This window comes from Triturus cristatus, chromosome 8, assembly GCF_964204655.1.
Source record: "Triturus cristatus chromosome 8, aTriCri1.1, whole genome shotgun sequence".
In the NCBI taxonomy this organism is placed as follows: Eukaryota; Metazoa; Chordata; class Amphibia; order Caudata; family Salamandridae; genus Triturus; species Triturus cristatus.
In genome coordinates, this window is record NC_140591.1 from 1,253,455,163 (window position 1) to 1,254,031,878 (window position 576,716).

Here is a 576,716-nt window from a genome sequence, read left to right on the forward strand (position 1 = left end):
ATGGCATTGCGGTGGCGGCGGGCAGCTGCCAGACAGTGGGACCGTACCGCTGGAGGACGGTGGCTGGGGCCCGGGGCACTGGAGGAGGCTTCAAGTGATGCTGCAGTCTCCTCCTCCTCCTCTGCCAAGACCACCAGCCGCCGGTATTCACGGTAGATTGCCTCCAGCTTCCGGCGCCGTGCCTTGGCGGCCAACTCCTTACGATTGAGTTTAGGAGTAGCTGTGTATCAAAAAGAAAAAAACAAGACAATTGTAAAATATACTCTTAGAAAAACAGAAAGACAAGTTAATTATTTATACACATAGTGGCATGGTAGAGTAGCACTATAAAGCACAGTAGTACATAACATTTTAAATCTCGCCCGTCCTTCTTCCTTCCACCCATCTTTCACTTTTTAGTTGAACACTGCACCAGGTGCTCTTCTCCATAAAACTTTCAAAGTGGAGTTGAAATCAGATAGATGAGGCCATTGGTTACTCAATACTCCCGCTCCTATGCCAATTAAAGGGATTCTAGTCTTCTAGTTCACTCTTCAAACGTTCACAACAACTCATACTTGCTTAGGACATCGGATGGCGGGCGGACATCCTCACGCTAAAAAGGGTGATTTTTACATTCTGGTTGGCGGTGCCGAAAGCAATGCTAAAAATATATGTTGTGCTGCGTTTCCAAGCACAACATGACAGGCCCCGCGCGGAGCCTGTCACGTTTTGCTTTGAAAGGCAGGGGGGTACCATAGCATAAGTACCCTCCATGGGGGCCCCCAAGCATACTCTGCAATATCTGCATGCCTTTCCGTGGCGGACGGCAATGCCGCCACGCAAAGGCATTCCAAAATGCAGATTATGTGGCTGGCGGTGTGTTCAGAGAGACACCACCACCATATTGAACCCTTTTCCGCCTGGTTGACATGTGGGGGGTCTGACTCTTTTCTACAGGGATGGCGGGAGGTTTGCCCCTGCGGTGTCAGCGGTGAATACCGCCGGCCCGGCGGGGGCAATACGCCCGCCATTCTAATGGGGCCCTAAGTCTCAACAGTACAGTATACATACAGTACACCCTTGCAGTGAGTGTACTGTCAAGTTCAACAATAGTTAAGGATTATGAATCTAACTTACCACCGCCCGCCACTGGTGCTGCCACTCCCCCTACCGCTCCATTGTCGGTATCTGCAGCAACTGCCGCATCCTCTCCCTCCACGTCGCCTTCGCTGGCCCCGGCAATGGTGGTCGGTAGTGCGCCTAGAAAACATTACACATTAATTAGGCGCCATATACACCTTCCCCTATTGATCAGTAGCAAGGTTGAAAAATGAGTTAATACTAACATACATCACTAGTACAAATCAGGTGGTAGTAGTAGAGTAGACACTAATAGTTATATATGGTCCCCCCTAGGGTCATTCTAGCCTTTGCTTACTTAGCCCGAGCCATGCAACCATTTTACCTTTGTGTCTTTTATTTTTGCACATGTGACGTTACCTTGCAGCTTTTTGTATAAGACACCTTTGAGCCCACATGACCTGCCTCACACAGCTACTGTCTACGCGCTGCGTGCAAACGGTCAACAAAAACATTAACAAGCCACTTTTTTATGAAGTACTGGTGTACTGTTAGTCCATATCGCTTATCCATAAATGCTACACTTTTTGGCACGGCTGAGAAATGCTTGCAAGTTGCAATATACTAACGCGCACCATATCATTTTTCGCATTACAGAAGGAAGATTCCCTTCTAAGAACCAGAGCTTTGCAGAGCTTTTGACTGATGCAACAACTACCAGTACTAGGTTCTTCTAAGGTGAGGGTCCCTTCACTCAGAGATCTTCATTTATAAATTTATATAAACTCAATTCCTAGGGGATGGTGGTGCTGCCTTCCACCACTGTTCAGTTATCATGATTTAATTCCCAACTGTAAGTAAGTGTAACAATGTTTATTGTTTTAATGTTATTGATTTTCCGGTTGGTGCTGCATTATATAATAGAACGATGTACAGAGCTTCTCAATTCAAAATAAACATTTTGAACTTACATAGACTTGGTGGTATTTGGTGTGGACTAACTTACACGAGTGAGCAAATTAAAGGAAGGGTGTGCATGTGCATTGCTTCCACGACTGAGAGGTTGGGTGTGTTATGTTCTGGGTTGTCTACTTGTTGGGTATCTTGTGGGGAGGGTTCAGAGACCTAATAGTTATGACAAGACAGTACTATAGTCAAGCAGGGGATTGTGGTGGGTTCTGAATTTCTGACTGAGGTGTGTGACAAACATTGATGGATGGTGTCAAACAAATACAATATTTTTAAATAACGGTCAAAAAACACTTATGTAAACAACAATTGCAATAACTAAATTGACCGATCTCATCTGGTCAACAAGTAGTATCGGGGGATTCGCGGATCGACTACTTAAGTTACTATTTATCAACAGTAATCCAGTCTTCCATTCTGATTCCAGAATACTAAGTTACTACTAAGCCTAAGTACGACGTACCACCCGACCTAGCCCACCTATTCCAGGCATGCTAATTGTACATTAAGTATGCATTTCCACTTCTTTTATTCCTCAACAATGCATATGGTCAAATGGAGGACACATGACTACATTTTTTGTATACACCAAATTTTGGGTTGATTGATTGATGCTGATGTTCTGCTAGTGCTAAGCCAATTACCACCACTCATTGAACAAACTAGAAAAGGTTCTAATAAAGACTGACGTACTAGCAGCACGTCATGTAACTGAGGGGGCATCACACATACCACTAACAAATTAGAAACTCATACAAAGTACCTAAACCTAAGTATCAATCTGCCCCTATCTCTTAGTGACAGGACAAAGTAAGGAGTGGACTAGAGTCACAATAGCATTACGTAACTTAATTTCTCTAAAATAAACTCTAACAGAATCACGCTAAGCGAGCGCAAATGCAAAGTTGCAAACAAGTAAGATTAGTAGTAGCGCAGAAGAGCACCTGTGTCATAATCACAGAAGACTTTTAAACGGAATTAACCTGGAATGTAAGCAGCAACATTCTAGCTGGTTGGAAGAAAAAAAAGATATTCGCAATATATAACACAGAGCAGAGGAACAGACACAAAGTGGTAATAATTAAATAGTTACTCACCAAGCCCTGGGACCTCCACTCCTAGCAGGTCCAGCAGGTCCTGCTCACGGTTCAGGATGTTGGACCACCGGTGCGTCAACTGCGTCTGGGTGTGCTGGACCCCAGAGCAGCGCAACACTGCCCGGCGCACCTTCCCCCACCGCTGCCGACGCTCCCAGAGGCCGTACCCAGGCCCAGGCCTGCCACCTGCTGCCAGGGTTGAGGGGAGGTGGCGCTGCACAAAGAAAATGAGTGCAGCCAACTCCACCTCCCCAAATAAGGCCCGTGCCTGCACCCCTTGTGGGCACCGCCTTCCGCAAAGAAGGCGGTCGCGGCTCTGGCTGCGACGGCGAGCCCTACTACCCTTTGACATGGTTCTGGGACGGGGCGGGAAAGAAAAGGTCATAAAATTAAAGAAGTAAAGAAAATAAATTGCAGGCAATAGAAAGAGTGAAAAAGTAGCTAAAAAACAAAAAAAAGTAGACAAAAACCAAGAATATAGAAGCAGGAAAATAGTTAGAGAAATAATAAATAAGAAAGATCAAAAAAAAGTGGCTTTAAACAAAGGATTGAAAAGATGCAGGGAGGATACAAAATCAGGCCCCAGAACCATGCAATAGAGTGAAAAAAAAGATGGAAGCGCCCATTGCGACCACATGCGCAAGTTCGTGTGATATTTTCTCCCCGAGCAAGCAAAAAGAAACGCGATCAAGTATAAGCGTTTGCGAACAGGAAATATCTACAGCGAATGGGCGCGAACATGCATTGCACGACCCGGAACAGGAAGTAAGCATCGCGAGAGGGCGGGACAAGTGAAAACAAGATGGCCACGCCCGTGAGCAACCGCATGGGTAAGTTGGCGAGCCTCGATCACGCATAAAATACCGCGAACAGGCGGGACAATAACTTCCACGTCTTCCCGATATTTCCGCGTGTTTGCGGAGATTTTCATCATTTTCGCGATAGTTTGCCAAAGTGAATTTCGCAAATTCCGCCCACCCCTATTAGAATGTGGAAAGGCAGGGTGGAGGTGGCAGGGACAGGTTACAGTCATCGGACAATGCTAGGCAGGTGGGAGGGGAGTGGCAGCTCAACCGAACACTCAGAGTAGATAGCAGTGGCAGGTCCATGGACCATGGTGGGCAAAAATGATGGAGCAGGGGCATGCACAAAGACATCGGAGGGCAGGGGAAGGAGAATAGGGGCAGCAAGCTAAGCACAGAGGCTAAGCAGGAGGTCAATGATGGGGCATAGAATTGGGCAATGGAGGGCAGGAGGAGTGGACTGGGACATCATGCTAAATGGAGGGCAATGGCAGCACATCAGACCATGCATGGCAGGAGGGAGAAGGCTAGTCCATCGATTCAGACAACAGAGGATAGGGAGGAGGTGGATGGGGCAGCAAGCTAACTGTTCAGAGAAGGCGGGTATTAGGGACTTTATTGTTTTTAAAATGTGTGTCTGTACGAACTACTTAAAATATGAACAAGTATGCAGCATAATCTCACTTTTATTCAGGAAGAAGAGGACATTTGTGACTGTGACTCTGGGCTCACTTGGCAGAAACACCCCCTGACCCTCCATCCCCCATCGCAAAATGTAATGCCCGTGAAAAGGGTAGGTGAACGCAGTGTTATATAGAATATAGTCCTGAGAGCACGATTGAAAATGAAAACTAGATATAGTGTATGGTATAAACTATACACCAAAAAGTGTGATATAAGATAAACCGGGGCGTGAAATATATTATGCAATACATTGTGCACAATGACAGATTCGTTGGAGAGCGTGAGATAGCACAGGCACTAGCGCGTGCTATGAATATGCACCTTGGAGTGTAATATGTACAGGGCAGTGTTGTGTAACCTAACTAGTCTCTAAAGTTGTAGTATAAAATATGTGCTAAGGAGTGTAACGTTTCATATGCACTGTGACAAAGATATGCATCCCAGATTGTAAAATGTATGGCATTGCGCTGTGCGTTACAACATAGGCATCGAGGAAGGCATGTTAGATGGGGAAATATAACCTGTGCGAAGGGAAGTGTGGCATGACATATTCACGGGGTGGTGTTACAGTGCACATGGACTAGAGAGTGTCATAGCATACGCACTAGCTGGTGGATGACAACACCAACATCATCTGCGGCGTACCCCAAGGCTCATCACTCAGCCCGTACTTGAGCCCCCTCGCCGACATCGTCCACGCACACAACCTCAACATCATCTCCTACGCCGACGACACCCAGCTGATCCTCTCCCTGACCAGAGACCCAGTCACAGCCAAATCCAACTTCCAAGAAGGAATGAGGGCCGTGGCCGAATGGATGAAGATCAGCCACCTGAAACTGAACACAGACAAGACGGAGGTCCTCATCCTTGGACCATCCCCCTCTGCCTGGAACGACTCCTGGTGGCTCGCCGCCCTAGGCACAGCACCGACACCCACCGACCACGCACGCAACCTAGGGTTCGTCCTGGACTCATCGCTCACTATGACCAAGAAAGTCAACGCCGTCTCCTCCTCCTGCTCCAACACCCTCCGCATGCTACGAAAGATCTTCAAATGGATCCCCATGGAAACAAGAAAGATTGTCACCCAAGCCCTCGTCACAAGCCAGCTCGACTATGGCAACACACTCTATGCAGGGACAAAGGCCAAGCTACGGAAAAGACTGCAACGCATACAGAATGCCTCCGCATGCCTCATCCTGGACATTCCCTGCCACAGCCACATCACCGCCCACCTGAGAGACCTGCACTGGCTTCCCGTCAACAAGAGGATCACGTTCAAGCTCCTCACCCACACACACAAAGCGCTCCACAATGCCGGACCCGAATACCTCAACAAACGCCTCTCGTTCTACGCCCCGACTCGCCAACTCCGCTCAGCCAGCCTCACCCTCGCCACCGTACTACGCACCAGAAGAACAACAACAGGTGGCAAATCCTTCTCCTACCTCGCTGCCAAGACCTGGAACTCCCTCCCCACCCACCTCCGACTGACCCAAGACCTTCTCACCTCTAGGAGACACCTCAAGATCTTGCTGTTCGAATAGTAGCAGCACCCCCCCACCCTCAGCACCTTGAAACCCTTGTGGGTGAGTAGTGCGCTCTATAAATGTACGGATTTATTGATTGATTGGCACTCGGCGGGCACTGGTGGGTGTAACACAGCTTTGGGCTCAGCCAGGAGCGCGCTGTGACTCTCAAGTGAGGTTTGTCTCCTTTCCAGGTAGTAAAATAAAAAGTATTAAACATCCGGCGGTGGATGTGTGTTTTATTAACCGTGAGGGTTTGTTTTTGCATAGTTTTGGTCAAATTTTTGTCGACTCCCCATTGAATGGCTTGGTGTGCGTGTGTATTAAATGTGCCCGTCAATAGCTACCCATGTTTGTATAAATAAACGGCAAGGGTGTCTACTTGTAGAGTACCCACAGGTGAGGGCGCCGGGTTTAGGCACGGTAGGACGTCAGACACGTCAGAGCTTCACTAGCTGTGCAAATACATTCCACGTGGATTCATTGTATACATAGTCACCTTTTAATGAATATCACGCAAATCGTCACGGTGATAGGTACGTACAGTTTGCCCAGCATGTCCTAGTTGTTTCTATAAATATATATTTTTTAAAACAATAAAAAACAAAGGCCGGCCCCGGGGGATGGGGTCCCCGGGGCCATAAGTGGCCTGAGGAGGAGGGCAACGCAGCCCCCTCCTAAAGATTTTTTTTTTTAAAAAGGCCATGCCCAGGGGTTGGGGTCCCCAGGGCCGATTAAGGCCTCGGGAGGGGGGCCACGTGGCCCCCTTCCAAATTTGTTTTTTCTAAAAAAATAAATTAAGGGGCAGGCCCTGGGGGATGGCGTCCCCAGGGCCAATAAATTTGAAAAAGACGGGGGCCACACAGCCCGCCTCTAAAAAAACCAGGGCCAACCAGACCAACAGGTATCTCCAGTATGCACCAGGGAGCTGCGTTGCAGACAGGTGTTCTGAGGCCACGCCCCTTTTTACACCTCTCTGCAACGCAGCTCTGTGGCGCTTACTGGAGGTACCTAGTGGGCTAGTTTGACCCTAGGGACCCTTCGGATTCAAGGGGACTTAATCTCTTAATTTAGAACGACCACAGGGCACGTTTACACAGTGGTGAAGGGAGGGGACGGGGCCTAAGGTGACGTGTGCAAACACGCCCTGGTGCACGTTTTAAGTTGGGGAAATAATTCCCTTTCAATCCTGAGGGATCCTGGGGGCCAACTAGCCCACCAGGTGCTTCCAGTAAGCGCCACTGCACTGCATTGCAGAGAGATGGTGCAGGCTGTGCCCCTTTTTACACCTCTCTGCAATGGCGCTTGCTGGACGTACCTAGTGGGCTATTTTGCCCCTAGGGACCCTCAGGATTCAAGGGGACTTAATCTCCCAACTTAAAACGGCCACAGGGCGTGTTTACACAGTGGGGAAGGGAGGGGACGGGGCCTGAGGTGACGTGTGCAAACATGCTCTATGGCGCATTTTAAGTTGGGGAATAATTCCCCTTCAATCCTGAGGGCCCCTGGGGGCTATCTAGCCCACCAGGTGCTTCCAGTAAGCGCCACTGCGCTGTGTGCAGAGAGATGGTCCAGGCCATGCCACTTTTTACACCTCTCTGCAACGCAGCTCTATGGTGCTTACTGGAGGTACCTAGTGGGCTAGTTGGACCCTAGAGACCCTCTGGATTCAAATGAACTTAATCGCCCAACTAAAAACGGCCACAGAGCGTGTTTACACAGTGGTGAAGGGAGGGGACGGGGCCTGAGGTGACATGTGCAAACATGCCCTGTGTCGCGTTTTTAGTTGGGGAAATAATTCACCTTCAATCCTGAGGGACCCTGGGGGCAAAATAGCCCACCAGGTGCTTCCAGTAAGTGCCACTGCGCTGCGTTGCAGAGAGGTGGTCTAGGCCGTGCCCCTTTTTACATCTCTCTGCAACACAGCTCTGTGGTACTTACTGAAGGTACTTAGTGGGCTAGTTGGACCCTAGGGACCCTCAGGATTCAAGGGAACTTAATCTCCCAACTTAAAACGGCCACAGGGCGTGTTTACACTGTGGGGAAGAGAGAGGACGGGGCCTGAGGTGACGTGTGCAAACACGCCCTGTGGCACGTTTTTTTAGATAGTTTTAATCCCCCTGCCCTATTATATACTAGGGGCTTACAGAGGAGGTCATGCTAATCACAGGGGGACCCCAACGGGTTGTGGCTCGGGTGTGTTCTAGGATTCTCTTTTTTACCTTGAAGATTGTGCTACCGATGTAGCGTTTCTTACAGGGGCATTCTACCATGTATACTACATGGGTGCTCTTGCATGTTAGATGTTGTTTGATTTGCCATGTCTTGCCTTTCCCCATGTCTAGAGTTTTCGTTGGGGTTGCAATTTTACATACTTTACACTGTTTGCAAGGCCAGAATCCTTCTCTTTGGAGCCAAGTTTTTATAGGTGCTTCTTGGAAGTGGCTATGTACGATTTTATCACTTATGTTTTTTGCCCATCGATATGTGATATTAGGGTGGTTGCCGATGATTTGTGATAAAGTCTGGTCCAATTGCAGGATTCCCCAATGTTTTTTGATTATTGCTGACAACTTATGATTTTCTGCACTTTGTGTAGTTATCAGTGTTATAATCGTTTCCTCTTTTTCTTTTTCTTTTGGTGTGGATTGCGACTGTAGGATGTCTTTTCGATTCAAAGTTAGCACCCTGTCTAAGCTTTTTTCCACTACTTTTTGAGGGTATTTCCGTTTGAGAAATCGTGCTTCTGCCTGTTGACTGTGTTTCAGGAATTCAATATCTTCGGAGCAATTTCTACGCATTCTTAGAAACTCTCCATATGGAATGCTCCATTTAAGACTTTCTCTGTGGAAACTTTCTCCATGCAAGATTGCGTTTGTTGCTGTCTTCTTTCGATGTAATGTAGTTTGAAGAGAGTTTCTTTCAACATAGATTTCTGTGTCCAAGAATTCCACTCTTTCAGAGTTGAGTTTGTATGTGAATTTGAGATTCATTGGACTATTGTTCAGTCGCTCAAAGTAGGTCTTGAATTCCAATTCGGTTCCATCCCAAATGATCAAAAGATCGTCTATAAACCGAAGCCATAGAACTATCTTTTCTCGAAATTCGTAATTTGCTGTATTCCATGCCACTTTTTGCTCGAACCACCCCATTGTTAGATTCGCATAATTTGGCGAAAATGAAAAGCCCATTGCACATCCTTTTGTTTGTTTGAATATTTGTTTGTTGAACAGAAAGATATTGTTGTGTATACACATGGAGATCATTTCATTCAGCATTACGTTATGTTCTTTATATTGAATGCTTCTTTTTCCCAGGGAGAATTTGCATGCTTCAGTTCCTATGGTGTGTTCAATGTTCGAATATAGTGATACCACATCCATGGTTATTAATTTGTAAGTTGGATTCCACATAATTGAGTCCAGTTTTTTTAGGAGATCAGTTGTGTCTTTTAAGTAGGAACTGAGATTGGTTACTAAAGGTGCCAGGAAGTGGTCTACATAATCCGAAATTGGTTCTAATAGTGAATTGTTGGCAGACACTATTGGTCTTCCTGGGGGATTCTTTTGATCTTTATGGACTTTTGGAAGGGAGTAAAAAGTTGCCATGGTAGGAGGTTTTTTATTTAGATATCGATATTCATCTTCATCTAACAGACCATTTTTAAACCACTTCTGTAGGTTCTCCTCCAATTTGTGTTGAATTTCCTTGGTTGGATCCTTGTTGAGTTGTTGGTAACATGATTGATCCATTAGTTGTCTTTTTGCTTCTAGTATATAATCTTTTTTGTTGATGATCACGATGTTCCCCCCTTTGTCTGCGGGTTTGATCTCAATTGCTTTATCTTTTTGTAAAGTTTTCTAAGTATGCGTAGAAATTGCTCCGAAGATATTGAATTCCTGAAACACAGTCAACAGGCAGAAGCACGATTTCTCAAACGGAAATACCCTCAAAAAGTAGTGGTAAAAAGCTTAGACAGGGTGCTAACTTTGAATCGAAAAGACATCCTACAGTCGCAATCCACACCAAAATAAAAATAAAAAGAAGAAACGATTATAAGACTGATAACCACACAAAGTGCAGAAAATCATAAGTTGTCAGCAATAATCAAAAAACATTGGGGAATCTTGCAATTGGACCAGACCTTATCACAAATCATCGGCAACCACCCAAATATCACATATCGACGGGCAAAAAACATAAGTGATAAAATCGTACATAGCCACTTCCAAGAAGCACCTATAAAAACTTGGCTCCAAAGAGAAGGATTCTGGCCTTGCAAACAGTGTAAAGTATGTAAAATTGCAACCCCAACGAAAACTCTAGACATGGGGAAAGGCAAGACATGGCAAATCAAACAACATCTAACATGCAAGAGCACCCATGTAGTATACATGGTAGAATGCCCCTGTAAGAAACGCTACATCGGTAGTACAATCTTCGAGGTAAAAAAGAGTATCCTAGAACACACCCGAGCCACAACCCACAGAGATTCAACAAATGCCATAGCAAAGCATATGGACCAACATCATGATGGCAAATGGGAGTCACTAAAATTATGTGCACTGGAACAAATCTTACAATCAGAGAGAGGCGGAGACCGAATAAAAACACTCAGACAAAAAGAATCCCGCCACATTGTAACATTCAGAACTCTTGACCCAAGAGGATTGAATCAAAACGAAGAATTATATGTACATCTGTGAACATAACAGCATCAAATGAACATTTGAAGAATAAAAACTCACCAGAGAGATGAAGTGAAAACTAAATAACGAGGACATGAATATAAACTGTGAATAAAACAAACAAAAAACTCACCAGAGAGTGGAAATGGAATAAATTATCTCCAGCGTTTGGCTTTTCGAAATATTAAATAATCACACACAGAATTAAGACCTTTTATTGAGCACTGTAAAAGAGCACTTAAAAATTATAAAAAATTATAATTTTGATAAAGAAAGGTGCACACTTGTAAATTAATTCACGTGCACACTATAATAACCACAATGCACCATCAGGTAAATAGTAAAACATGGACACATGTAGAAATAAAAGAAATCTGTGTCACACGATTATATCCCGTGATCAAGCCTCAGGAGAGGTGAAACGCGTTGGGTGAAGCAGCGTCTTTGACAATAAAGCGCCTTTACAACATCAATACACGAGTGAGTGCATCCTTAAACTACAAATTCGGCCGTCGTGAGGCAGCGCTTTTGTTTTTCTGGTTGAATATATATATATATATATATATATGCAAATCCAAACAGCTGTCTCCCACCTCCGACCGGCGAGGAAGAAGCACACGGACACCAACTCGTGCTTCACAGGTATTTTAATGTCAATCAGCACCCACACAGCACGCCATTACGCGTTTCGGCCACCAGATGGCCTTGATCACATGAAGTAACTGCTGGTACAATTGGCCTATATAGTTCAGGAGCACTTTGTAATCTCGTGATGCTTGTGTCCATAGACATGGAAAAAATACATTGGTCTAAAAATCATTTTTTGGTGAAAAAGCATGTAACAAATACATATACACTGGTATTTATAACAGCATGGGTCTGGGATGTTATATAGTTGTGTCATTAGAAATTCCAACTTTCGAATACCTTTCTTATTCGATGGGAATACCCCGACCTTCTAAGTGCATGGTGGTATGCAAAAGGTTTGAGGTATAATATTAGAATGTGCAAATACGCAAATTGTGGGAGCAAGTTCTGCCACCTAAAGTGCAACAAGTGCCGTCAAGGTGCAACAAGATGCAAATGTGCAAAATACGCAATGCTGGTTTAGAATACAAACAAAAGCATTATAATATACATGGTATCCATAATTAATATCCTAGAATAATGCACAATCAGAATTCGCTTATAACATTTCAACGTATGTTAAAAATAGTATACAATGATAAAAACTATATGAGCGACCCGACATAACTGTTAAAACCATTAGCCTATGTAAAAAATCCTAAAACCAATCAAGAAGTGAGTAAAGTGCAAATAGTGAGAATAATGATAAAAATACAGCAGGGATCAAGCGAGGAAGAGAATAGGAGGAACACTCCAAAATACTGTTCATCTGTATAGGGTTCCATATTACCAAATACATGAGGACAACCAAGCACATGATCTTTGGCAACCAATGGATCCAAACTTCTAGCGGGTCCCCGCTAGAACTAGGGGTAAGAGAGAACTTGGCTAAGAATGTCCTCACATCTGAAGAGCTGGAACACACCATTATATAGGGAAAGCGTTTGATATTCATTGTTCTCTTGTCTTTAGCCTTACTCCTTTGGAATCAAAAGACAAAAATATGGAGAAGATGTGGAAAGAACAAATTAGTCCAAGTGACTAGTTTAACAATGATGATCGTAATACAATTAGAGAATGATATTCATAAAATTGTGAAGGATACAGATAAAACAACCAAGATAAGTCAATCAGTAAAATCGCTTCGGACATGGAAAATTGATACTATATACACTGCAGATATCCATCAAGTACAATAAAAGCGAGTCTAAAACTGGAGAGCAAGGGCAATCCCGTATGTTTAGTCAGTACTCATATAAAGTTGTGTAGGTCTTCAGTGGTGTTTAAGCCCGTAGGAGCTTTACTGTCGAACTCGAGTATGTATTTGGTTTCGAGTTGTCTAAGGGCTTTTTCCCTGTTGCCCCCTCTTCGCTGTGAGGGGACACCATCAACAATGAAGTATTTCAGGCAACTAAGATCATTGTTGTGTAGTTTTCTGAAATGCCGTGCTACAGGGTAACTGGGGTCATTATTTACAATCGCCCTTAAATGTTGTAGAATTCTGACATGGGCTTGTAACTTGGTGCTCCCAATGTAATTCAAACCGCATGTACAGGAAAGGACATACACCACAAATTCAGATCTACATGTAAAGTGGCCCTTGATTTGTCTGGGGTTATCACTGAACGGGACTGAATACTGGGTGGTATTCTGACCAAATTTACACGCTCTACAACTGGTGCATTTGAAAAAACCTCTTCTAGGTTTTAGCCATGAACCGCTAGTCGGAGTTGGATTGTTTGGTCTCGTGAGCTCCTCTCTCATGGTTCTGGCCCTTCTAAACGTCAATACAGGTTTAGAAGGTAACATGGGGGCCAGGACACCATCCGTCAATACAATTGGCCAGTTTTTATTTACCATAGCTCTGATCTTGCGGTGCTGTTTGTTAAAAGTTGTGATCAGACGTGGTACATTAGGGTTAGCGTTGTCAGAAGTATCCGCTGTGCTACACTCACTCGTATTGGCCGATTTGTCTAGGAGTAGGGAATTCCTGGGAGTGGATTCAACTTTTTTGTAGGCTTCCCTAAGGATCCCCTCAGAATAACCCCTTTGCCTCATCCTGTTCATTGCTTCTTGTGAACATTGGACCCTCTCCTCCGGTATACTACAAATACGTTTAATACGGAGGAGTTCGCCGTAGGGGATGCTTTTGATAAGGTGTGATGGATGAGCACTGCTGGCGTGTAGGATGGAATTGCCAGCGGTGGATTTCCTGTACAGACATGTTTCTACATGGTTATCAACAATCGTGACAGTTGTATCTAAAAATTCAACTGATGTTCTGTCCACCTTAAAAGTGAATTTGAGATTAAAAGCGTTCACATTTAAAACCTCTATAAAATCAATCACACTTTCACGATCACCTTTCCAAACCATAAAAACATCGTCAATGTATCTGTACCACTCTACAATCTTGGATCCAAACACCTCAGCATGGGTTCCCATGAGAACCTGCTCCTCCCACCAGCCAACATGCAAGCAGGCGTAACTGGGGGAGAAGCAAGCTCCCATGGCGACTCCCCTCTTTTGAGAGTACAATTCATTTTCAAACATAAAATAGTTGTTGTTCAATGCCCAGTGAATAAGTTCTAAAAGCATACTGTTGTGATTATAAAACTTGATAGATCTGCAGTCCAGATAGTGTTTGGTGGCAGCCATCCCTGTGTTGTGTTCTATGCTTGTATACAAGGACTCTATATCAAGAGTAACCAATAAGAAGTCCTCATGCCATTGAATTCTAGCTAGTTTCCTGATAAAGTCCCCAGTGTCCTTGATATACGTTGGTAAAGCGCGAACTAGTGGCTGTAAAAAATAATCTACATACTTACTCGCATTTTCGCTGATGCTCCCAATAGACGAGATGATTGGTCTGCCTGGTACTGGCTTCACGCCTTTGTGGATTTTTGGTATCAGGCGGAGCGTTGGGATGATCGGAAACTCATTAAACAAAAAATCAAATTCTTGGCTTGAAATTAGTCCCTGCCTTTTGTAAGCATGTAACATTTTCTTCAGGGATTCCTTAGATGTATTGTAAATTTTTAGGCTGATTTTTTCGTAGCACTCAATGTCCGAAAGCTGCCTTTTTACTTCAGTTCTGTATTCCTCCTTGGGCCAGATGACCACATTACCCCCCTTGTCAGACATACAAATTATTAGGCTGGGGTTACTGTTTAATTTCTGAATCAAGTTCTTGTATTCTAAATCATGTTGTTTTATTTTCCTGCCGTTAGAACTTGTAGCCCGATAGAGATTCTTTAGGTCGTTGATTACCATCTCTTGAAAAATATCAATCGCGTCCTTGGGCATCATAGGGATGAAGTTGGATTTGCCCCTAAAAGGACTTAGCCCGGCACATGGTTCTGTGCCAATGACGGAAGTGAGTCTGTCTTGGGTTGGCCGTATGTCGATTGTCTGACTGGGGGAATCATGGTTCATTCTGTTCAAATCCGCCAGGGTGAGAAGTAACTGTGCGTCGGCAGATTCCAAATTGTATTCATTGGGAGTTGCGCTGTTATCCTGAGGACCCGTGTTCTTTTTGCTGCCAGATTTGATGGTAAAAAACTTCTTTAATTTCAACTTTCTTGTAAAATTAAATAAGTCCGCTCTGGTTTTGCAATAGTTGAAATTGTTGCCAGCGCAATATGAGAGGCCTAAGGAAAGAATATCTTCCTCTTTAGTGGTGAGCACAAGCTTGGAAAGATTCACTATGGTGTTATTGTTGGTTAGACCCTCACCTAACGTCGTCGCCATTGCGGTTTTCTGCCTCTTTGCGCGGCGGGCCTTTCTTCTGGCATTGCGTTTTTTGTTCTGTTTTGCCCTGCGGGTACTTGTGGATTCCGCGGCCTCACGGTTTGACGGCGGTCCTCGGCTAAAAAATTCAGCTCTTCACCAGGTAGTAATATGCCGGACATGAGGCTGCCCCGGACCGTTTCATCGCCTTCATTACCGCTTCCACTGGTCAGGGAAGCCGAATCACCTGTGTCGGATTCTATTGGCGTGCATTGTTCGCCACTGTTAGGTATTTCACGCGTGGTGGTAGCCAATTTGTCCGAGCGCCTCTTCCTCGCACTATCATAGCGGCGGGCGAAAGTGAAAATCTGCCCGAGTTCATAGTCCTCTTTATCCCTGGCGAACTTGCGTAGTTTCCTCAGTTTGATTTTTTCTTGTTGTATCTTGATCCTGTCCTCTATTTCCTTTCTTTGCTTGAGAATCTCTTCCTTTTCTGATCTTTTATTCAGTTGGTCGTTGATTTCCTCTATCTTTTTGATGAGTGTATCACGATCGATTCGGGCATATTTGATAAGTATTTTCACTGCATTCATGGACGCATTAAGGTTGTTATCCGCCCATTCTACCAACATTTCTGGGTGGATATTATCAAAGTTAGGTGCCAGCATAATCCTTAGGCCTCGTGGGATCCGGCCTGCTTCCACGTACTTGGTCAAAGATATCTCCTCCCACCACTTTGTCATTTCACTCCGTTGGCATTTTTCGAGTGATTTTAATAATGTCCTGAGGTCAGGATTGGAGTCCGTAGTTGTGTCAATGCCTGAATCCGAACGTTTCGTGGATACTGCCATCAAGTCTTTGAAAAGCTCCTCAGCCTCCGCCTCGCGATCCCGCTGAGCGTTACTTGACATGCTTGTGGGGTGGTGAAGTTAACTGCTTGACGAGATCCGGAGATGTAACCGGAACGGATGAATGAAGAAGCACTACCTCGAAACCCGTGCGGGTCTGGAAACCTTCTAGCCCGAGTTCACAGAAAATGCCTGGGACCCCCAACGAATGCGTCGGGGAATCACGTCCGGCAAAACTTCTCCAAGGGCACTCTGGGATATGTAGTCCGCACGGGGGAGCCACCGCGTTTTTCCTTACCAGGAATGATGCGTGAAGCGGCTGAAAGCGGCGGCCCACACACTTCGAGGGGATCCGTGAACGGTAGCAGACCCACTACCGGGTGATTGGTATGCAAATCCAAACAGCTGTCTCCCACCTCCGACCGGCGAGGAAGAAGCACACGGACACCAACTCGTGCTTCACAGGTATTTTAATGTCAATCAGCACCCACACAGCACGCCATTACGCGTTTCGGCCAAATCTGTGTCACACGATTATATCCCGTGATCAAGCCTCAGGAGAGGTGAAACGCGTTGGGTGAAGCAGCGTCTTTGACAATAAAGCGCCTTTAAAACATCAATACACGAGTGAGTGCATCCTTAAACTACAAATTCGGCCGTCGTGAGGCAGCGCTTTTGTTTTTCTGGTTGAATATATATATATATATATATATATATATATATATATATATATATATAGTGTGTGTGGTTGGGCCACTTTAAATTTCGCTGGAAGAAACAAAGTTTAGGATCACACTATATCTAGGTAAAAATTTCAGTGACAACATAATGTTTAAAAATAAAAAACATTCACCAATTATAGAGCCCTATAGCGCAGTCCCCCTCCCTGAGCCAGTAGCGGCCCCCGGGACCCAACACCTGTTGGCTGTTTTTTATTTTAATGGGAGGGGCACATGGCCCAATCCTCAAACCTATATTGGCACAGGGACCACATCCCCCTGGGCCTTTTCATTTTTAAAAGGGTGGGAGACTGTGGCCCTCCTCCATGATCCTTATTGAGTTCATGGGAACCCCAGGCCGATATTGAATAAATGGGGAGGGAAGCACACAGCCCCCCTCTCCGAGTATTAAAAGGCCCTGGGTACCTCATCCTGGGGCCTAAATTCTTAATTTTAGGGAACTAGGTGCATGCCCCCTACCCAAACCTTAAAAGGCCCTGGGGACCCATCTCTGGGGGTTCAAAATATCTAATGTTCAGGGAGAGGGACACATGGTCCCCCTGCCCAAGCCTTTATAGGCCTTGGGCCCCCAACCCACGGGCCCTTCACTTTTTTATAAAGGGGAGGGGATAATGCCCGTCCCCTCCCTGAGCTAATATTGGCTCTGGGGGCTCCATCCCTAGGGCACCGGAGCACCCACAAAACATGAAACTGGGGGCTGCAGGGGGAGACCCAGGGCCTGCCGCCCATGCTGGCTCCCCGGATGGGAGCTGGCCTTCTCCTGCCTAGTGGGAGCACCTGCTTGTGCTTGCTTTGCCGGGAAGGAGGAATCTGAGTTTCCTTGCCTGCAAGAGTGCGGGTAGGGAAACAAAAGTGTGCTCTCTCCCGGCTGGAGCATTGTCAAAACTCCCGCTTGGTACAAGCACACTTGCTTTCAGGAAATCTATTGTGTCCTGGGAGTGGGCACCCCAGTACACATTGAAAGAGACTGTTGGAGGGATGGGGCCCCCTAGGCTTTTTAAGGCTAAGGGAGGGGGCCGGGTCTGCAGTACCTTTAAAGTCTCAGGGAGAGCGGCTGTATGCTCCCTTTCCCAAATATATTTTTGGTCCCCGGGGATGGGGTCTGTGAGGCCTTTTAAGTCTCAGGGAGTGAGACTTATTGCAAACTATATTGGCCCCAGGGAATGGAGTCACTGTAGCCCTGCATTACCCAGTGAGGGGGCATCACTCACACCCCTCCAATATTAATACATGCAGTTTTTCTTTTTTTTTTTAAATAGTGATCCGGTGGGATTCCTGCAAGAGTACAACAGGATCACAACTTTAAAACCCTACGGAAGGTCCTTCTGGGATGCCCCCTGACACCGCAATGCCTAGGATGGCAGGGTATCCCCACTCTGCCCCCTTATATATATTTTTTTTTAACTAGACTCAGGGCGGAGTGTCAGGACTCAGTCTGGGACACTGGTATGTGTCAGGGACTCTGGCAATGACTGGTGCCAGGGAAGACAAAGTGGGCAGAATACTGGGTACAGAGCTGCCCAAGATCACACTGCGAGTCCAAAGAGGAATCTCTGTACAAGAGAATAAGAGAGGTAAGGCTCAGAAAGGACAAGCCCTCAGAGGTAATTTAGCATTCAGAAAAACTACACACAGGACGGATATGCAAGACATATATATATATATAAAACAACATTAACAATAAAGGGAATGTGGGGTAAAGCACTCTGGAGCTCCACACGGTAAGACTGAATCTCAGTAAGTTCCTCACCCACAATTGCTGTTACAGATACTGACTGCAAATACCCCTATATAGGATATGCATGCAAAGGCAGGGTCTATGGAGCTGATACCTATGGTGATGTTATAAATGTAACTCAAAGGCAATACTCACAGTGAACAAGAAACACCACCTAGGTTGTCAGCTGTGCCCACAGATCCTGTGCGATCAAGCAGGAACACAGAAGGCAGTAACAGCAAGGGGGTAGAACTAAAGACAAGCACAAAAGACAAGGAGCTAGCAGGGAGGGGTGCTTAATAGGAAAGACAGGAAATGACAGGACACAGTTGGCAGAAAGCAAGTAACAAGCATACAAGGTAATCAGAAGCAAACAGCAGGAATAGAAAGACAGCAAACTAGGAACTGGAACCAAGGAAATGGGAAGAAAGGCAGGAACTGGAAAAAGATTCACAGAAGGGGAGGCCACAAGCATATACCAGAACAGTGCTGTATCAGGAGTCAAGAAAACACAGTAGCACTGAAGGCTGTGCTGGAGCAGAAACAAGAACTGAACTAAAGCTCAAGAACCAAGGTAGCTCTGCAGGCAGTGCTAGTTCAGGAACAGGAAATTACTGTAGCTCAGGAGTCGAGGTAGCACTGCAGGCAGTGCTAGTTCAAGGAAACAGGAAACAGCCACAGCTCATGAAACAAGGAGTCAAGAGAGCACTGCAAGCAGTGCAATTCAGGAGCACAAAATAGCTGAAGCCCAGGAACAAAGAATAACTATAGCTCAGGAACTCAGGAAATAAGGTAGCACTGCAGGCAGTGCTAATTCAGGCACAAGGTACAGCTATAGCTCAGGAATCAAGGAACAAGGATTAACTATAGCTCAGCAATCAAGGAATATCAAAAGCTAAGGAAACAAGTATCAATCTCACAGGAACACAGCTACAATGACCAACCTTGGACTGAACGGAGCTGGGGCTTAACAGTAATCACATGCAACAGGTGTGAGCAGGCTAGCAGCAGCCAGCCACAGGAGAGATAAATTCCTCCACCCATTCTTGGCCTGCAGGGGTGGAGATAAAGCAGTGAGCAGGGAATTATAGTTAGAGTTTGCAGCATGAGCAGACTGGCTTCCACAAAACCCGGCATGGATTGGGAATGGATGCCAATTCCCAAATAGTGTCCAAATGTCTGGAAGTCAGGATATGTATGCTGGGGATTGTCTGGAAGCATATTAGAACACAGGAAAGTCATACTATGCACCCCCTCTGGTGATGGGCACGAGAGTGCAGGGAGCAAATCGTGACACAGAGGACTAAGTCCCCAAATCCGGTAAACGCTGCCTGCAACATTATTCCTCATTTTTCAGGCAGCCAATAGGATTGTGAACCCAACGCCCTGTGCAAGCGCCAACACCCCTCTGCATTGCTGACTATGTCATGTAAAAATATAAAGGGTGTCATTTTAAGTAAGGCAGACCTATTGGTTTTGTTAAAGGGCCAGCTGCCTCATTGGCTTTATCAAGGTGTTAGCACATCACCATAGATACATTAGACCTGCTGGCTTTGTCAAAATGTCAACAAGAACTATAATCACATGCATATTTCATAAATTGACACATTGCAATGTTTAATAAGAGTGATTACATTTGTACATTTTTAATTAAACATTTGCATGGGAAAAACAAGTTTTGGACTCTCACCCTTACTAAGCCACTACTTGAAATCCAATTTTTATGGAAACACTGTCCTAACTAACTAACCAGTGGGGACGGCCTTTAGGTTACGTATATCTATGTATGTGTGTGTGCCTGTGTGTATGTATATGTGTGCATGTGTGCGCATGTGTGTGTGCGTGTGTGTCTCTCTACATTGGACAGTTATAGTGAGGACCACGTTTTCATAGTAAAAAAGCATTTTCGGGGTTTGCCAATCATTTTTGCAATGTTTGACAAATCTTCCCAAAAAGTTTCAGGGTGATCCATCAAGCAGGGGTTGAGAAAAAGGAGGCAGTGCCAAAATATGTGTTCCCCATTCAATTTGCTATAGGGACATAAGATACAGCTGCAGCCAAAATGGTTGAACAGCATTACTCCATATTTAGCAGAAAGCAAAGTCTTGGTCCAGAAAAGCATGCTTTTTGTGATTTGGTGTAAATCTGTTCAGTAGATTTGAGGAATTAAGCCTAAAGAATTTGTATATTTCACACCACATAGGATCTGCTAAAGATCCGCAACTGAACTGCTGATCCACACACTCAACTATGCATTGTGATAGGCTGGCCGGAACCTGAAGGAGAAGTTGTGGCTGCCATCCTAGAACTCAGACACTTGGTCCCTGTGTCCTAAAATATAAAACAAAATAAGATAAAAGGGGGCAGGGTAGGGGAAACCAGACCCACTGCGCCTTGTGGGGAGGGTCCCATTTGGACCCCTGGGTCAAATTTTAACAAAAATGTTTGTTATTTGGGGTTTCATGTATCCACCACGAAGCCCAGTGTGACACCCCTGGTGCTTCACGGTGGTTCCGTGGATCCAGAGCAAATCACCAGGGGTGTCATGATGGGCATCAAAGGATCCACAGAGCCATAACAAAATAAAACAAGCATTGGCATAGCCAATAGGTCTCGCCTTTGGGACCTTATAAGTGTTTAGCAATGCAACAGTTGCATAACTAAACACTTATAAGGTCCCAAAAGTGATCAAACATCAAAGCGGCCATGCGGCCGCTAAAGTGAAAGTGATCGCGGTAAAAGTGGCGCGCGCGCCCGCGCACATGCACTGTACCTCTAGGCTGGCCTGGTAGCACTTTTTGGAGCCCTCTCAATAAGTCTCGCCAGACCAGCGCATGCGCTGGGTCAGGCGAGACCTAAAAAGGGGGTGTACACTCATAGGGGTTTGGGCAATTGTGTGGGGTTGGGTGCAGGCCCTGCACCTAACGACATCCTGCACACAGTTGAAGACCATGAATGGCAGGGGTTTGAGCTTCCAACATTTACCATGCACACTGAAGAACATCTTACTTTATGTTAAAAAACATACACATTCACTACCAAAAGCAAGGGCTAAAGTCATGTTATAGTTAGGAATTGTAATATTAGCTTACCTTATAATAAAAAAAAGCTTTAGAAATTCACTGAAAAAACCCAAATGGAGACATAGTTAGATGAAAACGTCAATTAAATTATACTCTTTTAAATGGACAAAACCACAGAAATTCACCAGTTATATTTATCTCAAGTAACTATACTAATGCATTCAAATAACTATATCTCGCACCCTTGCCATGCTCTGCTTTTATTCTCGCATATTTCATCACTCATGACATGTTTATTGACTGCATTGATAGCATCCCTAGTGACATCTGAAATAACATCATTGATACTGACATTGTGAATGGTCTGGTTTTCATGCGATATCACATATGCTTAAAACTTCAAGACCTTCACATATGTTCAACAGTATTTATAGAAATACACAAGTGTCATGAGAAAAACCTTTGCAGCTTTTCACACTTTTACTGTGTTGATTTTCAGAAGACAGCAGAGCTTACCTTCTGGTTTGGCAGCTCTACTATGCAGGTGAAATCATTCTGTGGCAAATTACATAATACAAGTATTCGTAAATATCCCTTAGTTTGTTGCCTGCCAAATATCGGGAATGTGATACTCCTCAAAACTGAATTGCTTTCATGCAATGCATTTTTACGGACCAGTGGTAATGCAAGGTTAACTACTCTGGAGGTATTGTCTGTACTTAGATGGTCATTTAGGAGGTCAGTTTGATTAAGCCCAATTAACTGCTAACCATTTCCAAATATCCACGCCCACATAACAAAGACCTTTGTCATGAAACTATATCTCCCAGTGTGGTGTATGCAATTTTATTACTGTTGAATGATGAGTGAGGCGCGATGTTAAAGCAACTTTGCAGCAAGAACACCAAATTGTGGGTTAGTTTTAGTCCAACAAAAGACAAATGCCAGTGTTGTGCAGAGTTTTCTACCTGTGTGTCAAAAGGATATTTGTATATGTTTCCTCCCAGAACTGCCTAACATAGCGTTACTGAAAATAAAATATTAGTAATGGTAGATGTACTGATGTGCGTTCTAGTAGCGGGAAGGGCGGAGCGTGGGAGGAGCAGGGGAAAAGGAGGGGCGAGAAAGGGAAAGGCAGTTAGAGCAGGGACACGGAGAAAGAAGGAGGTAATAAAGAACACTCCCTAAGAGAACGGTGTCTGTCGTCACTAAAGGGGGTCCCAACCAAACACGACAGCTGGCGACGAGGGTGGGATGAGTGTCAGACTCTCCCGAACTCCCACGAACGAGTGAGCCTGCCCAAGTGTGGACGGTTGGAAACGACAGCTGGAGCGCCCACACGTGTGCGGTGTGCCCGGAGCCGAAACCACGGCCTGGAGGCGGAGGAAGAGGAGCATAAGGAAGCGGGAGAAACGTAAGCCCCGCTCGAACATTTCTCCCCGAAAAATAAATAAATAAATAAAACAGTGCTCCATCGGAGTGACGTCGTGACTGGAGAGCCCCCCCCCCGCGCATGAAGAGGGAGACGCGCGTGTGGGGCCCAAGCAGCAGAAGCGGTAAAAGTGAAGCTTTACCTGCCAGGCGCCGGCTGAAGCCTCACGGAGCTGGTGAGTGAAGCTCTGGTAACAGCGCGGCAGCAAGCTGAACGTGAGTGACAGCTGAACATCGTGTGAGGCCCTGTGGGTGTGTGTCAATCCGGCGGCCATCTTGAAACCAGGCAGCCTCCGAGGGACCCTCTCTATTAAAGTGAGTTAGCGGCCATCTTGGAGTCAGGCGCCAGGGAGAAACAACAAACACGAGCAAAATCAAGACAATCCTGCAACAAGCACGAGCAAAGCCAGAATAAAGGAACAAACAAGCACGAGCAACTCCAAGATACGTCCAGCGACGCGCGCAGGCGAAACCACGTGAGCTGAGCCGACCGCACGTACCCACAATGTCAAACCACGGATCACCAACACGACAGGAAGCGAAACCCGTCGTCATGGGTTTATCACATCTACGCCCTCCGGAACCCCTGACGCTGGTAGTCGGTAGCAGCATGGGCCCCCGCTGGGAAGAATGGATCGAGGACTTTGAAGACTACATCAAAGGCTCCAAGGTGCTCGGGGATGAGGACCAACTAATTGCGCTCCGCAATCTCGTGGGGAAGGATGTCAGCAAAATGATCAAGGAAATCCCCGCTGCGGATGCAGGAACGTACATCAAAGTGCGAGAAGCCCTGGATAAAAAATTCATACACAAGAAGAATGTGGACTATGAGAGGTATGTGTTCCAGCGGGCGCGTCAGGAGAAAGATGAAATCATGGGAGCATACATAACGCGCCTACGGCGGTTGGCGCGCCATTGCAATTTTGAAGCGTTTTCGACGGACGACGCCATACGCTTGCGCGTCATCGACGGTTGTCAATCGGAGACCCTCCGAAGGAAATTACTAAAGAAGAGCCACACCCTGGACGAAATCGAAGAGCTCACGAGGGTGCATGACCAGGCCGAGGAACAGGCCAAGTCCATGGAATCGGGATGTGTTGAGCGCAAGGAACTCGCATGTCAAGTACGCACCAGTCGCCCCCGCCGAGGGTCGAAAGGGCGCGAGCGACACGCCCGACCTCCATCGCCCCGCCGCCACCACGGACATCGGCGGCCAGACTCAGGGAGGAGAAACAGGCGGCATGATCATGCGAAGAAGGCGACTACACGACAATGCTACAGATGTGGATTTGACTTTCCACATAGCGGAGTGTGTCCGGCTATGGGACAGCAGTGCCGCAAATGTGGCCGAAGCCACCACTTTGAAGCCATGTGCGGGGAGTATCGCCGTGAAAAAGACAAGCGTACATCGGAGTCGTCACGAAGCGACACCCGCCGACATCATGTGAGAGCAGTACATGATCGCCAGAAGTCATCCTCAAGATCCTCCCATTCCAGCAGGGAGTCGCGGTCATCAAGATGGTCAAGGAGATCTCCGTCTCGTGACTCGGGGTCAACGTCGGACGAACGTGAGTACTCGGTGGAGTACGCAAACATGATCGCCGACCCAGACCAACTAAAAAAATATCCCCGGCTGGACATCAGTGTCGGTGACCACAACACGAAGTTTGTGATGGACAGTGGGGCGTCGCTGAATTATATCCCAGTGACAGAATACAGGAAGATGAACCCCCGCCCCCGACTGAGCCCTGCACACGTCCGCGTTTACACCTGGATGTCTAAGGAGCCACTTCCGTGCCTTGGGAAGTTTTCGACCACGCTGAGACATCAAACGACATCAGTCCCAGCAGTAATTCATGTCATAGAGGGGCCAGAGGCAGACTGCCTCCTCAGCCTGCCAACGGCTGAACGACTGCGACTGGTAGAAATCCTCTACCGGGTCACCAACGACAGCAACATCATCCACAAGTTCCCGAAACTGTTCACAGGCCTGGGGAAAATGAACAGAAGTCAAATCCGCCTTCACATCGATGACCAGGTCCGACCTGTTGCCCAACATCCTCGGAAAGTTCCTTTTCATCTCCAACAGGCCGTGGAGGATGAACTGCAAGACCTCCTGACTGCCGACATCATCGAGCGCACCGAAGGCCCCACGCCGTGGGTGTCACCGGTGGTGATTGTCCCGAAGAAAGGAACTCCAGGGAAAGTCCGGCTATGTGTGGACATGCGCATGCCCAACACAGCTATTGAGAGAGAGCGCCACCCAGGACCCCATCTGAGTGACATGATAGCCGCACTAAATGGTGCGCGAGTGTTCTCCAAGCTGGACCTCAACAAAGGGTACCATCAACTGGAACTCCACGAAGGCTCTCGGTACATTACAACGTTTGCAACGCACCTGGGGCTATTCAGGTATAAAAGACTGAACTTTGGTATATCATCCGCTGCCGAGATATTCCAAGAAGCGATCCGGCAAACCATCCATCATATCCCCAACACACTTAATTACAGCGATGACATCTTGGTGTACGGGGCAAACCTTCAAGCTCACGACACGGCCCTAGACCGGGTCTGCCACGCCCTTTTAGAAGCTAATCTAACACTCAACAAAGAGAAATGCGAATTCCACCAAGCAAAACTGAAGTTTTTTGGGCATATCTTCTCGGGTGCGGGGATGAAGCCTGACCCTGACAAAGTGAGCTCGCTGAACGACACCAAGAGCCCGCGAGATGTCAGCGATGTGCGGTCCTTCCTGGGCATGGCGAGCTATTGCTCACGATACATTGAGGACTACGCCACTCTCAGTCACCCCCTCCGGAGTCTGACCAAACAAGGGCAGACATTCGAGTGGACCCCAGAGTGTGAGCGAGCCTTTCAAGACATTAAACAGGCTGTGGGAAACGCTGACAGTTTGGCATATTTCAGCCCGGACCGAAAGACCGAAATCACAGTGGACGCAAGCCCCGTCGGTCTCGGTGCCATCCTGGCTCAATACGACAAGGACACTGACCAGCGCCACATAGTAGCCCATGCCAGCCGAAGCCTCTCTGACACAGAGAAAGCCTACTCCCAACCCGAGAAGGAGAGTCTTGCGGTAGTGTGGGCCTGCGAGCACTTTCACGTGTTCATATATGGAAAACACTTCACCATGGTGACGGATCACCAAGCGCTCATCACCATTTTCGGGAACCCGCGTTCCAAAATGCCACCCCGCATCGAACGCTGGGGATTACGTCTGCAAGAATACACTTTCACTATTGTCCACAAACCGGGGAAGTCAGCCAACCCAGCAGACTATATGTCAAGACACCCCGAAGCCCCCCGACGTCCCACTCCGTCTGTTGCCGAGGAGTACATCCACTTCGTAGTGGACCAGGCGCGGCCACCGGCTGTTCCTTTAGAGGCCATCCAACAAGCCACCTCGCAGGATGAGCTGCTACAGAAGGTGATCCTCAGGGTACAAGCACATCAGTGGCGACAGGATGACACACCTGAAGAGAGTGATCCGTTGAAGCGTCAAGAACTGCAGGCGTTCAAGAACGTGAGCGAGGAACTATCCGTCACAGCGGAAGGCCTGCTCCTGAGAGATCACCGGATCGTTATCCCACAACGACTGCGCCAGGGAGTCATCAATCTGGCTCATGAGAGTCATCGGGGCGTAGTCGCGACTAAGAGGGCCCTTCGCGAGCGTGTCTGGTTCCCGTTTCTCGACAAAATGGTGGAACTGACCCTTAAAGACTGTCCGCAGTGCCAAGTGGTGGGACGCGGTGATCCCCCAGCCCCACTTCAAATGACACCACTCCCATCGGGTGTGTGGCAGGAACTGGCCATGGACTTCTACGGCCCCATGCAGTCGGGCAAGTATGTGCTGGTGATCGTTGATGAGTACTCGAGATTCCCCATTGCCAGATTCGTCCCTTCCACCGGAGCAGCAGCCACGCTTGCCGTCCTGGACGAAGTGTTCGCAGCCTGGGGAGTACCCGAAGTGGTGAAGACGGACAATGGTCCTCCGTTCAATGGGCGGGAGTTCAGTGACTTCATGAAGCTAATGGATATTCGACATCGGCGGATAACACCGCTATGGCCGCAGGCCAATGGCACTGTCGAGAGATTCATGGCCACTCTCAAGAAAACATTCCAGCAGGCAGTGCTTGACAGAAGAGATATGCAGACAGCCCTCAATGACGTGCTCCGCTCATACCGCACGACGCCTCATGCCACCACAGGCAAATGTCCGGCGACGCTCATGCTGGGGCGCCCCGTTCGGACACGGATACCCACCTGGGAAGGAGCTCTACGACCAGTGTCCCCAAGTCGCATCCATCGAGAAATGGTGATCACTGATAGAGCTCGCAAAGAAGGCATGAAAACGTATGCTGATGGCCGGAGACGAGCTAGGTCGCTCTCTTTCCGAGAAGGTGACTGTGTGATGGTTAAGCAGGAGCAATGCAAGAAAACGGACAGTAGGTTTCGAGCGGAGCCCCTGACAGTCACCCAACAGAAAGGAACCATGCTGACGGCAGAATCGGACAGTAGGCGCATCACTCGAAACGTGTCTCATTTTCAAAGATGTAGCCCGGCCCTGCAGGACGCGCTGGAGTCGCGACTAGAGTCACCGAGAACTGAACAGACTGGGCAGCGATGCGAAACCGTCACTGACCCGGAGGGAGGACGTGGAGGCAACCTCACTGCAGTACCAGAAAGCAGGTCTCTCAGACCACGACAAACAATTCGCCAGCCACGTCGGCTAATTGAGGAGATGTAAATGTTTTGTAAGTTTGTTCTGTTAACAAAGGGGGAGATGTACTGATGTGCGTTCTAGTAGCGGGAAGGGCGGAGCGTGGGAGGAGCAGGGGAAAAGGAGGGGCGAGAAAGGGAAAGGCAGTTAGAGCAGGGACACGGAGAAAGAAGGAGGTAATAAAGAACACTCCCTAAGAGAACGGTGTCTGTCGTCACTAAAGGGGGTCCCAACCAAACACGACAGTAACTTACCTTATATAGGGATGGGTGAGCACCACTGTGAACTGGTGGCCCTGAAGTAGGAGTTTCTGATGGCAGTGTCAGCTGAGGTTCCGCTACTGGAAACCTATCACTTCACCCACATTTAAATGAGATGAAGAAATCCACCTGTTCGTGAGGGCAGGAACGCCACCAAGTTATGGCAATGGTTTCGCTTGGCAAAACTCAAAATGACACCTATTTTGTTTTGTGCACTACCTAACTCACAGGCCAAATGATTCAGCTGCCATTACCATCAAACATAGTTTAGAGAGCTGTAAGAATCTGGAGTAAAGCACTGGTCACAGTTTGAGATGTGGTTGGTTTTTTTTTGCGAACCAACCTGTGTTTTAATAGGTTGGTTTGCAAAAAAAAATAGAATTGCAATGGGTTGCAATTCAACATACCTCATGAATATTAATGAGAGAGGTCGGAAATTGTGACTCACTGCTATTCCCAGCCATCACAGGGAAGGAGGCCTGCTGGGATCAAAAGACCATCATACCTGTGATTGCGTTCAAATAAAACAATCCTTTTTAAATGCAGTTCCTTTTCCTTAGAGGGAAATGGGATGTGTTTAAAAAAAACAGAAAAGTTCATGTAACATTTTTTAAGAATAAGCATTGGTCCAAGCGACATTTGCCTACTCTTGAAAATGTTTTTTTTAAGTTTAAATGCTTTATTTGAAGAAATAACAAAATTACAGAAGACCAACAATACAGAGAAAGTCATCTTAAAAAGGAAATGTGACAATAAAATGGCTGGTACTAAAAATAGAAGAGAAAGCTATTTAAATTTTGAAGGAATAAGTGGGGGAAGACGAAGGGAGGGGAGGGAAGAAGGAAGGAAGGGAAAAAGGGAGATCTTATAAATGGATAAGAATAAAAACTTGAGGCAAATAGGTAAAAGCATATTACAAAGGAATGTGAGAGTTAATCTTAACAAATCAGTATATATACTAAACCAATAAAAATAGAAATCAAAGAGCAGAGAAGATAAGCATTCAAGGAAGTGTAACATTTTCAGCATTTAAATGAGAATTATGTGTTAACGCTAGATTGTCTAAATAAGTAGTAAGAGGTAACCAAAAGAGATCTCTATTAACCATTGGTTTGCAGAAGGAGGCAAAAGATATATTAAGTCGATGAAAGTGGCAGAGACTATTCCACCAGTGTTGGATAGAGCGTTTTGTGAGTGTTTTCCAGTTAAGAGTGATATGTTGGAGAGCTAAAGCAAGCATGAGGTCAAAGAGACCATGTTCATGGGGGAAAGATCTAAAGAATCCGATAGACTTCCAGAAAAAAGAAGAGAAATGGAGTAGGAAATATTAAATAGACGAGAAATATAGGACCAAATTTTCTCCCAAAAAGTAGAAACTGAAGAGCAAAGATAGAGAAGATGAAAAATATTAGCATTAGAGGAGCCACAAGTCCAGCAGTTGGTATCAGTAGAAAGAGAAAAGCGAGCCAAGGAAGTAGGAGTAAGATAAAGTCTGTGGTATAAAAAGAACATAGATTGAGTGAGAGAGGCAGAGCGAGAGATTTTGAGAGAACGGGAACAAAGTTTGTCCCAAAAGGAAATGGTCCACTCACATCCCAGGTCAGATTCTCACAAGAGTTCCAATTTAGTCTTAGCACGTTTTGGATTGGAAGCTGAGAAATATTTATAAATTAGAGAAGCTCTGGGTACCAAAAGGATGTTAAGAAGAGAATTTTGAACAGAGGGGAAAGGGGAAGTAGGAAGAGAGTAAAAAATATCAAGGATAACCGTCATTAGAATGGAAAACTTCTGTAGGAAGGAACGGGGACAGTGAAATGTGGCTTGAAATTGTCACCAAACTTTCCAGAATATGGTTCTATTATTGAGAACAATAAGGGAATTATGCCAAATAGGCGAATCTAAAAAGGATTCTCTGGACATAGACTTTGGAGAGATGAGAGAACTTAATAAAGAACAAGTGTGTTTAAACAAGGGGAGAGAAGTGTGAGAGGTTTTGGCAGAAAAAGTGAGGACTTCTTTGAAAGAGAAAGGCAATAATAAGGCACGCTCAATGGAAAGCCAAAGGGGGCTAAAGGGGGAGGATTCAGAAAGGAGCCACTTTGAGGCCTGGCGAAGACAAAATGATTTGTGATAAAGGCGGAAGTCAGGAAAATTAACACCTCCAGTAGATTTTGACTTACGAAGAGAATTAAAGAAATTCTGGCCCTTTTGTTCTTCCAGAGAAATTTAGAGAGACGAGAGTCAATTCATTTAAAATGACAAGCAGGAATATGTACAGGGAGCATAGAAAGCGCATGAATCAAAATAGGGGTAATCATCATCTTGATTGAGTCCAATCGACCCCACCAAGAAAGAAAAAGAGGGTTCCAAGAGGAAAGTATTATTATTATTATTATTATTTGAGATTTATATTGCGCATGGCTGCCTCAGCAACGAGGCGTCCCAGCGCAGCACAGGAACCAGAGACGAGAGCTAGAGCAGGTCACGACAGCTAAATGGTAGCAAGGGGGAAGAGCCAGGTCTTCAAGGCCTTACATAAGACCAGGTGGTTAGAAATAGTTCTAGTGGGTGTCGGAAGTGAGTTCCACAGTTTGGCTGCCAAGTGTCAGAACGAACGGCCCCCTGCCCTGGCCCTCCACACTCGAGGAGCGCAGACCAAAGTTTGTTCAGCATATCGTAGTGAGCGCCCAGGAACATAAGCCTCCAACAGGTGCAGGAGGCCCGGCGGGGCCTGTTTGGCTAGGATCTTATGTGAGATGCACAGTGCTTTAAACTGTATCAGCTTATCCACTGGCAGCCAGTGAAGTTTGGATAGCACCTGGGCGACTGAACAATGCTTGGGTAATGAGACCAGGATCCGTGCGGCTGCGTTCTGGACCCTCTGGAGGCGGTTTACGCTAATCCTGGGAGCTCCCAAATATAGACAATTACCGTAGTCTAATCTAGAAAGAACCGATGCCTGGATGATAGTCTGTCGCACCGGAGAAGGAAAAAACCTGAGCAATGGCTTAAGACCCCGCAGGAGTCCAATGCAGACCCCAGCAACGGCTTTTGTTTGTTTCTCAAATGTCAGTCCTCGGTTGAACCATACCCCAAGATTGTTTACAGTGTCCCTAGGGACTGGGGCAGGTTTTAAAGTAGTTTGTCAATCCGAGACAGGACCACAGACATATTTAATTTAATAGTAGAGGCGATGGAGTTAGAGAACCACATACCTAAGTATTTGATTTTGGAACCACTCCAAGTAAAACCAGTGGAGGAAAAAGAATGTGGGTGACAAAATTTGGTGAGAGGGAGGATTTCTGTTTTATCTGAATTAATTTTATATCCAGAAACAAGGGAAAAATAAGTGAATTCACGTAATAGAGGGGGGACAATGGTTTCAGGATGACAAATAAAAAGTTGAAGATCGTCCGCATAAGCGGAAAGTTTTAAATGTTGATCACCATAAGAAAATCCAGAAATAGAATCATTATTAAGGATTGAAGATAAGAAGAGTTCAAGAGCAAGAACAAAAAGAAGGGGGAAAAGGGGACAGCCTTGACGAACTACGCGTTGAAGGGTAAAAATAGGATGAGGTGCAGCCATTAATTAGTACCGAAGCTCTAGGGGCAGAGTATAATAAAGAAATAAGTGAAATCAATTTGGGACCAAAACCATGCCATTTCAAAGCCGCAAATAGAAAGGACCAATCTACTCTATCGAATGCTTTTTCAGCGTTGACGGTTATGGCCGCTAAAGATGTGGAGAGGAAAGGAATCTTGTTTAGAACATTAAAAAAGAGGCGAGAGATATCCAAAGTCAGCCTACCCTTGACAAAACCGCATTGCTCCTTGCCGACCAAGTGAGGCATAAGGGGATCTAAACATAATGCAAATGATTTGGCAAAAAGCTTATAATCCACATTGACCAAAGAAATCAGTCAATCATTTTTACAAAACATGGGATCTTGTCCCTCGTGGGAATGAGGCAGATTGTGGCCTCTTCAAAGGTGCCCTCTGTTTTACCGGAGCGAATGAGTGAAAAAGATTAAAAAGTTTAGGAAGCAATAGGTTAGAAAAATGCAAGTAAAATTCAACTGAAAAGCCATCTGGGCCAGGAGTTTTCCCTTTTTTTAAAGTCTGATAGATTTAGGTGGAAAGTAGATGGGGTTGGAAGGTTATCAAGATAGGATTGGATAAGGGAGCTGGAGGGAGGGGATTCAGGGGTATAAAGATCCATATAAAACATTTTGAATGCATTAAGAATATCCTGATCCTTGTGTAGAAGAGAACCATCTGGAGAATAGATAGAATCAATCAGAGTACGTTCTTTACGGGTCTTAAGATAGTTTGCTAAAAGTTTCCCAACCTTATTTTGACCTCCGTAGTAGCGGGCACTGCTACAAAGAAGAATAGAAGATGCATTATCATTAGAAGTTTTGTTAATGTTAATTTGGCATGTATCAAAGCTGGAAGTACAGAATCCGCCGATGACGTATACAATTTACGTTCTAAGGATTTAATGTGCGCTAGGGTAGCTTTATGTTGTTGAAGAAAGTGTTTCTTTTTTTTTAAACAAATCTATAATGAAGCCTCTTGCGGTGGCTTTAAAGGAATCCCATAGAACATGGGGGGAAGAAGAGGCGACACTGATTAGATCAAAGAATTCGTTGGCAAAAGTGACAAAAGAGGAAGAGAAAAGAGGATCGAAAAGGAGAGAGTTATTGAAACGCCAACGGGAGGACCTGGGACGTGGTAGGAGTAAATCAAGACCAGTTATAATTGGAGCATGATCAGAGATAACAATAGGTTCAATAGAAGAGCATTCCAGATTTTGAGACAAAGATTGAGAATAAAAATTTAATCTAAACGAGAAAGAGAGTTGTGAGGGGGAGAAAAGAAAGAGAAATCAAGAGTATCAGGGTGAGAAAGTCTCCAAGAATCAACAAGATGAGATTGGGATATAGTGTCAAGAAAATGTTTGTGTGATTTGTGGGGAGTGACGCGAACCTGAGATTGGCGGTCAATAAAGGGGTCAACAACTTGATTGCAGTCACTTCTAGTATAAAATAGTCATCTCTAAATTGAATACATTTCTGTGTAGTTAGAGGCCAGAAAGAACAATCAGAATGAGTAGGCCCATAAAATTAAAAACCTTTAAAGAAATATTATTAATTAATAAACTAGCTAACAACCATCTCCCTTCAGTATCAATTTCTTGCGATATAATTTTACATTTCAGGTTTTTATGACACAAAATAATGACACAATTTTTCTTATTTGAACAAGGAGAGAATAAAACTGAACCCACCTAGCCACGCTTTAATTTTAATGTTTCAGCTTCTGAAAGGTGGGTCTCTTGTAAAAGGACCTGATCAGGGTTGTAAGAGGCAAGATGAGATAATATTCTCTGTCTCTTAAAAGGGGAGGTTAAAACTTTCACATTCCACAAGATAACTCTGAATGTAAAGTCATCAAAAATACATAAGGAACAAAAGATCAAATAGTGAAGAAGTGAAGCAAACAAAAAATAAGTAAAGAGGGAAGGGAATAGAAAAACCAGTAGGAAGCGGAAGATTATAAGAACAATGACGAGGAAAGGGGATTAGATATAATAAGAGGGAGGAAAGGAAGGGAAGAAAGAGTGAGAGCAAAAGAAGACAGTACATATCAAACGACAACTGTAATACATGCCTTAGGGGAACAAAGGAAAGGATGAAAGGCGGCAAGGGACAACGAAAACAGCACACCCAACAAGGAGCAACACACCACACCAGGACATCAATAAAATAAGCATAAGCAAGAGCGGGAACAGGGAACACGGATACAGCATGGTAAAATACATTGAACCTGTAAAAGAAAACAAAGAAATATGTGAAGATAACAAAACGGCACAATGGAATCCAATAACACAAAATGAATCAAACGAGGGGATCAAATATTACAACAGGACATCTGATAAAAACAAGAGGGTAAGGTAAGTACATGAAGAAGACTAAAGTAAAAACAATGTACCTGTAAAGGAAACAAGGGGTTATGTAAATTATATCTAGAAAAAGCAATGGAATCTAAAAAATAGGAAGTAAGACAGCAACTTCAATGGGATATTGCAATAAAGAAATACTACAGTCAAGTTCCAGAGGAAGAAGGAGCTGTCTCCATTGACGTAGTAGAGTGAGATTGGATAAATCTGCAGAGATCAGCTGGATCTTCAAAAGTGGAAGTCTTGTTGAGAAATTTAACTTTGAAGAGACATGGATGAAATAAGCCATATCTTGCACCTAAGGAGCGAAGAGCGGGGCGAAGATCCAGAAACTCCTTATGAAGCTTGGCAGTCTGTGAAGAGACATCCTGAGAAATAATTACTTTGGTGCCATGCCAGGAGAGATTGTTTTTGGTTTTCACAGCATTTAGTACCAACAAAAGGTCAGTAATTTGCAGAAATAAAATAATTATTCCACTAGGATTGGAAGGCGCAGATGATGAGGAAAGGCGGGGACCCAGTCTCTGAGCTCATTGTATGTTCAATTTGGTGGCAGAAGGGAGATCCAAAAACGGAGGCAAAAAAGATGTAGAGTATGTGACGGGGTCGTCACATTCAAGTCCCTCAGGAAGGCCATAAATGCGTAGATTATTGCGACGGTTCCTGTTTTCCAAATCCTCAGTCGCTTTTTTCAGTTGTAATATTTCTTTCTCCAACAAGGACAATTTGGTAGATGAAACCTGTACGTCGTTAAGATGATGTTCCACCACAGTAATACTGGACTCCATGGAAGACCATTTATCGTCTAACATTTGCAAGCGAGAATTGGTTTCCTCAATACATAGGTTGGGGGGCACGTAATTCCTCCCAAACTATGTCCAGAGAAACCAGAGAAGAAGACTGAGGGGGAGAAGGAGGATCTTGTTTAAGGCTCTTGCCTGTAGTCGAGAGTAACGGCCCTTTAGACGCCATGGCAATGTGACTTTCTGTGAAATTAAAACAGTCTCCTTGTGGTGATAATTGAGATAAACAGGACAATTTATGGAACATAGAGACGCTGGTTCCAGAAGTGGTAGAAGTGGCAGGAGTAATTGCTTTAAACTTGGAGTGCTGTAAAAGACGTCTGCTCCTACCCAAAAGTGTACTACTCAGATTAAAGGTCAAAATACTTCAAAATCCGACAAAAGTGAAGACCTCCCACAGCAGAACAAGAGTCACAGAGAAACAATATTTGAAACACGCTGGAGGTACTAACAAAACTGCAGTTAGAGGCATCCTGAGGAGAATTATGAGGAGAAATCTGGCAGGAAAGAGACAAAGTGGTGGCCGACAAACAGCAGAAAAAAGTCACCTGAACGATTTCATTGTTTCTTCATGTCAGCAAATTCTGCAACTGACATCTTTTGAAAGCGCTTCACTTCCGATTTAATGTGATGGCAGCATGACGGTGGGGAAGGCAGCAAAACCGCTTCAAAAAGCATTCCGAGTCTGGCGCGATGCAGAGCTCTAACACTAGGCGGCCATTTTGGATCGCGATGCGCTTCACTCCACTCTTGAAAATGTTTTTGACAACATTCACAAAGGCAAACGAGTCCCTTGGTAGCCCCTTCCCTTTTGCATAGGTTACCACTACATTTTTGTAATTGGTAAAATATTATAGTTTTGCAATTACATTTTGGTCACAAAACATTAATACATCCCATTCCAAATCAGTATTTGGAAGGGGTGCCCTAAACACGCCCCTTTCAAATACCGATTTGGTATTTAGTCACAAACTCAAATTGCTAATCAGTAACATGTTACTGAATGCCAATTTGGGTTTGTTACATGTCAAAAGGTCTTTTTGCGGTCGGTAAAGGACCAATTTTGAAAACTGGACCTTTTACAAACTCAAAATGCCCTTGTACATCACCCAGGTTCTTACTTAATCATCCTTTTCTACTACTCCATTTACAGAGTCTCTTCTGGCCTTCCTCAGTTGGTTCCACGATGCCGCCAGCACTGCCTTTCCTCTTTAAGAGGCTTGTAGGATCATCTCTTTTGCATTCTTACAGGAAACCCATGTCTGGGGTGAATATATCCACTGTCTCTGCAAAAAGGTGGAATGGGCAGTTATATGTGACCTTGTATTCTGGATATGCACATTGTGCCCTGATTTGGATAGCTCCTAACATGTTTTAGACCTAAAAGAGCAATATGTGATCCTATATGGAGACCTGAATGAGCATTAGGTTTGCCTGATAAATGTGTACGCCCCCATCAGCAAGACACTCTATGGTGGGATAGTAACTGCAGACGCAGCTTACCTTGATGCAGACATACTGTTAGTGGGTGACTGTAATTGTCTCCTAGATGGGATGCTAGATCGGAACCCATTGTGGGAAAATACAAAGCCACAGATGACAAGACAATTAGGAGATTTGATGCAGGGCATGAACCAGTGGGATCTCTGGAGAGAGAGACTCCCAGACACTAGAGTGTTCTCCTGCAACACACCAGCCACTGGGATATACAGCCAATTGGATTGCTGTTTTGTCAGCTGGTCTGGTGCAGGGGGTAAGGGAGGTCACATATTTGGCATGCTACCTATTGGATCACTCTCCGCTGTTAATATGCTTAGAAAAGGGGATTCAATGCCCGGCAATTCCACTGTGGTGCCTGCGTGTGGAAGCACGGTTCAGGAGGAACTCTCCCACTACTTTCTCGAAAGCTGGGGCAGTTTGAGCAGTAGGGCCCATGATTGCGATGCAATGAAAGTCGTGCTCAGAGGGATCTGTCTTAAGACCTCATAAGGGCTTCGTAGGCAGCTTGAGTGAGAATTGGCATAGGAGAAAGCCCGATTCCTTTTGATAGAGAGGACGCTTCCTTCCCAGCTGCAGAAACACAAGAAGTGGCAACAATCTCATACTTTCTTGACTGCACAGCCTGGAAAAATATACAATATGGCCTACCGACAGAGATTGCACGTGGAGTGGGATAAGACTGGGGCAATGCTGACACAGTTATTAAAACAGCAGAGTATCGGGATACAGTTTTGCTGCTGCAAAATCAGTCTAAGATGTTGGTCAATACTCAGCTCGCGATTAATGAGGTCTTCTGTGCTCACCTTGGCCCGATCTATGCAGAGCGTGGCCTGGGCCAGGGGACCAAGGGGTAAACATTTCTTGCTGGAATAGCTCTCCCTATATTGGGGGTGGAGAATAGAATGGCTGTGGATGAGCCTATTACGAAGGAGAAACTCATGCCGGCATTAAATCAACTAAAAGCAGCCAAAACACCATAAGGTGATGGCCTCCCAACTGAATTTTACCAAACATATTATGCAGACGTGGTCACTGGGAACTTACTAGAGGTTTACCAAGAAGTGTTCCAGAATGGGAGATTAACTGACATATGTGAGAGGCCCTCATAGTTCTGGTGCTGAAGTCCAGTAGGGACGCTGAGGATGCGGCATCTTAACAACTGCTCTCACCTTTTAGCGTGAATGTTGAAATATTAAGTGCCATACTAGTGGTGCAGCTACTCCCTCATATGCCATCACTGATACAATCCGGATCAATGCGGCTTTATCCCGCTCAGAAGCTCCATGTTATGTTATGTTATGTTATATTAATTTATTATGCGCACAGCTACTCCAGCCAAGGAGCGTCCCGGCGCAGAGACAAGGAGAAACATAACACAACAGGAAAAAAGACCTAAAATGGACAACTAAAACAAGAATGTTTTAATAGCTCTCCGGAAAGACAGCAGATCATCTAACTGACGGACTTCAACTGGGAGGGTGTTCCAAATTAGTGCAGCTTTCACGCTGAAGGAACGACCCCCCATCCGGCTGAGTCTAAATCTGGGGACCACAGCAAGGGCCTGGCCCTGAGATCGGAGACTGCGGGTGGGGACATAGAAAGAGATACAGTTGGACAAGATTTCAGGGCCTATACCTCTTAAGATTTTAAAGGCCAAACAAAGGACCTTAAAAAGAATACGCTTCCTTACAGGGAGCCAATGCAGGGAGCGGAGGACATTCGCCACCGGGCAAAATCTGGGTAGGCCAACTATGGCTCTAGCCGCAGCGTTTTGAACCCGCTGTAGGCGAGTTAACTCAGCCTGGTTGGCCCCAGCCAGGAGAGAGCTAGCGTAGTCCAGACGAGAGATGATAGTTGCCTGGACTACAAGCTGTCTGGTTGGGGCATCGAAACATTTAAGAACTGGTCTAAGTCCTCTTAACAGACCAAAACAACCGGCTGCAGTTTTTTTGGTATGCCCTACAAAGGTAAGGCCAGCGTCCAACCAGACCCCCAGATTTTTCACCTCTGACACCGAGGTCGGAGTGGGGCCCAGCTCAGAAGGCCACCACTGATCGCCCCATAGCTCTACTCCCTTCCCGACAACCATTACCTCCGTTTTTGTGGCATTAAGCTGGAGACAGTTTCCTGTCAACCAGCTAGCCACCGCCTTCAGTCCAGACTGAAACCTGGGGGCATCTTGTTGTACATCCCCGCTGAGAGTAACCGCCAGCTGAGTGTCATCGGCATATGAGACCAAAGTTAGGCCCCACTGCCTCGCGACATCAGCCAGCGGTCTCACGTAAAGGTTGAACAACGTGGGGCTCAGCGAGGACCCTTGCGGAACCCCCATGGCCAGAGGCTGGAAACTGGACGTGAAGGGAGGGATGGCCACACAGAAGGAGCCTTTGTACAACCTTTGTAGGCTTTCCCGCGTCTTTCATGCACCACATCTGAGGAAAGGGCCTCGATATTGAACAGGTGTTCAATTCCATCATATAGGAATACTTCTGGCAGGTGATGGAGAAGGTGGGATTAGGCACCCAATATATAGCATGGATGAAACTGCTATACACCTGCCCACGTGCCAGCTTGCGAAGGGTGAAAATGGTGTCCGAGCGGTTTAAACTCTACCGAGGCACCCAACGGGGCTATCCCCTATCACCCTTGCAGTTCGCACTGGCCATGGAGCCTGTTGCAACATTGCTGTGCCATGAGCTGGGGCCCTGAGGGTTCCCGGTGGGGAAGGCCACACGTGGTTTCCTTATAAGCTGATGATGCCCTGAATACTGACGCAACACAGATGAATCAGTTCCTGTGCTGCTGATTGCATTGTGGACGTTTGGGGAGGTGTCGGGTCTGTTTGTGAACACTCACAAATCCCAACTCTTACTGATTGGATCCCTGACCAGGCAGCCATCTGAGTGACTCCCACGTGTGGGACTCCCATGGGGGTGGGAGGGTACACACTATTGTGGGGGGTCAAACTAGCTTCCACAAAACAGAAATTCCTTGACCGCAATAGGGACAGAGTGCTGGAGGGTCTGAAGGCATCAAATTAGATGGTCTAATCACAGACCTGTTGTGAGCCAATATAAAAAAACATATTGGATTGCCCATGCACAAACAGACTTGGGAGAGAGGAGGTATTGAACTCCCCAATATAGAACTGTATTGACTTGCAGCTCACCTACAACATGCAACCCATTGGCTGGGTGCAGTGGACAATTGGGAGAAGAATCTCCTGAAAGGCTCCCATGGTGGCCTTACACTCCATACGCTGCTTATGTGTGGCACTAGGGTACCGTCGGAGACGCCCTTTTTGATTCACCAGGTATGTCGAACATGGGAGAGAGCAGTGACAACGGTGCTGTGTTGTGCTCCTTAAGCAGGGAATGTGCCACTGTGGGTACTGAAACCTTTTGTGTGGATAGCAGAGGTGATACCTGTGCAGAGTGGAGGGACGAAGGCCATGAGCTCCTGGTAGAGTTATACTTCGGTGGCCAATTTAAAATGCGCGAGGACCCGATGGAATCTTTTCACTGGGTGCAGGGCAGTATTTGCAGTATGCTAAAGTAGCGACAAATGCGCTAGAGATATGGCCATGCTTCTCCATGGAACCAGTGCCCTCACAAACACTAACGGCGCTGCTGGAGCTCTCAAGCACCCGTAAATTGATTTCACACTTGTACCATGCCCTACGGGAAAATGTGTTTAAGATACTGCCTAATGTGCATGGGAAATGGAAGGAAGCACTGGGCGAGACACTGTCCACCCGCCAATGGGAGAAAGTCCATATGGGGCTGCACACCATGAGCTCTAACACACGTTTTAAATGAATACAATACAACTACACACACGAGGCATATATCTCGACAAGACCTTGCATAGTATATACACCACTGGGTCGGCACAGTGTGCTAGATGTGGTGCCATGGCTGAGGACTTTATGCATGTAGTGTGGCAGTGCTCTGTGTTAGTGCCCTACTGAAAAGAAGTGCTAGACAACCTGAATAGGGCTACAGTTTGAGATGTGTCACTTGCACAACGTGAAGTGTTGTTAGGGTTAAGCCTGGAAACAGCAAACAAAAGCTTAGCCGTACATTTCTCAAACTGGTCTTGCTGCTGACAAAACAGCCATTTACCATAAGTTGGATGAGTGCACGACCCCCCAGCTACGCCGAGTGACCTTGAGATGTGTCCAAATGGGCTGTTGTGGAAGAGGTCAGGAAGAAACATGTAGGGAGAGATGGACGACTGAAAGATGATTTAGCTGCCTGGTGGTTATTGCTAACTGATTTACGTGATGCATATATCACAAGCATGGATCCTGAAATGTAGAAGGTAGTGGAACACTGAATACTGTGACGTATCCTATGATGTGGTGGATCAGAAGAGGGGGACCGGAATTGGGCTAACCATCAGAATAACCAGGGAAGGGGGCGAGTTACAGAGCAACACGCTGACTCGGAATCTAAAATCTGTATTAATTACATCTGTGATTGCTAATTACACTCAACAACATACATGCTGTAGAAGATAGGCAGCTTTGGGGGTTGGCGGTTGACTTGAGGGAACAATTTGTACGTTGAATGTTATTGTTATTGAGATAGCATGTAAATGTTGTAACACTGTAGTACTGATGCAGTGTAATGATCTTGTGAAAATCGATATACCTTTTTTTTTAAAGTCTTGTCAGATTGAAGGAATGCCATTTAGCAGTTCCTTTTGTCTTCAACTGAAATAGATCAATCTGGTATTTGCGTTACTGGAAATACTTTTAAATTAAGCAATACTTCTGGGAGTCAAGCACTTTGCCAGAATTGTAAATGTTGTGTATATCTGATATATTATAAACTGAACCTTTAGATAAGTGAAGACTTGCTGGATCATTACCTGTAGCCAACAGTGCATCCTTGTGTTTTTCAGGTAAGAAAACAACATACTGCAAGGCTGCTTTCCGCAGTAAAAGTACCAGGGTAGGTATCCACTGTATTTAGACCTACCCCCTACTAAACCAGATTTGTAAGTCAATATATTCACAGGTAAATGTGCAATTACAGGTATGCAGGCACAAATGCTAGTCCAAGCCTAGGATAAAACTCATGGGATTCCAAGTAACATGAGTATTCTAAATCAGTGCTCTGTACTGCCCCTCAAAAATGGTAAGGTTTTTTAGTGTGACCATCGCAGCCACAACAGGAAGGAGATTGAGAAGGGACGTTTTACCTCAGGCAGGTCATTTTCCCTTGTCTTTTACGGCACAAGCAGAGGCTGATTTTTAAGCCCGAATCAGTTCCCATATCCATGCACCTAGTGGAAGTCCCTTTTAAGATTTGTTGTCTTGGGATTCAACCCAGATCTGTGACTGGGGGTGAGTGTCTGAAAGGTTTCAGTGCTCCGTCCGTCATCTCCTTGAGTTTGCTTTGTTCGCCCTAAGTTGGCAGGGTATCCCCCAGACGTGGGGTCCTTGCTCACTTTGCCACTGGATTCAAGCTGATAAGGGGTGTTACCCCAAAACTGGTCCCAGGGTTCTTGTTTCCGGTCCAGGAAAGACCTGGCTTGGCAGTTTGGGCTTGTCTGTTCCTGAGAGGCACAGGATCAAGACTGATTTGCATATAGCTGTGTCTGAACAGAGGTGGCGGAGTGAGCTAAAGAACGATGATGGATCAACCCAGATCTGTGACTGGGGGTGAGTGTCTGAAAAGTTTCAGCGCTCCGTCCATCATCTCCTTGTGTTTCTTTGTTCGCCCTAAGTTGGCAGGGTATACCCAGACGTGACTCCCTAGCTCACTTTGCCACTGGATTCCAGCTAGCCTGGCTGATAAGGGGTGTTACCCTGAAACAGGTCCCAGGATGCTTGTTTCCTGATCAGGGAAGACCTGACTTGGCAGTTTGGGCTCGACTGTTCCCATGAGGCAGAGGGTCAAGACTGATTTGCATATAGCTGGGTCTGAACTGGAGTGGCAAAGTGAGCTAAACAATGATGATGGATTCAACTCAGATATGTGGCTGGGTTGAATGTATGACATTGTTCTGCATTCTGTTCATCAACTGTTGTTTTTGCATTTGTCACCCCAAGTGAGACGGGTATGACCAGATGTGGTTCCCGTGCTCTTCATGCCACTGCAATCAAGCTATCTTGGCCGAAGAGGGGTGAAACCCCGAAATCGGTCCTAGGATGCTTGTTTTCAGTCCAGGGAGGACCTGGCTTGGCAGTTTGGGTTGGAATGTTTCCATGAGGCACAGGGTCAAGACTGATTTGCAAATGGCTGGGTTCAAACTGGAATGGCATGGTGAGCAAAAAAACGATGGATTTAGGCCCAGATCACTGTACTGGGGTGAATGTATGACATTCTTTCTGTATTCTGTCCATCAACTGTTGTTTTTGCAAACGTGCAAAATAGGTCTAGAGTGATTGCTTAACAAGACAATCAGATAGTTCGATATATGGTGTATTAAAGCACATTGTGGTCACACAGTGGGTGACTGCTGTACATTTGCTACGGAAGTTGGAGCCTTGAAGCAACTACCTTTGTTTTACTGCATGCATGGCATTGCGAAAGAGGGGGCAGTGAGGCTGCATTGGCGCCGAGACAGCCCGGTTCCCCGAGCGATTTCTTCGCAACTGAGGAGAGGGGCTGTGGTACCAGAGACCTGCACGGAGCACAATACTGCCACCTTAACATTCAGAGCCAGCTGTATGCAGAGACTGAGTGACCTGCTGGGGCAACAGGAACGGGGCCGCGTGATCCGTGGACTGGGCGGTTCAGGAATACCCCTAGCAGCTGAGGGTCAGTGACAGGCAGAATTGGGTGCTACTCGAGGAGAGATAGGTACCTGACAGGTACCTGGTGTCTGTCTGGGCTTCACCCTGATTTGGGCTTCAGCGAGTGACAGACCCGCTTCTTTGCATAGGGGCCCACTACTTTGCATTACCACATACCTGCCTTCTTTCCCGCTGCCATTTCTGCCCAGGGGGCTGCTAACATCTGCCACCTGCCTTCTCTCGACGCGCACAGTCCAGGGGGACCGCAACTCCCAGCCTGCTGTGCATGGCGCACAACCACTACGTCACTGAAAGCACCAGGAGGGGCTTCAAAAGCGGCTCCAGAAGCCGGAATAGGGCGGGCTGGGCCAGGGTATTTTCATCTAGTGCATTGGACATCTACAACCCTATATTCGGACTATTGGGCCCAGAGACTGCGAACTAGGAATCAGGAACTGAGGTATGAGGCTACCTAATTGCATTGCCGTACTGTGCTGTGCTGTGTAAATGTAACTAGTCGAGGTAAAGGCGCAGAAATGAACTGCAAAAAGGAAATCACTAGCAGGCCAAGGAGTAGTAGGGACATTGGATGCCTTTCTTCTAAGGGCAGAGTCAGCCTTTATCCACAAAATCGCTCTCATCGAGCGTAGGCTATCATTAGAACCACACCCCCTTGCTAAACAGCCTACATAGCTTGACTGTACAGATCACACTAACCCTGCCCTAGCTCTCCCCCGACCAATGTGTTGCCCAATCAGGCCCTTCTACCTAAGGACGATCCCCCACAGATATTTGTCACAGCCATTAGGCCCGAAGTACTCACCCGAGGGCAAAAAATCAAAATCACCCAGGGGGGTAGTCCCTTACGTCAGACTAAAAAAAGGAAAGGGCAGAGCTCTAACAAGCAATCATATCCTTTATCAAAAAGAGGGCGTAGAGGCACTATGGGGGAGGTTGAGGAGGAAGGGAACCGTCTAGCGAGTGACACTGTTACTACTGGTGAAGAGATTCCCCCTTTATCTCTACCCCCCCTGCAGACTAACAATAGCAAGGAGATTTGGACTTGAATGAGCGAGGTTGTCTCAGTCTTATTGAATCCCCTGATGCAAAAGATTTCCAAGCTGGAGGCAAGTATAGAAAACCTAGAAAAGCTTGCAAGTATTACACACATATCCCAGGAGAGCCGGCAGGGCCAGCAACGCCACATGCGTACCCAGCCTTCCCAGCAGCACCAGGCAGCCACATGCCATTGTAGCACTGAGATCGCCCAGCCCACAGAGTTTAGTAGCTTGATAAACGACCTGCCTAGCATTCCTGTTTCTGGCCATGTGTTAGCACCCCCACTGCCCCACTGGATTCTTACTCCAAGAACTGCACTAGGGTGTCAACAGGGAGGCCAAACGATACAGTACACATCCCAACTAATATCCAAGAACAGCTGCTGAATATCCAAAAAGCACCACCCCTAAACAGGCCTACCAGTGCACGCAGGGTGAAAACATAGTCACAAAGAAGTCAAGGCCAACACAATAAGCCAGCAAGGGTAATGACAGGTGCTAATACACTACACTTACCCCCAAAAGCAACACCTTACACCATAGTGTTGGCCAATGTCCCTACACTGCCAAATGGAGTCATGGAACATTGGACCTATCTCAGAAACAAATCACTACATCAGATCAGTGTATGGACAGGTCTATCAAATCCCCTTTTTACGGAGTTTAAAATGGTGAGACGGGTCAGTTGGCTAGGGAGCTCAAAAAATCTCTAGAAGGCGACTGCGTAGTGCTATCAGTTGGGTCACCTGATCCGGTCCAAGCAATACTTGAAAGGGCGGGTAACTGGTTCGTTGAGAAAACGAGGATCAGTATCCTACCTCTTGGTTACTTTTACAAACCACCTGGTCTTATACCGCACACACAAGGGGACGTCCTAGGGCGACGGCGGCGACAGCATAGATATGCCATCCCTGTGAATAATCATTTTGACGTTTTCAACCCCATTGATGACAATGATTGACTATTCTTATTGGATGGAGGATTAGCTATGGATATAAGTACCATAAGGGATAATATGGCAGTAACAATATTGAAGGATAGCCTGGAAGCCCAGGTGTTCCACGATCCCACACCCTCTCTTATGTTAATTGCAAAGGTATTCCCCTCAGAAATGTACTACTGGTAGCTTTTACACAGGGCAAAGGCTTAATAGTAGCACCGATCCTAAAGCACCTATCGAAGACCACTGGAATATTTTTTAATTTTCTTTTTTAGAATAGTAAGCCTTGTTTCTTTAGACCATAGTCTTTAAACACAATAAGAACCCAGAATAATTATTAACAATATAAGTTCTTTAACAATTGTATTATCAATAATAACACATGATAAAAAAGATACAGCACGCATCCTATCCACAATGACGCAATCATACAATCACAAATCAATTCAATCCTTTAAAATCTATAAATATTTATAAAAAAATTATATAAAAGGGAAAAAGGAAAATAATACGCAATGTTAAAATCACTAACACCCCTTCCATTTCTCCCTTACGAAGCTTTTTATGGCTTTCATATAATTTCCCAGAGCAATAGCAATATCAAGATTTGGATTTTCTGTGAGTAAGGCTACTGCTTGGACGCGTGACATTATTCCATGTTTTAAAAAAATTGGACATAAAAACAATTTCTGCAATGCTAACACTGAAATACAGTCAACCAATATGTGCAAAATATCCTTTTTTGTGCCTAACCCACATTTACAATTTCCATCTGGCTGTATCATTTCTACTTTTATTTTTTCTTCCATCAGCCAAGGATTAATACCAATTCTTACTCTTAGAACTTCACTCCTTAGCTCGTGGTTAGACAGAGTGTCCAAGTACGGATACGAAGCTTCATAAACCCATGAATTTCTTATACATTGTACTGATTTTTTCATACTCAGGTATTCCAGATCTAATTTCCTTGACAATTCCTGTCCTTGGAGCCTGAGAGTACTCTTAGTAAATTCTACATCCACTGAATGCTGTGATAGTCTCACCTTTAAGCTCTCTCCTATAGTCAGGATTTTCTTTCTGGTTTCCTTAGCCCATTTTAGGGTACTAAATCGAATCTCCTCTCTGCACCATTGTGAGACCTTTTGCACTCCACTTGAATATTGATAACGAACCAACCCTTGGACTCCAGGGTACCAGCCACATTGTTGCACCAGTTATAAGTAATCTACACTCGACTACAAATACTGACATGTTAATCAATAACACTCATAATATAGCTAAGATTACGCCCTTGTTGCAACCCCATGTAAGATCACGCCCAATTTACCCAACCAGTGCTAACAATTTTCCTAATTGTATAGATATCCATGGGTGCGTACCCGCAAACATAAATGAGGTAAATACCAGTTTAACAATGATATCGTGGAACCTGGTGGGTATCCACTCTAAACTTCAAGACCCAGATTGGTTTTCCTATATAGGGAAAAATGATATCTGTGTCTTCCAAGAGACCTGGGCTGTATATAGGGTACATATAAACGGATATACCAATTATAGGGTGGAAGCTAACCCACCCAAATCAACGGGTAGGGCTAGTGGTGGGCAGCTAATTCTCGTAACAAATTCCTTAGCTTGCAAGTATAAGCATTTATCAATTAATTCCCAAGAAATTAAGGGGATCCAGCTTGTCTTCCTGACCGGCCTAATCTTGACTGTGTTTATCGTTTATGCCAGGTCAGAATCATCTAGCAGTGAATCTTCTGTACTCTCGCTGCTAGATGATTTGGTTAGAGTATACAAAACGAACTCTAAAATCACAGTTGTGGGAGATCTTAATGCTGCATTTGAACCATCTATCCTACTGAGTGCTCTGCTCGAGGAAGAGGATGAGCTTTGGGGTGTCCCTAACCTGATTGCTGGCGAACAAGGCCAACGCCTAACAAATGTCTCCTTGCAGATTACTTCTTTAATCACACGAAGAAGCCTGAGGGCCTGTTATCAGAGAACTGGATCTGATTTAGGAAGGAAGGCTACCTTTAAAAGGGGTGCCTACACTAGTATTATTGATTATATATTTGTAGATGTAAGGGTTTGGTCTCTGGTAGAAGTTATGATTATGGAACAACGGGATGACAGCGATCATAATCCTTTACTATTAAAAATGAGGGGTACGGACCTGACTAGGAATTTCTCTAGTCACATTTCTAAAAACGAAGAGCTGCAAGTAACTAATAATCGTAGAAGAGTTACTTGGCCTAAAGTCCAAGCTGACCAGGACTTTTATACTAGAATATATAAACTCTTCGTTATTTTTTTAACTAACTTGTGTGGTGGCACGGGAAACACACAACCACCAGCATATTGTGTCGGTGCACCATGAATTTTTTGAAGTCTTACAAACTGTTTTTACTAGAAATAGCTCTGTCAGAGGGTCCCCCAGCGTAGGGGAAAATAAGTGGTTCGACAATGAATGTAAGAGAGCCAAAAGGCTTTGCAATTAGCAGTTAGAGAATGCTCTAGAACCGAAGCAATCTTGGCTCGCAACAGTTACAACGTAGCGATAAACAAAGCAAAGCGAGACACTGCTGACAAAAACTTGCAAGATCTAGTCCTAGCTGCTCAAAGTAGGGGTAGTCGCCTTTTTTGGTATATTGTTTCAAAGGGGAGCATGGAGAATGTTTCCACTCTTAGCTATCATATCTAGCCGGAGGCTTGGGTGGACCATTTTTCCAAGCTATATTCTGGAAAGAGGATCAGGGCAATTCAGACACCAACAGGGCTGAACATAACCCAGCTACCATCGCCCCTGTGGTGAATGCAAACAACCCAGCACTGGCTTTTAGCCTATAGGACACCTTGTCCATGATCAGCAGATTAAAGGCAGGTAAAGCCCCTGGCCCTGATCTGATCCCAGGCGATTTATATAAATCAGAACCAATGATATGGGCCCGTACATAAATCTCTTGTCTAATTGTATTGTGGCTGGTGGGGACATCCCAGAGATAATTACCATCTATAAAAAGGGCTATGTTGCTATCCCCTCCAATTACAGACCCATCAGCTTGATAGACAACCTACAAAATATTTTTTCTAGGCAAGTCTTAGATAAATTACAATGCTGGATGGATGACCACATGATATTGTCAACATACCAGGCGGGCTTTCGCTCCAAAATAAGCATGTGTGACCAAGCTTTCAGATTCACTCTATTAACCTGGAAGTACGTGCTACTCAGGAAACAGAAGCTTTATGTAGCATTTGTGGATCTGCGAGCTGCGTTTGATCTAGTGACACGTGACTTGTTCTGGAAGATTATGCTCAACCTAGGTGCTCCTGCGGACTTGGTACCAGCGATAGCCCACCTCCACATGTATAATTATGCCCAGGTCAGATGGGAGAAGAATGGCGAACTAACAGAGAAGATACCGATACAGCAAGGCGTGTGACAGGGGTGCGTTCTCGCCCTCACGCTGTTTTCCCTGTTTATAAATGATGTGGCGAGTCGCCTAATGGCTTGTAGGAAAGATGCACCTTCCCTGAATGGCGAGAAAGTCCCTATCCTGCTTTTTGCAGATGACTCCCTACTAATATCTAAAACACCCATGGGTCTTCAAATACTACTGGATGGATTTCTAGAAATTTGTAGGGATATGAGATTAGAATTTAAAACCTCTAAGACTAAATATATGGTGTTTGGAAAAGTACAGGGTGGTCTACTGGAGATCAAGATTACGCATGAACCCCTTGAATGGGTAAAATGTTTTGACTACCTAGGCATAGGTTTGAATGAGTTACTCAAATGGGAATATCAGCTAAACAAGAGTTATCTAACCCTATTCCAAATATCCAAATACATACTAAGATTCCACAAACAAGCCTATACCCAACCCCTTTCGCCAGCTCTGGAAATTTACCGTGCAAAAGCCCAAAGTGGAGCCCTGTACGGAGCCGAGATCTGGGGCTACACTACTGTTAAAAAGCTAACGACTTGTGAAAACATCTTTGTTAGGTCCCTTATTTCGCCACCTATTACAACTCCTCTAATTCCCCATTTTTTGATCTCGGGTTGAAGAGAATTGGTGATCTGGCTGCACTGAAAACCTTAACCTACTGGTTGCGCCTATGGATAACCCCCCCAACTTACCGATTATCGAGATTCTCTACGGGAGGTTATGAAGATCAATGGTGCAACAAAACTACCATGGTTTAAGCACATTGCAGATTGGTGCAAGCTAATGAATTTGATGGATCTGTGGGAGCACCCGGATAGGGCTACAAGAGAGGATCTACTGAGATTGAAAGTTAGATACTGGGAGGCGGAGGGAGATCACTACACTAATAATTTGACTAGTGGCCAGTTACCATCCTAATTTTTAGCAATAAAATCATGTCCACAATTCAAACCCTTCCTGGACCAAATCTCGCCCCCCTTGCAAAAAGCTTATATGTTAGATTCAGATACGGCAATTTGCTCCTAAAATTTCCTAAACAGGAGGCGGTTGGCTTATTACTGGATTCATGTCCTGCCTGCACTACTGTCAAAGAAACTGAAAAACATGTTTTGTTTTTTTGCTCTAGATACCATCTGTCACGCAAGAGGTGGAAAGGACCAATCTGCCTCAATTTAGGAGCAAGGCAGCATCAGATTGCGTATAGAATCCTAAAAGCGGATGTATCTGAGCCGATAGTTTATGCTGTTAGCCATTTTTAACTTTGCCATCAGGATAAACCCGACAGAAGCTTTTATCACAGATTACATCATAATATAAACTGTCTCATGTCAAATATGCACTTTATGTATTGCGGACTGCAGGATTGTTACCCCCCTTATCTTTTTGGGACTTGCACGCTGTATGGTTTATAGTAGGAAGCCATGCCTTACAGTTGGTATTCAATGTATCTTGATGCATGCTTGGCTGTTTCATTTTTATAGCCTTCTTTTTAATAGCTATTGGAAATGGAATTGTTTTTATACTTTTTTAATAGTAAATAGACAATGTTTTTTTTCATACTTTGATGGTTTTGTACAAATAACCGAATACAGTTACCAGGTAACTTAGGGCATCATAATGAAGCCAGGCAGTTGGACCGCTGGCCGCAATTGCAGCAGTCAGGAAACTGCCCGAAGAGTATGCGGCAGTCTGACTACCGTATTTGGATTAGACTGCTGGGCTGGCAGTCGGAAACTCATCAGAACCACAGCAGGGGCAAGCTGCAGCCCTGAAATAGGGACAAAGCACATCCCACCACCATGCAACACCTCCTGCACATGCATGCTTCGTGTGCCATACTTCATGTCATGCATGACACACAGTGCATGGAGGTAAGTGGGGGCACTACATGTGTGCCCAAGGACACTTTGCAGTGGTCCAAGGCAGGCAGAGGATCTGGTTGCCGTCCCTCCATCCCTTTCCAACAACCTTTTCATGTGCATATAGTGAGCATGACAGATGAAGCACTTTCAATCGATTGGATATCTCGGAGGAAGAGGGATTTCCTTCTTAGTAAGTCTCCTATCACCTCATATTTCTATACCATACCTAAGATACATACTAACCTAGAAAAAATCCATGGGCAACCCATGTTGTCTGGGATAGGCTCCATTCTGGAACCTTTATCAATGTTTGCTGATGCCTTTCTAAGACCCATCATACAGAACGCAGACACTTATCTCAAAGACACTAAGGACATACTACGATTACTAAAAGACGTAGCCTTGGGGTAAGGCTTGAAACATGTAGACCTCTGAAACTCAGGAACATAATTCCATTGAGTTTCATTCTTTTCCCCATGTTTTAATCATACCTGCTAGAGGTACAAATAAAAACAATTTATCCTACTAGGTATTTTTAATCTTCCACATAACCCTTCCCCCACCTAATTTCTTTACATTCTCTTCAACTATTAGAAACAACACCATAACTGCTCCCATGACTACTAGTAGGTCGCAGCATGCCCCATTCAGCAGCAGAATGGGAAAGCCCCAAAGATTAAACAAAGTCCAGAAGTGATGGATGGGCTCTCTTTGTTTATGGTGAAGTTCAAAAGGAGTACGAGTCCTTTTGTCTTAATCCTTTACCTCGCCCCCCTTGATTTACATAGGTCAAGAGCTACAACAGCATAAAAATGATATGCCAGATAACAATTCAGCGTTAGACCCAGGCAACAACAACTCAGAGCAATGAAACGTTGTGCCTTAAGAATGATTATCTGGAAATGTCACCAAGTCTTGCTGACCTTATCCTCGAAGCACAAAGGAGGTTTCTTGACGTGGCAAAATTAAGGTGCTCTAAGGTGTTACATCTCAAGACCCTTCCAGCCTCCCAATACTGCATTGAGCCCAACAATCTGCACGTCGTATTTATTCAGCACTTCCTTGGAGGTCACCTAACCTGAATAGAAGAACAAAAAGTGGTCCTCTGTCCCAACAGGTAATGGAGAAAAAGGGCAATCAGCAACCGGGCTCTAGGATCCACTAAGATCCTTCCCATTTTGCTTTGAAGTATTTCATCGGAAGGTTACCAGTTCTGAACTTAATGTACAAGGATCTAGCAGCTGGGCCTAATCCTATCTAGATAGGGTTCAAAGCTTGGTGAATAGTTAGGCAGTAGAAACTTTGCTACGACACCCTTGTACCTTTGTTCATTCCATAGATTGTGTAACATACACTCCCAAAAGCTCTTTTTTACCCTGGCCGCTGTTTCCCTACTTAGTACCAATGGGGTATTCCAAACTTACCAATTTAATAAAACTGCAAAGGAATTTGATCTTGCTGAGCCATGGCATCTGGGCCTTTCCATTGAGCTTTAAGAGCAATGCTAGTGTATCCTGATAAATAAATAGCTTGGATACTGACCAAATACATGACCAGAACTTTAGCATCTTAAGAGAGGCAATGGCATCGATCTCTTGCAGTGCTGTGTCAAAGTGAATGGGTACCATGGAAGAGCTCAGCGGGAAATTAAGAAGTGATCTAATGAATTTGTTTTCAGTGCACATAAGGGCAGATAGGTCATCACTTCCCCAGAGCTCTACTCCATAGGTGCCCTGTTAATGGCTGTAGCCGTATGTACTTTGAGCACTGAAAGTTCGCACCTCATGAAGTAGCTTCAAATTTCCTCAATATATCAAAGGCTTTCTGCTTGAGTGTGTTTACACTTTTCGCAATTTGCGCCCCCCCCCCCCCCAAGACCCATTCTCAGTCATGAACTTAATTTTAACAGTGTTTATCTTAAGCCCTCTGGCCACACAAAAAGAGGCAAATTTGTCAAAGAGGGCCTGCAAACCCATAGGAGTTCTGGACATCAAAAGCATGTCATCTGTGAACATGAGCCCCAGATTGCTGACGCCCGCAGATTTTGGAGCATCATGTTTACTGTTTACCAACCAGTCAACAACACCATTGAAACATAAGCTGAAAAGAGAAGGGGTTAGGATGCAGCCCTGTCGTATACCTATTTAATGGGAATTCTTGATTTTAGATCTTCATCATTATGCCATCTGACCTTGGCATAGGTGCGGGAATGGAGTCTAATCAAAATTGCTAATAGGTCTCCCGGGATCCCGTACTCCCTTAGGACCCTCCATCAACTTTCTCTAGGGATGAGGTCAAAGGCAGCCCTCAGATCGATAATTGCCACATATAGATGTACCTGCCTCATATCGATATATTTCAAGCTTATTATCTTGAAATGCAGCACCTGGTCCAGGGTGCTAACCTTGCTTCTGAACCCTGCCTGGAAGTTGGTAAGAATATGATGTTGGGGCATCCATTTCATGAATTTAGCTAATACCTGCCTGCAAAATATCTTTTAGCTTACGTCAATCAAACTGACTGGACAATAATTTGCAAGGAGGTCCCGCTGGCCTTTTTCAATATGGAAACAATGATTGCTCCCCGTCAAGTGGGGGAGATGTCATGGTCTCTCAAGATTTAATTGCTCAGTTTATTTGTATACAGCATCCAGACAGTTGGATTAGACAGATACAGGTCCCGAAGAATGCCATCCAGCCCAGGGGCTTCCCCCCTTTTCAGCTGGCACACAGCCCGCTCAGTTTCTTCCAGACTAAACTCTGCAGGGGGTCAAGCCCTATCAAGGCAAGCTATCTGAGACATTTTTTCCCACTAACGGGCAGCAAGGAGTTTGATGCGTGCTCCATGTATGGCTCGGTGAAGAGTGTCACTCATAGGTTAGGCTGAACAACTGCATCAGGCACGGCATCCAGGACCCAACTCCCATTTGCCGGAATCTTCCAAAAGGCCCTAGGTATTGCGTAAAGAGTCAGTTAGATCATACCATTGCACACCCTTCCATGATTTCTTGCTAGTTTGCAGAATCAATTTATAGGCTTTTTTCGCTCTCCTAATCTCCCTAATATCACCTGTCCTTAGGGCTTTAAGAATCTCCTCCAAAGCCTTTCCACACTGAGGAGAAAGCCATCTTGGGTGAGAGTTGAACCACTGGCCTCTATGCCTATCTTTTAGTGAGCTGTATTTTCGATTGGTTCACCAGCTCACCACGGAGGCTAAAAAAAACAGGAAAATGAGTTGCCCCTAGATCAAGAGAGCTGCATAATTATAAAAAGATTGAATATAGGGAGCATAAGGCTCTTTCATCATGGCATATCCTTTCCCATTTTACATTTCGACGGTTGTTGGTCACAACAATGGAATTTGTGGGCATGCCTGCTTCAGTACAAATGTTTGAGACTGGGATATCCAACTAAAGGTGCGCACAAAGAGCATCGTGGTCACTATCCGCTCTTGGTGTAACCACCATATCAACCACTAGGGACCATTGTCTAGTGTCAAAAAATATGCAGTCAATGTTGCTAACATACAACCCTCTTTTGAAAGTCGGTTAACTTAAGATATCAGAAGGTGTACAACCATTTGGAGCTCTGAGGCCATAAAGTTTAAAGATATCAATAATTTGCTACCCGTGAATGCTTATGTTCAGGGAGGGCTGTTTATAATGGCAACCCATTGGCCTCATCCTCTTCCTTAATTGAAATAAAAGGCGGTTGAATTACAGTCACCAGTGACAATTTTAAGGCAAGGGGGTTGAAATTGCTCTCACATTGTGGACAAATAAGTTACGGAACCAAGGGGCCGATTATGACAGCCTGAACCATGATATCCGCCCGCCATATTACCATGGGGGGCGGACAGGTGGTGGTTGGAAAGACCGACCATCACACATCCGTCTGGCTCCTTGAACCCGCCGGTGTGTCAGAGGGGAACCTTATCCACCCTACCAGGCACCGCCATAGGAATTATGATGTCCCTTTCCGCCCGCCTTTTAATGGCGGTTAACCCGCCATGAAATGGCAGGCGGAAAGAGACTATGGGGGCCCGCAGTGGGCCCCCCCTGCCCTAAGCCGCGGGTTTTGGGGGCACCTATGGTACCCCCATACATATCCCTGCACAATGTGCCAGGCACCACATGGTGCCTGCCACATAGTGCAGGAATATGTCAGGAGTAGCCATTTTGCAATGCGTTGGGTGCTGTAGCCAGCAGCACCCCCTGCAGTACAAAAGGTAGGCATTGCGACTGCCGTGGGTTATTTTTGTGACCTTTTGTATTTCAACCTGACAAGGTCTGTGGTTGTTGCTTGAGTAGGATTACACCCCTCTCAACCAATAACCACATTTCTCACATACTCTGAGCAGAAGTTATATGCAGTAATGTGGGGACACCGTGTGGTTAGTTCTATGGCTGCATTTTGTGGCCTAAAGAATGTAAAAAAAATCTTAGCACATGTCTATGGTTAGTTTGAAAAGAAATGCTTTATTTAAAATATTTGTGTACCATTAGTTATCATTGGTGAGAGCCCTGTATTTGGGAATACATTGAATTACATTTATAGATAAATCATTGAAGTGATTTATTGGCAAAGTCAATAGTTCTGTTTTTATACGTTGATGTTCTAACTCCCTGATAAAGCCGATAGGCCTGCCTTTTCTATTTTGTATTACTGACACTTTTACAAAGCCAATAGTTCTCCCTTACTTAGAGTCTTATATTTTTGTTAAACCTCAGAAATTTACTGAAAAAGACAAAGGTTAAAGTGACGGTATAATTAGGTATGGAAATATTATCTTACTTTACATTTTTTTTAAACCTGAAAAATTCCCTGAAAAAAACAAAGGTTAAAGGGGCATTATACTTAGGTGAAAATGTCAGTTAAAATAAAAAATTTAAAACCAACAAAACCACTGAAATTCACCAGTTACAGTTCTTGCACGTAACTAGAGCTCATCCCCTAAAGTAACTATAACTCAATCCCTCACCATCTACTGCTTTAAGTCTCACATATGACATCACTCGTGGCATTTGACGAATGCATTGATGACATCCCTAATGGCATCTGAAAATACATCACTAATAACAACATTGTGCATGGCGAGGGAGCAAGTGATAGTTACTTTAAGTCATGAGTTCTAGTTACATGAGGTAACTATAACTGGTAAATTTCATTGGGTTTGTTAGTTTTAACTGACAATTTCACCTAAGTGTAACATGTCTTTAACCTTTGTTCAGTTGGTGTATAAATATATACATATATATATTCACTGGAAAAAAACAAAGGTTGCAGGGCTGTCATAGTTAAGAAATAGGATAAAGAAAATCTTAGATATTCACTGAAAAAAACAAAGGTTACAGGAGTGTTATAGCTAGGCTGATATTTCACTATTACTCTCACCCCCGCAATGCACTGCTTATGACTTCACATATAACATCACTCATGACATGATCAGTGTTAAATACATATACACTAAGGTATAATGATAAATCAGTGGGTGTATGAGTGCATGTATGGATGGTTTAGTGGGTGCGTGACTGACTATATAAGTGAGTGATTATACATGTCTCAGTGAATGTATGGATGAGTGACTAATCTGTGTGAATGTCTGTGTCAGTCTGTCAGTTGGTGTGTAAGTGGCTGCATGGGTTAGACAGTAGGTACATGAGTGCCTATATGGGTTATTTATTGGTTGTTAGAGTACCTGTATGGGTGTATGAGTGTCTGTGCCAGTGGGTGAGGGGGTTTGTGACTCCCTGCATGGATGAGTGAGTGGGTGAATAACTGGTTGTATGGGTTTATGAGTGCATCTGAGAGGAGCTTTATGGGTGTTTCAGTGTGTGTATGGCTGTTTTGGTGAGTGAATGGATGGGTCACTGGTATATGGGTGAGTAACTGCATATGTGAAAGGCAGCATACATGAGTGTTGGAGTAGATAAGTGACTGTGTGTTTGATTGTGTGCTTGTGTCAGTGGCTGTATGGATGAGTAAGTATATGTTAGGATCTGTATGAATAAGTGAGTTGGTGTGTGTATAACTGCATAGGTTAGTAAGTGGCTGTGTGATTGACTCTATAGGTGAGTGAGTAGGTGTGTGAGTAGCTCTATGAGTGTCTGACAGTGTGTGAATGGCTGTATGGGTGTATGAATGGATATGTCAGTGGCTGTATTAGGTCAAATGTCCACAGCACATTCTAGAAGGAACATGCTACTTCCAAATGAGATACAGCAGGTGTGGTTCACTCCACAGATTCATAAGCATATCAATGTATGTATAACATTTCTTTTTTTAAACAACGGCCACTAATAAGACTTCTTCCTGAGCCGTCCAACACACTACATAATTGTATTCAATTTCATAATTTCATGCTTACAGCATCCAATGACATATGTATATATATATATATATACGAGGCAGAGGAAGAGGAAAAACTTCAAGAGAAACCCCACCATCTGCAAACAAATCAGGAGGGGCGGATGGTGGAAAAGCAATAACAACCCCAATGGGAGTGGAAACACGGGGACAAAAGAGGCGAGGAAAATGAATGACTGCAGAAATGTGGTAAATCTCTCCCTACGTTCCCCTAGTATTGCTGAACATGAAGTTTTACAATATGGTCTTTCTTTTTGCCCGTCTACTATTTTTTCATACCCCCAAGAAAGAATTGATTTATTTTATTTCACACGTAAACTACGATTGCACAAGTGGCATAAGTTGAAGGTTAAAAATATTGTACTTCCTAGGACAACACCTACAAGTTCTCCGGTGACGGAAACCATTAATGAAGTTAATACTCTTATTGCCTTAAAGGAACTAGAATTTGATAATGTGGAGTCAGTATCTATTAATGCACAATCATTGGGCTATAAGGTTGATTTGAATTGTCCCAACAATTTTAAGCCTAAGTCTGTTTTCAATCCGACATTGCCGCCCTGCGGTATTGACATTTTTGAATCATTGGTCATCAATGATTTAAAAATCTGGCAAAAAAGAGGAAATGGTTTCATGATAATTTGACGAAACAACAAAGACTGGCGGTTAAATCTTAACAATTAGATCGTAATATTGTGATCCGCCAGTCGGATAAAGGAGGTAATGTGGTTATATTGAATGTGCAGGATTACATACAGGAAGGGTTACGACAGTTAAGTGATCAGGACTGTTATGAGCAAGTATCTAAAACCACTATAGATGAGTCAAATGCTATCTTCCATAATATGTTAAAAGAGTGGCACTCACAGGGCATCTTGGAATGGGATGAATATTCCTTTCTTTGAATAGAAATCCTAGGATAGCCATTTTTTATTTATTACCTAAACTGCACAAAAATCCCATTTCTCCACCTGGAAGACCTATTGTTTCTTCGATGGGCTCTTTACTAGAGAATACGTCTAAATATATTGACTTTTTCTTGCGACCTTTTGTGGAGACCATGCCATCATAGCTAAAAGACAGCAAAGATTTCTTGAATAAAATCAAATATGTTGCTTGGCGGGAAGGTTTTTTTGTTAATTACTTTGGATGTTTGTAGCCTGTACACATCTATCATACATGCGGATGGTATAGAGGCCTGCAAACAGTTTTTGAGTGCACGTTCTATTTAATTTTTTGAACACAATGAAATTGTTCTACGAATGATTAAATTCTGCCTTGAGAATAATTTTTTTATTTTCAATGAGACTTTCTACAGACAGAAACAAGGCACAGCCATGGGCACCTGTTTTGCTCCCAGTTATGCCAACCTTTTCATGGGTTGCTGGGAGCAACAGGTGTCCAGGACACATGACCTATACCGCAGCCATGTAAAATTGTGGCTGCGGTATATTGATGATTTGTTTATCATCTGGGATGGGTCTTGGGAACAAGCCAACAATTTTATCTCTATTTTGAATAGGAATGAGAAGAATTTGAAGTTTGAAGGAACAGTAAGTAACCAAAGGATTCACTTCCTGGATCTAGAAATTGAAGTAGTGGAAAACAAACTATGTTCTAGACTCTATCGCAAGATGTCTGCTGGGAATACTCTGCTACATGCAGAAAGCAATCATCCTAAAACCTTGATCCGCAGCATACCATATGGGGAATTTCTCCGGGCTCGGAGAAATTATAGTACGGAAGCAGATTTTAATTGTGAAAGTGACTGTATGACCAAGAGGTTTTTGGAGAGAGGCTACAAACCTAATGTGATAAAGGAAGCACATTCCAAAGCAGCACATTTTACACAAATTGAGCTGTTAGGACCTAAAGAAAGAACAGTGGAGAAAGATGATCAGGTTATCAGATTCATTACTACTTTTAATTCCAGCTCTTATGAAGTCAGAAAATGCCTTAACAGACATTGGCAAATCCTCAAGACAGAATCTACTTTAGATGATGTGGTAGGTAATTCTGCCAATATCACCTATAGAAAAGCTAACTCACTAAAGGATAGATTGTGTATCAAAGAGGTGCCTTGTATGAAAGGCTCCAATAAGGGTATTCAAGGTTTTTTCACCTGTATGTCTTGTAAAGCTTGTAGAACTAGCTCCAATGTTAAAAATGTGCATTATCCAATTTCTGTTTCTGATAAGCTGATTGAAAAACACCTTACATGTCAGTCTGATTATTGTGTCTATGTTCTGACATGTCCGTGCCCCAAAAAATACGTAGTACAAAAGGGGGTGGTGATGGACGGAGCATCAGAACCAATCAAACACTCACACCCAGTCAACAGATCTGGGTTTGATCCATCACCGTTCTTTAGCCCACTCTGCCACCCCAGTTCAGACATGGCCATATGCAAATCAGTCTGACCCTGTGCCTCATGGGAACAGTCCAGCCCGAACTGCCAAGCCATGCCTTCCCTGGACCGGAAACAAGCTTCCTAGGACCGGTTTCTGGCATTTCAGACGTCTTCAGCCAGGCTTGCTTGAATCCAGTGGCAAAGTGAGCAAGGGACTCACGTCTGAGCATACCCTGCCAACTTATGGCGAGCAAAGCAGTACAAAAGGGGGTGGTGATGGACGGAGCGTCAGAACCAATCAAACACTCACACCCAGTCAACAGATCTGGGTTTGATCCATCACCGTTCTTTAGCCCACTCTGCCACCCCAGTTCAGACATGGCCATATGCAAATCAGTCTGACCCTGTGCCTCATGGGAACAGTCCAGCCCGAACTGCCAAGCCATGCCTTCCCTGGACCGGAAACAAGCTTCCTAGGACCGGTTTCTGGCATTTCAGCCGTCTTCAGCCAGGCTTGCTTGAATCCAGTGGCAAAGTGAGCAAGGGACTCACGTCTGAGCATACCCTGCCAACTTATGGCGAACAAAGCAGTACAAAAGGGGGTGGTGATGGACGGAGCATCAGAACCAATCAAACACTCACACCCAGTCAACAGATCTGGGTTTGATCCATCACCGTTCTTTAGCCCACTCTGCCACCCCAGTTCAGACATGGCCATATGCAAATCAGTCTGACCCTGTGCCTCATGGGAACAGTCCAGCCCGAACTGCCAAGCCATGCCTTCCCTGGACCGGAAACAAGCTTCCTAGGACCGGTTTCTGGCATTTCAGCCGTCTTCAGCCAGGCTTGCTTGAATCCAGTGGCAAAGTGAGCAAGGGACTCACGTCTGAGCATACCCTGCCAACTTATGGCGAACAAAGCAGTACAAAAGGGGGTGGTGATGGACGGAGCATCAGAACCAATCAAACACTCACACCCAGTCAACAGATCTGGGTTTGATCCATCACCGTTCTTTAGCCCACTCTGCCACCCCAGTTCAGACATGGCCATATGCAAATCAGTCTGACCCTGTGCCTCATGGGAACAGTCCAGCCCAAACTGCCAAGCCATGCCTTCCCTGGACCGGAAACAAGCTTCCTAGGACCGGTTTCTGGCATTTCAGCCGTCTTCAGCCAGGCTTGCTTGAATCCAGTGGCAAAGTGAGCAAGGGACTCACGTCTGAGCATACCCTGCCAACTTATGGCGAACAAAGCAGTACAAAAGGGGGTGGTGATGGACGGAGCATCAGAACCAATCAAACACTCACACCCAGTCAACAGATCTGGGTTTGATCCATCACCGTTCTTTAGCCCACTCTGCCACCCCAGTTCAGACATGGCCATATGCAAATCAGTCTGACCCTGTGCCTCATGGGAACAGTCCAGCCCGAACTGCCAAGCCATGCCTTCCCTGGACCGGAAACAAGCTTCCTAGGACCGGTTTCTGGCATTTCAGCCGTCTTCAGCCAGGCTTGCTTGAATCCAGTGGCAAAGTGAGCAAGGGACTCACGTCTGAGCATACCCTGCCAGGCAGTTCGGGCTGGACTGTTCCCATGAGGCACAGGGTCAGACTGATTTGCATATGGCCATGTCTGAACTGGGGTGGCAGAGTGGGCTAAAGAACGGTGATGGATCAAACCCAGATCTGTTGACTGGGTGTGAGTGTCTGATTGGTTCTGATGCTCCGTCCATCACCACCCCCTTTTGTACCGCTTTGTTCGCCATAAGTTGGCAGGGTATGCTCAGACGTGAGTCCCTTGCTCACTTTGCCACTGGATTCAAGCAAGCCTGGCTGAAGACGGCTGAAATGCCAGAAACCGGTCCTAGGAAGCTTGTTTCCGGTCCAGGGAAGGCATGGCTTGGCAGTTCGGGCTGGACTGTTCCCATGAGGCACAGGGTCAGACTGATTTGCATATGGCCATGTCTGAACTGGGGTGGCAGAGTGGGCTAAAGAACGGTGATGGATCAAACCCAGATCTGTTGACTGGGTGTGAGTGTCTGATTGGTTCTGATGCTCCGTCCATCACCACCCCCTTTTGTACCGCTTTGTTCGCCATAAGTTGGCAGGGTATGCTCAGACGTGAGTCCCTTGCTCACTTTGCCAATGGATTCAAGCAAGCCTGGCTGAAGACGGCTGAAATGCCAGAAACCGGTCCTAGGAAGCTTGTTTCCGGTCCAGGGAAGGCATGGCTTGGCAGTTCGGGCTGGACTGTTCCCATGAGGCACAGGGTCAGACTGATTTGCATATGGCCATGTCTGAACTGGGGTGGCAGAGTGGGCTAAAGAACGGTGATGGATCAAACCCAGATCTGTTGACTGGGTGTGAGTGTCTGATTGGTTCTGATGCTCCGTCCATCACCACCCCCTTTTGTACCGCTTTGTTCGCCATAAGTTGGCAGGGTATGCTCAGACGTGAGTCCCTTGCTCACTTTGCCACTGGATTCAAGCAAGCCTGGCTGAAGACGGCTGAAATGCCAGACACCGGTCCTAGGAAGCTTGTTTCCGGTCCAGGGAAGGCATGGCTTGGCAGTTCGGGCTGGACTGTTCCCATGAGGCACAGGGTCAGACTGATTTGCATATGGCCATGTCTGAACTGGGGTGGCAGAGTGGGCTAAAGAACGGTGATGGATCAAACCCAGATCTGTTGACTGGGTGTGAGTGTCTGATTGGTTCTGATGCTCCGTCCATCACCACCCCCTTTTGTACCGCTTTGTTCGCCATAAGTTGGCAGGGTATGCTCAGACGTGAGTCCCTTGCTCACTTTGCCACTGGATTCAAGCAAGCCTGGCTGAAGACGGCTGAAATGCCAGAAACCGGTCCTAGGAAGCTTGTTTCCGGTCCAGGGAAGGCATGGTTTGGCAGTTCGGGCTGGACTGTTCCCATGAGGCACAGGGTCAGACTGATTTGCATATGGCCATGTCTGAACTGGGGTGGCAGAGTGGGCTAAAGAACGGTGATGGATCAAACCCAGATCTGTTGACTGGGTGTGAGTGTCTGATTGGTTCTGATGCTCCGTCCATCACCACCCCCTTTTGTACCGCTTTGTTCGCCATAAGTTGGCAGGGTATGCTCAGACGTGAGTCCCTTGCTCACTTTGCCACTGGATTCAAGCAAGCCTGGCTGAAGACGGCTGAAATGCCAGAAACCGGTCCTAGGAAGCTTGTTTCCGGTCCAGGGAAGGCATGGCTTGGCAGTTCGGGCTGGACTGTTCCCATGAGGCACAGGGTCAGACTGATTTGCATATGGCCATGTCTGAACTGGGGTGGCAGAGTGGGCTAAAGAACGGTGATGGATCAAACCCAGATCTGTTGACTGGGTGTGAGTGTCTGATTGGTTCTGATGCTCCGTCCATCACCACCCCCTTTTGTACCGCTTTGTTCGCCATAAGTTGGCAGGGTATGCTCAGACGTGAGTCCCTTGCTCACTTTGCCACTGGTTTCAAGCAAGCCTGGCTGAAGACGGCTGAAATGCCAGAAACCGGTCCTAGGAAGCTTGTTTCCGGTCCAGGGAAGGCATGGCTTGGCAGTTCGGGCTGGACTGTTCCCATGAGGCACAGGGTCAGACTGATTTGCATATGGCCATGTCTGAACTGGGGTGGCAGAGTGGGCTAAAGAACGGTGATGGATCAAACCCAGATCTGTTGACTGGGTGTGAGTGTCTGATTGGTTCTGATGCTCCGTCCATCACCACCCCCTTTTGTACCGCTTTGTTCGCCATAAGTTGGCAGGGTATGCTCAGACGTGAGTCCCTTGCACACTTTGCCACTGGATTCAAGCAAGCCTGGCTGAAGACGGTCCTAGGAAGCTTGTTTCCGGTCCAGGGAAGGCATGGCTTGGCAGTTCGGGCTGGACTGTTCCCATGAGGCACAGGGTCAGACTGATTTGCATATGGCCATGTCTGAACTGGGGTGGCAGAGTGGGCTAAAGAACGGTGATGGATCAAACCCAGATCTGTTGACTGGGTGTGAGTGTCTGATTGGTTCTGATGCTCCGTCCATCACCACCCCCTTTTGTACCGCTTTGTTCGCCATAAGTTGGCAGGGTATGCTCAGACGTGAGTCCCTTGCTCACTTTGCCACTGGATTCAAGCAAGCCTGGCTGAAGACGGCTGAAATGCCAGAAACCGGTCCTAGGAAGCTTGTTTCCGGTCCAGGGAAGGCATGGCTTGGCAGTTCGGGCTGGACTGTTCCCATGAGGCACAGGGTCAGACTGATTTGCATATGGCCATGTCTGAACTGGGGTGGCAGAGTGGGCTAAAGAACGGTGATGGATCAAACCCAGATCTGTTGACTGGGTGTGAGTGTCTGATTGGTTCTGATGCTCCGTCCATCACCACCCCCTTTTGTACCGCTTTGTTCGCCATAAGTTGGCAGGGTATGCTCAGACGTGAGTCCCTTGCTCACTTTGCCACTGGATTCAAGCAAGCCTGGCTGAAGACGGCTGAAATGCCAGAAACCGGTCCTAGGAAGCTTGTTTCCGGTCCAGGGAAGGCATGGCTTGGCAGTTCGGGCTGGACTGTTCCCATGAGGCACAGGGTCAGACTGATTTGCATATGGCCATGTCTGAACTGGGGTGGCAGAGTGGGCTAAAGAACGGTGATGGATCAAACCCAAATCTGTTGACTGGGTGTGAGTGTCTGATTGGTTCTGATGCTCCGTCCATCACCACCCCCTTTTGTACCGCTTTGTTCGCCATAAGTTGGCAGGGTATGCTCAGACGTGAGTCCCTTGCTCACTTTGCCACTGGATTCAAGCAAGCCTGGCTGAAGACGGCTGAAATGCCAGAAACCGGTCCTAGGAAGCTTGTTTCCGGTCCAGGGAAGGCATGGCTTGGCAGTTCGGGCTGGACTGTTCCCATGAGGCACAGGGTCAGACTGATTTGCATATGGCCATGTCTGAACTGGGGTGGCAGAGTGGGCTAAAGAACGGTGATGGATCAAACCCAGATCTGTTGACTGGGTGTGAGTGTCTGATTGGTTCTGATGCTCCGTCCATCACCACCCCCTTTTGTACCGCCAAAAAATACGTAGGCAGTACTATGTTTTCCGCAAAAATTTTTATTTTGGAACACATGAGAGCCATTCAGAATAAGGATAAGTTATCTCCTGTTGCCAGACATTTTGAAGAGTTCCATAAAAGCAATCGAAATTTGTTACGATTCTTTGTCATAGACAGAATTATGCCTCAAACAGGGGTGGTGACAGAATTCGCAAACTACGCCAACTTGAATCCAGGTACAACCTGGAGCTCAATACTAAGATCCCGGCGGGATTAAATTCTGAAGAAGAACTGTCTTGGCATTTGGGGGATTAATTGTAATGCCTTGATTTTCCAACAATTTCTCCTTTGCATATCCGTTATTTCATATATCTGTAGACTTTGATCTTCAGATTTAGTCTCCAAGCCTTTTGTGTGATGGTTTTATCTTTATCTTTATTTGCAATTTTCATTTCATTGTAATGTTCTATGTACATTTTGAAATCTTATGCAATGGTTTATTGGCTCTAAATTTTAGCTCCTATGTTGATTCTGGTATGATCCTGTTTTCAGTTTTGAGACTAAGTACTTATGACATGAGACTACTGTATGGGCTGATAGTGTTGTTTACAATATGTATTCTTTTGTGTTTAGGTGGGGTTGGTCTGAAGAAAAGATCGATTTCATTTAGAATATAGAAAAGAAAAATTGAAAGGGGTAGATAGAGAACAGAAACAAGAAGAAAAGCACAAGAAAGATTAACTAAGTGCCCACATGGGCTAAGTATGCTACCTGTTTATTCTGCAAAATGTATGTGTTTCTCTTCTTTAACAAAGATTTTGCGTCTAACATAAGAATTGTTTACCCACTGGGGTTGAATATGAAGTGTATATTTTGAAATTCATTTTGGTATTTCATTTTGGGCACCTGAGGATTTAGAATTTGAGACTTAGAAAATGCTGGTTCCTGAAATACCTTTGTAGGTTCTAGCATGTCTATATAATTTCAATAGACGCGCAAATAATTGGAATTCAACTTATGGTTGTTAATTTGGAATGATATTGATAAAATACAGCGATCTCTAATGCTGTGACCTACAGGTCATTCTCTGAATTATGAGTTTTAAATCACCGTAATGTACGAAGTAATGATGATTTTCAGCCAGCATGTATGAATTAATGATACACTTTGCCAGCAGAAATGCAAAGTAGAATCAACTATGTTTTGGATTCTGTTAATTTGATTGATTGTAATTCGAATTGTTATTTATGTAACATTTCTATATTGAATGTTTCATTATTTACGCACCTTTGTTTCTTAAATCTCACCTGCCTATAACCTTTCAAAGATGGCCGACGCGCCATTTTCCAAACACAGTTGCAAACATTTGTCCATTTTTTATGTTTATGTTTAGTCTCATTACTTTCGGACGGACTGTTGGTGTTTTTGTATATATTTAGTTTTTTCACTGAGTATAAAGTTACCCGTGAGCAAGGCGAAATTTTCGTCGAAACGCGTTGGGTGTACCTATTTTGGCCAATATGCACCTGGAATAAATCCATTTTGACTTAATCCAAGAGCGCTGTTCGGCTTATTTGGGAAGGAGTGCATACGTGTATCTTTGGGTGCATGGTGAAACTTTATTGATGACAGGATGGCCTCGGACCCTGCATTGCACCGCCGTTTCTGTGTCCCGGTAATCTGAGGAGGTGGAAAGATTATTATATATATATATTAACTGAAAAAACCATATGTTTCAGGAACGTTATAATTGGACATTTCACTCGTACAAAACCATAGAAATTCTGGCGTTATAGATAGTTCAGCTAACTATAACTAGCGCCCCCGCAATGCACTGCTGATGATGTCACATATTACATCATTCATGACATGGTCAGTGACATCACGGATGACATCACTGATGACATCTCAAATAACATCACTGATGACATCACTGATGACATCATCCAGTGACTGTGTGTTTCTGTAAAGTTTATTTTTTTTTATATATATTCCAAGCTGTATTGAGGAATGAGTGGGTGTATAAGTGTCTGTATGGAGGATTTAGTAGGTACGTGACTGACTGTAAAAGTGAGTGATTAAATGTGTCTTACTGAATGCATGGGTTAGTGACTAAACTGTGTGAAAGTCTGTATCAGTCTGTCTGTTGTTGTGTAAGCTGCTGCATGGGTTGGTGAGTAGCTGCATGAGTGTCTATATGGGTTATTGATTGCTTGCCTGAGTATTTGTATGGCTGCCTGAGTGTGTGTGTGTGTGTGTGTGGGTGGGAGGTATGTGACTGTGCATAGATGTGTGAGTGGTTGATTCACTGGGTGTATGGGTTCAAGAGTGCATGTGGATACAGCTGTATGGGTGGGTGAGTGTGTGTGTGGGTGTGTTGGTGAGTGGATGGATGTCTCAGTGGTACATGTGCAAGTAACTACATATGTAAAAGTCAGTATATGTGCGTCATGGTGTATATAAATAACTATATGTGAGAGTCAGTAATTGTGAGAGTGGCTGCATGGATGAGTGTGTATTTGTATCAGTGATTCTATAAGAGAGTAATTATTTGTTAGTATCTAAGTGTATGAGTGCATATGATAGTGTTGTATCGATGAGTGACTGCATTTATGAGTGACTGTGTGGGTGAGTGAGTGGATGTGTGTGTAGACCTAGGAATCAGTCAGTGCGTATTTAGTAACTGGTATTGATGTGTCTATTTTTTTGAAAATGGTAGTCTGTATTTTAGAGTGGGTGTATCAAAGGTTATATTCAGGTGTGAGGAGGTGCATCAGATTTTCGCGTGGATGATGTCATCAGTGATGTCATTTAAGATGTCATCAGTGATGTCATCAGTGATGTCACTGACCATGTCATGAATGATGTAATATGTGAAGTAATCAGCAGTGCATTTTGGGGGCACAAGTTATAGTTAGCTGAACTAACTCTAACATCAGAATTTCTATGGTTTTGTACTAGTGAAACGTCCAACTAGCTATAACGTTCCTGAAACCTATGGTTTTTTCAGTTAATTTCTATGGTTTTTTAAATGCTAATTTCTAACTATAACATGCCTGAAACCTATCGTTTTTTCAGTGAATTTCTATGGTTTTTTAAATGCTAATTTCTACCTATAATGTGCCTGAAACCTATGGTTTTTCCAGTGAATTTCAAAGGTTTTTTAAATGAAAATTGGTAAGTCTAATGTACCTCAATCCTATGTTTTTTTATTGTATATATATATATATATATTTATATATATATATCTATATAGACATATATATATACACACATACATATATATATATATATATTTTTTTTTTTTTAAATTGTGAATAATTTTTAGTAAGGAAAACTATATACATTCTTTTTTTTAGATATTATGCAGAAGTAGCGTACCCTACACGATGGCTGCGTGCATTCCAGTTGCCATTTGGAAAGTCACGTTGGGGTCGCGACTTCGGCGTAATTTGTAAAGTATGAAACATCTTTAAATTAATTATAAATAAAAGTTTTCCATTAAGTGTTTGTCTAAATGTATTAATAAAAGTATTTTTAAAGTATTATTTTCAATATAATTTCAACAAAAAATTATTCGATTATTATTGGATTTGGAGGTTAGGAGGGATGGCCATTTTGCTTGATCAGTTTTGCAAGATTTTTTGGACCAGTCAGGTGGACACCCTCTTCCGGTGAGGTACGGCTTGAGGATTCTATTCAAAAGGTGAGGAATCAATAGGCAGAAGTATCCATCAGAAGAGCAAGTTACTTACCTTCGGTAACGCTTTTTCTGGTGGATACAAGTATCTGCCTTTGGATTCCTCACTGTCCCACCCGCCTCCCCGTTGTCCACCTGCTTCTACCAAAAAGATGGTTTTACTGTTTGGCATGAATGTTTTTAATATGACTTAATCATGCTTATGTTTTAATAGTGAGAAATGCTTGATCTGTTGCTATTTCTTTATGCCTTTATTGGTTATGCATTTGTAAAATATATATATATTCACTTAAAAAACCATAGGTTTCACACATGTTATAGTTAGCTGGACATTTCACTCGTAAAAAACCATTGAAATTCCCCCGTTATAGTTAGTGCAGGCAACTATAACTCACGCGACCGCAATCCTCTGCTGATGACGTCAGATAGTGAGTGAATGACTGTCTCAATAGTGTCTTTATGAGTAACTACATATCTTTTAAACTAGTATATGTGACTATTGGTGTATATAAGTGATTGTATGTGAGAGATTGGAAGAGTTCCTGCATGAATAAGTATATGTTTCTATAAGTGATGGTTTAAAAGACTAAGTATGTGTAAGTTTCTGTAGAAGTAAGTGTGGTGGTATGTGTATAACTGTATATGCAAGTAAATGGATGTTTGATTCTTTATTAGCATGAGTGACTATGTGTGTGAGTAACTCTATGGATGAGTGGCGTTGTGTACCAGAATGTATAGGTGTATGAGTACATTTGATGAGTGAGTACATGTATGAGTGACTGTATTGGACTGTTGGTGAATGAGTGGATGCCTATGTGGATCTTAGAATTACTGAATAGGTTGTTGTAACTGGTATTGGTATGTCCATTTTTTTGAAAAAAAAATTTCAGTGAATTTCTAAGGTTTTTTAAATGCTAATTCCTAACTATAACGTGCCTGTAAACTATGGTTTTTTCAGTGAATTTCAAAGGTTTTTTAAATGCTAATTTCTAACTATGCCTACAGAGATAGGACATGTGAAGAAAGAAGAAAAAACACACAGAAAGAAAAATAAGAAATGCAGAAAGAAGCAACAGAAGTCCTCAAAGACGAAGAAAAGTGCAGGAAGAAGTATAACATGTAGAAAGAACAAACAGAAGAGCAGAAAGAAGCCTTGTTGCAAAATCATCCTGTACCCTCAACTTTTTCTGACGGATACTGGTAGTAACTGAGTCTGACTAACCAGTCCTAGAGCCAGTGCTATGTTAAAAGACACTTAGAATACAGTGAAAACACCTACATACACTAGGGAACATTATGCGTTGGGGTCCCCCTGTGATTAGCATGATCTCCTCTGTAAGCCCCTAGTATATAATAGTGCAGGGGGATTAAAACTACCTCTTAAAACGCGCCACAGGGCATGTTTGCACACGTCACCTCAGGCCCCATCCCCTACCTTCCCCACTGTGTAAACATGCCCTGTGGCCATTTTAAGTTGGGAGATTAACTCCCCTTGAATCCTGAGGGTCCATAGGGTCCAACTAGCTCACTAGGTACCTCCAGTAAGTGCCATAGAGCTGCGTTGCAGAGAGATGTAAAAAGGGGCACAGCCTAGACCACCTCTCCGTAATGCAGAGCAGTGGTGCTTACTGGAAGCACCTGGTGGGCTAGTTGGCCACAGGGTCCCTCAGGATAGAAGGTGAATTATTTCCCCGACTTAAAATGCGCCACAGGGAGTGTTTGCACACGTCACCTCAGGCCCTGTCCCCTCCCTTCACCACTGTGTAAACACGCCCTGTGGCCGTTTTTAGTTGGGAGATTAAGTTCATTTGAATCCTGAGGGTCCCTAGGGTCCAACTAACCCTCTAGGTACCTCCAGTAAGCGCCACAGAGCTCCGTTGCAGAGAGGTGTAAAAAGGGGCATGGCCTCAGAGCACCTGTCTGCAACGCAGCTCCCTGGCGCATACTGGAGATACCTGTTGGGCTAGTTGGCCTACAGGGACCCTCACTATTGAAAGGGAATTAGTTTCCCAACTTACAACTCGCCAAGGGGTGCGTTTGCAGAGTGCTGCAAGGAGGGGGCATGGCCTCCGGCATGATGCCGGTCTTTTATTTATTTTATTTTTTTAAGATGGGGGGCTGTGTGGCCACCTTTCTTTTTCTAATTTATTGGCCCTGGGGACCCCATCCCCCAGCGCCTGCCCCCCTCCCGAGGCCTTAATCGGCCCCGGGGACCCCAACCCCTGGGGCATGGCCTTTTTTTTTTTTATTCTTTAGGAGGGGGGCTGCGTTGCCCCCCTCCTCAGGCCACTTATGGCCCCAGGGACCCCATCCCCCGGTGCCGGCCTTTTTGTTTTTTTTATATATTTATAGAAACACCTAGGACATGCTGGACAAACCGTACGTACCTATCACCATGACGATTTGTGTGATATTCATTAAAAGGCGACTATGCATACAATGAATCCACGTGGAATGTACTTACACTGCTAGTGAAGCTCTGATGTATTTGCCGCCCTACCGTGCCTAATCCCGGCACCACCGCCGGTGGGTACTCTCCAAGTAGACACCCTTGTTGTTTAGTTATGCAAACATGGGTAGCTATTGACCGGCACATTTAATACACGCGCATACCAAGACATTCAAAGGGGATTCAACAAAAATTCGACCAAAACTATGCAAGAAACCCCCCTCACAGTTAATGAAACACACATCCAACGCCGGATGTGTAAAACTTTTTATTTTACTCTCTGGAAAGGAGACGAACCTCACTTGAGAGTCATAGTGCGCTCCTGGCTGAGCCCAATGCTGTGTTACATCCACCAGATTAGTCAAACGAGGCAAAAGTTATAGCAAAAGTTATAGCCAAGTCAACAAATGATTTTCTTATGAAAACTAGGTCCTAACTATAACTATAACTAACTACTGGCGACCCCTAGTAGGTAATAAAATTATATATTTTAACTTTAATTTCTCAAAAATGGCTAAACACTTGGCACCAAATCACAAAAAGCACAGTGTCTGAGTAAAGATGTATGGCCATATGTGCAAATTTGCGGTTGGAAACAGCCAGACTCACATTTTCCGATGCAAAAATGCCTTTTCATATATAGAAAACACTAATTGAGATTCATTAACGTTGCTGATTTGCAATTTGTGTTTAGTGATTCGGAATTTGGAAGGGGCGTGTTTAGGGCGTCCCTTCCAAACACTGAATTTCAGTGCTAGGTAGGAATGTTTTGTGACTGATTTACGGTTGCAAAACATAAATGTTTTACCAACACCTCAAGGGTGGTGGTAACCATTCACAAAAGGGAAGGGGTCTCCACAGGACCCCCTCCCCTTTGTGAATGCTGTTAGAAATGGGGGTCTCTAGTTGGCAGAGGTAGGTACCTCTGTCCAAATAGGGACCCTTGCTTCTAGTCAGGGTAAGGGGGATACAAACTTTACCCCCTCAGTAGCTTGGCACAAGCAGAGAGGCTTATCCCAAAGGCAATGTGTAAAGTATTTGTACCAACACTCACAGTAACACAGTGATAACATCACAAATTGGTTTTGAAAAATAAAGTATCTTTTATCTAAACATAACAAGACCAAAACAACAAAAATCCAAGATACACAGTTAAAGATATGACTTTTAAAAGGTTTCAAAAACTTGTACCATAGAAATCTATAAATGCGTTACTTTTCACCAAAGTAACTGTTGATGCGTCAAAAGTTCCCAAGCCAAACAGCCGCAAATTCGGAAAATAAAGAGATGCAACACTCCTGAGACCTGAGGAAGGCGATGCGACTGTTCTGCAATCCTCAGACGGCGAGTTGTGTCGGTTCCAGTCTGTATAGGGAGTGATGCATCAATTCTTCGGGCCGGTTCCGGTTCACTAGGGATGTGTCAGGAAAGCGTGCCACACAGGTACGATGCGTGGATTTTTGGGTTGCGCCAGCGATCGATACGGCAGCGTCAAGTAGCACTGCGTCAGTCCTCTTAAGCCCTGATCCCTCGATGCATAGATTCTTGCAGTGGCGACAGGCGCTGTCATCGTTTTTGCAGTGGCATAGCGATGCGTGGAAATTCCACTCGCACCACGGAGATGCATCGAGAAAACAGCCTCAAGAAGAGGGATGAGTTGATTTCTGTAGTTCTTCGAGCTACTTCTATCCTCCAGCTCCCAAGGAGCAGCAACAACCTCCAGAGACCCAAAATTGGTGCAGGCACCTCTTGGCAGGCTAGAACTCACAGCAGCAGAGTTCAGGGGAGCCTGGGGTGAAGTCTTTGTGTCTCTGAGACTTCTGAACAGAACGTCAGCTCACTTCAGGCCCTTGGAGATCTCCTTCAAGCAGGGGACACAGCACACAGCAAAGTCGTTCTCCTTTCCTTGGCAGAAACAGCAACTGCAGGCCAACTACAGACACACAGCAATGGCAGTACTTCTCCTCAGTCTCTCCAGCTCTTCTCCTTGGCACAGGATCCTCTTGAATTCCAGAAATTATCTAAAGTTCAGAGGTTTTAGGTCTAATACTTACACCCCAAAATGTCTTTGTTCTCTTTGTGCAAGGGGCTCTGAGCCCAGTTCAAACCAGTTCTGGGGGCACTCTGCCAGTACATAACAACATCCATTGTCAGTGTGTGCCTTGGCCCCAGACACACCACAGGGGGCTGAGCCAGCATTGTGGAAGGCAGGCACAGCCCTATTCAGGTACAGGTGCTACTCCTCCCACCACTCCAAATGCAGATCAGGCCTATTCAGCCTAGTGATGACTCATCAAGACTCCTGGAGCCACTGCACCTTGCCAGCCCCTGTCACTCCAGAGCCAGACAGTCAATCCACAAACAGGCAGAGGCACACAGGAAGGTTGAAAAAGAAAATAGCCACTTTCTAAAAAGTGATATTTTCAAACACACAATTTAAAAACCATCTTTACTAAAAGATGTGTTATTAAATCTGGAGTTCAGGGATACTAAACTCAATTTTTCCATCTTATCCCTACGGGAAGATATGCTTGTAAAATGTTACAAAACATTCCCCATTCTGTCCTATGGGCAAGATTGCCTTTCAATAGTGAAAAACGAAATGGGCAGTATTTCACTATCAGGACATGTTACACACACCAGTACATGTCCAACCTTTTACATACAGTACACCCTGCCCAAGGGGGTACCTTGGGTCTACCATAGGGGTGTCCTATGTAAAGAAAAGAGTAGGGTAGGGCCTGGCAAGTGGGTGCACTTGCCAAGTCAACACGGCAGTTAACAAACTGTGCACAGGCACCCCGGTGGCAGGCCTGAGACCCTTTTTTCACGGCTACTCATGTGGGTGGCACAACCAGCGCTGCAAGCCAACTAGTAGCATCTGATTTACCAGCCCTGGCACACTCAGTGCACTTTACTAGAGACCTACGGGTAAAACACATATGCCAATGAGAGAGAACCAATTACAATATCAAAATACACAGGGAGCCCTTGCACTCTGACACTTATCAGGAGTGGCAAAGTGCCCAAAGCATCTAAGCCAGCAAAAACGAAATCCAGCACAGTGTCAAAAACATAGGACGTAGAGGCAAAAATTCATGGAAAACCACGCCAAGGATGCAAGGTCTAACAAATGCAAAAACAAATAGTTTTTAAGAGCAGTCAGTGGTGCAAGAGATCAGTGCTTACTTTTAAAAAATTAAACTTCATTATATTTTTTTAAAGGTATCCCTTTTTCTTTTATGGAAAACGTGCTCCATTAAAAAAATCAAAAGATTACAGGCCATCATCCCTGTGGTAGCTGCAATTAGTAATGGGTCACAAACTGCAACTTACCTCATTAATATTCATAGGGTGGGTCGATTTGCAACCCTGTTGGAATCACGAAATGAAACTCAATGAGTTTCACACATTAGGAATAGCGATTTTCTCATAGTGATTCACAAAAAATTATAATTATACAATTAGGTAATCGCTTATCCTTTAAACTGTACATATGTCCCATAGTTTTCTGCCATTTGGTGTAATTCTAATCAGCTATATTTTCAGTATCACTGGAATTTCAAAGGGAAAATGTGTTTTAGGACCCCCTCCCCCTTTTACCCTAACCTTCCCAGCAAGGAGCTGAAGTGGAAGACCTTTTCTTTATTGGAGGGTTTCATAAAGATTCATCGGATGATGACAGAGTTATAAGCAAACAAATTACAGGCTCTTCTTATGGAAACTCTGCCCTAACTACCTAGCGATCACCACTTTGTAATGTATATACATATTACACACACACACATATATATGTATATATACATATATATGTATATGTAAATATATGTATATGTATATATAGAGACAGAGAGAGAGACAGAGAGAGAGAGAGAGAGAGAGAGAGAGAGAGCGAGCGCGTGGGAAGGAACAGAGAGGTGAGTGATATGGGTGCTGAACTATATGCGGACGACCAACAAATAATGCTCAAACCCGTGCATAGTTTGCCTTAGAATGACATTAGGGCATATCACTAGGGCTGTGGCCTGTGAGCTTACTGTCTTCTCATCTATTTTCCCACCGCTATTTTCTTTTTGTTTCATCTCACACCTACAGTGCGCTTTGGCTTCCCAGGATTCGCTTCCATCGTTGAAGTACGGTAGTGAAAATATATTTTGACCTTTCTATTCTAGGGGCACACCTTTTGGGTTTTTTCATATTAGTGGGTACTCTAAAGCATTTACATTATTTCGTATTGCTGTTTTTTTGGGGCTAGTTCGCTAATGCTTCTTTTGACCAACCAAATTATACATTTTTTCGCACAAAGCGTACTTTCTACAATTTCATTAATTCAGACATTTCATATTAGAACAGCTCCTTGCCTGCAGTATAATATACAGTGGATTTCCTCATATCATTCCAGCATGGAGCTCATTAATCAGGCTGCAGGCACAAAGACAGTCTCTGGGATGCCAGTTATAGTAACTGTTGCTATGGCGACTAAGTTTCCCTGCGTCTCTTAAAGAAACTGCTTAAGAAGGCTGCCATGAAAGAAAGGGTGATTTTGCACCCAGAGTGCATAAGCAATAAGCAGCTTTAGCTACGAAAGTTATTCTCTAAAAAATGACAAGCAACATATGGCATCTATCGTTTCATGTATTCGGTATTGGTTTCATAGAACACTTCAATTCAAAAGTGGCGAATCTTACATTTATTAGCACTCAGTATTGCTTTACATATTAGATAGGTGCTTCAATAGTTTGTACTTAAAGATATCATTTAAGAAAACAGGATATAGAGAAATGAATAATATTAATACCTGGCAGAGAGTAAAACAAGAGACAATTATTGCATGCCAAGTAGTTTATAAAGTAATGAAGAACAGTTGGTCTCCAAAGAAAATTAAATGTTTAGCTTGAAAAAACACTCATCTTTTAAAACCTAAGTTTTAAATTAAACGTGTAACATGGCTACAGTTACGCTCCCTGAAGTGGTCTCTTCGTAAAGTGGATTTGGCATTGACATGCCTTTGATGGTGTAGAACAGCATTCTTAAACTTTTGACTTTTGTGGTACTAGAACCTTAGGACACCCGCTGAATTATTACTGAAATCTGGGTAACTCACAGAGTGTGTGCTGGAAGTAGGGAACCCTGTATTTCGAATTTCCAATTATTTCTACCGCACAACAATATAGAAAAAGTACAGAAACAAGCATTCATATACAAATATACAAATTGGGAAATGTATTATTTAATTCACACACAAATATAACAAAAAAATCAAAATGCTAATTTTAATGGAAATGTTGCAGCTTTACTTAATTCATTGAGGGCAGCCCAATTTCAAATTTCTTCACATTTACAGAAATTAAAATTTTCAATTGTACATTTTGTTCCTTTTTTATATACACTTTATTAATCTTTTAATATTATTAACTTTTTTAAGCAGTCACTGACCAACTGCGTAGGCTTTGCGGACCCCAATAGGTCTGTTTTGACCATCTGGTCACGTTCTAGTCTTTGTCAAATACTTTGGGGCATTTTTACAAGGCCTTATCGCCACCAAAATGTCACTTTCAGTGACGTTGAGATGGCGATAGGGACCTCGCATTATTTATAAGGCAGCGTTAAGCCACTTAATGTGGCTTAACGCTACCTTGTAAATAAGGCACCCTTTCACGCTGTATTTAGCGTGAAAGGGGAGGGCAATGGGTTTTGCGGTGGGCGTTCCACCGCAACACCCATTGATTTTGACGGTGCCAAGGGTAGCTTATATATGGGGTAGCGCCAAATTAAGACCAGGGAAAACCTGGTTTTACCCTGGGGAAATGAGGAGAAATGTTAAATTTCTCCTCGTTTTTGCTGTTTCTATGAGTGCTGCATTGTGCAGCACACATGCAAACAGCTAAACACCATTGATTGTTTATGTGTAGGAAGGTGTCCCTTCCTGCACATGAAAAATCATTTTTTTAAAAAATGCTGTTTTGGAACAGTTATGTGTGCTGTATTAAGCAGCACATATAGAAGTTACAAAACGGCATTTAAAGATTGTTTATGTGCAGGAAGGGGGACCTTCCTGCACATAAAAAATCTTCCCCTCAACACAGGCACCCTTGCACTATGGTGCAAGGGTGCCTACGTTGGAGCTATGCAGCTAAAGTTAGCGCCGGTGCAGGGGGAAACGCAAAGCTGCACCATATTCTAATAAATATGGTGCAGCCCTGCATTTCTGAAGTGACAAAGAGTATCGTTAGCCTTCTTGGCTTTATGACACACTTCGCCACTTTATTGTAAATATGCCCCTGTGTTTCCACCAGCCACTCCTTGAGGGCTGGCTTCCAGACTGACCCCACACCTATCCATTACAGGTGTCTCCGGTCAGGTGACCAATAAAAGGGGCAGGGCGCATATGCCCTGGGCCAGTTCCAGACTCTATACCTCCGTGTCTGTGTATTAGTGCATCAGGGTCTAGGGCCCTGACCCTTATAATGGCGATGAGCAGGTTGGAACCTTGCGCACCAGCCGCCCTGAAGTTTTGTGAAGGGGTGAGTGTAGTTGGCGGTTCGGGCACCCCCTGCCAGCAGTCGTAAGTTGTGACCGGTTACCCACTGGGCATGAAGCGAGCCTGAGGTAGACTGGTATACAGTGAAGAAGGCACAGAAAGGTGTGGCTATTCTGGGCACCAGGCCCAGCTGCATCTGTGAGGGGGCAGCAACTGAGCATGAGCAAAGCTCCCAGGCTTTAAGGGGTGACATAAATGTGGCTGCCCCCTACATGTGAAAGCTGCCACCCAACAGCTCAACACTCCCCCACCAGAGACACCCTGCAGTTACTGGCCATGAGAGTGCTGCCAGCACTCAAGGAAATACTAGATAGGAGCAACGGCACCCATCGAGTGAACAGTGCACCAAGCCTACCAGAGGAGCACTGCATGGTGTGGGTGACGAGGTTCTGCCGCTTAGTGAGAGCTTCCCACCGCAAGAGCACTGGAGCGCTGTGTTAGCGCAGCGAGGGAACTTTGCTGCGGGCTGGTGGAGGAAGCCCTATGAGGTGAGCCTGTGGCTGTTATTCCTGCAGGCTCAAGGTGCAGGGCTGGATGCAAGGCCATGCCAGCACAGTGAGAGGCCCTTGCATGTCCTGTGAGGAACAAGAGATTGCCGCCGGGGAAGAGGAGGACTCTGGCAGTGCCCCAGCTGGGCAGAGGCTGAGACCTGCTGTGCGAGTGTGAGGAGTGGTGGAAGCGTCCCCTATAGGTTGCATGAGGCACTGCAGCTTGCAGTGGAAAAAAACTAAACAAAAGGAACAGTGCACAGGGAAATGGACCGCAGCACAGTGACGGCTGCTGCGGCCCACAGTGAATGGGAAAAGTGCAACTGCATTGTAGTAACACAGGTGTCTGCAACAGTGACCCTCGCTGCTTCAACAGTGAGTGTCAACCCTTGCAGCTAATTGGACAGAGCCAGTCAGAAAAGGCAGCAAGGTAAATGCAAAGCTGCTGAGTTGAAGCGACAGCCACACAGTGTCCTTCTCACCTCGATCCCGTGCCTGCAATAAGGAGGGCAGCTGTCTCTGTCTGCAAGTGGGCTGCTGAAGGAACCTCAAGGAGAAAAGCAGAAGAGGCCTATAGAGAAGACTGCAGTGGCAATTAGCGGCCATGGGTGGTTACTGCAGCAGTCAAGGACACCTTATACAGAGGAATAGCCCAAACCTAGGAGAAGCCTGCCTTGACCCCAAGTACAGCAGTGGCAGCACCCAGGGACATAAAGTGTTGAGGGATGAGAGACTATGTGCCCCCATTGCAGAGCATCCCAAGTAGCTTAAGGCTGCCCCAGCCAAGAACAGGCAATACCCCAGGGGTAGACTTCGGTGCAAGCCACTGATGTGGAGTAGCAAGTGCCTTAGAAAGAGATGAGGAGACAAGTTGTTCCCGAAATGAAATGACCGGGTGTGCAAGGCGCAGTGGACAGCGCCCATGAAGAGAAAGTTTGAGACCACAGGATCAGAGGTGTGCAGAGGGCTACATCTGGAGATCAGACAGTACAGGCACAAGCCCGGAAGTGAGAGTGCCCTATGAGGGTGAGAAGCAATGTCATGACATGGAGTGTCAGACCCTGCAAAGCATGCCTCAGTGGAGGCAGGAGTGAGTGCCGCATTGGCACAGTCGTAAGTCGCAAGCAGTCTGTCCTCATGTGAAGAAGAGGCAAAGGAGGAAATGTGACCCTCCAGCCAGGGAGTGGTGCACCAAAAAGATCCCTCAGAGAAGGGACAGAAGACCTGTGAGAGGTCCACAATGAGAAGTCCCATGAGAGGTCCATGAAGAGAAGACCTGTGGGAGGCCAACGAAGAGAAGACCTGTGAGAGGTCCACGACGAGAAGACCTGTGAGAGGTCCACGATGAGAAGACCTGTGAGAAGTCCATGAAGAGAAGACCTGTGAGAAGTCCATGAAGAGAAGACCTGTGAGAGGTCACGAGGAGAAGATCTGTGAGAGGTCTACTAGGAGAAGGCCTGTGAGAGGCCCACGAAGAGAAGACCTGTGAGAGGTCCACGAAGAGAAAACCTGTGTGAGGTCCGCAACGAGAAATCCTGTGAGAGGTCCACCACGATAAGAAAAGTTGCGTCCTACAGTCAGGACAGGACGCGACCAGGTAGGTCCCTGTGAAAAGAAGATCACAGAGAGAGGCCTGGTTATGAGAGACAGAGTTGAAGAGAGTCAATCCTAGTGGGTAGAATGTGACCAGTAAGGTCCAAGTGAAGTGCGCATCACATGGAGAGGCATGGTCAAAAGGAAGAAGGAAAAGGTGTGTAGTAAACACCCGTCACACCGCAAATTACAGACTGTTAACTGTGAGTGTCATCATTGTCAAGTGCATCACTAAGACCATCCAAGGAGCACTGGACATCTAGATTGGAGCCCTGTGCCTATGAAACACCCAGAGGTCAATGTGGCATGTTTGCTGCTGTGGTAGGCTGGTCACCCAGAAACCAGCCGTGTGCCCTGGTGATCCTGATGCCTTCTTGTGAGAGCACTCTCACCCATTGGACGATCCACCCTTGGGATTGCACGTGAGGCTTGGATCTGGCCCTGTACGGAGTTCATCAATGACCCCTTGGCATTGCCAATAAGAGGAACCGCACAGCCCATGCAGTCCTGTGGCAATCCAGAGGCAAGGGCCTCAAGAGATTCCTGTGAGAGGGGAGTCCTGTCAAGAGAGATGTGTCTGCAGCCGCTCCACGACATGTATCAGGAAGCACGGAAAGCTCATATGGAGACTGGGGCCCCACCCAAGACAATCCTGCAGATGCCTGTGCACCAGAGTCCAGATGGCCAGAGTTCACAGATCCTAGAACAACCACCTGCGGCAGAGCGAGTGATTTGTTTGTGGCTTTGTAGGCGGTTCCCCAGTGGTGCTTTAGCACGGCCTGGGAGACTTACCGTGCAGTCAAGTCAGTCCCGTGGAAGCTGGTGTAAAGGGCCTCATGGATGTCCCATGAGAGGGGAATCCTAGTGAGAGAGGGAAGTTCGGAGTCGCTCTACCAACGGGCACAGAGAAACACTGGGGCATCCGAGAAATACTCTTCAACCATCGAAGTAACATCATCTGTCTTTCCAGGATTTCTATCCATAAAGCCAGGGCGCCTTTGTAGAAAGCATACTTCACCATTGATCCAGATGCACCCCTAATTGAACTTTGTATATAGACTTCCACACAGTGAGACCAGGTGGGACAGGACCCACAGTGCCTAGGTTGACTGTGACAACTTGGACTGGCGAGTGAGAAATCCAGACTTCATCCACAATGCCGTTCATTCCTAGAGTAGTCTGGCGTGCCGTGATGCCTGGTACTCCCAGCTCACCTGTCAACTCATCCTGTCCTGCAAGCAATCTTAATAGACTCAGTGGAATTTAGTTTTGTCATTTTGTTCTCCCTCACAGGTTGGATTAATTGTCCCATTTTTAATAAAGTTTTTTATAAAGTTTTATAATTGAGTTCTGGGTTCAACACTCACCTCACACCCATTCTTGACCTGTGTCACTGGTCAGGTGACCCAGCCAATAAAAGGGGCAGGGTGCACATGCCCCGGGCCAGTTCCAGACTCTATACCTCTGTGTCTGTGTATTAGTGCATGAGGGCTTTGGGCTCTGACTCTTGCAGGATCCCCAGAGCACAGTTTAAGAACCACTGATGTAGAATATCAACGCTCTATTTCAGTGAATTCCTGTTCTCTGCCTCAAGCCTTCTTTAGCTCCAGCTAAGCACAGTGGCTCGTCCTGTGCTTGGACACCAACGCTGCTTTGTTGTGGTGCCTATGAGAGCGTTTTGGTAGCAGATGATTTAGAGACCCATTGTCAGTTCATGAGACCCAAGACCATGGCACTTGGAAAGCAAGCCACTCTCAGGAAGGGATATTTGATGATCCCTCCTGACCTGTTTATGTGACTGCGGTGATTCACCTTCTTTACATAAGTTGCCATGACAGAAATAAACATCAAAGGGGCAGATTTATAATAACTGGCGCATCCCTGCATATCAGCAGGGATGCGCCAGTTATTTTGCGCCCCAGCTCCGCCATCATGAATGCGCCGCATTTAGAATGCGGCGCACCATGGGGCAAAAACGGCACAGATGCGTCACGCATCTGTGCCGTAAAAGTGGCGCATTGCTGGAGTTGCGTCGCAAGCACGACGCAGCTCCAACAATGCTCTGGGGGCCCTATCTGCACAATGCTGCATCAATCCTTACGCCTGCTTCAAGCAGGCACAGGGTTTTGACGCAGCATGGGCTCAAAAGTGACTGAGTGAAATCTTGTAGATTTCACTCAGCCACTTTTAGGAGGCGTTCCTGCGCCAGAACGCCCCCACCTGCCCTGGAACGCCTACATGTGGCGCAGGGCTTTACAACGTGACGCATCTCCCAGATGCGTCACGTTGTAAATACCCTGCACCATGCCGCAGGATTTGCGCCGCTGCTGCGTCACAAAAGTGACGCAACGGCGGCGCAAAAGTGGCGCAAGTGCAACATAAATCTGCCCCAAAATGTTTAAGCTTCTCAGTGCAGCTCAGAAAAGGGAAGAGGGAGGTATAGGAAAATCCACTTCCAAATACGGCCCTCAAGAATGTTGAGAAGGCCCTTCTGAACTAGATAATGAACATGTGCAGGTCAGACAATATTAAGGAGTATGTTGAAATAGCAGTGAGAACACTAGAGAGGATCCAAGAGGGTCTTTGTAGTAGAGTTTAGGTATCAGGAACCAGCAGGAAAGATACTGGCAAAAGACAAGTTATACAAAAAAACTGGGACAAAGATGCACTTACTATTTATAGATCTTGCCTGTGACAGCACATGCACTGTCACTTGCGCCAATCTAGTGTTTAAAAAAACAAAAACCTATCAACAGAGTGTTGTGTGAGTTTTATTCATGTTTCATTCCGGACTACGCAACGAAGATGAAAGCCCTGTCGAACATGTTGAGAGTAAATGTTCCATTTGTGTGGGATGACAATTGCCAGGACACATTCATGAGAGTCAAGTCAGAGATGGCTAAGACTCTCAGTGCCTATGATCCGTGTGTGGAAAATCAAAAACAACAATTGATGGACAGAATGCAGAACAATGTCATACATTCACCCCAGTACAGAGATCTGGGCCTAAATCCATTGTTTTTTTGCTCACCATGCCATTCCAGTTTGAACCCAGCCATATGCAAATCAGTCTTGACCCTGTGCCTCATGGGAACAGTCCAGCCCGAACTGCCAAGCCAGGTCCTCCCTGGACTGGAACCAAGCATCCTAGGACCGGTTTCGGGGTTTCACCCCTCTTCAGCCAGGATAGCTTGATTCCAGTGGCATGGTGAGCACGGGACTCACGTCTGAGCATACCCGTACCACTCGGGGTGACAAATGCAAAAACAACAATTGAGGCTGGACTGTTCCCATGAGGCACAGGGTCAGACAGATTTGCATATGGCCATTTCTGAACTGGGGTAGCAGAGTGGGCTAAAGAACGGTGATGGATCAAACCCAGATCTGTTGACTGGGTGTGAGTGTTTGATTGGTTCTGATGCTCCGTCCATCACCACCCCCTTTTGTACCGCTTTGTTCGCCATAAGTTGGCAGGGTATGCTCAGACGTGAGTCCCTTGCTCACTTTGCCACTGGATTCAAGCAAACCTGGCTGAAGATGGCTGAAATGCCAGAAACCGGTCCTAGGAAGCTTGTTTCCGGTCCATGGAAGGCATGGCTTGGCAGTTTGGGCTGGACTGTTCCCATGAGGCACAGGGTCAGACTGATTTGCATATGGCCATGACTTAACTGGGGTAGCAGAGTGGGCTAAAGAACGGTGATGGATCAAACCCAGATCTGTTGACTGGGTGTGAGTGTTTGATTGGTTCTGATGCTCCGTCTATCACCACCCCCTTTTGTACCGCTTTGTTCGCCATAAGTTGGCAGGGTATGCTCAGACGTGAGTCCCTTGCTCACTTTGCCACTGGATTCAAGCAAGCCTGGCTGAAGATGTCTGAAATGCCAGAAACCGGTCCTAGGAAGCTTGTTCCCGGTCCATGGAAGGCATGGCTTGGCAGTTTGGACTGGACTTTTCCCATGAGGCACAGGGTCAGACTGATTTGCATATGGCCATGTCTGAACTGGGGTAGCAGAGTGGGCTAAAGAACGGTGATGGATCAAACCCAGATTTGTTGACTGGGTGCGAGTGTTTGATTGGTTCTGATGCTCCGTCCATCACCACCCCCTTTTGTACCGACTCAATGGTTGGAGGCAGGTGAGGTGACCATCAGTTACACATCTAGGGTGTTGCGTGATCCAGAACTGTAGTACTCGGTGATTGAAAAAGAGTTCCTGGCATACTATTGGGCCTGTGAGAAATTCAGAAGTTACATATGTGACAGAAAATTGTGATTCAAACTGATCATAAGCCGCTTCTATGCATCCTTGGTGGAGACAGGGTAAAATAAGCTACGCCGCACATATCACGCCTTACTACGAAATTATTACAATATGATTTTGTTGTCAGGTATATTCTGGTTAACGGGAATGTGAGAGCTGATCTTCTCTCCAGATGACCAATCTGTGAGGAAGAAGGGCTTGATCCAGAAGAGTACAAGGAGGACTGTTTCATTGCATATGTTGATGCAGTGGAAATCAAAGCATGTAGTGAGAGTGATAGAGGAAGGCAGAGAGTGAGGATGCAGTGCTGCTCAAGGTCAAAGACTATATTTTTAATGGTTGGCCCAAGGAGAGAAATGTGTCCTCCGATATTCAACATTTCTGTAAAGTTGCTGATGATTTGTCCATTGAAGATGGGGTGGTCATGAGAGGTGACAGATGCATACCTCCGGTTGCCATTTGTGGATTACTGGTTATCTGTGCCCATGAAGAACACTTGGTCTCTACTATGACAAAGATGAGAGGAAGGTTGCATTATTGGTGGCCATCCATGGACAAAGACATTGAGTCAGTTGTCAAGAAGTGTGTTGTTTGTTGTGGGGCTGATAAAGGGTACAAGGTTGTGACCCCACCACTACAGCCTATACCGTTACCTGAGACGCCATGGTTGAAGGTGGGATTGATTTGGTGGGTCCATTCAACGTTCTCCCGCACCATTTCCGTTTTGCATTTGTATTGATGGATTTCCACAGCAAGTGGCCAGGGGTTAAATTCAGTGCATCACCTACCGCTGGCAGTGCTGTCAATTTTCTGAAAGAGATATTTATGAGAGAAGGTTTTCCCGAAGCTACAGTATTTGACAATGGTGTCCAATTTGTGAACCATGAAATGAGCACGTTTTTGAGTGAGTCTGGTGTTAAACATTTGAGGAGCTCATTTTGTCATCCTCAAACTAACATATTGGTGGAAAGGATGAATAGAGTGGTTGTGGAATGTATCAAGTGGGTGAAGGGTAACTGCTATGATGTGGAGGGTGCGGTTAGGTCCATGCTGTGGTTCTAGAGGTCGTCTGCCCTCTTCTACTTTATAACCTGCCTGGTTACTCAAAACTATACGTGACAAGGTATCATGCTGGGTGGATGAAGAGGCTTTAGAGTCATGGGTGGAAGATGGTCAAAATAAAATGAAAAACGGGTATGATCACAAGAAGGAGGAGTTGGCCTAAAGGATAGGGCGGTCGACTTCGGAGAAGGGGAACCAGGTTCAAGTCTCAGCAGGGATGCGCAACATCCTGTGATTCTGGGCAAAACACTTATGTCTCCCTGTGCCTTACAAAAATTAATGTGTCCTCATGTAACGCAACTGGTGCTCGTGTAAAGCACTCTGATACCCAATACATTCGGGTCAAGTTTGCGCTATATAAAACTCCAGAAAAAAAAAAGTCAGTAAGACAAGTTTTGCTGCGTCCCGGGGACAGACGTGCATTAAAAAAGTGGACTTCATGAAGAAAGGTGAAGTGGTGTATAGTGACCCAGTATGTGTTGAAAGAGTGTGTGGTGGTGTGGTTATGGTGCAGGGTGGGTACTGGTGGAATGTCAGTAAGGTGGTGAAAGTGTCCAACATACTCAGCCAGGTGGGACACCAAAATAACTTGGTCTTGCTCTCTTCTATTGAACAAGCTATCAATGTGAGGCCACAGAGATCAAGTCATGTGAGATATCTACCTTGGAAACTAAGATGAAGTGTATGTGGTTCTTACGTTGAGTTTGCAGTGCTCCTTCTATTCTGGGGTCTTTCCAAGGTTGGTGTTTTTTTTAAAGTTTATGTTCCTTTGTTTTCCTACGTTGCCGTTGGTTAATGTCTTTGAGGAGGGGGTGTACACTGTTTTGTCAGGTATTGTTTTCATTGTAAAAAAAAAAAGAGATAATGTTCACCATGTGTTATTTAATTAACTCCTGGGATGTCTATGTGAAGCAATAGCTGCCCATGGACTGCAGGGTTCCATGTTTGGCAGTTGGAGCTCTCCAGGCGTGTGAGGGCAGCGGTGGCTCGTTGGTCTTGAGAAATAAACCTAGTTTCAAACTGGACTTACCGTGTCCTGTTATTCTTCACATCCACAAGGACACAATACAGAGGCTTTTAGCCTGCTCATTACTTAACATTGGTTGGCTTTATTGTCTATCTTATTTTCTTCCTTTTCATTGGTCAGCACGTGTCAGCACCTACCTGCTTCACCTTGTCGCTAAGTGGTTTTTTTCCCTTCCCCAGGGCCTGGACCAAGTACTGATTGATTTCTTGATTAATGTTCTCCCATGCTGCTTGCACTTGGATTCTGGGTCTAATTTTGCTTTTGCTTGTATGACAACTTGAAATCATCAGAGCTTCATAGTATGTTTTCCTCAATGGGTTCAAGATATGCTGATGGAAAGCCGTGCTCTATGCACAGAGATGAAAGATTGTTTTGTGCGGTTGTGGGGGACAATGGCAGCTGGGGCACAGATGGACCAGGCACAACTACTACATTAGAACAGCATCAGAACCAATCAGAGCAAAATATAGAGTAAGGCCAGATGCTTCCAGGGGAACATAAGAAGCAACAGTAAAGGTTTCAATTTTCCTCGTAACTACCTAGGTCCCGATTCCGATTTCGCTCGGAAGGGCTCCTGATGGCATCCGTCTGGAGAGAATCCGAGTCCCACGTGCAATTTCCGACCGACTCATCCCGCCGTACGAGCGAGCGAGTACGATGTGAATATTGCTTCGCACTCCGAGTGACTTATACCCATCAGTGAAGCCCTCTGGACGACTACAACAAGGCCGACTCGTACAGTGCAATGGGTCAAATTTCCTAGTGAGCAAGTACGATGCAAGCGTCGAGCAGCCGGATCAACTTGGAGCCTCAGACTCAAAAACACTTTGGGAAGCAGACTTTGGGGGGCCGTAGCAGGCTCCTATTCACCCATAGCCTTACGAGTCGGTCACAGTGGGGGACCCATGGGCCCCCGACACATGCATGCATGGTGCGGAGGGCACAGAGGTGTCCCAGTGACAGGGACCACCCTTTTCCACAACATACCTTTTTTCTGTCTGGGAGCCTATGTACGCAACGTACATCAGGCTCCCATAGATGTCAATGGGACTCCAAGCGCCCGAGTCCGTCTCAGATCTCAGAGTAATCCAAATGGAAGGGGGTGTCCAGTTACCGTGTCATCTTCTTTCAGCTTGAAAGACCTGGAAAGTTCTGCACTTAAGTGTCTTATAAGTGTAGGGTATTGGAACTTGTCAATCATAGATAATTTCCCCTATATCTTCTGTTGAGACCTTCACATCAGTACTCACAGTACTTAATTTGTGAAGCAATAAGTATCGGGCCCAAGGTTTTGCTCAGAAGCCTGTGGCTGGTGCTATTATAAGTAAGGGTGCCAAATACCAGGGTGCGTAGTCTTGTTTCCACCTTGTGTCTCTTTAATCTACCACAAGACACTTTCTTCCTTCCTCTTTATCTCATGTTTGCAGATTTTTAATTCCTGCTTTCTTCCTATGTCACTATTTCCCCAACTTTCTCTTACTCCTTCCTCCTTTTGTGTTTTTCTCTCTCTTCCTCTGGATCAAAGTTTATTATGGAAAAATAAGTGTTGGTTCCCAAAACAGAGTGCTAGTGGGCCCCACCTGCAACCACCCCCTCAAATTAAGCTTAGAGTATTCAGACTGTATGATTACTTTTTGGTAAGACTTACATGTGAATTTATACATAAACAAGATACCATAGCGAAACGTGAGTAGAGCTGTTTTTTCTCTCCACCCTCCTTAGTCCAATTTTCTCCAGATAAAATTAGCAGCTGCTTTCGAGTATTTTCATAATTCTTGGTCAAATAAATATTTGTTAAAAGCAGGGGTATTAGCTTTAGGAGACTCATCCGTTTTCCCACAACTACTTTGTGGGTCAAAGCAGTAAGTAGACTATAAACACACATTTGAAGACAGGGTTAATATATTGGAGAGAACAACTAAATAGGAAAAAAATAGCAACGACGAGGAAAGTACTATGGTGCATGAGGAAGGAATAGAAAGGAGGTTAACATACAAGCAGTGACATCACCTGTGTGTCATGGACCATAATGCACAGAAGAAAATGGGCCCTGTGGGCACTGCTTGAATTGGGAAATACAGCAATAATCAGGGTTCAGTGGTACCTTCAGGCGGCTGGGTCCCATTGCCATTACACCTGCTGCATCAATGGAAGCTACACCCCTATATGCACGGTCGTGTAAAAACGTAGATCAGTGCAACAAGGGTAAAGTGGGACAGTGATGAGAAGTAGAGTGCAATCAATGTGACATTAGAGAAACAGGCAGAAACTCAGGCAGGAATGTAGAGGGCCACCGTAATATTAGAGAGGATGGGGAGCACAGAGACATTAAAAGTAGATGGTGAATTGATAACTTGGATACTGAAAGTGCAATGAAAACCACAATGGGAAAGAGCCAACCATTCAGAATCTGCGAGAATCAACGCATCACGAAACTTGATGTAAAGATTGAAATCCTTTACAATTTAAAAAAGGAATCAGCTCCAAATTCTTGATATTCCAACAAAGTCGTCCCCAGTGGAGTTACTTACTGAAGAGGGCTAGGAGAATAACCGGGAGACCTGATGTGGAGAAAGAACTGAAAATTCATGTTTCCAGCTATCACTGAGGTCCACCGAAATCAACAATGCACCTTCATGTGATACTGTGATGTTGGCTTGCAGTTGGGAGACTAGAGAAAGAAGATAGTACAAACTGCAATTTCCATGAAGGTGGTGAGGATGGGTGATAGTCAGATTCCGTTCTTTTCTCATCTGAACCCTAATACGCTGACCAGAATGAGGGTGCTACTGGTAGTGGTTAGTGACAGAACGTCAGAAGAACATAGGGGGAAGTGTGCCATCTTTTCACTGGTAGAGTCTTTCCACACCTTCCTTGAGAGAATGGGTGACGTCTGGACTGTGCAAGTACTGTGAAGGTCTTCGGGGAGGGCTTGGAGGTGAGGGAGCTGTCCGGTCCCCATCTAGAAAAACCAGGAGATTATTTGGAGAGGAGTACGCAAGACTTTTCCAGGAACCGTTTTTCATTAGTTCGTTATCATTATTATTGTTTACTTATTTTGTCTCTTTGCTTCATTGTTTTTAATTTATTTTGTTTTGTCTCTCTGCTTCCCGTCTTTTATGCTTCAGTATTGGCCTCTTTGATACAAGAAAAACGCTTTGCTGCTACTGTATTTCCAAGTTTCCTGTTCAATAAACAAATCTAAACATAAAATGTCAAATTGGGCAAATACATTGCCCTTTTAGTAGGATGCATGCCGGCTACTTGCCACATATTGTGCCCCAAGTGATTGAGAGTAGTGATTACAGTAACACAGCATTACCTTTAGCTAGCACCCATATATTTCAAATTTACTTGAACATCAAGGGTGTGTTAATAAAGAAATACGACTTTATTTCTATTAATTTCGATAGCTCAGTCCTTCTGATGATTCAGCATAAAATGGTCGAGTTCTCTGTAAAGGGACCAGCGGGTACTGAACAGCACCACTCTCAGATCAATTGTATGCACACACATCATCTGGACTTGCCTGGGCGGGGCAGAAAGTGAGCAGAGCTGTCAACAATACAACATCTAATTTCTCAGAGAATTTGACCATTAGCAGCATTCAATCTTACTTACTTTGTTGGTATTTTATGTACTTGGTACACACAGGGCTGCAGTTAACAATACAGCACAAGTGGCTCTGATCACCAACAGCAGGGATAACTGTTCCCTTTCTCTCGATGCAGTGTCAGACAAACCTGGAAAGGGGAGGGGGGTGTCAACAAATAGGGGGATAACTGGGCATATATGTCTTAGTCAGCTGCTTCCCATGGTTTCAGAGGCATAATTAGGCAGGTCATGGCAGCTGAGGCACAGCATCAGACATAAGACATAATAATCAAGAGCCAGGGGAAAGGCACATTTCGGTCGGCTGGGTGTTCTAAGTAGAGGTGGGTGGAACATGTGGAGTTTCACTCCACAGAATTCTGTGAAGTTACCTAAAAACTCCACCAGATCCTGCAGAGTTCCGTGTGTGGCGTAATTCGGTACGTACACTGCTCACGATAATTGTTAGCACCAGAAGCTTGTCCTGTGCTGTACAATCAGCGCAAACGTCACCAAGCAGCCTTCTAGAGGGTTTTTTACTCAAGTTGCAGCTTTTTCAAATCGAACGGTATCTTTCTCAATGCGAGGAGTAGCGACCTGCCATGACCACCCATTTTGAGAAATCTTGCCGGTTTTCTCGCTCGCCAACCTAACTTTGGCAAGCCTCGCACAAGAAATAAAACTCTGCCACACGGAGGTTGCCAGAGTTTTTCTAGAACTCTGCTATCCAAGCGCAGTGGGCAAAACTCAGCGAACTCCACCAGAGGAGCAGAGTTTTCCACCCACCCCTAGTTCTAAGACTGTAGTTGATAGCACATGTAATGCAGTTGAAGGCAAATCCAAGTAACGGATCTCCGGGTGCCTCTTAGGTCAGGCCACACCAAGATCAGTACATAGAACCGGAAGGTGATGCCAAGAAGTGAGAGGTGATGGGCCATCCATCCCCTTGTTTAGAAGTCTGCCCTAATCCCTTGACTATTTATGTGGTTACCTGAGGGTACAGTTGCAATTATCTTTCAGAAAATAGAGGTGTCATTGCTCTCTGATCTCTGTTTGGGATGTGATAAAACCGAAAGGAACAATTTATGGACGTAATGCTGTACAATGTAAACATTCACCCCCAGTCACAAAGATCTGGGATTAATCCATCGTTCTTTTGCTCACAACACCACCCTAGTTTGGACCCAGCCATATGCAAATCAGTCTTGACCCTGTTCCTCATGGGAAGAGTCCAGCCTGAACTTCCAAGCCAGGTCCATCCTGGGCCCGAAACAATCATGTGTTGGTTCTGATTGGCACAAAACCGCCACTTCGTCCATTTCGATGGTTCTGGACAGCAGAAATCACCTTTCAGCGGCCCAGGACAGAATTGGCACCACTTGGCAGGGTAGGACTCACAGATGGCAGTGTCCAGGTGCAGTTGCCGAGTTGAAGAATAGCTTTGATGGCCCTGAGACTTCAGAACAGGGGGCAATATAGCAAGCCCTTGGAGTCACTATGGGTTCAAATGAGATTGGTCCAGTCCTTGTCCTCGAGCAGGGCAGAGATCAGCAAGCAGCAGGGCTGCATGTACAAAGAGAAAGGTTGCAACAAGTGGTTACGAATGGCACACTGACTTTTTGTGAACAACTGCATTGGACTACAAAAACAAGGATGGTGGCCTGTAAGGAATAGCAGTCCACTATCCATATGTTTGCATTCCCAAACAACAAATTTGTATTTTTGAAGCAGCCCATGATCCTTAGAAGAACAGGTGTGTGTGTGTGTGTTTTTTTTTAAAGCATTACATTTAGGAAGACTTTGGGGGAGCTGGAAGTAGACCCTTGGACCACTGTCTGCAACATTCGAGGTTAAGCAGTTACTCTTTGTGTTGTTAATAACTTCTAAAACTATTTTGCGTTTCCGGCTCGGAAAATGGGTTTAGTATATTGTAAAAAACACATTTTCATTTGTGAGTCGAAGGGTTTGTGAACGTAAAATAGTTTCATAAATCTGCACCCTAGATTCCAAGGGTTGGCATCCACTACCAGTTCTACCATCAAGGATAGCCCTATAGTTTGAAGGGAATACATTTTGGGGAACAATTCAAGTGATGTCAGCCCATAGCTGCAGATTTTCTGTCCAGTACCACCACTGAAGCTACGAAGGTCCCACAAATGTCCTGCATGTGCTGGGTCCCAACACCCATTGCCATGGGGGGTGTTATTTATAGATTCTTAGAAAGTTACCTCTGCCTCTGGGATCCACATTTGGGAGTTCAATAAGTGATGATGGGTCTAGTATGCCTGCATGACATGATGGACCTCCTGTCATGGATTATTTTTTGTTTTGAGTTAAGTGACTTCCAACATGTATGCAGGAGCTGGTTCAGAAGAAAAACGTTCATAGTGGTTGCAGGCATCCTTTTTTTTGGCAACGTTGTGTCCGCCCCAACAGTGGTATGGCAGCACTGATGCCAATCGCTAAATTATGCTCTAAACCTCTATTTTTACCACCTTGAGCATGTGTAATTTATTCTGGGTTTTATTACCACGAAAAAAGTCCTAAGTGGTTCAAATTCTTTATTGACTTCTCCTAAGAATGTTCTTCCTGTTAATACATGTATATTCAGTTGTCATTGCCAATGCTTTAATTAAGCTGCGATGTGCTCCACTTACAGCAAATCACTGCAACCGGAGTGTGCTTCTCCAATTATTGGAGATTTATACCTAATCAATCCTGGAGCTACTAGCACTTACGTCAAAAGCCAGCATACAAATATAGTCTATTTCTAATGGCTTAATAATTTCCAAATACCCTTTATTCCTAAAGACACTGATGTTTGTTGAAGTGGGCTACTATCTGTGACTAATCAGTGAGTATATATTCTACTTTTTTTCAACTATCTACATGCTCTATTTGTCTCAATATTTATACAAGTAAACTCTTTGTTTTAAGACCAACATTTTTCGATTTTCAAACATCTCTATGAGGAGGTGGGTTTCCAGGAAGACACATAGGGGCTGATTTCGATGTCGGTCCGAGTTGCCTCCGACCGACACTGTTTCTGTGTGTGAACAGCCCCACCATAAGTCAGCAGTTCCACACCCCTCTTTATAATGTGACCGCACATGGTGCGGTTGCAAACTCCCATTTCTCTGTGGGAGCTTGTGTGACGGCTGGAAACCGCCTGCAGCACAAGCTCCCATTAAGAAATGGGAGTTTGTGAAAATTCCTGCACCATGAGTCAGGCACCTCAAGGTGCATGACACACAATGCAAGGATGGTAAGGGGGGCACAATAGGTGCCCCTCTGGGCTGTATACAGAGGGCCATGGGGGCCCTGGCAGGGGCCCCCAAAGTCGCCCTTTCCGACAGTCTTTCCATGTCAGAAAGGGCGACATGGAAAGGCTGTCGGAAACCGACATCATAATCCCGATGACGGAAACGCCGTCCTTATGGCCATTCCGACTGGACAACGAGTTCCTTGAGCCCGTCAGCACCCAGTCGGAAGCCCCAGCCGGTTTAAATTCGACCACCATCATTGTAATACGGAGGTCGGAGTTTAAACCTACAATGTCGGTCAGAAAGCCTCCGACCAGGCCCACAATGTCGCTGGTATGATAAAATATGCATTAACTAACACATTTTCTGGCAGTAGTCTCTATTGAGGAACATTGAAATGCCCCAGTATATCAGTGATGCACATTTATAAAAGATAATATTTGTATGCCATGAAACGGATACACAAAACTCGCTTTTCTAGAGACACAACAATCCCTTCGAATTTTATCAAGGTCACCTGACAGCAAAATTCTTACTTTTGCATGATTTTTATTCTTTAATATGAGATATTTCATAGGATCCACCTCCAAGTTAAGAGCATCAAGACAATTGCACAAGTTGTGGTTCATAGTATCCTTCTCTTAGAGCCTAATATTAAAATATAACATAGCTAACAGAGATAACTGAGCTGGTGCTAGGGACCCACAATCAGATTATAAGGGATTTTGAGGCCTGCTGACCTAGGATGTTTGGATTCCGTCCAGTGCAGTTTTCTTTGAAAAACACAGCACTCACAAATCACAGACAGTAATCAGGCACGTTGATATGATGGGGACCAACACTTAATGGAAGCTGAACTGAATAACAGATTAAGATAGCTCAGAAACCACTGTATATTGTGGAAATTATTAAAAACAAACACATTTTACAAAATAAGAAGTTGGGAATCATTAAATGACACATTAGTCAAAAATCACTATGGAGAGTTTTGACAGACAGCAGTATTTTGATGCAGGAACACTACCTCCTATACTAATTCACACTTTTCCCAAATGGTCTGGGTGTCATGCTCTAAGATGATGTGTTGGCCTGGTAGTTATAGGATTTTTCCCTTTGCTGGAAGGAAATTGGGGTATTAAGGCTCATTTAAATAATAAAGAAATTTCTGCATTGAAGCTTTCAAGATAGGAAACACTTCAGTGCAACTACTTTATGGTGGGCTTCTTTTAATGTCCCTATAGTGCATAGTGACAGTAGCAAGACGCCCTACATCATTATTGTCCTCAGAACAAATCTCTCTATCTTTAGGAGAGTAAAAGGAATCAAAAGGAATAGACATGAATCTTTATGCCATCACTCAAGTGTCGAACTATGTATCACAGCCGAACTGATACTGAATTAACATTGTTAAGGAAGAAGAGTGGAGGTTTGAAAAAAATATCCTTCATCAGAGCACACAACTTTTGAAAAATGTAAAAATAAAATGACTTCTGTGGAGCAATCAGCAGACGTACTAAACGAATGGGCTTGATCAGGATGCAGCTGTACAAGGGTTTCATTACCTGGCACAAGCCTTTCGCCTAGGTGATAAAGATGTGCTAAATTCACCTCTAACCAACTTCAAGATGGAAAGTCAATGATATCCCTAACACAGCTGGCATATTGATAAAGTGTTTCAGGGGTGGCTAAAGAATTAAGAATTAGAATTAATTAAAGGTGTAAGAATAGGATTCTTGTTGGCTTACACCTTGTCATTTTGTTGTTGCCTTAATTTGATGGTGATATCAGTCGTTGAGGTTCGCCTTCAAGTCATGCAGTTACATGCCTTCATTGCGCTCTAATGATGCAACAATTATGGGCCTCATCACTACAGGAGTCCAAGTATGCTTATCATTCTTAGAAATGGGTAAACTGAATTCAACTCAAACAAAAAAATGTGGGGTTATATTCTCAAAGAAATGACAACGCAGCACCAAATTTTGCAGCGCTGCGTCATTTAAAAAACACAGGTGCGCACTCTATTCCAAGAATACGACACACCCCTGTTTTTTCCCTTGCGTTGGTGCTAAAAATAGCTGCCTAGTGCCAACACAGACACCATTGCACCATAGTGGTGGTAGTGCACTATGGTGCAAGGAAGTGATTGTTTATGTGTAGACATCTTCCTGTACATAAACAATCTTTAAAGGCAATTTGCTCTTTCTGTGCGTGCTGAAGAATGCAACACACATAGAAAGAGCAAAAGCGAGGAGAAATAAAAGTATTTCTCCTCGTTGCACCTGCTTGTCATGGCGTTAGTTTTTAACGCTGTCTCAGATTTACATATCATTGCAAATCCGGGGCAGCGTCAAAAAGAAATGGGTGTTGCAGTGGAACGCCAAGAGCAACACCCATTGCACGCCCCTGTGACGCAGATACTTTCATGAAAGGTTATCATAGTTACAAAGCGGTGTAAAGTCACCCAAATTGGCTTAACGCCACTTTGTAAATATGATGCAGGACATTGCTCCACCGGAACATCGAAATTAGTGACGTTCCCTGGCGCAATACTCTTGTAAGTATGCCCCTAAATGTTTTGAAGGCCTCCCCAAAGAACTATTGGAATTTAGATTGTGTGTTGGTAAAACTAGCATATTTTCATTATTTATGGCACATGTGAAAAAGATCCACTTGCAAGACTGTCCAAATATGAGTCATCTAATCTGCTTTTTGGAAAAATATGGTGGCCATCTGCTGGAGCGGGTAATGCAAAAATGTTGTATACCCTCCCCAATTTGCATGTTTATACTAATTAGATTAATTAATTAATTACAACGATATTAATTGTTTTAAGTGAGAAAACTAACAAACCTTATTAATAATTGAAATACACGTGGGATTGCATTTGCATGGCTAAATTAATACGTAAACTAAATTATGTACGCATACTAATAATAGACAATTAGAATATTGCATGATATATGTTGCTTTTGTGATGTGTTTGTGATTTGTGCTTTATTAAGTGAGTATAAACTGCTTTGAGTGTTGCTTTCTGCTAGATAAATACACACACATATGGGTATTAACAAGGGAATAACATTTTATTAGCCATTTCTATGTATCAATTGTGTTTTGTGTTTCTTTTGCTTAAGTTGACCATTTGGGCCTGCCACAAGATGGCTGCCTCTTGTACCAGACATGACTGACGACGCTCCACGAGGTTTTGGGTGAATTGCGCCTGCGCTAACGCCAGCAGCAGTGGCCTCGTCTTGACCCTAACCAGACTGTACCCACCACGGTCTCCCTGGGAAGCCAGCCAGTTTTCCTGAGAACAATGGAATGTCTCTTAAAACCTAAACCAGCAAGTGTAATGACAACATGAACTAAAGACTCATGAGAACTCTGTAGGACGATCTCTGATTATCCAATCAGAAGAGCCGAAAACCAATATTTGATACTTTTTGACAGTGATTTCACTATAAATTATGGTAGAATAGTGAGGTCGGGGCTGACGCTGATCGACCCCGAACGAGCTCTTTGTTTCCTGACGTTATGCTGACGGAGAGGACGGTGACACTGCAGGACAGCTGTTTCCCTGAATCTTTGACAGACTGAACTGATGCCCAAATTTTGACTTAGAGGACGACAATTAGCCAGAATAGGTAAATATGGTGATTGGCTGCCTGATAACAAATGATTTAACCTGCATTAATTAGATAAAGATTGATTTGATTAATTATCAAATGAGTTGGGTTGTTTATTCATAGAAAATGTATTAATTCAAAGTGAATAAAGAATTAGAAAATTACCTTACCAGCAACTAGCAGATTCATCGCCAATCTATGAGAGGAATACCAAAGGTGAAGTTTAGGGCCGAATGAGTTGTAGAAAGTTATGTGGATTATTGCTCATTAGGGTCAAGAGGTATTTTCTTTCATGTCAGCGTTTGGAACAATCATCTCCCGAGAAATACAGACTGATGATGAGTGAATGTTGGTGTTATGGGCCCCACCAGCGAATGTATTGATTGAGTTTGTTTATGAGATCTTTGGTCTGTGACGAAGGGAGGGATTTTGTATTCCATGCTGGAGCACATCTTGTGGCGGAGCAGTTAAAATATTTTGATTGAAACTTAGTTGCTGAAATTTGCTATGGTAGCAAAATTTGAGGTTGAGCTGTTTGGGAGACATTGGATTGTTTACAGAATATTTTTTATGCAGCATCATGAGCCAACCCAATTGAGAACACTTTTGTGTATTCTTGGGCTTGAATCAATTCAGTTGACAACTGCATTTCTTTTGTGTTATGTGCTCGGAAATTGTGCCTCAGAGTCAGAAACAGAAATGTGGCTGCAAGGCTTGTGAAAATTCAGAATTAGAGGTGCGACTGATACTGCTGCCTTCCACATATGTCCAAGAAAATCAAAGCCTGATGTTTAGAGGAATACCATTTTCACATCACAAGCTCTCAATTTAAGGCTATTAAATCAATGTTAGCATAAGAAAATAGCTGAATGGATAAACTGACAGATTTTTTCAGGTAGGTTCGTGCAAGGTTTTTGTTTTACGGAAGTAATGTTTTGCAAAAAGTCTGATTGCTCGCCTGTATGTAATTTGCAGATGTTTCCACTTTCCGTTAAAGTTTTTCTCTTGTTTTTCTGCAATAGAATTACACGTTCTCCATAGTGTTATCATTGCGCTGAAATTGAATGTGCTGTTTTCTTGCACATGTATTATGTAATCGGGTAAGCTATATTTTCTTAGCTACTTTGAAGCCAGATAGATGATTCAGACACTAAGGGGTCTCACCAGCACACCCAAACATGCCTCAATCTCAGCTGAGATTAAAAATCTCCACTGGCTGCCCATGAAAAAATGCATATGTTTCAAGGCCCTGTGTGTGGTCCACAAATCCCTCCAAGGATATGGACCCCATCATCTTAGATTGAATTTCCAGTGGTATCTTCCTAGGAGAACCCTGCGCTCTTCTGAAGCAAAACAGGTATCAGTGCCCCTGGTTAAAAAATCCAACTGGGGAGGTAGACGTTTTGTGGTGGGAGCTGCTATGGCATGGAATGATTTACCGTTTCATCTGAGATGTATAACAAATCATCTGGATTTCGTGAAGGCCCTGAAGACTTGGCTTTTCCAGTCTATTTAAAAACCTACTTTGCCCTGCGCTTAGGCCTCTGTAGGACATCTGATTTCAGCGCCAGGACACCCTAGGGTCACAGCGCGCTTTAGAAATGTCATTGACATTAACATATTAGGATGGCGGGCGGAAGGCTGCCGCCAGGCTGGGGGTGGTAACCACCGAACCAACGGCGAACATCCGCATGCGATCGCAACCCTGAAAACTGCTGGTCCCATTAGCATGGCGGTGACGACCACGGAGGTGAGAATCACCGCCCGCCACTTTTCCGCCAGTAGCAGTCTGCACGCATGCCTAGCGGGCGGAACTGGCCCGCTACAATGATGACAGTGCAAGGCCAGTCTTCGCCGGCATGATTATGATGCAGGCGGTAGCCAGCCTTTCCACGGCGGTGGTACCGCCATGGAAAGGCATGCGGAGAATGTCTCCTGGGGGTGTGTGTGGGTGCACGGGGGGTATGGGTACCCCCTATATGTCGTGTACCAGGTGGCAGGCAGTTACATGCATGACATGCTCCTTTTCACACCGCGGCGGTGCTGCTGGCAGCAGCAACCGCCGCAATGTTAATCGTTAGAATCCGACCGCCGCGGTCGGATTTCGACTGCGAAGCATCCTAATTGGACCGGCGGTAATGCTGCGGTCCTTGCGGACGGTCTTTTCCCACTACCATGGTGGTCGAGGAGATTTTCCGACCGCCATCCTAATAGGCCCATTAATTGGGAAAGATATGCCAAATGAATACACTCTCCTGTAGAATAATGTTAAACGTAAAACGTCAAGCCTTGGAATATTTGTCGGAGGTTCTGTGATAAATATGCAAAGGTCGTGAGAAATAAACTTCACATCTTTACACACCCCTAGATTCAGGTCACATGTCTTTTCGTAGATGGTATAGACACTCTAAAAAGCCTATGGAGGCTGAGAATGCTCTCCAAGTGATATTACCCAGAGAAATTAAGAAATACAAGACAATGTCATGCCTTAACGTTCTTTAAATTATGGCTCGATACGTGGGGTGGCACTACTGTGGCAATCGAACAGATACTAATAGAACTTGGGAGAAAATGGAAATTGAGGTTATTATAAATATCTTACTCTTCAGCAACTAGTCTGGAGTATGAAATTTTGTTGAGGGAGAAAGTAAGGATTATATTGGGGAGCTTAATTTTTTACGGATTTGACTGCAATATATTAGTTCTACAAATTCTAAACCTTTGTCTTTCAAGTTTTGCATTTATTATATTAAGATCAAATAACTAATTATTTAATTTGTTGACATTAATATTATTTTAGATCTGATTGGTATGTGCAAATTGAAGGATATGGTGCATTATTTTATTGATCAATCTAAAATTTGGAAATCTGAATTAAGCTAATACTAGTACCTGCACATCACATTGTTCTATGAACATGAATCCATCCAGTACTCTGAAGGGCACATTAGGGACTCTTACCCGCTACCCTAGGGTTGAAAGTGTTGGCTTTTACAGAAATATCCTGCAGTTTGTGGAGGAAATGCAAAATCTGGAAGCAAATTCACTAATGCAATTTTGCGACTGTGGCAGGTGCAATTCGATTGGTGGATTCCTGCCACTATTTAGCACTTCTTGTGCACAAACAGAGTTATTTTACTTCCCACAAAATCGTTAAATAAGGCTAATCAATTAGCGGCTCGCAAAAGAGGTTTTGCGACTCGCTATTAAGAAGGGGCGTTCCCTTCCTAATAGCGACTCATGACCCATGTATGAAGGTTTTGCGACCGCAATTGCAGTTGCAAAACATTCGTAAATTACCACCTACTTCAAGTAGGTGGTAATGCCATCACAACTGGGAAGGGGTCCCCAGGGGATCCCTTCCCCTTTGCAAAAGCATGTGAAAATATTTTTTAAGAGCAGGCAGTGGTCCCAGGGACCACTGCCTGCCCTTAAAAAATGAAACGAAAAAGTTTCTTTTAAATTTTTTTAATGCATCCCGTTTTCCTTTAAGGAATACAGGCTGAATTTTTTTTTTTAAAACTGCTTTATTTAAAAGCAGTCTCAGACATGGTGGTCTGCTGAGCCAAGCAGGCCAACGTCCCTGGGAGGTCAAGCCATTACCATTGAGGTCGCAAAATGCGAGTGCCTCATTAATATTAATGAGCCTCGCATTTTGTGCGCCCATTGGGAGTCCCAATCAGTGTCCCTGACACTTTGTACATAGTAAATTGTGACTCACAATTTGTGACTCGCAATCGAGCGCAAATTGCGACTCGCAATTTACTATGGTCGTAAATCTGGCTCTAAATTCTTATTTATTTAGTTTTTTTTTTTTATAAAACACAATATTACCAGAAGAGTCTCAGTAAGTTGTACTTCAGAACAACATGCGGGCACATGAGACCCCTTACAAAGATCCAGCATGAACATTTGATAAGTAAATTGAAAAATAAAAGTGGATCGAGATTCAGGTAGTAAAACTGCTTTGTCCCTGGTATTAGCCAAGTGTTTCTCGAGGCAGCCTCACATTGTTCTTGTGTCTCTTAAAAGAGACAGGAGCAACGTGAGAAAGTGGTACTTATTCACCTTTGTGGCTGCAAATTAGATGTTGAGTAAGGGCTAGGAACACAAACCATTATGGCCGCTTATTGAATGTGAGAAAAAGCTCAATGCCAGCAGCGTTAGTAGTCAACGCATGTGTATCACTATCACATACTATAAACAGCTGGGCTTCATAGGCCAGGCGAATGAGGTACCTTTCTATTCACTCCAGCACACAGTCCTCGATTTCACTACAGCCGAAAAGGTGTCACGGGTATTTCACTAATTGCCTTAATGTAATCGTCGTGTTGTCCATGGGACTAGTGCTTTGATTTTAGAAACAATACCTACCTATGTGAATTTGCAAACACCTCAAGTACTTGCTTGCTATCACTAAGCCATTGTAATACATCTGAGCTCCTGGCCGTGATACAGAATGCTCACAGAAGCGTAGCTACAATTGGTGCAGCAGGTTCAGTGGCACCGTTAAACCCAATAAACCCTCATAATTGTTGTATTTTACCCAACACAGGGCCAGGCCTTCTTTTCCACCGTCCATTGCCCTGTAGGGCTGAAGCCCTTTGGGGGTGGTTTTGAAGACCCAGCACCCTCATGCTGCCTCTCAATGCTTAATTTGCGCCAGTGTTTTCTGGTGCTCGGCACCAGCACTTATTTGGCACAGATGTATGAGAAACAACCACAGAGTGGTACTATGTGCGTGTATTTGTAAGAAAAGTTTATTAGTGGAGCTTTTTACTGTTTAATATATCTTAAAATGATAAAACTTGAATTTGAACCCGCAGTTTTAAGTGGCATGGGCTGCGCCAGCTGCAGCGGACTAGTGAGTAACCCCTTAGTCTTTGGCACTTATATTTATTACAAAATAAGCACTGGAGCCTCTGTTACTTTCCCCATCTCCCTGAGGTTCATTGCTGCAGGCGCAGAAAGCTGCAAAAGAGAGAAATAGAGGAAGGGAGGAGGAAGGTGGAGAGAAAGATCTGAGAGGGAGATGAGTTACAGGAAAGAAAGAGAGTGAAAATGGATATATGGAAAGAAAAATGGTTGCACGAGTAGACCAAGGGCTCAGGGCTTGTTTGAACATTGTTGACAGGGTTGCTTTAGGTCCCTCAGTCTGGCCTCTGCCCCAACAGCAGCTAAAGGGCCCATTTTCCTTGCTTACACCAAGGCCCATGGCATCCTTGCTATAGGACTGGATGTGCAGGGCCGCCATGTTGCAGTCCACGCTTGCAATACAGACGCCCTGTACACAAGATGAGAACTCTGGGAGGCCACATTAGAGATGCACTCATAAGGCAGAGGCAGCAGTAAACTGTACGCTTTTTAAACAGTCTCACTGGCGCTGTGCTATTAAGATCTGAGCCTGGTAAATTCAGAGATTGAAAGTCAGCTTCCGCAGGGAACATTCCTCGTTTAAGAGGTTGATGCATTTAGCATTTCAAAGAGCGATTTCGAAAACAGTTCGAATATTGCCCGGAAAAACCACTCGTCTCATGGCTACCGTAAAATTCACCATAAATGGAATTTCAACCTCTCGCTAATACGGATAAGGATTCTGTTGAGTGGCACGTTTTGGGAGAACTGGAAACATGTTGGTTTAAAGACAAAGTCTGCATGTAGAAATGTAGGGCCATATGTACCACTGAATAACTGAGGTGGCATTAAGCAACACTTGCTAAGCCACGCGAAGCCATTCTGAAAATGCAGGGATGCACTGTATTTACAAAGATACGGTGCATGAAACCCTGCGATTCCCCTATGGCTGGTGCTAAATTTAGCAGCCTAGCACTAACGCAGGCACCTTTGCATTATATGACATGGGTGCCTGAGTTGGTGGGATGACTGTTTATGTGCAGGGAGGGACACTTTCATGCACATAAACAATCATTCATGGCGTTTTGCTGTTTCTATGTTTGCTGCAAAAACGAGGAGAGATGAAGCATTTCTCCTCATTTCACCATGTTAAGACCAGGTTTTTCCTGGTCTTAATTTTGGCGCTGCCCCATATTTATGCCACCCTTGTAAATATGGGGCAACGTTAAAATCGATGGGTATTGCGGCCACCGCAATACCCATTGCCCACCCCTTTCACTCTAAGTATAGTGTGAAAGGCTGCCTTATTTACAAGGTGGCATTAAGCCCCTATCTCCACAGGAACGTCATAAAAAGTGACGTTACTGTGGCAATAGGGGTTTGTAAATATCCACCGTAATTTCAATTACATTAAGTGCGTACCTATAAATTACCTTACAATACATCAATATGCATACTATATTCTACGCAAGTATGCTAAGATTCGTATACCCTGCTGTTGCTGAAGTGTTCACTATGTGCAGGTGCAGGAGCACATGAGTCTTTTTAACATTTTTGATATCTGTTGTTACCATTATGGAAGAACCAGTGATTCAAACCGTTTCACTGTACATTACTGTGAGTGTTCCATCACAGCCCAATGTCCCTAAAATACTTTCACTTTAAACAATATATCGAATACTTTACCTAAAAATTATTAGGGATTTAATAATATTGGGCCTCATTACAATGGCGGTAAGACCAGCTTTGGTGGTCCTGGCAGGGGTGGTCGGACTGCTGCAGTCTCGTCTGAAGCGGTCAGTCTGACTACGGGTTACGATGCATGCATCATGTGCTCTGACCGACCGCTGAAAGAATATTGACTCAGACAAATTTTCTCAGACCGTAAAGATGGCGGCCAAAAAATACGCAAAAACAACAGCTGATGGAAAGAATGCAGATCAATGTCATACATTCACCCCAGTACAGAGATCTGGGCCTAAATCCTTCGATTTTTTGCTCACCATGCCGTTCCAGTTTGAACCCAGCCATATGCAAATCAGTCTTGACCCTGAGCCTCATGGGAACAGTCCAGCCCGAACTGCCAAGCCAGGTCCTCCCTGGACTGGAAACAAGCATCCTAGGACTGGTTTCGGGGTTTCACCCGTCTTCAGCCAGGATAGCTTGATTCCAGTGGCATGGAAAGCACGGGACCCACGTCTGGGCATACCCTTCCCACTCGGGGTGACAAATGCAAAAACAACAGTTGATGGACAGAATGCAGATCAATGTCATACATTCACCCCAGTACAGAGATCTGGGCCTAAATCCATCGTCTTTTTGCTCACCATGCCGTTCCAGTTTGAACCCAGCCATATGCAAATCAGTCTCGACCCTGTGCCTCATGGGAACAGTCCAGCCCAAACTGCCAAGACAGGTCCTCCCTGGACTGGAAACAAGCATCCTGGGACCGGTTTCGGGGTTTCACCCCTCTTCAGCCAGGATACCTAGATTCCAGTGGCATGGAATGCACGGGACCCACGTCTGGGCATACCCTTCCCACTCGGGGTGACAAATGCAAAAACGGCAGTTGATGGACAGAATGCAGATCAATCTCATACATTCACCCAAGTACAGAGATCTGGGCCTAAATACATCGATTTTTTGCTCACCATGCCGTTCCAGTTTGAACCGAGCCATATGCAAATCAGACTTGACCCTGTGCCTCATGGGAACAGTCCAGCCCGAACTGCCTAGCCAGGTCCTCCCTGGCCTGGAAACAAGCATCCTAGGACCGGTTTCGGGGTTTTAACCCTCTTCAGCCAGGATAGTTTGATTCCAGTGGCATGGAAAGCACGGAACCCACGTCTGGGCATACCCTTCACACTCGGAGTGACAAATGCAAAAACAACAGTTGATGGACAGAATGCAGATCAATGTCATACATTCACCCCAGTACAGAGATCTGGGCCTAAATCCATCGTTTTTTTGCTCACCATGCCGTTCCAGTTTGAACCCAGCCATATGCAAATCAGTCTCGACCCTGTGCCTCATGGGAACAGTCCAGCCCGAACTGCCAAGCCAGGTCATCCCTGGACTGGAAACAAGCATCCTAGGACCGGTTTCGGTGTTTCACCCCTCTTCAGCCATGATAGCTTGATTCCAGTGGCATGGAAAGCACGGGACCCACGTCTGGGCATACCCTTTTCACTCGGGTGACAAATGCAAAAACAAGTTGATGGACAGAATGCAGATCAATGTCATACATTCACCCCAGTACAGAGATATGGGCATAAATCCATCGTTTTTTTGCTCACCATGCCGTTCCAGTTTGAAGCCAGCCATATGCAAATCAGTCTTGACCCTGTGCCTCATGGGAACAGCCCAGCCCGAACTGCCAATCCAGGTCCTCCTGGACTGGAAACAAGCATCCTAGGACCGGTTTTGGGGTTTCACCCCTCTTCAGCCAGGATAGCTTGATTCCAGTGGCATGGAAAGCACAGGACCCACGTCTGGGCATACCCTTCCCACTCGGGGTGACAAATGCAAAAACGGCAGTTGATGGACAGAATGCAGATCTCTGTACCCCAGTACAGAGATCTGGGCCTAAATACATCGATTTTTTGCTCACCATGCCGTTCCAGTTTGAACCGAGCCATATGCAAATCAGACTTGACCCTGTGCCTCATGGGAACAGTCCAGCCCGAACTGCCTAGCCAGGTCCTCCCTGGCCTGGAAACAAGCATCCTAGGACCGGTTTCGGGGTTTCACCCCTCTTCAGTCAGGATAGCTTGATTCCAGCAGCATGGAAAGCACGGGACCCACGTTTGGGCATACCCTTCCCACTCGGGGTGACAAATGCAAAAACAACAGTTGATGGACAGAATGCAGATCAATGTCATACATTCACCCCACTACAGAGATCTGGGCCCATCGTTTTTTTGCTCACCATGCCGTTCCAGTTTGAACCCAGCCATATGCAAATCAGTCTTGACCCTGTGCCTCATGGGAACAGTCCAGCCCGAACTGCCAAGCCAGGTCCTCCCTGGACTGGAAGCAAGCATCCTAAGACCGGTTTCGGGGTTTTAACCCTCTTCAGCCAGGATAGTTTGATTCCAGTGGCATGGAAAGCACGGAACCCACGTCTGGGCATACCCTTCACACTCGGAGTGACAAATGCAAAAACAACAGTTGATGGACAGAATGCAGATCAATGTCATACATTCACCCCAGTACAGAGATCTGGGCCTAAATCCATCGTTTTTTTGCTCACCATGCCGTTCCAGGTTGAACCCAGCCATATGCAAATCAGTCTCGACCCTGTGCCTCATGGGAACAGTCCAGCCCGAACTGCCAAGCCAGGTCATCCCTGGACTGGAAACAAGCATCCTAGGACCGGTTTCGGTGTTTCACCCCTCTTCAGCCATGATAGCTTGATTCCAGTGGCATGGAAAGCACGGGACCCACGTCTGGGCATACCCTTTTCACTCGGGGTGACAAATGCAAAAACAAGTTGATGGACAGAATGCAGATCAATGTCATACATTCACCCCAGTACAGAGATATGGGCATAAATCCATCGTTTTTTTGCTCACCATGCCGTTCCAGTTTGAAGCCAGCCATATGCAAATCAGTCTTGACCCTGTGCCTCATGGGAACAGTCCAGCCCGAACTGCCAATCCAGGTCCTCCCTGGACTGGAAACAAGCATCCTAGGACCGGTTTTGGGGTTTCACCCCTCTTCAGCCAGGATAGCTTGATTCCAGTGGCATGGAAAGCACAGGACCCACGTCTGGGCATACCCTTCCCACTCGGGGTGACAAATGCAAAAACAACAGTTGATGGACAGAATGCAGATCAATGTCATACATTCACCCCACTACAGAGATCTGGGTCCATCGTTTTTTTGCTCACCATGCCGTTCCAGTTTGAACCCAGCCATATGCAAATCAGTCTTGACCCTGTGCCTCATGGGAACAGTCCAGCCCGAACTGCCAAGCCAGGTCCTCCCTGGACTGGAAACAAGCATCCTAAGACTGGTTTCGGGGTTTCAACCCTCTTCAGCCAGGATAGTTTGATTCCAGTGGCATGGAAAGCACGGGACCCACGTCTTTGCATACCCTTCACACTCAGAGTGACAAATGCAAAAACAACAGTTGATGGACAGAATGCAGATCAATGTCATACATTCACCCCAGTACAGAGATATGGGCATAAATCCATCGTTTTTTTGCTCACCATGCCGTTACAGTTTGAACCCAGCCATATGCAAATCAGTCTTGACCCTGTGCCTCATGGGAACAGTCCAGCCCGAACTGCCAAGCCAGGTCCTCCCTGGACTGGAAACAAGCATCCTAAGACCGGTTTCGGGGTTTCACCCCTCTTCAGCCAGGATACCTAGATTCCAGTGGCATGGAAAGCACGGGACCCACGTCTGGGCTTACCTTCCCACTCGGGGTGACAAATGCAAAAACGGCAGTTGATGGACAGAATGCAGATCAATCTCATACATTCACCCCAGTACAGAGATCTGGGCCTCAATACATCGATTTTTTGCTCACCATGCCGTTCCAGTTTGAACCGAGCCATATGCAAATCAGACTTGACCCTGTGCCTCATGGGAACAGTCCAGCCCGAACTGCCTAGCCAGGTCCTCCCTGGCCTGGAAACAAGCATCCTAGGACTGGTTTCGGGGTTTCACCCCTCTTCAGCCAGGATAGCTTGATTCCAGCGGCATGGAAAGCACGGGACCCACGTTTGGGCATACCCTTCCCACTCGGGGTGACAAATGCAAAAACAACAGTTGATGGACAGAATGCAGATCAATGTCATACATTCACCCCACTACAGAGATCTGGGCCCATCGTTTTTTTGCTCACCATGCCGTTCCAGTTTGAACCCAGCCATATGCAAATCAGTCTTGACCCTGTGCCTCATGGGAACAGTCCAGCCCGAACTGCCAAGCCAGGGCATCCCTGGACTGGAAACAAGCCTCCTAGGACTGGTTTCGGGGTTTCACCCCTCTTCAGCCATGATAGCTTGATTCCAGTGGCATGGAAAGCACGGGACCCACGTCTGGGCATACCCTTTTCACTCGGGGTGACAAATGCAAAAACAAGTTGATGGACAGAATGCAGATCAATGTCACACATTAACCCCAGTACAGAGATATGGGCATAAATCCATCGTTTTTTTGCTCACCATGCCGTTCCAGTTTGAACCCAGCCATATGCAAATCAGTCTTGACCCTGTGCCTCATGGGAACAGTCCAGCCCGAACTCCCAATCCAGGTCCTCCCTGGACTGGAAACAAGCATCCTGGGACCGGTTTCGGGGTTTCACCCCTCTTCAGCCAGGATAGCTTGATTCCAGTGGCATGGAAAGCACGGGACCCACGTCTGGGCATACCCTTCCCACTCCGAGTGACAAATGCAAAAACAACAGTTGATGGACAGAATGCAGATCAATGTCATACATTCACCCCAGTACAGAGATATGGGCATAAATCCATCGTTTTTTTGCTCACCATGCCGTTCCAGTTTGAACCCAGCCATATGCAAATCAGTCTTGACCCTGTGCCTCATGGGAACAGTCCAGCCCGAACTGCCAAGCCAGGTCCTCCCTGGACTGGAAACAAGCATCCTAAGACCGGTTTCGGGGTTTCACCCCTCTTCAGCCAGGATAACTAGATTCCAGTGGCATGGAAAGCACGGGACCCACGTCTGGGCATACCCTTCCCACTCGGGGCGACAAATGCAAAAACGGCAGTTGATGGACAAAATGCAGATCAATCTCATACATTCACCCCAGTACAGAGATCTGAGCCTAAATACATCGATTTTTTGCTCACCATGCCGTTCCAGTGAACCGAGCCATATGCAAATCAGACTTGACCCTGTGCCTCATGGGAACAGTCCAGCCCGAACTGCCTAGCCAGGTCCTCCCTGGACTGGAAACAAGCCTCCTAGGACCGGTTTCGGGGTTTCACCCCTCTTCAGCCAGGATAGCTTGATTCCAGTGGCATGGAAAGCACGGGACCCACGTTTGGTCATACCCTTCCCACTCGGAGTGACAAATGCAAAAACAACAGTTGATGGACAGAATGCAGATCAATGTCATACATTCACCCCACTACAAAGATCTGGGTCCATCGTTTTTTTGCTCACCATGCCGTTCCAGTTTGAACCCAGCCATATGCAAATCAGTCTTGACCCTGTGCCTCATGGGAACAGTCCAGCCCGAACTGCCAAGCCAGGTCCTCCCTGGACTGGAAACAAGCATCCTAAGACTGGTTTCGGGGTTTCAACCCTCTTCAGCCAGGATAGTTTGATTCCAGTGGCATGGAAAGCACGGGACCCACGTCTTTGCATACCCTTCACACTCGGAGTGACAAATGCAAAAACAACAGTTGATGGACAGAATGCATATCAATGTCATACATTCACCCCAGTACAGAGATCTGGGCCTAAATCCATCGTTTTTTTGCTCACCATGCCGTTCCAGTTTGAACCCAGCCATATGCAAATCAGTCTTGAATCTGTGCCTCATGGGAACAGTCCAGCCGGAACTGCCAAGCCAGGGCCTCCCTGGACTGGAAACAAGCATCCTAGGACCGGTTTCGGGGTTTCACCCCTCTTCAGCCAGGATAGCATGATTCCAGTGGCATGGAAAGCACGGGACCCACGTCTGGGCATACCCTTCCCTCTCGGGGTGACAAATGCAAAAACAGCAGTTGATGTACAGAATGCAGATCAATGTCATACATTCACCCCAGTACAGAGATCTGGGCCTAAATCCATCGTTTTTTTGCTCACCATGCCGTTTCAGTTTGAACCCAGCCATATGCAAATCAGTCTTGACCCTGTGTCTCATGGGAACAGTCCAGCCCGAACTGCCAAGCCAGGTCCTCCCTGGCTTGGCAGCATCCATAGGGCAGTGCAGGGTTCTCCAACTACCACCCAGATTTCGATAAGACTTTCAAATCAGTCTACTGTGGTGGTCCAAAGTTGGAAAAAAAAAGGATTTGGGGGGTGTACTCAACCACATCCACTTCTCTCAAGCAGCCTCCGCCATGGATCCCTTCCTTCAGGCCCCCCCTACACCTGGGCAGATGCACGCTGAAGACTTTGATACTGTGGGCGTCAAAATCTAGGTAAGTCCTCATGAACATATGTATCCCCATTGAATGCACTGTGCACATTCCGATACACTCCAGCAATGGGGTATATGGTGCACAAGGCATATTCCCACATATGTCATGCATATGTGTACAATTCACATGTTTACAGGGAGTTTTGTATGCATATGCAGCGAATATTTCGCCATGGATGCAACCACTGTGGTACCAGCAATTGCATCGTAATACTGCAGGGCGAAGCTTCCCGTCCTCGTCTGTCGCAAAGGGCTCACTAGGATGGCGGTCAGACGGTCAGTCCAACCGCCATCGTAATGAGACCCAATGTTACTTACATCGAGCCACACATACAACACGTGCATGTTTTTATATTAAGTCAAGTCAAGTTAACGAACCAGGAGGCAATGTCTGAACTAAGGGCACATGCCGTAATGCAAAATATACACATCGCGACCCCTGTGAAGTCGGTCGCATCATAATGCGGGCAGCAGGACTGCCGACTTCTAGTCAGGCGGTCCTGCTCCCGCCACTGTGCTGGTCGGACAAGAGTTCGACCGGCATCGTAATCAGGCCCTAAGATCTTACACAATAAAATACCAAGGTCAAAACAATATTTCATTAACTGCAATTTAAAGTTATCAGCAGGTAAATTAAATAAAGTTTCCACACCGCTGTTACTATACAGCAAGAATGTCAGCCAGCAGCCAATCTACTGTTTTTCCCTGTTTGCTAGGATGAGTATTTAGTATACTACTGTTTCTTGTGTAAGTATATTGTCGTCTTTTTAACTAATAATAAATAAATATTGTCGTCGTTTTCCCTAATAATAAAGCAAATGATCGATTAGCACATTTCTGAGAGACAACCTTCACCAAGCTATTAAAGTTAAGTCTACAGTGTTGGCTTGTGGCTCACAGAAAGCACGTTTGGGCGACTGAGTCTCACTTTTTAATGTCTCCTGGTTTGGAAAAACATAGGAAAAGATAGCACCAGAAAATCGCATTTATTCAGGACATGGAGTTGCTTGATGTAAACCTGTCTCCAAACATCCTATGACTTCTCCATTCAAAAAGTAAATAGCATTGGACTATAAGATTTGGAAGCTGCAGAAACATGTGTCATTGGGCATTTTATAGCTCAACTAGGCCATCCAGCAAATAGCTTTTTAAGAACCAATCTTTTAATTGACATCTGTTAGGAAGGGTTCATATTACCAAAGACGACTAGCACCCTCATCAGAGAAGTAACAAAGAGAAACCAAATATTTTTGGCATATTAAGAATGCTTTCAACACCGACAATTTGCAAAATCACTCTAAGAATTAGAGGATGCGTGCGTCTGCTAAAATCCAGAACATGTTCTTTCTGCCATATTTAGAGAGTATTTTGAGTGCCTAGGGCCTTTTTGGAGTTTGGCGGATTAGGGAGATCTCCATATTTAAAGTGCATAAAAGCCCTATGAATACAAAAAGGGTGTAACAAAAAAGCTGTGGAAGTTCTACAATTGCCAGAATCTAAATATGGAATGAGTTGATTGCAAGAAGAAACACAGGAGTAAAATTCCGAAAAGCTGAAACTATTTTTTTTTGTAAATTAGAATACCCATAAGGCGCATCCATCCATGTATAGCAAGTAAAGAACAGCATCTTTATATTGGTCAGCTTTTACATCATGGTAACATAGGAACTGAACAGAAGTGAGAGGACAATGTATGATGTGCAATGATTTATAGCATGCCTTTATAAATAGCATTGAGGAGCCCCAAAGAAAATTACTGGATATCACCATGCCACAGTTTTGACACATAATTACAAAGAAATAACTCAACTTTGATGGAAGATCAGATACATACAGAAGTTCCAATTGCTCGAAATGTCTAAAGCATGTGATATGAGGGAGCGAAAAAATAAACTACTGATATATGCTTCTAATTGTTAAGAGATATCAGAGCCCAGAGACAAACATCATATTTCGTATCATATTTCGTATTCTGAAAAGAAATAAGGAGACTTTGCTTCAAGGAGAGGCCCCATTGGCCGACAATTTTTGGTTCCCTTTTCTTTTTCCCCACTCCTGTTCTGCTTGGCCCCTAGCCTGGAAGCTAGCAAGGGTTTTCCATAAAGTTACAGACATTAACACTGTGGTATTCAATCATGTCTGTATAGGCCAGAACGAGTACATTTAAAATATTAAAATGTGAAAATATTAAAATGGAAAATTAAAAGCCACCAACTGTATGCAGAAATGTACATTAGGCATCCACAAAGAAAGCCAACATTTTAACACAGGTAACCTGCAGGGGAGTTCCCCTTTCCTGGTAGCACCATAATGCCAGCTCCAAAAAGGAAGATGGTCACTGTTCTGGATTCATAACTGCAGCCTTGCCAAAGGCTTCCAAAGTTGCAATGGATATTTTTGTATTGTTTGGGATGGTAGTGCATACATTCTATTGCTGTGGAGTAGTGAATGTGATGTATTATTTGGGGGGCAGCTCATGCAAATTTAATTTTGTGGCATAGGGTGCACATTCATCTACACAGACGCAGACACATACATACACACTGACATACAGACACGCACACGCATACCCTCACACACTGTGGCAAATTCAGCTCAAGGGGTCCCAGGGCAATCAGAAGTTACTGATGCCTATTTCCATCAATTGAGCGTTTTACCTCTGGTATCGTTGAGCCTCCATACCGAGGACTTTCACACCGGAGACCAACTACACATTGTAGCTCTTAACTCTCAGGATAGCAAGATAGAGCAGTGAAAGGCTGACTCATGTAAGTGCTGTGAGTTACAAACTCGCAACTGAGCAACACACACCAATATTACTCAATGAGTCTATCTGAAGCAAATTCCTATGCTTAGGCAAACTTAAAGGAACCCTACGCAGTCAGTCAACAATAGCTTTATTCGGTTAATAATTAAAACCATCAAAGCATACAGAAAATTTCATTTGCAAAAAGTTACACATAAAGATAATTAACAAAAAAAGTTTAGGCAATGCAAAATACACAAATATACATAAAAATATGTTTACACAAATAATTGGCGAAAGTGTTAAAAGGTATAAAACAGGCCAGAATTTAAAAGACTATTTCATGATTTCAAAAGAAAGAAGATAAAAAAGGCCTGGTCTCGGACTCTCAAACATTATAAAAAGAATAAAGCTAAAATATATTAAACTACATTCGGTTTCTACTTCTAATAGCCCCTGAAAGATAACTGGCAACTCCAAAACAAACAAAGGGAGAGCCAAGCATTTGCAGAAATACCAAGGCGGGCCTTACTTGGTCAAAGTGACAGTTCTTAAAAATTGGGCAAATAAATTTCTTACGTAACAGAGTGTAAAATTTGCAGCAAAAAATCATATGCAGCGTATTTTGTACGGAGGCGTTATCACATGGACAGGGGCCCAAAGTGCCCTCTTTAAAAAAGCCCTTCGGGTGTGCTAGGAGCCAGGGTAACATGTCATGTTTAAACCTAATCAGTAAAAACAAATGAAAAGGGTTATTAATAAAAGTCAGGTATGGCTGCATCTCATTGCCCATACTTAACATGACAAATCTCCTAACAGACGGTTTACACACTTCCTCGCCTTCTCTCTGCAACTTTGCCCTGCACATGAACTGAGACTTTAAGTCTTTTATTTTCGATTTGGACAGCTCACAAGGTCTCTCAAATAATTCTAGGAACCCTACGCATTGGATGCAATGTGTAATTTGCAGCATGGATGGTACCTTTTGCAGCATGGATGCAATGTGTGTTTTTAGAGAAATACGCATATTTCCCCTTGTTAGCATCAGCCTTAATGTGTTATTTTTTTATGCAAAGCCCAGTTTGGCTACCTTACTAAATTGGGCTTTGCATCAGCACCTATGTGTATTGGCGATACTCTGCCCCAGTAATGCCCCCATGATGCAGCACGTCACCAAGCATTGCAAAGCAGTGCAAACGGGTTTCTGCACTGACTGAAAGGCTCCTTTCCAGCGCAAAACACCTTTTAGACTTGATGTTAAATACCCTTGCGAGACTTTGTGCAGCTCTGGATCACTTTGCACCCGCACAAAGCTTTACTATATCTTTGCCAGAATACCCTTGATGTGCAAGGAACAAAGAATATGAGCCCAGGTATGTTTTTTTCTCGTGTGGGTGAGTGGTGGTATTCAATTCCTTACAATGACCTTATTGTCTTTGTTTCTCCCATAGGAGAAATGGCTGCTGTCAAGCAAGGTAAAGGCGACAGTTCACAGAAACAGGAGCAGAGATATTCCTGGAATGATATCTTCTCTCCAGCTGCGGTGGCTCCTCTGCAATGGTGAGAAGCGTGGCCCAACTGCCTGGCTCAGAGCCAGCAAATGTGCTAAAATGATGCTCTTGCATTGTTTTATTTTGCATTTGCCAGCTCTTAGCGAGTGCTGTTGGGAGGGGTGGGGCCGAGGCTTGGGAGGAAAGAGGTGGAGTGCGACGCAGCTTGCACTCCACTCCACTCCCTAAGTGCTCAAGAATGTCAGGCCGACCAAAACACACATGCGCACTTAGGTTTCTCCAGCCCAGCTGCATTGATCAGCCGGGCTGGAGAAAGTCCACAGACTCGCTTGCCTGAGCAGGGTGTCTTTCTAGCCCTCTCAGGCCAATCCCTGTGCTGCACGTGGATTGGATGGGAATCTGTACCAGGGGATGCTGGGTTCCAGGAAGAAGAGAAGTGGTGTGACGCTTGAGGTGACCAGCAGCAGCTAAAGGTAAGGTTTTTAAAAAAAAAATGTATTCAATTTATGATGTGGTGCGTTTTTCCTGGAATGGATTGCCTTATTTTTGGATAACTGCTCCCAGAAAATTGATTTCAGTCAATTCAAATCCAGTCTGCACAAACTAACTTTGAGAGTCACAGAAGGGTCCTCCATTCTTCAGCATCTGTATCAGCCCAAAGGCAAAACACAGTTGTCAATAATACTTGTAAATCTTCTCTGCGGGAGTTAGCTTTAGAGGAGCTATGCCAGACGTGTGAGAGTGGGGATAGTTCATTCTTTTGGAAAGTGGTTATTCGGCCTTGCATTTCGGAAGGCTCTGGCCTGGCAATATTTCATCATATCTAAACAATGGGTCCACCACTTTGAAGGTTTTTACAATCAGTGGGGATAATGGAATGGCAGTAGAGTTTAGCCAGTGCCCCTGTGGTCTTTGCCTTAGAAGAAGTTACCCGTGGCATCATGGCGTTGTCCCGCAACAAGGCGCCGGGCCCAGTCAGAATTCCTCTGAATCTCAGGGATGAGCTGGCAGTTTGGAGGCCTCTTTTGACTCAGGACTCGGCCTCTTGGAAGGGGGCGATGCCCTCATGACCCACAGCTGTGATTGTCCTGGTCTTTAAGAAAGGTGACAAGAACAACCCCTAATGCTACCGCGCTTTCTCATTAATAGAAGCGATGGTAAAGGTAGTGGGGAGGGTAGTTCCAAACAGGCTGTTGGAGTCAACCGAGGTGAATAAGATCATGAGCGATGTCCAGTATGGTTTCAGGTCTGGTAGGTACACCTCTGACCAATGCCTGCATCTCCATGTTATCATCAATAAACACATGGTCTGAATCTTTGTATTTAGCTTTCATGGACTTAACCCACTTCAATAGGGTAAACTGTGTTAAACTCTGGGCCTTACTCTTTAAGGTGGGAGTTGATCCAAATATTTTGGCCCTTCTAGCTAACCTTAATTCTGACACTTCCACCTTGGCGCATTTCTAACAAGGTGGGGCTCACACTTGGTCATTTCCCATTAGCAGTGGAGTCCACCAAAGGTTCATGATTGCCCCATTCCTGCTCACTCTATATGTGAATGGGCTGGAGTCTGCTTCTCCTCTCAGTTCAGGCGGACTGCCCTAGAGTTGGAGCTAGATCCCTCCCAGTCTTGTAATACCCTGATGATGCAGTCCGTATGGCCTGCATGGCTCAAGGACTGGATCTACTGATCAGGGCTGTTTCATTCATGAGAGATCTGGACCTGTCCGTAAACTTTTCTAAGTCCTCCATTATGGTTGTCGGTCCAAAGTCCACTAGTAGTAAGACCTTTAATGTGGGTAATCAAACTTTGGGTAAAGTCCCTATCTGGGGGTTCTATTTGATGCCAAAAACAACTGGAAGCCATTAATTGAAGGATAAAGATCTGAATTTATTAAAACTTTGGGACGGTTTCTGGTTTTCTGCATAGGCGAGGTTCCTGGTCACCGAGAGTCCTCTTAAAAATTTATCAGGCCACATTTGTGTCCCAGCTACGGGATGGAAGCAAGGTCTGTGGGTACCCAACTTGGGCAAGATCCAAACTGCGCAGAAGTAATTTCTTCTACAGGTACCGCAGATTCCACTCTCCATCCCTGCGTTTTCAGTGCATGCGGTACTTGGTCTTGATCATGTGAAGGACACAGTTGCCCTCAGCCCCCTACTGTGCTGGATTGAGGTGTGGACCAGGGAGGAACTAAAGCTTAACCTGTTGATCCCTGCAGATTTTCTGGCTCTTGATCAGGTCCACAAATCCAGTGGCCAGCCTATGTGAAGGCAGTCTTTGCCTCTCTTGGAAGAGCAGATATCTTCACTGATATGAACTCTTAATAATCTTGAGATTTGACATGTTTTAAGAGGTTGTTCTTGGATCGAGCTCTGCTGGATAGAGAACAGCATGAGCTGCAGAAACTCTTGGTGTGGGAACACATGGACTTGAAGACTGTTCAGGGTTTCAAGTCTTATCTAGCTCAGGCTCCCCATCAGCAAGACATGTTTCTCATGGCCAGGTTTAGGTTCAATTCGCTTCACCTCTCCAACTGGCTGGGCTTTTCCCAGTTGTAGGCTGCCTTGTGGTTATGACAATAAATCTCCGTAGGACATCCTGCACTTGATTATGATTTGCTGGTATTTTAGTAGGCCCATGAAGCTATTTTTAGTCCATCTGCTGAAGTCGCTGAATATTTCTCAAGTAAGGTCAGCTTTAGTTTAAATGTAGATGCTCCCCAATTAATTTGTTATGTTTGCTGTTTTATGTTTTTTTGTGAGCTGCATTGTCGACTAAGAGATCAAGACCCACTCTGTTCTTGTACTGTTCTGGCTGACTCAGGCTTTCTGTTTTATTGACTGTCATTTGTATGTGGAACTGTTTTACTGAGATGAATTTACATTTATATATTTTGTATTATTTTATGGTTTATAGGAGAGGCTAATATGCAGGCCACCACCATGACAGTGCCTGCAGCACATTCCTGCATGGTGTGGCATGCACTGTCTTGTGAATGTCACACTGTGCAGGGACATGGGTGCAATTCCAGGGGGCACAGCATGTGCCCCCTGCATGCACCCCCAGTCTCAGGAGCAGACGGGTGTCCTATTGTTGGCCCCTTAATTCCCTCTTCACCACCCTTTTTATGGCGGGCTCACTGCCATGAAAGGGTGGAGGACAGGCAACTCCTAATATGCTCATTGGTACCACAGTGGCACCACCAGCATATTAGTGCTCCTGACCACAGCACCACTGCTACAGGATCCTGGATCCCCAGCAAATGTAGCAGTCCTGTGGCAGTCCAACCACCACACTCCTAATACTGTGGGTAGGCCCTCAGTGCGGAGGAGATCGGACCTGCACTCAAAATGAGGCCCTTAGACTGCACTTAAAATGGACTGTGTTCGATATGCCTAAAGTGAGTATTACTGTACATCTTAGTATAGTTGTGCATAAGCACTACAATGGTATTGAGGCTGCTATTTGTAAAAACTAAGATTGTGTTCACCATGGATGTGCATAACTGAATAGTGTGCTAGGCCGGCTATATTGACTTTGATGTAGTGTGTTAGTGCATCTTATATGTATCAGGTATAGGAGCTGTATATAAAATATATTTTCTGTAATGAATGAGTTTCTACTTATCCTACTTATCCTGCTCAAATGAAAATAATAATAAAAAAAAGATTTTATAGAGATTTCATGATGATGAATAACGAGTTGTATGATATTCAGATCTGCATCCACATCAATTCTGATGATCCTAAAGCAACTCTAGATTTTAATTGCTGTATGAATGAATAAAAACAAATCATTAAATATGCAATTTGAAAAAATAGAGACCCTTAAAATGCGGAGACCATTCACGCTGGTCACAGAGTTCTGCCTTTAGCCACTTAGGGCAGACAGTGGCTTATCAGCCCACTACTCCCAGGTGGAGGACAGTGTGACAAATCCAGAGAACCCTACATGCCTGACACATATCTCTCTTTCTTAAGAGAATTCGCTGGTGCACCTGAAATCAAAGCATGAGTCATGTTCTTTTTTGTTCAATCACCATTATTGTTTTTGCTTTTTGCAAACAAGCTTCCAAAGCTGGATTTCATCTGTGCAATACAGAAAATCTATTGCCTTGGCAGGCAGGGAGATTTCTCCTTGTGCATTTCTATGACAGAATATCAACTACAAAAATATTGCAATATAGAAAAACAATGGGAAAAATATTGAGGTCCAATATGTATATATTGATTGTTGACTTAGATATTTTATTCAAACCTTACATGGTACCATGTAGCTACTCAATGAGTTTGCTTAAGATGCCAGGATAAGGTCCATATTGTTTTTATAATACTTTCTCTATATCCTAAGCATAGGCAACAGGCTAGCGTGTGGAACAACTTTGTATTGTAAAACCTGCCACCTTGCAGTGGTCACATTTGCCTCACCATTCAATTCATTCCACTTATGTTTGAAATTGTCCCGTTCAATCTTATCCATTAAAGTTAGTTTGATCATCACATGCCCAGTCTTGATTCCTGCTTTGCTTCTCTCATATTCGAGTGAGTGTGACTTTTCGTCAACTCCCTGAGCACAACCACTCCGCCTATGCCAATGGACGCCAACACCGCACCTCGCAACCTCCAACGATGGATCTCAAACTGCGCTCACACCCTGGCATCCATCAAGACAAGACTAGCAAGCAACACTCCAAGAAAGCCAGCTAGTTCACCCGTGCCCTCCAGGAGTTCAGACGCACCTGCAGACGACTAGAGAAGAGAAGTAAGAACAACAAAACCCCAGAAACTCATGATACCTTCCAATCTGCCATCAATGCACACCACCTCTTCCTCAAAACCACAAAGAAAACGTTCCTCCAATACAGAATCAATGCCAGCGCACACAACAGTAAATAACTCATCGCCATTGTCAAGGAGTTCGCCAGGCCCAACAGTGAGACCACGGGCGTTCCTCCCTCCCAAGACCCCTGCAACAAACTCGACATCTTCTTCCACCACAAGATCAGGAAGATCTATGACAGCTTTAACACCCCAGATCCAGCCACTGCGCCCACCACCATGCCACACAACCACACAGCACCCCAACAGACCGTGCTCTGCTGGACCCCAATCACAAGAAAGGACACACTCAAGACCATGAAGAGAATCCACTCAGGAGCCCTGACCAAATATTCCACAGAGCAGCCATCGCCCTCCAGTTTCGCCACACCATCAATTGCTACTTCAAAACCGGCACCTTCCCCAATCCCTGGAAACATGTACAGCTCAAAACCCTGCTGCAGAAAACGTCCTCAGACCCGACGGACGTCAAGAATTTCAGACCCATCTTCCTCCTCCCATTCCCAGCCAAGGTCATCAAGGAGGTCATTAACATCCAGCCCTCCGAGTTCATCTAAGTGAACCACGTCCTGTACAATTCCCTATCTGGCTTCCGAAGCACCACAGCACAGAAGCCGCACTCCTCGCCGCCATCGATGACATCCGCTCTCTCCTCGACTGTGGCGAGACCGCAGCCCTCATCCTACAAGAGCTCTCGGCCGCCTTCGACACCATCTCCAAGCACACCCTAATCACAAGACACCACGATGTCGGCATCCAAAACAGGGCACTGGACTGGAACTCCTCTTTCCTCACCGGCCGGATATGCAAGTTAGACTGACACTGTTCCTGTCAGATCCCCCAGAGATCAGCTCTGGAGTTCCCCCTAAGCCCCACACTCTTCAATGTCTACATAGCCCCCCCTAACAGCCATCGTCAGAAGCCACGGACTCAACATCGTCTCCTACACTGATGACACCCAGCTGATCCTCTACCTCACCAATGAACCCACAACCGCCAGAGCCAACTTCCACATTGGAATGAAGGCTGTTGCTACCTGGATGAAAAACAGCTGCCTCCAGTTCAACTCAGACAAGACCGAAGTACTCTTCCTGGGACCCACCCCTTCAGCTTGGGATGACTCCTAGTGGTCAGCCACTCTAAGGTCCCCCCACCCCAATGGACCATGCATGCAACCTCCGCATCATACTGGATTCATAACTCACAATAAAAAAATTGAAGCCGTTTTCTCTGCCTGCTTCCACACGCTCTGCCTGTTTCGAAGGACAGTCAGATGTATCCCACAGAATCCAGAAAGATGGTCGCCCACACACTCACCACCAGTAGACTCAGCTATGGCAACGCACTCTACGCCGGCGTCACCTAGAAACAGCTCAATAAACTACAGAACATTCAAAATGCTGCAGCCAGACTGGACATCAACATCCCCCGCCGCAGCCACATCATGCAACGCCTACGACAACTCTACTGGCTCCAAGTTAACAAGAGTATCACCTTCAAGCTCCTCACTCACACCTACAAAGCTCTACACTACGAAGGACCAACATACCCGAACCACAGCCTCGCATGCCACGTACCCGCCAGACAACACTGCCCCACCAAACTAGCCCTAGCCTCTGTTCCCAGGATCCACAAGACAAGAACCGGAGGAAGTTTGTTGACCTACCTTGCCGCCAAGACCTGGAACACCCTGCCCCTCCACCTCAGACAATCCACGTCGCTGACCCAAATCAAGAAGGACCTCAAAAGCTGGCTCTTCCAATGATCCTCCAACCAGTGTGGCCAGCAACCCACCCTCCCCAGCGTCTTGCGACCCTCACGAGTGAGTAGCCTTGCCACACAAGGTCTTGCTTGATTGATAGATCATGTAATCTTAGTATTTGTAAATGTATCATTGCATCATTAAATGTAGTCCCAAGTCTAATAATGCAAGCGTTTTCACATTTGAATGTGTATCTGAAAGATCTATCATTGTTCTTTTATTAACAGTATTCATTTTGGGTCCATTTTGGGTCTCCTTCTTTCTTTGCCCATTGGAGCCCTGGTTCTTCAGCATTTGTCACCCACTTATAACTTGTTGTTGTTTCTTAAATTTCCTACTCCACCTCTTGTGCATCCCCTTTTGTTCTGTTCCATTGTTTGATTGCCTCACATTAGACACCATGGGGCATATGTACGAGGAAGTGGCGGAGTGAGACATTAGCCTTCATGGCTTAACGCCTCACTATGCCAACTTCTGAAATGCAAGGCTGCACCATATTTACAAGGATATGGTGCAGTCTTGTTTTTCCCCCTGTGCTGGTGCTACACTTAGCCGTGTAGCACCAACGCAGGCACCCTTGCACCATAGTGCAAGGGTGTCTGTGTGCAGGGGAGTATTGTTGATGTTTAGGGAGGTGTCCCTTCTTGCACATAAACTATCCTAAAATGCAATTTTGTCACTTTTGTGTGTGCTGCTTCATGCAGCACACATGAAAGTCATTAAATTGCATTTTTTCTAGATTGTTTATGTATAGGAAGGGGGACTTTCCTGTACATAAGCAATCCATGGAAGTTTGATTTTTCCATGTGTGCTGCACAAGGCAGCACCCATGGAAAAAGCAAAAACGAGGAGAACTAATGCATTTCTCCTCATTTCACCAAGTTAAGACCAGGTTTTCCTGGTCTTATTGTTGGCGCTGCCTCCTATGTACGCTGCCCTTGTGCATAGGGGGCAGCGTCAAAATCGAGGAGATGGAGAGGAGATTTACTATGTTACCTCTAATCTTATAAACATTTTGGAAATAGCATGTATATGGGTGGTTACATTCCCTACACACAAATAATATGTTTTCCTTTCATTAAAAAAGTACTTATAATGCAGTTCTTAAAAAAAGTATATCTATTTTTTTCAAATAATATGAACTATATGAAAGTAAACAGTACAGCCAAACTAATCTATTAAGAACACAAACCTTAAAAAAACTCTCTCAATTATAAAATATTTATTTACACAATAATTTGTTATCTATTAAAATGTTAAAAATATAAATAATAAATTGATAAAATAAATTGTAAAACAAATCTAAGAAATAATTAATAATGACAAATGTATTAAAATACAATTCATTGCAATTTAACAATTAATCTAATTAAATAATTCATTAATTAATATCACAAAATAAATATTTTATTTAAACAAAACCTTTCCATCCAATCCCCCAATAAATGTAGCAACCTAAACTCAACAGTTAATATATAAATACTAAATGTAATAATCAAATGAACAAATGAATACCAACTAAAATATATCAATAATCTGCAAATAACCACTTAACATGAAATAATATATAATTAATAAAACAATTTTATCCACCCAATACACCAAGTAACCTAAGTTCCAAAATATTGTTTTAAAAAAAAAATAAGTCATAATGAAATGATAAAACATAATTTACAAATGTATTAGCATTAATTGATATATATATATATATTCAATAAAAAACAGTCCCCACTAAGTTCCCCAATAAACCAAAAGAAAAATACACCTCAATAATTCTTATCTTACAAAATGAATTATCTAACAAAAACATTTATGGGAGAGTAAAAACATTAAACAATACATTAAAACATCATAATGCAAAACAAAATAAATGTATTATCCACAATATTCTTTTAGTCACAGTATTTTGACCAAAATGTTATGGTCAGATGATATTTTTGAGTCAATTTGTTGGTAAAATAGTCCATTTGTCTTCAGAATATTTGTTTTGAGTGGGCCTGCCATACTTCACTTAATGGTCATTGGCAGGAAAATCATTTGACAGTGTTCCTCGCTCTAAATTCCATGGGGTAACTGTCACTATTACCTCATGGCCCCGTGGTGGTGGATTGACTGCTCAGCCAAGGGTTTGCACCAACCAAGCTGGCTGAGGCTCCACCTATTGATACTCCAAAGCTCAGCCCTCTCTAAATAGGTCAGACAAAATGCAGGCTTGGGTTATGGGGCATCCGCCATTTCTTTACACATACCCTACATCCACTAATCTTTAGATGACCCACTCAGTCCTCAAGCTACTCCATTAATGAGTGCGTTGCTCTGAGATCAATGCTTATCATCAGATTGGCTGGATGCAATGGACTTTACCTGGCACTTCCAAAAGTTTTGGAGGGCCAGCTCCAGCAACTCCAAAATGCTGCAGCATCCCTTATTACCAAAGGTCAAAGGTGAGAACATGTGTCTCATCGCACACCAACTTCATTTGCTTCAAAGTAAGCAGTGGATTACAATTGAAGGAGTGCATATTTTTCAGAATGGCATTGCCAGCCTTGGACCAGGATTCTCTGACTCCAGAATCTAACATTATATTCTAGCATGAGACTCCTATTCTTCTACCTATAGTTCTATAAATTCACTCTTTGAATAAATTGCTTACAAATTTAGGAGAACTAATGCCAAAAAGACTTCATGTGGTTGTGTGCTCAACGAGTAATATAAATAGGTAAATAAATAAATATGTATAAAGGCTCTTGCATGATCTGAAACATGTTGTCTCTCTTTCACATACCTGTGCCTCCTTAATAAAACTGCTTATGCAGCAACACTTTTTAAGTGCCAGTACCAGTTTTTTTTTTTTTATGGCCAACTTCATGAAATGTATTGCAGCAAAACATGGCATTGCATAGTATTGCATTCAATTCACATACAAGTACAGCATAGTAACCCGCTCAAAACTCAAACTGTGGTGACAGTACCTCATCATATGGATAGGCCATAGTAGTCCCTCCATTTTCCCCAATTCTGGGCATGCTTCTGCGGGCAACCACAGCCCTCAAGAATTGGCTTCTTCTGGTGCGTGCACACCACCTTTAACAGCTGGCAGCTGTTTTTGCTTCCAGACACCGGCTACATCTCACTTGGCAACCAAACATGCAATAACCAGGAAGGCATGCTACGCCCTTGGGCCCCCCATCTCCTTCATCAGCCCTAATAGTGCGATAGGGGTAGTGAATTCCAGGGGGCGAGTTAAGAAAGCAGACAATATATGGCCCACCTCCACCCAAAAGTGCTTCAAGACCGGGCACTGTCAAGACGCATGGAATAAATCAGCCACGGGGAGCACGCAGCATGCGCGTGCTGCCTACCCATCTTGGCATACATGCTGCAAGCATCTCGGGGTAAGATATGTGGCATGTAAATAGTTAAACTGCATCATTAACAGCTGCGCTGAGATCGCCAGTTGCTTGGGCGCCATGCAGGCCTCCCTCCAGTAGTCCTTGTCCAGGTACCACACCCAATGACCCCCACCTGTGTCTGGCCCTTCCGAGCCCCTCTGGAGCATGAATGACTAGGGAATGATTACGTGCTGATGTAGCCCCTTAGCCCAGCCTCCCTAAAAAGGTCTTTGCCTTTAACCGACTGTATTCTGGAATAGCTTTGGCCGGGAGTGACACAACTGAAGATAAAATTCAATAGTGAGTAGTTTGCTTTTAGGTCCTAAAATGTCGCAATGGCTCCCCCCGAAAAAACATCTCCCAGGTAGGTAATCCTGATGCGATCTCAAGGCAGGAAACCTTCTAGTGTTGACAGCCTCCCAAGCTGTGTCCCATTCCGCAGGGGGGTCAGCCCAGTCAGATGGTGATCCCAACCTACAAAACAAAGAGCTGTTAAAGGAACCAATGTACATGAAGGTAGCACTGTTGGCAGTCCAGCTCCAAAGAGAAGATCAAGCATCCCATTAAATCCCAATGAGCATTTTTCTGCCAATATGCCAGGTCGTCCAACCCCCCAGTGAACCAATCATTAATCGGCACCAAGTGTGGTGCAAGGTAGTACAGGTACAAGTCCAATAAGCCCAGGTCTCCATCAAAGTGAGACTTGCGCAACAAATGGAATGCCACCTTGTGCCGACCCCCAGCTCAAACAAAGTTAGTCATTTTTGCGGTCACAGAGTGAAACCACTTGTGTGGAATGCAATAGGGGTAGTTGCCCAATATGTACAGATATCACGGGAGGTATACCATTTGAACAGGGCTGTGCACCCCATGGGATTAAGTGGCATCTTTGCCAATTGGCTAAGAACCCGTTGTAGCTGACGATCCAACCCCCAAAGGTTAAGGGCACCAACCAGGTCGGGCATCAGAGACACAGGCACCCATAAGTACCTAAGAGAGTTGTGTTGGATGGGAATGTTGGAGCACCAAACATGCCCCAGGGCATCCCCTTTCACCTCCATCTAGCAGGACGTGCCCTCATTGACCTGGAGCCCAGAGGTCTCACTATACAAGCGAAGAAGAATTAGGCAGCGGGGCCCAGGTAGCTGTGGATCCCTCAGGAACAGCAGCATATCAACTGAATAGAGTGCAACGTGGTCCTGAAACCCAGTCTTCCATCCACACCCTGAGATCTGAGCATTACAGCATATTAGCTGCACCAGAGGTTCTATCACCAGTGCAAAAAGCAGTGGGGATAAAGGGCACCCCTGGCGTGTGCCTTGCTCCATTGAAAATGTTGGAGATAGGACTCCATTCACACAAAAATGAGTGGTCGGGGAGTGATAGAGGAGCTGAATCATCCAGCAGAACCCCTCCCCACCCAAGCCAGATGAAGAACTCCATATATAAAGCCCCATGACACTATGTCTATTGCCTTCGTGAAATCAACTAGTAAGAGGGCCAGAAAGCCATCAAGCTTCGATGCCCAGGCCAGTGCTACGTGGACCCTCTGTATATAATGGCGCATGCTACGGCCTAGCATGAATTCGCATTGGTCTGAATGTACAAGATGAGGCAAAGCCCGACCCAGCCGCTCAGTCGACACTTTAACATAGATTTTAATGTCAGTGCTAATCAAGAAGATCGGTCGATAAGTGGAACCTTGATCCTTTGGGAGGTCTTCTTTGTGCAGGACAAGAATGGTGGCACGGTCCAACTCTGGCGGAAAGGACCCTTGCCACAAGGCGGTCGAGTATAGAGATTCAAGAGGTGGGGACAGAGGATCTCGCAAAAGAGCTTGTAGTGTTCAATAGGGTACCCATCTGGGCCAGCTGTCTTCCCAGCCTGCAACCCCGATATAACGGCGCTCACTTCCTCAAGTGTCAAGGCTTAGTCCAGCTCCTGGACCAAGGCAGTGGGTATAGTGAGCATGGTATGGTCTCTAGGAGAGGGTTAGCTACTTCTCTCAGCAGTGGGAGACATCTGGAGTATAGCCCTTTGCAAAATCAGCAAAGGTTTGGGCGATAGCAGAAAGTTCCTCCCAGAGACACCCTTGTGAGTCACGAATCACCGGAACCACACAGTCGGATATACCTCAGGTGGTCAGCAAGTACAGTAGCTTACCAGCCTTGTCCCCATAGGAAAATACCCTTTGGTTGGAGGGTCTCCAACACTGCTGCGCCTCCTCCAAAGAAACCTGCCACAGTTCAGCCAGGGTATTGGCCAGAAGAAGCTGAGATTGCTGGGTTTCTCGGTGGCGGAGTGCCGCTTCTATATGCAGTACCTGAGTCTCAAGGTTGGTTAGTGGGGCCACATGAAGCACCTTGGCCCTCTGAATGTAACCTGTAAGGCTGCCTCTGAGAGATGGCTTGCTAGCCACCCATAGTGTCGCTACCGACAACACAGAGCCAACATTCAACTCAAACAACTGTTGCAATTCCTACTCGATAAAAGTCTCACAGTAAGGGCTCTGCAAATACCATGCACTGAATCTCCAAGTCGGTCACAAGACATTAGTTTGGGATCCCCATGATCTCAACAACAGGGCATGATCTGAAATGCTGCATGGAAGTATGTCCACTGATTGTGCAGAGTAGAGATCCGTAGCTGGAAACCACATCAGGTCTTCACGGGACTCTACGACATCCGCGCAGCCCTGCGGGTGAGATGCCAGGAGTGCTAGACATCACATATGCCCAGTGAGTCAGCCCAGGAGGTCTAGTGCGCTGCACAGGAGAGCCTAGCTGGATATGGGGTGGAGGAGGCATCCAGGGTCAGATCTGGAGATTCATTGAAGGCCCCCCGTTCACTGTAAAGCCCTATGGGAGAGTCAAAATAAAGGTTCTCATTGACTGCAGAGAAGGCTGCAACAGAGGTGGCGGGATATAACAGGAGATAAAATTGTAGTGCTGCGCTTCCAACTGGCCCTCAGCGCTCACATAGCAGCCCTGTGCCTCAGTATGGTCTGCCGTAACAGCTAAGGGAAGTAATTTATGTAGCAAAATTGCGACTCCACTAGAGCTGCTTGTAAAACCTGAGTGGTACACCCTGTTGTAACCAAACCAGCCTAAAAAGGGGTAGTTCATTCCTGAGAGATGTGTCTCCTCCATGCCCTCTGGCCTGTGATGCTAAATGTATCGCAGAAACGCAGACCGCTTGATGCGATCCAGAAGGCAGTTCACATTCCAGGAGAGCTCTTTTAATGTGGGGATGACCATGAACCAAGTCGAGAAGTCAAGCCAAACCCTCACCCAGCAGGGGTGTGCAAAGGGTCCATGGGACCATTGGTGTTGTTCGATGTACATTAGCCATTGGTATGTGCCAAGGTACCGCTGTAAACCTAGAAAAAAGAAATACCAACAACACAAAACATTCACAGGCACAAACTGGGCTAACTAATAATCCCCCATACCCCTAATTAGTGGGGTGAGCAATAACCAATGTGACCCATAGGCACCCATAAAGCAGGATCCAATGCCTGACTGACGGTGAAAGGAGATTGACCACCAGCACTTAATGAGATAACACCCAAATGAAATGAGGGGGGTTTCCCAAGCAAGCCAAGGGCCCCTACAGGAGAAGGGAGTGAATGAAGTACCCCTCAGCCCCGCAACACACATTCCCATCCCACTCCCCCATCATAAACTGCATTGAAGTCTAAGGAGAAGTGTTCGGTTCAGGGCGGATCAGAAAGTTGAGATGACGAGTCCCGGTCTATCTCTGCAGAGTGGAAAAGCAGGGGAGTATCTGCAAGGCTCTACTCATCCCTCGATGCAGCTAGATGCATAGCAGGGCCCCCCCCGAGCCTGGCCAGAGCCCTCTTCATCAACTCCAAATTCAGCTCAGGGCGTCTGAGAACAGGAGCAACCCCCTCTGCCGCCGAATCCTTCATAGGGTCTAGGTTGGTGCATTTGGGTGGGGGCCCCGCAGCAACTGTCCCTCAGTTGCCTACTCCCATTCCTGGTCCGGCATGTCAAAGAAAAATGTATAGGAGGGAATGAAGACCTTTGAGGCGGGTGGGAAGCAGCAGCATATAGCGTAGGTCTAAAGCTCAAAACCTCTGCTTGACTTCAGTAAAGGAGCACAGCTGCTGCTCCACCGCCTTCGTGTGGTCCAGAAATAGAAGCATCAGTGCATTATCAAATCGTAGGTCAGGGTGGTTGTGGTCCTCCTCTAATATTCCATCACGTTCTTTGAAATGTAGCAGCTGCAGGATCACCGGCCTGGGAGGGAGTGAGGGGGGGGGGTCAGGAGGGGGCCTTCGCACTAGGGAGCAATGAGCCCATTCAATGACAAAAACGGGGGATAGTCTCTTCTCAGGCATCCATGCTCTAAACCAGTCCTCAAGCACAGTGACAACCCCCCTTTGTTGCACTGATTCTGGCAGGCCGATAAGTTGAAGGTTATTATGCCGAGATCTATTTTGGCATCCTCTGCATGCTCTGTCAGAAAGAACAATGAGGCGGACAGCTTGGACATCTGACTTTTGAGTGAAGAGATCTCATCCTCTGTTGTGGGAACCCATTGCTCAACCTCCGTGGTTCTATTCACCACGTTGTGCAGGTCCTGGTGCAGCAAGGAGAGGTTAACTCGCAAGCCATCCACTTTAGATTCAACGGCATCCTGTGAGTCCTGTATTGCCTTGAGGAAGACAGCCAAATCCGCCATCCCCTGCTGCTCCGAGTCCTGTATCTGAATAGCTGAACGCTCGTGGGTGGCTTAACTGATGGGACCGTGTACTGGTCCTTCTTCATTTGGGATAAAGCGGGGGTCTGCGGCAACACCTTCCCCCTGCCCATCCTCCACCGCCAGAGCACGTGGCGCCAAACAAGAGAAGGCCAAGGCGGTATCTACGCCCAGGCAGGGTCGGTCTGGGGCAGACATCAAGGGTCAATGATGGAGCATCTGTTCAGAAGTGGGGCACCAAAAGGCAAGCAGCAGAGGAAGGAAGTATGGGAGGAGAGAGAGTCTCAGGAGGGCAGGAGGGGCCACCACCACCATCCGCATACATCCTCAGTAGACTGCCAGGCACCTGCACGCAGCAGCAGTCTATGTCTCAGACTCAGGGGTGCCTCCACACTCCGTTATTTGCCCTGAGTAGCCGGCTATCATTCTCCTCCTCTGGCCATACTCCAGGAGCACCGCCCCAGCCATGATCAAGGAGGCATTGGTCTGCATCACCGCCACATTCATTGGGTGTCCCCAAGTCATCCAAATACTCTAACTATGCAGGGCCCCAGCAGGCTCCTCCAGGAGTCAGGCTCTCGCCGCCTCCCCGCACAACCAGTGATAGCCAATGGGACCCATAATGCTTGCGCCAACCACGCAGGTCTGAGGGGCCGCTCCCTAATGGAGAGGGCCAGACCAGGTGTTGCGGCCTAGCGCAACCGACCAGCAACTCCACTCCTCACCCAGCATCACACAGTCCGTCATTCCATTGGATCTACCTTCTGGGGGGGAACAACAAACACGCAGGAGAAATAGAAAAGTGCAGGCAGCAGCCAAAGCGGGCAGCTCTGACCCGTAATCTATAGTTCTCCCCGGGGTTGGTCATACCCCCCAGCTCCGGGACACAGGCACCAACACTGCCGATGCATCAGCTCCAGTCGGCCTCCCGGACGTCAATCAAGAAGGAAAGAGGCGATCACAGCCCCCTCGGCATCACCAACAACACCACTCCAGCTGTCCTGCCACATTGCTTTGCACGCGGGTGGCCTTGATTGGCCTCAGTGCACTGCACTCCCCGCTCACCAGTAATCCAGGCCAACATCAGGAAGTAGCCCCCCACCGGGGCCCCGCCAGCACTCAAGCCCTCCTTTGGATGTCGGGGTGATCCGTAACTCTGCTTCTACTCAGCGGTCCATCTCTTGATGTCACCAACACACCTGCTCCGGTTGTCCGGCCACACTACGTTGCAGGCCGGATTGCCTAGATCTGCCTTAGTGCACAGCGATCCCCGCTCATAAGGAATCTGGGTCGACGTCGGGATGAAGGTCTCCCACCAGGGTTCTGCCGCCACTCTAAATTTCAAGGGGGGAATGCAATGCACAACTCCGCTCCTCCTCCGTTAAGCCTGCTCCAGGCCACGCCCCCACTGTGGCCCTGCAGTGCAGCAGCCTCAGTCACTTCACGTGTGTGCTTTCACCACCAATCGCACCAGGAGAGGGCTGAGGAGGACTGCCCAAGCCCCCCAAACTCAGTAGGGATACTGCTGTCAGGCAGGATGAAGGAATATGCTTTGCAGGCGTTAGGAGCTCAACTAGACCATGACCACTATCTTGGCCAGCCAGGCCTTGACCAATCCCAATACCAGTTTTTAAATTACAAACTGGACTGTCTTCAAAATGAATAAGTAAATAAAATGCTTCAACCTTCAAAAACAGTTTGCAAGGGATCAGAAGAGGCCTCTGAGCTGTTACTTCCAGGATAATGCAGAATCCAGTGGCCCTGGCAATTGGTCTGCACTTTTTCTTTGGCATGGGACCCAAAAGCTTGTCTATGATGTTTACAGACAGTCTTCCTTTCACATATGAATCTTCCATTACTAGGTCATTGTTAGAAATGGGGGTCTCTAGTTGGCAATGGCTGGCCACTGTCCAATTAGGGACCCTTCTTCCTAAATCAGAGTAAGAGGGCTACACCCTTTGATAACCCCTGCTCAACCCTGTGGTAACGTAGCACGAGCAGCTAGGCTTATCTCAGAGGCAGTGTGTGAAGCATTTATGACCATACACAGTAACAAAGTGAAGAACACTACAAAGGGACACCACACAAGTAGTTATAAAAAATAAGTATCTTTATATATAGACTTAACACAAGACCAATAACGATAAAAAGCCACAATACTGTAAAATAGGATTACTCCTGAAATGCTGCAAAAATAGTTCAAAATGTAAAAAGGGGAATCAGTTCAAAGCAGTGGTCTCTGCGACCCTTTTACTTACAAAGTACCTGGATTTCATAGCAAAAGAAACAAAATGTTGCAGGGAAGCTGTAGCGATGATTTTCTGCACGCGAGGCCGGCGATGCGATGAATCCTTGCCGCGAGGGAGGAGACGAGGCACTGATCTGCTGATGCGTGCGGGGACAAGGTGACAAACTTCCGCACGCTAGGCCCTTGATGCGATGACTCCTTGCCGCGAGGGGGGAGACAAGGAGACAATCCTGTTGCGTGTGCGATCAGGTTGAGGTGCGAAAAAATGGCGCTCTGCGAGGGAGCGACGATCCTGATGCGATGAAAATGGCAGACGCCCGGCGTCTGCGCTGTGATGATCTCGATGTGATGATCTTTGGAGTTAGCGAGCACTTGGCAGCCCGCAAACGTGCGATGAGATGATCTTTGGAGTTAGCGAGCAGTTGGCAATGATTTTCCGGTGCGCTTTCAGCTGCGGCGGCTCGCAGACGTGCGTTAGCTGCGATTTCAGCACTCTCTTCTCTGTAGTAGAACTAGAGGCCCTGGAACTCACAGGAGCCTCACCAGCAGATACAAATCCTCGCTGGGAGGAATCAGGAGGCTGGTGGGGAAGTCTGATGTGCCTGAGACTTCAGCAGGAGGCTAGCCCTCTCCTAGCCCTTGGGTGATTGCTTTAGCAAGATTAATAAAAGTTCTCTCAAAGTCCTTTTCCCTCTTCTTCCAAGTCCAATCGAAGAAACAGCACCCAAGCACAAGGATAGTCACCTTCTGCAGATTCCTTCAGTTACACGGACAGAGGTTCGTCTTGATGTCCAGGAGCAATACAAATTGTAGGGGTTTGGCCACAGGTATTTATACCCCAAAAGTCTTTGTTCTAAAGACTCACAAGTCACTGATCCCAGCCAGAACCAGTTCTGCTCAGTCCTGGAGCACTTTGTTTACCAGGCTGCAACCCTCCTTTCAGAGAGAGGGGGTGGAGCCAGCATTCACCTTGCCAGGCACAGCCCTATTCAGGTCAAGGAGCTACCCCTCCCCATACTCCAAATGCAGTTCTCTCTATTCAACCCAGGTCTGACTCAGCCTGCCCTGTCCCTCCAAAACCAGACAGCCAATACACATAGCAGCAGAGCACACTGGAAGACTTAGGCAAGAAAATACCTACTTTCTAAAAGTGGTATTTTCAAACACAGAATAGAAAAATAAACTTTACTAAAAGAAGTATTTTAACATCCTGAGCTCAGGCATACTAAATTCGTTTTTCTACCATGTTCGTGGGGTCAGTTAGGATTTCAGAATGTAATAGTCAAACTGTCCATTCTGGCCTATGGAGAACAGGTAGCTTTACCATAGTGAAAAACGAAATTGGGTGTAATTCACTACCAGGACATGTCACACATACCAAGGCATGTCCTACCTTACACATACAATGCATCCTACCATGGGGGTGACTTATATGATGCCAAGGGAAGGTTCAGAGGCTGGGAAGTGTGGGCACTTCACAGCCAAGATGGCAGTTCTGGACTGCACACAGACTCTGCAGTGGCAGGTCTGAGGTACACTTTACAAGCTGCTTCTGTGGGTGGCGCAAAACAGCGCTGCAGGCCCACCAGCAGCATTTTGTTTACCAGCCCTGGGCACACACAGGCCACGCTACTAGGAACTAACAGATGAGCCAAATAAGCCTATCATGGATATACCAATTCACATAGCATATTTACACAGGGAGCATTCGCGCTGTGGCACTGAATGGCAGTGGCACAGCGCCCAGAGCATCTAACACTAGCAAAAACAGAGGAGACAACAGCGAAAAATGGAAGGGAGACCCACACCAATGGTGCCAGGTCTAACAGTCATGCAGTAGTAACTGGTGCGTGTCTTACATTTTAGTAGTCCTTCTAAAGATGACATCAGACTCAATAGCTGTAAGGGCTTTCTAAACCAGAATGTACTGTTAAGAGTGACCTCGTAGTCTGGCAGCTTGTTCCTTGTGGGGTGCATCAAAAGAATTAGGATGGGGTGTTTCCTCTTGAAGCTGAAACCGTGCCCATAATGTGTGGCCCAAGCCTACAGGCCTGACTGATGCCAAGCATAATTTGGAGTCAATAAGACTTGTGCCTCAATAATCTCAATGTTTTGTAAAAAAACAATGGTTCATACAAGGCCATAGATTATCTCAGGAAAATGAAAATTTATTCAAATATCCTATGGCATAAGGCACATTTCTAGACAAGTATAGGACGACACATGTGAACAGTGCGGTTCATTTATTCAACAATGTTCACTTTATCATTACAAGCGGATTATAGATGCATTTCTCACAAAATAGTGAAAAGAAACGTGATGTGGTGAGTGAAGGACATTTTAAAAGCATACATCGCATGGACAACATGAGCAAAAACTCTTTACAACATTTTTCCAAGAAATAAAGGAGTTTGGTTGAAAAAGGGTTGACGCGTTTCGATCTCAATTAATAGAGATCTTCATCAGGACAGAGTTTTGAGCATGTTGTATCTATTAGGTAAAGACAATGCAAGGTTCAGAATTCATCAAGTGGTCCCAAATAATGCCAGCTAGCAATGTAGGCCAATATTTTAAATTTCCATAGTCTAATAGTAAGAGGACAGCTGTATAGGGTAAAATGCCAAACGGATGGAGTAAGATTTATCAAGGTTTTAATGAGTGAATCACATGAGACCGAGAGATATAGAAAAGAGGATCCCGGCAGAGTGCTGAGTACTTAATGAATGAAGGCTGCAACACCAAGGTGATCAGAAATGAATGAGTCATGCCAGGGCAGTAGGTGGGGGTCAGTTTCAATGGGAGTATTTGGAGAACTTACTCAGGGAACCCTAAGATAGCTAGACAATTCCTGGTAGGACGCGGACTTCGTGGGCTGTTGATGCCCAATTGCGGACACGTCCTAACAAAATTAACTACTTGTGAATAGTCTAATCATGGATAATTAATAAAAGGCTTTGGTAGTGGCGCATATATTCACCACAGACTGAGTGGTTAAAACCCACTTACTTGTAATATCATCAAAGGACACCGTGTGAATGGTCAAGGGGCTCCGATGGCCTGGAGACTTTATTTAGAAGGAGGGAGTCAAGCCCCTGTACAGCTGAGAACGAGCCAATTGCTGCATGGTCGGATGACATGAATGTTATCTAAAGTGGAGATCAAAGGAGTGGTTGCGTTAAAAAGTAATAAATAAATTGATATAGAGGGTCGAAAAAATCAAGAAGGACAAGGTGCATTGTACTTACTTAAGTTGTACAGCGAAGTCAGTAGAACAAGAGGACGGGCAGGAGCTTTGTCTGCCTCCAGAAGGCTGCTGTGCTGCAAGTATTGAACCCGGCCTAGTTATTGACCCGGAAGTGTGGCACGGATGCAAACCACTAGACCGCTGACCAAGGAACTACAAGGAGTATGCATGCGCTGATGCGTGCATGTTACAAGTAAATTGGCTTGGGCACAAAAATTCGCTGTGCGTCTGGGATTGCTTCAAAAGAGGAGCCACATCAGATACAAGAGAGTGTGGACAGGTAAAACTAATTAACCTTATGCACACAACTGTCCAGTTGTGGGACTGGAGAAAGGAATAGAGCAATTAAGGAAGAAGAAATACAAATACTTGTTATGTGACACATCTAAGGCAAAAGGAAGGCACACTAAATCAGGTGACGCAAATTATGTGCTTGGCAATCGTCCCAAGGAGTATACACATTCATAGATCGGTATAGGATGTCAAATTTAGGAAGGGACAACCGGCTAAAAACTATTATCATTATTTGCAACAGATAAACAAACACAAATAATTAAATAACCCAACAAAAAAGCAAATGCTGCAGGAGTATTTTCAGACTCGGTATGAGTCAAGTACTGATACATTCTGTTGTATTTTGTTCTACATACAATAAGAACACAGTTGGGTGAAAGAAGAAGAAGACAGGAGATTCAAAGAATCGCGTTCCACTCCTCCTGTGTGTCAGCCCATGGTTGATGGCAATTGAAAATCTATTTGCATTCCAGCCTGTTTGGGCTCAGTTGGTTGTTGCCACCTCTGGATTGTGGACGCAAAATGTTGCTTACTTGCCAGGTGAAGTCATTTTCAGAATGTTCTTTTTCCAAGAAGTGTTCCACCAGAGGTGCTATGATGACTTTGAAACCGATTCTGCTTTTGTCTTGGGATATTCTTGCCTTGATTTTCTGTGTGGTTTGGCCTATGCATAGCAAGTTACAAGGACAGCGAACACTGTCGACAACATTACATGAATTGCAATTGGAGAAAAGCCTTGCATGTGTTTGTTGTTGCCATACTCAAAGACTTTGGTATTTGCAGTAGAAGCACAGTTGAAACAGTTGTTGTATTTATAATGACCTGGGATGGGGAGAAGTCCTAGATATGAGTGGATAGTAGTCTCAGGATGTTTGGGCTTGTGTGCTCTCACTAGTTGGTCTCTAATGTTGTGACCTCTTTTGAAAGAGAAGAGTGGGGCCTCGAAAGTGATATTTTCCACTGTGAGAACTGACCAATGTTTTTTAATGCTTTTGGTCAATTTGTTACTGATGGGACATAGGTGTTCTTTGTTTGGATTGTAACTAGAACTCCCTATGAGAATACCAAGCCTGCTTAGGTGAGCTTTCTATAAGGCGTCTGTGGTAGCCCTCGTCTATGAGTATCTTGTAGAGTACTGCAGAATCGCTAAAGAAATCCTCCTTGAATTTGCAGTTATGGTGAATCCTCAAGAACAGGCTCTAGAGAAGGCAGCCCTTAGGGCTCTGGGGTGTGAGCTGGTGTATTGGAGCAGAGTGTTACGTTCCGTGAGTTTACGAAACAGTGTGGTGTTTAATTCTCCATGTAGGGTTTTTACAATAACATCCAGATAGTCAATTTGTTTGTTGCTAAATTGGTATGTGAACTTCAGATCTAGTTGGCAGGTATTGAGCCAATCACAGTATGTGTTGTTTCCAGACCAAATTATGCAAATGTTGTTGATATATCTCCTTCAGAGATGGTTTTCTGGCAAATAGGGATTTTGCTCATGGAGGATATGGGTTGCTCAATGTCATCGACAAAGAAAATAACAAAAGCTGGAGCAAAACCGGTCCCCCTTGAAGTGCCTTTGCATTCTCTGTAGAACTTGTCATTAAATAAAAAAATTGCTTTTTGTCAAAGCCTATTGTAGAATGGAGATAATAAAGTCTGAAGGAAATTGAAGGGGAGAGGGTCATGAGTTAGGTTGTCTTCTTATAACTAATATGTCCTTATCTTGGGGTACGTTGGTGTGTAGCAATTCCATATCCAACGTGACAAGGAGTTCACAATCAAGGCCAAAGTTTTCCAGCTTTACCAGATTTATAAAGTGAGTGGTGTCCTTAAGATAGGACGCAGTAGTCTGGACAAGGTCCAGAATAAAAAAAATCAATATACTTGCCTAGAGGTTCTAGAATTGACCTGCAACGAGAAAGAAGGAGTCTGTCTGGGGGTGCCTCTAAGTTCTTGTGAATTTTAGGCAGAGTGTATAACACTGGGGTGCATGGGGTCGTGTTGTTGAGAAACAGGTATTCATTATGACTGATGAATCCAATTTCTTCTGCCTCCTTAGTGGTGGTCTTCATTCTCTTCATATAGAGGGTTGAGGGCAAAGGGTTCATAGTGTTGTACATTGCCCAACTGGCGAACGTTTTTATTGTCATAGGTAGTCTTGTCTTGGATCACTATTCCATCTCCTCTATCACAAGGTTTTATAACTATATCATCCAAAGATTTAAGGCCACAAAGACTCTTTTTTTCTTCCATACTAATGTTGTATGGTGTACAACTGTATTTGTTTTTCAGGTTTTCTACCTCATTCAACACCAAACATTCAAAGTGAGGACTTCAAGAGGCATGGAGCTAGTGGGGGGATGGAAAGTGGATTTTGGGAGTAGTCCTAAAACATCATTTTTAGGAGGCCCTACTTTATCGTGGAAAAGGGATTTTAATCTGATTTTTCCAAAGAATTTAATGATTCTGTCTGGAGCATAAACCAATTAGTTTTCTCAGTGATGACAAAGGATAGGCCTCTGCTCAGTAGCGCAATCTTGGCTGAAGAAAACGTGTTTAGATAGATTAAAGATGGGTATGTCATTAGTTGTAGACAACTGGTCAATGGCAGGTAGATCTAGTACTGGTCCCCCCATTGGCAAAACCTCTGTCTTGTTTGTCGTTCCCCGAGTGGGAAGTTGTACCTGTTCATTACCATACCTCTGCCCCATTCCCCAAAGGACTGTTGGCCTCTCCCTAAAACATTTTGTGCATGAGATGAGGTACTGGGCCCTGCTCCAGGGTCAGAGGTGTCTGATTCAGCAGAGGAGTCTGAGAATGTAACAGGCTGTCTGTCCTTAAATCTTCCCCAAGCACCAGTAAAGCCGTTTTGCGTGCCCTGTGGGCTGGACGTAAAAAAGTTGTCCTGTAAGTAAGGGTATGTTATTTCTTTGTTGTAATTTTTTATAACCTTTGATACTTTTGTGGATTTATTGTGGTGTTCAAATTTGTGGGAATCTAGAATCGTTCTCTCAAGTACAGAGTAAGAATTATCAAGGTTTTAATGAGTGAAACATATGAGACCGAGAGATATAGAAAAAAGGATCCAGGCAGAGTGCTAAGTGCCTAATGAATGAAGGCTGCAGCACCAAGGTGCTCACAAATGAATGAGCGTGGGTGAGTCATGCCAGGGCAGTAGGTGGAAGTTGGTCTCAATGGTTTTACCCATGCAGTAATTGGAGAACTTACTCAAGGGACCCTAAGGTAGCGAGACAATTCCTGGTAGGGCACAGTGTTGTGGGCTGTTGATGTCCAATTGGGGACACGTTCTAACAAAATAAATTCGCAGTGAATAGTCTAATCATGGATAATTAATAAAAGGCTGTGGTAGTGGTGCACATATTCACCACGGACTGAGTGGTCAAAACCCACTCACTTGTAATATCATCAAAGGACCCCATGTGAATGGCCAAGGGGCTCCGATGGCCTGGAGGCTTAATTTAGAAGGAGGGGAGCCCCTGTACCGCTAAAAATGAGTCAATCACGTGTGGTTGGTATGACATGAATTTTACCTCAAGGAGAGATCAAAGGAGTGGTTAAGTTAAAAATTAACAAATAAACTGATATGGGGTGGAAAGAATCAAGAAGGACAAGGTGCATTGGACTTACTTAAGTTGTACCGCAAAGTCAGTAGAACAAGAGGATGGGCAGGAGCTCTGTCTGCCTCCGGAAGGCAGCTGTTAGGCCTGGGCGGTAAATTCCGTTCCACTTGCGGAATTTGGGTAATTTCGTGTTCCGCAGAGAACGCGGAATTGCTCAAAATTCTGCGTTCCGCGGAATTTTTTGCTTGTTCGCGTTCTCAAAATGCGTGTTCGCAAGATATTTCCCCCCGAGCACGCAAACAGTGTTTGTGAACAGGAAAAAAGCATCGCGAACAAGCAATTCCGAGATTTCACGGAATTTCTCGCGGAGATTTTTTTACCGTTTCGCGGAGCTTTGCGTAGCGCGACTACGTAAATTCTGCCCACCTCTAGGCCAGCTGTGCCACGAGGACGAAACCTGGCCTAGTTATTGAGCCGGAAATGCGGAATTGGGGCAAACCACTAGACTAGTGATCAAGAAACTACAAGAAGCATGTGAGCGCTGATGCACAGAATGCCATGTGCTATAATGTCAGAGAGGCCTTCTGGTGTTTATTATACATGAATAGGAGGGCAACGCGTACAGGTTTAATTCCGCTATTCCCATCCCTTTTACTATCAGTCCATTGCATGGTCTATCTCTCCAAGAAAAGCTAATTGTCTCACCAGTAGTTCTGTGGAATTTGAACATCCAGGCCTCCCAACCAGCTTTCCAATGTCGTTTAGCACTGCATTTGTACATTCCTGTCCGTATACAGTAATGCAGGAACTAGTTCTCCACTCCAGTGTTAGCTTGGCAGGTCATTTTTATTTCCAGTATAGCGAACATGACTGACATCATAGGGAACCATCCCTAGGAGAGAGACAGATCACTAGTGCATCTCTTTGTGAAACAGGCTGACCCGGTAGCACTGGAGGAGGACCATGTGTTAGAACCCAGAGATGCCAAGCACTTGAATTATGCATGAGTGACTTGCTGCAGTGGGATCTTACTTGTGAATTAAAGCATCTCAAAAAGTCTGTAAACAGTCGGTAAAAGAGATAGGTCTTGTTTCAATGCCAGTGGTAAGCACCCAGGATGGCAATTCAATTTTTTCAGATTTTTTCATATTGTGGCAGGGGCTACTGAATCTGGGTTACAGGCTTGCCTGGAGTTCGACTTCTGGGAGCTCTGACGGACCTTATTTAGCAGTTGCCATCGTTCCTCACATCATAAGCTAAGGTATTTGCTAAAAATTTATGGTTTCTTGACTTCTGAGTATGATATGTATATACATGCGCAATTGTATTAATATAATATTGGTTTTCAAGACTTATGTTGATAATATTTGTAATATGTGTACTTTGTACTCCTTCACACTAACAAGAATGATCCAGATCCTTGTGAAATTTATTTTGAATATGTGCTATGCAACTGCACCTTCAATCACTATTTCTATATCCCTGTGCTCAAAAAATGAAGCTTGGAAACCTTTCTCGAGGCTGCCATATAATAATATTTGCCCATTTTACTTTTCCAGAGCTGGCAGCTTGGTTTATCTCCAGCCATGGTTAGGGCTTCAATGTATAGCTTTCAACACTACAGTACAGGACAGGTATTCTGCTTCTCAGGTGTTCAGTTTGTGCTGATTCATTTGCAGTCTTTGTTTCACTGTGTGTATCATCAATCCCAAGAGGTTAATCTTTAATGTACCTTCATCCAGTTCATTTGACATCAACAAATCAAAGAGTCAGGGACTGGAGACCTGCAACCAGTAGGGCCTTTTAGAGATTCCAGTGTTTCACATAACTTTATTATGTGTCAGATTGACTTTGCGTTTAAAAGGATGACAAGTTTTATTGTCTCTTCTTTTTGTGTGATGTGCAGATAATATACTGGTGCAGAGAATAGGGTGATAGCTTACCCAAATTGCACGCCCTTCAATTGCTCTCCTATTAGGCCTGTGGTCAAGTCTCCATTGAGGGCGTAGATGCGGACATATTCACCTTCCATTCTTTCCACTAGTGCCCACCTGTCCTGTGGGTGGTGATACCAAGTCTTTGTAATCCACATTTACCTCACATTCTCAGATGATCATTATGATCAAGCAAGTGATTGGTCATTGCCCCATCTGGACCTGTATTCCTTGTCTTGTAGTTCGAAAACACTTCAAATATGCCTGATTAGTCCCACCATCTTGTCAGAGGGGCACATCAATTATTTTATCCCCTATTTCACTTTCTTGATTTACACCATGGCACGTGCTTTAGGACCTATCCTCCTGTGTCTCCTTACCTATGACAATATCAGCTAGCTTCAGCAGTTTCAGCAACATCAACAGTGTTAAAGTGGAATCATACTGGAGATGACGGACAGATATCAGTGACAATGCTGCAGGTGTCAGATGCACCAAGAAGGCATCCTCTCCCACTGCACCTGTAATCATGGGCTAATGTTTGCTTCCCGACCACAATACAAAGGGTAAGAGTGTTCAATCCCCTTTTTGGTGACCATCATCTTTCAATATCATAATCCTAATCAGAAGCAGTCGGACGACGCCATGGAACATCTCCACTTCCAGAACCAGACCAAACCCAAAACAACTCTCTGCGGAACCCTCATTTACAGGCTGTGTAGCCCCCGCACTTCCTTCACAATCACCGACTACAACACACCCCACACCCTCGCCTCCACAGACTACATATTACTCGGAGACCTAAACTTCCACCTGGCCAACCACAATGACCACAACACCATTGCCCTCCTAAAGAACCTCGCCAACATAACACTGAAGCAACTTGTCACCACCCCCATGCACACAGTGGGACACACACTTGACCCCTTTTTCAAAGGAGGAAACAGTGTCTCCTATAGCCACACCACAGAACTTCTTTGGACAGACCACCAATGCATCCATTTCTCCTTCAGAAAACACCGTACTCAAGCACGCTTACCGCCTCCCTCTCAGAAGCTGGGACAAGGTCACAGAAGACCATCTCACCTCCACCCTTACCAGCTCTTCACCTCCAACTATGCAAGACGCTAACACCATCTCCTACAGCATGCTAGCCACCAGACTTCACAACGCCGGCATCTGAGGAAATAACCTCAAATGAATATCATCATTTCTTACAGGCAGAACTCAGCATGTCAGACTCCCACCCTACCTCTCAGAACCAACAAAGACCAGATGTGGAGTACATGAGGGATCCTCCTTCAGCCCCACCCTCTACAACATCAACATGGCCCCCCTCACTACCATCGTCAGAAACCACGGGCTCAACATAGTCTCCTATGCCGCCGACGCGCAGCTCATCCTCTCCCACACCAAGGAACCCAACATCACCAGGCACAACTTCCAAGAAGGGATGAAAGCCAACACAACTTGGATGAAGGACAGCTGCCTGAAACTTAACTCAGCAAAAACTGAAGCCCTCATCCTTGGCTAATTCCATCTGCATGTGATGATTCTTAGTGGCCCCTGCCCACGGAAACCCCCCAACCCGCCAGACCATGTAAGAAACCACAGAATCATACTGGATTCATCACTCACTATGAACCGCCAGATCAACGCCGTATCCTCAGCCATGTTCAAACCCTCTGCATACTCTGCAAAATGTTCATATGGATCCCCTCCGAATGCAGAACACCAGTCACAAATTCCCCTCATCACTAGCAGATTGTACTACGGCAACGTCCTCTATGATGTAATCAACAAAAAACTCCTTCACAAGCTCAAGACTGCCCAAAACGCCACAGCCAGACTGATCCTAGACATCCTCCACCACAATAACATCACCCAACACCTCTGCAAACTCCACTGGCTCCCCATCAAAAGAAGAATAACATTCAAGCTCCTAACGCACGCATACAAGGCCCTCCACAACATTGGACCAGCATACCTAAACAACTGTCTCTCCTTCCACTCACCCAAGAGAAACCTCTGATCAGCCAACCTCTCTCTGGCCACCATGCCACGCATCTACAGAACCAGAAAAGGTGGAAAGTCCTTCTCCTACCTCGCAGCCAAGACCTGGAACGACCTCCTCCTCCACCTCCGACAAAGCCCTATGTTGCTCCAATTCAGGAGGGACCTCAAGACCTGGCTCTTCAGATGACCCAGCACCCTTAAGAGCAGCACCCCCCTCAGTGCCTTGAGACCCTCACAGGTGAGTAGCAGCACTATACAAGCCCCGATTGAAGAATAGGATCAGGATTTAACAAAAGTATATTATGATATGTAATCAAATTATTCCAGAAGTTCTGGCCACAATTTTACAGTGATTATAGCTTTTGGCTAAACATCTGTGTCGGTGGGGCAGAACATGTATATGCTATACACATTTTGAAAAATTCTCAGGTAATTTATTTTGTTTTTTTGTTGTCCTCATTCACCTAAGGCATATACCTCGAAGATCTTGTTCTTGTTTTGCACCCTCATCTTACAGGGTTGCCACACCAGAGAGGTTTTTGCTTGTTCTTCAGTGTACCTCGGTTTTACACTGAGTATCAAAGTGTAAAAGCAACAATGGGGGTAATCATACAGCAAATATCCTCCCCACAGCTCCTCTGGCAGTGTGAACCGTTCATCAGCCATATCAATTAATAACCAATACATCTCAAAACTTCCTTCCTCTTTAGCATCACTTGCATTAGGATTTCTTCCATTTTTTTGGTTTCCCCTGTCTCAACAGCAGTGGTGGCCCCTCCATTAGGGCGGAGGAGTGCCGTCCACTGCTCCAGCCGTGAATAAAACGATAATAAAACAGGTTTCTAACCCGTTTTATTTTTGTTTTTATTTTAATCCCCTTAGACCCGCCCCCAGGACTCTGACAAGTCCTGGGGGCAGGTCCAGGGGGATAGCACTGTGTTGGGGGAGTTCTAGTGCACTTCCTTGTACCTTCACTGTGAATGAGGGGTTTGGCCGACCGTTTCATGCTGGCCAAACACCTCATGTGCAGTGAAGCTTTCTCCAGCCCCAGGTGCATTGCTAGGGCTGGAGAAAACAGGCACAGGCTCCCAGTCTGCCTGGGAGCGCAAAATTGTAGCACTCAGGCCAATCCTGATGCTGCTTACCTGCAGCATCATGGTTGGCTGCAGTGCAGTCTGGGAGCCTGTCCCAAATACAGGAAGAGCGGGATGGAGCGGACGACGGAGGCAGTGGTGACCAGGTACATTTTTTTTTTTTTTTTTAAATGCTGTCTTCCCCAGTTCCCCCCTCAACCCCAGCTCCCTCCTCCGTCCCGCCCCACAACTTTGGCATGGGACGGGCTGCGACTGCTTAAAGGTTGAACTCTGGGACCCACTTTTCAATTGCAAAGTACTTAAAGTTTGAAATGCTCCCATCCGCCATTACATAAACCTTGTCCCATTTTAACATATTGCCTTCCCTTGGTATCTGCTCCTTCTATGGGAGGTGACAGCTTGTCCTTAACACATTCTGGAGAGCCTGGAGAGTCCCAGATAGGGGCACATTTACTGTAATTTGGGAGCCTGGTAGTCTTCCTAATATGATACCAAAGTTCAGCCATCACTTATGGTACCTTAAGCCTTTCCTTCCTGTAGTACTTTGGGTCCCCAAAAGTATATAGGAACTGGGCCTCCCCACCCGTGAAGTCCTTTAGCATGGCCATGTACATACTAGTACCTATCTCAGAGCTATCTGGGCTATTTAACAGCATTCTCCCATTCTATAGCTGGAAAACCTGTGCATTGTATTGCATATCTGGAAGTATCAAACCCCCTTATGTCTTCTTCTTTGAAGTTTCTTCTAGGCTATTCATGCTCTCTCTGAGGCCCAAATAAAACTAGTAATCCTACCTTGCAATCTATTTACCCATTCCTTCCTAATACTGAAGGGGATTGTATTAAATGGGAACATACATTTGGGCACTATACTCATCTTGACGAAGTTAGTTCTTTTAAAAATGGTAAGGGGTAGATGGGCCCAACTCTTCATCTGTTTATACAACTCTGCCAAAACATTTATAACACTTGCTTCCATGTGTTCTTAATATCTTTTGTGATATTTAAGCCTAAGCATTTAATTTCATCCTTAATTAGGCTATTACTCCTCAGCATGTTACAAAGCACAATTTCCATTTCAACGTTAATAGCAGAGTGCCCTGCCACCTGGCCGAAGTCTATGGTTAGCCACTCAATGATTAGCAGAGCAGTCTGCATACAAGGGGACCATTTTTCCTGCAGAATTTCTCCCCCAAATTGTAGTAATGAAGCACAGTTTGCAAATAGATCCAATTAATGTTATACATTTTTTTTGTAGCATCCAAGGTCACTACAGTCAGAGGGACCTTGTGAGCAGTGGCCAGAGCTATTGGGCCTATGAAGCCATAGGTCAGCTAATGCAGCACTTTCTTCCTTAGAAAGCCCCTTTGATCCTCATGTAGGAGGCCCCCAATCACTCCTTTCAGCCACTCAGACAAAGCTTTGGCAAAGATTTTATAGACACAATTAAGGAGTGATATAGGTCTCTATGACTCACAGCTATTAGGGATTTTCCCAAGTTTAAGGATTAAAGATACAAAAGCCGCATTCCTCGAAGATCTCCCCAAATAGCCTAGTCGTTACCGGCGGTATAATGGGACCCAGGGCTTCATATAGCTCATGTGGCAAACCTTCGGGACGTGCTCTGCTGTCTGTTTTACTGGATCTGATTGGCTGTTTGACTTAACAGAGCTTCATACTGCTGTTAAATTGGAACTTATTGTCTTCACTAAGTTTACCTAATCCCTCCTCAGCAACCCAATTCTTCACCCTCTTCTCTGTAGTCAATATATTTTCTTTGTGTAAATCTTCAAAAACTTATGGAAAGCATTCTCAATGTCATTTCAAATTCTTAAAAGCTCCCCGGCATTACCACACTTTATTTCCTTGATTATGTTTCTTGCTAGCTCCGATTTAGTTTCCCATGCAAAAACGCTTCCCACAATTCGCCCCTTGTTTAAAATGAGCAATTCTACTGACTTTGCAACTCTTCCTAACTCCAACCTTCAATATTGCATCCATCTTTTCTTGTGGCTTGTAGTGTCTCTTGCAATGCTTTTATTTCACCATGGTTTAGCATCTGCAAAGTCAGTTTTTCCTCAACCTTCCTTAATTCAAACTCCAAACTGTTAACCTCCCTATTGCAGGCTGTCCTCTTAAAGTATAATATACTAGTAATATTCCTGCTCAAAAAAGCTTTAAAATTGTCCTACATAATACCTAGCGAGGCTGCACCTAACTTGATTTAAAAAACTCTCTGAGCAAATTAAACTCACAGCCTATTTATCTAGCCGTATTGTGTGGTCTAATGTCTATCTCCTTAATTCTGTCCTATTGGCTAGTTTAAACTCAAGTAATACTGCTGAAAGGTCTGACATATGAACACCTACACCTGCTATAATTTCCTGAATCTCCACTCTTATACTCTGACCTACTAGAAAGTATTCAATCCTAGATTGGTGACCAGATTTGTTATTGTTGAAGGTATATTCTCGTTTTAGCCCAGCCCTCTCATTCCATATGTCACATAGCCCCATCTGCCTCATCATATTTTTAATTAAAGCTGACATTTTCAGGGATGCCATTGATCTATTTTTAGATGACCTAGCTAATACATTATCTAGGGCTACGTTAAAATTGCTCGCCATTATAAAAGAGGAGGTTAAAATCCAAAACATTTGAGAACATGTTCCTAAGTGCTCCTCTGTATTGTCTATACTGGGGCCACATTATCCCACAAAAGTATAATTTTGATCATATACTGTCAGCTTAGATATAACCCATCTCCCTCCCTTATCCATGACACTTTCTTTGATGGACACATTTGGATGTTTCTTTTTATTTTTTTATTTTATTTTATTGCCTATTTAACATCAGCCCAACAGTACTCAGCACGGCAGTACTCTCTTGTAAGGTAGAACAAAGATAACATACATTGTAGACTTTTCGGTCACAATGGTTACATATCTAGGTGTGCTTACAAGTAACAATTACAAGATTTAAAGGAGGCCCGGGGAACTATAGCATGTCCATTGGAAGAGTAGCAAGAATAAATGAGAATTGAAAAGACATCTAGACAGCGTAATCTATATGTTACAAAATATTCCATATGATCATACATATCTCTCAATACAAAAACAAAGAGGAACATTATGCTGGAATTTGTTCGCCCTCCGTTTCCCCCATTTCCTTGCTCACCAAATAGTGTTGATACAATTCCCAGAAGCTTCTGGGATAGCTCTGGGGAGGCAACAGTTCACTATATACATCAGATAGGTTGCTACAATATAGCATATCTGCGGCAAGTTCATCCATTGTAGGTGTGGGAACACTCCCCCATCTCATGGCGACCCTCTGTTTAACTAACAAAAGTCCTAACGCTACCAGTTTACTAATGGCCTTATCCACTCCCTTATCTAGTCCAAGCAGGGCAAGTGAGGGGCTAGGAGCAAGGGAATGTCCCGTAATCTCACACAGCTTGTGGAAAATTCCCTCCCAGAACCCAAAGACATTTGTGGAGTACTGTGAAGCGTGAATAAAACCAGAAACCTGCCCAGGGCATCTATGACAAGCCGCTGTGTTCCTCTGACCATATCTACAGAGTTTTTCTGGTGTGTAATATACTCTATTAATATATTTGAAATTGATGAGCCAGTGTCTGCCATTTAGGGAAATACGTTTAGTGTCAGTACAACAGTATTGCCAATTCCTATAGTCAATGTCAACGTTTAAATCTTTCTGCCAGTCCTGGCGTGATTTCTGCAAAAAAATACTCTTGTGATCCTGCAACAACCCATAGATCCTGGTCACCAGCTTTTGGGGAGAACTTGCCTGTATGATATACATAAGTGTAAGCATCTCATCCAGTTCCTGTAGCTCATCCCCTCTGGCTCGCGGTATTGGAATTGGTCCAGTGCTGTGGTAATTATTCCCTCTTTAGGGACATCGTTCCATGTACGTACCATCCCGTCATCAAAAAAATCAACAGCCCTACTATATCCAATTTTTGTAGCGCTCTTGTGACTTCAGACTCAGTTCCTGTCAGGAACCACGTGCACCACTGTAGCGGGATTAAAGGAGAATACAACAGCACCTGTCTCTCTAAGAGGCATTTCCATGCATGAATTGTTGCATGCATGGAGTCCAAGACTCCATGTCTCCACTTGGGCTGGTAAAAATCAAATGGGGTAGGGGAACCGGGTCAGCAGCAAACTTTTCAATGCGATGGTGTAGAATATCCTCCGACCGATGCATCCAAACATTTGCATGCAAAGCTTAAGCAACACTGTAGTACAGTTCTAGAACTGGAGCGCTTAGTCATCCAGAAGAGTAGGGCTATGTTAGCACCTCCCATTTAACCCTAGGCTGCTTGCCCCCCCACTCAAGCTTGATCATTAAGGTCCTTAGCATGGTAAGTATGCACTTCAGTAGAGTCATGGGTATATTTGTGGAAAAAAAAGAAATCTAGGCAGGACGGACATTTTCATTATAGAAATGTGCCCCAACAGTAAGAGGGGTAGCTCAATCCACCTGCTGATATTATTCTCGAGCCTAGAAATGGCCTTGCCATAGTTTTCAGTGAGGACTATCTCAGGGTTAGTATGTATTTGAACCCCAAGGTATTGAATTGGGTCAATAGACCATTGCAAGGGAAGGTTGAGTTGCACCTGAGTGGTGCAAGGGATCAAGTGGAACATAATCGATTTAGACCAGTTTATGCAGAGCCCAAAATCTGCCCAAACTGCGTGACCTCAGCCAGCAAGGGCCCCAGGTTCCACTACGACTCCCGCACATACATTAAGGTATCGTCCACATACGCCGACGCAATAAGGGGGTAATTACGGAAGCGTATAGCCCTGTGACTATGATATTCCCTGAGCGTACAAAGAAGTGGTTCCGCCACAAGGGCATATGGTAGTGGGTGAAGCAGGCAGCCCTGACTGGTACACCGAGGTATATGAATAAGGCTAGAGACAATGTTGCCCACACAAACTCTGGCACACGGCCTAGCATATAATATCATAATCAGCCTAAGGAACACCTCGCCTACCCCCAACCTATTCAGGACTCCTTTCAGGAAACCCCACTCTACCGAGTAGAATGCCTTCTCAGCATGGAGAAAAAACGCTACGGCCTTTACTGCTGGGTCTATTCTTTGAATTGTCCCAAATTAGTGCGCAGGTTATATATAATCCCGCCTGCTCTGGTTAAACAGAGGAGCAAACCGGTTCGCCAATATTTTAGCAAAAATCTTTGTGTCAACATTTAAAAGTGGCAATGGCCTGTATGAGGAGCAGACATCCGGAGACTTCCCAGGTATCAGCAATGTAACGATAAGGGCCTCCCCACTTACAGCCATTTCCTCATACAGGGTGTTCAGGTGCGGGATGAACTCCTCCTGGAAGACTTTATAAAACGTCACAGTGAGGCCGTCAGAGCCTGGGGCGCTACCTGAGCGCATCAATTTAAGTGCAGCTCGTATTTCCCCCGAATGAAGCGAGCCATAAGATATTCCCTATGAGTATTAGAGAGCCATGTCATTTGAATGTATTCCAGGTAGTGTCTGATTGACTCTTCATCTGCCGTAGCTTTGGTAGTGTATAAATCTGTATAATATCTGTATAATCATTCTGCAGCACATATGGAAAGATCAAATCTTTTTTTCAAGATTATTTAAGTGCAGGAAGGTGTCCCTTCCTGCACATAAACAATCGCCCATCCTTGCAGGCACCCTTGCAACATGAAGGGTACCTGCACTGGTGCTAAGCAGCTTTATTAGCGCAAGCCTGAGGGGAAAGAAAAGGCGCAATTTTGGAGTAACACCATGCTCCGACATTGTGTTGTAAATTTTTCCCGCTGTTTGATGCTATTTGCCTCTTCTGCCTCCTCTTCCTCTAGGACTTGATACTTATTCGCACCTGCTAAGTTTGTGATCCCACTGGTTGTCATGTTTTCTATACTGCGGTTCTCTCTTGGGCCCTCAAAACTCAATTGCTGATCTGGGATCTTCCCAAGGGTAACTCTCTCTTCCTCTCCTATTGATTTGCTAACAAATAAGTGTCTTGGGCAGTGTTTTAAAATATCTGCAATGTGAGGGGGTGATCTTTACTTTTTGTACTGATTCTATGATCCTAGTTGTTCTACCCATTCCCAAGTTAATCTTTTCAGTGGGCAGGCTTTTTACAATAACCATAACTTCAGGGGGACTTTGCTCTGTCACTGACTCTCCCTTATTCCCAATCTCGCAGGTACTCCTCGATGCGTACCTAGCCTCATTTCCCTGAACTCTCCCATTATCCCTCTGGTTCTTGGGGATAGGATTTGTAAGGGGGAACATGGTGGCTGGCTAGTGGCAGGTCGCATATATGCTCTGCACCGGAGATGCACTTGTTTGTAACTGAGCTACGGCAAATGTTTACCAGAGGAGAGGACAGGAGAGGAGAGGAAAAACATTTATGTTCTTATATAGTTTGCAGTAAGGAAACTTTTTGGCAACTTACCAAGTTTAGCATTTGATGTTTAGACACCACCTGGTTTGGCACCTGCATCAAGTACAAACACAGCGGTCACAGCGGGTCCTGAGCCCAATACGGAGCTCTGGTTGAGAGCTGCACTTGAGTTATGCAAAGGGCTTCAGATAAGAACTCCTTCTGGGGAGAGAAGGCAGTGGCAGTGGCAGTGGCAGTGGCAGTAGCAGTGGCAGCACTCGCAAAGGAGCAGCAGTGCACATTCGTGGTGTGGGAGAGTAAAAGCAGAAACTGGTCTTCTCTTAGAGGCAGAGGCAAACATAGACCCGGTATCCAGGCTGAGCGGAGGAGAAGGCACAGGGGTAAGGAGACAAGGGGCCAATGGAGAAATGGATTTGAAAATGTCAGGTTATTGTCATTGCATATTCAAATTGTTTTAACTGCCTACAAAATAGGTAGACAGGTATTTAGTCAGTTTGTTGGTAAATTGTGCTGAAAAATTCAAGGGGCTTACTTACAAGCCCCTTGCGCCACCAGTACGTCAGTTTTTACCATGTTAAAAGTGATGCACCAGCAAAGCCCTCAATGCTTTGTCATCATTTTTCATTGTTTTCATTAGAAGAATGTGCCCAGCACTCCAGTTGAGGGCAGGCTTAACAGGCACACATCAAACATTTTGGAGTATTTATTTACAGCTGTGGATTTGTAGCTGTGCACTAGATTTGTAGGCGTTTTATGTGAAAATTGTTGCTGTAAATGAATTTGTCCATTTTGTTCCAAAAATATTGGGGTGACAATGTCTCTAAATCATCCAAAAGCTTACACTTAAAGCTGTAAACTGCCACTTCCAATAGATTGCATTTTCAATGAATACTGATGTTGTGTTTGAAAGATTTAAGGCCTTACTTCTACCTTGCAGTGGGTCGTCCATCCGTCAGGGTGGCAGATGTTATCTCCTCTGCCACCCTAGCTGGTATACTACCCGCCAAATTTGCAGGAGGCTTTCCGACCGACATTGTAGGTTTACACTCCGACCTCCGTATTACAATGATGGCAGTCGGAGTGTATACCACCCTGGGAAAATTACTCTTTTATCATGGGATTATCTGTCAGTCAGAATGGGCTCATAATCCCTAAAGGACGTCGTTTCCGCAGTTGGGATCAAGATGTCGGTTTCTGACAGCCTTTCCATGACGGCCTTTCTAACATGGAAAAGCACCATTTACGGTCACATCCTAATTCAGTGTGTGGAACCACCAACCTATGGTTGGTCAGTTCCTGCACTGAGATAGCATCCGGCGGCGGCAGCTTTGACTGACATCGTAATAATGCCCAATATGTTTGGTGAGTAGCAGCTGTCTTTTGGGTGGCTGTGCATCAAACTATTTTTATTTCCGAAATAAAGTCCAAATGCAGGGGATCATTTCTGAAAAAACAAACAGCAAATGCACCCCACACTGGAAGTAATGGATAGAGAAAAAGGACATCACACCATAAACTCTAAAAAAGGAAGGTGGTCTGATGCTCTTACTTTGGAAACACCTGCTCATTTGGGCCGACAGTAGAGCCAGAGGAGGCACTCCTGTCGGAATACTGATTGTACATTGAACTCAAAATAGAGTGGGTACACCAAGGGTATTGGAGGACAGGGTGCTCTGTCTACCAGACTCTATATCAGGCCCTTAGTTTGATAGCACTCATACTAACAACATATGCTCTCTTACATGTACTGCCCATTGAACGCACAGGAAAGGGCCAGAGGAGGTTTGAAGACCTGCAGGGGACGACTCCCCTCTATCACAACTCAAAAACACAGGATAGACCCCTGGATCTGATATAAGAAAAAGTGCTGGAGTGTACCTATTACAGGATGGTTTCTTTCACCCACCCAAAGGTGGCATGCTTTATCATAGGGGAACCATCTTGCATTACGAACCTTGCATTGGTCGTAATGGGGCTATAACCCCCTCTCTGAGAGGGAGGAGGCGCTCAGGGATGTTTTTCTTGTAAGAAAAGGGGTATCCTAAAACCTATAGAAGAGCTGGATGTGGTGGAGGGACCAAAGAAGGAAAAAGTGTGTGTGAGCTAAAATTAATGCCCAAACAAACTTTAATGGGGTGTTCAGAGGTTAGGATTAAAACATAGAGCTATAACAGGGGGTATTAAACATAGGACAGTGGGGGTTGACATGTTTCAGCCTTTTACCCTCCGTAGAGGTGTAGCAGATTTCTTCAGGAATAACATGAAAAAGAACAAGGTGGAGTAAATTCTCCCCACATACAAATAAGTGGTGAATATACAAAGCCAGTGGTTGGAGTGACTCGTCACTCAAGATCCACTGGTCGCTGTGTTACCTGAAAAGTTATTATAGGACACTCTATACAACCAATAGTCAAAACAAAATGAACCAGTTGGTGTTCATAACAAAGTTGTTAGTAAATCAGGCAAAACGCCACATCGGCAACCCAGCAGTGAAAGGGCTTACCTGTAATTACAGTTAATCGAGTGACACCTTGACCTCGGCGTAAAAAACTCAAGGTGGCATCCAGGTCCTATTTTGGAGAACAAATGGGACTTCAATAACTTGATGGTCTTGAGCCATCATAAAAAAATGCACAATTAGTGTAAGCAGTTGACTTTAAACATAGTGAGAAGTGAAAGTAAGCCTGCACATTTCGGTGGTGCTGGTTAATATTTCAAATCAGAAGGAAAGGGTAAATACACTGAAATACTGGTGGTAAAAAATAGTGCCATTTGATTACTTTACTTAGCTGATTAGCTACCCTTTTTGAATAGTTTCTAAGGGACCGATAGGTTAGGGTAATGTATAAAAGCTATTGTCACCTAACAAGATTTATTATCTGTATTAGCAATTTATGTTAACACCAGGACGATGGAGCTTGGTTGTAGAAAATTTAAAGAGGACGGATGAATCACTCGAACCGTGATATGAAACAAGATGTATTTTTCAGTTTGGATTAACATTCACACCAAGGAAAAAGGGAGACACGGTGTGGGAAACTGAAAGACAATTAAAAAGTGAATCACTAATTCTGTGCTATACCCATAATATCCACAGTGTCTGGGCAGGGACAACAACTGTGCAGTCTATGTAAAAAAATATGGCACAGGCTAGCAGGCATGAAAGAGATTGAGAAAAGAAGCATACCTGGCTGATACGATGCAACGGGCGCTGATTAAGTATCGGAAGGGTGAACCGCCATGACTAAGTGGAAACATTGTATTTTCTGATTTGAAAACAAGCTCCGCCCCCATCAAGTGACTGGGCAAAGAACTACAAGTAAGGTGGGGATATGTAGTTTTATATAGAAAGGTTCACCGTGGTGAAATACGTGTATAGTAGGGGTTGGGATTATGAACAAAGTGAGGATTCTGAAATATCTAGTATAAATCATATTTTAAGTTTAATCTGACACTAAACAATATATACCTAAATTATTATGGAAAGAATTTTTTGTTGAGCATTTCTAAAAAGTATACACATACTGGCATAGTAACTTATCCCAGAATTTCACCGTAAATTGACTAAGTGTTTTAACATGAAAAAAGGACACATTTCATGTAGATGATGGATTCCCAGCAATGTCAGTTAATACCAATGGTATCCACTATAGTTTTATTTGACCCATATCAGGATCGAGATAGGCTAAAGCACGAGATCTCATCATTGAGACCTAGGCTGGCACTTTGAAGTCTAAATACCCAGAGTTGCTCCTTCCTGAACTGGTATTGCGACATGTTTACAACAGATAGGGAGACCATTGGTTTGTCTAATACTGTCCATCTAACATCATTGGCATCATGTACCTTTTCTAAAAAGTGTGTAGTCTATTAGTAGTCTGTTTCTTGCAATGGATGGTACTCTTGTGTTCCCAAATGTGGGTTTTAACTTTCCTAGTAGTCATGTCCAGATACCTCAAACCGCATGGGCTTGTAATGAAATAAATCAAGCAGTCTAAGTTACAATTTGTATGGTCTTTCTGCTCCCAAGGTCTGTCTGTGCCTATGTCGATGGCTGTAGAGTGTAAAGTTAGATTGTTGATTCGTAATCTGTGTCTGTGGTCTTGTATGTACCAGTTTGTCTCTCAAATGTATACTTCTTTTCAATGCGAACATTGGTTTAGGTAAGCAATATGGTCCTTTGTTTAATATTCTCGAATTCTTGATAATCGATTTCTGGATCAAGCCCGATGTACTACTGAAAGTGTTCACACATATCAATCTGTTGATTCTTTATGTGGGCGGGCTTCGAGTAGAGCTTCACGATTTTTGTTCATGGCTATTTTCGCGCACCTTTTTTTCAGGGTCCACCGGTATTGATGATCCATCTAAAAGTTGGCATTGCAAATTTGCTGCATGGATTTTGTATTTTTCAACATCTGTGCAATTGAATCTTAGCCTTAAAAATTAGCCCAAAACCAATTTTCCTTCAGGGATTTAGGATGGTAGCTTGAATAGACCAGAAAAGATTTTTCTTGTCAATGGTTTTGTATATAACTCTGTTTGAAGTGTTCCTTGAGAAGCATACATCAAAAGATCTACGAAAGGAAGGCATACTTTACTGAAATGCAAAACACACAAGATGATGGACGGAATGTTGTACATTGGCAAAACATTCACCCCCAGTCACAGATCTGGGTTTAATCCATCGTTATTTTGCTCACCACGCCACCCCAGTTCAGACATGGCCATATGCAAATCAGTCTTGACCCTGTGCCTCATGGGAACAGTCCAGCCCGAACTGCCAAACCATGTCTTCCCTGGCCCGGAATCAAGCATCCTAGGACCGGTTTCGGGGTTTCACCCCTCTTCAGCCAGGATAGCTTGACTCCAGTGGCGTAGTGAGCACGGGACCCACATCTGGGCATACCCTTCCCACATAGGGCGAACAGCAAAACACACAAGATGATGGACGGAATGTTGCACTTTGGCAAAACAATCACTCCCATTGACAGATCTGGGTTTAATCCATCGTTATTTTGCTCACCACGCCACCCCAGTTCAGACACGGCCATATGCAAATCAGTCTTGACCCTGTGCCTCATGGGAACAGTCCAGCCCAAACTGCCAAACCATGTCTTCCCTGGACCGGAATCAAGCATCCTAGGACCGGTTTTGGGGTTTCACCCCTCTTCAGCCAGGATAGCTTGAATCCAATGGCGTAGTGAGCACGGGACCCACGTCTGGGCATACCCTTCCCACATAGGGCGAACAGCAAAACACACAAGATGATGGACGGAATGTTGCACATTGGCAAAACATTCACCCCCAGTCACAGATCTGGGTTTAATCCATCGTTATTTTGCTCACCACGCCACCCCAGTTCAGACCTGGCCATATGCAAATCAGTCTTGACCCTGTGCCTCATGGGAACAGTCCAGCCCGAACTGCCAAACCATGTCTTCCCTGGACCGGAATCAAGCATCCTAGTACCGGTTTTGGGGTATCACCCCTCTTCAGCCAGGATAGCTTGACTCCAGTGGTGTAGTGATCTCGGGACCCACGTCTGGGCATACCCTTCCCACATAGGGCGAACAGCAAAACACACAAGATGATGGACGGAATGTTGCACATTGGCAAAACATTCACCCCCAGTCACAGATCTGTGTTTAATCCATTGTTATTTTGCTCACCACGCCACCCCAGTTCAGACATGGCCATATGCAAATCAGTCTAGACCCTGTGCCTCATGGGAACAGTCCAGCCCGAACTGCCAAACAATGTCTTCCCTGGACCGGAATCAAGCATCCTAGGACCGGTTTCGGGGTTTCACCCCTCTTCAGCCAGGATAGCTTGACTCCAGTGGCGTAGTGAGCACGGAGTGAAGTTGCTGCTCATGGAGGTCCCCGAGATTTGTAAATAAAGGTTGATCTCAAACTGGCCAAAAATCTCCTTTGTTGCAAGCATGGCACATTGGATATGTGATGATACAATGCAATCATTTAGATCGCAGTACGTTACATTGCGGTTATTACAACGAAAGTCGTTACAACGAATTGCGCTAGAGAAGCTGGACTTAGGAATAGTATGATTTACTATTCCAACTCCAGTGTGTGTAACAGTAGGGAAGGTGTTGGAATAGTAAATTATACTATTACTTAGTGTAGAGCGCCATCCAGCGCAAGTCATTGTAACAACTTGCGTTGTAATGACTACAATGTAAATGTATCAGGGTGTAACAACCGCGTTGTAAAGGTCATTCACCTGGCACATTGCATGATGAAGGAGACAGATGTTATAGTGTCCAGTTCTTTAGATCTTAATAGTGCCTCAATCGTGGAGTCTTATCCTATGGAGTGCAGGTATAAAGAGACTTTACATCAAAAGATACCAGAAAGTTAGTCTTGGTGCTAAATTCTACATCTGTGAGGACACCCAAAACATCTCTGGTGTCCTGTAGATAAGTTGGCATCTCCTGGACCATCGTTCTCAGAAAGAAGTCTACAAATTGAGAAACTGGCTTAAGGAGGGATCCTATTCCTGAGATAATTGGTGGAGGTCTTTAGCTTTTATGGGTTTTGGGGAGCACATAGAAATTGGGAATTGTAGGCTATGTGTTAATCAAAAATCAGCTTTCCTGGGAGTGAGCCATCCCTGGTCCTTAACATTGATCACTAGAGTGGTGATAGTCCCTAGGAGTCTCTTTGTGTGGTCCATTTTCAATGGCTGGTAGGCATGTCTGACTGTCAGTTGCTTTACTCATTAGTCCCTGCTCCAACCTCATGTTTAGTTATTTGACCAGTCACTTTATGGTGGGGCTGAGTTTGTTTTCAAAACCAGGGTGTAAAAAGCTCCTATGAACCTGTCTTTATAAACTACATATTCTGACCTCACTTGTAGTTCTTTGCCCAGTCACCTGATGGGGGCGGAGCTTCTTTTCAAATCAAGAAGTACAAAGCTTCCACTCAGTCATGGTGGTTTACTTTTCCGAGGCATGACTCAGAGCCCGTTGCATCAGATCCGCCAGGTATGCTTCTTTTCTCAATTTCTTTCCTTCCTGCTAGCCTGTGTCATCTTTTTTAACATAGACCGCACAGTTGTTATCCCTGCCCAGACACCCGTGAAGATCGTGGTTATAGCATGGTATGAGTGAATCACTTTTCAATGGTCTTTCAGTTTACCACACCGTGAATGTTAATCCAAACTGAAAAATACATCTCAAACCATATCAGACCAAGAGTGATTCATCCGTCCTCTTAAAATGTTCCCGCACTGAAGTTCCATCGTGCCGGTGTTAACATAAATTGCTAACATAAATAATACAGCTTGTTTAGAAACTATTTGCAAGGGGTAGGTAATCAGCTAAGTAAAGTAATCAAAGGGCGCCATTCTGTACCCCCATTATTTCCTTGTATTTGCCCTTTCCTTTCGATTTGAAATTTTAACTAGCACCACCGAAATGTGCAGTCTTACTTTAGAATCAACTGCTTACACTCTGTGTGTGTTTTTTATGATGGCACAAGACCATCAAGTTATTGAAGTCTCATTTGCTCTCCAAAATAGGACCTGAATGCTGCCTCAAGTTTTGCGCCGAGGTCAAGGTGTCACTCAATAACCTGTAATTAAGGGTAAGCCCTTTGACTGCTGGATTGCCAATGTGGTGTTTTGTCAGATTTACTAACAACTTTGTAATGGACACCAACTGGTTAATTTTGACTATTGGTTGTAAACAGTGCACTCTAGTAACTTTGTATGTTAATTCTAACACATTGTCTCTTTTCAGGTAACACACCGACCAGTGGATTGCACACTTGAGTGACAAGCCACTCCAACCCCTGGTTTTGAATATTCACCACTTATTTGTATTTGTGGAGAATTCACTCCAACTTCTTTTCATGTCGATCCTGAAGAAAGCTGATACACCTCTACGGAGGGTATAAGGATGAAACATGTTGACCCCCACTCTCCTATGACAGATTGAATAACCCCTGTCATAACTCTATGTTTTAATCTTAACTTCTGCACGCCCCATTAAAGTATGTTTTGGTGCTCCTCAGCATTAGTTTAAGCTCACACACTTTTTCCTTCTTTTGTTCCTTCCACCACACTCTGCTCTTATATTGGTTTTAGGATACCTCTTTTCTTGCAAGAAAAACATCCCTGACCTCTACCCTCGCAGAGAGGGGGTTGTAGCCCGCATTATGACCAGGTTCGTAATGCGAAGAGGTTGCCCTATGATGTAGCATGCCACCTTTGGGTAGGTGATGGAAACCGTCCTGTAAAAGGGACACTCCAGCACTCTTTCTTATATCAGACCCAGGGGTCTATCCTGTGTTTTTGTGTTTTATATGTTCTGCCTCTCAATGTTTATGGTCTTTTTTCCCTGACAGCTTTATATATATACTGGATGGATTCATAATAATTTTAGTCCAGGGCATTTAAGCGGTAGAAGAAAGCCATTTCTAACTACAGACTACATCATTTGTCTTTGCTGGATTTGCTGTGAAGTGTTTTAATGATACTAAAAGTCTAAAAATCTGACATTGAAGTTTTAATAAATTTAAAAGCAGAGTTATGACTGTAAAATGAGTATTTTTGCCATGATCGTTAAAAGCTCAACAGTATCACCCCGAGGTCTCTGAAACCCATTGTAGCATTTATGAAGCAGAAATTGTGTTTACGTCTTAATAATAAATGCTATTAAAAGTAGATTACAGAGCTCTCCATGTGTGATGCTATTCTGCAGTATCACAAACCTACGCTTGTGCATTAATGTTCATGCAGTTTAGCTTAACTCTCATGTTAGTAGTTTGTAAATTGCTTCACATGAGCCAACATATTTTATTCCATTGGGCCGGTGGTCTGTGAAATTGGTACAAATGTTATAATTTGATTGGATGTTACATATTTTATTTAATTGCTAAATAATTAAAGATTTGCTCAAACATTCTTGCAAATAACAGAAAAATTGGAATTGAGTAAATGCATTCATAATGCCAATTTAGGGAGGACTAAGTGCCATGGACGTCATTTAGAGGTTGCCAGGGGTCATAGCTGTGACCCCTGTCTTTCCCCTTGCAACTCCTGGCACTGCCTTTGTGACCCGTGACTACAGAGATGGCAAAATCAGTGCCAGGAACACAGGGGCAACTCGTTCTTATGGATGTTGGTTTGGGCTCCACTTTCCTTGCTTTCTTTTTTAACTTCACTAACAGTGAATATTATTTACTATTAGTGTAATAAAAAATGTAGCACAGTTAGCTGGAATATACCTCTCCCTGGACGATGAGGTAAGTAAACAAGCATTTGCAATTCAATAATTCTCGCATTTACGCGAGTTTAAGCTCTTAGCATTGTAAATGACAATGTGTTTTATTTATCTTTTAAAAACCAAAAAAGAAAAAAAGGCATTGTCATTTACAATGACAATAGCTCAAAGTCACGTAAATGCGAGACCTATTGCATTGCAATTGCTTGTTTTTATGGAAGCCACTTCAGGACAGAAGGAGTTACCTGAGATGCTGAAGCAGAGAAATGACCTCCGCATAGCTCCGTAGGATTTCTGACGCCACATGTGGGAGGCTAGAGAGACAGTCTACTGAATGGTGGCCATGCTTGATAGAGTGTGAAATCTTGTTCGTCACTAGGCCTAGCAGGAAAGTGCTGTGCCACTTCCCTACAGCCCTCACTGCAGGCCCAGTATGACTAAAAAACAGTGACCTCTCTTAAATGCAAATGATGCTCAATTGTATGTATTTATGGTGCTCAGTAAAGTGCTGCATGCCTCCAGACCTGGCTGTGACCGCTGCTTCTGGCACCTTACACTAGCACCATCCAATGCAGCACTTTACACAAAACTTGAACTAATTGAAATCAAGAAAAGTCATTCACAAAAACACATTCTGAGCGGCGTCTCTAGTAGTAATTGTGATCATATGAGATATGTTAAATTCGCAATGCAAAATAAACAAACAGAAGGCGCACACTGCTACCACAGAAACCCTTCTCTATCAATAAGCTTACATCAGTGTCGCAGACTGGAGCAGCTTCACGCTTGCCTGGCATCCATTGGCACTCAGACACCCACCTGGCTCGCACACATAGAACTCATCATGTTGTTAAACCAATGACTTTTGCCCAAATTCCTTAATTTTCACTCTTGTGGACTGGAGGAACACAGACTGGAAAGGCAGGAATACGGATTGGTGCAGGGAAGCACACACTGTGTGATGACATTCTGTGAAGGCTTAAGTTACCCTGAAGCAGAAATTGATTCTAAACAAAGTTAATGAGTGTGCGTTTTCTGTCCTTACAAACGTCATAGCACCCACTCTGTTCAATCAGTAACAAAGATTTGTATAAAATAAAAGTGCATTCTACATAAAATTGCGTTATACATAGCATACATTGCAAACTGAAATACCTAGAAATTGCCACCTTTGTCAGATGAGTCAAATGAGGTACATGGAGAAAACCCAGAAACACAAGGTGTGATCAAGTCGTAGCCGGGATTGCAAGCCCTACCTCCTGGTTCTGCAGTATACAAGGTGCTGGAGCACAACTTTCTCCTTAAGAATCTTTGCTTTTCTGCAACTACTCTTAATGCTAGCAACATGAACACGCAATAACAAATATACCCTAACTTTCACCTCGTCCGAAATCTTCACTGTCAGGCATGTCAGCCTTTTGTGTGAGTGGAACATAGCGGTGGGCAACATAATACAGAAACTACAGCTGCGACTGATATGTGCCCAGGGCTGCAAGCCGCCTGTGTGTACAGGGCCACCGGCACCAGTGTGTGTTTACAAAACTCCACACAGACTTCTGGTCAGCATTGTAGTGGAGGACTCGGGTGTGCTCTGGGCTGCTGCAGCTGGGTGAGGAACCACTTCTGCGGCTAGAGGCCAGCAACCAACACAGTTAGTGGTTCAATGAGCTGGTGGGTAACGAGTTGGGGTGGGTCACGAGCTGCAGCGAGCTGCCATTGCCATAGCAGCTGAGTCTAACTGACTTTATTAAGGTGTAACCACCCGCTATACTTGCTTCACAAATCTACTCACGGAATGCAACGGCCTCCATGTTGCAAATATGAAAGCGGGAGCAGTGCTAACCTATAAAGTGCGGCGCCTGTGCATGTAAATCTTATACTATGCTAAAAAAGCGCGAACGCCGGTGAATAATACTAAAGTTCTCGCATGGGGGCCCATTAAAGCTGGTGCCATGGCTAGCACGATATAACAAAAAGTAGTCCCTAGAGGACCACATAACACTTTACAGTGTAAGCAAACTGTAGTTGGTCAGTGCTGCTCGGTAAGAATGGAAATGATGTATTAGGAGCACCAACTAATAAGGAGCCAGTAAAGAAGAGCTATGGGGGAATGAACCAATGGCAAGCTGGAGGTGGGACTACACTCTGTGTAGAGATTACTCTAGGTCTTGCAGACAGTGCATGCGCTCTGCCTAGGCTCGACCTAAAAAGGCTTTTAAATGTATGCTGTGTGCGTGCTTGCAGGCGAGAGAGTGTTTGTGCGAGAGACAGTGTGTGCATGTGTGAATGTGTGTGTATGTGTGTGTGAAAGTAAAGGTCAAATGGTGAGGGATGTCGGTTCCGCTACCCCTGACATTTTGGTGAATTGACATCCATGCTAATGGTCTGATATATCAAAGGCTTTTACCCGTTTTGTATCCTTTGGGCAATGGTGAGCACGTAAAGCCCTAAATGTCTTCTGTTAATTGAATGGAATGTAGCAGAGACTCATGCTGGATCGCTTTAGCTAAAATACTCCTAATATGTTAGTAAAGCAATGGCACAAATTAAAAGTCAAGCACAAACAGACTATTCTGGTAACAAACAGTTGGAAAAAAACTACCAGCATTGTTCAATTCACTGAGAACCGGTGGCTATGGAAGCTAATACCGCGAAAACATTTATTTACTTCCCTAAGCAATAAATTATCTATAGGGATCTGAGCAAAACAGATTGCGGGATTACGATTGCCTCATCACACACCTGCAGCATTTTTGATGAGGGAAAATCAGGTTAGCATTGGAACAGAAAATGGGCTTGACAGCAAAATAAAAGTGGTCACTATTAATTAATTAGTTACCTATTTGCAAATAGGGACAGTTTTCAATTTGGAAAGATGCGCTGTAGGTGTTTTTTGCAGGTTATGGGAGACGGCACTCATGCTTGCTGCAGGTAATGTTTGTGGGAATATCCAGCGCATAAACAATAAAACCGGCCCCAGCGGACCATAAAACGGGCTCACAAACAGACAATTCAATTTAATTAAATTCACAGATTTATAAAAAGCGCATGGCTACTAGAAGGCCTTCCAGCGCTAAACAGAAACCGCAAGTCACCGGACAGCACAGGGGGGACTAAATCCTAAACAGCCAAGTTTCCAAGGCCCTGTTGAAGGGCAGTTCATGGTCCAGTTGTCGTAGCTCTGATGGAAGAGAGTTACAAAGTTTAGAGGCCAAATAGGCCATAGAGCGGCCGACCCACAGAAACCTATGGATTTTAGGAACAGACCAGCACTTCAGCCCCTGCCTGATTGCCCTATGGGCCATTCCAACACTAAGGAAGGTGTGGTAGTCTTATTCAAAACAACCATGTCTTCTAGATAAACATCAATGTACATCAAGCCAATAAACAAATAGATAAACTCTCAAAGCACAATTTGCAAATGTTTTAGATCATGAAATAAAATCTTACATACAAAAATACGGGGGCCTGGGGCAGAAATCCTATCATCCTCCTTCACCAATCAGGATTAACGAATATTTCCACCAACACATTAAATTTACTGTTGTCTTGACACAAAGGAAAGTATACAAGGGTTGGCTCGATTCTGTGTGCCTCACCTGTAATTGCTAGTAGTGAGTCTCAAAACGTATTTCTGGGAACCAGGACAGTTGGTGCCAAACCTCCGAACTATGCAGCCTGCTGATATCACACTTCTGTGCCATCTTGCCGTCTTTTTGACAAAGCCCACTGGAGGATGCAACATTTCCTGCCCACAAGCAGCCATTGTAAACATTCAAAGAGGCCCAGTGCATTCTAGACTTCTTGAAAGTGAGAACTGACCCAGCAGACTAGTGCAGCCAATTTTTCTTATTTTTACTCACTGGGCAACACACACTCACTGGAGTGTCATAATTATACCAACACTGCTGCTCCGCTCACCCATACAGTGCCATGTGCACCACAAGACCCACTCTGATGGGTGGTGTCATGGTCAGCCCCACCCAACTCACTGTTGTAGCATGGTCCATCCGCTGCATATCCCTGTCTGTCTAGTAGAGGCAGGAGCCTCTCAAATTCAAAGCTGCAGCAAAGCTTGTCATGGCCTTTTTTTCACTCTTGCTAACTGAGGTACCTAACTCTTTCGCAGTTTTGTGGTTGTGGGGAGAGAAGAAGCAATGCATTGGGTAATATGTTTTGTAAGGGCTGTGTGGCCCATGAACTTACTGCTCAATATACAGGGCAGAGCTCATGGCATACAGTATTAGGTAGACAGAGTATTACGATAGGTGCACGATATGCTCAAGATGTACATTTTGACTCTCCCAAAATGGTGGTCTAATCTTTATATGACAACTTTGACTCTCGTCAAAATTGTGACCCAACGTAGACATAGTTGGTATCGCTCATTAGCCATAAATTATACAATTATTTATTGTTTATGTGAAGGCTCTATCACGATAAATACATTGCAAATAATCAGTCAGGATAAATTTACCAAACTCACTAAATAACTTATATATGTCTTGATTATTAAATACTTGTGTAATTTAAGGGTAGTGGGGGTGGTCACCATTATAGTTTTCTTGTAATTAATCTCTCCGCTATGGTCCTAACCTGGATCACACCCCCTATTGTCGAACGGCTTGTACTTCATCAGTAAAAATTTGCTTTTGACGAACAACATAAATGTCAGGATTGTGCCAGACTGATTCCATGCACACCCTTATGATATGTTGGCCTGTCTCCCTGATAGCCCATAGTGTACCATCTAGGCCCCTAAGCTTACAGGGTGACACATATATCTACAACCTCAGAACATGACAACCCTGATCCCCCAAGAAAATCATGGTAGCAGAGAAAGAACCCTTTCACTTGGCCTCTCATGCATACCCAAAGAAATACACAAGATGCACTCAGCAATGCATTTCAACATTTATTGAAGCATTATGATTCTGGTATAAAATATGTGTGCTGAGATAATAAATAGTATGAAACAGATTAGAGTAATTAGCATTACAAGAATAATGTAAAAGATGAATATTTTCACCATTTTGCTAAGACAGTGAATATATCAGTACTGCGTATGGTGTACTCCAACCTAGCGCTCCCTAACCTAGTTTTGCCTAGGGTGGGTGATCTGTCTCAAATCCCTGCAAAGGTGGTCTAACTTACCATTACCTGCGGGTCAGTGTCATCAGGCTGTCCGTCTTAATGTAGAGCAGGAAATCCCTTGTGTTGGTACGCAGGACTCAGCTGAGCTGGAATACCGGCATGTGGTAATCTTGCAGTGCCAGCTGAGTGCTCCTCTGTCTAAACAAGGAAGTGGTTCTGTACATATAACAATTGCACCCATGTGGCCAAGTCGCAACCCCTGTCAGGCTACAACTGTTTATTCTAGTTGGATCGCGTTGTTGCCTACCAGACAGTAAATAAATAAAATTTGTGCAGTGAACTTTATCCCTTGTACTGAATATTCAAGGTGTCGTGATAGTGTGCCTACAAAGCGGAAATGTAAGCAATGCAGGTTCAGAAAATGTTATCCTACATGCTCACACATGCAAATTTTGTCAAAAGCTACCCTGTGTAAAAGAGAAGGCAACTTAAAAATCATGAGCATGTATATGTCAGCATTCTAACTGAGCCTAGCCTGACCTTGTGACACCCACTCCTTGGACTTAAGTCACTGAAAGCCATCCCTAGACAAATGCTAAAACATAAGAATCAAAAAGTATAAATCCTACTAAAATAACAAATAAACACACTTCTTTAATAAAAAAGAGCATAGAGAAAGCCATTCTAAATTCATTAAAAAAATTACAAATTATATATAAAATAAATGTAAAAAGCTATATTGTATTAAGATAAAGCCAAATTAAAAAATTCAGATTGTTCACGTGTTCCGAGAGATAGAAAAAACATTGCTGTTCCCAGCAACCACAGATGATGTTACCAAAGGCACCCATTAGTTCAGATCCATCGAGCAAACATGTTCCCATCCATCTCCCTCAGCAGCCTCTGAAGGAGGAGCATCCAGCGCCATATCTGCAGAAGCCGAGTAAAGATCCGAGTAACTAGGAACAAAAGCATCACAGGACAGCTCATAGAATGAGTTTAGGAGCAATGGCAAGCGCAACGGACAACAATACAAGTGGTCCATTAACGGGCTTACCAGTAGGTCAATGTTCAAAGAGCGAACAAGTTGTGTTTCAAAGCATATGTCCAGGGCACACTCGAAAGTGCACAGAAGATAGCAGAATATGGGCTGCACGCAGCAAAGCCACACAGGCCGAAAGGGCAACAACCAGTGTTCATTTAGTTCCTGAAGCAAGGGTGCATCAAAACAATGTATCGTGTGTTCACGATCAAAAGAAGCACATGTGGGAGTGCTAGTTCCAATTGGCCTCTAAATGGGACATCCATTTTGAAACAAAAAAAGGAAAAGCAAAGTCCCAACAATCAGGAACAGGACCAGTGGAAGACTGCCAAGATGCTTCCCAGCACGAAGTGTATGAATGATGGGATAACTCTGAAGTCTGTCTGGAAGGTACTGACCAAGCCAGAGCCTATTTTCTTCCAAAAGTGTGCCCCTCCCCTGGTATTAGACATGTTACAAATGTGGTGCACAAGTTCCACTAAATGTAGTGAGAAATTGGTGCTGAGTAGCGACTGTATCTCAGAAGAAGACCTTGCAACTTGAAGATCAAATGTGTCCTTTGCAGATGATAAGGCCACATCCTTCTGGAACAATAAGGCTTTCAGTCAGCTCAAAACATCAAAGTGCACATTTGAAAGTTTCATCAAAGGCCAAAGTTTTGCCTCCCTAACTGTGTGGGTAGGTGGACACAGTACTTCGGTGCAACAAGTCATGACTGCAGAAACTGCCACCAGTTAGGGGATGCCCGGTTTCATGCTGCAGTACCAGACTACAGGAGGTAGCCCATTTACATTTAGGAGACTAGAGCAATCATCTGTAAAATACAAAAATGTCTCAAAAGGGTGCTATTTGGAGGTAAAATACATGTAGCACAATTAATTGCTGAGAATTAAATCAAAAGGGGAGAAAACCAGGGAGACATTTCTTGTGTGATATAAATTGTATTTTAGTGAATATACATATTTGACATATTAAGCTTCATATATACAAGCATATGGAACGGTAGCACTGAGTTACAATGAATGACATGTAACCTGTCAGATACTGTGCACAAGTGCTCGTGAAGGATTGTGACGACGCAAGTAACACGTGAGGAAGTATGTACAGAGATAGTGACGGGCGCAACACAAAACAAGTGGAGTTAAAATCACATATTAAGGATACCCTAACAATAAATGGTAGTGAATACAAAAATTAATCAAGTATGTACAGCGATAGTGATTAAGGATAGCACCTGTGGGAGGTGTTGCTGGACGGGACGTCAGTTGAGGTCCCAAGAAATTCAGCGAGGGATACAGGGCATCGCTTCAGCCGCGAACACCAAGGGCTGATGGTAGGATCACTTGTTGGAGTCAGCTTGAGGATGCGAGGCGCATCATCGGGCCCCAATTAACGTCCCGTCCAGCAACACCTCCGCAGGTCCTATCCTTAATCACTTTGGACCTTGCCCCTTCTGGAATTCTGGAATTGCGCCTTGTCGCCACTGCCATATAAGTAACTGTTACCTGGTCCTGATGATGGCCTAATACCTCTACAGGCCGAAACACCGTCAACTTCTACAGCAGAATTCTTGGCGCCCCCTTCAAGGATGCCCCACTTGATTAATTTTTGTATTCACTATCCACTTGTGCATAGTATCTGTCAGGTTACATGTCATTCAATGTAACGCAGTGCTACCGTTCCATATGCTTGTACATATGAAGCTTAATATGTCAAATATGTATATTCACTAAAATACAATTTATAGCACAAACAAAATGTCTCCCTGGTTTTGTCCCCTTTTGATTTATTTCTCGGCAATTAATTGTGCTACATGTATTTGACCTCCAAATAACACCCTTTTGAGACACGGTTTCATGCTGCACAGCTATGTTCAACATCAAATAACTCCCACTCAAAAGCAATCTGAAAGCTGGACGTATCACAGTAGCTGGGGAACCCTTCAAATAGCAGGACAAATTTGCCATGGATGCATTACACGCCCCATGAAACAAAATCTTCCTACAATCAATCAGTGGGCTGTAAAGTGCTATCTACTCCCCTGGAATGGGTTTCAAGGCGCTGAGAGAGGGGCAGTCAGTCCCGCTAAGAAAGATTCTGTTTTGCCATTCCTACTGCAATATCCAAAAGGTAAATTCCATGAACCATGCACATATTCTTCTCCTAGCACTTCGTATCTGCCTTCTTAAGGTGTTGTAAACAGTATTGGAAGTGGAATGTCGAGATTGGCAGAGCAATAAACCTGTGTATAATCCAATCCGCGGAAGGGGTTTCTACAACAGTGATTGGTTATTTCTCTAACTTCTCTATATGTAACATAGTGTATGTTGTGTCTTTCCTTGCCATTAAATTTTGCTGTTTTGTAAGATTGTAAGGTATAAACAAGCTTGTGGAATTAAGTTGTCGCCATGGTATGCGACCAGAATGAAGTGTCTGCAGAGTCCAGAGCCATAATATAATAGATCTAAGCTATGACTGCCCATGTTGTAAAGAGAAAAAAGAACAATTGAGGAACAGAACGCTGAACAATGTCAAACATTCACCCCAGTACAGAGATCTTTGCCTAAATCCATCATTTGTTTGCTTCCCATGCCATTCCATTTTAAACCCAGCTATATGCAAATCAGTCTTGACCCTGTTTCCCATTGGAACAGTCCAGCCTGAACTGCCAGGCTAGGTCCTCCCTAGACCAGAAATAAGCATCATGGGACAGATTTAGGGGTATCGCCCCTCATCAGCCAGGCTAGCTTGACTCCAGTGGCATGGAGGGCACGAGACCCATGTCTGGGCATACTGGGTGTACTTCGAACGAGAAAGTAAAAGACACACAAGTGATGGACGGAAAGTGGAACAAATCAAACATTTACCCCCAGTCAAGGGAGTGGGTCAAATCCATCATTCTTTTGCTCAATTTGCCACCCCAGTTTACACCCAGCCATATGCAACCCAGCCATATGCAAATCCGTCTTGACCCTGCTCCTCATGGGAACAGATGGATTAACCTCATAGCTCTGAACTGGGGTGAATTTATGACATTGTTCAGCATTATGGAGTGGCATAGTGAGCAAAAGATGATGGATGTAACCCAGATGTCTTGACTGGGGTGGATGTTTGATTTGTACTGCATTCCATCCATCATTTATGTGTCTTTTGCTTTCATGTTGTAAAGAGGATATGTCATTCTGTATGATGTCTTTCTCAAAAGATACAATGTTAACCAGAGAGTTTATCCTAGTCGACAATGCAGTCATACCATTATAAACTACTGCTAGAGCCCTTTCTAAATTTGCTCTGTCAATTTCGCACAGTTTATCAGCAGCTTCCTGCTGGGAAACCTTCCATACCTCATTGTATATTGCATACAATAAGCGCTTTTAACATCCTAACACTGTTAATTGTTGTTGGACCTGGTCCTTTTTGCAGGGCTGTCCCCAAACATTTTTCATTCTGCCTCCTATTATTTCTGATCTGTTTTTGCTGGCTTTAGAACTCTGGTACTTTACCACTGCAATCCACTGCTAAAGTACATATGCTCTCACTCTAAAATGTATTGGTGATTGGCTTATCCATGATTGACATATTTGATTTACTATCACGTCCCTAGTAAAGTGCGCCAGGTGTTTCCAGGGCCTGTAAACCAAATGTTACTATTGGGCCTGCAGCATTAATTGTGTCACCCACATGAGTAGCCCTGCAAATATGTCTCAGACCTGCCACTGCAGAGTCTGTATGTGCTGTTTTAAACTGCCATTTCAACCTGACAAGTGCCCCTACTTGCCAGGTCCAAACCTTCCCATTTACTCCATGTATGTCATCCCTAATATAGGGCTAAGACACCCCCCTGGGCAGAGTGCAGTGTATTTAAAAGGTGGGGCATGTACTGTTGTGCTTTACATGTCCTAATTGTGAAATACTGCTAATTTCATTTTTCTCTATTGCAAGGACTATCTCTCCAATAGGGTAACATGGGGATTGCCTGAAATATCTTTTCAGAGTAATTTACCATTGGGAGCAGTTTGAGATTTGGGTTTTGGAGTCTCTGAACTTTCAATTTAAAAATACATCTTTTGGTGAAGTTGGTTTTTAAATTGCATGTTTGAAAATCTCCCTTTTAGAAAGTGGGCATTTTCTTGCTTAACCACTTTGTCCTTCTACCTGTCTGTAGAATATGCTTATGTGTTGGCTGACAGTTGGGCTCTTGTGCATTCACTCTAGACAGTCACATCAAGGGAGCTGAGGTGTGCCTTGCATATCATGATGTGCCATCACCAGGCTGCGCTAGCGTGGAGGGAGAAATTGTCACTGACACCTGATCAGGGCTGCACCTGTCCTCATTCAAAGCTGTCTCCAAACCGCTGTAGTGTGTCTGGAGCCAGGTCAGGGAAAGGCAGGTACTTGTGCACTACAAAGACTTTCCTTTGAAGTGTGCCTGCTTTAAATGCAGAAACGGGTATTGGACCTATGACACCCCAAAATCAGAGCACTTCTGGACTGAGGACATTCTGCCAGGATGAAGAGCTGGATGCTGTAGAATGAACTGCCACTCTGCCTGTTACTGTCCTGGGAGTAAAAGAACTGGACCTTGCTTTCTACATCCTGCTTCCAAGGTTCTCCAAGGACTTGGGCATGCTTGCCTCTTCTTAAGGAGTCTCAGGGCCCTCAAAGACTTCACTTATCCATGCCTGGTCTCTTCTGATGAGAGTCCTGACTTGCCAAGTGGTGCCAAATCCAGTTTCTGGTCCCTTGGAAGTGTAACCTGGTAATATAAAGAGAAAGGCCACACATCAACTCCCGGAACCTGTTGTCTTGGTGCATCACTGCACAAGATCGAAGGATTGCTGCTGCCTGCACTGAAGCATAGTTCCCAATCAGTGCATCGCTTTTAATGCAGGCACCAGCTCGCCTCACAGTGCATCAGAAAAATCGCAAGGCAAGGCAAGGCAGAGTACAGTGTCACCAATGTCCGTGACACGCACTCCGACACTGATGCAGCACCAGGTTGGCAGATGTAGAGTCGACTCAGCATTGGCTTTGCAGCAGCAGACTGCTTCGCCACTGTCGCAACAACGCAGCGTGTCTAGATTTTCGAAGCATTATCCCTCGACACCAACACTTAATCAACAGAACTCCTTAGTAAGAAACTAAGGCCTTATGTCCAGAAATCAACGCTTCACCTCCCCTTCCAGCAAGGAACCAATACATCATCTTCCCTGACAGTAAGGGACCAATGCATCACCTCCCCTGTGGAGTAAGGAACGGATGCACTGCTTTGCTTTTCTGTCACCTTCCCTCCCTTGCACTTGTTTTGTCTTTGATTTTTTTATGCATCCAAGGTACTTTGTGCAAAAATAAATGCATCCATTGGTTTCTATGGACTAAACATGCATAATATTTTAAAAGAGATATCTTGGCTTGAGTATATTGGACCTTTGTCGTTTTGATCTTGTTTTATTCAGATAAGTATTGGCTATTCTTCTAAACTGGTGTGGACTCCATTTGTAGTGTTTTCATAATGTTACTGTGTGTGTGTGTACAAATGCTTTACACATTGCCTTCGAGATAAACATGTCTTGTTGTGCCAAGGTGCCAAGGGAGTGAGCAGCGGTTATCTTAGCTGTGTGACTCCCTTACCTTGTGTAGAGCAAGGGTCCCTACTTGGACAGGGTGCAAACCACTGCCAACTAGAGACCCCATTTCTATTAGTTGTTATCACCCCCAAGTATTGTGCCTGAAAGTAACGTGGGTTGGGTCTGCTGACCTTGAATCCTTTGGTGTCACCCAGGAAATGTACATGACAACAATTAGTATTTAATGGCCACACTAACTATCCCCTCTGATTGGTCCCTAAAGAAGTGTATGAACCATTGCAAAGCATGGTGTCTAATCTTTTCTCCGTGTACTTTGTGAACCGTTGCCAGTTCGCAAAGTGTGCAAATGTGGGAATGTTGTGTGCATTTAATTTTTTCATCTTATCCAAACCAAGACATGATGTTTTCTGCACTGTTTTGTTCAGGAAATCATTTGATGTGGTATCTGGCATGCTCTAAGTAATGTATTGTTCCCCTGAACCTGGCAATGTTTAGTTCCCTAAATTGATTTTAAATCAACAGTGTCCCTACAAAAGTTAAACCCTTGTGTTGACAATTGGAGAAGAAAAGATTCAGAGTATATCAGATTTGTTTTAGTGAGCATATTTTTCTTGGCTGGTGATGGTGCTATCTTATAATAATGAGATGTTGTGTGAGTAATATTGTGACCAGAGAAATATGCAAACTTCTGTACAATTATCTGTGATCTACCCCGTGGTGGTGTAGGGCAATGTTTTCATTGTATGTAAGTAGATTCTGCACATGAAGTACTTGCTTTATGCTAGAAATGGTCATCATAATGTTGGAAACAGAACATTTTATTATAATTAGACAAGCCATCATACAGTTCCTCTGAATTAAAAACTGTGGAATACTCTAGATCTTCTAGCATTGCATGCACTGTATCAATGTCCCAATCATTGGAGAAAGTGCTAATGATGATAAAATTGTTTAAAGAAATGAGAAATAAGTATGGAATTTACAAAAGTTCAGTAAGACTGAATACATCATACAGTACCCTATTCCAAACAATTCGATCAGGAACTGGAACAGCAGAAATGTTCACCAGGGAAAGGTCTCTTCGCACTCTGCATGATGTAGAATGGGGTGCTAAAACCAAGTTCACCAATTGTCCAGTAGAGCGTTCTGGGCGATTGCGTCCATTCAGCAGCAAGAAAAAGACTGTCACAAAACCAATTCAAAGAACAAGGAAAAGTTATGAAATTGTATTCCAAAGGAATAGCCATGGAGGAACAAAGTAAGTCTTCTTTGGCCAAAGGTAGAATATACGCAATCTAACTTATGGAGGTGGAGGTGGTAGTTCTAATGAATCTGTAGAGACGTCATTGAAGTCAATAAAGTAGCCACAAACAGTTTGATCTATTTTTGGTAGTTTTGTAAGTTATGTAGGACTTGGAGTAGACTCCAATTGTGGTACATTGACCTAAACACCATCATGATGTAGAACAGGTAGAAGAGATACTTCATTATTTGCTATCTCCGGCCAAGGAGAAGAACCTTCATCGCTGATCAAATTTCCCATTGGGACTTCCTGTATAGTAGTGAAAGGAGACAGGTAACTACTCAAGATTCCATGTGGCCTACTGTGTAGAACCAGGCACATAATGCGTTTTGATGAGATCGATAGTTCCCCCGTGCAATGTTGGGCTGCTCCTGGCAGCGGCCTCTTGTCTGATACGGTCTTGTGGTGGTCACGGAGTGATTCAATCCCTTGAAAATGAAAAGTCACTTTGCCAGGAAACCTCCGGACACTTTGCTGGGTGGGTCCTCGTATCGCGCTGCTGGCAAGCGCGAAAGATATCACACCAACGACTACTCTTGACAGTAATCTGAGGACACAACGAGGATTTCTTCGGGAGTCCTTTAATAACAAAATTGCGGCATAATGCATTTCGGCTATATTGCCTTCGTCAGATGCCCTTTACATCAGGGTTGAAACTGCTCCGTCTTTTGACTGCTATGGCACTCCCACTGGCAGGAAATCAGCTGGTCACACTGCATTCAGGACAGCTGCAGCCTATTCTGTCTGACTACAGGTCCCAACATCCACCAGTTCGTGTAGGCAATGCAGCGAGATAATTAAAACTCAATGAGTGGTGAATTTGCCTTGCAAATGAGGGGGCTTTATGATTGCTACAAACTCCACTGTAAAGTTATGTCCGGGGTGCCCTTGAGTCCCCAACGCCCAAACCTCAAACGCAAATGCATCAAGAGTAGTCATTGGTGTGATATTTTTTGCGCTTGCCAGCAGCGCGATACGAGGACCCGCCCAGCAAAGTGTCCGGAGGTTTACTGGCAACGTTCATTTTCAAGGGATTGAATCTCTCCGAGACCACCACAAGACCGGATCAGACAAGCGGCAACTGCCAGGAGCAGCCTGACATTGCACGGGGGAACTAGCTTACTTCAACTACGCTCCACGGCCCGGTATGCATTTGCGATTGAGGTTTGGGCGTTGGGGACTCAAGCTCGCCCCGGACATAACTTTACAGTGGAGTTTGTAGCAATCATAAAGCCCCCTCATTTGCAAGGCAAATTCAGCACTCATTGAGTTTTAATTTTCTGGCTGCATTGCCTACACGAACTGGTGGATGTTGGGACCTGTAGTCAGACAGAATAGGCTGCAGCTGTCCTGAATGCAGCGTGACCAGCTGATCTCTCACCAGTGGGAGTGCCGTAGCAGTCAAAAGAGGGAGCAGTTTCAACCCTGATGTAATGGGCACATGTATGAGTGAATCTATAGATAAGTGATTAGATGTGTGTATAGATCTACGAATCACTGAGTGAGTGTTTAAAAACTTGTATTTGTGTGTCAATGGTTTTAAATGTGGCACTCTGTATTTTACAGTGAGTGATGAAAGGTTATACTAGTGTATGATGAGGTGTATCTGATTGTCACGTGGATGATGTCATCAGTGATGTCATCAGTGATGTCATTTGAGATGTCATCAGTGATGTCACTGACCATGTCATCAATGATGTAATATGTGACATCATCAGCAGTGGATTGCGGGCGCGCGAGATGTAGTTAGTGCAATTAGCTATATCGGAGGAATTTCAATGGATTTGTTCTAATGAAATGTCCAGCTAACTATAACACCCCTAAAACCTATCGTTTTTTCAGTGAATTTCTAAGGTTTTTTAAATGCTAATTCCTAACTATATCAGGCCTGAAACCTATGGTTTTTCAGTGAATTTCAAAGATTTTTTAAATGATAATTCCTAACTATATCAGGCCTGAAACCTATGGTATTTTCAGTGAATTTCAAAGGTTTTTTAAATGCTAATTCCTAACTATATCAGGCCTGAAACCTATGGTTTTTTCAGTGAATATATATACAACACTGAGGACTTACACAATTTTATTTGAGTATTTGCAGGCGACGCTGTACAAAAAATTATTCTAATACTCTTTTAATAGTTGATTAAGATTCACAGTGTGTGCATTGGCAATCCTGCTGACCGAAGCCATTTCACTGACCAGTTCATATATTTAACCTGTATCCTCATCAATATTGTTTGAGAGTAGACTTTTTATCCAGCCATTGAACTAATTTGTTCCTTCTAAGTCTTGTTTGTTTTTCTTTTGTCTTTCGAATTTCTAAAGGGGTATAGTTTAGGAAGTGAAGAGATAAAGAGAAGAAAGAAAAAAAGAGGAAAAAAAAGAGAAGAGAAAAAAAAGAAAAAAAGAAAAAACGATAAATACAAATTTCTTCCTCGTATGTTGGAGCGTTCCGGCTCTACACATCTAATGAATCCTTCAGTTAGGTTCCTTTCATCATTATGTGTATTATAATTCAGGTGAAAGCTGACCTATTAGACATGCCTAAATACTATACCGTAGATAAATTATTCGAAAGATTAGAGGGTTAGCCGAATTCATTGTGTATATGTCAACATGAAGACACACACATATGATAAGTGTTTTAATATCACTTTCCTGTGTTTGTTTGCTTTCTTTCCTCGTTTGTGTTGCTACCCTATCATTATTTGCACTTTCTTCACTTTTTGACCAGCTTTCATGATTTTTACTTTGGCAAAAGATTTTACGAAGCAATTTCGGGTTTTATGAAATGAGTTTGTAATTTGACTTAATTTTAACATTTGTTGAAAAATTGTAAAGAATTCCGACCGTGTATTAGTTAACTGTATGAATCATGTTTAGAATATAGCTGCTATGTGTGTATATACAATACATTTGTTTGCATTTTGCACCACAGTTGCGTATTTTGCACTTATGCATTCTTGCACTTTGAAGGCACATTTTGCACTTTAATAATCAGGATTTGCACTATCATTCTGCGTATTTGCACAAGCTAAACTTGCACATTTGAATCATGGAACCTACTGTGTTTTTACATGGTCTGTAAAGTTTTCCAAGAGTTTAAAAACAGTTCCAAACAGACATCATCCAACATTCTCACTGTGGAATTTCATAGACCCATGCTGCTACAATTACCAATATAGTATTTATATATATTGTATTGTTACATTTGCCATGTAAACTAGAATATTTTTTCTATGTTTATTTAACACTAGCATCACGAGGTCATAGAGTGCTCCTAAATATAAAGGTTAATGAAGCGGCAGTTACTTTATGTGATCAAGGCCATCTGGCGGCCGAAACGCGTAATGGCGTGTTGTGTGGGTGCTGATCTTTATTAAAACCTGTGAAGCACGAATCGGTGTCCGTGTGCTTCTTCCTCGCCGTCAGGAAGTGGGAGACAGCTTTTTGGAATTCATATATATATATATATTCACTGAAAAAACCATAGGTTTCACACACGTTAGAGTTAGCTGTACATTTCACTCGTAAAAAACCAATGAAATTCCACGTTATAGTTAGATCAGGTAACTATAACTTGCGCGCCCACAATAAACTGCTGATGACGTCACATAGTACATCACTCATGACATGGTCAGTGACATCACTCATGACATCAATGATGACATCTGAAATTACACATTGTGGATTGCGGTCGCGCAAGTTATAGTTACCTGATCTAACTATAACGTGGAATTTCATTGGTTTTTTATGAGTGAAATGTACAGCTAACTATAACGTGTGTGAAACCTATGGTTTTTTCAGTGAATTTGTACGGTTTTTTAAATGCTAAGTTATGTATTTATTTTTTATTTTTTTTTCTGGTTTTTCACTATGCGCACACCCTGCGCGCACGGTGCACTTCGCGCACCGTTTGCGCGCTGTGGGCGCTCGGTGCGCTTTGCGCACCGAGCGCCCCCATTGCGCAGTCCATGCCGTGCGCGCCTCGCCTTTTTTTACGCAGTAACATTTGTTTTTTTCTCCCTTGTTGGTCCTTTCATTTATTTAATAAATGTGATTCTTACTTCTTTATTTATTTTTTTTTTTTTTTTGCCGTGCGCGTACGGTAAGCTTACAGTACGCGTACCACGTGATTTTTTAAAAAAATTATTAAATTTATTTTTCGTACTTTTGGGTCCTTCTTGGACCCCCTGACAAACACTAGGGGGTCTGCAACTCTCTTCGTTGCCGCCGTTTCACGTTCCCCACCTTTGTTTCTCAGTGCGAGAGACAGAAAATGGCGGCCGACACTTCCTGATTTCGACCGATTCGAATGTTTACAGTCATGTAACCACCAATCAGAATTGAGCTCGCGCACGGCACCGTACACGTGTGGTAAGCTTACGGTAAGCGCACGGAGCGCGCTTACAGATATATATATTGATTTAAATGCTATTTTCTCAGGACCTACTGAACAGATTTACACCAGACCTACAAAAGGCACTTCCTTGACCTGAGGACTACCTCTCTGCCAAATTTCAAGTAATTCTGTTCAGCCGTTCGGGCTGTAGCTGTGTCTAAAGGTCCTATGGAAAAATGCATGGGGAAAATGCGTTTTGGGACCCCCCTTTTTTCTCAGCCCCCGCTTGACGAATCCCCCCGAGACTTTCAGGGTAGGAGCGGAGCGTAGCGCCCCATTAGTTTTGAAAATTTCGCTAGGATTCGTCAACCGTCGCCAAAGTTATTCCAAATAGAATGTTGCGGATTTCCTATGGAAACAGGGTCCTAACTATAACTATCTACTGGCGACCGCCAGTAGATAATATATATATATACACACACAAGTGATTTTGAGCCTACACACCCAACTGGCTTCATTTATGATTCACATTTGTTTAGGTTTTGCTATTCTAGAAGGGCCAACTGCTGGTGCCTGTTTGCAAGTGGCAGGATAAGTCAAACTCAGACATTTATAGCAACTCTCTTTAAAAAATTTAACATCAGCTAACCATCATAATAAGTGTGCAATTATATTTGCCGTACTTATGCCAGGTTCATTTAGCTGTAGTCAACTGCATTTTTAAATGCTTGAGTAAAAAACAATTGTTTTCTTGTGTGTGCCCTAATTTGCCTTGCACATAGTTGGTCCCTCCCCTTTTTACTCAAGCCAAACAGCTTGAGACATCCATCTCTTTATGTTTACTCACAACCTTCCTGTGTGTGCACACTAGAGATTTTTTAATGTTAAGCAAATGTGCAACAACTTTATGCCGCCATACATTTGTCACATGGCTTCAAGATCAGACTGGCCCTACCGGGCTTTGGGCGTTTCCTCTGGAAGCTGGAAGGGTGGGGGGCCGGGTTTGTTACTGTGGGCCTGTTTTGTACCACTGGAGCAGTTTTGACAGCAGCTACTGCAGAGTTCCTTGTATATCCAGATTACAGGCAACAATAAAAGTGTCAACATAACTCTGATGATTAATGTACCAGCTGGAGAGAGCAGGGGGTTTGTCTAGTGGTAGTTTTGACTCATCCAAGGTAGTGAAGAGGATTGATATGTCTGCTACAAAGGATGTGTACCATGCAGATCACAGAACAGTATTTTATGTGCATAGATCTGTGGGTTACTGCTTTTGTCACAGAGACCCTTTTGTTACTGTGCAGTTCATAAGTTGCAATCATAATCTAGCACAGTGGGCTGTGAAGTGTCATTAAAGAGCTGCACTCAAACTGCACGGTACAGGGTAGAAAGTTATGTTTTCCTAATGTTGCTAAAAAGGGTTTGTTTGGGTACAAACCAATTCTTTTTAGGTTGAGCATTCAAGACCTCTTGTATATACTTTAGCATATACTTATATGTGTATGTACTTTGGGCTCTGGAGATCATCCCCAGGACTTTTCTGCTTCCGCTTAGGGACTCTTATTTCTGTTCAACTGCCTCTATTTAACTGTCTTGATAGAAAACGACAAGTAGGAGTCAGTAAACTACCAGAATTACTTTCTGCTTGTTCAACTGCCTCTATTTAACTGTCTTGATAGAAAATGACCAGTAGAGGTCAGTAAAATACCAGAATTGCTTTCTTCTGTGGGACTTTCTTTTTTTTCTGGCAACTGCCTCTATTTAACTTTTCTGATTGAAAACAACCAGCAGAGGTCAGTAAAATACCAGAATCACTTTAGCATTCTTTAGATTCCAGTACATAGAAATTGTCTTCCACAAGCACCCGTAGACAATAACATTTTTTTTTCAAATCTTGTATTTTCAGTGATATGACCACCGAAGGTCCTGATTTTATATTAAAAACAGCGCTTTGGACTATACCATTTCCCCGCTGAAAGGCAATATTTCTCTCCATGTGTTCCCATACCTGGCGTGTCATGCAGTTTGGTGCTTACTTTCCCTCCATGTTAAAAGAACAGTAGATGTTTCAGCACCCAGGCCAATGTGCTACATAGCTAAATACATATAAGGTCCCAAAGGCGAGCCCGATTGCATTGCAAATGCTTATTTATTATGTAGTCAGATGAGCATAGTGAGTCCTTCTTCCGTTTCAAGTACTCGTCAGATCTGCACTCTGACAGTCAACCTCTTTCCCATTATTCTTCAAATGTATACTGAAATGACCGAAATGAACGCGTATCAAAATCTTAATACCTGTCAGGCATTTTAATATTATCACTTTTATACGGATTGTATTTCTTTTCAGTGGCCTCCTGTTGAGGAGATCTGCTCCGTGACTTAATCTTTTCTCTATATTTCTTATTATCCCAGTTCATCTTAGAAGACTGAGGTGCTTGCTTTGAGTTATCCTTTTCAGAATTATTCTTAATTTGTGGTTTACCGGGTCTGGCTCCCAAATTATCTCTACCCACCGTCAGGGGCAGCTGGTGTATTTTGAAACTGGTGGGGCGAAAAATGTGTACCCTTGTACAATGCGCGAGCGAGCGAAGCGAGCGAGCCCAAACTGAAAAAGGAGGGTGCGGGGGGATTTCCCCCCGCAAGAAAATTTTGCAAAAAATGTATTCAAATGGTGGGTTTTACACCACATATTTACTGTAAATTTTTGCAAAAACGGGATCCAAATATAGCATTTTAAAGCACAAGTGTGAAGAAAACATTACAAACATATCAAAAATGTGCCCAATCCTCTAACTGTTCTGCTTGCAAAACGACCCCCAAGCCAAGCACACACAGCCAATGGCAAGAGGCCCTCTAAGTGATTTCTACCTGTAACACATCTCTTCCTCTTTACTGTATTGGTTAATGAAGTCATCAAGGCTCACACTATTGGTAAGACTGTACATTGCAAATACTTTGAAAATTAGATGGCGAAAGAGATCCATCCCAGGATTGCAGTTCATCCTTGATTTTTTTAAGATTAGCCAGACAAACAGAAATTATATTTCAGCAAACTGTGTTTATTTTGCAAAATATAGCATTTATATACTATAAATTTACACTGACAGAAAGTCCACATAACAGAAATTGAGGTGCAAAACATACAAACCTGACGACAAGATTTTGGGCGGAAAGCAAAGATATACTGAAAAAGACAGATATGGTTTATAAAGTGTTTCAAAATTTACAATAGAGAAAAAGGAGTTAACACAATAAGTTTAATTTTTAAATTGAAACATAAATAATAAAACATATAAATGTAGAGCATTACAAGAAAAAAAATTGAAATCAGTGAAGAAAGTAATTTGCATTTAGGGCCTCATTTATGAGGTTTTGCTGTAGGGCAGAACAGTAGGCCTTCCTGCTGCCCTGCCCTACAGCAAAAAAAGAGGGCACAAATGTACCGTATCTATCAGCAGATACGGCGCATTCCTGTCCTTTCCCCATGCACCGGCACACAATAAGCTGCTGTGCGCCAATGCAGGCACTGCTGCACCATGGGACACTGGTGCCTGCATTGCGGGCAATTACAAGAGGCGTTTTCCTCTTTCCCTGTGTGCTGCAGAAGGCAATATGCATAGAAAAAAGAAAAATGTATGCAAAACCTCATAATCATAAAAACATATTTAGAGGCATAAATCAGGGTGCGTCAATCATAGTATATAAATTACATTTCCTAGCACCACATAATCACATTAGGGCCTGGTGCCCTATTAACCTAACAGTCCCCCTGGCCAACTGGCCATCACAAAAGGGACTGAAATGCCCTATGTCCAAAAAGTCAGGGCACGCTGCCAATGCAGCAGAATTCAAGGGTGCGCAATTGCGCAGACCTAAACGTTGCAGCTGGCACTAAGTGCTGCGCAGCTGTGAAAGTATGGGCAAAGGAGTGCATCTCACGCCTAACTCGAAAGACAGGCCCCCCAAAGACAGAATGGCCTAAATGATGCAGCTACCCACTACTTGCTGGGCAGCTGTGCAGATTAAATGAAGGCCTGGGCTCTCAATGGCCCTTGGAATCAATGTGCGAAATGTTGCAGCTGCACGTGCTGGTGCGGTGCAGCTGTGAATAGGGAAAGGGGCCTGGCACCACTGTGCCCTCGGGGCCACCACTGGGGCTTTTTAAATCACATTGCTCCCCTCCCACTGGAGCACAAAGGCTCTCCAAACAAGATGCCCCCAAATCGTGGCAGCTGCCCTCTAGCAATCGTGGCAGCTGTAAATGAAAATAGGGGCCCGGCACTACGGTGCCCTCTGGCCCCCACGGGGCTTGTAAATAAACTTTCCCCACGTTGGAGCGACCCGCTGCCAGGTGGGGCCGCTCATATAATGTGCCTCGAACTGGCACCAACTAAGGCTGGCACTAGCAGTGCCTTGGGGGTGCAACACTGTGCCTCACAAGGCACCATAACAAGGATGAAGCTCCTACTCACCGGGGCTTGCGTGGGGACTCTGCTCCTCTCTTCCCAGTCTCCTCTTCACCCGGTCCCTCTTCTGGGACTGGGACTTCACCAGGGCTACACACGTGGGGCTCTCTCTCCGCTTGGGAGAGCCCTGCCTGGAATCCGGCCCCCTGTTGTGGCACGCGGGGCTCCCTCTTCATCACAGGAGCCCCGGAGGGGAAACGGTACAGGCGCTGCCTACCCCGGCCGCTTCTGGGTTGCCTTCCCCGTTTCTCCAGCTACCGGGGTAAGGCGGAAATGGAGCCCGTGAGGCTCCGCCCCACGTCAGGCAGCCTCGCCTGACTTCCGGGTCACAGCAAGAGTGGCCCAGAGAGGAATCCTTAAGCGGCTCGGGCCACAGCGGTGAAACACGGGGTGGGCACCCGCAGTTAAAAAAAAATAAAGATAAAGTCGACAATGAGGGTAGGCTCCCTCTCGATTTAGAATGCAAAGAGGGGTGGGCTCCCGCCATTTAAATAAAAGTATGAGCGGGGTAGGCACCCGCAATTCCGGCACCACGGGGGAATCCCTACAACGGAGATTCCCTCTATGACAGCAGCTGAGCGCTGCGGAGCATACACGCTCCTCTTCTTGGCAAAATAAAAATAAAGCGCTCACAGGGCGCTAGAGGCACCAAAAGTCCCGAAGGTCCTGGAGGATGATAAGAAGAGCCCCAGGGTCCAAACAAAAAGGTCTTCCAGGTCCAGGGGGGCTAGGCAGGGCCCAGGGAGGCAAGCCCTCATGGCAGCCCCCCCCCACCCCCGGGCCCCAGCAACAGCATGCCCCAGCAGGAACAGCACACCAATAACTGAACATTTTCATGGGATCACAGCCCCTATATTTATAGTACATTTCCCTTTGTGTAAAACTGCAGGGCATGTGGGAACGAGGGGGGATTTGGAGCACTTTGTTTTGCCCAGCTCCTCTGCCCTTTGTCAGGTTGGGGCTCAGGGATCAGACACACCACAGGGGGCGGAGCCAGCATTGTGCAGGCTGGGCACAGTCCTATTCAGAGTCGGGGGATTTCTCCTCCCACCACTCTCAGCTCAGGTGTCCCATTCAGCCTAGTGCTGACTCACCCTGCCCCTCCTGGAGCCACCCACACCTCTCAGCTCCTGTCACTCACAAGCCAACCATGCAATTCACATCAGGCAGGCAGACACACAGCACACAGAAATGCCAACTTCTAAAAGTGACATTTCTAAAATAACCACAATGAATCTGCACACACCATTGCTCAGCATTTATTCACACAATTTCAGACATACCAGACTTGACCACACTGCTCAGCGCACGCACTTTACACTGGACCACAGTGCTAAAGTGTCCAGAGGCCTAAAACCACTACCACCATGTCAGAGCTGAAGGCAAAAAGTTCAGGGGTGAACCTGCCTAGAAGGGCCAAGTCCAACAGGAGTCAAGCTCCTTAATTTAATTTCTATTCAGTGGCAGCTTCTTATTCGCCTTAAAGGTATCTTCTGGTCGGGGCATGGGTGAGTTAAACTCAGAGCAGCAGGCTGCACTGAGCCAGAAGTGGGGGGCTCTTCAAGGTGATGACACGGGACCCCCTACTCGAGCTTTCCTAGATGACCCCTGCAGCCATCAATCACCGGTTCCCAGAGAACACTGCAAAGGTCCTACAGCACATGAAAAATACATCTATTAGACGTCAACACAATAGCCCCTCCCCCACTCACCCCACTGTCCCACGTTCACTACCTCTCTGCGGCACATAAAACTGCTCGAATCTCCCACGACTCTTGTTCTAAGCCCATGTGATTCCTTCATCTGTAGGGGAGACATGTCTGCCTGATGCATGGGGTCAAAAAACAAACAGAAAATATCCCCCGCCGATCAAATGCCTGATTTTAAAATAATTTGTAACTGGCCTATACATATTTGTTTAGTTCCAATAATTCGCCGTGCACTTGTGATTGCAATATTTCTGATGCGTAGTTATCACACTTGTATGTGGCTTTTCCAGACTCATTTCTTTATTTGCAGCTGACAGTGTTTCACTCCAACGCCTGCCTCTACTCTTTCTGCTTTCCATAGGCCGGCGTTGTGGATAAAAGTAAAATGCAATGGAACGTGTTTTACATTCTAGAGCAGCGTGAAATGTAGTGTATTTGTGTCGGTCACAGACTGGGTCCGAGCATCCCCAGCTTTGTCTGATTAACCCGTTTTACCGCCTCCTCAGAGACGTTTTAAGGCATGGGCAAAGTGGGCTCTGGCCCAGGGCCCCACAGTCTTTCAGGGGGCCCCCTACCTGAGCTGGCTTTGTTCTCCACACAGTCCTGCGCTGACAACCTTGAATGATTTTTTAACATAGATTGTTAATACCATTTTCATCTAATTTATGTTTAATACGCGTAATGTGTGGGAGTCTATTACAGACATTTTGCAGGGAAATGTGTTTTTCAACACCAAGTAACATCCATAAAAAAGTTTCTTTTAGATCAAAACAGGGCCTTACCTATCAGAAATGGCACTGGGTCGCAGAAATGATTTGCAATAATGTTTGTGAGCTGCTGCTATTTTACAGTATTGAAAGAACAGGTAATTATCCCTGGATATTAGCTGGAAACACATTTAGAATATGGACAAGTGGGCCTGCGCAGTGTCTGTGACTTGGCCAAAGAGGGCATGAAAAATCTGAAATTGGATCGTAAATTCAAAGCTGTTCCGAACAGGGGCCCCAAAATAGGATTGGCCTAGGGCCCCCAAAATCCTTAAGATGTCCCTGCGCCTCCTCACAAGTCAAGGTTCACTAGTGCGAGTTTAATCCTCACTCGGGCGGCGAAGCCTCTTCTCTGCTCGTGTCTGTAAGGATCTAAGCTCCTCCTGTGTGCTCACAGGTCCACAGGCCTCATATGCATGACTCCCCCCCCCCCCCGTTGGTGGGGGTTTGGGCCCGTACAGACCTGGGTAAGACACCTTTTAGTGAAAAACCAATTATGTGAATTAACAGATGCTTGTTGTGAAACAGTTAATAGTAGGGATTTTTTTAAAAAAATCAAACAAGAATAAAAAAAAATGTACCTGCAGGTAACTAAGTATTTTCTGTTTAATGTATCTGAACTGTGCGGTGTGAGGAGTAGCAGAAAGCAAACGTTAACAAGCATTTGCAATGCAATCGGTCTTGCCTTTGGGACCTTTTTTTTTGCATCTTTTATATAGCGCGAACTCGACCCGAAGGTATTGGAGCGCTTTACATAGCACCGTATTTACATTACACATTCAGCCTCAGGCACGGGGAGATTAAGTGATCTGCCAAGAATCACTGGATGTGGACGCGACCTCGAGGGCGAGGCTCGAACCCTGGTTTCCTGCACCAAAGTCGTCAGTTTAAGCCGACGGACCACATTTTTAGCCATGCAGCACATTATCGCACGCCACTGTAACGTCGGCGCATTGATAACATACATGGGATATCACAGGCCTGCCACGTGGGGGGTGGGAAAGGATTACTGGGAAAGATGGCTCAGCGAGTTACACAAATATAGAAGTAGCCAATAAGCGCCGCAACTGATACATAGGTTTTGCTGCTTAACCTTATATATGGATGAAAGTCCCAGTCAGCCGTGCTAAAAATATATTTAGGAATAATGGTGGTTTTACATGAGTGCCCCCTGCCTCTATGGTGCATCGCTCCCCAGACGCTTTTAAACAGTTTGAGCTCAGCTAGCAAAAACCGCACCGCAGAGATGTCCTAGTTGTGTGGCATTTCTAGCGAGCTGGCAGGGCTGGGGCAGGCAGTTGCTATTGTTTCTTATACCAGCACTCTGAGTATTTCCTGGAATCTACTGTTTCACACAAAGGGAAGGGGACGCAAGTGAACTGGCAACATCTTCATTCGTTTTTCTTTCAGCTTGTTCACTCTTGCTTTTTTCAGTGATTTTTTTTCTTTCTTGAAGCCTTGACATCTGTGGGCTACCACATCCGATCCGACTGAAGGATGCACTTCCTCATCACACCTAGGCTGCCAGCATCAGCATGTCTACGGAGGTCCCCGGGCCCTCCCTTGGCAGGGTTAGACTCAAGGGTGCTGACATGCCATTGCCAACCCTCCCGATTCAGGCGGGAGAGGGGAGACTACCGATTTCAAGGCTAGTCTCCCGCCTCCCGATTCCTGCAAAAACCCGATTCCTGGGGGGAACAACACTTGCATCACCCTCGCTCTCTCTGCCATTGCGCTCCATGCTTCGGAAAGGTAAAAAAAAACGTGCATTTGCGTTTTAAATGTCCGGACCGGTCCCGCAGCAGCACACGACCAAAGCCCATACATGAGAGTAAATAACCCGATTCAAGGCCCTAATCTCCCGATTTTTTTGTTTTTTAATCTCCCACTTTGCTTTCTGTTCTGAAATGTTGGCATGTATGCCACACACACCAGATGCCCTCCATTGTCTGGGTTCATTGATTGCACGGCCATACTCGCTTCACTTGATCGCTTCTCACTTTCACTTTCTCTGAATTTGATGACAGACTGACTTACCCGTTACCGACGACGACGTGATGATGCCATGCTCGACCTGGCTGGCTCGATCGATGTTCTCAAGCCGGCTCCTCGTTCACTCGTGGTTACCAAGAAGAGGACTGCAGCAGTGCACAGCGTGGCAATACCCATTGTGAGAGCTTGCATGCACAACAAGCCCAAACTGGAAAATTCTGGAATTGGTCTTTCGACTCCTCCCCCAGACCCCAGCAAACCAATCACTTGAACAACAACAACTGTTGCTGGGTCTGGTGGAGGAGACAAAGGCCCCTGCCACACCCCCACAAACTCTAAGCCTGCCGGAATGCTCCACCGTCGGCCATTGGAATTAATGGAGGGCCTCCAGCTCCGCCCTGGGCCAAGGGAATAACGCCCAAAATCGAAATGCTATTCTGCTAGTTAGACACAGGCTGCACCCACCAGTGTGTCGTCACTGCCCTGCTTTCTGGCTCTAGGTCGAAGAAATCTTCGCCCACCCAAAAGCATGTGCAGCAGACTCTGCAGAGCAAAGGCCATACCCCCACACCCCCCTAAAGAAAACCCCAATTTTGTACATGTTTGTTCACTGACACTAGCAGCCAGCACAATTTATTCCTAGCTGCTCAGTGTTTTTCAACAGGCATTTTTTTTGTCCCCCAGGGTGGGAGGGCGATTCCCATCTCGCCCCTATGCACCAGCCTCCCCTGCCCACCATTGTGTAGGTTTCTTCGATAATTTTAGGTAATCCGTGCTACTGTTCTCCCAGAGCCACATCCACAAGGCACTGGCATATATCCACTGCTGCTGCTTCCCCTCTAATGTTATTTTTTTTCATATATCTTTATTAACCTTTTTGAACATACAGGTTATACACGTATCAGCATGTGCCAACCAGGGGTATATCACATCGAGTGGGCCTCTTCTAAAACTCCCACGGCATGCCCCACATACAACAATTATAACATACACACTTTTCCCCGGGTGTCCCTTCCTCCCTTATCTCCAATATACATCTTCTATATAATGCCTCAGTCATGAACACCCATGGGTACCCCTGTCATGGCCCACACCCCGGGCTTCAACTCTAAGGATCAATTACCCTGTCTCCCCTCCCACCTCCCACCTCCCGTCCCCCAACAAAACTACCCCCCACCCCCCTCATCCATGTCTGGTGAATAATCGGTATATCATACCCAGACGGGCCTTATCTCCCTGTGCCTGTTGCTCCTGCTAGTATAACCATACTACTCTGCCTCTCATCTCTTCACTGCCTTCTGCCTCCCGCCCTGAGTGTACGCTTACCCTGGTCATATCGCCAACTGTTTGTCCATGTCTATATTTATCAACTCTGCCACCATAGCCCTCAAGGCCTGGACGTCCTCTTCTAACCTCTCATCCCATCTGGTCCACTGCATTCGAACCACCTCGGCTGTCGCCCACTCCGGCACATTCCGCAGCCACTGTAACACACTGGGTGGACGACGGCCCATCCATGACATGGCAATCCGTCTCTTTGCCAGCACCAACCCTAAAAGGACCAGCTTCCGACTGAGATTCTTCTTCTTGGGTTGCAGTAGCGGTCCCAGCAGCACCACCCGTATCACACCGGCTATCTCCCAACCTGTTGCCCTCCTCAGAACCTCAAGAACTGTACCCCAGTACCCCTGCAACTCAGAACATGCCCAGGACATGTGAATATACTCAGCCTCCACTTCTCCACTCCGGGGACACAGCCCCCATCGCTCCAGGTAGATCCAGTGTAACACCTTGAGGGTCAAGTATGTTTGGTGTACATAATTAATTTAAATCTCGTGTTTGCACTTACCTGTTTGACCCCTTCATTTATCTTGACCCAATCCCTGTCACTAAGACTATACCCTGTCAGCACCTCCCACTTCCCTCGGATCGGCAACTCCCCATATACACAATCATCTTGGATCGCTTGGTATAGGTGCGATATCACCCTCCTGCCTTTAGCCATTATTAAGAGAACCTGTAGTGTCTGAGAGACCGTAGGTTCATCTGGGAACGAGGGCCAAAGGTCTCACGCCACCTGTGCGATCTTTTCGTATTGTAAAAATTGCCCTGGGCCCAGTTCAAACATCTCCCGAGCCTGTTCACGTGTCACGTACCGCGCATTATCATATAAATCGCCCATGGTCTGACAACCCCCCTCCTGCCATTTCCGCACCGACGTTGATGTTGCAATCTGCCGAAACAGTCGGACCACCCACAGGGGCATGTCTGGTGCATACGGAGCCCTCTTCAGTACTTTCCTGACCTTCACTTCCCACAGCTCCGCCACATGCTGCATTATGTAGGGGCATGTTGTTGGAGGCACCCCCTTCCCATCATCAATAACTCGGGTAGTTCCCTCTCTCCAAAAGACCCCACCAGCAGGGTCTTTCCCCAATTATCGTCCCCCTCTAACCAGTGCACCGCGTGCTGAAGCTGCGCTGCAATATTATAATACTCCAGGCATGGGACCTCCAGTCCCCCGTCCTGCCATGCACGCTGCAGAGTGGCCAAACTGACGAGTTTGCATTTGTACCACAATAACAGGTCTACGAGAAGCTTGTGTAGTTCAACAAAGAAGAAACGGGGGATTTGGTAGAAGGAGTGCTGCATCGCATATAAGCAACGGGGTAGGACCACCGTTTTTGTCAGCGCTATCCTCGCCCATCAGGGATAATGGCAGCTCCTGCCAAAAACGCACCAAACCTCTTAAATCCTCCACCATCCTGCCTATATTATGTGCCAAAAAGTGTTCCGCTGTGTCTACCAATTGCACCCCCAAATATTGCGTTGCGAACCAAACCCATGGTAGACCCACCTCAGGCAGGTCCTCGTCCATGTGTAGGGCCAATCGCCCCAACGGAACCAACTTAGATTTCCCCTGGTTAATCCGCAAACCCGACACATTCCTGAACCTGTCCAGAGCACGCAAAAGCACCGGCACTGCCATTCCCGGATCCCTGAAATATACCAGGGTGTTGTCCACGTACATGGACACTATGTGGTTAGAATCGCCCACCCTGATCCCAAATGTTGCCATCCTCGTTCGGAGGTCCACCGCTAGGGGCTCCATCGCCACTGAGTCCTAGCGCACAGTCCTCCTTTTGGAGTACGGACGAATGCCATACATGAGAGAGGCGCCTGAGGTTCATGGCCATGCTACGCTGAGGAATAAACCCCACAAGTATGGTTGCAAACGTGCGGCCAGGACCCCGCTAAGGATACTCATGTCGAGATTAAGTACGGAAATGGGCCTGTATGACCCTGGAAGTTGATTGTCCTTTTCCGCATTAAGAAGCATCACCACCACCGCCTCATTCATGGATGGCGGGAGAGCCCGCGACTGAAAGGCTTCATTGTAGACCTCAAGGAGATAATCTGCCAAAACATGCACACATTTCTTATAGAGTTCAGCCAGCAGGCCGTCTCCACCAGGACTTTTGGTGGATTTCAGAGACTTAATCCCTCCCAGAATTTCTTCCTTTGAGAGTGGTGCATCCAGCAACTCCCAGCACCCATCCTCCAAGCAGGGAAGCCCCAAAGTATTTAGGAAATCCCCCAGGGCCTCTTGTGTGGGGTCCTGGCGCTTCGCATATACTCCGGCCATATGGTCTGCCAGGGCATCCAGAATGCCTTGCTGACTATATACCATATGCCCCTCCGCAGTCCTCATCTGCACAATAGCCGAGGGCTGCACCTCAGCAAGGACCAATCTCGCCAGCAGTGCACCGGAGCAATCTCCCCCCCTAGGCAGATGTTGCTGGTATGCGGTATAGTGAAACTTCTCCAGGAGAATGTCGCCAGAAATTCCTCCCGCTTCTCCCGCCACTCAGGCCAGTGATGTGATTCTGACGGCAACACCCCCTCCAAATCCGCCAGCCAGCGCTCGGCGGTCTGCACGTCCCTCTCCAATTGCTTCCAAACGCCATAAGTCGTGCTGAGGCACATCCCCCGCACCACCACCTTCATCGCTTCCCATTCCATGCCCCTTGACGACGCCAAACCCCAGTTAACCCTGAAATAAGACGTAAGTTCCTCCTCCATCTTCCCAGCGAAGGGTGGATCCATAAGCGCCTCTACCTGGATTCCCCTCTAATGTTACTCAATATAATGGCGGACACTGCAGCTAAATTATCTATCCATTTTATCCTCAAATCCAGGGCAGGGGCTGCCCTGTACTCATTTTGAATCTGTTTTAAGCACCTCTGGCAAAACAGCTAACAAGGCTGTACCATGAGTCCTGGTAGATACTGCAGCGAAGACTGTGCCCCAAGTGGCGCAGTTGTCCAGGGGGAGATTCATCCCATCAGCAAGCCTACAGTAAGAATTCTGTGGTTTTCATGGGGTCTCTTATGGGGAAACACTGCTTCAAGTGGAATCTTTTGTGTGCAATTCTGTATGGAATTTCCTCCCGTCTGGTGTGAATTTTACACATAACAGCATTGATAGTCTGTGGACTAATGCCTGGTGTAGCCAATTGTGATTGTGCATCTTGAGCAGTCTTCACAGGATTTATAGCCAAAGTTTGCATAATGAACTGTGAATTTTTTTTTTTTGTACCAATTCTATTTCGAGCACTATTATATGTTTGTATCTTTTATGGTATTAGAAACCGAAATAAAGATTGTATGATGATGCTGATGAAGTTAATGGTATTTCTGGAGCTTCGTAAGCTGTATAGTTATTTGGAACATCAGTTGCAGTGTAAATGTGAAACAACTGTGTGTGGTTGTTTGGTGCTGGGAATGTAACCCATGAATAAAATGCCTCTGTCCTAAATGCTTCATGTGCCTCAACCACAAAGTTAATGTCCCCACCGCAAGAGCGCGATCATGTTGTAGCAACTTCTGAGTAACTGCATATCTGCAGTTCTCATCTATATTTAATGCTGCTGGTTCAGCCATAAGAATGTGTTATAGATTCAGAGAGGGTACTCCTATGGGGAGGCCCTCTGTAAAGTTCAAGCTTCAACAACCTACAGCCAATGCATATGGTTAACCTTCTCAACTGAGGAGGATTTTTCCCTAACACCAAGGATGTCTCCTGTTAAGTGGTCAGTAGGTGTCTTTAAGTATAAAAAAAAAAACTACTCAGGCGATCTATTAGATTAGAGCCCATGCTATAACCTTGGTGGCGCCATGTCGAATGGCCGAATGGCTTGTACCTCATCGGTAAAACTGTGCATTTGTTGAATAACATAAACATTAAGATTGTGCCAGACTGATTCCATGCACACCCTCAGGATATGTTGGCCTGTCTCCCTGATAGCCCACAGTGCACCATCTGAATCCCAAACCTTACAGGGTAGCAAATGTATGTGCAACCCCAGAACATTTCAAAACCCTGATCCTTCACGGAAATCATGGTACAATTTCTAGAACCCTTTATCTTAGCCCCAAAGAAATACACAAGAAATACTCAGAAAGAAGCTTCAATATTTATAAAAGTATTGTGATTCTTGTACAAAATATGTGTGCTGCGATAATCAATAGAATGAGACAGATTAGAGTAATTAGCATTACAAGAATAGTGTAAAAGATGAACAGTTTCACCATTTTGCTAAGACAATGAATCTATGCGAGCATATATTTACTGCATATAGTGTACTCCTAACTAGCGCTCCCTAACCTAGTTTTGCCTAGGGTGGGTGATCTGTCTCAGATCCCAACTCAGGTGGTTTAACTTCCTGTTAACTGTGGTTAAGTGTCATCAGGCTGTCCGTCTTGTTGTAGAGCAGGACATTCCTCATGTAGGTATGCAGGAATCAGCTGAGCTGGAATTCCAGCATGTGGTAGCCTTGCAGTGTCAGCTGAGTGCTCCTCTGTCTGAACAAGGAAGTAGTTCTGTGAATATAACAATAGAACCCATGTGGTCATATTGCAACCCCTCTCAGTCTGCAATTGTTTATTCTAGTCGGATAGCATCATCGCCTACCAGACAAAAACATACATAACATTTGCTCAGTGATCTTTCCCTTGTACTAAATGTTGAAGGTGCCATGGTGGTGTGTCTATGAAGTAGAAACGTAAACAATGCAAATTCTGAAAATGTTATCCTGCTTGCTGTGTTCAGCTAAAGGCATTAAAGGATTCAGAAATGCTGCCCCCCACTTTCACTCTGGCCCGTGCGTCCAAGTAGAGGAGTGTCACCCAACGGCACCACTGGGGCCCTAAGTTCATCCCCAGCATTACTTTTGGTAGGTAGGTCTATCCTAGCATGTCCACGTCCTTATGCAGGTCAACAGACAGGGCGCCAGGGCATCCTGGTTGTGTTCGTATCATAAGGTGCCTCAGTCATGAGGTGAAACAGTTGGCGAATATAAGAGGTGTTGTGCTGTGGTATAAAGCCATTCTGGTAGGCCAGTGATGAAAGGAAACCCTGCATTCTCCCCGCCAAGACTTCACTTAGTATCTTGTAGTCCATGTTAAACATCAATAGAGGTCCTCAGTGTGGTCCCTTCCCTTCTTAGACACAGAGACAATGAGGGCCTCCTGCATGGTGTCCGGCAGGAGCCTGCCTCTCATGAATGAGCATATAACGCAATGAGCCGTGGTGGTAGGTTCCCTGCAAACGCTCAGTAGAACTCCACAGGGAGGCCATTTGTGCTCAGGGTCTTGCCCCCTGCTATGCCTATAATGGCCACCCTGATCTTTCTCTTCCTCCAGGATGGGCCCCTCAAGTGTTTCCTGATCTTCCCCTCCCGGACGTGTGAGTTGCCCTCTATCCAGGAACCCATCCAGCACTGCTGCTGAGGGCTCCAGTTGTGCTCTATACATATCCTTGTAGTAGGATGTAAAGACATCCTGTATGTAAGACTGTGAGTGCACAAGATGGCCCTGGCTGTGTTTTATTGAGTAGTAGAATGACTACGCAGGGAGACTTGGAGTAACACTGGGTGCTAGGAAATTTGAGGTTCCATGCAGATTCCAGGAATTTCCCTAACAGAAATGCAAGGAAAATGTGTTTTTTAGGCAAAGTTTGTGCTTTAAATCGGATTCTGGGTAAAAAAAATAACTAGTGACAGCGGTGCAAGTCGCCTCACCTGGTACTCCGCTAGATGTATAGTTTTTAGAAATGTGCTGGTTTAGTAGGTTTCCCCAAGTGCCGGCTGAACTGGGGCCCAAAATCCACAGCTACCCACATTGCAAAAAACACACTGTTTTCACTGGAAACATGGGATGTGTCTGTGTTGAGTTTGGCACCTTTTCCTGTCACTTGGCCTACACATACAAGGGAGGCACTGGTGTTCTCGAGAGACTCGGGGGAATGCTGAGTGGTACAAAATGTGTGGTTCCCTGCAGATTCCAAGAGATTTCCTCACATAGATACAAGAAAAATGTGTTTATGTAGGCAAAGTTTGAGATTTGCAAGGGCTTCTAGATAAAAAGTCCAGGTGAGAGCCACAGAAGCCGCCCCTCCTTTGACTCCAATAGGTGTCTAGCTTTCAGAGATTTGCTGGTTTCATAGGATTCCTGTTATAACCAAGAGTAAAATGCCAAAGAGATGGAGCAAGAAATGTTCATTTCGCATACCAAATCCAGGCAGCTGCTCACCCTGCAACGTTCTCAGGTGACAGTTGACAACAACTGAACATTCCAATGATAGAAAGATAAGGGGAGGCGGGGGAGAGGAGTTGACCCTGGGAATCCTGCTATAAGAGTGGTACAGTCCTGGGGTGGGAAATAATGAAGTGAATGAATGCTTATTAATTATGATAAACCATGAGATAGCGATTAATAAATAGGAACAGATTACAACATTTCCTTAGGTGATGGCTGAGCTGGGGCCCAAAGTACACCGCTATTCACCTTGTAAAAAACACAGATTCTACTGGGTAATTAAGGATGTCTTCTAGGTCACGTTTGGGGTGATTTATGTCGCAGGCGCAATGCCCAGCCACATAAGTGGGGTACCATTTTTATCGTGAAACATTTGGAATGGTAGAACATTTGTTATTAGCAATTGAATATCTCTGTGGTTGTGCCTTTCAAATGTAAGCAAGTGTGTAACGAAGAAGACATTTTACAAAACGGTCTCTGAAACACATGGCAGTATGGGTACCATAAATTCAGAGATGTACAACTGCTCCTAAACTCACTACAGTTCAGAATTACAGACCTGTGCGACTCGCTGGCCACCTTCTTCCATCGCAAGATCACAGACATCCACGACAGCTTCAACGTCGTCACCACCCCAGCAACCACTGAGACCCCCTCTCTCACGACCACCACCCGAACCAACCGCCTGCTCGCCTGGACCAACATCAACCACAACGACACCATCAAGATCATGAACACCATCCACTCCGGATCTCCGGAAGACCCCTGCCCACACCACATCTTCAACAAAGCCTGCAGCAACATCGCACCCCATCTCCGGAAAACCATCAATAGACAGCGACCTTTCCGGAGAGTTGGAAGCACGCCGAGATCAACGCCTTACTCAAGAAACTCAAGGCGGACCCCAAGGACCTCAAGAACTTCCGACCCATCTCCCTGCTCCCGTTCCCGGCGAAGGTCATCAAAAAGGCCATCAATAAACAACTGACCAGTTTCCTCAAGGAGAACAGCATCCCGGACCCGTCCCAGTCCGGGTTCCGCAGCAACCACAGCACCGAAACTGCCCTCATCGCCGCCACCAATGACATCAGGACCCTGCTAGAAAACGGAGAAACCACGGCCCTCATCCTCCTGGACCTGTCAGCCGCCTTCGACACGGTCTGCCACCGCACACTACGAACACGCCTCTACGATGCTGGAATCCAAGAGAAGTCCCTGGACTGGACCTCCTCCTTCCTCACCGGCAGAACTCAGAGCGTCCACCTCCCCCCCTTCGGCTCTGAAGCCACGGGGATCATCTGCGGCGTACCCCAAGGCTCATCCCTCAGCCCAATGTTGTTCAACGTCTTCATGGCACCGCTCGCCCACGTCGCACGACGGCACGACCTAAACATCATCTCCTACGCTGACGACACCCACCTGATCCTCTCCCTCACACCGCCAAAACCGACCTCCATGTAGGAATGAAGGCCGTCGCCGACTGGATGAGGAACAGCCGACTGAAGCTGAACTCGGACAAGACGGAGGTCCTCATCCTCGGATCCACCCCCTCGGCCTGGGACGACTCCTGGTGGCCGACTGCACTAGGAACACCCCCAACACCCACCGACCACACACACAACCTAGGGGTCATCCTCGTCTCTACCCTCTCCATGACGAAGCAGGTCAACGCCGTCTCCTCCTCCTGCTTCAACACCCTCCGAAATGCTTCCCAGGATCTTCAAGTGGATCCCCACCGAAACGAGAAGAACGGTCACCCAGGCCCTCATCAGCAGGAGACTGGACTACGGAAATGCACTCTACACAGGAGCCCTGGCCAAACTCCTTAAGCGGCTTCAGCGCATCCAGAACGCCTCGGCATGCCTGATCCTCGACATCCCTCACCGCAGCCTCATCACACCCCACCTGAAAGACCTGCACTGGCTCCCTGTCAGCAAGAGGATAACCTTCAAACTCCTCACCCACGCACACAAGGCACTCCACAACTAGGGGTGGGCGGAATTTGCGAAATTCACTTTTGCAAATTATCGCAAAAATGTTAAAAATCTCCGCAAACACGCGGAAATATCGCCAAAATTGCGGAAGTTTTTTTCCCGCCCGTTCGCGGTATTTTCTGCGTGGTCGCGGATCGACAACTTACCCATGCAGTTGCTTGCGGGCGCGGCCATCTTGTTTTCACTTGTCTCGCCGTGCATGATCGCGAGAAGAAAGCTTTGATCGTGCGACGCATGACGTTACTGCGGGCGCGAACTGTCGCGAGACAGCGCAAATGGCTACCAACAATCCAACATCTCGTGGAGAACGCGACCGGATCGGGAAAACTTGTCGGCGAACGCGGGGATTCAGGTAAGGCGATCGCGCGCACGCGAGAATGTATTATTTTACAGCGCGAGCAAGAAACAAATTATCGCTAAACTGCGGAATGCGGAAATTTTGACATTTTTGCACTTTCCGCGGAACGCGAAACTGCCAAATTATCGCAAAACGGAATTTTGGCCCAGGCCTATCCACAACACCGGACCAACGTACCTCAACAGCCGACTCAGCCTCTCCACCCCCACCCACCAGCACTGCTCCGCAGACCGTGCCCTCGCCACCGTCCCCCGCATCCAAAGAGTGACCGGCGGTGGCAGATCATTCTCCCACCTCACCGCCAAGACATGAACACCCTCCCCATCAGCAAGGCAGACCGAAGACCGAAGACCTTCAGAAGACTTCTCAGGACCTGGCTCTTCGAACAGTAGCAGATCCCCCCCACCCCAGCGCCTTGAGACCCTCACAGGTAAGTAGTGCGCTTTACAAATGCTATGATTGATTGATTGATTGATTGATGTTCCTTCATAACCTTATTCCATTCTTTATAATTTAGCATATGAATTGCTGTATGATTGGTACCCAGTGAAAACCCATTGTAAGGTGCAGCTCGGTTGTTGGCTCTCGGTCCCTCAGGTTCTTGGAGAATCTATAAACCCTATATTTCTCTGCAAACAGAAGTGCCCAGCGGACGTATTACTTTTGAAAATCTGCCATAGTAACCAGAAGTTACGGATAAAAACGTAGTTACAAACGGCTGGTTTTTTCAAGTCAGTTTTCAATATTTTTTTATTTCAAAAGTAAGATTTTTTTTAGGAAAACCTTGAAGGATCTACACAAATGGCTCTTGATGAATTCAGAATGTTGTCTAGTTTTCAGAAATGTATAGCTTTCTGGGATCTGTGATGGGATTCACACCCGTTTCCACCACAAACTGGAAGGAGATTGAAAGCACAAAAATTGGAAAAATGGGCTACCTCTCAGTAAAATTCACAAACTGGTAAAAAATGTGTTTTACTGAATCAAGTCTGCCTGAAAGCTGGGAAGATGGTGACTTTTGCACCGTAAACCTTTCATTGATGCCATTTGCAGGAAACAAATTGACACTTTCTTCTGCAGCAATTTGTTCCAATTTTTTGCACAAAACAAATGTAGCTATATTTTGGCTAATTTCTCAGTCCCCTCCAGAGGGGAATATACAAACTGTGTATACCATTGGAATCTCCAGGATGTTGGTAGAAAAGTATGCAAAATTGGCATGGATATCTTAAGTGGAAAAAAGCAATGGAGGCCTAAGCAAAAACTATTTTAAATAGGCAAAAAAAGGCATAGCACAGGGGGAAAGGCCTAGCAGTGAAAGCGTTGAATGTTCTTTTTCAGAGACATCCTCCAACATCCAGAGAACAACCTTGCCAGAGTGCGTAGATGGCAACCTAGGACAATCTGTCATTTTCCTGACCTTGCCACGATGCAAGAACGTGAAGCCATAAAGAAATACCGCTTAAACATGCAAACAATCTAGGGTTATGCCATCAGTTTGAGCCTCAACTTCTGCTTCTGAACATAAATCCTATTGTAATCACAGCACTGGGGAAAACTATGGCAGTTCTCCATATTTGTGCCACTGGATCATTCCAATGATGTCCCAAGTGACTTTAAGTTGTGTTCTACAGGAATTATTGGCAGTGATGATGACCCACAGGAACAGCTTTATCTAATTCACAGCTAGTGCAGAGTAATTGAACAATGTAAAGGCTGAATTTTATGCTTTGGGTGGCATTCCACATGTCATAGTTTCTATTGATGTAACACACTTTGCCTTGGCACCACCACACAACAGAGAACAAGTGTACTGCAACAGCAAAAACATTAATTTGTTAAATATGCAAGTTTGTTTGCCTATCTGATCTGTATATCACACGCATCTGCACACACTTCGCTGGATCCACCCATGATTCAATTATGCTATGCAATAACAGCATAAACAGCAAATGGCACAACTTGAAAATGTCAGGCCCTCGCTTGTTGGTAAGTGCTTTGTGTGAATATATGTGAAATGCAATAATATTGTTTTGTCAATACTACAAACTAACAATTTGAACTCTTACATTATGCTGATGTTAGATGTTTGCCTTAATAGACCATGGTTGTTACCACAACTGAGAAATCCAACAATGCCAGGGGAAATCTGCTTTAATGAGGCACATGTAGAACTTGTAGACCAGTAGAGCGGGCTTTTGGGCTGCTGAAAGCAAGATTCCATTGTCTGGATAAGTTCGGTGGAGCCCTCCTTTTCTCACTTGATTAGGTGCTCAAGATCACCAAGCTCTGCTGTATTCTACACAACATTGCCCTGCGGTGGACATTCTGTTCCCCCTGGATGATGACTACATTGAGGAGGTCCAGGGTGCTGTTGAAGAATTGCCAAATGAAGATGACAAAGTGAGGAAGAATTGAATAATTCACTTGAAGGTGTCATTGACAGCTTCTTCTCATGAGGGTCATTATCTGTTAATGAACACAAATGTTAAAAGTAACAATCTTTATCTGCAGGTGACATGCTATTGCAGTCTTTGCTTCAGTAGTAGGTTTAAGTTATAGTCCACATAAGATGGTTTTAAATGGTGATGTTCCCTACATGGCCGAGTGGAAATGCTTTCTATGATACAGTCATTGTTTTAATAGTAGCATGGGCCACCTTTTTAAGTTGCAACATTGAGGTATAGTTCTTATAAGTCTCCCAAAGTATTATTTCAAAATCACGTTGATTGTGAACATGCTTCTTTTTCCATAAGCCAACAAACACTGTCATATTTAGTAGCAAAAAGAACTCATTGGTGATTTGTTGAATGGGTAAGCTACCTTACTTGTCTTATACAGATGTAACACACTCTGAATCATTTTCCTGTTGTGGACCTTTTCTAGTTCTAACATTTAAATATGTTGTCATCTGATGGCATCATTGCAGTGTGTGTTTCAAGGAATGGCTAATACTCCTCTATGAGTATGTACATATGTAATGTGATGGTAATGGTATTTTCCTAAAATGTGATACCTACATACATTGTTATAAATGAAGAACATAACAGGATGAGTTTGTGAAATTCAATAAAACAATTGTTCTTCCCAAGAACATGAAAGTTTCTGTCATTTTTTGAAAAAAGATGAAATCATGTTTTAAATATTAGTACCTAACCACGAATATTCTAAAATGATGTATGTGGAGTATCTTGAAATTTTGTACAGTATATTAGAAGTTTTAGCAAAACTACATTTTGAAAATCCGGCAAAGAGTAGAAAAACAAACAGAACAACAAACAGTTTAAATGAAGAGAGAAAAATATTTTTATCCAGTTCAACACATATAATGATTAAGATAGGATAAGAAAAATTGTTGATTATCACAAAAAACATGTTTTACTATAGACACAAAATAGGATTGATGTTAGATAATATTTTTAAAGGTCCAGCCACAATAATTTGGAAAATACGTCCAAAATACAAATTATCCTCAGAAGGCAAATGTATAGAAATAATTCTCCCAAGAGTTACTGTTACTGTTTAATAGGAGGAAATTACTTGCAACTCTTGGTTCCAGGAAGAAGTGAGTTGGAACTAGAAGTATTTTGATCTTGGTTTTCTGAGCCGAGTTCCCTAAAAAAATCAGAACAAAAACACAAGGCAGCAGGCCTTTTCCTCCTTAATATGCACTATTTTGTAACACCCCCCAACAAAACAACCTTACTACTTTTTATTTTAAAATTACCTCCTTGACCTCACCCAAAACATTCTACTACTTTCTAAATTGACCATCATCATCGGCAGTCTCAACATCTGGGTTGATGACCATTTTAATTTATGTGTCCAAAATCTTGCTGTCTGAAGGAAACCTCAGCCTGTCCCCTATCTGCAGCCATATAGTCCGAAATCCCATCTTCAGACTGACTTGAAATCTACTTTGTTTAATGAAAAAATATATTTTAAGAAAATCCTTATAGAAAAGGTTTTGAATCAGAGATGCATCCTATTTACATTAGTTTTTAACACATATTTTACTAACCTGGATCAACACTCATGAGGAATATAAATCAACAGCTTCTGAGCATGTTGGTTTGTTTGCTAGACACCATCACACATCATAGACTACAGAAGCTTCTGGGTAAGCTTATGACCTCTGTTTAAATATAGAGAGGTGAGAGGAGGAAAAGAATGCCAATCAGCTGTCCAAGTAGCAATCCACCACACAAATAGATTAATGAACTTTAAAATGGCCCAACTTCATATACAATCCCTATTGAAATCAGCGCCATCACCCATTCATTGTTGCATGCCTCATCATTGGGCATGCTTGCACACTCTTGTGCTGTGATGTACAATGGGTGAGTCTGATTGTATCAGTTGCTCTAGATAAGTAATGGGATCTTGTGCATTAGAGATCAAAACTATCTAGAGGAATCCCAAATCAATTACATTTTATTCCATTGGTTCCACTGCAGGATTACAAATAAGGAATCTAGATAGTTCATGCTCCCTTATTACAAACGATCCCTGTATTTGCATCAGTGTGTTTCGACTGATACTCATATACCCATAGGATCCGCAGCCTTCATTAGGGCTGATAGATCCTGTAAGAAATTGAGTTGTTGGTTGACTAGGGTGCAAGCCCTGGTCAAGCAGCAACCATAATCCTTGCCAGGGTAAGGCTTAAGCAACCCCTTGGTATATTGGCACAAAGCAGTTAGGCTTAACTTAGAGGCAATGTGTAAAGTTTTTGGGCAACATTTCAAATAGTAAAACAGGGAAAACACCACACAAAACAAGCCCACAACAGATTAAGAAACGTAAAGTAAGTTTTAATAAATAAAACAAGACCAATGCAACAAAAATCCAATTAGTAAAACTGGACATATTGAATTTTAAAGTTTATTGTGAAAATAGTGCACAAATGCACAAAGTGCTGTTGGACACATCGGGTCATGCCGGACGGGGACAAAGTCACAAGTTCAGGACAGCTGCAATGGAATGCGGCCAGCAATACGGACCCACTTAGGCCCCCTGAACAGAGTACCTTAAATCTTGGTTGCAGAGTGATGCATGGATATGAGTCAAAGATGCACCGCGCAGCTGAAGCAATGTATTAGATCCAAGATGGGGCAAGGCAGCGTTATCATTGAGGGTCCGGTCCACAGGGCTTTTGATACAAAGTAAAGCATCGGAGATGAAGTATGCAACCAGTGATGCATCGGTTTCAGGGTGGTGCGAGGCTGCAATGCAGAGTCTGGCCTCATTGTGGCTGGCGTCGATGAGATATGTGAGGACCATTGCTGTGGATGCTCGGCTCCGTTGGGGCGATCTGTCAGTTCTGAGTACTTGCTGGGCTATGATGCAGAAATTTCTGAAAATGCCACTTTTTAGATGCATCATTTCTGCTCAAGATGTGTCGCTCAGTAGAGAAGATGTCTCAGTTCATCTGAGAAGCACCTTAGGGCCACTTCCAAGGGTCCAGGACTGGAGTGACACCACTTGGCGGGGTAGACTCACAAATGGCAGAGTGCAATTGCTGGAGGTTGGAAGCCAATTACATCTCTAAAGCTTCAGATCAGGAGGACAGTCAGCTAGCCATTGGAGTAACTCTGCGTTCTGGCTTCAAGAGATGCAGGTCTAGTCCTTCTCACCCAGGCAAGAGGGCAGCAGACAGCAAATGAGCATAGCAAAGCTGGTGTCCAGCTGGGTGAAGTCCAGTAGAGTGGCAGTCCTTCAGCAGCATATCAGTCCTTCCTGGCAGAGTATCCACAGCTCCAGAAGTGTACTGAGTTGGTGATTTCAAAGGTCCTTCTTTTATTCCCAGATCTGCCATTGAAGTGGGAAGATGCTTCTAGAGACATGCCTTTGAAGTGCACAAATACCCTGCCTTCCCCGTCCATGGCACCAGACTAACTACAAGGGGTATACAGCCCTTTGGTGGGAACAGGGCACAGCCTATTCAGGTGTAAGTGAGGCTGGGCCCACATCTTCCCTCCCATCTTGCTAGTGTGTGACTGAGTGGGAGAAATACACACATTCCAACTGCCAAATAAACAGAGGCATGTGACCAGAGACAGACTGCAAGCAACAAATGGCTAAGCCACAAAAATACAGACTTTTTAAAAGTGGCATTTTCAGAATTGTAATTTAAAATCCGACTACACCATAAATTAGGATTTTAAACTAGGATTCCAGAGAAACCAAATTTGAATCAGATGTAGTTTCCTATTTCTAAATTGCACGTATAAACTGTAATGAGGTAATCCTAATCTTATCCTACGGGGTTCTATGCCATGCAGTAGTGAAAAATGAATTTAAGAGTTTTTCACTACCAGGACATGTAAAACTTACAAAGTGCATGTTCTGCTCTATAAATATATTACACCCTGCCATCTGGGTTTCCCAGGGCCTACACTAGGGGTGACTTTTAGGTATTAAAAAGGAAGGTTTGGTTTGCTATGGCAGTTTTAAATGGCACACACACGGTGTGCAATGACAGGACTGAGACATGGTTAAAGGAGGACTTAAGTGGGTGGCACAATCTGTGCTGCAGGCCCACTAGTATCATTTAATTTACAGGCCCTAGGCACATGTAGTGCATTTTACAAAGAATTTAAAAATAAAATAAATATGCCATTCAGGTATGAGCCAATATTACCATGTTTAGAGGAGAGAGCACATGTACCTTAGCACTGGGTAGCAGTGATAAAGTGCCCAGATTATTAAAGCCAACAAAAACGAATTCAGCAAAAAATGGAGAGAAGGAAGGTAAAATGTTTGGGGATAATCCTACAGAAAGGGCAATTTTCAACAGATCCTGATTTGTCTGGTCATTTATGCTTTCATGCTGTTCTATCGTCAGCTCCAAAAATATGTTAGGCGTAATAGTACAAAGAACGTTTACTCACAGTTCACAATGATGGATGATTTCACCTCTACTGGGATCATAATTGTAGGTATAAGGCAGACTTATATTAGCATTTATATAAAACAATGTTCTTGTTTTACCACGAGTGACCGATTATTGAAACAAGCTAAAATATGTGATGGAGTGATAGATTGCAGACATGACACACAGTGTACTGAAGGCGAAACACATGGTGAAAGTCCCTATTTGTCCAATTTAAAATGTTGTCCTTATGCTTCTTATCCAGTCAACTTGTAGGGTGTTCTCATTTTAGTTTAGGAACGGGAACGTTGCCCTGTTGTCATAGATTGTTAATTGTGGGAAAAAGAGAATCATCACTAAAGCAAATGGTTGCATTCTTAATTGTGATTTTCTCTGTTATCAAAAACATGATAATGGTCTGCGTAGAACATCGCATATCTGTTAAAAGGATTAATCATGTGTTGCAGGGATTCTGCTTATGCACAGAACCATGCACAGGAAACCAGGACCTCAGTGAATTGTGGTGTACCAAAAAACTCACCTCAGAACCCAGAACCCCTTATCCGACCAGCATCAGTGTCCCATTCGTTATCCGAGTTTTATCTCGGCGGTCCCAATGTATAGACAACCCAGAACAAGCGACTTAGGGTATTCTCAGGAATGGTGGGAATCAGAAATACCTGTTCGTAATTATTCTCATATCAGTCCACAACAGAATAAACAGAGACACGGTAAAGTTTAAAGAGTTTATTGTATAAACCTCGTGTCCTAAGATGCAGTACTTTGACTAACATAAGCAGACAAATGACTAAGATCAAAACCATCAGCATAGTTACAATACCATAGAAAATGAAAGGAGTAATCATACTAAAATGACAGTGGATTTCTGCCACCTTCCTTTCCCTAGTAAACTAATATTATTATTATTACTAATAAAAGGTCTCTAGGCTTGAATGGGGAACCCCAGACCGTAAAGATCAGCTTAGTGGGATCACATCACAGGATCAGCTAGACTCTGCTCCTGGGAAAGCTCTTCCTCCGAATGTAATGCAAAACATGCAACGCGGCCATATTAAAAAAGCACCCGACTTTCAGGTATTTGCAGCTGCGTGCGTGTTATGGCTAAATAGGGGACCGATCAACCTGAACCAACAACATGTACCGTCTAGCGACCCAGACTGTTTCTTTACACAATGTTCAGACCAAGGTCACTGCTCACTGTTCGGGATGTGAATAACAGACAGTTCTCATGTGAAGCAAAGTCGTGCAAGCATTTCTCAATTAATAACATGTAACTACAGTGTTGTGTGCAAAAGCAGCAAAAGCGGCAAGATGGCTTTCTAACATCTAACGCGGTTGTGCTAACTTAGCATTGTACGTATATAGATAGCAATCTTCACTACACCCCCCCTTGATTGGACCACTAACCAGTAGGGGCACACTTGCAAGAACGCAGAGTTCAAGTTTGATAGAACGGAACCAAGGGCATGAATTGTAAGTCCATATAAGGTAAGTGATAAAGTTCGAAGAAGAAGAAAAAAAAAAAAGGATTGGAAAAAAAACCCCATTTAAAGGATAAAAAAAACATCATTGAAGGACGAATGCCGAAATGAAGGGGCAAAAATTCAATCCATCAAAGTATAAGCACAATAAGTTGCAACAGCTTCCAAGAGGAAATCATTGAAACGTTCTGCAAAATTATCTGCCATCCAGTTCAGCAAGTGGAAGGAACACACATGTTCCTCGATAACCGGAGCCTCCAGCACCATTCGAGGGCAACCGGTGTGTTCTTCAAGATAACTTCTCGCTAGGAATTCAGCTGCAGCCGTTCCGATGTCCCAATTCCCGAGGACTCCATGCGCTGCTCCACAGGCCATAATCCTGACACCAGAACAGTCCAACTCATGAGCCCCTAAGGGGCTCATCAGCCGATCATAATCCGGGGCAGGAGACTCCGAGTTCGACAGGCACAAATCCAGAGCCCATTGGAATGGACAATCTAGGCAATGAAAGACAGGCTGCACACAAGTAAAGTAGGGAAACCGGAAGGATAATCCATAGGCTATGCTTAAAGTCACCAGTGGTAAAGTGCCATAGTAATCAAGCATCCGGTTACGAAGATGGAGCAGCCGGGACATGCGTGTGACGCAAGTTGTGCATCCATAGCGTAGTACGCAGATCAACAAAAGCACCCCAGCTACGAGGGCGAGAAGCAAAGGGAGACCTCCGAAGACGCTGGAAAAAATAGAATGAAAAAATGCCGGGATCACACCAAAAATAGTTTGAAAGGAGGTCACGAGGCCGGAGCCCACAATTTTAAAAAAATGAGCCAGGCCACTTGTTGACAAGGCATTAAAGATAGTCTGAATCAGGGCCCCAAAATGAAGTGGGAGATCAGTATTCAAAAGCACTTGCACCTCGAGGCGCGTGTTTGCTACGTGAGGGACAAATGTTTCCCTGCACAAAGTCAACACGACTTCTATTTGAGACAATAGAGCCCTTATTCTGCTCATCTTATTGAACTCCGCTTTCAAGGTTGGAATGGAAGGCCAGATGGATACATCAAGCCGTCCATGCGGGGGCGGGAAAAGGACGTTATTACAGCAAACTACTCTCTGTGACACAGTCACTATGTAGGGAATTCCCACTAACATCCCACAGCAAGCTTCATTATTTAATAGCAAATAACTACCGTTAGCAAGCAGCGTGAAAGACGGTGTTATAACTGGCACAGGGATCCCTTTCAGGACGCAAGCTAAATTAGGAGCGTGCACATTACATGCACCATGCAATTGAATGTGCCTACACACTACAGAGTGATCCAGAGTTGAAGTGCACTCTTCACCTTTCAAGTAAACCTCTTTTCCATCCCTCACATATCTGTACGTGAATGGGAGTGACCAAACTTCATGCAGGAAGGGAGTACCTAGTTGTTCATATCTGCCAAGGGCATAATGTTTCATGCATGAACTAAACTTAAACAGGGGGAATGGTAATGCGATCAACCCGTGTATAAGCCACACAGCGGAGTTTAATTTGGCAACAGAGAAAGGTAAAGGTTCTAACTTTTCAATGTGCAGCAATGAGTATGTTGCATCTTTCATGGACATGAACTGTTGTTTCGCAGTTAAATTAAAAGGGAGGAACAAAGATGAAGTATTCATGTAATCCCAAGGGACTTTCCCAGCCTTTAACGTTTGCAATGTCCATGCAAACTGCATAATGGAACGCAATTGATTCTGACCATGATACAATACAGATAAGTCATCCTGCACAATGTCTACCACAGATGAAACAATATTATCTAAGGTATAAATTCTGGAAGACAGGGTATTAATGCTATTATCTATTACAGCCAATACCTTTTCCATATTGGCTTGATCAATAGCTCGTAATCTGGATGCAGCCTCAATCTGTGATAGCTTCCAAACTTCGTTGTAAATAGCATATACCCATCTTTTGGACCTGCCAACCGCAGGACCCTTAACAAAATCATTCAAATCTATTTTGTCGTTCAATTGTGATAAATGAAGTTTAACAGATGCTAAGGTGGAATGTTGCAGCCAAGATTGGCATAACTTCCCTACTGAGCAGGTAGTTACAGTGTGAGAAGATTCAAATCGGGAGTCTACACGAACTTGTGTATACCCCGGTGTTAAATCCAGAAACCGATGTTGACAGGAATCTGAGCTCGTTTGCCACACTAACCACCCTTCCGGATTCAATTCAGAAATATTGAAGGATGTGTTGGAAATGTATGACTGCAACATAGCAAAGGACAGATCCATATGATTATCCCAATTCGGATAAGCACCCAGACCCGGAGTGGAGGGAGAATTTAATTTTTTAGAAGTAGCCAATCCAAAACAGGTGGTCTGAAAAATTGACGAATTCAAAAATAACGTGGTTTGGGATGAGGCAGGCATGATGCAAAGCTTCTGTTCCCTGTACCTGCCACGGTTTAGAACCCCAAACAGATTTAAGATCGATAGTAGCTTTCCACAGATCATATCCTCCAATTGCCAACTTGTCCATAAAGGACTTGGAATACAACAATTTGGTGTGTGTTAGTCTAACTTTAGAAGCAGACTCAGCCGCAACCTTAAAATAAAAGGAGGCCGGATTTGACACACTGAAATCAGAAAAATATGTGAATTTGTCCACTAACGTGGTGGAGCTGCCCAGCCTAGGGGCGGGAAAGTGTTCCCATTGTGTATAATTTACGAAATTTCTAAACGTATTTGCTTTGTGTAGGAAATGTGTGCCATAATGTTGATAGCAGAATTGCTCATCATAATTAGCAGTATCTAAATACAAATCTTCAGCATCAAATGCAGCATAATATTTCAAATCATAAAACAGTGCTTCTGTTGCTTGTACATCCCAATCATCCGAGTGGATTTTCTGCTTAACTACATCACCCATAGAAACACGAAATACATTTGGCACATTGATTACTTCAGTGGGGCCATGAATTTGAAATTTTACAGCATCCCAAGCGATCCCATCACGTACAGGCCAGGAAGTAATGTTCACAAAAGTCTGGTCCCTTTTCATAATATGTGATGAGGAGTGGGGGGCCAAAGTTCCATCAATTAGTCGAATTGTAGAGCGTTCTTTCAGGTAGTGTCCATTGATAAGTCTAAAAAACACTACCACAAAGCCAATGGACATAAACAAAAAAATACATATGAGCACCAGCCAAATGTAAGTCCAAGGGGGAATTAAAAAATGTCTTTTGAACCAGGCCACAAAAATCGAAACTTTGGACGGGGCAATGGAAGTCATTGAATTAGTGTCAGAAGAGTATCGTGACTGGGCAACTGTGGTGGACTGTAAAACAGGCAATGGAACATCCGCAGGATAAGCATACTTGATATCTTCAGGTAAACCACCAGGTGTCGGAGGCAATAAAGGACCAGTTACTGTATGCATCTCGATGGCAACATCAGGCAAGGTGTCAGAAGCTGGGGCCACAACAGAATTCCTCAGAATCGAAGGGCAAGAAACTGCCGGAGTCATACTAAGAAGAATCGGCCACTCGCTGTAGCTTGACATTGTCAATAGAGATAGAGATGTACCTGTTATCCTTTCGACCAGGAAGTGGGGGTAAAATGACTGTACGTGTACCCTGGCCGAACTCCTTCTTGTTCTCCACCTTCTCACGGACCAGATCACCAACTCGAGGTAGCCAGCCGACTACCGGAATCTGAAGCGCAGCATCAGATGTGGAGGGTACGTGTTCCTTCGCTAGACTGTCTCTGGCTTCTTGAAGATTCTGCAATACAGCACAGTGATCATCTACGTCAAAGGGTGCGGCCGACGCCGCCATGTCTAGACCATCAAGGTCCGGGACAAACATTCGTATGCCAAAGAGCATCATGTATGGGGTCCGCCCACCCAGAGACCTTCTAGGGAGATTATTAAGTGCACGTTGCATGTCATACAAGTGGGCAAGCCAGTCCGTCCAGGACCAAAAACCCTGGCTGTCAAAGATTGCTTTAAGTCACGGTTCATTCGCTCCACTACACTATTACCCTCAGGTCGGTATGGAGACGAAAATTTGACTTGGACCCCCAAATTTCTCATGGCTTCTTTGTACGCCTTACAGACGAACGCAGGGCCCTGATCAGAATGAAAGGTACCACATGCAAAACTTCCAACAAAGACACGCAAATCTTTGATGACAGTATGGTCATAAGTACTCCTTTGTGGCCACACCCACAGAAAACGTGTGCACGAATCCACTGCAACCAAGATGTATTTGTACGCAGTATCAGAGGTAAATGGACCGCAATGATCTAAATAAACACAACCCAGTGGTTTATTAGATATGTACAACTGAGTTTGTGGTGGGCGCGCCGCAGTTGAAGGTTTTATCTGCTGGAAAATGTCACAATTAAGAACATAAGCGCGAGCTTGTTTGTATAAACCGCACCACCAGTAACGTTGTTGTAACAGAGATACAGTAGCTGCAACGCCGGCATGCGCGGACGCCATGCCCTCGTGAGCTGCTAATATCAAAGATGGTCTGCAGTCCGCGTTGGGAATCAATCTGTCACCAACGTCGTTAATCCTCACTAACGGGACGTTATCAGGACTTAAGCGATAATGGTAACGAGAAGGGAAACCTCTTGGATATTTTGTTCCCTTCTCTGTAGCAGCAATAGCTGCCAAGATGTCATCATCGATCTTACTTTTGGATCTTGTAACTGCTGCTACTAAGTATTTCGCCACTGCTGTTTTTGCTGCCTCGTCAGCCAGGCTGTTGCCGACAGCATGGACACCAACCCGTTGGTGACCAAGCGTGTGAATTACATTCACGAGAGGCAGATGTTCTTTAAGTTCTGCCACTCGAACCCAAAGTGTTTTATGCTTAATCGTGCTACCTTTGGAATCATGGTAGTCATTTTGAGACCAAAAATGTAGATTGTCATTGTAAGATTGGACACAATAAAATGAGTCACTCACTATAAGAGTAGTGACTCGGGCATCAGCAAACTCTAGTGCAAGCACCAGAGCACGAAGCTCCGCCAACTGTGCGGTGCAATCACCCAATGACTGCGTATGCACTAGGCCTGGGCGTAGTTCGCGAAGTAGCACTTCGCGAAGCTACGCAAAGTGAAGTTCGCACTACGCGAGATACGCGTAGCACTTCGCGAACTGCGTAGTACCTTGTTCGCACTGTGCCAGATGTCGTTTTCAATGATTGCACAGTGCGGACAAGCAACCGGCACTGTGCAATCATTGAAAATGGCATCTTGCACAGTGCGAGCTGTAGTTTTCTGCTGCTCGAGTAGATTTTTACTCGAGCTTCAGCTTTCTCAACGCGAACTGGTAGTTTCTCATCGCGAGCGGTCGCGAGCATACGCGACCACTCGCAATGAGAAACCTGACCTTCTCGCGTTGGGAATCTCGCCGGGAGGTTTATTTTCCATGCTCGCGATCGCCAACTTGCAGTTGCTGATCGCGAACAAGGAAAAAGTCTCGCCGGGATGTCATTTTGCTTGCTCGGGGTCGCCAACTTAACGTTGAGGACCGCGAGCAAGCAAAAAATGACCGCAGCACTACGCAACACTACGCTACGCGTGTTTGCAGTGTGCTACGTGCAGTTCGCGTAGTGCGAAGTTGCGCGAACTTCGCAAACTACGCGAGTGTAGCGTAGTGCTTTGCCCAGGCTTAGTATGCACGACATCGGATTGGAATTCACCATTCACGAAAGTACCGACCACAATTGCGCAGGCCGCTGAATAGGCGTGCTTCGATCCAATAGCCGGTTGCGCGGAACCGTCAGTGTAAATGACACAATGGTACTCCTCGAGCAGGCGCAAAGACAGAGGAGCTGGATGAACGAATTCATACTGTAAAAACTCCTGAGTCTGAAGAGCCGCGTCAAAGATATATGTGACGTCAGGCGACGTCCACGAAGTGGCCCATTGTACCCACCTTGGATGCAAAGCCTTAGAATTACATACATTACCCAATATGCGTATACCTTGCGACAGCGCTCGTTCTTTCAGAATCGCCATCTGTACTGCCGTCAGAACTTTTTCGACAGCGGAAAATCGCAGTTCAGCTGAAGTGTACAAGTGTGATTTGTAGGCAATGGGGACGGTGTCACCCTCATTGAACGTTAAGTACGTGAAACCCACTGCGCCTGGCACAATTCTTATTACCAGGTTAGTGTGGTTATCACGCATCAGTAAGTATTTTGAAGCAAGAAGATCAGCTTGCAATGATTGCAATATAGCTGAATGCTCTGGCAGCCAACAAGATTTGGAAAAAGTAGGTTGTATCAAGGCATAAAGCGGCTTGATACGCTGGGCATAATCAGGAATGTACGTTCGACTGAAATTCAGAAAGCCCAGCAGAGATTGTAATTTCTTCAGTGTCGTAGGAGCATGTAGGCACGCGCATTTCTCTAGGAAGTGCGGAGCCAATCCTCGACCTTCATTGTTAAGTTTGTATCCCAAGAGCAACACTGTATATTCCGCAATGTGAGACTTCCCAAAGTTGAATTTGTAACCGAAGTCTGCAAACAAAATAATAATGCGATCCACGCGACGGAGATGCGGTTCCAACTCGTCATCCGTGAGATAAATATCATCCATGTACGAGTACGCATCAGGGTCTATGCTCTCTAACAGAGAGACTACGCGAGCGGCAAAGACACCAGGGCTGTTTTTATAGCCCATTGGTAATCTTTTGAAATGTTTTTGTTTGCCACCCGAGGTAAATGCCGTCCACTCACTACTGAGAGAGGACAGGTTATGGCTGTAAAAGCCATTGGAAATGTCAAGTGTGGTTTTAAACCGTTTTCTCATGAGACTATCGACGAGAGCCGAACTGTGGGTATTCTGTACTGCGCATGTCCGACAATGAGAGTTTAAATGCCGGTAATCTAAAACTAGGCGGTACGACCCGTCAGGCTTAGTGACAGTGAATAAAGGATTATTTATTGGTGACACACATGTTTCAATTAAACCTTGATATTCCAATTGTTCAAGGATAGCCGCGACGTGAGGTCTTGCCTCGCGACGCATGGGATATTGGGGTTGTGGCTGGGGCGTGGACCGCAACGGAATTTCATGGCTGGGGGACAATTTATCCCAGCCTACCTGATTACGATACAGCGCCGGTGCAAGCACCAGAGCCCACTCCTCGGCGAACTTTTTAGCTTGGTCCTTTGGCACTGTGTGCGCGAAGGATGGGAGAATTACCTCCTCCCCTCTAGGAGCATCTAAAACGAAAGCCGGGGGCCAATCTGCCTCTGCCAATAGAATATCATATGAAGTGGTCAGATTATCCCCAAAAATCCCTTTTATCATACGTTGTATGTCACCTTCAATCAAAAGGACTATATTATATAGCCTATCTGGGGGATCCACTCTAGTGTCAGCAGTTTCCACAGTTATGAACGTATCAGTTGCTGTCGCCACCAGATATGGACGCAGTGCTTGTCGCACTACTGTAACTTCCGCCGCGCTGTCGAGCAGCGTTAGTGCCCATGTCATTTTCTGAAGCTGCGTCCGCACCATCTGTGGCATACCTCGCTGTTAGCGCAGCAACTTTCTTCTTTTGAAACGGGGGTCGTTGACGTGCAGACTCGTCCTGCTTGCCTTTGCCGTCAGTCTGGCGGGGTTGCTCATGTCTTTGGGCACCCCTTCCTTTCCCACGGTCTCCGCCACCGGATTGTGAAGCCAATGTTCCATGTGAAGAACGAGGAGAGCGTTGTTCAGAAACCTGAAATCTATCAGGTGACTTAATACGAGATCGATCGCGCAGATCATATGTGCGTTCGCTGGACGACTGCTCTGGCGAGGCAGGACGAGACACCTGTTTCTGTTGCTGCTTCCCCTGTTTCTTTGCGCGCCAACTTTGTTTAGGAAAATTGGGGCGCTCGTCTTTAGTCGACGAGCTCACCTTATTTTGCTGTACTATATCAGGAATTACGGCCGGTTTAACACCCAATGCACTGCAGCCCACTTGCCTATAGGCTTGCGCAATTATTTTTGCGAACTCCTTGGGCTTGTCGTGTTCTTCCACGCTGTCCAGCTTATTTAGTACTTGGAACTGCATCGCATCACCTTTGAGGTTGCCCATTACCATGGAAGCCACCACATCGAACACCCCGACAAGCCTCATTCCTAATTCGACAGCAGCCTCCGCACCGTGGTTCTCTTGAACACGTTTGATGATGGAGGGTAGTACCGACATAGACGGAGTGCCGAAGCACTTTGAGTAGGTCGCTGCAAAGACCTTGCCCCAATTTGTGCAATCAGCCATATCTGGGACTACGTCTTTCGGCAAACTAATGGTGAGTATCCTGTGTTTCTCCACAGGAGTGGTATGCGGAAAAACCGCTTCTAGTTGGTCAAATTTCTCAGCAAGCCAATAAGGAAAATCATCCTTACTTTGGGTGCCCCCAACTGTACGTTGCGTGACACGTACTGCACTAAAGCCCTATGAACTGTAATCAGGGCTGTATGTAGTACCCGCAACTCAGCCACCGCCACCGTGAGATAGCGGGGATGAAGCCTAAAGCCGGCCAGCACCGGCCATGTGGCCCCTGCAATAGACAACGGGCCCATTCTTGCCGGTGCAACCGCATGGGGAAGGGCGCCATTAAACCAAATGGTATGCTGCCAGGCAGAGATTGGAATTTCTTGTGTCCTATACGGGGTATAGACCGCAGGTAGCTGTGTGGCAGTAAAGAAATGAAACGTATCATCGTCATCCACCGCCGGAAAAGTCACCCAAGAGTAAAACAACCCATACGGGTAAGATGCATCAGCGTTCACCACAAAAATAACAGCCATCCCATCATCCGGCACCCCATACGTCGTCAAATGACGGCGTAGAGCTGCACGACTATGTGCGGCTATCTCGACCGCCATTAGGACATCCTAAAGAGTTTCAACGATATCAACAGTAGCACTGGGGTGCAGTAAAAATAACCTTTTTAATGATCAAGCTTGAAATAATCTATTAGTCGAAACACAGGTAGGTTAAACCGTCACTCCCGTCAACCGGAAACTAGAGTGAGGGTGTTGTGGACTAATATAAGCACTACTAAGGCGTTTCAAATCAATAGACCAAATGTTAGGTGCGCCATGTTGGAGTGATTCTGCTTATGCACAGAACTATGCACAGGAAACCAGGACCTCAGTGAATTGTGGTGTACCAAAAAATCTCACCTCAGAACCCAGAACCCCTTATCCGACCAGCATCAGTGTCCCATTCGTTATCCGAGTTTTATCTCGGCGGTCCCAATGTATAGACAACCCAGAACAAGCGACTTAGGGTATTCTCAGGAATGGTGGGAATCAGAAATACCTGTTCGTAATTATTCTCATATCAGTCCACAACAGAATAAACAGAGACACGGTAAAGTTTAAAGAGTTTATTTTATAAACCTCGTGTCCTAAATGCAGGACTTTGGCTAACATAAGCAGACAAATGATTAAGATCAAAACCATCAGCATAGTTACAATACCATAGAAAATGAAAGGAGTAATCATACTAAAATGACAGTGGATTTCAGCCACCTTCCTTTCCCTAGTAAACTAATATTATTATTATTACTAATAAAAGGTCTCTGGGCTAGAATGGGGTACCCTATACCGTAAAGATCAGCTTAGTGGGATCACATCACAGGATCAGCTAGACTCTGCTCCTGGGAAAGCTCTTCCTCCGAATGTAATGCAAAACATGCAACGCGGCCATATTAAAAGCACCCGACTTTCAGGTATTTGCAGCTGCGTGCGTGTTATGGCTAAATAGTGGGCCGATCAACCTGAACCCAACAACATGCACCGTCTAGCGACCCAGACTGTTTCTTTACACAATGTTCAGACCAAGGTCGCTGCTCACTGTTCGGGATGTGAACAACAGACAGTTCTCATGTGAAGCAAAGTCGAGCAAGCATTTCTCAATTAATAACATGTAACTACAGTGTCGTGTGCAAAAGCAGCAAAAGCGGCAAGATGGCTTTCTAACATCTAACGCGGTTGTGCTAACTTAGCATTGTACGTATATAGATAGCAATCTTCACTACACATGCTATTGTTATCCAAGTTACGCTACCGCTCACATATAAGAGCATGTTGTTGCTAGTTACCTCATGAGACTAATGGCTCCATTAAAATATGTTTGTCTTTTCAGACCCAAACGCAACAGCCCACCAATAGCTGCTTAACCCCTCCAGTGCCCATGACGAGCTGGACTCGTCATGGAGCACAGTCGCGCTGAGCCCATGACAGCTCGTCATGAGGCATTCCCATTCAAAATAGCCTCGGGAGCTGGGGAAGAGCTTCCCCAGCTCCCGAGCCCCCCCCCCTTCACTGTAATGATGATCAGCGCGCACGTCGCGCCAACGTCATTACAGTGAAAGTGAAACTGAAATGAGCCAAGAGGCTCATTTCAGTTTCACTTTCTACCTGCTCAGGGGGCTATCTCTGCCCCCTGAGCACGTAGAAAGACGGGAGAGGTATCGTTGGAAAGGGGAGAATCTCCCCTTTCCAATGGTACCCCTCCCCAGTGGATCCCTGCTTGGGGATCACCACAGGAGGGCGATCCCCAAGCAGGGATCCACCCACTAGACACCAGGGAGGGGGGAGCGGCCCCTTGGGCAAGGGCCTTTGCTCCCCCCAATTTATTTTGGCAACATTTAGTCTTTTTGCCCCCCCTGGGGGGCAGATGGGGTCAGTAGCCCCCAATCTGCCCCCCGGGGGTGGCAAAAAGCCCACTAGACACCAGGGAATTTAAAAAAAAGAAAAATAGGGGTGTGGGCTGCCCAAAACGGGCAGGCCCATGCCCCCACCCCACCCCCAATTACTACAGTCTTTCTGCTCCCCGGGCGGGCAGGGGGCAGATGGGGCATTGGCCCCTAATCTGCCCCTTCGGGGGGGCAGAAAGCCCACTAAAAACCAGGGATTTGTTTTTAGTTTTTTTTATGGTGGGGGCTGCCCGCAATGGGCACGCCAATGCCCCCATCCACCCGCCACCATTATAGCCTTTCTGCCTCCCCTGGGGGGCAGATGGGGCATTGGCCCCCCAATCTGCCCCCCCGGGGGGGGTAAAAAGCCCTCTAGACACAAGGGAAATAAAAAAAAAAGAAATAGGGGTGGGGGCTGCCCAAAACGGGCAGGCTCATGCCCTCACCCCCCAATTACTACAGTCTTTCTGCCCCCCAGGGGGCAGATGGGTCACTAGCCCAGAAAGCCCACTATACACCAGGGATTTGTTTTCAGTTTTTTTTAGGGTGGGGGCTGCCTGAAACGGGCACGCCAATGCCCCCACCCACCCGCCACCATTACAGCCTTTCTGCCCCCCCTGGGGGGCAGATGGGGCATTGGCCCCTAATCTGCCCCTTCGGTGGGGCAGAAAGCCCACTAAACACCAGGGATTTGTTTTTAGTTTTTTTTTAGGGTGGGGGCTGCCCGAAACAGGCACGCCAATGCCCCCACCCCCCGCCACCATTACAGCCTTACTGCCCCCCGGGGGACAGATGGGGCAGTAGCCCCCAATCTGCCCCCCCAGAGGGGCAGAAAGCCCACTATCCACCAGGGATTTTTTTTGCGCAATTGTTTTTAGGGTGTGGGCTGCCCGAAACGGGCACGCCAATGCCCCCACCCTCCCCCCCCACAAAAATGACAATCTTTCTGCCCCCCAGGAGGCAGATGGGAGCTGTAGCCCCCAATCTGGCCCCCCTGGGGGGCGCAGAATGCCCACTAGAAACCATGGTTGTTTTGTTTTTATTTTATGTGTAGGGGTAGGGGCTCCCCAAAATGGGCATGCCAATACCCCACCCCACCCCCAGAGAAATTCCAATCTTTCTGCCCCCCCGGGAAGGCAGATGGTGGCACTGGCCCCTGATCTGCCCCCTGGGGGGGCAGAAAGCCCACTAGGCGCCAGCGAGTACGCAGGCTTTTTTTATGCGTGGGGGTGGGGGCTGCCCAAAATGGTCATACCAATACCCCCACCCCCACAAAAAATAGCCACAGTATTTCTGCCCCTTTAGGGGCATATCGGGATGAAACCCCCTTCCCCGATTCCCCCCCAGGGCGGCAGAAAGCCCACTGGGCTCCGAATTTTTTTTAGCAATGTGCATACCTGTAGATTTTGGGCCCTAGCGCAGTTGGCACGTAGGCAAACCTAGCAAACCTGTACATTTTTTAAAACTAGACACCGAGGGGAATCCAGGATGGGGTGACTTCACTGGCTCTCACCAGGTTCTGTTACCCAGAATCCATTGCAAACCTAAAAATGTGTCCAAAATAACACATTTTCCTCACATTTCTGTGGTGGAAATTTCTGGAATCTGCGTGGGTCCTCAAAATTCCACCCACCCTGCGTTCCCCAAAGTGTTCAGAGAAAAATGGTACCTCACTTGCGTGGGTAGGCCTAGTGCCCACGTCAGGCAAGGGCCCAAAACCTATTGAGGAGACATCAAAATTACCTATCACAAAACAACCTGGTTTTGCAAAGGGCGTCCCATGAGTTTTTGGCCCCGGGCTTGGCGGCCATCTAGGGAAAGCTACCAAACCCACACATTTCTGAAAACTAGACACCCGGGGGATTCCAGGGAGGTATGGCTTGCGTGGATCCCCCAACGTTTCCTTACCCAGAATGCCCCGCAAACCTCAAATTTAGCTGAAAAAATCACCTTTTCACACATTTTTGTGGGGGAAAGTTGTGGCATCACCGGGCTTTCACAAATTTTCTACCACCCAGCGTTCCCCCGGGTCTCCTGATAAAAACAGTGCCTCACTCGTGTGGGAGGCCCAAGTACCCGCGACAGGCAAGGGCCCAAAACGTAGAGAGGCGACATGAAATTTGCCTAACTCAAAACGACCTGGTTTTGCAAGGGGGTGTCACTTGGGTTTTTGGCCCGGTGCTCGGTGGCCACCTAGGGAAACCTACCAAACCCACACATTTCTGAAAACTAGACACCCGAGGGATCCCAGGGAGGTATGGCTTGCATGGATCCCCCAACGTTTCCTTACCCAGAATGCCCTGCAAACCTCAAATTTAGCTGAAGAAATCACATTTTTCACACATTTTTGTGTGGGAAAGTTGTGGCATCGCCGGGCTGACACAAATTTCCTACCACTACGTAGTGCGTCTCAACAGGCAAGGGTCCTAAACGTAGTGCGCCTCACTACGTTTTGGGCCCTTGCCCTTGGCGGGTCCTTAGGCCTCCCACACGAGTGAGGCACCGTTTTTATCAGGAGACCCCGGGGATTGCTGGGCGGTAGGAAACCGCCACAACTGGAGCCAGTCATACAGGAGGCACTAATTGATTGAAGAGACACTTCTTTGTTCGTGGGCAGCACACAGCTTAGGTGGGCATGTCTTTCTTGCCTTGTATCCCCACAGAAATTAAGTGCCTAGTTCCTGTCCCCTCACTGGCCGTAAGGGTGACCAGTGTCCTGTCCCTGGCTCTCCAGTGGGTGCAGAGGCCTAGTGCCCATCTGCATCTCGGCAGTGCCACATTTTCCCATTTTGTTGACAAAATAAGCATGTTCCTCACAGGAGTGGAGATGTGGGGAGAGTGTGAGAGAGAGCGAGAGATAGATAGATAGTACCTGACATCGAAAGGAGGAATGGTTGTCCTTCAGCCCATACATCAGAGTTCATTGATTAGTCATGCCTCATCGCTCCTAAATGAGTCGGTTGGGTTTCCCAGTCCCTCTTATTGTGCATGAGCTCAGTCTTCCACAGCCACACTCTCCCTCCGCCATTTCAGCCCAGAGAAATCCATAGCCACTTGAAGGAACTGATCCTGATGTCCGTTCGATGCTGTCAGTCAGAGACCTCTCTTTGGCATCTGTGCTTCCCTGTCCTTTATCGTCCTCTGCTTCTCTGAATTCTTTGAAGTGGGAGCTGTTCCTAGTGATAGAGTAGAGGCCTGCTACTGCTGTGATCATTGGTCAAGTGATGCTTGTTATCTTGAGTGGCTGACTAGAGAAGAGATTGTCCACCTTTCGTGTTCGACACTGGCGCATGAGGACCAGATCTTAAGGCTTCAGTTCAGATGCTGTGGCGTGACATCACATGCCTGCTTGCTGTTTTATTTTCCTCTTGGTCTCTTCTTTACATGCGGCAATGTCGCTGTGCTCTGATGAGGTCTTGTTCTCCAGCTGTGGCAACCTGATACTGCTTGTTCTTCCCAGTAGCAGTTCTGATGGGCACCTCCCCGTGGACCTGTGGTGGGTGGTGTGATAGACTCTAAGTACTTGACACAGGGCTTTTCCAAGTGAGATCTGCACCAGCTTGGCTCGTTGAACTGCCTTTTATATGTTGCCCATGAACCGTTCTCCCATGCCATTGGCTTTTGGCCACAACGGTGTATGACGGTATACTCCTAGGTAGGCCATGAACTAGTGAAATCCTTCTCCTCAGAAGGGTGGCCCAATGTTTGTTTTGAGCACCAGAGGGGAACCCCAGGCTGCAAAAATGTCATCCCGACTTGGTAGTATGGCAGTTGCTGATGCTGAGAACACTTGGCACACTATAGGAAAGCAAAAGTACTCATCAACACTGACCAGCAGATAACGGCAAGTGTCCAACAGACCCTACAAGTTAGTGGCCAGTGTCGACCACACAGCATCGGGAAGGTCAGACATGTGCAGTTGCACCGGCTTTGATGGTCTTCCTGTTATCTGACAGAGATGACAGTTCATGATCATGTCCTAAACTAGACAGTCAAAACCTAGGTACCATACTTTTTCTCTCAGCATTTTCTTTGGTACCACCATTCCTCTGTGGGGCTCGTGGGCAAGACTGACTGTCTGCTGTTGAAGTATCTTTGGTATGACTATCCCAGTACCTCAAAGTAGTCCACTCTCCGTTTCAGATAGCTCTCCCTGCACTCTCTCCTGACCCCTTCACTCACAGGGCTGTTATTGTTCACACGTCTCCACATCTGTTGCCATATGATTGTTTTGACCTCCACCAGTGTGGCATCGGCCATGGTATCTTGCACCATTTCCTCCATCGGTATTGGAGCAGGTGTGTTATGTTGCAGCGCAAAACTGAGATAGTCTTCAGCCACGGAAACCGACCCTGTTGCGCTCAGGAAAGGTTGTCGTAATATACAGTCAACCTGGTTGTGCTCCTTTCCTGGCCTGTGGACAATTTTAAAGTCATACTTCATCATATGTATCCCCCACCTTTCAATGCGGTTTTGAATTTTTACATTGGGGTTGCCGTATATAGTGACCAGTGCTTGGTGGCCCATCACAATGGTGAATGGCTTTCCATAGATGAACATGTGGTAATGCTTGCAGGTCCACTCCGCTGATAGACTCTCTTTCTCCAGTTGGGAGTAGGCCCTTTATATATCTGACAGACTTCCGCTTGAATCCGCAATGATGTACCTTGCTGAGTCTTGTGCATGCTTGTGTTGAGCAAGAATGGCCCCTAGCCCCAAAGGGCTGGTGTCCGCTGTAAGCTAAATACATAGGGACTCATCGAAGTTGGTGCAGTGATCCACAGCCATGACAGCATGCCTGATGTCTACAAATGCAATGTCCCTTTCTGAGGTCCAGAAGTACTGTTGCCCTTGCTTGGTTAGTTCTTGAAGTAGAATGCTCACTGGGACAATGTCTTTGATGTAGCGAGCACAGTAGTTGCCAATCATAGAAATGACCTCACCACTGCAACACCCGCTGGGGCTGTGTTCTTTGGAGTGTTTCAACTTTGCTGTGGTCTGGCCTTGTTCCCTTCTGGGCGAAGATGTGGCCGAAGTAGATAAGTTCCGTTTTACAGAACTTCAGTGTCAGGCCAGCTTTCTCCAGATGACTGCATACCTTCCTCAATGCTTTGTCTTGCTCCTCATTCCTGTGACCAAACACCAGAATGGCATCACTGTAGTTCAGAAAGTTCTTTACTGGCCTTCTCACTTTCAGCAGCATCACTTGAAATATTTCAGCTGCGGATAACACCCCAAAGCTTACTCGTTTATAGCGAAACAACCCCAAGTGAGTGGAGAACATGGTGATTTGAGGGCCTGGGTGTCATTCCCTCTCGATGGCCGTGTTTGGTAGATGTATGTTGACACAGATACAGATGTTTCTTTGTATGCTAGTGTCTCCATGAATGTTCTTTCATTTATTACATGTTTTTTCGCATCCCATGTGAAGATGTCGACCGTGGAGGGTGTCAATGGAGGTTTGCGCTTCATTTTTTTTCCGCACTCCGACACAAACATGATGTTGCATTTGGCTCCTGTCCAGAATTCGCATAGCACAGCTAGTACAGTGGCCTTTGTGATTTGCCAACACCCTCGTGGCCTTCATATAAATCATATTGCGGTAGTTGTCTGACTATACTCCTTGTTGTATTGAGTATACCATTGTAGCTGCCAATGTTTGTTATAAAGCTGTTGCTGCCAATGTTGTTACCACAAGTGCAAGTTGGTGCTGCGAATGCTTGTTGGTCCCTATTTGCAGCATATGTAGATCTGCACCGCGTTATTTATTTATGTAAACCGATGCATGCCTGGAAGATGCTCACCGGCTTTGTTTCCTGGTCTCTATGGCAACGCACGAGACCAGAGCATGACAGCATCCAGTCACGTGGGAAAACAAAGTTACCAGGCACATTCCTACAATGCGCCCAGCAATGCCATACATTGGCTATAAAGAGCTTCCCCCTCGGTATGTGGCGCTTGGCTTTCTTTCTCCACTGTATCTGGAAAAGCCTTCAGCATCTGCGTCTGGGAAATCCTTTTACTTGAAGCCGCCTTCCATGCCATGAAGTCTTTTGGGTCTTCCCTGAACAGCAGGATCTTCTCATTGAGCTGGCTCCATCCCCTCATGTGTCAAAGCAGGACTGCACTTAAAGCTAAGTGAACATTTCTACCTTACAAAATTGTGTGCACAGTTTGTTTTGCACTTTGGCTGACAGCGTTTAAACTACTGAACGGTCAGAGTGTATTTGTTTCTCTTCTTGGTGACATTCAGTTAAAGACCAGATTGCTGAATGAGCCTTATTTATAGGTATTCCTTGGCTGGCAAGAAATACACAATGTCGGGGGTGGTTCGAAGGGAAATTTAAAGACCAGCACGGATAATATCCCCATACAACTAACAACAACAAACCATAGGATCCGTGGGTCTAACAGGTTACTAAGAACCCAGAAATAATTATCGCACAAGCAAGAAATACCTTAACCAAACACAGGAAAATCCTTGTTTAAGGATGGAATCCCATCACCCACCGAGGTGGCAAGCTTCATCATCTGGGATCTCCTCCCAGCTGTAACTCCTAGTACAGCCGAGGGCTACAACTCCATCACTATGAGGGAGGAGCTCAGGGATGTTGTAGATCCAACTATTTCCTAGGATCTACTAAGATCCACCATGTGTAAAGTAAGAAATTTGATATCTGAGAGATGGGCGCAGTGCAAAATAGGGGAGTGAAATGTAAGATAAAACTAACTACCAAGCGAAAACATTCTTTATTGGTTATCTCTTGGTGTTAGAATTAAAAACAGTGCTGGTGCAGTTCGGAGATAATAACTGCAACTGTCCGGTAAAGGGGTCTACATGTTTCAGCCATCATGACCTAAAGAAGTGTCTTAGCCTACTTCTGGACCTAGATCTTATATGCTACTGCGTTATTAAGTGAAAAAAGAAAAAAATCCAGTGAAAAACAGTGTAACTGAGAAGATAAACCAGATACAACCTTGTAAATATTAAAGGACAGATATATCTTCTTCAAAGTATTTTATTGTCTTGCGATAATGATGTCAGCTTAGCATATCTCTGCACCTCTCCCCCCTTACACCACCTTGAAAAGGAAATTTTCATATTAATAAATAAAACTCTGGAAAAATCATACAATACAATAACAAACTAGGATAACATACAAACATAGTCATAGTAAACCAATAAAAGAGGAACAAAGTGTACTAACTCATACAGAAGGTGATCGTGCTGAATTTTTAAAGGATTATAAAGTTACCTCACAACTTTACAAACATCACCCATACTCCTAGTAGTTCCATTTTCCAAAATTACATTTCGTTTGGCTTCCTTCACTTTACAAGGATCAGAATATTTACTTTCACCTTTATGTACAAAACCCTTCCTTCTCACAACAACCCAATCTCCAGTCACCAAACGAGAACTTTTTACCCCCATTCTCTTATTGTAGTGCAAAACATTCTTACTGTATGATCTCAATACTTTTTTCTTTATTTCTTCACGATCTACCACAACCTCCACATCATTCTTCAACCATACTGGACACTCCTTAGTATTTGGCACCCTCCCTTTGAGAGAAACAAGCGGTGAAACACCAGTCACAGAATGAGGAGTTATCCTATGTGACCACATCATTCTCCTCAATTCCTTTTTCCATGACAATTGGTTGGCCAATGACAATTGCACATTCTCCATAATCAATTGTGGACGGAAAAGAGCTACTCTTTCATGGACAATTCCAAAGCCAGTCAAGTAAGTCACCATTTCCTTGGTTACAAATTGTACCCCATTATCAGACACAATAGTCTTCGGTAAGCCTTCATCCATAAAAGTATCTGCCATGAAATCAATAACCACAGACGTGTTCGCCTCTGGCACAGTCTTGACCACGAACCATTTGGAATGGTAATCCAGTAAAAAAATAATGAATTTATTAGCACTGGCAGTCCCTAACTTAGCTACAGGTCCTAAAAAATCAATCGCTACTTTTTCTCAAGGTTTACTAGGAAAACTTGACACCTCTAACGGAGTTTGACTAATTACTTTAGTTTTATCACTATTAGCACACGCCACACAATTCTTCACTTTTTCCTCCACATCGTGATCGACACCTGGCCACCAAAACACCTCTCTAACTCTCCTCTTCATGACACTGAGTCCAAGATGACCCTCATGAATGATATCCAGAATTCTAGATCGAATGCCAATGGGAGGAACAAATTGGCTTCTCCTTCTCAACTTACCACCAACAATACTTAACTCATCTTTGACCTTAAAGAATTCACACATATCCATCCTCTGTGCATCACTGTCTTCCCATCCATGCACAATCTTCTGCTCAACTTTTTTCATGACATCATCATCCTCTCTAGCAACAGCCCATTCATCAGCAACCATAGATATTTCCCCTTCAATTGACAACACCTCAGTGTATTCAACTTGAGAAATAATTCCTTCCACTGGCATCCTAGATAAATAATCAGCAACTATATTGTTATTACCTTTCACAAATTCAATCTCAAAATTATATTCCAACGCGCTTAATAACCACCTCAAAATACGAGGCGTAACATTTCCTTCCAAACCTCGTCCACCCTTGAAAATGTAAGTCAAAGGTTTGTGACCAGTTCTTAACCCCTTCGCTGCCGGGCCTTTTCCCCCGCCTGTGCCACACCTCTTTTTGGCTATTTGGGGTAGTGCGCACTGAGGCCCCTATAACTTTTTGACCACATAAGGTATCCACGCCAAATTTGCGTCCTTTTCTTCCAACATCATGGGGATTCTAAACGTACTCAGGGTTTGTGGATTCCCCTGGAGGGGTCACAGAAATTAGCCAAAATACAGCAAAATTTTGTTTTTTGGGGGAAAAATGGGAAAAACGAGCTGCAAATGAAAGCATCTGGGTTTTTCCCTGCAAATGTAATCAAAAAAGGGTTTGTGGGGCTGAAATCTCCATTTTCCCAGCTTTTAGGGGATACCAGACTTTTGTCAGAAACCCAACATTTTTTCACACAGTTTTGGCATTTTTCTGGGACATAACCTATTTTTGCTATTTTTTGTGCTTTCGACCTCCTTCAAGTTAATGGTAGAAATGGGTACAAAAGCAATAATGGATCCTGGAAAGCTATACATTTTGGAGATGTAGACAATTCAATTCAATTCAAGATACTTTATTCGATTTTTTGTCACATAAAAAATCATAAAAGCATACATATACATTTATAAAAATTACCAATTATTTTTTGTTTTCACTAATTTGAATCCATTTTAAAAACATTATCAACATTTCTATTAAAATGTTATACACTTGTAAGATATCTCACACAGTTCTTTGTTTTTAAAGGTTGTGAGATCAATAAACCAAGAATGTAATAAAAAACATTATTAAAATTTCCCATAGATTCACAATTATTCATATAAAAGGTTTAGCAAAAATTAAACCCTCGTATTTACATTCTAGATTGTTAACAATCTTCAGGAAGGAGGTTACAATGCCACCCTACTATTACAATCAAAAGTGTCTAAGTCAAGTTGTACCACCCTACTATTACAGTCAGAGGTGTCTAAGTCATATTGTTTCCTACACTTGATTGTTTTCTTCAGAAATAAGGCAACATTGCTTGTTAGACATTCATTATCTAAAAATTGGAGTGCAATAAAGGCTGGGCGGCATTGTCGCAAACCCCATATTTTTCAAATCGGTTTTATCCACTTTTTTCTTAGATCCTGATAAAATTAGCAAAACAGCACGACATGTATCGTCGATTGTGAAGACATATTATCACACGGACAGGTCAGTAAGTTTTTAGACCAATCATTAACCGTTGGAAAGCTAACCAGCCTATGGAAAACATTTAACCTAAAGCGGGTAAGGACGAATCTTTCGTACCCCTTTAGGGTATATTGAAGATATGGTTGAATGTTAAAAGAAACAGTTATCAGTTGATTTGATTGGACTGTAGATTTTGACGCCTCATTCGCAAACCTAATGTTCTCCATATGCTGCATACACTGTTTTTTAAATTCTTTTCCTGGGATAGGACAGATTGTCTGGGCGTTGTAATAATATTCAGGTTTTCCAAGGTCGGTCAAAAAATCCATTATATATCTCATCCATTCTATCTCTAGGGTATCTTCTACTTTTAGACTATCCTGCAATACCAACTGATTAAATTAATTATTCTGTGACTTCCAAATCTGCTGCCATAGGACAACCGGTTGCACTTTTATAGTATCTGTAATATAGGGCAAGCCTAATTTGGTGTGACAAATAAAAGTGGATGTAGTTCTGGGCATTGCCAATAAGTATCTAAGAAACGCATTCTCCGCTTTCTTAATTTCTGATACATTTTGATGGCCCCATATGTTGCTACACTTATACATTTGGCTTTGTAAATCCTAATTAATTCAGTTGGAGGCCTCTTACCCAATTTTTGTGAGAAATTTACAAGGGCTCTCGTGGTTCTCATAAACAAAAGCTTCCTAGTATTAATGGCTTGACCCAAGAACCCTTGTCGTCTATTAATATCCCTAGATAGGGGTAGGTAGAAGTAGTCGCCAGCTTCCTCCCGTTTAGAAAAATGTCCTTCTGCTTCTTACCACCCCTACCACAGTTCATTACATAAGTTTTTGAGACGTTTATTTGTAAATCTAGTTTCTTCATAAAAACATTATAGGATTCTAGTGCCCTTTGCAACGCCAGTGGGGTCCTAGCCATAATAACGGCATCGTCTGCATATAGTAATACGGGTATTGGTCGTCTTTCCAATTGGGGTAGGTCCTGGCACCCCTCCAACATTGCCTTTTCTAGGCCTTTTGTATATAATGTAAAGAGGAAGGGTGCCAAGACACACCCCTGTCTTATGCCTCTCTTCACCTGGAATGATGTTGTGCATTCCCCGTTAATCCCATAGTGTACGCGGGCTTTTGCGTTAGTGTATAGGGCTTTCAGAAAATCAATTAAGGAGGCCTCTACCCCCATTGTCACTAGAATGCTCCACAGTTTCTCATGGGAAACACAATCGAAGGCGGCGGAAAGATCGACAAACGCCAGATGTATTTTTCCCCTCCTTGCCTTCGTGTATTTACCCATTAGTATAGACAGGTTAAGCCCTTGATCAATTGTGCTCAGCCCCTCTCTGAATCCGAACTGTAAATCCGAGAGTAAATTTTTCTCCTCGGCCCATTGTTGTAGGCGATTAAGCAGTATCCTGCCCGCTACCTTCCCCAGTGAGTCCAATAAGGAGATGGGTCTGTAGCAGGTTGGATCTTGCCTATCTCCTTTTTTATAAATGGGGACCATAATAGAATCAGACCAAGTTTCAATTAGTCCCCTCATAGTGGCAGCGTTTAGAACGCGGGTTAACAGTGGAGCCGAGAGATCTGGGTTATGCTTATATATATCCACGGGGACCCCGTCAGGTCCAGGGGCCTTGCTTCCTTTGCTCGTATTCAATGCTGTTTGTACTTCTTTTAAAGTAAAAAGGACATTGATAGGGTAGTTCACCGTTTCGTTAGCCATTGAGGGAATAATATCTTGGCTATCTACAAACACCTCTGCCTGTCCGAAATTTTTTGAAAAATTGCCCACCCACTGATTTTCGTCAATTGCTATTTCAATTGAGGGCTTTCAATCGGAGCTAAAAAAAGGGGATCTAACTACACGCCAGAAAGCACTAGCCCTATACATATCCTTCCAAATGGATTCTTTTATCTCCTTTTTCCGCAGTTTTACCGCTTGGTTGTAGGCTTTCCTAGTCCGTTTTATTTCTGTCTTATCTTTGTTATTATTATGTATTGCTTTTTTGAGTGCAGAATGGGCTTTCGTGCAGTCTGTATTAAACCACCCCTTTTTCTTGGTAGTCCCCCTTTTTATCTCTACATTCAGGCTGTTTTTTATGATTTCTGTTATATGTAGAATACTTTTCAAGACCGTCTCCTGTGGGGCATTTTTGTTTAAGCAATTCATTATTGAGTCCAATGCCTCCCCAACCACTAATCTTGTTATTTTATCGGGATCAACCTTTTCCCACTTCAGTGAATAACCATTTACTTTATCAATCTCCAAATTAATACATGTTTGGTCCCGTTCTTTATTAGGATATTGTTTTGACTTTTTATACGATATTGTTACTGTTTGTGGGAAGTGATCACTGATAGCGATTTTATGCACTTTAAATCCTATTACGCTATGTGAGAGACGATTCGAGAACAGAATAAAATCTATGATAGAGCTCAGGCCTCTCCCGTTAAAAGTCTGTGAAAAAGGGATGGGGGTGAAACTAATGTGTTAACAAAACCCAGATCTAGCATAAATATGTTCTCGTTTAAAGCATTGCCATAGACATTATGCGGGAAATGAATTCATTAAATTGCAAGTGTCCTCATCCACCAAACCGCATGTTAATTCGTTATTATGTGGACATATGTTGGTATTAAAGTCCCCGCCCCATACAATCTGGGCAAATTCTGAGTTTTTTGCACTGCATGTCTTAATTGATTTACTGTATCTTCCGCCTTCTCCTTAGCAATGTTATTATACAAATTTACAATAATTACAAAATTATTGCTGTCCGTATTTAATGTCACAATTTGATAATTTGGCTCGGACACTACAAGAGAAATTCTTTTTATTGACAGCATATTTGAGATGTATATACTTAGGCCACCCTTTGACCTCCCAAAATTTGACGGGATGGCAGATGTATGATAGGTTTTAAACCCGTCTATGTGCATTTCTCTAAGAGCCCAGGTCTCCTGAAGACAAAGAATATCAGTTTTCCTAATAAAGTCTACAAAGGGATCGTTAGAGAGTTTAGATGATAGGCCCGCTATATTCCAGAATGTGATCTTTATCCTCCCCTCATTGACTGTTAGTATTTTTTGTAAGGGGGCCTCATTTTCCAATATCCTGACCTTTTTTAGTATGTATTTTGATCCCTCGTTACTATTAAGTAATATACTATGGTCGACATGTTGATCAGGTTTATTTTGCCTCCTCCCTTGTATACTGTCGCCATGGCCTACAGTAAAGTCCTCTAAGTTCTTATAACTAGATGCCAAATCCTTGCTCACTTCGTTCTTAAAGTTATTTAAGACAGATGTTACCGGGTGACGTAGTCAGTCTAATTCCGGTAAAGGGGAGAGTATTCTAAAGTGATTTCTTACTGGAACATTATATGTAGGCCATATACTACCGTCAAACTGGAGTGATTTCTCTATCTCGGGAGATGGGCGGTAGAAATAACCCAGAGGTAGTATATTGATCCCTCCCTCTAACATATTGTTTCCCTCTTCCCTCAGGATCATTTCCACTAGTTGTGGTGTGCGAAATGTTAATACCACACAGTCGCCAGCGAGACATTTCTTATCTTTACCTACCCATCCCACCCTACGTGCCATTTTAAATTCTTCGAACAATCTGGCCGTAGAACCTACTTTTGTACTTAGCCAGTGCAATGACATATTCCTAAGTGTTTCACATGTCTCAATATCTTGCAGCCCTAGCTGCGGTACATTTGCGAGGACAACTGTAAAAGGAGTACAGGCTGGTGGTAAATCCAAATGAGTTGATTCTTGCGGGTAGAGGTTTTCAAGTTGCATTATTTTTAGTTGGTCTTGGGGTAAAGATTTTTGATTTAGGTTTTTAGATGGAACAAATGTTGGTGCAGTTAACGATTTAATATAACCTATATTTGTGTTGCTTTGCGCATCCCTAACCTGATCTTCTCTCGCTTGGTTTCTTTCTGGCTCCCTATAGCTACTCACTTCATTCTTTATGTTGTATTCTAACTTGTGATCTAACTTCTTCTTCTTTCCTGACTAGAAATCTTTCTAGCTGTACCTCTAACTGACTTAATCTATCTTCAATGTTCGTAAGCGCGCCCCTTAAATAAATCTCTAAGCTTTTTATAGCTGTAGCCAAATTATCCACTCCATCATCCCTCTTACTTGTCTTAATCTTTACTCCATGCTCTGGAATGTTCCTTGCGGCGACTGGATTTAATCCCACTGTTTTATTCTCTGATCTATATTGCTTATCAGATGTTACTCTTCCTGCTATGTTTTCTTTTGCAGATATCAATTTCCCTGTTATTTCTACCTCGTCTCTTTTTTCCATAGATTTCTTGACTGACATTTTTTCCTTTTTTGTGGGGGTGAGGTAGTTAACTCAGGATCGCTAAATATTGCTTCATCTATTGCCCCTTGAATGCAACCATTCGCTGATATAATGACCAATTGATCATCGCTTAGGGCCTCATGTAGGTAGCCAAATACCGGTCGGTAACGGCCGATTTTCGGTAATTATACCGTTACCGACCGGTATTTTGGCTATTGGTATGTAGGGGGACAATTTTTGGTTTCGGAATTTACCGAATCGGTAAAATTACCGAATCGGTAATAATACCGAATCGGTAATGTTACCGAATCGGTAACTTGTCCGATTCGGTAATTTTACCGATTCGGTAAATTCCGAAACCAAAATCGAGATGTAGGGGGAGTGTGTGGGTGTTTTTAAGAGTCGGTATTTACCACCAACTTATAGTTGGTGGTAAATAATTAATGTATGTGTATGGGCATTTTGAAGCGCGTAGCAGTGTGCAATGTGGCATACATACATGCCCTTAGGGCATGTATGTGTGCCACATGTGCACACATGGCCGAATCAGGGGTGCAACAGGGTGTCAATGTGACACCCTGCCACCCTTGCTTGTTCTCCACCATTACCGAATCGGTATTTACCGATTCGGTAATGAGGCATACCTTCCCCTCAATGGGAAGGTATGCCTCATTACCGAATCGGTAAATACCGATTCGGTAATTACCGAATTGTAACGAATCGGTAAAAAATACCGACTCATTACCTACATACGAGTTACCACTTCTAAAATACCGATTCGGTAACGTTCGGTATTTTAGAAGTGGTAACTGGTATGCTACCTACATGAGGCCCTTAGTGAGGTTACCTGAGCAGAGATTGTATTTTCTAGGTTTTCTCCTACTACTGATGTACCTGCAGCTAATGTCTGCTCTACCGATGTAATCTGCTTCTCGATTGCTCCCATCGCCCCAGTCAAATAAGTCAACAGTGTTTGTTTTTTGGGCTTTTTAACATTCTTCCCGACCAATGGATCGTTTGTTTGTGCTTTCCTTTTGCCCATTGTGATTTATTTACTACCTGTCCCCTATAAGCAGTTATTCCTGTCCCCCTTCGCCTCATGGCAAAATGGTCAATATTAGTGCGAGCCCCTTTTCTCTTAAGTCATCAAACGGGTAAATAATTTTCCTTATGTGAATCACGCACAGGAACAGAAATATTAATCGATCCCACCGCTTTATATGTACTTAGGAAGTCCCTACCACATGTCCATGGGGAAACACTTCCGACAATCCCTCGTCAATTTTCAAGAGGGTAGGCCCAGCCCGGCCTCTAACGGCCCCTGACGGGCAAAGACGGGCCCGCTCCTGGCCCATGCGCCCCATGGCACCCAGGTGTTACGCCGTTCCTACCGCGAGATTCGCTGTGCCCCCTGGGAGTTGTGGTCCGGGGCAGTCCGCGAACAGGATCAGGAGCGAGCAGCAGGTAATCAGCGGCCGTGATAGTGGTCCATTCAATGGGCAGGGCAGTTCAAGTCTGCAACAGTGGAAGAGGCTATAAGAAATTGAGAAGTAGACAAAATTCTGAATTCAGCAAGGGGTCATTTGTGTAGATCCATCAAGGTTTCTTTATAGAAACTAACAGTTAAATATAGGATAAAATGAAAATTAGTTGAAAAAAACAGCCTTTTGAGTCAACGTTTTCACCTGTAACTTCTTCTAATTATGAGAGCTCTTTGAAAGCAATATACCGTTACATCCGCTGGACATTACTGGTTGTGGGGATATATAGGACTTGTAGGTTCACCAAGAACCCGACGAAACCAGACCCAAAAACTGAGCAGCAACCTGCAATGGTTTTTTATTATGTACCGGGTATATAGTAATTATTCTGTAAAAATGTGTACATGGAAAAATCGGTATGAAAGACACCTATGTATTTCTGAAATGGGAACAAAATATAGAGTTTAGAAACAGTAGATATTTGCACATTTCCGAAATTGGGAATACTCATACTAGCATGAGAATTATCAGTCATTTTTTAAAATGCCTTCTTTTTTACACAATGTCTTTCATTTGGAAGGCTGAAATGCATCAAAAGTCAATAGGTAATAACAGTTCCTTTACAAATCTGCATTACCCTAAGTCTCCCGATAAAAATGGTACCTCACTAGTATGGGTAGGCATAGTGCCCACGACAGGAAATGGCTCAAAACCCAACGTGAACACACCACATTTTCAAAATGCAAAATTACCCTTTTTTGGCAAAGTGCCTAGCTGTAGTTTTTGAACCATAGCTCTGCCGGCACCTAGGGAAACCTAGCAAACCTATACAGTCTTGAAAACTAGACACCCAGGGGAATCCAGGATTGGGTGACTTGACTGCCTCCCACCAGGTTGTGTTACCCAGAATCCCTTGCAAACCTAAAGAATTGCCAAAAAAAACACCTTTTCCCCACATTTCTGTGGTGGAAAGTTCTGGAATCTGCGTGGATCCACAAATTTCCACCCACCCCGTGTTACCCAAAGTCTTCCGCGAAATGGTACCTCACTTGTGTGGGTCGGCCTAGTGACCGCGACAGGAAACGGCGCAAAACGCAACGTGGACACACCTCAATTTCGCTATGAAAAATGACCCTTTTTTGGCAAAGTGCCTAGCTGTAGTTTATGAACCATAGCTCTGCCGGCACCTAGGGAAACCTAGCAACCCTATACATTTTTGAAAACTAGACACCCAGGGGAACCTAGGATGGGGTGATTTGACTGCCTCCCACCAGGTTCTGTTACCCAGAATCCCTTGCAAACCTAAAAAATTGCCCACAAAAACACATTTTCCCCACATTTCTGTGGTGGAAAGTTCTGGAATCTGCGTGAATCCACAAATTTCTACCCATCCCGTGTTCCCCAAAGTCTTCTGAGAAAAATAGTACCTCACTTGTGTGGGTCGGCCTAGTGCCCGCGACAGGAAACGGCACAAAACGCATCGTGGCACCGGGCCAAAAAACCAAGTGACCCCCCCTTGCAAAACCAGGTCGTTTTGAGACAGGCAATTTTGTGGTCGCCTCACTACGTTGTGGGCCCTTGCCTGTCGCGGGTACTTGGGCCTCCCACATGAGTGAGGCACCGTTTTTATCGGGAGACCCGGGGGAACGCTGAGTGGTAGGAAATTTGTGTCAGCCCGGTGATGCCACAACTTTCCCACACAAAAATGTGTGAAAAAGGTGATTTTTTTCAGCTAACTTTGAGGTTTGCAGGGCATTCTGGGTAAGGAAACGTTGGGGGATCCACACAAGCCATACCTCCCTGGAATCCCCCGGGTGTCTTTTTTTCAGAAATGTGTGGGTTTGGTAGGTTTCCCTTGGTGGCTGCCGAGCACCGGACCAAAAACCCAGGGGACCCACCTTGCAAAACCAGGTCGTTTTGAGATAGGCAATTTTGATGTCACCTCAATACGTTTTGGGCCCTTGCCTGTTGCGGGTACTTGAGCCTCCCACACGAGTGAGGCCCCGTTTTTATCGGGAGACCCGGGGGAACGCTGAGTGGTAGGAAATTTGTGTCAGCCCGGTGATGCCACAACTTTCGCACTCAAAAATATGTGAAAAAAGTGATTTTTTCAGCTAAATTTCAGGTTTGCAGGGCTTTCTGGGTAAGGAAACATTGAGGGATCCACACAAGCCATACCTCCCTGGAATCCCCCGGGTGTCTAGTTTTCAGAAATGTGTGGGTTTGGTAGGTTTCCCTAGGTGGCCGCCGAGCACCGGTCCAAAAACCCAGGTGACCTCCCTTGCAAAACCATGTTGTTTTGAGGTAGGCAATTTTGATGTCGACTCAATACGTTTTGGGCCCTTGCCTATCGTGGGGATTTGGGCCTCCCACACGAGTGAGGCACCGTTTTTATCGGGAGACCCGGGGGAACGCTGGGTGGTAGGAAATTTGTTTCAGCCCGGTGATGCCACTACTTTCCCACACAAAAACGTGTGAAAAAAGTGATATTTTCAGCTAAATTTGAGGTTTGCAGGGCATTCTGGGTAAGGAAACTTTGGGGGATCCACGCAAGCCATACCTCTCTGGACTCCCTCGGGTGTCTAGTTTTCAGAAATGTGTGGGTTTGGTAGGTTTCCCGAGATGGCCGCCAAGCCCGGGGCCAAAAACTCATGGGACCCCCTTTGCAAAACCAGGTTGTTTTGTTATAAGTGATTTTGATATCTCCTCAATAGGTTTTGGGCCCTTTCCTGACGCGGGCACTAGGCCTACCCATGCAATTGAGGTACCATTTTTCTCGGAAGACTTTGGGGAACGCGGGGTCGGTGGAATTTTGATGACCCACGCAGATTCCAGAACTTTCCACCACAGAAATGTGAGGAAAATGTGTTAATTTGGACACATTTTTAGGTTTGCAATGGATTCTGGGTAACAGAACCTGGTGAGAGCCAGTCAAGTCACCCCATCCTGGATTCCCCTCGGTGTCTAGTTTTCAAAAATGTACAGGTTTGCTACGTTTCCCTACTTGCCAACTGCGCTAGGGCCCAAAATCTTCAGGTAGGCGCATTGCTAAAAAAAAGTCAGAGCCCAGTGGGCTTTCTGCCGCCCTGGGGGGGAATTAGGGAAGGGGGTTTCATCCCGATATGCCCCTAAAGGGGCAGAAAGACTGTGTTTTTTTTTTGTGGGGGTGGGGGCATTGGTATGACCATTTTGGGCAGCCCCCACCCCCACGCATAAAAAAAGCCTGCGTACTCCTTGGTGCCTAGTGGGCTTTCTGCCCCCCAGGACGCAGATCAGGGGCCACTGCCACCATCTGCCCTCCGGGGGGGGCAGAAAGACTGGAAATTCTCTGGGGGTGGGGTGGGGGTATTGTCATGCCCATTTTGGGGAGCCCCTACCCCTACACTAATAAATAACCCTGGGCGTAGTTCGCGAAGTAGCACTTCGCGAAGCTGCGCAAAGTGCAGTTCGCACCACGCGAGCCACGCGTAGCACTTCGCGAACTGCGTAGTACCTTGTTCGCACTGTGCCAGATGTCGTTTTCAATGATTGCACAGTGCGGTCAAGCAACCAGCACTGTGCAATCATTGAAAATGGCATCTTGCACAGTGCGAGCTGTAGTTTTCTGCTGCTCGAGTAGATTTTTACTCGAGCGGCAGCTTTCTCAACGCGAACTGGTAGTTTCTCATCGCGAGCGGTCGCGAGCATACGCCACCACTCGCAATGAGAAACCTGACCTCCTCGCGTTGGGAATCTCGCCGGGAGGTTTATTTTCCATGCTTACGATCGCCAACTTGATGTTGCTGATCGCGAACAAGGAAAAAGTCTCGCCGGGATGTCATTTTGCTTGCTCGCGGTCGCCAACTTGACATTGAGGACCGCAGGCAAGCAAAAAATGACCGCAGCACTACGCAACACTACGCTACGCGTGTTCGCACTGTGCTACGTGCAGTTCACGTAGTGCGAAGTAGCGCGAACTTCGTAAACTACGCGAGCGTAGCGTAGTGCTTTGCCCAGGCTTACTAATAAAACAAAAAAATCCATGGTTTCTAGTGGGCTTTCTGCGCCCCCCCTCCTGGGGGGGCAGAAAGACTGTCATTTTTGTGGGGGGAGGGTGGGGGCATTGGCGTGCCCGTTTCGGGCTGCCCACACCCTAAAAACAATTGCACATAAAAAATCCCTGGTGGATAGTGGGCTGTCTGCCCCTCTGGGGGGGCAGAAAGGCTGTAATGGTGGCAGGGGGTGGGGGCATTGGCGAGCCCGTTTCGGGCAGCCACCACCTTAAATAAAATCCACCACCCTAAATAAAATTGCGCAAAAAAAATCTCTGGTGTCAAGTGGGCTTTCCGCCCCCCCTGAAGGGGCAGATTAGGTGCCAATGCCCCATCTGCCCCCCAGAGGGGGCAGAAAGGCTGTAATGGTGGCGGGTGGGTGGGGGCATTGGCGTGCCCATTTCGGGCAGCCTCCACCCTAAAACAAACCTTCTAAAAACAAATCCCTGGTGTTTAGTGGGCTTTCTGCTCCCCGAAGGGGCAGATTAGGGGCCAATGCCCCATCTGCCTCCCAGAGGGGGCAGAAAGACTGTAATGATTGCGGGGGTTGGGGGCATGGGCATGCCCATTTTGGGCAGCCCCCACCCTTATTTTTACTTTCTAAAAAAATCCCTGATGTCTAGTGGGCTTTCTGCCCCCCCCGAAGGGGCAGATTAGGGGCCAATGCCCCATCTGCCCCCCAGGGGGGGTAGAAAGGCTGTAATTATGGCGGGTGGGTGGGGGCATTGGCGTGCCCGTTTCGGGCAGCCCCCACCCTAAAAAAAAACAAATAACAAATCCCTGGTGTTTAGTGGGCTTTCTGCCCCCCCGAAGGGGCAGATTAGGGGCCAATGCCCCATCTTCCCTCCGGGGGGCAGAAAGACTGTAATAAATGGGGGGGTGGGGGCATGGGCATTCCCGTTTTGGGCAGCCCCCACCCTTATTTTTAGTTCCTAAAAAAATCCCTGGTGTCAAGTGGGCTTTCCGCCCCCCTGAAGGGGCAGATTAGGGGCCAATGCCCCATCTGCCCCCCAGCGGGGGCAGAAAGGCTGTAATGGTGGCGGGTGGGTGGGGGCATTGGTGTGCCTATTTCGGGCAGCCTCCACCCTAAAACAAACCTTCTAAAAACAAATCCCTGGTGTTTAGTGGGCTTTCCGGTCCCCAAAGGGGCAGATTAGAGGCCAATGCCCCATCTGCCTCCCAGAGGGGGCAGAAAGACTGTAATAAATGGGGGGGTGGGGGCATGGGCATGCCCGTTTTGGGCAGCCCCCACCCTTATTTTTAGTTTCTAAAAAAATCCCTGGTGTCAAGTGAGCTGTCCGCCCCCCCTGAAGGGGCAGATTAGGGGCCAATGCCCCATCTGCCCCCCAGCGGGGGCAGAAAGGCTGTAATGGTGGCGGGTGGGTGGGGGCATTGGTGTGCCCATTTCGGGCAGCCTCCACCCTAAAACAAACCTTCTAAAAACAAATCCCTGGTGTTTAGTGGGCTTTCCGGTCCCCGAAGGGGCAGATTAGGGGCCAATGCCCCATCTGCCTCCCATAGGGGGCAGAAAGACTGTAATAAATGGGGGGGTGAGGGCATGGGCATGCCTGTTTTGGGCAGCCCCCACCCTTATTTTTAGTTGCTAAAAAAATCCCTGGTGTCTAGTGGGTTCTCTGCCCCCCCGAAGGGGTGGATTAGGGATCAATGCCCCATCTGCCCCCCGGGGGGGGCAGAAAGGCTATAATGGTGGCGGGTGGGTGGGGGCATTGGCGTGCCCTTTTCGGGCAGCCCCTTCCTAAAAAAACCTAAAAACAAACCCCTGGTGTTTAGTGGGCTTTCTGCCCCCCCGAAGGGGCAGATTAGGGGCCACTGAAAGACTGTAATAATTGGGGGGTGGGGTGGGGGCATGGGCCTGCCCATTTTGGGCAGCCCCCATCCCTATTTATACTTTAAAAAAAAATCCCTGGTGTCTAGTGGGCTTTTTGTCCCCACGGGGGGGCAGATTGGGGGCTACTGCCCCCATCTGCCCCCCAGGAGGGGCAAAAAGACTAAATGATGCCAAATTATTTGGGGGGAGCAAAGGCCCTTGCCCAAGGGGCCGCTCCCCTCTCCCTGGTGTCTAGCTTGGGGATCGCCCTCCTGTGGCGATCCCCAAACAGGGATCCACTGGGGAGGGGTACCATTGAAAAGGGGAGATTCTCCCCTTTCCAACGATACCTCTCCCGTCTTGGCTCATTTCAGTTTCGGTTTCACTGTAATGACGTCGGCGTGACATGCGTGCCGATCGTCATTACAGGGAAAGCAGGGGGGCCTCGGGAGCTGGGGAAGCTCTTCGCCAGCTCTCGAGGCTATTTTGGTTTAAAGGGAATCCCTCTGGTGCCCGCACCAGGGGGATTTCCCAGGGTATGCCTCATGACGAGCTGGACTCGTCATGGGCACACGAGAACTGTGTGCCATGATGAGTCCAGCTCGTCATGGGCATTCAAGGGGTTAATCTAAAAGGAATTCCCCATACATAGAATCTAAATTGGTTGATTCCCCAACAACAGGCTAAAGCCTCCCTTTCGATCACAGAATAAGAAGTTTCAGCACCTTGTAGCCTCCTAGATGCGAACCCAATCACATTTTCAGTCCCATCATGCACTTGAGTAAGAACAGCACCGATCCCAACATTACTAGCATCGGTGGTAATGTATGTTTTCTTTGTTACATCAAAATGACCTAAAGTCGGGGCACTCATTATAGACTTTTTTATGCTGGTAAAAGAACACTCACACTCCATTGTCCAATCATACTCTACTCCTTTTTTCATCAATCGCCTCAAAGGTTCAACAATTTCCGTGAAATGTTTTACCTATTTAGAACAGTATTCTGCTAAGCCCAAGAACGATTTCAATTCATCCTTGAACTCAGGTTTGCGTGCATTTTCTACAGCTGCCACAATACTTTTTTTTGGGCTAATTCCCTTAGCATTAATAGTGTGACCTAAATATGTAACCTCCTCCTTCCTAATTTGGCATTTTTCACTCTTCACAGTTAAACCATGCTTTTCTAATCTCAACATCACCTCCTCAAACTATTTGTCATGACTATGGTTATTATCACCCACAATGAGCACATCATCTTGGAAACATAACACATGCTTCAAGTCTCCAAAAATATTCTTCATCACCCTTTGGAAAACAGCTGAAGCTGATGCTAGTCCGAAAGGCATCCTTTTATAATGGAAAGCCCCCAATGGAGTAACAAAAGAAGATAGATGACGTGATTCATTGTGTAGATTGATCTGATGATAAGCGGAAGACATGTCCAGAACACTGAACACAACTCCCTTACCCTCCATAGTTAGCATTTCAGAAATGTTTGGTAGCGGTTGTCTATCCACCCAGATGCACTTATTTAAATCGCGCAAGTCAATACATAACCTGATCTTTCCATCTCCCTTGGGTGCCACCACAATAGGAATCAACCATTCTGAAGCTTCTATTGGTTCAATGATTTGTTGTTCTAACAACCTGTGAAGTTCTTCCTTCAAGGCTTGTTTCATCATGTTAGGCACGTTTCTCACTTTAAGTACCACCGGTTTTACACCTTGTTTCAGAACAATTTTATGAGAAAATCCTTTCAATAAACCTAACTCATTTGAGAACACCTTAGGGAATCTCTTCATCAGTGTTTCATGACCTTCTGGAGATACTTCTCCCACCACAACTCGTTCAGTCAGCATTACAGGTTCCTTAGCGCAAGGGTTGATAATTATACCCAAATCATATTGATGGCGCCAACCAAGAAGATCAGATCCATAATCAGTTACATATATTCTTCCAAACACTCTCCTATCCTTAAAGCTTATCGTTGTCCATTTCAATCCCAAAATTTCTATCTTTCTTCAAGCATACCCTACAGCTTTTATATCAGACTTACACAACGAGGAGTCACTGATATTTTTTAAAGTTTCTCTGGAAATAAAAGTGAATAAACTTCCAAAATCCACTAGTACTTTGTAGAACGTCCATCAAGAAAGATATCACAATGCGGTTTCTCCAATTTGTCTGTGCTCTCTAATTTTACAACTGATGGTTTGACCACACTCATTCCATTACTGCAGGGTATTTCTTGTTCTCCTTCCACAGTTAGAGTTATTTCTTGAACTTTTTCATAAATGTCATTCACTTCTTGATCCACCAACTGAACTCTTTTTGTGTCTGCATTTTCCATTTTTGTTTTACACATCTTGGCAAGATGTCCTCTCCTGCCACACCTCCTGCACAGTGCACTTCTACCTGCACACATTGTAATAGGAGCAAGATGTCCCGGGGCACCACACCTGTAGCATTTTATTTCTCTCCAATTCATATTTCTAATTCCCCTTTTCTGTTTCCATAAGTCAGTTTTTTAACATCAGTACTCTTATCAAAACTTTTTTTTTTTATTGATTGATAGGCTTCCACTTCAGCTACAACACCACTCTTTTTTTCAGAACTGGTACTATCTATTTCCTTCAACCATATTGCAGTATGTTCCATCCCTTTAGCAATTTTAATAGTCTCTTCTAAATTTGGATCTTTTGTTAATAACCTTTCTTTAATTCTCTTGTCATTGGTGCAACGTACAATTTGATCCCTAATAAGGGAGTCTGTTAATTGTTCAAAATGACAGGATAAAGCTAAACCTCTCAAAGTAGCATCATAAGACGCTATGTCTTCATCCGATTTCTGCACTCTGGAAAAAAACTTGTGTAGTTCTAACACCAAGTTAGTCTTAGGGGTGAATTGGATATCTAGCATTTGCATAGACATTTCAAAAACATTGTTTTGTTGCCCATCACCCATTCCCAAAGATACTTCAGGCAAATCTTCATAAATTATTCTGCCTTCAATACCTAAATGGTGTAGAAGGATAGCTTGACGCCTGAGTGGACCGTAGCGATCTCCACCTATAGCTAGTATATACGTGAGAAATAATTTTTTCCATTGCTTCCACGGTACTGTTGGATCTCCAGGAGAAGCCAAAAAAGGTGGAGGTGAAGCCATACTTTGATCTGCCATCTCTGAAAATAATATTACACAACAAACCAAAACAACAAATTAAAATAACAATTTAACACAACAAATTAATATAATAAGTTAACACAAAAAATTTAAATAATAACATAGATTGTCAGCTTTTTGGTAAACTCCAATGTTATTTGCCAGTATTTACAGTCTTTTTTCACTTCCTATATTGTTCAATCGAAGAGTCCTTCTTCTATTACCATCACCATGTAGTTGTGGAGGATGAAAAATCAAGGAAGGCAGGAAGGTGAGTCCGCTGTTAATTAGTTTTATTTTTGTGCTGATGGGCTTATAAATGAGTGATAGTCAGGTTGAATATTTGTATTGTTACACGTTGTAACTCTATTTTGTCCTTAACAAACATCTGAGACTGCGCGCCCATCAGTCACGCCGATACTAGCCTCATGCTCGAAGGCTTGTGCACGTTGTTGTTAGCTCTAGAGGCCACGAGCCGATCACTCGCACCGGTGTCTAGTGCCACAATTGATAGAGCTCGTGCTTGAACCCACGCGCGAGTGCTTGGGGTTGTTAGCACTAGAGGCCGCGGGCCGATCACTCACGCCAGTGCCTCTCGCTACAAATGGTAGCGACGTACGTCCATTACTCGCATTGGTGATGCTTCAAACAACTTCAACAGTTTTAATGGAAATATTTAGTCAAATATGTGTTCTTGACGATAAAAACAGCTACAATTTTATGCTTCAAAGCTTTCTTTATGAACATGCCGCCCATCCAAATTGTCTCTTTAACGGCTTTACAATGCCAGTTGACAATTCATTTAATAGCATGAATATATTTTGGTCAAGTTAATCGACCCAATTTAACCTTTCAAAAACGAATAGATCCCAAGATTAAATATTATGTAGAACTCCCAGTAATGATGAAATAAATTATATGAATGACTTGCCTCAATTTTTCACACGCAGATATATTTTAATCAGGGGTGGAGATGTTGCAGTACTGTCCCCTGCACAGTTCCTTCAACTTGTCGCCAGTGTAAAGATTAAAGGGCAGATATATCTTCTTCAAAGTATTTTATTGACTTGCGACATCCCAGCTGAGCTCCCAGCTCAACAGCTTCTGCAATTCATCTGCCCACATTCTCTACCAAGCTGACATCATAACATTCCATGATGTCAGCTTAGCATATCTCTACAAACCTATAACACCAGCAGTCTCTTTTGGAGAATAATTATGTACTGGTGAAACCCGTGGATTACGAGTAAGATACCTCACATCACCTGTCAACAGCTCAGGATGTGTACATAGCCCAAAGGGGTCGCAAACCTGATTGCGCATGCAAAATAGGGTCTTACATCTGGCTCTAAGTGATTTGCCCAGAATCACAGGATGTGGAGTCGACCCCGAGGCTCGATGCTTGGTTTTCTTAGGTCCAAAATCGGCAGTCTAGCCGTGAGACCACATCCTCTCCCCTTAATTAACATGTGCTGTGCTATTCAAATGGCCTCTCTATTCTAGCTTGAAAAAACTCATAAAGAAACAGCTTGTGTGTTTTTATATTTTAACAAGTTCATACAACCTGTCAGTTTAACAAAATAACCTGCAGCACTTGAGGGACAGAACAGAAAAGAATAAAAACATTATTAAATCCCTGTCATTTCATTTTAAAACACCTTGCAAAGTTCCTCTCTAAAGATGTTCAAGGTACTAGTGATTCCTTTCTTGCTTTTGACAAAATAGAGGACATTGTTGACATGGTTGTGGGTCATAATTCTTCTCATGCCACTGGTGCACTGGTGTAAAGAGACCCACAAGGTACCCTTCCAAAGTACATGAAATACTGGATCCGTCAAAGTTCAGCAAACTCTAAGTTCAGGGCAATCCCATACTATGTGGTTGAATGCCACATCTGGGCTTACATACATAGCACAGGCTGCCTGCGACCCAGAGAATATTGTGTTGATTACACTTATGAGATAAAGCAGCAAGGTTATACATGAGTGCACAGCCTGGACCTGTCACTTAGCAGTAGTGAGAGTATTGCCCACCTCAAATGGCCAGCTGCTTAAACGACCATAAATAAAGCATATATACACAAGTATGAGAGGCAACACAAAACTAAATACACTGTATTAATACAGTATGAAAACTGAGTGCTGAGTCCACACAAAGATTGAAAGATTCAAATGTTCTTTATTCCAAGATGTGGTACAACCATATTCGCAGCCAACGCGTTTCGCCCAAACATGGGCTTCTTCAAGGCTGTTAAAAATCATACAAAGATATTGGTTGTAACATTAATATGTACATAAAAAAGCTTCACAAACACGGGTAGTATAAAACAGGAGAAAAAGAAAATTTAAGGAAAAACTAAAGAAAGTAAGGGAATAGCAAGAGACGGCAAAACGCAGAGAAATCAGTAAAAAGTTGGAAAGACCAGTGAAGAAGAGACCAAGAAAAAACTGAAATAGTGCAATATAGGCAAAAGTCTGAAATAACCAAATAACCTGATGATAAGTGAAGAGAGATGTGATTATTTTGGGTGTTATGTATGCCCTGTGTATGTGATTTAACTAGATCAAGTGGGAACGTACATTTTTGGAGTTTGTGGGGGCATATTGCAATATTCTGCCTGACTCCTCCTCTGTTATGTTCCTGTGAATATCCTCGGCCCTTTGCAGTTTCAAGTGAGCTACGGAGCCCTTGGCCTAATGAATTAGTGACTGTTGCATAAATCTTCTGGACTCGGATTTCTCACTGGTAGTGCATATGGTTTGCAACTTCTTGTTTTCTGCTGGTTCCTCCACACCCAATCCCCATAGTGACTGGATTCTCATTCATATTGCACCGTACAATAGGAAATGTATCCCTGGGATATCATAACCAGACCTCATCCAGCTGAAGTCTTTAGGGTCCCCTTGACAGTCAGATCATCTAGTGCTTCTATTCCTTGTTCCTTGCAGTTGCACAGATGGCTCCATCTGTCTTTGTGCTGATGGCTTTACAAACTCGATAGGGAGCCCCGCTGCATATGGTTGCATGGTATGTTTCCTAATGAGTGTTCTTCTCCAGCTAAACTGAACAGCTCTTGTTTTGGTTATTCTCCCTTCTAACAGTTTATTGGGCCTCGTCAGCACATCCATAATGTTCAGCATATCCAGTCACCCTCTCTCCCTTACAAAAGGAAACTCATGCACCTATTGTGGGACCCTTTGCAACTGTGCCGCCAGGTAATATAGCTCAAAGTCTGGGCTGCTATGCCACCCTCCATACCAGCAGGCACAGTTTTGCTAGAAAGAGTTGGCACCCGCCAGTTTCTCCGATGTGGTAATAAGATAGAATCAATTTTCAGAAACTACCCTTTTCCTCATCTCACCAGAGGTTCAGAAAAATAATAGAGCAAAAGCAGCAAGATGCCTATTTTAGGCAGTGCAACTCTAACCGAACTGACAGCCATAGGGTTTTCCAAATTGACAGAGCTCTAGAAAGTTACGCTGATCCACAACAACATGCTTTATAGTTGGCTTGTGTGGTTGTTTTAACGAGTTAAAGCATATAAACATCTGAAACTATTCAACTAGTAGCGTTTTTAATGGAGGCCTCCTAGTTTCAATAATACGCTGGTTTTCTCTAGTAGGGATGCTAACAAAGTTTTTCATCAGTTCTGCAGTGCTGTGAATAACAAGTGTTACTTTTACCCAGATCATTTTTAGTTCAAAATATTGACCTTGAGAGGGCCATGGGCTGAGTCGCCTTGCAGGCATTTAAACCTATGCTCGGCAAAGTGAATACAAATATCAGCATTGAAAGCTCATCATGTGGAGAGCTCAATGCTGTCTCACTACTGTCTTCCCTGTAAATGGGTTGTGGTTGTTTTACCAGGAGGCAGAGACCTGCTGCTTTAAGTCTGATTCAGGTGTTAGATTAAGAAAAAGTGCACATTACAATTATTTCATGTTCCTAGTTCATACTTTTTTTCTAGAAAGATGTATTTTTCAAAGCATCCTCCTTTAGCAACACAAATGATTTACTCTATCAGCTTGGCTTAAGATATGTTGGACCTTCCATAGTTATTTCCATGTTGCTGCACGTTAATTTTCTGAATGGCCAATAACAAGCTCATGGCTTTAAAGGCCCATTTACAAGGAACTTGCACCGCCAATGCCTCAACATTTTTGACGCATTTGCCGCTGTCAGTACTCCATATTTACAAGGTGACGTTTCTTAGAGGATGTGTTACTTTTTGTAGTCCTGCATCAAAAGGAAGTTGCCTAGGAACCACCTGTGTCACGTAAGTATAAAAATATGCAAGGTAGGCGTTCTGTCTTAAATTTCACTGTAAAACAGATGCACGGATATTTACAAGATTTTACAAAAGTGAAGCAGTGGAGGCTTGAGTGATGTAGAGGTCCAATTGTCAAAAAACCTGCACCTGTGAAAACCATGCATAGGAAATGATGCATTAACATTGCCACATAAAGAGAAGCCACAATTACACCATGGAGGTGCACATGTTGCAGCTGGGAGTCGCAAGGAGATGACCACCACCACCACCACCCCCCCAACCCAACCACCCACCCCACCCTCCCTCACCACCACAAAGGCAACGCAGGAAACAGAAGCACTTTTATCACCTGCCTGCTACTTTACTTGGACTCAGGGAGGATGAAGTAATCACCTATTACCAGCTGAAGACGGAGTCCATTGCAGGTAACTGCTACACATGAATGTGTCAAGGCTTCAGGCAACAGCTGCCAGGTCTACCAACATCCCTCCACAGGTGGAGCTCATGGGAGTACTAGACATGCTGGCACTGAGGTCCTTCCAGATACTCACTAGAGTGGCCGGAATCACCCAGCCATCTTTCTCCTCATTCCTTCCCTCCGTCCTGTATGCCATCATCTGTCTGACACCCCACTACCTCCTCTTTCCCGACATTCATGAACTGCAGCTGGAGATAAAACAAGGAATTTATGCCAAAGCTGGGTTCCCACACATGCTGGGTGCCATGGAATGCATACATGTGCAACTGGTTCCCCCTGCAGCCACACCCCATCTCTACAAGTACCAAAAGCGCACACACTTCATAAATGTCCAGGCCATCGTGGACCATCCCTGCCTGTTCATCAATGTGCTGGCCAAAAACCCTGGCAGTATGCATGATGCATACATTTTCAGGCACTCCATCATAAATGAGCGCTTCCAGAATGGACAATAAGGGAAAAGCCTACTTGTAGGTAAGTAAAACTCAAATACCTAACACACCCACTAACAGTCAGAAATGGAAAACATAATACCCATCTCTGTGTCTGTGGATGCAGTTAGGGACATATGTATGAGGGGTGTGCCTCATACATGAAACATGCATCATAGTGCATGTGTTATGCAAACCCCCAGGTTACAGATGTCAAGACACGCAGAGCCACTACAGCTGCAGCTGAATGGTGGAAAGGTACAGAGCAATGCATTGCTGTACCAAATGCTGTGTAGCATCACTGTGTGTGACTGTGAGGGAGGGATTCCATGGGGTAATGGGGGTGTCTACATGCCACTCCCACAGTTCATCAGGCATGTCATGTATCCCACCCCCAACATCTGTGGTTTACCATTGACACATGCATGTGTCAGTATAAGGTATGTCTGCTATGTCACTACCCATCTCGGGAGAATCAACTACCCAAATATTTAATCCACAATCAGCCACTTCACACATGTAGTGAGAGTACATGGCATAGAGTGGTCAGGAGCATCTCCAAACAGACATCACTGAAAAATACAGGATCAACATAACAGTCAGGATCTAGAAGTGTTCAATGTATCAGCCCATGCTCTGCATTTGCCATCACACAGAGTAATGGAGGAAACATGTGTTAACCTATGAACAACTGTATCACTAGCACATATTGTGAAACCAACGTTAGAAATCTGTATGATAATGTAACAGCACATAACACACTTGGCCTGGCATGTATCAGTAACAGTTAGCAAAAGTATTGACAGTTGTCCTTTCTTTTCACTTTCAGCTGACCAGAGATATGGGCTTCAGCCATTGGTAATGACCCCATATGCACACCCTAAGACTGAGCCTGAGAAGGCCTACCACCAGGCACTCAGCAAGACACGGAATATTGTTGAGTAAACCTTTGACCTGCTCAAGACCAGGTTACGCTGTCTGAACACTTCAGGGGTAGGTTGCTCTAATCTCCCCGAAGGTGTGCAAAATAATACTGGTGTTTGTCATACTGCACAATATATGGGTGCGGACTAATGTCCCCTGGGACAGGGACCAACAACAGCAGGACCCGATGGAGGAAGATTAGAAGGAGGATGCCGATGGTGGAGACATCCAAAACACTGCTCATGGCAATCACGGATGCACACACATTGCGCAACATGTCTTTACCTGATCAACATGTATGGGGATGGACCATTAAGCAACGTATTATAAAGGTTCAACAGGATAATAAACATGATAAATAAACATTAGTTGTCTTTGCATTCATGTCACAGTCCTAGGAAATATCAAATTACACACATCTCATCAACTAGAAGTAGCCTTCAAAAGTTTACATTCAGGTCGGAAGGCAGGCTTCAACATTAAAGTGTCAGAAACAACACACTGTCCATTGTCATGCATTGGTGTAACACTCCAGTCAACACTGAGGGGAGCGCAAATTGTGGATTAAATGAACCATGATGCAAAGTAGCAAACTTTTCTGGGATCTGATGTCATTTCAGACCACATCCTTTTCCCTGCCCAAAGTGATTTTCATGACCTCCTCTACTATTTTTCTCACTTTCCTAATGTTTCTTTTGTCAAAATTACATTGTGGCCCATTGATTACTCTTCATCTGGCCCGAGCCGAAGATTCCGCCCTGGGTGTGGAGAGTACGTCCCAAGCCGAACAGTGCGGCCCAAGCTGGAGATTCCAGCCTGACTGCGTACATAAAGATACGTCCCGTAAATTACTTCTATGAATACCAAAGTTGTAAAGTTGGACTTTTGTCTCAGATTGCCTCACATATTTCATAACAATACTGTCATTGTTAATGAGGTCATTCGAATATGGATTTAAAACATTTCTAAATGTCAGACCCTGAGATATTTTACTAATAAAATATATACAATGCCCACGGAAGTGATGTTGAGAGAATCCTGTACCTGTATGTTGTTATACTCCACTCTCGCAGCAGCTTTTTTTCATACTTGAATATAGGTTTTGTATAGATGCTATTCTCTAGGAACGCTGCTGCACTGTCAAACACTGTAACCTTGTCTTTATCTAAAAACTGAGCCGCCTAGTGAGTTCCTTCCATGTAGTGGGGATCTGTGTTAAAGACAAGTTCTTCGGACCCTATTTCACCTAAAAGGTATTTCTTGGTGCATTTATGATGGTTTAAGAAATCACAAATTTGAACAGTGCTCATTTTACAATATTTTAAAGATAGTCAAACAAAATATGCGGAGCTTGTTTGATCTGAATGACGTTGTTGAATATACAGAATACAACCATGTTCCCATTCATACCCAACGGCTGATTAAAAGTTATTTCTGCTTTTATATTTCCATTTTTGATCAAGCTGCAGTGACAGCTTTCTTCCATGTCAGTAGTTAGAACTAAAGCATATAGCGTGTAGCTCATCCCATATCCTTCTCTTGGTATGACTCCTGAGTCACGCAGGTGCATCCCAGTTATCAAAATTAAGCCCAGATATTCCCTGATAAAATTGGCATCTCCAAAGCTGGATGTATACGGTTTTGCAGGAATCATAGCCTTCTCATGGAACCGCACCGCATAGTTGATGTCATAATGTTTAAAATTTAAAGAATTCGAGGTATAGGTATAGGTATGAGGTGCACTTACGGCAGAAAAGCAAAAGAAACACAAATGATGGACGGAATGTGGAACAAATCAAACATTCACCCGAGTCAAGAGATCTGGGTTAAATCCATTGTTCTTTCGCGAAGTGCGCCGGGTATGCCCAGACATAGGTCCCGGGCTCACTATGCCACTGGATTCAAGCTAGCCTGGATGCTTGTTTCTGGTCCAGAGAGGACCTGGCTTAACAGTTTGGGCTTGACTGTTCCAATGAGGAGCAAGACTGATTTGCATATGGCTGGGTCTAAACTGGAGTGGTATGGTGAGCAAAAGAACAATGTACGTAACCCAGACATCTTGAGTGGGGATGAATATTTGATTTGTTTCGCATTCCATCTATTATTTGTGTGTCTTTTGCTTTCTCGCCCTAAGTGCACCAGGTATGCCCACACTCCCCATTATAAACATTTTGCTGCAAAATGTCTGCTGGTAGCCCCTCATAAAGACCCCTTTCAACGCTTAAACCCTAACTGAAACACCTTCTTTTAAAAGAGGCTTCTTTAACTTGGCAGCAAAACGGCTCCTGGACACCATTCTCCACACAGCTAAGGAATTCTCAGTCACCACAACGGGAGACATTTTGATGGTTCTGTAATAAATGGCATTATAAGCATCTATAAAAGCCTGTTGAATGTCCACATATCGGTGGGTGTTGTAGGCCGTAAAATATCTCCACAGTTTACATTTGAAAGTTCTGTTAAAACGCTCTACAACAGCAGTTTTTACCTCAGTATGCATTACAAAATGATGAACAGCTTGCTGTTTTAATAATGTGTAAAACAAATTCTTTGACAACTCTTTTCCAGTGTCTGTTTGCAGTTCTTGAGGGGTTTGCCCTTTCCTAAATAAGGCTTTAAAGGCCGTGGTGACGCTAGTACCACTTTTATCACTTATCGCTTCTTCAAAAGCATACTTGGGCAACACATCTATTACTATTAATATATATCGATCTCCATTATTATACTTGGCTAGATCTTTAAGACTGATTATGTCTACCTGCCATTGATAATCCAGCTGCGCATTAATGATGGTCGGTCTCCTATTAAAATGCCTTCTGGGTGGCTTGTGGAGTGAAAATGCCTCTTCCCCAGATAACCAGGTCTTCACCTGTGCTCTGTTTACCAGCTCATTTTCAGCTATCACCCATTTAACAGAGCATCAGCACTTCCGAAGCTTCCGACCCCACATAAATCATGATAAAGGTTCATTAACCCATACCCTGACATGTTTTCAGACCCAGTATCTCAAGAAATGAAAGACAATGGTTTTGTGTAAAGGCATTTTATAAAAAATAAAGAATGTTTGCAACACATAAGCAGGGCATAGTTTACAGTTTCATTGTACACGTCTTGTCATTGTTCTTGGACAGTTTGCTGACTTTTTACTACGTATACATAATATGACACATGCTACAAACATTACTAGGGCCTAGCAGATAATTTGCCTCAGCATCATAAGCTTTTTATAGTTTTTAAAGCTATAAACTCAACTACTCTAAACAGGACTTCCCTCTCACCCCTCCTATAACTTTGCACACACAGGGGCATATTCTCAAGAACGTGTGATAATTATTGCAAAATTAGCTTAATGCAACTTTGCATATCGCAGTCTATCGTGGGAAAACAACGCCGTGTTAACGTAGTATTCTCAACCCGGTGGCACCATGCGATAGTCCCACGATAACGCTTGAAATGACTGCGTTAAAATCAACGCGACGCCGTAAAAATGCAAAACGTGAAAAAAGTTGCGATGAGGCCAATCGTGATACAAAAATCATCGATAACCTGCGACAGGCCTGCAAATCCCAGTGTCATGCGGGAAAATGCACTATAAAAGCAGAACAATGCAGTTTATTTTGGTTTTGGTGCGTTTTTCACACACCAAAATCAAAATAAACTGCGTAGCACCATGGATGCATCCGGACCGAGTGCCCAGGTCAACGCGAACCCCACAAGCCCCACAGACCACCAGCAAGGAACCTCGGGGTCGGGGTAGGCCAAGTAGAAGAGGAAGAGGAAGATGTGGTACAGTCCGCATGACAACCGGATCGTCGTCACAGAGGTGACAGAACAGTAACAACAACTGTCCGTCACCTCCACCGTGTCATTGGCAACACTGACAGAAATATGGCATTCCATCGTGAATGCAGTCAGAGTTTCGAGGAGGTCAATGGAGGAGGTCAAGATGCGCTGGCATGATGTGAAAAGCCAAACCAAGCAGAAACACACTGCCAAACAAGAAGGCAGCAACGACGACTGGAGGTGAGAGTCCTTCGCCACAGGAGGAGCTGGAGGAAATGGTGGCCGCAGTCATCATTGTGGAGACAGTGCAAGGAGTCAGGAGTCCGGACACAGCTCGACACGACCTGATACAACATAAACAGGGTGAGTGACGACCAGGGACTGGGGTGACGGGGGGAGACAGGCACAATGGCACACATGCACAACAATGTGTAGCACACTGCACACCCACAATGACCCTGGGATCATATCCCTGTGGCACACTGCAGCACACATACAAACATCAAGTAGGCCCCCGTCCACCATGTGCCCAAAGGGGTCCCACCCCACCCATCACCAATTTCACCACACACACATGCACTCATGCAAAACACAGCAAAGATGCGTATTTGTGAGCCACACTGACAATGCAAGTGACACTACATGACGATCAGCATGGCTGAAGTACAAATCACCATGACATTGTGCACGCTATGAGACTGAGGTGGCTGAGTGTGGACCACATCCATAAAGGAGCAGGTCACATTCTGACACATCCACGTGCACAAACAACCACTGACGTCAACAATACATCTGCAGACAAACAATGCACAAGAGTACAAAAACCGTCCAAGAGCACAAGTGACCCAAGTTGCCAACATCACGGCACCTTAAAAGCACAAAAGTCAAAGGCACACCGCCTCCAAGGGATAAGGGGCAGCAAAATCACAACTGTGACGTGACTCTACCACAATGCAGCACACACACATAGCAATAACAGCACATCCACATTGACGACAATGTGGTACACAGTGCAACACTTACACTGCAGAACAGAGGACACAACTGGGTCCGCTTGTGTGTAGAAACTGGCCAATTGAATTTGGCGGAACCGCATGTTTCTGGGGATGCATTTGGGACTCTTCAATATCTTTTCCCACTCCCTGTCTTCCAGTTGCCGCTCCAAATCCTCCTTCCACCTGCATCGGAGTGAGTCTAGTTTTATCGCCGCATGTGTGTGAAGGGATGCCGCAAACCATCGGATTAAGTGACGTCCCATAACGTGAAGGTACTGTATGGTGAGATGTTGACTCGGCTCTTCTTTCAGGTCCCCCCACTTAGAAGGTAGTGTAGTGATCAGTGAACGGTGTCTTGAAAATTGTCCCGGCGGCAGCCCCAAGATTCATATGATATGAGCATGCCATCTTGATACAGGTCTCCCAGGGTCTGTATATCGGCTTCGTGCCACTCCATAAGCTCCAGGGATGTGAGCACCCCAGGCCTGCTGGGGGAGCCCACTAGTGGTATGGCCGGCGCGTAGGGGACGAGTCGTCAAAGAATACAGTAATGACAGAATACCTGGGGACTCGTCGTTTTTTTGAAAACAGTTTTCGTGGGGCTAAAGATCCAACTCATCTATTGTAAAAAAAATATCTCACATACATCTTTCTATAGCCCTTTCTGTCATCCTTCTAACAAAATACGTACACAAACCTTACATGCAACAGAGTTTTTAGCTTGGCTCACTCGAGCATTAGATCTCTTCGAGCGTGGTCGATAAGACCTTAAACATATAAGGATGGACATTTTTCGTTTCCTTGGACAGATCATACACCAACCTTAACAGTTTATTTACTTTGTTCGGGTCTAGCAAGCTACATATATAACAGATTATTCTTGAAGTGTATGAGTCATATAGACACTCATGAGGTTCCTGCTGTGGATCATTAATTTTATGGCCGTAACAGAGGTTATAATAGTCATGTTTGACACATGCCCTGACAACAATCGCAGCAAAACCTTTAACAGGCCATATGGCATTATAGGACACGCCTGGAGCTTCTTTTTCAAAATCTGCGATATTATAGGTACAAACACATTTCTTACACTGCTCTTTGTGTTGAATTGTGGAAATTTCAGTCTGTTTTGAACAACATAAGCAGTAAAAATGTACGGCATTAACATTTGCCGACGTCCCCCCCACCACAGCCCTTTTTGCTGATGCTTTGTATGGTTCAAGAAAGAAAGAAAGAAAGAAAGAAAGAAAGACTATTAGTTAGAAATAAAATGTAGCCATTTATATAGTATAAGTAAGTGTCTATACATTTTTTACTAACCTTGTCATTGTCATGGGATTCAGCTGCGGCTTTGAAATCTTGAGAGTGGCTGAGGTCTATTGAGGCACAACCAGTTTCGGAATTTTGCCAAATAGCCTCCCGACCCGATTCCTCCAGAAACCCCATATCTTCATATACCGGTGAGTTTGGAGCTGGTATAGATTCTTCACCATCTTCTTTGTCGATAAAATTGTTTCCAGCCTTTACTTTGTTGCTCGAGGCTTTACTTCGGCTGCTGGAGCCCTCAATAGGGGATATCAGTTGTGACAAATCCTTGAGGCTAAGCGTTTCCAACCACTGGCAGAGCTCCTCATCAAAACCAGTGGTGTCATGACCACCCTCTTTAAGGTCGCTCTGCTGCACGTTGTGCTCCATTGCCGCTGGTGTCAAGCTACGATAACTTCTATCAATAGTGTTCAAACCACCATCAGAGGGCCTCTTTTTGATGAGGTGGCTTAACTCTTCATAATGACCGAGCACTCTTTTTCTGGAGGGCGGCCCCTGAGTTTGGCATAGGTTGCCTAGGGGCTCCTTATATGTATTCTAAGCATAATACAATAGGGTGTACTCATCCTCATCAAATGATGGTCACATGTTCTCCAGGGACTCTGGTTTGTTAAAGGATGACGCATAGCCCTAACCACGTGGTAGAACCATGAGCATATGACTAGCACATGACCAGGGTGATGTCACAACACACATGAAGTGTTTAGTGAGGGTAGGGAATGCACACCAATATAATTAGAATCCAAATTCATCCATCTTAGTTTTTGTTGCGTGCTCCTTGGAAAAGTGCCTTGCCCAGATGACACTTGGAATTGAACATCATTATTATGATGCGACTTTTCACCCCATTCCAAAGGCACTGCTTTAGTGAATATTTCTCGTTACAAACTACTTTTATCTCATTTTGTATATATGATCATCCATTTTCTCAATCTTTTCTTAATGAGCCACTCGGTTCCACATGCTTAAAGTAATGCCAATTTTCAAAAGTTTCTCATGTTTCTGATGTGCCCATCCAGGCCTCTCTTCAAAAACACGTACTGACGCATATATATATCCAGAAGCAGTGTTTATTAAAAACCCAATGCATTTCGGGCTACTGGGGCCCTTCGTCAGGGGTCACTACAAATAAACAATAGAACACATTTTTATTAATTCATTTCATCAGTATATAAATAAAGTATCATCTCTAAGTATATTTAATTAAAGGTACGGCTAACTACTCCTTCCCCTGCTGCTTGCCATATTATTTAAACGTCATGTGTTTTACTAAATATTGACTCAATCTTTCCCTTGTGTTTACAAGCAAAAACCTATGACGGCTATTATTTTAGAAAACTAGCCCTTTCACAGTAAGCAACCTTTAATCTCAGTAACATTTAACAGTTCAGCCCTTCAATTACTAGCGATATTGCCTCCAAAATTAATCCCTCTATACGTAAAGCAGCCTTGCCCATTAACCATTTACGTCTACGTTGTTCATCACGTTCACGACAACTTTTCCTACCCGGCATTACTGGTTAAGCGTCTCCCTGTTTCCATTACATAACGCAATTCCTGCCCGACGGTCTTAACTAAGCTAAATCACGTAGCCCCATGTTTAAATTTCCCCGCAATATCATCAAAGCTGTTATCGCTCACTTTTTCTTCACCTCGCGTACCTGCTAATAACAGAACAGTCCGTCCTCATCTTGCTTAGAAAGGAAGTGTTTCAGGTCCCTTGCCTGTATCCTATTTAAACCTAATATTGGTGCTATACACTCCTCCCATGTTCCTGTGATGCAAATTAACCACCCAATTACTTCAATTAACACTCACGTTCTACTGCTAATCGGTGAGTACTACAGTACCCATAATGCAATTAATGTGCTCAAAGATTTCCACGTGCAAATATACTAAAAACAATGGCTGTACGATGTTATAAATTATCCATATTGATCAAATGAACCATTACTATTGTCTATAATGCGGTGTGACCACCTTACACATGTTTAATCCCATTCATAAAAACATTGCTATCTGTACACGATGTTCCGTAGGCATGCAGAAAACGTTGCGTTTTCGTGATCATCAATGTTTTCTTCTTTTAGCTGGTGCGGGTGCAAACCCGAACTGGACAAGTCAATGAAGTGTTTAGTGAGGGAAGGGAATGCACACCAATATAATCAGAATCCAAATTCATCCATCTTAGTTATTGTTGCGTGCTCCTTGGAAAAGTGCCTTGCCCAGATGACACTTGGAATTGAACATCATTATTATGGGGCGACTTTTCACCCCATTCCAAAGGCACTGCTTTAGTGAATATTTCTCGTTACAAACTACTTTTATCTCATTTTGTATATATAATCATCCATTTTCTCAATCTTTTCTGAATGAGCCACTCGGTTCCACATGCTTAAAGTAATGCCAATTTTCAAAAGTTTCTCATGTTTCTGATGTGCCCATCCAGGCCTCTCTTTAAAAACACGTACTGACGCATATATATATCCAGAAGCAGTGTTTATTAAAAACCCAATGCATTTCGGGCTACTGGGGCCCTTCGTCAGGGGTCACTACAAATAAACAATAGAACACATTTTTATTAATTCATTTCATCAGTATATAAATAAATTATCATCTCTAAGTATATGTAATTACTGTGAAAGGGATAGTTTTCTAAAATAATAGCCGTCATAGGTTTTTGCTTGTAAACACAAGGGAAAGATTGAGTCCATATTTAGTAAAACACATGACGTTTAAATAATATGGCAAGCAGCAGGGGAAGGAGTAGTTAGCCGTACCTTTAATTAAATATACTTAGAGATGATACTTTATTTATATACTGATAAAATGAATTAATAAAAATGTGTTCTATTGTTTATTTGTAGTGACCCCTGACGAAGGGCCCCAGTAGCCCGAAATGCATTGGGTTTTTAATAAACACTGCTTCTGGATATATATATGCGTCAGTACGTGTTTTTGAAGAGAGGCCTGGATGGGCACATCAGAAACATGAGAAACTTTTGAAAATTGGCATTACTTTAAGCATGTGGAACCGAGTGGCTCATTAAGAAAAGATTGAGAAAATGGATGATTATATATACAAAATGAGATAAAAGTAGTTTGTAACGAGAAATATTCACTAAAGCAGTGCCTTTGGAATGGGGTGAAAAGTCGCCCCATAATAATGACAACACACATGAGCCAACACGGTCATGTGATCCCCAGGAAGTGATGTCACTGCCGGGGAGGGCCCCCCGGGGCCCAAAAGTCTTGGTAACTGAAGTGATGTCACTTCCGGGGCAGGACAACTGTTACTTTTTGCTTGATGTGGAGGGTATCCTTCCATTCTACTCATGCTCACTGTTTCTGAGCGGTACTATCTAAAAAAGCACTACCTCAAAGAAATATCGGGTTAAAGGAATTGATTTTACACCCCATGTGCATAAATGAGGTTCTCGGTATGCACGCACCAGAAAACCCTCATGATAAGGCTCACATAAGATAAACTTTTTATACAAATCAGCCCAAGTGGTGTATTTTTTAAACAATGACATTTATTGTAGGGACTGGGATACAACCCCTCAAATCAAAAGTGTCAAAATTAAAAACAAGTGTCTTCCAATCTAATACATTGAAGGCAGATTAAATGGAATAACTTAATCTAACAAAGCTGAGAAACAACTGAGCTGAAACCACAAGAAAGATATCTAATGAGAACTGACACTAACATTACCGCCTCTCTGTCCTTAACAGCGTGAATGACGCTACACAACCCTCAGAAAGATTCGCATTACTGTAACAAGTGGAAAGCAGTGTACTATCCGACCGCTGCTAGTGATGCAATGGTGTATGAAAGTGGCACATCTCTTTATGATGAGGCACGTAATTCGATTACATTAAGGAGCCTTCAAAGGAGGCATTATTCTCATATTTACATAGCATATCAACATTTTATGTTCACTGTTGACCTAATTTAACCCTAGATTGGAGTGGGATATTTTAAATTGTAGATGGCTAATTATTGTTTATAAATTATTAAGTATCATGGGAACTAAACTAAACAAGTCTCCTGTCAATTATAAGGAAAGTGAATTAGCTCAGTGAAAGGCAGAACAAAATAAATACCATTTCTGGAATAGAACTAAAATGACAAGAATCCTAATAGTTAAACAGAATAAATAACCTGTTTTTGCAGTATGAAGCAATTTTGTAAGAATCAAAAACATACCCTCTTCAGTTTCAAATTATATTGTCATAAAGGGACACTATGAATTAATGCTAGAATACATAAGTATGTCATTGTTATACAATACTTTATAGTGTATAACACCATTCATTTTAGAAGACGTGGTCAGAATTGTATTTAAAATGCAGTGGGGCCACCTCACTAAAGTCACAGGTGGTATGAACAAAATCGATATTACCAAACAAGGGAAATTGCAGAAAGATCGAAACCCTTTCCATAGGAGACTGACTGACAACCACCATTGACCCTCATGTTTTGCAAATTAGGGCTCAGAGTCCCTTTTAACGTGCCTTTATGTAGAAAAATGCGAACTGTGTGGTTTACTACGTCCTTTTATATCAACACTTTCGGGATCTGAATGGACTTTTGATGCTGTAAATTCAGTAGAAACAACCCCTAGTAAATCGATTCAGATTTACTGAGTTAATAATCAGTTTTTAATTACTTTTCATGATTTACAAAATGATGGTCTCTTTTAAAGATACGTCTGGATGTGGCTCATTGTGATACACAGAATCACATAAAGCTCTCTTGCAAAACTCCATAGGCACATGGAACTGTGCTTCTTTAGTTCCTGAATGTGATGTGAAACTGTGGGGGATATGTACAAGGAAGTGTAGGAGAGCGGCGCCAGCCTTCCTGGCTTAATGCCTCTCTTCCACTTCTGGAATGCAAGGCTGCACAATATTTACAAGAATGTGGTGCAGCCTTGCGTTTCCCCCTGCCATAGCGCTAAGTATAGCAACTGAGCGCCAACGCAGGCACCCTTGCACCAGAGTGCATGGGTGTCTGCATGCAGGGGAGGATTCTTTATGTGCAGAATGGCGTCTCTTCCTGCATATAAACAATCCTAGAAATGCCATGCTTTCACTTTCATGCGTGCTGCTTCATGCAGCACACATGAAAGTGACAAAATGGCATTTTTAAAAAAAAGTTTGTTTATGTACGGGAAGGTATATCTGCCTGAACATAAACAAGCCATGGCAATTTGCTTGTTCCATGTATGCTGCACAAGGCAACACACATGGAAAAAGCAAAAACGAGGAGAAATAATGCATTTCTCCTCGTTTCACCAACTTAGGACCAGTTTTTACCTGGTCTTAATTTTGGCGCTACCACCTATGTACGCCACCCTTGTACATACGGGGCAGTGTCAAAAAGAATGGGTGTTGCGGTGGAACTGCCCACCCCTTTCACACTAACCACAGCGTGAAAGGGGGCCTTTTGTACAAGGCAGCATTAAGCCACGTTAAGTGGCTTAAAGTTGCCTTTTACATAAGGCGGAGCCCTTATCGGCACCACAACGTCAATATAGGTGACGTTGTGGTGGGGATAGGGGCTTGTACATATGCCACTCTATTCCTACTAATAAACCCATATAATGATAAGCATTTGATCATATATAGACCCACACAAAGGTCACTTTTGGATGACCAACATAAGATGAGTAACAGCAGAAAAGCTGTGGAACTGAAACACTGAGCAAGAAAGATATATCATCTGGCAAGCTGACTGTGTAAGGAAAAAAATTGCCGCCACTGATACTATTCACAATTTAAGAACAATGACTCATAGTACTGAGGTGCAATAGTTTGGTGCCCTCAAAATATTGTGCTATGAATGATGACTCTACGAATATCAGTCTCAGTCTATATCTAAATAATAAATACAGAGTCAAGGCATACATTTAAGTATATATTGAATCATCTTTTTCTGTTAAACTAGGGGGCACATTTGCAAGGGAGGTGGCAGAGTGAGGCGTTAGCCTTCCTGGCTTAACACCTCACTCCGCCACTTCAGAAAGGCAGGGCAGCACAATATTTATAAGACAATGGTGCAGCTCTGCATTTCCCTCTGTGCTGACGCTACTTTTAGCAGCTTAGCGCCAAAGCAGGCACCCTTGCACCGTAGTGTAAGGATGTCTGCCTGCAGGGGAGGATTGTTTATGTGCAGGAACGTAAACAATCTTTAAATGCCGTTTTGTAACTTCTATGTGTGCTGCTTAATGCAGCACACATAGAAGTTGCAAGACGACATTTAAAAAAAATGTTTGTTTATGTGCAAGAAGGGGGACCTTCCTGTACATAAACAATCATTGGCCTTTTGCTGTTTTTATGTGTGCTGCACAACGCAGCACACATGAAAACAGCAAATACGAGGAGCAATGAAACATTTCTCCTGCAGGGTAAGACCAGCTTTTCCCTGGTCTTAATTCTGGCGCTTCCTCCTATTTACGCCTCTCTTGTAAATAGGGGGCAGCGTCAGAATCAATGGGTGTTGCGATGGAACGCCCACCGCAGCACCCATTGCCCTCCCCTTTCATGCTAAGCATAGCGTGAAAGGGGGCCTTATTTACAAGGCAGCATTAAGCAACGTTAAGTGGTTTAAAGCTGCCTTGTAAATAAGGTAAAGCCCCTATCGCCATCACAACGTCACTGAAAGTGACATTGTGGTGGCGATAGGGGCTTGTAAATATGTCCCTAAGTCTGTTATTTTTTAGTGCTTGCATCAGAAGTCACGACAGGTCAACCTTTTGATCTATAAGCAAGTTGAGTAATATTGAAGAATGAGAGCCAATATTCAAGAAAGAATATTTTTAATTGTTTTCTGGCTATATTTTATGCAGGCGCATTAAAAATGAGCAGACTCTGCAAGGTTCTACAACATGAACATAGAATGCTTCATTGTCCTTTTTTAATTTCTACAATGGATTCAGTCTTCAAGACTTCCGTTCTTGAGATTACTCCTGTAAAATCATCTATTCACGATAATGTGACAGGGTTTCACAGAGCACTGACCTTCATAATAACCAGATTTACAGAGCGCGCTAATCATGTTAACACAGATTTATTTGCACAGAGCACTGGTGTGATAACACTCATAATAACTCAGAAGCTTGCACTTTATATTGCGCAGATTTACTCAGGGATTTTCTCAAGCTAATACCGCAAACCATCAACCCTATTTTTGACAATAGCTAGATTCTCTTCTAATTCAAATCAGAGCATGATTTAAAGATAGGTGGATGGGTTACTCCATCACAAACTAGAACGTGACAAATATCCGCTTCACAATGTTTGTGACAGAGTAACCCATGTGCCAAGTTCAAAGTCACTCCCTTAAATCCTGGTCTATGATTTTTAGAGGACTCTGTTGCTTCATAGTTTGATTCATTTTGGGATTAGTTGGGCTCATGCATGAGACAAATATTTGGGGTTTTAGAAAAGCACTACATGCCAATAATGACAGCATGAATCAAGTGAATCAAGCAGTTGCACACTCGAGACCAAACATGGTTAAAGGTGCGCATCTGTCAATATTTTCATGTGGCTGCCTGGATAGATGGATATTGAACCTTTAAACAACAGTCATTCAATAGGTTAGTGGGTGGTAGCCAATTCATAGCTATGCACGAGCCACATTAATGATACAACAGTGAGATGAAATGCCCTCTGTCTCTTGTATTATTTTGTTGGCATTGAGGACTATTAAACAAAGCCCCTTAAATTACTTGCAAAAACGTATTTTTTATGAAGCTCTTAATAGCATAATTCTGTTTCTATGCTCTATGAAGACAGGTTTTCATTAACATCTAATTTAATGATACACAGATTATTGCGGTGTGTAGACTCATGATCTGCAGATCCCTCAAATGTTAGTGTTGACTGCTTGCAGAGCCAGTTTAGCAGAACAGGCTTGTTTGTAGAGCACACATCCAGTGGCGGCTTCCCCGCTAAGGCGGAGGAGTGTCGCGCCACTGCTTCAAATGCAAGCTGAATCCCAAAAAATAAAATGATAATAACGTTCGCTATTATCATTTTGTTTTTTGAATTCAGGTTGCAGCTAAAGGCAGGTGGGCAGGCTGGGATCTCCCCGTCACAGGGGGAGGAGTGGTGGCAGCACCTAAAGTGCGCATGATGCTTTAGCCGGCCGTCGCGGTTTGGCCAAAGCATCATGCACACTCTGCAAGTTCTCCACACACGCTGTATTACAGCCTGCATTGAGAACAGGCACAGCCTGCCAGCCCCTGTCTGAGCGCCGAACTACAGTTCTCACACCAATTGCAATCCTGCTAATGCAGCATTGTGATTGGTCAGGGGATTCTGGGAGGCTGTGTGCTTCCTGCTAGGAGGACAGAGAAAGAAAAGGCGGCGGGCAGCAGTCAGCAGTAAACAGGTAAGTGCATTTTATTTTTGAATTATTCCCCTCTCCCTCGTCCCCCTCCGCCTCACCACCCCTGGTCGGCAGCAGCCGCTACTGCACACATCTCAACTGAGCTGTCTCTTGATGCTATTGACAGATAACAGTGGTTTATTGTTAACCACCAATTTGTACTCTTTTTATCCACCTCAGATGAAGCAAAGGCTGAGTGAACCCACTGGGATTTGAATCTTGTGATCTGGATATCAAACACCAATCCCTAGAGTGGATGCATGAGTCCACTCAGCTATAACACCTGGCCAGCTTCGAAAAAATATTATATTAATTATTTATCTGTAATGTAGCTGTGAACATTAAATACTTGTGTGGAAGAACTTTCCTTTCAAAGGTACAATTTTAAAATGTAATTTCTATGATTTCTCCTAACTGAAATATAAAATTGGAGGCAACTAAAGTGTTTTACTTTGATATGCACTTTGTTCCCAACACCTTGTGCATAATGAGTACTCTGCTTGTGTGAATTTCAATGGCGGGACGGGAACAAATCTTCTAAACAGAAGGTGAACAGCTAAGAATATTGTGATAAGGTATATCATTGTGTTCATGCACATTCTGCACATAGCACAAAGCCCCAGAAAGAAGAAAAATACCAATAACATAGTTGAAAGTCTGACAAAATATCATTACACCTGGGTGGGAGAATGATGTAGTCCTAGAGGATGCTGCCTACTTCTGATGATGCCCATAGTGTGGAGATGCACATTGTAACTTACCAGACATTGACCACATACACTTTGCATACTGTTACCGCCTATGGTTGTGGAAGAGGTGTGGCACAGTGGCCAGGGCGGCTGACTCCGGAACCCGGGGGCTAACGGTTCGATCGCCGGCAGCAGATCAGCCCAGCACCATGTGACTCTGGGCAATAGCTCGCTTCATCTTCCCGATGGCCCCCAGTGCCTTGACACCCTTGGGTACTTATTCGTGCTTTACAAATACTGGACATTATGGTTGGACGTCTGTAACCATCCTGTGCTTTGCAAGCGCTGGGCTGGTCCGAAAGCATTTGTGCATTATCTTGCACCTCATGAAAAAGGAGGACTAGCAAGCACTTTCAAGGTGTGCATTGCAGTGCACATTTGCAAACTGCAAATCAATACTTTGCATTCGCAAATTCAACTGTTCTAGATTGGAAATAGAAACTATTTTTGTGAATATTGTACTATAAAGCATAATATATAAAACATAACATATAGGGCCTCATTAGGAGTCTAAAGGAAAATTTCAAATAAGGTTTAGCCAGTTGTTTGCATGTAATTTGACATTGGAGGTCCTTAGCAATTTTTCCCCTGGTAGTACTTGATAAAATTTGTGTAGTGAACAAATGTCCCTCTTTTTATTTTTGCAACCCAGGACACTATAGCAATTATGGCTTTACCATTAAATAACAAATTTGCATGTTATCCGCCATTCTAACCTGCAAAACTCAGACTGAGAAGGTCCATTTACATCAGAGTAAAACTATAAAAAGTAGTAACATTTTTTCCTGCAAGGTAATTTTATCTTCCAGTATTTCCAAGAAGGTCGAAGGGCCTCAGCACAAAATGAAAATGGGCACCGCAATAGGAGCGCCAAGAAAAAGTCCTGCATGGCATGGACTTCAAAGTCCATGCCGTGCAGGACCTGGTGTGCATGCACACAGGCAGTATATAGTGCATTGGGCAGAGGCACAAGGGGGCCCCTTAAGAGCCCCTTTGTTTCCTCTCTGCCACGGTTTTCATGGAGGAGGAACCGCCATAAACACTCTGGTGGAGAGGAAGCTTGTAATATGCTTGGCGGATCTGCGGCAGTCCCACCAAGCATATTTCGGCCTCTACACTGTTTCACCACTGCCAGGAAATGTCGTTTCCATGTCGGCTGCAACAGGGAAATGGCGGTCCTATGCCCTAATTATAAAAGAGCGGTCAATGGACTGCCATCACCACGCACCCGCGAGTCTGGCAGTTTTTGGCCCACCAGACTCGTAATTGAGCCAGAAGTGAAGACCATAATATATACCAATAATGCACTGAACCATATACTATTCCACAAAATACTACACCACAAATACACCGATGTTGTTTTGTTATCTGTATATGTTTTCAATTTTCACCTAAAAAGGCAATGTCTATGAAAGAAAAAAACAAAATGAGGAAAGTTTTAACCATGTGTGCATCACACAAAGGACATTTATATATCTTGTTTTGTTTTAACTCTGCTAGAAAAGTGTTAACTTAAAACTTCAGCATTAAAATGTAAAATGCCTCATTTAAACTTTCAGAGAGGCTTATAAAACTGTTGAATATTTTTACATTGGTGGGTTTAAAAAACACTGAATTAATGTTTTTTGTCATTGTAGATTGTGCCTCTGCTGTCATTAGTTTGAAGTTACCAAATGTTCCCATTTGCTTTCCATCAAACAAATGCAGCTATGCATATTAAACCTAAAAGTAGCAGTAATTTGTTAGCAACAGTTGTTTACTATGTTTACGGTTTAATTACACCTAACTAATGACACTGCAAGATAAATCTTTCAACAAAGAGGCTGCAAGAGAAAGGCACAATCATTCTCCTGCTGCACCCACGCACCCTTATTCCCCCATCACTACTAAGATGAACTAACACAAAAACAATCTTGGAATGAGCAAAACGGTAAAGAGATTTTGAAAAAAGCTGCATCTCACCTTGCAGATTTCCAATTTGTTGGGAATTGTGTGTCCCCTCAGTCGCTGCTGTGATTGAAAAGGATGCCTGTGTTAAGTTGCTCATTTAATAAAGTTTTGGTGGGTGTTTGTGTGCATGACGCAAAAGATAGCGTCAACTTAATTAACATTTCAAAGATCCACATGCAGAGAACAAAAATGGTTAGAGCGAGCGCCCCTGCACACGTCATTAAATGTGGGCCTAAATACAAGTCACATGAGTGGGGGAATGGCCTCCAGAACAATAGAAGGGAGCAGGAGATGTACTGGATTGGGGGCTTTAACGAGGCACTGCCAATGAGCAGCGTCAGCCCACCTATGACCTCCTAAGGTACTTGAAATGGGTTCCCGCTTCCTCGACCAGCAATGAAGAAAGCAATTGTTTTTTAAATTAGTTTGTAAGCTTCTCCCTCACAAGGCTTATTAAAATATGAGATGTCGCAAGTTCACTGACTTTGTAAATTTGAACACCTCTAGTGTTGACTAAGCCTGGGCAAAGCACTACGCCACGCTCGCGTAGTTTGCGAAGTTCACGCTACTTCGCACTACGCGAATTGCACGTAGCACAGTGCGAACACGCGTAGCGTAGTGTTGCGTAGTGCTGCGGTAATTTTTTCCTTGTTCGCGATCAGCAACATCAAGTTGGCGATCGCGAGCATGGAAAATAAACCTCCCGGCGAGATTCCCAACGCGAGGAGGTCAGGTTTCTCATTGCGAGTGGTCGTGTATGCTCGCGACCGCTCGCGTTGAGAAACTACCAGTTCGCGTTGAGAAAGCTGCCGCTCGAGTAAAAATCTACTCGAGCAGCAGAAAACTACAGCTCGCACTGTGCAAGATGCCATTTTCAATGATTGCACAGTGCCGGTTGCTTGTCCGCACTGTGCAATCATTGAAAACGACATCTGGCACGGTGCGAACAAGGTACTACGCAGTTCGCAAAGTGCTACGTGTAGCTCGCGTAGTGCGAAGTGCACTTTGCGTAGCTTCGCGAAGTGCTACTTCGCGAACTACGCTCAGGGTTAGTGTTGACTAGCTGCTTCATTTGTATTTTGCAATTTTGAAAGTAGAATGTCTATTAGTTTGTGGTGAACTGTTTTGCTCTTGAACCGCCCTATTGTTTGCTCTTTTAGGAAGTAAGAAGCACCTATTTCAATGTCTGATATAAACACGTACGACCCATTTTATAGCATACGTGTATGAGTGCCCCTAACTTTTTTGTGTCTTTTGAATGATTATGTTTAGGGAACGTTTAAGCTCCTGAGAGAAATTGAGCAATTTGCCCACAAAATAAGATATTTACACACAATCATAAAATGTCGTTAAATGCAGGAGTACAGATTACAATCCAATTAATTGAGAACCATTATCACTAGTTTCGTAAATTTGCTACATTTACACTGTGAAAGAGACTTCCTATTGTATGAGGATATTTTGTCAGTTGATACCTGTGAAATGCGAGTAGGGTTGAGGAAGAACCAGCTTAATGCTCTAGTCTGCCACATACAGTCAGGTACATTAGTCTGTTATGTGCCCGTGTTGACCTAAGTAATGACGGGTTAGGCCCAAGTAACGAAGCTGCACATTTTCTTACATTGCCCTACTTTTACACAACAGCATTTCTGCTGTGACCTTTTGCACATATTTGCGTGCACGACAATTGTGGATTAGTTTCTCTGAAACTACTTTGTTTACACCGCACGTCTAGCTTCGCATACAATTATCATGATGCCTCGAGCGCCATGTACAAGGCCTCCTTTTGCACTATGTACAAATGTCGTTCTATCTTTATCCATGGGGCGACATGGCTATCTACATATCCTTATCATTGCTAATCTATACGTACATCACGAGGAGGCTTTCTATTATAAATAATGAGCATCTAAAAGATTAGCAAAGGAGGCGCTCAAGCTGACACCGAGGACCCATGCTGAGGCTTCATCACGCAGCGGTCTGACATCTCCATGAGGGCTGTCCAGTTTGTAACCAAGACGGGCTCCTACATTCTCTCCTGAAAGGTAATGGGGTTTGCTCATCCCTTGGGGGGATTCTTGGTTTTATATCTACACACACTCTAGGTACACGCAGAGTAGGATTTGCATAGTAGGAGTACACCTGATTACTGCCTTGTTTATATGCCTGCACATATTCACTGTTTTAGCACTATGGTAGAACTATATCTGCTATTTACTCTTTTAGTGCTTTTAATCACTTTCATCTGCTTCTGTCTACTGATTATAGCAGCACATGTATTTTATACAAGAATAACTTAGGTTCAACAAATGTATTGAAAACGTCCCACTGCATTTTCTCTGCATATATCTCTGAGCACAAGTAAGCATGAGTGACTGAGCGAAAGGTTCTGATCTATTACCATGATCCCTGAGGGGTCAGGGTTGTCATATTCAGTGGTTGCCAGAAACCATTCACTCCCTGGTAGGGTTAGAGGGACTTACAGTGGCACAGTGAGCTTGCTGGTCTCTAGGCCAACATAGCCTGTGGGGGTGCGCGGAATCAGTCTAGGCACCTCACCCAAAGTTTATTTTGTCCAAACAAACTGGATGGTCCTACGTATTAGTCGGAACTAGACAACATAATGCTGCAAACATTGATTGCGTTCTTATTTAACGGTCCATCTGAGTAATTCAGTTGTGCTTTTCTCAGAGACTCCTACTCACCTCCAAACTGGAGATGTCTATGGTGGGAAGGGAAATCCGGCTCAGCTGAGTAGGTATGTATGAATATAAGGAATTTGTAAAGCGCAGGAATCACCCCCACAGGGGTATCTACGTATGTATTGGCTGTAGGTTATTGAAGCTTGTAGGATAAAAAAAAATCCCCACATTGTGCTAACCCTATCTCCATAAATTCATTTACTAAATTTCTACTCTCTTCACATAATGTCCGAACACGGATATAACGATGGGGAACAGGTAGATGCTCTAAATATTACAGAAAATTATAGACATGCAGTTACTATGAAATTACTACACTTTGGTCTCCCAGCAATGGGTGGAGAAGTTACCTTCATGGTCAAGGCACACAAAGCATTCTGAACAGAGGTATTCTATTCTTGGGTTAAATTCCCTGCTACGGATGCTCTCCACAATTGTTTCACACTTACATTGAAGATGGAATACCAGAGGAATATTTTTCACATGTAGACATAGAAATTCCATTAACTTACCAAAAACTTGGGGCGTTGCTGAGCTATCGACCGTGAAGGCCGCATGGCTTTGAAGCTTGGGAGCTAATGACCCACATCTTGTGGATTGAGGTTTCAATCCTCGCTACACCTGGTTGCGCCGGGGGGAGGGGGTCTGGAGCTCCTGGAGCCATGGGGGTCCAACTGCCCCTCTGTGAAAGTCCGATGACCCACTCGGACACGTAAATCCGCTGCGGTGGAGGCAAAGTCCAGCCTGCCTCGGAGGCCCAGCTGCGAAAGATGCAACGGTGAGCCTGAGGCCAGGGCTGCGGTGTGCCGCTGGGCCCCACCTATCCTCTGTGCCTCACCGGGACCTGACGGATCACCTCTTCTGGGTGATCGAGGCAGAGGACATTATTGATCACCTCAAGAGACTCCGTGACGATGGATGGGCCTGAAGTTGCGCCACCGCACCATCCTCCTCTAGCAGGCCGCAGCGTAGCTCTGATGCCATCACCGCCTGCTGTGCTAGCTTACTCACCTAGTGGTGACCTGCCTGAGGGGCATGTGGCTTCTGATACCGCCTGATGCTGGTGGTGCGCAGTTGTGGCCTTATCTCCTGGATCTTGCTTGACCCTGTACCGGTGTGGCTGCCTGGAACTACGCTTTTGAGGCCAGTGAGTTCATGAATGGCTGCCGCCTGAGCTGGGGTGGGCCAGCGGTCCTGCCTGTTGCTGGCTGACCTCTGTGGCCCAGAAGACTGCCTACCTGTATGCCACACCTTTCCACTGCGGTAAGTGCATGGCCCCTGGGACTCCTTGTCCTGCATTTGGTCTACTGACCCTGCATATGCACTAGGTAGGAGGCAGTGCCCATGCTGTTGTTTGCAGGTACTGCATGGCCACTTGGCACTCAGCAGCAACCAATACATTACCCGGCACTCCCCTTTGTGGCCATCACTGTTTGGGACCCCCCAAGTTGGAGCATGGGGGCTCTGTGACTACTGCCTATTAGCAATTTTGAGGCATAGGGTTCATCATTGCCTCCCTTAACCTGCTCCTCCATTGTTTAGCCAGCTCCACCTATCTGCAGCTCTGCAGCCTTGTCTCTACTGCTCCTCCACCATGGGACGTGGGGACCCCAAACAGCACAAGCTGATGTCTGATCGGCCCTAATCAGTGGGTCACCAGGACCCCCCATCGGATGCTGATGATGACCAATACCCCGCCGCCCACATTGATCCTCCGGAGGGAGGAGCCTCAATCTTGGCTGAGCTGCGTGCAGGATTCTGTACCATAGATTCCCATTTTGACTCCCTTATGTCCTGTCACGACCATTTGGGGGAACGTCTGGATAGGCAGGGCACCCACCTCAACTCTACTGAGGACCACATTTCCACCCTCAAGGATTACACCACCTCTCTGAAATTCTGACTCAGAAATTAGAAAAGACAGAGCGCCTGCAGAAGGCTGTAACCATCAAAAATTAAGATTTAGAGGCACAATGTTGGCGCAACAATATCCCAATCATTGGTTGGGCCAAATCCACCAACCCGGGTTGCCCTGAACAATTTCTGGAAACTTTGCTCGTTGAACTGTTTGGTGCCCAATGCTCAGGGTCAGACTGATTTGCATATGGCCATGTCTGAACTGGGGTGGCAGAGTGGGCTAAAGAACGGTGATGGATCAAACCCAGATCTGTTGACTGGGTGTGAGTGTTTGATTGGTTCTAATGCTCCGTCCATCACCACCCCCTTTTGTACCGCTTTGCTCGCCATAAGTTGGCAGGGTATGCTCAGACATGAGTCCCTTGCTCACTTTGCCACTGGATTCAAGCAAGCCTGGCTGAAGACAGCTGAAATGCCAGAAACCGGTCCTAGGAAGCTTGTTTCCGGTCCAGGGAAGGCATGGCTTGGCAGTTCGGGCTGGACTGTTCCCATGAGGCACAGGGTCAGACTGATTTGCATATGGCCATGTCTGAACTGGGGTGGCAGAGTGGGCTAAAGAACGGTGATGGATCAAACCCAGATCTGTTGACTGGGTGTGAGTGTTTGATTGGTTCTAATGCTCCGTCCATCACCACCCCCTTTTGTACCGCTTTGCTCGCCATAAGTTGGCAGGGTATGCTCAGACGTGAGTCCCTTGCTCACTTTGCCACTGGATTCAAGCAAGCCTGGCTGAAGACGGCTGAAATGCCAGAAACCGGTCCTAGGAAGCTTGTTTCCGGTCCAGGGAAGGCATGGCTTGGCAGTTCGGTGCTGGACTGTTCCCATGACACATACTGTATTTAAACTTGTACATACCGTCTATAACTGCATTTCCCTCACTAACCCTCACTTGACAACTACATTACAACCCCTTTTTTCTTCCTTAAATGCACCATTTATTCCCTCACTAACTCTCCGATATCAACTATATACTCTCTGTCCTGCAACATCTATCACTCTGTTCATCCACCTCCTCTCTTTCCTCTCTCCTCCTCACGTACTTTCACATCTTGACCCACCTGTGTTCTCTCTCACTCTCTTGCTCCATACTCTCATATGTATCTGCATACTTTCAAATGGGTTTATTAACCCTTACTGTACAGCCCTGAAGAAGCCCCAGGCCGATAGGCCATGTAGGGGGACGAAACACGTGTTGGCTGTGCCACCTCTCTCCTTATCCTTCATACCCACTCCTATGTGAGATTGTAAATAAAGGATTACTCACCTCTGGATCAACCTGTTTTGAATTGGAATTTGTTCCTCCAAGAATTGAAAAATATCAACCTTGCCCAGACAAACCTTCAGAACTTTGCTAAAATTAGGGGGATAGGGGTCTCCCCCTGTCATCGGGCAAGAACCAGCACCTTTTTGACATACGCTTAATACCTGGCGAGTAAGGGATAGGGGCCTTTCTCCCCTTTTCTTGAAGGAATCATTGAATATTTCCAGCTTAATGTAGGATCCGTAAACTAATATGTCACCCTCTGGGATGCATTGAAGACCTATATTCGTGGAATCTGCATTTCTGAACAGGCGGGGTGTTGCACGATATCCGTGCCAGCCTGGCATGCGTAGAGGCTGCGCTCATACACATGAACGAGAAGAATACTCCTCTACCCTCCCCATCAACTCTACATAAACGCTCTGTTTTGTTAGAAGAATATGATTACGTGGCCGAAAGGGAGCTTACCCTCATAGGTAAATATGCTGTGCCTCAAACATATGGTGAAGGCAAGTGTCCTGGGCAAATGCTATCTTGTCTCCTATGCCCCCCTTGGGGGACCAGCCATATTGCTGCAATGGAGCTGGATGACGGCACCCCAGTTACAACCAATGAGGGTATCATCACTGAAATAGTTTCATGCTATAAATTGCTGTACACATCTCACCTCCCCCCTAAGTTTACGACGCATCGGTCCCATTCAGGGTAGGGTTGCTATGGTCTGGCTCACCACTGGCCAATCTCAGTTCCTGAGTGAGCCGTTTACAGCAGAGGAAATCACCCAGGTGATTGTCTCCTTAGATGGTGCAAAAGACCCTGTATTAGACAGTCTTACGGGTGCTTTTCAGAAAGCTTACAAAAACACTCTGACCCTCCATTTACTGGAGGTATACACTGAAGCCCTCACCAATGGGACCCTCCCCCTCTCCATGAAAGAAGTGGCGCTCTCCCTATTATTCAAACCTGGGAAGTTTGCGCCTATTACAGAACGATTTCCCTACTTAAACTAGATAATAAAATACTAGCTAAAGCAATGGCTAATTGGCTGCTGTTGTCACCTATGCAGACAGGGTTTATACCCCATCGGTCCTCTCCCCTTAATCTATGTGCTGTCTTCTCATTCCTGAACAGGATATCTCCATACATCCCCGCAGTGGCTGCCCTTCACGATGCAGACAAGGCATTTGACTCTTTGGAGTGGCCCTTTCTTATTGACACTCTGCAGAAGCTTGGCATTCTCGGAAGATTTACAGCTCTCGTCACCCTATTGTACTTGAACCTGACAGCCTGTATTAGAATAAATGGTTCCATCTCTGGCACAAGACAGGGATGCCCACTCTCGCCTTTAATATTTATGATAGCAATGGACTCTTTGGTGTTTCACCTTCAGGAGAGTCATATGTACCGCGGCTTATAGTTTGCTTTGAGGACACTCCTTATGTCAATGTATGGTGACAATATACCTTGTTAGACACTCCTCAATTAATCTCACCTCCATAGTGCAAGAGGTGGTCTGGTTTGGTGACCTCTCCTGCCTATGTATTAACTGGTCAAAACAGGAGCTGTTCCCCCTCACTGATATTACTAAACCCCCTACCTGTGAGTATCTCTTTAAATGGTCTGAAGACACCACTTAATATTTAGGGGTGGTCTTACACAGAAATAAGGGGCAAGTCATGCTTCTGAATTACGGACCTGCTACAGACAAACTCTCCACTCAAGTTGAGTGCTGGATACAGCTTCCTCTTTCTATGGCTGGCCATATAGCGATTATAAAATGATGATCCTTCCCCAATTTTTGTATTGCTTTATATATACTCAAACCCTTAACTAACTCCTTATTTTTTTCCACCCTCGGTAGCCCACTTCTGAAGTTGGTATGGGTTGGCCGTAGACGCAAGTTTGCATGGGACACTTTAACTCTCCCATATGTCTGTGGTGGCTTTGCCATCCCTGATTTTTGGCTCTATTTCCTTTTAGGCCAGGCCCATTTTGCATATCATTAGTTTCATCCTGATGCTTGGCTTCCCTAAGCTAGACCGGAGCTGTACCTGACAGACCCCATAACCCTAAACGTATTATTACCACAGGGCATTAAGCTGGACCCTACAGATCTCCAAACTCTATCCACTACTTGCTGGGCATGGCAGTAACTCAGTGGCACATTGTACTTCAACTTTTTATATTCTCCCTAACTCCCTCTTGTCCCGAATCCATGGCTCCCACTCACTGTGGAAAAACTAGTTCAGCGCTTCCTACATAAACATGACCTTCACTCCTTTCGGGATGTATTCCCCGATGGGCATGCACTATCCCTCACTATAGATGCTGCACACACTGACACCCCCTTCATGGACAGATTTATTCTTCACCAACTTCATGGTGCATTACGATCCCGCATACTGTCACACCCTCTTGTCCCCGATGAATTAACTCCACTCACCCTACTGATACTCGATCCGGATGGGTTACACCTAATTGACAAGCTTTCGCATTCTTGCACAGCTCTTCAACCTGCCAATGTAGAAGGGGTTCGGAAACACTGGGAGAGAGACCTTGAACACCCCATCACTGCCAAAGACTGGGTCTTCTCCTGTACACAAATTAAACTTGTCTCCCCCAACCATCGACACAAGCTACTTCATTTTTAATTCTTACATAGAGACTATGTGACCTCTGGTGGGCGTGCCCAGATTCACTCCTCTAGATCCATCCTATGCCATAAGTGTTCACATGTCCAGTAATCGCCACAAACTGGATGGAAGTATTCTGCATCCTCTCTCAGATTGTCTCTTTGCCAGTAGATCCATCCCCTTTTATGGCTATCCTGGGCAATGTCTCCCCTATCCCTATAACATATCACAGATTCACTGCTATCACATTGCTGTTGGCCGAAATGAAGATTGTGCTTCAGTAGAGCAACAGTGTGTGTCCCACTATTAAAGTCTGGCTCTGCAGTATGACCTAATGTGACCTAACAAGCAAGGTGTATTCCTCTCTATAACCTCCTGCAGCCTGTCCTAAAGATATTTGGCAACCTCTTAGACTATACCCCCTTACTTTGGACCCAGACTCCCCAACTTCCACCCCTCAGGAACCTCCAACCCTGCTGTCCTCAGACTGTTCCAGTCAGACACAGATGCTTGATTCTTCAAACATTTCTCCATGAACCCCCTAAGCTTTTGTTCTCCCCCGCCTTCTTTTGACACTGTCAGCTTTTCAACACCCTTCTAACTCCTCATAATGAAACGTATACCACTTATATAGCTTGTTATGCAATATTTCAATGTACCTTGAGATGTCTGTGCCTCGTCAATAGTAACCTTCTTTCTTCTGTACTTCAACTCTGAAACCTTTAAATAAAGTTTTTGTTTTAAAAGAACTTGCCAAGAACACATAAATTGGTTTAAAGGCTCACTAACCCATACTATAGAAAATGTGAGACTCGGTCCGCTCAGTAAAGAAGTAGCGACTTGGCCAGTCCCAGCTGCTCATACACCGCATCCCAATATTGTTAATTTAGATGCAGCAGAATTAACAATAATATACGAAGATCTAGTAAACATTTATAGAAGTCTTACACAGTTCCTAATGTGTACACTCAGAATTAACCCTGCATGGAACGCTCAGGCTGCACAACCACAATTGTTTACTAAAGGTATCAGCCCCCAAATGCTGACTGCCGTGATGGGAAAGATTCCCACAAGTCGGGAGCAAATTCCATTCTGGATATCACAAAAAACAAGCCAGTTTGAAGCATTTTTCCCCCATATGGGCCCACAAGACAAACACAGAATATTAGCAATTTGTATGCCGATGGAGATGGCTCCCTGGTGGAAGAGTGTTCTACTTCGGGGACAATCTTCTCTGCTGTTGACACCAGAACTCATGGTACCCCTTCAATAGCAGTTTTGCCTGAAGTAGTGAAACAAGTAAAGAATGAGTATGGAGAAGCAAATGCCCTGGACTTGGGGATGAAACTAAAGGGCAATCTTACCACAGTATCAGCCATTATGTTAAGTGACATAAAGGGGGAAGCAGCAGTATTGGCTATACACAAAGGCCTGAGGGAGTTCACTCCTGCATAGCAAAAGAGGGAATTGCCTAAAATTGTCGAAGAAACCTATCCTACGCTAAGCAGAGATAATCTGGGAGCCAGACCTGGGAAACCGCAGGTTTTGCAGCAAGCACCGATTTTTCAAAGAAGAAATGGGACAATAAACAAAAAAAATAACAAACAAGACACAATCACAGGTGGGTCTCCTCAACAGGAAACCACTGACAAAAAATATAATTTAACAAACCGTGATAACATTAGATAGCCTGACAGGTATCATGATAATTTTACACATTCCTCTTGTTTCTTTCAGGATTCATGTGAAACACATTCGGAGAGATAGACTGTCACAGCGCAGAGTGAGAGAGTCAAGCTGAAAAGGGAAACACATCGCACTTCAGACTACATTCTTTAACCCCTTGTGTGCCACGCCCTTTCCCCGCCCTGTGCCGGGCGTTGCATTAGCGGGCGGGGTTCATGACGAGCTGGACTCGTCATGGGCACAGCGCAACCGCGGCCCATGACGAGTCCAGCTCGTCATGGGCACAGAAGGGGTTAAAAAGAAGAGAAACAAAAGACTCATAAACCTCAATTCAAACAGAAGAAGGTAGCTGAGATTAAAATAAGACATGCCCAGGCTACTGAGGGCTCTTTGTCTGAACGGGTAATGGGCAGTGACGATGCTGGACAGCGCAGCAGAAGTCACGGTGAACACCCTAAATATTGATTCCAAAATATCGACTGCCCAGAATATTGAAGTTAAAATATAGAGTGGACAGAATATCGAATTATCAAAATATAGATAGGTCAGAATATCGAAATAGGGATACGAAATATCGATTTCCATAATATAGAATTTAAAAATATAGAATTCCATGATATCGAATGTTAAAATATAGATTACTATAAAATCGAATTAAAAAATATAGCTATCTATAATATCGAATTTTTTTAGTGTTCTGTATGGTAGTATATGTGTAAAAATTATGTATTATTTTTGTAATGTATGTTTAATTTATTTAAACTAATGAATGTTATGTAATTTAATTTTTGCGTAATTTAATTCCGTAGCGGGTTGTGGGTTTATAGGGGAATAGGATGGGAAGTAATTTAATTACAGTTAATTAAATATTAATTATATGTATATGTTTTGTTTTGATAATTAATTGATTGATAATTAATTATTAATTGGTAATTATTTTTTATTAATTGGTAATTAACTTATATTAATTGATGAATTGATTATTAGGTTAATTGTATTTTTTATTATTAGGAGCGGGTTGTGGGTTTGTAGGGGAATTGGGTGGGAAGTAATTTAATTGTAATAAAGTAAATAATTATATATTTATTTATGTGTATTGATAATTAATTGGTAATTAATTTGTATTAATGGGTAAATCATTTGTAGGAATTGCTAATTAATGTTTATTAATTGCAAAATTATTTTTATTAATTGATTAATTGATAATAATGTTAATTGTATTTTTTATTATTGGGAGTGGGTTGTGGGTTTATAGGGGAATTGGGTGCGAAGTAAATTAATTGTAATAAAGTAAATAATAATATTTTTATTTATGTGTATTGATAATTGATAATTAATTATTAATTGGTAATTAATTTGTATTAATTGGTAATTAATTATTATTAATTGCTAATTTATTTTTTTCAATGGTAATTAATTTTTATTAATTGGTAATTATTTTTAATTAACTTTTTATTGATATTGATAAATAATGTAATCTTATTTTAAAAATAAATCATTACTTTCCCTACTTTTGCTCTCTCAGGAGTGGGAATAGTATTTTTTACCCTCCCGCTATCCAACTCTTTCCCTACTGTTGCACTCACTGGAGTGGGAATAGTAATTTTTCCCTTCTTGCTATCTAACGCTTTCCCTACTGTTGCACTCTATGGAGTGGGAATAGTAAATTGTATCCTCACGCTATCCAACGCTTTCCCTACTGTTGCACTCTTTGGAGTGGGAATAGTAATTTTTACCCCTACGCTATCCAACGTTTTCCCTACTGTTGCACTCACTGGAGTGGGAATAGTAATTTTTACCCCTACGCTATCCAACGTTTTCCCTACTGTTGCACTCACTGGAGTGGGAATAGTAATTTTTACCCCTACGCTATCCAACGTTTTCCCTACTGTTGCACTCACTGGAGTGGGAATAGTAATTTTTACCCCTACGCTATCCAACGCTTTCCCTACTGTTGCACTCACTGGAGTGGGAATAGTAATTTTTATCCTCCCGCTATCCAACGCTTTCCCTACTGTTGCACTCTTTGGAGTGGGAATAGTTATTTTTACCCCTACGCTATCCAACGTTTTCCCTACTGTTGCACTCACTGGAGTGGGAATAGTAATTTTTACCTCTACGCTATCCAACGCTTTCCCTATTTTTGCACTCACTGGAGTGGGAATAGTAATTTTTACGCTCTCACTATCCAACAAAATCTCTACTTTTTTTACATTTCTTTTATTATGTTTACATTTTAAGCTTATTTATAATATATTATGTATGTTTTATTTAATTGCTTTTAATATTTAATTACTTTTATATTATTTTTAATACATTTAAAAAATTTGATATTTTAGCTAACTATATTTTAAAATTCTATATTTTGGAATCAATATTTTAGTACTTACCTGTTTGTAGATAGGGAGTCGATATTCTGTACTTCTATATTTTGGCGTCGATATTTTGTCTCTCGATATTAAGTCACTGAACCGAAGTCACAATAGCTTGCTGGAAACTGATTAATTATCTGGTGGTAGTAGCGCTGAATGAGCATACCATGATAGAAACACCTGATACAAGGGTAGGGGCCCCTATTGTTTACATGAGATAACACTCCAATTGAAGGGGGACAAACCCAGAAACATCAAGGCTCTTCCGACCTGACATACTGTTATGATATTCTTTTGGCTGAAAAAGATTGGCCACCTGAGTTCGCAATGGCATGCCCAATCAGGGAAACTGTGATTTTACCTGCTTTCTCTGACCTCCTCTAGAATCAATTAAACATTCCTACGCCAAGGAGTGGGCATTAACGCTAGCTCCTGCGCTATACCACAATCATGTTGGGTGGGATGATGAGTCTCCTTAGCATGAAATTCCATTAAATCGGTCCCTCAATCCAGGAGACAGTACTAAATAAAGCATGAAGCTAAAAAACTGGTTGGGAAAATCCTTGAACAACTTGAATACCAAGGTGTGATAGAAAATTGCATCTCATCCATGAATAATTCCTTTTTTCCTGTAATCAAAAAAGACAATTCATACCATCAATTTTTGACTACAGACATTTGAACACAATTACACACACATTTGCAGTACAAAATGCACATAGTGCCGCACTGATGAGTAACATTGTGCAGAAGAAATACAAAACATTAAATATCTCAAATGGATTATTCTGCCTGAATGTAGCACCTGAATGCAGTTATTTTCAGTACTAGGTTCACAACAGCAATTTTTTCCCATTTACCTCAGTGGTCTAAGATAATGCTGGGCTGTTTTCAGCAAGAGTGACAGAGTTACTTCAAAATTTTGATGAGGTGGCATTGTCCTATGTAGATGATATTTATCTGATGGGTGCTGAATTAATGGAACATTTGGACAGAGTAGACCGCATAATTCTGGGTTTTGCTCACTTGGAATATAAATTTAATTTTAAGAAATCAAAAGTTGCCCATGTCAATGTCCTGTTTCTGAGACACAAGTTTTCAAATGAAGTTAGAAAAAAGTACATTGCTCCAACCTCCAACGACTTGGAAAAAACTACAATCCATTTTGGGATTGCTTATTTTGGCAGAACATACATTTTTGATTACACAGAATGAGTAAAACCATTTTATGATTTAATCAGACCTGATTTTTCAATCAACTATTGAACGCAGGAACATACAAACAATTTATGTTCCGTTCAATCTGACACAATAGCTTCCAAACATTTACACACATGTGTAAACACAATGAACCTGATGATCTGCATAGTCACTGGACCAACCGGGTACACCTATATCACTTACAATGAATGTGATTCAGTACATTTTGCATACAAATCACATTTGTACACACATGCTGAAATACATTTTGCACCCACTGAAAAAACTCTCACAGTGGCTTAGGCTGTTGTAGTGAGAGAGAGAGCACTGGCATAGGGGAAACACAAAATTGTCATTACCACTGTACACCCTTAGAGGCTGTTACCAAAGCAACATTCCGAATGCCAAAGCATTACAACCATGATCGATTCAATGGGCTAACTCTCTCACTGCAACAGATGTAGATTACAGATTCAATTCCACATTACAAACACAAGTATTCCTGCAGTATGAACAAGAATATCCGCGAAATGAAATAATGCCTCTAGATCGATATGACTACATCATTTTCACGGATTGATCTGCTCAGCCTGCAGTAGGGACAAGACGCCAATATTCTGTGGACTACGCAATAGTAAAGGGGAACATGCATGACGGAAAGTTCTGTCCTGACAACAACGCACACTCAGTCCTTAGAGGACTGTACAGCGCAGCTTGCAGAACTAACAGCCTTGATACCGGCACTACAAAATACGAATCATGTTTTCCCCACACTTATAGTGTACGATTCATATTACTGTGCCCAGTCCTATAATGAATACCTTCACTATTAAGGCCAGAATGGATTTCAACATTCCAAGAGTAGCACAATGAGGCACAAGCTGCTTTGGGAAAAGGTGGCAAACCTGAAAGAAAGCCTGCCACAGGCTCATGTTGTGCATACATCGAGTCATCAATGGGTTGCATTAATTTTTAAAGGAATTCAATGGCTGATGAAGCCACTAGGGCAACAGTTCGCACTGCCGCCTTTGCTGCAATCCCTTGTGCTAGTACAAGATTAGACAGAGACATCATGGTGGCTGTCAATGCGGCTTGCAATAACATACACCTGCAGAAAGGGTTTCCACTCAAGTACTCCTACAATTTAGATGCACAAAACATTCCATATACTCAGATTCCAGGAGTGGGGGATAAAGTTATACCAAAAACTGATCACAGATTGAGATTAATACTAGCTGCAAATGAGTGTCTGGGCACACACAGGGGTTACTGCTGAAGTTTCGCTACTGAAGCAGCACTATAGGTGGCCAGGTCTTACTAAACAGGCCAAGGATTTTGTGCTAAAATAAAACATATGCCAGCAGATGAAGGGCTCAACTGTAGCACGTTCACCTCAGACACCTCTATTGATCTCAGACAAGCCTTTGGCTTGTGTTCATTTGGAGTACTGTGGCCCATTACACTCAGACAGGGCTTACAAGTGCATCTTGGTGGCAGTGGATTCATGCTCCAGATTCCTGTGCATTTGGCGATAGTACTAGGCTGACGCTTAAACTGTTAGAAAGGGTTTGCAAGTCTTTTTCGGGACATATGCAATTGGCACACTACATCCCGACCAGGGCCCGGAGTTTAGCTCTTGGGCTTACAAAGAAGCCATGGGAAGATTTGATGTGGCCTTGCAGTACTCCTCCCCATCAAACAGAGGGAAACTCGATAGTTGAGAGGAAATCCATGCCTTAAAGCAGTCCATAACAGCAAGGGTCTTAGGCTTGGGTTGCAGTTGGGTCAATCACATACATGGGGCCCAGAGGGAACTCAATACCATGCCAAGAAAATCCTGTTTGGCATGAGAATGTGGGTACCAGACCATGATAATGGCAGCAGAAATACCATTCAATTAATATTTGGCTGTTTTACAGGAACTCAGTAAATTATGTGGTGCTCAAAGCAACGTCCAAGTAAAACGCACCACCACTGGAGAAGTCAAGGTAATACCAGCAAGAACCGGCTGGGTCTTGAAGATTGGCGACCTGGTCATGGAAAAAACTGTGGACAAATATGAATTCGGGCCATCCTACAGAGTCCCTGCATCAGTCATGACTGTCAAAGGTACCAGAACTGTGCTTCTTCTGCCTCTTGCCGGCTGCCGAGACAAAAGAATTGTCTCAATTGATCTGATCAAACCACACTATGTGGCTGATTCTCAACAGTAGGCTGCATGGGTTCCTGGGTAGCTGATGCACTCTTCTTACCAACGTTCAGAAACTTCAGATGGAATCTTTAATAATTACAGAAGATTCTCCTCTCCAAAGAGAAGCTGTATACAACAATGAAGTATTACTTCTTCCTGGTAAAGCAACTACAACTGTATGGTCAACAAGTACAGAAACTCAAATTTCAATTCGGACAATTTACAACGTCTACGTGAGTATGCCACAGATGGAGTCATCTCCAAGTTCTTCAATACCTGCTGAGCTGCCAAAATAGACCAGACAGCATGTGGCTACTTTGTGCATTACGACATTTTCTCATTGGATTCAAGTGACCCTCAGATACCACTGCCTCTCCCTTTCAAGATATGAGTGTATGCTCTCTATCATTGGCTGATAAAGACCTACTTTGTTACTCCTTGGTTACATCTCTGAATTACAATTGGATTACTATTCCTGTTCCTCTGGATTGGTTTGGTGATTGTCTTTTTCCTACTTCTGAATGGAGACTATCTCACAGTACTCTCGGCAGTACAACTTGTGAACTTGGTTCTGAAACCACATGCATTATTGCACCATGAACTAAGGGACCTGTCCCTGGTGAACAATACAGCAGTTCCTGTTCCGGAAGGAATAGTGTGGGACAGGGTATCATATGATTTGTATGATCCTACTGAACTTTTACAAATACCATATTTGTTTAAAATGTCCTTAAATAATACTATCACCTCTAGTACTTTCTATGATGATTGGGAAATTAAAACTGTGTACAATGTGCTTGCAGATTTAAAGTCATTGGCTGCATTTTCTTCTGATTAATTGTATGATAGTACATCTAATTTTGGCGATATGTTTTGCTATCAACATTATGTTTACCACTGAATTATACTCAATGGGAACACTGCCCAACACTGCCAAAAGGTAGTTCAAGGAATACTTTTCCTGAATCAAACAGTGCAACAAACTTCCTGTCTTGGAATAGCCAAGATGAAGGATTTGAAGACACCTCGAATTCCCGCATGCTTTGAGAACTGACAGCATTTCACACAATACAGAAAGGGTACACTATATATAATTACATGAAAAGGTTCCTATAATTCATCAGACCCCAATAGTAAGGGATGGTTGGCTTGGCCTGTGGACATATATGGGTGTCAATCTACATTCCTGAGCAACACCGAAGGGTTTAAGAATAATAGGCCTGATCAACGATTTGTGCATTCAGAACACTCTGGGGTGGTGACGTCATATACTGTTGGGAGGTTGTGCCTTGATTGGCTAAAAATGTCAACACTTTCTCAGGTGAAACAACACTTGTCCCTTCTTTCTGATGACATTGAACTCAAGAATTTCTTGTTAGGTCCCCGAAACCCATGTCAAAATTGCTTCTTTTATGCAATATACAATGAGCTGTGGAAAGTTTCTCAACAGGAAGCTGCTGAGAGACTGTGTGATATTGATGGGGTTCATCTAGAAAAGTGTCTATGGTTGACAACGATATGACCACATTAACATCCAGAATGTATTCACTGGGCAACATAGTATCTTCTGCAATTGACAGATACAGCAAAATGGGTCTATCTTACAACATGGGCAATTACAACCCCGGTCCATTGTATTATTAAGCTGGATGCTTCAAACATTACATTCTGGACACATGCTGTGGTGCTATATCAACAGCACAAGTCTGTTTTCTGCATATGATCTAACAGAAAGACAGATAATAATGGCACGTAGAGATGCAAAATATATAATGTTGCACATTGAAAAATTTAACCAATTACCTTTCAACCTGGCTGAGACACCAACCACAGACTGGATATCCATGGTTACACCACCCTACTGGTCACAACTTTCCAATTCCAATATTGTCTACAATACCACCAAGTAGGCAGATATGAAGCGCTAGGGAAAATGTATGTGCATGAATACTGGAAATTACCATTCAGGTTTAGATGCAGGAATGGAGATACAGACGTTTTCCTTAGTGGTTCTGATTACAAGGATGCTTCAAGCAAGTCCTTAGTTTGCAAGAACATTTCACTTGATGGGGCATGTAATGCTTCAGTTGCAAACTTGTCCTGTTATCTGAAGGATTCTCTAACTGCCACAATTCATCCGGTTTTAAAGCTGCTTTAAAATGGGAGCTATTTGATGCTATTTGATGCTGAATGGTCAAGGTTGCTGTGGAATGGAACCGGCCATCTCTTATCTGGTAACGGTTAATTTCATAGTCACTTGTTGGACACAAGTACTGTTTCCACTTATGGCCTTTGATAAATGTTTTCAACATTCGCTTTGGTTCTCTGAGCAAACTGAAAGCCATGCTTTTTCAAAAAGATGTGGCCTTAACATCAGCCAGAGAGACGTTTGATCTCTGGGTTGCAAGGTCCTCATCCGAGATACAGACGCTACTCCATACTAACTTCCCGCTGTATTTTGGTGAGCTTGTCCACCGCATCTTTAATATGTCTGATACGAAGGGAATAGTGCACTTTTTTAACTCTATTGGCTCTGGACTGGTTAGCACCTTTCAGATGATTTTCGGAGTTATTCAATTTTTCATACACTCCGTTTTGGGAAGCATTTTGGAGGTCTCCCGCTTGTCCTGCTACCTGTGGCGGGAATCCTGATTTTATCTGCTCTGCAATGGACGTCCAAGTTCACCTTGGAATGGAGACAGCACTGGCCGTGCTACGATGCCGTGAGCACGTGATACACTGCTTCAGCACACCTTAGCTTCAAGAACTGAACAAGCACTGGTTCTTGACCTGCAGGCCTGTTTGGCTTCACTGCTTACAACCTATATTCCGTTGCCTGCTTTGCAGCCATGAATGCGTATTGGATCTATGCGTCAGCTCACAATCGGTTGCGCTACTGGACATTGAAGTACTGATTGACCCCTTCAAGGCCCATGGGCATTGTTGTCCCCTGCATATTCCATTGCTGATGAATACATTCTTCGAGCCAACCTGGTATGCTTTGGCTCCTAGTGAACTGGATACCAGCTCTGTGATACGCTTACAGGATGAAGTCCCTCCGTCAGAGGCTGCTGTGGGAACTGGATGGAATCACCTTTGCTCCAAAAACCTGCTTCGAGGTGCGCCCCTAGGAACGTTGTCTGCAGCTGCGGGCAACAATAATGTTGCGACTACCACTCGGAACACATAAACAATTGGCTTTTCCATGTGGTGGGAAATTTTTGGCCTGTTTTTAAACAAAATGAATCAAAACAATTGTTGCCTTACTTTTCTAGGCACCATGGCTTTCTGTGTGCTTGGGATTTCAAATAGTAAAATGACTTTTTAGGGCTTATATGAATATTTTAAAGGGAAGGTTGCTGCTAGATGAAATTAAAGTTGGTTTTAGACCTTTTTAATTTTATTTCATTATGGCCTGCTGGCTTTCCGGTTTTATATATTGACCGTTAATATGAGGATTGGGTGTTATGTGCCCGGGTTAGGACCAAGTAAAGAAGCTGCACATTTTCTTACATTGTCGTAATGTTATGCAATAACATTTCTGTTGTGCCCTTTTACACATATTTGCATGTGCAACAATGTTGGATTAGTTTCTCTGAAACTACTTTGTTTACACATCTAGCTTCACATAACATTATCATGATACCTCAAGCACAATGTACAAGGCCTCTTTACGCACTATGTTCAAATGTGGCTCTATCATCAACAAGGGGCGACAGGGCTATCTTCATATCCATAACATTGCTAATCTATATGTACATCACAAGGATGCTTTCTATCATAAATAATGAGAGTCCTAAAAGATTAGCAGATGAGGTACTTCAGCTGACGCTGAGGGTCCATGCATGCTGAGACTTCACCACACAGCGGTCTGACATCTCCTGAGGGGTGTCCAGTTTATGACCAAGACAGGCTCCTACATTCTTTCCCTTCAGCTAATGGGGTTGGATCGTCCCTTAGGGGGGATTCTTTGCTTTACACCTGCCCACACTCTAGGTACACACAGAGTAGGGTTTGCATAGTAGGAGTATGCCTGATTACGTCCTTGTTTATATGCCTGTACATGCACACTGTTTTAGCACCATGGTTGAACTATATCTACTATTTACTCTTCTGGTGCTTGTAATCACTTTCATCTGCTTCTGTCTACTGATTATCGCAGCACATGTATTTTATAAAAGAGATAACGTTGGTTTAACAAATATATTTAAAACATCCGACTGTGTATTCTCTGTATATTTCTCTGAGCACAAGTAAGCACGAGTGACTGAGCAAAAGGTTCTGATCTGTTACCATAATCCCTGAGGGGTCAGGGTTATTATGTTCAGTGGTTCCCAGAAACCAGTCACTTCCTGGTAAGGTTTGGGGGACTTATGGTTGCACTGTGAGTGAGCAGGTCTTTAGGCCAATATATCCTGCTGGGGTGCTCAGAAGCTGTCTAGGCACCTCAACCAAAGATTATGTTGTTCAAAGAAATGCGAAAGTCCTAAATGCCTTGTTCATGTGGTAAAATCAGCCTCTACAAAAAGGGAATGCCATTGGGATACTTAGCCCATGCAGTATCTATTTTTTCCATACACCACTTGGAGTTTATCTAGTGTCTGGTTAGCATTAGTATACAATGAAGAATGTGGCTAAATTCACAAACCCACTAAGCACCTGAAGGAGACACATGAAGGGGGTTAGGGTTTAGGTTACAACAGCATTATTGTTTGATTTTCATTGATTTATTATACTTTTAATACAGAATTCAGCCCGTTATAAGCCTACATGAATTTGGTAGACAGGAAAATAAGAATTTAGAGAATTAAGGCAATTTGTCAACTGGGGGAGGCAGGATTGTAATTAGGTCTGGCCGAAATTCGAATTAAGACGGTATAATTCACATAATATCAGGAATATTGCTTTACGCTTGTTACTCAAAATTTCCCAAATAATGCCATCAAGTCACTTTGTGTGACTATGTGTCATTTGCTGTAAACATTTACAGCGAAATGCAAAATTCAACATACAAAAAAGAACATACCACAAGCAGTTGTTTGCGGTACTTTGTTTAAATGCATCCTTGTGCTCACATCAGAACACATAGCTCACTAAAATATAGAGCAAAATAATGAATTTGCATTTCATGTAATTTTTCATAATGTTTCTGAAACTTTACGTAACTAAATAAAAACAAATTATGTAAATTTTGCATACCCCTAATTTAATTCAGATGACAGTATTGTAACAAACTTCGGGCTTCTTTTAGAGTAGGCCACAAAACTGCATGGAAGATGGAAGCCCCATCCTTGGAAGCACCATGACAATCCAGCTGTAGTATTCTGAGTTTCCCACTGTGATTGTGTTTTTTTTTTCACAAAGAATACTCCTGTTGACAAGGCTATACCAGCATGACAGATCAATACATACATGTTCATATTTAGAAGCAACCGCCCAAAGTGGTGTTTTGTTTTTGAATAATATATACTCAACATTTCTGATTCTCAGTTAACTTTTTTCGAGCCACTTGGGAATATTGATTGATTTTCTGTCGGGGACCGGCATGCCATGCATGGATCAAAGAATGTGGTAAGCTTTAGGAGGAAGAGTTAGGCTTGAGTTGCCATAAAACATGTCATTACATTAGCCCCTGGAAAACGTTTTATCACAAGCAGCGGTGTGCGGACTTACAGAGAAAACAGGAGAAGTGTAAGCGAAATAGTTTGATCGTAGTGCTGTTGACCCACAACTGTTTTTGTAAGCAACTCCTTTTGGGCAGGGAACCAAACTCATGTACCTACGTCAAAGCTATGTGGAAGGAGTAGAGGTTAACTCCAGATTTTACTTTAGATGCTGAAGAGCCTCTATGACATACTATCTACTTAAATAATATTGAAGTGAAAAAATATGAGAAAAATATTGAGAGCACAAATATCACCGTCCAATTCATAAAACACAAAATACAAATATTGACCACAAAAATATCACCGCAACATTTATCTAAACCCCTAAATATTAAAAACACAAATGCGGAAATATAAAACATCGAGATTACAAGAAAACATAGGAAACACTACAAAAAAAACTATAATTATACATATTTCTTTAAATAAATAAAAATAAAATTGGAAGCATAATGAGCGTTGACCACATATATAGTTAAAAAACTGAATTTAAACTACGAAACCAACAACCAATTAAATTAAATGCAAAAACAGTTAACACATAGACACACTTTCAAAATTAAAAATAGTATCAAAGAAAACAGAATGTCTAACTGAATGATAGAAACTATCACTCTGCCTGACTGGAGCTACAACTTGAAAGGTTGCTACACTCCACAGAAATAAAACCCCTACATGTATAAAGCAAGTAGCAAATTACCGTACAATGTAAACTTAGGTACACAAAATAAACGAAATACTTAAACACACACATCAATTAATAATAAATATTACAAAATTATTATATTACCATAAAAAGAGGTACTGAGCTTTTAAAAACATCACACAACACACAAAGAAAATTAGGCTCAGAAGCGATTTCAAAATGAAAATACAATAAAGGCAAAAAAAAATCTAAGAATGACAATATAAAATAATACGTAACCACTGAAAGTAATAAATAACAAACCTTTTCTAAATATGTAATAGGTAAAATTAATTCCACATAACCGAAGCAGTTCTCTTTCTTGACAGTAAAATAAAAAATAGACGAACGAAAAGAAGAACAAACAAACAGCCCTCCAAAGAAAACAAAATCAACCTGCCCCCAAAAAAGGTGAAATGCTGGAAAGTGAGTACAGAGTGTAAGCTATGTTGCAAAAATGTAACAATAAACTTGAATGCATATAACCCCTCCATTTTTTAATAATTGTGCAATCCAATGTCAGAAACTGCACCATACATAAAAATAAAATGGGAAACTACTATTAGGTTTTAGGAGATACTTCTATATCAAATACTTCCAATGAAATATTTGGAATGCACTAACTATTATTCTATTGTTTGCTATGGCAGAGACACCACCAAAGAAGATATTGTTTAAGGTGCAATGGAACACAATTACCATCCAAACGCCACTGAAATTCAAGTAAGGTACATCCTACAGTACTTACGTCTAATTACCTTAGTGCCTGAAGAATTGACTAGCCAAATCCCTTCCGTAGAAAATTACAAAAAAGATTAATAACTAGAAGAGGAAGAATCACAGAGCAAAACAACCTTATGAGGAAATCGAACTTCCCCAAATTTAAAAATAACACATACTAACCATGGCTTCTTACTGCATGAAAAAGAAAAATAATGACAAAACAATAATTCTCTATGTATTTTACAAAAACCTACTAATGCTACTAATCCTAACAGTGAAACATGAAACATGTGGATGATGGACAGCGCATTTAAATTATGCCCACCACCACTGACACAAATATAAATTACCCATGGCCATTACCATAATACAAACGTCCTTTTAGATATGCACAGCTTCCAAAAACACAAAGTGCAACCTATAATAAATTCTTAACAGGTATTATTTTTACTATCCTGAAAGTTTACGTAAACCCAGCAATACCAGGATGCTACTAACACATCAACTAAACATATGGAGGCACATACAAAAATATATACTTATGGGACTATTCTCAAAGTTAACTTATGCTTGTGAGTAACTTATATGTGTAATTTTTCTCTTGCCCATTTGAGTAACTCCTACTTTTGGCTATTCTCCATTTACACATGTAAATTCATTCAAATGTGTCAACTTACTTTTCTGTATTCCCTAAAAACAAGGGTTGAAGTCAATTCAAATCAATAAATATTTATTCAGTCAGATGTGCAACCATAAAAGCTCATAAGATAAACAAATTATATACAGCAATGTGTAATAAAAAGCCAGAAAAGATACAATTAAATATCAGATAGAAAACAAATCATGCACCATAACATCAGCAATTCAAATTCATGATGTCTACCTTTCTCTGTGACTCAAGGCCTGAACAACAAAATTTGAGAAAGCAAAACAAATCGCTGGAGACTCAAGGCACTTCAAGAAAATCAAGCACTCATTGTGCGAATGCAGATTTTTCCCTTTAAGAATTTGCCATAGAAATTGCATACAGTTAGAAAAATATTATGCAGTGCTTAGTAGTTTGACTGGAGGTCTCATCACAGGGTCAGGGTGGCAAGGGAGCAAACCAAGATCCTGGAACCCGGAAAACCCCTATATAATGAATCATATTAGTGTGTTAAAGGTAAAATCTATGTAGAGGAGTATTGATCCACAAAAGACAGGGCTCCATGCCATTACAAATTGGAAGATCTATGTAACGTTGAACTGATATCATATCAATAGCTTTTTCCAATCTTATCTTTTCTTTATCATCTAAAAACTTCAATTTAATCTGCTCCCTGCAAAAAGTACTAATATTATCTGTGTTTACCCATAGGTCTGCCAACCCGAGATCTTGCAAGGATGATTTAACATACCTTAACCATGATATGGCCTGTACATTACTTTGTTTCAGATAATCTTCAACAATATCATGCATGAATTTCAATTTCTGAGACCACCATATTTAACCCAGAGTGCAATAGGACCTAGCCCCGCCATTTATTCCAGGAAACCTAGCCTAATTTCTCTATGAATAGTCAGGCATGTAATGGATCTCAGGAGCGCTACTAGTCTAGATAAAGATATGTAAATGAATGCTGTCTGTAAAGATGGCGTCGGGGCAACTGACAGAGGCTTAGTTTTATATGGCATTACTATTTCTTTTGATGGCTTGTAGCCCAATTTCGTGGCAAATATATAGAGTGCTTTGCAAGCTCCCTCAGTGATTTGAGACCTCTGGTTTACCAGTCTATTCCAGTTAAAATTCACCAAACTAAAATATTTTCGTTATTGGTATGCCTTCCATAAAGAACATCCTAGAGTGGGTGTTTTTAGGACTGCTAATCAGAATGTATGATTTCTTGTGGTTAACCTTGAGCTTCAAATCGCCCATAAAAAAATTAAGGCCGTTGAACAAAATTTGCAACCCGTTTGAGGTGCATGATAAAAGCACTGCATCATCTACATAAAGAAGTAAGGTAAGCAAATGGTTGCCAACTTTGGGAATGTTGGTGGTTAGCGACCTCACAAAAGCATCAAACACATTGATATAGAATAGAAAAAAAAGAGCGCCAAAATGCAGCCTTCTTGGACCCCTGAGCAACTTGAATGGGTGATGTCAAATCCACTTCATGTGTCAAATAGACCCACATGGTAGTATCTTGGTGTACCCTTCTTAAAACCATTAACAGGGGGATCAACCCCAGCTCAACCCATAATATCCCAGAGTTTATCTCTGTCCACTAAATCAAAAGCAGAGAAGAGGTCCATTAAGGCCTTGCATGCCACCTCTCCTGGCCTTGGAATATTTGCTAAAATAAGGGACAGATTTAGTGCTTGTTCTGAAGTGCCTAAACCTGGTCAAAACCCATATTGGGCCTCCGTAAAGAAGGCTCTCTCTTTTGCCCAGAGTCATATATCAATGGGATAACCCATAAGACCACTGGACCCGGGTATACAATGGTACAGAAATCGATGGTCACAGTAGTGAATCAATTATACTTAGATATGAAAAACAGTAGAATTAAACATACATTGAGGACAAACGATAAGGCATCACCCTAACAAAAGGCTCAAGTGCAAATGTGATTTTATTTAATCACATAATGGATATCACAGAAAAAAATCAAACTGAAAAAGCAATCCATGTCCTAACTTTACATAGTATTGGTGCTCAAGAGGGGAAAGGTAAGTGTTTGGGAAAGATGAAGTGATGGTGAGGAAGAAAGGGAAGGCAATGAGCATTATATACATTCAAGAATTTTGAACCTATCCAGCCAAATGTTTGGCAAAAAAACATATAAGACAGATCATAACCTTTCCCCTCTTGAGCACCAATTCTATGTAAAGTTAGGACATGGATTGCCTTTTCAGTTTGATTTATTTCTGTGATATCCTTTATATCTCTTTATATTTCGATATAGTTGCAGTCCATGATGTCAGCAGTTCACTTCAATTCTTCAAGTCTTCGACGGCGATTTAGAGAATTAAAGCGAACTGCTGACACCATGGACCACAACTATATCAAAATATAAAGCATTTTAATCCACTGACAAATCTGGTATTTACCATGCCCCAATGGGAATGCCTATCCGACAATTTGAAGCGAATGTGGGATACCTTTTACATCACATTATAAAAAACATTGCATCGCATTACGCTCACTAAGGATCGTTTCCTAAGCACCTACAGGAACGAGAGAGATTGTCTCCCTCAACCCCAGAGGATTTAAAACCACCGCAGTCAGAATTTAGCCCAAAGACTACGATTCACCAACATAGTTACCTGTAGGACCCACAGATCCCTCCTTAAAGAACTTTTGGGCAACCTGTCTGGGTACTGGTTTACTAGAGTTTATCACCATTCAAGTTTTCATCTATCTGATGGCCTTGCAATAGACGGTTCCCTGATGAAGGCAATAGTGCCGAAAAGTGCTTAGTTCACATCTACCGATTTCTCTCATCAAGTTTCATCTTCTGCTTGCTCTACTTAATCCATCAAGGATTATTGAAAGCACTAATTTGATAACACAAATAAGATTGCTTGTTGCCATTATTACACTTTGGGGCCGATTCCGGCCGCAAAACGAACCGACCGACACGGCCCTGGACCGAATACCGACCGACACGGACCAGCGCCAAAAGACCCGTGCAGTACGATGCAACGCGTGTGAATTACAACCGACACGTACGGAATACAAGCTGTACGACCAAGCCGTAGGGAAAATAGTGATCCGGCCGGAAAACCGACGCAATTTTCACCGACCGACATGAACCCGGAATGAACCCGACCGACCCGTACCCGCGATGTACGATTAGTGCAGTATGAGGCAATGCGTGTAAAACCAGACCAACTCACACGGAGACCAAGCCGCACAACCGACACACACAGACAACCGGGCACACAAGCAATAGAGACCGCCGCGAACGCCGCGTACCACACACAGAAGACAGGCAGCGTGATCGAGGCGGAGAAGCCCGCACGAGACAACAGCAGCGTCCGTTTCTGTCACATGAACGTCTCCTTCATGCCTACAAAACACGAAGGAAAATTGACCAAAACAGGACCAAACAAGCAATGACAAAGCCAATAAATAACAAAAAAAATAACATGGGACAAAGACACACCCACAACTCCAACTATATAAAGGACTACAATCGCTACCATCATCCCTTGCAAACAGGAGACACAGCCAGCAGCAAACACCAGTAGACAGCAACCTCAGACACACTCACAACTCACCCATCACACAACTCACACACCATCAGCATCTCATACAAAAGCACACACACATACACACAGCAAAACCAACACCAACCCAACATCACTTGCACCCTCCCACACACATCCCTCTCCACCACCACCCATCACCATGCCTCCAAAGAAGAATCCAAAGTTCACAGATAGTGAGTTAGAAGTGCTGGTAGATGAGATCATCAGAGTAGAGCCACATTTGTTTGGTACATTGGTTCAAAGGACCCCCATCTCACAGAAAACCAAGAGGTGGGCGAGGATTGTGGACAAGGTGAACGCACAAGCACCAGCAAGGCGCACAAAGGACGACATCCAGAACAGGTGGTATGACGTGCGCAGGAGGGTCAAGAAACTCATCGAAAAAGATCACGTCCTGAGTCAGTGCACCGGCGGTGGCCCTCCTGCCAAACCAGTCTACTTCAGGACCTGGGAGGAGAAGGTGCGGGACATCCTACCAGCAGAGAGCGTCCATGGCCTAACAGACATCCCAGAGCCTGGTGAGTACACAAACAACATACCCAAGATTGTGTGGCAAGGGGACAGTGAAACCATGCACCCCAAGAAAAGCTACACTAACCAATAGATAATCATACCACGATGTGTATGCCAGTCAGACACACACAATACCTGCCATCTCATAGTGACTGGGGACTGTGTCATGACATGCACCAACCTACAAACAAATAGAGAAAGCCAGTGGCACTAACCCAAATAGATCCTGCCAGACAGTTTGCCACCAAAAACACACCACCTCACAGTGCAGCTGACTGTCAGGAAGGAATAGTGGGGATGCAGGTGAAGTGAGTGTAGCCAAAAGCATGATGGGGCCCGTAGTCACAGATAATGCACACCCTCCTGATTGGCACATGAATACCTCTCTGAAACATGCCCACATCACAGGGAGTGGAAAATGATTGACAAGATGGCTGACACTGGCTCCTGCTGTGGGGAGCACAAGGCCCTGCTAGGGCTTGTGTGCAATTCAGAAGCAGGACACCACTGACTGACATCCTGAAAGACAACTTGCACGCCCTACAATGGAAGCACGTTTCATGATGGGAAGGAGAACTGACAGCCCTGACCAGACTACTCAGCATGGGGAGACACGCCCCCCCAACACAAACTCCACACAACTCACTGGGTACAATGCATTGACACACACCTCATTGAAATATCAGCAAAAGATACCCCATACTGGGTGCTGCTGTGTGAAGCACAGGGGCTCACTTGGGACTTGTATCCAAACAAACACCAGGATTTCACAGTCAGCCATCTTGCCATTCCTTTCACACCCCCTCACAGGGAAGCAGAGTCAAGAGGGAGGAAGCATGGGCATGCTGGGAAGAGGGGTATAGCCAAGAGTATGATGGGAGTTACAGTCACAGACAATCTACACCCACCCACATGGCCCAGCAAGATCAAACTGAAACATACTCGCCTCACAGGGAGTGGGAAGGGACTGACAATATGTCTGACACTGGCTCTGTTGTGGGGAGCACAAGGCCATGCTGGGAAATGGCCAACATCATACATCAGGACTACACAGTCAGCCATCTTGCCATTGCTGTCACACCCCCTCACAGGGAAGCAGAGTCAAGAGGGAGGAAGCATGGGCATGCTGGGAAGGGGGGTGTAGTCAAGAGTATGATGGGAGTCGCAGTCACAGACAGCCTACACCCACCCACATGGCCCAGCAAGATCAAACTGAAACATACTCGCCTCACAGGGAGTGGGAAGGGACTGACAAGATGTCTGACACTGGGCTCTGTTGTGTGGAGCACAAGGCCATGCTGGGAAATGGCCAACAACAATATCAAATTCTGTCTGTGACAAGCTGGGAAAAAGCAGTCTACAGGCAGGCATCTGTTTGAAAAGTAGAAAATGTCATGTTTGTGAACCAATGATGCATGTAGAAACATAAATCACATTGTGTGTCTCTTCCAAACACAGGTGGTGCTGGGCACCCAGCACCAAATGCCGAGGATACCCAGGCCCAGACTCTGGTGGACACTGAGCTCTCTGGTCTGACTCTCTCACTGTCCTCTTCGGATGACGACGACCAACCTGGCCCCTCCGGTGTGAGCCATCATGTAGCACCAGCAGTACCAACACCTGCCCCCCCTGTACCCACGCCTTGAGCATCTGGACACCGACAGGGCACCCCTGCCAACACGGACAGACCAAGGACAATCAACACCCACAGCACAGGGACACAGGACCCCCGGAAGCTACAGACAACACCACCAGCAACACCACCCAAGGGGTCCCAGTGTCACCTGTGCGTACCGCCGCTGGTCCTGCCCGTGTAGAGAGGGTTGCTGGGAGGGGTGGGAGGCACAGGGCACGCCTTGCAGCGGGATCTGAACTGCATGATGACCCCCAACTGGCACGCATCTTAGATGCGTACGAGGATAGCACCGGAGGATATGGCCAGGTAGTGGGGATCCTCAAGGACATGCAACACGAGCAGGTCGCCCACCATGCCCCCATAGAGGCCAAGTGGGATGACATCACTGCGGTGCATCGGGACATACTACAATGCCTGCGCCAGATCAACACCAACCTGTCCACACACCCCTGTGTGCCCACAACATCTGTGCAACCCCCTCTGCCAGCACCACAGGGAGGGAGGAGGACTCTGGCGGAGAGTCCCCTGCACCGCAGAGGCCTGCACATGAGGATCCCCCTCCCGGAAGAGGGGTCGTCCGAAGAAGGACATGTGAGAGGCAGATGTCCCAGCACATCCCCCAGGGCCTCCAAACCTGTTCTGGACAATGTTCTTTGTGCGCAACCCGTACACCTTGTCCAATCGCATACAACTCGCCCACATGACATGGAGGGTTCATGTTGGGCCTATGTATCAGATGACTGTGGACTTTACTCTGGACATTTTGTCTACCAGCACTTCCAACTCCAATGTGAACTTTGGATTCCCAAACCACTGTACAGCACCCACCATCCTGTGCACTTCCCTCACACATGTTTGTAAATCAACTCACCAGTACACCATACTTGCCTCTGTTGTGATTTCAACTTGTCATGTTCAGGGAGATGTCAATCTGCTACACAACACAGTGCAAGCCAACTGCAACAATGTGACCAAAGTAAGGTGAGTCACGGGGATGTGACACATGTGATGGAGACACACCACTATGGCAAAACATACTCACCATGGCCATGTTACTCATCACACACAATGATGTTGACCTGAAACACATTGGCATGCACAGACACAACACCAAGCCCAGTCAGTGGTAATAAATCCACAGGTGAGGTAAGCAGATGTCACTCAGATGTGGGAAGACAGACAACGCACATTACGAAGCATAGCACAGGTTCATTACACATCAGCAACACGTTTATTCCACACTAGTTGCACGGTAATTCTACGTAACAGTGGACACACGCTCACAATGTGTTGGAGAATGGAAGTGCAGGGATGTGGGGTACATCAGTTGATGGGAATTGTAAACTTCCACACTGGTGTTGGCTTCTGGGTGTTGGGGGTCAGTGTTGACCACACAACAGGCAAAGTACCCTGGGAAGGACAGACAAGATACAGTCAAAGGCACAGAAGAACAGGAGAGAAATGCAATACACATGCACAAAACATGTTGCAAAACACCTACACAAACACTAGTTAGCAGTACTACCCTATTGTGGAGTACACACCAGCTGAATGGACACATCACAGCACGCATCCAGTCAAGTGGCACACAGAGACACTCAGACAGCAACAGAGCTGGCTCAACATATTCCAGGCTACCTCCATACATTCACATAACAACCCTGGAAACTCACATTCAGTTGAAGAAGTTGTTGATGAGCTGGGAGCTGATGTCACCATCATCTTCATCATCACTGGCATCTTGGCCCAGGCCGGGATCCTCCACAGGTGCCAGAGGTTGGTCGTCGTCATCGTCATCCTGGATGAGAGGCACCTCCTTCCGCACTGCCATGTTGTGTAGAATGCAGCAGACCAGTATTATTTTGCACGCCTTTGCAGGCTCATAGGGGAGAGCCCCTCCGGTCTTGTCTAGACAGCTAAAGTGGCTTTTCAGGAGGCCGAATGTCCGCTCAATCACCCTCCTGCTCCGACCATGTGCCTCATTGTAGCGCAGCTCGGCTGGTGTCACAGGGTTTCTGAGGGATGTCAGCAACCACGGCATGTTGGGGTATCCGGAGACACCTACACACACACAAATTAACAAGTAGCTGAGTTTTGTAGGAGTGTGAAATACAACAGTGACAAACACACACAATGAGAAACAGTCAGTACACACCGACAAGCCAGGCACGCTGAGCTGGCATCTGTGACATCAGCGTTGCAATGCGACTACTCCTCATAATGTAGTCATCATGCGCCGAACCAGGGAACCGTGCACACACATGTGTGATCGACATGTCAGCAAGACAGACCACCAGAGCATTGATAGAATGGCAGTGCTTCCTGTTCTGGTATGCCTGCTCATGTGCCTGTGGTGGTATCAGGGCAACATGTGTCCCATCAATAGATCCAATGACGTTCTGCATCCTCCCCAGTGTATAAAAGGCATCCTTAATTTCAGGGAGTTGATCTGGGCTCGGGAACTTGATATACAGGTCGAGGAATTGCAACATCCCGTCCAAGACATTGCGTAGCACCCGACTAAACATCGTTTGTGACATACCACCAGCAGTAGCTACAGTGTACTGGAAGGTACCGGTTGCAAAGAAGTGCAGGGCTGCCATCACCTTCACCTCTGGGGTCAATGCTGTAGGGTATATCTGGCCAGGTAGCAGATGTGGCGCCAACTGCTCCGCCAACCCCACAATCAGTGGCCTGGTGAAGCGGTACTGTCTGATGCAGTCGCGTTCCTGCATGGTTGCAAGGTCTGGGAACGGACGATGGACAGCTGGTGCCCTGCAGTACAGAGATGCACAAAGGAAGATTGTCAGTACATCCACCCATGTGGCCATGACCACGATCACTATCACATGCTAGTTCATGACAATACACAATGTACTGAGGTGTGTGCTGTTGGGCATGGACACATATGTCACCTACAAGACCACCACCTCACATCTCAATTCCACATGTCCACATGAGTGTGATGTAGTGCAATGGGCCAATCATCTGGCTGTGTCACCCAACCTATGTGCTGCTGCAACGTTAAAAAAACACACTCCAGTGACAATTGAGGCCTCATGTCTCCCAGGCATCACAGATCTTTGCCATGCAGAAACCCAGGCTCCCTGTATTGCCACATCAACACAGCAATGAACATGGCGTAGCACGTACACACCACAAGGCAAGCGTAAGTCCCACAGGTAGTGGCTACTGTTGTTCCTGCCGGCCCTACATGTACGTCTCTTAGACACACACCCCATCAAGGTTGATGCAAATACGACATGGATGTGGAGACTGTCACCCATTGGTAACCTGTGATCAGACACATCTGAGACACAACATGCACACAGACTGTGGGTGCACATCAGTATTGGGGCTACAGGTCTCACTGTGACGTACATGCCATCACCCCCAGGACTCAGGGTGTATGTGACATGTCTTAAACTTATCCAACCTGACACTGTGGCCTTGACTCATGCCCATTACTGTCCAATTGCACATCACAGTGGTAATGTGCACAACACACAAAGGACTCTGCCCCCATGTACACGTGCACAGCCTGGCAGTGGCTGCGCGAAGTGCCAGCCAAAAAAACAGCTGTGCCCCCCCCAAACACCCAGGGAATGCAGCCTTACATGCAATGGGACACTGTGTGGCCAATGCTATAGTGTGGCAGGTGTGCGCAGGTGTCCATGGCCAGTCTATGTGTGTTGCATCCGTATAATAGTCACACTAATGAGGTCCGACGCGGGTGACGTATGCATTGCACGGTTCATGACAGAGCTGTGCGTACGCTTTGACATTGAATGCAATGAGGTCCAACGCGGGTGGGAATGCGTACGCATTGCACGGTTCACGACCGAGCCGTGCGTACGCTTTGTCATTGAATACAATGAGGTCCGACGCGGGGGACAATGCGTACGCATTGCGCGGTTCACGACCGAGCCGTGCGTAAGCTTTGCCATTGAATGCAATGAGGTCCGACGCGGGTGACTATCATGCATACGCGTCGGACAGGCATGGTCCGAGACAGGCGTACGCCTTGGCCATTGAATCGTATGGAGACGGGTGCATGTGTATATTCACAATACGCGTTGTACAGTCAGCTGAACGATCCGGGTGCACCCATTGACTCAGGACTGTCATGGAGACGGATGCAGATTCAAAACTTGTACGAGTTGTGCACTGGAAATTCAGTTGGATGCCTACAACAATATTGCAATTTCAAGTGTTCCATGAAGGTGAAGATTTGAACGATGCGGAAGGCGTGTTCGAGTCGTACTTTTGAATGGATTGGCCAGATTCATAAAATGCAACCGTGTTGGACCTATCACTTGGGACACATGGCACAGAGTCTGCCTCTGCAGCACAGATATAAGGCAGGCTGGCCCCCAGGGAGCTCACTTGCCTGCACGACATGCTACTGGACCACATCCCTGCTACCACTGCTGCTGTCTATGCATCCTCTGGCTTCTGCTATGGCACGTACTCTGGAGAGGGCCACAACCTTCACTGAGGAGGATAACTAGGCCCTGCTGGACGGGCTCCTTCCAGAGTACAGAAAGCTCTATGGGACACCAGGGGAGCAGGTAAGTGTGCTGTCCACTACCTTCCTAATTATGTATGTTGTCTGACCAGCAGTACTAGCAGTGTGTACGCCAGTGGCAAGCATTCTCACTGACTACTTTCATCCCCCAAAGTGTGTAGGTACATGTAATGAATAGTTTTCCTGCTGCTAAAGTGCATTATTGCAAGCTTAAACTATCCAGGCATTGTTAACATGTCAGACATGCATGTGAGTTTTCATTCCCCATGGTTGCATTACCTGTGTAATTTATTTCCCTTTGTGATGATGACATGTATATCCAAATGTGTGCAGCACAAATCTGGGGCATGTGTGTTAATGTACTTTTCACTTTGTCCTCCTCACAGGTTGATGCCCACCAGAAGCAGGAGATCTGGCTGTCCATTGCCCGGGCTGTTCGTTCTGTGGGGGTCTACAAGCGCCGGATTCGCAACTGCCAGAAGAGGTGGCAGGACCTACGGGGCTGGACCCGGAGGATAGCTAGAGTCCAGCTGAAGCTGTCACCTCCATGCAGGAGGGGTGGACACCGAACCCTGACTCTCCATATGCTCCGTATCCTGGCAGTGGTCTTCCCAGACCTGGATAGGCAGTTGAAGGCCAGACAGCAGCAGGAAGGGGGTGAGTCCATGTCTGATCTGTGTACTATGTCTGACATGCAAATAGCAGTCTTTTGTCCTGGTCACACTTCCACATGACGTAAGTCTTGTAGTCCCAAACTCAGGTTCCTCATTTTTGTGATGCACCCTCCTCATCTGTTCCACAGGTGCGGCCCCTCCAGTCTGTTGCTTGTGTCACTAGGCCTCTGTGTCCCTGCAGTCAAATATGCTTCAGGGACCGGTCAGCATCAGTTCCCATGAATCTGTTGTGTGTTTCATGGGTGGGCCAATTGTTTACACAATGCCTGAGATATGACATGTGATCTGTGTGTGCCCTTGAGATGTGTACCAATTGCTGGACTGACTCGCAACATGTGGCTGGGGTATTCCAAACAAACCCATGCAGCAGGGGACTCCAATGTTTGGGCATCAGGAGTATGTATATCAAGTATGTCACACTTGCTTAGCCACCTGACTACTGTCCGGGGCAAACCACTGTTTCACTTAGTCCTGGCCAGTCATGCCTCCTCAAGGGCATTCAGAAACACTCTGTAATCCCACTCCTGTGTATGAAATTGCAGGTTGTGCTTACATGTTCCCTCAGGTGTCTGCCTCTGTGTCATTAGGGTATGGCTTGTTGCTATGTACAACTGGGGTGTCCATGATTCAGAGGGTCAGCATGACATCTGCGATGTGACTGTGAGAGACAAGACCTGTGTGACATATAGGTGTGTGATCATCTGACAGCGCACAATGGTGTATGCAACTGTGTCCTTCATGCATCTGGGTTACATGCATGGCTGACTGTGATGTGTTAATGTACAGGGATTTGTGTTTGCTGAGACTCATATGAATGATTTGCATGAAGTGGGGTCTTCTGGGTCCTGGATATGTTGTTTGCATGGGATGGGCAAGTGCGCCGGTCATCTGCAGAGTTAGCTTTACCCCTGAGCTAGGATTGTGAGTCAGTGCATATTGTCGTTGTCTGGATGCCCTGCCCCTGTGACAGGAGACAGTGTTGACTGACTTTCAGGGCATCCCAGTGCCATGGCATTTAACTTGCTATGAGTGAGCCTGCATTGTGTTCAAGTGTGCACCATGCACCCCATTGTGGCCTTGCCCATCAGGACATGAGTACATCATAGTGTGTGTTGCTGGCATACATCCCAAGCATGTGAAATGAGTCTCTGCCCATCTCTTCACCCGGACACTTGTACTGAGTCAGTAGCAAGAGATGTGTTGTGTGTATAGTGACATACTCCTAAATGTTCACTTGCATGTACAACTAATGTGTGGGTGGTGCATGTTGGCACATTGGTGTGTTAGCATCCAACATGCAACGGACATATGTGTGAAAGTCAAGGAGGGATATGTGTGCCATGGTTGATGTTGAGAATGACAATTGTCTTATCCTAAACAGTGTTGGCACTTTGAGCTGTGTTCAGCTGATGATGCCAGGGCTTGCCCTGTGATGTGTTGTACTCACTGTGGTGTGTGCAGTCGGTGCAGGTGACTGATGTTGTTCTGTTACTTCCTATTCCTATCCAGATACATCCACGGCCACAGGAGGGGACAGCTCCACGGACCAGGAGGAGCCACAGAGCTTGACAGAGACCGAAGGAGAGGAGTCGGGTGGACTCAGTGGCACAGAGGGCGAGTTGAGCCACACAGAGAAGTTGTCAGCACCATACCCCCAGCTGAAGGACACAGCAGCTCTGAGGATGACTCCCTTGTGGAGGCGGGTGTCAGCAGCCACCAAACCCCAGCTAGTGAGGCTGTCTCCGCCCCACCACCGCAACCACCACCACCACCACCCCCCTCCCATCGGCTCCCATCCCAGAGGTCCCTGTGGGCTCCCGTGTTCGTGAGCATGTCTCCTTTGTGCCAGGCACCGCACCCCCTGCCCCTGTGTCCCCTGCTGCCCTGAGTGAGGAGTCTGTGGACTTACTCAGACAGATCCATGTTGGGCAGACGTCGATGCTGAAGGTCCTCCATGCACACACAGGTTTGTTGTCACAACTGGTGTCATTCATGGAGGGCATTTCCTCAGGCATGTCTGCCCTACAGAGGACCAATCAGTCCGTGGCCTCCTCCCTGATGGCAGTAGTGTCCCTCCTCCAACAGTCCCGCATCCCTCCTACCCCTGACCACCCACGATTCCTAGCACCCTACCCGTCCCAAGCACATAAACCCCCAAACCAAGGGCTAGATGTGCACACAAGCAAGCGCAGGGGACTGATTCCACACTCACAGGGGCTGGTTTGCTGACACACACATAGTCATCCACAACCACTCCACAGTCCTCTGAGACCTCTCCCTCCCAGCCCCCTTCCCTTGCCTCACCTGCAACCCCATCCCCCCAGAAGCTCTTCCTCTGTGACCTTGGCCTCTTCCCCACCGACCCAGCAGATCCTGATTACAAGGGAAAGAGGAAGTTCCCACACACAGAAGGGAGTGCCCCTCACACCTGGACACCCTCCCCCAGGCGCAGTCAGACCAAGACACCCACCCGCAAGTACCCCCGGTGCAAGAAGAGCAAGACCCCCCCACCACCACGCAGTTCCATGGCAAAGTCTCCATCCTCCCTCCCCCAGGCCACCACTCCAGAGGTTCCCCTGCCATTTCCTGCCCCGGGTTCCCCCACACATCCCCAAAATGCTAAGGCCATCCCCCCTAGCACTTGCTCCTCCACACCTGGTCAGACAGTTAGTGCCACTGATGTGGGGACCGTTCCCCCCCCCCGCCCTGCCGACCTCATCTGTCCCCCATTCCGCTCCCATGGATGTAGGCACTGCTTTGGAGTCCACGACCACCCCGTTTGACTTGGGCACAGCAGTGTTGAGCCAATACACTCCATCTGACCTGCCCACTGGAGTTGTGCCGGCAACCACCCCATCTGACTTGTGCCCCACAGTTGTGACAGCACCAACCACTTCAGTCAGCTCCACTGCAGTTGCAAGTGTCTCGCCTGCATCCACCTCTTCACTTCCTCCTTCTGCTGCGCCCTGATCCTGTCCCTGCGGTGCCTGGCCTGCCCCCATGTATGCCCCTCCGAGGGGATGACCCCGGTCCTTAGCAGTGCAGGCAAGCAAGTTGTGACAGTTGTCACTCTAGTTCACTCCTTGGCATTTGGACATGGACTGGCCATTGGCCTTTTGTTTGCACAGACGTTTAGATTTTCATATACTGAATTTGTCACTCTAGTTCACTGCTTGGCATTTGGACATGGATTGGCCATTGGCCTTTTGTTAAAACAGACGTTTCAGTTTTAATATGCTGAATAAAGCTTTTTTCTTTGTCCCTGTGAACTTGATTTAACTGTACATCATGTTGATGTTGTTTTACATGCCCTTGCACCTGTAATGCTTGGTTTACAATGTTGCATACTGATGTGTTGATGTGAGGTACTTCCTGTGGTCCATGAGATATGTATCCTATTCTGGTGGGTATCCATGTCATCCTTTGCAGCTACCTGGGTGTGTCAGGATCAACTATTTGTGTTCATCTCTCTGTGAGCATTTCATTGGCATGGTCACATCTGTGGCTTGCACCCCTGCACATATAATGTGCTTCCCATTGTCCAATTTGTCACTTCCACATACTTTGTACTCATCAAGACTGGACCAGCAGGTGTGGGCATCATTGTAATAGGAGCAACTGGGGCCTCTGTGCAACTTGCTAGAGATATGTTTTGGGTATGTGCAGATGACTTAGGGAAGACTCACGTACCCAGGCTGTTGTGACCAGAGCCTTCATTGTGTGGTAACTGATGGCTGACTGACCAAGTGTTCTGAAGACATAATTGGGACTTGCGGTGAATATGTTTGGCACAGCTGGGCTCCCTCAGGAGTTGTGTCCCCTCAAGTTAGAGTGTTGTCCAGTGACATGGCCTGGGCCCATGGTGTGTGTTGTATGAGCATGTGTGTGTGTACACATCCCTGTTCATACACAGACAGTGTTCCCTTGATATGTTCCTGTTGTTGATGCTTGCTGAGTGGTACTGGGCTCATCCCACTACTTTTCCAATGGGCTACCAGATGTGTGGGTGCATGACACACTACTGTTAATTGGTGTATCATCATTGAGATTTGTCAGTTCTGAGTGGTGAAGATGTTGTCAGACACAGATGGGACACAGTCAGGGTTCCTCAAGGCACTTGTTTGTTCGCAATATCATGTAGTTGTCCCTAGGTGGTAGTTTTCAGTGATTGAGACATTTGTATGTGTGTGTGACTGCTCCCACTTGTCGGGTTCACGGCTGCGATGCTGGCAGGTGTCAGCATGGGGGCCTTGTGTTTCTCCTTGGCATCTGCATTGTCCTGGGACTGTGGCAGGGATTCTGAAGGTTACATGGGCTTTGAGGTCATTGCCATGTACCGCATACTGTGCAGTATGTCTGTCATTCCCCAGGGTTGTAAACAGTCCTTGTGTGATGTGTCTGTGCACCTTAGTTCTTCCCAACATTCCTGTGTTTGTCATGGGTGCATGTGCAATGTCACCTGTCCATGTGGACTTCACAAATACACATTGTTGCAGTTCAGGTGTGTGTGGTGTTGAGGGTGGACTGATGTGAATGTTTGCATGGATGGTCCTTTAAAAAAGATGGCTACGATATACAACCTTAACACACTAGGGGGAGAATTGCGCTTAGGACTGCACCGTGCTTGGGATTGCCCCGGAATTACGACCAGTGAAATAGACTAAAAGTAAGTGATCTTAAAGCGGCCCTTCGGATATTCCGATGATACCTCTCTAATATCTTTCTGTAAAAATACGTAATTACCGATCTCCATGTCTCTGGGGGGAAAAAACTTAAAGAACATAGTTTCTGACGGTTTCCACCATATTTATTCTCCTGAAATTATATGAGAATCCGCCTTCGAGCACTAAATGTCTGCTCCATGAGATTGTAGAATATAAGAATATTCAATTAATTCATGATGTTTTAGCTGATAAAAAAACACAAAATACTTTTTTGTTTTCACGTGGAAAACACATACAATTTTACTTACTCTTATGCAAATCCCTTTGGACCAAAATTAAATGGAACGCAAAATATATTGCTACCTTGGCCTTTGCCTCTCTATCTTTATCTGTATAGTATTGATATAACAAACTAAAAAAATTTTTAATCCCTGACTAATTTGCTTGAGATCTATAGCTATCCTTTTACCTGTTTATTTTGGTTCAGATTACTGTTCTGTCTGGTTATGAAGCAAGTATGAAAAATGCAATGCTAAATCAAAATATTGTATTGGAACGCCAGAACAACAAGGTACATATTTGATGTGCTAAACGTATATAGATCTTTGCATCAACCCCCCCCTCTATTTTAAGCATGAATAAAAACATAACGATCACAGGGTTTCTGAGTCACCCTGCTTTTTTGACCTGAGAGCACGAACTAATATAATCTGACTTTAAAAGCAATATCACAAACATTAGTTTGTCACAAAGGTTGTCTTTTCTTGAACATTGCCCTTTGTTCCTTACGTAAAGTGCACAATAAATTGCAATAAAACTCTTATCTTGTATTTCTATCATCCTTGAAACTAAGCAATTTTATTTCTCTTTTCACTTGACAATTGGGACTACTCTGTATATATAATTTTTCACAAAAAATCTCTTTCTTGAGCACCTCTTTAGCACCATTATCTCTTTTGATTATAGATAATGTTTATTAATCTCACATCCCACTGGGTGGAATCTCGATGATATTGAGACTCTGAGCGAAACCTATTAAACACTGCCTTATTAATATCTCCTTCCAGCCTTGAAAAAGCCCTGGCCCAATCTTGAGCCTCTGGGTGAAACACGTGTTGGCTGTTCACTTCGATCATAAACGTGAAGAAAGAAATAATAAGGCCATTTACAACTTTTTTGCAAATGTGAAGAAAGAAATAATAAAATGAATAGGCAAAATAAAAACTTGCATTGATCCAAGTACTTTGATCATCTTTATTTCTAAACTTACTCAGGAGGAGTTTTTGACTCACATCTTAAGCATCATACATGCTGTTTGTTGTTTGCAGCTTTGACCATGATGACACTTACCTTTTGGTCACTGTGATGAGAGGGGTTTGGTCCCCATCACCACAATGCTCCACATCTGCTGCATTTTGTGAGCCCCCACTTAACGTCTGTTCTACACAGTTAGGGGGTGTTATTTTTACATTGCCACAGTGCTATGGTGATGCTTGCCTTGTGTATGTCACACTCATGTGTTGGTCACACATGTGCTGTTACTTACATTGTATGCTCGTAGCCATAATCACTGTTGTGGGCATTTGTCACAGACTACACACTGTTGTCAGGATGTTATTGGGGGTGTATTTTGCGGACATACCTGATGTTTGCGTATGCTGGATGTGTTGCGCATCACCCATCCTATGGCTGGGGGTGGCAGGGGTGATGGGCAACATAAGCACTATGGGTGGGGGTGGCAGGGGTGATGGGCAACATAAGCCCTGTGAGTGGGGGTGGCAGGGGTGATGGGCAACAGGTCCCCTATGGCTGGGGGTGGCAGGGGTGATGGGCAACAGGTTCCCTGTGAGTGGGGGTGGCAGGGGTGATGGGCAACATAAGCACTATGGGTGGGTGTGGCAGGGGTGATGGGCAACATAAGCCTTGTGAGAGTGGGTGGCAGGGGTGGTGGGCAACAGGTCCCCTATGGCTGTGGGTGGCAGGGGTGATGGGCAACAGGTTCCCTGTGAGTGGGGGTGGCAGGGGTGCTGGGCAACAAGTCCCCTGTGAGTGGGGGTGGCAGGGGTGATGGGCAACAGGCCCCCTGTGAGTGGGAGTGGCAGGGGTGATGGGTAACAGGTCCCCTGTGAGTGGGGGTGGCAGGGGGATCGGCAACAGGTCCCCTGCGAGTGGGGGTGGCAGGGGTGATGGGCAACATAAGCCCTGTGAGTGGGGGTGGCAGGGGTGATGAGCAACAGGCCCCCTACAGCTGGGGGTGGCGGGGGTGCTGGGCAACAGGTCCCCTATGGCTGGGGGTGGCAGGGGTGATGGGCAACAGGTCCCCTATGGCTGGGGGTGGCAGGGGTGATGGGCAACAGTTCCCCTGTGAGTGGGGGTGGCAGTGGTGATGGGCAACAGAACCACTATGGGTGGGGGTGTTTGTGGTGCTGGCCATGCAACCCCTATGGTGGGTTGTTGTTAGTGGCCAGGATGTGGATCCCCTGTGTGTGTGTGCCATTTTGCGGGGACGTGTCGTTTGTTTGTGTTGTAGGTGTCTGACTTACCGTCTGCGCTGTCGGCGTCGGTCCCTGATCCAGTCATAGATGTAGAGTACTGGTATGACCTGCGTGATGGGATTCATGATGTGTTTGTGTCGTACACGCTGCTTGTTGCTCCGTCTCATACCTGCTGCAAACTGTTCCGTCTCGTAGCCGTGTATTGATTTGTGGCGTGAATCGTAGCTGATATGCTTGTTTTCCGGATGCTGTGACGTCCCGTGCGTGACGACCTGTCCGTTGTGTAGGAAGTACGCATCGTACTTGTCATGCCGGAAACTGCTATGGATACTGCTTCCGGGCGAATCTTTAGGAGTTACGGCTCGGATGGAGAATGGGGCTTGATTCACAGCCTACGTGTCGTTCGTGTTTTTGGCAGTTATACGCATCGTACTTACTCTACAGGACGGACCGGCTCCGGGTACGTGTCGGTCGCACGGTAAGGCTACGGACAGCTGTCCGACCGGCCATCGGAATCGGCCCCTTTATGTATTATTGATGCTGTCACTTAATGTCATTATTTAAATATTTTTCTCTGTATCTTAAAAAAAACAATCTAACTTAAATGAATGAACAAACAAAGCTGTTCATACAGATAAAAAATACATTGAAATTATATTTTTCCAAAATTATGAGTTAAGTAACATATTCTTTTGTGATGTTATAAAGTGTGGTTACTGTCTTATTGCACCTTGAGTATTTTATATGGTTAAATAGAAGCTTGCTATGGGTTTTTTCATCTAAGATGGTGCATGCACCACTTACTTTAGATATAGTTTTACTATATCTATACGTCACTACACTTAAAACCTATCAGTCACCCCTCTAGCAAGCCTTGACAATCCTGAAGGCAGGGTGATGTGTTTTATGTGAGAAGGTGCCCCTGCATGAGCAGAGCACGCCTGCAGCCTTCGGAGACCATTCTCCCAGGTTGTTGGTGACGCAGACAGACATATTGGTAGAGGTGCATTATATGCTTGCATAAAATGCTATCTCGAAAACGGCAGCAACAAACCATGTTGTGTTTGGTATCAAACACCTTGGAATCAAACCTCCACACTGGTAACCGGTGTGGGAGGTATGATTCCACCCTTCTAAAGGGAGCTTCAGTGGGTCCCTCCTCTTCATGGTACCAGCTTGGTCAACCCGGGCAGCACAAAATGGTTACTGGTGATCAGAGACACATTTCTGACCTTCTGCTGCTGAGCCAAGCTCGAGCAGGGGAAGGCAGCACAATAGGCATCCTTTCACAGGTAGGTGTGACCACCTCCAAGACAGGATTTAGTGTATTGGGGATGGGTGGGTGCACTTCCAAAGTGCCTGAAAGTCTGCAAGAGGGGCACATTTGGTGTCCCGGTGCCTAGTCCATTTCAAACCAGTCCTGGGAGCCGTTGACTCCTGCTCTGGTGCGAAACTGGACAAAGGACATGGGAGTAACCTACCCACTGTCCTGACCCTGCCCTGGGAGGGCCCCCTGAATCTGTCTAACCCTCTCCCATGGGTACAAAAGGGCTTACTTGGCTGTAGGACCCTATATTTGATGTGGACAAGATTCTGATCAAGAAACCACTGAGCGTCAACCATCTGGACACTCTGGACTTTGCTGGACTTTGACTGGGACCGACTTCGTCTCCCTCTCCCTCCAAAGCATCATCTGTGTCCGTGCACCATACAGGCTCTGTGCAGGACCTGTGGAGTATCACAGACAACTGAAGTTATCTCCCTTGGGGTGAAGGAGTGACTCCCCTGTATTCTCATGCACCGTACCGCAACTGACCAGCCTGCTGATCCTGAGCTCCAGCAGACTCTGAATACTCCAGCAACACAGGATGTGGGTTCCTGTATTTTTTAGGTTGATCTGCCCTCTCACCAAGTCTGAGGCCAGTATCCCCTGTGGGGACGGCATAACTTGAACCCCTGTGCACATGCTTGTTGGCATTTCCCAACTAAGTGCATTGGGTGATCAATAATCCCAACCTCTATGCATATTTAGCACAAAGGACTTTGGCCTCCTTGCACTCTGTGCCCTGCACGCTGTTACTTTGTGAAACTGTAAGAGGTCCACTTGCGGCTTCTGTGCCTTCAGCCTGTGGGTCCATTTGAGGGACAACACTGCTTTTTATGGGCTCCCCTGGTAGCTCCAGGCTGGCCCTGACTCCCCTTGCTGTGGTGAGTCCCCTGGTCCTTGCTGGGCCAGACAGTAACCTTCTTTGACCGTCTTCATGGTTTGCCACTGCCAAGGCATGTTGGTGTTCCTGCCGGACACTGACCCCTCAGCACTCAACATCCTTTGTGGGACAGCTTGTATCCGGCTCTTCTGGTCCCTGCAGCTGTAGAGACAAGGTCTCCATAATCACACCTAAAGAACCCAACATTGGTGGGCAGTCATCTACTGAGCCCCTGGTCACTCCTGAGCGACCCAGGCTCTGTCCCCTCTGCTTTCAGGTACCTTCCATCAAGAATCCACCTGTGCGTTCCACCAGACACTTTTCTTCTTTCCAGCATTGGCATTTCTTTGAAGACTCCCATTGAGATCGACTCCGGCTTCCCTGGGATAGGTAACTCTGGTACTTTGGTATTCACAGGTGGGATGGGTCTCAATCCTTCTAGGTTCCAAAGGGTTTCTTCATAATCCATTGGGAAGGGTCCTTAACCCCTTCGGCAGTAGCCCCCATCTGCCCCCCCAAGGGGGCAAAAAGCCCATCAGACGCCAATGATTACACTGGTTTTTTTATGCGTGGGGGCTGCCCAGCATGGGCATATCAATGCCCCCACCCCCCCAAAAAATAGCCACAGTGTTTCTGCCCCCTTGGGGGCATATCGGGGAAACCCCACCCCCCTATATCCCCCCAGGGCGGCAGAAAGCCGACTAGGCACGGATTTGTTTTTTAGCAATATGCCTACCTGTGGATTTTGGGCCCTAGTGCAGCCGGCACATAGGGAAACCTAGCAAACCTGTGCATTTTTGAAAACTGGACACCCTGGGGAATCCAGGATGGGGTGACTTGACTGGCTCTCACCAGGTTCTGTTACCCAGAATCCCTTGCAAACCTAAACATTTGTTTAAAAAAACACATTTTCCTCACATTTCTGTGGTGGGAAGTTCTGGAATCTGCGTGGATACACAAAATTCCACCCACTCCGCGTTCCCCAAAGTCTTCTGAGAAAAATGGCACCTCACTTGTGTGAGTGGGTCAAGTACCCGCGACAGGCAAGGGCCCAAAACTTAGTGAGGCGACATCAAAATTACCCATCACAAACCAACCTGGTTTTGCACGGGGGTCACCTGGGTTTTTGGCCCCGGGGTCGGCGGCCATCTAGGGAAACCTACCAAACCCACACATTTCTGAAAAGTAGACACCCGGGATATTCCAGGGAGGTATGACTTGCGTGGATCCCCTAACATTTTCTTACCCAAAATCCCCGGCAAACCTCAAATTTAGCTGGAAAAAATCACTTTTTCCACACATTTTTGTGTGGGAAAGTTGTGGCATCGCCGGGCTGACACAAATTTCCTACCACCCAGCGTTCCCCCAGGTCTCCCGATGAAAATGGCACTTCACTCGTGTGGGAGGCCCAAGTACCCACGACAGGCAAGGGCCCAAAAACATATTGGGGTCCTAGTGATTCTATATCCTCTAGACACTGTCTTGACTCGAGTCATGGTTCTTATACAACTATTTTAGTATATGGTTTGAACTCCCCCTGGAATCCACTGTGTATTAGTGTGTTATAATAATAAATACATATTTTTATAACAACTGTATGGTTCCCCTTGCATTTAACCAACCCAAAGGGTTGCAATCTGGTAAAACAAGCTGCCTAACGTTCCTTTAGGTCTAAGCCTGAAGGCTGGTCTCCACAGCTACCACGCTTTCTGGGGTTATCTTTGACCTCTTAAATCACCATAAGGGTTGTTTGGACTGGTGCAAGGTGCGCACTTTAATTTGTGGACATCATATACCAGGCCAACTTCTCACAAACACCCTAGGCATACTCCGCAAGACCTTCAAATAGATCCCCGCCCCTGAATCCTGGAAGATCATCACCCACGCACTCATCACCAGCAGACTGGACTACAGAAACGCCCTCTATGCCCGAATCAACAAATCTCTCCTTCACAAACTCCTGACCATCCTGAACGCCGCGGCAAGACTCGTCCTCTGCATCCCAATGCACAACCACGTTGCCCAGCACCTCTGAGACCGCCACCGGGTGCCCGTCGAAAAAAGAGTGACCTTTCAAACTGCTCACACACGCCTAGAAAGCCCTCCACAACACCGGACACCAACACCTCAATGAAAGAATCTCCTTCCATGCTCTTAAGAGAAACCTTCACTTTGCTGACCTAGCCCTGGCTGAAATCCCCTGCATCCACAGAGCCAGAATGAGAGGCAGATCCTTCTCCTACATCGCAGCAAAGACCTAGAATGTACTCCCCCTCAGCCTCAGATGAAGCCCTACAGTGCAAACCTTCAGAAAAGATCTCAAGACCTGGCTCTTTGGATGACTTCAAGCAGCCCTAACCCCCTCCCCTCAGCGCCTTGAGACCCTTATGGATGAGTAGTGAGATCTATAGATCCCGGATTGATTGACAAATCCATACTTCCCCTCCAGTCATTATTGTTTTTTAAACTAAATAACTTGTACTCCTGCTTACTCCTTTTTTTACAAGTCCATTTCTCCCCACACCCTGTAGCCTCCTCCTGTATACCCACTCCTTTCCCCTTAACTCTTTGTGACATTCTCCTCTTTTTCCCTACATTTATCTTGTCCATGAAAACATATTTTCATGGGAAATATAATTTGTCATTTTAACTTTTCTCTTAAATGAAGTTTCGTCAACCTGTTCTCATCAGGCTGGCTTTCTTCAGAAGACCAATCCTGGAAGCCAATCAGTCAATGGGTAGGCATAGATGTCAGTCAAGGGTCACCAGGGGTTACAACGCGACCCCTAAGCCACCTGTTGCAACCCCTGCTACCTTGCTTGCAACCCCTTGCTGTTTGTCAGCCTTGGCAACATTTCTGGTCACATAAAATCTGCAGTGTGAGCAGCACTTGAATGTACTGCTGTGCTGAAGCTCTGTCTGCAGAGACATCATGACAGCCTGCAAGCTGGGGAAATAACTCATAACACTTGTTACTTAGGTAACCCTTGGCTGGGCTAGGCCGGCTGGCTCAGACCTTGTTTTGATACATTGCATGTATCTGCTGTGGGCCTGGACCAGGAACCTGAGTGAATGAGCACAACGTACATGTAGCAAGGCTGGGCATGATTGGACAGTGACTAACTCCATGTGCTGCAGCTAGCAGCATGTGTGTGTAATGTCAAGCATCCCCTGCTGGACTCTACCCTAGCTGAGGATGTGGTGCCTAGTGCTGTATGTGTCACACCATGTTTGGGACTGCCGTCCTGGTCCGAGGGTCATCAATAAGGTATCACAAAAGCGCTACCACTGATGATGGCCCCAGCAAAAATTATAAGCCAACCCCTGCACAGCAGTAAAAGCCACACTGATGCGGCCTCGTAGTCGGACTCATGTCTACTGCGTGGGTGCTGGGTGTCAAGACTCCAGAGTGACTGACTAGTATCAATGCAAGTTCGGGACCAGGCCATGAGTGACTTGCTTCACTTAATTGTCACCCTCTGAATTAGTAGGACCTCAGGCGGGCCACGGGGCAGTGAGGTCATGTTAGACTGATGGAGTCATCACATCGACTCGACTAGAGTCTCGACTCTCCGACTCCCCTTGTGGCGGTGGCGGTCGTTCTGACTACTGTAAACCGAGGGCCCTGGGCAAACCTTTACTAGAAGCAACAACTAAAGTAAAATAAGATCATCTGTTTTTGGAATTGACAATATTTTCAAATGCACTGCAAAACATCAGTAAATATTGTTAAAGAATCATTGTTATAGAGCACAGGTTTCATGTTTAACCCTGCTAGTGGTCTAGCCATGGTTTAAGTTATGTGAATAGCATATTAACTGATCTTGTTTTATGTCGAACACTGCATCCATATAGCCTCAGCATGCGCACGCCTTTCAGTGAGTGCTGATGGACTGGCGAACAATAGATTGTCTGTTTTGAACACCAAGGCTGGAATGGCCATACCGGGCCTTCGGGCGATGGGTGGGCGTGTCATGTTGGAGAATGGTGAATCCTCATTGGATGGAGTTGAGAACAGACCACATGTTTTGCAACATGAATTCATTGTCTTTAAAAAGTGTGTTCTTAACATAGGAGTCAGTCGAGACAGAAGATGTGACCAGAGAGATTTAGAGGAGGTGAAAGGCAGATCATCTTATTCTCAGACTAGGAGAAGAGCTTGACAGCAGAGGAGGGCAGATTCAGATGAGACAAGTTTGCAGAGCTGAGAAAGAACAGGCTGAGCCTTTTTGACATTGCCCAAGCTTTATGATTACTTAACTAATAGGCTTTTACCAATGCTTTTTTGCTCTATGCTTTATTTGTCACCATATTTATATGAACAATGTTCATTTTTTAAACAAAAAATTGATAGCAAAAAGAATTTGGTGCCAAGGCTTTGAATGGAAAAATTATCATACCGCTGTGTTACTCGTTATTTCACACGTTATGCATTTTACACAAAGATATCTGTTCTTTTCGGAGATAACATGAAACCTCAACAGAAACAAAAAGAAAAGAAGGAAAAGAGAAAGAAAAGAAAAATAAATAGAAATGGAAAAGAACCTCACAGGTTGTGTCCAACAGTCAGACATAAAAAATGACATGACCTCGTAGTGTACCGTAAAAAATTACCATTACCACCATGCACCAAAAGTTGTTACTAATATATTGAAGTCATTCAGTTGGTTTAATCGCAAAGAAGAACTTTATGAATTCTGTGAAACTGCGGATATAAATTGAATTATTATCATTTCAGTACCTTCTACATACTATTCATATATTAAACCTCATGCACATGGTAAAAAACAAGTACTCACAGGTGAAAAATGAAGCCGCAAGTCCGCTAAAAATGGTTACCTCACACCAACCGCTATAATCAACGTGAAGTTTCTGTGAAAAGCAAACATGCAATTATTTGTCTACCAATGTGCGTGCGCTATGAGATCCCGCTAAGGCCTTCTTTTGCTCTGATACCTTCACCAAACGATTCCGCCTATTTCAAGTTGATATCGCCCTATGACTGCACATGATTTTCAACTTCCGAATGGAAATGTCACATGATCACCTATCCAATAGACCACAAAAAAGACTGCCACGGTTCTAGTGTGTTCTTCCAAAAATGACCAGAACGCTTTGTACAGGAAATAGCAATGATGAATGCTAAGCGATTATGGCACAAAATGTGCAAGAAAAAATATGAAAAAAAGTTTGGAAATGAAAAATGAAAATGGAGAATTATTCTATCCAGAAACAGGCCGCTTCTAACTGTCATAGAAACGTATTTAACCTATGCTCCTCCAGGATAACTAAAATGGTGATAACAACAAAGTGTGAACATAACATAGAATAAGGTCGTTGGAGTGCACATGGTTCATGTCAGTGTCAAAGTCCTTAACACAATGGTACAATGGTTCAAACAAGCATTCAATTACCAAATAATGAAAATTATTTTAACCAATTGATACATCAACCTTATGGTTCATAAAAACATTTGTGATGGACAGAATGGCATATGTTTTCGTGCTTTCATGTCTTGTGGCTCTATGTGTCAATTCATTATGTTTATAAGAAACATAAGAATTCAAATTTATCATGTATTCCTTTGGGAATCAAACTGTGCAGATATCTAATCCAAAAGGTCTCCTATTTTGCTAGATTCTTATGTACATTAATGTTTGGATGGATGGTTAGTCTCTCTATAACTGCGAAACTTAGTTGTGCTATGTTTTGATTTTGATCAAGCCAGTGGGTGACTAAACTGGAATTGCTGTTCTTAGTTCTCATCATTGTTCTGTGATTCTAATCTTAATTTTGCGTTCAGTCTTACCAAAGTATAATTAGCTAATTGGGCATTTGATGGCATAAATCAAAGTATCAAAGTAGCAATCCAATGTGTGGATTAACTTTATGATATTTCCCGTATGTGGATGTGATATTGTGTTTCCCGCTATCACATTACTGCAGTGGATGCAAATGAAGCATTTACGCATTCCTTTGTGGGTCGCTGTATGTGAAAACGGTTGTGTCTTTAACATATATTTGAGGTTCTTAGATCATGCATGTGTAATTAGTAGTTTCTGGTTAAAAAGTTCTTTACAGTCCGGCTCTTGGTTGAATCACCTCCCACCTTTTGTTGATAATTTGTTTGATAACTTGTGATTTGGTAGAAAACTTCACTATGTAAACCTCTCTGGATTGGTTAGGTTTATTTGATTGATGTAAAATGGTCCTGTGTTCCATAGTTTGTACTATTCAAAGAGCGCTGTCCAATACCTTAGTTGGGTAACCTCTTTTCTGATATTGTGAGTACAAATCCTGTATGGAAAAATTGCAGACTTGACTCATATGAACTATGACAATGGCAGATGTTGCTTTAGTGCTGGTGGATGAAAACTATTGTAGCTTGAGGCGTTGTTTCTGTCTGTAGGTTTCTTAAAAACTTTGGTCATTAAACCATTTGGTGTCACCTCTAATTGGATATCTAAAAAGTGGATGCTCTGTTGACTCATGCTGTATGTGAACTGGATGCAAGGATTCTGCAGGTTCAATTCCATGATGTTGTCCACCAATCGTTTTTGTGTGCCATTTTGTGTGCCGTTCCATATTAACCAAATGTCATTGATTTATCGCATGTATGTTATTAGATTATCCACCCATGTTTTCTTCTCATATGTGTGTTGTTGCTCGAATTTGGCCATGAATATATTTGCATATGATGGTGCCCCAGAAAGCCCATGGATGTTCCTGTCCTTTGCTAAAAGAATGAATTATCCCTCAAGAAATAACTGTGAAAAAGGCTAAAATGGAGGAGTTCCAGTAAAAATATCTTGTTGGATTTAACTTGTTCACTTTTCAGCAACATCCATTCTACCGCCTCTGGTCCCTCTTTGTGTGGAATTGACGTATGTACTAAAACAACATCAATGGTACACAACCAAAAATCTTGACCTTTTGTGTAATCCAATTCCATCAGTCAATTCAAGCAATCCATGGTGTAAAGGACATAAGATATCCATGTTCTTAACAGAGGCTGAATTAAGTAATCTAAATTTTCGCCAACGGGATTATTTATCGAACCACATCCTGAAATGATGGGTCTAAATGGAGGGTCCTTTAAATCTTTGTGCATTTTTGGCAATGTACAAATGTGGTCTCTTGGAATAATCCATTAGTAGGAATTGCATTTATTTTCTGAGATCCATCCCATCGTCAATGCTTTATCCAACAAAGTGACTAACGTTTTGACAAAGATTGGTATGTGGTCATTATTCAGCTGTATGTATGTATCTTCATACATTGCATGAGCGTTGATTTTCTGTTCATAATATGCTCTATTAATGACAACCAGAGTCCCACCTTTATCAGTTGGTTGAAATGTGATCTACTTGTCCCATCTCAATTTGTTCAACACCTTGTGTTCAACTTGTGTCATATTCTTTTGCTGTGTAGTTTTATGGTGTAAATATTGCAGATCTTTTTTACCAAAGTTTTGAATGCATCTATGGTTTTGTGTGAGTGGGGTGCCAGAAAAGTGCTCTTGGGTTTAAATTCCTTGTATTCCGGTTCATGCAAACAAACTTCGGAAGGAGGTAGATTGTGGAAAAACCATCACAGATGTCATTTCCTCATTAATTTGAATAGAGAAATGTCAGTCTCTAGAGCGTTAGTATGGTAAGTTAAAACAAATGACAATTAGTTTGTCCAAAACTTACAACTCCAAATCCGATACATTTCTAGAGGAAATATTCATAAATAGATCTTTGTCTGGCTTCTTAGAATGCGTTTCTGGTAGAGCCTACTGTGTTGGTACTCGTGAAGGTGATATGTCCCTGTCTGTGACAACACTCTCTTCTGAGAAAGACACATTGGATTTTTTAACAACACAACTGTGCATATGCATCAGCCCATGTGTAGACCTCATCCAACTTGTAGTCTATCATGTCACCTTTAAATTTACGTAGCTTCCGCTAATGGATTTCTCTGGCGTGTATGTCCAATTTCTCATTAATGTCTGACCGTTAAGCACAACCTGTGAGGTTGTTTTCCTTTTCTTTTTTTCTTTTCCTACTTTTCTTTTTGTTTCTTTAGGTGTTTCATGTTATCACCAAAAAGAACAGATATCTTTTTGTAATATGGATAAAATGTTTGAAATAACAACGAGTAACATGTGGTGATGAGAATTCTTCCATTCAGATCCTTGGCATCATAGTCTTTTTGCTATCCCTTTTCTTGTTTCAAACATGAGCATTGTTCCTATAGATATAGTAACACAATCATTATTACATTTAAATCTTAAATGCATTGGGAATTACACACAAGTCATGTTAAACTCATTGTATAATGATGTTAATAAATTTTGTATAAACAATGGGTGTAACATTGCAAGAAGTTTATGTATGCAAAAGCGCAATGAATTTATGATATAGAACCATTGTTGCAAAACAAATTTTTATCTTCATTTAAAGTATATGTATACAATAGTCGGATTTGAATTGTTGTGAGAAAACAAATACTCTGGTATCACAAGGGAGTCCACGGGCTAATAAAGTTGTGTGCATTGTGTTCAGTACCCTGAATGGTGCACTTTGATGGTAAACTGACAGTAACGGAGATGAGCCGGCTCCGTCACGAGCCAGCATCCAAAATTAGAATATAGTTTATAGAAACTAATAAATAGGATTACTTGTAATGCAGGATAACATAAATAATTAAAACAAATCCTCCTGCCAGGTGAAAACCTTTCTCTTTAATATTAGTAAGCTACCTTTAGGGAAGCCCTGATAGGCCACAAGGTGGGGTGCTACACATTAAGAAAGAAAAGCATGTTCCTCTTGTGTTTAACATGCCCTGGCAGTTTAAACTCGAAATTGCCATTCTAACCGTAGCAAACATGAAGTTACACTAGCCACTAGACTAAGTGCTAACTTCTATTTGGGATTACCAAAGATTGTACTCCAAGGTATCAACTTAATTGTTACATTAAACCCGACTCTATTCCGAAATTGGATTTAAGGTAACTTTTGATAGGAAGCTAACTTTAGAAAGTTACCACTTTTTTGCAGAGACTGCTGGTAGCTCTTTTTGACTATCTGCATCAGTTGCCACCCGAGACAATCTGCAGCTCCTCTGTGAGGATGTGTGAAGTGCTCTCAAGGACAGGAAACAAAGAGAACTGATGGTGGGATGAGATAAGACCTCCTTCAGCAGAATGTCCATCAGGTGTTGGCCACAGATGGCCCAGATTTAAAAATGCTACCACCCCAGAGAAGCAAATGCGCATCCCACCTTAGCCTGCCCACTCCTTTGTGTAGGTAGACAGGCTTGCATCTCCTCCAGAGAGGGGAAACCTTTTGCAGAACTGGTTTTCCAGGAGGAGTGGCTCATTATACTGGGCACAACTGAGGGGTGCACCCATATCTCTGGCCCAGTGAAGTCTCTGAAGGAGGCTTCCAAAATCTTGGATTTGGGCGGAGAGATGCATTATTGGATTGTTTAGTGCCAAACCCACAGGAAGTGATGGAAAAGTGGGTTGGGTTGCCCCATGGGAACGGTAGCCTCATTGGCTAGTGAGTCTTCCCACACACAAACTCAAAATTGGCATAAAGTGGCACCTCTAGCACATAGACTTCAGTACACTGCTAGCATTGTGGAAGACGGAAGAAGATTGGCTCCTGCTGAGTCGGTGAACTGCAAACAGAGAGGCCTCAACAAGACCTACTGCACCTGCTGCACCCCAGAATTGCAGAGGACTGAGCCTGCTGTCAAGTGCGTGGAGAGAGGCCCCAAGGACTGAACAAATTCCATTTTGGTAGAAGTATTTCACGGTGACTCCAAGGGCTAGTGAGCTAGCTTCCTGTTAAGCCAAAGGCTTTGCTTGTGCCTAGCTGACCCCCAACTAAAGCCTTGTCATGTTTTTTGCTGGTGCATGTTGGGAGATCGAGTCCTGTCTCTCCACGGGGTGCCCACAAAGTGTTATGCCCACGGCTGAAATGAGAGTGGACTCTTTTCATTGTCCAGTTGAGAAAAAGCAGAGGAAAGCACAGAAAACCTGCATTTGGAGAACTGAACTTGCCTCAGACTCCCTTGGTGCTTGATGGGAGACTGAATCCTTCACCAAAGCTGTACCCCCAAATTCATTGAGTCATGGCTGGTGCCAAGGAGGAGTGTGCTCAAGAGAACTGCATCAAAACAGGCTAAACTAGAAATAAAAACCCAGGGGCTCCCACCGGCAGTTTCTACAAAACTAAATTGACTCAAGTGAAGCCTGTATCAAAAGAGATACAACAGTTGCCCTCAGTGAGAAAAGTTTCTGGTTTGAAGGTAGTCTCAAACCTCCTATTAGAATCCTATTATTCTAGGCTCAGATCAAACAAATTACTGAGTGAACTTCAGTGATTTGTTTTTAGATTTTTAGAAATTTGAAAAATCATATTTCCTGTTTCCTCCAATAGATTTCTGTTGTTTTGATGTCTATTGAAAGATCAAAATACAGTCTATTTTTATAAGTTGGTGTCAGATTTTTATTGTATCGTGTTTCATACTTATTAACAGTTTTGGTGCTTCTACATCCTGTACACTTGTTTCTTTGACTATGCAGATGATCTACTATATATGCCTGTGTGAGAGGAAATATTTGCGCTTCTGAATAATCCTTGCTCTAAATCAGAGGTGACAAAGATATTTAGCACTCGTTGACCATTACAAAAAAATATTTTCCAACTGACATTTTTTACATTAAATCATAGGGATTAGGCAAAAATTGAGAACTAATATATTGAAATATATTTACTTTTGGTGCTATCCCAGCTGGCCAGTGCAAGTAGTCTTCCTGGAAACTATTACTTCATTGCATTGTTTTTGCAAATGTACTCCTTCTATAGCTGTATACCTGTACAGAAGAAAAACAAAATAGATTTCTGGGTTCCACAAGACGTGTTCTACTATTAATAGGCCAGTCACAATTAGTTATAAAAAGTTGAAATGATGGAATTATCAATCTATATTCCTATTACATCAAATGTGACAATACATTTTATAGGTTCGACGGAGCACTTTTATAATCCAAACCATATTCCTGGCCACCGCCAATACATTACTGAACTTTATCGAGGAACTAAATAGTGAAATCTTGGTAAAGGAGTAACTGCCAGTAGTTCAGGACTATTGGTACTTTGTTTATCGCTGAAGGTTCGAATCAAGATTGCATATTGTCTTAAATGCTTTCTGCTCTTATATGTCCAATCGTTTACAAATCCTAAACTAAGTGCAAAACACATCTCCACACTTCATATTAAGAAATTAATCTGTTTTGCCAACTTAGTTCTACTAGCTTCAAACTCACAGTGATGACATTTTATTAAAGAACCTTGAAGGTTTGAAAGGCTATTTCAACATCACAATTTATTTAAAATGGAAGTGGCATGCAATAAGAAAACATTTTACAGCAGTGTAAGTGGGGAGCAACAAGAATTCTATGTGGCTCATTACGGGAAGGAAGATCTTATTGCATCTTATTTGTTTTTCTTGAGTGCTTGAACTCTAAATTGGATGCTAATGGATCCAATAACATTCAAAATCTATTGACAATCTTGCAATCTTCTCATCAAAGCCAGATTTGCCTGGAATTAGTTAACTGTTGCCTCAGCTTACACCAACCAACATGCTTCAATTTTGTAAGAGTCCCTAAAAGCTGTAATTCGTGCAGTTGTATCAGGTAAATGCTGACTAAAAGAAGCTCTGTTGTTTATCTGTCAAAAACATTCTAACAATATCAAGGATGTTGAGTAAATATGAATGGATACTTTTTCTGGAAATTTTGGGAAGGTCTTCTCCACAGTTTGAGACATTCGAGAAGGTCTCTAGAGCGCAAAATGTAATGATTGTTCCTATTACTTTGTAAGCCAATCATATTTTAATTCAAATTGTCAAACCTCATTCACAAATGGATCTTTAGATTTCTACTAGAATGTTCTTGTTACCACATTCCAAAAATGGAGGGCAAATGTTGGTTGTTCAATCATCATTTCGAAAGAATTGAGCATACTTGGGGCTCCTTATCTACTTTTAATGATGAGAGCCAGAAACTTCTTCTGTCGATACTCAGAGAGGAGGGATGCAGATTGGTTTCTGCTGCTGCAACCCTTTGTAGCTGTGGAGATACTAATAGAATTATATGTAGAGTGGCCCAGTATATCTCCTTCCATGCTTCGAACATGAATGAAAACTAAATGCTAGTCGTGATTGGTGTTTGCGCTTTTCGTTTTTGGTTTCATGCAAAAATCTTGTAGGTCGGACTGAATCTCAGGGTTGTTATATGTAATGTGCAAAGTGTAAAGCCAGGCTCCAAAAATATGTCAAAAGGTTCTGTATTAATGGAATTGACTGTTGTCCTACCAATGCAATCAAAACACAGGATTTTACTCTGATGTGATTTAAAATTCATTTAATGGGCATGCGCTTAAAGCTGTGACTAAGAGCCTAATTTAGAGTTTGGCAGACAGATTACTCTGTCATGACATGATGGGTATTCCGCGCACCGTATTACATGTGCCAGAGGATATAATGCACTTTTAATAATGTGGAGGGATTATCAGTGATGGATGTGATGGAGCAGCTCATCCGCCATAATTTAAATCCAGCACTAAGTGGGTTCTTTATTTCTGTAAGGGCTGTTGTAATGAATCTGTCCATTTGGATGTTTTTAAACTCTAAATCAATATAACTTTAGTGTCTACTGAATATTTCAACTGAATTTACGAATCTACTCAGTCTGCTGTGACTTACTTTTGTATGAATCAGGGCTTTCAGGAGTAAACCAGGAGCACTTTTAGCATAATAAAGAAGTTCTTAAGTACGCCAGAAGTACTAAAAGAGTAATTAGGTGAACTCTCTCAACCAGCCCCAAAATGCTCTATTTCTACGACCTTTCTTCATGAATCTCACAAATAAAAACATCACCATGGCATTAACAATATATGCAGATCCTCGAGATAAAGTGTTCTACAGATTGCTTTTTTTGAGGGAGGACAAGGGCAGCATGACCCATTCAAAACGTGACCTCTCATGGAGTCTCCCAACACTTAACAATTGCATTTTCTGTTCTGCTCATTTGTCTGTAAACTAAATACAGATACTTGAAAATCCAGTGCACTTATATGCAATGTTGACGATGTTTTCAACAAATGATGCTTAGAGGAAAGTGTGCGTGTGGTGCTTCATAGTTGATTTTTCAGTTTTCAGGTAGGACAAATTTTAGCAACAAAGGTATGTTTGAAAATGGCAATGCCACTCTTTTCTTAATAGGAAATGTCTGTTCACTGTACTAGGACCAGAGTTTGAATTATCACAACACCGTACATGAAAGCATCATTTTCATGTGTATCTGGTTAAGCACCCGATTGAAGATGGGGAGGGAGTGCCCCGTGAGATGGAGGGCGCGCAGGCTGATTGAAGCAGCTGACACTTGATGGAGGAAGGGCATGATGGGTCCAGAGAGGGCCTGGCAAGGACTCTCCCCCACTGTTCCCGGACCACCCTAGATTCAGATCTGCGAGGCAGAGATTCTGGTGGGCGATGCAAGTGTTCTAGGCGACTGCCTGAGTATTCTAGTGGCCAATGGCATGCCTGGGGGGTGGATGGGGTGGGGGGACTTTGTTGGGGCGTTTGAAGACCGGGGGTGGGATGGATATTGGGAGTTTTCTACTTGAATCTGTCTATTGGATTGTAACAGGTGTGGAGGAGAGCCGAGCTGTATGCTGAATTGACTAGGGGAGGGGGGAGGGGGAGGGGGCCAGTAGAATGCTCCTGGGGGCTCCTTGATGGAACTTTTTGATTGCAGCTAGTTCTGAGAGGACCTCAGGAAGGCTTATGTCTGTAATTGTAATGCACATTGCCTTCCCAACTGCTTCTCTGTACTGCCCATGGGGCTGTCCATATGGCTTCTTCCGAAAACCAATAAAAATGTGTTGCAAAAAAAATATAAAAAATGAAAGCAGCATTTTCAACCAGAAGGATGCAAAACTCTTCACTTCAGTTTGCATTCTTATCTGCTGCAAAGCCGTTGACCTTTACTTAAAAAGTTGTTCTTAAGTGAAACGTCTCTGTTGTGCAAAGTTCTCTTTTGTTGTTTGTTCAATAGCTGTGGTTTGATGTTGTGTTCGATAACTGAACTATTCACGCAGTGGAATGCAGAAATTCAGCTGGTTTTGATCTTTATTTCTCTGATGTATTGTCACACAACTTGATTATATTTTCTAAAGCAAGGCTTTTTGAATTATAGTAATTTTTTTAAAATAATATCTTAAAAGTAGTGTTAAAACAGTGGAAACCTATTTATGATTTTTTTACTTTATAAAAACTAGATTTTTTTCCATTTTTTTCCATTGTTTTGAAACAATAAATCTTGTTTTCCAAAAATTGTCACATTAAGAAGGATTATCAATGTGTTTCAATGTTTGGAGGGAAGTATAAAAAAATCTACCCGGTTACCCGGTTATCTTAATGTCTTTGTCTGAATTATACTTCATTGATGATGCTTCCTAAACAAAAACGTGGGATCCACAACGTTTGTGAAGTCGAATTCTAAAAGGTCATATAGACAGAAAAAGGAAGAACTAAAAGTACAGTTGCAAACAACTACAGTAAACCCAATAACTGCACGTTCAAGTAATTAAATGATGACTTACTGGAATGACGCCATACACAAAACTATAATAAAATGTGATGCTTTTCATGCTTGCTAATCAGTCCTGTTTCTATAACGGAGATAGAAATTAGTGAAAATGTGTGATCCAACAAGCTTTACAATTACAGTCATGGGATAATTTATCCATCAAACACACAATTGTGTGTTAGGAGCTCATAAGCTTGTGCTGTATCACATTGCATCATAATAATTGCCAAAGAATAGCCCCCCCCCGATCGCCCGTCGGCAGGGTCCCTGGCCGGGTCCTGCCGCGGAGGTACGCCGCCGGCGCGCCTGGCCCCCCGTGAAGGGGGCCCGGCGACCGGTCCGCCCCGGGCCCGTCCCGAGGCGCCTGGCTGCGTGCCGCGCGTGGCTGTCCGTGATGTCCCTTCTTTGTTTTAGAAAGCTGATGAAAACATACCTCTTCTAGCCCAAGATAGTCAGCTGTCGCAAGCGCAGAGATACCCTTCTGGGTGATTCAGCGCTATATAAAACTATATAAACTAGGCTAGAATGTTGGATATGTTCCATTGAAAACAGCGATAACATTACTGATAGGACCCTGTGGTCCTATCAGCATAATCCATCTCCCATTAAAAGTATGCCTTAGTCAGGAATTTAACAGACGTTAAATTCCTGAGTTAAGGCTGAGGTAGGGTTTTTTTTTTAATCGCTGCACCTCATTGTTAATATCGCGAAGCTGCCTTCACGATATTAACATGTGTTGTTTTCACAGCCACGCCTTCTTTGCATCTCATTAGCGATGCGAGGCTGTGAAAAAACGGGCTCTATATCAAGGAAACACACGCTAGCGTGTCCTTGATGATATTGCGATATAATTATCGCCGCTTTTTGCCCAAAAACGGACGCTAAAGCGGCGATAATTATATCGCCAGCCCTTGCTAATATGCCCCCAAATCAGGACTGCCACTAAAGAGGTGCTACAGTCTGAAGTTACTCCCCTGATAGGCTAACAATCAAATATTTTTACTAGAATGGTGCACTTTACTCCTTGAACGGGGGAAGAAGGGTTGGTGTTGAAAGGCTTTAAGGGGGAGTCCCCCCAGGGCGTCTATCTTCTTTTATCTATAATTAATTTTTTTAAATATATTTATTTATTTTTATTATTCTTCCCTCCCACGAGCAAGTGCAATTAACTTTAAGTACTAGCACAAGCGAGGCAGAGGTCTATCACTGATTCAGGAACAAAGACATTGGGGTGCATGAGGATGGGGGTGGGGGAAACTGTTTTGATTTTTTTTTACTGTAATGATTTTCATTAATTGAACAGTCAATATCTATCTATCTATCTATCTATCTATCTATCTATCTATCTATCTATCTATCTATCTATCTATCTATCTATCTATCTATCTATCTATCTATCTATCTGTCGGTGTTGAAGTGAGCTTTTACTTGAGAAAGTCTTTGTTAGATTGGCATTAGGTCAACATTCGGCAGAAACTACAGAACATGAATCACAAGTCTATGGTTTTTTATCAGAGTCTGAGTCCAGATTTTAGTGAGTTTAAGGAAGTGGATTACTAGTTGAGATGGATTTTGGTCCACCACAAATAATAATCTCACAGTCCTTTTGAGGTCCAGTAAAATGTATGTAATGTAATCCTACACTGAAGCCCAGGTAGCTATGAAACAGAGCAGACATGCGTAACCTAAGAAAATGTGTAAAGCATTTAGGAGTACCACAACAGTTAAAAAGATAAAAACACAACATAATAAAAATCCCACTCCAATTTATATAAATAGAGAATATTTAAATGTAACAAATAACAAAACAAAAATCCAATAAGGGGAATCAAATATGTGAATTTATAAAGTTTGGATTCAATTTTAGGGCAAAAAACACAAAGCACCAAAGTCGGGCAACTGGTCACGTCAGACCAGAACAAGGGTAAGGTTTGAAAATGACTACGATGGACCGCAGGTTGGATGTCAAGCCCAGGTAGGTCCTGGTCAAAGAGTTACTTTGGAACTTAGAATTTTTCCTGGAGAAAAGAGGGTCATTGACAAGTCATCAGCAGGGCAAGCTGCAAGCTGGATCTAAGTGTGGGATCCATGACAGCAGTTCGCTGAAGAGCAGGGTCCTAGTGCAGTCCTCAATGAAGGTGGGAAAGCTCAGAGCAGGTGAAGTTTTGCCTCCTTGTAAAGGAAAGTCTCAAAGTCAGTTGGCTTTGGCTCTGCTTTGCTCCCTGTGAGGCCCTCTACGTTTGGATTTACAAACTTTTCTGGAAGTCAGAGCTCCTTCAGTGGGGCAGACCAGCAAGTTGGATCTGACCAGCCATTTGACGTTGATAGCTGCGGCCTGACAGCGGTCACGGTCTGCTACCAGTTTTTCAGAAGAAAAGTTAGCAAAAACGTTCCAAGTCCCAGCTTTTGCGGTGTGGGCTAGAAGAGTACACTCTGACATGTATTTAAGGACTTACAGCAAACAAATGATGGACGGAATGCTGACATTGCAAACATTCTCCCCCAGTCAAAAGATCTGGGTTAAATCCATCTTTTTTTGCCCACTATGCCACCCCAGTTTGGACCCAGCCATATGCAAATCAGTCTTGACCCTGTGCCTCATGGGAACAGTACAGAACGAACTGCCAGGCCAGGTCCTCCCTGGACCGTAAATAAGCATCCTGGGACCGGTTTGAGGGTATGTCACCCTTCTTCAGCCAGGCTAGCTTGAATCCAGTGGCACAGTGAGAAAGGGACCCACGTCTGGGTATACCCATCCCAGATAGGGCGAAAAGAGTTACAGCAAACAAATGATGGACGGAATGCTGACAATGCAAAAAATCTCCCTCAGTCAAAAGATCTGGGTTAAATCCATCGTTCTTTTGCCCATTACGCCACCCCAGTTAGGACCCAGCCATATGCAAATCAGTCTTGACCCTGTGCCTCATGGGAACAGTCCAGACCGAACTGCCAGGCCAGGTCCTCCCTACTCCCTGGGCCTACTTTCTTTCAAGGATTTTTACAGTGTAGCTTATTGGAGTCTTAGGGTGAGTAGCACCATATTTATATTCTATGGGCAAATGCAAGGCTAGTGGACCTGTCACGGCATCGCGCAAAATAACTACTATAGACTGCATGCTGGAGCAAGCCATAGGGGTGATTCCAAAGGAGATAGCACTAACTAAATGGATGCAAGTAGCAGCACTAGTACAAATAATGGTGAACCAGTGGCATTGGGAGAGGTGAAGGAAGTGCAACCTCCTAGTCTTCGCAATGAATGCGAAAGACCTGTGGATAATCTTGATAAGGCCATGACTCCCTCTATTCTCAAGATCATCAAGTCCCCCCCAGGAACTAGTAATCAAGAGGAAAAAGAATCACTAGTTGTCGGCCTGTTGACAGCCACAGCCAGCTAAGGATGGTGTTCAATCTAATCTGGGCTTGCCAAGTCTTGGGAAATTGTGTAACAAATTTTCTGCTATGCTGCAGGAACAGTTGAGACCCATTATAAATTGTTTGGCCTTCACAGAGAAGCAATTGGCCACCCTTTCCAGTCCATGACAAGAAAACACAAGCAGGAAATGCTCCCCCAGGAATCCTAACAATCATACCCGTTGTTGTGTGTGCCATGTAGTTGCAGGGAATAATCCTGCCCTAGAAACAGCCAAGCTGAACTCAACTGCCCTGGTCAGTTCTTGTGGAATTAATAACGGCCCAATCTCAAACACAATGACTGTGGTCCAGGCATTTCCACGAAAATGGTCAGTGCAAGATCTGTCCATCTTCTTAATACTATGAAGCCCAATATGGACAATGTAAAAACTGACTATGCCCCTAATAATGTGACATTAAATCTACCCCCGGCAGCGTGCCCATTTGTGTTAGCCCTAGCCGGTGTTTCCCCTTTAAGGCGCAATCAGGCCGAATCAGGGGAAAAATTGCATAACTGGGTAACTCACTGGCTTTGGAGACAGAAACACTGTAATGTACTGATTTATAATGAGATTATAATGGTCCGCAGAGTTGACTGGGAGGGGCCTTCAAGTAAAAACATATTGGGTACATTTCAGCAAAACTGGTATCTGTGAGAAACTTGCTCAGGTCAAATGCAGGCGGTTATCATACTAGCTCAGGGATCGTCACACTACCCCTTAGGTTTTTGTAAAAACCAAATTTAAGTTCAATGCCTGCCATTATGTGCAGTTACTCTCAGCCGTAATCACTTTTGGCATGAAAGAATAGATTTGAGAACCTGTCTGACCTCACCAAAATTGACTGACTTGGGGGACAGGCAGCCTTAAATCAAAATCAAAATCACAGTCATTTATCTTTATTTCATTGCCTGTCTCTGATAGTTGTTTCTTCCTACTTTGATATGTCATGGCCTTAATTTCCACTCCAGTGCTACCATCCCCTGTCATGATAGGGGACAAGTTGCTGCAGTGTTGCCCACCCCGTGGGGTACAATGCGCTACGATCTGAATGTTATTTGTTGTAATGTTGATGACTTGCAATATGGGGATTCTCTGGGTAGTTCTGGGCCTCATGTGGGTGGGGGTTAAGGGGTAGGTAACTTTTATTTGTTGGTCTTTTTTTGTATATCTGACTCTAATTTGAAGGCCTATATCCCGCCATTTCATGCTACATTCTAGTATTTCTTTCTCAATGCACCAATGTCTCATAGCACCACTGACCCAGGGGCCGAATTACCCTTCCTTTCTTGGAACATCAGGGCATCAACAACCCTCGTAAGGGTAAGTTGGTGTTGCAACATCTTACCCACCATGGTATTAATATAGCATTTTTACAAGAGACTCATCTTCTCCCAGGCACGTCGCACACTTCTGCACCATCATGGGGCCAACATAGTTTTTTTTTTACCTATAGCACATATGTGAGTTGTGCGCTATACTAAATTAAATTAATATAGCAATTAACATAACATTTGCCTCGCTAATCAAAATCCTCTACTCCAGACCGCTGGCCTGCATATGTGCCAATGGTTTCCTTACTGCTCCATTTGCAGTTGCTGGGGGGACAAGATAGGGCTGTCTGTTGTTCCCATTGCTATTTATAATTTCCATGGACCCGCTGAGTCAGCATCTTCAATCAAAACACCTCCATTGTGGCCTACAATTTAGACGTGGTCCACAGCTCCTTTCACTATACCCTAACAATATCCTACTTTTTCTTTGCCATCCAGAAGATAATTTAGCTCCCGTTGTCTGGGAGATTCTATGATACGGCCAACTCTCTGGCCTCCAAATAAATTGGGAGAAATCTGAATTGATTTTGCTCATGGTTGCTATGACACAGGTGCTGTGCGAATATCCTCTGAAGTGGTGCACTGATTTGGTCAAATACTTCGGAATCCATGTCCATCGGGATAAAGAGCACGTTCTCCAAATAAATATGGCTTGGCAGCTGTGTCGCCATTATTAAAATGGTGTGTCTCCCTCGTTTTTTGTATCTTTTCCTCAATATACCTAACCCTCTCACCAATGCCTTTTTTGCCACGTTATGGAGTCTGCTCCTCCGATTTGGGTTGGCAGCAGGCAACAAGTGGGTTGGGACTCTCTGGTGCTGGCCTATAAGAAGGGCGGGTTTGGCGTGCCACATCTCCAGCTCTACTATCTAGTGGAGCAGTGCCAGTATGCCCTTCATTGGTACAACAGAGATGCCCGGGTCCCTTATGATAAGCCTGAGCATGACTAGGTGGAGGGGGCGGAGCTCTGCACCATCCTCCCTTGTGGGATTCCTTTAAACCGCACAGATATCCAGACACTTTTTACATTTGCTGGGCATGGCGCAGGCTCCTCATGGTCCTAGGTGGAGACCTTTTATATTCTCCCTCTCTACCCATTGCAGATAACCCATGGTTGCCTCTTGCATCAGAGACTCCTGTCAAGAATGCCTGGCCCGCCATTCACTGCGCACGTATGGGGATCTCGTTCCTGATGGTTGCGTTCTTTCCCATGCAGACGATATGCATTTTCAAGTGGAGACCAGTATGGACCATTTTGTATTGAGACACATGCATTGTACACTGAGTGCTCAGATCGCATCTTATTCACTCCCCCTGCGGAAATTGCCCGATTGACTGCAGTGATCAATGACACTGACCGAGGACACATGGAGCTTCATTTACTATATTTTGATGCACGACAGCCGAGCAAGCCTTCCTGATGCACTGCTGTGCATCAAAATAAAAGGGAAGGAATGCGCCATCTCTACAAAATACGGTGCATTCCTGTCCACTGTATCTACAAAATACGGTGCATTCCTGTCTTCCACTGTGCCGGCACACAAACAGCAGCCGTGCACCAATGCAGACACCCTTGAGCCATGGTGCAAGGGTGTCTGCGTTGCAGGGAGGATTGTTGTTCTGCAGAAAGGGTTGCATTCCTGCACAAAAACAATAATTATTGGCGTTTTGCTCTTTTTATGTGTGCTGCTGAATGCAGCATACAAAGAAAGAGCAAATAAACAAGGAGAAATAAAAGTATTTCTCCTCATTGCACCTCTCCTACATTTCCCCTGGGGAAGTGTAGGATTCGGATGCATTCCTAGGTTTACAACACTTTGTAAATCTGGGAATGTGTCAGGTTCCATGGAGTTAGCTTGAGAACACCCACAGCAACAGCCATGGGACACCCCATACATGCAGAGTAATGCATTTAAGGGGCCCATATTTACAAGGCCATGAAAAGTCACGCAGACATGTGACCTTGGAAATACGGAAATATGGAGAGACACACTGCGCCACCAGTTCGTCAAAAAAAGTGACACATCGGCAGTGCAATGGGCTTGTAAATGGGCCCCCTGGTTTCCAAACTCTACCATACTAGTCTTGCCCTCCTCCCAGCCCGAGACAGGCATCTTTGGGAACACTGGAGGTGTGACTTGCAAAGCCCTCTGCTTAACCAGATTTGGTACTATAGCTGTCATCAAACTAAACTCATTTGTCTCAATCACAGGCATAAGCCTTTACATTTCAAATTCCTTAGGCATGCATACACTCCACCTAGCTCCCTGGCTAAAATTGACCCTACAGTGTCTTCTTGCTTTCCTAAATGCCATATGGAAGATGCTAATTTTGTGCACCCTGCTTGGACATGCACCCATTTCGGGAGGTACTGGACAGCGGTTTTTACACAGCTCTCAATAATGGTGGGGTCCAATCTAACGCTCGACCCACTCCAGGCACTGTTGGGATAGTTTTGGGGTGTGCCTAAGGGGGTTCGGCGCTTTACAGCATTGGCGCTATTGTTAGCAAAGCGACAAAACTCCCAGTATTGGCCCAGCAGGCGTTACCCACCAAACCAGGGTTGGATACACAGTTTTTCCTTCTGTGACACCACCTGCAAAATCTATTCTTCGCTGCAGCCACCCTCAGCCAGGCCCAAAAATATACAGCAACCACTATTTGACTACTTGCTACAGTGTGACCAGCAAGACTCTGAAGGAGAACCTACTGTACAATAAGGGCCATTCTGTGTAATGTATACTGTTTGCAAGTTTTTGATACTGATATGCCTAATATGATGACTGTTAGATTTGGGGGTCTCTAGTTGGCAGAGGTAGGTACCTTTGACCAAATAGGGACCCTTGCGTCTTGTCAGGGTAAGGGGTACACTCCTAAAATAACCCCTGCTCACCCCCTTGGTAGCTTGGCACGAGCAGACAGGCTTATCTCAGAGGCAGTGTGTAAAGCATTTGTGAACACATACAGTAACCCAGTGACAACACTGCCAATGGGCACCACGCAGGTTTTATCACAAAAATAAGTTTTCTTTTTATAGACTTATCACAAGACCACAAACAACAAAAATCCACAATACTGTACTTTAAAAATGGTAGAAATAGCTTAGTTCTCTTTAGAAGGTAAATGCGACACTTATGTTCAATGTACCTTTGGCTGCGTAACGCTATACAATGAAGGTGTTGCAGGGAAGGTGATGCGTTGGTTCGTTACACACAAGAACGGTGATGCGACGGGTCCCTACTGATGCAAAGGGGATGAGTCAGTTCTTCTCGGCGTGGGGAGGTGATGCGTCGATTTCTTACTGCGCTTCCGTGGCGGTGCGACCCGCAACACCGTGATGGGATGAAGATCCGGTGCAACGAAACAAAGATGGCATCATCTTTTTGATGCGACACGATGCTTGCACGCCCGATGGCCGTGCGGCGACTCAACGATTCTTCTGAGCCACGACAGGCCCTGTGACACGCTTCTCCAGTGATGCAACGGCGCCAGATGCGACGTCGACACTCTTCTCCGGTGATGCGAGGCGCTTCGGCGATGTGATGCCACAGCTACATCGGTGACACCCTTCTTCAGTGATGCAATTACAGTGGCTGCGGCGGCGACTCGCATCTCCGGTGATGCGAGACGTTTCAGCAATGCGATGCGACAGATTGCAGCGGCGACACCCTTCTTCAGTGATGCAACAACAGCAGTTGTGGCGGCGACACGTTTCTCCGGCGATGCGATTCGCTTCTGCGATGCAAAGCGACAGCTGCAGCGGCGACACCCTTCTCCAGTGATGCGACGACAGTGGCTGCGGCGGCGACACACTTCTTCTTTGTGAGTCGCGCTTCCAGCTCCTTGCAACACGCAGTCCCTCAGAAAGCCCAACACAACTGCAGGCACTTCCAAAGAACTCTTGGGGAGCTGGTGGGTGAAGTCTGTTGTCCCTGAGACTTCAGCAGGAGGCAAGCTCTATCTCAAGCCCTTGAAGATCCTTCACAAGTTGAATGAAAGTAGCACAAAGTCCTTTCTCCTTTCTTTGGCAGTCAGGCAACCACTGCAGGCCAATTCCCCAGACAGCACTCAGCTTAGGGATAGTCTCTTCCTCAGTTCCTCTAGTTCCTTTCCTCAGCAAGGGTTTCTTCTTGTTTCCCAAAAGTGATCTACAGTTCTGGGGTCTGGATCCCCCTTTTATACTCATATTCTCTTTGTTCTCTGAAGGCAGAGAGGCCTTTGCCTAGTCCAAACCAGTTCTGGTCAGTCCTGGAGAACTTTGTTGACAAGACTCCTTCTTTCCTTTCACAGTGCCGGCCAGGGACATCAGACGCACCACAGGAGGTGGAGCCAGCATTGTGGAGGAAAGGCACAGCCCTATTCAGGTCCTTGGTGCAACTCCGCCCACCCATCTACATGCAGATCTCTCTATTCAGCCCTGTGCTGACTCACCATGTCTCCTGGAATCCCCAAGCCTCTGTCACTAAAACTCCAGAAAAGGAATACACAACCTAGCATATGCAGGCTTGGATGGTTATACCAGAAAATACCTAATTTCTAAAAGTGGTATTTTCAAACACAGAATGTTAAAACCAACTTCACTAAAAGATGCATTTTATCATTCTGAGTTCAGGCATACTAAATTGGAATGTCTACCATGTTACCTTAGTCAGTTAGGATTATAAGATGTAATAATCAAACTGCCCATTCTGGCCTATGGGGAACAATTAGCCTTGCAATAGTGAAAAACGAAAATGGCTGTAATTCACTATTAGGACATGCCACACTCACCAGGGCATGTCCTATCTTATACTTACAATGCACCCTGCCCTTGGGCCTACCATAGGGGTGTCTGATATGAAGAAAAGGGAAGGTTTAGGGACTGGCAAGTGGGTGCACTTGCCCAGTCAGCATGGCAGTACCAGACTGCACACAGGCTCTGCAATGGCAGACCTGAGACACACTTTTACAGGCTGCTTCTGTGGGTGGTACAACCGGTGCTGCAAGCCCACCAGCAGAATTTGGTTTACAAGCCCTGGGCACACTCATTGCACTGTACTAGCGTCTGACAGGTAAACCAAACTAGCGATTCATGGAGTCACTAATCCATACATCAATTTACATAGGGAGAGCATATGCACCTTAGCACTGATCAGCAGTGGTAAAGTGCCCAGAGTCATAAAACCAACAAAAACAGATCAGAGAAAATACAGGAGGAAGGCAGAAAGTTCAGGGATGACCCTGCAAAAAGGGCAAAGTCCAACAATGACTTTATATATAGATATCACCTACCTGGTGTTTTAATTCCTTTTTTTATATATTCCTAATGTGACACAAATGCTTTGTAACGTGTGGTACTTTTTGGCAAATGCATCACAATCTGGAATGTATAAACCTTCCTATAAAGTTGTCTATACATTTGTATGTGCCCATTTTCCCACAGATGTGGGTTGTTGTATGTATGTTTTGAGTATAAATGAAAAATAATTAATTAAAATAAAGAAAGGAAATATTTTGCATAGTTAGTTGTAGATTACATTGGAAAAATCTTTAAACATTTGGACCAAATAGCTTTCCAAACACTTAACACATGAGGGCAATGATAAAGTAAATGAATTAAAGTGCCATTAGAAATTAAACTTGACCAATATGGCGGAGTAGCAGATGGATGATATTTAAATACCTATTTAGGAATAATAACAGCTCTATTATAAACAAATCATAGAGTTTGTGTAAGATTTGCAGCTTTGAAAATATTAAACACGTTGGGCCATATTTTGTCCCATTGTTGAACAGAGAACGATATAGATAGGACATTTTCTAGAGAGTTTTTTTTTTGCACAGAAGACGGTCATAACAACATTTTGAATATAAAAGCTGCTTTGGGAATATTGTCACTATTAAAAATATCCAATGGTGTCAGAGGTGTGAGTGGAACTCGGGTAGCAGGGAAATTGTGAGTTGTTAAAAAGGGCTGTAAACAGAAGATAATAATTCATATTCCTTCTAAAAGGAAGTAGGTAAGTTGCATTGTGTTTGTCGCTGAGGGAAAGGTATACCAGAGTTATGTTTTACAAGTTGTTGGACAAACATGATACCCTTCTCTTTCCAATGTTTAAAATACAATGATTTAATGATTTGTTGCAAAATGTGATACACTTATTGCCCCACTGCTCTCAGAGCAGGAAAAAGGAAACATGAAATGATAATAACATTGTTATTATCATCATTCTTTTTTAGCTACGGGCTGGGTTAGGGCGGGGTGGGGCTGGTGTCAGAGCCCGGTAGTAGTTTCTGCACAATAAGTGCTCATGACGGTTTGGCTGGCCGTCTTGTGTCGGGCAAACCATCATGCGCACTTAGCATGTTCTCCACCGGGCTGTAATACACAGCCTGGGAGGAGAACATTCCCAGTCTCCCAGTCCCCATTTGAGTGCCGAACCATGGTGTTCAGACCAATCACAACACAGCATTGCAGTGTTGTAATTGGTTTATGGGAGCCTGTGTGCTTCCTGCTTTTGGCATTCACCAGGAAGAGAAGCAATGATGGAGGAGAGACGGCGGCCATGAGGAGGTAAGTGTTTTATTTTTTTCATGTTGTTACACTGTCCCCCCTGCCCTGCCACCTCCTCTTGCCCCACCACCTCCCCTTGCCCCGCCACCACTGTTAAAGAGGACAGAAAGCATTATTGAAAGTCAAGATCAGCTGAGAATGTTGTATATAAAACAAGTGCTGAGAGTACTTTAAAATAGGATTTTTAGGCATAAAACAGCTATTAGACCTATAAATCACATCTGTAAATGAAACATCCTTCAGTAGTAAGCGTTCAAATACAGTCCATCATGGTAAGGGCGAGTCTTGAAAGTCTTTAATTAAGGTGTAAAATTGTCGAATTAAAAAAGCGGAATAATAGAGCTTAAAAATAAAATCAGGGAATCAGACACCACAAGGCGATGGGTGAATGGTTTTTGTTCCAAAGGAATTCTGATCAAATAGAGTTAATCTGTGAAAATTAGTATTTAGGTATTTTAAAAGGTAACATTGAAAGTGGTAAAGGACATGAGGCACAATCATCATTTTAAGGGTGTCTAATCTGCCGCATTATGACAAATGAAGAGGAGACCAGGATGTGAGTAACTTCTGAATTTGAAGATTTAAAATGCTATAATTATGGTTAATAATATTGGAAATAGTAGGAGAAAACCATATACCCAGGTATTTGATTCTGGAATGGCATCATGTTAAGTTAGTATGTACAAACATATACTGAAAACACAAATAATTTGATGATACAAATTCAGTCTTGGAAAAGTTGAGTTTGTATCCTGAAATGTTTAGAGTATAAACTGATCTCTAGTAAAAAAAAAGGTTTGAAGAAGTTGAGTACTTGGACATGAATATAAGAACATCATCAGCATAAGCTGATAGCTTAGTCTCAAATGAAGAGTGTTTTTGTCCAGAGATAAGTGAGTTACCGCTGATGAATTCAAGAAAGGGTTCTAGACAAAGAACAAAAAGCAAAGAGGAGAGGGGCAAACTTGCCTGGTAACTCTAGGCAAATTCAAGTGGCGGAAGATGAAACCATTAACAAAAGCACTGGCTCGAGGTCCAGAATATAATAATTTTATGAATTAAATATATTTAGGACCACAGACAAACCAATAGAGAGTGTTAACATAAATTGTCAATTGATGGCGCAAATGCTTTTTCAGCATCTAGGGATAAGGCTGCAAGGGGGTATGATATTTCTTAGCCAAAGTGAGAATGTTAGAGAACATGCTGGCATTATCCGCAGCAAGTCTACCCTTAATAAATCCAGACTGATCAGGTTTGACAAGAAGGGGTGAAACGGTTTCTAGGAGAGATGCTAGAATCTTAGCAACTATTTTGCACTCAGAATTAATAAATGAGATAGGTCGATAGTTTTGATGGGGTTTTTATCTGGCTTGGGAATGACAACCGTCACAACCTCCAGAAAGGGAGACAGCCTTTACAACTAAACTATTACAACGCATGCCTTTACATCGCATGTCGTTGCAACGCAAAAGTGTGCAGCAGTGGGTAGAAGGTGTTGGATTTAACTCCAACACCTTCCCTACTGTTGCACACACTGGAGTTGGAATAGAAAATGTATCTATTCCAACTTCCAGTGCCACCTCCGACAGAAAGTCGGAGTAAAAGTTTGCGCTGCAACGGCATGCGATGTCATAGCATGCGTTGTAACGTCACCTATTCCCTCCAGAAAGGATCACTAGCCTTTGAATTTAAAAGAAAAGACTTGAAAAGCTCTACCAATTAGGGGGCAAAAAAAGATGAAAAAGAGGAAAATCCATCAGGGCTAGGAGCTTTTACGGTTTTGATGGCGTCAATGATTTCCTGAAGGGTTATGTCAGCCTCTAATGATTTGAAGGTGTCAGGAAATAGACAAGGGAGACCATTCAAATTTGTTTCAATATCAGGTTCTGAGAGGATGGAGTATTCTGTATATAATATTTGTAGTAGGATTGAAAAATATTTTAAATATCAGAATCGGCGGTCGCGATGTTGTTAATAAATTCATTGTGAATGGGCCCAATATTCCGACGCTATGACGTAATTTTGAAGTAATTAGCCAGCATTTTACTTGCCTTATTTTGACTTCCTTGTAATTCTGCTTTAACCTTAAGTAAGATGTACCTTTCGTCATTAGTAGCAAGCTTATTGAGATTAAATTTAGCTGTAATTAGTTCATGTGAAACAGAGAAAGATTCAGCCATAAAGTAAGTATGCTCAAGTGTTTTAATTTGCTGAAGCAATGTAAGGTATTGGGAATGCAGGGTCTTTTTAACTGAATTAGCAAAAGTTCATAAGGATGCTTTAAAGGCATCCCATATATTAGGAATAGACCTGTCAATCAAGTGGTTAATTTGAAAAAAAACCTTAATAAAGACATTTGCTTCTTTATTAAAATTGTGGTTCGATAGCAGGGAGTTATTACATCTCCAATGGCCAGTCTTAGTGTTATTGAGGGATAAATCAAAAGAAGATAAAACAGTGGCATGATCTGAAAGAAAGATAGAGCCAATTTCCAAGGATTGTATGGAGAGTAATGAGGACTTGGTAACTAAAATATAGTCAATTCTGGACATGGTATTGTGTGAATTGGAGAAAACAAAACATAAATTCACATGTATCAGGGTAACACGTTTTCCCTACATCAAACAATGGGCGAGTGGTAATGGATGATTGAAATGCCTTATGGGATTTGCCAGGTTTGAATTTACATTTAGATCTCCTTTCTGAAAAGGAGTCCAACCATTGTTTAAAATAAAATGCTACAATAATGCTGGGATTGTTAATGTAAGCAAGTATTATGTTAATGCTATGCCAGAAATTAGGATCCGGTTGGACTGGTTCATAATTATTAAATAAAGAGAACTGTTTATTATTAATAGTGGCTGTGACCAACACCCATTGTCTATTAGTATCACATTCAGTTTATAAAATCTGCACAATTAGTGATTTATGACATACAATGACAACACCACCCTTCCGGTTAATAGGAACTCCTTTCTTCTGGTGTTTGTTGCATTAGAGAGGTCTTGAGATATGAAAATGTTGTGGCCAGACCAAATGAGGTGATGCTTTTCCTTGGCAGTTTTCATGACACGCAAAAGGTCTGTGAAGTCCAAAAATAGCATGATGATACCTCTAGGTCTGGATCATATAGGTTGAGGACGACCAAGATGGTGTGCCTGCTGAATGTTAAAAGGAGGAGTATTCGGGAGACCAAGAAGATCAGGTTGAAATTTCTACCAGAAGATACGAATGCCAGGGCCCTCCAAGTTCTCCGGTAATCCATATAAGCAAAGATTATGTAGTCTATTTGTCTTTTCAAGAACTTCTGTATGGAGTTGAAATTTTTGAATTTCTTGTTCAAGACAAGGACATTTGGTGGCCACATCTTGAAGACTGCTAACATGCTGCTTCATTTAAAATAATCTACCCTCCATAATCATCCGACGGTCCTCTATTTGTTGCAGTTTTTCATTAGTAGCACAAATAAAAGGTTTGAGACCCCTCATCTCATCTAGAATTTTGTTCAAGATCAAGTTGATAGAAGACAAAATAGGTGATGGGGGAACATTTTCTGCCCTCTTAGGTTTCATGCTAGAATCACTAGCCATTTTGACGTGGTGTTTCGAATGATGTGGAATCTTCTAGAAAGGTCTGATCCTGCCCACGCAAGGTGATGATGGCCTAAGTAAAAAGTGCAGTTAATTAAATGAAGCATAGCAACTTCAGTCAATAAAACAAATAGATGACCAAAGAAAGGCGCATTGGGAAAGCCAATGGGTCTAACTTTTGTGAAAGTTATAGCTCTTAGTGTTGTAAATGACAATGTATTTTACCCATGTGTTATGGAGTGGAGTAGATGTAGTTGGAATTGTTAGTTGTAAAATTGTATTGCATGGAATAGATTGGTGTGGAGTGGATTTGTGTACTGAGTTATGTGGCATGGTGTGCAGACAAAATATGTGGACTGTAAATTTGTGGTATTAAGTGTACTGGAATTATGTGGAGTGGGATTGAGTGTCATGGAGTGTAATTAAGTGGATTGGTAAGTTGTGGAGTGGTATGTAGTAGTGTTTAATTATGTGGAGAGCTGTTGAATTTTGTGGCATGATGTGGAATTCTCTGGTGTGGATTGGATGTATGTGGTGTATTGTGTGAGCGTATTGTTGAGTTGAATTATGTGTTTTGTTGTCCAATTATGTGGTGTGGAATGGAAATGTGTGGAGTTGAATTGTTTGGCGGGGAACTGTATGGCGTTGAGTGAAAATATGCTAATTGGAATTATGAAGCATGGTGTTGAGTGTATTTATAGGGATTGCTGCTATGTGAGTGATTTTATGTGGGGTGTATTTATGTGATATTGAGTAGAGTGTAAGTATGAGGAGCTGGGCAATGGTGCATTGAGTGGTATTATGTGAAGTGAAATTATGTTGGGTAGAGATTTTGAAGAACATGCTGTTAGGCCCATGGTGTAAAACCTCTCTAGTTTTAGCCTGCTAGTACACATTTGTTGGGTCTGTACACAGAATAATACTTGCACCTCCCTACTATGAAAGGTTTTATAAATAACAGAAACAAGCCTTTAGCTTGCATGTGTTCTGTAGTGTAGCGATTGTTCAAGAAGCCACTGTACCTGTTCTTTGTGCCAATGTAAAACAAAAAGTTTCCTTATGATCTTAAGAAAAGCTGCCAAGTAAGCATGTCCTGAAGAGATTAGGGAGTGCAGATACAAGACCTGCAGCATTTTAATATTAGAAATGTTTAAGAAGGCCTTGGAAAACATGAATATTACATTATATTAGTACTGGTGTCTTTTTGCGCAAATGCCACCCTCCATTACTACACAGAGTAGCAACATGAATCTATGAAAATGCAATATCACACAAATCTGCATGCCCCCTTTGTTCCTACACATAATGTAGCATGAAAATATGAACACCCAACATCACAGGAGCCTCTATTGACACCCCAATTGACTACAGACACTTACTTACCTTGTATGTGAATTCCAATATAACAAGAGCCTGCAGTTTGACATACACATATGTAATGTCCGTATCTGAAGTCTGACATCACTGGAGCCTTGGTGAAACGCAACGGCAGGGTAGACAGGCATGTGAACACCATCACAAGGGTTGTAGCAGCACACAGATGCACACACAAGTATCCACACAGGATTAGTGACACCTTAAGCTGTTGTAAATTGCAACTTCGATGTGATTAAGCATCTACTAAAGACATGAATTCTCCTGCCTTACACATGTCTCTTTTGTTATGTTGACTGAAGTCTGGACTCCATTTTGTATTGTCATGTCTCCACGTGTGCAACACGAGGAGAGTCTTATCTTTGTGTTAGTTGCTCTTGTAATCTGCCTAGTAACAGTCTATAAATAGTTCTTTTGTCCGTCTGGCGCATGCCCAGACTTGACCACATCTGTTATCAGTTAGTCCTTGCTTGACCATGTTTTCGCGGGCTTAAGGAGTATGTCAGCTCCGCCCACATATCGATCTTGTATTGCAAATGTCCATAAAAGGTAACATTCTTCGTCTCATGTCGTATCCTCCCACTTATGAGCCCCTCTGTTGTGTATAAAAGGGGACCGTGTATGCAAGTTCTTTGTGCTACTCTATGCAATACTGAAGGGTATTGTATGGATTGTAGGACCACCCTTAAGGGTTAATAAACTCTGTCTTTGTACTTTGCAGTTTCCGTGCCAACTTCCTTATAGATTCCTTTACAGGAGAGCGAACCCTTGTGTCCTGCGGGCCTAGCTGGGGCCTGTATTCATCAATTGGCGCCCGTCACGTGGGGCTCATCGGCGACTCGGATGCTCGAAGGATTGGTCGCGACGAAGGTGAGGAATTTGGCCGGGGATGTGATCACTGCCAGAGGCGTTTTTAGTCCTGGCATCCCGAGGGTTTTTTTTCCTTCCCTTCCGACCTGACCATCTGGGTGGCGCCGGTCCTCGACTGAGACCTCTTCTGTCGGTCCTGCCGTGACAGCCGTTTGGGCGAATTTCGGAGCTTGGCAGTTGGAATCTGGACTCTTGATTGGTAAGAACCGTTGTACGGTACTTGCTCCGAGTTTTTGAAGCCTGGGTTGGCTATTTGAGTTTGATTTGTGATGACCGGTCATATCTTGTATTGATTATTGAGAGAATATATGCGTTGCAACACATATAGGCAGGTAATGTGGAGATATTTCTCCGGAACTGTGTAACTTTGAACAGCACAACGTTTAAGTGCCATTTTTTTGATAATACTGCATATTCTGCATTATTTTTGAGCATGCCTGCTTTTAGCGCACTCCGTAAGTGGTGCTGCTGCTTTGGAAACCGGTTAAACCTCGAGGAATCTGCTCCAGCTCCCCCAGAGGGGACTCCTAATAGGGATATGTATGTGAAGCATGGTCTTTCCTCCATAATGTACAGCACAGTATGGAGGAAATATACCAAAAAGGATCCTGAGTTACGGTGGCCGTTGTATGGGTCGTTTGCTATACGTAAGATTGAGTATGTGGAACAGTGTATGTGTAAACGGCGTGCGCGTCAAGACATGTTTGAATGTGTGCGACTATGGGTGAAGGAAGTGCGTGAGCGAGAGAAACGCGAGAAAGCGCTGTTTGATAAAGAGCAACGAAAGAATGATCATGTGAGAGCGCAGGAAGCAAAGCGTCGGGAGGAAAGAGAACAGACGGAGAAACAAGAGAAAGAGCGCAGGTTACAAGTCTCGGGTCAATATGCTGTTCGTCAGCCACTCTATCCTGTCCTTAATAATCATGACGATGATTTTTATTTATTAGATCGTTCTCCGCCTCCTTATGTTGGCGCGTCTGCCCCGAGGCCACAAGATTCTGGATCGGGTTCGAGTAAGGTAGACACGCGGTCCATGTTATCGGCTGAGCGAATGGGTGAGCTTCGACAGTTTTCCTATCGTGCATGTAAGGGCAAGTTATCCCTTGATGAGCTGTTGGCTTCTTGGGAGTCGTGGCAGGATAGAGAAAGGTTGTATTTCTTGGGACACTTTTCTGATGAAGTGATTGCTGCTTTTCGGAAATATTCCAGTGTCTTTGAACCTGACGATGTGGTATTAGATGCTAGAACATTGCGTAATGGTGTTTTCTCTCCCTCTAAGGCGCCTGAGGCGGTTCGGCGACTGTTTGCATTGCGGGATGCGGCGGCAGATCTTAAAGAGAAAGCACGCCAACAAGTCGAGGAGGAGAAGCGGTCGGCTTCGCGTACCGGAGATGGCCATTCATCCACCTCTCAATCAGATAAGAGCGATCTAGTGCATGCTAAACCAATGCGCGAGGCGGCGCCTTTGTATGTTCCTCCTAAAGGAGCGGGGACTAGCTCGGATATTACCTCCGCCGATGCTAAGGGATATTTTGTGTATAATTGGGTTTATACTCCCTGGCACAGGGCTGACGTCATGGCATTAAAGAATGCGTTGCCTGATCCCCGCAAGAATCCAGCGGCCTTTTACGAAGAAGTCGAGGGGGCCTTGAATTCTTGTATTATGACCTTAGCAGATATAGATTTGTTCTTTGGGCTTATTCTGCCACCAGATATGTGGCGATCCGTGCGGAAGGTGGATGATGTTGCCACTTTTAAGGCTCGATGGTCTGAACTTGAGGATGAGGATAGGGAGAGAAAGCCCGCGCAGAAACCACCTCAGATTATCTTAGATCTCCCCGCTGCTATTCTGACTAAGTTGAAGACAATCATTCCTCCTAAAAAGATTGACTGGAATATGCTAGCCTCGTGCATAGTTGCAGATTTCTTTACGCGCTTTGAGGAGACGTTCCATGATTTTAGTGGTCAGTCTCTTACGGATGATACGGGTCGGCATCTTTTTGCTGACAAATATGTGGCGAATTTATTACCGGCAATTGCAGCTCGCCTTAAAGCGAGTGAAAGTTCCTGGTCCACTACGACCCCGACAGCCCTCCTGACTATAGCTCAGTACTATGAGCGCCAGGAGCAAGAAGCGAAGGGGCAGGAGGAGAAGAAATCGAAGGATTTAAAAACAAAGGTGATGTTAGCACAAGTATATGGTCCGCCCCGACGGGGTGTAAATAGAGGTAGGGGAGGATTTTATGGTCCTCCCTCGGGCCGATCTGATCTGAATAGGAATCAATGTGCGTATTGTAAGCAATCGGGACACTGGGCCAGAGATTGCCCAGCGTTGCATGCTTCGCGGCAGGGACACAGTCAGGGACACAATCAGGGTGGCCCGAGAGGTAGAGGGAATTTCTCGAATTTTAGAGGGAATTCTAATGATCACGCTCGTTTTGACCTTGCCGGGCAGCAACGAGATAGGTCTAATGTTTTCGATCGACAAAATCAGTATCAAGTGTCGGGGATTGACCGTTCTGGGTACCATGATTCTCAGCATGCATAGGAATGCGTTGGATGGGGGTTAGAATCAGTTGAGGTGCCAGTTGATCAGAAGGGTCCTTACGTATCAGCTGAGGTTTTGGGCTCCACTGATCAGTTCCTAGTGGACACAGGAGCGACTCGTAGTGCGCTGTCTAAACAATTGGTTCCGAGGGCTCCCCCATCTGGCTTAATGGTTACATCGGTAGGGTTTGATGGAACACTCTCCCGAAGCCCTCTTTCGCAGCCCCTCACATTTCAGGTAAATTCCTTTTCTGCACCCTGTCCATTTTTGTTAGCCCCGAACACGCCGGATAATATTATGGGCCTTGATATGTTGAAGCACTTCAGAGCTACGATCCGGTGTTCCCCTGCTGGAGTGCGGGTGATATTGAATGACAATTACCCCCTGTCTGAACGGATGTGTGTGGTTACAGAAGATGCTGTGTTAGCTGCCCTCCCTCGTGCTCTGTGGGCCACCTCGGATACTGATGTGGGACAGATGGTGATTCCGCCCGTTCACATTAGTGTCCAGGAGGGGGCGGTGTTACCACGCCTTCCCCAGTATCGTATTTCGCAGGAGGGGGAAGAGGCTCTTATACAGATTGTACACGATTTGATTAAGGTGGGAGTGGTGGAAGAAGTTCCCTATAATGTTTGTAATAGCCCGATTCTACCCATTCTGAAAAAGGATACGGATGCCAAAGTCTATCGGTTTATCATTGATTTGAGAGAAGTAAACAAGATCGTGATACCTCAGTACCCAGTGGTTTCGGATATCACGACGTTGCTTACTTTGGTCCCGCCTACGGCGACCATGTTTTCAGTTATTGATTTGAAAAATGCCTTCTTTTCAATTCCCATTCATCCCGATAGTCGATACCTTTTTGGTTTCACTCTAAATAATAGGTCTTACCGATTTTGTAGAATCCCTCAGGGCTATACGGAAAGCCCTAGCATCTACAGTCAAGCCTTGAAAAGACAATTGGACTCCTTTGTTCTGCCCGAGGGTGTCGCCCTCATTCAATATGTCGATGACATCTTGCTGGCGGCTGACACTCCGGAGTTGTGTGAAACTAGTACGTTGTCTTTGCTTTCCTTTTTGGCATCCCACAATCACAAAGTCTCTCGGAAAAAGTTGCAATTCTGTAGACCAAAGGTGACTTATCTGGGTCACCTTTTGTCTAAGGAGGGACGTGCACTCACACCAGATCGTGTCCAAGTGATTCTGGATACACCGACGCCGTCCACGCAGAAGGACGTGAGCGCATTTTTGGGTCTTGTTTCTTTTTGTAGGCAGTGGATATTAGGGTTTTCGTACATAGCCAAGCCATTGTTAGCCCTTTTGACAAAAGATACACCTATCCCGCTTCCTTGGACGAATGAGTGTGACACTGCCTTTCAGAAACTGCGACAGGCCCTCTGTTCAGCACCAGTGTTAGGGACTCCTGATTATACCATGCCTTTTTCGCTGTATGTGCATGAGAAAGATGGATGTGCATTATCAGTTTTAGTGCAGATGCACGGCGACAAGCAGCGCCCTTGTGCATATTTTTCGGCTGTACTTGATCCTGTTGCCCGAGCATTGCCTGGTTGTTTTCGCTCGGTCAATACGCCAGAGCGAGGGAATTGTGTTATCTCATAAGCTGTTGGTATTAGTCCCCCATGCTGTTGATGCCCTGCTTAATCAGACAAAGACGTAGCATTTGACCAGTGCCCGTTTAACGGGATATGAGCTGACGCTTTTGGCTCCTCATATTACGTTGAAGAGGTGCGTGACGTTAAATCCTGCCACATTGTTGCCATACCCCGAGACTCGGTCTGAGGCACGAGAAGCACATGATTGTATCCTTGTGACCGAGGAACAAACAAAGGGTCGTATTGATCTCCAGGATACGCCCTTTTCAGATGTAGATGGAGAACTGTGGGTGGATGGGTCATGCCTGAAGCTACCAGATGGTACGACTTCAGCAGCGTATGCGATTACCACATTGCAAACAATAGTGGAGACAGCGCGCATACCACAGAAATCAGCTCAAGCAGCGGAACTGATAGCATTAACACGAGCGTGTGAGCTCAGTACAGGATTGTGTGTGAATGTTTATACAGATAGCCGCTATGCCTTCGGAGTAGCGCACGATTTCGGCCTGCTCTGGAAGGAAAGAGGGTTCTTAACGTCACATGGAGTACAAATAATGCATTGGGAGTTAGTTCATAATCTTTTAACTGCATTGACATATCCGAAGAAAATTGCCATTGTTAAATGTAGCGCCCATAGGAAGGTAGTCGATAAAATTGGAGAAGGGAATGCGTTAGCAGACCGGGTGGCACGGGAGACTGCGATGCAGCCCGGTGCTACTGCCATGTATGTAGTGAAGTCACAAGTAGAAAGATGGCATGATGCGAAGGAAGAAGTGCGAGAAATACAGAGGACCGCTTCTGACAAAGAACGGGAGCAATGGTCCAGTGAGGGAGAACTGGATGATGAGGGTTGCTGGAGAAATAAGCAGATGGATAGATGGAAATTACCCACAGCTTTTGTACAACCTATGGTTCAGATGGCACATGGGCTAGCACATGTTGGAGCTTCCGCAATTGTAAAATTGCTTACCCAAGTTTGGGAGCATCCAGAGATTGCTAGCACGGCAAAGAGGGTGGTGCAGACCTGTATGATTTGCCTGAGGTACAACCCAGGAAAGGGTACTCGGACCCCAGCAGGAGGGTTTGTAACACCTACTGCACCCTTTGAGGTTTTGCAGATGGATTACATCCAGCTTGAGCGTTGTAACAATTTGAAGTATGTTCTAGTAGTGGTGTGTGCCTTTAGCAAATGGGTTGAGGCATACCCCACGAAGGACAATACTGCAATGACTACCGCTAAGATGCTGTTGAAGGAGTTCTTCCCTCGATATGGCGTTTGTAGACTTCTGTGGAGTGATAACGGGCCCCACTTTATAGCGGACGTTATAAAGTATGTTCTGAAGGGTCTAGGCATCACCCAGAAGTTCCACGCAGTATTCCACCCTCAATCTGCAGGACTAGTCGAGAAGTATAATGGTACACTGAAGCTCAAGATCGCTAAAATTCAGGCTTCGACGTCTTTGACTTGGCCAGATGCTTTACCGCTGGCATTGTTGTCAATTAGGTCGGTACCGCACTCTCGGATCGGTCTTACACCGTATGAGATTGTCTTTGGACGTCCAATGAATATTTGGGGTCCACCAAAACCTAAGACTGTGTATGATGTACCTTGTGTAATGATGAATGATTATCTGGCACAGTTGACGGATAACTTGGTTTCCATTCATCAACAGGTCCGGGAGGTGCTCCCTGATCGGTCCACCGGCGAAGGACATAGTCTCCGGCCTGGAGACTATGTCATGCTGAAAATCTTTGACAGGACGAACAGCCTGGAGCCGAGATGGGTTGGCCCTGAGCAAGTCTTACTGGCAACGAGGACGGCTGTGCGAGTTTCCAACAGAAAGAATTGGATCCATTCCCTGCACTGCCGCAAAGTACCGCCCGGATTGGTGGAGCCCGCTGTATTGACCGATCAACGAGAGATTCTGACCACAGAGAAAGGCCGTGCTGTGGAATCGAACGACGCTGAGGAGCTCTTTCCGGACCACGCGACTCCTGGAGGAAGGCGATATCATCTGAGGCCAAGAAAGTGAATCCTTCAGTATCGGGACATGTTGTCAGAACGGCCCTTGGGTTAGTGAAATGGAGAGCCAATGAGGCAAGGGGGGGGATCAGCCCTGCATTAGTGTAGCGACACCCGTCTTGGCCCGTTGGTGAAGAAATCAACCGCTGCCCAAGGGGAAGAGTTCTGACAAACCTTTAGTTTCAGGAAGATATTGATTCTCTATTTTGACATGGAGAAAAAGAAGATCCTTTGTGCAACAGGTTTTATGCTCACAGTAGCTATTGTTGGGATAACCACATGGTTTGTGGAGGATGTGACTCCTGCTCGAGAGTTGCTTGTGTTGACCACTCCAGTGCCTGCGGAGCACTATTTCTATACCCTTCCGTATCAAGAATTGAAGCATCGTCAGTCCTATTTGAATAACACTTTCATCCAGATGTTACATCATACCCATGTTGCCACCAATGCTACGAACTGTTGGATATGTGGTATGATGCCAGCTCATCAGAAGAAAGGAGGAACGCCATTCATACCTCTTCCTTTCTCTCATAATGGCTCTTGTAGAGCATGGTACACTTTGCTTTTTGCCACTCGGAAACCCACAGTGGGACGATTACTCTTCAGACTCAATAAAGAATGTCATCAGGATAAAGATGGATATCCGCAAGCGAATGGGACAATTTGGGAATGGGAAGAGTATCGACCAGACAACGAATCGATTCCATATGTTTTCACGAATACCAGAGACACTGTGGGAAAAGACAAATTTGTGATTCAAGTGGCACAAGCTCAAGCGGACCTGTGTGTCCAAAGTGTGGGTTATATTCCTGTCGGTGTTAGCGATTGTATTACCATATTAAACATCGATGGATTGAATAACAGTACTTTCTTAGCATCCCATAATACGTACTTTGTATGCGGAAATAAAGGTTATTACCGTTTGCCAGCCGGTTGGTCCGGAGTATGTTATGTATCATTTTTGTTACCTCCTGTATTTCTGGCACCTGCATCCTATCATAAGGATTTAAAGTTGTTAAATAATGTGACTGTAAATAGGTATAAACGTACTCTATCAATTGATGACGTGGACCAGACTGACACCAGTTTGCAGCAGTATATCGACTTCAATTTAGGATTGTTTTTCTTCGTTGGAGCTGCCCTAAATAGTAGGAAAGTTCGAAGATTAACACGAGTGGTAGAGGCTGTGACAAACCAAACCGCTGCTGCTCTTGGGAATCTTACGGAAGAATTACAGATTACCAGAATTGTTGCATTGCAGAATCGAATGGTGTTAGATGTTATGTTAGCTGATCGAGGTGGAGCTTGTAAAATTATCGGAAGCAGCTGCTGTGTGTTTATTCCTGACCACACACCTTCAGTCTATAATGCAATTAACAGGTTGCATAAAATTGCAGCTGAAATCCATACAGAAAACGGCACTTGGTCCTTTTCTGGATGGTTCTGGGCATTGATCACTGCTTGGGGTTGGAAGGTTTTAACTGGTCTCTGTATAATTATAGCAGTTCTGTTTTCTTGTTGCATCTGTGTTCAATGTGGTCCCTTGCTCTGTTCCTTATGTGTATCATTCTGCATCCCCGATAAGAAAGCTATTGCCAATGTCACTTATCAGAAACGTTTAGCTAAGGAAGTAGAAGAGATGATGATAATTGATATATATGATGATTATTCTAACAAGCCGGATGTCTTCAGTAAATGCTGAAAGGGTCGTCTGTTGTAAATTGCAACTTCGATGTGATTAAGCATCTACTAAAGACATGAATTCTCCTGCCTTACACATGTCTCTTTTGTTATGTTGACTGAAGTCTGGACTCCATTTTGTATTGTCATGTCTCCACGTGTGCAACACGAGGAGAGTCTTATCTTTGTGTTAGTTGCTCTTGTAATCTGCCTAGTAACAGTCTATAAATAGTTCTTTTGTCCGTCTGGCGCATGCCCAGACTTGACCACATCTGTTATCAGTTAGTCCTTGCTTGACCATGTTTTCGCGGGCTTAAGGAGTATGTCAGCTCCGCCCACATATCGATCTTGTATTGCAAATGTCCATAAAAGGTAACATTCTTCGTCTCATGTCGTATCCTCCCACTTATGAGCCCCTCTGTTGTGTATAAAAGGGGACCGTGTATGCAAGTTCTTTGTGCTACTCTATGCAATACTGAAGGGTATTGTATGGATTGTAGGACCACCCTTAAGGGTTAATAAACTCTGTCTTTGTACTTTGCAGTTTCCGTGCCAACTTCCTTATAGATTCCTTTACAGGAGAGCGAACCCTTGTGTCCTGCGGGCCTAGCTGGGGCCTGTATTCATCAAAGCCAGCAAAGAAAGGTATTTGGCATTCTGTGTCATTTTTTTTTTTTTTACATTTAAAAGGCTAAAAAATCTCAGGCTCCGCTGTTCTGTTGGCAAAAGGGGGGAACTGGCAAAAAGTAACATACATTACACAGAGCCACTAGGCAGCAATGGAGACGCATCATGGGCAATAAACTTCCAATGTCATAGTAGTTGTGCAGGAACACGCTACCTCACACATGCCACAAGAGCAATTGATCTTCACCATCACATGTGCCTGTATGGACTTCAGTCTAGCTCAAGCACACACAAAAAAGAAATACCTGAAACTCAACATGATGGCAGCATAAGGGAAAGCACACAAACACAAGTGTAACATAGAATTCAGAACCCAAATATCACCGGTGGCTGCATGGAACCCTCACTCCTATACGGTAAGGAGAGATTCAATTCCCCCTTGCACCCGTAGCCATCACCCTGTTTGCATTCACATCGGCAACAGCTCAATGGTGAGGCATTTAAAAGGCAGCGAGGTGTACTTCCCTTCCCATACAATAGTGCCTCTCTCTAAAAGATCCTTTAATATTCCTTGATTAGCACCCCATGACCAGGGCTGGACTGGGAACTGAAAGCAGCCCTGGCAAAGTTTGGCAGACCAGCCCCCGTCCGGCGCGTAGCGAGCGCGAGCAGCACGCGAGCCCGACCGCTATCTCCCCCCAAGAATATTTTGGAAAACGACAGATCAAAATGGTGAATTTTACAGCACATTTATCATTACATATTCAATTGTATCAACTTTCAAAGCACAGTAAATAGTAGGTGATGACCTTAAAGAGCAACAGGTTACCCACCCAGTCATATGTACCCATAGACATTCTTTCAGAGAGCACCAAAAATAGACCCAAGAAGTGAATCAGAGAGAAAAAAGTAAAAGTGAGACCAGCCCCCCACATGGTGTGTAGCGAGCAAGCACTCAGGCCAGTAAGCATGGAAATGTCTCACATGAGCCTCCAGCTCCAGGTCACTGAGGTCAGAAACTAAGGAAATAGTCCACATAATTAAGCACCCAGGCCAGAAAGCATGGAAATGTCACACATAACCACCCAGGCTGACAGAAGGCATGGAAATGTCTCAAATGGCATGGCACCCTGGCCAGAAAGCATGAAAAATTAACACAAAGGCCCTGGCCTTGACATGACACATCTTTAAATAGCCTACTTAAGTGGGTGACACAATAAGTGTTGCAGGTCCACTAGCAGCATTTAATGTACAGTCCCTGGGTACATGTAGAACCACATTTCTAGGGACTTACAAGTAATCTAAAATTGCCAATTCGGTGTAAGCCAATTTGACCATGTTTGAAAGGAAAGAGCGCAAGCACTTTAGCACTGGTTAGTGGTGGTAAAGTGCCCTTGGATACTCGTGGTGGCGCTGCCCTTGTTGGTTTCTACCCCTGCATCAGGGCTAATGGAGAAGGCAGGAGCAGAAAATAAACTAAGGAGGGTTTTAAAGGACCTATTAGTGTGTGAAGTGCCCCACACCTGACGACTTCAAAAACTTTGCACTATAAGAGAGAGGAGGAGGAGGGGGCATAAACAAGGAGCCTCTCCCCTAAAACTCTAGCAAAAGCTTCAGAGGCTACCACTAATTTCCTAGGGAGGTTGCAACCCCCTTTATGGACGTCAGCAATGCAGAGCCTCCACACACAAGCTGGAAGGCTGCTTTGTGCAAGGGTTTCCAGCTCACCTTGTCTAGCACTATGATAACAGCTCTTGCCGACCATGTGAAGGGAGCTAATAGTGTGACACACGCTCACACCGTGTGAGGTAGCAGTTCTAGCTTCCACATCTGATCTTGCCCTTGCTGCCCCAGGGCCATTAGGAGCAAGTAGGAGGCTGTTGAAGGGCTTGGGCTGGGATCAGAGATCAACTCTGTGATGTCATCAGAGGATTGGTGATGTAATTTGCCTAACACTGCGCCTTCTGTAGAGAACTCTGTGCTGCAAATTTGTTACAGATTGGAATCGATGAAAGGCAGACCCTGCCTTTTCAGCTTTCTGAGGCCAAAAAACATTCAGCTGGATATTGTGTTCCTTAGACATTGAAATAGAATCATAGAACACACAGGGATTGGGTATTATGAAACAGCAAGTCTCTTTCGAAAACTTCTGGCAGATTGCACACCGGCCCGTGGGTGGAGGAACCAAAGCAGGCAGTCCTGCTCACAAATAAATCCACACTCAGGGTCCAGGGCTCTAGTGTGCTGTGCGCCTGTGCTGCCGGCACAAAACGGGGCCGGGGAATAAACAAAAAGTTATAGGCCAAGGCCCAGACTGGGCCTTAATTGAGTGTTAACATGCATTTCCCGCCTAGAATATCTGTTAACAGATCACCATCTGCTTTCATTTCATTTTGTCAACTCCCATTCTGCTTTTTTGCCTATTTTAACGGGCCACCCAAAGAAGAGGATAAAATACGGTTTTATTGACCCAGTCCGCATCACTAACCCGCACCAACCGTACGTAGCCATTTTAGAATGCTATTTTGTTTGTTGACGTCTGATGGGGATCTGAGACCTAGCTTGACATAATTTCCTGGACAGCGCCTTTAAATCTGCTGTTTCCCAGTGGATGTCTATCATTGTTATGTCAAAGGAGAGGATGTGGCGTAACAACCAGAGTTGCCAACTTTGGAGCTGGGGAACCGGGTTCGAGCCTCGGCGTCAGCTCAACATCCTGTGATTCTGGGCAAATCACTTCATCTCCCCGTGCCTACCAAAAATGAATGTTTTTCTTTGTAATGTGACTGGTGCTCAAGTAAAGGGCTCCAATACATTTGGGTTGCCAAAAAAATAACAAGTAACCGACTTCCTGCTCATTCGAAGAATTCCTCTGAAGCAGAAGGATATACGATACCATTTAGAAGCTGATAGTGTCAACAACACGTGCCAACAAATTTGATGTTATGATACATTTTAGAGGGCCTGGCAAGTGGCAAATCACTTAATCTCCCCATGTAAAGTTTCTTTCATACCTTCGAGTCGAGTACGCGCTATATAAAACTGCAATAAAAAATAAAATAAAAATACCGCCATAGCAATCATACCTACGTACTTCCGAGCTATGCTGTCGTTCAGCTCATGTTCTAATTTATACAACTCTTCCAGTTTAACTGAAAACAGGCATAATACAGTTCTCTTCTCCTCTTGTGCACGGCACCTTGTTCATGATGAAGCCCCGCGGGCCTTCGCTTGAACGCCTGCGCAGGCCCAGATCAGAGCTGTGCACCTGTGTCTGAATGTAATCACACTTTCTGCAGCACATGAGCTAATGTACAACATTTTCAAGAAAGGCAAGATTTGTAAGTTCGCTCATGAGGTGCAGAAAGCAAAACTTGGAAAAACCTTTTGTTTAATCCCGGCCCGGCCCACAGTGCCATGATGAATCTATCCACCCCCTCCCCTCTTTTCTGCACCCTCCAGATGCCGACCCCTTATAGTCCATGTGTTGTCATCTGCCTGCTGGTGACAGGTAAAGGTAATGCTCATGTGAGCTGGTTACCTGCCAGTGGCAGGGCAGCCCCAGAGACCAGGGCACAGAGGCACGCTCAGCAAAGCGCATAGAAAAGAGAAAACAGAAATGGGGCGATGCGGCTGTGCAGAAAAAGCCGTCGGCCTCGTCATTTTAGCGCTATGTTTATTAACTCCACACATAACCTGAACAGCATTGTTACAAAGGCAAACAATAAAAACGAGCAGACACGCACACGATGTGAAATGATGTCTCCAATAAGCTGCCCAATTGTTCTGCATTCTGTCCATCAATTGTTGTTTTTGCATTTGTCACCCCGAGTGAGAAGGGTATGCTCAGACGTGAGTCCCTTGCTCTCCATGCCACTGGAATCAAGCTATCCTGGCTGACGAGGGCTGAAAGTCCGAAACCGGTCCTAGGATGCTTGTTTCCAGTCCAGGGAGGACCTGGCTTGGCAGTTCGGGCTGGACTGTTCCCATGGGGCACAGGGTCAAGACTGATTTGCATATGGCTGGGTTCAAACTGGAATGGCATGGTGAGCAAAAAAACGATGGATTTAGGCCCAGATCTCTGTACTGGGGTGAATGTATGACATTGTTCTACATTCTGTCCATCAATTGTTGTTTTTCCAATAAGCTGCCCCCCATAAATCACAATGGAGCTAATACAAACAATGCACGTTTCGTTCCTGCCCCACTGTGGCCCTCTGGTCTTAAGACTTCAGCTCTGCCCCTCCCGCAGTTGCCTACATGTACTTCGATCCTACGGTTATTTACCCACGTTGACCCCGCGCTCCTCCTGCACCTTCTGGCTTCTGCTGTGGTATTGTGTAATGTATTATCTGATTGTAAATGCAAACCATGTGCAAAAATGCAAATGACACTCACCTGCGGGAGGCAGACAGTCGGCAGCAGGGACACTGGGACAGGCAGGGGCCAGGGCTAGAAATAATTAAATTATGGGGACGGTGAGAGACATGCACACAAAGGTGAGGGGGTTGGGTTTACAAAACATAACAAGCCGCAGTGTATGTAACACAACTGTGAGAGTGAAGCATTAGGAAAATAAAGATACTATAACGTCCCACTGGGGCAAGAACTAGCATAGGGCAAGATAACATATTTTAACAATACATTCAATACTGACTGCCCTTAAAGTTTGCAATAAAAAGAGCTGCGTCTGTTCCAAGCCTGTCCCTTTGTAGAAATGTGTTTTGTTTTAAAATTAATGTCATTTTTGCACTGGCCAGGGACTCACCCTGTAGTTTTCCAGTTAAAACTAACATTTCAAACAAGAGGCTAGCGAAAACAGGGCGGTGAGACTGATATAATGAAACAGGGCTTTGGGGAATTTTTATGCTATTTGGCCTCTTTCTTCTCCTCAATAAAGTATGTTAGATCAGGGCAAACACTCACTTGACCAGCCATTTTGGACTGTTCTAAGGAATGCAGTGTCCAGAGAATGCATTTCTCTACTGGACCTGAAATGGGGTATTACTTGGTGCAGAAGCAAAGGGCATGATAGCAAATTGTGTCTTACTAAAAATAGCAACACAGAAGTAAACACATATGCTGTGTCTGTGTGTTCTCTTTGTTGTATATCTATTAATTTTAGGATTCTAATCCATATTCTTGTTCTTATGTAGGGCTCTGAAGCCCGTGGACATAGCTTGCGCTTTTTAGAGCTGCAAAAACAAATAAATAAAATATGATCATAGAAATACACATCAGACTGCAGAAGATGGATGGCTGCTGCTGGCTGCATGGCTTGTATCAATGTGGAGACAGGAGGACAGGAAGGACAAGACGAAGAGAGCAACGGCAGTTTTGAGCAACCAATTAAAGAGGAAATGTCAGGTATGTCCTTGTGGGGCCCAGAGCCCCAGTTGCAGTGTGTACATTTTTGTTCCTGTTTCTCAGAAATATTTGTCTAAACTAACTGTGAGTTGCATTTAAGGCATTGTTTTCAAATGTAGGCTTGTGGGATCATGCTGATACTAGCATTGCGCCTGCAGTCATCCAGCAGCAGAGCACCCCATCACAGCAGCTCTGATCAGAGAACAGCAGCTGGTCTTTGCCAGCTACAGCGGATGCAACAAGGAAATTGAAGGGGGTAAAGTTAAAGCCACAAGAATTAATTGCTCTCCATTCCAAGCCGAGCCTGGGAGCTGCCTTTGGGATCAATACAAAAGAATGTCAGCAACATGGGCGGAAGTGGGAGGGATAAAGGCTGCAATAAAAATGCAAGTAGCTATGGGCTTGAATCCCCCACATTGTAAAACGAGCAGAAAATAAATATTAAAGTAGTACCCTAACCAAGAGATAAAACACCAAAGTATAAAGATACAGTACTTGGTCACTTCTCCATGGGAGGAGCAAAAGTGAAAAAGGAGGGGCAAAGAGGAAGGATTAACCACTAGCAAGCAAAGAGTTTTAAAGGTCACATAAACAAATAAATAAAAAGAAGTGGGTGGGCTTTAAGCCCACAAAGAAGTATACTAAAGTATATAAGAGGGCTTTAAAGCTCGACCTAAAAAATAAGAAAATAATCAGCTGCAAAGATTATCAAACCATCAATAAGATATTGTGCTGCATCAGAGTTATGGAATAACTCAATGAGGAAAGCAGAAGAAAAATATAGTTGAAGAAACAGTCATTGCTGAATTTGAAGATCCCCATTGTGGGTATTGGCAATTCAGTAACAGGCTGGAGAGGTGACTCTGCTGAGAAGTATATCCAAAATGGTGTTCCACAGAAAACTTGTAGTACGAGCGGTGCGCTAACAAAATGGCGGCCACTCATAAATTATGCAAATTCACTGCTGAAGTGCCAGGGAAAAAGAAAGCCTTCAGACGTAAAAAGATGAAATACTTGAAGTGTTGGATTCATTGGGCATATAAGAGAATGATGTGGCTTGGCCCATGCATAGTGAGACAAAGCTCCAGATGGTAATACAAAGTGATCGGCACAATGGTGAAATGGTGGGTGCTCGCATCTGACTGGACTCACCGCCACAGCTCTGGGGCACACAGGAAAACTCCTCAGTGAATTTCCACTGGTTAAAAACAATGCAAGGGTAAACTGGAGCAAGAAGGTGTATCCCAATTGATGAGGTACATACTGGAGATGGCTATAAACAAATTTGTTTCTCCACGTCACTACGGAACTCAGGGGTCTGCTGCCATGTTGCTTGGTGCGGAAGTCATGCCCCCCCTCACAAAGAGAGCTGACTACTGCTGTTACTACATAATCCAGAGTGATCACTGCATCCGTCGCGTGATTTCAAGCTGCAGTATTATCATCTTTTACTATGTTTACTCAAGTTGCACATATTGTAATTTTTCCCGAATGCAGATGGAATCCATGGTTGCCTCATGGCTGAAGGAAATGTGCTAATGAAAGAATGTTAATAGGTGTGCTTTGTACGAGTGCCTGTGGAACTGTATATGGTCGTTATCTGTTGTTCCATTATTTTGTTTGTGTGTGTGTTTTATACTGTTTGGTTGCATCAAGAGAAAGGTGTGGTACATTGACCTCCTCTGTGTCTTGGTGGGCATGATATGCTCCCTGTTTTGTGTTGGAATGTAAAGCGTTCACCAGATTTTCGGGTCTCAACTAGAATGAATCCATAATAGGCGGATCAGAGATTTGGCACTGCACCCGGTGGGATGTCCTTTTTGTCGTTCTTATTTTTACCCTGATCTTAAAAAAATTAGGAGAGTGCCTTTTATGTGCTTAATAATGCTCCAGCTTATCTGTTTTCTGTGGGCTTGCTTATAGGGCTCTATGCAATGCCTTTTAAAGCAGAAAAGCAAGAGAATTTTAATACTAAAATGCTTATTGAAAATTATGTTTTACTAATCTAAATAGGCAAAGATGTGTTACTTTTTAGCAGCCTTTCTTGCCTGTCAATGTGTTTATGCCTAAATGAATTAATGTTGCTAATAAAAGGAAAGTCAATATATATGTGTAAAATATTTATGAAATATAACTTAGATATTCTTCCTTCCTCCCTTGTTTTTCCCTGTCTGAAGGCCTTAATTATGTAATATGTCATTTACTGCAAGACTAGCTGCCTCATTTGTTAGCATGGCCTAGTTATTAAATTCTCTGTGTGTAGTGAAAGAATCTGCTTGAGGCTTGGTTAACATGCAGAGTTAGACTAAAGTTTACTTTTTTGAGTGTCTGTTATTAGACTTCTATGCATAATTTAAGTTGCTGAAAGATGTGGATGATGGCAGATAGAATTTATGGTGAGAGGTACCTTCTAATTTTAGTCATTTGTAATGAGTCTTATTTGAACTAACAATACAATGCAAAACCTGTTGGACTCCATGAACAGCAGTTGTACTTAATTTACATGTCTACATCATAGAACACAGTGGGAGTTAATCAATGAATAATTCCATATTTTTTTTTTAAAGACACTGGATACCAAAGGCATAATACTACATTATGTTAGGTAGACAAATATATTCTGAGGTAAATTGAGTAGCGTGAGAATGGGTGATGTTTACATCACAGAATACTCTGATTACATGCAATACAGCAATTCAGCACAATCTAGACCCCAGGTCAGTTAGTATATGGAGGGACTCAAACGACTGAAACGCACACACTGGATCTCAAACAAATTACAGGGGATATTTACAATGAAATGGCGCAGCACGGCACCGCAAGCAATTTTTCTCTGCCGAACTGCGTAATTTCCAAAGCACAGGGATGCGTCTTATTTACAGACATATGGCGCACCCCTGTGCTGGCGCTAAAACAGCAGCTGTGTGCCAATGCAGGCACCCTTACTCTATTGTACAAGGGTGCTGCATTGCAGGGATGATTGTGGTGCATATTAACATGCCCCTAGTTCCACTGGTGGGTCATTTTTCTTTACGCTCCGGTGCGCAGTATTCTGCATTAAAGGGGTGTGTCATGGGTGTTGCTTTTGGAATATTGACAAAGTTTACAAAGAAGTGGAAAATTTGAGTCAGTGACAAACACTAACACCATGAGTCCCACAACCTACCCACTCCAGTACCACACAGATAAATGCAAGTATGCTTTAACACACTAATTCCTATACAAATACATACATCTACACATACATCCACATGCATGCTCCAGTTACCCTGGATGACTTATGTAGGCACAGTAGGAAACAGAGGAGATCAACTTGGCAACACTGATAGAAGCTATTATGAGTTATAGCTTCTGATGGCATTGTGAGGTCCACGGGCCTATGAATGAATGAATGAATGAATGAATGAATCAATCAATCAATGAATCGATCAATCAATCAATCTATCAACCAGTATTTGTATAGCTTAGCTTATCACACCAGGGGTATCCAGGTGTTGTGGTAAGGCGAGTCTTATTCAAAGAGCCAGGTCTTGAGTTCCTTCCTAAAGTTGGAGGTTCGGAAGTGAGGTTGGAGGTCATTCCAGAACTTGGGGGCTAAGCAGGAGAAGGATCGACCTCTGCTGCAGCACTACTGGATGCAGAGGATGTTTGGCAGATCGAAGTTGCCTGGTCGGCTGGTGGAATGTCAGGCGGTGGTTGAGGTAGGAAGGTCCGTTGTTGTGAAGGGCCTTGTAGGCAAGGTTCAGCAGTTTAAACTGGAATCTCTTCTGCGCGTGGAGCCGGTGGGTGTTTCTGAGGTGGGGGGTGATGCTGATCCATTTGGGCAAGTTGAGGATAGCTTTGACTGTGGCATTCTGTATGGTCTGTAGTTGTTTGAAGAGATGGGTGATGGTTCCAGAGTAGAGTGCATTTCTGTAGTCTAGTCATCTGGTGATGAGGGCTTGGTCACTGTTTTCCTGGTGCTGATGGGGATCTACCTCAAAATCTTGTGAAGCATGTGAAGGCTGTGGAAGCAGGAGGAGGCTACTGCGTTAACTGGTGCTTCATGGAGAGATCGATGTCCAGAATGATGGCAAGTTTGCAGGCATAGTTAATGGGGATGGGATCGGGCCTGAGTACTGTGGGCCACCTATGACTCTCCTAGACTGCGAACCTGCCCAAAGAAATGCTAAGATTGAGTTAGAGGCAGATCCTTGATCGTCCTGTTCTGTCTCCTTCCTTCTGATGTGGCATACACACTTGATGGACAAGCCACATTTTGATTGATTTTCATGACTCACTCCACTGCCTGAAGTAAGCTCAGCATGTTTTCTATGAATTGTGCCATATGAGAGGAGTGCTGCTGCAATTGCCTTCCTCATAGACATATTATGCTACAAACCAGTACAGCTCTCCTTCAGACATTCAACCATGCATATAAACAAAGAATTTGTACACATTGGGCTCAATTCACAAAGGTAAACTAAGGCAAAAGTCTAACTTTATGACTTTCGGTATTCATGAAGGGAATTTACGAGTGGTAAAGTTAGGCTTTTGTCTCAGTTTTGGTCTCAGTTAAACTTAAGACCAAAACATAAGTTTAACTGAGACAAAATTCCTACTTTACTACTCGTAAATGCCTTTTGTGAATACAGAAAGTCGTAAAGTTAGACTTTCATCTCAGTTTACCTTTGTGAATCAGTCCCTCAGTTTCTTTGAATCAATCAGCCAGAATCAGGGGTGTTGTTTCAGGTGGGGTGTTTGGCGTGTGATGCCCCCCCAAATAAATGCACTCTTGGCTTTGTAGTTGTGGCTTGGGGCCCTGAGTTGGGTCTTCTATGTCTGTGTTGGTTTTCTCATTGCCCTGATTTTACAAAGAGGTTTTAAGTTGTCTTTTTCTGGATCAGGAACTTTAAATTCATACAGTGACTGTACACAAAGCAAGGTTTATTTGTTTGCATGATTAATTAAAACAGTGTAAATAAAGAATAACTAAGGAAAGAAAGAGAGTAGAAAGGCATTACAAGATATTTATGCTGTAAAACAATCACAGTAAATCACCAAATTCACAGGTTAAGACACACAGCAAAACATTGTCCCATTATAAAACTAAGATAAAATACATTCCACAGCAATTTTATAAAAGTTCCCTGTCCTTCTGGAGTAAAAAGGAGTAATGCTGTGCATTAGTATTTCTTTTAAACACTGCTGGGGCCAAAGTTTTTCCTGGAGTATAGACAAGAATTTTACCAGTCGAATATTTAGAGCTGTGTTGGCTGGGTTCAACACCTTCATAATAGCCTGCCCGTGTTTCCGCATCTTCAGATTGCTAAAAGGCTTGCACAATAACTATCTGCGATCTCTAAGAAGTGTATGGCACAGACATACAACATGTATAAGAGTTTCTTTCTCCATTTGTAAAGTGTGCAGTTGGAGTCTGCAGCTGCTTATGCCACTTTGGGAGATAGTCTTGGGTTGGCAGGCCCCCAAACCAAAACATCATATACATGTGTTTGGGCCTGCTTGTAATTTCTTGCTGTGTAATATTATCCACAGTCTCTAACTTTGAATCTTTCAATCTATGACACAGAATGAGGATTGTGCACTCTCTGGCTATGAGTTGGTTAAGTAGGCCAAATTCTTTATGTACTAGAGCTGGGGATGCTGTTTCTGGCAGGCGACAAATAGATTTATATGTTTCAACCACCAAGCCATTGAGGAGTTTTGCATCCTCTCACAGAATAATTTCATTCCGATAGTTTATTGATGGCATTAGTGTTGCCTTCATGACCTGGAGGATTAGGTCTAGAGTAGAGCTCCATAGATGTTTCAAGTGAGTTACAAATGCACAGTGCAAAGCCTGGTCTTTATTTCAAATCAATTATTTTTGCCGCGCCAGGTTTCCTCTTGATTTGATACAAAGGCCTAGCCACTTATTTCTAGTACTTTACTTATGTTTTCACTTCTCAGCTGACATGCCCCCTTTTTGTTGATCTCTTCACTGTAGAGGATTATTTTTGTTGTTGACAGATTCACTTCAAACTTTTTGGACCTGGTGGGTTCATCTAGTTTATTGAACAGCCGCTGGAGGCCCACTTTTGTTTTGCTTAGCATCACCAAATCATCAGCATAAAATAAATTGGACATAGATCTTCCTCCCAATTTTGGCGGGTGTGAGTTGACAAGGTCCAGTATTAATGTAAGGTCTGATATATATATAGTTAAATGGCAGGGGTGATGAACCACCCCTTGTTTTAGCCCTATTTTGGTGTGACATTTCCTAGATAAAGACCCATCATCACCTACTTTTATCCTTATGCAAGTGCATGTATACAAAAGTTATATTGCCCTTAGCAGCTTTGCAGGGATTGACCAAGAGTGTGTGAATGGACAACCCAAGCCATAAGAATTCTAACTGCAATCAAATTTGAGGTGCTGTCCTGATTTTGCTGGAACCCTATCTGGTTATGGGGTATTAGCCCTTTTTCACCAGCCCAGGTCATAAGATTTTCCAGCAATAAGCCTGCCAAACATTTAGCTTCAACATCCACCAGCCAACTCATTATCAACTGATGTCATATCAGTTGATAGTGAGTTGACTGGTTCCTCCTCCCTCCCTTGAAAATGTGGTGGATTATAAAATGTGGTGGATTATTGAACCTCTCTATAACTCTAGAATTTTTTCTTTCTAGTGCCCTTTGCTAAAAATCGGGGCTAAACTGTCTGCCCAGAACACTGGGTAATTTTGTGGCTTTCCATTTGGTCCTGGTGCACAGTCAGTGCGAAACTTAGCAATATTTTTTCCACACTGGTGCTAACCGATTCTGTTGTTGCCTTTGAATAGGCTTCTTTCTCGTCTTCATCACATTGGTCTATGTTTGGCAGCGGCGTGTGACTATCCAGGTTTCCCCCTTAAGTTTAGCATACCAGTTGATTGGCTTACTTCCATCCTCTTTTTTATCCAATGGCTTTTTTCTGCTTGCTGTTTGTGCTGCGCGACTGTCAGATGAGTTGTTAGAAATTCTACTAACTCTTGCTCACTGATGTTCACATTGTTTGCCCTATGCGATCCACACTCCTTCTGATTGACTATCTGCCAGTGATTGGTTTACCTAGGAAGTAGTAAATCTGCACCCACAGAAGTAATCCTTGATGGATGCAAATTTACTTATTTTTCTCATTCACAAATATTGGTTGTAATAGGCTTGGAAAGTTACCTCACTCTCAGGCTTCCATGCATACTACTGGCACTCAAACACCCTAAAGGTGTGTTACATCCTTGCATGCCCTGCATGTGATCTTCATTCTGTGAGTTCTTATGCATCTCATTGCTGTGCATGTTATGAACTGTATTCTGATTCCATTCGGAAATTTGTTGATGTGTCAGCTTGAGGGTTCAGTTGCATTGGACTTTCATGATGACCAGTCTCGTACATGTTGCTGTGCTGCATAATAAATTACTTGAAACTTTTAATGGACTAAATAATTTGCAATAAGGTGATGGGAGGAATGCTTTTAAATAGTCTAACTACAGGGCCTGATATATGCTATGGAAGACAGAGTAAAGGGAGGCAGGGTGGCAGAGGACTTTAAGTATGCGACTCTGCCTTTACTCCACCTGCAAAATTCAGAGCTGTCCTCAGACTTCTCTAAGCATTGGCAGGTACCACCGTCATGGAGGTTCCTGTCAATGAAGAACAGTTTGGTGGCCAAACATAACGTCCGGTGTTCTAACTTTTCCAAGTTTTTTCATTTTTCAAAGACAAACTCCTAGAGTGGAAGTTTGATTTAAGAAATAAAAATCCAATGACATATGGTGAAGATGTCGTTTTTCTTTTTTCTTTACAGTCCCATAATGAACAGTAAAAATAAAGCCATCCAACCATCAGACAGTCAGATGACTTATTTATGATGGTCCCTAGTCCATCGGGCTGTCAATGGAAGCTTAACATTGTTATAATAAATGTTACTCTGTCGCTGTAAAACCTGCAGTTTGCTCTTCTCAAAATGTAGAGGGCACACCTTGAGTTTGGTGGACAAGGTATTCTAGTGCTGTTGCAACCAGGTACTCTGTTCAGAAAACTCTAAATCAACCCCAAAGGCCCACATAATGCAAATAGGTACTGACCCTGCTCCTCATGGAAACAGTCCACACTGAGCCTTGGCCATCTCAACCATTCACCTGCTGTCCACTAATTTTAGTTGAGAAATTTTGGATTGACATAACCCGAATCTCAGTGACTAAGCTATGACCCTAGTGAGAATAGAGCTGTAGTGCCCACCTAGTGGTGTGGTGCCCAGTTGCCCACAATGGACAAGCCAGTACTGATCACCATTAGGCTATACACAAATCTCTGGAATGTATTCAAAGGTGGAATATAAGCTGCATTTAAGCAAATTACATTCCAGATGCCACTAGATTTAGCCTCACAACCAGATGGCAGGATGGTAAACCCAAATAACACTCGGTGCACGCAAGATTCATGATCTCTATGAATTTTACTCCGTGTGCACTGATTTATTAAACAATGGGGCATATCAACAACAACCGGCGATAATTATCTCTAAGCGCACTTAGCGCTAGGATAATTATCGCCGGCTAGCGTGAATTTTTATCGCTGAGATAGCGTGCTATTAGCAACGCTTATCTCAATAGCGATAAAAATCCTCACCCTAACAGGCTAACGTGAGATTATCGCTGGAAACCCAGCGATAATCTCACGTTACCTTGTTGATAGGGACAGGCAAACTTAGCCATGATATCCTCCTTCCATAGGATATCATGGCTAAGTCAGAAAAATACCAGACGTAAAAAAGCAGCGTTAACCGCGGTTAGCGCTGCTTTTTTTGTCTCTAACAGGGTTAGCGACATTCTTGATAATAGGAGAAATGTCGCTTAGCGACATTTCTCCTATTATTTTACTCTGGAACGCCCCCTTTGCATCTCATTAGAGATGCAAGGGGAAGCGTAGAGTAAAAGGGTGCTAACATGCAAATTTACATGTTAGCACCCTGTTGTTGATAGGGCGCTAGTTTTATCTCTCCTTTTTTGGCTTTTAAAGCCAAAAAAGCAGAGATAAAGCCCTTGTTGATATGCCCCTAAGTGCTCCCAGGAACATGTGTTCCTGTGTTGACCTTTACTTTATTCCAGTGCTATTGTCGTGTTTTTGTTTGCTGTGGGAGCAGGGAGGCGAACTGTGATCAATTGTCCATCATTATGTCCTTTTAAAAACTGATTCGTTGCGATCTTATTATCGTGTTATTTAGTTTCTTAATTATTGTTTCTTCAAGATTGTGTTGTTTTGTGTATTTTTCATATGCCGCAAGAAAATAAGCTGAATAGTTGATCTGCGAACTAAATACTAAAGCCAAGGAGAATTTCAAAAGCAGAAAACACAAAATAAATGTGCCATACACTAAAGAGACCTAAATCGACGGCACCACAGGAAGACAACAACATTTCAGGAATGGAGCAAGTAAATAATTGAATGGGAATAAACGTTAAATAACCAAGCAAGCAATCATTAAAATGTATTCACAGAAATGTCTCCTCACCCACAGCAAAGGACAGCAAGATTCATCACTTGACTATGGTAAAGGTTAAACTAGAATAATAAATGAACATTTTATGCTAGATTCGCAGTACAATATAATTCAGGTCATACAGAGCATGTCACTTGGGAAGAAAACAGCATGGGGGAAAATGACAGTTACAAAACTGTTTCAGAAAGCAAGTCTACTTCATTGTTTTATAAAACAATACCATATGGCAAGTGTTATAGAGGGGATTCTTGTATTTCAACCATCCTGCGTAATCATCATACACCCCCTGCCATTGGACCTTTGTTAGTAGACAAGTAGAATGGATAAGGAGCTATCATTTACATTCATTTCCATAAATAGTGAAGACCAACTAGGACTTCATAAGAAACGACAAAGAGAATTGAAGAGAGTTTAAGGGATTTATTAAGAAATTAGTTTAGAACGAATCAATAATTCATTAAGTATACATATGTTTGCCATCAATATTACAGAATCAAATAATCTAACAGTTGATATGCGAAAAAAATGAAATAACACATTGGTAAGAATTACAAACAACATGTAGAATATGCAGCAATGGTGTTCAATAGAGTAAAAACTCCTAGTCGCAATTAAGAAGGTTTAGGTGAGAATGGCATTTAAATATAGCAAATTAGGGTAAGGTGTCAGCTTCAGAAAATCAAATGAAGGTTTCTGATGAGAGCATAAGAGTGCATATGAATAAAGATTTAGGACCTCATTTACAATGACTTTATATAAGGTAGAGCCACAAGTGTTTTTGATGAGCTGCCCTACGCAAAATCAAAAGGGCAGGAATGCACCATATTTATGAGATACTGTGTATTCCTGTCCTTTTAGCCAGCGCCGGCTCACAATATGGTGTCTATCGTTAATGCAGGAACCCTTGCACCCTGGTGCACGGGTGCCTCCATTGCAGGCAGGATTATTTTTGTGCTGGAAGGGGCCTCTTCATGCACAAATATAATCCTGTGAGGCATTTTCCTCTTTCAATGTGTACTGCAGAATGCAGCACACATGGAAAGGGGAAAAAACGAGGAGAAATTAAAATATTTCTCCTTATTACACCTCACCTCAGGAGACGCACAGATTTGACGCTTCCCCAGGATTACATCACTTTGTAAATCTGGGGCAGCATCAAATTCCATAGGTGCTGCATGGGAAAATCCACCACAACACCCATGGAACGCCTTCTGGGTGCAGAGTAAGACGTACTTATCATTTATGATGCCACTCAAACTATGCAGTGTGGCTTTGCGTGGCTTTTTAAATCATTATGAGAGCCCTGCAGCACACATGTACCGCTTTACGTGGTGCAAAAGTGATGCAGGGCTCTCATAAATAATTGCCTTAGTACTCAAGTAGTGGAGATTAGCAGAAGCTAGAAGGGTCCTATCAGCGTGAAGTCAGCAAGCCTCTCCAAGATCTGCTCTACTCTAGTCTAAAGAACACACGTGATATAATTCCACAAAACACTAATTGCAACTTGTTTTCACCCTTAGGAACCAATCATTCTCTTCCAAATGCCGGGAGGAAGTTAACTCCCCTATTTCACGTCTAAACAATCGTTCATACATGGCTATCTCCTTGAGGTGTTAGTCTGTACTGAATCTTGTGGTTCATACCGTGCTTCCTATGAGTCGAGCTTCCTGGTATCTTCCTCTCCTCCTGGTGAGAACCCCACTATCAGTTGTCTAATATACAAAAAATACATATTTACTAGCTAACAGAAGGCTTCTGGAAAAATGCAGCCTCTGCAGTGGGAAGGAAAAGAAACACATCTTTTGATAAGCAACTGTGTAAATGGGTGAACAGGTCTCTTAGTCCTAAATGTGTAAATTTGACATTCAAAATCGCATTAGTATTTAAGATAACTTAATTCAATACAGCATGTGAACTCAAACATGTAGTTATTATAGCTAAATGTGATTACTTTCTACATATTAAGCATTAAATGTGCAAATGTGATTTCAAGTTGTAAGTTGTCTTTTCTATTAAATGCAATTAATTTGCAAAATGAGAAAATTCACTCCTTCACAAGTCTACATCATTGCCTTAAACTTTAAAAAGCAAAAAAAAACATAACATTGAAGTCAATTGTTCAAATTGTTCTTTAATTCCAATAAGATGATGCAGACTCTGAGCATTTTACAATAATCATTAAATATGGAGGTGATCTATGTGGATCTTGATTCTTATTACTCCCCCGGCTAATTGAAAGGTCAAATTTAAAGTAGATGGTCGTGATCCATTAGGAGTTAACGAGCAGGTGAGTAAGGAAGTGATATGGTCTGCAACAGAGCCTGCATTGCAGGGAGTGGGCCAACGAGCTGGGCAACACGGCGCATGGGCACCTCCGAAGTAGACTGCTTAGAACATTAAGCATGACACACCAAGGTGTCCCGGGGAACAAAGGAGCAGGCCCCAATACTACTATAAACCACAGTGCAGGACATGGAGGAAAACATATGAAAATATATATGGTCCACATGTGGGACCTAATAGAATGATGGAGAGAAGGAAGACACATTTAGATAACTTCCTGTTATCTTCCAATCCTACAACACTGTGCATGATTGTGCCAAATTGGGTGGCCATGCTGAAAGCGAGTTAGAGGGCAATTATTTTGCTGTGGTATATAGAATTTCCGTGATAGGAATTCTCTGTAAAGATGCCTAATACTCCAAAGAAGCACTTGAAGGATGATGACATTTTTTATTTTTGCACTCTGGGAAAGTCATGGGTGATGTACTAAAGAGGAAAGACAAAAACATATTGTTTCTGAACACCAAATTCAATGGCTTGCAATGGATAGTGTCTGTATTTGAGAGAAGGCTGCAGCAACTGCTGAAGTCCATCCATGACTTCACTGGGGATGGAGATCTGATACAGAAAATAGTAAAGATCTGCATGAGGTGGTGAGCTGATGCAGATAAGCCAGATAGGAATTGATTGATCACTGGAAAGGCTGAAGAATACCTATAGTCTGAGCTAAAAACATGCCATTGATGAAAACCCTGATAGATGGCTTAAGAGTAAATTTAGGCACCTCGTTATCAACCTGAATGATATGAAGCACCAATTCTGAATAAAGATATCCACACCCCATTAGGGCAAATGAATACGGGTTCAATCTGTTATTGTCTTTAAAAGATGAGGATTTGAGGGATGAAGTCCTGGAGGCTATGAGGAGGAGAGGCATACTGCAACAGGGAGGTAATCCTCTATGTTTCTTCCCTGAAACCTTGCAAGCCATAGAGAAATGGAGTTCGACAGGAGTTCAAGGCCATAGGATAAAAAAACAATCCACCCAGTATTCACACAGGCTCACTGCTCTTCATAGTAGAAATAGGAGGATACTAACTCAGTCGTTTTATGACAAAGTTACAGTGCCCATTCATCAGGGGAAGCCATTTGTGTCTTATCACTTAAAGTACAGTTATATCTATTCATGTATGTTTGTCTATAGGTATGTGTTGGAAAATGTCCCCTTCTGCAGGGTCACTGCCAAACCCTTTGCCTTCCTCTTCCTACATTTTGCTGAATTCAGTTTTGCGGCCTTAGGACTCTATGCACTTTATCAATGCTAACCAGTACTAAAGTGCATGTGATCTCTCCCTACAACATGGTAACATTGGCTCATACCCAATTGGCATATTTAATGTACTTATAAGTCCATAGTAAAGTGCACTGATGTGTCCCGGGCCTGTAAATTAAATGCTACAATATTGTGTGTGTGTGTGTGTGTGTGTGTGCAGCACTGATTGTGCCACCCACTTACATAGCCCCTTAACCAGGTCTCAGGCCTACCATTACAGAGCCTATGAGTGCAGTTTACACTGCCATTCCAACCTAGCAAAACTTTTTCCAGCTTTGCACTGTGACAGTGTAGTCATTTAGGAGTACTGAGACCCTTGAGATCTTTTCTGTCTTCCATAAGTCCAGTAGTGCTCTAAAGAGGGTGCCCAGGATTGACACATTTATGTCTGGAAGTAGCCTGTGGGTGGAAGTGAATCCTGACCCCTTTCTAACTAATAGGTAAACAGTTTTCAGGGATAACCATGCCCACTTCTGAAGCATGCCCGTGTGCCCTACTGCAATCATTCCCACAATGTCCCTCTCCACTTAAAACCAAGATTGCAGAAGCGTTCCTTCTTTGTGCAGAGTTCCAGTGCCCAATCTAGAGATGTGGCCAGGGAAATGAGTAACCCCTCCTTTGTGGTCACTCAAAACTAGTTCTGAAGGCAGCTACTCGCCCGCTGGGATGGGTGCCTGGCTGACTAGAAGGACAATGCAAGGGGCAGGCTCATGTGTGAGCTCTGTGTCAGGGCAGGTCTCTTTAAAGATAATTAAGTTCCTGGGCATGTCCTTACACACAAGCCTTGTGTCTCAGCCTTGGGAGGCAATTCACACCTACTCAAGTAGCTATTCAGCTCCTGGGTGAAAGCTGGGAGCACAGGCAAATGGGCTTCTAGAATCTTTAGACAGACTAAAGGGACCTTGTTTAAAAGTTCAGTTTATAAAATATTTGATACAAATCCGACTTAACCAACAAATAGGATTTCTTATAAATATTTTTAACAGTCCAAGAATTAACTTTTTAACTTGTTCCTAGGCAGAGATAACATTATTCATGTTAATAAGAACTCCCAATGCTTCACTATGGAAAGGCTAACCATGCAACAGTGAAAAGAGCTCTTGTGGATTTTTGTATATTTGTCACTGTAAGGACACATATTACATTAAACCTTTTCCATGTCTTACTTCAAACTATAATGCATTTTGTTTTATCAGGTATTAAGGATTATTAGGGGTGATTTATTAATATTCAAAAGGAGGGTTAAGGTCAGCCAAATGTTTTTTTTTGACAGGTCTAATTTGCCGTTGAAACCTGCACAGCCAGGTTACTGATGGCGGGCCTGCAGTCATGTTTAACATTATAACTTTAGTGGTTGCATAATATGTGCTCCACTCCACTACTGACATTTAACTTACAGGCCCTGGGTACATGTTGTAGCATATACTAGGGATTTATAGGTACTTTAAATATACCAGTTAGGAGTGGAGCCACTTTCGGCATGTTTTTAGGGTTCAGATAAAATGCACTGGAGTCAGTTAGCGGAATCCCAGTGCACAGAGTCAAACAACCAGCAACATCAGTCCCCAAAAAATGAGGGGGTGATAACTCAAAAAGAGGCATTTTCTTATACCTTGTATTAGGCAAATCTAAGTTTGCTTTATTAGGCTAAGAGTAGAAGAGAAAATCAGCAGTAAGGAACAATTCAAGCGGCATTGGTTAGGCAAACAGATGCAAACACTGTGGTAAACAAATATTTGACTGTATGGATTTTCCAGAAATGGTGCAACAAGGAGACTTGGTGAATGTTTATTCAAAATAGTGAACTGGTGACAAGCTACAGTCCATGGTGGATGCGACAGAAAGGAAAGAAGGAATGCATGTTGCTGATAGATGTGAGTTGTGCCTGCACAGGCGAAGAAGATGAGGCAGGTGCGGCTCCCCCTAGTGGGCCAAAGAGCGCAGCCCCATCTTTATTTTGCTGTCTCCCTGCCATAAATTAAATACTGGAAAATGTAATGGTGATAAAAGACACACACACTTGCATTTTCACTTGAGGCCACGGTCACTCTTAACACATACACGCACGCACGCACGCACGCACGCACACACAACTTAACTAACTCTTCCACACACGCAGCACTTACTATATGTCACACTCACGAACTCTAGAGATGGCATGCATGCGCACTTTGCGCAGCCTTTCTTCTCAGGCTGCAATTGACAAACTGCCAGGCTGACAATCTCACATCCCTAAGATTTGTGAGGTCATCAGGCCGGTCTGGCAATAGGCTCCTGGGCTGGGCTCCACCCCATGAGGCCCTTTTCATTAAGTTAGCCTCGGGCGCTTCAGGCTAAAGCCCTGCAGCGCCAGAGGCCTTCCTTCAGTCAAAGTTTGGAAACATGCCACTCCACCTTTCATTAACTCGTCAAAGGGTGAGGTGTGTTCAGGGAGCCTCACGGACCCACCCCACCCTGTGACGAGTAGGGGAAAGGTGGGGTTAGAGGATGCAGGATGTACGCTGAGCACTGGATTCTGCGCAGTGTAACAGCACGAGTTTTGATGAAAAACTGCGCAGAATCCAGCTCACAACTTTCCACGCTGCTGTTCAAAGTGCGCAGCAAAGGAATCCAGCTGGTCAAACTCTGCAAGAGAGTTCACGCTGCAGGGCCTAAGAAAGATGTTAGTTTACACACTCCGTCTCATGTCTCTGAATTGCAGGCTGCTTGAGGTGAGTGAATAATCAAATTAGCAGCACTGCCATTTTCTGTCACCTTATGTGAAAGCAGGAATATCAGCAGCAGTACACTGGCCCAATTTGAAATGGTTCATTCAGGAATCGCTCATTGTGCAGCATCTGTGCCAGAGCTCCCTTCATAATCATCGCAAGGTTCTTGCCTGCACTGTAAGCCCATTCTAGACCTCCATCCCAATAAATGCCTTAAGCATTCCCTCCTTTTGGCCGCTAGGATGCTGCACATCCTCTCTTATCACTTCTCTCTGCAGCACACCCTTCTATCATTCTAACTCCTTCAAGCCTCCATCCTGGGTAATGTAGCACCTCATTTCACTTGCCATTTAAAGCACTTTGGGGCATATTATCAAGACAGGCGATAAAATTATCGCCGCTTTAGCGTCAGAAAACTGCTGCTAAAATGGCGATAATGGGCTTGATAATATACTCTATGGAATTCCAATTGAAGCCCATGTTAGATGTGAAGGACATCTAACCTGTTCTTCAATTGGAATTCCATAGAGCATATTATCAAGCCCATTATCGCCGTTTTAGTGGCAGTTTTCTGTGGCTAAAGCGGCGATAATTTTATCACCTATCTTGATAATATGCCCCTTTGTTCTGTAGTGTATGCAATGTTTTGTACTGCCTCCCTCGTTCCAGACTTCTGCTGCTTTTCTGTATTCTATGCTCCTGCATTTCTCCAGTCCTTCCAGTTACATGCAGTTGTCCCTCCCTTCAGGCTTCCATTTCACGTTCTTTTTCTAGGTTCAAACAGTCCTTTCTTTCCTCGATTCTCTTGCAGCACGTCTCCCCAGGCTCCTGTAGCACTTACCTTCCTCTAGAACTCCTTTCCTCCAGGTTGCTGCAGTACTCCTGCTCCAGGTTGCTGCACCTTTTTCCTTCCCTAGGCTCCTGTAACTCTTCCCAACATAAAGGCTCAAGCTGCACCACTCTCGCACTTGGCTCCTGTAGCTGCTTTCTTCTTGCCTGAGTCCTCCAGCACTGCCCTCTAACAAACTTCCTGCAGCACTTCACTCCTTCAGGTTCTTGCAGCACTTGCCTCTTGCCTGGTTATTGCAACCCTTCTTTTCTTCCAGAATCCTGTGGTGCTGCTCTTCCTGCAGTAATCCCCCACTTCTAGGTGCCTGCATCCATTCCCTCCTTCCAGGCTCCTATGGTACTTCCATCACTCCAGGTTCTTGCAAGGTGCTACTACATCCAGCCTGCTAAAGCAACCATTATCACTAAGTTCCTACAATACTTCCATCTCTTTAATTCCTGCAGTACTTCGGATATCGTGTAACAGATTTCTTTCAAGCTCTCAAGTCAGTGTCCTATCAGATTTCTCTTTCAGCACATCCTCCTTACGGCCTTATCTAGGCACCTGCTTCAGGTACAGATGTCTTCCATGCACAGACTGTGTTGAGTGCATACTCCTTATCCTTCAGAGGCATAGATACAATAGTGTAGTGGCACTGGGGTCCAGAGATGCACTGAATTACTGTTATCTCTACATTTTTCTATTCATTCAGCTGAGTGGGGACCCGTTTTCTTGCCTCAGTTAGCACCCTTCCTTGACCCCCCCCCCAAATGCCCTACCCCCCCAAACCACTCAGGACAGTTGCGCTAGCTTATGGCAAAGCCATGCTACCATTTTTAAGGCTCACCAATTTCAAACTTCACCAACCGCCACTGAGATGAGGTATGTCAAAAATGCAAGGGAGTGGAAAAGACTGAGCTGTTCATGTTGAATGTGTGGTGACTTTGAAGCTACACAATAAAAGTAGAAGATGAGGGGAGTTTAGGGAAAGAAATTTGGACTGGACGGGGTGATAAGTGGCACACATATCAAAAAGAGAGTTTGTTAGAATAGTTTGTGGTTTGGACAGAATAGATAATGGTTTGACACAAAACTCTGTAAAAGATAACTACTCCAGCAATGGTGCAAAACAGAGTGATGGTTTGGTGAGGTACTGGAACCAGACATATTAGAGAAGACAGGAATCCACTGGGGTTTCTTCATTACTACAGAAATAATTAACCTTAATGGTGGTTTTAGCTTCCTAACCCTTTTGGCTGTGTTAGAACATATAAGATTTTACTTCTATCTTTCTACATACTTTTAGGGCTGGCAAGTCTATCATATTGTTTTAAAATCTTTCGAATCTGTATTACTGAAATTGCCTTCTGCCCTTTGAAGTTCTGTAGACCGAAACTTAATGGGAATTCTAAATAACCAGTTACCAATTAACTGATTGTAACTGTTCATTGTTACAATTCGAGAACATTCTATTTACAACTTGCAAACAACTAATGTCAAAGTTTAGATACGTTTTCAGTATGTATTTCTATTTAGCCAATATTGTTTAGCTTTCACTTATTAGTGAGCTCCTCTCACACAGCCAAATGCCAATAACACCACATTCTGCAACTTGATTTGCAAGAAATCATGTGTAATTGATCAACTGGATTTTCCATTTGGGAATCAGTTGCCTAAAATTTTACACAGGAAAAAATAGATGAAACTGTACAAAAAATAGAGAAGAAAAAGCACAGGTGTCTCCAGACTTATCCTTAACCACTATAAATTGTATTCCTATCGAGTCACATATCTAGTTGAACTCTGCAGCTATCAGCACGAGTCTCCATTAATATTCTTGACACTTAGCATTCGATAAGGTAGTGAAAAAATCTAATTAAAATACCCCTATGGTGAACCTTAAACAATATTACAAAATGGCTCCTTAGAGATAGTTTCCCGCTGCAGCTAATTTAAAAACTAGGATTTCTACATCCATTTTATGAAAAACGATTTTCAGCCTGCATTCTGAACGTTGGATCAAATGCCCGCTGCAACTAACAAGAGAGCTATATTATTTCTGTCCTGGAGAGAGAGAGCTGCTTTAATCTGTGCCTATCATGAGTTTTGAAAGGTATTGATTCTTTCACAGATACCGCTGTGATGAAGAATTGTCTATTGAGAGAAATTATCGTGTACTGTGATCAGTCACATGTCTAGCATCCATACTCCATTTTACAGGGAAGGTTTGTTCACTGAGGCTGCAGAGACAAATACAGACATTATTAGTGATAAAAAGACTCGTTGCCAACATAAAAGTGAACAAAATAGGAAGAATAACGCGTCTAGTGAATTTAAAAGCTTCATTCTTCGAATATAAATTTCTACTGCAAGAAACAGATTTATTTATATGCACTAATATATATATATATATATATATATATATATATATATATTCACTGAAAAAACCATAGGTTTCAGGGGCGTTATAGTTAGCTGGACTTTTCACTCGTACAAAACCATTGAAATTCCCCCATTATAGTTAGTTCAGCTAACTATAACTCGCATGCCCGCAATGCACTGCTGATGACGTCACATATTGCATCCCTCATGACATGGTCAGTGACATCACTCGTGACATCACTGATGACATCTCAAATGACATCACTGATGACATCACTGATGACATCATCCAGTGAATGTGTGTTTTTCTGAAAATTACATATGTTTTATATATGTATATCTCAAGGTCGATGGAAGAATAAATGGGTATATAAGTGTGTAAATGGATGATTTGTTTTTGAAAAATTGATTGTATAACTGACTAAGTGTATCTTAGTGAATACATGGCTTAGTGAGTAATGTTTAAATATGTAAATATCTGTATCAATCTCTCACTTTGTGTATAAGTGGCTGCATGGGTTGGTGAGTAGCTACATGAGTGTCCATATAGGTTATTAGTTGGTTTTTTGAGTATCAGTATGAGTGTCTGAGTGTCTTTATGGTTCGGTGGGGGGATATTACGTAGTGCATAGGTGAATGAATGAGTGACTCACTGTTTGTATGTGTCGAAGACAGCATGTGTGCAGGACTGTATGGGTGGATGAGTGTGTGCATGTGTGTGTTAGTGAGTGAATAACTGTCTCAATAGTGTCTTTATGAGTAACTACATATGTTTTAAACTAGTATATGTGACTATTGCTGTATATAAGTGAGTATATGTGAGAGTGAGAGATTGAAAGAGTTCCTGTATGAATAAGTATGTGTTTCTATAAGTGATTGTTTAAAAGACTAAGTATGTGTAAGTTTCTGTAGAAGTGAGTGTGGTGATGTGTGTATAACTGTATATGCAAGTAAATGGATGTTTGATTCTTTATTAGCATGAGTGACTATGTGTGTGAGTAACTCTATGGATGAGTGGCTCACCTGGCTCGCGCAGCGGTGACGCGCAGCGGTAGCGCCTGACTCGCGCCGGAGTCAAGCCAGAGTCCTGCCCGTCTGCGCCCGTCCGCGTCCCGGAGGCGTTCTGGCGGCGGGTGGGGCCCTGGTCACGGGAACTGAGCTCTCTGGGCGCCCTTTCGATGCGGTACTCCTCCTGGGAGCTGCGCTCCTTGCATGTCCGGGAGAGCTGCTGCCGCACTGTCTTCCCGGCCCGCCATAGGGGCAAATGGCGATGTCCGGGTTGTGGCTGGCATCCTACCCGGGTGCTGTCATCTACCCCGCCTACGGACATCGCGGGCGCTGAGTATGCCTGCATGCTGTTAAACACCAGGTCGGCTAGCTGCCATGCGCAACACATTTTTGAGCTCCTTGAGACTGAGAGGCCACTCTGTCTTATGTTGACGGAGACTTGGTGGGGTGAAGCGTCTAATCCCGATGTGGCTATGGCCATTCCGCCTGATTTTGATATCTTCAGGAAGGACAGAGCAAAGGGCAGGGGTGGCGGGGTCGCATTGGTGGTAAAGAAGGGCACACCTTGTACCATCTTGCCTACTGAGGACATTCGCGGCTCAGAATCGCCGGCTTTTTCTATCGCGCCTGTGCCGCACCAATCTGTGAAGGGACTGCTAGTCTACCGCCCCCCCGGTCCGCTTGGGACGTTCTTTGCTGACCTTGATGTGGCGATGGCGGGTCTAGCCCTGAGAGCAGAACACTGCTTAGTGGCTGGGGACTTTAACATCCGGATGGATGATCCATCGGACCCCGCCGCTATCAAGCTCTTGGAGGTTATGACGCCGCTGGGCCTGACCCCACATCTATTGGGTCCGACCCACGAGAAGGGGCATACCCTAGACCAGGTTTTCTTGACCTCCCCGCTGGTAGTGAAAGAGATCCTCCCGGTCCTGTGGTCGGATCATTGGCTTGCCAAATTTGCAATCAATGGCAAGCTTAGGGCGTCGAACCTTGTCTCACAGCAGAGGGGACGAGCCTGTAGAGCATTTAGCAGGGTGACCCCTGAGATGCTGGCCCAGGCTGCTGCGACTCACCCTTGCCCTCTGTCTGGCGAGTTAGAAAGCGACTTGGAGGCCCTGCAAAAGTGGTTGACGGAGAGGCTGGATGACCTGGCCCCTGTTCTGCCCCCCCGCTCGACATCTAAGCGGGTCTCGGCCCCTTGGTTTACCACGGCTCTGCGGGCTACGCGGCAGCAGTGCAAGGTAGCCGAAAGGGCCTGGCGGGCATATTATGACAGCAAGGACAGGTCTGCCTACAAGGCTGTGGTCAAAGCTTACCACCGCGATATCCGCCTCGAAAAGAAAGCCTATTTTGCGGGGAGAATCGAAGCAGCTTCGAACTCCAGTAAGGAGATTTTTACTATCGTCCGAGAATTCATTTCACCTCGGACCATCGCCTCGGAAGAGGGCCCTGTAGAATCCTGGGCAGCAGATCTGGCGAGCTTTTTTACAGGCAAGATCCAACTTATCCAGGACTCCTTTCCTTCGAGTGGACCGGTCACGTTGCCGTTGCAGGAGGCGGGTATGTCCCCTCCAGTTATGCAGGGCGCTATATTGGCTGAGTTTCCATCTTTGCCAGCCTCCGCCTCCCTTGCGCTCATGGGCAATTTAAAATCTGGGTCGCCGCTTGACCCCTGCCCAGCTAAGCTTCTGGGTAAACTGGCGGAGGTGGTTAATCCGCTGGCCCACCCTCTTCTCAACCTTTCGTTGAGTTCGGGAGAGGTGCCGCCATCATGGAAGCAGGCAATGGTTATCCCGTTGCTTAAAAAGCCGGGACTTGACCTGAAAGCCCCAGCCAATTACAGGCCTATCTCGCTGCTGCCGGCTTTCGTAAAAATCTTGGAAAAGCACGTTCAGTCGGTGCTCTCCAATTTTTTGGAGTCTCATGAGATCTTGCACGACTCCCAGTCGGGCTTCCGCTCAAACCGCAGCACCGAGACCGCGCTCCTTGAGGTTTCGGAAACCATCAAAGGGGTGCTGGATTCCGGGGGCAAAGTCATGCTGGTGTTGTTGGACCTGTCGGCGGCCTTTGACACCGTCCCCCATGAGGGCCTGCTTGCAAGACTCTTTGAGATTGGCCTGCGGGGGACGGTGCTCAAATGGTTTTCTTCCTTCTTGGCCGGCCGCCGGCAAACGATCTGGACATCATCTGACTCCGCTGTAATGCCGCCGTTGGGAGTCGGGGTCCCTCAGGGCTCTATATTGAGCCCGACCCTCTTTAATATCTATATGACCCCTTTGGCGGCGGTGGCGGAGTCTTTTGGTGCCAGGATCGTGTCGTATGCCGACGACACTCAGCTCCTCTTCTCATGTGAGAGGGGTGCTGACTTTGACGGAGAGAGTATCCAGAATTGCCTTGGGGCTGTATTCGCATGGTTCCAACTGCACAGCCTCAAGTGCAATTCGGATAAATCGGAGGTTCTCTTCTTTGGGTGCGACTCGGAGCCCAGCTGGCAGGCCTGGTGGCCCATCGACATGTTCCCTCCGTCCGGTTCTTCTCCCATGGCTAAAAACCTGGGGGTTAAGATGGACAAGGGGCTGACGATGAAAGCCCAGATTCTTGGGGTAACCGGCACTTGTTTCGGCCTGCCACAAATGCTGCGGAAGTTTCTGCCCCTCCTGTCTGAGGAGCACAGGAGGCTGACGGTGCAGGCTCTGATTGGCTCCAGGTTGGATTATGCCAACAGCCTGTACCTGGGCCTGCCAGAGTATCTGCTGCAGAGGCTTCAAGTGGCACAGAACGCGGCGGCCAGGGCCATTTTTGGCCTAAGTAGACGCATCAGCGCCTCTGGGTTGTTGGTGACGCTACACTGGCTACCCATCCGCAAACGGATTGCCTTTAAGGCTCTGACCTTGGCCTATAAGGCTCTCCATGCGGTGGGAGCTAAACACCTTCAAAAAAGACTCTTTTTTTACCATCCCACTCGCGCGTTGAGGTCGGAATCTTTACTACTTGCGGCTGTTCCGCGTGTGAAGAGGGCTCGCCTAGGGGGCCGCTCCTTCAGTCTGCTGGCCCCACAGATGTGGAATTCCTTACCGCTCGCTTTGCGGGGGGCGTCTACTCTTCTTGATTTTAGGAAAGGCCTCAAAACCTGGCTGTTTTTTCAATAGGTTTGCGTGTTGCCCCGTTTCTTTTGTGGACGTTTGAACTGTTTTCTTTGTGTTGTGTTATTTTGTAACCTGTTCACCTTACCAAAAGCGCCGGGATTCTCTTTTTGAGTAACCGTTGCGCTATACAAAAAATTAATAACAATTAATTAATAACATAACGTTGTGTAACAGGATGTATAGGTGTATGAGTACATATGATGAGTGGGTACATGTATGAGTGGCTGTAAAGGACTGTTGGTGAATGAGTGGATGTGTATGTGGATCTTAGAATTACTGAATAGGTTGTTGTAACTGGTATTGGTATGTCCATTGTTTTGAAAATTGTAGTTTCTATTTTTGAATGTGTGTATCAAAGGTTATATTAGGGGGAGAGGAAGTCTGCCACTCTATCACAAGGATGATGTCATCAGTGATGTCATCAGTGATGTCATTTGAGATGTCATCAGTGATGTCATGAGTGATGTCACTGACCATGTCATGAGTGATGTAATATGGGACGTCATCAGCAGTGCATTGTGGGCGCGCGAGTTATAGTTAGCTGAACTAACTATAACGGGGGAATTTCCATGGTTTTGTACGAGTGAAAGTCCAGCTAACCATAACGCCCCCGAAACCTATGTTTTTTTCAGTGAATTTCTAAGGTTTTTTTAAATGCTAATTCCTAACTATAACGTGCCTGAAACCTATGGTTTTTTCAGTGAATTTCAAAGGTTTTTTAAATGCTAATTTCTAACTATGCCTACAGAGATAGGACATGTGAAGAAAGAAGAAAAAACGCACAGAAAGAAAAAAAAGAAATGCAGAAAGAAGCAACAAAGGTCCTCAAAGACGAAGAAAAGTGCAGGAAGAAGGATAACGTGCAGAAAGAACAAACAGAAGAGCAGAAAGAAGCCTTGTTGCAAAATCATCCTGTACCCTCAACTTTTTCAGACAGATACTGGTGGTAACTAAGTCTGACTAACCAGTCCTAGAGCCAGTGCAATGTTAAAAGACACTCAGAATACAGTGAAAACACCTACATACACTAGGGAACACTATGCGTTGGGGTCCCCCTGTGATTAGCATGACCTCCTCTGTAAGCCCCTAGTATATAATAGGGCAGGGGATTAAAACTACCTCTTAAAACGCGCCACAGGGCGTGTTTGCACACGTCACCTCAAGCCCGTCCCCTCCCTTCCCCACTGTGTAAACACACCCTGTGGCCGTTTTAAGTTGGGAGATTAAGTCCCCTTGAATCCTGAGGGTCCCTAGGGTCCCTAGGGTCCAACTAGACCACTAGGTACTTCCAGTAAGCACCACAGAGCTGCATTGCAGAGAGATGTAAAAAGGGGCACGGCCTAGACTACCTCTCTGCAACGCAGCGAAGTGGTGCTTACTGGAAGCACCTGGTGGGCTAGTTGGCCCCCAGGGTCCCTCAGGATTGAAGGGGAATTATTTCCCCAACTTAAAACGCGCCACAGGGCTTGTTTGCACACGTCACTTCAGGCCCCGTCCCCTCCCTTCACCACTGTGTATACGCGCCCTGTGGCCGTTCTAAGTTGAGAGATTAAGTCCCCTTGAATCCTAAGGGTCCCTAGGGTCAAACTAGCCCACTAGGTACCTCCAGTAAGCGCCACAGAGCTGCATTGCATAGAGGTGTAAAAAGGGGCATGGCCTCAGAACACCTATCTGCAACGCAGATCCCTGGCGCATACTGGAAATACCTGTTGGGCTAGTTGGCCCTCAGGGACCATCAGTATTGAAGGGGAATTAATTCCCCAACTTGCAACTGGCCAGGGGGCGCGTTTGCAGAGTGCTGCAAGGAGGGGGCGTGGCCTCTGGCGCAATGCCGGTCTTTTATTTATTTTATTTTTTTAAGAAGGAGGGCTGTGTGGCCCCCCTTCTTTTTCCAATTTATTGGCCCTGGGGACCCCATCCCCCAGGGGTTGCAGCCTAATTTATTTTGATGAAAAAAAAAAATGGCCTTCCCAAGGCCTTAATCGGCCCTGGGAACCCAAACCCCCGGGTCATGGCCTTTTTAAAAAAAAAATCTTTAGGAGGGGGGCTGCGTTGCCCCCCTCCTCAGGCCACTTATGGCCCCGGGGACTCCATCCCCCGGGGTCGGCCTTTGTTTTTTATTATTTTAAAAAATATATATTTATAGAAACACCTAGGACATGCTGGACAAACCGTATGTAGCTATCACCATGACGATTTGCGTGATATTCATTAAAAGGCGACTATGCATACAATGAATCCACGTGGAATGTATTTACACTGCTAGTGAAGCTCTGACGTGTCTGACGCCCTACCGTGCCTAATCCCGGCTCCCCCGCCGGTGGGTACTCTCCAAGTAGACACCTTTTTTATACAAACATGGGTAGCTATTGACGGGCACATTTAATACACACGCACACCAAGCCACTCAAAGGGGATTTGACAAAAATTCGACCAAACTATGCAAGAAACCCCCCACACGGTTAATAAAACACACATCCACCGCTGGATGTGTAATACTTTTTTTTTACTCTCTGGAAAGGAAACAAACCTCACTTGAGAGTCACAGCGTGCTCCTGGCTGAGCCCAATGCTGTGTTACACTCACCAGTGCCCGCCGAGTGCCACACACCTCTGTGTTGTATTCCACCTGCTAGTGCGTATGCTATGACACTCTGTAACCCATGTGCTCTGTAACACCACCCCGTGAATATGTCATGCCACACTTGCCTTCGCATGGGTTATATTGCCCCATCTAACGTGCCTTCCTCGATGCCTATGTTATAACTCACAGAGCTATGCCATGCATATTACAATCTGGGATCCATATCTTTGTCACTGTGCATATGCAACATTACACTCCCCAGCAAATATTTTATATTGCAACTTTAGAGACTAGTTAGGTTACACAACACTGCCCTGTGCATATTACACTCCAAGGCGCATATCGCATAGCACGCGCTAGTGCCTGTGCTATCTCGCGCTCTCCAATAAATCTGTCATTGCGCACAATGTATTGCATATTATATTTCACTCCCCGGTTCATCTTATATCACACTTTTTGGTGCATAGTTTATACCATATACTATATCTAGTTTTCATTTTCAATCGTGCTCTCAGGACTATGTTCTATATAACACTGCGTCCACCTACCCTTTTCACGGGCATTACATTTTGAGATGGGGGTGGAGGGTCATGGGGTGTTTCTGCCAAGTGAGCCCGGAGTCACAGTCACAAACGTCCTCTTCTTCCTGAATAAAAGTGAGAGTAGGCTGCATACTTGTTCATATTTTAAGTAGTTCGCATAGACACATATTTTAAAAACAATAAAGTTCCTAATACCCACCTTCTCTGAACAGTTAGCTTGCTGCCCCATCCACCTCCTCCCTATCCTCTGTTGTCTGAATCCATGGACTAGCCTTCTCCCTCCTGCCATGCATGGTCTGATGTGCTGCCACTGCCCCCCATTTAGCATGATGTACCAGTCCACTCCTCCTGCCCTCCATTGCCCAATTCTATGGCCCATCATTGACCTCCTGCTTAGCATCTGTGCTTAGCTTGCTGCCCCTATTCTCCTTCCCCCTGCCCTCCGATGGCTTTGTGCATGCCCCTGCTCCATCCTTTTTGCCCATGTTCCATGGACCTGCCACTCCTATCTACTCTGAGTGTTCTGTTGAGCTGCCACTGTCCTCCCACCTGCCTAGCATTGTCAGATGACTGTAACCTGTCCCTGCCACCTCCACCCTGCCTGTCCACATGCCATGCCCCTATCCCCTTCCTCCTGTCCTCCATGGTCCATTTTACTGCCACACCCTTCTGCCCTCTGTCCCTGGTATGTTGTGCTGCAACTGCTCCTCCTGCCTGCCCCGCGCGGTCTGTTGTGAGGCCCCTTCCCCTGAACTCTCTTGTCTGTGCCCTGGACCCGACCCTCCCTTCTATCCTCCATGGTCCTTTGTGCATGCCCCTGCACCCTCCTTCTTGCCCATCATAGCCATTGTGCTGCCACTAACCCTCCCGCTTGCCATGCATGGTCTTCAGTGCTGCCATGGCCCCTCCCACCTTCATGGTGTGGTCAGCTAGCTGCCCCTGACCCCCTCCCACCTTCCCTCCATGGTCTGTGTGTATGCCATCATTGTTGCTCTCCATGGTGTGTCTTGTTTCTAGTGCCCATCCTGCCTGACCTCCATGGTTATCTTGCTGCTCCTGCCCTGTCCTTTGCCCCCAGCTCTCTGTTTCCATGTGCAGACCCCTATTCCCTCCCTCCTGGCTTGCCTGTTCCATTGTAATGCCCCTGATCCATCGCTCCTGCCCTTTATGGTCTGTTATGCTGCAGCTTTCTCTCCTGTCTGTCCATTATGGTCAGCTAGCTACCATTGCCTCTTTCCCCTCTGTTCTCTGTTGTCCATGTGCATGGTCCTGTCCCCTCCCTATTGCTCTCTATGCATTGTTGTGCTGCACTCCCGTCCCACATGCCCTGTGTGGTGTATTGTGCTGCTGCAAACCCTGATGCCTGCCCTATAGGGTCAGTTTGGTGCACCTCTCCATGTCCCTCCTGTCCTCTGTTATCCGAGTCCATGTCCCTACCACAATTCCTCCTGCATACCATGATCCAATGTACCATACTTGCGAACATTTTGAACTTGGTAAGAGGGAGATTTTGAAAAAAAACTGGGGTATTGATTTTCCCCTTTGAGTTACATTGAAAAAGAGGAGATTGTAGACAGGAGACAGATCAAATAAAGCCCATTTGAGCTTAAAAATATTGACTGAAACGGGTCTGTTGGCATGTATGGTTGTACTACCACTGCCTCTTCCTTCTGCCCACAATGGTCTATTATATTGCCACAGCCTCTCTTGCCAGTCCTGCATTGTTGGTTTGTTGCCCCTGTCCCCCTTCCCACTGCCCTCCATAGTCTGTTGTGCTGCCACTGCCTGTCCTGCCTGCCCAGTGTGGTCAAATTATTGCCTCTGCACTCTCCTACCTGCCTTCAATTTTCAGAGTCCGTGCCCCTGGCCTCTGCCTCTCAACAGTATCCCAATGAACAACTAGATTGCTAACATTCTATATTTATTACAAAAGTGTGGAACGCCTGACGTCATCTTGATGTAATCAAAACTGTAATACCTAGAGCATTTCCTTTAGAAATGACATATATGAGAGGGTCTTATTTGCATCAAAATTATGGTTAGTGCTCTAAAAAACTAAAATGAGGACATATTTTCTGAGTTTTCAAATAGCGACAAAGAACTTTAAAATTACTTGTAATCTTTATTTTTTTTTGATCCAGTTGACCACTTGATTAAATGTTTCACCTAGGGGAGCTGTGGTGTTACTTCCAGAGCTGCAGACTTTGCAACTGGGGAACCAGGTTGGAGTTTCTGCTTCAGCTCGACATTCTGTGATTCTGGTCAAATCACTTAATCTCCCCATGTCTACAACCAAAATGAATTTGTTCTTGTGTGATGTAACCAATGCTCATGTAAAGCACTCCAATACCTGACAAGTCTGCACTATATAAAACTACAAAAACACAAAAAATAAAAAGTGTTTTGCACACTTCTGTCTTTGGGCTACATGTGGGCTACATCTGGGTGATATTTGTGCTGCATTTGGGCTCTTTTGTCTCTGGTGGCCATCTTGGGAGATTTATTTGTTATGAAGTTTCCTAATTTCCTCATTTACTGCAGTCTCCTCAGTAGGAAATGCTTTCAGTTTTTTACTTTGATTCCATCAAGAAGGTATTCAGATATGTCACACATTTGCCATAAATTCTGAATGTTAGCACTCTAGTTGCTAATTAGATCACTGTAGTAAAGCTACTGCTCACCACGGAAGTCTGCTGCTGGTATTAAAAGTGCATGTTTCAGTCTGCATATCAGAATTTTTTAATGAAATAGAAGAGGATTTGAGAAGTCACTCAAAATGTGCCCTCATTTTTTTTTTCTTCAGCACTAATCATAATTTCTATGGCAAAATGAACCCCCTCATTGTGTTCCTTTTTAAATTAAATGTTTTAAGTGTTACCAGTTTATTCCAATCAAAATGGCTTCAGGTGTGCCATACTTTTGTCAGAAGTAAGACAGGAAGCGCTCTAGTTGTTCTTAAGAACACTCTGGGACATTCTGTCATTGGGCTATACTTGGGCTACATCTGGGTGATGTTTGGGCTACATTTGGGCTCTTTTGTCTCAGGTGGCCATCTTGGGAGATTTATTTGTTATGAAGTTTCCTAATTTCCTCATTTACTGCAGTCTCCTCAGTAGGAAATACTTTCAATTTTTTACTTTGGTTCCATCAAGAAGGCATTCAGATGTGTCACACATTTGCCATACATTCAGAATGTTAGCACTCTAGTTGCTCATTAGATCACTGTAGTAAAGCTACTGCTCACCAGGGAAGTCTGCTGCTGGTATTGAAAGTGCATGTTTCAGTCTGCATGTCAGAATTTTTTAATGAAATAGAAGAGGATTTGAGAAGTCACTCAAAATGTGCCCTATTTTTTCTTTCTGCAGCACTAATCATACTTTCTATGGCAAAATGAACCCCCTCATGTTGTTCCTTTTTAAATTTAATGTTTTAAGAGTTACCACTTTATTCCAATCAAGATGGCTTCAGGTGTGCAATGCGTTTATCATAAGTAGGACTGTTAGCACTCTAGTTGTTCTTTAGAACACTCTGGGAAGCTGCAGTAGAACACAAAGGAATCAACTGACAGTCTCTGCCCTTGTTGGATGTACATGTTTTACTGAGAATGTCAGACTTCATTCTCACATGACTGAGAAAGATAATGTTAAATTACAGAAAATATGCTCTCAGTTTAGCTTATAGATCACCTTCCAAACCTCTGTGGGAAAAGCATGAGAAAATAGTTTTCTCTCAAACATGATTCATGATATCACAGCAGAAGGCTTTTTCACATGGTAAAATCACCTTAGAACACACCACAATTCATAAAATGAGTATGGTACCATCAACAAATGATTTATAATGTAACTAAAGTCTTGAAACCTTCTATTAACTGCAATGCTTTTTAATGAGGTGCTATCATGTATATTGGTCCCAAGATGGCTGTCAACACTTCTTGGATGAAGTACTGACAGCCAATCAGATCTCACGGTGATATGTGTGGTTAGGCTCCGCCCAGATATATCTATCTTTTTAACTCTAATTTTCTCAGGAACTACTGAACGTATTTACATCATTTAAGCAAAAGGCACGAGTCTGAACTGAGGACTACCTCTTTGCCAAATTTGGTGCAATTCCGTTCAGCAGTTCGGGCTGTAGCTGCGTCAAGAGGTCCTATGGGAAAATACATGGGGAAAATGCAGTTTGGGACCCCCCTTTTTCTCGGCCCCCGCTTGACGAATCACAGTTTATTCCAATCAAGATGGCTTCAGGTGTGCAATGCGTTTATCATAAGTAGGACTGTTAGCACTCTAGTTGTTCTTTAGAACACTCTGGGAAGCTGCAGTAGAACACAAAGGAATCAACTGACAGTCTCTGCCCTTGTTGGATGTACATGTTTTACTGAGAATGTCAGACTTCATTCTCACATGACTGAGAAAGATAATGTTAAATTACAGAAAATATGCTCTCAGTTTAGCTTATAGATCACCTTCCAAACCTCTGTGGGAAAAGCATGAGAAAATAGTTTTCTCTCAAACATGATTCATGATATCACAGCAGAAGGCTTTTTCACATGGTAAAATCACCTTAGAACACACCACAATTCATAAAATGAGTATGGTACCATCAACAAATGATTTATAATGTAACTAAAGTCTTGAAACCTTCTATTAACTGCAATGCTTTTTAATGAGGTGCTATCATGTATATTGGTCCCAAGATGGCTGTCAACACTTCTTGGATGAAGTACTGACAGCCAATCAGATCTCACGGTGATATGTGTGGTTAGGCTCCGCCCAGATATATCTATCTTTTTAACTCTAATTTTCTCAGGAACTACTGAACGTATTTACATCATTTAAGCAAAAGGCACGAGTCTGAACTGAGGACTACCTCTTTGCCAAATTTGGTGCAATTCCGTTCAGCAGTTCGGGCTGTAGCTGCGTCAAGAGGTCCTATGGGAAAATACATGGGGAAAATGCAGTTTGGGACCCCCCTTTTTCTCGGCCCCCGCTTGACGAATCACAGTGAAATTTTCAGAATAGGAGCGGACCGAAGCTGGCCAAAAGTTTGGAAAATGTCGGGAAGATTTGTCAATTGGTGCCAACGTTATTCCAAAAAGAATGTTGCGGATTTCCTATGGAAAATAGGTCCTAACTATAACTACCTGCTGGCGACTTCCAGTAGGTAAGATATATATAGTGTACAAGATAACGTTTCTTTTTGTAACCATACATGGTGGTCTGTGCATCTTCGCATACTTTGAAAAGTTTTACAGTTCAAAATGTCAACAGGAAAATTAGAGCTTTGTTGACAATTTATCTCGCATAAATCGTTGTTTAATGCAGAAAAGGGTATTGCAGATGTTATGTTTCTCGCAGAATAACGAAAGCACTTCTTTCAAATGACACCCGCCCCGATCCTCAAAGATTTTGCTAATGACTAATGACTCTCTCATGTGTTTTCGGAGTAGGTCCATTGTACTCCTGGCTTGCTGCTGTAATTCAGAAGTAAGCCAGAAGTACCACAGGAGGGAGGGGTGCCCATGGGTATTCCAAAACACAGATCCTGAGGCTGAGTAAAACAAAGATTATGGGCCTGATTTAGATCTGGGCGGATCGGTTTCTCTGTGACAATAGTGACGAATATTCCATCCGCGGAAACATAAATCCCATTGGATATAATGGGATTTATATTTCAGTGGACGGGATATCCATCACTGTTGTGATGGAGTAACTTGTCTGCCGAGATCTAAATTAGCCCTTGTGTGTAGGATGGTCAAAAACCCTGCCTAAAACTTGCCACACTGGTGGCAGATACAGCACCAGGAGGCCTCCGTCTCTCAGAAAGGACACCATCCTACAAAGCACACCATTTAGTGCACTTGGCCCACTTTTTTATCAAGGGCATGGAGGTATCCAATTAAGTTATGCTAGAGCGAGAGCTTGTAGGAGGACCGCGCACCCAAGACCAGTCATGTAGAGCAGTCACCTCAGATGCAGTCAAAATGAACCCAATGAAAAAGGCAAAGACACAGGTCTGGGAAATGAAACAAAAACATCTGCATGTTCATGCCAAATCTGCATGTTCATACCAATTTACATGAATGTGCCCCGATACGGAACAATAAGGAGATACGCATTAGCAGCAACATGATACAATGGAAAGTTTGGTCCGGAAAAAGGGCGTTCACACATTAGACCAGTTGATCCAAAATGGAGGCATTACATATTTTGCCTCCCAGCACCTCTAACTTTCTGCACTGTGTATATTGGGCATTTTTTGCCCACTACAGAATCCTCTTTCTCAGTCAGTGGTACATGACTTTCTGAGATGCAGGAGTGCCCACACAGTTGTGATATCCATCCTGCACAAGACGTTATTGGAAGAGAGTCATTGTCAACCTTTCCAAACTTACCTACTGGGAAAATTGACCCACAGGCTAGGAAAAAAGCTCCTCAGAGACTGATTGGATGGAATTACTCGACACCCACGACAGAGGGCTGCATGAGGAACAACTTAAGTTCCATTTATTTAGCTTCGACAAGACTGGTACTGGTCACCTTACGAACTGAACAAGGTCAACTTAACTCAAAGTTCTGCCTGCTGGAGATACAATCATCTAATGGGAGACATATTACATCTGGTGCACTCTTGTGTATCCCTCCAAACGTTTAGGGATCAAGTACTCAACACTATGAATGCCACAAATACGTTGAAGCTCCAGTTGTCCCTGGAACTGATCTCCCTCCATGATACACTAGACATCACAGACATTTCTTACCATGTCCAGTCCATGGATTGACGCAGTTTATCAGTTGCCACAATGGCCATTCCGACACCCTGGAAGCACCTGCCTACACAGACTGAACGTGCAATATGTCTGCAACAGCTGAGCTTGAAAAAATACTATGTACAGAATGCAAGACCTATTACACATTATTGACGAGCTATGGTCCCCTTTTGCACTAACCACATTCCCAGGCAACTCCAAACCTTCTGCGCAGCTTCCCTTGATGATGATTATGATCCACTTAAATGACTATCTAGAGGTAACACATTCAGAGAGTGTATTTATAAATATATATATCCACTCACTCCAACTCCTGGTCTGCCGAACTCTTGGCAACACACCCAGGCGTGGACCTTAGCGATCTTCAAAAATACACACGGAACTCCGTAGTTCGGTGAAGATGCAGTGTCAAATTTATTGCCAAAATTTAGTCCCATCTTGTTTGAGCATAGTGCTCGTCATGACGCGTTTCACTCGTCAACTGTGAGCTTGATCACATGACGCGCCTCTAACAGGAAACATCATAAATACAAATTGTGCACTAGTGCCTATAAAAGCAAATGCCCCTTGTTTAGTGAAACTGAAAGATGGACTACGCTGTGAGAGTACACTGGTAACACATATTCCTATATTTATGAACTTAACATATATTTAAATATATAAAAAAAAGTGGTATAAGTACACTCTGTCTGACAAAATTGTACAAATAATGCAGTAGATGTAAACATTTGTATTAAATATTTAAAGCCTGTAAAAGAAGTATAGAGCAGCATCCTGAAAGGATCTATAAAGTGTTAAAGCATTGGTAGAATCCTACTGAAAATAATCTCTATATAAATACACATAATTGACCATGGTTGTACAAACTTGCAAAACAATGTGCAAATAAGCAATAAATGAGCAAAGTACGCTAAGGCTTATTGATAGATGTGTACAGTAACATTAGAAAACCCCATCCTATAGAGATGGACATAACATTATTAACGCAACATCCCAAGTCGCAAAGACTCAAAAAGTATATATATATATGTATAAACTTTAGTTCGACTATCAAGCCATAAAATTTAAAGAATGACATAAAAATCACATACGTTAAGAAATTTATAAAACAAATCCTCCATTTAGCAGATATTTAAAAAAAGTCTAAACACATCTCAAGTTAATACTATAAAAGCTCCTATAAAATTAACATCAGTTAAAACATTCATAAAAATACATCAAATAAATTCATTTTTTTTGTCAAATATCTTTTTATTGGTTTCAAAAATATAACAGTACACAGAAAAAAAACATCATACAAGGGAAGGAGACCCCAATGCATCATATATGCTGACCATTACAGTGTGCTAAATATAATATAGAGTTTGTGGACTAGGAATCGGCAAACTTTAAATATGCTCAGCGTACAACTCCCAGGTTTCCACCGGATCCCGCAATTGCAGACATCATATTGATCCCGTGGGGGATCCGCAAAGACCTTGGAGATCTACCTTCCACTCCCCCACCCCCAACTCATAACAACAAATCACAAAAATTCAAACTAAAGTGTCACGGTCAAAAAAAATTCTGATGTAGTTGCAGGTAAAGGCCGGGTCCCAGGGGGAGTGGGGTTCCTCCATTCCGGGAGCCCCCTCAGTGAATCGGGGGAGTCAATGGAGGCTCTAGATATGAAAGAGATGGAGAGCTCGTAGTCTCGGACAACAAGCAAACAGAGGCAACCCTCCAAATAGATACTCGACCAGGGGGGCCCACACATAGTCAAATTCCTTGCGAGCGTCCTCTTCGATGTCTGCCATTCTCTCCATCACCAGTGATCGCGACAGCCTGGCGTGCCATTGAGTGAGGGAGGGGGCCTCTCTTTTTTTCCACGCAGCTGCTACAGCCATCTTAGCAGCCCCGAGGCACAGCCACATTACAGACAGGTCCCCATGTGTTTGGCACTTCAAGTTTGGATCCCGGATCCCCAAGAGTCTGTGTTCTAGTGTGTCCGGAATCGGATAGCCCGAGATCAGTTTGATTTGTGCAAGTACCTCCTTCCAGAAGGGCTTGATGCGAGGACAGTCCCACCAGATGTGCCTAAAGTCACCTAGCAGCCCACAGCCTCTCCATCACCTATCCGAGGAGTTAGGGAAGATGGTGTGAAGTTTCTGGGGTTGTAGGTACCATTCGTACATAATTTTGTAATGAGCCTCCCTTAAAAACATGGAGCGAATAAACTTGGGAATATCCCTATATAGTGAGGATCATTGTTTCTTCTGCAGTGGGGTGTCTAAAAGTGCATCCCAGAACCTTTGGTGTCTAGGGGCGTGATGAGAACCCAACGTTCGTATGAGTGAGTAAAGGAAGGAGATAGTCCCCCTTGAAGAGGTCCCGGACTGGGCAAATTTCTCAATGCAAAGTAAATCCCTAGTGGTGGCCTGTCTTATCTGTGGTTGAAGGACCCAATGCTTAAGCTGCACATAGTGGAATTCCTCAGCTGTCTCGAGGTGAAAGGCTTGAACGCATTCCAGGAGGGTTAACTGCTGCCCCCCTCAAACAGATGAGAGAGCATGAGACAAGCACCCTCTCCCCAAGCCGAAGTAGGAGTGCAGAGATAGGCATTGCGTGGACGATGATGTTTGTGTTTCCACAAGAGATCCCAGATTGTTCTCCCTGTTATCTGTCGATACATATGGAGCCAGAGTTTTTCCGACTCTCGGAGGGACCATTCTGTAATCACCCTAAGTTGAGCTGCTCTAAAGTATCCCAAGAAGTCCGGCAAGGCCAATACTCCTTCTTCCCTCTATCTAGTTGACACACGGTTGGAGAGCCTGTGGTAAATAAAATTCATTACCGGGACTTAATTTGATACGGAAACATAATAAAATAGCTCAGTAAAATGAGAGGCAGAATCCGTGGTATTAGAGGTTCGGAATGGGCTTTATTCCAATGAACGATTATAAACGGTTGCTCCAAGTTCCATCACCACGGAGGTTCAGGAAGTGAAGTACATACATGATTGACAAGAAATGACTTTTATAGAACATACAATACAATGAAGTGAATGCGGTAGGCGTAACAATTGATAAGGAAGATAACGATTCACCTGCGTAACCGAAAATGGGCGTAATGAGGAGTAAAAAGGAACATAATTGGTTATGATGTCATATATAGGTGGATCTATAAGATTATACTTGGCATAGATGCGTGCGCAGCAGCATGACGTGTGATTGACGTGCAACTAGGGGGTGAAGGGGACTTGACATTTAGCTCTACATGTGGAGACAAGAAGTCTGGGGGGTCAAGTCAACCTAATCCCAAATCATATCTAACATCCTATGTTTAAAGAACTATGTTATCCACAAAGGAAGGACTCTTGGACAAAATCTATTCTATACTGACTGTGTGTGCGTGCACAAGCGTCTAAGTGTCTTCACTAGATGCGAGGGCAGGAATTTTCCATAGTAACAGGGCTATGAATTACTTGCATAAAGACAGAGAAGCCGAGCCTTTGCTCGGTAGCTGGAAGAATGTTTACTTAAACTACTAGACAGGAATGCATCGGGCAGGGAACGGAGCAGATAATTTCGAAGGTGAAATACAGTTCTTTGGCAGGCAGCAAGCTGATGTCAGGCTTCGTGAGCCGCGCAGAGAATGAGACAAAGTTCATGGTCACAGATGCAGGCTCGGACTGGAGCTTTCAGAGGCAGAAGGCAAGAAAAGCTTGATGACAGAATCAGGGCCTACTTGCCTGGACTGTAAAATGGCATAAGTGAACCATATAAAGGCGGTGGCCTTTCGTACTTAGGAATGGAATATCCGGCCCATTCATGGCGGATCAACAGAGGACATGTTAACGGTGGACGCACATGTATTTGCGTCTTCATAACTGGAACTGGAGGGAACATACATGTACTTGTAACATGCACATAGAACCGTTGGGGTCCAAGATAGGGGACATAACTGACCAGAAAAATCCATATTTCCACATTCCCTCCTTGTCCCCTACTTGCCCGTCAAGAGATATCAATCTTCATTAATCCATTGATCTGTTCATATAGCATCATTTGTTCTTCTTTCTTCTTCCGGGATCTTGAATGAAAATCTTGATGTGGAATGCACGATGTGGCACACAGACCACAAATCGCTGGTCCACATTGCAGACATAGACAGCAACTGAATAGTATGAGAAGGCCAATACCTAGAAAAGATAGGACCTTCCATCCAAAGGTAGATAATATACTCCAAAACCAACCGGACCAAGTCCAGGTGCCTGGGTTCTGGTGTATCTGGCTTACAATCTTATGAAGGCGAGTTATAGCTTTATATACAGATGGCGAATTTTCTGGTATGAATACGCAGCAGCTTGATCCGATGACCCTACAAGCTCCGCCCCTATCAGCCAGGATGACGTCAAGGACAAGACGATTTTGAAGCACAACAATCCGCATAGCAGACTGCTCTTCTGTTAAATTGCCTAAGGCGGAAATAGTTTCATTCACTACCGCTTCAAGGGTTCTAGTTAATCTACGTATCAGCTTACTATTAGTAACAGTACCTATATAGGGAAAGATGCCTTTATTGAAATCTGTGTATTTTTCCTATGCTGTTTCAGTGTAATCGACAATTGGGAGATCTCTCCGCTCTCTGTTGTGTACTAAATGAATATTTCTATAATAATCAGGAGGAGCTAGGAAAACAGGTGGCAAAAGGAATGCAATGTAGCAGGTACCATCCCAATCTAGAGGTAGACGCATATATGCAGTCTGACCACATATAAAGTAGGAGTGGCGATAAGCTCTAAATGAAGATTTGCCTTGATCACTGAATTCTACTGTAGTAGTGCATTTACTATGGCCCATATGTATGGAACCAGCTTTTCTTACACACAATTCACCTTTCGCTGGGAATACTGACATGGTTGGTAAAACTAGTTCAACTTTGGATTCGACATTTAGAACCATGAGATTAGGAGTAAAGTTACCTAATCCATATACTTCATTTTCTAGATCAGTTCCTGTTCCTTTGGGGCGACCCTCCTTGTCAGGGTAACAGACTTTGAATAAAACTAGGTTCAGATTTCCCCATACCCACTGGTCTTGGTAAACGGCTGTATCTGAGTCTATGGAATTGATTAAACTAAACCATGCTCCACAGGAGCCATTATGTGTAAACGGATGTGGAAAGAAAGGCAGGACTCCTTCATAATTCTGATAGGGAGGGAGCCGGCCACACACCCAACAATTAGTTGCATTACTAGTCTGATGGGAATGATGTAACATACTAATGAAAGTGTTATTGCGCAGCGCAAATCTGTATGACAATTCAAGCGGAGGTAATTCACTAAAAGAATGTTCAGCAGTAACATTGTAAACATGTCTAGAAACAGGATAATATATGTGCAACAATATACTTGCAGTAATTATTAAAAGACTCAAGAAAAACAAAATTAATAACGTCATTATGCAATGGCTACGCAGTGATTTACAGTACGCCTGTCGTTTCAACATTTTTCGGGTGTTTTCTCTATTCAGGTCCAAGGGATACATGTCAGAGACAATTCAACCGCTTCACCTTGGAGAGGACTTAAACAATCAAATTGCTCGACTGATTGGGCCTGAGCTTTAATTTATAAAGTTCCTGACTGTTGGCCTCAGCCAAAGGTAGTTTTGAGTCAATGGGTGAAGACACACGAGGTGGGCTATTCACATCCGTAGGAAGTCCATGAAATTTCTTGATATGACTTGAATGAATCCATCCTTTTCTGCCTTCGATCTTCACGGCTGTCCTTGTGGTGAGCAGGACCAATTTGGGTGCTTTCCACCTGGGCTCCAGCTGAGTCTTTCGGTCGAAATTCCTCACAAGAACAAGGTCCCCCGGAACTACGTCAAGGGGTTTCACCTCAGTGTTGTCGGGAAAGGCTGCAGCTACCTGTGAACGACAAGATTGTAGTGCAGACATCAAGGAAGCCAAGTAATCTGTCAGCATATTACAGTCAATATCAGTTATTTTTCGTGGCATAGGCGTCCCCCACATATTTGGTGGTCTGCCGAAGATCACTTCATACGGGGATAGCCCTGTTCGAGAGTGTGCTACCATTCTTGTGTAAAAGAGTGCAACTGGTAACGCTACTACCCAGTCGACACCTTTCTCTCTGCATATTTTGGACAGTCTGATTTTCAGTATCTGATTATGTCTTTCTACGAGACCTGCTGCTTCGGGGTGTCGGACACAGTGAAATTTCCACTGATAACCTAACAGAAGTGAAACATGTTTCATTAATTCGGATGAGAACGGCTGGCCGTTATCTGAGTGAACAACACGTGGTAAACCGTATCGTGGGAAGAATTCTCGAACCAACTGTTTGGCAGTAGTCGGGGCAGTGTAATCTGAAACCGGGTATGCCTCCGTCCAGCGGGACAGAGCGCAGACAACTACGAGAACATATTTGAATCCTCGACATCGTTCCATCTGGATATAATCCATCTGGAGTACTTCAAAAGGGTGATTAGGAGGATGAAATCCACCTTGTTCTACGGGAACACTTTTTCCTGGGTTGAACTGGCAACAGATCATACAGGTACGGACCTTTTGTTTGGCTGCTGCTCGTAAATGTTTATTGAACCAAATGTGTTGAATGCTGTCTAGCATAGCTTTTTCTCCTAGATGTGCTGGACTATGTATAGTGTTAACTATAACTTGGACCATTGAATCAGGAAGGAACCACACAGACTTTTCCTTCATAATCCATCCTTGATCCGTTTGGATCCCTCCTAATTCGGTCCATTTCTTTATTTCATCTGGTGTAGCATGTGTCTGGATGTCAATTACGTCAAAAGTAGGATCTTTAACTGTCATACAATGTGTCGGCATCGGGACTATTGTCTTTGTCATGTCGGAGGTTTGAGCTTGAGCAGTCTGTTTAGCTGTTCTATCGGCTAGATCATTGCCTTGAGAAATGACATCAGTAACCTTCGTATGAGCCTTACATTTCATAATTGATATTGCAGTAGGTAGATGTATTGCATCTAATAAGGCATGAATGAGGGGTCCGTGCTGAATGTGGGCACCGTGGGAAGTTAAATAACCTCTCTCTCGCCATAGCACGCCGAAGTCATGTACAACTCCGAATGCATAACGTGAATCAGTGTATATGTTGACTTTTTTATTTGTGGCTTGAATACAGGCTTGTGTCAGAGCAATAAGCTCTGCGGCTTGAGCTGACAAAGTATTTATACGATTAGTTTCAATGACTTCAGTATCTGTTGTGACTGCGTAAGCAGCCACCAACTCTCCTGTATTTGTTCTCATACATGAACCATCTACATACAATGTCAGGTCTGGGTCTGACAATGGGACATCGGTTAAGTCTTGTCTAGGTTTCGTCGTTATTGTAATAACTTCAATACAGTCATGGGCTAGTGGGTCTGTTCCGATTACTGGCAAAAGTGTGGCAGGATTCAATGTGTTACAGCGTCTGATTTCTATGTGTGGCTGAAACAATGTAAGTTCGTACCCTGTAAGTCGCGCTATAGTCAAGTGTTGTGTTTGCGTTCTATTTACAAGAACCTCCACTGCATGTGGTACTTGTACTGTCAATGGATGTCCTAACACTATGGCATCGCTTTGTCTGATTGCTAAAGCTGTCGCTGCCACTGATTTCAGGCACGCAGGCAAAGCCTGAGCTACGGGATCTAATGTACTAGAAAAGTAAGCACATGGTTTGTGTGCTCCTGCTTGTTCCTGTGTGAGTACTGACAAGGCAGTACCTTCGCGTTCTGTAACAAAGAGTGTAAACTGTTTTCTGTAACATGGCGTTGCTAAAACAGGTGCTTGACATAAAGCTTTCTTTAGGCTTTCAAAAGCTTGTGTATGTTCCTGAGTCCAAGGGAGAACAGTCGATGTGGCTGCCTCCTGTGTTGTCAACTGAATGAGCGATTTTGCTAGAAATGCATATTGAGGGATCCACTGTCTACAGTATGAAGTGAGGCCTATAAAAGCCCGCACCTCCTTTTGTGTCTTGGGTATTGGCATGTTAGCTATTAACTGAATGCGGTCTGGTGTAAGCTAGGCCTGGGCGGTAAATTCCGTTCCGTTCGCGGAATTTGCGGAATTTGGGTAATTTCGCGTTCCGCGGAGAACGCGAAAGTGCCCAAAAATCTGCGTTCCGCGACTTCGCGAAATTTTTTGCTTGTTCGCGTTCTCAATATGCGTGTTCGCGAGATATTTCACCCCGAGCACGCAAACAGCGATCGCGAACAGGAAAAAAGTATCGCGAACAAGCTATTCCGCGTGTTCGCGGAATTTCTGCGTGTTCGCGGAGATTTTTACCGTTTCGCGGAGATTTGCGTGACGCGATTACGCGAATTCCGCCCACCCCTAGTGTAAGCTGCCTTCCCTCCTTGGACAGCGAGTGACCAAGGTAAATAACTCGCTGGACACAGAATTGCAGCTTAGAAGGGGACACCTTGTGCCCCTTTTCGGCTAGAAATTGTAAAACTGTCAGTGATGCTTTTTCACATTCAGGTTCGCTTCGGGCGGTGATCAGCAGATCATCGACATATTGAAGCAAGGCAGTGTTAACTGGCATGTGGATACTGTCGAGTTCTCGTTTCAGTGCTTGGCTATAGATGCTGGGGCTTTCTGTAAATCCTTGAGGTGCGCGTGAGAATTTGAAGCTACGTCCATTTAAACTAAATCCGAACAAATATTGACTTTCCGGATCTATTGGGACGCTGAAAAAGGCATTTTTAAGATCAATTACAGTAAAGAATGTTGCTTCGGAATCAATGGCTGTCAATAATGACGAGATATCGGGGACCACAGGGAATTGCGGCACAATGCACTTGTTTAATTCGCGCAGATCAATAACCAATCGATATACTGGTGGGGCCTTCGGATCTGTTCGTTTAAGAATCGGAATTATCGGTGAATTACATACATTGGAGTCTGTTTCCACAACTACTCCTTGGGCAATGAGCTCGTCAATGATTTGCAGCAAAGCCACGACAGCATCTGGGGGTAACTTGTATTGTCGCATTCGTGGTAGTACCACTCCTGCCTTTAATGTGACTCGATATGGTGTAATATTCATGCAACCAACATCAGTAGGGCCTTGTGCCCATAGATGTGTAGGTAAAGTCTGCAATCGGGGATCCATGTCTCTAGACACATAATGACCTTTAAAATCACGTAAAAACAATCTTACTCCTTCCGGAGAACAACATATTATAGCTCCTAGAGCCTTCAGTGTTTTTATTCCTAACAGGTTTTCTGGACATGATTTAGTAAGCAATAAATCGGTAGTTCGGGTCAAAGGTCCTATCGTAAGTGGAAGAGGTTGTGACACTTCATTAACAATAGGTTTTCCTGAAAAACCAAGGGAGATATTCTGAGAGCCTGAGAGGGGTGCCCCTGGAACTTCACTACGTTTTATGGTCGTTCGACTTGCCCCTGTATCGAGTAAAAATTTTCTGTCTTGGCCTAACAATTCACTATGTACATAAGGTCCTTCTTGATCTACAGGGATCTCGATAAGGGGTAAGTCAACTTCCCTCTCTAGGCTGGTTCATGCGTATCGCTGGTAATCAGGATAGTCGTACTGTGCGGTCTGGTACAGTTGTCGTGTCGTGGTTTGTGTGGCAGCAACGGGCAGCGCTGGTGCAGCTGGCACAAACTGTATAGACTGTTGTGAAGCTGGCATGGACTGTGCATGCTGCGGAGCTCCTTGTTCATTCTGGTCCTGTCTAGGTGGCCGTGGTCTTTCTTGTGTTTTACCTATGGCGATATTATGTTTCAAAACTGGACAATCGTGTACGTAATGACCTGGCTTTTTACAATAATTGCATGTCCCTTTTACAGGTCCGGCTGAATCACCGGAATGTGTCATACCCTTTTTATGTCCTTCAGCTGGAACTGTCTGAGAAACTAGCATTTTCATTTTTGTGTCTTTCATGCGTCTGTGTTCATGTTCTTGTTCCTCTCTAATTCTATTGTGATGATACTGTAACATTTGTAACATTTGTGATGGAGTGTTACCTTGCCAGGTACTCTCGAATTTTAATACTCTATTCTTCACTTGGGGCAAGGAATTTTCCACTAATTTTGTCACAAACAGATGTGGGTATGATTCGCTACTCGCTTTTATACCACTATTTATACCAAAACATTTTTCAAATCGTGCATAGAAATCACTAGTGTCTTCATCTTGCTTTTGTTTACAGGCTGAAATTGTACCCCAATCTTCCTTTTTTGTAGTTAGTAAACGTGGCAGTACCTGTACTAATAAACCTGGTAGTGCTTTAGTTTTATCCCCGAGTCCTGCTCCTGCAGTTCGGGCCTTTTCTTCTGCTTCTAATACTGACCATTCTATCTTTTGGTCTCCTACCTCCCACTCTTTTTCTCTGAGTTTCTCATAAATGCCAGCAGGCATCAATACCTTTAATATTGTCATAATGTCGGGATAGGTATACTCTCCCATGAGTAACATGTCTTTAATTTCTCGGTGGAAACCCGCTGGGTCTTTGTCATGACTAGGTACCACTTTCTTCATTTCCAACAATTCTATTTTCGATATGGGCGTATACACATATACACGTTTAAACTCATTGTCCTCGCCCTTTATTGGGTGCACTTCTCGTAAGGGATTCTGTCTGTCCATGTAATACATGGTTCTTTCCTTGATGGGCAGTGAGACATGTTCTGGGCATATAAAAAGAATGTACTGCTTTCTTGATTCTAGTATTTCTTTAATTAGCTTAGTACCTGAACCTCTCCATCTATTCGTGAGTAATTCGGTCAATATATCAGGTAAGGGACCAGGATCTGAATGTTGGCTTTTATATAGTATAAGAAGTTGTTGAATCATAAAAATCCCAGCTAAACGCTGTTCATCTGGGGTGAGATTCAAAAATGTGTGAGCTACTGTGTCATCACTATACTTCCCGGGACTGTCAACCCAATGAACAGCTGACCTGGCTAATTCTTGTTCATCCATAGAATCGAGAAAATGATAACCCCTTCGTTCTCGGAGTAATTTATCTGCTGCTTGGAATGAATGCTCGTTAGACCTTATATTTATTATTGGTGTTTGAAATTTCCTGTTATTTTCTAGACACATCGGACGTATCGGATCAGTAAGACATCTAGTACTATTACAAGATCTTCTTCTACCTACATAGGCTATAGTTTCTGACTGTCCTGTGGGCAGTCCTGATGCTTCTTCCTCGCTTTGTTCGAACTGATCTACCGCTAATCTTTCTTCGTGTAGGCGTTCTATTTCTTTACGGATCTTTCGGCACATGGCTATTATACAGTTTTGCTTATCATGTCTCCCTTCTGATATATTCTGGCTCCATCTGGTAAGAGTCTGCATTGCTTCCGGGTCTACCCCCGGTCGGTCTTGATTTCTGATCACACAATTTATGAGGAAACGCAACAGTTCCCCCTGTATTTCCACTTTCTGGTATTCCATAGCTCTGTTAATACATTCAGAATCTCGCCCGGTTTGGACAAAATGATATATATTATCTAGATGTGCAGTCATTCCTGGTAATTTCCCTAAATACACTGCGGCTCATCTGATACGTAATGATGCTAGGGTCATTTCGTCCTCTTTTCCGGGCACAGGGTCATATCTACAATCTATAAGAAGTTCCTTAAGCGTACGGGCATTTATGAGTTTGGGGGTACGTGAATGTGCTGACTCTTGAAAAGTAAGTTTATTTATTCTAGGTGGTGTAGAAAAGATATTGGTAGCACCTCCGGTAGCCCCATCTGGGGTATCGGGTGTGAAAGGATTCGTTGAACGTGATACAGCAACTATAGGCGTGGATACAGCTATAGAAGTAGCTGTAGGAACAGATGCAGAAACAGATGTGCTTGCCGGAACTTGTGTCAGAACTTGTTGCTGTAACGATACGGGTACTGGATCTTGGCGTTGAACCTCCCTGACAGGAGGTCTATGTGAGGCGGAATTAGCATACTCGGGAGCTGCGTCATCTAAATATGAGGAAAGAAAAACATCTTCTGCGGTTCTAGGATGCCCCTTAGGATGTACCTTTATTGGAAACAATGGGGTTGGCAAGTCTTTTGGTATCTCTGAAGTAGCCTTAGGCAATCCTTCGGCCAGAAGGGGATACATACCATTCATAAGGGCATTTCTTTGTCTGTCTACTTGTTCTGATTTCACTCGTGCACCTTCTTTAATTAATAGATTTTCTCGGACTTCATTAGAATTCTCTTTACTCTTCTCTTCCTGTCTACGTGCTTTTTCTGTTCGTCTATGTGATTCTTTACGCCATAATTCAATGGCGTCTTTCTGTGATTGTCTAGCTTTCTTTTTCCATAATTCTTCCTCTACTTTCACGATGCACTCTGCATCCCAGGTCCCCGCTGTGGGCCATCTCTGACTTTCTGGTAATTCCTTGGTGTAGTCTACCCATAAATCAAGAAATAATATAGCGTCTAAGCCATGTTTATGATACATGAAGTACCCTGGAGTGTCCCTAGGAGGAATAGGAACGGCTTCTTCGAGTACCCCTTTTCTTGTAGTGATCTGTCTTAGTTTCGAAAAGAGCGGCATATTGAGAACTGATCTGATACTTAATCTTGAACACACTTAGTACAAAAGCACAATAATGAACAACCATTCATGCCACAATATGCAGGACGTTTAACACATTAAACATTAAACATTAAACATTTTTTTAACCTTTAAAATAACCAACAATGATGATCGTCCGCATAACTAATCACCAAGCATAATTCTTTGACAATAACTAGATACTTCGGAATACTTGATATACTGCTAAACAGTACATATACACTGCTAAAACAGTGCAGACCGGATTTGTGTACCCAAACCCGTCTTGACCGGCACAACCTATGTGCACGTCAGAAATGCCTCCCCAGCAATGGTACTCACCGGGTAGCTTCGGAAACGGAAGGCCTCGGAAACTGAACTTGGACCGGACTGGACTCGACTCGACTCGTCGGAAACTGGACTCGACTTCGAACTGGTGGGCCTCTGTATACCTCGGATCTTGCTCTCTCAGCTAGGCTCTGGTCGGGATACTTCGCACTTCTCACCGCCTCGTCTGGGTGTTGATCGCAGCCTCAGTCGCCCCCGCTTGACCGGAGGGAGATACAGGAAATCCTGCTGGTACGCGTTATTGTCCGTCCAGCTGTGGCAGGAGACCGGGCCTGCAACTCACCGCCGGCGCGTGAGATGAGAAAGTGTCCCTATTCGGGCGCCATTCATGTGGTAAATAAAATTCATTACCGGGACTTAATTTGATACGGAAACATAATAAAATAGCTCAGTAAAATGAGAGGCAGAATCCGTGGTATTAGAGGTTCGGAATGGGCTTTATTCCAATGAACGATTATAATCGGTTGCTCCAAGTTCCATCACCACGGAGGTTCAGGAAGTGAAGTACATACATGATTGACAAGAAATGACTTTTATAGAACATACAATACAATGAAGCGAATGCGGTAGGCGTAACAATTGATAAGGAAGATAACGATTCACCTGCGTAACCGAAAATGGGCGTAATGAGGAGTAAAAAGGAACATAATTGGTTATGATGTCATATATAGGTGGATCTATAAGATTATACTTGGCATAGATGCGTGCGCAGCAGCATGACGTGTGATTGACGTGCAACTAGGGGGTGAAGGGGACTTGACATTTAGCTCTACATGTGGAGACAAGAAGTCTGGGGGGTCAAGTCAACCTAATCCCAAATCATATTTAACATCCTATGTTTAAAGAACTATGTTATCCACAAAGGAAGGACTCTTGGACAAAATCTATTCTATACTGACTGTGTGTGCGTGCACAAGCGTCTAAGTGTCTTCACTAGATGCGAGGGCAGGAATTTTCCATAGTAACAGGGCTATGAATTACTTGCATAAAGACAGAGAAGCCGAGCCTTTGCTCGGTAGCTGGAAGAATGTTTACTTAAACTACTAGACAGGAATGCATCGGGCAGGGAACGGAGCAGATAATTTCGAAGGTGAAATACAGTTCTTTGGCAGGCAGCAAGCTGATGTCAGGCTTCGTGAGCCGCGCAGAGAATGAGACAAAGTTCATGGTCACAGATGCAGGCTCGGACTGGAGCTTTCAGAGGCAGAAGGCAAGAAAAGCTTGATGACAGAATCAGGGCCTACTTGCCTGGACTGTAAAATGGCATAAGTGAACCATATAAAGGCGGTGGCCTTTCGTACTTAGGAATGGAATATCCGGCCCATTCATGGCGGATCAACAGAGGACATGTTAACGGTGGACGCACATGTATTTGCGTCTTCATAACTGGAACTGGAGGGAACATACATGTACTTGTAACATGCACATAGAACCGTTGGGGTCCAAGATAGGGGACATAACTGACCAGAAAAATCCATATTTCCACAAGCCGTGCCCTCTGCCCCTGCCAAATAAACATGGTAATCATTGTTTTCAGTTCAGAGAAAAGCACCTGATCCACGGAGATTGGAAGGCCATGAAAGAGATATAGTAAACACGGAAGACCGTTCATTTTTATGGCATTGACCCGCCCTATCCAGGAGAGGTAAGCAGTCCGCCGTCTAGCAAGATCAGTTTTAAGCTGGTGCAGCAGAGGAGGGTAGTTAGCTCCATAGAGGTGTTCCAGCTTGTGTGTGAATTTAATTTGATACCAAGATAAGTGATGTCTTTGACCGCACTCCGGAAAGGGGTTGCACCTTCAATAGCCTGCATGGACTCTTTAGGCACCGTGAAGTTAAGGAGGAAGGATTTTGAGATGTTCAACTTGAAGCCCAAAGCCTGTTCATAGGAGGTGAGTTCAGTTTGGATCACTTGGAGGAAAGATTGCAGCCTCGTGACTGGTAGAAGCACATCATCCGCAAATAGGGATATCTTGTGTTCGTCTGTGCCAAATGGGACCCCTCCTATGTCCAGGTTGGATTGAATGCATTCTGTGAAAGGCTCTATGCTGAGCGCAAATAGTAGGGGGGACAAAGGGCACCCCTGTCGGGTGCCCCTTGAGAGGTTAAAAGATTCCAAGGCGACCCCATTTACCACTACCCTGGAACGCAGTGCGCAATGATTCGCCGTAACCATTCCAATGAAGGTCTTAGCGAATCCAAACCGTCGCAGGGTACGAGTCATAAAGGCCCAGTCAACCCAGTCAAAGGCTTTCTCTGCATCAAGCGAGAGAAGGACCGCATGTTTGGCCTTCCTCTGTGCTTTCTCAATGATGTGAACTACTCTCCGGAGGTTATTATGGGCCTGCCTCCCCTTGATAAAGCCCGCTTGGTCTGGCTGCATAAGGAACGGCATGCTGTTTTCCAGGCGGGCTGGCTAGATTTTAGAATATAGCTTGGTGTCCAGATTTAGGAGCGCTATAGGTCTGTAAGAGGCGCAGTTGGGGGGGGTCTTTCCCTTGTTTGGGGATGACGGAGATCAACACCTCCCCCATTGAAGGGGTCACCTTGTGTCTGCCATCAATATCATTGAAGAGCGTCATCAGGCGGGGGACTATTTCTGGAGCAAATGTACGATAGAAGTGGGCAATAAGGCCGTCAGGGCAGGGTGCTTTTTGGAGCTTAAGCGAATCGATCGCCTTTTGGACCTCTTCTGCGGAAATGGGGCTACTTAACTCCTCATTGATAGAGTCGGGAACCTGGGGCGGGACAAGGGCCTCTAAGTATTGATCATGGACTCGCGTGTCTCTTTGGTCTGCGGTATACAGGGAGTGATAAAAGTCCCCAAAAGCTTTGGCCTTCCCAATCTCATTCTGGTGGGAGACACCCCTCCCATCAACTATGTATTTGATATAGTCCTTCTCCTGCCGCACTCGTAGCTGACGTGCCAGCAGTGAGCCCACCTTGTTCCCTCCCTCATAACTGCGCACCTGCAGTCGCAGGAGGGTCTTTTCAGCCTCATTAGTGTAGATAGCTTGAAGCTTCCCTTTGACCTGAGTAACCTTACAGAGGGATTGGACCGTAGGATTAGACTTATGGTCATTCTCTGCAGTGCGAAACTCACCCTCGAGGAGAAGGCATTCTTCCTTGCATTGCATCTGAAGCGTGGCCTCTAGCTCAATACAGTTCCCTCTAATAACTGCCTTGGAGGCATCCCAATTATTGGCTAGGGAGGTTTGCTCTGGGTCTTTGAGGTAAAAAAACTCTGTAATTGCTTTTCTTAGCTCATCCCTGAGGAGTCTGTATCTACACAGGAAATTGGTAAAATACAACCTCCAGCAACAGGAACGATCATGCCACAATGAACGACACCTGGGGCTTCCAGCTCGCCTCTGGGGACACCCCTCACCGTCAGACGCCCTCAGACATCAGGCGAGTTGGTTTTGGGGGCTGTAGGTGCATATGTTTTGTGGATAATGCTGGGCCTGGAGAGGAGCCGATCAAAGTTACATCCGATCGGCCATGATGGTTGGCCACGCCACATAAATTAATTAATTTAATCACAACTAGTTGGGTGGTTGGCAAGTAATATTAACAAACAGGGTCATATAATCTACTAGGTGACATCCAACTCTTAATGTGTTACTGGCACCACTAACTTAGACAATATCAGAACTTTGAGTTGAATAAGGCCATATTCCTTTGGTTCCATGCACAATAGAGAAACCTTGAGACAGCAAAGACTACTTGTTCTCTTCAATCACTTTTCAAAATCCTTGCAGTATCCCAGTACTGCCTCACCCCCAGAAGACTACAGATAACTATTAGCCATTTCTTACATGCTGTCTTATATAGGGAGCAAAAGAACAGAAAATGTGCTTGTGTCTCAACAATCTGTGGACACCCTGGGCAATATTTAGAGTTGGACGGTATGTTAAGCCACTTTGAAGTATGAACTCTCAACGGAAGCAAACCACATCTGTATTGGACATAAACAAATTTCGTCTGGTAGAGGTGGATTCTATCTATATGGGGTTTGAACCTTGGTATACATTTGTGGTTCAGAAACAAGCCAGACATGCTCATCTCCTGGTGTTCACTCCAGGTTTGTTGCATCACTTCCATCCAATCTTTTTGTTTCACTTTCTGAGCATCTACTTTGGATATCAGTGCTGGTGACGTCCATACTCACCCATTCGTATTTTAACTGAAAGCTGCCTTATTGTGTTTAACCAAGAGCTATCAGATCCTTTATTGAGTTTGTATAAATCACTGGCTCTTGAGTGGCCCAGAGTCTGATCCGGTACAACAGGGGTTTTAACAGGGTAACCGAGTGTATTAGGTTTATTGCTAGATCTAATCTCGGGGGTAAGCTAGGTGAGCTTACAGGCAAATTAAAAAGGTTCCTGATAAACTTATTCTCAACTTTGGTGAGGATTAGGGGTGGGTGGAATTTGTGAAATCCACTTTCGCAAATTATCGCGAAAATGTTAAAAATTATCGCAAACACGCGGAAATATCGCGAAGATGCAGAAGTTTTTTTCCCGCATATTCGCGAGATTTTCTGCATGGTTGCGGCTCGCCAACTTACCCATGTGGTTGCTCGCGGGCGCGGCCATCTTGTTTTCAGTTGTCTTGCGGTGCATGATCGTGAGAAGAAAGACGTGATCGTGCGACGCATGACGTCACTGCGGGCGCGAACTGTCGCGAGACAGCGCAAATGGCTAAAAACAATACAACATCTCATGGAGAACGCGACCGGATCACGAAAACTTGTCGGCGAATGCAGGGATTCAGTTAAGGCGATCGCGCACACGCGAGAATGTATTATTTTACAGTGCGATCAAGAAACAAATTATCGCCAAACTGCGGAATGCGGAAATTTTGACATTTTCGCGCTTTCCGCGGAACGCGAAAATGTCAAATTATCGCAATTTCCGCGAACGGAACAAAATTTTAGCCCAGGCATAGTGAGGATTTCTGTTTTCACGTAGCCCCAGATGTCGGCACCATAAGTTGCAGCTGGTAATGCTGAGGCTTTATACACAGTGATAGCAGGGGACACAGTACCCCCAGAGGTAGCCGTGTATTTCATACCAATTGCTGAGGCTTTCCGATGTAAAATGGTTTAGCTTTATTCCAACTGGGACCCCATGTCAGATTTTCTGATAGTCTAACACCTAAAAAGTCAAAGTGAGAGACCTTCTTAGGGGAAACCCCGTCTATTGTCACCTTCCCTCTGTAAGACCGATCGGGATTAATAGTCATAAATTTGGATTTTGTTGGATTACATTCTAAGCCTCTTTTCTCACAGAAGACTACAAAAGCATTTAGTTATGATTGTAGCCCCATTGGTGTTCTCGATATAAGCAGAGTACCACCCACAAGCATAAGAATGGGGCTAGATACTCTTGCTAGTTTAGGGACATCATACTTGCAATCAGCCAACTGTTTAACAGCTCCATTAATGTATAGGCTAAAGAGTGTGGGAGCAAGGATGCAACTTGTCTCACCCCTCGCTTGATATCAATTCTATCCATTAAGTCTCCTGCCATATTTCATCTCACTTTGGCATAGAATTTAGCATGCAGTGCCCTCAGGATCCAAAGTAGATCACTTGGGATTCCATATCCATCCAGGATTTCCCATAGATTTTACCTTGGGACCAGGTCAAATGCTGCTCTTACGTCGATAAAAGCGAAATATAGATGGTCTCGCTTCTAGGTGACATATTTCCAGCAAGCCACCTTGAAGCATAAGACCTGGTCAAGAGTACTAATCTTAATCCTGTAGCCTGCTTGTGCATCTTCAAGGATATTCTTCTTTTCTACCCATCTATGAAGTCTGGCCAGTTCTGCCTACAAAATTATTTCTGTGAGTTGTCCAGCAGGCTCATAAGTCTATGATTTGAGGGATCATCTCTGTTGCCCTTTTTATAAATGAGAATAATGACAGCTCCATGTCAAGTTGGGGAAATTGGATCACGCTCCAAAATGCTACTGCCCACAGCATTTAAATATGAAGACTAAATCTCTGGTTGAGGTCAGAACACCACACCAGGAATTTCATTCATCCCAGGTGCCTTTTCTTTTCTCGTATGTTTTTTTGCTAAGAGTGTCTCAGACAAAGTGAAGTGTAAATGATGATCAGTTGCAGTGGGTAGTCTAGGATCCCCATCATTAAATTTAAAGATTAAAATTCCCCTGTGTCCCTCCCAATTTCTTGATTGTGGAGCTGATGAGAATTTTTCATGGAAAGTTCTTTAAACACATTTCCAAAGTGGGCTACACATCTGTCCGGTGCTGTTATTGCTTCTGTATGGTTAGTTTGTGTACTAATTGTGATTAACTTTCAAAAAGCCATTTGATCCTCATTTTCTAGTGCTTCTGTAATTTCCATCCATTATTTTGCATCCCACTCCCCTTTGGCTCTAATCGAGGCAGTCTTATACCTGTTCTTCACCTTACCAATTTCCACTCTATTGCCCTTTTCTATTGATCTCAATAGCCAGTGTTTTTCTAAACTACAATCTTTTGTGAACCAAGTGGGGACAATTTTTCCTTGGTTACCTCTCTTATATTCCTTCACAAAAAAGGATCTTAATTGATCCATCAATTCACAGTGGAGGCTTGCAGAATCAATATTATAGGTATTAGCAAAATCAATTGCAGGGAGTTTTTGCACAAATAAATTATATAGATGTGTCAAACCCTCAATATTCGTTACAAATACTGCCCATTTTACGTTTCTTTTGTTATTGGTGGTTTCCATTTTAGCTTTTGGGATAGAAAGGGCCAAATTTATATCACTAAATGTACTCTTTGAAAGGTTTACACTTCTGGCCTTATGGTCACTATCTGGCATTGGAATTACATGTATATCGTGTACTTCTGGCCATAAGTTATTATCCAAAAATATATGGTCCTGTGGTGAGGTAGAAGCTCCTCTAGGCGCATGGTGTCCTGGGGTTGCAGTCCCCTAGTAGCAGAAGGCAAACAAACAGAGGGGCATCCATTCAAGGAGTATATTACATGGACCATTGTTCTAACTCCGCTCCTGCCCCTATCCCTCCACCCTCCTTAAACCTCAGGGGCAACTACTTGAAGTTTCTTGTAATTTGTTCTGGGCTCCCTCTCCCCTGCTCAGTCTGTTGGACAAAACTGCACACATGTCTAGAATAATCCTTTTTCATATAACTTTCAACTAAGCCTGGTTTAGTTTTCCCTTGTACATATTCTTTGTCTGTACAGAGACCATAATAAGAAAATGTAAAAAAAAGGAAGTACTTCAAGAGAAAGTCAGATCTGCTGTCGTCAAAATCCTTGTGAATAAGGCCCAAAATTTTGCCAAAAGCTCTGTAAGTTGTAAACCTGCAGAAGGAAATCCTCCATCAAAATATGAAAATAGGTGGAATCACATCTGTGGATTTTTTGAGGACATAATTGTTTTCTGTTACTGTGAAAATGGTCCGTTATGCAGAGAAAGATAATTGTGTTGGCGAAGGTGAAAGAAAACCTTCAAACTTAGCATAAATACATGATGGAAGAAACTAGGGAATTTTGAAATAAATTGAAGGCGAAAAGAAGATACTGCTCTCCCCTAATTATTATAACTCTAGTGTCTCTTAGGTTTTAGTATCAAAAAGAGACCAGTGAGGGAAATATGTATTTATCTGATACTATTGTTTAACATACTAGCACATTTATAAGAACCAGCACTGTCTACCTTTTGTACTTATTACTAATTCCCTTATGTTTGACTGTTCTTATTTTGTTTTCTTATGGTGTCTCTATGGGTTGTATATCCAGCGTCTGTAAAGGAGAACGATAACTATTATGGCTGGTGGAAAAATATGACAATTTAGCATTTTAAAATTGTGACCTTACAGCATGCAGGCAAAGTACATTAGACTAATGTTTTGATGCAGTTTGATCCCACTGCTGAATTTCTCAATTATAATTGCAACTAATTAGTGTCATAAATCAACATTACTTCAGTCTGATCGACTTCATTTTTAAGCAACATTTAATAAAGTTTTGTGAAAAGTGTAATTAAGTTTTCAGTTCAGAATTAAATGTTTACCCTATCACTGCAGGGGTATGTGAACACCTTTATGCTAAAGCTTAAAAAAAAATGGCAATAGTTTGTTTCAAGCGCAGGTACCTTTTTAGTCTATTTGTTCACCCATCCAAACTATGGGGCTTATTTATATATTGGTGAAAAGGATAGTCTATTCCAACAGACACAGGGTGCCAGTGGTGGCTCGCACAGGTAAATGCAGAGGGGTTTAATTTTTAGACTAAAACAAATACAAACAACATCCTGCTTCTAGGGCACAGACGTGTATGTTCGAACCCCAGGAAGAGTTGGGCGTTGTTGGAATTCTTTCTAAGGCTAATAAAAAATGCAAACAAAGTCTGGATCCTTACAGGGGCGACAGGACACACCTGCTTCCTCTCAGAAAGCTTCACTTGGGGAGAGAAGCATTGGGAGATGGAGGACCTGTTTGAAACTGAATCAGAAATGTGGATTAGATGTTTAAGAACTAGAGACAATTCTATTTCATTCCCTTCTAAGCCCCAACTCCTGGTTAGTCTCTTCGGTTGGTTTTGTGAGATGAGCGAATGGAGTGAGCTGGGATGCTGCTCCTGCTTCCTCTACCTTCTCCTACTCTCTCTCCCACCTCCCTTCCACCAACAGAAAAAAGTGACTAAAGCTAATTGGCTTGGCAAGAGGGAAGCTGTCCCTAACCCCTTCCTCATGCCCTGACCACCCTTTAACTGGTGGTCAGGCCAAGAGAATGGTCCTTGGATGGACCTAGGAGGGGTTAGGGAGTCCTCTAAGGACTAGAAGTATCTGTGTGACATCACTAGTGGCATCACATGCATAATAATGAGGAGGTCTGCAACTGAGAATTGATCAGGCACTTACTAAGAGTTGACTTGGCAGCAGCTGCTAAAAAAACCCTACTAAGAGTGTCGTACTTTAATCTCTGCCACCGCGTAGGGGACAGGGCCCTACCCCTGTCTATCTTGGTATTAGCAAACCGCAAATGGTAAATGCGGCATGTACGAGTGCTTTATGTATCGTTCTAGCTATGAATGCACTGTGTACACGTTATTCTGCTTCACTACGCGGGTTCCATTTTGGAAGCGGTGGCCATCTTGTCATTGCCCTCACATAGGCTATAATGGAGCAAATACGGGCCTCACAGTACATGTGCTTTCCCGTGACTTCTCTGTGACCTGGGCAGCTGGCTCTGCTGCCCCAGGTCAAACTGGTCTCACGAGCTCCCCTTCCTCCATCCACCTGTGATTAGCATCAGGGCTTGACCCATCATAAAACCCTTTCATTCTACACAAACCTCCGGCTAATCTCTTTCACACCTGCTTGTTCCTGCTTTATGACTTGTTTCCCAAAACAGGAGATGCTCATGTTTATTGGGGGGTCTATTGATATCCGATGTGGGATCTGAACCTTACTGTGTAAATCATTGTGGGCTGGCCGAACTGGAATGTGGGATGGTCATCCTGACTCTGCCTTTTCCTTTGAAATGTATACATGTAATGGCCATATCATAAAACCTAGGAATGTATGCTTGAGGCAGGGAATACTGTATTTAAGATGAAGTCCGTTCCTATGATTTTCAGCAGTCTCCTGAGAACATACACGCTGTTGTACTTCTAGGATACCTGTAATTGGTCTGCAGCCAATAAACGAATCTTTGACTTCACCCAGAAGACTCTGTGTTTCTGTAGGTCTGGAACAGGGTGAACCCAGAAGTCATAGGGTGTGTGCCCCTGCACCGCTGGGTCTAAAATACCCAGTACTTCAGTTTGGCGCCCAACTCGGGACGATTTCAGCAGTACCAGTCCAAGCCAGAGGTTCGTGAGGAGCTTCGTGTGAAAATTCCGGAGGAAGGCCGCCACTTCATCGACCCCTGCATGTCGACGTGGTCCGAAAGTCTTTTCTGCGAGGTTCTCCGCGTCCCGACGGCTACGAAGGACTGCTGCCCTGATTAATCGACCTGTTTTGGACCCTTGACGAGTTTTGAGAGAGCGAAACAATCGAGAGAGTCTTCTGGTGACGCCATCGATCAGCAATATTCAGTTAAGTATAAGTGGAGCGTCTCCCATTTGTTTTGGTATCCTTCGGGATCGTTTGATTTGGTAATTTGGTAATTTGGAGTTTGCAAACGCCAAAGCCAGAGGATTCGTGTATTCACGAGACTATCGTAATCGATAATCCTTTGACGTTTGGATCTAGACTAGTGAGCAAAGATGCCTGGTTCTAGAATATTTGGTAGATTATTCTGTTTGGGTTGTGGAAAAGATTTCCAGCTAGAGGAATCATGTCCGGTTCCTCCGGTTGGAACTCCAACTTATGAGCTCTATGTAAAACATGGCGTAGGCCCCATTGCATATAACGAAGTATGGATCCACTACACCAGGAAAGACGGTGTTTTAAAATGGCCCCAAAATGGTAGTTTCGATACCGATATTTTAGATAATTTGGAAATTAAATTGTTCAAAAAGAAAGCCCGGCCGGCGATGTTTGACTCTTTCCGCTTATGGCGAAAGGAAGCCAAACAGAAGGAAATTAAGCTAGCGAAAAAGAATAAAAGGGAGAGAGGTATGACAGTAATGCAAGCAGCTGTACAATTTAAAGATAATGAGGAGGAGCAGATGAATGAGCAATTGCACAGGCAGCGTAAGTTAGGGATCGACAAATGTTACCCAGCTTTACCACACTCTAAGCAGAATGAGTTAGAAGAAAAGGAGAAAGATCCCCTGATGTCGCATTTGCTGAGTTCGCCACCCCCGTATGCTCAAAATGCCACGGCACCTCCCCAGCTTGTGAATATGCCACCTCCAGTGAATATACTGCAAGCCTTGCCGCTACCGCCAGCTGCTGCGCAGCCGGCTCTTATCCATATAGCGCAGCCCTCTCAAGGGCCGCCAGTTGCATTTCCAACTGCCCCTACACTTCCTGCGACTTTGCCTAGTTCGGCAGCTGCCTCCCCTGACACTCTTCCTTGCACCACTCCAGTACCTGTTTCTGCATCCTCTTTTCTTCCCTCTGTTTTTCCCCCTGTTTTCGCCTCAGCTTCTCCTTCAGCGCGACAGCGCTTAGCTAATGTGGTTACTACATTAATGTCGCCTCTCTTTGATTCGTCTGGTGCGACTCCTGGTTTACAGCGTAAGCAACTGCGTAGTCAATTGCCTAACCCTGATGAGAAAAAAGTAATAGATAGCATGGCGCGTAGATGGATTGTTTTCCCTTCATTGTATGATGTGGAATCAGTTGTCAACGTTTTTCATCAGTGGGATGCCCCAAAACAGAGATATGTGTTTGAGAAAATGTGCGAAATTCTTTGTGAAGAATTGGAGGATAGTGGTAAAAACCCGAGCCCGCAGGAGTTGTGTAGAGTGAGGTTTGATTTTGGAACTGGTATAATTGTGGATCGCGAGGTAGATAAAGCAGTTGCGGTTGTATTGTCCTTCAGGAATGATGATTGTCAACAGTTGTTGTTTGAACCTGATGTCTCTGTGGGAAAGAGGGTAAAAGCACGCCAATATCCGATGCGTGAGGTTCCCCCAGTTTGGAGACCCGCTGATGCAAATGCTAATCCACCTGTCGTAGCACATTTCCAGCGTATTTGGGTACATGTTCCATGGAAAAGATCTGAGGTGTTAGCACTCAAGCAGTCATTGCCTGATCCCCGTAAAAACCCTACTGGTTATTATAAGGAGCTGTCACAGACTGCAGAATCGTGTGTAATGAATCTGGCTGATGTAGATATGCTGTTTGGGAATGTGGTTCCACAGCCTTTGTGGGGATCCATACGTAATACGGATCATGCTGCAGAACTAGGAGACACATGGGCTAATATCATCGCTGCTGATGCTAGACAAACTGGTGGTGTGAAACCTGAGCCTTTAGTAGCTGAACTGCCTGGTAGAATCATCACGTATATGAAGACAATAATGCCCGCGATGCGCGTAAATTGGGACAAGCTATCTGCATGCAAGCAGAAGAAAGATGAGACAGTGTCAGACTTCTTCACCAGGTTTGAAGAAACGTTTGTTGACCACAGTGGGCAAGATATGAGTACTGAGGGTGGCCAACGGTTGTTTGTGGATAAGTTTGTGCAGAATTTACTTCCTGACCTGTGTAAAAAGTTAAAAGATTCAGAAAGTTCTTGGGCTGTTTCCTCTTCAGCGCAAATACTGGCTACTGCACAGTATTATGAAAACAGAGATAAAGACGAGAAAGATAGGACAGAAAAGAAAACGAAGGAATTAAAGACAAAGGTCCTTTTACAGCAGGCCTATCCGCCACGTGGAGGTCAGAATAATTATAGGCGACCCCAAGGTGTCTATCACCAACCCCAACAATTTCAGAACAATCAGCAAATGAACGGGTATTATCAACAACGTGTCCCTGTAGGTCCCAACCAATGTTCATATTGCAAAGAGGAAGGTCATTTTAAATATAGTTGCCCTAAACTAATGCAGCGGAACGGTAATGCGTATGGCGCAAGAGGTAGAGGTGGTCAGCAAGCTCCTAGAGGCAGAGGGCGTGGAAGTGTTCCCCAGAACGCGCGTCCTCTTCCGCCCCAAAGCGCCATTAATAGCTTTGATCAGCAAGCCAATGCGACTAGTAATACAGCTCAGTATTATAATAATGATTATTATGCAGAGGACGGTGATGCAGAAAGTAATGATTACTAGGACAGCCGTAGACAGAGAGAGGGAGTTGTTTCAGTGCCAGTGGATCAGAATGGACCGTATGTTGAGGTAACTACAGCAGATGTAACGGAGCCTTTTCTGCTAGACACTGGTGCTGCAAAGAGTTCAATCATGCATTCAAAACTCCCTGGCGCACCTTTGTCTGGCGATATAAATGTTTCAGTAGGTTTTTCTGGCGCCCCGGTTAGGAACCCGATTTCTAGTCCCATGTCACTTTTTATTGGGCCTTGCGAGCTGAAAGCACCACTGATCCTAACAACAGGTTGTGGTGAGAATTTGCTAGGATTAGATTTGTTGAAAAGATTGCATGCTACACTGTATTGTTCACCATCAGGAGTACAACTTACATTAGGCAAGAAAGTGATTTCCCCAATGTACTTGTCTAAAAATACAATGCCGCCTGAATTGTCATCCCTTCCGGATGCCCTTTGGGCTACTGGTCCCAATGATGTGGGCCTCTTGGAGATACCGCCATACGTGGTGACTTTAAAGGCCAATGTCAGACTGCCACGTATTCCCCAGTATAAGATCTCTAATGAAGGCCAGAAAGCATTGTTAGACATTGTCAGCGACTTGATTAATAAGGGTGTGATTGAAGAGACAAGAGGCAACGTTTGCAATAGTCCGATTTTACCTGTCTTAAAACGAACGGACCCTTCACAGCCACCTGTTTACAGATTTGTGATTGATCTTAGAGAGGTTAATAAGATTGTTGTGCCACAGTTTCCAGTTGTCCCTGATATAACTGCCTTGTTAACGATGATTCCAGCCTCTGCTGCATGGTTTTCAGTGATCGATTTAAAGAATGCTTTCTTTAGCATCCCAATTGCAAAGGAGAGCAGAGATATTTTTGGCTTTAGTCTGGGAGGCCGAAGCTTCCGCTTCAAACGCGCTCCCCAGGGCTACTGTGAGAGTCCATCCATATACAGTCAAGCTTTGAAAGCGCAGCTTGATGCACTTGTTTTACCGAGTGGCGCTATTCTGATTCAATACGTGGACGATTTACTAATCGCCGCGGATACTGAACAGATCTGCAAAGAAGCCACATTGTCATTGTTGCGCCATTTATCTACTTTCCATCACAAAGTGTCTCTCTCTAAGCTGCAATATTGTCGACAAGAAGTGACCTACTTAGGTCATCTCTTGTCGAAGGAGGGAAGGAAACTGACCCCAGAAAGAATTCAAGCCATTGCACAGTTGAGTGTGCCGAAAACACAGAGAGAAGTACGTGCTTTCTTGGGCATCACTTCATACTGTAGTCATTGGATCCCTAATTTTTCCTTGTTGGCAAAACCTTTGTTAGCCTTAACATGCAAAGACACACCGAATCCTATCCCATGGTCTGAAGAGTGCCAGAAAAGTTTTGTGGAATTGCGCAATGCATTATGTTCGGCACCTGTGTTGGGTACTCCTGACTACAGCAAACCTTTTACATTGTATGTTCACGAGAAAGATGGATGTGCGTTGGCAGTGTTAACACAGCCTTTTGGCGACAGACCGCGCCCATGCGCATATTTTTCATCAACCTTGGACCCTGTAGCGAGGGCATTGCCAAGCTGTCTGAGAGCGACAGCTGCTGCAGCTATGTCTATCCGACAATCTGCTGGTTTGGTAATGGACAACACATTGATCGTTATGGTTCCACATGCTGTAGACACATTATTAAATAGGACCAAGACACAACACTTGACTAGTGCGCGATTATCGGGCTATGAGCTTACACTGTTAGCAAATCACATACACATAAAGAGATGCAATACGCTGAATCCAGCTACGTTATTGCCACATCCAGCAGACCTAGATGAGAGTGAGCAACATGACTGTCTGTTCAGAACGGAAGAAGAGACGAAAGGGAGAGTGGATCTAAAAGATACTCCCCTGACTGAGTGTGATGGTACTTTATGGGTGGATGGTTCGTGTTTCAAGCTCCCCAATGGTGACACGACTGCTGCATATGCTATCACGACTTTGCATACAGTTGTGGAAACTGCACGAGTGCCACATAATTCGGCCCAAGCAGCAGAATTAATCGCCCTCACGAGAGCATGCGTTTTGTCCGAAGGAATGAGAGTAAATATATACACAGATAGCCAGTACGCCTTTGGCGTAGCTCATAATTTTGGGCGACTGTGGAAAGAGCGTGGGTTCCTGACGTCGCATGGAGCTAAAATTCAGAATGGCAAGTTGGTGAATGATCTCCTTGAGTCACTGACCCTACCGTTGCAAGTTGCGATCATGAAATGCAGTGCGCACAGGAAAGTTACAGATGATGTTGGACGTGGGAATGCGTTTGCTGATGAGACCGCGAAAGAAACAGCACAGAATGTAAAGACTAGAATGTATGTTGCAGGCCCCGCAAGATAAGTAGATAATGTTGGAATGTGTGAGAACACAATAGAGAGTGTGAAGTCGCTTCAAGCTGAAGCCACAGAGAAAGAGTTAAGCAAGTGGAGAGAAAGTATGGGTAAGTTGGATGAGAATGGTTGTTGGATTGATCTGACAGAACATAGGCGATGGTTGTTACCTGACGCATATGTGCTTCCAGTGGTTACTATGGCACATGGAATGGCACATATCAGTACGAAAGGAATTTGTAAGTTGTTGGCTCCAGTATGGCAAAATGCTGGGATTCCCAAGTGTGCAGAGAATGTGGTCAAGAATTGCATGGTATGCTTAAAGTACAACCCTGGTAGGGGAACCCCAACTCCAGCTGGTCACTTTGCACCCCCATCATGTCCATTCGAAGTTTTGCAGCTGGACTTTATTCACATGGAAAGATGCAACAACCTGAAATATGTACTGGTGGTTGTTTGTGCTTTCTCAAAATGGATAGAGGCTTATCCTCTGAAAGATAACACTGCCCTATCCACAGCTAAAGCCCTTGTGAAAGAATTTTTTCCTAGGTTTGGGATGCCAAGAATGGTGTGGTGTGATAATGGAAGTGAGTTCGTGGGTAAAGTGATGAAGAATGTATGTGAAGGTTTAGGCATCCAGCAAAAGTTCCATACTGCAAATCACCCCCAATCAGCTGGACTAGTAGAACGCTACAATGGAGCCTTAAAGCTCAAGCTGGCCAAAATTCAGGCGAGCACCGGTCTTAAATGGCCTGACGCTCTGCCTTTAGCACTCCTGTCCACCAGAATGACTGTACACTCACGAGTGGGACTTAGCCCTTACGAGGTTGTTTTTGGCCGCCCGGCCAACGTATGGGGTGTACCGAGGCCTACGAAATTTAGTGAGATTGAGCATCCAGTACTACTCGATTACCTGTATGATTTGACTGTTAAACTGCGTGTTTTGCACCAACAGGTACATGATACTCTCCCTCAAGCCTCTGAAACTCCTGGACACCCTATCAACCCTGGTACGTGGGTGCTAGTCTGAAATTTCCAGCGCAAGAGCAACGACGAGCCTCGCTGGATCGGCCCTCACCTTGTGCTTTTATCGACAAGATCAGCGGTGCGAGTAAAAGGGAAGAAGCACTGGATCCATGGCACCCACTGCAAAGTAGTCCCCTTGCCTCTGCCATATGACCGGTGGGTCCAGGAGGGTATCGCCGACTCTGAGGCAGACACTGTACCTCGTTTTGTACCATTCAGTGACGCACGCATAAGAGGCACAGTTTCAGACCAAGAGAGTGACAATATTCTGCAGGAAGCTGTGCCACCATCAAATCGACTGGACACCACTGAACCTGAACTTTTGTTCCAAGACCAAACAGCACCTGGCCGTCTCCGTTATAATTTGAGACCAAGGCCCATGGACAAATAAAGATTTCCTTACCATTTCCTTTTTGACATTTTTAACTCTCCCATCTGAAAGACTTTCTTGATTTTTGTTTTTCGAACCACCATCCGGGTTCAGCCGCAGGGTCGCGGTGCCAAGACTTTGAGGTACAGGCCGAAGACGTTAGGTCAACGGTTCTGGTTGGTCTAGGGCGTTTCCCTGGACTGACAGGCGTACTCCTTAGCAGAAGAAACTCATCCGCCGCGAGCGGCCCGTTTAGAGGATGGAGTTTTTTAAGATGGAGAGACCCGTTGAGGAAATGAACTTTAAAGCAAGGATGTGTAGAATTGTAAAAAGTTAATGTTTTGTATTTTTGTGCCTTTTTACACTGTGTAGTATAATAATGTTTATTGTAGGATTTGTGTTTTTCTCCGCTCAAAAGCCCATTGCACCCACTGTACAACCTATCCCTCTTTCTACTGCCTCCTCTCACTCTTTTCACCCTTTGCCTGAGCACGAACAGACCCGACGATCAGAGTTTGTAAATAACTCGTTTATCCAGCTCTTGCACCAGCACCAACTAGTAATGAATACGACCAATTGCTGGGTGTGTGGGTTAATGCCACATACCATTAACAAGGGTATTCCTTATTTGGTGCTGCCATTTAGTTACAATGGATCGTCATGGGCATTCCAGACCATGTTTCTCTATGCTCTAGATACGTACTCCCCTCGCCAACCGCGTTCCATCAGACCTATCACCAATAATAAGGCTTTGATGAAAGGAGTTGCCGATATGAGCAGAGATATCGATGCATACTCATCGATTCCCAAAGAAGAATTGAGACCTTATGTAGGATGGAACGCGACGGGGTATAGTGTTAGTCTGGGTGAAAGACAGCGAAAAATCTCATCCCCAATCTGGGTCGTACCCCACATGAGTCGGTTCTGCTTACAGGGTAATGGTCAGAATCCTAGAGCTCAACTGGGAAGAAGTGACTGTACTGAAACGTACACTTTCCCGTCGCAGTTCTCCCCTGCGTTTTTGGCTGCCAAGGGCACATATTTCATCTGTAATGACCGAGCATATACATGGCTGCCCCCTGATTTCTCGGGCACGTGTTATATTGCGAATCTGCTACCGCCGACATTTACTGCTGCCTCTGATTATCACAAGACCAGAGTTGTGAGAGGTGTGATTAGTAAGGAGGATACTGCCGGTCAGGAAGCGGGAGACTTCTTCTTGGGTTTCCTGCCGTTTTGGGGACCTATGGTGAATAGTAGGAACCTACGACAACTGACACGTGTGGTTGAATCCACTGTTAATGTAATGGCTGGTGCCCTTGGTAATCTGACAGCTGAGCTCCAAGCGGATCGCCTTATGACTATGCAGAACCGCATGGTTCTAGACGTTATTCTTGCAGACCGCGGTGGGGTATGTAAGGGTATTCAATCCAGTTGTTGCATTTTCATACCAGATAACGCTCCAACAGTGTATCAAGCCATCTCCAAACTCCATAAAATATCTGAATCCATACACGTGGATAAGGGAGACTGGTCACTGGTGGGGTGGTTCTGGGAACTGACATCTGCCTGGGGTTGGAAAGTTCTGATGGTCATTGGAATGATCTTAGCCATTCTTTTCCTGTTCTGTCTGTGCATACAGTGTGCTCCTGCGATATGTGGCCTCTGTGCTACCTTATGTGTAAGGAAACCTGTATCGAGGGACGAGCTAAGTAATAGGATGATGCTACAGCAACATCTCCATGACTTTGCGAACATTGACCTAGACTCGGATTGAGATGAGTATAGTGATTGCCTATGTAAGGGCAAAAGGAGGGTCTGTCGTACTTTAATCTCTGCCACCGCGTAGGGGACAGGGCCCTACCCCTGTCTATTGTGGAAATATGGATTTTTCTGGTCAGTTATGTCCCCTATCTTGGACCCCAACGGTTCTATGTGCATGTCACAAGTACATGTATGTTCCCTCCAGTTCCAGTTATGAAGACGCAAATACATGTGCGTCCACCGTCAACATGTCCTCTGTCAGATCCGCCATGAATAGGCCGGATATTCCATTCCTAAGTACGAAAGGCCACCGGCTTTATATGGTTCACTTATGCCATTCTACAGTCTAGGCAAGTAGGCCCGGATTCTGTCATCAAACTCCTCTTGCTTTCTGCCTCTGAAAACTCCAGTTCGAGCCTGCATCTGTGACCATGAACTTTGTCTCATTCTCTGCGCGGCTCACGAAGCCTGACATCAGCCTATTCTCTGCCAAGAACTGTATTTCACCTTCGAATTATCTGCTTCCCCCTCAGCCGATGCATTCCTGCCTAGTAGTTTAAGTAAACATTCTTCCAGTTACCAAGCAAAGGGCCCGGCTTCTCGGTCCTCATGCAAGTAATTCATAGTCCTGTTACCATGGAATATTTCTACCCCCTCGCATTTAGTGTAGACACTTAGATGCTTGTACACGCACACACAGTCAGTATAGAACAGATTCTGTCCGAGAGTCCTTCTTTTATGGATAACATAGTTCTTTAAACATAGGATGTTAGATATGATTTGGGATTAGGTTGACTTGACCCCCCAGACTTCTTGTCTCCACATGTAGAGCTAAATGTCAAGTCCCCTTCACCCCCTAGTTACACGTCAATTACACGTCATGCTGCTGCGCGCGCATCTATGCCAAGTATTATCTTATAGATCCACCTATAGGTGACATCATAACCAATTATGTTCCTTTTTACTCCTTGTTCCACCCATTTTTGGTTACGCAGACAAATCGTCATTTTTCCTTATCAATTGTTACGCCTACTGTATTCGCTTCATTGTAATGTATGTACTATAAAGGTTACTTCATGTCAATAAAGTAGGTACTTCACTTCCTGAACCCCCGTGGTGATGGAACTTGGAGCAACCGATTATAATCGATTATTGGAATAAAGCCCATTCCGAACCTCTAATACCACGGATTCTGCCTCTCATTTTACTGAGCTATTTTATTATGTTTCTGTATCAAATTCAGTCCAGGTAAAGGAAAATTATTTACCACATGAATGGCGCCCGAACAGGGACACTTTCTCATCTCACGCGCCGGCGGTGAGTTGCAGGCCCGGTCTCCTGCCACAGCTGGACGGACAATAACGCGTACCAGCAGGATTTCCTGTATCTCCCTCCGGTCAAGCGGGGGCGACTGAGACTGCGATCAACACCCAGACGAGGCGGTGAGAAGTGCGAAGTATCCCGACCAGAGCCTAGCTGAGAGAGCAAGATCCGAGGTATACAGAGACCCACCAGTTCGAAGTCAAGCCCAGTGTCCGACGAGTCGAGTCGAGTCCAGTCCGGTTCAAGTTCAAGTTACCGAGGCCTTCCGTTTCCGAAGCTACCCGGTGAGTACCATTGCTGGGGAGGCATTTCTGACGTGCACATAGGTTGTGCCGGTCAAGACGGGTTTGGGTACACAAATCCGGTCTGCACTGTTTTAGCAGTGTATCTGTACTGTTTAGCAGTATATCAAGTATTCCGAAGTATCTAGTTATTGTTAAGAACTAAGCTTGGTGATTAGTTATGCAGACGACCATCATTGTTGTTTCAGTTAAAGGTTTAATGTTTAATGTTTAATGTGTTTAAAAAACGTCCTGCATATTGTGGTATGAATGATTGTTCATTATCGTGTTTATTGTATTAAGTCTGTTCAAATTCAAGTATCAGGTCAGTTGGTCAAAATCAAGTATAAGGTCAGTTCTCAATATGCCGCTCTTTTCGAAATTAAGACAGATCACTACTAGAAAAGGGGTTCTCGAAGAAGCCGTTCCTATTCCTCCTAGGGACACTCCAGGGCACTTTATGTATCACAAACATGGCTTAGACGCTATATTATTTCTTGATTTATGGGTAGACTACACCAAGGGATTACCAGAAAGTCAGAGGTGGCCCACAGCGGGAACCTGGGATGCAGAGTGCATCATGAAAGTTGAGGAAGAGTTATGGAAAAGGAAGGTCAGACAGTCACAGAAAGACGCCGTTGAGTTATGGCGTAAAGAATCTCATAGACGCACAGAAAAAGCACGTAGACAGGAAGAAAAGAATAAAGAAAGTTCAAATAAAGTTCGAGAAAATCTATTAGTTGAGGAAGGCATCCGAGTGAAATCAGAACAAGTAGACAGACAAAGAAATGCCCTTATGAATGGTATGTATCCCCTTCTAGCCGAAGGATTACCTAAGGCTACTCCAGAAATACCGAAAGACTTGCCACCCCCATTGTTCCCAATAAAGGTACATCCTAAGGGGCATCCTAGAACCGCAGAAGATGTTTTTCTTTCCTCATATTTAGATGACGCAGCTCCCGAGTATGCAAATTCCGCCCCACATAGACCGCATATCAGGGAGGTTCAACGCCAAGATCCAGTGCCCGTATCCCTACAGCAACAAATCGAGTCACAAGTTCCGGCAAGCACATCTGTTTCTGCATCCGCTCCTACAGCTACTTCTATAGCTGTGTCCACACCTGTAGTTGCTGTGTCACGTTCGACGAATCCTTTCACGCCCGACACCCCAGATGGGGCTACGGGAGGTGCTAGCAACATTTTTTCTACGCCACCCAGAATAAACAAACTTACTTTTCAAGAGTCAGCACATTCACGTACACCGAAACTCATAAGTGCCCGTACGCTGAAGGAACTTCTTATAGATTGCAGATATGACCCTGTGCCCGGTAAAGAGGACGAAATGACCCTGGCATCATTGCGTATCAGACGAGCCGCAGTGTATTTAGGAAAGTTACCAGGAATGACTGCGCATCTAGATAAAATATATCATTTTGTCCAAACAGGGCGAGATCCCGAATGTATTAACAGAGCTATGGAATACCAGAAAGTAGAGGTACAGGGGGAACTGTTACGTTTCCTCATAAACTGTGTGATCAGAAACCAAGACCGACCGGGGGTAGACCCGGAAGCAATGCAAATTCTTACAAGATGGAGCCAGAATATATCAGAAGGGAGACATGATAAACAGAATTGTATAATAGCCATGTGCCGAAAGATCCGTAAAGAAATAGAACGCCTACATGAAGAGAGATTAGAGGTAGACGAGTTCGAACAAAGCGAGGAAGAAGGGTCAGGGTCAGGACTGCCCACAGGACAGTCGGACACCATAGCCTATGTAGGTAGAGGAAGATCTTGTAATAATAATAGACGTCTTACTGACTCGATACGTCCGATATGTCCAGATAATAACAGGAATTTCCAAATACCTATAATTAATATAAGGTCTAACGAGCATTCGTTCCAAACCGCCGACAAACTACTCCAAGAACGAAGGGGTTATCATTTTCTCGATTCTATGGATGAACAAGATTTAGCCAGGGCAGCTGTCCATTGGGTGGACAGTCCCGGAAAATATAGTGATGATACAGTAGCACGCACATTTTTGAATCTCACCCCAGACGAACAGAGGTTAGCTGGGATTTATATGATTCAACAACTCATTATACTATATCGGAGTCAGCATTCGGACCCTGGTCCCTTACCTGACATACTGACTGAATTGCTTATGAATAAATGGAGAGGTGCAGATACTAAATTAATTAAAGAAATTCTAGAATCAAGAAAGCAGTATATTCTTTTTGTATGCGCAGAGCATGTCTCATTGCCCGTCAAGGAAAGAACCACGTATCACATGGATAGACAGAATCCCTTACGAGAAGTGCACCCAATAAAAGGCGAGGACAACGAGTTCAAGCGCGTATTTGTATATACGCCCATATCGAAAATAGAATTGTTACAAATGAAGAAAGTGGTACCCAGTCATGACAAAGATCCAGCGGGTTTTCACCGAGAAATTAAAGACATGTTACTCATGGGAGAGTATACCTATCCCGACATTATGACAATATTAAAGGTATTGATGCCTGCTGGTATTTATGAGAAACTAAAGGAAAAAGAGTGGGAGGTAGGAGACCAAAAGATAGAATGGTCAGTGTTAGAAGCAGAAGAAAAAGCCCGAACTGCAGGAGCAGGACTTGGGGATAAAACTAAAGCACTGCCAGGTTTATTAGTACAGGTACTGCCACGTTTATTAACTACAAAAAAGGAAGATTGGGGTACAATTTCAGCCTGTAAACAGAAGCAAGATGAAGACACTAGTGATTACTATGCCCGATTTGAAAAATGTTTTGGTATAAATAGTGGCATAAAAGCAAGTAGTGAATCATACCCACATCTGTTTGTAACAAAATTAGTAGAAAATGCCCTGCCCCCAGTAAAGAATAGAGTATTAAAATTTGAGAGTACCTGGCAAGGTAACACTCCATCACAAATGTTACAAATGTTACAGTACCATCACAATAGAATTAGAGAGGAACAAGAACATGAACACAGACGCATGAAAGACACGAAAATGAAAATGTTAGTTTCCCAGACAGTTCCAGCTGAAGGACATAAAAAGGGTATGACACATTCCGATTCAGCAGGACCTGTAAAGGGGACATGCAATTATTGTAAAAAGCCAGGTCATTATGTACACGATTGTCCAGTTTTAAAACATAATATCGCCATAGGTAAAACACAAGAAAGATCACGGCCACTTAGACAAGATCAGAATGAACAAGGAGCTCTGCAGCATGCCCAGGCCATGCCAGCCGCACAACAGCCAGTACAGTTTGTGCCAGCTGCACCACCGTTGCCTGTTGCTGCCACACAGACAACAACACGACAAATGTATCAGACCGCACAGTATGAATATCCTGAGTATCAGCGTTACGCATGAACTAGCCTAGAGAGGGAAGTTGACTTACCCCTTATTGAAATACCTGTAGATCAAGAAGGACCTTATGTACATAGTGAATTATTAGGCCAAGATAGGAAATTTTTACTCGATACAGGGGCAAGTCGAACGACCATAAAACGTAGTGAAGTTCCAGGGGCACCCCTCTCAGGCTCACAGAATATTTCCCTTGGTTTTTCAGGAAAACCTATTGTTAATGAAGTATCACAGCCACTTCCACTTACGATAGGACCTCTGACCCGAACTACAGATTTATTGCTTACTAAATCATGTCCAGAAAACTTGCTAGGAATAAAAACATTAAAAGCTCTAGGAGCCATAATATGTTGTTCTCCGGAAGGAGTAAGGTTGTTTTTACGAGATTTTAAAGGTCACTATGTGTCTAGAGACATGGATCCCCGACTGCAAACTTTACCTACACGTCTATGGGCACAAGGCCCTACTGATGTTGGTTGCATGAATATTACACCATATAGAGTCACGTTAAGGGCAGGAGTGGTGCTACCACGAATGCGACAATACAAGTTACCACCAGATGCTGTAGTGGCTTTACTACAAATCATTGACGAGCTTATTGCCCAAGGAGTAGTTGTAGAAACAGACTCTAATGTATGTAATTCACCGATAATTCCGATTCTTAAACGAACAGATCCTAAGGCCCCGCCAGTATATCGATTGGTTATCGATCTGCGCGAGTTAAACAAATGCATTGTGCCACAATTCCCTGTGGTCCCAGATATCTCGTCATTACTGACAGCCATTGATTCCGAAGCAACATTCTTTACTGTGATTGATCTCAAGAATGCCTTTTTCAGCGTCCCAATAGATCCGGAAAGCCAATATTTGTTCGGATTTAGTTTAAATGGACGTAGCTTTAAATTCTCACGCGCACCTCAAGGATTTACAGAAAGCCCCAGCATCTATAGCCAAGCACTGAAACGAGAACTAGATAGTATCCACATGCCAGTTAACACTGCACTGCTCCAATACGTCGATGATTTGCTGATCACCGCAAGAAGCGAACCAGAATGTGAAAAAGCATCACTGACAGTTTTAAAATTTCTAGCCGAAAAGGGGCACAAGGTGTCCCCTTCTAAGCTGCAATTCTGTGTCCAGCGAGTTGTTTATCTTGGACACTCGCTGTCCAAGGAGGGAAGGCAGCTTACACCCGACCGCATTCAGTTAATAGCTAACATGCCAATGCCCAAGACACAAAAGGAAGTACGGGCTTTCATAGGCCTCACTTCATACTGTAGACAGTGGATCCCTCAGTATGCATTTCTAGCAAAACCACTCATTCAGTTGACAACACAGGAGGCAGCCACATCGACTGTTCTCCCTTGGACTCAGGAACATACACAAGCTTTTGAAAGCCTAAAGAAAGCTTTATGTCAAGCACCTGTTTTGGCAACGCCATGTTACAGAAAACAGTTTACACTCTTTGTTACAGAACGCGAAGGTACTGCCTTGTCAGTACTCACACAGGAACAAGCAGGAGCACACAAACCATGTGCTTATTTTTCTAGTACATTAGATCCCGTAGCTCAGGCTTTGCCTGCATGCCTAAAATCAGTGGCAGCGACAGCTTTAGCAATCAGACAAAGCGATGCCATAGTGTTAGGACATCCATTGACAGTTCAAGTACCACACGCAGTAGAGGTTCTTGTAAATAGAACGCAAACACAACACTTGACTATAGCGCGACTTACAGGGTATGAACTTACATTGTTTCAGCCACATATAGAAATCAAACGCTGTAACACATTGAATCCTGCCACACTTTTGCCAGTAACCGGAACAGACCCACTAGCTCATGACTGTATTGAAGTTATTACTATAACGACAAAACCCAGACAAGACTTGACAGATGTCCCATTGTCAGATCCAGACTTGACGTTGTATGTAGATGGTTCATGTATGAGAACAAGTACAGGAGAGTTAGTGGCTGCTTACGCAGTCACCACAGATACTGAAGTCATTGAAACTAGTCGTATAAATACTTTGTCAGCTCAAGCCGCAGAGCTCATCGCTCTGACACAAGCCTGTATTCAAGCCACGAATAAAAAAGTCAACATATACACTGATTCACGTTATGCATTCGGAGTTGTACATGACTTCGGCGTGCTGTGGCGAGAGAGAGGTTATTTAACTTCCCACGGTGCCCACATTCAGCACGGACCCCTCATTCATGCCTTATTAGATGCAATACATCTACCCACTGCAATATCAATTATGAAATGTAAGGCTCATACGAAGGTTACTGATATCATTTCCCAAGGCAACGATCTAGCCGACAGAACAGCTAAACAGACTGCTCAAACTCAAACCCCCGACATGACAAAGACAACAGTCCCGACACCGACACAGTGTATGACAGTTAAAGATCCTACTCTTGACGTAATTGACATACAGACACATGCTACACAAGACGAAATAAAGAAATGGACTGAATTAGGAGGGATCCAAACGGACCAAGGATGGATGATGAAGGAAAAGTCTGTATGGTTCCTTCCTGATTCAATGGTCCAAGTTATAATTAACACTACACATAGTCCAGCACATCTCGGAGAAAAAGCTATGCTAGACAGCATTCAACACATTTGGTTCAATAAACATTTACGAGCAGCAGCAAAGCAAAAAGTCCGTACCTGTATGATCTGTTGCCAGTTCAACCCAGGAAAAAGCGTTCCCGTAGAACAGGGTGGATTTCATCCTCCTGATCACCCTTTTGAAGTGCTCCAGATGGATTATATCCAGATGGAACGATGTCGAGGATTCAAATACGTTCTCGTAGTCGTCTGCGCTCTGTCCCGTTGGACGGAGGCATACCCGGTTTCAGATTACACTGCCCCGACTACTGCCAAACAGTTGGTTCGAGAATTCTTCCCACGATACGGTTTACCACGTGTTGTCTACTCAGATAACGGCCAGCCGTTCTCATCCGAATTAATGAAACATGTTTCACTTCTGCTAGGATATCAGTGGAAATTCCACTGTGTTCGACACCCCGAGGCAGCAGGTCTAGTAGAAAGACATAATCAGATACTGAAAATCAGACTGTCCAAAATATGCAGAGAGAAAGGTGTCGACTGGATAGTAGCATTACCAGTTGCACTCTTTTACATGAGAATGGTAGCACACTCTCGAACAGGGCTATCCCCGTATGAGGTGATCTTCGGCAGACCACCAAATATGTGGGGGACGCCTATTCCACGCAAAATAACTGATATTGACTGTAATATGCTGACAGATTACTTGGCTTCCTTGATGTCTGCACTACAATCTTGTCGTTCACAGGTTGCTGCAGCATTTCCCGACAACACTGAGGTGAAACCCCATGACGTAGTTCCGGGTGATATCATATTTGTGAGAAATTTCGACCGAAAGACTCAGCTGGAGCCCAGGTGGAAGACACCCAAGTTGGTCCTGCTGACCACAAGAACAGCCGTGAAGATCGAGGGCCGCAAGGGCTGGATTCATTCAAGTCATATCAAGAAATTTCATGGACAATCCTCGGATATAGACATTGTGCCCTGCACTCCCTCACAGACTGATTCAAAACTTCCTTTGGTTGAAAAAACTGAAAATGAACTCTATAAAGTTAAATTGAGGCCTAGAACGTCAGACGATTTGATTGTTTAAGTCCTCTCCTAGGTGAAGCGGTTGAATCTGTCTCTGACATGTAGCCTCTAGACCTGAATCATGGACAGTCGCGAAAAATGATGAAACGACAGGCGTATTGTAAATCACTGCGTAGCCATTGCATAGTGACATTAATAATCTTGTTTTTCTTGAGTCTTTTAATAATTACTGCAAGCATATTGTTGCACATATATTACCCTATTTCTAGACATGTTTATAATGTTACTGCTGAACATTCTTTTAGTGACTTACCTCCGCATGAATTATCTTATAGACTTGCGCTGCGCAATAACACTTTCATTAGTATGTTACATCATTCCCATCAGACCAGTAATGCCACTAATTGTTGGGTGTGTGGTCGACTCCCTCCCTATCAGAATTATGAAGGAGTCCTGCCATTCTTTCCACACCCATTTACACATAACGGCTCCTGTGGAGCATGGTTTAGTTTAATCAATTCCATAGACTCAGACACAGCTGTTTACCAAGATCAATGGGTATGGGGAAATCTGAACCTAGTTTTACTCAAGGTCTGCTACCCTGACAAGGAGGGTCGCCCCAAAAGGACAGGAACTAATCTAGAAAATGAAGTATATGGATTAGGTAATTTTACACCTAATCCCATGATTCTAAATGTCATATCCGAAGTTGAACTAGTCTTACCCACCATGTCAGTATTCCCAGCAAAAGGGGAATTATGTGTAAGAAAGGTTGGTTCCATACATATGGGCCATAGTAAATGCACTACTATAGTAGAATTCAGTGATCAAGGCAAATCTTCATTCAGAGCTTATCACCACTCCTACTTTATATGTGGTCAGACTGCATATATGCGTCTGCCTCTAGACTGGGATGGTACCTGCTACATTGCATTCCTTTTGCCACCTGTTTTTCTAGCTCCTCCTGATTATTACAGAAATATTCATTTAGTACACAACAGAGAGCGGAGAGATCTCCCAATTGTCGATTACACTGAAACAGCATGGGAAAAATACACAGATTTCAATAAAGGCATCTTTCCCTATATAGGTACTGTTACTAATAGTAAACTGATACGTAGATTAACTAGAACCCTTGAAGCAGTAGTGAATGAAACTATTTCCGCCCTAGGCAATTTAACAGAAGAGCAGTCTGCTATGCGGATTGTTGTGCTTCAAAATCGTCTTGTCCTCGACGTCATCCTGGCTGATAGGGGCGGAGCTTGTAGGGACATCGGATCAAGCTGCTGCGTATTCATACCAGAAAATTCGCCATCAGTATATAAAGCCATAACTCGCCTTCATAAGATTGTAAACCAGATACACCAGAACCCAGGCACTTGGACTTGGTCCAGTTGGTTTTGGAGTGTGATATCAGCCTGGGGATGGAGAGTTCTATCCTTCCTAGGTATTGGTCTTCTCATACTATTCAGTTGCTGTCTATGTCTACAATGTGGACCAGCGATCTGTGGTCTGTGTGCCACATCGTGTATTCCACCACCAAGATTTCGTTCGTCCCGGAAGAAGAAAGAAGAACAAATGATGTTATATTAACAGATCAATGGATTGATGAAGATTGATATCTTTTAACGGGCAAGTAGGGGACAAGGAGGGAATGTGGAAATATGGATTTTTCTGGTCAGTTATGTCCCCTATCTTGGACCCCAACGGTTCTATGTGCATGTCACAAGTACATGTATGTTCCCTCCAGTTCCAGTTATGAAGACGCAAATACATGTGCGTCCACCGTCAACATGTCCTCTGTCAGATCCGCCATGAATAGGCCGGATATTCCATTCCTAAGTACGAAAGGCCACCGGCTTTATATGGTTCACTTATGCCATTCTACAGTCTAGGCAAGTAGGCCCGGATTCTGTCATCAAACTCCTCTTGCTTTCTGCCTCTGAAAACTCCAGTTCGAGCCTGCATCTGTGACCATGAACTTTGTCTCATTCTCTGCGCGGCTCACGAAGCCTGACATCAGCCTATTCTCTGCCAAGAACTGTATTTCACCTTCGAATTATCTGCTTCCCCCTCAGCCGATGCATTCCTGCCTAGTAGTTTAAGTAAACATTCTTCCAGTTACCAAGCAAAGGGCCCGGCTTCTCGGTCCTCATGCAAGTAATTCATAGTCCTGTTACCATGGAATATTTCTACCCCCTCGCATTTAGTGTAGACACTTAGACGCTTGTACACGCACACACAGTCAGTATAGAACAGATTCTGTCCGAGAGTCCTTCTTTTATGGATAACATAGTTCTTTAAACATAGGATGTTAGATATGATTTGGGATTAGGTTGACTTGACCCCCCAGACTTCTTGTCTCCACATGTAGAGCTAAATGTCAAGTCCCCTTCACCCCCTAGTTACACGTCAATTACACGTCATGCTGCTGCGCGCGCATCTATGCCAAGTATTATCTTATAGATCCACCTATAGGTGACATCATAACCAATTATGTTCCTTTTTACTCCTTGTTCCACCCATTTTTGGTTACGCAGACAAATCGTCATTTTTCCTTATCAATTGTTACGCCTACTGTATTCGCTTCATTGTAATGTATGTACTATAAAGGTTACTTCATGTCAATAAAGTAGGTACTTCACTTCCTGAACCCCCGTGGTGATGGAACTTGGAGCAACCGATTATAATCGATTATTGGAATAAAGCCCATTCCGAACCTCTAATACCACGGATTCTGCCTCTCATTTTACTGAGCTATTTTATTATGTTTCTGTATCAAATTCAGTCCAGGTAAAGGAAAATTATTTACCACACTATCTTGGTATTAGCAAACCGCAAATGGTAAATGCGGCATGTACGAGTGCTTTATATATCGTTCTAGCTATGAATGCACTGTGTACACGTTATTCTGCTTCACTACGCGGGTTCCATTTTGGAAGCGGTGGCCATCTTGTCATTGCCCTCACATAGGCTATAATGGAGCAAATACGGGCCTCACAGTACATGTGCTTTCCCGTAACTTCTCTGTGACCTGGGCAGCTGGCTCTGCTGCCCCAGGTCAAACTGGTCTCACGAGCTCCCCTTCCTCCGTCCACCTGTGATTAGCATCAGGGCTTGACCCATCATAAAACCCTTTCATTCTACACAAACCTCCGGCTAATCTCTTTCACACCTGCTTGTTCCTGCTTTATGACTTGTTTCCCAAAACAGGAGATGCTCATGTTTATTGGGGGGTCTATTGATATCCGATGTGGGATCTGAACCTTACTGTGTAAATCATTGTGGGCTGGCCGAACTGGAATGTGGGATGGTCATCCTGACTCTGCCTTTTCCTTTGAAATGTATACATGTAATGGCCATATCATAAAACCTAGGAATGTATGCTTGAGGCAGGGAAAACTGTATTTAAGATGAAGTCCGTTCCTATGATTTTCAGCAGTCTCCTGAGAACATACACGCTGTTGTACTTCTAGGATACCTGTAATTGGTCTGCAGCCAATAAACAAATCTTTGACTTCACCCAGAAGACTCTGCGTTTCTGTAGGTCTGGAACAGGGTGAACCCAGAAGTCATAGGGTGTGTGCCCCTGCACCGCTGGGTCCAAAATACCCAGTACTTCAAGAGAACAAGGAGGATATTTTTCCCATCAAGAAAGAAAAATTGCTGGAGTACATCCTTCCTTTTTTGATGCGTATATACATGTAAAAAGGGATACTAGTGACACCTTCTTAAGACATATATATATATACACACCAATAGAGATAAGAAAGGGATGAAATAAAGCTTCACCTTTATGGCAATTTTACTTAAGTAACATTACTCAAGTAGAGTCCCGTCAAAGTATGATGGAAGTATCAGTAATAATACAAGTTCTTCCTTGCAAAATGTTCCCAGCTTGAGGCTGCACCAATTTGAATGATATCCTATAGTCTTTTACTTGCATTTTTTTGGCATGTTTATATCATTAATGTGGTCTCCCAGCACTTTCAGAGTTTGGGCTTTGTTTCTGGTTGTCAAATTCTCATTGACTGGAGTCAAGGTCATCTGGTCCAGCACAGGACCTTCATGGTATAACAAATTTTCCCAACAAACTCAAGAAACATGGAAATTATGGCAGTTGGCTATTTGCCATTCTTTTTAAAGTACTTCATTCAGCTCTAACCAAGGTGTGCGTGCATACATCCTGAAAATTGACGATCAGTTATTTCACTTCATTTTAATTTGTTTTTACACTTGAGGATTTCAAAACAGTTTTCTACAAGAAAGACTGATCAAGTATAGGCCATGCAAATGACCACACAATAATTCAGCGGGTATGAGAGCAAACAAATACTACAAAGAAGAAAATAATTCTTCCAGTGAAAAATGGTGACATTTAATACCAAGAGCAACAAGCATCAATGAACCATGGATGAAATGCTTTATGTTTTGAAGGTGGATGGACAAGTGACACTGTGTTAAAAGTGTAGGCTCATACACAAGACTTGTTTATAGCCAAATATGCACCATCTTTACCACTGTGGTACCTACCCAAATTCTGATTGGTCACGGAATGTGCATATATCTTGTGTGGCAAAGGCAAGCAAGTCTTGTTTGGACAGTCTTTATAACAGAAACTGAGGGCTTATGACTGCAACCTGCTGTGTCTATCAGTCAATTTCTAGCACATGGACCCCTAACCAGAGCCAATAGGCTTATTTGGCAGAGCAATCTAAATCAAAATCCAAAATATGAGGTGTCAATCCTTGGGACTATTGGGGTGTGAGAAGTTGGGTAGTTGGTTGAGGAGGGTGTAAACCCTGCTCAAGCAACATCCACAGTCCCCGTCAAGGTGAATCGCACATAAGCAGTCGGTATCAGATAGAAGCAATGTGTAAAGATATTATGCAGAGAAACAAACAGTAATTAAGTAAAAACATAACACAAAAACATCCCACACCAATTTAGAAATTAATACATTTTTTGACACCAAAATGACAAAAATCCAATCAGTAGAACCGGAGACATGCAATTTGAAAGATTTAGGTAAAAGTAGTGCTTAAAAGCGTAAAGCACTAACTGAGGATATTTGGTCCCTCCTGACCTGGACAAAGTTACAAGTTCAGACTGACCACTGAGAAGTGAGGGCCAGATACAGGGCCAGCTTAGGCCCACTGAGAATTGTACCTTATGTCCTTTATGTGGGGTGCTGTCCCTCACATCGGTGGTTTCAAAGAGCGATGAGGGGTCCTACGTCAAGTTACAGCATGCTGCATCAGTTCAGATGAGGAGCTGTGAAGGTAGCAAGGGTTCAAGGTGCAGGCCCAGTCCTTCTTACTTAGGCAGCAGGGCAGCAGTGCATTCCTTCTTGCACAGAGCAACAGAGGAGTCCTTTTTTTAGTCTTCCACAGGTCCAGAAGTGATCTGTAGTGTGGGTCTGAGGGTCCAATATTTATACCTTGTGCCCACTTTTAAGTAAAAGAAGGGGATTTTCCCTCTACAGAGGTTTCAGGAATTTCACTCTTCCCTGCCCTGGTCTCAATATGCCTGGGGACATGATGGGCTAGTATGAAGTCCTTTGTGTGTGAACTGAGCCACACCTTTCAGGTGTGGGAGGTGCCAGCTCACCCCAATCAAGTCAGATATGGTCCATCCTGCAAAAACGTAAACCCTCTATTGTCATGCTTTCTGGGAGTAATACACTAAGGCCAGATGCCACTCACACATAGTCCTGTGACCCAAGAACAGGCTGCAGGCACCAAATGGTAAGGGCACAAAACTGGCAACTTTATAAAAGTGGCGTTTTTAGAATTGAGACTTAAAATCTGATTTTACCATTAAGAGGATTGAGACAGGTAGGAAAGTCATGTCTGAGAAATTGTAATCTCAAACCCTCTACTGGAAATGTGTGGGTGATAGAATATCAGAAGTTTTGGGCAACGAAGTGAGGCTCACACCCCAACTGGTCTCACTAGGCATCTGTGGCAAACAGACCCTGGACTGCTATGCCCTATTATTTGGCAACCTGGCCCTGATGGTGGCTCGTGGAGATTTACTGAAGTACTGGAGGTTGATAATTCTGCCAACCACACAGGAGTGGGAGGAAGGCATGGATTGGTGTGTCAGGAAGAAAAACTAATGCAGCCGACAAGATCTGGCGTACAAGTCAAGATCTGGGGTCCTTCAAAAGAAGTGAGTGAAGAGGGAGAGTTAGGAAAAGCAGGAGGTACATAGCTAATCAACGGTGGAGCAGGCATGAGAAACAAGTTAAACTGTTGGGTTTTAAATGAACTGGAGAAGACCTATGTAATAATTGCTGTATGTTTTGCTCACATGTCCCCAACAGTTGGGGTGTATTTTATGCTGTTTGTTTTTCTCATCTGTTAGAAATGGGATCTCTGGTTGGCTAAGGCTTGCGCCAAAGCCAGGCAAAGACCACTACTCTAGTCAGGGCAAGGGAGTTACACGCCAAAGATAACCCCTGCTTACCCCCTTGCTAGCTTGGCACGAGCAGTCAGGCTTATCCCGGAGGACATGTGTAAAGCATTTACGCACGCACACAGCAACAACATTCCAGGCACACTACAAAAGGAACTCCACACAAGGTTATATCAAAAATAGCCTTTGTGTTATCATAACACATTAGAATAGTAAACACATAAAATACATGGTACCACCTGGCACTGGGTCATATCTACAAGGGATTATATACACCTGACATGGCCCACGGGACCACTGTCAGAACCATCACAAAGCGAACTTAGTAAAAGTAAAACATGTCATAAACGTACAACCAGTAACCACTGGTAATCACTGGACTTAGCATCAGTCTGTAACATAAACTACATTATGCACAGTATCACATCAGGCGTGAATGACATTCTGCGCCAACCTCACCAGCATAAACACATTATGCAATTCTCTCATCAGTCTAAATGCATTAGACAATAACCTCCTAAGCATAACTACATTAGGGGCATAAATCACACAGAGGAACACAATCTCACTAGCATAAACCATAATATCCTAAACAACCTCATAATCATAGAAACCCATTTAGAGGTATAGAACAGGGTGCGTAAATCATACTATATGAATCACATTTCCTAGCACCACATAATCACATCAGGGCCTGGCGCCCTACAAACCTAATAGTCCCCCTGGCCAACTGGCCATCTCAAAGGGGCTCAAACGCCCTATGTCCCAAGAGTCAGGGCGCGCTGCCTATGCAGCAAAAGTCAAGGGTGCGCAATCTGCGCAGGCCTAAACATTGCAGCTGGCACTAAGTGCTGCGCAGCTGTAAATGGATAGGGGCGAAGGAGTGCATCTCACTCCTAGCTTAGAAGACATGTCCCCCAATAAAGAATAACCTAAACGGTGCAGCTGTCCACTACTTGCTGGGCAGCTGGGAATGTTAAATTGAGGCATGGACTCTCAATGGCCCTTAAAACAAATGTGCTCCCTTCTTTGGAGCCACACAGGGCTCTGAAAATAATCATGGCAAGCGACGTGGGAGCGGCCCGTTCTCTGGTGGTGCCGCTCAGGGGAAACAACACTGGGGCCAGGCACCGATAGCCTGTCTCGATATGGCCCCCCCTCCGCACCGGCTCCACTCACCAGTTCATGACTCCTCTCTGCGGTGGAGACCGGCCTTCTTTCTCCCGGTCTCCTCTTCACTCGGGTCCTCTCTCGCTTGGTGCAGGGAATCTGCGGGGCTCTCTCCTCACTATGAGAGCCCCGCATAGTGAGAACCTGGTCCTGCTGGAAAAGAGCCCGGGAGGCTCTGTGCGGCTTCTCCGCGGCCGGGGGAAGCGGAAGTGAAGCCAGCGAGGCTCTGGCATGCATCGACGGCCCTGCCCACAACCAGGCGGATGGCCGGACTTCTGCTTCCGGCTTTACTCTTCCTGGGCCGTGGCGGTGAAACGCGGGGTGGGCTCCCGCTTTAATTTAAAAGCATTGGCGGGGTGGGCACCTGCCAAAATTAAAATAGGAAGCGGGGTGGGCACCCGTAAATGAAAATACAAATAAGCAGGGTGGGCACCCGCCTTCAATTCAAAGCAAATGCGGCATGGAAGCGGGGTGGGCACCTGCGTAGTAACGAAACATGCGGGGTGGGCACCCGCCGCAGTAGGCATAACGGGGGAATCCCTATGAGAGGGATTCCCTTACCAAGGGCTGCAGCTCAATGCTGCACAGCCCCACGCTCTCCTCTCTTGGGGGAAAATAACAGAAATATAGCACAGCGCTCCCAGGGTGCAAAAGTGCTGCCAAAGTCTTTGTAGGGTCCTGGAATAAAAACAAGGCAGAAGGGTCCCAAAAAGAAGTCCTTAAGGTATCCAGGGGCAAGGCAGGGCCCAGGGAGGCAAGCCCTCATGGCAGCTTTCCCTGGGCCCCAGCAGCAGCACGCCCCAGCAGGAACAGCACCAGAACTGAAAAATGTCATGGGGTCACAGCCCCTATATTTATACCAAGAAACCCATTGTGTCACAGCACAGGGCCTGGGGATACCAGTCAGATCTGGTTTAGAGACGCTGTGGAGCACTTTGTTTTTCTCAGCTCCTCTCTCCTTTGTCAGGTGGGGACTCAGGGATTAGACGCACCACAAGGGGCGGAGCCAGCATTGTGGAGGGAAGGCACAGTCCTATTCAGGTCCCAGGTGTAACTCCTCCCTCCCATCTGCATGCCGATCTCTCTATTGACCACTAGGCTGACTCACCCTGGCTCCTGGAATTCCCCACACCATCCAGCACCTGTCAATTTAAAGCCAGACATGCACTCCACATCAGGCAGGCAGACACACAGCACACAGAAATGGCAACTTCTAAAAGTGGCACTTCTCCACCAGTCACCATAAATCTGCGCACATCATTGCGCAGCATTTATTCTCATGAGTCCGCACATACTAAGCTCGGCCCTGCACTCTTCTCACACCAGGAATTACCATGCACACACATATCCCCCATGCATTCCTATGGGAGGGCAGGCCAATCTCACCACATGCACTCAGAAAGCGCACGCACTTTACACTGGACCACCAATACCAGGTCACAGGAAAGGCAAAAAGTTTAGGGGTGTACCTGCCAAAAAGGGCCAAGTCCAACATCATCAAAAACTGATAAAGAAATATTAAGAAAAAAAGAATAGGTTGTGGGATTGCCCATTACTTGGGGGATGCTGGAAATAAATACAAATCAAGGTGAAAGATTTGAGAGGCATACAGGTACTTAAAAGCTCTGAAGCGGGCATGTATACTGAGCCTAATTTCTAAATTGAGCCAATAATGGCGATTTATAGATTTAACACTTTTGCTCGCCAAAAGCCGAATAGCCATGAATGCCCTATTACTTACCGGTAATCTTCACTACTCCTGGTCCTGTTGTACTCATCCCATTCATAAACAAGTGAGATAATCCTAACTCACCAACAGAAAAAAAAGAACAAAGGAATACTGGCCCCTACCCCACCCTCTCCCACCGGGAGTACATAAGTGTACTTACCCAGCTTTCCTTATGAACTACCAAGCCACAGATGAAGGCTGCCACTTCCAGGAGGGAGGAAGGGTAGGGATGACTGGGATGAGGACAATTGGACCAGGAGTAATGAAGATTACCGGTAAGTAATAGGCATTACCCCCAGGTCCCTTCTGTCCTTGTCCCTTTCATAAACAAGTGAGAATACCCAAGCAACAAGCCGGCATTCAGCCACAAAAAACCACCAGAACATAAGGAAGAGAGGAACACCCAGTAAGGAGCACACATCCTGCAGCACTCCCACCCAATATTAACATCATCACCCAGCAAATTCTGGATCCGATAATTCTACACAAATGTATTAGAGGACGCCCATGTAGCAGCCTGTAGATCTCAGACAGGGAAGTCCCCCCGAACCTCAGCCCGGGACTTCGCAACCCCCGGAGTAGCATGCCCCTGCACACCTGCCGGAGGAGCAGAACCAGAAAGAGATTAAGCCAACACAATGACCCATTTTGACCAATGACCAATAAAAGAAGAATAGGCCTTCCCCCTATGAGCAGAAACCACAAAAGAAACAAACAGAGATTCTGACTTCCAGAAAGGACGATTATGATGCAGAGAGAAAAATAAATCCCAGCAAACATCCAGCAACAATCAAGGAAGATTATTCCCAGAAACTTGATCTGTGCACAAAGCAGGCAACACCAACTCCTGGGAATGATGGAAATGTGAAGGCACCTTTGGGACAAAAGAGTAATCCAATCGGAGGACCTCCTAAGCCTCAGAAAAGGACAGGAAGGTCTCCCGAGCCATCAGAGCCCTTAACTCCCCAAGGCACCTGGCCGAAGTAATGGCCACCAAAAAAAACACCTTCAACATGGCAAACTTGATATCCACCTAAGCCAAAGGCTCCAAGGGAGCCGTCACTAGAGCACGCAACTTCAGGGGAAGGCCCCAAAAAGGGAACAATGGCTGCACCACAGGACGGACCAACAAAAAACTCCTCAGTAACCAAGAGACAATGTCATCCACATCCAATAAATTTCCCCAAGAGAAACGAAACACCCTAATCGCGGCCCACTGATGCTTCTCAAATCCCTGTCAGAGAAACTGCAGCATCTCCAGTAGGAAACCCACCAGGGGGGACAACTCCAGAACACGACACCAGCACTGTAAATTCTCCCAATGCCACCCATAGGAATTGAGGGTCGAAGGCTTCTGAGACTGGGGGAGAGCCAAGACTAAATGCTTGGGGGAACCCCAATGCCATCACCCTTGCCTCAACCTCTACAGCGACAGCTGTCCTGGCTGATGAGGGGTGAAGCCCCAAAACCGGTCCTAGGATGCATGTTTCCAGTCCAGGGCGGACCTGGCTTGGCAGTTGAGGCTGGACTGTCCCTTTGGGTGTAGGGTCAAGACTTATTTGAATATGGCTGGGTTCAAACTGGAATGCCATGGGGAGCAAAGAAATGATGGATTTAGGCTCAGATCTCTGTACTGGGGGGAATGTATGACATTGTTCTGCATTAAGTCCATGAATTGTTGTTTTTTGTAGCTGCATCAGAGGCAACATCGGATCCAACCGCAGGCAACAGGGAAAGCAGGGGAGCAACCACAGCCCTCGAACCGCCAACAGCCTCAGAGTGGGGAACCAAGACCGACGAGGCCAAAAGGGCACCACCACCTGAGACTCGTGCTCCAGTCGAGCCAGAAACCGCGGGATCAGCGCAAGGGGTGAGAAAGCATGCAGTAGGCAAAATGGCCAAGGAATGATCAGAGCATTCACCTCCCTATACTCCCTCCTAACAGACACAGGAACAAAACTGAGAAAGCTGAGCATTGTGCCGGGAAGCAAATAGGTTGAGAAAGGGAAGACCAAACCTCCTGCACCCAAGCTGGAAGGTGGAGAAATAATGACTGAGGGCATCCGCCACCCCATTTTCCACCCCCCAAATGTGAGCTGCCCCCATAGACAACAGGTGCCCCTCTGCCCACAAAACAAGGGAACCAACACCGCACTCAGGGACCTGGACCTGATCCCCCCTTGATGATTCAGGTAGGCCACCATCACCATGTTGTCGGAACGCACCATCACATTGCGCCCCAACAACAGACTTTGGAACCCCATGACAGCCCTGGAGACAGCTGTCAACTCCTGCTAATTTGAGGAGTGACTACCCTTCTGCAGAGACCAAAGCCCTTGGAGTGAGAAGGACCCCAACGTTGCCCCCCCCATCGGAAAGCACTGGCATCCGTCGTCAGGGCCAATGGAGGAGAGGGCTGAAACAGCATACCCCTTTAAAGATTGGTCTTCACTGTCCACCAACGCAGAGCAGGGAGGATGGAAGGAGACACTAGAACCAGAAGGGTCAGATCCCACCAAAAAGGATTCTAACAGGCCAACAGATGCACCCACAGAGACTTGAGATTAAACCGTCCCCAAGGCACCATGAACACTGCTGCCGCCATGAGACCCAGAGGCCGCAACCAGAGCCGGATCGGGAAGGAGATAGTCCTTAAGAACCGCAGAGCAAGGGAACCCAAGGTCACTGCCTGGGAGACTGTCAGGAACACCCAGTTCAGATCAGCGTGAAAGCGAGCCCCGATAAAAGACAAGTCCTGAGAGGGCTCTAATTGACAGTTGGGAAGTTTCAGTAGAAACCCAGGAGCCTGCAATGCAGAACACACCAACTCCCGATTGGCCAGCAACTAACATCCAGATGAAGCATGGATCAGCCAATCATTGAGGTATGGGTGGATGAGGACACCCTGAAGATGGACTGAGGCCACCAACAGCGCAACCGCCTTGGTGAATACCCTCGGAGACGACAGCAGGATAAAGGGTAGGAACCAGAACTGAAAATGACGGCCCTGGAGGCAAAACCTCAGGAACCTGCAAGAGCTGGTATAAACTGGGACATGATAGTAAGCGTCCTGCAGATCCAGGGTGCAAAAGAAATGGTCCTGGTGAACCAACAGAATCCCCCTCTGAAGAGTCTCAGGGGGATATTCACAAGAACGTGTGCTAAACATCACCCAAAAATGCTGACGCAACTTTACACATCGCAGCCGATCGTGGTAAAATAACCCATTGTCAACGTGGAATTCACAACAAAGAGGTACCATGCGATAGTCTGCTGAAACCGCGGCCAATGTCTGCGATACAACCACCTCGAAGGAGATAAAAACACACACCTCAACGGGAAAAAACATGCGATGGGCCAAAGCGCAATGAGGAAATCAGCAATAAGCAGCGCCAGACCTGCAATACACACATGGCAGGCGGGAAAAATCACTATAAAAGTAGAAAAAACACTCAAACACAAACTGACCAACACCCAAGCACCATTGAGGTATCCGGAGCAGGCGCAGAGGTCGAGCGCAACCCCACACGCACCCCGGACGACCAGCCTGGGACCTCAGGGACAGGAAAGGGCAAGAACAAGAAGAAGAGGAAGACGAAGTTCAGTCCGCAGGAAAACAGGATCCTAGTCACGGAGGTGATGGAACACCATCAACAACTGTTCGTCACCTCCAACGTGTCATTGGGCACCAAAAATGGAATATGGCGGGACATCGTTGACAAGGTGAATGCCGTCGGAGAGCACTAGAGGTCAATGGATGAGGCCAAGAGGCGATGGATTGACATCAAGAGCAAGACCAAGGATAAACTCGCAGCCAACCAGAAGTCAGCAATGCAGACTGGAAGTGGGAGCCAAGCGCCACAGCTTGTGCTGGATGACATGGAGGAGCTGGTGTTGACAGTCATCAGTGTGGAGACTGTGACCGGAGTCGGGGAACCGGACACTGCTCGACAGGACACAACACAACTGCAACAGTGTGAGTGACCACCAGATACTGGGGGGATGGGTGGAGATGGCCACAATGGCACACATGCACAATTAAGCAGAGCACAGTGCACACCCACAATGACTCTGCGTCATGGTCCTGATCTACAGACTGTCACAATGTACAATGCCATGCTGTGTGAATGTTAACATGTACCATGCGGCTACATACATGTGGACACATTGTAATACACCATCTCCCCTTCACATTGTAGGGGCACCCTCAACACCTCCTGCAGAGCAGTCTCAGCTACTCTTCACTGATGATGAGGAGGATATCCCCAGCATCAACACCCAAGCCCTCCAAGCCATCATTGACATCATCTGCAACTCACCTCCAGGATCAGGGCAGCCCAGCTGCATCAAGGAGACCCCACCCACTACCCAAACCACCCAGCAGGAGGCCCCCCAGCCCCGGTAGTCTCCCAAGAACCCCAGGAACAACACATGGCCTTCCAGCGCCGTGTGCTGGAGGGCCAGAGGGAGATGGCTGAGCAGGTGCAGGTGGGATTCGCCATCATGGCTACCAAACTGGACGTCATCCATGGGTGTCTAGGTCCCATCAGGGACCAGCTCCAGTCCCTAATGGACACCCACGGCCCACTCCATGGTCTACCGGACTGACATCGCTGGAGTCATGACGTGGAGAGAAGAACACCTGTCCACTCAGAGTGGCTCCAGCGACCCCAGCCGTGAGCTGGCACACATGCAGAGGCTCATGGAGGACATGGTGCGGATGGAGGTGGAAAGGATGGCAGCCACCACTGCACATCAGCGAAATGTAGCTGGGATCTACCATGCCCTGAAGATACTCATCATGGCATTGCTGCCCCAAGGTGTGGCACAGATTAATGCTGCTGCCCCCACACCATCCACATCTCCTCCCCCTGGTGTGTCAGTGCCTCACAGTGCAGCAGGCGTATCCACTCCGGCACCTGATGTGTTACTGCCACACAGTGCGGCAGACAATCCTCCTCCAGCCCCTGATGTGTCAGTGGCACACAGTGCCACAGTCGGTACTGCAACACCCACAGGTGGGGCAGAGCACACATCCGAGGACGAGGACATGGATGGGTTTGAGTTCAGAAGCATTCATTTCCGCCACCTGGCCTGTTTCTGCTTGGTGCCGCACAAGGCCCCATGACCTTCCACTGACCCTGATACACTCCGCTGCACTCACCTTGGACGGCGACATGGACTGCTATCCTGTTTGATGACCAATGACACGGCGACCAGTACTTCCGCAGTACTTGTCATCCCCGGATGGACTCTGGCTGGCCCTCCACGGGCCCATGTTGTGAAGCGCGCTTGGCATGTCCCTGTACCGCTCCAGCTGCAAAACTCCACTGGATGTGCAATAAACATCCAGTAACACACTGCTGTGTCATGACTTTCATCATTCATGTATGAATGTGTGGATGAATGTAGGGACAGTGATTCCCCTTACGTCAATGATGCTCTTCTAGTGGGATGCCAGTCACAGTGTGCTGCATTGGCTATTGTGTTCCGGGTGCCGTGGACACTACAACAGGGACACACGCATTAGTCACTTCCTTGTTGGACATGGACTGAACCACGCCCAGAGCCCCCGAGTCATTGTTGCAAGCCCTGCTCTGGTCCAGCGTACACCAGGCCAGACCACTCCGCTTTCGCTCCAAGGGGGGCCCACATAGCTACCTGTCACAGGCGTACTCGCTGGTGGTGTGCAGGTCACTGGTCTAGTTGTCAGCATGTCACGGCCACTCCCTGAGGGCAGGTTTCCACACACATCACACACATCCGGCACAGGCCATGTGACCCCGCAAATAAAAGAGTCCAACAGATTCCCCTCTGCCGGTGGTGACTGGATGAAAGACGCTCCACGGTTCTCAATCATAAAGGGCCCATGAGTTGTTGCGCACAGGGTTAGTGGCACTCGAAGCCTTGTAGCCATCACGGGTCTACCACCACGTGGTGCTGACTGGCATTGCACAGGGTTAGTGGCACTCAAAGCCTTGCGGCCGTCACGGGCCTACCACCGCGTGGCACTGCCTGGCGTTGCACATGGTTAGTGGCACCGAAATAGCTGAGTGGGTGTGCAGCCTGCGATGATGACGTGTGCACTGATGTGGTCTCCGCCATTGATGACTCAGGAGTCAGCGTCATGTGTGGGACCTGCTGGGCTGCGGGGCGGGTCCGCATGATGTGAACCAATGCCGTGATGGCAGTACCGGGGCCTGGAGCTTGCACGGGCACGTGTTGTGCCCACTGGTAGACACACCCGTGGCAGCAGGTGAACAGTGGGGCCTGGGTGCGCAGGGGCGGTGGTGTCTCTCTCTCTCTCCCTTCCTTTCCTTCTCTCTCTCTCACTCTCTCTCCCTTCTCTCTCTCCCTTTCTCTCCCTTCCTTTCCTTTCCTCTCTTTCTCTCTCTGTCTTTCTTTCCTTCTCTGTTTCTCTGTGTCTCGCTCTTTTGATGTGCGCATGACACATGTGCTGATTTTGTGCTTTATTTTCCAGGATGTGACGTTGAGATTGTCCCTGACGGACCCGACAGGAGTCTTCCGCATTGGTGTTTTGTGTTATATTTCAATAATGTTTTTCGTTGTTACTTCAGTGCTGTGTGACTGTTTCTCATTCTTCTGGCCACACATGTGTGTTTTTATTTGTGAATGTGCGTCATCATGCGCTTTTTGTGGCTCTTGTGTCGTGCACGGTATGTGTATGTCCGGGGGGGCTGGGGGAGGTGGCAGTGGGTGTTGTGGCCATCATGGGTATCGGAGCTGCATGATCATTTTCTCCATGGCATCTGTGGGTGTGGCTCTTGGCTGAGCTCCCTTTCATGCTGTGGGTAGTCTTCCTGCTTAGCACCAGCAAAATGTAGGTGTTTAATCCCTGGTGCTACCGCGGTTTATCGCCTATTTTTGGTTCACTTCGCAGATCTGGCACTTCGTTGTGAAAGTGGTGTTGTGGTTTTTTCGTGTGTTTTTATACGGGAACGCCTTCTCTGTATCTCATTAGGGTTAGTTGGTGGTGTCCACCGTTGATATTCATTTTGGGGCAGTTACCGAAGGAATACTGGCGTTGTCTGCAGTCTGCGCCAGCTTGTGAATGGGGTGTTAAATCTATCTCCACTTTTGATGCGTTAAGGTAGAGATAAATCAGAGATAAGTCCTTGTGAATATCCCCCTCAATCTTGAAGGGCAGACAAACCACAAACCTGCTCAGTGCCTTCAAGTCCAGCACCAAACGGAATAAATCTGTCCCCTTTGGCACAGGAAATATCAGAGAATAAAACCCTCACCCCATCTCCAGAGGAGGTATCACTGGAATCGCCCCCTCCCAAAGAGGGATTCGATTTCCAAAGACAACTAAGCCCTCCTGTTCCGACAGGATGGCCAAGGTGTCGGACGAACCCCCGATTCTGGAGGAGTCTCTGAGACTCGATTTGGTACCCAAGGCTCACAACGTCTAGCACCCACACAACTGAACAAGGCTGCAACCAGGCAGGAAGAAACAGCTGACGCCGTACTCCTACCAACAATCCCGGTTCGTTTGCCATATAGTCAGGAACGAGGCTTAAGTGGCGGAGACTTCAGTTTCCTGTCCTGACCCCTGCCAGAAGAAAACCTCCCATGACCCCTTGAAAACTGCCACTGAAAGGGCTTATGAAAGGGGTATTAAGCAAACACAAGGAGATGATGGACGGAGAGCTGAAACTGTTCAGACACTCACCCCCAGTCACTATTGGAACATGAGATTGGGATTAAATAATTGGGCTGTGGCCGAAAGATAAGCCTTGAACAAACTGCAAAAAAACAATGTTGGCTCATGGAAATGTAGCAGTGGGATGTTGTGCTGCTGCATCCTTGACTAAAACAGATCTTAGACAAACAAACAACATCGGAGAATATAACAGCTATCCGCCTCAAAGCTGTCTGACAAAGACAGAGTACACAGAGTGAACAGGTAAATTAACAAATTACCATCATGGTGAAAAACAGTAGTGGGAAAAAAATATTTATGTAAGCCATTGGTACATTAAGTGTGATAAATATGTCATGCTTAAATAGAAGAATCAATAAAGAATAGTTTCAAAAAGTGTGAACCATGCATGTGCTTAATTATTTTACTTATTTTACATATGAGTACATTCTAAATGTTTTCAGAATTTTTTAGTTAATCCAAAACGTTTAACCCGTTCCCCGCTCATGACGGAACCACTCCGTCATGAGCCACGGGCGCCGTGTGCTCATGACGGAGTGGTTCCGTCATGCTGCGGCCGTTGGCTGCCGCTCCGCTCACGCGGCGCTAATTCCCCGCCTGTGCGGGCGATTAGCGCAAGTGGGTGGAGTCATGACGGAACCACTCCGTCATGAGCACAGCTCGCCCGTGACTCATGACGGCGTGGTTCCGTCATGAGCATAGCGGCGCCGCAAACCCCCCAAACCCCCCCAGCGCTGCGGCGGAATTCGCGCCGCAGCGAAGGGGTTAAAGCGCAGTTTTGTGAAATATGATTAGAATTTTCTTGAAAAAACCTAAAGATGTTTGTTTTGAGACGGTGAACAAACGATAATGATAGCTTTTTTTAAATTAAAACCACAATGATATGAAATCGAAAAGAGAAGCATTAACCTCCTACACAGCCATCTAGCACAGAAATAAGTAATTACATTTGAATAGGTTACCTTCTAGTAAGTATAATGAAAGATGCAAAGATGGCATAAGGTGTTCTCATCGGTTTAACCAAGTGCAAACTGTGTTTCTGAAGCTACAAACGTTTTACGCCATCGTCTAGAGCTCATTTCAAACTTTGTGTATGTTTTTTCATCCAATACACTTTCACCTTCACTGTTTTCTAGAATCGCTTCATAACTTAGACAAAACCTATCTTCAAATTAAAATGTTTAAATCATTAGCAATTTGGATAACAGATGTAGCGTGTTTTACCAGTAGTTAGGTCAAAATTCACAGATGGTTTAGCTGCCACTTGCCAATAACTACATATTGGCTGGCCCAATAGTCATTCAAAAGAATGAAACACGGAAGGAAATCACTGAAAGTATAAGGACCCAGACTCCAGGACGTCCTGAGATGGAATGTGATACCTGTATGCAACTACATGCAGTCCAGGAGGCATCTGAAAACTAAAAATATATAGATTGCCCTTTACCCAAACTCAAGACTAATAGTCAGGATTGAAGAATTACAGTAAATGTCATGACACAAAAATGAGTAAATTGTAGATATTTAAGTTGAACTTAATTTTCTCCCCAAAGAAGATAAAAAAATAGTTCCTCTAAGTTGCATCGTCCCTCTTTGACTAAATAAAGGAACTAAAGTGAGATCTAGTCATGTCCCATACATGATCTCGAAAATCATACAAACCCTTCTCGAGCCATGACATTTTCTCCCACTCCACGTAAGCCCCCCATCCACCCCCCCGCCAGGGATAATTACATATGGTCACAACATCTCAAATAACTTCTACACTCTTGGCAGATTACTTTCTGTTTAAAAAAAGCTAAATCGCTACCAGGCCATTCAAAGCTTTGTTTCCAACAGAGTAGTGTGCATGGTCAAAATCTGAAACTCTATCATCAGCTCCTCAGAGGTGCACCCCAGACAATCATTTGCTATTTCTACAAAACCCCTTCACTTCCATCACACTATTGGAAATAATGGAGGTTCCACACCTGGAACAGATCGGACAAATGGTTCAGTTGTTGTAATGGAGCACAACAATGCTTTCTACGTACAAATATAGTGAGATTTCCCATGGGGAACTTTTGTGTGTGCACAAGTCTGAAACCGCTGAACAAATGGTGGTCAAATTCTAATAGCACAACACTGTTTGAGTCACTCAGTGTCTTTTTTTTGCTTTGGTGAAAGGTATGGGTATGTATATTTGTTTTTCAAAACGTTCTCACACAGCTTACTTGCAAGCACAGATGTTCATGCATGCTCTGTGTAACATATATTGAATATTGAATTAGAACTATAAAACTACATTTAAAATGTTTTCTGTACCCCGAGGACACTGGTGGTAAAGCCCCAGCCTTGGTGGAAGCGACTAATATGTCCATTGTCAAACATAACATCTCAATGTGATAGATGGACTTTTATTTTGCAACAATACACTTTTCACCATTCATGATGTTTGTAAGCACTAGTGAAAATGCACACCAGGGACAGGCACTATACATACCCAAGTATGCAAGTAGGTATGCACCAATGCCTTCCCTTTGCAGAACATAAATATAAATTCCTTGTTACAACCAACTCCACATTGAAACACATGTAGTTTTGATTGTCACTAAACCGCTATGCATGATTTTCTCTGTTTTAGTACTCTTAGCGAAATATACGCACTATATACACCACACACACACTATGGTCCACATGGGTGATGCCTACGTTGTCAAACCAACAAACAACTTTGCACCATTTTTTGTATTCACAATCAAAGGACAAAGAGCACACAGAGCACAAACCCAAAGTGGGCATGGTCTAGTCAAGCTGTGATAGAGTGTGATATAAACACATTCCTGCATCATATGATTTCTCAGTTTTCACCAAACACTTCATTATTGCTATAGATTACAAAGCGTGAAGATACACCACACACAGTGCACTCATAAGGGCCACACAATTGGCACACAACACATAGCACAGGGTCGGCGTGGATGACGCCTACAACTTGTTGCCTGATAAACACGTCTCCTGAGAGGCACAAGACATAATTGTGAGATTTTAAGTTTCAGTTCCCTAAAAACAATGTGCACACTTATTAAGATCTGACTTGACAGTACAACTGTGTGCAGGGCCTATTGTTACCAACTCATTAAAATTTAATTAGGTGGGGTTGGGCTCCACACAGAGCATGACTTGTCTCACACCTCATGCTGTTTGGTGTATCATTCCACCTCCTATGGAGTGATTGCACTGCAAGGCATGAGAGACTACTTTACAAATTAAAATCACTTTGAATCGTTACAAATTAAAATATTTATCTTGTAGGTGAGTTGGATGCAGTAAGTAATATGTTCATGTTTGTTAGTTTGTTCTCTATGGCAAACACATTAATGTGCTGCACAAAGAAATGCAGATGTCTTTCCCATTTCTGTCAAGCATATTCTTCATAAACAGTAACAAAGTTGCATTTTCTTTAATTTTTTACAAATGTCTGTGTTTTCGTATATTTTTAACTGTTCTGTAACACACCCTTTTCTATGGTCCTCTCTTGGGCAGACAAATAGTATAGAAATAGATGAGAATGGTTTTTGTACTCCAAATAACTTTTTTATGTCATCATGGTTGCAATAATGTGCGTAACATCATACTCATACTTGATAAAAGTTTACAAACATTTAAAAGATGTAAGAAAAGTGCAGCTCTTTAAAGAGCTATTCCATTAGGTGGACAGAGGTCAGTGGGTGTGACTAAATGATTGTCAGAACCCCTTTCGGAAGGTCCTGAGGAAAGCAGGAGCTACGAGGCCCAAACTTGGGGATTGAGGCCTTTTACTACTGATGTCTTGGGGACAGAATTACTATGGGATGTGAGCAACTGGGCCAAGTATACCTTCAGCACTTGCATCCCAGTGGTAGCACAGGTTGAGCAGTCCAAGACCTCCCAGGGGTGAGGTATTGGCAAGGTGTACATGGTCACAAGACTCAAAATATGCTTAGTAATCCCAATGAATGATTTTTCAGTCAGCTACTTGCTGTTAGACCTGACAGCCCTTAGGGTGTCTTTATTGAAACCTTTTGATTTCTCCCCTCCTGTTTGCTGATATTTTTTGTTGGCCTTAGGATTCTGTGCACTTTACCACTGCTGACCAGTGCTAAAGCGCTAACTGTCAGTCCTCAAAATATGATAAAATTGGCACATTTCATTTACGAATACGTTCCTAGTAAAGTGGCACAGCATGTACCCAGGTCCTGTAAATTAAATGCTACTAGTGGGCCTGCAGCACGTATTGTGCCACCCACTTAAGCAGCCCTTTAAAACATTTCTCAGGTCTGCCAATGAAGTGTGCAGTTTTAAAATGCCAATTCAACCTGGCAAAACAAAGCGTGGCAGGCCTAAAACGCCCTTATTCATACATATATGTCACCCACAGGGTAGGCACTAAACAGTGCTTTGTATTAAAACAGTTGGACATACACTTTTAAGTTTACATGTTCTGGTAGTGAAAAACTACTAAATTAGTTTCTCACTATTGTGAGTCCTATCTCTCCCACATAGTGAAATATGGCACACCACAGATAATATACAGAGTTCCGAAGACCTTCATGCTAGTGTTGTCTAGGTAAGATTTTGAATCCCACTTCCCTGGCACATGCCAACAGCACATCAGTGAGCAGAAGTCTGGATGCTTTGGGCATTGTGACAGGCGTCCACAGTACTCCTCTGGTCATGCAGTAAGTATTTCTGAGAACAGTAGTAGGTCTCAGGTGCTTCTGGATTCTGGTGGATGAATTGATGCTCTGTTTCCCATAGGTCACAATCAGCTAGTATTAACTGTCACACGCTGCTCCTGGGTGATCACCCTCTCTTTTCACTGCAGCTCCCACCCTATATACGGGGTATGAACAACTGAGCACAAGGCAACGACCTCTTCAGGTCACAGCACTGTGCAGGGAGATGACCCTTCTCTTGTCACAGCAATGCACTTAAGTGATGGCCCTTCATCTTCACCAAAGTCATCCTCTGGTATATGGGTAATCGCAAACACAGCACATAAAGCAGCAGCCCCTTCAGGTCACAATACTATATGGGGCAATTGCCCTCTTCTTGTCACAATGCTTCACCAAGGTGACAGCCCTTAATCTTCAATGTGACCGAATGATGTGGCAATTGAGAAGTGGACCAGAATCTCACACTCTGCTTCAGGGACCCATTCAATAGGATCCCTACTGGACACTTCTTCCTTCAGGCACCTTCTTCGATCCTCACAGGGTCCTAATGGTCTCAGCAGGCAGGCAGATCCTTGTGCTCCATGCGCCAATGCATGTGGTCGCAATTCTCCTGGATGATATCCCCTCACCCTGCAAGGAGATTTGCAGTCTTTTAGTCCCAGTCCTGGTCACAACAGACAGAAGTTGTGCTGAGCTTTTCCACGCCGATGTACAGCTACAGTTTGACCATTTTGGGAGGCCCAAGCTCCATTTTTTTAAATTCTTTTCCAGAAACAGATGTGATTTAGTGTCACAGGGCCCGATTCACAAAGGTAAACTGAAACGAAAGTCTAACTTTATGACTTTTGGTATTCACAAAGGTCATTTACGAGTAGTAAAGTTTGAATTTTGTCTCAGTTAAACCTAAGATTTGGTCTTAAGTTTAACTGAGACCAAACCTGAGACATAGGCCTAAGTTCACTACTCGTAAATGCCCTTTGTGAAAACTGAAAGTCGTAAAGTTAGACTTTCGTCTCAGTTTACCTTTGTGAATCGGGGCCCATAGTCTTTGAAGTTCTTGTTTTGAAGGATGCCCAGTTTGAAGTACCCACTCCTTGTCCTGTCCTTTGTCAAGAAAGCAGTCTGCTGGCAGCAGGAATAACTCCACTCTTAATAAATAGACTATTGGAGTTACTTTAAGATCACACCAGGGTGTCAGCCTCATGGATATATGCCTATAAAAAGGTTGTGAAAGGCCCCCACGCCTACTCTTTACGATTCTTTTATCAGCGTTATCTCCTTCCTAAGATGTGACAGGCCCAAATGACTAGTGGCCGTTCTGGAATCAAAGAACCCTTTTGCAGTGCACAGGAGAGCATGACTCTCCCTTCTTCCAGTTTGTGCCGTACCCAGCTCTCAGGAATGTAGTAATCAACAAATCTGTCTGAGGGGCTCCTACACCTCCTTATGCCCTCATCAGGGCTTCTAATTTGGAATCCACTGGCTTCTATGTATTGTAGCACTGGCAGTCACACACATATCACAGTATGCACATGCACACACCCACGATGCACAGCGCTACATGCTAATACCATTTAGGCCAATGATAAGTACGTACACAGCAGCAGGCCTTTATTTGAGTGGGCTGGTAGGCCACTGTGATCAAGTAGACACCGTCACTGCGATTGGCCCTGAGAATTCCAATATGGCGGGCGTATCTCCTGATCCCGGAAGAGAGGCTAGCATACTACACCTTCCGTCAGAGTCTGGAGGGTGATTGCCTGTGACCGGTAATGAGGAGGAGGTCCCGGAGACGCTTAAGAGGACTCCGCCAGCAAAGGAACGAGGAGGAGTACAGATGGAAGAGAAGACAGAAGAGGAGTTCAGAAGCAACGAGGAGGTCGATCGACTACGGGAGGAAACAGATGAAGCAGAGGATGATGGTGCTTTTCCCTGCAAAGAGGATGAGGAGTACGCTGGAGACCGCTCAGGGAGCACTGCGATCAAGTCCAGTACTCCCCCAAGGAAAGAGGAGGCTGAGACTCCCCTCCCCACGGCCCTGGAGGGTCATGGGTTCAGGCAAGTGCACTTCACGCCCCTATCTTCCCTAAAGGGTTGGTGGGCGGGTTTCCGGGCTGCACCTTCGTAAAGTCACCCACTTGTTCCCTCACTAAGTCACATCACCAAACAGGGCACTGGTGAAGGGTACGCACAAAGTCCTCCCCTGTTCTTTTGTATGGTCTATTGGAGCCATGTCTTTTCCTGTTTACTTTGCCGGTTCCTCTTTTCTTTCGGTGGGAGACTACCCCGACGCAGCCTCAACAAGAAGCAAGGGACGACGCTGGCAGACCTTTTTGCTCCATTGAAGACCGATAACAACAACCAGAATCTTTCCATCAAACCAACACTCTCTATTCTTAATTTTTCTCCGATCCCAAGAAGTATTGGGACTTACAAACTTACCACTGAGTAATAAATAGCCCTGTTCTTCATTCCTGCGTCCTGTGTTATTAAGGAAGACAAGGGGGTTTTAGGCCATCCAAACCAGCCACCCAATGACAGCCACATTCCAGTGAAACCCGTTAAAAGGCCACACTATTGATCATCAATTCGAAAATATGGTATGCTGCCACCATCGCTCTCAGGCTATTTAACTCTTTGGTAAGGTCGGTAGCTTTGTATCACTTAGAAAAGTAGTGCTGTGGGTGCCCCTCCGTGTCCAATAAGAAAGCAATCCATGAGACATGCCTAGGACATGCTGCACATGCATGATCTGTTTCATCAATGAATTAAAATCAACACTTGGGATCCAGATATCATTGTAGATGGGCTACTCACGGCAGTGGTACGCGTCCATTGCCATGCAAGGGACTTTTCCATCTCAACAATGGTATGTCTGACAGTGCTTTGCAAATTACATAAAAAGACAGCATTAACAAAATTAGTTTGTTAAACACCATCACTTTGAAACAGATATGGATTTTCATAAAGTGTTAAAATACTACCATACCATTCAAAGTCCCAGATATTTGTGTTGTCTAGTGATCTGATAACTTTAATTTTTAATTAACATACTGTCACACACTGAGGCAGTCTTTATTTTAGCATAGTCTGTCTTCTCTATTGGACATCAATTTCTTAAGCTGCTATTTTAATTCTTAAAATTCTTACAACTGGTTAGCACCAGCAGTTTTTAATGAGTTCTTTAAACTATTTTTAATTATTTTAATTCCCTTTTTAATTTATGTCCACATGGTACAGTACTCTGTGAACAGGCATGATAGCACATTTAGTTGGTGCTGGACAGTTTGGAAGATTTTGTGCCTGGACATTGGTGGTCATCCCTGACACTCCTGAGTGTCTGGATTGTTTCTGATACTTAGTCACATTTGTTGTTCACATATTATATAGATTAGTAAACCAATTGTTGCTTCTTTGTGTAAATTGTTCCTTGTGATTATTCTTTCTGGAAGCACAGCTCTCATCACTGCTCTTTTAAGACATGAGTTCCCTTGTTGTGATTCATGGGTACCTTGATTCAAGAGTGCACGCTTTAGTCATGCTGTTGAGCTTGAGGACTTTTCTAAACGTATGATTTTTGTTTACATTTTACAATTTGCTAATCATGTCATATCACTGTGCTCATCATAGGTTTTTGAAACAGTTCTCTGGAGCAGGTCATACTCCATGATTCAGTATTAGTTCTTGTTTTATTATTTTCTAAAATAAGCTCGGAATTTGTTATGTACTGATGATATTCTTCTAAATGTTTATTTCAGGTTGATATCCTTCAACGTGTACAATGAGATAAAAGTTGTATTTCAGGTCTTGGGTGCCTGTCTTCTTGTTGTTCCTTGATTGTTTATTTGTTTGTACTTTCGTCTGTATACACACTTTCTTACAGTTCTTCACTTCCTCACTGTGTGATCATTTTTTAGGACATTTTAACTAATTATACATGGAAGAGGTATGCTAAAATGTCATTAGGGATAAAACTCTGCTAGTTGTGCAGTAAGGGCTAGTGGACTCCACTTTGTACTTTCATTAATTGAGATATTGTTAATTGTTTGCCTACTAAGCAAGAATGCTTGTCCACATACTCCATACTGAACCATTGTTTTTGTATAGAGTATAATTTCCCAAGGTTCATATTTGGGGCCTTATGTAGGTGGGCTTGCATTTACCACTTCATAAATACCGAATCATACCGATTCGGTATTTATGAAGTGGTAAATGCAATGTAGGTAATGAGTCGGTAAATATTACCGATTCGGAAAAATTCGGTAATTACCGAATCGGTATTTACCGATTCGGTAATGAGGCATACCTTCCCATTGATGGGAAGGTATGCCTCATTACCGAATCGGTAAATACCGATTCGGTAATGGGGGAGCACATGCAAGGGTGGCAGGGTGTCACATTGACACCCTGTTGTACCCCTGATTCGGCCATGTGTGCACATGTGGCACACATACATGCCCTAAGGGCATGTATGTCTGCCACATTGCACACTTAAACGTGCACAAAAATGCTTTTTGTCACCTATTCGTCATTTACCACCAACCTTTAGTTGGTGGTAAATAACGAATCCCCACACCCACCACACACTCCCCCTACATCTCATTTCATGATTCTGTATTTACCGAATCGGTAAATTTACCGAATCGGTAATATTACCGATTCGGTAATTTTACCGATTCGGTAAATACCGAATCATGAAATTCTCCCCCTACATCTCAAAAGCCAAAATACCGGTCGATAACGGTATAATTACCGAAAATCGGCCGTTACCGACCAGTATTTGGCTTCCTACATGAGGCCCCAGGTGTATTAGGTTGCCCTTGTATTCCTAAAACCATATGAAGCTGTAGGGCATGCAAACTGCTGGACAAAGAGAGGTATCTTAAAATGGATTAGGGCCTGATTCACAAAGGTAAACTTGCACTTTTGTGTAAGTTTACACTTTTTTGGTATTCACAAACTACGAGTTAATCATAATTTTACAACTGCAGAGACTCCGTTGTTGGGGCGGAGAACTCCTCACATATAAAGATATACCTGCCCTATCTTTTTATGTGCAGAGTTATCCGCGCTGACCGCTTAGTCTGCGCAGTCGTAAACTTACTATTAACTCATAGTTTTTGAATTCCAAATAAACGTAAACTTATACAAAAGTTTTTCATTTATTCCTCTGTGAATTAGGCACTTGGAATGTGCTTACTACCACCTCCTCACACATGACCTGTAATTTGCGATTCAGTGCCCTGAGGTAGTAGTGAGGAAAAAGCTAGGTCTACACAAAAGTCATAAATTAATAATATAACCAATAAGATACACAAAGAAGCACCTGTCGCACAGTGCTGTTGACTGATCATTTCATTCTTCATGTGTATTAAGGTGACACCAGATGTGCATGTAGGGAAGTGACTGATCACATGGAGATGTACTTTAAGTGTGCTTGCTACACCTTGATGTACTAGGCAGCATCTTGTCATCTGAGGGTGCACATAATATTTCACCATAGTGCCCAGGCTTGTTGCTCTCTTTATAGCATGTGAAGCGAATTCTGACATATCAACTGTACATCAAAATCTAATCAGTGTAGCTATGATGAATATAGCTGTGACATCATAGCTGTACCAGGGAAATTGAACATTTATATACTGCATGATGGTAACAGGTCATATTAGGTTGCTATGCCATTTGGCAGCAACACCTCAGCATTCAAGGAAGAACCTAGCATTTAATAACTATGTTGGGCATGTGTTGCTGCATTCAGCTCAATATAGCCTTAATTAGATATGTAAAGCTCTATCTGTGGATGTTAAGTATATCCCTGCATGCAATAGCCACACATTAAGACTGCATCTGGCATGTAAACCCAATTCATAGACATTCAATGCTGTGCCTAACACATATGGATCTAATGATGACTTTGTCAGGGCATATCATGTTGTAGAAAGTGTATCATGGCTATGTATGTGCATATGAGGCTGTATAATGGCCTACAGGGATGTAGCTGTACATATAGTGGTTGCTGGTTGGCATATGAGTCTGCATCTGTCGTAAGTTGGCTGTACTCGCTCTTTGAGGCTATGCCTTTCGTAATATTGGTGGACCTGGATGTATTAGTCTTTGCCCTGGACTTGAGTACTCTGGCTGAGAATGACATGTTTGTACCTACGAAAATTAGGTTATAGATGGGAAAGTAAATCAGTACTTCGGTAGAAAAGGCTCTGGTCGCACAAAAATGCCCTCGGACATAAATATTGTGTGTTGAATATCATTCCAAAAATATTTTCCCAATAGGTGTATATTTTCTATTTTATCTCCAATCGGGTTGACTTTTTTGTCAACAATATTTAGGGCATGATATTTATGTCAGGACATATTCTGACTTGGATATTCTGGTGGCACTGTACACACCAATGGTGCAATCTGGCATAGTGCCTGCATTTTGGTGCAGCATACGAAGTTGCATCTGGAACGTAAGGCAGAAATTGGGCAAATACCACTATTTATGTTGTTAGTACCTTACCCTATAGAGCTGAAACTCTCTTTATTGGACAGTTATAGAGATTCAAAATGTTGAGTGAAAAATAGTGCCAAAAAGCACAAAGCACTATTGGGGATATTTGGTTGCACGGGACCAAAACAAAGACACCAGTTCAGGCCAATCACGATGAAGTGTGGGCCGGCTACAGAGACCCAGTTAGGCCCACTGAACAGAGTACCTTAAATCCTGGTTATGAAGCGTTGTGTGGATCCGCTTCAAAGATGCGTCTCACAGCCTTAGCGATGCATCGATTCTGAGATGCGATAAGGCTGAAGTGTGAGGTCCTGTTGCCTCAATGTTGAGGATCCTGTCAAAGGGGCTTCCAATGCAAAGTCCGGTGGTTTGGATGCGATGTGCAGCTAAGGCGATGTGCCCATTTTCATGAGCGATGAAGCTGCAATGAGGAGAATCGTCATCGTCGTCGAGGCTGCAGTTGATGAGAGATACGAGGAACTGTGCCAGGGAAAACGTTATACAGTGACAGTTCCGAAGGAGATGCATCAGTCCCAAGATGCGGTTTGAGGTGGTGATGCAAGCCTTTTGCGATGAGTTCAATCCACGCAGCAGTGGCGATGCGTCGGTTCTGCTCATGGATGCACCTATCAGCTGAGGAGTTCCATCGGTTCTGTTTGGGGATGCATCGCTTAGCAGAGAAGATTTGCCAGTTCAGCTGGCAATCACCTTAGGCCCACTTCCTAGGGTCCAGGACTTGGGTGGCACCATTTGGCAGGGTAGACTCACAGATGGCAGAGTCTAGGTGCAGGGGTGGAAGTCCGTTAGGTCTCTGAAGCTTCAGATCAGGAGGCCAGGCAACCAGTCCTTGGAGCCACTCTGGGTTCTGGGGTTAAGGGAAGCAGGTCCAATCCTTCTCACCCAGGCAAGAGGGCATCATGCAGCAATACAGCACAGCAAAGCAAAGCAGGAGTCCAACAGAGTAGCAGTCCTTCAGAGGCACAGAAGAGTATCCACAGGTCCAGATGTGTACTGAAGTGGTCGTGTCTGAGGCCTACTACTTATACCCAGAGGTGCCTTTGAAGTGGGGGACACTTCAAAGGCATGCTCTTGAAGTGTACAGATGTCTTTCCTTCCTGCCCTGCTTCCAGACTACCTACAGGGGGGAATGCAGCCCTTTGTGTGTGGACAAGACACAGGCTATTCAGGTGTAAGTGAGGCTGTGCCCAGCTCCCCACTCCCATCCTGTCAGGGATGGACCATTATAACACACCTAAGCTCCTATTGCGGGTGGCTGTCTAGGAGGAATACACAATGTTTAACTGCACACAGTCATGTAATCAGAGACAGGCTACAGCCATCAAACGATAAAGCAAGAAAATCTCAACTTTCTAAAAGTGGGATTTTCAGAGGTGCAATTAAAAATTTGACTTCACCATAAGTTTGGGTTCTAGATAGTGATTCTAGGGACATCAGACTTGAAGGTTTTATCCCTCCCCAACTGTAATTTGCATTTATAAAAAAAATAATCAGTTATCCTGTGGGAGAGATAGGCTTTGCATTACTGAAAATTGAATTTGAGAGGTTTTCACTACCAGGATAGTAAGCTTAAAAGAATATGTCCTGCCTTTTTAGCACATTGCACGCTGGGTCCCTGTCCTCTGAGTTGGCCAGGGCCTACCTTAGGGGTGACTTATATGTATGAAAGGGAAGGTTTGGGCATAGCATAAGATTTAATATACCAGGTCGACATGGCAGTGTAAACTGCACACACAGGCTCTGCAATGGCAGGCCTGTGACATGGTTAAACAACTACTTAATTGGGTGGCACAATAAGAGTTGCAGTCCCACTAGTTGCATTTAATTTACAGACCCTGGATACATGCATTACCACTTTACTAGCGACTTAGAAGTAAATTAAACATTCCAATTGGGGATGAACCAATATTACCATTACCATGTCTAGGTGAGAGAGTCTGAGCACTTTAGCACTGATTAGCAGCAGTAAAGTGTTAAGAGTCCTAATACAGAAAAAAGGAAGTCAGAAAAGTGGAGGATTTAGGCAAAATGCTGGGGGAGAACCACCCTAAGGCTGTCAGGTCTAACAACAGACTAATAATGTGCATATAAATAAAAAAGTAAATTGTACTATTGAAAATGTTAACACATTCTGTAAATGTGAATGACTTTTAAACTGGAGGCTAAAAATCAAGTTAGTATTCTCAGATTGATTCATGGAAGCTGTGCAAGTGCATGAACGGAGTAACATATTGATGACTGGCATGAATTGAAGTTCTAATCTTCCCATTAAAATTTAAATTTCTATTATTTGATATTTTTTGTGAATTAATAAAAAAAATTATTTTTCTTTATGCATTGTATTACAGTTCAAATTATCAAAAATTATTAGGCTGGGATCCCACGCTTCCAGGAATTACTCAGGGTATCATTTATGGGGATTTGGCATAGAGCAGCACAGCAAGTCACTTTGCTGCACTGCCCTACGTCAAAGTGAAAGGACAAGAATGCACTCTATTTATCCAATAGGGTGCATTCCTGCCCTTCCCCTCTGTGCTGGTGCCACTTCACCAGCCTAGCGCCAACACAGGAATCCCTGCACCATGGTGCAAGGATGCCAGTGTTGTCAGCAGGATTGTTCAAGTGTAGGAGAGGGCACCTTCCTGTACAGAAACAATCCATTGAGCCGTATTCCTCTATCTATGTGTGCTGCAGAATGCTGCACACATAAAAAGAGGAATAAAGAGGAGAAACCGGGAGGTTTTGTTGCATCGCCAGCTTCACATTGTCTTGTAAATCTGGAGAAGCATCAAAATCCATCAATTGTGTGGGAACATCCACTGTAACAGCCATGGAATGCCTCACTAGTGGAGAGTAAGACAAAGCATAGATTAGCACTGCCTTGTCTTACTCTATATCTATGAGGTCATTCAAAGCCATACAAAGTGGCTTTGTTTGGCCTCATAAATATGATTTGTTGTTTTGCCTTGCTAGAGTTATACAAAAAGTGATGCTAGGGCAGCGCAAGGGGCTCATAAATATGCCCCTCAATGCCGGGTTCCGGATTCCAATCTTGAGTCAGTGGGGGTCTCCAGATTCTGGTAATGATTAAGTGGGGTCCACAGAAGTCAAAACGTTAAGGACCACTGATCTATACCATTTATAAATAAGGGTTGGTATTCCTTTAACACTAAATGCTACAAAAAAGATTCAGTTATTAAGACGTATTGCCAAAGGATTCTGCAGAACTGATTTAGGAATTAATAGGGGAAAATTATTGCGATGGTTGTAAAGTTTAATAGCTGTATTTTAGGCCTAGGCGAAATATCATTCACTGGACGCTGCGCTAATCACTCAACATGGTGTAATTAATTACATCATTACACCATGTTGTGAAATTCAGACTTTTTCCCCATAAAAATCGCATTGTGGGAACATGATAAGAACACAAACAAACCAAGGGGCATATTTACAAGGAAATGGAGCAGTGCAGCGCTGCGCCATTTCCAATAGGCAGGGATGCACTGTATTTCCAAGGATACGGCGCACCCTTGTTTTTTCCCTAGTGCTGGCACTAAAGTAGCTGCCAAGTGCCAACACAGACACCCTTGCACCATAGTGCAAGTTTGCCTGTGTTGCAGGAATGATTGTTTATGTGCAGGAAGGTGTTCCTGCACATAAACATTCACTAATGGTGTTTTGCTCTTTCTAGCCGCCCAAACAGAAAAAGCAAAAACGAGGAGAAATGGAAATATTTCTCCCCGTTGCACCAATCTAACGCCTGCTTTTTCATGGCATTAGTTTTTGGCGCTGCTTCAGATTTACAGATCCTTGTTAATCTGGGACAGCATCAAAAAGCAATGGGTGTTGCGGTGGAACGTTCACAGCAATTCCCATCGCACGCCCCTTTCACACAGATACCTGCGTGACTGAGTATCATATTTACAAAGCGGTGTTAAGCCACAAAAAGTGGCTTAACCCCACTCCAAAAACATGGAGCGAGGCATTGACCCACAGGAACGTCAGTAAAAGTGATGTTCCGGTAGCGCAATCCCCTTGTAAATATTCCCCTAAATGTAAGCTGCTTTTGCTCACAACGTATGTGATTTTGCACTGTTTTGTTGCATGTAATGCCTAAAATGGGCAACAGGACTCATTTCCTTCTTAAAAAAATAAAAGTGCAAAATGCTGAAGCCGGTGTAAACATAAGAATGCTTCATATCATGCATCGGACATTTCACTCAATTTCCACAAAGGAAATTACTCCGTTTCTTTGCCCAGGCCTACTGTTTTTCTATAATTACAAACCAGCTACAAAGAGAGCGTTCAGATAAGTTTTGCTGTAAAAATCTGGAAACATGGGTGTTATATGGAAAGTGCTTCTTTGATGGCAATGGAAGTCAATTGGCGCAAGCTGAAATGCCATTTTGCAAAAGAGATTTCCTCACTTTTAACCAATTGATTTGTTATCATTCTCTTAATTTTACTTTAGAAATAAAGGGGCAGATTTATGTTAGACTTGCGCCACTTTTATGCATGCAGCGGCAGCGTAAACCCTGCGCCACGTTGCGCCCTATTTACATCGTGACGCATCTATGGAGATGCGTCACGGTGTAAAGCCCTGCGCCACATTAAACCTGTGTCAGGTTTAATGTATGCAGGGTGGGCGTTCCAGCGGAAAAAGCCTCGGAAAAGTGTTGCAGTGAAATCTACAAGATTTCACTCAGTCACTTTTCCGACGCTGCTGCGTCAAAACCTTGCGCCTGCTTGAAGCAGGCGTAAGGCATGACGCAGCATGTTAGGTATGGGCAGCCCCTAAATATTGCTGGAGTTGCGTCGTGCTTTCGACACGACTCCAGCAATGCGCCGCCCTTACGCCATCAGATGCGTCACGCATCTGTTTATCCGTGTGCCACGATGCGCTGCATTGTAAATGCGGCGCATCTGTGGTGGCGCAAGGGTAAACATGCGTGACGCATCTTTCCTGGCGCATCCCTGCTGATTTGCAGGGATGCGCCAGGAAACATAAATCTGCCCCCTGGTATTAATAGCAAATGGTGACTATGTTTTACCAATTACAACCGAATTCTGATGTCAGAGCGCTCTTGTAATTTGAACACGAGACAGACCCTAATAAAAAGAAAACACTTTTCAAAATATGATGCAGTTAATAAAGTAATATGTTGTCATTTGATCTCAGGCATGGTTACAAGCCTCCACAAATTAGCTTCCCAAAGTGACTTTACATGTCTTATTGTAGGATCACATAATTCTAATTTTTAACAAGGGAATAGCTATTTTATGGCCTGTACTAAGAATTGCTTTCCATCTGTGCATACAACTAAACGCAAAGCACAAATCTTGCAGAACAGTTTATCTGCAATTCATCTATTCAAAAATAAATTTGCACTTCTCTTTATCACAGTTGAAATTACAAAGGCAAATAATAATAACAATGTTGAGGTAGCGATTATGGCATCAAAAATTCTGTTGTACGCAAATTTGATTCGACACATTGCATTTTTAATGTGCTAGTATGTGTGAAAAAATAAATTAAATGCAATCATAATTTACGACTGCTTACTGAATCATTCCACTTTGAGCAATTGTCAATCTCCTTTGCAACCTTTGGTAGAAATACTAAAAGTAAGCTGTTAAAATGCTTTAAAACCAGCCACTCATTGAATTCCATCAAAACTAACGACAGATTTATGGAGGATGAAATTATTGTGCGAAAGATTTAAAGTCCCAATATTGCATGAGTCATCCTCAGAGAACATATTGAAGGATGTCTGTTTGACCTGCTGCATTTGTGTATTTCCCCAAATCATTACCTACAAATTCAGAAACTTACATGCAATTTTAAGAAGGAAATATGAGACAATATCAGAATAAGCAAATGTAATATTTTGTTGAAAATTATACTGTTTATAATAACACTTCATGTGCTTCTTCCCTAATGCCGCAGGTTGTCTAGTTTTAGATGACTCCCATAAACTGACTTTTTGGTCCATTTGTTTTATATAATTACCTCTGTATTGATTCACTGCAGCATTGCTAGTACTAAGAGGAATCCACATTTTCCAATAGCTTGAAGAAGCTTCATTAGGTAGCCCCCACCCCACGTCTGGCTCTATGTACCCATGTAAAAAAACAGCAACACCTGTTGTCAGAATGCTCCTTAGAGGTGTGATGAATCAAACGAATAAAAGCAACATATTACAATATTAAGAAGTTCAAAACTGAAAAGTCAAAGCTGGCAAGGCAGCACAGTGTGTCATGTGTCCACTGTGTCCTACTTTGGGACCTGCATATCATCAGTTTTTATCAGAGCAATGCCAACACAACTTCTGTTGTTTAGTTCCTATAAGTCTATATAGGATCTGCGCGTTTAGACAACACAAACTGTGGGACTGGTGTCCTGACTGATTCCAGAAACCCCCAACAGGATATGTTCGCCTGTGTAGCAGCTAGCTCACAGTGCCACTATGAACTTCTCTTACAAAGGAGAAAGTAGTTTTGGGCAGCTATCGAACATGACAACCCTGATCACTCGGGGATCGTGGAAACAGTACGGTACTTTTCGCTCAGTCACTTGTGCTCACTTTGTCTCAGAGAGATATACAGATAAAACGATGGGGACGTTTTTTATAAGCCTTTATTGAGCCAGCATCATTCTAGTGTAAAATATGTGTGCAGCAACAACCATAAGACAGAAACAGATATAAACAATTAAAAGCCCAAAGAGAGTAAATGGATGGTAGATTTCTACCATAGTGCTAAAACAATAGATATATGCTGGTATATACATACATGACAGGAAAAATCCGTACTCCTACGATGCTAACCCTAACTAGATGTACCTAAATGTACCTAGCATGTGCGTAGGTGTAGAGCCAAGAATCCCCCTAGGAAAGAAACAACCCCATTACCTGGTGTGGGAGAATGAAGGACCATGTCTTGGTCTCAAGATGGACACCCCGCGAGGGATGTCAGACCACTGCATGCTGGAGTGTCTGGGTGCAGGAACCTCAGCGTCTCACGTCAATGTGTCAGCATGGAAGTCTTTCTCCTCTGCCCACCCCAGCAAAGATATGGTGTTTATATACCGAAAGGGTACCCTCAGGGGTTCTACCTTGCTTTGTCATGTCGGCTGAAGGGTAACCCTTATACATAGGTATTATGCAGAAGATGCAGAAGATGGTAGTCCTGCTGTGATTCTGAGAATCCTCATGCATAATAAATTAGGCTAGTTTTCGGAGAAAACCACATGACATTTATGCAGCACCTAACTAGTAAAATGTCAGCACAAATCTGTTATGTAGTACAATGGTACGGTAAATGTAGTTGAAAGGTTAGGTGACTACCCAAGCCTATATTGGGGTATATTACAAATCATAACACCCACTTGACATCCGATTGGATGACAAATTAAACAAGCATTTGCAATGCAATCAGTCTCGCCTTTGGGACATTATATGTATTTAGATATGCAGCACATTAGGCTGGATGCTGAAACATCTACTGTTCTTTAACATGGAGGGAAAGTAAGCACGACACTGCTTGACACGCTAGGTATGGGAACACATGGAGAGAAATATTGCCTTTCAGCGCGAAATGGAATAGTCCAAAGCTCCGTTTTTAATATAAAATCAGGGCCTTCGGTGGTCATACCACTGGTCGTTTTCTATCAAGAAAGTTAAAAAGAGGCAGTTGCAAGAAAATAAATAAAAAGAAACTTTCTCAGCAGAAAGCTATTATGGTATTTTACTGACCTCTGCTGGTCTTTTTCTATCAAGACAGTTAAATAGGAGCAGTTGAACAGAAAAAAAGTCCTAGGGCTGATCTCCAGAGCTCACAAAATGCATACACATATAAGTATATAATTATAAGTATATACTAAAGTATATACAAGAGGTCTCGAATGCTCAACCTGAAAAGGGTATGTCCTTCTAATTAATCATAAAACATTGTTAAAATGTTCAGAGTAAAAATTTCTTAAAAGGTTATAAAAATTGCCTAAAAGCTCTATTAGTCCTTTATATATGTTACAAGTCCTAAAAGTCCTTTAAAATATGATCATGTATACAGCTTGAGCAACTGAGAGAGTTCTGAAAGCCATGGCGTTCAGTAAGAGTAAAGAATATTGTTTAAAATTCCAATTTCTGTTATTTTGGAAAAAGGCCAAGGGGCATATTTACAACGAGGCGATAATAAATTATCGCAGTTTTCGGCCGAAAAGCGGCGATAATTTTATCGCTATATTAGCAAGGCCACGCTAACGTGTGAAACCTTGCTTTAGCGTCAGGATACGTAACACCCAGCTTTGCATCTCTAATGAGATGCAAAGTGGGCGTTCCTGACCTGACATGATAGGAGAAATGTCGCTAAGCGATATTTCTCCTATCATCAAGCCCCACGCTATGAAGCATAGCGTCAGGAAAAGTAGCGATAACCCCTGTTATCGCTACTTTCCTTACGCCTGCTTCAGGACTGACTTAGCCATGATATCCTATGCAAGGTGGATATCATGGCTAAGTTTGTGAGTCCCTATCAACAAGCTAACGTGAGATTATCGCTGGGTTTCCAGCGATAATCTCACGTTAGCCAGTTAGTGCTAGGATTTTTATCGCTGATGAGATAAGCGTTGCTAATAGCACGCTATCTCAGCGATAAAAACCGGCGCTAGCCGGCGATAATTATACGAGCGCTAAGTGCGCTCGGCGATAATTATCGCCGGTTGTTGTTGATATGCCCCCAAATTCTTCCCAGCACACGGAGGGCCACATTTTTATGTCGGTCCCTGTAACACCTCACAGATTTGGTCAATCGAACAAAGATGATCTCCTTCAGTTCCCACAGCCAATGCTGGGGAAGCATTTGAAATATCCTAAGCCTGTGTGCCTGTAGAAGAGCAGGTATCCAATCCAACAGGAACTGAAGCATCCTGTGATTGATCTAAGAATGCCGACCTCAACATGGGAATACGCTAAGGACACTGCACTACGTGGGGAGTCGGGAATCCATTTTGAGGGGGATTTTAGGTCAGTGGACTAGTTTCCCTGACTGTATATTAATGGAAACGCTGAAGCGACTGCGCAGCACCACTTACTCCTGAGGCGTGAGCCGGGAGTCTGCTTTTTGCGTATTTGCACTGCTTTATTTGCACTGAATGTACATGCCCGTTGTAATCTTCTTTTGAATATTTAAAAAAAATTCTTATACTGACTGTCAATTGAATTGTGTGTTGGCCACATTTTTGTGGGGATCTTGAGTCTGACAGTAGCTTGGTCTACATTCCCTACCTGTCTCCGGTCACACTGCCAACCTCCGAGGGAGCGGGGAGCAGTAGCGAGCGTGCTCAGGGGCGGGTGGACATAGGCGTCTTCCCGAGACTCATGGGGAGTTGGGACACCATTTTGAGGGGATTTTAGGTCAGCCAACTAGTTTCCCTGACTCTATAAATGGAAACGCTGATTCGACCATGCAGCGGACGCGTGCAGCAGACGCACCACTGGCTTGCCGAAGGCAAGCACGTCTGTGTCCGTCTGCACTCCACCCGCGCCCAGCGCCAGCAACCCTGCCTGATCAAATCCAGGTGGGACGAACATCATGGGGTATTCTAGATCCCAGCTCCTGGACTTAAAGCCAGCCGGTAAGTCCTCTGGCTGTCTATGTCTCATATTTGACAGGAGACCAGGGTCTGCTTGGATCATTTGCCCCAATTGCAATTCTCCTCTGCCTAGGCTTTGTTATCAACCTATTAAGCCTACTACTGAAGAAGTTTCTAAAACGGCGAAGCATAACACAATTGTGGTCAAATGTTTGTTGCTCAATGCCAGGTCAGCCTGACATTGTATGGCACAAATTGTGGTGGCTCTGCGGTCTAGGTCAGGCAATAGGAATTGAAAATAGTTTCCACAATTGCATGACAGCAATCGGGAGGTGAATGTCAAAAAAAAGCCTGGAACTGAATTCAGGAAAGACTGAGGTCATTTGGAAAGGATCCCAACTTCTGGGCCCCAGGGTGTTGGCCAGAGGAAATGGGGACTCTTCGAACTCCCGTTAGGAAGGTGAAAAACTTAAACTTAACTTTGGTGATCAGATCAATGCAGTGGCATCATCCACCTTCTTTATAATCAAAATGATTAAGAAAGTTCTTCCTTTTTTGCTGGCTAATAGCTAGCGGACTGTAGTCACTGCACTGATCATGTCCAGACTTGATTATTGCAACAGCCTGTACTTAAATATACAGGAACGTTTCTTGTATAAATTGCAACTGCTGCAAACGCAGCAGTGAGGCTGCTTACTGGTACGCCCAAATTTGCCCCCATTTCTAAGGAAATAAAAAAATTGCATTGATTGCCGGTTAGAAAACGGGTGAATTTTAAAAGCCCTCTGTGCCGTTTACAAGGCACTGCAGGGTATAGGCCTAAACTTCTTGAAACTGTAAATACAGTGGTACATACCCAGAAGAACCCTTTGCTCAGGTGGAGCCAAGTTGGTAATAGCGCCACCCATCAAAAAGTCTTCATGGGGTGGGAGAAGCAATACATCCACATCCGGTGGCGCAACCGATGGAATTGTTAGACAGAGATTCAACACGCATGCATGTCTGCAGATCAAGCAGTGGAGAACAGGCAAAACACAATCAATCCAGACTGGTCGAAATGATAGGAACCAAGACCTGCTTAGCTCCCGAAGTCGAGGTGTACCCAGATGGAGTACCATGTGTTCACTTTAATGTTGCTTCAAGAGCGTTTTTACCATCTCCATGGTGACTGAGACGTCCATTGCGTAGCAGAAAAATTTAAATCTGGATTCCCACTACCAGTAGCAGGATTAGCCCTCAATAAATTCTTCCAAATATGTATAAAAGCTGGACTCACTCTGAAGACTGTTTGAAAGGTTCTTAACAGTCCAGAACCTATGGTCTTAAATAGGTGTACTATACCCTTCATGTCAGACATGTTAAAGAAACGCTGTACCATTTCTCGGAAATGGAAAGGGCAGATAGTTCATACCAGTGCCAGTATGTCAGCTAAGGACCTTACAACCTGAAGATCAAAAGTCTCTCAGGCCAAGGTTAAGGGCACATCTTTCTGTAAAAGCATGGCTTTCATTTGGCTCAGAGTTTCAAACTATATAAAGGAAACATTCAACAAAGGCCAAAAAGGTGCCTTCCTGACTGTGTGGGTCGGTGGAAATAATACTTGCATACAAGAAGAAACCCTGGAACTTACTCTGACTAGATATGCGATGCCTGGAAGCATCCCACAACAACTTTGAACATTCAGTATTAAGTGACTCCCATTTGAGAGCAGCCAGAACACTGGATTAATCACGGCAGCTGGGACCCTTTTTAATGACACAATAAGTTTGAAACTGAACCATTACAGGCCCCATGAAGCATTCTATCCTGGCACAAATGAGAGATCCACTTGGTGAATTCTCACAGTCTGTACCACTGAGAAAAACATCAGTGTCCCCATTCCTGAATCTAAATCTATATGGTAATTCCCAAGATTCATGAATGAAGTCCTTAACCATTGCTTCTTATCTGTCTACCTGGTGGTGTTCTAGACAATATTGAATTTGAAAAGTTGTTACTGGCTATGTTCTATGACCATGAATTAACCATTCTGTGGATGGTGACTCTGCCACAGTGAAAGCTAATTGGTCTAATTTTTCAATGTGCAGCATTGTATATTTTGCATCTCTTTGTGCCATTCTCGTCTGTCTTTGTGATAGATTATATGTGGAGAATAGAGAAGTACTGTTAATATATCGCCAGGGCGCATGACCAGAGCACAATGATTGTGACGTCCAGCTTAATAATAGAATGGATTGTAACTGTGACTGCCTCTGTTGTAAGATGGACAGATCCTGTTCCATTATATCTATAGCAGAAGATACAATGTTGCCCAGAGAATAAATACAGCATGTCAGTGTGGTCATACCATTGTCAACCACAAACAAAGCCTTTTCTAAGTTAACTCTGTCAACTTCACGCAATTTCTCTACAGGTTCCTGTTGAGAGATTTTGTAAAAATTTCATTATAGATAGCGTATGAGAAGCGTTTACGACATGGTTTTCGAGGACCTATCAAAAAAGCCCTTAAATCCAAGTAATCTGAGAGTAGGGACAAGTGTTGTTTCACCTGTGACAGTGTCATGGTTCTTAGCCAATCTAGGCATAACTTTCCAACACTGTATGATGGCACTATCCCGGATGTTCTCGTTGTACATAGGATAAGTCAGGCCTATGGATACTAAACCTTTTTGTGGTACCCTTGAATCTTGACTGACACCTAGTTGTGTCGATAGGCCAAACCAAACATCTCTTCCAATTGGGTCTGTCGAATTGCAGGATGTCATGTAGTGTACCCTCACCATTTACTGTATAGATTTGCCATCCCTCAAAGTGTGAAAGCGAGGGAATACAAAGTGTGTTCAAGTCCTTAATCTTGGCTAATCCAAGACAGGAAGTCTGTTGCACAGTGTCACTCAAGAATATAATTTGTAGTGGTATAAGGCATGCTCAAAATAGTGCCTCAGTTCTCTGAACCTGCCATTCCTTAGTACCCCAGACGGATTTTATGTCTATAGTGTCTTTCCATAAGTTGAAACCCTGTTCAGACATTTGGCAAAAAAGGATGCAGGGTATGTCTGTTCCGTTTTAGTAAGCATATTTGTCTTTGCCGATGTAGGTGCAAGCTTGTAATAATATGAGCCTGGATCAGATGTATTAAACCCAGAAAAAAAGGCAAACATTTATGCAAATGTTTGTGAACTTCCTTTTGGTGGTGTTGGGCATTGTTCACATTATTGGTATGTGAAAACATTGCATGGTACACTTGTTTTATGCAGAAAATGATGACCATAGTGTTGGTAACAATACATGATCTCAAAATCAGATGAATCATCAAACATTTCATTTTTTTAAATACTGCAAACAGCCCTAAAACAGACAGCATATTATTTATAGTTTCAAAATCCCAATTGTCAGAGTATGTACTGGAGGTGATGATATTACTTAAAGATAATTTAAATTCATATGGTAATTTTAAAAGTTCAGTGGGACCAAATACATCATATGAAACTCTGTCCCTCACCATTCCGTCAGGAACTGGAACAGCTGTAATGTTCACATAGGGCAAGTCTCTCTGTTTACAATGAGATGATGTATGAGGTTTCAGTACAAAGTTCACATGTGGCACTGCAGAGCATTCTGGGAGATAATGTCTATTAACGAGCAAGAAAATGACAGTGACTAAACCTATCCAGAAGAGTAGGAACCGTTTGCCAGTTGCTATCCAGAGCTGTAGCCATGGTGAGACTAGATATGTCTTTTTCAGCCAAAGGTAGAAATTGTAAAGTAGTGTTTTTCTGGAAACTGGAGCTGGTGGTGACTCAGGTTCACTTAGATCAAGAGAAAAATTGCCAAAATCGATGAAATAGCCAGATGCAGTTCAATCTGTCTCTGGTAGCTCAGCAAGTTTTGTTGACTTTGCAGACAACTTCTATAGAGGCATATTGATGTAGATGTCAGTGGTAGGCCGAATTGATATCTGTGTTTCATTTGTGCTTTGATGTTCAATTTCAATAGGAACGAGCTCCATTTCATTGTTGGTAACTCCATTACTACGTATAGAAGTCTCCTTGAATGTTATCAGTCTTTCTGTCTGAAATTCCTGTAGGGTAGCGAGAGGAGAGCGGTGGCTACCCAGGAGCCCACGCGGCCTGCTATGCAGAGTCGGCCACATAGTACGGTTTGATCAGATCAATGGAGACGCATCTCTTTTCATTCTTGCCGGCAGGAGGCGGAAGAAGTACTATTCTTGTTCCTTTGACAGCCAGGACAGGTACAGCAGTTCTGTAGGATGGCCCAAATTCTTTCTTTTCTACAATCTTTTCTCTGATCAGTTCCCCGACTTTTGGGAATCAGGCAGGTCTTGCCGTTACTGATTTTACTTCCCCAGTGGAGGTGCGTTTTACTTGGACGTTGTTTTGTAGTGCCCAGAATTTATTGAGTTCCCGTAAAATGGGTATCGATGTCAAATTGTTATTTATCCGCCACTGTGCTGCCGCAATCGAGGTCAGGTACCCACAATCTTGTCCCAAATAGGTCTTCATAAGGAATACAGCCTCCTAGGGATCTTCTTGGCATGTTATTAAGTGCCTTCTGGACCCCATATAGGTGATTGACCTAACTACCAACCGAGCCTAATACCCTTGCTGTTAAAGATTGCTTTAAGTCATGATTTTTCCTCTCCACTATCACATTTCCCTCGGAATGATACAGAGCTGAGTACCGCAATGCAAACACAAACTTCCCATGGCTTCCTTTTAAGCCCAAGAGCTAAGCTCGGGGCCACGGTCAGAATGTAAAGTACGATCTGCGTATTTCCCTATGAAGACTCGCAAATCCTTTATAACAGTTCAGTTAGAGCGTCAGACGAGTGCTGGGGCCAAACCCACAGGAATCTAGAGCATGAATCCACTGCCGCCAATATATACTTGTAAGCCTTGTCAGATTTTAAGGGGTCGCAGTGGTCCAAATAGACACATGCTAGAGGTCTGTCTGATATTAGTAGTGGTGCTTGTGGTGGACGTGCTACGGTAGAACCCTTTATCTGCTGACAGATGTCACACTTAAGGACAAATGCTTTTGTCTGTTTCGTTAAACCTGGCCACCAATAGTGTTGTTTCAATGGTGAAACTGTCGCAGTAGTGCTGGTGTGTGCTGACCCAAGACCCTCATGAGCAGCTAGAATTAAACCTAATCTGTGATCCATGTTTAGTATTACTCTATCCCCACTCCAGGAATTTGAGCATACAGAATATTTTGGGCATCTAACTTGTAGGAGTACTTGAGTGGAAACATTTTTGACACAGCTGAGCTGTTTTTGCGTGAAGCGATGACAGCTGCCATTATCTGTCCATATATTCTCATGCTAGAACGAGTGATTGCAGCTACGGCAGCAGTTCACACTGTCACATTGGCGGCTTCATCAGCCAATGAATTCCCTTCAACATGAAAGCCATCACGTTAATGACTCAGCGTGTGTATCACGTGAGCTCTTGGCAAGGCCTTTTCAGCTCTGCCACTTGTTCCCAAAGCAATTTGTGCTTTTATTGTGCAACCTTTTGAGTCTTTAAATTAATTCTGACCCCAGTAGTGAAGATATTCATTGTAAGACTATACACAGTGAATGAATCACACCCTATAAGTGTGGGGAATTCCCGATCTGTATTTATTAGTGCCAGTAAACTGGGTTTTTTAATTCTGCCAGCTGTGCTGTGCATTCTCCTAGAGACTGTGTCTTCGTACTGCTAGGATGGAACTTGCCTTGCTGCATACATCCTTTTACAATCACACAAGCTGCACTGTATTGCTGTTTACTTCCTATGGAAGGCTGAGCAGAACCGTCAGTGTAAATAATATATTCATACTGATCTAGAGGTATTATTTCATTTGGGAGAGGATATTCTTGTTCGTACTGCACAAATGCTACATCATTTGCAGTGAGAGAATTAGCCCATTCTATCCATTGTGGATCTAATGCTTTCACGTTTGCATCGCTAGCTTTTGTAACAGCCTCTAAGGCTTGTACTGGAGTCACGACAATTATTTGTTTACCCTCTGCCAGTGATCTTTCTCTCACTGCAGCAGTCTGTACTGCTGTTAGAATCTTTTCAGCAGATGCAAAGGGCCTCTTAGCGTTTCTGTACAGATGAGATTTGTATGCAGTGGGTACAGTTTTGCCTTCATTGAAGGCTAAGTATGTCTATCCAGATTGACCCGTAATAACATGGATCACCAAATTCGTTGTACTTACTTGGAAGCTATCATGTCAGCTTGTAAGGAACGAAGGATATCGGAGTGTTCATGTGTCCAATGAAAAATCAGGTCTGATTCATTAAATTGTAGAAAGTTTTAACTTTTGAGGAGTAATCCGAAATGTATATTTTGCCAAAATTTAGGAATCCCAATATGGATTGTAAGTTTTTCAGAGTCTTTGGAGGTTGGAGCAGCGCACACTTTTCTAAAAAGTAAGCTGCTATGCTTTTTCCTTCATTTGATAACTTATATCCCAAAAATAGGACATTGAGGTGGGTTTTTTTTGATTTTTTAAAGTTTACTTTGTAACCCTCAGAGGAAAATCCCAAAATTATGTTGCTCACCCTGGTCAAATGATCTAATAAATCATCATCCGCCAGAAAAATATCATCTACATACGACAATGCCTCCTCATCAAAATTTTGAAGTAACTCTGTTACCCTAGCTGAGAACAACCTGGGGCTATTCTTATACCCTTGGAGCAGTCTACAAAATTGATGCTGGGAGCCTGAGACTGAGAATGCTGTCAAATACCTGCTTTCAGGTGCTATATTTTGGCAAAAAAAATCCATTTGAGATATCTAGTGTTGTTTTGTATTTTTTCCACACAATGTTATTCTTTAAAGCGGCACTGTGTACATTCTGTACTGCAAATGTCTTTGTGCATGCATTCAAATGTCTGTAGTCTAAAACTGGACGGTATGAATTTTCAGGCTTCATTACGGGAAACAAAGGATTATTCTTTGGAGAGGTGCAATTGTCTATTGCCCCCTGATATTTAAGTTGATCTAAGATCTCCCTGACTTGTTTCTCCTCTTCTTCTTTTATTGGGTACTGTCTCTGTGGAGTTGGAGTAGTTTTTACTGGGATTACATGGTGAGGTGACTCAGCATACCACCCTACATGATTGCGATATAATGCTGGAGCAAGTGCTACCGCCCACTCCTGCGCATATGAGTGTTTTAGTGATTCTGGAATGAGCCAGCAAAATTACTGTTTCTCCCTTTGGGCACTCCATAATGATCTCAGGTGGGCAATCTTTTTAGCCAAAAGGATGTCATAACCATAAGTCAGTTTCTCCCACAAGAGACCTTGATTTTTTCTGGGTTTGTTCCCCTCCATTTGGAGAGTTATTTCATGTAACTGATGTGGGACACTTACCCTTGTATCAGGTGTTTCCACCATGATATGTTCATTAAACGCCGCTGCCACCAGAAATTCCATCAGGTTCTGGTGAGCTATTGTTACTTCTGCTGTGCTGTTTAAAATTGTCAGAGCCCATTTTCCATTCAGAAGTTGAGTCCGCAGTATCCTTGGCATTTCTTACTTTAAGACCTGCCACTAAAATTCCTAAGGTTGTACCTCCTTTCAGAGGGCTCCTGCTGAGGAGACCCACCCCTTGATTGTGATCTATTCTCTCTATTCTTTTGTTGTTTATTATCCAATTTCTTTTTGGAAAAATCAGGTGCTTGTTTGGCGTTATCCTTTTCAGGACAACCCATGAGTTGAGGTTTTGTTGCTCTAGCTCCCAAATTATCTCTACCTAATTTGGCATGTGTATCTTTGATAATTTTAGGTAATTCATGCTCCTGTTGTGCAGGAGTGAAATCCCTCAGGTGTTGGAGTATTGCCACCGCTGCTGCCTCCCCTTTTATGTTTGGCAACATAATCGTGGATACATGGGTAAAATATAAAGTGAGGGCAGTTCTGACATTTTTTGAAATGTTTATAGCACCTTCTTGTTCCCCTTGCTCTGCTGCATTTGCATGTAATACCGCCACAGCGTCCTCATCAACAGACGTTGTTGAAAAGAGTTTCAAAGAAAACGAGATAAGGTTTTATGCACAATAGGGAACTATTATCTTTTAAGCTTGATTAAACCTACAGCCAATACATAGGATATGCCTAATTAGCTCTGGTGGATTTTTCCCTCCCAACTCCAGACATCTCTGAAATAATGTGAGTAGAGGTCTCTGAGAAAGTTCTACTGAACTACTCAGATTTCACCGTTAAATAAGAACCAAACCAACGTTGGCAGCGCCATGTCGTGTAGTTCCTATAAATCTGTATAGGATCTGCACGTTCAGACTACATAAACTGTGGGACTGGTGTCCATACTGATTACAGACACTCTCACCAGATATGTTTGCCTGTGTACCAGCTAGCTCACTGTGACACTATGATCTCCTCTTACCAAGGAGAAAATAGTTTTGGGCAACTATCGAAAAAGACAACCCTGACCTCTCAGGGATCATGTAAAACAGTACGGTACTTTTCGCTCAGACACTCGTGCTCACTTTGTCTCAGAGAGATACAAAGAATAAACAATGGGGACGTTTTCAATAGGCATCTATTGAGCCAGCGTCATTCTAGTGTAAAATATGTGCTCTGCAACAACCATAAGACAGAAACAGATATAAACGATTATAAGCACAAAGAGAGTAAATGGATGGTAGATTTCTACCATAGTGCTTAAACCATAGACATATGCCGGTATATAGATACATGACAGGAAGAATGCGTAATCCTACGATGCTAACTCTAACTAGATGTACCGAAAAGTACCTAGCTTGTATGTAGGTGTAGAACCAAGAATTCCCCTAGGAAAGAACCAACCCCATTACCTGGTGTGAGAGAATAAAGGACTCCGTCTTGGTCTCGAGATGGACACCCCACAAGGGATGTCAGACCACTGCATGCTGGAATGTTTGCGTGCAGGAGCCTCAGGGTCTCACATCAGTGTGTCAGCATGGAAGTATTTCTCATCTCCTCGCCCCGAGAAAAGATATGGGGCCTCATGTAGGTAAATAAATTTTACCGGTTCTTAAATACCGAGCCGTACCGAATCGGTAAATTAGAATCGGTAAGTTATATGTAGGTAAAAATTCGGTAACAGTTACCGATTCGGTAACATTCGGTAATCACGAATCGGAATTCACCGAATCGGTAAATACCGAGGTGGTATTTACCGAATCGGAAAATACCGAGGTGGTATTTACCGAATCGGAAAATACCGAATCGGTATGTACGGATTCGGTAAATAAAATCACATGACTTGACGAAACAGCTAATCCTGTGCAACCACAGCCCACCCAACCAGGAAGTGCCCACACCCAGGCAGGTGTACATAATTAGCCGAAGTGGCCACACCCAGGCAGGTGTACATAATTAGCCGACCCTGGAGAGGCTTGGAGTGCAGAGGAGAGGCAGGGAGCCGTTGCATGTGCGAGCGGGTAAACGAACAGCATGTCCAGCCAGAGAACACAGAAAGACGGAGGGGAAAGGAGGAGGAAGCTGAAATTTAGCCCCAAGGAACTCCAGGTGCTGGTGGAGGAGGTGGTGAAGCAGCACCAGAAGCTGTTTGGAAGGCAATCCCTGCAAGTGCCTGAGGCGGAAAAGCGCAACATATGGCTGGCCATCCAGGCGCAGGTCAATGCTGTGGGAGTGACCCACAGGGACATTGAGGTCCTCAAAAAGCGCTGGTATGACCTGAGGATTGTAACCAAGAGGAAGATGGGCGACATCCAGAAGGAGGCCAGCCAGACCGGAGGTGGAACCAACAGGGCACCTGCCCTCACCGAACTGGAGGAGCTGGTGGCGGCCACAATCCAGCAGGAGAGCGTCGTGGGTCTTGGGGACGCCGACAGCTCTGCCAGAGCCGCAACACACCAAGGTAAGACGAAAGCACAGCAATGTAGCCCCCCCTACCCCTATCCCACATCCCCCATTGTGAAACGAGAATCACACTGCAGTCCACACGTGTCAGTGCAGACAGGCAATGCATTCCGGGAGATGTAGTCAGGGCAACACTAACCATGACGTAAATGTTACAGGGCAACAAGGCATGTCACGCACTCGAGGCACAAGGAGACAGAGGACATATTGGAATGTGAAATGTGTTATTGTGACGCTTGCAATGCAGCCCTTCGGGGACACTGAGCCAATGTTGTATTTCTGTCCACAGATGTGACATCATGCAGGACAGGGCATGCTGCAGGAGAGACGGCACACCGGCCACAGGTATCACCTCTAGCCAGCACAAGTTCAGACCAGGGAGCAGGCCCACTGGCAGCCGCACCACCAACACAGCCAGCCTCGCCGCACCCAGAGCCAGCATCACCTCACCGAGAGCCAGCATCACCACAACCAGAGCCAGCATCACCACAACCAGAGCCAGCATCGCCACTCATGTTCGAATCACCGGCCACATCTCCGCTTGCAGGTGTGAGAATGAGGAGGCGTCCAGCAGCCAGGCTACGAGCCTTAGACACCTCGTCAGACGACAGCATGGGCCCAGAAGACCGCACCGGGCCCCAGGAAGGGAGCCATGCCACTGTGCCCCACACCTCACAGGCAGCACAGACGGGAGCAAGAGGGCGCCGCAGGTCGCGTGTCCAGAGTCCACCAGCACCCACTGACGGCCATGGTGTCTTCTTGGGTCTCGAGGGCCAAATGTTGAAGCAACAGCGCCTGCAATCAAAGGCAGTCATGTCAGTCCAGAGGCACATGCGGGTGATGAGGACAACATTAGTCAACATGGACAGTAACATTAGCGGCATGGCTGCGGGCATTCGGGACATGTCCCAGTCAATCCAGCAGTTGTGCAGCAAATTAGATGCTGACATCGAAGCACGGCGCCGGGAACGCCAGAGAAGGGACACTACCAGCAGGGCACTCAACCGTCTGGCAACTGCGACTTCTCTACTGTGCCGGCGCTCTGTGACGATGCAGGAGGGCCTAACACAGTGCTGCAGCAACCTGTCTCGGGGGATGGTGCAGGTGACAAGTGCACTAGGGGTGCTATTGACTAGTCAGGCGTCGACAACTGCTGCAGGGGATGCTGCGGAGAGCATCGACACCAGCAGCAGCATCACACCCCCCGTCCCAGAAGCACGCAGGAGCAGCAGGCGGCTTGGGGTTGGCTCTAGTGAGGATGCACAGGCCGTGCAATCCACCACTGCAGCGCGTATGCGCAAACATTGATGTAGCCCTGCTAAGCCACTTCCCATTGGGTGACGTAACCCTGGACATACTCCTTGTATAGATGGTATATTGCCTGATTGGCCTGTTCATGTGTTCATGGCGTGGTGCCACATTAAAACTACGTCAGGACTTCTCACAACTCGCTGTGTCCCCTCACTTACTCAGAAATAGTTGCATGTGATCTCTGCCCGTCTCTCTCTCCCATCGATTGCAGTTGGCACTCTAGCTGCGTTGCCCTGTGGCTGGCCTGACTCATCCTCGTTGTCCTCAAAATATGTTAGTTCCACATCTGTACCTTTTTTCGTGGCAAGGTTGTGCAGCATTGCACAAGTGGCAATAATCTTACAGCAGGTGATGGGTTTGTACTGGCGTGCGCCTCCGCTCTTGTGCAGGCAGCGGAACCTGCTCTTCAGTAGTCCAAACGTGCGCTCCACCACATTGCGTGTTGTTTTATGTGCCACGTTGTATCGTCTCTCACTCTGGGTTGCTGGGTGTAGGTAGGGAGTGAGGATGAATGACCGGCATGCATATGCACTGTCGCCTGGATGAGTAAAAGGGAACCATCAGTAACATGCCTCTATACACTATGATTTTCAGGTTTCAAGGGGCGTCACTGTTACTTACCTAGCAGGTATCCCTCTCCGAATTCTCCGGCACTCAGTCGTGTGTAGATCCCACTATTCTGGAAGATGTAAGAGTCGTGGGTGCTCCCAGGAAACTTTGCAACAATATCTGTGATGATGTTCCCTGCATCACAGATCACCTGCACATTGATGGAGTGGGTGGACTTCCTGTTCCTGTAGATGTGCTCTGTATCAGCTGGTGGACAGATTGGGATGTGTGTACCATCAATACAGCCGATGACATGGGGGAACTGTGCCATGTGATAGAAGTCTGTTTTTGTTTTCTGCAGTGCAGCCTGTGTGTTTGGGAAGCTTATGTAGTGGTGCATTCTCTGCATCATGGCATCCAGGAACTTCCTGAAGAAACGTGACAGGCAACTCTGGGATACCCCACCCACCGCAGCTATCACCACCTGATAACTGCCGGATGCCAACAGATGTAGGCTGCAGAGCACCTGCACATGTGGGGGTATGGCGTGCGCCCTTCTTATTGGCTGGTCCAGGAGTGGGTGAAGGTCCCTGATTAAGTCCATGATGGTTTCGGGGTGTAGCCTGTACCTCTCATGTATCTCTGCATCAGTCAGCTGGAATAGTGTGATGCGCTGTCTGTAGATTTGTTCCTCCCGTCGCCACACCCTCAGTCCTGCTGCCTGTAGACGTAGGCGCCTTGCAATGACGTACATGGCGGCCATGTTGTCCACGCTGTTGCATTTTGGGATTGCTTATCTGCACTGTTGATGGTTACCACCTGCTTTCAATCCGTGTTAATTACCGACTCTTATTTACCGATTTTCTTGGATTTCTTAATTACCGAGTGCTCCTACATGTCATTTTCATTTTTACCACTTCATATTTACCACTTCATATTTACCGATTCGTTAATTATGTATTCGGTAACTCTGATTCGGTATTTTGGAATTCGGTAAATATGAATCGGTATTTACCGCCTCATATTTACCGAAAAGTGGTTTTTGGACTCCTACATCTCACTTGTCTGAATACCGGTCGGTAACGGCATATTTACCGAAAATCGGCCGTTACCGACCGGTATTTGGCTACCTACATGAGGCCCATGGTGTTTATATACCCAAAAGGTACCTTCAGGGGTTCTACCTTGCTGTGCCATTTCGGCCGAGGATGACGAAAGGGATGACCCTTATACATAGTTATTATGCAGAAGATGGTAGTCTTGCTGTGATTCTGAGAATCCTCATGCATAATAAATTAGGCTAGTGTTCGGAGAACACCAAATGACATTTATGCAGCACCAAACTAGGTAAAAGGTCAGCACAAACCCATGATGTAGTACAATGGTATGGTAAATGTAGGCGAAAGGTTAGGTGACTACACAAACCTATATTGGGGTACATTACATATCATAACACTTCTGAGAATGGCTAACTTTGTCTCGCTCAATGGTTTGAGTAACAGCTGTGCAAATGTTATTGTCGACGCATAGGTATACCTGAACAGGTTTTTTTGGGTGCAGACATATAAAGGTAATTTTTCAGTAATTCTTCTATATATCCGCACCAGTACAGTGCTTAGTTTGTAAACAAATAAGTGCCAGGGCCCTCATCAGGAGGCCACTAGAGCCTGCTTCACTGATTACCCCTACCACCACTGTCAATGACTGTATTAACACAACTACTATCATATTCCTTCAAGTGTAATCCATTCCAGGCCCCTAAAGCTTTAAGAATGGCTTGGATGGCAGGTATTAGGCATTTTTAATGCATATCTAACAACCAACAACTGTTGGTGTGCTCATTTTTAAATTAGACAAACAGCACCACCATACGGTAGAATGTTATAAATACCGGTGTTGACAACTAATTGCTCGTGCCGAGCACAGGAAACCACTGGCTCAAACGAAGCACCGAAGCTGTGTAATAGCTTAGGAGCCATATTACAAATACAGCATGCTACCCTGTTTTTGGCACAGTGTAGCTTCAAGTTGGTGCATGGAAATTGCACCTTTTTATTGATAATGCAGTGTCCCCATGGCAGACACAAACTAATGGCATGGGAGTGTCACATTAGTAAAAGAAAAAGCATCTGCTTGAAGGATTGGCTTTGTTTCTCACTGTGCAGTGGGCCCCAGCCTGCACTAGAAATGTTGGCCAACGATACCCCTGCAGGCATTTGCAGTGAGTGTCTGCACCCACCTGTAGGGGGATGTCTGGGATCCATGGGACCGCCTTTCCCAAATCCAGAACACTGCCCCCGAGGTGCATTTATTGTGCGCCATCTGTTTCTGATGCAAAGTCAGTGTGACTCCTAATAGTGTCTTTATCTCTGCGCCTGCCTCCATAATACTGCCATCCCCCTATGCAAATGAGGGAATGCCCTTTTAAGATATCATCAGCACTTCATGTGTGCCAGCACTATCAGTATTACAGAAGCGACCGCAAAAGCATTAGTGGCCCCTTCTGTAATACATCAGTTGCCCAGTGGCACAGAAAAAGGGCACATACACTTGTTATGCCCCCAAGGTGCTGTCTGTAAAACATGCCTAGATGTTTTCTTTCACTCAACTCATTTCATATTGAACTATCCAGTTGTTTCCTTTCTCACTCACCTGGAACACACAATATGCTTTCCATCATTAAGTCAGAATGCATACATACACACAGCATGCACAGTATTTACAATGTACCCACATATTACACACTCCACTTTATTAAAAAAGAAACCACAATTCAATATATCGAGATACCTAACACTGCCACTAGCACTGAGAGACACAAAATGCATTTAGTCATTATCAAATTTGACAATTCACTTGCCACCACATCTAGAAAAACTACATTACATGACACCCATTAGCAACAGATGCACAACATGGACAATATTATAACTGATGAACAGCATAATTACCCCAACAATATTAATGTACTTTTGCAGATTCTCTGTTTCGATTCTGAAACTTGGCAATACTCACTCACTATGCAGCTTCAGCATACATAAAGGAGCTCCATCCCTCCATTTATCACATCAAAAACAATACAACAAAAGAAATGTACACTGCATGTGCTCCACCATAGCTATCTGCTAAGGCCTTCTCACCTTGCAGCGCCATCACCAGCAAAGGTACCCCTTTCCCCCACTTTTCACAATGCAAGATACATTTATGGCTGCAGTAGCCCCTCTCGTAAAGCCCACCAAGGCTGGCTTGCTTTGAAGTACTTCTTCCAGTATATGAACACTGTGGGACTGAATCACAAAAATAGCTATATGAGTAGGAGTGACTACCCTTGTAGTAATCGTGGCTTGCTCATGAATTGAATTTCAGGGCTGCTACAAGAGACTCTGAAACATCTTTCTGAATCAAGTATTATACCCCTACCTGTTAACTCGAATACATTAAAAACCACAGAAAATATCACACAACTAAAACTCTTTACCACTGCCTTTTTTATTCGAAACACTGAAGGGGTCGTATAGGGATTGGTGGAGCTCTGCAATAAATATGCACTCATACTGGTAAACCCACGGCTCCTCTCCATTTAGCTGTCCCTGATGTTGAAAACCCTTGATTTGGTGGACTGATCGTAACAGGCATGCTGGGTCACAGTGACAGATACACCACCCTAATTTGGGCAGCATTCAGCTGGTTTTTCATGCTCAGGGTGCCATGCTTCACATACCATTCTTGAGGAGGAAAAAGAAGTCGATTTGGCAAAATCAATACATCAGGCCGTGGTAAACTATTGTGATTTTCTTTTTTATTGCAATCAACAGCCATAGAAAAGAAGATAAAAGAAGAACACATTCTGCCACTTAAATTTAGCCAGCAAATCCTTCCACTACAAAAGGTTTATAATTAAAAAAATGTAAACTATGCATATAATTTTAAAAGAATGGTAGAGGTTGTTCCTAGCAAACAGGTGTACTTAGTACAGTTATGAAAACCGCTTTTTTCTTTGAATGTACATCACAGAAAAATACAATTCTTACTGGGTAATAGAAAAGGTACTATGGGCTTTATCTCCAAGAAAGTGACTCACTGCATCACCGCAAGCCATTTGGCTGCGCTGCAATGAGTCACATTCAAAGCAAAGGGATGCCTCATATTTACAATGATATGTTGCATCCCTGTGCTTTACCCTGCACTGGTGCACAATTGGCTGCCATGCGCCAAAGCATGCACTCTTGCACCAACTTGCACCATGGTGCAAGGGTGTCTGCGTTTTAGGGGAGATTGTTTTTGTGCAGGAAGGGAAAAGAAAAAGAGGAAAAAGGGAGAAATGAAAACATTTCTCCTTGAGCCTCTCTACGCCATTCTGACATTCCCAGGTTTACAAAAGGTTGTAAATCTGGGAATGTGGCAGAAGCCATGGGTGTTGCGTGGGAACACCCACAGCAACACCCAGTGCACGCCCCTTTCACACAAAGTGCTACATGAAAATGGATCATATTTACAATGACACAAAATGCCACGCAGGGTAGCTTTATGTGTCCTTGTAAATATGGGGCAGCAAAATATGTCGACGGTGCATCACAAAAAATGACGTACCTGTGGCGCAAGGGGCTTGTTAATAAACCCCTAAAGGTTTTGAATTACTGTAACCTGAATCCATTGTTTAAACACACAAGGTAACATGTTGTCATTCATAGTGCAAGAAGCTGAAATGTGTTGACCCACTGCCTCATGCTACATGTTGTGCATGCTGTGGTGGATAAAAGCAAACCATAACCGAAGTATAAAGAGGGCTGCCATAAAGTCCCTTTCTATGTGTGTGCATGTATTTTCATTGTTTTTTTAATTAAGTGAGGCTGGTGAGACAGTTAACCCTGTCTCCAGGCCAGACCAATAAATATCCCTGAAGAGAAAACTTTCTGCATGTTAGGAAAGTTGATTTCTTACTCTTTTTGAAATAAATCCCCACTTTGTTCCTGAAAAAGAAATGAGAATACTGTCCCCACCACTACAACTTGGCGGCCTGCATGGCATTCATAGTTGCAGAAAATATAACTGCTGAACTGGTCATTTCACTTTTGACAAAGAGTTCTCTAAGGGGTGTCGAAAGTGTAAGGGTGTGTGTGAGTTGTCAAGGATAGGTCTTGTACTGGAAGAATACCCTTCTAGTACAAAATAGTATGCTTCTAAATAGTTTAACACTTTCTCACTTTGTATGTGTACTATACAGTGCAGCAGGTATGCAAAGTTGGAAGACATCTCTCAAACTTTACGCCTGTCTCGTGGATGCAATAATTTTCTAGTGTAAAGTCAGGTCTACCTTTTTTTATAAGGTAGGGCTTTGTCTTGAAATCAGTGGGTGGTTCAGGTGTGCTTCCATGTACCACCTATGGAATGCCCCCTGGATGCAAAGTAGAGCAAAGTAGCACAAACCACTGCTTTGCATTACTTTAGGGCTGCTTTCTAACACAAATTAAAATTTGCACAGGAAAATAAATTCCATAACTACTTCTCAAATATTACTTTAAATAAAGCTCTGTACAACCCACTGTCTACTCTGTGACATACCATTCACACAATGAGACCCTTTTTATCCCTACACAAATCAAGATAACATGTTTGGTGGCCAACTCAGTGGTGCTCTTCTAATGGACTTTAGAAGGATGAAACATGGGGCAGGTCCGCCAGGATTTGAATCTGTGACCAGGAGGTCAATAATAGATTCTTGAGAGGGACTCATTAGTCCACTTAGCTGCAACAATCATAACGCACTATGGGAGTCATAGTTCTGTAGTACTGTATTACGTACTTTCACACCAAAGTAAATTGGCCCCAAAAATATTTAAAATTTTAATGAAATATGCATATTGAGGTAGTACACAGTTAATACAAACAGAAAAAAATGTGCCTACTTTACACTTTGGGTAATAGGGAGATACACGTTTTGGAGTACTCCTTCCTATACTCATAAATGTTTTTGTGAATTGGTATTTTACCCTGCATCACAATAATGCACTAACCCTGCCTTATTGATCACTCACACATCACTCCATTGTACTAGTACTAAAACACAAATCCTTTTTATTATTACAGCAGTTAACACTCATTGTATTAAACATATACAAAAACAAATGTGAACAAGTTACTATGCTCCCACTACTATAAATATGCTTTTGCACACCAACCGCACATCAAAAATGCAATCCACAGCAAAGGAATATTGTTGCATATGCAAGGCCTGACACTCAATACAAAATGTTCCATGGCAACACAGTTCTGTGTTTTTTAATACTAAAAAGTGGACAAGCAGCTTCTAGTCTCTGATTAGCAGCATAATGTGTAAATAAAGTAGATAATGAGTAGATAAATGGCAATCTAGTACAAGGGAAATATGCTTCCCAAGTTAACTGTGAACACCCTTACTGCATGTTACTTCATGTCTGAGAATAAGACGCAAATAAATAAAAAAAAACAACATACTGAGTAGCAGAAATATTTTTTGGGGGTGGTCCATAAATATTTCTCAGTCCATGGAGATGTCAATTTTCAATCCTTAATCCTTAATCAAAGTACAATACCTTTTCATCAAACTTGATTCAATGCGCGGGTAGAAGTGATAAGCAGTGAAATGGAACTCATTGAACCACTTTTCCTTCCATCCTTGCAGATGAGAATGAGGTAGTTCAACTACTTCACACAGTCCTTTGTTAAGTTCCATAACATCCAACCAATGAGAGAAAAGGGTCAAAGCAATGTGAAGGATGCCTTCTTCACTTTCCTCTCCATCTATAAAACCCACGCACACCTGCCCGGGCAATCCCAGAATGCCAACCAAGCACTTCAGTGCCAGCTCCTCAGGGGCTCGCCTGCCCACCACACATTCAACAATAATGTATCAAGCTGCAGCAGGTCTCAGCAGCCGAATCACTTGTCCGTCAGGGTAGGAGCACACACGTGTTGAGTTGCATGCACAATGTGCCTCTGCCACCTGGGCATATGGTGCTTGCATTCCATAGCTTAGTATTCAGGGCACTCAGTGCATCTGCTCCAATGCATGACCATAATAACAGGCAGAGTGTATATTGCTTAACTAACCTTCGCATTATAAATTACAACTGTTTCACACTCAGTAGGTCAAGACAAATTCCCAAACATAGAGATAACCCTGTGCTAGGACATCTCAAAGCAGCTAAAAAATAGAGTTACTATAGCAGAATTCCTTACTTACTTTTGGCCTGCAGTAGCAAACACTCAATTTTGCCACTCCTGCATGTCCTGTGGATCATTCCTCAGTTATTTCAAACACACAAATGTTAATTGGAGGCTTGCTTGTAATAAGTCTTACCACTGGCTATCGCTCAGGGTAGCAGTTCAACCCATTGTTCCTTTGCCCACCATGCCGCCTCAGTTTGAACCCAGGCCTATGCAAATCAGTATGACCCTGCTCCAATAGTAACAGTCTAACCAGAACTGCCAGGCCAGGTCCTTCCTGAATTGGAACACTGGCTACCCAAGACTGGGTTCACCCTTATTGAGGCTTTTCAGTCCGGTGAAGCTCAGTTCTCATGGCACGGTGAGCATAGGATTCACATCCGGGCGTACCCTTGGCTACTTAGGGCATGAGTCCCTTCATCACCATGTCACTGGAGACAAGCTGTCTCCAACTGAAGATGCCCAATCATGGCAAAATCAGCCTTGAGTTGCATGTGTTCTGGTTCAACAAGGTCCTATTTTGGCAGGTCGGTCTGTACTGTTCCTATTGGGCACTGGGTCAAGCCTGATTTGCAGAAGGCTTGGTCCAGGCTGCATTACCTTAAGTGGATATCAGAGGTACCATGCCTTAGACCCTAATCATTGATTTGGAAACTGCTTTACCATATTACAAAGGTGATGCACAAGCATTGTTGGCTTTGTCTGCTTCGTGGGTGCAAAAAGCATGTGAAAATGCATGTTGCTCTCCTAGGGCACTTTGTGTAATATGGCACATGGAGTGGTTTTAAGACAGCAGATTGTCTTCATGCAGCAGTAGCTTCGTCCTTGCAGCTTCCTTCTTCCTGCTGCTGACATTCCTCCTCTCCTTAGGCTTGTTGATAATGAAGAGGCAGTGCTGGAGTGTTTCCTTGCAGGTTGGATTACATCTCTCTTGCTTCTTTAGGTCCTTTCTATATCACAGAAACAAGTCATTAAAATACTTACAACCAATCTATCCAAAGACATTTCATTAAACTTATTAGACCATATAAACCACTCAGTATAACCAAACAATTTGCTATTCGGACAATATAAGTACTTAATAAAAGAAAAATTGCACTAAAACATCAGAAACATGTCTTTTAAAACCTGACTTTGCATTTCGCTTACCTTTAAAAATATTTTTCTGTAATTTCCCAGCAGCATTTTGGAATCCCAGCAGTTTGCACTGAAAATACAAATTCAATGGTACTAACAGAAAACAGTGAGGCCTTTCTGAAGATGTTGATATTTCGGACACAGAATCAACAGTCAGGGCCGGACTGGTACTTCCAGGCACTGCAATCCCCAGTAGGCTGGATGGGGTGGGGACCGTTTTTCTGACAGGAGGGCGGTTTTGTGGCTGGGGCCGATTTCGACGTGAGTCACTTCAGAGAGAAGTCTGACTGACTGTCTGTCTGAATCTGACAGACTGACAGTCTGTGTCAAACTCAAACAGACAGTCAGTCAGTCTTCCAGAGACCAAGACTACTACTCCGCTCTCTTTGTCCGCCGTGTCTCCGCTCCTCGGTGTAGGACAGCCTGCAGGGAAAACAACAGCACAGCCTGATTGACCCGGTGCAACTGCAAACCAACAATCAGGAGGAGGAGGTGCCTGTGCGCAGTGCGCAGAATGATGCAATGTCTCCTCCTCCGCCGCGCGAATCAGTCATCATCATGATTACAATTTCTGATTTGGTGCGCAAGGTGCGGGCGGCCAGGCTGCGATTAAAGTAGGAGAACTGAACTAAGCTAATGCAGGCTGGCTGCTTCGTTCATTCTCCTACTTTAATCGCTGCCTACTGTGATTGCTGCCTCAGCCTCTCGGGGTCTGCATGGGACAGCCGCAGCCAACGAAAGTAAATTACAGGCCCAATGAATTTTTTTGCACATACCATCAAATTGGGGCCTAATCTGATGGTATGCACAAAAACAAACTGAGTAAACATTATTTGTGGCATGTGGAATTGTTGTCAATTATTCCAAGAAAGAAATGAGTTAGAGAGGCGCACGGGGGTAACACGCGGCCTTCTTTCTACAAGCACAGCTTGAATGTAAGGGTCTCCCTTGTGTCTGGACAGACATCGAGCAAGTAGACGGCTCCCTTCTGTAAATGGCTGACCTTCTCACTGGAGGCGAGCCTAGAAAATCAGACAGCAAAAGGAAAATAGTTGCAGTTGTTTTGCCCCAGAAGGAAAACCCAGTGTTCCTTCAATCGGTGTAGAAGATACAAGCTATAGCCTTATGCAATATTTGTAGCCCTGTTGCACAGCAGCGTGGTTTCTTTGCATCATGCCTGAAAATTGAGAAGAACAAAAGCTATATCGATGTAGCCTGCTTGTGAGAGAGCAGGGAGGGAGACGTCTCAGACGGAGGGAAGGAGTGCAGCATGGAGGGCATAATGACTTCCACCCCTGACCCCACATTCCCATCATCAAAATTAAAATGTGATTTGCGGCCAGCATGGTCACACTCACTCCACCCCACTGTGCAGCGCAGAACCGGGATGAATCATTTCCACAGACAGGACCAGGCCAGGGCTGACTATGGTCTGTGGAGAGATGTTCCCATAACAGGAATGATTTTCACAGGCAGGAACAGACCGGGCTGTGGATAAATGTTCCCAGAGCATTAATAATCATTTACACAGGCAGGAATAGGCCAGGCTGAAGTATGGTGGTAAAGTTGTGGCTGTGGTACAGTCTGGGTGTGTTAGATGTTGTTGTGACAGTGGTGTCTTTGGCCGCAACAGGTGTGTGCATGCCACAGATGTGCATTTTGCTGTGATGTGGTCTCTGCTGCATCTCTGTGCTGTGTGGTGTCCATCACTGTCCGTGCTGCGCGTCATGATTTATGTGTTTTGTATCACTATGCGCCTGCCCTGTACTGTGTGTTGTGTGACTGTTTTCTGTGCTATGTGTCATTGTGCATTTGATCTGTGTTTCACTGTATCTTTGCTGTATGCTGCTGTGTGACCTTGTGTGTATTTTATGTCATTGTGTATGAATTGTGTGACACTGTGTCTTTGCTTTGTGTCACTTTGGTTCTGTGCTGTTTGAACATCTGATTGACAGCATGTGTTTGACTTGTATACCACTGTGCCATTGTGTGTGTTGTTTATATATATTAATAGTAAGTAATTTATTCGATCAATTTATGATCATTCACATCACCAAGTAAAGACAAACTCGAAAAAATACAAATCTAAAAGAATCATTTTACAGCATCATTAATTTCAAAATTACTATACAAAAATAAAAATACATTTTACAACGTCATTAATATAAAAACAGCTATACAAAAAAGACAATTGCAGTAGTTTCCAAACTACTTAATAACCATGAGGAGAGTAGTTCTCTTGGGTAGCTAAAATGTTACTTACTTACATATTAATATATTTCTTGGGCTATAACCGTATCACTGTTTTTCTGGCTGTGACGTGTATGTGTGTCTATCACAGTGTGTACATTGTCTGTCTCTGTGTGATTGCATCTGTCTGGATCTTTGTGACTAGCTACATTGTGTGCTAAAATGGTACCACCATGACTGTGTCTGCCTCTGTGTCACTGTCTAAATGCTTGTCTCACAGAGTTTCCATGTGTAATTAAATGTCTGATTGCCTCTTGTTTGCCTTTCTGCGCGTGTGGTTATTTTTGTGTATCTGTCTGGTGCTGCCATCTCTGATTGTTGAAGGACATTTGAGTGGGATGATAGTATCGATTAAGAATATTTGATTGATAGTATTAGCCGATACTCTATACAGCTATGGCCACATTCTTCAGTACAGCCATGGGAACAATCTGTGGTACTATAATGCACATTTACTACAGTAGGATAACAGCATGTTTTGCGGTGCATGAATGCCTATTCTGTGGGGCAATAATAGCCATTGTCTGTAATGAAATGATGACATAGTCTCTAGTACAGGTGCGGCCTCATTCCTGTAGGAGAGTCATTGCATTAGTAATACAATTATAGCATATTCTGTAGAGTACAGTCATGGGACCATTCTGTAGTACAATAATTAACATATACCATGGTACGAAACATCATTACATTAATGTCCATTCTACAGTGCAATAATAGCCTTATTCTTTAGTGAAATTATGACATATTCTGTAGTACAATAGCCTCATTTGGTAGGGTAGCAATGACATTCTATAATACATTTATTGCATAATCTGTAGTACAATCATTGCATATTTTGTAGTTCAGAAGCACAGAGACGGTGGTCATATTCGGTAGAAAGATGGCTACATTCAGAAGTACAGTCAAGGGGACATTATGTATGGGACATTCTGTACTACATTAATGGGCATATACTGCCATACCGTAATGACATGTTGTTCAGTACGTTGATACCCGTTTTGTTATAATACAATAAGATCTATATTATCTAGTTCAACTATTCCCTTATTCTGTAGTGAAAGAATATTGCATTATGTGGAACAATGATGGCGCTTTGGTGTAGTGAGGGTAAAATTATAAGTAAATTAGTGGTATGTTCTGTGTTGAAATGATGGAAATCTCTCTCTCTCTCTCTCTCTCTCTCTCTCTCTCTCTCTCTCATTCTCTCTCACTCTCACTCTCTCCCCTTTCTCTCTCTCTCTCCTTTCTCTCTCTCTCTTCTTCTCTCTCTCTCTCTTTCTCTCTCTCGCTATACCTCTCTCTCTCTATACCTCTCTCTCTCCTTCTCTCTCTCTCTCTCTCTCTCTCTCTCTCTCATTCTCTCTCTCCTTCTCGCTCTACCTCTCACTCTCCTTCCATAGATCCCCCCTCTCTCTCTGTATCCCTCTCTCTCCCTTTCCCTATCCCTCTCTCTTTCTCTATCCCTCTCACAATCTCCCACTCTCTCTCTGTCTCTTTCTCTCTCACACCCTCTCTCTTTCACCCTCCTTCTCTCTCTCTCTCCCTCCCTCTCTCTCTCCTTCCATCTCCCCCTCTCTCTCCATGTATCCCTCTCTCTCCCTCTCCCTCTCCTTCTCTCTTTCGCTATCTCTCTCTCTCTCCCACTCTCTCTCTGTGTCTCTTTCTCTCTCGTGCCCCCTCTCTTTAGCCCTCCTTCTCCCTCTCCTGTCCCTCCCTCCCTCTCTCTCTTTCTTTCTCTCACCCCCTCTCTCTCCCTCTCCCCTTCTCTCTCTCTCCCTCTCTTGCTCTCTCCCTCTCTTTCTTTCTCTCTCTCTCTCTATTTTTCTATCCCTCTTTCTCACTCCCTCATGCACTCTCTATTTATCCCTCTCTCCCTCTCAATCTCTCTCTCTATACCTATCCCTCTCTCGCGCTCCCACTCTCTCCCCCTCTCTTTCCCTCCCTCTATCCCCCCTCTCTCACTCTCTATCCCCATATCTCTCTCGCTTCCTCTCTGACTCTCTATCCCTTTCTCTCTATCCTTTTCTCTCTCTCTGTCTCTCTCCCTCCTTCTCTCTCTTTTCTATCCCTGTATTTCTCTCCCTCTCCCTCTCTCTCTCACTCCCTCTCTCTCCCTCTCTCTCTCCCTCTCTCTCTATCTCTCCCTATCCCTCTCTCCCTCCTCTCTCTCCCTCCTCTCTCTCCCTCTCTCTCTCTCCCTCTCTCTCTGTCCCTCTCTCTCTCTGTCCCTACACACCATGTGGGGGCTGGTCTCGCTTCTGCTGAAAGAATGCCTATGGGTACATATGATTGGGTGGGTAACCTGGTGCTCTTTAAGGTCATCATCTACTATTTACTGTGCTTTGAAAGTTGATACAATTGAATATGTAATGAAAAATGTGTTGTAAAATTCACCATTTTCAAAATTTTCATGTTGGAGAACCCCCCCAAACCCCTTTAGTAGTGGTCGGGCTCGCTACGCGCCCGACAGATGCTGGTCTGGCAAAATTTGCCAGGGCTGCTTTCGGTTCCCAATCCCAGTAAGTACTATTCATGAGACTGACCCAATTCTTGACAACTAGAGGGTTTCCTCTCTTAACCTACATAGGGGCATTTTATCAAGCCAGGCGATAAAATTATTGCCGCATTAGCGGCAGAAAACTGCCGCTAAAACGGCGATACTGGGCTAGATAATATGCTCTATGGAATTCCAATTGAAGCTCAGGTTAGATGTCCTTCACATCTAACATGGGCTTCAATTGAAATTCCATAGAGCATATTATCAAGCCCATTATCGCCGTTTTAGCGGCAGTTTTCTGCCGCTAATGCGCTAAAGCGTCTAAAGCGGCGATAATTTTTACGCCTGGCTTGATAATATGCCCCATATTTCTTAAAAAAACAAACCTTATCTTTATATGAAAAAACACGTTGAATACAGATATGAGAAACAAAGCCTATTGCCAGTCTTTACTGGTAATTTATAATGAGAGTGAAGATTACAAATTATTTTACTCTCAATGTACAGAAAGACAAGAACATTGACAGCAGGTTTCAAACACACATTGTCAATTTATTAATTCATGTCACAGTAGCTTAGGCCACAACTAGATCTCTCTTTCAGAAGGCTATCACCTATTTTCTGTATTTCGGTTGGACATTACCAATTTAGAAAATCATTTATTTATCATTCAATCTCTTCCCTACATAATAATCCACGAATTCTGTAGTGGTGTTACAGTTGTATTTATTTTATTGTATCCTTGCCATGTTGTTTCGCAACCGATCAATGTGATGATCTGTCATTTTGTCTCTTTGCATTTAAGAAGTGAATAGGTAAATACACTGAGTCGACTTGTTTTAGCAACTATTTTCACCAAATGTGTTTCATTGTTTTATTCTGATCATTTACTGAGGTTAGGTAGGTAACCACATGATTTGATCAGAAATTGTGTTTCTTGATTGTTTATTTGTATTTTTAAAGCGCCAGACTCTTCAGATCACTTGAAGAAGTTGCATTTTAAAAAGCAGCTCTTTTTCTGAAATTAATCAAACCAAACATTTTTAACAAATCTATGGACCTTCACAGTTCGAACACCCAGAAAAAAATCAATTTTTCTTTGACCTTGGGGATAGGGCTAAAGATCAGTGAATAGGCATCCTAGACTCATGAGGCAAAATTCAATATTTCACTCCAACACATCGGGCGCTGATTTATATGAAGCACTCTGATCTGCGGACACGTCTCATATATAAGGATTTGTTTCAGCTGCGAAAATCAAGGGAAATGATCCCTTTCCTTCGTCGCCACTGAAGCAAACATGACTCCAGTAGATGCTCTGTAATAAATATGTGATACTATTGGTATGCATTTGTTAGCCACAGTCGTATTTGGCCGTTCTCTTCCAGTGTTAACAGAAAATAAAATTTGAACAACAACTGGTGCGATGTTAAAACTGGCTTAATATTAAAAGAGATGAAAACTAATGTCTCTAGTACGGTGTCAGTAAAAAAAAATATGAATTTATTGCTTTCCGTATGCAGCACATTTTCTAGATGTAATTGGATGATTTTCAGATTCTCAAAAAATCAAATAAGGCCACAAGGCAACAACCTCATTAATGAAAGAAAACCCAATACAGTGAGCCATGGAAAAATATATATCCTTGAATATTTGACGTTTAAGGTGATGTCAAAAAGGAATTATGTGAGATAATTCGCAAGCAGCTACCAATTGGGCAACAGTGCTATAATTAAACTACTTGATTACAGACATATTACGGGCGTTCAAAATTCAAGTAATTTTAATTTGCGTAAATACGTGATATTACATTAAAATGTATTACTATAAATCGGAAAATTATGCGGAATCCAAAAATGCCATTTTCCATTACATTATAAAGCAAAATACACCCACATGTCGATTTTCGATGCAAAGATGCATTTTTGTGTGAAATGTTTGCTGCGATACAATGGTGTAATTTCTGGAATTTTACATAACATGCGAAATTCCTGAAACTATGCAAGATTGCACCAATGTAACAGGAATCTCATCTAGTCACATCAACTAATATTGTCAAAGTTTTCACAATAAGACCGCAGACCCACTTTAATGACCACACTTAATTATCTTGGAGCTGGTCAAATGTACAGGAGAAAACTGGTGCGGGAGGGAGCGTTCGCACCAACATAACCCCCTGCATAGCAACATCTTCGCCCAAAGACATGGCAGCCAACAGTCATCCAGCAAACAAAGCTCCTACTATAGACTGCAATGGAAACGCACAATTACCCGTTTTAACCATCCTCTTTTATCAACTTTCCCTTATAACATAATTTATAAATACATTTTTTATCGACACTTTGTAGCAATGGTTTTAAGTAACTATGCTAATAAAAATAACCTTGAAACTACAGGAAAAAACTGCTTCAAGAAAATAGAAACTCAACCTCTAAGAGACAAAGATGCTTTGACGAATGTCACAAGCACCCTATAACACACCCATATAGAACAAATATTTACAGACACATGTGTTTCGACTTTTTAGTCCAAAGCCTTAGATCCGTCGAGGATTTCCGCTGGCAGCCAACCAGATCCAGCTAATCTGCATCCTCAGGGTATGTGCAGTAGTTAACGGGGGCCACAAGCAAATGGCCCAATTCAGTGGGGAGACCTCACAGGCAAAATATTCCTGGCAGCTGCCCACGATACTCGAACGTGTACAGGGCTGCCAAGGAATGCCCCAACTAATACACTGCCTCAGCGAGGGCCGGGGATTGCCGACTGCAGAGCTATGGGGACTTCATCACGCAGTAATGGTAGTCTGCATTCAGAGCACTCACCGTATTGTGGCCGCACTCCCGTTTTGTCCAGGAGGCCACTGGCTAAACACAGGCCAGCAGCAAGAGTGCTACTTGGGTCCTTTGTGACCCACACAGAGGGCAGCCTAGCCGTGAACCATATAGTGTGGTCTCAGCACCAGCGCCAGAACCCAGCTGCTTCACACCCCCTTGATTGAACACAAGAGTACCTCCCATCCCTTGCAGCAAAGACTACAAGCCCAACGTGAAGTAGCCCCAGGAATGGGGTGTAGTGACTGCGCAGTGGTTCCAAACCTCAGTAAGGAGGCAGGCAATGTGTCCCCAGACTTGTGGGTGGGAAAACTGGCTCTTTCTTTGTCCCCATGGCTGCCCCATTTCAACAGGGAGCACAGCTACAACAAGAAACCGTGAAAAGGGACCACTCATCATGTGCTTGTCGGCATGTTCCACTTTTGAAAGGGAAAGCACTCCTTATTCTTTGGCTATAAAGTTCCAAATATCAAGGGATCAGCCACATGCTGGTCCCATAGCCACAAGTAGTGCTCACCAGTAAACCAGGGAGCCGCAGGAAGCATTAACCTTGGACTGACCCTTGGGGAGAACACTGGGGGGAAACATAAGGTAGGCAGCAGTAGGCAGGTAGATCAGCATAACCAGACCAGCAGTCAGGGAGCAGCTGGCAACAGGCCAAGAAGCACAAAAGCCATTCAGTGAGTCTGTTGGCCACCCATCAAATAGCAGGCAGCAGGACAACAGCAGAAGAGCAGTCCAGATCAGTTCTTTGAGCAGCTCAGAAGTCCTTCTGATGGAAATTCAGTCCCAGTTTCAAACATGTTTCTCCCACATGGGGCCAGAGCCCCTATACTTATACTCAGAAATGTCTTTGTTCAAGGGTTGACTTCAAAAAGAGCTTTGGAAGTGCACAACAGTACCTTTCTACTCAGCCCTGGCTCCAGTCATCCTTGGGGGGTGAATCAGACCTTTGTGTGAGGGCAGGACACAGCCTATACAAATAAAAGTGTGCCCCGCCTTCCTCTTTCCCAAACCAGGAAGACTATCAGTATTCAGATGAATGCAGATGTAATCTTGTCACACCCAACCCGTTCAGTGTGATGGCTGTCTGGAAAATATGCACAAAGTGTAGCTATCAACCAGACACAGATGTGGATTGGAAACAGGCTGCAAAGCACAAAGAGTTATAAGCATAGAAAAATGCCTACTTTCTAAAAGTCTTGGGTAATAGTGCCTACAAGGGATGTATTCAGAAGAGTGTTTACATAAACAATTCCAATTACTTAATAGACGTCTAAACATGACATCAGGAATCAAATTCCATCATCAATAAATAGAACTTTTAAAAAAACAAAAAGAATCAAATTTCAGGGAAAATTTTATTATTTAAATCAAAAAATGGATCAGTACAACCGGGTGCATTTCTTAATTCATTTTATTTTACTCATAGAATGGTGATTTCATTAGGGGTTTAAAATGAGAAAGTACTTCAACAGCAATGATAACAGAACTGAGGAATCTTTGACAGTTAGGTTTCACTAGTTATCAATGCACAACAGCCCATTTCCAATAGTATATAGTATGGAGACTGTCCTTGACACAGGAATAAAGCCTCCCAGATTCAATCTTAACAGAAACTAAAGAGAAAATGGGTTAGGGGGCCGACATTTCAGTCTCTTCTGAGGTGAGTCGACGAGGCCAGTCATCAGGACAGACTGTTTTCTTATGAACATCTAGAACATCTTGGTACAAAAGTAAAATATTTCAAAAGAAGAAATACTCGCAGTTGAGTTGCGGAATTTAAACGCCCAGTGATAGTGGCATCTTGTATCAAAACCGGCTTTCTCTGCATTGGTTAAATTTGCGAAGGCAATATCGCAGCCACAGTCAACGGTCTCCGTATGCTTTCCACAGTATGTTGGAGCCTTTTTTTTCATTTTTTGCTTTAAATAATACAGACTATTGTGCCTGGAATTTGTTTCTTGTTGTCATGTTTAGACATCTATTAAGTAATTCGAAATTTCTATTAAAAAATTCTTCTAAATGCATCCCTTGTAGGCACTATTCCCTCAGACTTATTTACCCATGTCCACAAAGGTATACTGAGTTGCCCAATTCTATATAAATACTTACTATAAGTTCGCATTTCTAAAATAGTACTGCAAAATCCTACTACACCAGTAGGAAGATTTATCACCACTATTCCAAACATGCCAAGCATGGCAACACTACTCCTTTAAGTTAAGGAATTACCACTAAAGCATATTCAAAGGAATTCCGAATGCTAGTCTATGAGAGGAGTAATCCTCACAGTAGTGAGAAACCAAATAGGTTGTTTGTCACTACCAGGGCATGGCACAATATAAAGCAACATGCTCTACCTTTCACTTACAGAACACCCTGCCCATAGGACTAACTATGGCCTACCTTAGGGGTGACCTGTATCTAGTAAAAGGGGAGTTTTAAGGCCTGGCATGTAGTTTTAAATGCCAAGTCAATGTGACAGTAAGCTGTGCACCCAGACTCTGCAGTGGGAGGCAAGAGACAGGTTTGAAAGGCTACTACTGTGGGCGATGGAAGCAGCGCTGAAGGCTCACGACTACCATTTCATATCCAGGCCCGGGGTATATGGGATACCACTGTACAAGGGATTAAATATACCAAACAGGTGTAAACCAATCACAACATGTCTTAGAGGAGAGAGTACATGCATGTTAGCACTGATTAGCAGAGGTAAAGTGCCCAGAGACCTAAAGCCAATAGAAGAAGGTCAGAAAAATAGGAGGAAGAAGACAATAAGTTTGGAATAGCCCTGCAAAAAGGGTCAGGTCCAACACAACCCCTTTTCAGCCTAAAGTCAGGGTAGACTAATTATTACTTTGATGGGCCTCCCTGCTTAGGGGAATAGAACATGGACCCTGGCCTGCTACTGCAGAGGCACGTTTCAGTTCTACGACTCGATGAAGCCTGTTAGATCCCTGGGTCTACACTCTCAGGACCTACTAAGCAAACCCATGGGGGTGCCCTGTCCCTATCTGAGGGTCCCGACCAGACCCAAGCCCCAAGCCATCCAGGGGTCTCTGTCCTCTCTGGTATTTCAGAGTGGAGGGTGGTAGCCCCAGGTACATTGCATCCTCTCTCCATTCCACTTCCCACCAGTTCAGGGGGTCTACCCTGCAACTGGTCTTCCAACCCAGGGTCTATACCTTTGGGTTGAACTGGGGTTTGGGGTAAGTCCTTCCTCCTCCTGCCTACCCTTCCGGGGTTCTGCACCCTCCTTTGTGGAGTGATACTGTCAGACACTAGAACTAGCTGGATACTTGCATCAGTCTCACTTCTCAAGTTCTCCTGACACTATGGCGTCCCCTTCAGTGGATGATCTCCTGGTATAGACTAGTGTTCGCTCCTTTGGCCCCCTCGGTTACTCTCCAGGATCTGGGACTGGGCATAGGGCACTCTGGGACATTGCACACCCCACCTCTCAGGTCCCTCTCAGCCTTTCTATTGCTGAGCTCCTCCGGGGACAGGGTGTGGAAGGTGAAACTGGTCCTAGAACTAGACCCAGCAAGGAACTCCCTATGTGGTCCTCTCTCTCTGATGGCATCCCTGACCAGTCTTTTTTACCTTTCTCCACATCTCTTCAGGGTCACTGTCCTTTTGAGGGGATGCTTGGGAACCCTCACACCCTGAGTCCTCACTGACCTTGGGGTCTTCCCCAAAATCACCATCCTCCTGGTTCTCTGTTGACACTTTCCCCCAGTGTTCCTGTTCATAATCATACAGGGCATGCCAAGTCAATGTGGCAGTAAACTGCACATGCAGGCTCTGCAGTGGCAGGCCTTAGACAGATTTGAAAGGCACTGGCTCACAGTGGTGAAGTCCCTAGTGTCCTAAAGCCAACAAAAAGAAGGTAAAATAAATGTGAGAAAGAAGGCAAAATGTTTGGGGATAATCCTGCAAAAAGGGCCAGGTCCAACCTGTTCCAATGTGACATTAGTCATTGATTAGTAAATTATTAAATGATAAGTGCTTACTGATTCTTTATTTATCTTATTCACATAGTAATTTGTCAAATGTGATTGTTCAATTACAGGTATAATAGCGTTACCATCTTGACTAGTCTTTACAGAGGTTTACAAACTTTAGAAGAAGCAGAAACTCTACCATATCTTCAAAAAAGAGAGAGGAGAAATATACATGTCCTTGGAGACTTCCTAAACTTGAGTAGTGAAATTTAAAACCGCAAAGATAATGAAAACCAATTCAAAAGCAAGGGTGCTGCCATAAACAAAAAGGTTCTTCCTCTTATGGAGCCACAAGAAAACTTGGGTATTGTCACCAAAATTAATTTTTAGAAGACAATAGTTTGATTTTTATACATTGAACACCTATGATAGAGGGGTAAACTGCAAGATCAAACAGAGCACCAAACAGAAAGATTTAAATAAAACTCGGTTTTACCAGGACCCATTGTAAAGAGGCCAAGGCACCCAGCATAGAGTCAGATGTCTTTAGGGTAAGAGTCTTTTTTGGCTGTGGAATCCTTTACTGCTAAAGCAAGGTAGGTAGCATTGCACATATGCTGTGACAAAGGCATTTAAAACTTGATTCTTCTGGGAGAAGGAGAACAAGTGAATAATCTGCTTCAGTGTATGGAGTTGAAACAGACAAGGACTTACAACAGAGTTCTGTATATTAAAAACAATTTTTAACTGACCAAAAATGTAAATAATCTACCAAACGGGCAAGAGCCAGAAGGGACCATCAAGAGAAAGTCATCAAAGATTAGGCTGCATTTACAAACATTAAAAAAATGTTTAACAAAAAAAAGCAATGAAAAAAAATCACCATGGTTTCACCAAGCAAAAAATACATGGCTACACAGGAAAAAGAACACAAATATGTGAATAAGTGACGAGGTTAAGGAAGTACAAATGTTGCCACCCTTACAATCTGGACTCCCAATTCCACCCTGAATTCTGGCACTCTTTTGTACCTTGCAACTCCCTTCATTTTGCCAATCAATTTGCATTATTACATATTGAGAATGTATTCACCCTGGTTCTTTAACTTACATTGCAGGTACAGCATGGGCAGCAGCACTCCGCGACACAAAGAAAAGCGGCATATGCTCCTTTTTACAGGAAAATCATATGTAAAATGTGCATTAGTAGTGAATGGATCCCTGTGTGATGGAATAAGTATGCCCCACTGCTACCCATGTGAAAACTCTTGTGTGTAATACCCAGGTATTAAAACATCTTGTCAATAACTACCTCAATATTCTCTTTCCTCTTGAAATCAACATATACATCTTATTCATAGACCTGTACATATTATTATGCTGCAAACTAATTACAAACAATTTTTGAGGTACAATTCAATAATGCCAATGCTGGAAATGCACCCCTTAAGCAGGGTCACTCTGGGCATTTTGCTGAACCCTATTTTTTTGTTGGCCATGGAACTCTGTAAACTTTACTGTTGCTAACCGGTAGTACAATGCTTGTGCTCCTCCTTTTAGCATGTTGAAATTGATATACACCTGAGGAGTATATATTTACCTTACCTATAGGTCCCTAGTAAATGTTGCATACTTTGCCCAGGGCCTGCAAGTTAAAAGTCACTAGTTGGTTGCAGCACCAACTGTGCTTCCAACTGCTGTGACCCGCAAACCTGTCTCCAGGCCTAACATTGTAACCTGGCTGTGCAGTGTTAAACTGCCAATTTAACCTGTCAAAATCAACCCTTTGACAGGTCACAACCTTCCTTTTAAATAATAAAAATGTCCCCTAAGTAGGCCTTATTGCCCATAAAGCAGGGTGCATGCTATTTAAAAGTAGGATATGTAAAATGTTACTGTTCCACATGTCCTTACAGTGAAAAGGGGCTAAAAGCTATTTTCACTTCAGCAAGATGGGCTATTCCATAGGAAAACAGTGAGTTACATTATTACATATAATAATGCTAGCTTCAGTTTGAAGGCAACTGGAACAATAATTCAAGGACTCTTTTAACAGGTATTCAAAATGCAATTTAATGGTAAAGTTGAATTTTGTTTAACTATTAAGAAAAAGGTACTTTTAGAAAGTTATCTTAAACCTGTCTGAAATCTCTGGAAGCTAATGTGCATATTGCTCTCCCACTTTTGTCAGCCAGTAATTAGCATTTGAATAGGTGTGCATGAGATGTGAACTTGCTCCAAGGACAGGGACAAAAGGCCTTGGGTGTCACGAGGTGTTGATGTGCCCATGGCAGGATGCCTCTGGGCTGCGCCCTGGTACTTGATTTACTTAAATGAGAGCTACTCTGCCACAAGTAGATGCGGCTAACATTGATACCTGAATCCTGCCAGACCATCCCCAGTCACAGTGGGCCTCTTGTTGAAATCACAGTGTCAAGTCCTGCTGGAGTGTCAAAACATGCTTGACAGATCAGCTGTTTTTTTATTATGACTCTTGGGATGCACTTCAAAGGAGAGAAACAGGATGGCAAACAATTCTTGTGTAGTCCTTGTGTCGTTGCATAAAGCTACCCCAGCCCTTAGAGCCCACGTTTAGTATGACTGTAGACGTTTGCCATCTTGAAAATGGCCAAGATGGGTAAGGGTAGCCCTGGGAACCTTTACCCTATTGCATAGGGAGTCCCAAGTGGTCATTCACTTTCACTAGCTTGTGCAGGGCATATATGGGCAGCTCCAGACACTTACTTCAGAACACTCCTGGACCTGTGGAATATCAGAGACCCGATAAGAGCCATTTATGCCCATTTTAGATGTTTTGGGGTTAATTCACAAAGGCACGTACAACAGTGCTACAGAAGTACTTCTTTATGTACTGCAAAATGCATTGGCCCATATATGTTTTCCTTTGTTCATGACCACTGCAGAAACAAAAAACTAAAAAATAATGGCAACATAGGGCCTGATTCAGAAAGGTTAACTTACACTTTCGTGTAAGTTGATGATGGTTTGATATTTACAAAGGTAGTTTATTTTCAGCTGCTGAGTCTCTACCCATGAACACTGTTGGACCTGGTCTTTTCTGCAGGGTCCCCCCCAAACATTTTGCCTTCCTCCTCCCCTTTTAGCTGAATTATATTTTGTTTGCTTTGGGACTCTGGGCACTTTACCAATGCTAACCAGTTTTAAAGTGCATGCTCTCTCTCACTAAAATGTGGTAACATTGTCTTATCCACAGTTTGCATATTTAACTTACTTATAAGCCCCTAGTAAAGAGCACTATATGTGTCCAGGGATTTTTAAGTTAAATGCTACTAGTGGGTCTGAAGCACTGATTGTGTCCCCCAATTCCGTAGTCTCTTAAACATGTCTCAGGTCTGCCACTGCAGAACCTGTGGGTGCAGTTTTAAAATGCCATTTTGACCTGGCAAGTTAACCTACTTGCCATGTCCAAACCTTCCCTTTTATTACATATAAGTCAATCCTAATGTGGGCCTTATGCAGCCCTATGGGCAGGGTGCAGTAAATTCACAAGGTTGGACATGTACTTGTGAGTTTTACACATGTCCTAGTAGTGAAAAGGCCTTAACTTCGTTTTTCACTCCTGCAAGGCCTATCAATCCAATAGGTTAATATTGGAATTGCCTTAAAACATATTTTAAGAGTAATTTCCAATGGGATAAATATAGAGATTTTGAGTTTGGTGTCTCTGGACTCACAATTTAAAATCAAAACTTATGGTGAGGTCAGATTTTAAACAGTAAGGCTGAAATTGTCGCTTTTAGAAAGTTGGCATTTTCTCATTTTAACCATTCTGTGCCTCTGCCTGTCTCTGAATGCTTGTCTGAGTTGAGTGACAGCTGGGCTTTGTGCATTCCTTCAAGGCAGTCCCACTAAGGGAACTGGGGTGTGACATTTGCATCCTGATGGCCCTTCACCAGGCTGGTGGACCTTCCTGAGTTATAGTGGGAGGGAGGACCTGACACTTGCACCTAATGGGTAGTCTGTTTTCACACAAAGAGCTGCATACCCCCCTGTAGTGAGTCTGGAGCTACAGAAGGTAAGGCAAGGACTTTGGGATCTTCAAAAACCTCTTTGAAGTCTCCCCCACCAAAGTCTCCTCCACTTCAAAAGCTAATTTGGACCCCTGATACCACCAGATCTGAACTTTGCTGGGACCAAGGACATTCTGCCCGGAAGAAGACCTGTTGTGCTGCAGGTGGGACTGCCACTTTGCTAACTGCTTTGCTGGCCTGCTGTCTGTTGATTGCTGTGCTATAGGAGGGACTGCCACTTTACTACCTGCACTGCTGTGTTGCCCTGCTGCCTGCTGCTTTGTGCCTGGGAGTGAAAAAGACTGGACCTGTTCTCAACATCCTTGAACCCAAGTTTCTCCAAGGGCTTGATAGCTTACCTTTTGATCTCCGTGACAGGGTCACAAAAGACTCTTTAAAACTCTGCTGGTGCTTCTGGACCTTAGACATGGGTTCTGCTGCTGTTTTCTGCATTAATCAACATGGTGACCCTCTTGCATTGATCGGAACCAACACAGTGCCCTCCAATGCAGACACAGTGCCGATTTGACGTGACACGGGTCCTGACTGCGAGGTTTGACTGCGAGGTTCGATTACAAAGCAGTGCCAATCTGAAGTTGCTGCGGTACAACCTGCCTTTGACGCAGTGCTGATCCTTCAACACCGACTGTCAGGGCCGGACTGGCTGTAGCAAGCACCGGGCGTTTCCCCGGTGGTCCGCCAGGGTGGGGGCCGATTTTGGGCCCCGTGGGGGCCGTTTCTGTTACAGGGCGGTTTTTGCAGCATAGCTGCAAAATCAGCCCCTATAACAAAATCGGCCGAAACCGGCCCTGGCAAACAGCTGGGCGGCTCCCAGGGGGGCCGGACAAACTATTTGCCAGGGCCAGTTTTAGTTTCCAGTCCGGCCCTGCCGACTGTGAGCCTTGACTCTGACGCATCGACCCCACTACCTGGAACTGAACCAACGCAGGGAGGCCTCGATGCCGTTCCTTGCCCCATACAAGGTACTTTTTCAGCGCACCTTATATGGCAATTTGCACATTGCCTCAAGTTGTGAGCTCATGATGGAACGGTTCAGTCATGAGCCACGGTGGGCGTGTCCTCATGGCGGAACAGTTTCATCATGGCATCCACCCATGGGGGAAGCGCTGGGGCTCCCTCTATGGGCAGCCCATCAACTTCCCTCCAACAGGGATGGCAGCTGAATAGTTTCTGTTGCCACCCCTGATCCCCCGTGGCAATACTATGACCTCAAACTCACTGTGCACGCCAACGTCATCAGGAAGCTTGGAATGCACTGCAAGCCATTTGCTTCCAGGCATCCACATGAACAGGTAGGTGTTCCTTTTCCCTGGGAGGGGGTTTCTTTGTGTATCAAGGCATCGGGGGAGAGGAAAGAGATTTCTTCTTCCCTGATATCTCTATGCAGGGCATTTCTGCTGCACGATCGCACACAGCATCGCGCAGCAGAAATACCTTCACTAGGCACCAGAATGTCTTTTTTTGAAATTGAAGTGACCCCTTGTGGCAGGGGTCGCTTCCAAGGGGGACAAATTAACAGGATTTTTTTTCTGCCCCCATGGGGGCAGATCAGACAATTTTTTTGGCCTTTCTGCCCAAACCCCACTAGGCACAAGGGATTTTGTTTTTGTTTTATGGAAGCCACCCCTTGGGGAAGGGTCGCTTCCAAGAGGGTGAAATAAACTGGATGTTTTTTCTGCCCCCCCGGCAGTAGATCAGCCCATTATTTTGGCCTTTCTGCCCCCAGGGGGGCATACAACCCCAATAGGCACTAGGGATTTTGTTTTATGGGTAATGGAAGCACTCCCTTGGGCAAGGGTTGCTTCCAAGGGTTTGAAATTGACTGAATGTTTTTTTGCCTCCCCTGGGGGCAGAAATGCTCAAACAATTGACCGATCTGCCCCCAGGGGAGACAGAAAACCCCACTAGGCACCAGGATCTTTTTGTATTGCGCTTCCAAGGGGGTCAAATTAAGTTTATGTTTTTTCTGTCCCCCTGGAGGCAGATTGGCTTGCTTTTGGCCTTTCTGCCCCAGGTGGCTGGGCAGAAAACCCCACTAGGGATTCTTTTTTGTTGCAGATGGAGGCGACCCCTTGGCCAATGGTCGCTTCCGAGTGGGTTAAATCATGTTTATGTATTTTCTGCCCCCCCAGGGACATATCTGCCCATTAATTTGGCCCTTCTGCCCCTAGGCGGGAGGGTGGCAGAAAACCCTACTAGGCAGCATGGATCTATTTCTTTTGCAAGGGGGCAAATTTCTGTTTGCTGTTTTCTGCCCCACCTGGGGACAGATCAGCCAGGCAGAAAAACCCACCAGATCCCTTGTGCAAGATCACCCCCATTTTTCTCAGTCCTATTTGAAGGCCCAACTGGCAGATTGACCATTTGGGTAGTGACATAGTGTGTTATAATTAGAGCTCCCTGTTTTCCGTTTTTACTGATTTTTACAGATAAATACAGACAGAAAACATTTATTTTCGTGTCTGTATTTATTTTTAAATGTGGATAAAAACGGAAATTTGGTTGTTTTTTAAGCAATTCTAAAGTCTGTCTGGCATGACTGCCAAGCCAGTAGCTGTGTGGGTTTTAGTAAAGAGGCTTTAACAGCAAAGCTGATACTGAAATTTGCATATTTTCATAGAAGTGCATTGATTTACCGCCAGCAGGTGCTCACAGCACCGAAACCTGGCAGGCATTCAAGCATGAGTGCATTTTTATCAGTTAAATAAATATGGAAATATACTAATTTAAGCTTCATTTTTTCCCAAAGACCAAAATAAATACAGATAAACACAGATAAAATTAGGAAAAAATAAATATGGATAAATACAGACGAAAATGCCCAGAAAATAAATACCATAAAACCGAGAGCCCTAGTTATAATGTTAATTGTTTTATTTCTTGTAAATTGAAATTGTAATGTTTTATTTCTCCTTTTTATTCTAGTTCAAGGCTTTTACTCTTTAGACAGATATTCCAGGTTGCGGTTTTGTTACTGGTGGTTCTATAATTTGTGTAGTTGCATGTGTTTGGTAAGAGAAATTTGTTTCATTTTCCTGCATGAATGTGTTTTTTTTGGAAATGGTGTAATAGTAGCAGTAAGTTTGGCTTCTGATTTTTGAGTGTCAAAATCTTTTTGCATTTGTGCTCGATATTTATTTTGTTGTCTTGTGAGTAATTGGTTTTGTTTTTTCTTTCTAGTGGGATATCGTTGCTTTTTGCTGTCTCTCTGCAGAATAGGTGCTGTTGAGTATAGCCATTCTAGGCTATTGAGTCATATTGCTTTAGAGTATATAGATCTTTGTGATAAAGCCACACATTGTTTATTACTTATTTTGCACAGTGTTTTTATTGTTGACTTGTTTGTGAATTCTCCTTTGTTTGTACGGATTATGGCCAGCTGCAAGATTACTGCTCAGCAGGTTGTTGGTATGCTTTTTGAGTCTTCCTCTGACCATGGTTCAGAGACTGACTCTGCATCTGAGGCAGAGGAGGGAGTGGAAGATTCTGCCAGTGAGTTTTCTGTCCACGAGGAATCATCAGATAATAATGCCACTCATAATGCAGATGAAGTGCCTGTCTTAGAGGAGGACATTGATGTGGTGATAGTGCAGCAAGAGGCATCTGATTTTCAGCCTGGGGCTGCAGGGCTTCCCCTTGAAAGTGCTGACCTGTGGGTTGCCCCTGGCAGGCGCTGTTGGTGGACTGGCACTTGCCTGGTGGTGTGCGTGGACTGGTGCTTGGTTGGCGGTGTGTGTGAACTGGCACTTGGCTCATGATGTGCATGGACTGGCACTTGGCCCACCCATGCGAGTGAGGTACCATTTTTATCAGGAGACATGGGGGAACGTTGGGTGGTAGGACATTTGTGTTAGCCCTGTGATCTTACAACATTCCCACAAAGAAATTTGAGAAACATTTGATTTTTTTCCAGCTAAATTTGAGGTTTGCAGATGATTCTGAGTAGGAAAATATTGGGGTTCCCACACAACTCATACCTCCCTGGACTCCTTAGGGGGTCTCATTTTCAGAAATGTGTTGGTTTGGTAGGTTTTCCTTGATGGCAGCTGAGATCAAGGCCAAAAACCCAGCTGCCCCCATTGCAAAAACAGGTTGTTTTGTGATAGGTAATTTTGACGTCTCCACAATACGTTTTGGGCCCTTTCCTGTCACAGGTACCTGGCCCACCCACCTGATTGAGGTACTTTTTTTATCAGGAGACCTGGGGCAACACTGCTGATCTCACAACGTTCTCACTGAGAAATCTGAGAAAAAATCGATATTTTAGCTACATTTAAGGTTTTCAGAGGATTATGGGTAGGAAAACATTGGGGGATCCAGGCAAGCCATACCTCCCTGGACTCCACCTTGTCTCTAGTTTTCAGAAATGTATTGGTTTGGTAGGTTTCCTTAGATGGATGCCGAACCTGGGACCGAAAACGCTGGGGACCCGTTTTGTGATAGGCTATTTTGATGTCTCCACAATACATTTTTGGCCCTTGCCTGTCGCGGGTACTTGGCCCACCCACAATAGTGAGGTATCATTTTTTAAGGAGACTTTGAAGAATACGGGGTGGGTGAAAGTTTGTGGACCCACTCAGATTCTAGAACTTTCCCTCATAGAAATGTGAGGAAAATTTGTTTTTATTTTACAAAGTTTGAGGTTTTCAAGGGATTCTGGGTAACAGAACCTGGTGCGATCCACACAAGTCACCCCATACTGGATTCCCCTGGGTGTTTTAAAAAATGTTTTTGAGGTTTTTTAGGTTTCCCTAGGTGCCGGCACAGGTAGGGTTCAAAATCTACAGCTAGGCACTTTGCAGAAAAAGGGTCTGTTTTCTGTGTAAAAATGTGGTGTGTCCACGTTGCGTTTTGGCCTGTTTCCTGTCGCGGGCACTAGACCTACCCACACAAGTGAGGTATCATTTCTATTGGAAGACTTTGGTAATGCGGGTTGATAGAATTTTGAGGCTCCACACAGATTCTAGAACTTTCCATCACAGAAATGTGAGTACAATGTGTTTTTTGACAATGCTTGAGGTTTGCATAGGATTCTGGGTAACAGAACATAGTGGGAGCCACACAACCCCTCCAGGATTCCCCTTGGTGTCTAGATTTAAAAAATGTATAGGTTTGCTAGGTTTCTCTAAGTGCTGGTTGTGCTAGAGTTCAAAATCCACAGCTAGGCACTTCACAAAAAAAGGGTCAGTTTTCACTGTTAAAAAAAGTGGTGCGTCCATGTTGCATTATTTCATGTCACGGGTACTAGGCCTACCCACACAAGTCAGGTACCATTTTATCAGCAGACCTTGGGAAATGCGGGGTGGGTGGAATTTTGTGGATCCACGCAGATTGCAGAACTTTCCATCACAGATATGTGATGAAAATGTGTTTTATTGACAAATTTTGAGGTTTGCAAGGGATTCTGGGTAACAGAACCTGGTTAGAGACACTCAAGTCACCCCCTCCTGGATTCCCTTTGGTGTTTAAATATTCAAAAATGTATAGGTCTGCTGGGTTTCCCGAGGTGCTGGCTGAGCTAGGGTTCGAAATCCACAGCTAAGCACTTTACAAAAAAAGGGTCTGCTTTCACTGTAAAAATGTGGTGTGTCCACGTTGTGTTTTGGACGGTTTCCTGCTGCAGCTCTAGGCTTACCCACACTAGTGAGGCACCATTTCTTCGGGATGACTTTGGGAAATGCGGGGTGGGTGGATTTTTGTGGCTCCACGCAGGTTCCAAAACTTTCCATCACAGAAATGTGAGGAAAATTTGTGTTTTTTTACAAAGTTTACGGTTTGCAAGGGATTCTGGGTGAGAGACACTCAAGTCACCCCATCGTGGATTTCTCTCAGTGTCTAGTTTTAAAAATGTGTAGGCTTGCTAGGTTTCCCAAGGTGTCGGCTGAGCTACGGTTCAAAATCCACAGTTAGGCACTGTGAAAAAAAGAGTCTGTTTTCACTGTAAGAATGTGGGGTGTCCATGTTGCATTTTGGGCCATTTCCTGACGCGGGCACTAGGCCTGCCCACACAAGTGAGGTACCATTGGTATCGGGAGACTTAGGCGAACACAGAATTGTAGAGCAACTTTTATTACCTATTGACATGCTATGCATTTCTTCCTTCCAAATGTAAGACAATGTTTAAAAAGAATTCAATTGGAAAAATGTCCTATAATTCACATAATAGTATGGGTACCCACACTTTGGGAGATGTGCAAATAACTACTGATTCTAAACTCTATATTTTGTTCTCATTTCAGAAATACAAAGGTGTCTTTCATACCCATTTTTCACTCTTTATATTTTACCAAATGAATTGCTATATATGCGGTACACAATGAAAACCCATTGCAAGACGCTGCTCAGTTATTGACTCTGGGTTCATCTGGTTCTTGGTAAACCTACAAGTTCTATATATCCCCACAACCAGAAGGGTCCAGCGGATGTAACAGTATATTGCTTTAAAAATCTGTCAGACTTAGAAGAAGTCACACAGGTTGTTTTTTTCAGCTCATGTTCAATTTTTCTTATTTTCAACTGTTAGATTCTATAAAAAAAAACCTTGAAGGATCTACACTAATGACCCCTTGCTAAAGTCAGAATTTAGTCTACTTTTCAGAAATGTATAGCTTTCCGAGATCTATCATTGCCTCTACACCCATTTCTACCACTAACTGGAAGGAGGTTGAAAGCACAAAAAGTAGAAAAAATTGGCTATGTCCGAGTAAAATGCCAAAACTGTGTAAAACTTTTGGGTTTTCTTACAAAAGTCTGCCTGTCCCTTAAAGCTGGGAAGATAGTGATTTCAACACCACAACCCCTTTGTTGATACCATTTGTAAGGGAAAAAGCCATGCGCTTTCTTCGCAGCACTTTTTCCCCATTAAAATCATGTAGTTGTATTTTGCCTAATTTCTGAGTCCCTTCAAGGGGACTCCGCAAACCCTGGATACCATAGAATCCTCATGGTGTTGTAGAAAAAGGGAGCCAATTTGGCATGGATACCTTAAGTGGTAAAAAATTTATAGGGGCCTCAGTGCGAACTACCCCAGACAGCCAAAAAAAGGCTTAGCACAGTTGGGGTAAAAAGGCCTAGCAGTGAAGGCGTTAAGATAAGCCTGAGGACTCTGTGCCAAACTAACAGACGGTGGGCACAGTTTAATTTAGGTTGTGAAGCTGACTTATGCTGACTAGGATTGTGGTCCTACTTGGACAGGGTGCAAACCTTTTCCAACTGGAGACCCTATTTCCCACATAAACATAGGACAGTCCCTAGTTTTATGTGAGGATACTCTGTAGTCATAAAGATACTTCTTGTAAAATATATATATATAATATATTTGTGATTAGCAAATCATCATAAACTTACACAAAAGTGTAAGTTTAACTTTGTGAATCAGGCCTATAGTGTGTATATATTCTAACTGAGTCTGGGCAGTGAACTCAGCTCCGCTCGGCGAGTTTGTGGAGTTTTACCCACTCCGTTTTACGTGGAGCATGCAGAGTTCTAAAAAAACTCCTCTCCGCGGAGCTCGTGGAGTTTTTCTCCTTGCTCGTGCTCATCAACATCAAGTTGGCGAGCGCAAGCGAGGCAAATCAACCACCAGCCGAGATTTCTCAATGTGGGCAGTCGGATTTCTCAATGTGAGTGCCCTCGTATGCTCGTGAGCGCTCGCTTTGAGAAACCGTCTGTTTGTGTTGAAAAAGCTGCTGCTTTCGGGTAGAAAATCTACTCAAGCAGCAGAAAGGAAGCAGCGCTTGCTTGCACTGTGCATGGTGCCGTTTGTGATAATTTTACTGCTCAGACAAACACCCGGCACTGATAATTATCACAAACTGCATTTTTTCTAACTCACTCCCCCGCTTGCAGAGCTCTGCGTAGTGCGCTGGAGGTCATTTTGCACTTCGCTGAGTTCCGTGTACTCCACGAACTCTGTTCAGGCTTAATTTTAACTACATTTATGCTTACCTGTTACTCAATGTGTGTTCATACCTGCAACTTTGCCTTTATGTTTCAGTGCAGAAATAATTTCCTAATTGCTTGCATGTAATCTTTATAACTCCCTACCCAAGTACTCGTTGTCCTGTTCATTTGCGCGCCCCCTTCTCCTTCTGCATCCTTTGTCACCTTGTGGAAATATGGATTTTTCTGGTCAGTTATGTCCCCTATCTTGGACCCCAACGGTTCCATGTGCATGTTACAAGTACATGTATGTTTCCTCCAGTTCCAGTTATGAAGACGCAAATACATGTGCGTCCACCGTCAACATGTCCTCTGTCAGATCCGCCATGAATAGGCCGGATATTCCATTCCTAAATATGAAAGGCCACCGGCTTTATATGGTTCACTTATGCCATTTTACAGTCCAGGCAAGTAGGCCCTGATTCTGTCATCAAACTCCTCTTGCCTTCTGCCTCTGAAAGCTCGAGTCTGAGCCTGCAACTGTGACCATGAACTTTGTCTCATTCTCTGCGCGGCTCACAAAGCCTGACATCAGCCTATTCTCTGCCAAGAACTGTATTTCACCTTCGAGTTATCTGCTTCCCCCTCATCCGATGCATTCCTGCCTAGTAGTTTAAGTAAACATTCTTCCAGCTACCGAGCAAAAGGCCCGGCTTCTCTGTCTTTATGCAAGTAATTCATAGTCCTGTTACTATGTAAGATTCCTGCCCTCGCATTTAGTGTAGACACTTAGACGCTTGTACACGCACGCACAGTCAGTATAGAATAGATTCTGTCCGAGAGTCCTTCTTTCGTGGATAACATAGTTCTTTAAACATAGGATGTTAGATATGATTTGGGATTAGGTTGACTTGACCCCCAGACTTCTTGTCTCCACATGTAGAGCTAAATGTCAAGTCCCCTTCACCCCCTAGTTACACGTCAATTACACGTCATGCTGCTGCGCGCGCATCTATGCCAAGTATTATCTTATAGATCCACCTATATGTGACATCATAACCAATTATGTTCCTTTTTACTCCTTATTACACCCATTTTTGGTTACGCAGATAAATCGTCATTTTCCTTATCAATTGTTACGCCTACTGCATTCGCTTCATTGTAATGTATGATCTATAAAAGTCATTTCATGTCAATAATGTATGTACTTCACTTCCTGAACCTCCGTGGTGATGGAACTTGGAGCAACCGATTATAATCGTTCATTGGAATAAAGCCCATTCCGAACCTCTAATACCACGGATTCTGCCTCTCATTTTACTGAGCTATTTTATTATGTTTCTGTATCAAATTAAGTCCAGGTAAAGGAAATTTATTTACCACATGAATGGCGCCCGAACAGGGACACTTTCTCATCTCACGCGCCGGCGGTGAGTTGCAGGCCCGGTCTCCTGCCACAGCTGGACGGACAATAACGCGTACCAGCAGGATTTCCTGTATCTCCCTCCGGTCAAGCGGGGGCGACTGAGACTGCGATCAACACCCAGACGAGGCGGTGAGAAGTGCGAAGTATCCCGACCAGAGCCTAGCTGAGAGAGCAAGATCCGAGGTATACAGAGGCCCACCAGTTTCCGAAGTCCCAAGTCGAGTCCAGTTTCCGACGAGTCGAGTCGAGTCCAGTCCGGTCCAAGTCCAGTTTCCGAGGCCTTCCGTTTCCGAAGCTACCCGGTGAGTACCATTACTGGGGAGGCATTTCTGACGTGCACATAGGTTGTGCCGGTCAAGACGGGTTTGGGTACACAAATCCGGTCTGCACTGTTTTAGCAGTGTATATGTACTGTTTTAGCAGTATATCAAGTATTCCGAAGTATCTAGTTATTGTCAAGAATTATGCTTGGTGATTAGTTATGCAGACGATCATCATTGTTGTTTCAGTTAAAGGTTTAATGTTAAATGTTAAATGTTTTAAGTACGTTCTGCATATTGTGGTATGAATGACTGTTCATTATCGTGTTTATTGTATTAAGTCTGTTCAAAATCAAGTATCAGGTAAGTGTGTTCAAGATTAAGTATCAGATCAGTTCTCAATATGCCGTTCTTTTCGAAACTAAGACAGATCACTACAAGAAAAGGGGTACTCGAAGAAGCCGTTCCTATTCCTCCTAGGGACACTCCAGGGCACTTCATGTATCACAAACATGGCTTAGACGCTATATTATTTCTTGATTTATGGGTAGACTACACCAAGGGATTACCAGAAAGTCAGAGGTGGCCCGCAGCGGGAACCTGGGATGCGGAGTGCATCATGAAAGTCGAGGAAGAGTTATGGAAAAGGAAAGTCAGACAGTCACAGAAAGATGCCGTTGAGTTATGGCGTAAAGAATCACATAGACGAACAGAAAAAGCACGTAGACAGGAGGAGAAGAGTAAAGAGAATTCCAATAAAGTTCAAGAAAATCTATTAATTGAGGAAGGTATCCGAGTGAAATCAGAACAAGTAGACAGACAAAGAAATGCCCTTATGAATGGTATGTATCCCCTTCTGGCCGAAGGATTACCTAAGGCTACTCCAGAAATACCGAAAGACTTGCCACCCCCATTATTTCCAATAAAGATACATCCTAAGGGGCATCCTAGAACCGCAGAAGATGTTTTTCTTTCCTCATATTTAGATGACGCAGCTCCCGAGTATGCTAATTCCGCCCCGCATAGACCGCATACCAGGGAGATCCAACGCCAAGATCCAGTACCCGTATCCCTACAGCAACAAATCGAGTCACAAGTTCCGGCAAGCACATCTGTTTCTACATCTGTTCCTACAGCTGCTTCTATAGCTGTGTCCACACCTGTAGTTGCTGTGTCACGTTCGACGAATCCTTTCACACCCGACACCCCAGATGGGGCCACGGGAGGTGCTACCAATATTTTTTCTACGCCACCCAGAATGAATAAACTTACTTTTCAAGAGTCAGCACATTCACGTACACCCAAACTCATAAGTGCCCGTACGCTGAAGGAACTTCTTGTAGATTGCAGATATGACCCTGTGCCCGGCAAAGAGGACGAAATGACCCTGGCATCATTGCGTATCAGACGAGCCGCAGTGTATTTAGGGAAGTTACCAGGAATGACTGCGCATCTAGATAAAATATATCATTTTGTCCAAACAGGGCGAGATCCAGAATGTATTAACAGAGCTATGGAATACCAGAAAGTAGAGATACAGGGGGAACTGTTACGTTTCCTCATAAATTGTGTGATCAGAAATCAAGACCGACCGGGGGTAGACCCGGAAGCAATGCAAATTCTTACAAGATGGAGCCAGAATATATCAGAAGGGAGACATGATAAGCAAAATTGTATAATAGCCATGTGCCGAAAGATCCGTAAAGAAATAGAACGCCTACACGAAGAGAGATTAGAGGTAGACGAGTTCGAACAAAGCGAGGAAGAAGGGTCAGGACTGCCCACAGGACAGTCAGACACCATAGCCTATGTAGGTAGAGGAAGATCTTGTAATAGTAATAGATGTCTTACTGACTCGATACGTCCGATATGTCCAGATAATAACAGGAATTTCCAAATACCTATAATTAATATAAGGTCTAACGAGCATTCGTTCCAAACCGCCGACAAACTACTCCGAGAACGAAGGGGTTATCATTTTCTCGATTCTATGGATGAACAAGATTTAGCCAGGGCAGCTGTCCATTGGGTGGACAGTCCCGGAAAATATAGTGATGATACAGTAGTACGCACATTTTTGAATCTCACCCCAGATGAACAGAGGTTAGCTGGGATTTATATGATTCAACAACTCATTATACTATATCGGAGTCAGCATTCGGACCCTGGTCCCTTACCTGACATATTGACTGAATTGCTTATGAATAGATGGAGAGGTTCAGGTACTAAATTAATTAAAGAAATTCTAGAATCAAGAAAGCAGTATATTCTTTTTGTATGTTCAGACCGTGTCTCATTGCCCGTCAAGGAAAGAACCACGTATCACATGGATAGACAGAATCCCTTACGAGAAGTGCACCCAATAAAGGGCGAGGACAACGAGTTTAAGCGCGTATTTGTATATACGCCCATATCAAAAATAGAATTGTTACAAATGAAGAAAGTGGTACCCAGTCATGACAAAGACCCAGCGGGTTTTCACCGAGAAATTAAAGACATGTTACTCATGGGAGAGTATACCTATCCCGACATTATGACAATATTAAAGGTATTGATGCCTGCTGGCATTTACGAGAAACTCAAGGAAAAAGAGTGGGAGGTAGGAGACCAAAAGATAGAATGGTCAGCATTGGAAGCAGAAGAAAAGGCCCGAGGTCCAGGTTCGGGGCTTGGGGATAGAACTAAAGCACTACCAGGTTTATTAGTACAGGTACTGCCACGTTTATTAACTACGAAAAAGGAAGATTGGGGTACAATTTCAGCCTGTAAACAGAAGTAAGATGAAGACACTAGTGATTACTATGCCCGATTCGAAAAATGTTTTGGTATAAATAGTGGCATAAAAGCAAGTAGCGAATCATACCCGCATCTGTTCGTAACAAAATTAGTAGAAAATTCCCTGCCCCAAGTAAAGAATAGAGTATTAAAATTCGAGAGTACGTGGCAAGGTAACACCCCATCACAAATGTTACAAATGTTACAGTACCATCACAATAGGATTAGAGAGGAACAAGAACATGAACACAGACGCATGAAAGACACGAAAATGAAAATGCTAGTTTCCCAGACAGTTCCAGCTGAAGGACATAAAAAGGGTATGACACATTCCGATTCAGCAGGACCTGTAAAAGGGACATGCAATTATTGTAAAAAGCCAGGTCATTACGTACACGACTGTCCAGTTTTAAAACATAATATCGCCATAGGTAAAACACAAGAAAGATCACGGCCACTCAGACAAGATCAGAATGAACAAGGAGCTCTGCAGCATGCCCAGGCCATGCCAGCCGCACAACAGCCAATACAGTTTGTGCCAGCTGCACCACCGTTGCCTGTTGCTGCCACACAGACAACAACACGACAAATGTATCAGACCGCACAGTATGAATATCCTGAGTACCAGCGTTACGCATGAAAAAGCCTAGAGAGGGAAGTTGACTTACCCCTTATCGAGATCCCTGTAGATCAAGAAGGACCTTATGTACATAGTGAATTATTAGGCCAAGATAGAACATTTTTACTCGATACAGGGGCAAGTCGAACAACTATAAAACGTAGTGAAGTTCCAGGGGCACCCCTCTCAGGCTCACAGAATATTTCCCTTGGTTTTTCAGGAAAACCTATTGTTAATGAAGTGTCACAACCTCTGCCACTTACGATAGGACCTCTGACCCGAACTACAGATTTATTGCTTACTAAATCATGTCCAGAAAACTTACTAGGAATAAAAACATTGAAAGCTCTAGGAGCCATAATATGTTGTTCTCCGGAAGGTGTAAGGTTGTTTTTACGTGATTTTAAAGGTCACTATGTGTCTAGAGACATGGATCCCCGACTGCAGACTTTACCTACACATCTATGGGCACAAGGCCCTACTGATGTTGGATGCATGAATATTACACCATATCGAGTCACATTAAAGGCAGGAGTGGTGCTACCACGAATGCGACAATACAAGTTACCACCAGATGCTGTAGTGGCTTTACTACAAATCATTGACGAGCTCCTTGCCCAAGGAGTAGTTGTAGAAACAGACTCCAATGTATGTAATTCACCGATAATTCCGATTCTTAAACGAACAGATCCAAAGGCCCCGCCAGTATATCGATTGGTTATTGATCTGCGCGAATTAAACAAGTGCATTGTGCCACAATTCCCTGTGGTCCCAGATATCTCGTCATTACTGACAGCTATTGATTCTGAAGCAACATTCTTTACTGTAATCGATCTCAAGAATGCCTTTTTCAGCGTCCCAATAGATCCGGAAAGCCAATATTTGTTCGGATTTAGTTTAAATGGACGTAGCTTTAAATTCTCACGCGCACGTCAAGGATTTACAGAAAGCCCCAGCATCTATAGCCAAGCACTGAAACGAGAACTTGACAGTATCCACATGCCAGTTAACACTGCTCTGCTCCAATACGTCGATGATCTGCTGATCACCGCAAGAAGCGAACCGGAATGTGAAAAAGCATCACTGACAGTTTTACAATTTCTAGCCGAAAAGGGGCACAAGGTGTCCCCTTCTAAGCTGCAATTCTGTGTCCAGCGAGTTGTTTATCTTGGACACTCGCTGTCCAAGGAGGGAAGGCAGCTTACACCGGACCGCATTCAGTTAATAGCTAACATGCCAATACCCAAGACACAAAAGGAGGTGCGGGCTTTCATAGGTCTCACTTCATATTGCAGGCAGTGGATCCCGCAGTATGCATTTCTAGCAAAACCACTCATTCAGTTGACAACACAGGAGGCAGCCACATCGACTGTTCTCCCTTGGACTCAGGAACATACACAAGCTTTTGAAAGCCTAAAGAAAGCTTTATGTCAAGCACCTGTCTTAGCAACACCATGTTACAGAAAACAGTTTACACTCTTTGTTACAGAACGCGAAGGTACTGCTTTGTCAGTACTCACACAGGAACAAGCAGGAGCACACAAACCATGTGCTTATTTTTCTAGTACATTAGATCCCGTAGCTCAGGCTTTGCCTGCATGCCTGAAATCAGTAGCAGCGACAGCTTTAGCAATCAGACAAAGCGATGCCATAGTGTTAGGACATCCATTGACAGTACAAGTACCACATGCAGTAGAGGTTCTTGTAAATAGAACGCAAACACAACACTTGACTATAGCGCGACTTACAGGATACGAGCTTACATTGTTTCAGCCACACATAGAAATCAGACGCTGTAACACATTGAATCCTGCCACACTTTTGCCAGTAACCGGAACAGACCCACGAGCTCATGACTGTATTGAAGTTATTACTATAACGACAAAACCCAGACAAGACTTAACCGATGTCCCATTGTCAGATCCAGACCTGACATTGTATGTAGATGGTTCATGTATGAGAACAAGTACAGGAGAGTTAGTGGCCGCTTACGCAGTCACAACAGATACTGAAGTCATTGAAACTAATCGTATAAATACTTTGTCAGCTCAAGCCGCAGAGCTCATCGCTCTGACACAAGCCTGTATTCAAGCCACGAATAAAAAAGTCAACATATACACTGATTCACGTTATGCATTCGGAGTTGTACATGACTTCGGCGTGCTGTGGCGAGAGAGAGGTTATTTAACTTCCCACGGTGCCCACATTCAGCACGGACCCCTCATTCATGCCTTATTAGATGCAATACATCTACCCACTGCAATATCAATTATGAAATGTAAGGCTCACACGAAGGTTACTGATATCATTTCTCAAGGCAATGATCTAGCCGACAGAACAGCTAAACAGACTGCTCAAACACAAACATCCGACATGACAAAGACAATAGTCCCGACACCGACACAGTGTATGACAGTTAAAGATCCTACTCTTGACGTAATTGACATACAGACACATGCTACACCAGACGAAATAAAGAAATTGACTGAATTAGGAGGGATCCAAACGGACCAAGGATGGATGATGAAGGAAAAGTCTGTATGGTTCCTTCCTGATTCAATGGTCCAAGTTATAATTAACACTATACATAGTCCAGCACATCTAGGAGAAAAAGCTATGCTAGACAGCATTCAACACATTTGGTTCAATAAACATTTACGAGCAGCAGCCAAACAAAAAGTCCGTACCTGTATGATCTGTTGCCAGTTCAACCCAGGAAAAAGCGTTCCCGTAGAACAGGGTGGATTTCATCCTCCTGATCACCCTTTTGAAGTGCTCCAGATGGATTATATCCAGATGGAACGATGTCGAGGATTCAAATATGTTCTCGTAGTTGTCTGCGCTCTGTCCCGCTGGACGGAGGCATACCCGGTTTCAGATTACACTGCCCCGACTACTGCCAAACAGTTGGTTCGAGAATTCTTCCCACGATACGGTTTACCACGTGTTGTTTACTCAGATAACGGCCAGCCGTTCTCATCCGAATTAATGAAACATGTTTCACTTCTGTTGGGATATCAGTGGAAATTCCACTGTGTCCAACACCCCGAGGCAGCAGGTCTCGTAGAAAGACATAATCAGATACTAAAAATCAGATTGTCCAAAATATGCAGAGAGAAAGGTGTCGACTGGATAGTAGCATTACCAGTTGCACTCTTTTACATGAGAATGGTAGCACACTCTCGAACAGGGCTATCCCCGTATGAGGTGATCTTCGGCAGACCACCAAATATGTGGGGGATGCCTATACCACGCAAAATAACTGATGTTGACTGTAATATGCTGACAGATTACTTGGCTTCCTTGATGTCTGCACTACAATCTTGTCGTTCACAGGTAGCTGCAGCCTTTCCCGACAACACTGAGGTGAAACCCCATGACGTAGTTCCGGGTGATCTCGTATTTGTGAGAAATTTCGACCGAAAGACTCAGCTGGAGCCCAGGTGGAAGACACCCAAGTTGGTTCTGCTCACCACAAGGACAGCCGTGAAGATCGAGGGCCGCAAGGGCTGGATTCATTCAAGTCATATCAAGAAATTTCATGGACTATCCTCGGATATAGACATTGTGCCCTGCACTCCCTCACAGACTGATTCAAAACTTCCTTTGGTTGAAACGACTAAAACCGAACTCTATAAAGTAAAATTGAGGCCTAGAACGTCAGACAATTTGATTGTTTAAGTCCTCTCCAAGGTGAAGCGGTTGAATTTGTCTCTGACATGTATCCTCTAGACCTGAATCATGGACAGTCGCGAAAAATGATGAAACGACAGGCGTATTGTAAATCACTGCGTAGCCACTGTATAGTGACATTAATAATCTTGTTTTTCTTAAGTCTTTTAATAATTACTGCAAGTATATTGTTGCACATATATTACCCTATTGCCAGAAATGTTTACAATGTTACCGCAGAACATTCTTTTAGTGACCTACCGCCGCATGAATTGTCTTATAGACTTGCGCTGCGCAATAACACTTTCATTAGTATGTTACATCATTCCCATCAGACTAGTAATGCAACTAATTGTTGGGTGTGTGGCCGACTCCCTCCCTATCAGAATTATGAAGGAGTCCTGCCATTCTTTCCACACCCATTTACACATAATGGCTCCTGTGGAGCATGGTTTAGTTTAATCAATTCCATAGACTCAGACACAGCAGTTTACCAAGATCATTGGGTATGGGGAAACCTGAACCTAGTTTTACTCAAGGTCTGTTACCCTGACAAGGAGGGTCGCCCCAAAAGAACAGGAACTGATCTAGAAAATGAAGTATATGGATTAGGTAACTTTACACCTAATCTCATGATTCTAAATGTCGAATCCGAAGTTGAACTAGTCTTACCCACCATGTCAGTATTCCCAGCGAAGGGTGAATTGTGTGTAAGAAAGGTTGGTTCCATACATATGGGCCATAGTAAATGCACTACTACAGTAGAGTTCAGTGATCAAGGCAAATCTTCATTTAGAGCTTATCGCCACTCCTACTTTATATGTGGTCAGACTGCATATATGCGTCTACCTCTAGATTGGGATGGTACCTGCTACATTGCATTCCTTTTGCCACCTGTTTTCCTAGCTCCTCCTGATTATTACAGAAATATTCATTTAGTGCACAACAGAGAGCGGAGAGATCTCCCAATTGTCGATTACACTGAAACAGCATGGGAAAAATACACAGATTTCAATAAAGGCATCTTTCCCTATATAGGTACTGTTACTAATAGTAAGCTGATACGTAGATTAACTAGAACCCTTGAAGCAGTAGTGAATGAAACTATTTCCGCCTTAGGCAATTTAACAGAAGAGCAGTCTGCTATGCGGATTGTTGTGCTTCAAAATCGTCTTGTCCTTGACGTCATCCTGGCTGATAGGGGCGGAGCTTGTAGGGTCATCGGATCAAGCTGCTGCGTATTCATACCAGAAAATTCGCCATCAGTATATAAAGCCATAACTCGCCTTCATAAGATTGTAAACCAGATACACCAGAACCCAGGCACTTGGACTTGGTCCAGTTGGTTTTGGAGTGTGATATCAGCCTGGGGATGGAGAGTTCTATCCTTCCTAGGTATTGGCCTTCTCATACTATTCAGTTGCTGTCTATGTCTACAATGTGGACCAGCGATCTGTGGTCTGTGTGCCACATCGTGTATTCCACCACCAAGATTTCATTCGTCACGGAAGAAGAAAGAAGAACAAATGATGCTATATGAACAGATCAATGGATTAATGAAGATTGATATCTCTTGACGGGCAAGTAGGGGACAAGGAGGGAATGTGGAAATATGGATTTTTCTGGTCAGTTATGTCCCCTATCTTGGACCCCAACGGTTCCATGTGCATGTTACAAGTACATGTATGTTTCCTCCAGTTCCAGTTATGAAGACGCAAATACATGTGCGTCCACCGTCAACATGTCCTCTGTCAGATTCGCCATGAATAGGCCGGATATTCCATTCCTAAATATGAAAGGCCACCGGCTTTATATGGTTCACTTATGCCATTTTACAGTCCAGGCAAGTAGGCCCTGATTCTGTCATCAAACTCCTCTTGCCTTCTGCCTCTGAAAGCTCGAGTCTGAGCCTGCAACTGTGACCATGAACTTTGTCTCATTCTCTGCGCGGCTCACAAAGCCTGACATCAGCCTATTCTCTGCCAAGAACTGTATTTCACCTTCGAGTTATCTGCTTCCCCCTCAGCCGATGCATTCCTGCCTAGTAGTTTAAGTAAACATTCTTCCAGCTACCGAGCAAAAGGCCCGGCTTCTCTGTCTTTATGCAAGTAATTCATAGTCCTGTTACTATGGAAGATTCCTGCCCTCGCATTTAGTGTAGACACTTAGACGCTTGTACACGCACGCACAGTCAGTATAGAATAGATTCTGTCCGAGAGTCCTTCTTTCGTGGATAACATAGTTCTTTAAACATAGGATGTTAGATATGATTTGGGATTAGGTTGACTTGACCCCCAGACTTCTTGTCTCCACATGTAGAGCTAAATGTCAAGTCCCCTTCACCCCCTAGTTACACGTCAATTACACGTCATGCTGCTGCGCGCGCATCTATGCCAAGTATTATCTTATAGATCCACCTATATGTGACATCATAACCAATTATGTTCCTTTTTACTCCTTATTACACCCATTTTTGGTTACGCAGATAAATCGTCATTTTCCTTATCAATTGTTACGCCTACTGCATTCGCTTCATTGTAATGTATGATCTATAAAAGTCATTTCATGTCAATAATGTATGTACTTCACTTCCTGAACCTCCGTGGTGATGGAACTTGGAGCAACCGATTATAATCGTTCATTGGAATAAAGCCCATTCCGAACCTCTAATACCACGGATTCTGCCTCTCATTTTACTGAGCTATTTTATTATGTTTCTGTATCAAATTAAGTCCAGGTAAAGGAAATTTATTTACCACAACCTGGGAATCGAATTCCTGTTTTCTTGTTGTGGAATCTGAACTGGATATTTGGAGGATTGAGTTGAACCAATAGAGAGAGAAGACAAACTTCAAAAACTGAAGGCTATTTTTCTTCCAAGCCTTCTAAGCTAGGCTAACTGTCTTGCGGTGTGTCTTTTCACGGTATTAAGAACTGGGACAAGAAGGACAGGTAGGGAGCTACTAACAATTTAACAATACATGTTGTATCTCTTCTATAACAACATTAACATGCATCACTCCATGCAAGCCAATTATAGCTTTAAATGTAAGTCACAATAGTCAAAATAAAATGCAAGCCTCCTGGATTTTCATTTATTGCTTCTGTTGCTGATCCAGAGGTATCGGACTCTGTCAGCAAGGGCTCGTGCTGTTTCGGGTTTTTGACTACGCTCTATACATTTTGCACCAATCTTTTTCTAATGTACATTAGTTTCCAAAGACACAACAAACCAAAATTATATTTGTTTCCCTTTTGTAGTTTTCAATGGCACATTTAACGGATATAGGTATAGCCTCTAATATCATGCTAAACAGTTACCGTGCAAGTGTTGTGAAAAAGGCTGTTCTATAGGTCGTATTATTGCTGCAGTGTATTCTTCAAACAACTTCTTTCATGGGGCATTGTTGATGAAAAGTGTCCCCTGGAGGCGACAATTGACATAAAACCTAATTTGGCAAAACGTTGCGAACTCCCAGAATGTAATTATTTTGGAATTGAATAAAGTCGCCTCCGTTTACAATCTGTTCTTTGTACTAGCTGAAAAACAAGTTGTGAATCTATAAGGTTGGCAGCTTAGTAGGGGTTGATGTATTAAGGTTAAATTGAATCCAAAAGGTTGATGCATTGACAATAGAAGGGGAAGTTGAATTTCAAGCTGAAATGGAAACATATGTCAGAGACTGAAGTTTAAAGATCTCCTTGGCTGGCTTTAACAGGATTTGCTGCAGAGCAGTGCTTATACTGGTTTTCTGCCATCTGAACAGATGTGAAACATATATATATATCAATGACAAGTGCAGACGAAGTTCAGCTTCAGAACAGTTTGGCATATGCTGCATTGGAGATCCATTCAGGTAATGCCGAATGAATATATACGGTTCTGGAAACGCCTTTATGCGTTTGCATTAAACATTGTTGCATTCTTTATTTACCTTACATTAAACACCCTATTATTGAGTTCCCATTAACACAGGAGAGCCATATTGTGGCAATGTTGAGCACAATGGGGCAGATTTTCGAGAAAGTGACGCATCTGTACAGATGCGTCACTTTCCCTGCGCCACCCTTAGAAACCCTTGCGCCACCATAGATGCGCCATATTTACAATACGGCGCACTATGGCGCAAGGATTGACAGACGCGTTAAAAATTCTGACGCATCTGTTGGCGGAAAAGTCACGCATTGCTGGAGTTGTTTCACAAGCACGGCGCAACTCCAGCAATGCGTGTTGCGGCCTATTCCCAATACACTGCGTCACTCCTTACGCCTGCTTCAAGCAGGCGTAAGGTTTTGACGCAGTGGCGTCCTAAAAGTCACGCAGTGAAATCTTGTAGATTTCACTGCGTCACTTTTACGAGGATTTCCAACGTGGGCACGCCTACCCTGCATGCATTATACCTGACGCAGGTATAATGTCACGCAGGGCTTTACAACATGACGCATCTCCCTAGATGCATCACGTTGTAAATGGGCCGCAACTTTTACGCCGCTGATGCGTCACAAAAGTGACGCAACGACAGCGCAAAAGTGACTCAAGGGGCTTGTAAATCTGCCCCAATGTACCTCCACTCACAACAGAATACACAGTCTTTTTTTACTACAAAATAATAAATAACGTCTGCCAATCTTATAAACAAGTACATCAGGTGCACAGCAGGGGAATGAATATGTGAAATTCAGAATTCAGTTAATTTAGGTCTTGATGCCTAACGCACATGAATTGGAGCACTTACAACTCACACATTTAACATACACGGATAACAATGCATTTTGCACTGAAACAATCCACCTGAACTGAGCTTCCCGCATGTTAACCGCATAGGCTTCAAAGCTCATTACCTGAACCCTTTTCATCACTGAGTAGGTCACATCTGGATTATTGATAACCTCAATCACTTCATAGACACCCCATACACCTACAGCAGAATTTCATGATATGCACAATAGTCATCATGATCTGATATTCCTCTCCTCCTTGCATTCACACTGAAATAACTCTCCTCTACAGAGAGATACACCTCCATCTAAAGTATTACCTCAGCATCACCAGAGTGATGTGACTTTCCTCCTCTTTAATACCACTCGCAAACATTACCCAACCCACACCCCAAATACCACCACCATGTGTCACAGAGCCCCACTCACTTCAAAATTTCTGCACAGGATGCACACAATTTCTTCAAATCCTTTGGTAAACTCCATTTCATGTTTCACCAATAACTACCTGCAAAGTCACTGATGACTCCTTAATAACCAATTTACAAAAAACGGATTCCAGGCTTCGCCTTTTATCCAGCGTTTTCTGGGCCCACCCTGAAATTATAATGTGTTATCAACTTAACTCTGTGCTTTATCATGTACACTTGGTCCTTTAAAGGATCTTCCTTATCGTACTGAGGGGTGGTGTATCTTGGGGTATCACTCTTCATTCATGCAATTTGCAGTGCAACCAATTTGGCTACACAATGGGAATCAGGAATTGGTCACCAAGTTCAAGGGTGATTATTACAAATTTGATATCAAAGTTATATCAATATTTGATATCCAGAAAACAGTCCCAAGTTATTACGTCTATACATTAGAAATCTAAACAACCCAGGCACAGTCGAAAATGATAAAATAGTTCAGTTAGTTCAGAGAGTCTCAGAAACCAAAGAGTTCCATATCAGAACAAGGGACAAGGCAAAGTGGACCGAGTAAAGCAAGTATTAGACTATCAGACGCTTGGTCAGGAGTCTATAAAGGTCGGGAATAAGAGCTGGCCTGAGCTACACTTGGGAATTGAGAGACATACCTCATAACGCCCATACAAATGAAGAGCAGGGAATCATGAAAGAGGTTCAGATAGGAGTTCATGGAGAATTTTGGATAGGGTCTCCAGAAAGGGATTCAGCCAAGAAGTCCACAAAAATGCCAAAGCAATCTGCTAGGAACCAGGGGCAGTTCTTAAGAGAGCTGCAGGGAATCTGAAGAAGTGTTCTAAAGTCAGTCAGGGTATACAGTATATTATACACACAAAATCCATAGAAAACACCAACTTGGTAGTATCATCATGAGCAGTCCATTGTTCCTGTTACAATTCCATGTTGCTGACTGCAACTGTAGAGAAAAATCACACACTGGGCATGGGAACATCACCTTGTTCACATACTCAGGTAAGAGATGAATAGTGTCATTCATTAGTGCTTCAGTACCCGTGAGCCTGTTGTCAAGGTCTCTCTCCCAGGCTGTGTATCTATTGCTGTTACCCAAAATGTATCTATTCTAAACTAGCAAGGCATGAGAATACCTGCAAGAAAATCAAGTCAGCAGAATATGAGAACACAGCGAATTATGAAATTCAGTGTAATGGAATATAGACCTTCAGAGTAAATGCTAACTTAGAACATTAAATCAACGATGCACATTTAATATGCATGTGCACATTTAAACATATACAAATATATTATTCATTAATACATTTTAGTTCATAATGCAAAAATCCTACAGTAAGCAATTCAAATTAATCCAAGGTAAGTGTGACTGAGATCTACGTCTGAAAGTACATACATCTAACATTGATACATACATTACATTTTCATTTTCATTACAATTGAAATAGTGTTGTCTATGGGTGAGGATGGTCTGAAAGATTTTTCAAATGAATATAGCACACGTTTAGGAATTATGAATAGGATTTCAGCAGTGAAGCTTGTTAACATGGAAAATAATGGTTTGAATTAAATCACACATTACTAATGTTTAATCTCACAATCTAGTGCACATAATTGCAAATCCTTTTGTTATCATATGTCAGTCACTTTAAAAATCAACATCAAATGACGCGCTTGTCACTTCTCTGGGCGCTGCTAAGTGAACGGCTCCACATTACATATATTGCTGCCGTGAGGGGAACGGCTTCTGGCTGCTGGGACTATAAATCTACAAATCGCTGCCATGAGGGGAACGGCTCTTGGGTGCTGAACAAATTATATTTCCCATAAGGCCCTGCACAGCGCCGAGAATCGGCATCATCAGAGGGCGACAGAAGCTCTCATAATCAGCGCAGGGCACACGCAGCGCGGGACGCGCGCGGGCGTGCCCGGGCGCTGCCCGGGCAAAGCCCAGGCCAAGGGCAGGCCTTTCGAAGCCCGTCGAAGCCCGAAGGAGCCTGGGCTGGGTCACCCCTCCAACAACTTTAGATGGGTAAGCGTAAACATCTCGGTAACTCTGGCAAGGGTGGTTTAAAAGCTAAAATACCCAGAAAGTCCCCGTCTATAATTTCTTACCTGTCTTCGGCCGTGGGTGCCTTGAATAAAGAAATAGCAAATGCGGAAAAGGAGTTAGGTTTGGACACAAGTGAAACACTTAGGGAAGGGAGCGAGGCGACAGCATTTTTGGCATCTGCCCCCGTACCCCTGGACCCGGTGGTATTGATTAATGCCCCCAAGTCAAAGAGCGATGCTTTACCCCCTGCTTTGGCCGGTATAGATGGCATGCCCAGCCCCCAGAGCATTCATACTTTACCTTGTGGTAAATCAGAAAGGGCTCATTGGAGGGGCCTAATGGAGCAAAACGTTCTTATAAAAAAACTATAAAGCGCTCTAAGGGCTCTAAGAACAGTACCTCTAAGCCCTTCCAGGAAATTGATGAATCCATCCAACAGACTTTGCGGGCCCTTATTGAGGATATTTTTAGCACTAGGTTTGAATTAATGTTGACTACTATTGCAAAGAACATTATTGATACCATGAACTCTTGTGTGGCTGATTTAAAAAGGAAATGTGATCGTTTAGACACTATTATGGACTCCCGTTTGAGAGAAAAATCATGTGCCACGGATGACAATATTGATGTACTTCCAGCAGTAACTGGTTTAGCTATTAGAGGGAACAACCAAATGAGTGACTTGCTGCCATCCCTGGGGAGGGGCGGTATCTTGAATCCAGGGGATAGGTTGGATGTCTCCCTTATTCTGAGTCAAAGGGATTCTAATGCTGCCCCCTGTACCGTCACTATGCAACCTAGAGGGCCGCCTATAGTTTTGAAGGGGAATTCTGACCAGTATAAGAATCCCAACAGGATTGATCTCCCCCCAGAAGCTACCTCTCTGGTTGCTGTTCTTGTTGGGGTTCCTTCCCTAGAGCATCCGGAAAAAGAGTCAACAAATGATTTGCTGCGTAAAACAAAAAGTTGGTGTAATCATTATTGTTCTGGCTCCTCTAAGATCTCAGACCATATTATTATGGCTAGACGGGTGTCCTGGGTGGGTAACCATCCAAAAAAAATCTCTGGCGACTGTATAATAGTCAATTTCAATAAATCAGATATAGCGGACAGATTGTTCTGGGATGCTACCGATCTAAATGGGGATGGCATAAGGGCTGTTCCGTTGGGTTATTTTTATCCACCAATAAGTACAGGTTCCCTTTAAAATAGGTCAAAGGCCAACAATACTCCCCATCCGCCGCTGTACCGGCCCAGACCTGTAAGCATTGTTTCTAGCCCTGCAAGTTTCTGTGGAGTTGGTGCCCTGTCTCCTTATACTACGGGTGTGCGGTTAGGATCAAAGGAGGAGGGTTTACCATTGTCAAACAGATTCTATCCATTAAGCCAGCTGGAGTCAAATGATTGACTTTCGGGGATAGAGGTTAGTTTTTCTGTACCTAGCCTTAATGATTCGGAGGGTATTGATATCGGGAGTGAGAATTGTCTATCTGTTATGCCTCACGCCAATTATGCCCGAGAAGCTACTGGCGATGTAAATCCAACTAATTGCAGAATTATTAGCTGGAACATTGTGGGCATAAGAAGTAAAAGAGATAACTCTCAGTGGCTGGAATTTATAAAATCGTTTGACATAATTGCCTTTCAGGAAACTTGGGATAGGGGGGATAATTTTTGGTTGGATGGTTTTAGTTCTTATTTTTTACCAGCCCGTGCAGCCCCAGCAGGAAGAGCAAAAGGTGGCCTTATGTTACTTCTGTCCCTGAATTTACGGGGTTCTATGAAAAGGATTGACATAGACTCCTTTAACTGTCTGGCAGTAGAAATATGTTCCCCAAACTATCCCAAGATACTTCTTGTGAATTTTTTTTTATAATTCTGGGGAAAATGACTATAGGACCCAACACTTGAATATTCTGAAACTTTTTTTAGAAAATTATAGGGTAATGCAAACTACACTGTACTATGTTGTGCTTATGGGTGATTTTAACATACATCCTTGCTGTTCGCATTGTTGTATTGAAGATGATCTCGGTTATAATTTTGCAACGACACCCCATTTTGTACATTCAGAGCGGGGGGAGGGCTTAGAGTCTCTCTTGTCTGAAGCTGACCTTTTTGAACCTGGTTTTGCTAACATTCTAACATTCTTGAGCGGTGCCCCACATTTAAATCTATAGCTAGCGATACTATTATTGATTAAGTTGTTTTGTCTCCTATGTTATAATGCCAGGGAATCGCCCTTCAGTGACCATAACCCTGTCATTTTGAAACTAGATAAAAGCTGCGGCCTATTAGCACTTGGTAGTAGGAAATTTGCACCCTGTATCGTAACTACCTGCGATCAGGGGAGAAGGCTCAGATGGTCCAAAGTCATGACGGACATTTTCTTTACAGATTTGTGCGAGAAATGCAAAAGCAATATTTTGATATGTGCTGACCCTTTGAGCACGCAAGATGCTATTTTTAGAACCTTTAAGGTATCTGCAATCAAATAGCTAGTGATTTAACAGTCAATCTTAATCAGAGAGCGTCACGTGGTTTAAAATGGTTTGACGAGAAATGTTCACGTGCTCATCGACTCCTAAATCTAGCTTTGAAAAGTTCACCACATGATAGGGTCTTAGTAGCTGATATGCGGAAACAGTATAAGATGGCAACTAACAGCCGGAAAGCAGAGATTAAGGATGACGCATGGCACGCGTTGTTATCAGTAGACGTACTCAGGGATATTTTGGGGAATTATCAATACCCCCTTTTTCTCAGGCATGGACAACGAGATTCAGGAATGTAACATCACAGAGGCTCAATGGTTGTCCCATTTTAAGGCAATATATGCCTCTATAGAGACTCAGGACTTGTTTTTTAGACCATTATTTACTCAAGTCCGAGTCCCTCTTGTGTTTCTCGAAGAGGAAGTGGAGAAAGCCATAAGGGAGACTATTAGCGACAAGGCCCCTGGTTCTGACTCTGTTCCAGCAGATCTTTATAAAAGTGAACCTAAATTCTGGGCAAAGATCTTGGCTAATGTTTTTAATGCCTCTGGCACCTCTGGGTTCCCTGCATCTTGGTCTCGATCGATTATCATTCCGATCTTTAAAAAGGGCCAGAGAGGGGACCCGCGGTGTTATAGACCAATATCCCTGATTGATTCTTCTGTGAAGATTTTAGGAAAAGTAATTTTAACCAAAATTTCGGATTGGGCTACCGGGAAGAACATTATTTCTGTTTTACAATATGGGTTCAGAAAAGGTAGAAGCACCATCGACCAGTGTCTTAATTTGTCCTTATTAATTAGTAAATATACTGTGGCAAAAGAAGGTTGTTTAAGGATGGCATTTATGGACCTATCCTCAGCGTTTGACCTGGTTAACAGGTCAAAGCTGTGGAACATTTTGATGGATAAAGGTCTTGATCCATCCTTAGTGTATTTCCTGGCCGATCTTCATCAAGATCTTACTGCCTCGGTCAGGATCTCACAGGATGGTAAATGCTCAAGCTCATTCAGATCAACCCGTGGAGTCCGTCAGGGGTGTATCCTGGCGCCTGTACTTTTTACTTTGTACATTAATGATCTAGACAAATTCCTTTTGACGGCATCTTTGGACATCCTGTGTGTAGGGGACTGTTCTATCCCGGTTCTCCTATACGCGGATGACGCTGTCCTTCTAGCATGTACGGCGGTGGGTCTCCAGCGGCTCTTAGATGCCTTCGGGGCTCACATGCAGTCGCTGGACTTGGTAGTAAATAATAGTAAGTCCCACATTTTGTCATCTGGTCGCAGAGCAAGAAAAACTTACTCTTTATTGTAATGGGCTGGAAATGACTTCGGTCTCCTCCTTCACTTACTTAGGGGTTGCTTTTGATGAGAAGTTTTCTTGGATACCCCAACAGAAAATTAAAAAGAATTCTATTAGTCGATCTGCCCTAGGACTAATGGGGTTTGCAAAGCGCCTGGGGGCCAGACTAATTGAGAGTATATTGAAAATATATAGTGCAAAGTGTGTGGCGATTGCGGCCTATGGTTCCTCTATATGGGGCTTTAAAGACCAGCCTGGCATTCAAATAGCCGAAAACAAATTTTTACGCAGTCTCTTATCAGTTCCACAATCTACTCCAGCCTTCTCGATGCATCAGGAACTGGGGATCGGTTATATCTCTGACATTTTGAGCTTAGCCCCGTTGCTCTGCTGGCTCAAAACGTGGATAAATCCTGAATTGACTTTGAATCATGAGATCCTACGAGACTGTGTTCATCTAGATAAGTCTGATAAGATTAAGTGCTTATCTTATGTCAAAAGCATGTTAACCAAATTGGGCCAGCCAGAGCTATTTGAAGCTCCTGAAAAGATTCGGATGGAGGACGTGCTATGGGTGACAACAAATTTTAAGAATCTACTGTCTGTGGAAAGAGAAGAATTAGAGCTGCATAAACCTTCAGTTAGGGCCCATTTTTTAACAAAAACAAATACCTGTATCGAACCCTATCTGGTAATAGTAAATAAACCCTTCCACCGTTGGCTTTTAACTAGGTTTTGTTTTAATGTGGTTCATTTTTTATTAGGTGATTTTCAGGAGTGGTGTAATCCCGAGTATGCGGTTCCTTGCCATTGTGATAATTTTTCTTCCCAGAATACTCTCCATTTTATGATGTTTTGCCCTTTCTATACTGATATTCGAAAGAAGTATATAATTCCCATTCTGAGAGGAAGGGGTTTCTTGCCGGTTAGACCAGCGCTACTTTATCTCCAGACATTGAACACCCCATGGGATATTTTTAATATTGCGTGTTTTCTGGTTGCTGCTATGAGAAAAACAGACATCTGTCACTTGATTACTGCCCAGATACTTAAATGTTATTATGTAAATTCAAAGGTCTGTGATTTTAGCTATAATGAATTCCATATGAAGGATTGTTCTTACATTTTGGTATGTATGTTTGTACTTATTCTATATGTCGTGTGTATTGTACTTTTATGATTTTAAATTAATCGAATAAAGTGATTTGATGATGATGATGATTATTTCTAGCTCATTTCGATTTAATGCTTTTCTCTATAGTGGAGACAGTTTCTAGATTAAACATCAGGAGTCTTTCTTTCAACATTAGTAAACATTCTATGTGATGATCTATAAATTATACAGTAAAGATTATTCTGCAAGTTGTTTTCTGATGCAACATGTGCATATATCATTGTATCATGTAAGAATCATGTGCAAAGTGCACGTTCATTTTATGTGTCCGGAATCATTCTTGTTAGACTTTTGAAACGTATAAAGAGTGGGCAGTTTTTGCTCTGCACCAACCCCGCCTCTGATGATGAGTCAAGCCATCACATAAATATCTTATTAGATGTTCAGATTACAACGTTGTTGTCTTCATCATCTTCCTTCTGGAATCCACAAGAAATGTTCATGTCATCATAAAGTTTACTCTGTCTCTCTACTAGTTCTATGTCTGGTCTCTTTCTCTTCATTCCCCTTTTCACTTGGACATATCTGTACACCTTAATAACCACAATAAAAAATAATCCATAAAGAGCAATTATCACTAAGGGTATCAAGATGCTTCCAACAATTCCTAAGTTTCCAACCCAACTATTGCTTCCCAAGCACCTGCTGCTGTTAACCCTTTCAAATCTTTCTTCAGGTCAGTAATGTTGCTAATGTACTTCTTCAGGTCCTTACTCTCAATTGGAATGTAAGCGCAACATTGTTAGACTTTTAACAACCAGCAGACTCTGCCCACCTTCTCGAGAATAATGTCTAACGCAAGTTGATTTAGCAAAACCGTTGATCTGATGGCAACCATTTCTGTGTCTATGACTAAAAATACTCTGTACTAGTAGACAAACGCATCAGTTTGGAGTCCTCATTGAAGTCTGTTTATGTTGACAGGTTCCTTTTTGATCTGCCTTCGGGATATTCGAATTTTGTTGATCGTGATTTGAGGGGTACGATGTTTTTGAACTTTCGCGTGGGTACATTCTTAGTCAAATTGTTTCCAGTGAGTGGTTTGGTAAAGTGTTTGTATCTGCTGTCTTTTCCAGACCAGAAAGTTTCTAAGGGCTGCATCTGTGAGTATTTTGCCCTCATTGTTTCACGAAGGTGGAGGGTCTTTTTTCCTCTTTTTCTTTCTTATTCAGAAGTTTACCATGTAAGACAGACTTTCACTGACTTTTGGTCATTGTTTTATGTTTGTTGCCTTGTGAATGAAGATGTTCTTGCTACCTGTATGTATTACATTTTCCGTATATTTTGTTCATATTTCCAGAGTTCAATCCCCTGAGGAAGGGCCATTCACGGCCCGAAATGCATTGGGCACGACGAAAGCATTTGGACTGATGACAAATTTTTATTGTATTTGTTAAATTTTTGAACAAATGTTTCAAAATCTCTGAGCTGTGTTATAGATTTAATTTCAATTTGTGAGAATAGTGTACACCTTTTCAGTTTGATGTTGGATAAAATGCATCTTATATTTATTGACTATGAGCATTGTCTAGACTGATTATTTTGATTTTCGTAACCTTACTTCGGCAACAGTGCATAGAGGACGAGTTCACCGACTCTTATTATTGTACTTAGAACTTAACAGGCACTTGTTAGACAGTGAATGCCATCCACTGTAGCACGCTTTTTCGTTTAAATTTTGACTGAACAGAGTTAGTGTTGAACACATTGTTGAATATTAAGTGTGTGCCTCTCTAATTTCTTGATTCGCTAGTGACAGACCATTTAGCTTAGAAGATTGCAGCACAGTTATTTTGCAGTTAGTTTCCACTTGCACCGGCAGCAAAGCACAGTTCAAATGTTTCTTTTCAAAGTTCTTAAAGTGCAGTTTCTAGTAAATGTACAGTTCCAATTCAGTTATGATCACTTCCAGAACAAGTTGAGTAATTTTGCCTAGTGGCAATGCAATTCAAAATCTCAGTTCAGCCACAAAGTTCAGCTCTCTCCCAATCATTGACTGCCAAATAAGTCCATTCAATTGAGGAGTACCTCTGGCAGGGTACTCTTGCTGTCTTTGACTTCCACACTGTTGGCCCTTCTTCTTCGCTGTCACTCAGGACAGATTTGTTTACACCCTCTGGGATGCTGTGAGGCACATGTACTTTAGTCAGACAGCGTCTTCCTCTCTCCTGTCTTCTTCACATTCGGTCTCCAGGTATAACTCATGTTACTATTGCACTAGTCCCTTAGCCAAGGTCTGAAACTCATGTAGTCAACTCTACTACATGGGACCCTTCTGTACCTACAATAGCTGACTTTCTCACATCCCCTTCAGGCCAAACAAGTGCTGTCCCAGCAGCTTTATAATCCCTAACAGCATGACTAACCTGCTCCCTCTGTCTCACTGTAACCACTGGTACTGTTATATTATCAAGGGGACACAGGACTCTGCCTGTATGTGTAGCATGCACCCAGTTAGGGGGACCTCCACATTTCACTGCAGTTGCGGTAACCAAAATCACCTGGTATGGCCCATGCTACAGAGGCTCCAAGCACGAGTTGCACTTGTGCTTCTTCGCCATTACCTATTCTCAGGTGGTGAAGACATGGCACTGCTCCTGATGAGGTGAGACACAGAACATACAAAATCAGGCAGTAATCAAGAATCACCTCATCTGTAATGTTCACAAGTGCATTTGCTGGCATATCTGGCTGTCTTGTAGCTTTTCCCAAGATGATTTCATGGGGAGAAAATCCTACTTACCTGTCGGGGGTTCTTCACAGACTCATCAACGCAGAAGCAATGTATCAGGCCACTTCAGAAATGTTGAAGGACACACCTTCACCGATCTGGATTTTAACATACCATTGACTTGCACCACAATGCCAGAAGCCTTTGACAATAACTGCAATGTAGTCTCTGCTCCACTCACAATGCTGCAAATAACATCTTCAGGACCTCATTTTTAAAATTAGTTCAACGGTCTGATTCTAGAGAAGTCGGGAAGCTGAAATGCGGTATAATCTCCATCAATAGCTTAACTACTGTGAGGTTGCATTTCTTCTAGTCGAGTAAGCTTCCACCCACCATGAAAAGATACACACAATCACTAGCATATATCTAAATCTGTTACACATGAGCATGTCAATAAAGTCCATTTGCATTCTGTTGAAGGGACCTTGTGATCTCTCTGTGTGGCTCATTGTTAGTGGTAGTTTTCTGTCAACATTCTGTTGTTGGTACACCATACATCGGTGACACAAACTTTCAACTATCAATTTGAACTTCGGGTTAAACCAGGTCTGCCTAAAGAGGCACTCCATCGCATCTCTCCATACATGTTCGGGACCATGATAATGTCTTGACATAGGTGGTAACAAACTGTCTGGCAACACTGCAATCCATCTGTAGAAACCCAAACTTCTTCCTCATCTCTCTTAACTCAACCTGCTTCGATCCAACTTGCTGTTCTGCCTTTGACACTTCTTCTTGCAATTGCTTAACTTCCTCCAAAGTATCAACAGCAGACAACAACAAATTGCAATTTGTGACATCAAAGCTTTCATTGATGTATTCCCCATCAAAGGTGCAAGAAGTTAATGCTCAGTACCGGACAGTTTCATTGAGATATCTGTTGCCCACTGTCACATAGTCTGTTCCCTGTCTATGAGTGGCACACTTTATCATTGTAATTTGGATAGGCAATTGTAGGGACTAAAGAAATTTTTGCACGCTTCGCCTTGAAAAGGTCATGAATCTGTGTTGGGACCACAATTTCCCAAAATCATGAAGGACACGAAATCCATTTTGACTATCAGTGAAAATCGTCACTCTCAGTTGGTCTAAAACACAGCATCCTGTAGTAAGAGCAATCAAGTCAGTCACTTGTGTGGAAAATACTCCTTGAAGCTAGGATGCTTTGACCACACCTGAGACTGTACAAACAACATAGGTAGCTTTTAAATTTCCATCTTAGTTTCTCAAACAGGAGCCATCAACAAAGCACATGATCTGATTCGGGAAGTGGCACATTTTGAATGTCTGGTCTTGGCTTTGTGCATAGATCAGTGATATCTAGGCAGTCATATTGCTCTTCAGCACCCACGGTTTCACTTCCAGGAAAGGGCAACAAAGCCAAAGAGTTTAGAATAGTACACCTTCTAAGGGTAACATTCTCAGCATGCAGGGTGATTTGCTCATACCTGGTAAGCTGACTATCTGTCATCCTATGGTACCAGATATGACACGTCTTTGTATGTAAGGCTTTGGAGTGGCTTGGCCATCAGGGAAAAGTTGGAAATCCACTCTCAATATTAGCCCACCATTCCCAAAATTATTTGCACTTTCTGTTATTGGTGGATTCCTTTTAAGAATCACTGCGATTCTCTCTTGGGGCACCTTCCTTACTCATTTCTTAATGTGGTATCCTAGATACAGGAATTCTTTTTTACAGAACTCCAATTTGGTCAGGGATTCTCTATGTCCATTCTTTGCTAAGTGGTTTAGCAGGGCAATAGTGTCATGTTTGCAAGTCTCCTGCACATTCGATGCCATCAGTAGGTCATCAATGTATTGGACTAGGACTGAGTTATCGCCCATCAGTAGGGACTCTAGATTCCTTTTGAGTATCTTAATAAAGATTGAGGGACTCTCCGTATATCCTTGTGTGACTCTGAACCATGCCACGACACAGCTGTTAAAATTGGAAAGCAAAGAGAAACTGGCTATCCTCATGCAATGGTATGGAAAAGAAGGTTTGGAACTAATGAATGGTAAATAACTACTATGTCTCACATGGAATCTGAAACAACATCACAGCTGGACTCTGTATCCGTGGACAACAAGCAACCACCATTGAATACACCCATTGCACGTCCTACACTATGCTGTACTCGCCGTTGTGCTTCTGGAAACCCATGATGTGTGAGGTACATGCACTCCCCATAATCTCCTTCAGAATACAGTGCTCAATCATTGAGTCAAACACACAGGTGTAGTCCCAGCAACAGTTTCTGGAGTCAAATAGTCTGGAGTTGAGGGGTCCAGTTTACTTCATCCAGCACAATCTTGTTTTAGAGCCGCCTATAGTACTGAGTCCGCTTTGGTCGAGTTCTCTGAAGCTATTCGTGACTGTCTGGACTCGGGCGGAAGTGCTGCTCTTATAATGCTGGATTTGTCAGCAGCGTTCGACACTGTTCCCCATGCACTGCTTTTGGCTCGGTTAGCGGACAGAGGCATTTCTGGACAAGCCTGGAAGTGGCTGGAATCCTTTCTTGCGGTCTGGCTCCCGCCTTTCTCGTCTCCTCTTCAATCTGTGACCACTGGAGTCCCGCAGTGGTCTTCCTTGAGCCCCCTGCTCTTTAACATATATGTTACTCCTCTGGTCCAATTAGCAGAAGAGCGGTGTGCCAAGGTTGTTGCTTACGCCGATGACACCCAACTTCTGTTTACCTGGGGTAAATCGGAATTCTCTACCGTGAGGGTGAAGGATTGTTTTACAGCCGTTTTACAGTGGCTCTCTGCTGCTCAACTTACATATAACGAGGAAAAGACTGAAATTCTTCTTTATGGTAAATTTTCCCCGCGTTTTAGGGAATCTCTCTGGCCATCTGACTATCCCTTGCCATCTTGCTCGGGTCTACCAGTTAAAAATCTGGGGGTCTGGTTCGATGAACAGTTGTCCTTCTCGACTCAGATTAAAAGACTGGCGGGGAGTTGCTTTGGGATATTAAAGTCTCTCAAAAAATTCCTTCCACTACTACCTAGGCCAGCGAAGGAAACAGTTGCTCGCGCACTGATCCTCTCTCGGGTAGACTATGCCAATGGGCTGTATCTGGGCCTTCCTGACTATATTCTTAAAAGATTGCAGGTTGTCCAGAATGCAGCAGCCCGGCTGGTGCTCAACATTCCTAGTAGAAAGAGTATCAAGCATCATCTGCGCTTGCTGCATTGGCTTCCGGTTAGGAAACGTGTTGAGTTTAAGGCCTTGGTCATAGCGCATCGCGCTTTGCATGATGGAGGACCTTTATATCTTCGAAAGCGTTTTGCCTTGTATTTGCCTACCAGGCACCTGAGATCGTCATCCCAGCTGCTTGCGCAAATTCCTCGTGTGCGCCTCCAAAGAATGAGGGGCAGATCTCTGGCCGTTAGGGCAGCCACAGCTTAGAATGCTTTGCCTTTCTCTTTGCGCGGCATCCAAGAGCTGGGGCAATTCAAGAAACAGCTTAAAACCTTTCTGTTTTAATTCTTCTCTTATTCAGTTCTTCGCAGGCTCGAGCCGGGATACTCCTAGGAGTAGCTGTGCGCGTTATAAAAACCCAATAACATAACATAACATAACATAACAAATAATATAGTGGGATTCTTGGGAATGCAGCATTGGGTTTTACTATGATGCGAACTGGTGAGACACCTTTGATAAGTCCGATATCTTTACCCAAGAAGGTCCCAGCATTCTGGCAACACCCTGTCTCTCAACTCCGGTGGCAAATCATCTTTTGTTAGCAAAGGGTACATTGCAATATTTGATCTCTGTAAAGCAAGGTTGATGACAATGTCTTCATCATGCGTATGGAAATCAATACCATTGGTGGTACAGCACATGGAACAATTTTCTTCAAGTAAAAGGTCTTACATAGGTAGATTCACAGGATTCGACTCACACACCACAAATCGGTGATGATCCTCGAAGGACCCTATTTTGACAGGTACCACTTCTCAAACAGATATTTTATTTGCAACTCCTATACTTTGGATTCTTTCTCCAGAGTGGGGTAGGTCAGGATGCTTTACTGTTCTCACAGCAGAGCAGGTAGCACCTGGATAGGGTGACTTGTGTGGTTCTACCCGGAATCTCTTGCTAACCTCAAACTTTCTAAAAAAAACACATTTTCCTCACATTTCTATGATGCAAAGTTCTGGAATTACACCCATCTCACATTTCCCATAGTCTCCAAATAAAAATGGTACCTCACATGTGTGGGTAGGCGTAGTGCCCAAGACAGGAAACAGCCCACAAAGCAAAATGGACACATCACATTTTTCCGGTGAAAACTTACCTTTTTCTTGAAATTGCCTAGCTGTGGATTTTGAACCCTAGCTCAGCCGGCACCTTAGGAAACCTAGCAAAACTATACATTTTTTAAACCTAGACACCCAGGCCAGGGGAAACCAGGGTGGCGTGACTTGTGTGGCTCTCACCAGGTAATGTTACCCAGAAGCCCTTGCAAATCTCAAAGTATGTAAAACAAATTCTTCACATTTCAGAGATGGAAAGTTCTGGAATCTCTGTGGATCCACAAAATTTCACTCACCCCTCATTCTCCAAAGTCTCCCAATAAAAATGGCACCTCACTTGTGAGGGTGGGTCAAGTGCCCGCTGCAGGGAAGGGCCCAAAATATATTGTGGAGGCATCAAAATGACCTCTCATAAAAATTACCTGGTTTTACAAGGGGGGGTAATCTGGGTTTTTGGCCACGGGCTCGGCGGCAACCTAGAAAACCTACAAATTCCATACATTTCAGAAAATTATCCACCCGGGGGAGTCAAGGAAGGTATGACTTGAGTGGACCCCCCAAAGTTTTCCTTCCCAGAATCCCCTGCAACCCTTAAATTTATCTGGAAAAATCTAATTTTTCTCAAATTTCTGTGTGGGAAAGTTGTAGGCTCAGCGGGCTGACACAAAGTTCCTAGAAGCCAGTGTTCCCACACATCTCCCAATAAAAATGGTACCTCACTTGTGTGGGGGGGCAAGTGCCCGCGGAAGGCAAGGGCCCAAAACGTATTGTGGAGACATCAAAATTACCTATCACAAAATGACCTGGTTTTGCATGGGCCCCCTGCTCTGCAGCCATCTTGGGAAACCTACCAAACCTACTCATTTCTGAAAACTAGACACCCAGAGGAGTCCACAGCCATATGGCTTGCGTGGACCCCCCCAAAATTTTCCTACCCAGAATCTCCTGCAAACCTCAAATTTAGCTGAAAAAAATCCCCTTTTCCACACATTTCTGTGTGGGATCACCCTGCCGGCACAAATGTCCTGTCACACAACATTCCCCTCATTATCCTGAGTAAAATGATACCTCACTTGTGTGAGTGTGGCAAGGGCCTGTGACTGGGAAGGACCAACAACATAGGGATTAAGGGCATAGCACAGCAAACTCTAAGAGATAAATTGTTTTTAAAAACTAAATTTTTTGCCGATTCTGCATTGGACACCCACACAAGTGAGGTATCATTTTACTTGGGAGACCAAGGGGAATGCCGGGTGATAGGAAATTTTTGCTGGCACTGTGTTCCGACACACTAAAATGTGTGGAAAATATGATTTTTCCAGCTAAATTTGAGGTTTGCAGGGGTTTCTGCGTAGGAAAACTTTGGGGGATCCATGCAAGCCATACCTTCCTGGACTCCTCCAGGTGTAGTATCCCTGGGTGTAAAACTCTGCTCTGCTTGTAGAGTTTGTGGATTTTTGGCAACTCTGCATTCCACGCAGAACGCCCAGTTGCCTGAAAATTCCGCACTCCGCAAAGGAGCAGAGTTTGTGTTTGCGTGCCCAAAATGCATTTTTGCGGGTGTGGAAGTGACTTGCTGGGTGCCTGCGATTGCCGACGAGATTCCCCATCTGTTCGTGAGCACCATAAGATTTGCTAGGTGGCCGCATGGTCCGGTGAGTGTTTGCGATCGCGAACACGTCATTCGGATGCGCCATCGGACGTCCGGCGGAAGTTTTGTGAAGATCGCGATCCCGAACATGCAGAATTTGCAATCGGAAGAAGGTTCTCACCCCAGCAGCATCAAAACCTTCTTGAAATGATGATTTGGATTTTTAAAAAACTCCTCAGATTGACATTTGGCTGTACTTTTGCGTGCAAGGAATCTTTTTTTTTTTTTACCTTTTTTTAAAAAACTTTATTTTACCAGTTTACGTCATTACAAAAGATACATACATGCAAATCTGTTCACTAGTGATTACAATGATATTGTCGCAGAAAAAACATATACAATTTAGAATTTCAATAAGTGCTATGCATGACAAGGCAGGTACAATGAATACAATGATGCAGTAAGTACGACTCTCCCAGGACCACCTCGGGTTCCCAACGCTCACCATTCCCCAGTACCGCAAGCATCACATCATAGCAAAACATCAAAGACCCGGTGTGTGGGGCGAGCCATGATTTATAAATGGTATCTGGCACTGAGCATGTTTAACATTTTAAAATTTTCACCCCACTCCGTTGGGACAATTCCACCTTCCAGTTGAGAGTTGGAGGTCTGCCTTAAAACCTCTACATAGGAACGATATGGGCCCCATAAGTTTGTAGGACGGAAGAGCTGGGTATTATGCTGGTATAAATCTCACTGTTTACATTACAATAGGCCAGACTGTTCAGCCAACTCTGCACTTTAGGAGCTGTTCTCCTGCCCCAATGAATTAACCTCCCTTTTCCCCAGAGCAGACCCAGTGAAGCAAACCACCGGACTCCCTTGGGGAAGTTTACCGTGTATCCCAAAAAGGCCACTTCCGGAGTTGGGATGAGGGGCAAGTTAGTCATTTTCCCTAGTGTGTAGTGGATGCGTTTCCAGTAAGCCTGAGTCTGTGGACATGTCAATGTAAGATGTGCAAAGTCAGCTTGGGGTGCAGTGCATTTCAGGCAAGTGTCCGGTCTGGATGGATCTATCCTATGCGCTTTAGCCGGGGCGAAGTAAGCGCGGCGTAAAAATTTAAAATGAAGAAGTTTATGCTGACTGTTAAGTGAGACTTCTTTAGTGACTGTGCAACACTTTGCCCACTGCTCATCGGTTATCGGGTGGCCCAAGTCTATTTCCCAATCCTTACGGACCTTGTTGTCATTGACAGGCCTCATGTTAGCACAAGCTTTGTACAATTCAGAAATTAAATGCGCCCTATTAGTGTTCTCAATTATCATCGTAAGTGTGGGGAACTACTTTGGTTCAATCGGGAAGTTAGACAGTGTGGCACATAAAGCAGACTGGATGCGGCCCAGGACAAACCAATCCATGAAGCTACTATCTCAGTAGCATGTATCATCCACTCATTAAAAGACGTGACCCCCAGGATATAGGTCTCCCAATTTGGTAATATCAAACATTGTCAAGGTACGCTGCACCAGTCGTTCACCCGTTATAGGGAACCATTGAACGTTCGGAAGAGGAAGGGCGGAAGAATATAGCTTTGTGGCGCCGGTCAACTGTCTCAACTTCTGCCACGCCCAGCTTGTAGTAGACACCGTTTGTATGTCCTGGGAGTCCCTAGGGATGCCCCTGGGCAGGACTGTGGATAACTGTCCGGCAGTAATAAGTCAGATTCGGGCCAAAGATACGGTATCCTGGTGTCGGGGTGAAACCATGCGTGCGCATAGCAGCATTGGGCCACCAGGTAGTTCAGTTGCAGATCTGATACACCATACCCTCCTCTGTTATATGGGAGTGTGAGCACAGGCCAACAAACACGTGGCTGTTTATCTCCCCAGACCAGACGTATAAGGTGGGTGCGCAATGTCCAAAAAAAAACAGCAGTGGGGGGAATGGGGATATTATTAAATAGGTACAAGAATTTGGGAAGTACCACCATCTTTAAAATTGCCACTCGACCCGCTAACAACAAGGGCAATCACAGCCATCTCTGCACCTGAGTCTCTAGAGTACTGATGGCCTGCCCATAGTTTAAACAAATGATCTGTGTAGTGTCTAGATGGTTGTGAATCCCCAGGTATTTGACCGAATCTGTGCACCATTCGAGTGGATATTCACACTCCCATGGTTTCATGCTCGAGATTAAAGGAAAAATTACCGACTTGTGCCAATTGATGCCTAGGCCAGAAGGCCAAATCTGAGTATCTCTCTGATGAGAGGTTCTAAATTTACCTGGGGTTCCCTGACATAAAGAATTGCGTCATCCGCATAGAGCAAAGCCAAAAGAGTGCCCATGTTAAATTGCAACCATCACTGCAGATGCCGCTCCTAGAAATGTTGAATGAATGGATCCATGGTCAGGATGAACAAGAAAGGGGACAGGGGGCATCCCTGACGAGTACTGCGTGAGAGCCTGAAGAGTCTGGCCGTGGGATGGCTGTATAATAAGGCAGTGGTGGCAATAAATCCCACAGACATGCCATACGGCGCATAACAGAGATGAAAAATAGCCATTCCAAAGAATCGAAGGCCTTCTCCGCATCCAAAAGGATCGCGGCCACAGGGACCTCTGGGTCAATCCTGTGAAGGACTGCGAATAATGTCCTGAGATTCAGCGAGGTGGACTGATGGGGCACGTATCAAGATTGAACTGGAGATATTATAAACTCCATTAATTGGGACAGGCAATTAGCGATGACCTTGGCTAAGATTTTATAGTCTAAATTTAGATGAGACAATGGCCTGTAGAATCCGCACAATGATGTGTCTTTGCCAGGATTGGGGAGTAAGATAATGACTGCCTCACGAAGTGTGGGGGAAGCACCTGTTTCTCTAAGGCCTCCGCATACACCTCGATCAGCTGCGGCGCAAGTAGGTCTTTATATTCTTTATAAAAATCCCACGTGAAGCCGTCCAGCCCGGGTGCTGAAGAGCCACGGAGGGTGTCAATGGCGCCAAGTACATCCGCAATGGAAATAGGCTCCGCCAAAAAGTCTTGCATGTGCTTTTCAAGATACACTACTGCAATCTCTCACAGGTATTCCTCCCGCGCCGTGTGGTCACTCCCTGCTTTAGTGGTGTATAATGCAGTGTAATAGTTCAGAAATTCATCACAAATTTCCGATGTGGTGGTGAGGATTTGGTTAGTAGCGGAGCGTATCTCCGTGATGTTTGCCTTGCTGTATGGTGACCGCAGCATCTGTGCCAGCACTCTGCCAGGCTGTTCACCCTCTCTGTATCGCCTGGCCTTGTGGTAGTTGCCCAAGTACAATATCTCCCGGTCTGCAGTGTCTCTATATTCAGTCAGGAGGGCCAGGCACCATCCCTCCCTAGCAGGGTTTGAGGATTGCAATGAGGTAGCATCTAGGGTCGCGATGTCTCGCTCAATGCGCTACAACGTGTTGCACAGATCCTTAAGAACCCCGGCATGTTCAGCAATACAAACGCCCCTGATGACTGTCTTAAAACCCTCCCACAGGACAGCCCAGGCGTCAACTGAGCTGGTGTTAATTGCAAAGTAGTCCTTAATGGCTTCACGCACTTCCGCCTTGAAGAGATCATCGTGCAGAGCGCGGCTCGGGAAGCGCCTTTGCCGCTCAAATCCCTCCGGATGAAGGATATTCAATTGCAACAATACCGGTGAGTGATCAGAATATGTCTGAGGAAGAGTCCTAAGCATGCGGAACCATCCTGCCACTTCGGGGGACAGTAGTCAGAAGTTAATTCTAGTCCAGGTGTTGTGCTGGCTGGAGTAATGTGTGTAATCTGTAAAGGTGGGATTACCGTTACGCCAAATATCTAAAATGTTTACAGAGTTCTAAAAGGATGCGACGCGCTCCGTGGCTTAGTGTCCAGTGACACTGAAGTGCTCTCTAGCCTGGGGTTAAATAGCAAGTTAAAGTCCCCTCCCACTAATAGCAGTTGCGGCTCCAACTTCGCCAGTTGGACGTTCAAAGTGTGAAAAAAAATCCGGGGAGTCAGTGTTCGGGGCATAAACGCACACCAGAGAAGTCCTGTGTCCACCCAAAGACCTTGTGACAATGATGTATCTGTCATCGGCATCACGCACTACGGCGCTGAGACTAAAGGGAACCCGTTTGTGGATGAGAATGGCTGTACCCCTGGCATAGCTGCTATAATTTGAGAAGTATCTATGTGCACCCCAACTTGCACCAAAAAATGCTGCATCTGTGATGGGTAGGTATGTTTCCTGTAAGTAGACTATGTCTACATTATTTCTCAATAGGTAGTGAATCACTTGTCTTCTCTTGCGATTGTCATTGAGACCTCGTACGTTCCAAGACACCAGGGACAGGCTAGTGGGCCCCTCTATATTACCCAGCCGAGCCATCAGAGGAATGTGTCAAATCAGTCATATCAAAGTAGCGACAAGGAAAACATTTTTTTGACAGTGAACATAGTTGCAAATAATCAGAAACGGATAGATCAGTCTGATCAACCCCCCACCCAACCTCATCCCAACCGGTGCAAGGCCAATCCCATACGAATAGCAGAACATGAAGTACCAATTGACTTTATGCTTAACTGCCAATCACCAAGAACAGTAGCCCAGAATGAGTAACAACCAACTCAACGGATACACCATGGGGGGGTGGTGACACAAGTGCAATCAACCAGCCAGATGAAACATCAAAATAAGATGGATATGCTTCTCCCAAACAGTGTTACATCAGTGAGTCAGAAGCCATGAAGGAATGTTAACCGATGCCGGAGCCGGAGCCGGAGATTAGTTCCGCACTAGCGTCCGAACCACTATGCGGGGGGGAGGAGCGACCTCCACCCGCCGAGGCCTGACTGTTATTTTGCTTGTATGTCTGGCAGAACTCCTGAACTTCATTAGGATTGTCAAAAATGCGAGCCCTACCGCCCACATCAACTCTTAATCGGGCGGGATAGAGCATACCAAATCTTAGACAAAGGTTCCTGAGGGTGGTCTTCACCCCATTGTATTTGTGACAGGCATCCTGCACAATTATAGGGAAGTCTGGATAAAAGGACAACTTAGAGCTCTGCCAAGCAATGTCCCCACGCTCTCTAGCCAGTCTCAGAGCCGAGTCACAGTCACGAAAGTTCATGGGATGTGCAATGATGGGCCTTGGCGGGTAACCAGGGTTAGGCTGAGAGCCCAAGGACCTATGCGCTCTCTCCACCACAAAGCCAGCGGTGAAGGACTCCTTACCAAACAGCTCCGATGATAGATTTTCTACAAACAGGTCCATGCGGCCGGCGGAGGCCGGCTCCGGAACTCCCAGGACACGGATGTTGTTGCACCGACTGCGTGTCTCATGGTCCTCATTTTTTATGGCCACCTCTTTAAGTATACGCTCTACATGTTCCAGTCTTTTAATGGATTGAGCAGTCCCATCTTCAATGTCTGAAATGCGTGCCTCTGCCACATCGAGCCTCCTGTCATGTACCTGGATTTTGGCCCCTGGCAAGAATCTTGTCGAGCAAATCAAAGCAACTGTCTAGTGCCTTGAAGCCCGCCCTCATCTCCTGCAGCATGGAGGTGGCGACTGTTGAGGAGTCAATTGTGTGGTCTATGGCATGTGCGTTATCTGCCATGCTGGAGCTTTCCAAGGGCACCCTGTCTGCTTGCTTTTCAAATGGGAGGGTCTTTTGTTTGGGATCTTTGCGGCCCATGCGGCGGACAAGCAGCACCAATGGCAATGTGCAACAGAAGGGATCTGGGCAGTTTTATTAGAACGTAACCGCCAGAGGAGAGAGGAACGCAGAGCCAGGTGTGGGACTCTTCTTAGAGGGGAAGCATCAGCAAGTGTGTCGCCATAACAGTGAATGTTTGTGCATGGGGTGCAAGCTTTAAGGAACCTGCGTCGTGGTATGGCAAGGATGACTGTATAGACCTGCACCAGCCCAACCCCCGCTGCCTTTCAATTAAGAATTACCACATGAGTCAGGAGCCAGGGCAGTTATTCGCTGTAGCCTCAGAACAAGTGAACTGTCCACAGTTGGCACGTTGACCGCTGTCTACGCAAGGGCCAGCCTCCGCAGCAGTATGGTGTCTAACCACGCAGATCATAGTCCTGTAGCTACGGATGCCTGACCCTCGCCAATTGAGTGTGCCGGGGGTCGGTGGAAGTAAAGGATGTGATCGGCTGCCCCAGCTACTATTGTGCAGGACTGCTGCGGGCTGTGAGGCAGACAATACACCAGCTGGTGCGCTCTGGACAAATGCAGGTGGCAAATAGGTGCTTTTTTTGGGCTTGCGTGGTGCTGCTGGAATGCGCAGGCGGAGGATCCCCCACCGAACCTTCCCCTCCCATCACGCGCCCCTGCTCGCCCAGGTGGGTGCAACATATACTTGCAGGCGGACCCTGTCCCTGTCCGCGATCAGGGTGGCAAGGGGCGCGAATCACCGGACCCGGAGCCGCCAACCATGGCTGCTCCTTACTCAAAGAAGGTGGGGTCAGGGAGGGAGGTAAGGACGTATTTCTGCTCCGCTACAGCTGGCCACTCACCACCATCTCGGGCTCAGTCCTGTGTGTGCCGGTCTTCCGCATATCCGTGTCCACGGGCCAGGCAGCTTGGGAAATGATGCCGGGTCTCTCCACATTAGGCCTGCCTCGCGGCCGCTCCCGGAGCCGTAGTTCGGCTGCCAGGGCTTCTAATCGTTTCATGTTTGCATCATCCGGTGAGAGATGCGTTCTGTATGCCAGTGCTGTATTTGGCGGGGAGTTATTGCGGCTGTCAACGGGGGGAAAATGCCTAGCAACTGGGTCGCCCTGAGGAGCTTCAATGCCGGACGGCCATCTTAGTCGCTAGCTTGGCCATGCCCCCTCTTTTACTTTCTTTTTTAAGAGGAAGGAAGTGCCCCATAGTCCCCAACCTCCTGTTCCTGTCCAACAGGCTTCTCCCAGTGCTTTGTCCATCTCCTGATCACTTTTCATTTGTATTTGGAGCTGGAAGGATCCCTCTCTGTGTCTGTTGCATGATATATTATTGGATTTGAGGGCTTTTGAAGTAAATTTGAAAATTGGTGTTGTTTGTTTGATTGGGTCATTTTGAAGAAATAAAAACCTTCTCAGGGGTTTCACTGATACACCTGGTCCTTTTAAACCAACAAGGAAGAGATTGGCACAGAAGCTGTAATATAAAAACAATGCATTTATTAAACCTCACATGAGGGAGATTGCGTCACACAGTACCCTCAAGTCACTGTAGGAGGCATTCTAAGGAGTACAGAAAACAGGGGCCTTATATACCCATGCAGGGGCTCAAAAGAACGCGGTACAAGTACACATGAGAAGTGTTACACACATAGATGGTCATAAAGAAAAAGCGCAGTCAACAAGTAGGATGAGTAATGAGTTGCTGACATCAGTTAGAACAGCCTGACAGTTCTATACTAGGAGCAGGTGCATTCTACTAGCTAGGCCTTTCTGAGCATGTGTGAGGTTCTGGAAGAGGGAGAAAGCAAATGGCTAGCACATAGCTAACTAAAATGGCTGCCAAGTACAAAATGGCTTTCAGCTCATGCTAACAGATTCCTGCAATCTTTAACAGATGGTCCTTTTAGCATGAGCTAAAGACATCCCTATGATCTAGTAGGAACATAGAAAATATTTTGCACATTTATTTTCATAAATTCATCAATATCCTAATCCATTGCTAGGTGGGCATTTCTCATTCTAAATATTGTTAAGCGGGCATATATAAGGTATAAGCTGGAATATAACGGGAACAGAGCATTGCGTAATATAGATAGCAGGAGAGAGTAATGACTTATCACAAACAGAACTATCAATATGTTTCAACCCTAAGTAGAAATCAAATCCTAGAACCGTCTAGTCAAATTCTATGTAAAAAACATTTTCAATAGACTTTTCCAGTGTTCTTTTTATGAGGGCTAGAGTATCAATCATTATAGTCAAAGAAAGGGTAAAGTAACATTTGTCAACTGCTCAGATGAACTTTTCTCTCGCAGAATAAACATTATTCCTAATGCAAATATTAAAGCAGTCAGATATGTTATTACAAAAACAATCCTGGTTCCAGAGGACCAGGAGCACCACACAGGGCCATGAGAATTAGGACGAGGAGCCGCAAAGAGCTGCTCCTCCTAAAAAATGGGACGTCCAAAAGGGTACATTATTAAAAAAAAAGAAGTCCTTAGGGAAATTGAAGCCGCTGTACAACCAGCCAGAGGGAAGTCTTCTCCCTGTGTCCGTTTTGAGCCTCACAGGTAGGCTCTTGCTGTTTCCACAGTGGAGCTGCACAACTCGCAACTCAGGAATCACAGCCCAGTTTCAAGGGAAAAGTTTCTTCTTTCAGGATAGGGCAATCACTTTCTGGGGCAAATGCCCTCAGTGATCCTGTCCAGTTTCTCAAGCAGTGAACCAGTTTTCTTCACTTCAATCTAACAGGCAACAAAGGCACAGCACCTGTACCCTGAACTCAAGTCCTTTCCTAACTCCTGTACTGCTCTGCTGGCACACTGCTCTTTCGTTGGGGCCACAAATTGTATCCAGTGTGCCCAGGTATCTCTTAATTAACAAACAAAGGTGCAGACTTTACAGCCAGCATTCAGGAGCGTGATGCTGAAGTACCTGAAGCAACCCTTATTTCAAACAGGGTCACCTCAAGCAAAAACTTCCTTGCCGTTCTGGTCGGTATGTGACTCTCTCAGCTGGGCATCAAAAACTTGATCCACGATTTCTCCTTTCTGATTTGTGACCCCGTCTTTCATCCAAGACAGTGGCAGGGGTACACCCTTCACATCCCAGTGCTTCCGGCCTTCTACCTTCAATGAGATCCTAGTTGCCAGCAATGCCTGTGCTGGTTACATTCACCTTGGCTTCAAGCTGAACTGGTGCTGACTCCCCAGGCTGGATCTGATGTCCGGGCCCCTCTGGCAATGGTTGTAAGGCAGCAAATATCTATTGGTGGACAGAGCAAAAGGTCTTTAGGCAAGGCATACAAATAATCTATCAACAGAGAGGATATTCTCAAAATACTTCCTAGTCCTGGTGCGCCCTATATATTAGCAAGGCACCCAAGAACCACTTCTTCTATCTGAGAGTAAAAACCCTGGACCTATTATACTATTTGAAGCAGCTAAGGAAGTCTGTGTTCATTTACTAAATTCTGAGGAAAAGAGAAAAACAATACAGACATACTCCAAATCCTTACATTTGTGTATTCCTATATTATTCATCTGAAGACCCTCAAGAAAAAAGGAAATGTTCTACACTTTTAACCATAGACTTTGCATTACTTGTACAGGACTGCAAATACTTCTAAAATGATTTCTCTTAATTAAAGCACCTACATTGTACGCTTAGGACCATGCTCTCATGTTATAGGTGCAGCAGGAAAATCTAAAACTGCTAACTTAACAGGGATTCCTATTACATAAATAACTAAAAAACTCAACGTAGTGGGTGCATAAATTTCTCCAGCAGAACATGTTGTGATAAACAAACTCCTATAAAACAATATTTTCCTCAAAAATGTTTGCTAAGTATCACATGGGCGTCTTTCCTGCATTCTACTTTTCATGATCCAAACTATGCAACATCAGCTCTAGTAAGGACTGTCAGTTTATTTACACAGACTAGCTAATAAAAGACTAGCAATGCCCTTGCAAAACTGTATGTAGCATGAGAATAACATAAACAATAATGGTGTTATCACCTGAGAATTTTAGAACAAAAACTACCCACATCTAGTTCCCCTTAAAGATAAGGGAACAGCAATCTAGACTACTCATCCTTTCATAATTTCATCAGACAGGATGGGCAGTAACTTAGCTTATTTATTTATTCATTTTATTAATGCTAACAATTTATAAAACAGTATTACTGAATAGCCAATTAAATGTCTCATGGCTGTTTCACAGACAGCTTAGACAGGCTCAAAAGAGATTGAGAAAAAGAGAGAGAAAACATACATTTGCCTACCCTTAATTTGTAGAGGAGCTAGCCTCCTTCCCCCATTTCAACAATAGGAAAACCTGAAACAGGTTTTACTTCTGTCGACACTATCAACCCCTATTTGTAGCAACTGGGCATAAACAAAGTTATAGGAGGCAAATAGCACATTGAGCTAGCTAAAAAACTTGTATACTCAACCACCAATTCCTTTAGCAAATGTAAAAGTGCAACATGAGGGCACATCAATTCAAACTAAATCCCATTGCCTCCTTAACTCAGCCCTAAAAGCATTAGTGCTATTTACATGGCAGAGCCATTCTCTTAATCAGAGTTCACATATACCATTATATTGCCTTCTGTTCATGAGTGCACAAAAACTTGCTTTTGCCAAAAGAAGTAAGCAAAACTTCTCTTTCTCTCCCTGCGCTGGCATCTCGTCTTTCAAACAGTTTCAGAGGTCGAAGTGTCAAAGCAAACCTTGCTCTGAGCCCTGCTAGGCTTCTAAATGTAGAACTCAACCTTTAACCCTTTACCAGCTGTCCTATTTTGTGTGCAAGGTTTTCCATGCGGTTTTTCCATTCAAAGTGACTATGAAGAATCACAGCTGAAAGGCAGTACAGTTATTCCTGTTTTCCAGTAATTTAGAGGTAAGAGAATAACTTCTGCTGGGTTTTTATATTTATTTGTATTTCTTAGCAGTGTGCGGAGTGCTTGTCTAGCAGTATAGAGGTCAGCTACTTGTGTTATACTTAAATGTGTGCATTTACTGAAGCCTAAGAGCAGTTTGAAAGCTGCTCTGAGTTGCAAAACTGCTTTTAAGTAGTGAATGTTGCCCAATTTCGACTTTGGTGTTTGGGGCACTTAAAAATGAATATCCTACAATTGTTTGGCATATTAGTCATCTCCAGAATGTCCTCTACATATCCCAGAGATGGGGGATCAGAAATGTATAAGGTACACCCTTATAAAAATGAGTTTTGTACGCCTGGGGGAAGTGACATTTTCCATTTTAGTTGCCCCCATTGTTGTCAAATGCTGCTTAAATTCAACTTTAATGCTAGGAGTTCACAGTATTATTATTAGGCATTATAAAGATTAAAAAACAAATTTAATGCACTTATTTTTAATAACATGTTTCTTATATAATCAAAATTCCCCTTTTTATTATTATTATTTTTTAATAACTTCAACCCTTTTTATGGTTGCACATATGAAAAGCAAGCGTCATTCCTTTCCTATCATATTTAAACTCCTTCATTTATAACGCTAAGCACAGAAGCCTTACCTGAAACATGAAAAAATCTGCGCCACTTTTTAAAGGACAGTTATTATTTAACATCGAAACCACGGATGTGCTTATGTAAAAAGGCATTAAGAAAGGAAATACCTTCTTATCTTTTCTCTGTTATCCAAAATAATGAAACTGTAGTTCTAACTTTTAAAACAGCAGTCTCTCATGCAGGCCTTTATACCAGGTTTACACTGACTTAAAATCTAGGTGACTTAGCATTTTCCCCTCTGTAGCCTGCAGTCAGAAATAGCCATGTGCTATTGACACAGCTGTTGCTTGTGATCAGAAGGCGTCAAATTCTCATGCCTTTCAAGTCAGCACAAATCTATCGTTCTGTAATGTGTGTTTAATTCAACAACATCCAATTCACTCAGATGATGTGAATGCCTTTTAATACCTAATACATAATGATAAATGCTGTGACATTTTGTATCTTAGTCCAAATTATTGTAAAGCCCACAATTTCGTTTTTTCTTCCTTTCTATGAGGCCTATTTTATTCCTTTTGATTGTGAATTCTAATTTTTTCTTTAGCATTGTGGCAATTTGCACACATGTATAGTGTCTTACTCTGTCACTTTTAATGATAGCGTGCAGCTGTTTAGCATATATTGCATCATTCATTGCTGGATTATTTTAAAATATATTTTATTTTAATGATATTTTGCATAACAGAATGATGAAAAAAAAAACACATTGAGCTCATTCCAGACATTTTCAGAAGGGGGTCATACACTCAGAACACACAATAGAGCGCGCTTAAGGCTAGTCAATCTTACACAAAGAGCGCAATCGCTACTTACTCACACAACAAGTACCACCAATGACAAACCACATAGACATTTAAACACACCTTTAACCCACACATCAACACTTAGGACAGAAACAAAAGACAGCCCACAGACTGTACTGAAACCAAGCCATTTGTAAATATTAATTGTAAGTCATATTTACAAGAAAAGCTCTCAAAAGTAGTTAAAAAACAGCCCAAAGACTGTTCCATTTTCAAGAAGCCAAAATACACCAAATTTGCTAGTTTTGGCTGGCAGAACACCAAACAAAAATCGCTCTGCATATCACCACTTATGAATGTCAATAAGTGCACAGACCAGGATCCTTTTTAGGTACATATTTAGTTCCTTGGTGTACTAGTCACCAAGGAAGAAATACATTTTTATACCTAAATCTATTTAGGTATCCCCTCTAGGGGAGCCGGCTGATTCCATACAAGTTTCATAATGGTACCTCCAAGAAAGCAACACATTCTATGATGTGTGCTAAGAACGGGCATGCCAAGAATATTGCAGCATATTATACACAAAGTAGCACTTAACTCAAAGTGTGCCGTTCAAGTTTTCAATAGTTTATCATTACCTTTCTACATAAATTGCAATTCACATATTGCCAAATTCCAAATATTGGCCAATTTCCATATAATTCCAAAAAGCGTCGCAACAAACGACCTTACCAAGCACAAAATCTCCAACCTCTCAGTACCAAGTTCTGAGTGACCTAACGGTTGTTTTTAGAATACTCACGCCAAAAAGGTTCTCAGTCAGGAGCGGTAAACATTTGGAGGAGTTAAATCAGGAAGACCAGAAATATACTGGGCTGCAGAGACAGAGAATCTCAGTGCAGGGTACCTCCTTAATAGAGTCCTGTCCTCTCCTCTTCAGTAGATTCCTGTCTCCCATCAAGACCACTCCCTTGGATAGCCGCTTCTCTGATGAGGTCCACGTTGAGCGCCAATTGAAGAAATAAAAACCTTCTCAGGGGTTTCACTGATACACCTGGTCCTTTTAAACCAACAAAGAAGAGATTGGCACAGAAGCTGTAATATATAAACAATGCATTTATTAAACTTCACATGAGGGAGATTGCGTCACACAGTACCCTCAAGTCACTGTAGGAGGCATTCTAAGGAGTACAGAGAACAGGAGCCTTATGTACCCACACAGGGGCTCAAAAGAAGGCGGTACAAGTACACATGAGAAGAGTTACACACTTAGATGGTCATACAGAAAATGTACAGTCAACAAGTAGGAGGAATAATGAGTTGCTGACATCAGTTAGAACAGCCTGACAGTTCTATACTAGGAGCAGGTGCATTCTACTAGCTAGGCCTTTCTGAGCATGTGCGAGGTTCTGGAAAAGGGAGAAAGCAAATGGCTAGCACATAGCTAACTAAAATGGCAGCCAAGTACAAAATGGCTTTCAGCTCATGCTAACAGATTCCTGCAATCTTTAACAATTTCACCTCCTATTTTTGTACTTTTCATCATTTAAAAAAAAAAATAATTGTGGTGGGTGGCCTGTAGTTTCACTGGGGGCCTAGTTGTTTCTTTTTAAGTAATCTTTCTTCTTTTATAAAGGAAACATGTTGCACAGTTCACTACATTTTCTCAAACTTTTGAAATCAATTTGCAATATTTATTTAATTCACCAGCCCAGTAGTCTGCCAATAGGCCTTTCAGCCAGTAGGCCCAGAGCGACACATGAGTGCATGAAACAACTGTTTCTCTGTTTTTTGTTGAATTTAAACATCATTTAGGGCATGGATGGCATTGGATTAAAATAAAAAATGTCTTTTTTTAATATTTCACTTTTTTCATGTGATTTAAATAAATGCCTTTGTTGGTTGTTGTGTAACTTGCAAACCTTTTTTAGCCCTGCGGATTTTCGTTTTTAACATTGTTGCATTAAAGCTGTGTTGTTTAGCATGCCTCCTTTGTCTGGCCAGTGTGTGTGCGTGTTTGTAATAGTTGTCCAGCATTTGCTTTGGCTGAGCCTTCCCGTGTGGCCAGGGGCCACTTTGCAAAGTCTGTGTCCATATTGGCCGGCTTGAGTTCATTGTTTTCTAGGCATCCTGCTTGTTGTTGTTGTGAGTGACCATGTGGTTGGTGGCCATTTTGTGGTGGTGGTAGCTAGTGTGCTTTTGCCATAGACCTGCATGCCTTCTTTCCTTGTTCCTCTTGGCTTATTGTGGCTTGTTGTGGTAGCCTGGCCATGTGGCTGGTGGCCATTTTGTGAAGGCAGCCAGTATGCTTTTGCCATAGGCCTGCATTGTCTGTCTTCACTTTCTTGTTGTTGTGGTCTGGCCATATGGCTGGTGGCCATTTTGTGAAGTGGCAGCCAGTGTGCTTCTAAATTCATTCCTCTTGGCTTATTGCTTCTATCCATTGTCAGCTGCCGCTCAATGCTGAATCCCATGTGATGCACAATGCCAAACCGGGTCCTTTACATTTGTATTTTTGTTGTTGTTCTTCTTCTTTTCTATCCTTCCTGAGTGTACTGTACAATGGTACACCAACCATGAAAGCCCTTTATGTTGTCAAAGTCTCACAAATGGCACACCAAGTTATATATTTGTTTGTACTAGTAGTGATTGAATCACAACAATGAATGCCACATTTCACTGATATTCTTCTTGCTTCTTTGCTTTTAGGTGCACAAAAGAGGAGGATACGACATCACCCATTTTCATGCCAGACAGAAGTCCTGCTGCGCACAACGTCATGTGACGTATGACCACAGACATATCTTCAACTTATGCCACTGCATGCTGCTGACATCTTCAAGATGGCCCCAAAGAAAGGTACCAGGTCCATTGCCAAGAAAGTTGCCAGTGAGAAGAAGGCACTGCCACTTACCAATACCGGTATGTCACCCAAAACCTTTTTTGGGAAACCAGAAATTGTCCCTGCAGCAGCGGTGTCCGGGGGCAAGCTGAGAGCAGCACCCCGTCATCTGTGGACCCACCCCACCAACCTAGGCCCAGGCCCATGTCTGTTGCAGAGGCAGCGAGGCTAATAATGAGCTCAATGCCAATGAGCAGTGATGTTGAAATTGACTTATCATTATCACAAAGTAGTACCCAATCAATGCAGGAAACTCAGATAAGTGGGCAACAATAGCCACAACCACCCCCATTAGTAGTTGCTCCTCCCGAATTAGGGGCAGTTCAGGAGATTGACATTCCTGCAGAGGAAGAAAAAGAGCAAGCCACTCTTTCAGAAGATCTTTCCATTGTCTTCTAGATCCCCAGCAAGGAAAAGGAGGGTTAGTCCATCAACTTCTTCTCCAAGCCTCCCTTCTGATGATCTAGAAACCACTTGGACCCTGCTTCAGTCTGAGTTGGAGACACGCCACACACACAAGACAAAGCTAGGGAAAAGGAAGGTTCCAGAAAGCCTTTGAGTGTTGGAGGTAGATGTAGAAGAGGAGGATGATGATGATGACGAGCCAGTCATCATGGACATTAGTCCTGCCCCAGTGGATACCGATATTACCCCATCCCAAATTGCTGTGAGGGATGTGGCACGGATACCACCAACACAGATGAGACCACAAACACTACCTTCAGCTTCCATATTTCGCTGGCTGCGCCCGGCATCTACCACAACCACCTTAGTAGAAGTAGGTACTGCAGAGAGGCAAACTTCACGCCCACCTACTAGTTCATCCGACATTGCAAGTGGCACCAGCAGCGCCAGAAGTTGACCCCCCCAGTTTGGGACTTCTTTTTGCGATTAAGTCCAGTGCTGAGGCAAAGGCAAAAGACTTGGAGCAAAGCAGAGCACCCATGAGCATTGAGCGGATGATCCAGGCCTATCTTGATGACCCAACAGAGGTCTACTTTGATCAAAACCCATTGCTGTATTGGTATGGGAAAAGGCACCTATGGCCTGTGCTCAGCAGGCTGGCGATAAACTATCTGGCTTGTCCTGTAGCAAGTGTCTCTTTTGAGTGTGTTTTCAGTGCTACTGGTGCCATTCTGAGAGTGAGAAGGGCCAGTCTCTCACCCCGAAATGGGGAAAGGTTAACCATGATCAAATTGAATCAGCACTATATACCACCGGATTACACCATACATGAAGTAGCATAGCAGGAAGATGGTGACAGCGACTCAGGTCATGGAAGTAGTGTGCTCAATAACCTACTTCTGGGTGAACCGCCAGAGTTTGAGGACGAGCTCTACTTCCCTGACAACTAGGCTTTTGAGTTACTTTCTTTTTTGCTTTGACGCCCTAAAAAAAGCCCCTCAAAAAGAAATAGCGTAGGAATATTAATTTCTTTTATTTTTTGTGTGTCTCACTGTCTTTCTGGTTCGAATCACAACAAATCCATTACCCCATCTTACTCTTTTATTGACGGATTGCAGTTGCAACTGTGTGCAGTCAGTGAAGAAGTAAGTCCACTCCTCTGAGTCCTGACTCACCCTAAATCCATTTCCCTCAAGCCAGACATTGGATGGAGAATAGTACAACAAATGTGAGAAGTGTGCCTGCCTCGTCGAGTCCCTCCAAGAACCTGACTATATACCTATACTCTTTTCCAAGCCTAGAGGGACTGCCCCGGAAGAACACAAATGATGATGTCATGAATTGTATGCTGACTCTGAGTGATTGGCGTTTGTGTTGTTATGGATGATTTCCACTAGTATCTAATCTTTCCCTTCTTGTTGTTCAATGACAAAATTGTACAACTGCAGGCCGATATATTGCATTTTTGTATTCTTGACTCACTTCAGACACTACAGAGTTGTACACCATGATGACCATACCATACTCAGTAGGATCGGAGATGATTGATAGAATAACTCTGGCATTTCATGAAATGGCCTGACCTACATGTTTGTGTAGTGGTGGAGGTGAGTGTGGTGGTATGATTGACAGCAATGCATTGATTTTGTTACTTAGTTAATTTGGAAAATGCTATGTTGCTGTGTATGTGTGTTCGGTGCTGTCTGGCTCAAAATCTAAGCTAAGTGGAGGTTGGGTGGGCAGGCCTGCTCCTGTTGTTGTAGGTTACTGCTGGAAACAGAGTAGACATGATTTAGTCATGCCGCCTCTGAAGTTTTCTTGTTACACTCTTCATTAATTTATGCAGTTTAACTTTACTTTTCTCCTTGATTGTTCAATATCCTTTTTATTTTTCCATCTACACTTACAGGCCGGCCTTTACCCTGTGCTATACTGGGTAAAAACAACTCACACTTACCTTACCGAACTGCATCCGTCAGGCAGGCACTCAAGATTGACGGACGGACAGTCCAAGAAAGGACCAAGAGGAATGCCGAAATGTAACTCCCAATTTGACCATAATTATAGTATCATCATTTCATTCTATTAATTTTTCCTCTTCAATTATTACGACTGTGTTTGTTGTTGTTTATTATGTTTGCTTATATTTGACTCCTATAGATATTTTTTAATTTGCTTTGCTAGCTTTAAAAGGAAGCCCGGTACAACAGAACCTAAAATGTATGTAACTTGGGTCTCTCTGGGGGCAGACAGGCAAGACAATGGCATAATAATAATAATTAATAATATACTGCCGCCCTGTATTACTAGTCTAGTCCTACTCATCAAATAAGTCATCATCATGTGTGCATTTCCTTTTTCTCCCTTAAAAGATTTATGATGGTCGGCTGCTAAGGTTTTGTGTTGTCCATGTGTAGTGTTTGTATATGTCAAACCTTTCCCCAACAACCCCTTCCCAACCATTCATCCAACCCTAACCCTCTTCCCCCAGGCTGTGTGATTTATACTGAGGTGTGACTAAATTAAATTTACACCAATATTGATCACACACTTGCTGGGGCGAATGTGGTGAAAGCAACACTAACTCAAGGCAGGGCGAAGATCTTCTTCTGCTCTAAGTATATATATATATACTTCACTTTAGTCCACACTTAGCCCACACTGACAATATTAGATTGCCCACCCATGCACAGCATTCGATATTCGAATTTCTTTTCCAGATGAACATAAAGAATGCATCATAATAATATAATTGGCTGCCAGCTTTGAGTCATCAATCATCGTCCTAGTTCCAGCACTAAAGGTTACGAAGGCACTTGTCCATTTCATCATCATAGTTAGTCAACTTCAGTTTGTAACTTGTACTAGGCTAGCCCTCCCGGCATTCTGTTTTTTTTTTTTACTTTAGCATTGCTTATCATCATGGTTTCTTGTGTACTGTACTTCTACTACTCATTCCCGAGTCTCTTTCAGGTGACTGACTGTCTCATTTTCTTTATTTGCAAATGCTACTGTCAGTGTCTACTACTACTACTACCACCACCACCATGGCACCTTGGGAAACCAAACCATCACCATGCAGCCATAGCTTCGCCTAAGTATAAATAAACATCAATCACAGGTAAGAGGAGAAGTCTGGGGGAGGCATAATTAATAATATGGAAATTAATTCATTAATTTACACACCCACACCTTTCCAAGTCCATAGGGGTTTTAGTTGCAGACTGTATAGACTAGGAGGAGAGACTAACAGTACTAGTAGAACAAGTCACAAGTTAGTGTACCGCATCTATCTGTTGTTGTGTTACACTATCAGCAGATCATTTCAACACAAAAATTGGCTGTGGCTCTGCAGCAGCAAAGAAAACCGTGTGAAGTAAAAGAGTAACCCCCCACAAAACATTTACATCATATGTTTGTAAACTATCATTAATTTATTCCCCTAACAAACTAATGACAAAACCCACAACACCTGACCCGCCCCTCTCCCTAACCCCAACCAATGTCCATAAGAGTCCAATGTCCATTCCATTGTCCATAAATAAACTAGGGGTGGGCGGAATTTGCGTAATCGCGTTACGCAAATCTCCGCGAAACGGTAAAAAATCTCCGCGAACACGCAGAAATTCCACGAACACGCGGAATTGCTTGTTCGCGATACTTTTTACCTGTTCGCGAACGCTGTTTGCGTGCTCGGGGTGAAATACCTCGCGAACACGCATATTGAGAACGCGAACAAGCAAAAAATTTCGCGAAGTCGCGGAACGCAGATTTTTGGGCAATTTCGCGTTCTCCGCGGAACGCGAAATTACCCAAATTCCGCAAATTCCGCGAACGGAACGGAATTTACCGCCCAGGCCTAAAATAAACCCCAACTTTTCCCCAACACCCACTTCCCACCTACCAAAAAAAGATTTAAAAAAGGGGAAAGGCAATGGATTTCTAGGGGCGGGCTCGCAGGTTACTCCCCAGGGCCTTTATCTGTTCCTCTAAGCGCGCCATCTGGAAGAGCATATGGCGCTTAAATGCTTTAGAGTTGCATGCACAGGGGTGGGCAGCAGTGTTCAGAGAAGAAGTGCGACGGTGCTATACTACTGGAGGCACTAGGGGGGCCTGGCTAGGGCCCAGGGCATTGGAAGAGGCTACAGCAGCTGCCACCTCCTCCTCCTCCGCCAGAATCACAAGCAGCCAATATTCGTAACAGATGGCCTCCAGCTTCTGTTGCCAGGCCATGGCTGCTAACTAACCCTGGGCGAAGTGGGGCTACGTGGAGCATCGCGTAGTGTGGCCAAATCTACGCACACTCGCGTGCTCCGCAAAGCCCCACTACGTGCCGCCCGCCTCCCACCCGCCCTCCTTTTAAAATAAGTTAAACTATGATAAAAAATAAGATAAAATGCCTTACCTGCAGTGCGGCGTCCCGGAGCTCCCTCTTCCTCGTTGACGGCAACTTCTTTTCACAAATGCGCATGCGTATGCGCGGACGCCTGCGCATGCGCAATTCTCACAAGAAATGCGCATGCATGGGCTTCCGCGCATGCGCATTTGTGAAAAGAAGTTGCCGTCAACAAGAAAGAGGGAGCCCCGGGACGCCGCACTGCAGGTAAGGCATTTTATCCTATTTTTTATCATAGTTTACCTTATTTTAAAATGAGGGTGGGCGGGAGGCCGACGGCGGGCGGCAGGCAGCTCTGCTTCACCCTGGCGGGTGCGTAGCTCTGCCTGCTACGCCTACTTCGTAAACCGCGAAGCAGGCAGCGCTACGTACACTCCATGGGCGAAGCAGAGTACTACGCCAGGGGTTACTGCTAACTCCTTCCTGTATGGTGGTTGTTTCGGTTGGGAAGGAGTAGCTATATAAAGAAAGAAAAAAGACAATTGTAACCAATAGTCTTAGCAAAACAGTAACACAAAATTAATTATACACATACAATTATAGTGGCACAGTAGCACTAGCAAGCACAGTACATTACATTTTTGGTATCTTCCCACTGCCTCAGCTTCTAACATTTGTGGGAGTTTCAGGCATTACTTCTAGGCACTATGGAGTAGACAAGTCTTCTTCTTCTCTCTCTCTTGTTTAGCTAAATTAACTTTGTAGGCATGCCAGCTCAGTCAGCTTGCCCCCTAGACAGACATACTTGAGTCGCAGACTCACATTATTTTTATTTACGACTGTCTGCAGGTGGGGCAGCTGTAGTCTACAACTGCACAATTATCTTATTTTTCTATTATGGCCATACTCTGTTACATCAGTTGCAACTGCTCAATTTCACTTTTCCCCAACTACTACAACAAGGCAGATGATATCTGATCCGAATCATCATTGATTACATATGGGACGACATAGGTACTATTGATTGATTGTGTAACCAACGATGTAGCTGATAGGCCACCCATGGCAGGCTACCACGGTAAACAATGACATAGGTAGGGAGGGAGTGGTCCTCCGAGTCAGAGGGAGGCAATTGATAATGGGTGGGTATGGGTACATACACATATACAATATATATGCTGTGCTTGCAAACTACTGTGAGTCAAGGGAATATTCTGAAATACAACCTTGAATCAAAAACCTTGAAAAAAAACAGTCCTTGCTTCTCTTCCCAGCGATTTTTCCATTTATCATTGCATTGCTCTTCTTGCATTATATTTTTTTAATTCTAATCTTATTCTATTCTTCACTCTTGGCTTTGCTACTCTGGCACGTTTTTTTTTTTTTTACATTGTCTTCATCCAGTGACATTCGCCACCTATTCTACGATTGAATACTATCCAGGCACCCATCCATTCAAAGTAAACATGGCTATCATTCTTCTTAATCTCTCAACAAACCTTTCACCAACAACATACATTTGTTATTTTTTTAAACCACCACCCATGCATCCTTCCATGCTTGCCTATGAGTTTGACCCATCAAAACCCCCGGAGGATTCCTATCACCCACACAGTTTCACCCACCCAGGCTGGCATCCTTTCTTTCACCTTTCACCCATCATTCAACCACCCATGCATCTAATTCCTATCAGCCACCTATGCATGCCACGCATCCTTCTCTGCCAGTCATATATTACATGTCACCCGTCCTTCCTCCTTCCATCCTTCTTTCCCTTTTCGTTTAACCCATCCATCAAGGTTGCCTGACATTAGTCTTCTTCATAAAACCTATTCAGCTGAGTTGAAGTCAGATAGAAGAGGTCATTAGTTACTCAACTCCCACCGCTAATGCTATTGCTAATGCTAAGTAAAGGGTGTCTTCTTCAACCGTTGTTCACACAACGTAGTCTCTCTCAACAGTGCAGTGTACACCCTTGAATCAAGTGTGTATTGTCAATAAGTAAGGAATATAACTTACCACCACCAGCCACTGCTGCTTGCTCACCCACCCCTGCAGCATCTGCCACATCTGCTCCCTCCTGGCTGGCGTCACCTGCCCTGCCACTGGCCCCAGCACTGGTGGTCAGTACGCCTAGAAAAAAAGATTACACATTTTTTAGATGCCATATACGCCTACCCTATTAATTTTCTTTTCACAAGCAAAATTGAAAACACAATACATACATACACCATACACATCACTAGTACAAATCGGGTACTAGAGTAGAGTAGACAGTAGTTTGTCCTATAGTAAAATATCTAGTTGGGCATTTTGTTGGTGTCAATTTTTGAAAAGCCTTTCAAGAAGAGAACTATCCAAAGTACTGGATTCAGTGGCTAGAACTATCGGTGACTCTGAGTTTTAAGACTTTTAAAAAGAAAAAGAGTGGCCAACTGGGCAGGCTACAGACAGACTAATAGTAGTACAAAGTCAGAGGCAGTTAGGTTGGTGTAAAAAAAAACAGACACTAGAAATATAATAACAACTAAGTAGGTAGGTAATGCAGGGATCACAAGAATTTAGAAATAGATAGATCAAAGAAGATTTGGTAAAAAATAGAATTAGAAAATGAAAATAATAGTTAAAAAAAAATAAGGTGCAGTAAAAGTTAGGGAAATATAATTATTAATATTAACAACAGGAGGACTTACTGGGGCCAGCAGCAGAGCCCCCTGTAGAGGAGTGATCTTGGCCCTGGGAGGCATCTCCAACTCCTGATTCATACCCCATCATCTTCTTGCCCCTGGATGCTCACCATGTAAGATATAATAAAGAGACAAAAATTGATTGATGTGAAACAAATTAAAAAAAATTAAAAGTGCTCTAAAAAGATTTTTGGACAGGAAACAACAATTGCAATAAAATTGACCTATCTAATCCAATCAACTAGTAGCATCGTGATCGCGGACCGCCTAGTTATTTTATTTATTAATCCGCTGTTTCATTCCAAATCGAGAATCCTAAAAAAAAGTAATACCTAGCCCGCCTATTCTAAAGACATTGGAATCAATTGCCAAAAATTATATTTATTTCTTTTAAGTTCCGATCTCATTCGCAATCATCCATGAATCAACCCCCTTTGACAGGCCAATTGTTCACCAAGTCTGCATTTCCTTTCATTTTAGTCCTCAAAAATGCATAGATGGAGGCATGCATATTGCATTCACCAAAGTGTTGGCTGGTTGCTGCTGATGTGCTGATGAGTTGCTATATTACTCACTCAGTAACAAACTACCAAAGGTTCTATAAGGACTGGAGAAAGCAGCATGTTACAGAGGTCGCAGAACTCGGACCGCGAAAAAATTAGCAACTAATACTAAGTAACTAACTATAATACCTACCTACCTACCACCACTATCTTAGTGACAGGACCAAGGAAAGGAGTCTCTCTAGCATTACCTAACTTAAGTTCTCTAACCTCTCTTACATAATCAGTACAAGCGAGCGCAAAGTTGCAAACAAGTAAGATTAGTAGTGCCGAGCACCTGTCTAGAAGAATAACAATCGCATAATATAAGATTTTTAAATGTAACTTACCTGCATGTAAGCAGCAGCAGCATTCTTGATAATTGGGAAAACAAATATTCGCAAAAACACAGAACAGAGCACACAATAGTAATATAATTAGCTACTCACCAAACCCCACAACCTCAACACCTAACAGGTCCAGCAGGTCCTGCTCCTGGTCCAGGATGTCGGACCACCATTGAGTCAGCTGGTTGTGGGTGTGCCAGACCTCAGAGCAGGAAAACACTGCCCGGCGCACCCTCGCCCACCGGCGGTGATGTTCCTGGATCACATAGCCGGAGCCAGGCCTGCCTGCTGCTGCCAAGGTTAAGGGGAGGGGGTGCTGTACAAAAAAACAAGGGCGTCCACCTCCACCTCAGAGAACAGGGCCCGAGCCTGCACCCCTTCCGTGCACCGTCTTCCACAGGGAAGGCGGTTCCTGCTCGCACTATCCTTAGCCTTAGCCTTTCCCTTAGCCATGGTTCTGGTGGGAAGTGAAAAGTAAAAAATAACGTCAGGAGAAGAAGAAGGGACGTTAAAACAAATAAAAAGCAAGTAATAGAAAAACAGTACAAAAAACGTAGTCAAAGTAGAAATAAAATGCAAAATATACACTTAGGGAGAGAGAGGGATATATAATAAATAAAAAAGATCAGAAAAAAGCGTAAGACACAAAGGATTGAAAAGATTGGAGAGGGATGAAAATCAGGCCCCAGAACCTTACAAAGAGTAGAAAATAAGATGGCCGTGCCCATTGGGGACCGCGTGGTAAAGTTTGTGTGACATTTCCCTCTGAACACGTAATCTGCGTTGCCAAACATCAGAAACATCTTGCGAGCATGCGCAAAGCATGCACAAAGATGCACGAGCATGCAGAACAAGCAATTCTGCATGCTCGCGGAGCTTTGTGTAGCATTACGCAATTCTTTTACCACTTTGCGGAGTTTCGCTTAGCACGGCTACGCAAACTCCGCCCGGGCTCAGTTTTCAGAAATGTGTAGGCTTGGTAGGTTTCTCTAGATAGCCGCCGAGACCCAGGTGCCCCCCCTTGCAAAACCAGGTTGTTTTGTGATAGGTAAATATGGTGTCTCCACAATATGTTTTGGGCCCTTGCCTGTCGCGGGTACTTGGCCCACCCACACAAGTGAGGTACCATTTTTATAGGGAGACCTGGGGGAATGCTGGGTGGTAGGAAATTTGTGTGAGCCCAGTGATCCCAATTTTCCTATACAGAAATCCGAGAAAATTTTGATTTTTGCTGCTAAATATGTGGTTTGCAGGGGATTCTGGGTAGGAAAATGTTGGGGGTCCACACAAGCCATACCTTCCTGGACTCCTCTGGGTGTCTAGTTTTCAGAAATGTGTGGGTTTGGTAGGTTTCCCTAGATGGCCGCCGAGCCTGGGGCCCAAAACCCAGGTGACCTCTCTTACAAAACCAGGTCAATTTGGGATAGGTAATGTTGATGTCTCCACAATATGTTTTGGGCCTATGCCTGCTGCGGGCACTTGGACCACCCACTCGAGTGAGGTGCCATTTTTATCAGGAGACCTGGTGGAATGCTGGGTGGTAGAACATTTGTGTCAGCCCAGTGATCCCACAAATTTCCCATAGAGAACTTGAGGAAACCAACTTTTTCAGCTAAATAGGAGGTTTGCAGGGGATTCTTGGTAGTAAAACGATTGGGGGTCCACGCAAGCTATATCTTCCTGTACTCCCCTTGGTGTCTAGTTTTCAGAAATGTGTGGGTTTGGTAGGTTTGCCTAGATAACCGCAGAGCCTGGGGCCAAAAATCCAGGTGACCCCCCCCACTTACAAAACCGGGTATTTTTTGATAGGTAATTTTGATGTCTCCACAATACGTTTTGGGCCCTTGCCTGTCGAAGGTACTTGGCCAACCCACACAAGTGAGGTGCCTTTTTTATTGGGAGACCTGGGGGAATGCTGGATGGCAGGAATATTGTGGTTTTTCTGATATCAGAAAATTATGACACATTACTATAGTCACATTTTAAGGTTTGCATGGTATTGTGAGTAAAAAAAAGTCTTTGGGATCCATGAGAAGCACACCACCCAATAATCCCCATTTTTGGGGGTTTGCAAAAATATCTAAAGTTGGTAGATTTTCCCTAGAGACAAATTACACCTTAGAACAGAAAGACAGATAAGACAAATATGACTGCCTATCCATCTGTTCCTCAAGTAACACACACATACTGGTTGGATTTGACACGAGGGTGAGTGAAAGGTTCAAAATGTATATTTTATTAATAAGAGACTTACCAAAATGCACTGTGAATAATTAAAAGGTTAAAAACCTGCTCCAATGACTCACAGCTTATGAGCTATAAAGCCACTGCAAGGCACCAACCTCTTTACAGGCCATACACACCATTCATATGTGACACACACATGACCATTCATACCGCCAGCCATGGGTCCAGCACATTACAACATTCACAGCAACAGACAGTGCCATTTAAGGGCCCATAACTTTCATACGCCCACATAACTGACATGGCAATACCGTCGGCTGGCAGTTGACACAGTGTGTGCGGTGGCATTTGGCTAGCAGAGTGTGTAATGACCAGCAGAAAGTCACTACTCACACACAGCCAGCCAAATTCCAGCCCACACACACCGTCAGTCAAGTGCCAGTCCACGCATACCGCCAGCCAAACGCCAGTCCTCTTACACTGCCAACCATGCGCCAGCCCACGCACACCACCAGCCAAGCCCCAGCCCATGCACACCTTCATCAATTTGTTTTTTAACAAGAAAGAAAACACACATCACTTGGAACTAGATACAAAACTATAACTGCAAACACAGTAGCTAAAGACGTCATTCTAATGCCAACTGTGAAACTGAACAACAAATATAAAACCATACAGACCAGGCAGTACACTATTAGACTCACGGTTGCTCCCAAAAACACTTTTGAGTGAGATAAAATCTAAAACATGTGGGCACACACAGCCCAGGATTAGAAGGATAATCTGCAAAGTGCATACAACTCTCCTTCTGCATACAGACTCTACATCTCTTACAGGTTAGACGGTTAGAGAAGATTGTGCCACAAGCAAGAGTGTCTACTTTGAACAATTCCTTAAACTATTGCACAGCAGTGTAGAAGTTATCTAGGTACAAATGGTGACCTTTGTTTAAAAGTCCTCTAGCAAGTTCCCACACAATTTTCTCTGAAACTCCTAAAGTGAACGGACAACCAGGGGGGTCAGTAGTGGAATCCCTACCAGTGTACACCTGGAAATTATAGACATATCCTGTCCTACTCAGAGACAATATATATATCTTAATTCCATAATGTACCCTCTTGCTAGGAATGTACTACCCGAAGACCAAATGGCCCTTCAACAGGACCAAAGACTCATCAACAGCTATTTCTTTCCCTTCAGTATAGATCTCTGAAAATTGATCTAAAAAGTGGTCAAGGACAGTCCGAACCTTAAAAAGACAGTCACAGTCAGGGTGATCTTGTGGCAATGCCGAAGCATTATCAACAAAATGCAGCATCCAAAGCAAAAGTAAATACAGATCACGACTCATTGCAGGAAATATGGCCATTGCCATCAAGGAACTGGTAGACCAATATAAAGCCAGGGACGGCTTCCTTTATCAAACCCATCAAAAAAGTTCAACCCAAAAACATTTTCAACTCATCCTGATTTGTGGGAGTCCACTGTGTAGCTCTAGAGAGGGGCCTAATTCTAGCTCTGTTGTACCTCTGATACTGTTCATCATATAAATTAGTCTGCTCAACAATCTCAGCCACAAATACATAATCCAAAAACAAGTGAAAAAACTCTGTAGGAAAAAAAAATCACAAATCACTCTACACCCTGCATCACCACTAAAGACAAGCAACACTGGCTGCACCATGTTTGGATCAACCCAGAGTCTAGCACTTCCAATGGGAAGTCTTGCAGCCCCAGGCTGTAGTCCAGATGCCTCTTGCTGCCCATCGACACATTAGTGTCCTCTTCTAAAACAGGCACTTCATCTACAATGAGAGTAGCTTCATCCAACCTGAGAGTAGCTTCATCATCTGATGATTCCTCATGGACAGAAAACTCAGTGCCAGAATCTTGCACATTCTCCTCTTCCTCAGACGCTCTGTCTCATAATCATGGTCAGAGGAAGATTCAAAAAGAATAACAACCACCTCCTGAGCAGTAATTCTGCGGCTAGCCATAAACCTTACTAATAAAGGTAACTTGTCAAACAAGGCAACAACAACAAACACTTTGTAAAATTAGTAATAAACAAAATGTGGCTTTGTCACAAAGACCTATTTACTTCAAAAAGATACCACTCACTTGCCAGAAGCAGCTAGACTCACCACCACCTACTCCGCACAGACACAGCAAGGACCAACAATATCCCACTAAAAAAGAGAAAGAAAAAAAAATTACACATAAGACAACACAAAACATATCGCAAAGGATTTCACGCTCAAAACACAAACTAAATATGCTGCCATTATGACACCACTTACAAAAAATTCATTCATGCATGATAATAATATTCATTTGGAGTAAACACAACAAAAAAAAACAATTCTTACCTAAGACATGCAATTACGCAAACAGCAGGTCAACCACTACCGAAACTGCTAACAAGAATCAAAAGCTTTGCACTAGAATAAAAAGGAGAAATAAAACATTACAATCACATATGCAAATAATGCATCATCCCATACACAATCCACCAGCCAAGCTGGGGGGCAGGTGGGCCTAAACACATAAGACTGATCTGCCCCCAAAGGGGGCAGAAACAGTCAAAATAATAACCCCCGTAAAAAGGGGGCAACCCTTGCCCAAGGGGCCACTCCTCAACACCAACTTTTAACAACCCTGGTGTCTAGTGGCTTCTTCGCCCCTTGGGGACAGATGGTCCAAAAAGCATATAGCCGAAACGGCCCCAATAATCACCCCATAAAGGAGAGCGACCCTTGCCCAAGGGGCCGATCCCCAACACCATAAAAAAAATCCCCGGTGTCTAATGACTTCTACCCCCCTTGGGGGCAGATGGGCCTAAAAACATAAGGCTGATGGGTAGAAAAGGGAAGGATTTTTCTTTACTCTGCTGTCTCTTTTGAGCATTCCTGCTGCACAAGGACTCATGGGGCGTGATTGTGCAGCAGGAATGGCCACTGGAACCAGGGATTTTTTTAAACCCCTTCGTCGCTAGGCCTTTTCAGCCCCCTGTGCTTTTCCTTTATATTTGGGGTAGTTCACACTTAGGACCCAGTAACGTTTTGTCCACATGAGGTATCCACACCAAATTTGCGTCCCTCTTTTCCAACACCCTGAGGAGTGTAAAGGTACCCAGGGTATGTGGATGCCCCTGGAGGGGTCCCAAGAATTAGTGAAACTACAGCTAAATTTAGGTTTTTTGAAAAATGGGAAAAAAGTGCTGCAGAAGATAGTGTTCGGTTTTTACTCTGCAAATGGTATCAACAAAGGGTTTGTGGTGCTGACATCACCATCTTCTCAGCTTTGAGGGACAGGCAGACTTTTGTCAGAAAACCAAAATGTTCTACACAGTTTTGGGATATTACTGGGACATAACCTATTTTTGCTATTTTCTGTACTTTCAACCTCCCTCCAGTTAGAGGTACAAATGGGTGTGAAAACCATAATGATCCCGGAAAGCTATACATTTCTGAAAAGTAGATAGAATTTTGAATCCAGGAAGGGGTCATTTGTGCAGATCCTTCAAGGATTTTGTATAGAAGCTAACAGTTGAAAATACAAATAATTGAAATTGAGTTAAAAAAAACTGCCATTTGTGCCTACATTTTCACATGTAACTTCTTCTAAGTATGGAATACACCGTTACATCTGCTGGACTCTTCTGTTTGTGAGTATATATAGGACTTGTAGGTTCACCAAGAATCTGAGGAACCCAGAGGCAATAACTGAGCTGTGCCTTGCGATGGTTTGTCATTTTGTATCAGGGATATAGCAATTCAGTTGGTAAAATATAAAAAGTCAAAAATAGGTATCAAGAAAACCTATATATTTGCGAAATGGGAACAAAATATAGGGGCTTATTTATGAGCCCATTGCCACACTTTTATTCTGCTGTTGCGTCACTTTTCGTGACACAGCAGCTTCGTAAACAATGCACAACCTTGTGCCATATTTACAAAGTGAGGCATCTAGGCAGATGCATCAATTTGTAAACTCCTGCACCACATTATACCTGCATTAGGTATAATGCATGCAGGGTGGGTGTTCCCCCACAAGAAAGCCTGCTAGTAGAGGCGCAGTTAAATCTATCAGATTTCACTGCTCCAGATCTAGGACACTACTGCGTCAAAACTTTATGCCTGCCTCATAGCAAATGTAAGGGTGATGCAGTGCAATGTGTATAGGCCTCCCCCATGCATTGCTGGAGTTGAGTCATGCTTACAACACAACTCCAACAATGCGTGAGTTTTACACCGACAGAAAAATTCAGGATTCCTGATGCATCTGTCATTCCTTGCGACATGGAGTGCTGTACAGTAAATACAGTGCATCCAGGGTGTCGCAAGGAGTGCACAGTAAAAAGTGTTGCATCGCTGTTTTAATGCAGCGATACAGCAGTTTTAATAAATGAGTGGTTATTTGCCCATCTCCAAAATTCTGGGTACCCATACAAGCATGTGAATTAGAGGTTCTTTTTTCAAAATGACTTCTTTTTTACAAATTGACTTACATTTGGAAGGGAGAAATGCAAACAAAATCAATGGGTAATAACACTTGTTCTACTATTCTTTGTTCCCCTGAGTCTTTCGATAAAAATGGTACCTCACTTGTGTAGGTAGGCCTAGTGCCTGCGACAGGAAACAGCCTAACACGCAATATGGACACATCACATTTTCCCAGTGAATGCTGACCCGTTTTTTACAATGTGCCTAGCTGTGGATACATTTTTAAAAACTAGACATCCAGGGGAACACAGAATGCGGTAAATTGTGTGGCTTTCACCAGGTTCTGTTACCCAGAATCCCTTGCAAACCTCAAACTTTGTCAAGAAAACTATATTTTCCCCCACATTTCTGTGATGGAAAATTCTGGAATCTGCAAGGAACCACAAACTTCCACCCACCCAGCATTCACCAAAGTCTCCTGATAAAATTGTTACCTCATTTGTGTGGGTAGGCCTAGTACCCGCAACAGGAAACGGCCCAAAACACAACATGGACACATCACATTATTCCAGTGAAAACTGACCCTTTTTACTCAATCTACCTAGCTGTGGATTTTGGACTCTAACTCTGCCAGCACATAGGGAAACCTAGCAAGCCGGTACATTTTTGAAAACTAGACACCAAGTGGAATCCAGGATGGGGTGAGTTGTGTGGCTCTGGCCAGGTTCTGTTACCCAGAATCTCTTGCATATCTCAAATTTTGTCAAACAAAAAACACATTTTCCTCACATTTCTGTGATGGATAGTTCTGGAATCTGCAGGGAGCCAAAACTTTCATCCACCCAGCATTCCCCCAAGCCTCTCGATAAAAATGGTACCTCACCTGTGTGGGTTAGCCTAGTACCCACAACATGAAACAGCCCAAAACACAATGTTGACACATCACATTTTTCTAGTGAAAACTGAAACTTTGTTCACAATGTGCCTGGCAGTGGATTTCGGAACGTAGCTCTGCCAGCACTTAAGGAAACCTAGAAAACCTATAGATTTTTGAAAATTAGATATCCAGAGGAATCCAGGATGGAGTGACTCTCACCAGGTTCTATTACCCAGAATCCCTTGCAAACCTCAAACTTTGTAAAACAAAAAACATTTTCCTTATATTTCTGTGATGAAAAGTTATGGAATCCACAAACATCCACCCATCCAGCATTCCCCAAAGTCTCCCAGTAAAAATGGTACCTCACTTTTTTGGGTAGACCTAGTGTCCGCAACAGGAAACGACCCAGAAACCAAGGTGAACACATCACATTTTTCCACTGAAAACTGGCCCTTTTTTTGTAATGTGCCTAGCTGTGGATTTGGGACCCTAGCTCAGTGGGCAGCTAGTGAAACCTAGCAAACGAGTACATTTTTGTAAACTAGACATCCAGGGGAATCGAGTATGGGGTAACTTGTGTGGCTCTCATCATGTTCTGTTACCCAGAATCCCTTGTAAACCTCAAACTTTGCCAAAAAAAACACTTTTTCCTCACGGTAAGTTCTGGAATCTGTGGGCAGCTTCCACCCACCCAGCATTTCTCCAAGTCTCCCGATAAAAATTGTACCTCCCTTGTGTGGGTAGTCCAAGTACCAGTGTCAGGGAAGGGTCCAAAATGTATTGTGAAGTCATCAAAATTACCTATCACAAAACTTCCTGGTTTTGCAAGGGGGGTCATCTGCGTTTTTGGTCCCGGGCTCGGCGGTCATCTAGGGAAACCTACCTAACCCAGAAATTTCTGAAAACTAGACAACGGGGAGAGTACAGGGAGATATGGCTTGTATGGATGCGCCAATGTTTTCCTACCCAGAATCCCCTACAAATGTTGCTAAAAAAACAAATTTTCGTTACATTTCTGTGTGGGATCACTGCACCGGCACAAATGTCCTTGAAACAGAAAATATAAAACAATGCAGACCAGGCAGCTCACTTTATCACTCATGTATGCTCCCCAAAAATATTTTACGTGTGGTGCATTCTAAAACCAGCAGGCACACGCAGCACAGGGTTAGAAGGACACTCAGGGGCAGTACATACAAGTTTCCCTCTACATACCTCTTCACGAACAGACTCTATATCTCCTACTGGGAAAGTCTTTTGTGGGCGTGGAATGAATGTGATCAGGAAAGTGGTGATCTTTCAATCTAGCATGTGGCTCCACTACTCCAACTCTAGGAACACTTGCCTGTTCCACTACAACAAGGCTGCCTATTGCAGACTCCTGAAACTTAACAAAAGTCTTTGTTGACTCAGGAGAACAATCCTTAAATACAACAAAAGCATCAAAGGTTGCCAAGTGGAAGAGATGGATAGCCAACTTATACCAAATGTAAGCCTTAAGAAGAGCAGTGTAAGGTTCAAACCTTTTATCTACTCTATCAAGCCCACCGATGTGCCTATTTTAGTCTAAAATGCACACAGGTTTGTGTGCTTCAGCAACCTGACCCCAAACAATCACAGGTGAAGTGCTTTCATCATGGTAGTCAGCATGTAGACATCTCTCCTGTCTGCGAACTTCACAGCTAGAAGTTACTCACTATGCAACATACTGCACTGTCTCCTCTCAAGCTTTTGACAAACAAGTTCTTTTGAGAAACTTTTCAGGTGAGAACAAATTGTGCCGCAAGAATTCGCGAATTCCCCAAACAAATGCACACCAGTACAAGTTATCTACATATAAATGGTGACATTTGTTAAAAATCTACCAAGTTCCCACACAATTTTCTCACTCACTCCGAAAGTGGACGGACAACCAGGTGGGGACAATCCTGGAATCCATACCGGTATACAGCCTAAAATTAGAGACATATCCAGTCCTACTGTCACTCTGCATATACATCTTACTTTCATAGTGTGCCCTCTTGCTAGGACTGTACTGCCTAAAAACCAAGCGGCCCTTGAACAAGACCAACGACTTATCCACAGCTCTTTCTTTTCCTGCACCATAGATCTCATAAAATCAATCTACAAAGTGATCAATGACAGGCCGAATCTTAAAAAGACGGTCACAATCAGGGTGATCTTGTGGCAACCCTAAACTATTATCAACAGAATGCAGCATCCAAAGCAGAAGCAGACACAAATCACAACTCATGATTGTCGGAAATATAGCCATTGCCATCAAGGGACTAGTAGACCAATAAGAAGACATCAATGGCTTCCTTATCAAGCCTATCAAAAAGTTAAACGCAAGAACTTCTTGAACTCTTTCATATTTGTGGAATCCACTGGGTAGCTCTAGAGTAGGGTCTAAGTCAGGCACTGTTGTCCCTCAAATACTGTTCAGCATACAAAATAGTCTGCTCAACAATATCCGCCAAAAATACATCATCAATAAACAACTGAAAAAAATGTATAGGCAAAAAGTTTTTAGTATCCACTCTACACCTTGGGACACCAGTAAAGTCAGGCAATGCTGGCTGCCCATGCCTGGGGCAACCCAGAGGTCAGCTCCTCCAATGGGAAGCCTTGCAGCCCCAGGCTGCAGCGAGGATGCCTATTGCTTCACTATTGGCACATCAATGCCATCCTCTAAAATAGGCACTTCATCTGCACTAAGAGTGGCTTCATCATCCGATGATTCATTTTGGACAGAAAATTCACTGCCAGAATCTTCTGCTCCCTCCTCTGCCTCAGATACAGAGTCTTTTTCTGAACCATGGTCAGATACAAACTCAAAAAGGCTACCAACAACCTGCTGAGCAGTAATTCAGTGGCTAGCCATAATCCTTACTAAGAAAGGAGACTTCACACACATGTCAACAACAACCAACACTGTGCAAAATAAGTAATAAACAAAGTGTGGCTTTATCACATGATCTATATATTCAAAAACTTTATTACTCAATTGCCAGAGACAGCTACACTCACCAGCACCTACTCTGCAGAGACACAGCAAGATCCAATTATATCCCACTAGAAAGAAAGAAAAAAACAATTACTCAAAAGACAACAAAATACACATCGAGCACAAATAAAAAAAGATTTTTACACCCAATAAAAGAGAAGCTAAACATACTGCTATTATTACACAATTTGCAAAAACACATTTTTGCAGGGAAAGGAAACTCATTTAGAGTAATTAGTACAATTCTTACCAAACACATGCAACTGCACAAACTGCAGAACCACCAGCAACGAAACCGCAACCTGGAACATCAGTCAAAAGAGCAAAAGCATTGAGCTAGAATAAAAAGGAGAAATAAAACATTACAATCGCAATTCACAAGAAATAAAACAAATAACATTATAACATGCTATGTCACTACTCAAATGACCAATCTGTCACCAAGCGCGGAAGGAAAGCAGCCAAAAGTAAATAATAACTGATGCCCCATCCCATTGAGGCAACCCTTACCCAAGGGGCCACCACTAAAAATATATATACATATATATATTTATCTCTCTCTCTTTCTCTCTCTCTCTCTCTCTCTCTCTATCCCTCCCTCTCGTACTAGTGGGTTTTCTACCCACTCCTCCAGGGGACAGATGGGCCTTCAAATAAGGCTGACAAATATCCCAAACAATTGATGGGTGAACGTTGCTCAGGGGATCAAAATGGCCCCAAACTGTCCCGAGGGGCAGAAAACGGCAGATAGAAAATGCCCCCACTTCGAAATGATCCTTGCCCAGGGGGTTGCTTCCATTTACGAAAAAAAATCCCTGGTGTTAGTGGGTTTTCTACCCCCAGGGGCATTTGGGCCTTCAAAAGAGCCCGATCCACCCCCGGAGGGGCACAAGTATAAAAATTAGGGGGTGACCCTTGCCTAAGGGATCGCCCCCATTTAGTTAAAAAAAAAATCCTGGTTCTAGTGGGGTTTTTTGCCCCTCTCCTGGGGCAGAAAGGCCAAAAAAAGGGCCAATCTGTCCCCAGGTGGAGGCGGGGCAGCAAACAGCAGACAGAAATTTGCCGTGTTTGGAAGCGGCCCTTGCCCAAGGGGTAGCTTCCATTTGCAAAAGAAATAGATCCATGGTAGTCTTGTGGGGGTTTCTGCCCCCACTCTTGGCAGAAAGGCCCAAATAATAGATCTGTCCCTTTGGGGGGGGGGGGGGGGAGAAACCTGCAGAGAAAAATGTGCCCCCTTTGGAAGCTACCCTAGCCCAAGGGGTCGCTTTCATCCGTAAAAAGAAATTAATCCCTGCTGCCCTGGGGCAGAAGGGCAAAGACTGGGCTGGTCTGTCTCGGGGGGGGGCAGAAAATAATTACAAATACATTTCCCCAATTGGGAGTGAGTCTTGCCCATGGGGTCAATTCCATTTCAACAAAAAAAATCTGTGGTGCCTAGTGAGAGCATTCCTGCTGCACAATTGCGAACCCATGCGCAATTGTGCAGCAGGAATGCCCTGCAACGAGACATCAGGGAAGTGGAAAAACTCTTTCCTCTCCCCTGATGCCTTGATGCACAGAGAAACCCCCTGGGAGCAGGAAACACCTACCTGATCCTCTCGGACACCTGGAAGCAACTGGCTTCCACACGCCGTCAGCGGGTGCTGTGTGCACTGATGTCATGGGTTTGCTGAGGGTGGCTGAGGGTGGCAGCAAAAACTCTTCAGCTACCTTCCCTGTTAGGGGGGGTAGAAGGGCTGCCCTTGTGGGGAGCACCAGCGCTCCCCCCATGGGTGAGTGCCATGATGGAACGGTTCGGTCATGAGCACATGACCACCATGGCTCATGACAGAACCGTTTCGTCATGAGCATGGAAGGGGTTAAATATGTTAATCACTATTGCAGGATACAATTTCATAATCTGGTATGCAACATACGTATAAAATAGTAATGTCACTTTACCATAATCAATAATGCAGACCCACTAGTAGCAAATAATTTATAGGCCTTGGGTACATGTACTGCCACTTTACTAGGGACTTACAAGTAACTTAAATATGCCAATAGGGTATAAGCTAATTCCACCATGTTTTTTTTTAAATTTAATAATTTGATTGAAAAAATGAAAGATGTACATGATTTCTGGCAAAGCAGTACACAAAGGGTAATGAAATACAATAAAGCAACTGAATACTGAGAATCATGGAAACTTTGAAAATACTAATATTGTATGATCAGGTAAACTGGTTGACCATAGTATTAATAAAGTAAAGGAAGAAAGAAAAGTGTAAAGTAGAGAGAATATAGAACAAGCTTATGCAATGCAATAGAAGTTCCAGTACTAAAGTTTGAGCTATTGGCGTTGCTAATATTAATGCAACGCCAATAGCCCAAACTTTCAGTAATGAGAGTGCTATTGCATTGCAAGGCCATCGTGGCACTCACACTTTAGCTTTAAACATCTTAAGCTAAAGCGCACGTACCACAATTGTTTCAAAAGTAAAGAAATAGAAAAAAACATTTTTTTTTCTATTTATTTATTTTTAAGGTAATCGTGGCAGACGCGCTTCAGCTTAAGAAGTTACAATGGCAGCACCCGCTCTATAACTTTAAACATCTTAAGCTAAAGCACGTCTGCTGTAATTGCTTCAATAGTAAGGAAATAGAAAAGAAAATGCACATTTTTTTCTATTCCTTTACTTTTGAAGCAATCCCGGCATCCGTGCTTTAGCTTGAGATGTTTAAAGCTAAATTGTGGTTGCCCCCATTGTAATAAAATTAATTTAAAAAACCACAAAAAGAAAGGTATGCAGCCGCGTTTGATGCTGCAAATATTAAAAGAAAGGCGGTGCCGCCATTATTCCTGCTGAGGCGTGCCGCGCTGCCTACATTTAAAAACCTGTTGCGGTTGCAGGCAGGAGACAACCATTTAAGAAAATAGTGCTCGGAGGCTGTAATTAAACCTACTGAGTAACAACACATTTAACGGGGTGTCCTCATGGGAGGTTTACAAGAAGAGAATAGGAAGTACTAAGGAGGCACTACTAAGCCCTTTGATCAATGAAAAGCCCCAATTTAAAAAGGACAATGACAGGAGCCTTTAAGTTGGCTGAAGTCAAAAGATTTTCCTATTTCGGTATATTGTTTTCTCATAATAGTATTTGGTGCCCCCACTTAGATGTGCCAAGATTTAAACTAATTCGAACTGTGGAGACAATTTTTAGATTCTCTAACAAGATAGGTAGTAGACCCATTCACGATATGCTCAAACTATATAGCAGTAAATGTATTACAGTAGCAATATATTGTGCTATAGTGTAGGGCAATGCCAACGCATTCACATTACAAAATTGTGAAAATGCTTTTCTTTGCCGCTGGTTGGCAGTACCAAGGTCTACCTCCGTGTATATTTTACATAGGGAACTGGATGTACCAAATGTTGCATATTAGATTGCAGAGTGGATCTCAGATTTTTAGGGTAGAGGCTTCATAGACATTTTATCTTGTCAGGGTTCCAGGAGAGACCGATCCCAGCAAAATATGCTTCAGAACAGAACAGAACTTAAGGCATCAGCGAGAGGATCGCCTGGTATATGCTATCGACTAATGTAAGTGGGCACCCTGCACCAGTCCAGACAACCCTTATGGTGATTTAGGAGGTCACATACAACCTTAGAAAGCTATCTAAGGGGTAGCTGTGGAGAGCAGCCTTCAGGCTTGGTCTTGAAAGAGTGTAAAGCAGCTCATTTTACCAGAATGCAATCTTATAGTATAGAATAAGAACCACACAAGGTATTAATAAAAATATGTATTTATTATATAATACTCTCTAGTACGTACAGTATCGCCCACACTGAGATATACACAAAGCACACAATACTATGGCAAAGAAATCACAGTAAATAGCACTACTACACAGTGGGCCCAAGGGGGGAACCAAACCATATACTAAAAGGTATAAGAACCAGGACTCAAGTAAGGACAATGTTGAGAGGATATAGAATTGCTCAGACCCCAAGGAACCACCCAAGGTGAGTGGATAGGGACCCCACGGAGAGCGTGTGCAGTGTGAACAGGACCGCATGCTCCGTACAAGTCTATGTGCAAATCGCAATTGGATTTTTAAAGATTGAGGACCCTTCCCAGTGGACCCTGAAGAAACCCAGTGGAAGTCAGAAGGTTGGAGAGCAAACCCACCCGTGGATACCGTGGTACCCAAGTTACCTATCCTAAGGAAGCCTGGTGCGTAGGTGTGAAGTAACGTTGGAAACCGCTGTCCAACTCAATGGAGAACTTCAGGAAAGTACCGCTGCTGGAAGAGGAAAAAATGTCTGTGGGAATCTAAACGTGGCTTCTGGATGAAGAGTACCTGAAAGCAGAGGGGAGAGAGTCTGGGTCACTTGAGAGTGACCAGAGGCTCAGTAGACGAATGGCCACCGATGCCAGGTGCTTCAGTATCAATGTCGATGACCTTGACTCTGCAGCTGTGGGGACCAGGCAATGCTGAGGATGACCAAGAGCTTGATACAAGCTGCCCCACGAAGGATTTCAAGTGCTGAGGAGTTGGTGTTTGGCGGGAGCACCAACAAGCCTTGGCAAAAGCGACCCACGCAGGAAGTCAAGACGTTGCAGGAAGAAGACCAGCAAGGTCCAGGAGGCTCACCACAAGCAGGGGAGTCAGAGCAAGCCCAGAGCAATCAGGGGAGCCAAAAGAAGACATTGTTGACCCTCCACAGGACTCACAGGTCGAAGACACTGGAGTCGTAGGAGGACCTCGGGCAGCTTTACAAAACAACAGGCCACAGAGCACACGCTGTGATGTAGTTGAAGATCTTTGCAGGAGAAGTTGCCAGAGGTTGAGGCTACTTGGAGCCCAATGCTCTTGCTGCAGAATTGCCAACAAGCATTTGCACTTGCAAAAGTACTGGGTGCACAGGGGTTCGGGTAATGCAGCTACCACAAGGGATTCTGGCCTCAAACTCGGTAAGAGGGCAGCTCGGGCCACGAGGAACATAGAAACCCACCTCCTGTGTTGTTGAACCCTTCAGAGTCCATAGGAGCTTGGGGTCAGCAGTGTTGGGGTGCCTGTGAATGCAGGGGAGAGAGTCCATCACTCCAAGGGAGATTATCTTCAGGTGTCTTGGATGCTCCACAGGCCCTACATGGATCCTGTATGGTGCACGTGCCCATGCACAGACGAGGCAGCAGTCTAAAAGGGAAAGAAAGTTAGGCCCAAATGAAGTCCAGCAAAGTGCCCAAATAGTAGAAGTGCAGTGTTTTCAGTTCTGAATCTTGTCCACAATGAATCTAGGGACCTACACCCATGTAAGCCCTTAAGTACCCTAAGGAGAGGGTTGTGAAGATTCAGAGGACCCTCCCAAGGGAGGGTCCGGACGGGGGGAGGTTACTCCCAAGTCCAGTTTCACGTCAGAGCGGGAGCCAACGGCTCCCAAGACTGGTTTGAATAGGACAATGTACAGGCACACCAAATGCGCTCCGTATGCAGACATATTTTAAGGCACTGGCTAGTGCACCCACCCAGAACCTAATTAGACTAAATCATGTCTGGAAGGTGCCTATTGTTCTGCCTTCCCCTGCTCAAACTCGGCTCAGCAGCAGGAGGGCAGAAATGTATCTCTGGTCACCATCAACCATTTTGTGCTGTCTAGGACAAGAAGGCTGGTACCGGGAACACTTAGAGCTTAACAGAGGACTCTCCCGGTGAGTGGAATCATACCTCCCACACAAGTAACAGTGTGGGGGTATGATTCCAACATGTTTGACACCAAACATGATAGGGTTTGTTGCAGCCATTTTCGAGATTGTCATTGCGTGGTCACGTAATGCCCCTCTATATTAGTATATGGCTGCTTCACTGACAACCCGGGAGAATGAACTCCATAGGCTGCAGCTGTGTCCTGCTCATGCAGGGGCACCCTCGCATTTAGAACCAAGCACCACCCTGCCCTCAGGATTGTAAAGACCTTCTATAAGGGTGACTCATAGGTTTTAAGTGCAGTGACCCTTAGATATAGGAAACCTATATCTTTGTAAGTGGTGCATGCACCAACTTACACAGGCTGCAATGGCAGGCCTGTAGTTCCATTTTAAATGGTCTCTCATGGATGGCATAATACATGCTGCAGCCCGTGGGAGCCCTCTGACTTACCTATGCCCTGGGTACATGGGTACCATATACTAGGGACTGACAAGGGAACCTGAGTATCTAATCTGGGGTATACCTAAGTACATACACAATAGCTTTAGGAGAAAGCAGATAGACTGGGGTCCCGATTAACAGAATCCCAGTCAGACTAGTCAAAAACAGCATCACATCAAGCAAAAAGTGGGGGTAACAATAAGAAGCAGATCCTACTTTCCTACAGCATCACTTTGGATTTTTCTATGTTAAGTTTATAACCTAAGACTTATGAATAAGCATTTAGTTCTTCAAAGATGTAAGAAAGAGATGTTTCTGGTTTGGAAATATAGAGAAGGATGTAATCCACATGAGCTGTAAATGTGATGTGGACCTTATTTAGCTGAAAGAAGGACAAGGCATCAGAATGTATCAGATGATATAAAAAAGGCTGAAGTACAAGAATATAAAACATGGGTGATAGAGGGTATTCCTGCCATGTACCTATGGGGAAGGAAAAGTAGGAAGATTGAACACCATTAACTAGCACAGAAGAGCATGGAGAGGAATATAGTAAGGAAATTAATTAAAGAAAATGAGGACCAAAACCATGCCAGCGAAGAGCATGCATTAAAAATTGCCATTCTACACACTCAAATTCCTTTTCAGCATCAAGAGCTACCGCCAACAGAGAGTGTTTAAGTTTAGTTGCTTTACTGGGAATTTAAAAAAAATACCCATGAATTGCCCATTATATTCCTATTTTTAACAAAACCAGACTGCTCCAAGTCTAATAGGTCAGGCATAAAGTCATTAAAGCAAAGGGCCAGCGCTTTAGCAAAGATTTTACAATCTGTATTTATTAGTGATATGGGAAGGTAATTCTTTCATTGAGAGGGATCTCTGTCTTTTTAGGAATTAGACAAATCATAGCTTCCTTAAAAGAACCTGAGGATTTATTTCATGAGAGGGAATGAAAAAATAATTTGAATAGTTTAGGGAAAAGTAAGTTAAAAAAATTGAAGGTAAAATTCAACCCTAAACCCATCTGGTCCCGGTGCTTTACCTATAGGAAGACTTTTGACTGCAGAAAACAATTCTTCTACTCTTAGTGGATCTTCAAGTGGAGCCAAACCGGTTTGTGAGAGTTTGCACATGGAGGAATGAGAAAAGAATGAGGAGAGGGAGTCTTCAGAAGGTGTGGCTTCAGGGGTGTACAATGTTTGGCAATAATCAACAAAACATCTAGCAATGTATGAATAACGAAATAATTTAGTGCCAGATTGAGTTGTGATTGTGGCGATGGGGTATTTTTTCATTTTGGCTGTTAAGGTAATTACCTAACAAAGACCTAGCTTTATTGTGCCTGCCATAGTATCTAGCATTAATCTTAAGAAGAGTCCCACGTGCCTTTTCCATGATAGATTTGTTGAACTGAATTTTGGCGGCTACCAATACATTAAGATCAGTTTTGTTATTTTTAGACGTAAAGTATTTATGTTCTAGTCTCTTAATTTTGCTAAAAATGAGAGCTGATTCCTTCTCTATAGCTTTTCGTTTGTTAGAACCATAGCCAGTAATAAAACCTCTGGATGCAGCTTTAAATGTATCCCAAACAAAATGAAAAGAAGTCTCAACTATATCGGTAGCCCTAAAATATTCATGGACAAAAGCCTCATATGATTTGATAAATTCCTTAACAGAAAGTAAGTGGTAGCTGAATCTACAATGGGATCTGGGTCAAGTATCAAGGAGAACATCTAAATCAGTTGACACAGCGGCCTGGTCCAAAAATGACCTTACGGAAAAAAAATACATCACAAGGGATGAGTAGAGTGCGGAGTACCTAAAGAAGATGGAACCAGATTCGACTTCGGGGAACATAAAGGAGAACATAGCATACCTTAAAAGCGAGAAATTACAGCAATAACAATGGAGAGAGGTATGAACGCATATCAGGGCTGTATAGTATGAAAACATTTTACAGAAATGTAGGTACAAGAGGTTTAAAAAACATAACAATAGACTTACCATGAGAGGCGGGATGCAGTGAGGAAGGTATGCATAACGAAGGAGCGGTGCACACTAAACAGGACAAAAATCGGTCAGATAACACACTTGGGCTGAAATACAATTAAACAGGTATGGGTTATATGGAGAACACAGTGCAGAAGAGAACAATACCAAAATGAGAAAGAACATTATAAAATTGAAGAAAGTAACCACAAAGAAGGCATATATAACAATCGAGTCTTTGCTGCAGCGCCACTTTACATGACTTCAAGATGATGCTTTTGAAGAAAGTCCTCTAGTTTAGCTGGATCCTCAAAGGTATTAGTGTTCTCTTTATACATAATTTTGAAGCATGGCTGGACTAAGCCATATCTGATGCTCATGCATTATAGTTGTGGCTAAAATTCCAGGAAGCGTTTTCTTCTTGCAGCCATAGCTTTGGAACCATCTTGGAAAAATAGACCTTGTTAGCAGACCAATAAAGAGGGC

At 44.2% G+C, this 576,716-nt stretch overlaps 1 pseudogene; it reads right to left on the reverse strand.

Annotated features, from left to right (window-relative positions):
- Window positions 1-249,003: 249,003 nt before the first annotated feature.
- Window positions 249,004-250,197, reverse strand: LOC146805675 (uncharacterized; annotated as a pseudogene).
- Between the last annotated feature and the right edge of the window lie 326,519 nt (window positions 250,198-576,716).